Here is a 576,716-nt window from a genome sequence, read left to right as displayed (position 1 = left end):
CTTTAATGAAACTGATAGTATATCTTGCTGAGCTTTCTGACGTCTAGGCGAGCGATTGTTTCATTTTATGTACAAAGTGACACATGATTTTGGGATTGCGATTGCGACATTATCGTGTTGAACTTGACTCCCCGCCTATGCTTCGTGTGGCCTGGAACTCGAGTCCATCTTCTGTGAAATCACGTGTAATAATCGATTACGTAACTTCTGGCTGTTAAAGTTACACGGTCGGTTTTCTAGATCATCGCCACCGGCGTGATGATCGCGTTACGACTCAGCAAAGCCCGAGAACTGCTTGGGAGAAGTGACACGTTTTCACGCTTCGGTACCTCAGTCGGTAAAAACGAAACCCTTATTAGTATCACCTTGTTGTTCGGCTACCTGTCTGTCCGTCTGTCCGCCTGTCAGGACCCCTTTTTCTCAGGAACAGGTAGAGGTATCAAGCTCAAATACATGGCTCTGAGAACTATGTGACTTAACTTCTGAAGTCATCAGTCCCCTAGAACTGAGAACTACTTAAACCTAACTAGCCTAAGGACATCACATACATCCATGCCCGGGGCAGGATTCGAACCTGTGACCGTAGCAGCAGCGCGGTTCCAGATTGAAGCGCCTAGAACCGCTCGGCCACCGCGGCCGGCGAAAGTGTATAACAGGAGCAGAAACGAATGGGGAATTATTCTAATGGTGATAAGGGCCGCAAATGGAGAAGTCCAATGACATAAACGACTTTGACAAAGGGCAGATTATTATGACCCAGTATCTGGAAACGATCATCGCATGAACGGTGAAGGTGGTCGGCTGTTTGCGTGCTACTGGCGTGAGTGTCTATGGAATGTGGTTGAAACAACAAGTAGGCGATAAGGTGTTGGACGCCCACACCTCATCACTGGTTTCACCGCGCTGCTAAGCAGTACAGGCTCGATTTGTCGTTGACCTGACAACTGAGTACAATGCTGGTGCAGGCACATGTGTTTTGGAGCACACCATTCTGTGCACATTGCTGAACATGGGACTCTGCACAGACAACCCTTACGCTTTCCCAAGTTGGCCAGACGATATCGCCGTCTATATTTGCAGTGGGCATGGAATCATCGATACGCGATTCTGGATCAATGAAACGTGAAGTTTGGTCGAATGAATCACGTTTTTTGCTACACCAGGTCGATGACGATTTCTGTACACATGCTAAGCATGGAGCTTGGTGGACGGCAATATTTGGTATAGGGGACACCCGAGCTTCCACGGAGGCTAAGCTAATAGCCGGAGGCACCATTACAGCTGTGGACTAGTGAACATTATTACGGACACCTGTGCCCTTTCATTCTTGGTGCTTTCCCCGACGGCGATGGCATCTTCCAGCAAGATGCCTGTCCGTGTTACAAGGCCAGAATCTTGCTATAGTGGTTTGAGCAGCGTGGTAGTGAACCCACGTCCATGGTTCAAATGGCTCTGAGAACTATGGGACTTAACTTCTGAGGTCATCAGTCCCACAGAACTTAGAACTACTTACAAGGGGAGGCCGCCAATTGTGAAATTCAGATTCGATTCATACTGTGCATCATAAAAGCTCATGGCCAGAGGTGTAATGTGGCAAAGCACCAAGATGCACTTCTCAGCCGTTGTCGAGAAAATCGACAGTTAAAAGAAACCGTTGCGGTGAAATACTCTCTACGCTTCTTAATTTGCTACAGCGTCGTGGCGCAGCGGTAAGCGGTCGGGTTCGTAATCCGAAGGGCGCCGGATCGAATCTCGCACCGTGCAACTTTTTTTATTATTTGTTTTTTTGTAATTCAAATATATATATACATAATGATACGCGTGGTATGCATCAAACCTGACGAACGATAGAACAATTTTTCAGAATGTCAATCAGGTGTGTTTCCCAACAGATAATTTAAAAAACAATTGTTCTTGTAAAAACGCATCGTTTATCAGATGTGCTCGATGTCGTGCTGTTTTCTGCTTTCCATGTTTCTATGATAACTATCACTCTGGTTCGTGCGATACTCCAGCTACTTCTGGTCACTAATTGTTAATTATGTGCGAGTGTATACCGAACTTATCAATAAATTGTATCCATTTGAATATTATTTGTGATATTGTGTTTTATTTCAAGTTTTATTTTTCCACGACAAACGACTTTCAACAACTTATTATATGCATAATTGTTGCAACTGATTGCCGGGAATTATTTGAATTACAAAAAAACAAATAATAAAAAAAAGTTGCATGGCGCGAGATTCGATCCGGCGACCTTCGGATTACGAACCCGAGCGCTTACCGCTGCGCCACGACGCTGTAGAAAACTAATAATCGTATAGAGTATTTCACCGCAACGGTTTCTTTTAACTGTCGATTTTCTCGACAACGGCTGAGAAGTGCATGTTGGTGCTTTGCCACATTACACCTCTGGCCATGAGCTTTTATTATGCGCAGTATGAATCGAATCTGAATTTCACAATTGGCGGCCTCCCCTTGTTAAACCTAACTAACCTAAGGACATCACACACATCCATGCCTGAGACAGGATTCGAACCTGCGACCGTAGCGGTCACGATGCTCCAGACTGTAGCGTCTAGAACCGCTCGGCCACTCCGACCGGCCTCAAATACATGTCAAATACTATAAGGTCTACGGTCCCTCGGCGGTGTAAAAAATTTAAGCTTCTAAGTCAACATAATCAAAAGATACTGCCATTTATGTCACATATTTTTACACTCGCAAACTCACTCATCAGAACCTATGTATATACATAATTAAGTTATCACACAGCCTGACAAAAAAGTGAAGTACCTAGAAGGGGGGAAGGAAACGAAATAAAACTTTACACGTTGATATGGTGTGTGACGTTATTTCAGTGATTACAAAATCGTGTCAAATTTACAGAGCATTTGGAAGCAAGAGTCCATCATCAGTATGAAGTTGCACCTCGTCTGGCCTGGATGGATGCACTGACTGGGTTGGGAAGAGTGTCAAAAGCCGTTGTATCCTCTCCTGAGGCAAGCAGACGCACGACTGTTGTGAGTGCTCCTTTATACCCTGAACACTGGCACTGAGAGAGAGGCAAAAAATTTTGTGAACAGTGGTAGCAGTGGAATGGCTGTGTTTATAGGCATCAGTGCAGGTTGTTTACGAGTAGCGCACACTTCGTATTTGCATTCAGAGGCCGAGTCGGCGTGCAATGAAAGACCTAACAGAGTTCCAAAGAGGGCAGATTGTGGGGGCCCGATTAGCTGGAGCATCAGTAACCAAGAAGATAGCCATCTTCTTGAAATTTTATAGACCAACTGTTTCAAGAGTCATGACAGCCTACACAAAACGTGGAAAGACATCATCCTGTAAACGTAATAGTGGGCGCAAATCAAAATTAAATGACAGAGATCGTCGTACGCTAACACGGATTGTGTCAAAATAACACAAAACTACGGAGGCTAAAGTGACTGAAGAGCTCAATAGCCATCTTCGAGAACCCGTATCTATCGACACTTTCCGCCGAGAATTCCATAAAGCGAATATTCGTGGACGAGCTGCTATACCGAAATCATTAGTGACGACAACCAACGCCAAAGAAGCGAAAACATGGTGTCAAGAGCATAAATCCTGGACGTTGAAACACGTGTATTCAGTAGCAGCGATGGCGAGGCATGACAGAATCTCTGACCAGAGAGTTATTTATCGTTGCTAGTCTGCGCTTGACCGCGCGAGAGTTCAGTTGCAGTTGCGAGAGAGTAGTTGTACGTAGAGAGTCGCGAGAGCATGTCGTTCGTCTGTGCGAGTAGCGTGCGAGACACAATCGGAGTTGTGTGTGAGGAGTCGTCGGGCGTCGACATGGGTCTCTGGTCAAGATTCGGGACAAGGTATATTTTTAAATAAGGTAATGAAGCAGCATTGCGCACATGTGATAATGTAATGTATATTAACTGTAATTAATTTGTTCAAGAATTGCCCCAATAATAATTTTGTTCTGAAAGCAATTTTTTAAGAAAATAATCATTACAATTGAAACAATATTTCCTTTGCTTTTCCTCCCAGAATCAATTTATCAGGTTGATTTTAACGTTAATTTTGTGGGGACTTAACATTTTTTCACATTTTTGTTATCATTGAGTTTTATTACTGTTGGAAACTGACATTTGGCTCTAATTGCATTTTCATTCAATTCATATCATTTAAAAATAATTATGGGGAGGTTACACTTACCACGATGAATATTCTTATTTAAAATATTTTCCTTTTCATTTTTTGCGGGGAAGTTACACTTGGTTCTATTTTCATTATCATTTAAATATTGTCTTTAAAAATTTTGTGGGGAGGTTACAACATCACGTGGCCCGACGAGTCAACGTTTCCGTTATTTCCAACATCGGGCTGGGTTTACGTCTGGAGAACGCCAAAAGAAGCCTAAAATCCTGATTGGCTCGATTCTAACGGCTAAGCATGCATGTGGAAGTGTGATGGTGTGGGCAGCCGCATCGTGGTGTTCTGCTGGTCCCATCATTACTATCAAAGACAGTGCTACAGCCAACGATTATGTGAATGTTTTAGGTGATCAGGTGCACCCCATGATTCAAATGCTGTTCCCCAACAACGCCATATTTCAGGACGATAATGCACCCACTCACACAGCCAGGACAGTACAATCGTGGTGTGAGGAGCATGCAACTGAACTGCAGCGTCTTCCCTGGCCAGCACAGTCCCCGGACTTGAACATTACCGAACCCTTGTGGGCGGTATTGGAGCGCATACTTCGGAGCAGACTTCCGCCTCCCTCGTCACTAGAGGAGTTAGAAGAGGTTCTGATCGAAGAGTGACGTAACATTCCAGTGGAGACTATACAATCCCGCCGTCCGGAGTGGCCGAGCGGTTCTAGGCGCTTCAGTCTGGAACCGCGCGACCGCTACGGTCGCAGGTTCGAATCCCGCCTCGGGCATGGATGTGTGTGATGTCCTTAGGTTAGTTAGGTTTATGTAGTTCTAAGTTCTAGGGGACTGACGACCTCAGATGTTAAGTCCCATAGTGCTCAGAGCCATCTTTGAACTATACAATCATTATATGCCAGTATTCCAAGAAGAATCTCACCTGTATTACGGGCAAAATATTAATAAACCATTCCCAAGTAAGTACTAATGTTCACATTTTTTTGCCTATTCCCTGTATGTTCTATTGGAGACAGACTTAGGGATCTCCCAGACCACGGGAGTACAACTACCAAGTGGATACTAAATAGAGACGCGTGTCATGTGCTGAAGAGCATTGTCCGTTGAAGAACGCACCACGATATTGTCGAGTGAGAAGCATTGGCCGTTGAAGAACGCACCACGATACTGTCGTGTGAGAGATAAGACATGAAGACAGAGGATGGCTGCGACGTACCATTGTGCGGACAGAGTTCCCTCAACAACTAGCAGCAGTGACCTGCAGCCATACCCGATGACTCCGCACGCCATGACGCCAGGACTAATATCGCTGCGCATTTCGAAAACATTGGAAGAATGAACCTCACCCCAGGTCGTCGCCGTACTCGCCGACGGTGGTCAGCCAGGCTTGTGCAGAACGGTGATATGTCTCTCAACACAATGCGACGCCATTCATGAGCAGTACATGCTTGCTGGTCGCAGCACCACTCTATACGTAGCCGTTTGTGTTGTAAGGCTAGTTCGCGTCCGTAGTAGAATACTACACGTGCACCCTGGATAGCGTCTAATTACAGACTTGAACTAAATGAACTAGCGCTAACTGGCAGCCAGACAATCATATTGATCTCCTGGCTATTTAATAGCACATCCTAATCGAAATGGCACAGACGAAACCCATCGCTCATTCTCATGGCCAGGTGACAAGAAAACTGGGACCTTGCATCAGGATTTGCCAGCTGAATATAGAAGGAATCAGCAGGGCTAAGAGTGATGCCATGCAAAAGGTTCTAAACGATAATGACATTGACGTCGCTGCCATTCAGGAAATACACACAGAGAACGAGGAATAACTAAGGAAAAGAGATAAAATATACGGATACGACTTAGTTGGTGCCAATACCACCACGCTTATGGTGTGGCAACTTATGTGAGATCCAAAATCGAAAATGTTCAGTTGCATTCGATATCTACCAACAACAACAAACACGAAGTGGTTATTCAGATCGGAGGGTACACCACAAGTAACACATACAAACCTCCTACAGTCTCATGGCCACCACAAGTCCTATAACTACTGCAACACCCATCTGTCTATGTAGGCGACTACAACAGTCATCACACCCAATGGAAATACAAAGAAAACGATGACAATGGTGAGGCACTTGCAAACTGGGCGGATGAAAACAGTATGTACCTCGTATTTGACGTAAAGGATAGAGATTCCTTCTATTCGGCAGCATGGAGACGAGGATATAATCGGACCTATGTTTCGTGACCACAGACAAGGGAAACACACCGCTGAAAATCTCTCGTAATATTCTACCAGATTTCTCACAGAGCCAGCATCGACCCGCTCTAATAGAGATTGCAATAACTATTCCCCTAGTTGCTTCCTTTCCTCGCCCGCGGTGGAATTTCCAGGAAGCAAACTGGGAAATTTTTTCTAACAACATGTAAGTTCCTGGGATGGATACCTCCTAAACTAAAGAACTACAAGAGGTTTGTTGGAGCAGTCATAAGCTGCGCAAAAAAGGCAATACCTAGAGGGTACCGTAAACAATATATCCCAGGATGGAACAAAGAATGTGAAAATCAATACCAGGCATTCCTCAACAGCAAAGACGTGGAAAATGCTGCCGACCTACTGCACAATCTTGATGTGGCTCGACGAGAACTAGACTTCAAAACATCTACTAGAAAAGCATGGTCCCTTCTAAGAAAACTAAATGACGGCAATAAGAGCATCCACAAAGAAACACCGACACATCCAAACAAGATTGCCTTCCATATAGTGTCAACCTCTAAAACTGCGCGAGATAGAGCTCACACCACTCAGATAAAGCATGAGCTCACAACATTAAAATCTCTCTGTGATGACCAAACGGAATTTTCCCGTCCATTCTCGACAGGAGACATAACGAGTACTCTCAAAGACGTAAAATCAGGAAAATCACCTGGATTTGATGAAGTCTATCCGGAGTTTCCTGTGAACTGCGGAAAATATGCGAAAAGATTAGCAGAATTCTTTACAGATATTATAACACACGGCATAGTCCCTCAGCAAATGACACGATCAAAAATCGTTGCTCTCCTAAAAGCCGAGTAACGAACCAAAGAGCTACCGCCCAGTCGCATTATTGAGCTCTGTCTATAAACTCCTGGAAAGACTTCTCTATAACCGCATTGCCACCAAAATCCTGGAGTCAGTTTGTGTGGAGCAAGCCGGGTTCCGCCCTGCGCGCAGCTGTACAGACCAGGTTATGTCACCAACTACGTACATAGAGCCTGGGTACCAAAGGAATTTAAAAACATTAGCTGTTTTCATAGATCTGTCTGCTGCCTGTGACACTGTCTGGAGACGTGGCCTGTTGTACAAATTCATGCGAACTACCACACTTATAGATGCCATGTTTGCTGCCAGAACATTCCAAGTAGTAACAGGAGAACAGATAAGCGTCCAAAGAACCCTGAACAACGGCCTACCGCAGGGCTTCGTGTTGGTTCCACTACTTTTCAGCTTATACACTCCTGGAAATTGAAATAAGAACACCGTGAATTCATTGTCCCAGGAAGGGGAAACTTTATTGACACATTCCTGGGGTCAGATACATCACATGATCACACTGACAGAACCACAGGCACATAGACACAGGCAACAGAGCATGCACAATGTCGGCACTAGTACAGTGTATATCCACCTTTCGCAGCAATGCAGGCTGCTATTCTTCCATGGAGACGATCGTAGAGATGCTGGATGTAGTCCTGTGGAACGGCTTGCCATGCCATTTCCACCTGGCGCCTCAGTTGGACCAGCGTTCGTGCTGGACGTGCAGACCGCGTGAGACGACGCTTCATCCAGTCCCAAACATGCTCAATGGGGGACAGATCCAGAGATCTTGCTGGCCAGGGTAGTTGACTTACACCTTCTAGAGCACGTTGGGTGGCACGGGATACATGCGGACGTGCATTGTCCTGTTGGAACAGCAAGTTCCCTCGCCGGTCTAGGAATGGTAGAACGATGGGTTCGATGACGGTTTGGATGTACCGTGCACTATTCAGTGTCCCCTCGACGATCACCAGTGGTGTACGGCCAGTGTAGGAGATCGCTCCCCACACCATGATGCCGGGTGTTGGCCCTGTGTGCCTCGGTCGTATGCAGTCCTGATTGTGGCGCTCACCTGCACGGCGCCAAACACGCATACGACCATCATTGGCGCCAAGGCAGAAGCGACTCTCATCGCTGAAGACGACACGTCTCCATTCGTCCCTCCATTCACGCCTGTCGCGACACCACTGGAGGCGGGCTGCACGATGTTGGGGCGTGAGCGGAGGACGGCCTAACGGTGTGCGGGACCGTAGCCCAGTTTCATGGAGACGGTTGCGAATGGTCCTCGCCGATACCCCAGGAGCAACAGTGTCCCTAATTTGCTGGGAAGTGGCGGTGCGGTCCCCTACGGCACTGCGTAGGATCCTACGGTCTTGGCGTGCATCTGTGCGTCGCTGCGGTCCGGTCCCAGGTCGATGGGCACGTGCACCTTCCGCCGACCACTGGCGACAACATCGATGTACTGTGGAGACCTCACGCCCCACGTGTTGAGCAATTCGGCGGTACATCCACCCGGCCTCCCGCATGCCCACTATACGCCCTCGCTCAAAGTCCGTCAACTGCACATACGGTTCACGTCCACGCTGTCGCGGCATGCTACCAGTGTTAAAGACTGCGATGGAGCTCCGTATGCCATGGCAAACTGGCTGACACTGACGGCGGCAGTGCACAAATGCTGCGCAGCTAGCGCCATTCGACGGCCAACACCGCGGGTCCTGGTGTGTCCGCTGTGCCGTGCGTGTGATCATTGCTTGTACAGCCCTCTCGCAGTGTCCGGAGCAAGTATGGTGGGTCTGACACACCGGTGTCAATGTGTTCTTTTTTCCATTTCCAGGAGTGTATATTGTCGATATGTCATCCACATCTTCCAGGAAGTTTGGGTACGCAGACGATTGGGTCTTGGCAACACAACGCAAGAACTTCGAGGTCATGGAAACAACCTTGACATCTGACTTGGAGACATCAAGTACATAATTTCGTAAATGGAGATTACAGCCAAATCCTACAAAAACCGAAACTACATGTTTCCATCTCAATAATAAATTAGCAAGCAAACAACTTGACGTTCGTCTCGAGGGAAATCGGCTCCGATCTAATGAGCATCCAAAGTACCTTGGAGTCACTTTGGACAGAGCGCTCACCTATAAACGACATTTGGAAAATACTGCAGACAAACTAAAGACGAGGAATAATATTCTCCAGAAGCTGTGCGGCACTGCTTGGGGCTCCTCGGCTGACACGCTACACACGTCGGCACTTGGACTGGTCTACCCGGCCGCGGAGTACTGCGCTCCGGTATGGATGAACAGTGTTCAAAAAAAAAAATTTACATGCAGCTGAATAGCACGATGCGTATTGTCAGCGGAACCATGAGATCAACCCCAACACATTGGCTGCCAATTCTAAGCCACATACCACCTGCGGAATTACGTCGGAAGAATGCTCTTCTCCGGGAATATGGGAAGGTACTCTTCAACGCCCTGCTCCCTATACACTGCGACATGCCTCACCTGGAAAGAAACAGACTTCGGTCTGGACATCCAACAATGATAACAGCCAAGGAATTGCAAGGTATAAACTTTGATGCAATAAAGACTTGGAGGGAACAGTGGCGAGAGGTATGGCCTGAGCATTGTCAAGCCCTTCCCTGCATCACTGAGAGACTGCTCGGATATGAACTACCACGTAAAATATGGTCATCCCTTAACAGAATACGGACAAATCACGGAAGATGTGCAGATACCCTTTACAAATGGGGAAAAACACCAACTCCCAACAGTGACCGCGGAGCCAACAGACAGACCATCCGCCACATCGTCCAAGAGTGCGGCAGAAGAGCACACAGTAGCAAGTTCGGTGACTTTCTGGTGGCAACAAACGCCGCAAAAGACATATAAATCTTGATGTTTGTATTTAATTGTATTGACCATATATAATCTTGGTGTCTCTATGTAATTGTATTGCCCATTACTTGTATGTTTTATTGTGTTTTTCATGTATATCTTAGTTTAAACATTTGTAAGAAGCGTAAAATGATGTACACTGCCATACGCTAAATAAATAAAATAATGTGTTGTAGTGCTACGCGGTACGGTAATTCACTAGTCTAGCTTCCGCTACTCTCTGATAATGGAGCAGGCTGACATTGAACGTCGCCGGGAGTCCATTGCATTTCTCCTAGAACAGTCACAGATGTGAAGGGGATATGATATACTCGGTGCATAGCTCGGCGATCCTCCTTTGTGGTGGTCAGACGTCGTCGACTCGAACCTTGACGAAAGCTATGCCTGTCCTCAAGTTACCATGCAGTCCAGCGTCGAGCCACTGTCAGATCCGAACGCCCCAAAAATCTGAATATTCCACGATGCGACTAGCCGGTCAAAGGGAGATCTTCAATGAGGCACCTTTCAAACTCTGTCAGGTGCTGATAACGCCGTCTGACGCGAGTACGCGACATCTCCGTATCCTTCACAATGAGCATTCAACATCTAACGCTGTTTGCTGTGTTTATATACCCTATCAGTGCTGGTAACAACCGTAAACACGAACAACAATAACGCTCTCTGGCGGCCCTTTTTCCTTATATAGAAAATCGCAACTATTAATCGTTTACATACACGTCGAAGATGTATACGTGTACGAAGTTACACTGACATCAGCCAATGTCTTCTGGATGTTTCACTTTTTTGTCAGGCAGTGTGTTAAGGCAGCACATCTCAGCTTGCAGTAAATGAGCCTGTATATTTGCGTGATGTCTGCTGTAACAGCTTCCCACGTTTCTTCCAGCTTCCGAGCAGTCATGAACTTGAGTGGCTGGGATCGATGATGAACTTTAAGCCACATCTGGCTGTGACATAGCCTCTGTATGACACAGCATGTCGTCCCATCGTGAACGAACTATCAAAGATCCGGCGCTATGTGGAAGTGGACTGGAAATTAAATTGTGTCGCTTTTGTTTTGTCTGGGGTAATCTAAGTTACTCGTGTAAGTGTGAAGTACAGTAGGGGCTTTGCATGTCCCCAGCTTCCAACTATAGCTGTAAAGTTCTTTCAGCTACCCTGAAAATTAACGGCTAAGGAGATTGAAGACCTGTTAGACGACCATCAGCTTGGCTTTAAGATAGGTAAAAGGATCAGAGAGGCCATTCTGACGCTGTGACTACAATATAAACAAAACGCAATAAAAATAAGGACACTTTCATAGAATTTATCTATCTAGAGAAACAGTTCGACTGCTGTATTAATGTGTTTGAAAACTAAACTAAACTGCGTCCGAAAAGGCCTCGGAAGTCCCAAAGGTACCCACAGAGCGGTCGCCGTGACATCCTCAGCCGAGTGACGTCACTGGATGGTGATATGGAGGCTCATGTGGTCGGCAGAGCGCTCTCCTGGCCGTTGTCAGTTTTCGTGACAGGAGCCTCTGTTTCTCAATCGAGTAGCACCTCAGTTGGCCTCACAAGGGCTGAGGACAGCCTCCTTGCCAACAGCGCTCGACAGATCCGGACGGTCACCCATCCAAGTGCTATCAAAGCCCTACAGCACTGCGGCAAGGCCGTTGGCAACGTGTTTGAAAGTCTCATAAAAATTAGATATGCGCTACAGAGAAAGACGTAGAATACGTACAATCTACATCTTCATCTGCAAACCATTGTGAAGAGCCTAATAGAGGGCACTTACAAGGTACGATATGTTAGGATTACTTTCCGTTCCAATCGCGTACGGAACGAGGAAAGAATGACTCTTTAAATTCTTCTGCGTGTGCTGTAATTAGTTTAATTTTGTCTTCACAGTCGCTAAGGGAGTGATACGTAGCAGGCTGAAGAATATTTTTATACTCTTCACTTAATACTTGTTCCTGAAATTTTATAAGTAGGCTTCCGTGAAATGATTTGCGTCTATCTTCAAGAGTCTGCCAATACAGGTTTTTCAACATTTCCGTGACTATATCCTGTGAATAAAAAAAACGTGTGATCAACATTTTCCAACACATGGCAGACATGGCACAGCAACAGTAATACGCTACGAGGAAACGGTCAGTCCTGGTTGCAGGAATGTATTTCTTTTTTATTTACCAAATACGCGTTTCGCCTGACTCAGGAATCTTCAGACTGACTGAACATTAGGTAGTGTTAGATACATGGGATACCGAGCCAACAGAACGTCCCAGCAAATAATTGCCTCAACAAGGACACCGTACAATGTTTCCAAATATTTGACGAGGACAATTATTTTCCGGGACGTCCTGGTGTACTCAGTTTGCTACCTCACACCATCTAATATTCAGCCAGTCTCAAGATGCCTGAATCGGGCGAAACCCGTCATTGGTAAATAAATATACCCCTGCAATCAAGACTGAATGTTTGTTTTTCCAAACCTATGATGATTCATGCCGCCCTTCTTTGCACATTTTCAACATCCCGTACTAGTCCAATACGGAATGAGTCTCACACACCTGGGCAGTATTCTAAAATGGGACGCAAAAAGTGATTTTTAACTGTTCTCGTTTGTAGACTTTCTGCATACTTTCGGTACTCTACTAATGAACCAAAGTCTGCCCCCTGCCTTACCTACGACTGAGCCTATGTGATTATCCTATTTCATATTTCTACAGATTATTGTACCTAGTTATTTGTAAGAGTTCACTGATTCCAATTTTGAATAACTGATATCGGAGCCATACGATACTATGTTTTTTCGTTTTCTGAAGGGCATAATGTTACATTTCTGTACATTTAAAGCAGGTTGCCAATTCTGCAGCAGTCTTAAATCGCGCCAAGATCTGACTGAATATTTGTGCACCTCTTTGCAGACAGTTCTTCGTTATAGATAATCGCAGCATCTCTGGAAAAGTGTGAGGTTATTGTTAATATTTTCTGTCCAGTCATTAATATCTAAGATGAACAACAAGGGTCACAACACACTTCGCTCGGGTACGCCTCAAATTACTTCCACTTCTGTCGATGTCTCTCCATTCCAGATACTATGCTGTGTCCTCTCTACCAAGAAACGCTAGTGCGTGCATGTCTGAAGGACATTGTATATTGAAGATACAGGCACTGTATAAACACAGACATTGTCACCACCCATGATTATTTATCCATATATCGACAGGTTAAAATGTCGATGTAATACAATGACGAAAAATAAGTCGCAGCATCAAGAAGGAATTGTGCGGCATAAAAGGTCTATTGACACACAGTCAACATGGACACTCTGGATGTCACCACCCATGATTATTTATCCATATATCGACAGGTTAAAATGTCGATGTAATACAATGACGAAAAATAAGTCGCAGCATCAAGAAGGAATTGTGCGGCGTAAAACGTCTATTGACACACAGTCAACATGGACACTCTGGATGTCACCACCCATGATTATTTATCCATATATCGACAGGTTAAAATGTCGATGTAATACAATGACGAAAAATAAGTCGCAGCATCAAGAAGGAATTGTGCGGCATAAAAGGTCTATTGACACACAGTCAACATGGACACTCTGGATGTCACCACCCATGATTATTTATCCATATATCGACAGGTTAAAATGTCGATGTAATACAATGACGCAAAATAAGTCGCAGCATCAAGAAGGAATTGTGCGACATAAAAGGTCTATTGACACACAGTCAACATGGGTTTAGGTAACATCGTTCCTGTGAAACACAACTAGCTCTTCATTCACATGAAGTGTTGAATGCTATTGAGAAGGGATATCAGATCGATTCCGTATTTCTGGATTTCCGGAAGGCTTTTGACACTGTACCACACAAGCGGCTCTTAGGGAAATTGCGTGATTACGGAATATCGTCTCAGTTATGTGACTGAATTTGTGATTTCCTGTCAGAGAGGTCACAGTTCGTAGTAATTGACGGAAAGTCATCGAGAAAACAGAAGTGATTTCTGGCGTTCCCCGAGGCAGTGTTATAGGCCCTTTGCTGTCCCTTATCTATATAAGCGATTTGGGAGACAATCTGAGCAACCCTCTTAGGCTGTTTGCAGATGATGCTGTCGTTTATCGACTAATAAAGTCATCAGAAGAGCAAAACAAACTGCAAAACGATTTAGAAAAAATATCTGAATGGTGCGAAAAGTGGCAGTTGACCCTAAATAACGAAACGTGTGAGGTCCTCCATATGAGTGCTAAAAGGAACTCGTTAAACTTCGGTTACACGAAAAATCAGTCTACTCTAAAAGCCGTAAATTCAGCTAAATACCTTGGCATTACAAATACGAACAACTTAAATTGGAAGGAACACACAGAAAATGTTGTGGGGAAGGCTAACCAAAGACTACGTTTTATTGGCAGGACACTTAGAAAATGTAACAGACCTACTAAGGAGACTGCCTACACTACGCTTGTCCGTGCTCTTTTAGAATACTGCTGCGCGGTGTGGGATCCTTACCAGGTGGGACTGACGGAGTAAATCGAAAAAGTTCAAAGAAAGGCAGCACGTTTTGTATTATCGCGAAGTATGGGAGAGAGTGTCACAGAAATGATACAGGATTTGGGCTGGACATCATTAAGACAGGCGTTTGTCGTTGCGACGGAATCTACTCACGAAATTCCAATCATCAACTTTCTCCTCCGAATGCGAAAATATTTTGTTGACACCGACCTACATAGGGAGGAACGATCACCACGATAAAATAAGGGAAATCAGAGCTCGTACGGAAAGATATAGGTGTTCATTCTTTCCGCACGCTATACGAGATTGGAATAATAGAGAATTGTGAAGGTGGTTCGATGAACCCTCTGCCAAGCACTTAAATGTGATTTGTAGAGTATCCATGTAGATGTAGATGTAGATAAACGAAAGTTAGTAGGCATGTTTCTGCATCTGAAAAATAATTTCTATCAAATTTCGAGTCAGGCGCATGAGACCGGCGATAGTAGAACCACTATGAGGAGGCAAATCAGATTTGCTTTAAATACACGCTGTAACAATCGTGATCGTTAGTTAAGATCGGACACGGTGAGTTGATGTTAGTCAAGAATGACTTTAACGCGACAAACACGCCATTATCAATACCTGACTGAATTTCTACGAGGTCGTGCAATAGAGCTACGACACTCTGGATGTTCCTCGTGTGATACTGCAGGAAGACTTGGCAGGAATGTAACCACTGTAAATGGCTGCTGGCCGCAGTGGTCACAAGAATGTACGGTCACAAGGAGATCGGGCTCCAGACGGCCACGTGGCACTACCGAGAGGGAAGACCATCGTGTTCGGCGTATTAAATTAGATTAGAATAGATTAGATTAATACTTGTTCCATAGGTCATGAATACGACACTTCGTAACGATGTGGAACGTGTCGGTTAATAAAAGATGTCTGTACAAGATATTACATTACACAAAATATTGCATGACACTAATGTTTAAGTTTTTTTTTTTTGCCCCCCTTAATTTATATCTAAAAATTCAGCCAATGATTAGAAGGAGTTGTCATCTAGAAATTCTTGTAACTTCTTTTTAAATGTTAGTTGGCTATCTGTCAGGCTTTTGATGCTGTTTGGTAGGTGACCAAAGACTTTTGTGGCAGCATAATTTACCCCTTTCTGTGCCAAAGTCAGATTTAACCCTGCATAGTGAAGATCATGCTTTCTCCTGGCGCATCGTACTGTATCTGCAGCAGCAACTTGAGCGGCAGTTGGCACCACAGTGACACAACGAACTGTTACAAATAAATTACTTCAAGGCTAGCTCCGAGCCAGACGACTGTAGCGTGCATTACACTGAATCCAAACCACTGCCATTTGCGAGTTAAGTGGTGTCAAGAGAGAGCTCATTGGAGCGTGGAATGGAGGTCTGTTGTGTTTTCTGATTAAAGCTGGTTCTGCCTCGGTGCCAATGATTGCCGTGTTTTGGTTGAAAGGAGGCCAATTGAGGGCCTGCAACCATCCTGTCTGCATGCTGGACACACTGAACCTACACATGGAGTTATGGTGAGGAATGCTATTTCGTATGATAGCAGGAGCACTCTTTGCGGTTATCCCACGTACGAAGACTTGTACGTGACTCTAGTGATTCAACCTGTTGTGCTGACACTCATGAACAGTATTCCAGGGGGTGTTTTCCAACAGGGCAACGCTCGCCTATATACCGCAGTTGTAACCCAACATGCTCTGCAGATTTCCGACACGTTGCCTCGGCCTGCTCGATCACCAGATCTGTCTCCGAACGAACACATATGAGACATCATCGGACGACAACTGCAGCGTCGTCTGCAGACGGAATTAACCGTCCCTGTATTGACCAACCAAATGCAACAGGCATGAAACTCCAGCAGCGCAAACACTGACATCAGACACCTGTACAACACAACCCATGCACGTTTGCATTTAACGTTCTGGCGGTTACACTGGTTATTAATGTACCAGCATTTCACATTCTGATGTGTGGGGTTGATCTGCTATTCTGCGCAACGGATTAATCTGAGATGTACCCTTTACCCTGTGGCTCCTACAAGATGCAATTTCCACCCCCACACTACTACAGAAGTGAGACAGACGCTCCTAACGTTCTAAAGAGAAATGCCTGAAAAACTTTCAGCAATAAATATCTTCTGGAGTCGTCCGCTGTAAGGAAATGACACAAAAATTCACAAAATTTCTTACGTAACTAGTGGGTACTTGGGTACTGGAGTAGTGCTAGTTAGTGTGAGAAAAACATGAAACTAACGAAAATTATTATTTATTTTGCAAAAATTCTGAGAAATCACAATGGCACTTTTAGTTATGAATTGAACAAGTTATATCCTGGTTCTTTTCGGAATGTGAAGTTACCTCTCAAGGATAGCATTCGCTAATGAAATTTCTATACAAAGTTTAAGATGGTTGATTGGCGACTCCATGGAGTGTTCTGTGCACAACGACCAGATAATGAAAATAACTGGAAGGAGAAACAGCATTGGTCGTATTTTTTTGTTTTATTATCCGCAGAATTTTAATTGTATATTACAGCACTGAGGATGGTCACTAAGTGACCGAAAATCGATTAAAATTGTATATTACAGCACTGAGGATGGTCACTAAGTGACCAGAAATCGACTTTGCGGATAATAAAACAAAAAAATACGACCAATGCTGTTTCTCCTTCCAATTTAAGATGGTTGTTGACTTGGCAGAATGGCTGAGAGGCACGCCTACTCAACTTGAATAATTATCCTTTAGAATGTTGCTAGGTACGGTCGAGGCTGTCGCGCGTGAAATGCAGTGAAGTGTACTGTTGTGGAGGAAATATGGGTCTCGCAATAGCTGTAGCGCACAATACCGTAAGCTGCGATGACTGCTGCCTGCGCCGCTCGCTGCTGACAAAAAAGATAACTCTCGTTCTATCTGGATTGACCTTCGCCAATCAAACTCTCCCCATGCCTTGATGAAGTCAAGGATTCCTGTTCGCCCCTAGTCTAACTATTGGCGTGGTACACCGGTCAAATAACCAGTCCACCATGATGCCACTCAAAAATTCGCTCGCAGGCGTTTAACTATAACTCTGTCCGTTCACACCGCACAATAAGTGTGGCGGCCAACACATTGAACAACACTTAATCGCAAGGACTCAATATAGAGTCACACTCCGATTCGCTCTCGACAGAGGTGCTCTCCCAGTGAAGTACTGAGGAGAGACTTGTTCCTCCTCTCCAAGAGCGACAACGGAACGCCGCCGCTCCACGCCAGACGTGAAGGGGTATATCTTTCAGTCTCTTCCATTATTCCTTCAGCTCAAGGCGTCAGAAATATCGTCTGCCAATCAGCATTACTCTTCTAAAACGGGAGAATGACGTTTCGTTTAAGGCGATCAATCTGGAAACCTGTAGCATTGGCGTTTGGCGTTTGCCGTCCCCCTGTGAAAATCTCTGAAACTGCGTGCTATGTGTAAAGAATGCGTAGGCTGGCCGCTCCCACACAATGTAGCGGAATTTGCTTTTAAGCCGAACACGGAGTTGTTCCCCCCTTTCACTCGGGCCCACGCTGTCCGTTATACGGGCGGTAACCGGCCGACATAGGCTGGGTCGTCCTCTGAAGGGACCAGCGTTCTGTTGTGCGGTTTCTCTTCCGAACTAAAAGCTTTGGTGACCGTCATGTCTGTAATGTATGTGTGTACGCCAGCCTCGAGTATTTCAACCACAGTGCACTTACTTGTTAATTGCATATCGTTTACATGATTTCATACAACACTGACTTTATCTAATCGAGTTTGGGTTCGAATGAAGCGTCTTGATGTGTGGAATATGATTGTGAGGGCGGAATATGTAAGCAATGAAGGTCAGGAGACCCTGACGTGTTACAACATTTGCTATGACCTACCTTGCGCTTATGTTAACCTGTAATCTTGCAGCATTAATCACTTAAATAAGCTCACAGACAAATGGATTCCAGAAATTTCATTATTCCACAGAATCATTCTTTGGAATTCGATTTCTTTCCGTGAGAGTATTTGTCCTGCTGTGCAGAAATCACGAACTGTGCGAGCATACGGGTTCTGACTACGTGACATATGGAATTGTGGATCGGTCCTGGAGGCGTGCTCGATAGCGGAAATGGAGAAGGGGATCGCTGTCAATAGCGATAAATCCGGATTCGAGTCCAGGTGTCGCAAATGGCTGATGTCAATTCATATTCGCAATATACCAACCTATTTCGTAATGATCATCAGTCCAGTCACGTATATTGTCTGATACCACATATAATCGTACCTCTGGAAATAATCATTGATGTACTACCGAGTAAAAGTCGGAAGTCAAGAAACACTGTGCCCTTCTAATTTCCTTGATCCATGACTTTCAAGACGCCATGTGAGAAAAGGCACAAGTTTTCGGAATCCATGCTTTCTGGCATGGAGTAGGTCAGTCTTTTCCATATTCTTCATTATGTCTGAGCTGAGAGTATGTTCTAAGTTTCTACAACAGATGGACGTCAATGAGATAAGTCGGTAGTTGTGCATATCACTTCTGCTATCCTTCTCTTAGACGGGAGTGACCTGTTTTCTTTCAATTTTATTCAAGGTTTCTACGCTGTACTATGCGTCAGCTCAGGTGCAAAATTGTGTATACAATCTGACAGGGCTCCACTGGATCTTGGAGCCCTGTTACATTTTCATCGATTTTAGATGTTATTCAACCTCAATGGCATCCTAACTCATCTTGTAACGTTAGTAGTAAAAGTTTCTGTGATAACTTACTTTTTGTGGCCGCTCCTGCTGGAGATGGTTGATCAAGTCTGCGACCTCCTCACACTGTACAGTCAAACGAGCAACGAATCCTGCTGTTCTTGTTGATTATTATTAATCTCTTTCGTGTATGCAACTCGGTAAGAGTTCCAGACTACCAGCGTGACGAAAGTAAGTGACCTTTATGGTGGATAAGCTGTACTCTCTTAGAACACCCTTAAGTGCGTCTCACTGTCAGTCTGGCATCTAGCTTCCAACTAAAAGTGTTTGGCCGTTCCTCTTTAAATTTCTTCGGACGGATAACCATAGATATTCGTTGACTGACTTATCAGCGCTAAAACAAGCCAACAATTTTTCCGCTTATCTACACCACTGCGTAACATCTGCTTTTGTTGAGAGACAAATGGCTCTGAGCACTATGGGACTTAACATCTTAGGTCATCAGTCCCCCTAGAACTTAGAACTACTTAAACCTAACTAACCTAAGGACATCACACAACACCCAGTCATCACGAAGCAGAGAAAATCCCTGACCCCGCCGGGAATCGAACCCGGGAACCCGGGCGCGGGAAGCGAGAACGCTACCGCACGACCACGAGCTGCGGACTTTTGTTGAGGGACAAACTCTAGTAGTTGCAATAAGCAATTATCATCTGCACGTCTTCCTTCGTAACAGTTTCCTAAACGACACAATCTTGCGGCATATAACTGTGTCGTCTGCAAACTACGGATGTATCAACTAGGTTGTTTCGATACATGGTGAAAGTTATTTAAACCGACAAACTCTGGGAAGTTGCACGGGACACCAAAACAAATATTTTACTCTAATATCATAATTATATGCGACGATTTTTTAAACCAGCAGAGTGAGTTTTCTCTCTGTAAGAAATTAATTAAACTAACAAACACTGGGAGGTTGCATGGGACAATGAAAACACTTTTTGTAATGTTTTTCTGTGAGGAAAAAAAGTAATACAAACAAGTTTTAATTCTTTATTTTCAAGAGACGATAACATTAACGCAACACAATTACTTCAATTACAGCAGAGGCTGCAAACTGCGTCCATTGTCTTGTCACGTTCTGTCTAACACGGTCAAAGGGTGAGAGTCGGCTCTCAGCCGCGGTAGCGTGCGAAACTGCCCCGCAAAGGCCAAGAACACCGCTCTCGGCATTGTTTACTTCCGAGCCGCGGTACTCGCGTTTATAGAGTCCACAACTACCGTACCTCATGGCGCACTCTTATCGCCGTGCAACGATCAAAGTAATGCTTCAGGTCAAACATCCACGACCAACGGCTTTTGAAGCTGAACAGTTCATACTAGAGGATCTGCGTTTCAACCCCTGGACGTGATCGGAATACATTTTTCCGTCACAGGAAAAGATGTAGACGGAGCCGCTAACCGCTGGAGTTGTATAACAACACTCCGCCGGACTAAAATTTAAACATTCTGATGGACACGTAGGTGCAGTGACGGTGGACCACGCGCGATTCGGTCTCCGAACTACGCGAGTGTTTGAGCTCCCGTTCGAGGTGTCTCAGGAGGTGGTCATTGCGGCATTCCAGCCATATTGAAACGTATTGGGTCACCTCGCGGAGAAGTCACAAACATTTACGACCTACCCAGTGTTAAATGGCGTCCGGCAGATCAAAACTGAGCTGACGAAACATGTTCCATCGTATCTGATGATTGGCGGTCTGCGGGCCATCGTCATGTACGACGGCAAGCCACGAACGTGCTCCAGATTTGGTCAAGAAGGACATGTCCCGTCCGAATGTTTAAGCCCACATTTGATACAGACACCGCTGGGTGAAGTGACCCCGGCATCGACATTCACGTCCCTACCTGTCACCTACGCGACAGTAGAACAGAGCCCAGCCACGTCACTTCAGGATATACCTGAAGCCTCGTCAACGCCACCCATCGAACCACAACACGCCGACGAAACCAGCACGGCGTCACCCCCAGTGCTCGCACAGGAAACATTCACTCTCAGGACGGCGGCGGACGACCCTGCCCAAACCATGGACGTCGAACTAGGTTTCATGCCGACTGCTGCCTTTACCCAGACGGGATAGCGTCGGATGATGAGCGACGATATTCTGCTTTGGAACAACACATTAGGAAAGAGCGGTCGCCCAGGAAGAGCAAGATACGCCGACGAATACCCTCCGACGACACTCTCCTTCAGATGATCTCGCGAGATGATGACCGGATGTCTGATGGCGACCTTCCATATTGCGTCCAGTCACATGGTATGACCACTCCTGACGCCCCTTCTGTGAAGAATCCTCTCACAATCCAGAACACGAACTCAATGTTGCCAGTACATGAGGACGACAGATCCCCTGCAGCTGTTGTCACAACGCCTGCTTCGCCCCCTCTGACAGTAAACGACTGTTACACGTCTTTGGCGTCAGTATCCTGGTCCGATGATGTTGAAGAAAGAGCGGATCAGATCACCTGCGTGTCCGAGCCTGAGCCGGCGCCCTGCCAGTAATCATGACTACTGCAGAAGACCTGCTGGGTCTAAACCTGCAGGATGCTTCCACCAGGCATTCTGCATCAACTGCAAGGGACCATACACTGCAATATCGTGTCGCCACGATGAATCTTGCCACCATCCGAGCCCCTCATAAACTGGCCATGTTCCGAGACACCTACTCTGTGGATGTTGATATTGCACTCCTGCAGGAGGTGTTTGTTGGTGACTTCCAAATGCCCACCAGACACTGCCTACGTTTCTCACGCCTCCGACACCGGTAGTGGCGTCGCCATCCTACTACATAACAGACTCCCTGCAGAGGATGTTGCATACCTCACAAATGCATGGGGTATGGCCCTCACCCTAGTTGGCGTGCGTATCATTAACATCTACACACCGTCTGGCTCTAGCCGCCATCATGACCGACATACATTCTTCACCAAGGAGATCACACCAATCTTTACAGGCCCACACAACGATTTAGTGCTCGGTGGAGACTTCAGCTCGACACCAGGACTCACTGACCAACACCCGCGGAATTCACCTTTTGCGGCTCTCTCGATAGTCATTGATCGCCTACGACTCACTGACACCTGGACAAAGCTCCACAGAACCCGACACGGTTACACATTTTACACTGGTCACTCATCACGCCGCATAGATCGCATCAACCTCAATCGCCCACTTGCTGATCGCACGCGACATGCAGACGTCTGACCCATGCCCTTTTCAGACCGTGAACTATACATCTCCGACGTCACTCTCGCCCGACAGCGTTTGTGGCATAGTCGTGGACTGTGGAAATTCAACGTCGCTTACCTGACCTCATCAGACTGTCGCCATATGGTCGAGGAAGCATGGGCATGATGCTAGCTAGCATCGTCATGATGCCTATGACTCCACCTTATCTTGGCGGCTCTCTTGCACTAAGCTGACCACCCATAAAACATTGATTAGCTATGGTAAGGCAGTCAAGACATGGCGTACTAATACATTGCACTTTTATTATTCAATTCTTCGTAACTGTGCGACGATGCCTTTTTCGGCAGCCAGGCAGACAGTGGTACACCAAACAAAGGCGCAGATCTCCTCGATCATGCGCCGTCACCTGGAAGGCAAGGTAGTCCGATCTCAGACCTTTAATCGTGTACCTCAAGAACTTCCATCGGTGTACCGCCTCCTCCAGGAAAGACAACAAAGACACAGGGCTCTGATCCACGTCCTCACTGATGCAGAAGGCCACCCGCATGAGGCCCAACAAACATTCGGCCATGCTCTCCACAATCATTTTGCCGGATTGGTTCAAATGGCTCTGAGCATTATGGGACTTAACTTCTGAGGTCATCAGTCCCCTAGAACTTAGAACTACTTAAACCCAACTAGCCTAAGGACATCACACACATCCATGCCCGAGGCAGGATTCGAACCTACGACCGTAGCGGTCGCGCGGTTCCAGACTGTAGTGCCTAGAACCGCTCGGCCACTCCGGCCGACTTCGCCGGATTGTATGCAATAGTACCGCATTCTGTGGAACTGATCACAGAGGTCGCACGTTTTACTACAAGCACTCTCCCAGTAGAGGTAGCGCATGAACTCCAAGAGGACGTGACCACAGATGAACTACTCGATGCTATCAAGGCGGGATCTGATAACAGATTCCCAGGGCCCGATGCTCTCCCCATCGAATTTTACAAAATTTTTAATTCTTTGTTGGCTTCCAGATGGACGACCATCTGCTGATGTCCCCGACGACAGTCGTCCCTAACAACTTTTTCAAGGGCATCATTATATCTGTTCATAAACTGCACAGGTGATCGAACGTCCATGATTATCGACCAATCACGTTGCTGAACAGCAATATGAAAATATTTACATGGCTGCTGAAATTGCGACTCAAGAAGGTCGTCCATTACATCATCTCCAGTGACCAGACTTTCCTTGGAGGCGACAACAATATCCATACAGCTCTTTGCCGTTACAGAGACATGATAACCGTTGCTCGTCACCAGCTTCTCCCTGATGCCTTGGCATCGCTGGACTTTAGCCAGGCCTTCGACAGTAGGGGGACAAAGTTCGTTTAGGTGCATTTTGTTAGTGTGGGATGCTTACACCAGAGACAGGTATACACTCAGAGGCACACCTATTGTTCTCCTTTGATTGACAGGTATTTAACCTATTGTTCTCCTTTGATTGACAGGTACTTAGCCTACTGTTCTGGTAAAAGGTTCCTTCCTTTTGATTGACAGGTCCTTAACCTATTGTTCCTCCACCTCCACCCACTTCCCTCGCCCAGGAAACCTCCAACCCACCCCCTCTCCCTCGCTGCCACAGGTATACTTTTGATATCAATTTGATTAACTATTTAATTAAACCTAACCTCCTGTGCATAGCGGCTCACCTGCGCAGGTGCAGCTAAAAGGTTCTCAATGCTATACTGACGTCACTTGTGTATGTAAGTAAAAGCCAAGTCTACCTCTTCGAAATGATAAAGGGCTGCCTAAATAGTTAACGGTCGCTTTTGTAGGAGCTTTCGTGATGTCCCAGCTCGTCTATATGGAAATTCTTGTCCTAACAGGTGCAGTTTACGAAAATAGTCCAGAATAAAACCGATTGAATTCTTCCTGATGGTCCTAACGAGGCACCCCATCCATCACGTGTTACCTTTTATGATGGTATATTTCTTTAGCTAGGCTTCTCTACCAGGATTGTCTGTTGGCGAGTATGACTTTGGGACATGATTTAAGCCTAAAAGCTATCGAACTTCGTTTTGCAAAAAGTGAAATTTTAGATGCAAGATGTATTTTGAAAGCAAACCAAACGTATTACACTGATTGGTGCCATTAATATGCGGTCATTCACAAACAGACATTCCCACACAAAGTAAGCCTCATTTACTTATCAAATTCACGAAAAAAGCCGAGGATTAGTTGATTAGTCGTAATGATAAATGCAATGAAATTAGATAGTTATTATTACGCAAAATGAGCACAAAAAACAGAATCTCTATGTAACACAGATTATTGCGACCATACTGGACAATGGCTGAACAGTATGAGAGAAAACAAAAGTTTGCTGGTCTGAATCATTTAAAATTACATAGATAATATAATTACAGAGGTTTTATAGTAATCACAGTGTCTATTAAGCAGTGATAAAATCGTCTCAGCACTACTGCGCGAAAACAGAGTCACGAAATCCGCTAACATCTGGGGAACATTACACTTTCCTGGAAATCACGACATTCTGCTTTCAACATATGTCTCAGAAAGGGTGAACGTTCTCGCCGCTATGTAGAGGCTCCTACATCCCAGCACAAAAGACATTTTGTGAATCAATGGAGCATTCTGATCGGCTCCTACTGAATTTACCCACCAAATTACAGATACTGCCAGTGTGGAAGTACTGTCCACCTATTTCTTTCTTTCTGCAGGCAAGACTTCCAGCAGCAAAACTATTTTGTACAGATCGCCATATTGCACTGACAATTAAACCCTGCAAAAGTGACCTACACGTCGTCAAATACAGAAGGACACTTGCTCAATTACGCTACTCTACTACTGAGAACAGAAGTGTGACTATGAGAGCGTGAAACCGATCTCCAACCCGGCAATATATCATCGCGTACCGTGTCGATGTAGTAAACATACAGTTTGTATCCTGGGCCATACAAAATCGCCCCTTTTGCATCGACCACTAGACACTCGTACATATACCGCAAAGACTTGTACAAAAGCTGGGTCGGTTCCCCTTGGCACAAAAGCGTCACCATTTCTGGTCCTGACCTGCTTCCTTGCTTGTTTTCTACACCAATCTCCAGACTCTAGGGCCGGCTGCGGTGGTCTCACGGTTCTAGGCGCGCAGTCCAGAACAGCGCGACTGCTACGGTCGCAGGTTCGAATCCTGCCTCGGGCATGGATGTGTGTGGTGTCCTTAGGTTAGTTAGGTTTAACTAGTTCTAAGTTCTAGGGGACTGATGACCTAAGATGTTAAGTCCCATAGTGCTCAGAGCCATTTGAACCAGACTCTAGGATTACAAGAACACAGCCCGGGTTCCCGGGTTCGATTCCCGGCGGGGTCAGGGATTTTCTCTGCCTCGTGATGGCTGGGTGTTGTGTGCTGTCCTTAGGTTAGTTAGGTTTAAGTAGTTCTAAGTTCTAGGGGACTGATGACCATAGATGTTAAGTCCCATAGTGCTCAGAGCCATTTTTACAAGAACACATGTATTTTGACATGGTTTGCCAGTATATTATACCATTCACGCGATACTTCTCGATATCAAGCAAATAGCAGTATCACTCTTGCAACATAATTCCAGAGATATAGACTGGAAATTATTTCTCTAGAAACCCGAAACATTAGCGAGGTGGAGCATGCCGTAAACCACTGAGTGACTAGAAACTTATCCCCTCTGCAAAGACCTTTACGTGAAAACTCGAAAAAAATGGAGGAAACTGATATTTCTACTTGCAGATACCGATTTCGGTGATGAAACAGATTCCAAGTCATCCCTATAATTTACAAAGTCAACTAACGTGTCTTCCACCCGTCTTTCACCTGCTACATGCGCACACCACAATCGATGTTCTCTCACCTAAATAAAGGCGAGAAACATGAAAAAGCAGTCAATCCGACAATTTACGTGGGAGGGTATAATGGTCCAGTGCAAACACATGTCCATATTAAATCTTCTCAAATTTCGACGCGATAACGAAAGCTGTCCAACACATACTAAGTATTAATTCGCTATTCGTGCGTCTAGAGGACGACACGGTTAAGTCAGCCACATTCATGGGTCCCAACAGGCCTCTCCATTCGGACAGTTCCTACCGTTAGCTGGAAACGTGATTCATTTCCGCTACAGGCCACCGCTGGTGCGCGAAGCATCTGTAGACAGAATTATCGTAGGAAACTAGTCACATACATATTTAATCGCTAACCCTGATGATGGCTGTGGCCCTTGAAATACACTCCTGGAAATAGAAAAAAGAACACATTGACACCGGTGTGTCAGACCCACCATACTTGCTCCGGACACTGCGAGAGGGCTGTACAAGCAATGATCACACGCACGGCACAGCGGACACACCAGGAACCGCGGTGTTGGCCGTCGAATGGCGCTAGCTGCGCAGCATTTGTGCACCGCCGCCGTCAGTGTCAGCCAGTTTGCCGTGGCATACGGAGCTCCATCGCAGTCTTTAACACTGGTAGCATGCCGCGACAGCGTGGACGTGAACCGTATGTGCAGTTGACGGACTTTGAGCGAGGGCGTATAGTGGGCATGCGGGAGGCCGGGTGGACGTACCGCCGAATTGCTCAACACGTGGGGCGTGAGGTCTCCACAGTACATCGATGTTGTCGCCAGTGGTCGGCGGAAGGTGCACGTGCCCGTCGACCTGGGACCGGACCGCAGCGACGCACGGATGCACGCCAAGACCGTAGGATCCTACGCAGTGCCGTAGGGGACCGCACCGCCACTTCCCAGCAAATTAGGGACACTGTTGCTCCTGGGGTATCGGCGAGGACCATTCGCAACCGTCTCCATGAAGCTGGGCTACGGTCCGGCACACCGTTAGGCCGTCTTCCGCTCACGCCCCAACATCGTGCAGCCCGCCTCCAGTGGTGTCGCGACAGGCGTGAATGGAGGGACGAATGGAGACGTGTCGTCTTCAGCGATGAGAGTCGCTTCTGCCTTGGTGCCAATGATGGTCGTATGCGTGTTTGGCGCCGTGCAGGTGAGCGCCACAATCAGGACTGCATACGACCGAGGCACACAGGGCCAACACCCGGCATCATGGTGTGGGGAGCGATCTCCTACACTGGCCGTACACCACTGGTGATCGTCGAGGGGACACTGAATAGTGCACGGTACATCCAAACCGTCATCGAACCCATCGTTCTACCATTCCTAGACCGGCAAGGGAACTTGCTGTTCCAACAGGACAATGCACGTCCGCATGTATCCCGTGCCACCCAACGAGCTCTAGAAGGTGTAAGTCAACTACCCTGGCCAGCAAGATCTCCGGATCTGTCCCCCATTGAGCATGTTTGGGACTGGATGAAGCGTCGTCTCACGCGGTCTGCACGTCCAGCACGAACGCTGGTCCAGCTGAGGCGCCAGGTGGAAATGGCATGGCAAGCCGTTCCACAGGACTACATCCAGCATCTCTACGATCGTCTCCATGGGAGAATAGCAGCCTGCATTGCTGCGAAAGGTGGATATACACTGTACTAGTGCCGACATTGTGCATGCTCTGTTGCCTGTGTCTATGTGCCTGTGGTTCTGTCAGTGTGATCATGTGATGTATCTGACCCCAGGAATGTGTCAATAAAGTTTCCCCTTCCTGGGACAATGAATTCACGGTGTTCTTATTTCAATTTCCAGGAGTGTAGAAATATCTGTACCATTCTTGTAACTTGACATACTTTTCCCTTTGCTATCACAGTATTCCACGTCAAATCCATAAGTTTCTTACGACTGGATATAGTAATTTCTTTTGCGCATGTCGGAACACACACATACTTTGTAAGACTGACGCTCAAGGCGAACCTATCATGCATCCCCTACTACTATGTATAATACTTGGCCAATAACTGACTGCTGGCGATACGAAATAATACAGATCGAGAATCAAAGATGGGTGGACATCTCTCATAAGTTTTTCTTGTGAGTGGTACCACAGTGTCTTAGAAAGAGAGGCATAATCGTCTTACAAACCGCCAGATGTTAAAAAAACACGAACGCAACGAACATATTACTATTACAATCGGTCTTGGTTCTACAGGTGCACACAAGTATCCATGTTAAAAGCTATGCTGGCTTTATAAATCGAGGTATGGCATTACCTCCGAATGAAGTGGTTTTTCCACGCAAATACCGCGACACTGAATAGAGACGGTGATCGCCGGAGTGTACATTGTCATGTAGAAGTAGGTGTAACTAGATGAATCACAGTCACTATCTTCATCAAAGTCTTGGTGGTCTTGCACAGGGTTTCTTGAGAGACAGTCGGCATCTTGGTGTTTTATTCCGCTTTTGTACACTATGGTAATGTCATACACTTGAAGACATAGTGCCTACCTGGCGAGTAGTCCTGTTGGATCCTTAAGACCTGTCAACCAAAGTGAGTGATGGCCTGTAACAAATGTGAATGGCCTTCCATAGAGATGCTGTAGAAATTTGCACATGGCCCAGATCACAGCAAGACATTCTCTTTCCGTAGTTGAGTAGTTTCTCTCGGCTTTTGTTAGTGTCACTGAAGCTTTTCCACCCGAAATTTGCACCAGAACAGCAGCGATGCCATACCCACTAACATCTGTGTGTAGTTCTGTATGTGCTCTCCAAGTAGCAAAATACGTTCGCCAAATGCACAGTGTCATCCCATCTGTTAAATTTGGCTACACACTCATATACCTTCAGCCATTTGTCTGGATCTTGGCCATCGTCACCGGAGAACCTGGAAGGATGCCTCATGTGGTAGGAGACAGATGCTGTCATCGTAACGTCTTGTTCTTCTTCTATCGCCGATACATTACGATCTGTTGAATATGGATCGAACTCTGGTTTCTCGCCATGTAAAAGGCGGCTCTGTCATGGCTTGATGGGAGCCACTGTGTCGTCGATAATGTGCGTTATCACAGGTTCCAATACCCAGCTTCGCCACCAGAATAATGTCACTTAGAAGAAGGTGTAATTTAATGAATGACGGACACTAACTTCACTTAATGAAAGTATATTAAACATTTGCACATACAAGAGCGCGGAGCGAACTGCCTCCGGCCAGAACAAATACGGTATATATACAGTTACAGAACATTCCAGTACAATGATTCTCGACATTTGAGGATGCTTCTAGAATGTACTTGAACCGAATATAGATATTAAACTTTTACATTTCAGGTGAGTTTTGAACTCACGACCCTCCATGCAACAATGTAGTATCCTAACCACTACACCAGGGCGACTGTGCTACTTACATTCTTCTGCGATAATATTATCAGATAAACACTGCGGTTACACGTCGCTGATGGTGCAACCTCGTGATAAAATCATCGAATTTAGAAAGTGATTCGGCTAAGGAACGTGGTAAGAAGCCGGTATTTGCAACTCCTTCACATCGCCACTAGCTATTTCTCCAGTATTTGTAACGCATTCTGTCTTGATGCCACGTCTGAGGTTCAGTGATATATCGACTGAGTTAGAGGCGATGGTTGATTGAGAAGGATCACCAACAGTAGATTGCGTGCTGATTGAAGTCGTAAGAAATGTACACTAGCTTTTCAGATTTCTAGTGCTACACTTTTCGGTAGAAATGATGTCTATGATTTGGTATCTGGTCTTTCCATTCGACCATGTACCTGCATTGTATCCGATGGAGAAGCCCTTTAATGATTACAGCCACTGGCACTCTTATATCTCGGAACAAGTCACCTTTTTCGAACCTATTTGTTGCAGTAAAATTTCAGATAGTCCCTGTACCTCTTGGAACTGCTTCCATTTCTGCATCGTACCAATTTAAGTCGGAACTGAGCTGAAGTCAGAGAGAGCTGTATCTATTATCTTCTGCAACCCATGTAGAAACAGAGTGACTTGAGTTAGTGGAACAGCACTGTGTTTTGACCATTCGGTGGAAATGGGAACAATTTGTTGTAAATCCGCCAACAATGTGTAAGGTCAGCGCCAAACGAAGTCAGCTCCTGCAACTTGAGGTAGTAGAAAAGACAGTACGGGAACTGGAAGAAGGACGAGGATTTTGCTACAGCATTGTGGTGCGTCCCCAAACTACATACAGATACTACTGTCCGAAGTAGATCCACAGCTGAGCGAGGTGGCGCAGTGGTTAGCACACTGGACTTGCATTCGGGAGGACAACGGTTCAATCTTGCATCAGGCCATCCTGATTTAGGTTTTCAGTGATTTACCTAAATCGCTCCAGGCAAATGCCAGGATGGTTCCTTTGAAAGTGCATGGCCAAATTCCTTCCCCATCCTGCCCTAATCCGATGAGACCGATGACCTCGCTGTCTGTTTTCCTCCCCTACAACAACCCAACCCAACCTGCAGATCTGTGTCCCTCAGAGCCCATTGACGTCTATCACCCCAACATGCTATCATCATTATTCTGTACCATCCAACAGAGAACAATTGCGAGCTATAAAAGCTCCATAACTTCATCCATGCCGGCATCGAACACATGTGACGATCCTATTAAATGTACAGATATTGATCCATTGCACAGACCATTGTAAAGTTGCATCGCCTGTACTGTAGGAGGATGGTTCAAAATGGTTCAAATGGCTCTGAGCACTATGGGACTTAACATCTTAGGTCATCAGTCCCCTAGAACTTAGAACTACTTAAACCTAACTAACCTAAGGACATCACACACATCCATGCCCGAGGCTGGATTCGAACCTGCGACCGCAGCAGTCCCGCGGTTCCGGACTGCAGCGCCTAGAACCGCACGACCACCGCGGCCGGCCTGTAGGAGGATGACTGTATCTCAAAAACTATACAGTAAGTCGCAAGAGACGCTCCCTGTGACCCTGTGTCGTGGTTTGAAACATTGTTTTTTATCTGCTGTAACACACTTTGTACAATGCCATACATTTTGTTTTTTCTGTTACAAGTTCGAGGTCTGTGTCAGGTTCTAAACTGACATTAACACGTTCTGATCCATTGTTTTTCACAGAAAACTAGATGTCGCACAGTGTAAATCATGTTCTTACTGCTGCTACCATAACACTCCACACAAACTGGATGATTTTAAATAAAAGACAGTTGCAACATAAGGAAAGTTTGGCGACGTTGTGGAGCATTTCCAAACTGCTGTCCGAAGGTGATTGACGACCTCTACATTTAAACTCATCTGTTACAGTGACGGAATTGCTGATGGCTCTGCGTTCCATTTCGACTGATTCCTCATATCGCAGTCATGTACGCTATCACTGTTTTGGTGCTAGTCGTCCCCAGAAGGTGATGCCCCTCTACCAAAACTCTTTCTCCATCTCAAACAAGCGATGTCAGTCAATCACAATGTGGTAACCAACAGCGTACCAGTGGGCAGATGGGATGGCAAAGACACCATCAATGTACTGTAATTATAAGCATCACAGTTGATAGTGCAAACAATTTTAGCAATTTTACACTACTTTCAACGCCAACCAATGATGTGACAGCGTGTTTCCCAATTTCAGTATCATCACTAAACCATCCCTTCTCTCCTTCGTGAATATCATTGCGAATGTAGATAGATGACTGTGCAGTACATACATTCATTGTTAATTCTTGATCAAAGTATACCAGACAGTGCTCTACATATTTCTAGCACCTAGAGCGTAGAGCTTAATCTCTATCTCTATGCAGATGGGATTCACAGAGCATTCTCGCTGTCTTAGGATAAAATTAGAGACTGAAAGACCCCCTCGCACTGTCTTTGACCACCGCCCTGCAGCACTGTTACTGATTTAATCTGCAGCCAAGCAGAAGTAGATCACTACATTCCCTGTCTCGTGAATGAATGGAGCTTGCCGAGTCCTCGCCCATCCAAGTGCACAAGATTTCTCCAGATGTGCTCATGTCGAGGAGGTTAGCACTCCTTATCGGTGTATAGTAATAGATTTGAAAGGGTTGTGATGTAATAGCAGACGGTTTATGCACGATGGAGCTTCAGACGGATGGAGTTTGTGGCATTTTACGAAAATCAACTACGCTATCAATTTTAAGGTATTGTTCTAGTGTCTGGGATCTGTACCAGGGGGGTATTGGTAAGAGAGAACATAAACAAACGCACTCCTAAGGCTACATGGTTCTGCACTTAAAAAAGGCTATAATGTTAGATCGCTTGAGTTTCCGACCTATCAGTCATGTGGAATTCAGTGCTGTTAATATTCCAATGTAAGAAATATATTTCCAGCGCGACATACATCCTCCTTCCAGGTTTCTCTACGATAAAATATGGTAACACACATTCGCTCTGTGTGATACATGCACGATATAGCTTTCCAGAGACGTATAGTATCCACTGTTCACATCCAATCACGGTTCAGAAATTATACTATGCCCACATCAGTCCTATATAAGATCATCATTACTAACGGAGAATACCTCTGACAAGGAAACAGAGAAACGCATAGCAGCAGCCTCCGACTGAAATTACAAGTCATACTACCACCAACTCTGTAAACAGTACATCTGTCAAGCAGATATATACATGGGGATTGCAGTGTCTCACAAACACCTATCGCTAACTTAGAATCATCTTCGTTATGAAACTGATGTCTCGATTTTACACCCAAGATGCGACAGGGGAATGGAGTACATCGCATAAATCTTCGTTTGTTTAGAGGAATGTGTCACGGTTCATCACACATGAAGCCGCAAGGGATTAGCCGAGCGGTCTGAGGCGCTACAGTCATGGACTGTGCGGCTGGTCCCGGCGGAGGTTCGAGTCCCCCCTCGGGCATGGGTGTTTGTGTTTGTACTTAGGATAATTTATGTTAAGTAGTGTGTAAGCTTAGGGACTGATGACCTTAGCAGTTAAGTCCAATAAGATTTCACACACACACACATCACACATGAGATGGAAGTCCTCTGATGACCGAGAGGTTTATTGTTAACGATCGCAAGTAGACTGCGCTCTAAGACCCACACAGAACAAGCGAGTCAAACGCAGGCTATGTTACATGACTGATGCATCCTGACAGCACAGTGGAAAAATTGACCTGCAGCAACTTCTCCCCATCATCAGTCTACCATTAAATCGTACCTCATTACAGCTCCATCTCAATCGATTACCCCGTCCACTCTCTGTTACCCTTTAACACAGATACATGTAAGTTTAGAGGCAGATGGTTCTCTGTCTTCCTGAAAATCGTCAGATACAGTGGTCAACTCACATGTATCATTGTTAACCTGAATAGACAAACAATAGAATGCTGTCTTGACAAAAAATGTGACTGTTTCCCTGGTTCCCTTAGCTTCCATGTCGAATTTTTCTCGGATTCTCCTTGCCATCGCATACTTGTTCCCATGTACAAATTGTTCTGCGTCAACCAGAAGACACTCAAGTGCTTCCTAAATACCCCGCATCTTGATGTATATCCCCTCAATTTATACGTATTATCCCATCATTTTTCGCAATTCTATCGAGTTGTTTTCGTGTTTGTAGACTGTTCAATGCATTATTTTGACAGTGAGCGTTTCTGCAGAGCGTTTTACCTGCATTATTTCGGTGATCTACGAGTAGTTTGCAGATCTGTAACCTGTTAAATGCATTATTGCGACAGTGAGCGTGTTTGCAGAGCCTTTTACATGCATTATTTCGATAATTTACGAGTAGTTTGCGGGTCTGTAGGCTGCGTTTTGTGGCCCCAAGCATGTCAGAGCGAATGTTTTGTATCAGTATAATAAATGCACTATGTGAAATCCATCCCTAAATAAATTGTTCCAAAATAAATAAAGTAGACTCGTTCCTCTCTCTAGCAGCCCAGTGCAGGCTGAGTAATTTTTCTGAGATTTTTCCCTCAGACTGCTATGGATGAAAGCACACTCTGGTGGCGGTACTCTGTACTAGGTCAGTTGGACTCCAGACCCCATAGTGGACACATTGGATGGAACTACTGCCTCAAATTGTTTAAATAAACACTGCTTGCAAAGTAAAGACTTGTGTCCACCCTATCCAGCAGCTCAGCACAGGCTGAGTCCTTTCCCCGCCAATTCCTAAGAAGAGGTGGCGGTCAGATGACTTAGGTTAGTGGACGTAGCCCAAGTGACTTCTTTTCCCATCAAAATTTGAACTTCCACCATTTTCTTGGATGGGGTGGGGGAGGGGAGAGGAGGAGGTTAGGTTTAATTAAGTAGTAAATCAAATTGATATCAAAAGTGTACCTGTAGCAGCGAGGAAGAGGGGGTGGGTTGGATGTTTCCTGGGGGAGGGGAATGGGAGGGGGTGATGGAACAATAGGTTAAGGACCTGTCAATGAAAAGGAAAGATTCTTTTAGCAGATCAATAGGTTAAGGACCTGTCAATCAAAGGATAACAATAGGTTAAGTTCAAATGGTTCAAATGGCTCTGAGCACTATGGGACTCAACTGCTGTGGTCATAAGTCCCCTAGAACTTAGTACTTAAACCTAACTAACCTAAGGACATCACTAACCTAAGGACATCACTCACATCCATGCCCGAGGCAGGATTCGAACCTGCGACCGTAGCGGTTGTGCGGTTCCAGACTGTAGCGCCTTTAACCGCTTGGCCACTCCGGCCGGCAATAGGTTAAGTACCTGTCAATCAAAGGAGAACAATAGGTTTGTCTCTGAGTGCATACCTGCCTCTGATGTAAGCAACCTGCACTAACAAAATGCACCAAAACGAACTTTGTCCCACTACTTTCGACTGCGTAAACCACTCTTATTTGCGGGCAGTTCTTTAATAACCCAGGTGTTTTATCACAGTCATTTTGCGCGTTTTGAGTGGCGCGATCTCCAGAATCATGTACAATGGCCGCCTCACGTCCCCTCTTGTCATAGCTCGATCTGTCTGGCAAGGCTATCCCCTGTCCACGATTTCATATGCTTTCGCTTTGGAACTGCTGCTCCAGAGACTGCGCCAACGTTTGGAAGGTATGTTACATGGGTACCTTTTCTGTTGCATGTCCTAGGCCGACGACCTCGTTGTTTATCTGTGCATTGAGGATGAAGTTCGAGCACCCCTGACATGGGTGGCGACTTACGGCAAAGTCCAAACTGTCCAAATCCAAGGTCTTACTCATTGGTGAGGTCCTACCAGAGAAAAGCGTCGCCCCCCCCCCCCCCCTCCCTTAGCGTCGCCTTCGTGGTTCGATGTCTTGGCATTGAATTTACACCCAATCTATGACAATCAGCAGCTATTAACGGTAAGTGTTTGCTACAGACTATCAGAGCTAGTCTTGCAGATCACTGGCTACGAGCCCTCAGTATTATCCAATGTGCCCCATATGGGAACATCTGTCATGCCTTCGATATACCACATGTGGCTCAGGTACTTCCGGTCCCAACTCTCCTGGCCCGCCGTCTTTGATGGCACTGGGCTCCTTCGTCAGCTCAGGGAGGTATTCAAAGTGCAGTATGACTCCCTTGCACTACCATGGGACCATGGTGGGGTGGGACTAACACATGTGCCGACCAGAATCACAGTGTTTTACATCAGCTCCCAAGTCGAACTGTGGCATCGTTGGCCGCAAAGCCTCACTGGGCTCCTATTCCAAGACTTTGCGCCGGGCTCGTTGTCTGTCCCAGTTTTGGTCACGAGCATTCCATCCCCCTTTTATCATATCCGGCGATTTTTCCTGGACTTCAGTTATATCTAGCGGTGTTTACCCCCTTACACGGTTGTTACAGACGAAAACAGTCTACCAAGTGCTAACAACAACGCCACCCACCCAACCCTAACGAAATTAAGTATCCTCATTATCAGTGGCCGCACATATGGAAAACTGTCCAAGCCAGATTTCTCGAATCCGATGTCCAATCAGCGTGGTATATCACAGTGAATGTCAAACAAGTTAACCAATATCGACTGCATCGCATCCGTCTAGCCGACTCGTCCCTCTGCACCTGCTGTTGAGTGGACGACACAGATGACCACCAGTTCCACTGTAGTTCAGCGTTCGATGTCTGGACACTTGTGCGGCATATTTTGGCGTTTATTACACGCTAAGCACCCGATAAGATCGACATCCACACACTTTTAATCCCGGAGGGGACTTCTTACCCCACCACTAAAATTCACTCTGTCAACTGGTTGTGTCGCCACACAATCCGTTATCTTTTTAAATCTGGCTATAAGTCAGTACTAGGATATTGGAATTATCTCAACGAACGACATTGCGTCCTAACACACAACCGACACTACCAGCAGTACTTCTCTTATTTCTTATGTAGCACCTTTCCGATCCACCTCGCAGCTGGAACGTCCAAGCTATGAGAAGCTGAAAACTAATCTAAACATACCCGAACCGAACAGAACCGTTAACGGAATCTAATCCCACTCAAAGAGACGTGCTGGCCGACGCAGAACCCGCTATGCATAACAAGAAAGATACAAAAAGTTATATATAATGTTTAGTTATTTAACAAATAAAAACAAATGAACAATAGACATGAAATAAAAACTTATTATGTTAAATTTTCATGGCTCCCCTGTGGCTTCTTTGCCTTTATCCTTTCTTCTTCCCTCGTAGCTCTAGGTTAGTCTTACTGGGAGTAGGATTAAATAGGGGCCAACGTCTGAAGCGGTGGTTTGTTTTTCTTCATTTAGGGTAAAAGTGGTGGTGGGAATTTTCCTTCCTTATTTTTAGTCACCTTTGTACTCCCCAGGGGAATAAAAAAAGTTGTTAGAGGTCGTGCCCAATTTACCCGCCATAGAAAAAAGAAAAAAGGATGCAGGAGTGTATTAATTCCTCTTTTGATTCAGCAGGGGTTCTGCAGACAAGGTTGCGTATCTCTCATACACAAAAAAAGTCCAGAAGCATCAAATCAGGGGATCGAGTAGACCGTGGTACAGTACCAACACTCCCAATTCAGTTTTCTGGAAACGATCGGTTCAAGAATAGACGCACAGGGTGGCTAAAACGTGCCTACGCCCTGTCATGGTGGAACCACGTGCGCTCTCTTGTAGCAAGTGGCACGTAATCCAGCAACTCTGGTAATTCTCTGGCGAGGAAATTACAACAACCCCTGTCACTTAATGGCCTAGGTAGGAGATAAGACCCAGTTAAAGAGTCACCAACATCACCTGCACACTCGTTCACGAAGAACTGTACTTGATGGGCACGAGGGAATGTGTGGCATGTGGATTAGGTTCACTCAAAATATGCGAATTGTGCATATTGAGGACGTTACCACGTATGAATGTAGCTTCATCTGTAAACAGCACAGAGGACGGAAGTGCAGGATGGAATTGACAATGTTCCAGGTACCACTGCGAAAACTGTGTTCTGACTGAGTAATCATCTGGTTGCAGGTTTTGCGCACGCTGTAAACGAAATGGATTAACAGTTGTTCGTGAAGGATGTTTCTTACATTCATCTGATTCGTCCCCCATGTTATGCGCGCAATTGCACGACTGCCGAGAGCACTGCTCACATGTAATTATGACATTAGAGAAAAATATTTGTTTTGGTGTCCCGTGCAATCTCCCAGAGTGTCAGATTAAACCATTTTCACCCTGTACAAATTTCTATTACATTTGCCCAAGGCATGGCAGTTTTTACTTTCACTTCTGATTTTGTCTTACCGCGTTGGAACGAACTACTGCCTTCTGCTTACCAGTGAACTTTTAATCCACACTTCGCCTGGGTTTCATAAATTCTAAGAAAGCTTTTTACTCAGTTTCAACAAAATCTTCATCGGAAGCCCTTGAAAAACAAGACACTGATTGAGTACGTTAGTATACTGATTAACCAACCGCCGCCCAGCGCGAGAATGAATACAACCCGGTGGCACCGAGAGGAACGCGACGTGGTGATGAAAGTGTATAAGAAGAGATCAGGCGAATAGGGAGTCATTCTAGCGCTAATACATGCCTCGAATGGGGAAATCCACCGACAGAAGCGACTTCGACAAAGGGCGGATTGTTGTGGCTCGGCACCTGGGAACAAGTACAGTAAACTCCCGTTTATCCGAAATGACTAGGGCGGTGGCCGGTTCGGATAACGAAAATTTCGGATATACAGATGTCCCCCTGTTTTCACGCGTGAAACATCCCGACTTGCGTCAATGCCGCGAAATATGATCATAAAACGTGCTTAGGGTACGTAGAATGTGATTGATATAGTTGTGAATAAACCTGCATGTTTTTAACTGAAAAAATTGTGTTGACGTGTTAAAAACGCGCCAAAGATGCTGAATAACAAACTTCGTTTATTTTCCGTTTTTACAGAAAAAATCCGTCTTATTCGGCAGCAGAAAAAAACAGGAGTCTTAATTTTATTACCTACACTTTTGAATAAAAAATAAACTACTGTACAAAATTATGAAACAAATCTAGAGATTACTCAAAGGAACGAAAAGTTTGTCTAGAGGACCTTTAAAGTAAAAAAAACAATGAACTTTTAACTTATTTAAGTTCTAGGACGCATCATTAGAATTTTTTTTTGTAAAAAATCTGTAATGATTTTTGTGTTTTGGCTTGAGTAACTTTTGATGCGGCAATGTATCTGCAACGTTGGAAACAAACGATTTCGGGATAAGTCGCCTCCTCCTGTTGGCTGATGTACTCCAGGGTGGTTTGGATCGCTTCCTAACCGACTGTGCGAGGAATCTTTTTCTCTGCTTCGTCATCAGAGACATTCTTCTGATGCTCTCTGATTGGTCGCAATTTGGACGATTTCTTCCTCAGTCAAATTAATAAATTCGTTTTCCATCCACTTTTCAACGTCTTCAAAGTTCGCGTCTTCACAACCCGGTAACTTCTCCGGTAAATTCACCAAAATTATGTCATCTTCATCTGTTTCTGGCACGTCGTCTTGAGTTTAGGTGTTTTCTCCTTCTTCCCACCACTGATGAGTTTCCTTACTATCTAAGAGTTTTTTCCGAGAGCTAACGAGAGAAAGTAGAGGAATTAGATTCTAAGCTTCAGCAATCCAATGAATGACACTTAAAACATCGATTTTTTTAAGAGCTTGCTCAAAATCTTCTTCAGCATCAATCGTACCGATTAAGTATTCCAGCAGCTTGCGCCTGTAATGTTTATTCATCTCCTCAAGAACACCTTGGTCCATCGGTTGACATAGAGACGTGACGCTTGATGAGAGAAACACAACTTTGATATCCCCATCTTGTAGATCATATGGTTCAGAAGGAGTGTTGTCCGCAAGAAGTAGCGCTTTTCGAGGTTTCCCTCCATGTATTTTTCTACAGCTGAAACAAACTCTGTCTGGAACCACTCTATGAAGATGGCACCGTTCATCCATGCCTTAGATTGATTCGTGTATCACAATGGCAATGGTTTATCAGCTGGATACCGTCTAAATGCTCTTGGTTTTTTGGATTTGCTAATTAAAGTAAGGCGCAGTTTATGATTGCCATGCATTCGAGGATAGTAATTCTTACTTTGCTTTTTTTCATTTCCCGATGGCGTTTTTTCTTGTTTAGAGGCAATGGTTTTTGTTTGCAACATTTTGTTATTCATCCCGGTTTCATCACAGTTGTAAAGTTGATCGCCAGGGGTAATGATTCGCCGCTGACAGCAATTTCACGAATGCCATGCCGCTTCTTGAACCGATCCAGCCAACCATCACTGCCGAGGAATTCTTGCTCCTTTCTTTCAAGCAGCTCATGAAAAGTCATCGCTTTTTGACGAAGTGGAGGACCTGAAGCTGGCACACCTTTGGCTCTTATTCGTTCCTGCCACAAAGGCCTCTTCTAACTGAGGATGTGCATCTTTTCTCATATGTTTATCGAGATTTCACTGCGTTGCCTGACGCTTGGATGGAACAAAATTTTTCAATTTCTGATCAGTTTGTCTTACAATCAGTTATCGCACTCCTACCAACGTTCAAATCCGCAATAACTTTCGCGGTTGGCTCACCAGCACCAATTCTCTGCAAAATGCGAAGCTTTTATTCCAATGAAATCACATTCTTTTTTCGTTTCGCGCTCGTAGCCACGTTCAGCGGTTTTTTTTTTTTTTACCGACGTTAGACTGATTCTATTTTGGTTTTTGGCCACTTCTATCTCTGGGCATTTTAAAGCATGTAACCCGAGCACGAAAACGTTGATCGAAAACACAACAGACGCACGACTTGGCAACGTTCGAAACGCACTAGACAAAGCTTTTGACTTTTGAAACCAGCCTGTGGCAGCCATCGAATGAAAATATTCGATACATCTATTCCCTCTCGTCTGTCCTACCCAAGCCCACGCGGCAACAGAACAGTGCGTTGTACGTTCCCTGATAGATTGTTAAACGCTCAGCTTCGTCTGATGTACCGACAATAGTCGGGAAGTGTTTGGCGCCGCACTCTTATCGTCGGTTTCGACAGGGCTACGTCGCGCTACATAGAGCAATACTGTACATACTGTACTCCCAAGGCGTTCCAATAGATGGCAATGGCATGAAACCACGCAATACGAACAAGAAACACGTCAACTTCAATCGACACACGCACGAATTGACGACACTCGGACTTGGGACATGCGCCGGTGCATTGATTAGCAGTAGACTGCCGAATAACACCAGCGAGTGCATGGCTCTAGGCGTAGACAAGTTGAAACTTGTCTCAGTCTAGCAAGTCAAAAGCGTAGCTGTGCGATGCGTCAGCCAATGTGTGCCGCGAAAATCGGAAAAATTTTGTTCGGATAAAGGGGATTTCGGGTAAACGTGATTCGGATAAATGGGAGTTTACTGTATCTCGAAACGGCGGTGCGCATGCTAGTTTTTTTTTTTCTTTGTTGTATTTCGATCCTACCCCGAGGGGAGCGGGGGGGGGGGGGGGGGAGGGTTGGCAGCAGCCTGATACGCCATTCTGCAGATTACAGATAAAGTTAAAAAAACATAGTGAGGAGACACAACAATAAAAAGACGTGACAAAACGGTGACTGTTTAAAACTGGTACATGGCTAAAAAGCTGTGAAGAAAACATTGCTGATTAATAACACTTAGGAAATAGACAGGCATAATTAAAAAACACAGCGACAGTCTGGTTTCTGTTCGCAGCATTTTAAAAAGGGAACACTCAGTACTGAACACTCACAGAAAACACTGCACCACAGAGTACGAAGGCATATGGGTACTGGGGAGGGGGAAGGACCTGGACAGATCAGAGGGGGAAGGGGGGGGAGCCGATGGAGGAAGAGGGCACAGAAAAAGGGGGAGCAGGACGGACGTAAGAAAGGAGTGGGGAAGTTAGTGGAGGAGAAAGAAAAAGGACTCAGGGGGAGAGAATGGAGTCAAGGAGTTAGTAGGGGGAGAAAAAACAGGAAAGAAGGGGAAGAGAAAGGGAGCCCAGGAAAAGGACAGAGGGAGGGAGGGGTAGGTGAGGATCATAGTTGACAGGAGAGATACATGGAGAGACAGAGTGCATCATCTGGGAGGGGGAGTTGATGGAAGCCACCTCGGGAAAGGAGATGAAGGGTCTAGAGGTGGAGGGTAGGGGGGACACAATGGTGAAGGCAAGGCAGTGGGCGGGGGTTGGAGAGGAGAGGAGCAACCGGGGAATGAGGGGGATCAAGTCAGCGGGAGGTGTAGAGGACGTGGACATGTTTGAGGAAAAGGAGCAGATGGGGGAAAGGAATCAGGTCATAGAGAATCCGCGTGTTGGATGGGAGGCGAATATTGAAGATGAGGCGGAGTGCATGACGCTCGAGGATCTGGAGGGACTTACAGAATTTGGGGGGGGGGGGGGCGTGCTAGTGTCATAAGCATCAGTGGAAAGCAGTTGAAGGACGCTGTAAGCACGAGTAGACGACGAACTGTTGGACTTCCAGGCCACATTACAGAACATGGAGGTCCGAAGCTTGTCTCCCCTGTAACAACAACACTGTTTGAGAGGTTTAGCATGCGAGATAGCCGTCACCTGTCCATGCTAGCCGGCGGTCAATAGTGCCATCTAGCGAACATACAGCAGGCCTTAACCTGTGTGAGACAGGCTAAAGGCAGGATACATGGCGACCTGTGGCAGATCTGACAGCAGAGTACAGTGCTGGCACACGGACATGGGAATCCACAGCAGGTAGTATTATGTGACAATGGAATGGAAGATGGGTAGATGACAGTATAGTCCAGGACCCAATTACAAAAAACTGCAACTATTTTATACTACTTGTTTTTTTAATACGTTGTTATTGATGACTTAACAAAATCCATTATAAGTTTGGATTCGGGCACATGCGATGCCCGTGTACTTTCAAACTTGTAAAGTGTTGTGTCAGGAAACTATCCATACAAGCTAAAACCTTTTTCTTCCATTATTAACAATTTAAATTGTTGATTGAAAAAGTCAGCAAGCACTTAGTTGTGACTAACGTCATCAGCAGAATTTCAAAGATGTCACAAATGCATCGTATATGGTGCATCGTAAGTCACCATACTACTGTAAAAAAATTAGAAAGTAGAAATCTTTTGGCACCCAGACAGTGAACAACACTGTTAGTGAAAATGCAATGAGCATCAAATCTAGGTTTTAATGGTTACTATTCTAAGCTTTTATTTATACAATAGTTTTTTATAAAAATAAAAACTACGGTAGTTCTTATCACAATAAACAGACAATACTTCGAGTGTATCCATACAAATGTGTAATAATTAATCGCATTCCTCCCCACTACAATCGCTCTCATCAGCACTAGATATGCAAAGGCTTTCGTTTCCTTTTTCACATTTCGTTCCTGAATATTTTGCAAAAATATAATTATAAAATAATTAAGAACTTAATCAAACAAGAAGTCATAATGTTATAATATAAAAATATATACCTAATGGTTGATACGGTTGAATGAAAAGATCACAGTTGAATGAAACATCTTTTATTGAGGTCGATATTTGGGCCCCATCGAACCAGTGGCATTCATATAAATTATTAACTTCTTACCACCTGTTGTTTAAAGGTGATACAAGTGTAGGTATTTTCAAATTAGCATATCTCCTTGTACACAAGATACATGGAGCTTTTTCAATTTGTTTGTTCGGTTCTTTCTGACAGGGTGAAAAATTTGACATATCAATATTCTTCGCAGTATTTTTGAAAGTATCACCTGTACTTTTAATGTTATACATTTCTTAAAAAGTTGGTAATTTTCCATCATTAATGGAATCGAGATTTCTGAAGTTGTAAAGATGACACAACAAATTTTCTTAAGTTTCAGGAACTTCACGTTGCACAGGTAAATGGCTCAGATGTTTTACTTCCATTCGATATTTTTCAGAACGTCTCAGTATAGCCAAAGGCCCATTTCTACAGAGTGCAGGGTTAAAATCGCAGCACCTTGGGATAAAAATCGCACCTTGTAAATGCGTGAAAACCAGCGACTGAGCCGCAAACAACTCTGACAGTTTCTTGTGTTATGTGCTGAGGTCAATGTGTTTTTGTGCATTACCCATGTCCTTTTCCATCCGAACTGTGGAGTTATTTTTTATGGTGGCTGTGTGACTTAAGATTACAGAAATATCGGTTCACTTTCAACATTGCTGTCTGTACAGGTCCCAAAAAGTTCCTATTTTCTATTTCTTTATAATGATATGATGAGAAACGAGGCAAAAGACAAGGGTTTCAGGAGAGTATAAAATGGTTGCACAAAATTCATTTTTTGACTCCATTAGTCCTAATTAGGTGCTTGCTGACTTTACAGCAACAATTTATATTGCTAGTAATAAGTAAACAAACATTTAGCTAGTGTAAGGTAGTTTCCGGGAGTTACATTTTACGACACTTTTAAAAGAGAGTGGGTGTCGCATGTGCCAGGATCCAAACTTTATAACAATGGTTTTTTTTTGTTAAATCATCAATAACAACATGCAACACCTATTTTTGACCTATTTTGTATCTGTATCGATATTTCTATGTCATTTGTCGTATTGCTTATGTATAATGTATCTGTCATGGAAATTCTTTGACTTTGTATACATATTTCAGTTATGTGAACTATTAACGATGTTGATTAAATTACACTTGTGAGTTTAAATAATTACTGAAATGATTAATAGAAGTTTCTCGGGCGTCCAGCTGCATCAAGTGGTTTAAAATCCACAAGCTTTCGGCTGAATACTCCTCGGCAAGGCGACCATTGTTATCCTTACAAACATGTTAAATCATCAACTAGTATAAAATACACTCCTGGAAATTGAAATAAGAACACCGTGAATTCATTGTCCCAGGAAGGGGAAACTTTATTGACACATTCCTGGGGTCAGATACATCACATGATCACACTGACAGAACCACAGGCACATAGACACAGGCAACAGAGCATGCACAATGTCGGCACTAGTACAGTGTATATCCACCTTTCGCAGCAATGCAGGCTGCTATTCTCCCATGGAGACGATCGTAGAGATGCTGGATGTAGTCCTGTGGAACGGCTTGCCATGCCATTTCCACCTGGCGCCTCAGTTGGACCAGCGTTCGTGCTGGATGTGCAGACCGCGTGAGACGGCGCTTCATCCAGTCCCAAACATGCTCAATGGGGGACAGATCCGGAGATCTTGCTGGCCAGGGTAGTTGACTTACACCTTCTAGAGCACGTTGGGTGGCACGGGATACATGCGGACGTGCATTGTCCTGTTGGAACAGCAAGTTCCCTTGCCGGTCTAGGAATGGTAGAACGATGGGTTCGATGACGGTTTGGATGTACCGTGCACTATTCAGTGTTCCCTCGACGATCACCAGTGGTGTACGGCCAGTGTAGGAGATCGCTCCCCACACCATGATGCCGGGTGTTGGCCCTGTGTGCCTCGGTCGTAAGCAGTCCTGATTGTGGCGCTCACCTGCACGGCGCCAAACACGCATACGACCATCATTGGCACCAAGGCAGAAGCGACTCTCATCGCTGAAGACGACACGTCTCCATTCGTCCCTCCATTCACGCCTGTCGCGACTCCACTGGAGGCGGGCTGCACGATGTTGGGGCGTGAGCGGAAGACGGCCTAACGGTGTGCGGGACCGTAGCCAAGCTTCATGGAGACGGTTGCGAATGGTCCTCGCCGATACCCCAGGAGCAACAGTGTCCCTAATTTGCTGGGAAGTGGCGGTGCGGTCCCCTACGGCACTGCGTAGGATCCTACGGTCTTGGCGTGCATCCGTGCGTCGCTGCGGTCCGGTCCCAGGTCGACGGGCACGTGCACCTTCCGCCGACCACTGGCGACAACATCGATGTACTGTGGAGACCTCACGCCCCACGTGTTGAGCAATTCGGCGGTACGTCCACCCGGCCTCCCGCATGCCCACTATACGCCCTCGCTCAAAGTCCGTCAACTGCACATACGGTTCACGTCCACGCTGTCGCGGCATGCTACCAGTGTTAAAGACTGCGATGGAGCTCCGTATGCCACGGCAAACTGGCTGACACTGACGGCGGCGGTGCACAAATGCTGCGCAGCTAGCGCCATTCGACGGCCAACACCGCGGTTCCTGGTGTGTCCGCTGTGCCGTGCGTGTGATCATTGCTTGTAAAGCCCTCTCGCAGTGTCCGGAGCAAGTATGGTGGGTCTGACACACCGGTGTCAATGTGTTCTTTTTTCCATTTCCAGGAGTGTAGTTTTAGTTTTCGTCACTGGGTCCCTAGCTAGTAGAAAAATGTAGGAGCGACCTGGATAGCTAAAGATCATAACGCAAGGAAAAGTCTGTACAAGACCTCTATCCAGCAGTACGTGTCTAATGCCTAACTATGATATGAGTTAAGAACTGTATTGAATATTTTCCGGAAGTTAAGAAATATGTATCTGTGCTCTGCTGTCTTACAACATTCTGGACATCGAGAACGTAGAAAAGCTCGTTCTCATGCGATTATCATTTGCAAAACCATTATTGATTGTACCTGTATAGTTTATAGGTATCCAAAAAGAACATCGTCGTGAGCATGTTCTATGAACATGTGGATGGAAATGCATCGTCGCCACGGTAGATGGGGCTGACGAATGGCAGTTCCTTTGACCACGCGCCGTGTGCTCCTTGTGTGTTGCAGGCTCTGTGGTTGATGCAGCGTACTGTAAGCAGCAGAATGGTCCGGTATTCATGTCGGGAACAAGCCTCACAGACACCAACAACATCACACAACATTTCAAGGCCTTTTTGATCGTTTGTGTGATCATGGGTCCTTTCAAACAGGCGAACGTGCAGGGAGGTAGCGGACTGTGCGCACACCAGATTTGGAGGACCGAAATCTACACGATATTTAGATGAACCCTAGCATAAGCTCCAGGTTAGTGGCCCGCCAGCTATGTGTAAGCCAAAGTACGATTATGTTTATCCTGCATGACAACCGCCACCATCCCTAAGACCTGCAACACACCTGGAACACATCGCACGTGGTCAGAGGAAATGTCTTTCGTCAGCGCCATCTAGCGTCGCAACGACGCATTTCCGGACACATGTTCATAGGACTTTTTCCCTCCATTTTCAGTCAGGAATCCATCCATGCAGTCTGTCGTTTTAATTTCTGTTCGCCCTGTGTATATAACACATTCCCGTGATACCCTATTTAAAGACTGTTACGGTAGGTATGTTTTATCAGATGGGGTGTTCACTGTTTTAGAAATTTACGATAAATTGGCTACTGGAATAAGAGGCGTTTAGCCCTACCTGCCGAAAACTCAAAAGGAGCACCACAGTAGACTGAAACTACTAAAAATACTAAACTGCCGAATATGGGCATTGCGTCGCTCCACTATGCTCCCCACCAGACTGTCGTCTTCTACGCAAATGTTGCCTGGATATCAACTCCACAAAAATTCTGTTATTCTATCTAAATATTCCACGCATTCTGCTTTGCCTTCTGCATCCATACCTTCACCCGCATGGGTCATTTCTCGCCCCCTCATCAAATTTCCACCCTTTCTCGCTTACAAAGAAGACCTCTGTACATCTTATCTATAGTATTGGCAAACTCGACTTCAACAGCCCTATTGTTTCCCCTGTAATTTCCTATCCTAGTACGCAGACATGTGTAAACCGAATGACACATGCCACCAACTCTACACCTACATACACTTCATTCCATTCTCTACATATTTTCAACTGACTCCTTCTTTCGGTAAATGAAGTCGTACACGCTCCAGCTCCTTCCTCCATATCTTATCCCACATCAATGCTCCTACCACCCACTTCGCCTATCCTATGCATTTCCTCATTATACCACCGCGGGGCCCACATTCCACTCTCCTAATTCCATTTCTCTTTCGTGCCATGAACCCTTAACCTCAACTACCCACATATCCACACTACAGTCCTCCAGGCCTCTTTGTTTACACCTGCACTCTACGATCCTGTGGTACCCCTAACGATACGTCTAGTAATTCTGTCCTTTCCCGATACAGCTCCTTCCAATTTAAATGAACGTGCAGTATTTATTTTCAATATCTTTCCCCTTCCTATGCCATTGGTTTTAAATTTAAAATAAAGGAAACTGTCAACAACATACATTTCTTAACACCTCTGACGAAAATAATCGTATTAAAATCCTAAAATACATGTAAATGTTTCACCTTTGTAATTGTGTTCCATCGGGAGACTTAAGTTGCCTTTCACTCCCGGCCTCTCTCACTGGTCCCTGCACAGCTTAGCCCTAGACCGCAACGAGTCAAAGGTCACACCTGCTAAGTGAGTACTTAACTCTGTTGTGACACCCAAACACTCTGAGAGGCGAGAATAGTCGAGCGTGCAGCTAGCTGAACTCTGAACGAGAGATAACCGGCTTAAAGCCCGGCCGAGGTCGGGGACGAGTCTCGCACTTTTTCTTATGCCGCTTTGTCACGGACAGCTGCTCCTCGTCTGGCAACGAGGCACAGCAGAATGTCAGGAGCCTGTTGCTGGAGACGCGCTGAAACGCAGTGTCCGCTCTGCCGCCTGGTTGCTTGCGCACTCTGAGATACAAACGCGCCACAGTCTGCTGAGTAGCTTACCCATTACACGACCTTCAAACTACGAAGGGCAAGCCTGAGTGAGGACTACGATTGGCGTCATAATTTGCAAAATTAGTCAATGGCACAGCTATATTCTATTAGATGGGTATTTCTATTTCATTTACTTCCTGAAAGAGAATTAGTTGTTAGCTTTTCATACCTTTCATGAATGCTCTGCAAGGTAAGTTTCTAATGTCTCTCGCCTGTTGCAATCATCAGTGCAATTAGTATTGCAACATACTATCCAGGCCACTTTGACTGAACTCGAAACCTCGTGACAGTACATATGCGGTTCAGTATCGTTTGCATGAGGTCACACACGTGGGTTGCATAGATACTGGGAGCAGGTACTTTGTCAGTAGTACCCTGTCGGCAAAAACTCTGCCTCATCACCAAAAATTCTCTTTCTCCAACAAATTTCATCTTAAATGTATGTACGCAGCAGCAAAAATACATAAAGATATTGAAAATACTGTGACTCTACATTCAAAAGTCTCCGAACAATCTGCAGTTGTGGAAAAATATGTAAAGGGTGCAGCTCACAGTATTTCCACTTCTATATTATTTATCAGGATACATAAGTTTCACCTAAATAGCGAAAATTAGCGCCATGTTGAAAATCATCCAAACAGTCTGGTTCAAAATGGTTCAAATGGCTCTGAACACTATGGGACTCAACTTCTGCGGTCATCAGTCCCCTAGAACTTAGAACTACTTAAACCTAACTAACCTAAGGACATCACACACATCCATGCCCGAGGCAGGATTCGAACCTGCGACCGTAGCGGTCGCGCGGTTCCAGACTGTAGCGCCGAGAACCGCTCGGCCACCCCGGCCGGCAAACAGTCTGGAAATGGAAATTTGTGGTAAGGACGATGGGACCAAACTGCTGAGGTCATCGGACCCTAGGCTTACGCACTTCTTAATCTAACTTGAACTAACTTACGCTAAGGACAACACACACACCCACGCCCGAGGCAGGACTCGAATCTCGACAGGGCGAGCCGCGCGAACGGTGACAAGGCGCCAGAGACCGTATGGCTACCCCGCGCGGCCCGAACAGTCTGAATTTGTGCCATGTTCAAAAGTATCCAAAGGACCTGAATATTATGCCATGTTCATAAGTATTCGATTATTTATCAAAAACTATCTAAAGGCATTAACTTATAATACTTCCACATGTTTCTGTTGTTCTTCAAAATATGTAAACTTCATATAGGTACAAAATGTGTGTGTATCACCCGGTTTTCAAGGTCACACGCATACATTCCCCCTGCCACATCTCTCCCACCCTCTTTGTAGCACGTGTGTGACCTTGCGAAGTAGCGGAAAGAATGTAGCCAAAATCATCGCAACCCTTGTTTCGTATCTATGTGAACATGGGGCAACTTTAACCAAATTATGAGGGGCGTTCAGTAAGTAATGTAACACATATTTTTCTGAAAGCAAGTTGGTTTTATTCAGGATTATAATACACCATATTAATGCACACTCGTTCGGATACAAAACCCTACTTTTTAACATAATCTCCGTTCAATGTGACGGCCTTATGCCGCCTTGCTATGATTGTACGCTCGCATGGGACGACCCTACTGGTCGACGTCGGAGCCAACGCCTTGGTGAATCAATAACCTCCCCAACATCCACTTAAAGGTTCATGCAGAGTGCATTGAGCCAAACAGATGGAAGACCGGAGGTGCGATATCCGGGCTGTAGTGTGGATGAAGAAGAACAGTCCAATGAACTTTTGTGGGAAAGTTGGACAAAAATTTTCACGATCAGCCTCGTAGAGCGCAAGCAGCTCCTCACAGATGTTCCTTCGCAGCTCTCCATGGTCTTCTGTTCGGCGGCGAGAAACCCACGGGGTACACACCTTTAAATACGCCAACTGTGAAAGAGCGTGTGAGCACTACCATCAGAGACATTCAATTTTACAGCGACGAATTTGATTGTGATCCTTCGATCACCTCGAATGAGAGTGTTCACACGTTCCTACATTGCAAGGGTCGCAGCACGCAGATCAGACAGTTTTGCATTACCTTGTTCCGATGATGACAGACCTCTCGTCCAACGACTCACCGTGATTTTGTTCACTGCCAGGTCTCCGTAGACATTCTGCAAGAGCCTATGAATATCTGCGACGCTCTGGTTTTTCTGCCACAAGAAACTCCACGACAGCCAGAGAGCTGCTTGGAACGCACCGCCGTTACAGACTCCGTTTAGAACGCTACGTGTAGCGCAGCCAGCTATCGGAACTTCATGAAACTCTAGGGGCTGAAGCGGGAATATTGGCAATGTCCCACAACAAATTCCACATTTTTTCAACTGAAACTGGCTGAGAAAGGAAACGTGTTCCATTACTTTCTGAGCGACCCACGTGGGTGAAGTTTACATATTTGTGTGAGTCTGTGCGTGCACATCTTTGAAGTCGAAATATTGTTAAGTTACACAGTTTTGCAGTGATGGCACCTGTGAAAAATCGTGGCACACACTCCACGATACACCGGAAGCGTTGGGGAGACATCGCGATCTACGACAGGTCACCGGCCAGCTTCCGTTAGAGTTCATCAGAACAGTGAAGCCGGCCGAAGTGCCCGTGCGGTTCTAGGCGCTTCAGTTTGGAACCGCGCGACCGCTACGGTCGCAGGTTCGAATCCTGCCTCGGGCATGGATGTGTGTGATGTCCTTAGGTTAGATAGGTTTAAGTACTTCTAAGTTCTAGGGGACTAATGACCTCAGAAGTTGAGTCCCATAGTGCTCAGAGCCATTTGAACCAAGAACAGTGAAAAATTTGTAATTAAAAGAACAAAAGTAGATTCCGTACACGAAAACTATTCTCATCAACCATAGAGAAAGTCTTGACATTCCTAAAATGGAAAAAAGAAGGAGTATTATAGACTTATGAGCTATAACATGATGAGCACTGCGCCCACACCGAGACTGAATGCCCTCTGGTGGCGTTGCGGAGACGCGACGCGGCTAGGAAAAGAGTGCAGCAGAGGCGAATGGGGGATCATTCTAGTGGCGGTAGCTGAAATGGGGAAACCGACTCACATAAACGGGTTTTGACAAAGAGCGGACATTTATGCATCGACAACCAGGAACGAGTATCGCGGAAACGACGAATCTGGTCGGTTGCTTGCGTGCTGCCGTCGTGCGCAGGTACAAAGAGTGCTTGAGGCCGGTGAAACCACGAGTAGGTGACAAGATGTTAGACATCGCCACACCACAAAACATGGAGGTCAGAGGCTTGGTGGTGGCATGTAAATTCCTGACAACCAGACTTTGCGCTAATGTCCTGCATTAAATTCCAAACCTTACGCTGTGTTTCGTTGAGTGAGGACATGTGACACCGTGGATGGAGATCTGTCCCAGTTCCCTTTATGCTATTCGAAAGGTGCTGGCACCGGGTTTTACCCTCTCTATTTTGTCATCATCATACAACCAAAAATGACACTGCACAACACACACATTCATTATAGTCACAGTCCGCTCCCGGTAGCTGAGTGGTCAGCGCGACAGAAAGTCAGTCCTAAGGGCCCGGGTTCGATTTCCGGCTGGGTCGGAGATTTTCTCCGCTCAGGGATTGGGTGTTGTGTTGTCCTAATCATCATCATTTCTTTCCCATCGATGCGCAAGTTGCCCAAGTGGCGTCTAGTCGAAAGACTTGCACCCGGCGAATGGTCTACCCGACGGGAGGCCCTAGTCACACGACATTTACATTATAGTCACATACACCGAAGAGAATACACTTAAGACAGAAGTGTCATACATCGCGTGGAAAGAGTCAGTGGACACGAAGGAAGAGGATCCCTTTCGTTTAGACGGCTGGACAACCCCGTGGGCCCTTTCTTTCAAATGGCTCTGAGCACTCTGAGGTCATCAGTCCCCTAGACTTAGAACTACTTAAACCTAACTAACCTAAGGACATCACACAGGTCCATGTCCGAGGCAGGATTCGACCCTGCGACCGGAGCAGCAGCGCGGTTCCGGACTGAAGCGCCTAGAACCGCTCCGCCACAGTGGCCAGCTAACTTTTCTTTCTTTGTTTGTCTTTCATATAGCATAGCTCTGGTTGCTATTGGTGGAGTGACGTCAGCCTGGGGGACAGAGGTGGCTGCACCTTGCCATACTACACTGAATGACAAAAGTCATGGGACACCTTCTAAAATCATGTCGGATTTCCTTTTGCCTGGCGTAGCGCAGAAACTCAACATGGCATGCACTCAACAAGTCGTTGGGAGTCCCCTGCAAAAATACTGAGCCACGCTGCCTCTATAGCCATCCACAATTGCGAAAGTGTTGGTGATGCAGGAATTTGAGCACGACTGTGTCCCATAAATGTTCGATTGGATTCATGTCGGGCGATACAGGTGGCCAAATCATTCGCTCGAATTGCATAGAATGTCCTTCAAACCAGTCGCGAACAGTTGTGGCCTGTTAACATCGCTCATTGTCATCCATAAAAATTCCGTCGTTGTTTGGGAACATGAAATCCGTGAATGGTTGCAAATGGTCTCCAAATAGGCAAATATGACCATCACCAGTCGATGATCGGTTCAGTGGGGCCAGTGAACCGAGTCCACACCATCATGAAGCCACCACCAGCATGCAGAGTGCCTTGTTGACAACGTGGGTCCACGGATTCGTGAGGTCTGCTCGATACTCGGACCCTACCGTCAGCTCTTACCAAATGAAATCGCGATTCATCTGACAAGGTCACGGTTTTCCAGTCGTGTGGTGTCCAACCAACATGGTCAAGAGCCGAGGAGAGGCGCCGCGGGCGATGTCAACGCCACCTAAGAGAGATGTTGTCGTGCTGTTAGCAAAGGTCTCGCGTGGGTCGTCTCCTCCCATAACCCATTAACGCAAAATTTTGCCACACTGTCCAAATGGATATGTTCGTCGAAAGTCCCACATTGATTTCTGGGTTGTTTCTCGCAGTGTTGCTTGTCTATTAGCACTGACAACTACGCAAACGCTGTTAGGTGAAGGCCGTCGGCCATTGCGGTGTCCATTGTAAGAGATAATGCCTGAAATTTGGTGTTTGACATTACGAATTTAGAATATCGAATCCTAACGATTTCCGAAATGGAATGTCCCACGCGTCTAGCTCCAACTACCATTCAGCTTTCAAAGTCTGTTAATTCCCGTCGTATAGCCATTGAAACGTCCCCTTTGAAAAATTATACATGACTGTGTTTAAGCTGACACACAATATTTTTAGCGCAACGCAATCTGACTTTCAAAAATCCCTACAAAAGAATGGCCCTGACTAACATTAACCTATACCTTACACAAATCACTTACCTCACCAAAAATCTTCGTTACTCAAGCTACTGCAATACAGCGAGCGCCACTACTGCCAGCTAAATAAAAGATTCAAACTACGGAAGGCACTAACTACTGATAGGCATAGTTAGCAAATGAAAGATTTTGATAGAGAACAAACAATGTATTTACCTTAATAATGTTGAAAACTCATAATATACATAGCAGTTCATGACATCCAATTTTAAAAATTTCAAAACTCCGCCATCTCTCTCCCCACATCCACCACTGCTGGCGGCTCAACTCCAACTGCGCAACGCTACGCGCTGTTCACATCCAGCTGCCGCTGCCCAACACTACAATGGCAGACAACAATGCAAACTAGCCACAGACTGCACACAGCACAGCCAGTGATTTTCGTACAGAGCGCTACGTAACGGTGCCAATAAGAAAACATACACAGCCTACTTACACCATAATCACGTCGGAAACCTCTCCAAATGAATCACCTGAGTACAAATGACAACTCAACCAACGCACTGCCCTTTTCTATCCAGTGTACGAGATATTATCGTCGTCTGTATATGTTCATATCGCTATCCCATAACTTTTGGTCACCTCAGTTTACAAGTCTCACAACAAATTTCAGTAGGCAATGCGGCTTCGCTTCCATTAGGCTGACTGAATTCTGTGACAGCGAGTGCTGCAAATGGTCAAAACTGTATTTACTAGGGGAACCTATATCAGCCACAAAGTCCTGTGGAGGTTCGAGTCCTCCCTCGGGCATGGGTGTGTGTGTTTGTCCTTAGGATAATTTAGTTTGAGTACTGTGTAAGTCTGGGGACTGATAACCTTAGCAGTTAAGTCCCATAAGATTTCACACACATTTGAACATTTTTTTTAATAGTCCTGTGAGGAGTATATGCTATGTTTAATATATGTGAAGCTATAAGCAACAGACAGTTGACACTAGAAACTTATGAGCTACAGTGTTTCACTTGGCACGCAGTGAGTAAAACAGTGTTCATTTCGGCGGAAGTTACTGGTTTAAATATTTTGGTTACCAGGCCAGTTCTGTGAGTCATTAGCATCGTTTTAACGTTAGACCAGAATAAATGTGAAATTTTAGTTTACTTGAGACGGTGTACGAGTGTTCCGTGTAACGTTGAAGAAGAAACTTTGACAATGAACAAAGAATCGCAGATTTTGCATTCGCGAAAAAATATGTAAGTGCCATAGAGCCCAATAATTTTCAAACTGCACAATATTCAAAAGTAAGCTTGGCGTGTTTGTCATTCCATTATATTGTCTCAATGCGTATGTGTTTCAATTTATGGTTTACGAAAGACATGTGTCTTGCTTAATTCAAGTTTAACGTGCAGTTTTCACGATGATTGTAATCGGCATTCACGATATGACTTTTTATTTTCAATGTCCCATGTCATTGAAAATAAATTGACTTTTCCTGTTTTGGGCATATTACCTACACGGGCAGTACAAATTAACAATTTCTATGAAGTATCCACAGATTTTGAATAAATTGGAAGTTACTGTGAAATAGTTATTATCATTGCCCATTTTCACATATTTCTCAGTGTACTGTGCTGGACCATCTCTGAAGATGAAGTGTGACTCTTGCAAAACATTTTTAGTATTAGATGGGATGTTGTCAGGAATAGAAAATGGACTTTTAAGACCGGTTTACGTGAGAGAAATACTTGCTTTAACAATGAAATAATTAAGGAAAATATATTCCTTTTTTGGATTTTAAGTACATGTTGTCTAAAACGTAAGAAAATTCCTTCTGAGAAGCTCGTCGCATTAATAAAACCAATCACATTCATAAAAGCAGAAGTGTAATGAAGAGAAAATTGTCAACTGTGAAGTAGGCGGTTCATACACTAAACAGTTTGTCATGAGAAGTTCTCAAAGATTTGCATTTCTTCTATTGTTTTCACCGTCTTCACATTTTTATTTTTTTATTTTTTTTTTGACAGGAATCATGTAAGTTCGTGTGATAAATATTCAGGATTCTGCCCCCTTAAACTACCGAAATTGTACTGGTAACCACACCAGTCAGCAATACATGGCTTTTAAGTTACCAACATTTTTTTTAATCTGGTGTGTAATATGTGCCACAGTGTCAGGATAGCACGGAGGGACAGTACAAAATGTTTACTAAACATGAATTCAAACTACATAAAAACGGTACAGTAAATGTAAAGTCTGTGGCACAAGTCAGTGACTGGGCCCATCGCCGATAACCCCCGGGAAAGATTCCCGACACTCATTTGCTAGCAGGCTGACCGGACATAGGCTGTATTGGAAGGCCTGGAAAGAGGAAAAAGTTCCCTTCCCTATCGGGGATTGAACCTCGGAGTTCCAAGTTTCGAGTCTAGGGTTCCACCCGATAAATCACCATAGCCACGTAAGCTACAGACAGAGAGGAATTGCACAGTGTTATTTTTAGTAAGTGTTCGACGGGTGAAGCAAGTGCGGCTGTCTAATGTGAGCACTCGATTGTAGCGGCCTAATTACAATGATGTCACCATCGCGCTGTGGGACTTGCTACTTGTATAAGAGAGAGTGCTGACTGTACTCTCTTTGAAAGGGGGCTGTCCTATCTGCCATGGCGGTTCTCAGGAAGTTTTGGCCGTAAATGTGAATGAAGTTGCGAACTTAACAAATGTACTCACCCTCTGTAATATCGATACAACTACTCACGTCAAAAAAAGTTTTGCTTCACCTCGCTTCCGAGAGTTCCGGAACCTATACAGAAAATTGGAATAGCGATCAACATAAACATCATTTCCGCTCTTTTTATTGCTCATGAAAACCACATTGCATGTTGTACCACCAAACAGCGAGACCTTCAGAGGTGGTGGTCCAGATTGCTGTACACACCGGTACCTCTAATACCCAGTAGCACATCCTCTTGCATTGACATATGCCTTTATTTGCCGTGGCATACTATCCACAAGTTCATCAAGGCACTGTTAGTCCAGATTGTCCCACTCCTCAACGGCGATTCGGCGTAGATCCCTCAGGGTAGCCGGCCGCGGTGGCCGTGCGGTTCTGGCGCTGCAGTCCGGAACCGCGGGACTGCTACGGTCGCAGGTTCGAATCCTGCCTCGGGCATGGGTGTGTGTGATGTCCTTAGGTTAGTTAGGTTTAAGTAGTTCTAAGTTCTAGGGGACTTATGACCTAAGATGTTGAGTCCCATAGTGCTCAGAGCCATTTGAACCATTTTTGTACCCTCAGGGTAGTTGGTGGACCACGTCGTCCATAAACAGCCCTTTTCAATCTATCGCAGGCATGTTCGATAGGTTTCATGTCTGGAGAAGATGCTGGCCACTCTAGTCGAGCGATGTCGTTATCCTGAAGGAAGTCATTCACAAGATGTGCACGATGGGGGCGCGAATATCGGTCGGAGGATGGCATTCACGTACCGTACAGTGCCTTCCATGACCACCAGCGGCGTACATCGGCCCCACAGAATGCCACCCCAAATCAGCAGGCAACCTCCACCTTACTGCACTCGCTGGACAGTGTGTCTAAGGCGTTCAGCCTGACCAGGTTGCCTCCGAACACGTCTCCGACGATTGTCTGGTTGAAGGCGTATGCGACACTCATCGGTGAAGAGAACGTGATGCCAATCCCGAGCGGTCCATTCGGCATGTTGTTGGGCCCATCTGTACCACGCTGCATGGTGTCGTGGTTGCAAAGATGGACCGTGCCATGGACATCGGGAGTGAAGTTACGCATCACGCAGGCTATTACGCACAGTTTGAGTCGTAACACGACGTTCTGTGGCTGCACAAAAAGCATTATTCAACATGGTGACAATGCTGTCAGGGTTCCTCCGAGCCATAATCCGTAGGTAGTGGTCACCCACTGCAGTAGTAGCCCATGGGCGCCTGAGCGAGGCATGTCATCGACAGTTCCTGTTTCTCTGTATCTCCTCCATGTCCGAACAACGTCACTTTGGTTCACTCCGAGACGCCTGGACACTTCCCTTGTTGAGAGCCCTTCCTGGCACAAAGTAACAATGCGGACGCGATCGAACCGCAGTATTGACCGTCTAGGCATGGTTGAACTACAGACAACATGAGCCGTATACGTCCTTCCTGGTGGAATGACTGGAACTGGTAATAGACGCTGCTCATGCATGGTTGTTTACATCTTTGGGCGGTTTTAGTGATATCTCCGAACAGGCAAAAGGGACTGTGTCTGCGATACAATATCCATAGTCAACGTCTATCTTCAGGAGTTTTGGGAACCGGGGTGGTGCAAAACTTTTTATGATGTGAGTATATGCCTTGTAAGACTATGCTTGAGACCAGAGATGTTGATCAGAGTAAATCAGGAAGTAGCATAGGCAGTGTGTGCTGGAGGGTCTGGCAATGTACTTGCTTTAAAAACGATGAAATCTGGCCTGCCGTTTAGTGGAAGCAGCATTATTTGAAAAGGATTTTGCAATAATTTGTTTTGAGGAAAGATATTGTGCAAATGAGATTATATTAATGTAAGAATAACAAAAGCCAACTTTTAAGGTAATTCAATGTTTTTTATATTTGTAGCTGTGTAGTTTCTTATTGTTAGAACATTGTGTATGATTAATACTTTGCTGAAGAAATTTTATAGTTAAGCCCTTGGCCTTGTTTATAGTTGAAACATGTTTCAAGAACAGTTGTACACGAGAGAGTTATTAAGAAATAGATTTGCTAACTTGTCTAGGTGTGAGAACATTTCGAAAACGTGTATTGTTGTCACGGCTTAATGAAGCATAGTTAATTGGAGTCTTTTTCCTTACTGATCAGTCGTTAAGATTAGTTCCCCATTTTCATTTTAACTTTCATGACTCTGTCTGCCACTCGCGAGTTGTGTACTGATAAGCATTTTATTAAATCTGGTAAGATACCGTCTTGCGTTGCACATTGCAACTACAGCAAATGAAATTTGAATTTTAAGTCACATCATTATTCCTAATAGTGACAAGTTGCAGGGCAGACGAGCGTTCCGTGCGCACAGGTAGGCCAACAAATTTAATTTACCATCAAAGTCCAGGTCCACTGCAAGATACAGTGATTGTCAGAGTGTTCTTCTAAAAATAGTATCATGTCAGTTCAGAGGCTTAATACGCGCAGAAAATTTCAACAAAGTGCTATCTTGTGAATTTTCGAGTAGTGTTATCAGAAAGTCTGATGCGTTAATGTTTATGTCATTTGCTGTGTAATTACAGTAACAGTTCTGGTACAGTGATTGTTTGCAAGGCTATACATAAAGATTAGCAATATTCAGGGCCAACATTTTAATATGAGTCATTTTGTTCTGCAGTCAGATAGCATATGAAAATTTCTTGAAAACGGGTTGCTATGTCGCAGATGAACTGTTCGCTGTACCGGCTAGTCTGGATTTCGCATCGTGTAGCGTGAGCTACACGTATTTTCCGTTCTAAATTAAATTTTCACATAGTTCCGTTTCCCTGGACTTTCTTCTTTCTTCTTCTTTTGCTTGCGCCTTTTTCCCACAATGGTTAATTGGATTTGGCAATGTTAATTTAAGGGGTGGCCGGATGCCCTTGCTGCCGTCACCCCGTACCACCCGGGACGGAATTAGTGTACCCCAACTGTCTGTGTCTAGTGTGATCCATGGAATAGTGCGAATGTGTTCAGATGTCTGCGAGCCATGTAACTCAGGCAGGATGTGGGCCCAGCCCGGTATTCACCTAGTGGGATATGGAAAACCGCCTAAAAACCACATCCAGGCTCGCCGGCACACCGGCCTCCGTCGTTAAGCCGCCGGGCGGACTCGATCCGGGGCCGACGCGCCTACCTGAATCCAGGAGGCAGCGCATTAGCGCTCTCGGCTAACCTGGCGGGTTTTCTGTTGCCCTGCACTGAGATTTACATATTTCGATATCAAAATAAGTTTTACAGATTTCTCTGATACTAGCTGGACACTAACAAACACGAGTGTAAATGTTACTTTCATTTTCACTGCACATATTCCATATTTACGCTTGCAAATCCTGCCCCAAGCTGACGTCTTTCCAACAAAGCCAGATCACTCCTACAAAAAAAGACACACATCAATGCTGGCAGTGAGTGTGCTCCTGACGAGTTCAAACCCCAAGACGCAGCTTGAGCATCGAGATTATTTAATACAAGCGCTCTAGTTGGACTGACAGTAGTGAACGTATGTTTTTCGAAGAGGTGGGTCACAGTTCATGATGGTGAGCAGTATTTTCTTGGGTGTGTAGTGGTGACACTGAAATTCGACAGAGGCCACGTGATGGCAAGGAGCTGGTTTCAATTCGTACGATTAATTTAGGTTGATGGTTCAATGAAATTGGATGTTTCCGAAGACAGTCTAAATAACGAAACTGTTATCTCCCTGTGCTGACATTTTAGATTCAAACATGCATCTGTCAGAGCGGTGATGCCCCCTATCCATTAAGCAAGAAGAAACTCTGGCTCTAGGAAATTCAAATGAATTTGACGGCGTGCCCTGTTGAAAATCTCAATCTGACCTGCATCTGGCATCTTTAGGATGAAGAACAGTGTCTGTGTGGCAGAGCAGTTCATTCAAAACTACAGCAAAGATCACTTACCCCACTTCAAGAAGAAAAGGAACAATTTGTGATTTCGCTGAATCAGAACTTAGTAGGAAGATTATATCAAACATTAACCACTTTCCTTGTAGCAAAACCATTTCTTATCAAAATTAGTTGAAACGAACAATTATGAGGGTTTTGACAGTACTGATCATGTAATGTATGTCAAATAATGTCACTCAAGAATAAAACGCATCACGAAGAAGAAACATTTGGTTAAAATTTAAAATATAAGAGAAACAAAAAAAAATTATTAATGATCATACTTTTTTTCTCTAACCCTTGTGTGTAACTTATAGAGTAGAAGCAAGGACATCACGTGATTTACGTAATTCTGTGTTATTCGAAGTCATGTCATTGGTTCTACAGAGGAAAATCTGTTGTTGACAGTTCTCTATAATATATGAATACATACTTTCGCGGCGGCGATATGTACTGATGAAATTTTCTATAATTATTCATGACATGACGATGAGAAGATGGATGTCGCCACTGACGCAAAGGTTCATGTGATTCAATTGAAAGACAGTTCAAATTGAATACATAAGCAAGACAGTCTGCTTGAATATGAAATGCAGACATCGATGCATCTTCAATCAGCGGAATGGCCTCACACCTGTGCTGTAACGCACACTCGTGAATTATTCGTTGGAGACAGAGCTCGCCTGTCGCCACAAGACAGTGACCTTTCTGAGACAACTACACCTGATCGAGAGTTATTTTTCAGCACAATGTACCCAACAACACCCTTACAAGATTTCCAGACTGTTCCTCTGACCATCCTGTTTATGTAGCGGTAGTTATAGTTGTTGTAACTGAAGCAATTATATCATTGTCAAACACCAAAGTAAATAGTAAATAATAGAATACCGATCGATATTTACATATATCAATTTCATGCTCTCTGTACAAAACATTAAAATATAAAAATTTAGAAAATTTAGAAAATTTTTTGTGAAATGATTGGTCCATAAGTAAGAAATAGAATACGTTGGAAAAGCATTTGACGCGGCTTTGGGCGTTGCTCGAAATCATGTACAGTAGTTCGAACATTGATGCAAAAATGTGCTTGACACTGTTTTGCAAAACCAAATATTTAAATATTTAAAACCATAAAGAAAGAACCGTAGCAGCTGGACTCTCGCACATTGGTTACCTAGAAGAAGCATTAGGTAAATCTGCAGTTCGATTGGAACTGCCCACTGATTTACGGTTCCAAAAATGGTTCAAATGGCTCTGAGCACTATGGGACTTAACATCTGTGGTCATCAGTCCCCTAGAACTTAGAACTACTTAAACCCAACTAACCTAAGGACATCCATGCCCGAGGCAGGATTCGAACCTGCGACCATAGTGGTCACGCGGTTCCAGACTGAAGCGCCTAGAACCGCACGGCCACACCGGCCGGCTTACGGTTCCAATTTAATCTCTTTTTTACATTCATTTTTTCTATGGGGAAAACTGAGTGAGCAAGAACAATATTGTTGACAGATCTCGTAAGGGAGACATTACTTCTTGCACCACACGCATTCTCTTTCCTATATTTGAAGGATCCTCTATTGAAGTATCCTGAGAATCACTGTTTAACTTAGAATTTTAAAGTGTACTAAAGGATATTAGTCTGGTGAATTTGTCGTAATTATCCTGATTACTTTCAAGCAATTAAATTTTTTCAGTATGAATTTTCACTCTGTAGCAGATGTGCGCGGATTCGAAGCTTCCTGGAAGATTAAACTGTGTGCCGGACTGAGACACGAACCTGGGACCTTTGCCTTCCGCGGGCAACTGCTCTACCAACTAGTCTATCAAAGCACGACTGATAGATTTACTCTGATTTGTAACAGTCTCTTGTTTCTGAGGAGGTAGAACAGACACTGAAACGCGCTCCAAGCACCAAATCCGAGTATTTTTAAAGAAAGATTTTTGGTGGTTTGTGGTAAAATCTTATGGGACCAACTGCTTAGGCATCGGTCCCTAAGCTTACATACTATTTAATATAACTTAAACTAACTTACGCTACGGACGACACACACACCCATGCCCGAGGCAGGACTCGAACCTCCGACGGGTGGGGAGCCGCGCGGACCGTGACAAGACGCCCAAAACCGCACGGCTACTCCGCGCGGAAAAGCTTTTTAAAGAGATAGAACAAATACTGAAACGCGCTTCAAGCACAAAGTCCGAATATTTCCATCTTTGAATATTCTGCACACATGAATCTAAAACTGTGCCGTCATTAAAAGGATGTCTATTCCTAGTTTTAAAAAAAACGTCCTAGAAACGTTTTGAAGAGGAAATTGTTGCTTAATACTTCGTTTGCGGCTTCGGGTAAAGTAAAATTTAAGAAAGAGCAAGGGCTATGGACCGCAGTACCTTGCAGTTTCCCGTATGGCTCTCTAACGGCAGAGAGAATTTTTTAGTGCTAGTCTTAAATTTCTGTCTTCCAGTGAGCTATGACTGGAAGAAACGCTCTTGGAGGACGAAAGGTTTTGCCTCATAGTGTTCGTATGCACTAACAAATTCCTCTCCACAAACTATGAGGCTGACAAAATTGATGCATATTTACTAAAATATTGGCGTTTCATTACGGAGAATATACCAGACGCTGTGTAATTCATTTTAAGTCACTCAGGCAACAGCTGTTTTTAATTTTTAGCGAAAAACGTCACACTAACATAAATTCGTTTTCGATGACCTACAAGTTTATAATCTTTAATAGGTATGTCAGAGGCCACTTGAATAACGATAATGCAGAAGACAATGGGCCGCAGTACGCATGAGAATAAAGGAATGTCATTTGCATTTGCTCGGAACAAGTAACGCTGTCTTGATGTTCGTCGGCTGCAAGAAGGTTTACCGGAACTAACTCAAAACTTCAGGAAACATTGCTTAACAAGAATGTGTTTCCTTGTCACGCTATAGTTGCTGAAGGGAAACGTAGTCCTTTATCAGAGAAGTAGTGGAAGAGGGAAAACGACACACAAACTTCTTCCAGGTTGACTCTCAACTTGGAGGCAGGTGGTTCGAAGTCGGAAGATGGAAAAATTTTTATCACTAATACTCGCCAAAACTGGAAGAATGCTGTCAATTGTTCTAACGCACAAGAAAGGAGGCATACGAGACATAAAAGCCATAGAGCTATCATTCTCACCTATGTGCTGTACAAAATATTAACTAAATCCAACACCTGTCCCATATAAAAAATTTCACTTTCATTTACACTACTGGCCATTAAAATTGCTACACCACGAAGATGACGTGCTACAGACGCGAAATTTTACTGACAGGAAGAAGATGCTGTGATATGCAAATGATTAGCTTTTCAGAGCATTCACACAAGGTTGTCGCCGGTGGCGACACCTACAGTGTGCTGACATGAGGAAAGTTTCCAACCGATTTCTCATACACAAACAGCAGTTGACCAGCGTTGCCTGGTGAAACGTTGTTGTGATGGCACGTGTAAGGAGGAGAAATGAGTACCATCACGTTTCCGATTTTGATAAAGGTCAGATTGTAGCCTATCGCGATTGCGGTTTATCGTATCGCGACATTGCTGCTCGCGTTGGTCGAGATCCAATGACTGTTAGCAGAATATGGAATCGGTGGGTTCAGAGTGTAATACAGAAAGCCGTGCTGGATTCCAACGGCCTCGTATCATGAGCAGTCGAGATGACAGGTATCTTATCCGCATGGCTGTAACGGACCGTGCAGCCACGTCTCGATACCTGAGTCAACAGATGGGAACGTTTGCAAGACAACAACCATCTGCACGAACAGTTCGACGACGTTTGCAGCAGCATGGAATATCAGCTCGGAGACCATGGCTGCGGTTACCCTTGACGCTGCATCACAGACAGCAGCGCCTGCGATGGTGTACTCAACGACGAACCTGGGTGCACGAATGGCAAAACGTCTTTTTTTCGGACGAATCCAGGTTCTGTTTACAGCATCATGATGGTCGCATCCGTGTCTGGCGACATCGCGGTGAACGCACATGGGAATCGTGTATTCGTCATCGCCATACTGGCGTATCACCCGGCGTGATGGTATGAGGTGTCATTGGTTACACGTCTCGGTCACCTCTTGTTCGCATTGACGGCACTTTGAACAGTGGGCGTTACATTTCAGATGTGTTACGACCCGTGGCTCTACCCTGCATTCGATCCCTGCGAAACCCTACATTTCAGCAGGATAATGCACGACCGCATGTTGCAGGTCCTGTACGGGCCTTTCTGGATACAGAAAATGTTCGACTGCTGCCCTGGCCAGCACATTCTCCAGATCTCTCACCAATTGAAAACGTCTGGTGAACGGTGGCCGAGCAACTGGCTCGTCACAATACGCCAGTCACTACTCTTGATGAACTGTGGTATCGTGTTGAAGCTGCATGGGCAGCTGTACCTGTACACGCCATCCAAGCTCTGTTTTGAGTCAATGCCCAGGAGTGTCAAGGCCGTTATTACGGCCAGAGGTGGTTGTTCTGCGTACTGATTTCTCATAATCTATGCACCCAAATTGCGTGAAAATGTAATCACATGTCAGTTCTAGTATAATATATTTGTCCAATGAATACCCGTTTATCATCTGCATTTCTTCTTGGTGTAGCAATTTTAATGGCCAGTAGTGTACTTTACTTTTCCGTGTCCGGAGATCAAAATTATTCAGCGCAAAATAGGGCTACGTCCAGTGGTTCTTTGCTTCGCTCCTACTACAGCTCAGAAGATGTCTCGTATCGTCGTGTTCCGTAGTCATATTCGTCAGTAAGGCTCCCCTTGCTCAGGTTTGCGTCGACTTGTGCTGCGCTCATTCTGGTGCGTTTCAGGCTCCTCCACGTCTTACATCTCAGATTCTTGTCGCTGGGCATCTCGTGTGGTGGAGGGTAGTCATTTAGAGGTTCGGTAAGTTCTTTGTTCAATAATATCTTGCGACGTTTAAGTCTTGAAGATCCACAGGAAACGCCAAATGAGAAGTGGCATTCATAACAGGTATGGCTAAGGTTCATAGTGTGTTCGAGACCGGCTCTTCGAGAGTGTATGTCCGTAAACCCAGTCGCTTTGTATACAGCAGTTTAGCGAGAGGCGTGGGTTTCATGCAATCGGTTGTTAATCTTCATGTTTAATTTTATCTCAAGTTGACCATTTTGGCATTTACAGATCTGGACCACACAGGGCAGGCATATTCTTCCGTGCAGAAGCACTGTGTCCGTCCGAGCTGTCGTTGTCAGCATCTTTGGCCGAACGCCCCATTTTCCATCAGTTAATTTTCTCAATATGTTATTTCTTGGGCCGAATTTATCACGAGTCTGCTCGCAGTGATATTTGCACGTGAATGACTGGTCCAAGACGACACCCAAGTATGTAGGTTTATCTGTGTGTTCCAGGGTGACGCCTTTCGGGGCTACATTCACCTTTCAATTTGCTTATTTTGGGCGAAGATGGAAGGCGCTGACTTCTGTCTTTGAGTGACTCCGTTTAAGGTAATTTTTTCTGTAGTATTCGGACTTGGTACTTGGAGCGCGGTTCAGTATTTGTTCTATCTCCTCAAAAATCTTTCCTTTATGTGTAATAAAGAAATCGTCGGCGTACGGGAAGTAGGTCGTGTAATCTGGTCATTTGTGTACGGGATGAGTAGGAGAGGGGGCTGTGGGGAGGGTAGGGCGCTACCTTGGGCGAGCCCATAAATAAAAAATACTGTTTAATCAGGCAAAGAGGCAAACTGGCTTTAGAAGTCGATGGAGTCCAATGGATCATTTTCAGTTCATGTGCGGAATTAAATAACGGTTCAGTGATTATGAATTGCCACTTTATTAGTAATTCATAGTTTTTCAGAAAGTTTTTGATTCCGTTTCAAAAAAATATGTATTAACAGCTTTTAAGGGACGAGGTACTGAATCGTTATAAGTTTTTTGGTACATTTCTCAATGCTGCAACTTCCACTAGTTTTTATGAGGCTAGCAATTTGGAATTGAGAGACGGACCACGCAAGGCGACTCCGAACCGCCAAAACTAATCTCACCACTCCTAGACCAAGTTTTTAGATTACTACATTGGAAAAAACGGAAAACGAATTCGTGTTAATGGAAAACACATAAACGCCCTTCGTTTTGCTGGTGACAGAGTACTATTTGTGTTCAATGCAGATAAAAAAATGGAAATGAGCCTGTGGCATCGATGGCCGGCAGGCACCATCCGGGGAAGTGCGGCCGCCAAGTGCAAGTCTTATTGTAGTCGACGCCACACTGGGCGAAGGAAATGATGATGTGGACAACACAACACCCAGTCCCCGAGTGGAGAAAATCCCCAACCCGGCCGGGAATCGAAACCGGGCGCGCAGCAAGGAAGGCAAGCACTTAACCACCCAGCTAAGCAGTCGGACAGTGAAGATAAATTTCATCAATAAAAATAAATGGTACAAATTTCAAAGTAAGCCTGAAAATAAACTACAATGCCACTAAATTAATGTCCAATCAATGCATCAAAAGAAGATATGTCAGACGAATAATATAACTACATAATAAATTTTTTAAATTATTGCTACAACTGAAGACGTCTGGATGGACAGAAAAAGAAAACAACATAGGAGTTAAAATCAGTTGCATTGTTTTTGTAAACTCAACGGGTTACAAAACTAAGAAGTTTGAAATCAGCCTATGATACCAATTTTAAAGACTTTCAGTGTGAAAACTTTCAGCGACTGAGAGATGTTTAGCAGTCATAGAATGATGCATGTTGGGCATCATTATCTGGATCAGGGAACAGACCAGAGGGTAAAATGTAATTATGAGTTTAATAATAAATGAAATGGAAAACGGCAGAAGATATGGTCAGGGAACTTGATTGCAGATGCACGGAGGAAGTCATATATTGGATCCACGATAGAAGAAGTGAGCGAGGAGACAACTTAATGGAAGATGAGTAGATATCGCTGGACTGAAATCTTTGTTTGTCCACCGAAATCACTATACGCGTAACGAAACTTCCTGGCAGATTAAAACTGTGTGCCTGACCGAGACTCGAACTCGGGACCTTTGCCTTTCGCGGGTAAGTGCTCTACCATCTGAGCTACCCAAGCACGGTAGCTCCACGGTAGATAATGAAGTTTTGATAATAACCATGTGGCAAAATACTCTCCTCTTTGTCTGCTATCATTTGCCAAAAATTCATTTCCATATCTCAAACCATTTATGAAATATGGAGAATGTTGTGGATATTTCAGTCTAGCTTTCAGCTGGCGCGGTGCGATCCCAAATGAGTGCACATCAGATCAATTTTATCAAGGTTGGTGACATATAGAGACCTCCATCCAAGTCTAAAGAAAAATTCAATATGTTAGCTAAATTTGATACAAAGCAACATATAATGTAATATGTGCCTGGCGTAAAATCATAACGACCCCTATTTTTCATTGCAAACTTTTTCGAATTTCGTTCCTTTGTCTTAGTTCCACATATATATCACAGTATCTATGACCATTAACGAAATGATGGGCACATCTTAATGAACCTCGCATATAAAGGTACAAGTAAAGCAAAAGCAAGTCTTTTTACCGACTAGTTTCTGTAACACCGTTTGAGAAAGATCGGAGGACGTGCGCGTCGATTCTGTCATCGCCGACCGGCCGAAAGGTGGCAAACCCTTGTCGGCGTCCCCTTCTTGGACGTTAACTGGTTCTGCGCATCGCTCACCGTACCCTACACGACCTATACCCACACACATTTTCTGCCTTCGGGACCGCAAGTTCTCAGCCGCCTGAAATAAGGACACTTCGGGCACACACACCATTTGTATCAGCAACAGCTAACATGCGCAGCTGAACAATAGTTCCATATAGTAAGAGCCACATTATAGTTACTGAAAGTATTCATTCTTTAATTTCTACATCTACATTGCAGAAGTCGCTTCATAGTGTATGGTGAAGAGTAAGTGTCAGTTCGCCCCCTTTCCTGTTCCAGTCCTTAACGATTCGTAGTAAGAACGATTCTTGGTGAGCCTCTATTTGAGCTCGCATCTCTCATTTTTATCTTCATGGTGTTTCCGCAAGATATGGGTAGGAGAAAGCTATATATTGAGTAGTTCTTCTAGAAATATGATCTCTCGGAATTTTAACAGTAAAGCACACCATGGTGCACAACACCTTTCTTGCAGTGTTTGCCGCTGGAGATGGTTGATCATCTCCATGACATTTAAGCACTTGCTGAATTAATTTGTAACGAAATGAGATCTTCTCTATTTCCTTTGTCAATCCTATCTGGTACACACTCCAGCTTGATGAGTAATATTAAAATATTGGTAGAACGAGGATTTTGTAAGCTATGTTCTTTATGGGTAGAGTACGAGGGGGGATCCAAAAGAAACCGGACTCCGAGGGCGCTGCCACACGTAGACACAGTGCAGGGTTCTCACGCTAGATGGTGTTAGTAGAGACCTTCGTGAAACAGCTCTGCAGACGGCGTCAGTGTAGAGCTGAACGTGCAAGTGTGGTATTGTGTTTCTCTGACTGTCGGCGGGTTACCTCTGCGAAGTCGTTATGGCAACTTTAAAAGAACAAAGAGAGTGTGTGAAATTTTGTTTCCTGGTTAAAAAAACCGCAACGGAGACACACCAAATGCTTCAGGAAGCTTTCCAGGAGGACGCTATGAGCCCCACACAGGTTTTCGAGTTGTTTGGGCGCTTTAAACGTGGTGAGATGTGTGTTGAAGACCAAGCTCGTTCTGGACGCCCTTCAACATCGCGAAATGAGGAGAACATTGAAAATGTCCGCCAAAAGATCAACCAGGATCGTCGCCAAACGATTGACCAAATTTCAGCAGAGAGAGGAATCAGTTGGAGCTCGTGCCAGTGGATTTTGAGTGAGGATTTGCACATGAGACGTGTTGCTGCTAAATTTGTTCCGCGCCTTCTCACACAGGAGCAAAAACCCATCCGCATGATTGTGTGTCAGGCCTTGAAAACGGAGATTGCACGTGATCCAAACTTATTGAACAAAGTCATTACAGAGGATGACAGTTGGTGTTACGGGTATGACCCAGAAACCAAGCAAGCGTCAAGCCGGTGAAGGACTCCCAACTCTCCCAAAAAAAGCAAGTCAAGTGAGGTCAAATGTGAAGACGATGATCATTGTCTTTTTTGATGTTCGTGGAATTGTGCATCAGGAATTCGTACCCCCTGGCCAGACTGGTAACCAGCACTTCTACTTGGATGTTTTATGGCGTCTGCTATAGGATGTGAGGAGGAAACGCCCGGAACTTTGACGATCAGGCGACTGGTTTCTGCATCACGACAACGCTCCAGCACACACGGCCTTACGAGTGACCCACTATTTGGCATCTCAGAGGTGGTCTGTCGTTCCCCACGCTCCGTATTCGCCGTGCGACTTTTTCCTATTTCCACAAATGAAAAAAACGCTAAAAGGGGAGCATTATGACGACGTAGAGGCGGTAAAAACAGCTTCGCAAAGGGCACTGGACAATATCAAACTTGAAGAGTTCCAAACATGCTTCCAACAGTGGGAAAAGAGACTTGACAAGTGCATCACATGTAATGGAGAGTATTTTGAAGGTGACTGAAGTAATTTTGTAAAAAGGTTCATCAATAAATTTTTCATGACAACAATCCGGTTTGTTTTGGGTCCCCCCCCCCCCCCCCCCGCACACTTCCTGAGGATTTTCCAGTGAATCTTAGTCCGGCACCTTCCTTACGTGTTATTAGTTTCATATGGTTGGTCCACTTTAAATCATTCCGAACGCATACTTCTTGATATTTAAGGCATGTGACTCCTTGTAATGATTGTTCTGGAATCCACACTATAGCAGGTCGTTCTGCCTACTTATGCTCAATACTTTACGTTTGTTGATGTTAAGTGTCAACTATCGATGCCTGCATCAACTGTCTATCCTTTGCAGGTCTTCCTGCATTTCGCTATAATTTTCTAGCATTGCGGCATCTCTGTGTGCATCATCCACGAAAAGCCTCACGGAGCTTCCGACGGTATCCTCTAGGTCATTTATACAACTAATACCCGAGGACTCGTTCAAAATGGTATCCATGTAGACGAAGACAGTGACGTTCTTGACATATTTCCGCTCTCAGAAACTTGCAGACTATGTTCATATGACTATGCATAGTTGTGCACCTATTTTAAGTTCGCTGCTGTAGTTGTCCTATATTGTCAGTTGCAACACTACACATGAGCTCCTTGAGATGGCCCCAAGGCTATAATTCCAAGCATCTAGTCCTGCACGATCTATCTGCTCATCAGGATAATCAACACTGAAATACTCTCTTGCCTCCTGACTGGAATGTGCACGGGTACCATCATGCATAAACCATAAGTTGTTTCGTGTAGCAAGTGGGACATCATGAACAAGGTCACCATGTTTATATTCCAAAAACTGTCTATTCTCTCTACCACTCAGGTGCTGTGGAATTGGCTCGAGTAACTGATTGTCCACCGTACCACACCAAATGTTCACTGCAAAACGATGTTGATATTCTCTTACTGTAGTTACACAAGGATTCTCCTATGAGTGTTCCCAGTACCTGCATGGGTAAAGAGGCTCTCATCCATAAACAGTACCCAACGACCGAGCAATGGATCCGCAGCATGGCGCTCGAGTAAACTCTGACAGACATTCTGGCGTCCAGCGTAGTCCACAGATGTCATCTCCTGTACTTCCTGCATGTGAAATGAGAATGGGTGGAATTGCTGTCTCCAAACCAGGCACCATATAGTTGACTGAGGAACCCTTTCAGTGTCACTTATGTGTCAGTAACGTATCATTGAATCTTCCTTTGCCATTTCCAGGATATTCTCAACACCCACTCCATCCAGCCAAGGCTGATCTAACCGTGGAACATCACGAATGACATATTCCCTTAAAAGCTTGTCCACAGCTGTGAAAGTCTGATTGTTTGGAAACATTTCCATGTATTGTCATCTTGCTGTTTCTGCATCGCCTTTTGCTACGCCGTAACAGAGGTGCATATCTGCATATTCACCTTTTGAGTACGCCATCGTACCGTACACAACGACTGCAGTCTATGAACTACCTACAGGATGAATGCACATAGTACTGCTTGTGCCGCTACACCTACAACAGTGCCATAGAGTGCAATGAACCACAGCTAAGTCCAGTAAACTAGGCATTTCATGCCAGAATCAACTGAGCAATGTTGAAGTGTGTGCCAAGCAACATCAGTCGATATACAGGCCAACACGTCACGCCAAAAGCCTGTACCGGCCCATGATGTAACCCCAACACAAAAGACATTATACATCATAACTCAGACATAAATCAATTTCAGGCAAAAATTTATTTAAGGTTTTACTCTTATTTCGATGCATACATTACACCAACAAAGTCTCTCAGTAACTTTGGAATCACCCTTTATACATTGTGAAAAGTAATAATCCTGTAACACTCCCTCGGGATAAGCCCAAAGTTAATTTTACATCCTAAGATCTCTCTCTGTTAAAAATGATATGCTACCTTCTGTCGATTTCGAGTTTTTCTGCAAAGTAATACTTTTATTTTGATGGTAGCCATTACACTCAGTTATCAACAACTTTTAAATTATTTATAAGTCCATTTCAACTCAGACTACATTAAACACTTAAGTGTGAAGCATAGAATTCAGGACCTGTTTATCTCTATTGGTCAAAGCAATCAGCCTCTATTCCACACAGCTCTCAATTAGTAGCCCTCTCCTCATTTCCCCCATACTCTCTAAAGGAAACAAAAAAAAAAAAAAAAAATCTGCAGCTAATATCTTCCTATGTTCAAAATTCGCAACATTTAACAAAGGGATATAACCAACAGTGTGGACATTACGATACTGGTAGCATCTAGTCACCACAAGAACAACTTTCATGGTCTGTTGTCATAATTTAAATACACTCTAAGACGAAAAAAGAAAACATGCACCATGAAGGAATTATCCAATCGGGACGAAAATCGATAGATGTGATGTACATGTACAGACAAACAAATGATTCAAAATTTCAGATAAACTGGATAATTTATTCAAGAGGAAGAGATTCACAAATTGAGCAAGTCAATAATTGGTTGGTCCACCTCTGGCGCTTATACAAGCAGTTATTTGGCTTGTCATTGATAGACAGAGCTGTCGCATGTCCTCCTGAAGGATATCGTGCCAAATTCTGTCCAATTGACGTATTAGATCGCCAAAAACCCAAGCTAGTTGGGTAGGGACTGCTCTTAATGCACCAAACGTTCTTGACTAACAAGAGATCTCTCGACCTTTCTGGCCATGACAAGGTTTGACAAGCACAAAGACAAACAGTAGAAATCCTCATCATCTCCAGATGGGCATTATCTTGCAGAAAGGTTTGGATAGGATGGTGTGCCATGAAGGGCAACAGAATGGGGCATAGAATATCGTCAACTTACCGCTGTGCTGTAATGTGTCACAGATGACAACTAAAGGGGTCATGCTATGAAGAGAAATGGCAGCCCAGACCATCGCCCCCAGCTGTCAGGTGTAGTAGAGTAAAGCAAATTCTGGTGCATTTTGTTAGTGCAAGTTGCATACATTCAGGGCAAGAATACATTCATGGGAAAACCTATTATTATGCTAAATGATTTATGGCCCCCTGGGTGTTGATTCATAATCCCCTTGGGATAATCTGTACTGAGAAATCCCTCATCCCTCCCCCTTCTCCTTACCCCTCTGAGAACCCTCCAAATCTCCACCACCTCCTCGCCGATACAAGCAAACTTTTGATATCAAATTAATTGACTAATTAATTAAATTGGTCAATTAATTGCCCCTCCCCTGTAGGAGATACCCCAGCCCTCAACTCCTCTCCCTCACCCCCTCCTCTCCCTCACCCCTTCCCTCTCTCTCCCTCTTCCCTCCCCTATCTCACCCACTCTCCTCCATCTGTAAATTGGCAGGAAATACTGTCTGCTGATCTACAGTCTCAGATTCATTAGTCAAGACAACTTACATATTTGCTGCTTACAACAATATGGCTGCTGTTGCAGTTGCTGACACTGCTGTGGCTGCTGTTGCTGCTGCTTTTGCAACCTCCCTGTGTCCAGCTTATCCACAATTTGGTGGGTATCCTATGCCAACAAAATGTATTTAATATCTCAATACTATACATTTCTTAGTGGAGGAATTGTAAAAAAAAAATTTGCAGTTGCTGATTTGAATCTGGACTTATCCAGTGATTCCCATTCCTGCAACAGTCTTGAGCATTTGGCATAACTGCTACTGGTGCTGCTGGTGCTGCTTGAAAAACACTTTATGTTGGCACAAAGACGATGACAAAGCAATCAGACTAATAACACAAGAGGAAGGAATTGAATCAAGCTGATCCAACCACAGACAATAGCAGAATGAGGTGTGGATTGGAGGTTGTAGGGCTCATATAGCTTCACTGCTTCAGCATTAGTCAATATGAACATGGTATTCTGAGGAGGGATGAAAACACCAGTCTGCATGTTTGGACACAATGAGTCATGCATAAACAGGAAGTAGCCACTTGAGAGAGAGCAGAGGTGGTTTTCCAGATATCAAATATCAAAGAGTTGCCGCCATCTGAAGCTTTTGTTCAGGGGATTAGCATGATTTATGGTCTGTGCACCACTCGAGTCAGCCCTGTGTGTGGGCCTCTCTCCTGACCTGTGTGCAAGGTGGCCAGCGTGACTGTGGCTCTTGGCATGTCTACCCTGTGGTGAGTACAAAGACACTTTCGGGAGGCTTTTAACAGGATCATTACATACGGTGAGTTATTTTGACATCGATTTCATGACTGTGTTCCTTGTGTGATCGGGAAAAGCGACCTATTTATGTATTTAATCACTGCTTTTCAATGTATTTTACAAGACCCGCATCATCCAAAATTAATTAAACAGCAGAGAATGATGATCTTTTCCCAGCAAACAAAGAGGTCCATCCCCTGAACACTGGAATGAAAATTGAATTTTATAAATAAACAATATATTATTATGCCCTGTGCATTGTAGCTAAATTTCCTGTCATGGGACCCTTCGAGTCCACCAGCTCAGCGATTTTTCTTGTCAGTTTTTTTTCTAGAAAGAGAGGGGAAGGAGGGATGAGGGGGAGTGGGGGATGGGACATCCTCTGGTGATGGCATTGTGTACTAGCTTAGTCTATCTCTGCATGTAAAGGTGAGCACACACATGAAAATTTTCCAACAAGATAACACCTCCCATCTGCATCATTGTAATTACATAATTAGGGCACATAATTGCTAGATAAGATGAAACTTGTACCTTCCAGTCCAATAGCTCAGCACAGACTGAGCGTTTCCCGCCAGTTTCCAGATGGGGTAGAGGAGGGGGTGAGGGAGAGGAGGAGCGCAGCTTTTCCCACCAACTTCCACATGGTAGGACCGAAAATAAAAGAAATAAACTACCTTATGTGCTTCCTCTCCAGCAGCTCAGCACAGACTAAATGTTTTCCCTACCACTTTCCAGGTGGGGAGGGGAGAGGTGTGGGGGAGGGAAGGAGAGGACTGGGGGATTTCCCAAAGGGGAAGAGGGTAATTAATTATCGATATAATTAATTAGTCAATTAATTTGATATAGAAGGTGTGCTTGTATCGGAGAGGAGGAGTGGCAGGGTTGGGGATTTTCCAGAGGGGTGGGGGACGAAGGGAAGGAGGAGGGGTGGGGAGTTCTCAGAAGGGTAGATTATCCCTAGGGGGTTATAAATCAACACCCAGGGGATCATAAATCAGTTAGCATAACAATAGGTTTGCCCTGAATCTATGCTTGCCCTATATGTATACAGCCTGCACTAATGCCCCAGAACCCACTTTACCCTATTACTATGGTTGTCTGAAGGTGCCAATGAAAGATTCTTGAACTTTGATTCGTGCTTAACTGCTACACTGCGGCCATGAAGTACCACTAGTGTGCAAAAGAACATAGCCTCTAAGTCAGTACACACATGAGCCTATTACAATAGATATTCCAGATTTCTGAAGAAGTAGAAAATATACTATCTGATCGAAAGAATCCAACGCAGCTCTGCATATAGAGTGTCTAACTCACTTCCTCCTTCCTTGAAAGCCACAGATGAAAATGAAACGCTTCTGTTTCTTGGTTTAGCTGTGAATGTCCAACCTGATGGTTGCATTATTCAGATGACATTAGTAGTCATTGGATGTCGCCTGAGTAACGCCCCAGATCATGTAAGGTCTGTGGTAATACATCCATCAGGGATTTTTCATCACTTCTACACTAGTCCAAGTCGATTGTTGGCGATATGGTTGTGAAGTGGCAATGCGAAAGAACAATCATACCTAAAGCAAGACCAGGTAGACTACTGCTAACCGACAGAAATCGTCGAGTGTTGCAGATGGTAGTTGTAAAAATTCGATGAAATCAACGAAAGGAATCATGCGTGAGTTCCAAAGTCCTACCAGCTGCCCAGTAAGTACAGTGACTGTGAACAGGGAGTTAAAAAGAATGGAGTGCAATGGTCGAGCGACTCCCCAAAATGCACACCTTTCTGTCTAGCGACGCTTCATGGTGTAAAGAGCGGTGCCATTGGACCGTTGGTGACTGGAAACGAGTGATTTAGAGTCATGGATAACGCTATACAGTGTGGCAATTCAGTGGAAGGGTTTTGGTTTCACAAATGCCTGGAAGATGTCAACTGCCGGCATTAGTAGTGCCACCAGCTAAGTTCGGAGGAGGTGGGGTTCGGTATGAAGGTGTTGTCTGTGGGCACGGTATGGTTCCCATATTGCTCTTAAGAAAACGCTAAATGTGGAAAAATAGGAACACATTTTAAAGCATTGTGCACTGCATACAATAGACGAACAGTTAGGAGACAGTGATTGTTTGTATCAGCATGATAATTCAACCTGTTGTAAAGCAGCATCTGTGAACAATAACATTCTTGAAATGAACTGGCCGGTCCAGAGTCCCAGTCTGAAACCAGTGGAATACCTTTAGGATGAGTCAGAACGCCGACATCGCTCCAGACCCTAGCCTCCAACATCACCATCTTCTCCGGTTTCGGCTCGTGAGGAAGAATGAAAGTGTTCCCTGCAGAGATCAAGCCATCATAAAGACGGAGGGTGGTCACATCTCATATTAATGCCCGCATTAAGTGTGTGAATAGTTTTGACGAGATAGTGTAAACTACACTATGTGATAAAAATTATCCGGACACCCCAAAAAGATACGTTTTTCATATTAGGTGCATTGTGCTGCCACCTACTGCCAGGTACTCCATATCAGCGACCGCAGTAGTCATTAGCCATCGTGAGAGAGCTGAATGGGGCGCTCCGCGGAACTCACGAAGTTCGAACATGGTCAGTTGATTGGGTGTCACTTGTGTCATACGTCTGTACGCGAGATTTCGACACTCCTAAACACCCCAGGGTCCACTGTTTCCGATGTGATAGTGAAGTGGAAACGGGAAGGGACACGTACAGCAAAAAACGTACAGGCCGACTTCGTCTGTTGACTGACAGAGACTGCCGACAGTTGAAGAGGGTCGTAATGCGTAATAGGCAGACATCTATCCAGACCATCACACAGGAATTCCAAACTGCATCAGGATCCACTGCAAGAACTATGACAGTTGGGCGGGAGGTGAGAAAACTTGGATTTCATGGTCGAGCGGGTGCTCATAAACCACACATCACGCCAGTAAATACCAAACGACACCTCGCTTGGTTTAATGAGCGTAAACATTGGACGATCGAACAGTGGAAAACCTTGTGTGGAGTGATGAATACGTTACACAATGTGGCGATCCGATGACAGGGTGTGGGCATGGCGAAAGCCCAGTGACTCCGCAGTGTATAGCTGCCGAAGGGAACTTCCTTGAAGGGGATGATAATATATTTTAAATAAAGTAAAAACTTTGGTAAATAAAAAATCAGTGTCATTACTTTTCTCATACACTTCATATGCTATTCTTCATGGTGTCGCAGTTTTAATGACGATCATTATAAACTGTGCAGCGTGTGTAGTGCCAACAGTAAAATTCGGAGACGTTTGTGTAATGGTGTGGTCGTGTTTTTCATGGAGGGGTCTTGCATCCCTTGTTGTTTTGCGTGGCACTATCACAGCACAAGCGTTCATTGATGTTTTAAGCACCATCTTGCTTCCCACTATTGAAGAGCAATTCGCGGATGGCGATTGCATCTTTCACCACGATCGAGCACCTGTTCATAATGCACGGCCTGTGGCGGAGTGTTTACACGACAATAACATTCCTGTAATGGACTGGCCTTCACAGAGACCTGGCCTGAATCCTACAGAACACCTTTGGGATGTTTTGGAACGCCGACTTCGTGCCAGGCCTCACCGACCGACATCGATACCTCTCCTCAGTGAAGCACCCCATGAAGAATGGGGTGCCATTCCCCAAGAAACACTCCAGCACCTGATTGAACGTATGTCTGCGAGAGTGGAAGCTGTCATCAAGGCTCAGGCTGGGCCAACGTCATACTGAATTCCTTCATTACCGATGGAGGGCGCCACGAACTTGTAAGTCATTTTCAGCCAGGTGTCCCGCTACTTTTGATCACATAGTGTATTTCAAAACTAGTGCGAAAAGAACGGTGTCAGTTCTGCTGTATAGTTTAAAAACTTCAGACTGATCTGTACGTTGACAGGCTAATCAGAAAATTGCTTGTGCTTTATTCCACCTAAGGTTTACTCATAAAGCTCTATTGTCGTACGAACGACGCCGTGAGGTGCACTAAGGATCGCTAAATTTGGTGCTATAGCATTCAAACCTTTAATTACGTGTAGTTGTTAAAAGCAAGTGTCGAAAACTGTGCCGACGGCTCTTGAACGAGACTGACATCTTTTGCTCAGGCAAGCTACTGGTAATGAAAACAGTTACGAATGAACGAAGCGTGTACTTCTGAAATATAAACTGATATCAAAATGTGGAATTGTGCTTACATCTCAGTCTACAACGAAATGCATTTTTACACAGTTGACAGAGATTTATGTTATTTCGCCGGCTCTCTGCTTTGTTATTGCTCGCGTAACAACTAATATATGAGACAAAATATGTTGCTACGAAAATATCCCTGAAATACTTTTTAGAGATGCTGTGCTGTGAATTTCTTTGGATCATTAATTTTCAACAAAACAAAATATATTATGTTCTTATTATTCTGGATCTGGCTTTCTATTAAAGAAACATTGTTTCTTTTACTGTAACTAACTATAAAGTTCAACATATCTTCCTTACTTTACAGTTACTGAAAAGGTTACTGAAAATTATTTCGTTATCAATACAGTACGCAATGTTTGTTCAACATCAAAATTTTGCAGTGGATTTTTGTTAACAGTAAAACACCATACGTACCACGACTAACACGAGAACATGAGACTATTATCAAAGAAAAATATACTTGGAAGGAGAGACAGCATTGGTCGTATATTTTTGTTTATTATCGCAAAATCGATTTTCGGTCACTTAGTGACCATCTTCAGTGCTGTAATATATAACTTAAATTAGTAAGCACTGGTGTCTATGTGATCGCCGTAAGCTTATTGACACCAGTGCTTACTAATTTAAGTTATATATTACAGCACTGAAGATGGTCACTAAGTGACCGAAAATCGATTTTGCGATAATAAACAAAAATATACGACCAATGCTGTCTCTCCTTCCAAGTATACCCATTATCTGGTCGTAGTGCACAGGACACTATGGAGTCGCCAATCAAGAGAAAAATATGTTTTTACTATAATGTTTGCCAGACCAGAACTACGCACAGCAAGATTTCTTTTATGTTATGAAGGTAAATTATCTTTTTTCACTGTTAATAATATATCGTCCGCAGCCCGCGTCCACCTGTAAAACACATCATAAAATCTGCTGCTCTGTCCTGCAATTCCGAAAGCTGAAAGAAATAATTTTAGTTCACTATTACCTGTCCGCTTCTTTGCGGTGTGATTGGTTTCATTTAATGCAGTTTGAATGCGCCGCGGCAGCGGCTCGTTCGTTCGTAGCACAGCTCTGCACCACGAATAATATTTAAATAGCTGAAAATGTCTTAGAAGGATGGGTTAATATACCAGGCAAGCCTATTACAAATCATAATGCAAGTTTTCACTAAGTAACTCTATTCAAAATATTTGGGCAGATTAAATTATTACACACCTTTACAAATCAGTACCTAATGGCGTCCTTCTCTCAATCTTGACAAAAGAATCTACACAAGCATACAATATAGCGTCACTGGTTCTTCCTTCTCACGTAACTCCAAGAAGACGACAGAGAAATTAATGCTCGGTCACTACTATTTATACTCGTTGTGACTATTTATACTCTTTGTTTGATATTTAGTAAGTATCGTCTGTGGCGGTTTCAGTACTCGCCGACACAGATATTATCTTTTAAAAAAATCGCTACATAATTATATACAAGTATAAAAAATGGCAGATAATGGTTTCTCTTTATTACATGAAGTTCACACAATCGTTGTCCACGCAATTACAATCATCCAGTTCAATTATTCTTTTCTCCTTTTTTTACCACATATAATATGTGTTTTGCTAGGAGACGTTACAGTTGCCATTCACTGTTATAGACACGCGTACTGCAAATGTGACGGTATATTTTTCCCAGCACGTAATTGAATATTACGTTTCCTGCACTTCTGAATATTACATGTCGTCTGTTTTGACATCTGAAATACATCTGTAAGATGACAGTCAGAGGATTTCGAGAAGAACGTTGCAATTTCTTGCTAATTTCCTGCAGGACACATACAGTAAAGATACAAACTACACGAAGTATTTTTGTGGCATTAAATTTTCTGTCACCATTTACAGGAACAAAAGAAAAAGAAAGATTGCAAAATAATTAATTTGCGTGATGGAAAGAATCAACACTGTAGCCAGGACCTAAGTGTGGTGGGTGAGTGGGAGGGGAGGGGGAAGGGAGGGGGGAGGGGAGGGGTGGTTGGGGAGAACTCATGTTAGTTTGCTGTGAATAACGGAATAGTTTTGAGATTTCACGACGAATGTCTTGCGCACTTTTGATTACACAGTATCTGTTCTAGTTTTCTTCAGAGTGATACTGTATGTTTGGCGAATTCGAGGTGGAAAGTTGTTATTTGGAGGGATGGGGAGGGAGGAGTCACCCTCGTCTGTCCGTCGGTGTTTATGAGCTCGAAAGATAATCTGGCCGCCTTCTAATAACGTTTTGCTGTGTTGCACAGATGTGATAGTACTCTGGTTGAGACACCGATACAGAAAATGATGCAAGCTTTATAACCAGAAATAAGTAAGTAACTTTCAATCATGACGATGGCAGCTCTGCCTAGCTACAATACGTTGGCCTAAGTAGACGATAGGAAGGTGCAGGTGCGCCGTAGTTGTATGCTGAGCGACCAGAAGTGTACATCCAACTAGACAGGTAGTACAGAGACCATTGGTTTGGCCATGACAGCTTCACTCCAGCAGTGTAAAGTATACCTTGGGAGGCGGCGCAGCGGTTTGCACTCTGGAACCGCACCCCGGAGGAGGGGGGGGGGGGGGAGGGGAGGGGGGGCGTGGAGACCCTATTCTCATTCAGCCACTCTGATTTAAATTTTTCCACAGTTTCACTAAACAGATTACTATGAAATCTGGAACTGTCTCTTTAGAAAGGGCACGGCCGATTTCCTTCCCAAAACCTGAGATTACATTTCGCCTGTAATGACGTCGTAATCGACGGGACTTTAAAATCTGTCCTACTGTACTTTCCAACAACTACATGCTTCAAAGTCTTGACATCTAGTTAAAACGATTACAAAAGAATCTGTGTTTTCAGGTTCCATGCACGTTTTCCCAAAAACTGATGTCGCCATTAACAATCTCTGCAGCGTAAGATTACGTTAATGGTTCCTTGATGACCTCGCCGTGGTAGGGACGCAGAATCCCAGTGCTGAGCTGGAATATCAGTCTCGAACTGAATCAGAAAGGGAGTCCAGTGCAGTAAAACTTCCTATAAGTTTGTTAACTGATTCTACCTAATGTATGTGTACAAGTGAAAGGAAGATGTGTGATTACACATTCTTAGTTTATAATTTCGTGGAACGCTAATTAATTAAATTTAAGTGGCATCAACTTTTATGTGAAGAACCAAATTGTCTCACAAACAAAACAACGTAATTAACTTGCAACCGCGTCACAATGACCGACTGCCCCAGATTCCTATCCTGGGCTGCAAATATGACCAACTTACTAATGGACAAGCTACTCGGCAACTAACGCGACGGAAGTGGTCTGACGTAATAGCTCTTGCTGGGATATAGCAGAATACGGTACAAATACGGAAAATATTTTTCCCTGGGAAAAATTTGAGAAGTTCATTAATTAACTAGCCAATAAAGTACTGTTTTCTAAAAACTGAGCATTAAGCGCTAAAGTACCACAGTAAGACATCCACCGCCGCAGCGGAGGTCGTTAACCCCCACCTATCCGAAGGCGCCCGACTCGGAAGTAGCCTGTTCCAATCCTGGCTGTGGAAGAATTTTGCATCACCAGTATCTGACTGGCACGAGAAGATGAGATGGTGACAGGCTTAAAGTTCTTGATCATCAAGCTGGTCTGGATTAAATTTCAAACCTTCATTAGATACTACATTAAGTTCTACATCTCTGCAATGTCCCATGACGTGAGGGCCAGTGTCACTGTTGATTGTGATCCTTCGGTAGGATGGTGGTATCAAACTATCGAACTAGGGAGTCCCCTTGGTGCTGTTACGGCATAAATTCCTCTTCTAAATTTACTGTGGTGTTTCTGACTATCTGGGAGGTGACTGAGCAGTGAAACGTGTTACTTTCACACATAAACAAGAACGATCTGTCACACTACTACACTTGAAAACACAGTTTATATGTAATTCATGTCACACAGTCTCATACGGAACCTACATCCGCTTTCTTTTATATACTGTATATGATAAGATACTGTCATCCCTCTTCCCTTCTGTGTGAAAGAATGAATGAGCAAATGTATTTCTAGTTGCATGCTGGATGGTAGCAGACAAGCCTGTCTGCTAGAGAACAGTAGGACCAACGTCGGAACAGGTAGCTACGCTTTCTAAAAGCAAAGAGGTTTCTATCCTTAGTATGGTCCTGTCCGTCCCTTGTCATGTTGGTATAGGAAGCTGCCTCTCTGGTCACTTCCGTTTGTATTTGTGAGGCACCCCTCAGGAAGGGACCAGGGCAGTCTGTCCGTGGAAGGCGTCTGAAGTGGTAAGATCTCCGGCTAAGCGCGTGTCGGCTAAGTCCGTAGGACAATGGATTTCTTAAGTTCAGCTTAACTGAAAATTTAATCACCTTTATTTCAGGTTTAGCTCTAAAATATCTAATGTTATCTTAAATTGCAACGCAGTGTAATTTGCGTGTGAAGTTCAGAACATCTTCCGGTAGTTGCTTTGTCACTACTTTGTGAGTAAAGTGGAACCACGTGTTGATCAGTAACTCTAACTAAGATCATCAATCTTAAATGCTCGTGTGATTATAACGTCTCGTCTTGACAATATTTTTCAATAAAGCAACTTTTCTTTATGTTCAACCCACGTGGGGTGTACTTTGTGAGACCAGTACCACGTGCATATACAATTGTTTGACCCATGAGGTTAATAGTAAGACGTTAGTAACCAGTTCGAGGTTTTTCTTTTGTAAATTGCGTTTCGATGTAATTTATTTTAATCATCAAAATTATTGTGGAGTTACACTCTTTGTGTAAACCAAGTTGACCACATGAAGCATGTGGTGAAAGCATCAAAGTAGCCCTCAGCTATTCTTTTCGGGAAGATTTCACAGAGAGTTAGTATGAATTTAGTATACCAGTGTGTGGTAATTTCATGACGGACAGGATTGCGCTACGAACGTAACTTCTTTGCGTGAAAATTGAATCGGTTGGTTGTGGTTAATTTCCTCTTGCATATGTTTCAACGTTCTTCGTGTATTATTTTATGAATGCAATGTTGTATGCAGTGGCTCCATATTTGATGTATTTCGTAAGATTACAAACTCACATTTTCACAGTCCTAAATAAGGCACCAGCTTAGTTATGACTCAAGTTTAATATGCTGAAATTTCAATGATCAATGTTAAAATAAATTTCCAAATATAAATTGATTTATTTCTTTTTATTTAAATTCTCTTTTATATATATATATATATATATATATATATATATATATATATATATATATATATATATATATATATAAAAGAGAAATTAAATAAAAAGAAATAAATCGGTTTATATTTGGAAATTTATTTTAACATTGATCATTGAAATATATATATATATATATATATATATATATATATATATATATACAACCGGTTGTCGTATGACTATTATAAGATTATAATTAATGTTAGTCTGGTTGGGAATTTGGTAAGCTAGACTGGATACCTGGTGAAACAGTTGCTCAGTAATGCAAGGTTAACTTCCTCAGACAGCTCACAGCTTTTAACCCGCTTTTATTGTCTATCAGCACCGCTTTCAGACGAAATTAAAGCAACAACGTTACACATGGCGACCCTGTTCTGTGATTCCGCTAGACTCTGGAATCTCTGAAACGTTAGATTGCGAGCGTTGTATAATCTTAATTTTTTTTTCCCCTGCAGCGCTCAAACAACTTCTGCGTTGTTTCTGAGCAGACTTTCAAAAGATCCACGGCGTTGTTGAGCGGCGTTGTGCTGTTTGTCTTGTTTTGTTTTCTATATTTGTGTGTTTTATGTGTGTGTGTGTGTTTTTTTTTTTTCTCGCTTGTAAATTGCACTGCTTCGATCAAAGATAAAAATTTGTTTTGCGTGTGAAAAAGTGCGTACTAGGTTGGGTACCTTTCGTGTGACTGTCGTAATTTTTGGGGGATACATTTATTCTGATTAGTGTGTTGCGTACCGGGTATAAATTGAACTAATGCAGACACGTAACCAAGCTAAAAGTAGGCGGTCCAATAACTTAAGCATCATGGACCAAGGGGATAATTTGATTTCGAATATTAACGCGTCGGACGGTTTCGAAAATGCGTTGGGGAATACTTCAGAGGAAATGCAAAACAGGAGGAACGGGCTCACATCAGAGCCAGAAATTAATTTGCCTCCAACTAACCAAATTGATTTGGCAGAACTCATGAAGGCCTTGTGGCAACAAAATAAAGAAAACGCAGAGAAATCTGAAAAATCGATCCGAGAGCTAGGCGATCAAATGAAGCAAAAATCTGAAAAATCGTTCCGAGAACAAAAAGAATCATCTGAAAAATTAATCCGTGAGCTAGGCGAACAAATGACGCAGAAATCTGAAAAATCGATCTGTGAGCTAGGCGAACAAATGACGCAGAAATCTGAAAAATCGATCCGTGAGCTAGGCCAACAAATAGACGAAAAACTAATCCAGCAGAAAAATAAAGTCGACAAGTCGATGCAGAGAGTGTCCGATGATATCTCACAAAGAATAAACAATCTGGCAAGTGAAATAAAAAGTGATATTATGAAAGAATTAGGCCGTACATTTGAACAAATCGATGACCGTCTGCAAACCTTAGAACAGGGCAAGCGGAGTCGCGATGCGGAATCCAAAGAGAGCGAAGAACAGCTACTTAGGAATTTCCAATCGCTGAGAGAAGAATGCCAAAGAGAACACCAACAGGTACTCTCGAGGGTCCAAGAGGCGGAAACGCATTGTCCCACGTCCGTTAGCAACACAGTAGCGGACAACAGTCAAGCGATTCACGCACTGGAACAGCAAGTAGAACAATTGAAGCAGACTGGGGCGGAGGACAACAGACAAATACATGATAAGATTACGGCATTGGTGGACATCGTAGGCACGATGAAGGTGACGGAAAGCGAGAATAATACTACACCGGTAGCGGCCGCAGAGACCGAAGAAGTGCGTTCGCTTCTTAGATTTCAGAAGGGACAGTTTGAAGTGAACAGGCGGCACAAAGCTGTAACAGGCGAATTACAAGAACGCGTGGCGTATCTGGAAAACCTCATGGCGTGTGATTACGAACTCGCCAATAGCACTAAAAATAGCCGTACGAACAGTGCAAAAAAAATGGTTCAAATGGCTCTGAGCACTATGGGACTTAACATCTGTGGTCATCAGTCCCCTAGAACTTAGAACTACTTAAACCTAACTAACCTAAGGACATCACACACATCCATGCCCGAGGCAGGATTCGAACCTGCGACCGTAGCAGTCGCGCGGTTCCGGACTGAGCGCCTAGAACCGCTAGACCACCGCGGCTGGCCGAACAGTGCAGAGAGGGACTCCGGCCACGAGGGAGATATTGACGACAGGGAAGAATGTATTTTGAGGGGCAGACATGAGAAAAATAGAAACATTCAAGGGCATCGCCTGGAGGAAATGCAGGGATTTGATTTCAAACATTTCCTTACGGTGAGAAAGTTTGAGATATTTCGGAATTCGCAAAAAGGAATACATCCACGAGCATGGCTCGAGCAATTTGAATTCTGTCTTCCCCCCGACTGGGCAAGTTCACATAAGATAGAATATATGTGTGGCTATTTGTAAGGCGAACCGGCGATTCGCATGAGGTCGGCAGCGCGTCACTGCAACTGAAGCGGCACATGATAGGGTCAAGCATGGCATAATTATGCTGCCAAATTTGAACCAGTCTGGTTTCGGCAGCCCAGCACGCATATTCGACCACATGCTGCAGGCAAATCAATTTCTATACGACCCATATGGGCATGCGGAACTAATTAGGATATGCATCACAAAATTGCCGATGCACTTGCGCCACGTCATTCTTGCGGGACGATGCAAAGAGGACATGGAAACGTTTAAGACACTTCTCCAAGAGTTGGAATATAATACAGCAGAATGCCCGCCTAATCAGGCACAAAGTTATTACGGCGCACAGCAGTGCGATCGCAGTCGTGGCCGTAGTACTAATCAACGGCGTGACTGCTCGTCGCGACGCGAACGGAACAATGATCGGGACCGGCCGTATAGAAACTGGGGTAACAGTCGCGAACACAGGTGGAACAACGGAAATGATCGAGGACGTGGGCAGGATCGTGAACGCAACAGTTACGGCAACCAGAATCGATATTACGGTGAACACGGTGGGAATAGGACTGTAGGCGGAGCACCCCATGATGTTGAAATTCGGCCGGCTAACCCTAGACATAATCCAGCAAATGGAAATGAACAAAACCGGCAATGACAAACAATCAGTGCAGAAGGCGCCCAATCGGAACAAATGAGTGACATGGCAAATGAGTACATAGGGTGTATAGAGAGGAGAATGAATTGATTGGTTTACATTTGTGACATATGCATTTTGAATAATATGTTCGTAAAATTAATGATAAAAATGTTTCTATGTGATTGATTGAAGTGATGTTTTTAGTTTTTTTTTTTCTCTTTCCTTGTGCAATTAGGATTTACGTTGGTTCAAATGTGAAGATAAAAGGTTTCTTTGTGAACGAGTGAAATGCTGTTTATGTTTTTTTGTGTAAATTGAAACGAGTCGCTCCTGAGGGAAGCAAGATCTGTGTTGAATTAATGCAAAACTCAGGGGAATATCCGATCTTGGGGTATTATGGGTCTGGCAAACCCAGGTCCCCAGCTGTTAGTAGCCTTGTTTCCGATTTTCTGCTTTCAGTGCTACTATCTATCTATTACTATTCTATATCTGTCAGTATAAATGAGGATCTCTTACTATAGTATGCGTGCTGTATGAATATTTTAAGATAGGAGAACTCTGAGAAAGGAATGAGTAAGTTTAGAATCTTGAAAACAGTATGCGATAATACGATTGTTTAACCATTGGCTTCCCAATATGCGATGATATGTTAATATTGATGATATGTCTTTTTTGTTCTTTATACCTGAGTACGTAAAGTGCTATCTGTGGATTTCGTAAGTATATTGATTCCCTTCAAGGTGAAAGAAGAATTGTGGTTTGTGTAATTTACGTGGCTCTGAAATATTATTGTGGTAGTCAAATACGAGCAGTTTTTCAGCAAATGGAGAATGGAACGGAAATATGGATCCTTTTTGTAGTCTTGATTGATGTTGAGCCAAAGCCTGAAAAATTATCCTGCGTTAATACTTGTCCTAGAAAAGCGACGTTTATGTGCTTTGCTGATGTTGTGAGCATTACAGCTTACTGTTTTCGCTGGTGCGGGATGCACTGCAGCCTATATGATTTGTACTGAGGAAGTTTCCCTCTTGAAGGTAGAGGATGATTAAATAATTTTGATTATGGGACCGAAGGAAAGCTTGGTTTAAGGTAATAAGGATGAAGCAAAACATTTGTCATTTAAACTACAGGAGGATTCGGATCTTTTGTGTCTGTTGTAAGTTCAATATGTTAAGATGAAACTGTTTTACAGAATAGAGGAGACCACAATTTTGCCATTCATAAGAAATGAATCCAGAATAACCATCACAGGCGAAATAACTGATTTGGAAGCGAAAGGTAACTTAAAGAAGGAACGAAATGGGTAAGAAAATGTAGTATAACCTGTATAATGAAAATATTTTTACCCTTCTCAGAGTCATCTGTGTGATTAATTCTTGTGATAACGTAATTTTAGATGAAATTTTCTTACTGTTTTGTGTGTAAACATATGAGTATGATAAATGTATAATTGCGAACTCTTTTCAGGTGTGTGAACTGGTATAAATGTTTTGACGTGCAAATAACCATTGTTCTTTCTACTATGTATGTTTAAGGAACGTTTCTCCATATTTATCATGTGACAAGACGTATGCCGTGAGCGTCAAGAAGAGGACGAATTAGAACAATGTTGTAGTGGTATAAACGCTGTGTTGAAGTAGCATTGAAGTAGCTTGTTGGATTAACTAGTAGTGGATTGAAGTAGAATTTTGAGTAATACATGTTTATGGGTAGTTAGTTTGTAGTATAGACAACAGGTGTGCATGTGTGTGTGTGTAAATAACATGTGAACCCTATGCTGTCCTGACCTATACTTGCACAAGGCATAATCCTATTCATTTTAGTGAATTAATAAGTAGCATTTGATTTATTAAAACGCAAGTGAACCACATTAGTGATGTGGATTTAGATACTATATTGTCAGTTCATTTCATTTTTATGTTTATAGTGTCAAGTCATTTCACTTTTATTTTTTATATTGTCAAGTCATTTAACTTTTGTTTTTATATTGTCGATTCATCTAACTTTTTTTATTTAAAAAAAAATTACGTCTCACTTTTGTTCTTAAAAATTGTGAAAGACAATACTAAGTGGTATTATGTATGACATTTTGTAATCACATAACTATGATGAACAATTTCTGTGAATGCAGTTGAGAATGTGAAAGCAAACTGGCTAAACTCTTACGTGACAGCGGGAGCAGCCAGACTAGTTGTAAACAGGGTTTCCCAGCAGGACACAGTGTCAACCGGGCCACTTCGGGAGCGCGGTCACAACAAAAGAAGGGTACGGGACAAACACTTTCCCTTGCGCCCAGAGCTAATGGCCGGCTGCACCAGTGCGACCCTTCGTGGAGGCGATGACCTGAGATGGCCGAGCGGTCCACCGCACGGAAATCAATCTGCTGGCAACACACCACACGCACGCGACCGTGACGAGACGGCCGCGGTGAAACGACAGAAGACAGGGGATAAAGGGGCGTGGAGCCTTTTGACAGGTACTGTCCAGAGAAACCTGCAGACGTCAACGACGCCTATCGACATTTCCTGACGGATGCCTACTGTCAAGCGACAGTAAATCATGGTTCGATGTTCTCTGGTAGCTAAGGGTGGCACAAAGAAGAGCCATTAAGTGTCATCCTTGCCCAGGAATATCAACCTGGCGTGTCAAACGAGGATACCGCACGAATTTGACAACACAAACATGGAACCAAATCGAGATGTACGTGACACGGGCCACCATGAGAAACTTCATGTGAGGGCAGAGACGGCGGGATTGCACGCAACAAATGGACAAAAATCCCTACTGACAGCTGCGGCGACGAACCCTCCCCCTCCCCCCCTCGTATATTGTGCCTCGGAACAGGGGAACTACTGAGTGTGCCAGTGAACAGTGATTATACGGTTCTTAGTACAATGCATATACGTGTCTTCTTTCAGAGAAACTTTGACTCGTGTGTTTTGCAGGGGTTCGATTTATTGGTGTTTATTAGACTGACTCTTGTATTTTGCAGGTGTTCTATTTATTTTTTTAGACTTTGACTCTTGTATTTTGCAGTTTTTTTTTTGTTGACTATTGTACTTTCAGAGCTGTTTTATTGATCAATGTTTGTTCTTGTGTGATGTATTAGATTTGTGATATTTTGTTTCGTAAATTCATTCCTGTGGCATTGCTTCGTTTATCGGTCAGATAGCTACTCATTCTCATTGGACTGTGATCGATTAGCCTTTGCATGGGGCATATTTATAATGAGGAACCCCATAAGGGTAACAATCGCATAATTAATTGTATTTTCAGTATAATGACACAGTGCTCATTGTTTGCTAACTAATTGAAATATAGTAGAGTGATTAAATTAGTGCCACAAAGTTATTTTAATTCTACAAATTATTAGTTTTATAAGATATAGAATTTTTTTTGCGGTAACCACTTTGTAAAACATGTTTTTTTTTCTCTTACCATTTTTTTGCTTTTGCGGATTGTGCATTGTAATGTTCTGCTTTATAATACTGAAGTTAATTTCATGGATTTTTTTTTAATTTGCTGTGGCACCTTTGCTATTTTCATAAATTTTACTTGTTAATAAACAGTCATAAATTTTCCTGTGATCAGTTGGCTCTTGCAATGAGCAAATACTGGTGAACTCCATAAGGGTAACAACCAGAAATTATTTTCATATTAATGACACAGGAACCATTGTTTTTACTTGCTGACCGAATTAGGTCTACACTATCTTTTAAATAGGTGTCACAGATTGTTTTTTTCTCTTTGAAATTGGTAGATTCTAAAGATGTGTTGAAATTATTGTGTTTTAGCAAGTAGCTGGTGACTTTTTGCCTTTTCTTTACATTTTTGGTTTAATTTGGGTGTGAGAAACCTGCTTGGGAATGTCCTAGCATGGCCAGAAAATTCCCTGCACAGTCTTTTCCCGGAGCGTTGGGGTTATGAAAGGTCTCTGTTGGATTCCTTTCATGTTAATTTCTTAAATCTGTTGTCATTTACGGCACAAATTCCTCTTCTAAATTTACTGTGGTGTTGCTGACTATCTGGGAGGAGACTGAGCAGTGAAACGTGTTACTTTTACACATAAACAAGAACGATCTGTCACACTACTACACTTGAAAACACAGTTTATATGTAATTCATGTCACACAGTCTCATATGGAACCTACATCCGCTTTCTTTTATATACTATATACGATAAGATACTGTCATCCCCCTTCCCCTCTGTGTGAAAGAATGAATGAGCAAATGTATTTCTAGTTGCATGCTGGATGGTAGCAGACAAGCCTGTCTGCTAGAAAACAGTAGGACCAACGTCGGAACAGGTAGCTACGCTTCCTAAAAGCAAAGAGGTTTCTATCCTTAGTATGGTCCTGTCCATCCCTTGTCATGTTGGTATAGGAAGCTGCCTCTCTGGTCACTTCCGTTTGTATTTGTGAGGCACCCCTTAGGAAGGGACCAGGGCAGTCTGTCTGCGGCAAGCGTCTGAAATGGTAAGGTCTCCAGCTAAGCATGTGTAGGCTAAGTCCGTAGGACAATGGATTTCTTAAGTTCAGCCTAACTGAAAATTTAATAACCTTTATTTCAGGTTTAGCTCTAAAATATCTAATGTTATCTTAAATTGCAACGCAGTGTAATTTGCGTGTGAAGTTCAGAACATCTTCCGGTAGTTGCTTCGTCACTACTTTGTGAGTAAAGTGGAACCACGTGTTGATCAGTAACTCTAACTAAGATCATCAATCTTAAATGCTCGTGTGATTATAACGTCTCGTCTTGACAATATTTTTCAATAAAGCAACTTTTCTTTATGTTCAACCCACGTGGGGTGTACTTTGTGAGACCAGTACCACGTGCATATACAATTGTTTGACCCATGAGGTTAATAGTAAGACGTTAGTAACCAGTTCGAGGTTTTTCTTTTGTAAATTGCGTTTCGATGTAATTTATTTTAATCATCAAAATTATTGTGGAGTTACACTCTTTGTGTAAACCAAGTTGACCACATGAAGCATGTGGTGAAAGCATCAAAGTAGCCCTCAGCTATTCTTTTCGGGAAGATTTCACAGAGAGTTAGTATGAATTTAGTATACCAGTGTGTGGTAATTTCATGACGGACAGGATTGCGCTACGAACGTAACTTCTTTGCGTGAAAATTGAATCGGTTGGTTGTGGTTAATTTCCTCTTGCATATGTTTCAACGTTCTTCGTGTATTATTTTATGAATGCAATGTTGTATGCAGTGGCTCCATATTTGATGTATTTCGTAAGATTACAAACTCACATTTTCACAGTCCTAAATAAGGCACCAGCTTAGTTATGACTCAAGTTTAATATGCTGAAATTTCAATGATCAATGTTAAAATAAATTTCCAAATATAAATTGATTTATTTCTTTTTATTTAAATTCTCTTTTATATATATATATATATATATATATATATATATATATATATATATATATATATATATAGACACTCCTGGAAATTGAAATAAGAACACCGTGAATTCATTGTCCCAGGAAGGGGAAACTTTATTCACACATTCCTGGGGTCAGATACATCACATGATCACACTGACAGAACCACAGGCACATAGACACAGACAACAGAGCATGCACAATGTCGGCACTAGTACAGTGTATATCCACCTTTCGCAGCAATGCAGGCTGCTATTCTCCCATGGAGACGATCGTAGAGATGCTGGATGTAGTCCTGTGGAACGGCTTGCCACGCCATTTCCACCTGGCGCCTCAGTTGGACCAGCGTTCGTGCTGGACGTGCAGACCGCGTGAGACGACGCTTCATCCAGTCCCAAACATGCTCAATAGGGGACAGATCCGGAGATCTTGCTGGCCAGGGTAGTTGACTTACACCTTCTAGAGCACGTTGGGTGGCACGGGATACATGCGGACGTGCATTGTCCTGTTGGAACAGCAAGTTCCCTTGCCGGTCTAGGAATGGTAGAACGATGGGTTCAATGACGGTTTGGATGTACCGTGCACTATTCAGTGTCCCCTCGACGATCACCAGTGGTGTACGGCCAGTGTAGGAGATCGCTCCCCACACCATGATGCCGGGTGTTGGCCCTGTGTGCCTCGGTCGTATGCAGCCCTGATTGTGGTGCTCACCTGCAAGGCGCCAAACACGCATACGACCATCATTGGCACCAAGGCAGAAGCGACTCTCATCGCTGAAGACGACACGTCTCCATTCGTCCCTCCATTCACGCCTGTCGCGACACCACTGGAGGCGGGCTGCACGATGTTGGGGCGTGAGCGGAAGACGGCCTAACGGTGTGCGGGACCGTAGCCCAGCTTCATGGAGACGGTTGCGAATGGTCCTCGCCGATACCCCAGGAGCAACAGTGTCCCTAATTTGCTGGGAAGTGGCGGTGCGGTCCCCTACGGCACTGCGTAGGATCCTACGGTCTTGGCGTGCATCCGTGCGTCGCTGCGGTCCGGTCCCAGGTCGACGGGCACGTGCACCTTCCGCCGACCACTGGCGACAACATCGATGTACTGTGGAGACCTCACGCCCCACGTGTTGAGCAATTCGGCGGTACGTCCACCCGGCCTCCCGCATGCCCACTATACGCCCTCGCTCAAAGTCCGTCAACTGCACATACGGTTCACGTCCACGCTGTCGCGGCATGCTACCAGTGTTAAAGACTGCGATGGAGCTCCGTATGCCACGGCAAACTGGCTGACACTGACGGCGGCGGTGCACAAATGCTGCGCAGCTAGCGCCATTCGACGGCCAACACCGCGGTTCCTGGTGTGTCCGCTGTGCCGTGCGTGTGATCATTGCTTGTTGTACAGCCCTCTCGCAGTGTCCGGAGCAAGTATGGTGGGTCTGACACACCGGTGTCAATGTGTTCTTTTTTCCATTTCCAGGAGTGTATATATATATATATATATATATATATATATATATATATGTGTGTGTGTGTGTGTGTGTGTGTGTGTGTGTGTGTGTGTGTGTGTGTGTGTGTGTATATATATATATCACCGGTTGTCATATGACTATTATAAGATTATAATTAATGTTAGTCTGGTTGGGAATTTGGTAAGCTAGACTGGGTACCTGGTGAAACAGTTGCTCAGTAATGCAAGGTTAACTTCCTCAGACAGCTCACAGCTTTTAACCCGCTTTTATTGTCTATCAGCACCGCTTTCATAGCAAATTAAAGCAACAACGTTACAAAGTGATTAACATTGTAAGATCGTAGGTTAATGTAAGCGCGAGATAAGCCTTTGCAAATGTGACATGCTGGTACATTAGTAACCGGTGTAAACGCGAGAATGTTGAATGGAAACATGTAAACGTGTATGCATTGTATTGTACACAATCCGGAGCGCCATTCATGAGATGGAGTTCATGCCTACATGGACGCTTAATGCTGTTGGTGGTTGACGTTGGAGTTATCGTCCAATGATGTCCTATTTGTGCTCAATTGAAGATAGTTCTGGTGATCGAGCAGGCCAAGGCAACATGTCGGCACTCTGTAGAGCATGTTGGGTTACAACAGCTGTGTGTGGGCGAGCGTTATCCTGGTGAAAGCACCCCACTTGCTGTTAATGAATGGCGGCACATCAGGTCGAATACCAGACGGACGTATAATTATGCTGTCATGTTGCGTGGGATAACCACGAGAGTGTTCCTGTTGTCGTACGAAATCGCATCCCTGGTGAAAGGTGGCTACACTGAGCCACAGCGCCAGAGATCGCGCTAGAGAGTATTGTTCCGCCGCCTCCACTGGCAGTGATTATTGAGAACCCGTAGTGGGCAGTGCTTTGGGAGAATTCGTGGTAGTCAGTGCTGAGATGTCGTAGTGAGGAGTGTTTGTTGAGATGAGCTAGTAGGCAGTGCTTGCTGAGATGTGATACTGAAAAGTTCTTGTTGAGATGTGATAGTAGCGAGTCAGTGTGGAGAGATTGTAATGTCTAGAGTGCTTTTCATCAATATAAATTAAGGTAACAAACTACTTTTCTTTTCTTTCTCATTATTTCAATGTCCTGAATAATGCGTCATTACAGGTTCAGTCAACAAAGCATCTGGCTTGTGTTCTTGTATTAGAGTGTAATTCTGGTTTTCTTGAGTAATTATGGTACTTCTATTTTCTTTAATTAATTCAGTATAAATGATATTTAAAATTTCTTGTGTTGTTGAAGAAGAACCGTGCCAGATGCGTACGTTGAGTCATACTTCCACACACAGAACAGTTACACTTGTGCTTTGGTTTCGTAGGTTTTATAGTTGCTGGGGACTTAATTAATTAATTGTGTTAATGAAAATTTCCATTTCATTCTTTGTTGTTGTTCTTTGCAGTCAGATTGCGTAATAATACTAGTAAGGGCCAACCGTTACGAGACTTCGTAACCGAACAGACAGCTACTGAATCAAAAAATTAAAATTATTTGCATTCTATATTAATTAAGCCCCCATGCACGTGGCGACCCTGCCAGGATCGTCCCTTGGAATCTTCTGATTGTAAAAATAGTAGACAGTAGTATTGTTGTAGTAATTTGTAGTTTAGCAATTGTAGTCTATTTTGCATGTGTAGATTTGGTAATTGTCATTCTTCTAATGGTATTTTTTTTTTGCAAAATTTCATTTCTGTTGTCTTGTCTACGGGTTTGGCAATTAGTGCAATTATTTCAATTGTTCGATTAATCGTGTTTGAGGGAAACATTTCGTGTGAATGGTATTGTTGGAGATAAAGTGTCATTGTGTGTAATTTCATACAGTGACGAGTTTTGTATGTTTTGTAAATGATTACGCGGTCGATGAAAAAGGCAAAAATGATGGACAGTGAGAATGACGAAATTGTTGACATGGCGAACTCGCCAACACAGGACAACAGTATGATGAATAATGGAGTGGAAAACAATTTAATAAGTCGGGAAAATAGTCCGGAACCATTTCAAAATTTTTTTCAATCAGGAAATTCACAGAATACGAGATTAACGATAGAAGAGTCTGAAATAGTATCGAACACAGATAGCTTTACAGCTATGACGAAGGAAACTGGTTTTGCGGGAAATGTTTGGGGCGAAAGGAGTTTCGAATCAGTTACTATGGAGCAGTTGATGAGTGCTATATTAAAAATGGAAACACGGTTTGGATCTGAATTAAAAACACAGAGGGGAACAATGGAATCACTGGGATCACAAATAGGAACAATTAAAACAGAGATGGGAATTTTACGATCTGAATTAAAAACTGATATGGGAACAATGGAAACACGGTTTGGATCTGAATTAAAAACACAGATGGGAACAATGGAAACACGGTTAGACTCACGAATAGGGACATGTTTCAAAAACATGAAAGATGAATTAAAGAAAGAAATCAGAGAAGAAGTACAACCGATTTTGAATGCTCACAATAATAGATTAATTGCAGTAGAGATTAGACAAAGGGAACAGGATAGAGAACAGGAGGAAAGAGATCGCGTGATAGTACAAAAATTTTCAGAGTTAAATTTACAACGTGCACATGATAAGGAAGAAATATTTGAGAGAATCGAGGAATCCGTACCAAATGACAGAATACATAATCTAACACAACAATATGAACAGTTAACTACCAAATGTGTCAATACTGAAACCCGAGTCGCGACACTTACGGAAGACGTAAGTAAACAGAAAGAAAAAATAGGTGACTTATCGGAAAGAGTTGAGGAGATTTCAGATAAATTGACAAGTCTTAGTTTAAATGGGGATAGAGATTCAGATGATACAGCTCCATTACCATTTGCAGAAACCGAAGAGTACCAGAACATAAGTAAGCATGTTGAAAATCAGGGAAAATTTAATGAACGCGTTAAAAGGGAAGTTGAGGCATTACGAAAGCAAGTCAAACAAATTGAAGGCGAAATCGTAGGAAAGGACAGCAAAAGAAATTTGGAATCACAGTTAGCGGAGGGGTTTGAAGAAAATAATTTGTTTCATTTACGGGATGCAACAAGGGAGCGCCAGGCGCGCGAACTTGACAATAATCAACATTGGGACTGGGACAGACGCGGTAGGTCTTTGTCGCCACGAGGCGAAAACTTTGACTATAAACACTTTTTGACTGTTCGGAAATTTAAGATCTTCTGCAATTCTAAGAATGACATACATCCATGTGCATGGTTAGATCAATTTATGTATGCACTCCCACCAAATTGGCCACTAAGTCACACACTGGAATTTATGTGTGGATATTTAGAAAATGAACCGGCGACGCGGATGCGCGCACTCATTAGAGATTGTAATAATCTGAATGATTTTTATCATGCATTTCTATCGGCATATTGGTCCGAAAACACGCAAGACAGAGTCAAACACAGTCTTATTATGCAGCGTAATTTCAAACGGTCTGAGTTCCGCACGCCAGCGGAATATTTTGAAGACATGATTCGAAAGAATCAGTTCCTTTCCAACCCTTATAGCCCGACTGAATTAATTCGCATTTGTTTAACTAAGCTGCCACAATCCATAAGACAAATTGCTTTAGCCGGAAGATGTAAAGACGACATTGAGACTTTTAAGACTTTGTTACAAGAACTTGAGTATGACAACGACGACGGGACTTCTTGTAACTTTTTCAGTAACAGTAATTACGATAGATTTTCAGAGAAAAGGGATAGTGATCGGAACGGACGTTATATGGGTAATTTTGAGAATGACAGACGTAACAGACAGGACAATAGATACCAGCCTTATGACAATAACAGACGTTCTAACAGAAATTACACAGACAATTATAATAACGGTAATTCTTACCGGAATGATCAATCATACGGAAACAGTAATCGGTATCATCAAGACAGAAATTATCCATACAATAATAGAAATTCTTACTACAGAAATGACCAGGGTAGTAGATACAACAATAATTACAGAAGTGACAGTCGAAATTATACAAGAAGTAGTTATGCAAACAGACAGGAAAACAGAAATTTTAATAACAGACACAACCAAGAATTTGCATCTAACAGACAGGAAGGACCTAATTGGCATCCTCCGCGTGACAGAAATTCAGAGAGACAAGTGGAAATAGTAGAAATTGATCCGCGAAATGTCGGGAATAATCAAAGACGTGACGCAAACAATCGACAATGACTAGCAGCTTCGGCTTCTGGCAGCAATATAGACGGGTCAGAAAGTAATGACACTACAACTTTACACTACGTACGCCTGGAAGATATGAGAGACATTTTGCTAGGCGAAAAGGAGAATAATGTAGACGCATTTTTACATCCTGTTATTGAACTATGTGTGGGTAAGAATAAGTTCACTGCAGTTCTAGATTCTGGGAGCCCATTGAACGTCATTAGTGAATCAGTTTTTCGTATATGTGAAAGAACTATTGCCTGTCCTGTGTTACCTATTTCTAAAACTACAATTCGAGGAGCGATTTCTGGAAAAGGTGTGGAAGTTAAACAACAGACCAACCTAAATTTCATTTGTCAAGGATACGAATTGTCTGCTAATTTTATTATTGTTCCATTACTCAGTACACAGATTATATTAGGTATGGAGTTTCTTAACACACATAAGGCAATTTTGAACTTTAAAGAAGGAAGTGTGAATTTGACTGTTGCCGGAATGCCGAAATGTCTGAAATTTTTCGAGTGTTTAGCAAGATCTGAATCAGATACAAAATGTTTAAGGTTTCTTACTTCTGATGTTTTCGTTGAGCATTATGACGACAGTGTGTTTATTCATGACAATGACAATAGATACAGAGACGCGATGGAGGATATAATTAGTAGCGAAGAATTAATTAATGAAAAGGTTAAAAAAGCTGAAGTGCCAGATGACATTGCAAGAGAAGAGCTGCACCATATTTTGACTTCACATGCTACAGTGTTTAGTCATCACACAGGAACTATACAAGGCTTACAATATTTATTTAAAGTAAAAGAACACACACCATTTCGCGGGAAAACGTACGCTATTCCTTTGGCTTACAGAGACAAGGTTAAGAATGAACTTCAATACATGTTAGATCAGGGCATTATTGAGCCAGCAGTCAGCCCTTATACCAGCCCATTACACGTTGTTCTTAAAAAGGATGGGTCAATTCGTTTGGTTCTGGATTCCAGACAGATAAATAATATTATTATTCCTGAAACTGACCGTCCACAAAATTTAGATGAACTTCTTCAACATTTCCATGGAATTAAAGTTTTATCCACGATTGATATGCGCGCAAGTTTTTGGCAAATAGAACTCCACCCTGATTGTAGAAAATATACTGCCTTTTTAGCCTTTGGTAACTGTTACCAGTTTCGGAAATTACCGTTTGGACTTACTGTATCTTCAGCAGCATTCATTCGTAGCTTAAATGAAATTTTACCTGTTTATCTTCGTGACAATATTACTTCATATGTTGACGATATTCTTATTGCTAAACGTTCTTGGAGTGAGCATAACAAAATTTTGGATTCATTATTACGTATTTTTGCACGAGCTGGCATGACAGTGAACTTGGAAAAATCTGAATTTGGTCGTTCTCAGGTGAAATTTCTCGGTCACATTATTTCTACAGAAGGTATTCTTCCTGATCCAGAAAAACTAGACGCTATTCGTAATTATGCTGTTCCTACCACAAAACGCTTTGTTAGATTGGACAATTTGGCCACACCTCGATTATGTGAACTATCTGGAAAGAATTCTAATTGGTGTTGGGATGAGGAAGCTCAATCAGAATTTGAACAACTTCGTGACGCTTTAGTTGCTGCTCCACTTCTTTCACATCCGGATTTATCTAAAGATTTTTGTTTGGCGACGGACTCATCATACAAAGGCCTAGGTGCACATTTATTTCAAGAGATAGAAGAAAACGGCGTTGTAGTACAGAAGACTATTGCATTTGGAAGTCGTGTTCTCTCTAAATCCGAAAAGAATTATTCGATTACGGAACTTGAAGCTTTGGCTGTTGTTTGGGCTTTCACAAAATTTCGCACATTTTTGTTTGGTAGACATACTAAGGTTTACACTGACCATCGAGCTTTGGAATTTCTTATGTCGACAAAATTAACTCATGGCAGATTGTCACGATGGGCGCTGTATCTACAGGAATTTGATTTTAGTATTGTTTACATACAGGGATCTTCAAATATTGTTGCTGATGCTTTATCACGTGCACCTATGGGTTTGAAACAAAGTGCTGAGGAGGACTGCAAAGAAAACCATTATTGTTTGATGTACATTCAAGGTGTTGCGTTTGAGAACTTTATTTCGTCTTCGCTCCAGGACATCGCTAAGGAGCAAAATAAGGATCCAATCTGGAAGGACATTAAGGAGAAGTGGAGGAGAAAGGAAAGCGTAGCGATTAGACAGCATTATTTAGTTCGCAACGACATTCTTTTTAAACGAAAATCGGTCGACAACTGTGTTTGGTTAATTTGTATTCCTGATGAGTGGGTTAATAAGCTGATTTGGTATACCCATTTCAGTTATGCACACTTTGGTCCCAGAAAATGCTTTCATAAATTACGGGAAAATTGCTACTTCAATAATATGGAAAAACGTATTCGTTCTGTTCTTGCCAAATGCAAATTATGTCAACAGGCTAAGCCGCCAACTGTTTCTCACAGAGCACCGTTGTTTCCTATCATTCCAGCGAAATTAAAGGACATGGCTGCAGTCGATTTGTTCGGTCCAGTGGTTCGTTCTACTAATGGTTTTGCGTACATTTTCGTAGCAGTGGAATTAACATCAAAATATGTGTGTTTTACACCTTTACGCAAAGCAACAGCTCGTTCAGTATCTAATGCTTTCATCAAACATTTTCTTAAAGAATTGGGTCATGTTGATAAGGTTATATCAGATAATGGATCACAGTTTCGCTCTAAAATTTGGCTTCGTACTCTACGGCGTCGTAAGATTAAACCAATTTTTATTTCACTTTTTCACCCTCAATCTAACGCTTCAGAAAGATGGATGAAGGAAATCAATAAATTGTGCCGTCTTTATTGTCATCAGAATCACAGAACTTGGGATCAGTATCTTCATATTTTTCAAAACATTCTGAATGAACTTTCTAATGACTCAACTTCGTTACCGCCTCTATTGATATTAAAAAATAAAGTACCAACAAATCGCATTTCTGAAATCGTTCCATTTCCGCCTTCACGGAAACTGCGGCATTCTGAAGTTGTCAACCTGGCTCTACAAAATATTGCATCTGCGGCTGCTAGAAGAGAGAAATCAGCTAAACGTCCTGGTCGTTTAAAAATTTTGTCAGTTGGTCAAAAGGTGTTAATTAAGTCTCATCGTTTGTCTCATAAAGGAAAAGGCTTGTGTCGCAAATTTTTTCTGCTTTATAACGGTCCATATAGGATTCGCAAAATTATACATGATAATACTGTGGAAGTAGAAACTCTTAAATCTCGGCGCTCTAAGGGAATACATCATATATCGAACGTAAAAAAATTTTTGTGGAATGACATACTTTTGAGAAACCAACAGTTATACGTAAACAGGTGGGGAATGCAAGGATACCGCGCCGTGTTCCGGCGGTGGCAGATACTCAAAGCAACAGTGAAGTCTGCGCGCCGCAAAAGGCAGTCGTTGACCGCAAACAATTACTTCATACGTCACGCGCCTACAGCTGATCGAGCGCACAGTGTGAATGCACTGACAGCCGTAAACAAATACACAGTCTAATTTTTCCGACTAAATTCTGTATAAAGCTATGGTGACTTTATAAATTATGTTATTAACGTTCAGTATTTTTCAGGATACGGTTGTGTAAAATATTTAAGACCTTTAGGTAAATTCTGTGCGTGTCCGACGTTAAGACGACTTGCTATGGAGAAAATTTCAGGAAGAATGTAATTTCGAAGAAAAAAAAGTAATAAACTAAAAAGGGTAACTATTAATTGAGTTTATTTTTCAGGTAACATATTTCCACTTAGGTACGTACTTTAGACGTAATTTGCTGCTTGCGATTACGTGACTCATACTTTGTGCTAAATTTCATGTTCTATGAATTTACTTGTGAAGCAACGTGCTTGTGTACATTTACTGATTTTGACAATGTTTTATTAATGAATAGTGTTATTACTTGCGTATATTATGCATCGCTTGGCTGCTATGCTTTTTCACTGATGTCATATTTTTTTATTATGTGCCTGTTGTGTTTATTTATTTAAGTTATAATTGTCACCTGATTAATTGTGCTGACAGTGGTTATGTATGTAGGTTACACTTTGTGATTTATCTGCTTGCGCCTTCATGTTTACTTTTTAAAGATTACATATGAACATTTATTTGCTTATGCTGATATGATGCTAATCACTTGTTTATTACGTAAGATATATGTTTGCTGCTGTGCGTATGGATTGCATATTTACACATTTCTGTTTTGTTGTCATAACTACTCTTCAATTTAGAATATAGCAATGCTGATGTACAGTGTACAAACATGAAGATTAGGTTACACTATTGTATTAATTGTAGATTGTTCGCTTGGCAGAGCCTCGTTATAGGGATTGTGCTGCATCCACTTGTTGACATTCTGTTCGCTACTGGTATATTGTCGCGATATTGCATGAATTGCTTACGCTCAGTGCCTGATATTTTTAAGATAAGAAAATGAACTGCTATAATTCTACGAACGACATTGGTACAAGAAACTGCTTAGAAGTCACATGAGCTGGAGGTTTTATGGAAGCTGTATAAATTTATGCTAATAGGAAGGAAGCTAACGACATGACATACCAACACTAGGTTTAGACCATTGACAGTTATTACACTGCATTCTTCGTGAGCAATTGAAATAGGAAGTGACACTTGACACGAGAAATACTCCACATGTTTGCTTCTGTTTGCCATAATTTTTGAAGTGGTGTACACACTGAAATATCACGATCATTAACACTTCGTAATCGTACTTAATTACTGAGAGTTATTCGAACTAAGTCTGTTAGAGGTCATGTATGCATTTCTTTTATTTAATGATGGACAAGGAACCAAAATGTATCTTATAATTTATAATGAGTAGAAAATTTGTCAGATGGATTACACAGAGGTTGTGTGTGGACACTGTGTCTTCGGATTGTATGGGATGCTGAATTGAAGTTGCACTAGGATTTTGTCTGTACTTGTTCGAGGAGACTGACTAGAGGAAAGAGTTGTTATGGAAGTGAAATGATATTGGCAATGAGGTTATATATATCGACATATTGAAGAGGTATGATTGAGGTATTGCGATTATGTGAAGTTGATGATTATTGGAGTTTTCGTGGACAAGAGGTAAGGTAAATGATATTGATGATCGACGTATTGAAGAGGTATTATTGAAGTATTGAGATTATGTGATGCTGATGATTATTGGAGTTTTGGTGGATAAGAGGTGAAGTAAGTGAGGAGCATATTTTTTTTTGTTGGTCTATATGGAACAAGGAGGATAAAGATGGCAGACTAGAACACTCAAGTAGAAGGAAGATTGTCTACACACACACTTTGTTAAATCACTAAGCAGTATATACTTTTTTTGAAGAGAGGAAGTATTTGCATATCTTGGCTCACTGACAGTTGTTCAGCAACCGTACATTTTGATCTGGCTTGGCAAACATTGGTATGGACATGATGACTATGACGTTGACTAACTATTATTGACTGTTATACATTGCTGCCACTACTACTTGATACACATGATGAACATAAAATTTTGACAGAATTGCATTTACACAGTTAACACTATTCAACTACACAGTAGCACTAAATGTGGATGAAAGATGAGTGAGTGTGTTTTGTGTGTTTTCCTTTTATAATCCCAGAGAAGTGATCCCAACCTATCTCCTAAATATTATTTTACTTGTTGTTGTGGCTTGCACTGACACCCATAAATATTATAGGTTTACTGGTATTTGTGTATTGTAATAGTTAATAGGACCATTATCTGATATCATTTGTGTGTTTGTTATGATTTGTATGTTTAGTGTAAAAGCATTGTATGTGTATTCAAACTATTGTTCATGCCTGAACTGTCTGATTAGTGATGGTGCTGCACTTTTCAACATGGTGGATGCCACCTGGACATGTTTAATTTCTGCTGATGAACTGTGTGATTAGTGATAGGGAATATTATGAACTGTTATTTGCACTTTTTCTACATGATTGGTGCCACTAGGACATGTTTAATTTCTGCTGATGAACAGTGTGATTAGTGATAGTGAATTTTATGGACTGCGGTCAGCAGCTGGTCAACATTACTGGGTGCCACTGATGGACTGCTTCTACCGAAATGGTGTTACTTGTTGATGTCTGCACCTGCTCAACATTGCTGGGTGCCACTGATGGACTGCTTCTACCGAAATGGTGTTACTTGTTGATGTCTGCACCTGCTCAACATTGCTGGGTGCCACTGATGGACTGCTTCTACTGAAAAGATGTCACCTGTTGCTGTGTGCACCTGCTCAACATTGCTGGTGCCACTAATGGAACTGCTTATACTGAAATGGTGTTACTTGTTGGTGTCTGCACCTATTCAACATTACTGGGTGCCACTGATGGACTGTTTCTACTGAAAAAATGTCACTTGTTGGTTTTTGCACCTGTTGACCATTGCTGGGTGCTACTGCTGGAACTGTCAACTACTTGTTTCTTGGGCTATGGAAAGCGTTTATGTGAATATTTGTATAAACTGATTTTTTGTGTATTACTGTTTGTGAAAAGTTATGAGACTCTTACCTGCACATATTCGTCATTGCTGACGCTATTGATTGAACTGTTTAACCACATAATACTTGTGTAAACTATTATGTAAAGTCACATGTATGAAAGAATTTGTATTGCTTACTGTATTTTATATATTAGGTTATTGAAAGGTCAGTGCAAAGCCAAAATTTTATCTAGTATGTGATATTTACATATTAATATTATCTTTTATTTTTGTCTGTATTTTTTTGACGAATTTGGTGGTATTTTCACCACCAATGCTGGCAAAAATACCATCAAATTCTAGCCTGTGGAGGAAGGGCATATGAAAGGTGGCTACACTGAGCCACAGCGCCAGAGATCGCGCTAGAGAGTATTGTTCCGCCGCCTCCACTGGCAGTGATTATTGAGAACTCGTAGTGGGCAGTGCTTTGGGAGAACTCGTGGTAGTCAGTGCTGAGATGTCGTAGTGAGGAGTGTTTGTTGAGATGAGCTAGTAGGCAGTGCTTGCTGAGATGTGATACTGAAAAGTTCTTGTTGAGATGTGATAGTAGCGAGTCAGTGTGGAGAGATTGTAATGTCTAGAGTGCTTTTCATCAATATAAATTAAGGTAACAAACTACTTTTCTTTTCTTTCTCATTATTTCAATGTCCTGAATAATGCGTCATTACAGGTTCAGTCAACAAAGCATCTGGCTTGTGTTCTTGTATTAGAGTGTAATTCTGGTTTTCTTGAGTAATTATGGTATTTCTATTTTCTTTAATTAATTCAGTATAAATGATATTTAAAATTTCTTGTGTTGTTGAAGAAGAACCGTGCCAGATGCGTACGTTGAGTCATACTTCCACACACAGAACAGTTACACTTGTGCTTTGGTTTCGTAGGTTTTATAGTTGCTGGGGACTTAATTAATTAATTGTGTTAATGAAAATTTCCATTTCATTCTTTGTTGTTGTTCTTTGCAGTCAGATTGCGTAATAATACTAGTAAGGGCCAACCGTTACGAGACTTCGTAACCGAACAGACAGCTACTGAATCAAAAAATTAAAATTATTTGCATTCTATATTAATTAAGCCCCCATGCACTGGTCATAACGCTAAGTGTAGGTCCAGTGTGTCTAGCATGCAGAACTGGTTGGTTGCAGCTCCTCAACTGACCTCCTTCTAACCAATACACGGCCATCACTGATACCGAGGCAGAACCAGTTTTCATCAGAAAACACAACAGACCACCAACCTGATCTCCAGTAAGTTCTCGCTTGACACCACTGACGTTGCAAATGGCGATGGTTTGGGGTCAGTGGAATGCAAGCCACAGACTGTCTGACTCAGAGCTGTCGTTTAGTTAACCGGTTTGTAACAGTTCGTTGTGTCACTGTGGTGCCAACTACTGCTCAAAATACTGCTACAGATGCAGTACGATGCGCCAGAGCCAGAAGCTCTGGAAGTGCACATGAAGAAACTAACGTCACTCTCGTCTACCAGCAAGACCGCTACGATCGTAGGTTCGAATCCTGCCTCGGGCATGGATGTTTGTGATGTCCTTAGGTTAGTTAGGTTTAACTAGTTCTAAGTTCTAGGGGACTAATAACCTCAGCAGTTGAGTCCCATAGTGCTCAGAGCCATTTGAACCTCGTCTACCAGGTTCAAATGGTTCAAATGGCTCTGAGCACTATGGGACTCAACTGCTGTGGTCATCAGTCCCCTAGAACTTAGAACTACTTAAACCTAACTAACCTAAGGACATCACACACGTCCATGCCCGAGGCAGGATTCGAACCTGCGACCGTAGCAGTCGCACGGTTCCGGACTGCGCGCCTAGAACCGCGAGACCACCACGGCCGGCCTACCAGGTTCGACTCGATGTCCAGCTAGGTTAGGGTCACTGTTGATGCCAGAAGTGACGGCTCTGCGTATTAAAATTCACACCCTGTATACCCTCAAACACCTATAGATATGACCAAATAGTCTTCCTGCTATATTATAATCGCACGATTAGAAAAATTTTGTTATTTGCTATCCTTCCTGGCGCTGCAATTTCATTGGCCAACAGTGTGTTTGTGCTGCACGTCGTAACCGCTGCTGTGGGGCCCCCTTGGTGTCTCTTCGACTAATACAACAAGTGTGGGCGTTTGTCAGCAAAATGTGGATGTCGTTACCAGGAAGACCTACTTAATTATGGCGCTGACCTTCAGTATCAAAACTGTGTTAGCCTGGTTATGGTATCAACTTCGCGGTTGCAACCTAATGTACATGAGAAATATGAATGTTGTTATCGGACTGTTCCATAGAGCCCTCCGACGTCATGTTCTCGACGATTTATAAGGCGTAGCTGACCCATTTTCTTGACAATCTTCTATTTCCTTTGTAAAAAAAGGTCTCCAACACGGCGATCAGTCTACAACGTAAAGGCCATTATTAGTAGGCATTAATACGGTTTGTCACCCTTTGTCTTTGTGAAGGCTTTAACTCTCCTGGGGACACTTTCAGTGAGGTTTCTGAGCGTCTGCGGAGGAATGGCGCCCCATTCTTCCTCAAGAGAATAATTCGGGAACTCAAATGGGAATCCCTGAACGGAAGGCGACGTTCTTTTCGACAAACGCTATTGAGAAAATGTAGAGAATCGGCATTTGAAGGTGACTGCCGTACGATCCTACTGCCGCCAGCATATACAGGAATATAAAATTCGAGAAGTTGGGGTTCATACTGAGGCATATAGACAGTCGTTTTTCCGTCGGTACATTTGCGAGTGGAACAGAAAAGGAAATAATGGCTTTCCCGTGGAGGGGACGCACCACCACGCACCGTACGGTGGATTGTGGAGTATCAGTGCAGATGTAAAAGAGCCGAAACTAGAGAAGGTTTGACGCTGAGATCTGGATGAATTCGACGTTCCAACTCATCCCAAATGTGTTCGACTGGGTGCAGGTCGGGACTCGGCTGCCGAGCCCAATCACGAATGCTGTAGCCCACAAACAATTGGCTGAGAAATACGCCTTTATGGCAGGGTACATTGTCATGCTAATACAATCATCGCCTCCGATAGTATCTACACTGTACGTAGTACATAATGCTGTAAAATGAGTTCATATCCTTCCACATTCAGCGTTTTCTTAGTCGCGGTAAGAGAACCACACTTTAACCACGAAAAACATCACCATGCTGCAACACCACCTCCCATTCTGTACTTTACCATCGACAATGAACATGATGTCACGAAACGTTCTCCAGGCATGCGCCAATTTCAGAGCTTCCACTGGATTGCCACAGGTTATAGAGTGATTCATCAGTACACATCACTCGCTTCCTATCATCCGCTGTCCAGCGGGGTCGCATTTTACGCCACGCCATGCCTCGCTTGCCATTGACTACACAAATTGTGGTTTATGAGGAGCTGCTGGACAATTGACCCACACACTTTTTAACTCCCTGCGCGCGGTCATTGTGGTAGCTTTGGAACTCAAAAGCGATTCCTTCTGCTGATTCCATGCGATTTTTTAGGGCCACCCTCCGCAATGCTGGACGGTCCCTGTCCTTCAGTACATGAAGTCTGCCTAGTCTTGGTTTAGCTGCCGGTGTTCCTCGGCCTTTCCAAGTCACAGTCACACCGCCAACAGTTTTGGGCTGCTTCACGAAGTAGAAAAGTCCCTGATGGGATTGTTCATTTAGGTTTCATGCCATGACCCACGTCTTACGGCGGGTCCGTCTCTCGTGACATTTAGTGGTCAGTTGCGCATTACATTTGGTTGTCCGGTTAGTTTTGACCAGATAGTATAAATACGTATGAGCTAGAAAGCAAACGGAACGCCTAAGTGGTTAATGAAAGTGATTGGCCACTGCCTTAAGGGGGTAGGACGTCAAACGGGCCGACTTGGAGCAGGAAATGCACCACAGGACATTTTAATTTCCATTGTCTATACTTTTACAAATACATTTATAAAACTTTTTCAGGATGAGCAAGAAGGATTCAGAATCTATTAAAAACTGTGGTAAAAATTGAGATAATTAACTGTAAAACTTGAGTATTTTCTAAATATGAAGTTCAAAATGTAACAGCTCATTCATTTTTTCATAAATTAGATAGATTCTAGAGTTTCATACGCCTGTAAGTATGGTTTGTATCCTGTGCAAAATTCATAGAAGAACCTCTCTTACTTATGAAGGAAAGTGTACCTACAGCAACAAATGCAACCAATAGTAAGTGAAAAAAATGATGAAATTTCACATGTAAAAAAAATATTTTGTTATGTTTTTGAACTTCCACTGTAATGAGTGTGAATCCTGAATCCTTCCTGGTCATGTTGACAAAGTTTTATGAATTTATTTGTATAGACAATGGAAATTAAAATGTCCTATGGTGCCTCTCCTGCTCCAAGTCGGCCCGTTTGACGTCCTACCCCTCTCAAAACACCCCGGTCTGTAAACTGCAGGGTGTTTCAAACAGATTCATCTGACTGCGCAAGACTGTCTTTTGCTCGAATGAAGACAGAAACTTGTGAACATTTTGACTTGCACATATGATACGAAGTTTTCGTTTTCAAAATAATTACCCGATTTCTCAATTATCTACCTTTCAAATACACGCACATACAACCTTAGGGTACTTTCTACAATTACGCCTAGGATCAAAAACTTTAATTACCTTTGCGACTATTTCTGGAGTTGCTGCATAGCATCGCAGTTCGCTCACAGTTGCTGGAAGAGAACGCAAGTAGATACAGTCTTTCACAAACCCCACGAAAGAAAAAAAAAATCACGTACAATGAGGTCAAGCGACCACAGAAGCCAATGGCGGGATGCAAGATCCGTACGCCGCCCTTGAGCCCTCCACTCACAGATCTTCAAAACGCACGTGGACGAGGAACAGGTGACGTCACAGCATGGAAATCCACTTTCCACTAAACTGCGATGCGTCAAATAAAGACACTCGCATGTCAGATTTTTGCCTCTTGGGGAGGAACGTGGCCAATAAGATCGACATCGTTTTTACATTACAAGTAGAACTGAAGAAACGCCATACTGTGTTCAGTAAAGCTTCGTATTTGGTGGGTTTTCTTTATCGCAGAGAACGTCGTATGAAGATAAGTTGTCTGAAAGCATCAGCAACATTTTACTTACGATTTGTTATAATAAAATGACAGGAAACTACATATCGATAGTTAAAGGCTTTCTGTATTTGCTGTTTTTAATGTGTTGTGTGCAACGAAAGTATATCGTTTCAACACACGTTGAAACGCGCGCACACAACACACACTGCAAGTTTTTACTATTATGAAACTTTGTGTAAAATACCGTATTTATACCTATCTCTTGATATGATGGACTGCTTTAGTGTCTTACAGGCAAATATCTTTTTCAATGAAGGTCAACAGCTTCGAAATGTCTCCTCTTCCATTCAGATGAAGTTACGAAATGAATCTCGATCTTGAAATCTATGTGATGCAGTACGTTATATCAGAGTGGTGGTAGTCAATGCAACATCAAGAATATGGATATTAAGCACTCGCAGACTGACATTAGACTCTATACTTTAACTGTATTCGATTTAAAATCGAAAGTGGGATGAACATTCAAGTGAGTTAATGAATAACTTCTGCTAGTATGTATCTCAGATCGTTGATCGGCATTACGAAGTGTTCCTTTGCCAGCAATCCGCTGTTGAAGCCAACGACAAGCGCAAAATCTTCGCGATTTTCTCCGCCCCTCTTCGGTTGTCGCTGACTAAATTAACGGAGCTGTTGTATGTGCGTGAATTCTCATAAAGAAACTGTATGGTTTACGCGCGAAATGCAGCCGGAAATTGCCGCTGGAGGACTTGCCAGAAATGTTTCACATGGATGCATGCAAGAGAGTGTAAACAGCAGTGCTTTTGGTTGTGTAAATGAGGCTGATCAAAGAAGAACAGAACGGCGAAGGGTTAAAATGGTTCAAATGGCTCTGAGCACTATGGGACTTAACTTCTGCGGTCATCAGTCCCCTAGAACTTAGAACTACTTAAACCTAACTAACCTAAGGACATCACACACATCCATGCCCGAGGCAGGATTCGAACCTGCGACCGTAGTGTTCGTCGGTTCCAGACTGTAGCGCCTAGAACCGCTCGGCCGCGCCGGCCGGCGGCGAAGAGTTAAACCCCGAGGCTTACGGTTGACGTTGACAAAACATTTTTCACCACTGCTGAATTTTGCTACAGAAATAAGCAGTTAGCTACAAACTTTAAATTGCCTCTACGTAATCAGATAAATATAGTATATTTATTCAAGAAGCTTTCGATTTTGTTCAGTTGACACTTTAACATAATGCGATATGATGTAGAGAACACGTTATAAACAAAAATATTCCTCTCGCAAATTTACTGAGGAAAAATACAAGTTAAGTATCTTCATCGGACGGACTTACCACGATTAGCAATTGGAATTTGGTTTAGGGCATTTATTTATTTAGTTAGTTAGTTATCCATTCATCTTTTGGTCGCTGTTTGGATCAATGCTGGATACATAAGTGTGCATTTACAATTACAGCAACAAAAAATCTAGCACGTATATTATTTTAATGAAAACACAGGCAAAACAAAAGAGTTTACTTTTCATTGACACACTACGAGTATATAGGGCTCATTTCCCAGGATACTGCTTCAGTAATGCAAATTCTTTCTCTTTCTTTTGGATAAGTCTCAAAGTGTTCCTTTACTCTGTACAAATTGTTGTTAAGTACTTTCTTAGTTTTGTTTTGAAAAACGGTAGTGCTTTTATATTCTCTAAACCGTTTGCTTTCCCCTTTACTCATCTTGTAGATAAGAATGGCTATTGATCGCCACACTGGATTTTTGTTTTTATCTGCTCGATAGCTGCACTGGAAAAACGATCGCAAATAAAACAATAAGATTACCGTACTGAAACGATTAAATGTTAGCGTACGTTTCACAGAAGGGAACATTTAATACTTATCCGGAATATCGGTCTGTGCAAAATTATTCGTATATAGACTATCTTGAAATACATTTTTTTTTCCATAGACGGCGTTAGTGTCTTTATGATTCATGATACATTATGGCAGTTTAAAACATCATGTGTTAAGGCTACTTTCCCTTTATAAAGATGTCGCATTATTTACAGCATTTAGCGACTACATTTCTGAAAGCACGGGATGAACTAAGATACTTTTACAGCGTAAAATAAACGAGAAAGTGCAACATGTGACTATTTTCGACTATTTGATTATGCAGGAACCTAACAGTGTAGCTTACATTATTACGAGTGAAACCAACATTGATCGTTCTGATTGTCACTGCCTGCTATAGTTGCTTCACTGTTTTCTGAAAAAGTATGACGATTTCCCAGTTTGTGGTTAGGCAGCAACTTAATACGCCAACTTAAATTACTGCTAATGAAACGAACAACAACCGTATTTGTCTGAATGACCACTTACAGTCGTCGATGCAACTACCTGTCACGAGTATATTGCTGAAAGCGCAGACAGAACACAGGTTTGTTTATAGCGGGAATCTGGCCATCTTCATTTCCAGTGATTCATTGTGACGGTTATCAACATGTACACGTTTCGCAAACAACCACCGACACCATAACTGCACTATAACCGTGATTTTAGCGTTAAAAAAAAGGAGCGCAGAACTAAACAAAATACAATACGGCTGCGCTGACTCTGTGTCAGAGCAATGCTCTCCGAAGCAGGATAGATATCTCTTTATATCTGGCACCAGTTCATAGCGTAAAAATTTATATCGCAAAGAATCCAGATTCCGGACTGTCTCCCTCAATTTTGCAGTTACCTGAGATGCAGGAAGTTCGTCAGACCAACTACCGTTTCTCTCTCCAAACAAACATTAACCACATAGATTTTGGAGAAGGTTATGCCTCATGCAAAGAAAATTTTCTTCTTTTTCATCGTTACGTGATGAGAGTATTGAAAGCAAACAAGAACGAAAAGTGAGCTATAACCTCAAAGTGATTTAACCGTTTATTCAAGACCACCTTGCAATTGCATTGATCAGATGATAGTAAATTATTCACCGATGCGCCGAAAATAATTGATCGACCATATGAAGTTAACACCTTATTTTGTCCTGATTCGTAAGTAGAGCAGTCATACTCCCTCTCTCAAAACATCGCAGAAACTGCGACCATCATGCAAGCTTTGAGGCCGAGCGACGTGGCACAGTGGTTAGCACACTAGACTCGCATTCGAGAGGGCGACGATTCAAATCCGCGTTCGGTCATCTTGATTTGGGTTTCCCGTGATTTCCCTAAATCACTCCAGGTAAATGCTCGGATGGTTCCTTTGAAAGGGCACGGCCGACTTTCTTCCCAATCCCTCCCCAACTCTATGGGACCGATGACCTTGCTGTTTGGCCCCCTCCCCCAAATCACCCAACCAACCAAGCTTTGCGTCAATCTGAGTGGACTGAGCAAGAGACTGATCATATCTTAGGCTTTACGTACGGTGACAGCATTCAACATCCCATCAATACTGCGCTGCAAACATTCTATGGATTCCATCGCATCAGTATCTCCAATAAAATGTGAATTCACGCAAACGAAGTTGACACTCGGCGCGGCTGTTGATGGGAGCGACCGTGAAGGCATTTCTTATTTACAGTCGCTCCCATCAGCCACCGCGCCTAGTGTCAACTTTGTTTACGCGTTTAATACGTGGTCTACCTGGCACAGGACGCAACACACAACTGGCACTTGTTTATTTCCGATTTCAACGCATACGATCACATCCCCGAACTTAAAGCGAGTGCATGTAGCACACGGTAAGAAAGGTGGAAAGAGACAAAATGGCAGAGCGAAAATCAAGATTGAGCTTTCACATCAACTGCCATGAATTCGATCAAAGAAAGTCGCTCTAATAGTAAAGCTAGATCAGACACAGGAAGCTATCCCAACGTCACTGTGTATAAGAATTTAAACTGCATTTCACTACTACAGCGTCTCAGGATATGATTTAATGTAACAGACTGTTTTCAAACTGAGCTGATTGGCAGGAAACACAGATATCAACTTATTTCTTCTCCTGTATCTGGCAAAGATTTCTGTAAAGTGAAAAAAAATTCACTTACATTGCCGAGAAAATATCGAAATCGTCCGCCATACTGTACTTCCGAGTAGTGTCGACTATCGATGTTACTCTGCTCGACGCTTCTATCGATTGCGTGATAAACTTCAGAGCCGGAGTCCAGACATTGGCTGCGTCAGTAGGATTCGGCAGCGGTCGGAGATGTGTGGCAGATGACAGTGTGTTTGCAAAGTTGTGTGTGTGGTATTTTGTGCAACATCATATATCTTACTGACCTGTGCTGCTTCAGTTGTACACAATGGCTCCGACGATGAGTAAATTCGTATCGAAGAATGCCGCAGTAGGAATTGCTTCTGCCTCAGTCATCATTTGGTTAATCCGAACAAGGAATAAAAATCTAAGAGCGCAAAGGTAATATTGTTGTATCCCAGCAGTATCACATGTCATAAAATGTTGATATTACAATTTCTATCACTGCAGCTGTCACTACATGTTTTACCGCTTTTGTTTCACAATAGTACATCGTCTCAGACAAGACATTGTCATACATTGCGGTGATGTCTCGGGCGAACTATTTAGAGAGCGCATTACGGCATCTCGTGATGCATCTGTAGCGCCGTGATAGTTATTACGTATCGCAGTGGACAAGCGTAGAAGACGTGAAATGCTTAGTTTTTGAAGTACGGCAGCGGCTCAGCAATGACAGCCGCGAAACACAAAAAGCAGCAGTGTAGAGTGTTTTGCCAGGAGGTGCCAGTCTACATTTTACACACGTCGTTCATTATTTACTGTGTAGTTCATTTGGAATTTATTACTGTTTTGCCATTTCTACTACGTGCGCGAATACATGACTACCACTGTTATGTGAAGACACGCCAAATTATTGCAGTACTAGTTCCGAAGACGCCTTTCTCATTTTCCGACAGTATTTTAATTTTTTTATAATTGCTCATTAAATTATTCTAGATTACTATGTAAGAACGTAAATCGGTAAATTAGTAAGATCATTCAATTGAAAGATTTGTAACGAATCTCTAAGGTGACTTATTCTTGTGCATGTAGGCCAGACTGGGGGGAAACCTTTTTTCCCTTCGCATTGTACTGACACATTCTCATCGTTCGTAGTGTCTTGTAGGTTGACTGATTTTGGTATGACACTTACGCTTCACTATTGTCAGGAAGGTTAAGTGACAAGTTTTCTTTGTCCATGAAAACAATTGCATTTATTTATGCCGCTGTTAATCAGTGATCGACCGTACACTGCAAGTTAATTAATGCAATGTTCAAAAGCTCAGGTGCCTTGCTATGCATCACTTGGCTGTCACGAAATTTACATGTATAGTGTGTAATCCGTCACTGTTGTTTTGCCCCTTCATATTGCAATATCAACCATTCACCATGCAAGACTGGAAAGACTGAGTGAGGATTATTATATAAACAAGAACAATGATACAATAAAGACGAGGATACCTTAATAGCTTCAATAAGACATGATGCTGCTATTGTGTATTGACACTGAATCATGTCTTAGGTAGATTAGAATTTTCAGTCAATGACAAATATCTTCTTTTAGCCAACAGTGGTGATAGGAAGTTCCCGGACACATGAAAAAGGCATGTTTTTTATGGAAAAATGTAATCTGTAGTTATTTTGTATACACAAGCATACATGAGACATTTTTTGTGTGTCATGACTGAAGAGTTGCCTCCAATGACTTGTGGACTCCAATAAAAATCTTTCCATACTGCTTTTTCATTTCTTTCTGCATTTTGTATTTATTTTTTGTTTGGTCCACTAAATAATTTTTTAGTATATTGTGTCTACATGCAATATACATAAAATTGGGGGTAACACAATTAATTTATAATTACAGGAGTCCATCATGGTATTTTCCATTAAACTAATTTCATATTCAGACACAAAACTTTGACACGACCTCACATTAACAAATATTATTGTGTTCTGAATACTGTCATGTGGGCCTTGAATTTTGACTGTGTAGTGCTTTTATGATTGGTCTCCTGCAATTGCCATCTCTTTCCCCCTTATTTTGTGCAATATCTATTTCCTAGTTTTTTTTTCTGTTGTCACCAGTTAGTCTCCCTTCACTGTGCAAGAGATACCTAAGTTCACTAGCAAAGAATATAACTGTTCAAATCTTCATTGATCACACATAGAGGTTCTAGACAAACAATGACATCATGTGCATCAGTAGTTATTTGCAGTGTATATTCCTGCCGCCCCCCTCTCTCTGTCTCTGAGGCCAACTAAGGACCATCTTTTTCCTTCATTCTTCTCCAAAACTCTTTATTATTTTCTCAGAATGAGATCATTTTGCCTCAATTGACCATATGATTCAGTTGTTCTCCTGTTTGTTTTATCTCCCTAAAAACTCTGAATTTCTGGACCTCTGGTCTGTTTATTTCCTTTCAGCTTTCGTGGATGAGGTATTTGTCAATAATATACAAATACAGGTCTCACTCCCAAACAGTGTACTGCTGACCCTATATAGCTCATAAAAATAAAACTGCAACAGCAAGAAGGTTCAGTATATCCAACACAGAGCTGAATCTTTCAGTATAATCAAATAGAAATGTGGAAGATGTTGTGCGAATTCATGGCTTCAACAGACAGTTTGGGAATTTCTTTAGCATCTTCAGTGATTACTTTGGAACTGCTTTGCTTCTCAAAGCACAAGTAATAAGAAGCACAACTCCAAAATCTAACAGATACCTCACTATTATCAAAATCTCAAGTGCAAGAAAATATATTGCTCAAATACAGAGAAACAATAATATATTCTCTACCCTGAACAGTTACATTCAGATTTACAGAAGGGTGATACGTCAGACCAAACAAGGGTTCTATGGTAATTTCATAAGAGTCGCCAAATAAAAGCCAAGCAGTATGGGAAGTAATGAAGAAGGAAGCAAATAAAGTATCCCCTATAATGGAAAAATCACAGTCAATCATGAGAACAAGACTGTTATTGGGCCTCAACATAATGAAAATCTGTTCAGTTGTTACTATGCAGATATCACAAACAATATTCAAACAATGGAAAATCCAGGATGGAATGTAACAATACCAGAGAAGGAAAATTGCTACTCCCATACAGCTGAGATGCTGAGTCGCGATAGGCACAACAAAAAGATTCACACAATTGTAACTTTCGGCCATTAAGGCCTTTGTCAGCAGTAGACACATGAGCGCGCGCGCGCACACACACACACACACACACACACACACACACACACACACACACACACAAATGCAACTTGCACACACATGTCTGCAGTCCCAGAGAACTGAAACCACAAGCATGCAAGTTGTGTTTGCGTGAGTGTGTGTGTATGTGTGTCTACTGCTGATAAAAGCCATAATGGCAGATAGCTACAATTGTGCGAATCTTTTTGTTGTGCCTATCGTGACTCAGCATCTCTGCTATACGGTGAGTAGTAACTTTCCTTCTCTAGTATTCTTACAAACAATGTTCTTTGACACGAGATGATAGAAGCCAACAGAAAGACAAATGGCTCTCCTTTTTTTTTTTTTTTTTTTTTTTCCCCCTCTTCAATCTGTATTTGCAGAACAATTTGGGATGAAATCATCCATGTTGCATCAACATTTTAAGAAAATGTCATCTGAAATTGGTGGTATTCAGATAACATCATTTACTCACAAAGTGACAGCAGGGGAAAACACTCAGGCACACAAAAGGATTTAATTTTTATAGGCTTTTGGAGCCTTTGGCTCATTCTTCTGGGAGAAGAGTTGAGGGGGATGGAAGAGGAGTAAATAAGGAGGACTGGAGAAATTTAGGGAAAGGGATGCAGTTCAGAAAAGTCCCCCAGAACCTCAGGTCCGGGAGACTTACCGGATGGGTTGAGAAGGAAAGACTCGTGTTATGTGTGTTCCCCTTCTGCCACTTAGTGCACAAATTTTTCTCTCTATCTGATTATATCAATAATTGATGATTTGCATTGTTGTAGATAACATCATTTGTAAGGCAGCGTGTTACAAACATTTCAGTGCCACTTCCAGATATAGTCAATTCATCTTTTCTGACACACTTTTCTGATCTGTCTAAAAATCTGTAAAATGGACCCTGTTCATGAGAAAGGAGACAAATCAAAGAGAGAGAACTACATACCAGATGCTTCATTATCAGGATTTGGAAAATCATAGAAAAAGTAATGATTAATGGGTTAATGAAACTTTTAGACAAAACTAAATTCTCAGTGATACTTAGCATGCATTCAGGAGAGATAAGTCAACAGCTAGTGCCACATATGATTTTATGCTAAATGCACTAGAAATAGCAGACAGAAACAAAGTACCACTGTCATTTTTTAAAACTCAAGTAACACCATTGACATTCTGAAGTGCAACACAGTTGAATCTCCAAGTATATGGCATTACAGGCAGTGCTAAAATGGTTCACATCATACTTCACAAAAAGGAAACACAAAAAAACCTAAACTAAAGGAAAATACTAGGACGACGTTTCTCAGATGCAGAAATTGTATATGTGAGAGAGAGAGAGAGAGAGAGAGAGAGAGAGAGAGAGAGAGAGAAGGGGGGTGGGGGGGGGTGTTATGTTTAAGAGTCCATTCTTAAACCAATCCTCATATATAACCTAGGCAGACAGTAAAAGCATTCTTACTATACAAAACACCCAAGTCAACTGCGAGCAGCTGTAAATAAAAGTACAACGTAACTAAATGGATGGTTGGAGGAGGTTAAGCTACTAAAAGACATCAAGAAAATATCATTCCTAAATTTGTGTTTAAAAGTTAATGTATGCAACACTAATGTGACATTAAATGCCAACAAAATGTCATATCTGAAACGAAAGTTTCTGTGTGTATGGTTTCAAAATGACTTCAAATGTTATGTGCATGTAAGCAAAGAAATTAAACACTGAATAAAATATGTTATAGTCTATATTTTCTATCTGTTAAAGCAAGTTTTGCATCTGTACCAACTGTCTACTGTGCCCAATTCTGCAGCATCATACTGTACAGTATTATTTCCTGGGGTAATATTCCATGCAGTTTCCTTTCCTTAATTCAGAACAGAACTGTAAAAGCAATGCATCATGCTTGACAAACAGATTCTTGCAAACCCATTTTTCGGAAGTCCTCAATCTTCCTATTTCCCTGTATGTATAAATTAAAAGTTAGTAAATATGTTAGAAAGAATTAAAAAGACCAAAATAAAAACTTCAGTATCCATGAGGGTGGTACAAGGGAGAGTTTCATGTCAGCCAGTAAGGACATCAGCTTTCAAAACTTCCACTAAAAATAGTGTTATACAGATTTACAGTAGCCATCCATATAAATTAAAATTCATATAATAATTCTCACTTTATTGTAAAACCTTAAGAGCATTTTTACTGGAGCATTTGTTCTGCTCAGTAGCAGAATTCATAGGACCTGTGACATAAGATTCTTGATACAAGGCATCCAGCAGCCTTTTTTAAGGCAAGTTACCTCCATTGGTCATTTAGTCTGTCTACAAATGATGTTTGTAGATCAGACTTCTCAGTTGTTTTCTTCAGAAGTTCGTCTTCTTTTTTCTAAAAAAAAAAAAAAAAAAAAAAAAAAAACTACATTAGCAGCAAAAGTCAAAGAATTAATTGCTTCTTTCAATCTACCCAGCTTTATACAGTTATTAAAAATTTGTTTTTCTTTCTCTAGTGACCAGCTGAATGACAAAGAGGACAGACTCCTTGCCTGACTCCTAATATAATTTGGAAGGGACTAGAAGTTGTTCCAAGAAATTTAACTTTAGATATTGTGTTTGTAAGAATTTGTGTAGTTATTTCAGGAATTTTCCTCTTTACTGCAATTTCCTTCAGTGTTGTGAGGAGGGAGTTTGTCCATTGAATCATATGCCTTTCTGAAAAACAACAATTATAAGTGCAATCTTTATTAGATATTGTCATATATCTAATTATTTGTTAAAGGTTCAGAACTTGCTCTGGACAGGATCTGTTACTCCTGAATCCATTTAGTATTTTAGTATATAGAAATCACTGTGTTGCTTAACTGTTAGATTGTGACCACGGTTACTCTTTAATGCATCTTACACTTTACTTGCAATCCTGAATAAGTGTTTGATCAGCTCTTCAGTTTTCAGAACTAGCATTATTTTCCTACAAATGCCAGATTACAAATCCAGATATTTGGGTTTCAGTAGGCCTATTCAGCTGGTCACTTGCCACCTCTGGCAATTATTTTTGTACATGAAGAATACGAAGTTGAATTTTTTGAGTCCTTAGTAAACTGCTTGGGGAGAACCCCTTCAGAGGTTGATGGTAGGCAAGGGCATACCACTGTCAGTAGGACCATGCCTTGTAAAGCAATTGACATGTACAGATCAACCATTGGGTTGTGGACAGCTTCTGCTTTCCTTCAGTAACTGAAAATGAAGTTAAAGGTGTTGATCAGTAGTTTGCCATTTTTATTAGGCCACTACTCCAATAAGCAGCTTACCAGACTGACTATATTCTTTTTTCAAAAGATAAAAATTTATTGACCACATGGTGTATTTGACATTAGGACTCACTTTTGAATTTACTTAATACTGTCTCTTGAAATAGTATAGGTCTACTGCAGTGTTATCTTGTCATGCTGTTTTGTGATGAACTTTCATAATTTTGTTATGTAAAACTACTCTTTGTGTTTCACAAGTTGAAGACTTCACAAACTATTTAGAAAATTTACTTCAACAAAGTCATAGTTACGTGGTCTTGTCCCTCCTCCGCTTCAATATTCTTTTTTTAATTTTCAACACGTGTGCTCCATCTTAACATTGTATTTCTCAAACCAAAACAAACTTCTTTTTAAAGCAGTATTGTTCAGTTTTAGTGATGAATTAGATTATATAAATTTGAACTTGCCCTGAAAATTGGGTTCACATGTAGCATGGTGTTATCTCCCTTCAGGAAACATGGTACTGCAAAGAGCTGTAAATAATAATAATAATAATAATAATATAATAATAATAATTTACCCTTTAGGATGATGGAGATTCCAGATACCTCACTTTAAAGAACTGTACTGTGTTTTGTGTACCATTAAGCAAAGCCTTGCTTTCTTTTTGTTTCAGAAACACGCAGCAAGCTCAAATTCAATACTTTGTTGGAGAGGTGAGTAAAATCTTTGTGGGTTTACATGTTTTTTGATAATATTATTGTCATTTTTGTGACAGTGATTTAAAGGAAGAAACTAATCTTGGTGTTGGATATAACCAAAACAATATCCCCTCTAAGGACACAATTACTGATCATCAATAATTCTTGTTTGACAAGGCAAACCTACAATAAATGGTTGTATAATATTGTTTGTTCTCTTGTCACTTGCCCCTCTGGAACTTCGAAATTTGTTTGTTGTTACTGAAAGACACTTAAGTCTGTTACATCTACCATTCAGATTAAATAAAATGAGGCTACACTACACATGGCCTTCACCTGAATAGGACGGGGAAAAATAAGTTAGCTTCTCTATTAACAGAAACTGTAAGGGGGTCCACAGTCACTCAAGGGGTGATCCCTGTGGTTAATGGGTCCAGGCAGACAGGTTTTTTAGGTTAAAGTCGAAGTCCAGAAAGATGACAATCAAGATAAATAGAATAAAAGAAACTTAATGTACAGTAAATAGAGGTAAAGCTAAGGGCAGTATCAACTTACTTCATCAGAATATCAGGAGAATAAAAAATAAAGTAGATGAACTATTAGTGTGTTTAGATGATCTCAAAAATAAGAGTGAGATTGATATATTCTATCTGTCTGAACACCATGTAACTGTGGGCATGGATAGTGTCAGTATAAGTGGGTATAATTTATCATCTTACACTTGTAGATCTAGGATGGATAAAAGAGGAGTTTCCATTTTCATAAAACAAGGGTATAAATGCAAAACTGTAGAAGTAAGAAAATTTTGTGTTGATCAGCAGTTTGAGGTTTGTGCGTGTGAACTTCAGATAGATAATGTAGTATGGATAGTAGCAACAGTGTACAGGTCCCCATTAGGAAACTGGGAGCTGTTCATAACAGAGTTTGACTCCCCATTATGCTGTCTGTCAGACAAAAAGAAGAAGTTATCTGTGGTGGTTTCAATGTAAACTTTCTAAGTAATTCTGATAGGAAAAGTGAACTAGAAATGTTATTAAAAACATATAACTTAGAATCAGTGATCAATTTTCCTACACATATAGCTCAAGACAGTAGCACGCTAATAGATAATATATTTGTACAGAAAGAGGATGTAAAACAAACACTTGCTTTCCCTGTGGTAAATGGATTGTCAGACCATGATGCACAACTGATTAACTTACAAAACCTAACAGAGTGTACAGTTCGAAAACCTTTAAATAGAAGTGTGAGGTCGCTCAACTCGGTACCTATAGAGCACTTCAGAGAAAGCTTAAGAAATGTTAATTGGGGAGACGTATACAATGAGCCAAATGCTAATGGTAAATGCAACATATTACTTTATAAATTTATATCCCTTTTTGAACATTGTTTCCCAAAGAAAATTACTAAATGTAACATCACAATGAGCCAAATGCTAATGGTAAATGCAACATATTACTTTATAAATTTATATCCCTTTTTGAACATTGTTTCCCAAAGAAAATTACTAAATGTAACATCACACACTTTTCAAAGAAACATTGGATTACTACAGGTATTAAAGTGTCTTCAGAAATCAATATAGTATATGCATTTTGTGCCATTTAAGGGAATGGGGTAAATAATAGAAATATTTATCTTTAACTCCGTATTTCTTATGCACTTGACACGTTCCGCGTTGTAACTGCTACCGTATCATGCGATTGATCAATGGAACACGCAACCAACTAACTATCTCTGTCTGTCACACTGATACCTTCTTCAACCATTGCATGACCCCTCTTCTTATTAATAGTGTCAGAGACAGATGAAGTGTTTCTTGTAACAATCTTGTGATTGTCTTTCCATTAATTAGCAACTGATGTCATCATTAGGTTGAAGTATGATAGCTTGTTCTTTGTGAACTTGCAACTGTGGAGTCTATGAGTTGACAACTGTGATATTGTAATTTCTTAATGACCAATAGGTCTAGCTATTGTGGCTAGTACTTGGTAGTCATGACTGCCATTTTTATGACACTGTGACTCACTACAAAAACTGAACCAGAAACTTTTCTGTTTGAAAAGGAAAGTTGCCTTTGTTTCTTATGCTTAGTTATCTGTGTGTTTGGTCATAGTAGTTAGTTTGCAGTATGTAGTATGATTATTTATAAAATATATAGTAAAATAAGATTTCAAACAATGGAAAATCCAGGATGGTACTTAACAATATTATGAGAAGGAAAGTAGCTACTCACCATATAGTTGAGATGCTGAGTCACAGATAGGCACAACAAAAAGACTCACAATTAAAGCTTTCAGCCATTTGCTTTCGTCAACATCTCTCTCTCTCTTTCTCTCTCTCTCTCTCTCTCTCTCTCTCTCTCTCTCTCTCTCTGTGTGTGTGTGTGTGTGTGTGTGTGTGTGTGTGTGTGTGTGTGTGTGTGTTGACGAAGGCAAAGCTTTTTTGTGCCTATCTGTGACTTAGCATTCTGCTATATGGTGAGTAGCTACTTTTCTTCTCATAATATTAAGAAATTAAGATTTGTGTTATATTCCCAAGAATTTGTAGAAAGTAGTTCATAAAGTAATTAAAAGAAGTTAAATGACATGGTTGATTATGGATGTAGTTTTCCCCCAAATATCTTCATGTTCTTAATGTCTTAAATTTGTCATTTAAAATTGATGTTTTATTCCAGGTAATTCGGCTGTTTCTTGTTGTGATGAAATAATAAAATCACATAAGTTATTGGCAGTTACCAAATTAAACAGTTATTCCAAGCTGAGTAGAAGATAATTTTTCGTATATTATTATGCTAACAATATGGTTCAGAGCAACACAAAGATAGGGAGCTCTCAGTCTTCCATTGTGCAAATACACGCTTTCCAATAAAGTTAGGAGGTTGGGCCTGATCAGACGTAAAACATTGGTCATAAACAGAACATTCCTGCTGTACAGTACATGTTCACTGAGAACAAATTAGAGAAGGAAATATCTGATAAAATAATTTTATGTGCATCATTTGACTTTCTGTTACAGAAAAATCCTTCAGTAGCCTCCAGAATAGTTCTCTTTTTTTGTTGTGTGTAAACAGTATGTTCTAAATGTTAAGAAATAGATTATTTGAGATTCAATTCCAAAATGTTAGGATTTATATTTGTGTACACATCATGCCATAGGTGTCTTGCTAAAACATTGTACACAATTATGATACTGGACGATTGGAAGGAGCCAATAGCATTGGTCTGTTAACTGTTAACCAAAGGTGCAAAATTTTGACAATATTCAACCAAGTATGCAGACATCTAAAGCACTTCAATCCAGTACTTGCCATCATTATTGAGGGACTTCAGGAAGAAAAGTGTTGCATCCTATATCCTTCTGATTGGTATTCAACTAGTTTTCAAGGAATTAAAGTGCCCAACATTAATCCAGTTTAGTTCCATTTTATTTATTTAAAATCATATGTGAGATTTTTCATCTACTGGCTGTGGCAAACTGTGGTCACTGCTATAGGAAAGGTGTATAATTTTATTATGGAATCTCTGTTAATACTTGAATTCAGATTAATCATTTCATCTGCTGTTCTGTTCCTGTGACATACTTACTATATCATGTCTTGTTTATTTTTTATGTTTATGTAATGTCCTCTGTGTCCCACCTCTCACATTGCTTTGTCCTACTGACAGATGCAATTCCGATATGTGCAGTGACACTTTTTGGTGTAGTATCTGCAAGACATCATACAGTACTCTGTCCCTGATCATGCCATGTATGATTTTATCTGTTAATATTCAATGTTCTTGCTCTGTCATATAACCATGATTACACATTCCATGATAATATGCTTTGGCTATTCAAGATGTCCACAGTCACATACGTCACGATTTTGCTTCTTAATCTCTTTTTGGATGCACTGGATATTGTTCATGACCAGGTACAAAATGGGCAATCCCCAAGATGCATGGATATCCCCTACCACCAACCCCCCTTGCCAGCATTTCCTCCTTGTTAGGAAATATTTCGTTAATAAATGTCTGTGTCACATGCTTTTCACACTTCCTTCCACTGTCTGGTTATCTTACTTCTAATTTTCTATTGACTTAAATCACCCACAGTACTACAGTCTCTCTCTCTCTCTCTCTCTCTCTCTCTCTCTCTCTCTCTCTCTGTGTCTCTCTCTCTCTCTCTCTCGTCATTCCAATCCCGCGAGCGGAAAGACTTACCTTAGGGGGGGAAAAAAGGACAGGTATACACTCTCTCTCTCTCTCTCTCTCTCTCTCTCTCTCTCTCTCTCTCACACACACACACACACACACACACACACACACACATCCATCCGCACATACACAGACACAAGCGCTTTCCCGTTTGGTAAGTTACAGCATCCTTTTTATATATATTGTGTGTGTGAGAGAGAGAGATTTCTGTGAACACATCTTCATCCAAGCACCACAATACTGATTTTGCTCCCTGTGCAAGTCCCCCCTGTGGGTCCGGGGGTTAGAGTAGGCCCGAGGTATTCCTGCATGTTGTGTGAGGTAACTAATAGGAGTTTCACATGTTTTGGCCTTTATGTGATGGACTCCTGCAGGGTTTGACCTCCTTTCTTCAAAATTTTCCCTAAGAGCGAGCCAGTTGGGGAAGGGTACCTTACAAGGTGCATCGTGTCCATCGTGCATAGAGATCTTCAGCCCACTTTCTCGTTGTTGCATTGCAATCCTGCCCATTCTCCATCTTTGGGGCAAGGATACTTTCGTGGGTGCATTTTCCACCGTGCACTATGCAGTGTCGATTTCTGCATCGACAATGACCATGGACTTCTTTGCACCTGATATCCAGCACAGCAGCCAGTCTGTTGTGGTGGGGCCGCCATGTACCCTGTTGGTTGTAGCCCCCTGACCACTCAGGGATCGCTCTACTGATGCCTGCGCTGTTAACTCCCCACTTATGCCAGGGGGTAGATGCCCATCCCCTTGGGGCATCGGGACTCCCGGCAATGGCCATCCTGCCAGGTGGCCTTTGCTGCAGCTGGGTGGCACCCGTGGGGAGTGCCCCTGCTCGGAGTGGGTGGCATCATGGCAGATGACACGTGATGAAGCGTAGGCCATCATCTCTTGCTGGTGGTGAAACACCAGCTGTCTCTAAGCGATCACGAGCTCAATTCAACGCACAGAAGTATGACCCCAAATCGTTTCCCTCCCTGGCCACACCACAGGAGGAACGTCAGGCTAAGGATGGCAGCGGATCTTATTTGCCCTGGCACCTTGTATGTTTGAGAGCTGATGGGGAATCTTTCATGACGATGAAGCTTCAGTTTTTTGTTGAGCATTTAGAGGAAAAGTTCAGGGAGGTGGAGGGCTTGTCCAAAATGAGATCTGGGTCAGTCTTGATCAAAACAGCAACCTCTGGCCAGTCATGGGAGTTACTTGCTTGTGACAAGCTGGGGGGTGTTTCTGTAACCATCACACCGCATAAGAGCTTAAATATGGTCCAGGGTATCATATTTCACAGAGACCTTCTTTTACAGTCCTATGATGAGCTGCGCGCCAATTAAAGTGGCGAGGTGTAAATTTCGTCGAGCGTGTCCACCAGGGTCCGAAGGATAATCGGGCTGCCACCGGTGCCTTCATCTTGGCCTTTGAGGGTGACACATTGCCCAAGAAGGTCAAGTTGATGGTCTACCGGTGTGATGTAAAGCCCTATATCCCTGCCCCGATGCAGTGCTTTTAGTGCTGGAAGTTCAGCCAGATGTCTTCACGCTGTTCCTCCAATGTCGCAAGCCGAGATTGCGGGTGCCCATCACATTCCAATTCTCAGTGTGGCCCGCCTCCCATCTGCGTCAACTGCGGAGAGCACCATTTGCCTTGCTCGCCTGACTATAGGATTCTCCAGAAAGAAAGGAAAATCATGGGGTAAAAGACCCCGGACAGACTGACCTACACTGAGGCTAAGAGAAAATTTGAACGCCTCCATCCTGTGTGTACGACATCGTCTTACGCCGCCGCTATGACAGTTCTGGCACCATCAGCTCCGCCAACCCAGGTCACCTCTCAGAGCTGGAAGTCTACACCTGCCCCCTTGATGGTGGGGGTATTTCCCTCCCTGTTGCTGCTGCACCACCTACTTTGGTAGCAAACACCCCCCCCCCCTCCCCCAAATATCAGGGACGTCTCTCCCCCACTTCTAAGTTGGAGAAGTGTAAGTCTTCTTTGGCTTCTCTCACTAGGAAGGGGTCCCTTGGGACACTCCCTTCCCAGGTTTCTTCTAGTGGGAAAGACGACACCCGCCAGTGGCTGAAGAGCCCAAAAGCAGCTGATTGTAGGGCCTCACACTCACCCTCAGTCCCAGAGACTGAGCCAGTGAAGTCCTCCCAGCCAGGGAAACCCAAGGAGCAGCGAGAGAAATACGAAAAGGAAACCCCTAAGACCAAGGAAATTGCGGTGGCACCCACACCACCGCCACCTACAAGCTCTGCGACTGAGGATGGGGTGGAGATTTTGGCATCCGCTGAGGACCTAGATCTCGCCAGACCCTCAGACACAATGGATATAGACTGCTCAGGCGATAAATCGGTGGCAGCAGGTGACTCTGAGGTGTAAACTGCCTCATTGAATGTTCCATGCCTTCCCAGTGTCACGATGTCATCCTCCAGTGGAATTGCTGCGTTTTCTTTCCACTGCCTGGCTGAGCTACAGAAACTGTTAAGTTTTACACCTGCAATCTGCATTGCCCTCCAGGAAACCTGGTTCCCAGCAATGCAGACCCCTGCCCTCTGCTGCTATAAGGGATATTACTGGAACCGTAGTGACTATAATCAAGAGTCAGGTGGAGTTTGCGTTTATGTCCTGAACTCGGTCTGTAGTAAACATGTGCCTCTTCAAACCCCTCTTGAAGCTGTTTCTGTCGGAATAAGGACGACGCAGGAAATAACTGTGTGCAATGTATATTTTCCTGCAGATGGTGCAGTACCCCTGAATGTATTAGCTGCACTTATTGATAAACTCCCTAAATCTTTCTTACTCCTGGGAGATTTTAATGCCCATAACCTCTTGTGGGGTAGTACCAGGTGGCTGGCCGAGGCAGAGATGTCGAAACTTTACTTTCGCAATTTGACCTCTGCCTCTTAAATACTGTAGCCACCATACATTTCAATGTGGCTCATGGTAGTTATTCAGCCATTGCTTTATCAATTCACAGCCCAGGACTTCTCCCATCTATCCACTGGAGAGCACATGACAACCTGTGCGGTAGTGACTACTTCCCCATCTTCCTGTCACTGACCCAGCATCAGGTGCACTGACGCCTGCCCAGATGGGCTTTGAACTAGGTGGACAGGGGAACTTTCACCTCTGCTGTTAGTGCTGAATCTCCCCCACACGGTAACATTGATGTGATGGTTGAGCAGGTGACTAGCACAATAGTTTCTGAAGCAGAAAATGCGATTCCTTGCTCTTTAGGGTGCCCGAGGTGTAAGGCAGTCCCTTGGTGGTCGCCAGAAGTTGCTGAAGCAATTAAGGAGCGTTGGTGAGCTCTACAGCGGCATAAGCGGCACTCTTCCCTTGAGCTCCTCATAGCCTTTAAATGGCTCCATGCCCATGTTCGCTACCTTATCAAACAACGGAAGGAGGAGTGTTGGGAGAGATACGTCTCCACCGTGGCTCCCCAAGTCTGGGCAAAGATCAAACGTCTTTTCGGGTACCAGGCCCCAACAGCTGTCCCCGGTGTTACCATAAGTGACGAGCTATGTACCAACGCAAACGCGATTGCCGAGCACTTTGCTCGAGCCTCTGCATCGGAATTACTCCCCAGCCTTTCACACACTCAAATGGCAGCTGGAAGGGAATGTCCTCTCATTCACCACATGCTGCAGTGAATCCTATAACACCCCATTTGCAGAGTGGGAGCTCCTCAGTGTCCTTCCACATTGCCCCAACACAGCTCCTGGGCCTGATTGCATCCACAGCCAGATGATAAACATCTCTCATCTGACTACAAATGACATCATCTCAGTATCTTCAACTGGATCTGGCGCAATGGCGTCTTTCCACCGCAGTGGCGGGAGGGCATCATCGTTCCGGTGCTCAAACCCGGTAAAAACCCGCTTGATGTAGATAGCTATCGACCCATCAGCCTCACCAACGTTCTTTGTAAGCTGCTGGAATGTATGGTATGTCGGCGGTTGGGTTGGGTCCGGGAGTCACATGGCTTGCTGGCTCCACGTCAGGGTGGCTTCCGCCAGGGTCGCACTGATAATCTTGTGTCCATCGAGTCTGACATCCGAACAGCTTTTTCCAGACGCAACACCTGATTGCCCTCTTTTTTGTCCAAGTTGGTGACTCCCATAGTTCCATCCATATCCAGGAGAATGGAGTCCCGCAGGGCTCTGTATTGAGTGTGTCTCTATTTTTAGTGCCCATTAACGGTCTAGCAGCAGCTGTCGAGCCCTCTGTCTCACCTTCTCTGTATGCAGACGACTTCTGCCTTTTGTACTGCTGCTTCAGTACTGTTGTTGCTGAGCGGCACCTCCAGGGAGCTGTCCACAAGGTGCAGTCATGGGCTCTAGCCCATGGCTTCCAGTTTTCAGCTGGAAAGTCGTGTGTCATGCACTTCTGTTGGCATCGTACCGTTCATCCGGAACCCGTACTTTACCTTAATGATGATCCACTCCCTGCAGTGGAGACATATCAATTCGTAGGACTGGTTTTCGACGCTCAATTGACTTGACTCCCTCATCTTCTTCAGCTTAAGCAGAAGTGCTGGCAGCACCTCAAAGCCCTCCATTGCCTGAGCAACACCAATTGGGGTGCAGATTGCTCTACGCTGATGTAGCTCTTCAGAGCCCTTGTCCAATCCTGAATTGACTATGGGAGTGTGGTTTATGGTTCGGCAGCGCCTTCAGCATTGCTGTTACTCAACCCTGTGCACCACTGTGGGGTTAGATTAGCGACAGGAGCTTTTAGGAAGAGTCTGAGCTTTTAGGACCAGTACCAGCGCACTGGTGGAGGTTAGTGTCCCTCCACTGCAAATCAGACATGCGCAACTGCTCACCAGTTACTCAGCACACATTCATAGTTCCCCTGAGCATCTGAATTACCATCTCCTTTTCCCATCCGCGGCAGTCCATCTCCCGCATCGGCTGCCCAGATCGGGGCTGACAATTGCGGTTCGCATGCGGTCCTTTCTCTCCGAAGTGGAGTCCTTCCCTTTACCTCCTCTACTTGCGGCCCGTTCACATTTGCCTCCATGGTGTATGCCTTGGCCGCAGCTTCGTCTGGACCTTTTGCATGGCCCTAAGGACTCCATTAACCCCGCCACTCTCCGCTGTCACTTCCCCTCGATTCTTGACGTGTTCCAGGGCTCTGAAGTGGTTTACACCAACGGCTCAATGGCTGATGGTCACGTAGGCTTCGCATATGTTCATGGAGGACATATTGAACAGCACTCTTTGCCAGTTGGCTGCAGTGTTTTCACTGCAGAGCTGGCGGCCAGATCTCGTGCTCTTGAGTACATCCGCTTATACCCTGGCAAGTCATTTCTCCTATGTACTGACTCATTAAGCAGCCTACAACCTATCGACCAGTGCTATCCTCGCCACCCTCTGGTAGCGTCCATTCAGGAGTCCATCTTTGCCCTGGAACAGTCCTGCCATTCCATGGTGTTTGTGTGGACCCCAGGGCACGTCGGAATCCCTGGCAACGAACTGGCCAACAGGCGACGCGGGAACCGCTTCTGGAGATAGGCATCTCTGAAGCTGACCTGCGTTCTGTCGTACACCGCAGGGTTTTCCGGCTTTGGGAGATTGAATGGCATAACAGCATGCACAGCAAACTGTGTGTCATTAAGGAGACTATAAGTGTGTGGAAGTCTTCCATGCAGGCCTCTCGCAGGGAATTGGTTGTCCTCTGCCAGCTCCGCATTGGCCATACGTGGCTAACGCATGGTTACCTACTCTGTCATGAGGACCCACCTCAGTGTCGTTGTGGCTCCCAAATGACAGTCGTCCAGTTCTTGCTGGACTGCCCACTTTTAGCCGCTCTGCGGCAGGCTTTTAACTTTCCCAGCACGCTACCTTCGGTGTTTGGTGACAATGCCTCCACAGCAGCTTTTGTTTTACGTTTTATCCGTGAGAGTGGGTTTTATACTTCTATCTAGGTTTTAGCGCATATCCTTTGTCTCTCTGTCTCTTCCACCCTAGTGCTTTTAGGGTGGAGGTTTTAATGTATTGCAGAGTGGCTGGCTTTCCCTTTTTATTCTTGTGGTTGGCCAGCCACTGTATTGTTTTACTCTCATCTGTTTCTAGTGCCTCTGTTGTTTTCTTGTCCTCATTTGTTCCTTTTAGTGTTCGTTGCCTTCCCTTCATTCTTGTGGCTTTTCCTTTCTTTCTGTTTTGTGTTATATGTTTCGTCCGCTTTATTCTCACACTTGTGGAATTGTTTTATTAGGAACAAGGGACCGATGACCTCATAGTTTGATCCCTTCTCCCACCTTTAAACCAACCAACCAACCCTGTGCAAGTTATTATGTGTGGGGTTATATTCAAGGGGAGCAGGCAGTCAGAGACTTGAAAGAATAAGCCACACAGAAGTTTTTTAAATCATTTCCTTGACATCTTGGCTAGAAGTTGGTAGACATCAGCCTCACCAACATTCTTTGTAAGCTGCTGGAACGTATGGTAGGGCGGTGGTTGGGTTGGGTCCTGGAGTCACGTGCCTTGCTGGACTGCCCACTTTTAGTCAGCAGATGTTGCAGTCTGTTCCATTTGGTGGATTTCTGGTTCCAGGAGTAAGGTATTCATTAAGTGGGCACAATGTGCTCTTGGATTATTATTCTGAAAGACATAGCCATTGGCAAAATTGTTAACTGTAGGCCTGGACAATCACAATATTTTTCTGTCCTCACATGAACCTTGATAGTTGCTTGAACCTTGGTCTGCGTGCCTTAGATGAGAGTCTGTGTCCTCTTCCACACCCTTGTACAGTGAGTGTTGAATTTCAGATAGATCCTGCACTTGTTTGTGAAGAGAAATGGACACCATAGAATCAGATTCTGTTCCAGCTTTTTCCTAGGCCATCTTCTGCACATATGCTGAAAGGTTTGTACCATTGTTTGTAATGGACAGTTGGAATGAAATTCATTGTGTGACTGCTGTTGTGCCTAAAGTTATAGTGTCAATTGAACCTACCAATGTCAGATTTCAGCTCCTTTCTGTAATATAATGATGATGTGACATGTTGCACCATATGTGTTCAAACAGAAAGATAATGGCCCACTGACAATATTTCTTCTGCAGCTACATTGGTTTTCGGAATGTAGGGTGTGGTGACTAACTGATCAGTAGTGTAGCACAAGGTCTAGGGTAGACCGGAAAGTGGAAGTTCAGTTATGAGTAAGCAAAACCAATCAGTATGAATACAAAACCTTAGATAGGGTGACATACTCATTTGTAGTGTTGGCAGATGTCTATCTTAGGTCGAAAGGTTGTGAGTTTACGAAGTGGTATCGAACTTTTCAGTTAATCCATGTCTTCTACCCAACCTGATCTCAGGTCTTTTAATTTGGAATAGCACATTGCACACAATCATTGCTGCCTTCTCAATGTTGTTTTAAAGCTGATTTTGGTTGAATTTTGAGTTATAAAACTGAATAAGATTCAAAAATTTCTTTGTTTGGGGCTTCACTATTTTTTAATGTCTCAATTGCTGCTTTCACAACCTTCTCAATATTCCAACTTAGTCCTCCACAGTGTTTTAATCCTAATTATACCAGGTGACCAAAAAGTCAGTATAAATTTGAAAACTTAATAAACCACAGAATAATGTAGATAGTGTGTCTCGCGTCCGTTGGCCGTTGTAATTTAATATATTATTATTATTATTATTATTATTATTATGTTGATTGTTGCCGACTTACGTGGTGGGCCTTAATAAAAATGATATTACATTTTATTTTGATTTACAATTAAATGCTTTTGTGATGTTCTCCCCTTTTTTTTAACAATATTAATCTTCAGTATAAATTATTTTTTACGTTAATGAATGTTAGACTCACTGAATCTTAAAGCATGAACGTATAAGTTGAACAATGGAATAAACTTTTCATATTAATTTCCTCGGCTAGTCAGTTCACTTTAAAGCAAAACATCTGTAGTTATTAATTACAATTGCGACGCGCACACACACACGCGAGAGTATTCCTTCTTACCTCCGTTAACCATTGCATTGTAGTCGGAGGCCTGGCTCTGGCTCTCAGCTGTTGTACTGAAAATAAGAATCTTAAAGCTACGTATTTTCTGCAGCGTCGGGCAGCTGTGGAGAAAAATGTATATTATGTTAATAGCGGGGAGTTTTTCGCTTCCGCTAATTTTTTATAAGTTAATATCGCCACGTAATGCCGTCGTTGGCTGCATCGGCTGCTGCAATTGTTGAACTGTAAATTACTCGAATGCAGGTTAATTCAAAGGAAGGCTGACATGAAATCGGGATCACCTCTTACAAATTAAAAGTGAACAATAATATTAAATCAATATATTATTTGCTTAATTAGTACAAATATGCTTACATTTGTCAGCACTCACAAGATGTCCGTCTACACGCAACCAAGACAAGAGAAGTAGTGAAGACGACTAAAAAAATTAACAAATGAGCGTATCTTGTCATCTCTTTAGATCATTTTGTTATATTTCTTTGCCCTCGAAACTTACACAGAGAAATTATTGTAATACGGGTACATGAGAAAAAGTATATTATTCAATTTTTAATTGTCTCTTCTTTATAAATACTGTTTTTTAAGTCTTTTCGTATTATTTCACTGGGGACACTATAAGAGGCAAAATTTGACACACATGCTTGGAATGACCTGGGGTTTTATTAGGAAATAAAAAAAAACAACAAAGTTCACAAAATGTCCAAAGATGGTGCTGGACAGTAAAACTGCTACCGTGACGGGTGAGAGGTACACCGATATGTTACAGAATTGCATCATCCCCAGCCTGGCTAATAAACACCTGCTGGAACGTACGATGTTTATGCAGGATGGCGCTCCACCCCATATTGCTAGACGCGTGAAAGATCTCTTGCTCGTGTCGTTTGGTGATGATCGTGTGCTCAGTCACCACTTTCGTCATGCTTGGCCTCCCAGGTCCCCAGACCTCAGTCCGTGCGATTATTGACTTTGGGGTTACCTGAAGGCGCAAGTGTATCGTGATCGACCGCCATCTCTAGGGATGCTGAAAGACAACATCTGACGCCAATGCCTCACCATAACTCCGGACATGCTTTACAGTGCTGTTCACAACATTATTCCTCGACTACAGCTATTGTTGAGAAATGATAGTGGACATATTGAGCATTTCATGTAAAGAATATCAGCTTTGCTTTGTCTTACTTTGTTATGCTAATTATTGCTATTCTGATCAAATGCAGCGCCATCTGTCAGACATTTTTTGAACTTTTGTATTTATTTGGTTCTAATAAAATCCCATGTCATTCCAAGCATGTGTGTCAATTTGTACCTCTCTATCTACATTATTCTGAAATTTATTCTGTTATCAAATTTATACTGACTTTTTGATCACCCGGTATATGAATCAACCGTAAAGTAAATGTTGAATGGCCAAAAAAAGAAGAAAAATAATGTGGAAAATGAACAAAACACTTGAATTACGTATTGATAAGTGTGTGCAAAGAATTGCAATGAATTTAATGTGGAATGTTCGAAACATAGACTGCATATTTACAACTTGGTGCATTCAACAGTCTCAGAGCTAATATATATATATATATATATATATATATATATATATATATATATATATATATATATATATATATATATATATATATATATATATATATATATATATTTTTTTTTTTTTTTTTTTTTTTTTTTTGCTGTTGTGATGAACATTATCTGCTACAATGTAAAGAGAAGAAAAACAGCATTCCAAGTATAGTGAGTCTCACATATCATCTTATTCCTATAAACACTCCAAAATGAAATAAGGCCTTCAACTATAATGCTGCTAACTAATTTTATGATGTTTAACAAATCCTTATTTATAAATTTGATCTGAAGAACAATACTAACATAATGCTTTTATTTGCAGAAGTCAAAAAACACTGTCAAAGCCCACGTCAATGCCGCTTTTTTTCGCCAGCTTCGTGAGATTTTAGGAATAGTTGTACCAGGTGTATTTAGCACAGAATTTGGTTTCCTACTGCTTGTAGCTGCTTCATTAATTGCAAGAACATATTGTGACTTATGGATGATACAGAATGGAACCTTCATTGAAAGGTATGTTTAACCTAACATTATGACTGTAGATTTTATTGTTAACTGTTTTATAAAAGTCGCATAAAGGTTACCTGGTAACAACACATTGTTGATGGTAATGATTAAAGTAGTCACCATAAATATACAGTAAGAAATACATTAAAACAATGTATCATTTCCCCTTCCTCTTCTGAATATTACGTTCAGAGTGCATTCGTGCTTGTGCGTTATATCATTGGGTAAGTTTCACAAGAAAAACATTGCATCCATCAGTTGTTTTTTGTGATATTATCAGAAATAAGTATTTCTCATGTGACACTTCTTTTTCTCATTTTCCAGCGCTATTATTAACATGGATAAGAAGAAATTCATTCAGAGGCTCTTAAAATATGTTGCAGCCATACCTCTGGTAAGTATCATTAGAGCTGCTGCTGTTTATATTTGGTACAGAGTGCATGTACGGTTGTGAGGGACTGGAAAGGGGAGGGGGGGTGAGCAAGAGAGAGCAAGACAGAGAATTATTTAGAAGATCCTTAGCTTCAGTTGTCAATCTAGTGAAAATTTCAAATGAAACTGTCAGGCATTTAAGCGGAAAACTTGTCACCTAGTAAAAGCATAAAATTACAGCATGTAATTAGATGAAATGGGAAATTAGGTAAGAACTACGCGCAGACCAGGAACTTGTTTTTTAGCAAAATTTCACAGGACAAATAGTAGGGATGAATACTTCTCACTGTTGCTCTTGGCTGGAGAGTGCTGCTAGTCATGCAGACTTTGAGTATTTCATAATATGCCAATACAAGAAATTTCGAGAACCTTGTAGAAATGATACTTATTGAATAATAAATATTAACTGGTGACCTGCGGCACATTAGACAATGACTGCTATTCCCAATTGCATTGCTCTGTCCCCTGGAAAACAGCCGCCCTCTGTTTCAGAAGTCTCATTTGACTGACTGCAGCATCATAGATCTACATTCACAGGAGAAAAAAATGCAACACCAAGGAGAGGGCAGCATAAACGAAAGTTGGTAGTTGTGTTTCTATATCTGAAAGATGATATCTATTTAAATTTCATGCCAGCTGCAGAAGTTTGCTGCTAGTAGAGCTCATTGGAGGGCAGGGTGGAGGTCTGTTTTGTTTTCTGGTGATAGCTGGTTCTGCTTCAGTGCCGGTGATGGTCGTGTGTTGTTGGGAGGGCACCAGTTGAGACCCTGCAACCACTCTGTCTGCATACTAGACACATTGTTGAACCTACACTTGCAATTGTGGTCTGGTATGCGATTTTGTTTGACAACAGGAGCACTCTCCTGATTATCCCATGTCAGTCTGATGATTCAACCATTTGTGCTGCTATTCATAATCATCATTCCACATGGTGTTTTCCAACAGGATAACGCTCACCCACATACAGCTGTTGTGACCCAGCATGCTCTACAGTGTGTAGACATGTTGCCTTGCCCTGCTGAGTCATGATATCTGTCTCCAATCTAGCACATATGGGACAACCACGGCATCATCCACAGCCAGCATTAACTGTTCCTGTATTGACATATCAGGTGCAACAGGCATGAAACTCCATCCCACGAACTGACATCTGGCATCTGTACAACACATAGCATGCACGTCTGCATGCTTGCATTCAGCATTCCGGTAGTTACACTGGGTTATTAACATACCAGCATTTCACATTTGCAATGGCTTATCTCACACTTAAATTAACCTGTGTTCGTGCAGTGTTGATCATTTAAATATGTTACCTAGACAAATGTATTGCCAAAAATTTCATTACTGTGCACTAATTATTTTTTGGTATTGTTGGTGGATCCTCACATTCTGCTCACGTTGTCACGTACTATTCACCATCATGAGCATAAAATGTAACCACTCCCATTGAAGCTTAGTGATCATCAAGCGAGCCTCCAGTTTTCTTGGATGAGAAGCCCCCATCGTCGATCTGTCTCATGACTGAAGTATGTCTTCATGTGGAGGACATGGACAACATCTCAATGCCTATAATCCTCAACTTCGTGTATGACATCCGACAAGCAATAAAGGGTAAGATAGGGCCCAAAATAGTGCTTTAGTAACTTTTCCAGTTACCACACTTATTACCTCACAGTTGTAAAAGTCCATACCAAGTCTTCATTGGCCAGAGTTTAGTGTTGCAATACTCTGTCCTTCTCTCGGACTTCTAAGGACTGCATGTGAGCCTGCTGTTGTCTCTCATCTTTGTTCCTCGAGATGAGCTGTTTCACGTAGTTATCCTGAGTGTCATCCAGTTGAAATGGGAATAGTGTATAAATTGTTGTTTCATCCTCACAATTTTGTAGTAGAAAAAATTGTAAAACCTGTAGTCTCTTGCTTTGTATTGCAGTTGCATTATGCAACATGAGCATATCTACAAATGTATTATTAAAGCATCCTATGAGGCTATTTTTGTGCAGAGCTCGTAGGCTGTTATCATCCTGTGGGTGACATTGCAGTGTGAATTACCTCTACTTCTAATTTTGACTGTAAAACTTTCCCATAGTCACAGATCATCAGTGGGTTGGTCTGTGCTTCAAAACTATATCTTCTGCAAAGGACCTTGCAAGTTCTGGAGCTTCAGCTGTCACCACAGCTTCGGTGCCAACATAGCAGGTGAGGTAGTCAGTGCAGACTGTTATCCACTGATTACCATTTGTAGACTTTGGAAACCTACTCAAGAGCTAGATACCAGTCTGGTGCAATGGTGCTGCTCCAGGGGGAATTTGTTTTTGGTGCTTGGGAGGTAATTGGGGCACTTTCTTCAGTCACTGAAATTCCTGACAATGGATCACACAGTGTGTATGGTCTGACAAGAAAGTAGGCCGCTGACGCTGCTGCCAAGGCTGCAGTCCTCATACCTCAGCCTGCTAGTTTTACATTCCCTCTGATGATCTCTGTAGCTGTTTGTCAGCAGATGGTGTCACTTTGGCATCACCACTAGCCCTCCCTTCATGAGAACAAACAAGAGTTATTGAGCCTCTCTCAGCTGCTTGGATGACCTCCTCTCAGCCCTGTCGCTATGAGGAGAATATTTTAGCTAGGTTGCGTATCGCGCACTGTTTTTTTAGCCATTGCCATTTGTTAAGTGCTGCTCACCCACCACTTTGTGCTCATTGCGCCCAACCTTTGACGGTCCACGCTTTTTTTTAACCACTTGCATTCTCATTTGTGTTTGCCATCTGAGTTATCAGCCAATTTAGTGAATGACTTGCGGGCTGTTGACTGCATTTTACCTTTTATCCGTCACAGCAATATGGCAAAGGCCATTTAATTTTTAGTTCAGGACCTCCATTTCTCTATGGTGTATTTTATAGACCTTTCTTCACGTCCCTGTTTTTAGCTGTCTCTTGATGTTCTGCTGTTCTGACATGGGCACATGTGATCCTAGTTGTTTTTGTGCCCCAAAACAAAACAAGACAAAAATATGTCATCTAACAGATCAGTAGAGATTCGTCTGGTGATACCTGGGTGTTGCTCTGTGTAGTGTTTGTGGATCCCAGCTGATCTGAGGTTGGATGTTCATGGAAATACTTCAGGATAGCTGCCTGTAAATGAGCTGGGATGATGAGCAACTATTTCCACTGCATTGGACCATAGTTCCTCTTATGTAGTGTTCCATTTACTAATTGGAATTCTTTTGGTTAGTTCTTCCTTCTTCAAGGATTCTGTAGTTTTATGCAGTATTGGATTTCTCTGTCTTCAGCATGTGATGAAGCAAGCTAAGACCTCTTTACTTCCTCTCCTGTTTTGCCATCTGCATCCTTAAATTAATTAATTTATTTTTTACTATTAACATACATTAGTATAATCTAAATTTTCATAAAAGTGAAAGGTTGGTCCTCTGTCTTAAGAAATATAGCACCAGATCTAATTTTGTGCTTAGCTTTGTGTCTGTAATTAATTTCCTGATTTATTTTGACTATTCCTAGTTAATATCTTTTGTCATTTGGTGAAACCAGTAATTGTTTCATGACTTAAATTCTGTTGTTGACTTACAAACAAATATAAATTCTGTAATAATTATAAATGTTTGGAAGAAGAACTATTAGGATTCTTAAAGTATTTATTTGGCTCTACAGCCAGAACTTCTGTGTCGGCACTATCACACGCGCTTGTTCAGAGAAGCTGTAGAAATACAAAAACACGCAAACAGTTTGAACAAGAAAGAGGAAAGCCTTAAGGTAAACGGATCCTGGCTTCCCGTACTGCAGCGAACGACCGTCGCAGGTAGCAAGAGGAGAACCGCACCGGAAATGACCGCGGAGAAGCACTCGGACGTTGGCGCGCCAGGTACATATAGTCTGCGCCCGCGAGCTCGGCTCCAGTTCACCACCGGCAATGGAGGGTGAAGCTTTGACAATGCCAGCCACTCGTGCTGGCGAAACGTCAGAAAAATCATTAGATGAACGTCGGCCGAAGAACCCGAGACAGAAGCCAATAGGCAGTTTGTCAACAAGTGGCCACGAAAGCCTCAACAATTTTGTAGTATGCTGATGTTTGCCTGCAGTCTATTAATGAGGCTTATCAACAAGTTACCAATAGTGAACTGGTCATATAACTGTGTAATATTGGGGGGGGGGGGTGTTGTGAACAGTGAAAATAAAGAACTGAAACACAACTGAGTAACTGTTGGCTATGTCATTTACAGTACTGAGTGTGGAACTTCAACCCCCAATTTTCAGCAATTATAACAATACAGTATGTCAACACAAAGGACTATCAACAAAGAAACAAATTAGGTGAATGTCACAAGCAGCAGTATCATTTAATGCAGTAATGACAGATTTCCTCCACACTGCTGTGTTCTGCTAAAGGATTCCTTGAAAGGCAGTCAGTGCTCTTCTGTTTGTGTGTGTTTTTTATATCATTGTGATATTGTATTCCTGGAGCCTCAGTGCCCATCTCACCATTCGAACCAAAGTGTTTTTCAGGTTAGTCAGCCAGCAAAGAGAATTGTTGTATATCACAATGGAGAGTGGTTTGCCAAATAAAGAAGGCCAGAACTTGTTTATGCCTTAGACAACTACAAGGCATTCTTTCTTGGGTGTGTAGTAGTCCATCTCTGACTTGGAGATTACTCTGGACATACAAGCTATTGCTTTCTCAGCCCTGTCTGGGATAAGTGCCCTAGAACTGCAACTGTCTTGTAACTTGGAAGGATAGACAGCATTGGTCGTATATTTTTTGTTTATTATCACAAAATCGATTTTCGGTCACTTAGTGACCATCTTCAGTGCTGTAATATATAACTTAAATTATTAAGCACTGGTGTCAATAAGCTTACGGCGATCACATAGACACCAGTGCTTACTAATTTAAGTTATATACTACAGCACTGAAGATGGTCACTAAGTGACCGAAAATCGATTTTGCGATAATAAACAAAAATATACGACCAATGCTGTCTATCCTTCCAAGTATACCCATTATCTGGTCGTAGTGCACAGGACACTATGGAGTCGCCAATTAATGTCTTGCAACTGCTAGCATCAGTCTGCTGTCACAGCCTTCTCATAGTAGAATGCTAGGACTGAAGATGATTAGAGTGCCTCCTTAAGAGAAGGAAGAATCTTTCTTGCATCTCGTACCAGAACATTTGGCATCTCCCTGCAATAGTTTTTGCAAGGAATCTGCTTTGGTACAGAGGCCCTTTATGACTCACTGGTAAGACGAGCACAATCCAAGAAAGCTTCTCACGTCACTAATCTGCTGGTGCATTGGAAAATCTGTAACTGTCCTTGGTTTTTCTCTGGATCATGACAGTCATCACCATTAACTAGTTGCCTCAAGATTTTTTTATTTCTTGGTTGACAAAAAGGCACCTTTACAGATTCAGGTGAATGCCTTTGGTCTGAATATAATTCAACATGGTTTTCAGGCAACTTAGATGTTCTTCAAATTTCTTAAAAATAAAAAAGTGTCATCCAGATAGCAGAGACATGTCGTCCATTTAAGGTAGCAAAGCTGTTTGTCCATCATACTTTTGAAGATGGTTGGAACATCGCACAGTCAAGAGAACAAAACTTTAATCTCATAGAGGCCAGCAGAAGTTATGCAGGCAATGTTTTTCCAGTCGACCTTGTCAGTGTTGATTTGTCAGTAACTGTCCATACTTGAGAAACACTTTGCCCCTTTCAAGCACTCTAGAGGGGGGGAGGTCGTTAATGTGTCACAGTTAGTAGACATCTTTTTTGTGATTTTGTTTAGTAATCAGTAGTCTACACAGTAACACCATCTGCCATCCTCCTTCACAAGGACCACAGGATAGGACAGAGTTTAATGACGTTCTCTTGCAAAATCTTTTTTACTTCCTCCCAAATTATTCATCATTCAGCTACTGACACAGTGTAAGAGTCCTGGCTAATTCATGAATTATCCCCAGTGTTTATACAGTGTTTTGCACTCAGCTGCTTGTGGTCTGTCTTTCCTGTGCTTCAAGTTTGAAAGCATCCAAAAATTGGCGCAATATTTCTAACACTCACTGATGTTGCTCAGTCTGACAATATTCTATTGACAGTTCAGTAGTAGCTTCCTTCACTGTATTATCCATAATGCTAACAGAGCACAACTCTTCATCGATGGTAGTGAGCTGCCCATCTTGGATTAGCTCCGCTACTCATACGCATATGTGAGGTGTGATAAAAAAAAAAAAGATGGGAATTTTTTAATTTTGCAGGCTTTGTACATTCAGTTTTCAAAATTTTCTTTATCTTGTTGATAAATTTGTTCCTGATGTATGTTTGCATCTTCAGCTGTTTCAGATATTTAATTTACAGTTGACAGAAAAGGTTGTATGTATTTTCGAGTGCTTGGCAAATTTTTACTTTCAAAAAGGGTGCATAAAACATTTTGCTTCAAAAATGGAATGAAGTGCAGCACCGCTTTAGATATGTTGAAAGTGACTTTTCTTGAATCCACTACAAGTAAAAGAGTTTACGAGTGGTACAAACATTTCAAAGAGGGTCGAGAAGATGTTGAAGGCAACCACTGCCCTGGATGCCGTAGCATATTAATTACTGATGACAATGTGGAAGAAGTAAAGAAAATGGTTCTGGAAAATCACCAAATCACTATCAAAGAGGTTGTTGATGATATTAGTATATCTTTGGGCTCATACCAAGCAATATTTTTGGATGTTTTGGGCATGAAACATGTAGCAGCAAACGGTGTCACATAGACATTGCGCAGGAATTGCTGAGTAAAGTCGACAATGATCCAGAAATAACAGGTGATGAAATGTTGGTCTACAGGTATGACATCAAAACCAAGGCCCACCTGTCCCAATGGAAACTGCTTGAATAGCCAAAGCCAAAGAAAATTTGACAAGTTTGATCACATACGAAGATTTTTCTCGCTGTTTTCTTAGATTACAACGGGATAGTGCATCATGAGTTCCTGCCTTTTGGTCATAAGGTCAATAAAGAGTAGTACCGGGAAGTTCTATGCTATTTGTATGAAGCAGTCTGGGAAAAAAAAACTACCAGAACTGTGCCAAAACCACACCTTAATGCTTGTTTATGATTTTTTTTAGCAAAAACCAAAACTGTTATATTGCCTTCACCAGAAGAGGCCTCCAGCAACTTCTTTCTACTCCCAAGGGTGAAGAGAACAACAAAAGGATGTTGTTTCACCACCATTGATGAGACAAAACAGAATCACCGAAGGAGCTGAACATCGTAACAAAGTGATTTCCAGAAGTACTTCCAAGATTGGAAAAGGCGCTGGCACAAATATGTTCTGTCTGTGAGGTATTAATTTGAAAGGGATAAAGTGGACGTTGATGTATAAAGATTCTTCAAGAAAAACAAAAATTCTCATTACTTTTTGATCCCACCTCATACTTTAGAGATCAGTTGTGGCTGCTCGTGAAATCTAGTGATCCAAAGTTCTCCTTGATCACATACAAAGCATATGATTGTCACTGGAATGTAGGTTTCATTTGTGAGCTTTAGTAGCTTCCTGCAATCAACAGAAGCTTTACAGTTTAACTGGGCATCAAGATTGCTGGATGGAACTTGTCTTGTTCATGACAGCTGAATAATACCTTCAACCTTTGTTATGTGGGCTTTTTGAAATAGATTTGTCAATTCAGAGCTCTGATTTTCCACAGTCCATGACTACTCACGACACCTGCTAGAAGTCCCATCTGGCAATGACATAGACTACATTCTATTAAAATAACAATTGCAAATGGCTGTCTCCTGTCAATGACACTTATTCTTTCAATGCTCTTCCTGTTGGATTGACATATTTCCCATTTGAGACTTTCAGCACAATCACTTTCATCTCATGAAGCATAGTTTTCTTTAGTGACATAAGAAATTAACTTTACAGGAAAAGAAACCCTCGAGTTGACTTGTGCGTGGACATGTTGGCTGTTGATGATGTCAGTGAGACTTCCTGACATCTTCATAACTGTCATTCATGAAGGATTTTCCTCTGTGAGGGCTTTATCTCGAGAGGGTCACGTTTTCGTGAATTTGGTAACTAGGTGTGTGTCTGGTATCTTTGGATGGCAACAGGGAGCTTCCACGGCATCTTTGGGAGTGACCTTGTCCAAGGTACATAATGGACTTCGTCCCATAGGTAGACTGTAATCTGCAGGTCACTGGTGTGAATAGGACTGTTGTGATGTGTGACATCTTACGGTGTGTCACTCACCTTTTTCTGCAGTAGCGTGCAACATTTCCAAGGCATCCACATTGGAAACATACCAACATATTATTCTCCATGCAGCAAACATGTTCTCCTCTGCGGAGTGGAGGTGTTGATTATACTTGTGTTAGTCGGATGCTGGGTGGTAATTTGACATATGCGGCCTAAGGCGAGTTGGCAGAGTCCATTCTTCATTGTGCGTCCAACTTTTTGGTGTTAAAAATCTATACACCTCTTCTTAAACAGTCTCTTACCTGCTGACGTATCAGGTTGACATTCGTGGCTGCTGTCTCTTGTGTATGCAGTCTGACATTTCTGGTTGCCATAAACTGCAGTATGCCATATGAGAAACGAGAGGTCATAGTGGACTTCCACAACTACAATAGGTACCACAACTGGCGGTCAGCCATACCTCTTTCATCAGACTCTTTCTGTTGCATTTTCTTGATTTGCTGGCATCACATGATGAATATCTGTATTATGACATCCTTTACCACAAGAGCTTGGTACATGTCTTGTGTGGCTCCTTTCATGAAATGTGAGATTTTTTGGCTTCTGTCACATTCAAATTCACAATGTGGCATAGGCCCAGAACATTCTGTATGTAAGACTGTGTCATTCTCCCATGATGTTGGGCCCTGTTGTTCAATTTTTCTTGCTGCTGATTTTCACCAAATGTCTTCCTCAGTTTGGTCTGGAATTTATCCCAGCTATAGACCTTATCACTATTTTTCATGAACCATTGCTGTGCTGTATTGTCGCAGTAACAGTACACATTTGCCAAATACATAATGTCACCGCATGTATTTGGTGACTGTCAAATCCTTTCAGCCATTTTGTCAGGTCCTGACTGGCATCTTGAGAAAACCCTGATGTATGCATGATTTGCAATGAACTTACTACTGTTTGTGAATCCAGTAGTTTCCTGAATATAAGAGTGGTGATCTCATTGTATTCTGATTCCTGTCCATGCAGGCAGTGGATTTTACATTACCTAATAGGAGCTTGGTGATACAGATGTTTTGAAGTACCCGATGTCTCCACCAAAGACTGTGACACCATAACCACAATAGTCCAAATCTGAAAGCAGGGTTGCTAATGAAGTAAAACATTTAGCACTGAAAGCACATTTATTACAGGCATCAATGTAAAACAGAACAGAATGCCTCCAGGATGGAGAGTGTTGCTATTTATACAACGATTGAATGTTACAGAATACACAAACATTACATGAATATGAAATTTCTAGACCTTCTAGAAAAGATAAATATTTTCTGGTTATCAGATGTTAACTGATAACCCGCAGCACACCAGCCAGCGATGCTAACCACTACTCTACACTGTGTGCAGCACAGCTCGTGGCACTGTTGTCTTTTTCTTTTATTTTTTTTTTTCAGTTCCTTTTGTACTGGGATTATTTTACACCCATGTATTTAGTGGAGTGCTAGGATGGATGAGTTCTGGCAGGGACCCAATCCTGTGGGGTATAACACGGAACCCACGCCTAGGGTTACGGGTGAAGACCTTAATGGCAGCAACGGCGGAGAAGGAAGACTTCGGAACAGCGTAGCTGGCAGATGAGGCAACCCTCCTTTCTGGGGATTAAATGAGAAGGGAACCACTGCCTTGTGGTGGAGGAGAAACTCCAAAGGCTAAGGGAGACAACCCCAACAGAAAATCCTTTCTTGCGTTAGGCCTAGCAAGCCAGTAGGAAAGTCTTCATATATTGCTTTCAAAACACAGACGAGCCTCGGAACGAACCACTCAGGAATTGACCCCACTGCTTCTTCAAGTACTGGTGCAAATGATGGGAGACCTGATGATATTCATCAGTACAAGAAGATGAAACCAACTGGACTAAAAAATAACCTAAATATTGGCACCCTTGATATATTAAGCCTCAATGGAAAAATGGAAGAAATGACAGATGTACTAACAGAGAAAAGGTGAGAAGAATTTGAGAGGAGGAGGAGGAAAACTGTACTGGAGTAGGAATAACAGGTCTGGAAGAAATGGTGTGGCAGTGATGGTGAATAAGAATGTACAAAGCTGTATTGAAAATGTGAGATATATATCAGACAGGATCATAATCTTAAACCTGATATTCCAAAAAGAAACACTAAAAGTAATCCAGATTTATCCACCTCAAGTGGGATGTAGCGAAGAAGAGAAGATGGACTTTGAAAATGTGTTAGAAAACAATATATAGAGAGTGCTAATATAGTGATGGGAGATTTTAATGCACAGGTAGGCAAAGACAGAAAGGGATTTGAGCAAGTATTTGGATGTTTTGTATATGGAGGCAGAAATGAAGAAGGGGAAAGACTCCTGGATTTGTGCCAGAGGAATGGAATGAAAATAGCAAACAGCTGGTTTATGAAGAGAGAAAATCATGTTATCACCAGATACAGTACAGTTGGGATGGAAGAACCAAGAGTGTAATTGATTATATTCTAGTAGATAGGGAATGGGGAGAGAAAGTAATAAATGTGAAGGTAATTCCAAGTGTGAGTGCAGATGGAGACCGTAGATTACTGGTGGGACAATGGAAAATGAATCAGTGTGTGAAAAATAGAAACAGAAGAAAGTGATGAGGATACGGGATTGGAAACTGAAGGAGAGTGAATGTGCTGAGAAGTACAGAGAATTAATCACACAAAAATTTCCAAAAGAAGTTTTCTGTGATGTAGAAAAAGAGTGGAGTTTATTCAAAGACACTTTAGTCGAAGCAGCACAAAAAGTATGTGGCAGAACATCTGGAAAGGAAAAAATAAGACAGACAAGTTGGTGGGATGATACCACAATCCAAGCAGTTAGAAGAAAAAAACGGAGCATGGAGAAAGTAGTGGAAAACTAAAAATGAAGAAGACCATAAAAGATACATAGAGGAAAAGAAGAAGTGCAAAGAAATAGTGGAAACACCAAAGAAAAAGGCACAGGAAGAGCTTACAAAAAAACTTAAAGATGATGTGAAGAGCAATAAGAAAATGTTCTATAAAATGATGAAAAATAAAAGGAAGGCTTCTGAAGTACCAGTAAAGATGGAAACAGAGGACAGTACTATTATTGAAGATCCAGGGAATATAAAAGACCTCTGGAAAGAACATTTTAAGAAGCTGTTAAACGCTGAGGAGCAGGTACATGAGGAAACAACAAATAATGGAGAAATTGAAAGAAGTTGGGAAGCAGAATTAGGACAAATTACACGGGAAGAAATGAAAAAAGCTGTGAAGAAGATGAATGGGGGGAAAGTCCCAGGACCTGATGAAGTATCAGTGGACATGATAAGAGCAACAGGTCCAGTGGGAATGCAGTGGCTGTATAGAGTACTATCAAGCGTGTGGAGAAATAGTACAATACCTGATGACTGGAGAACAGGAGACATTGTTCCCATCTTCAAGAAAGGCAATAAAAGACTTTGTAAAAACTACAGAGGAATAACCCTTATGAGTCATACAGCCAAGATTTTTGAAAGAATTTTACTAAATCGAATGAGTGAAAAGATAGAAAAGGAGCTGAGTGAAAACAGCATGGGTTTAGGAAAGGAAGAAGCACGATCGACCTGATATTTTCTATCCACCAACTGATGGGAAAAAGTTGGGAGTATAACAAAAGAGTGATAATGGTTTTTATAGACATAGAAAAGTCATGACTCAGTTGACAGGGAAAGACTCTGGGAAGAAATGAAGAAGATAGATATAGAAGATGGGTACATTAATGTTATAAAGACAATGTACAGAGGACACAATTGTAGAATTAGAACACCATTGGGGAACTCTGAATACTTTGAAATAAGACAAGGACTTAAGCAAAGAAGTATTCTATCTCCTGCACTTTTTAATGTTGTGATGGAGGGAATGAATAGGGCAGTAAATAGTAAAAGAAAAAGACAAAAAGATGATTTTTGCAGATGATATGGTAATATGGGGTGATAAAGAGGTAGATTTACAGTTACAGCTTGATGCGTGGAAGGAAATAATGAAAAGGTATGGATTAAAAATAAATAAAGATAAGAGTGAAGTAATGGTATTTGGAAGAGAGAAAGGGATCAACGGAAATATTTCCTTGAATGGAGAACCCCTCAAAGTGATAGAAAGTTCCTCTTATTTAGGGAGTGAAATATCTAGGGATGGAAGAATAACTAACAAAATTAATAGGAGGTTACAGAAGGGAGGCAATTTCTACCAAACAATACAACACCTGATTTGGAATAATGAAGTTTCAGAAAAAGCAAAACTCCTTATGTATAAGAATTATTACATCCCTATTGTCACCAAATTTCTCAGAGCAGTTAAGGGAAAAACAAGAATGGACAGAGTAAGGAATGTAGAGATTAGAAAGGACCTTAAACAAGAAAGTATGAGAGAAGAAATTGAAAGAAAGAGATTAAGATGGTATGGGCATGTTAAGAGGATGCATGGACAGAGACTCCCCAAAATTATGGAAGAACTAAAGATGGATGGGAAAAGACCTAGAGGGCGCCCAAGAACATGGTGGAAAATGGGAGTGAGAATATCTGTAGAAAGGAGAGGTGTGACCTGGCAGCAAGTGGAGGAAGAAAAGTGGTGGGAGGACCGAGCCAAATGGAGAGGACTCGTCAAAACCCAGACCCGGCAGTAGCTGGAGCGGGATTCGGATATAGATAGATATTTAGTGGAGAATGTAGATGCAGTTGTCAGCCTTTTCGGTTGCATCAGTGCATCACGTTTTATATGTACATCTGCATACGTACTCTGCAAGCCACAGTATGGTGCATGGCAAAGAGTGCCTTGTACCCTTGTGTTGAAGCAAGCTGGGATATTTTACTTCCCCTTTTGTTTTACCATCTTCCTCCTTAGACTTCATTGTTTCACCTTTAACTAATTACCATTAACATATGTGAGCATAATCTGCATTTTCTTAAAAGTGGGAGGTTGGCCCTCAGTTTTAAAGAATAATAACATCACATGTAATTTCGTCCTTACTTTAAAGTATGAAATTGATTTTCTAATTTATTTTGACTGTTACTAGTTAGTATCTTTAATTATAGGGCGAAATCAATAAGTGCCTCATAACTTAAATTCTGTTGTTGACATATTAACAAATATAAATTCTGTGCTAATTATAAACACTTGGAGGAACAACTAATAATATTCTTGAAAGATTCGAAAACTTGTTAGCAAAGCCAGCCCTTAATTAATTCCAAAATAATTAACAGTGTTGTCAAAAGTATTGTTTGCTTAGTGATATATGTTAATTTCATGATTAAAACAAATAATTCAGCTTAACCCTAGTAGTAGAAGAAATTGTTAAAGAGACAAAATTTTTAAAGTATACAGTTAATCAAATGAGTTAAGTTTTAATTGAAACTTCAAACAGTGCGTAGTTTCAGTACCTATTATTGTGAGGATATATAAGGGCCCAATTTTTGGACATGGGACAGTCAGTCCACGGCAGAGTTTCAGATGAGGAAACTATGTAGGTTATAACGACGGTAACACATCAACTTAACAGTGAAATAAGTGTGACACCAAACTGTGCATCTGCAGCTACATCATTTAAAGTAGTCCGTGTTTGACTTCCACACCCCATTTTTCAGCCAGTACGTCGACACCGAGGACAATCGGCAAAGAAATAAAAGAAGGCAAATGTCGCCACACCCTTAGTACCAGTAGTCGTTTCAATTGCTGTTTCACTCACAAATGGAGTGAGGGTGTAGTTACTTCCTATACAACTCCAAAGAAGCTCTAATTTCTCTTATCTTGTCTATGCAGTCCACAAACAAAGTGTATGTTGGTGGTGGTAGAATCGTTTTGCAGCCATCTGCAAATGCCAGTTCTGTAAATTTTCTCAGTAGAATTTCACAAAAAGAATGTCATTTCCCTCCAAGGGTTCCCATTTGTGTTCATGACACTTCTTCAGAACACTTGCCTTTGATCAGATCTATCAGCAAAAAAAATTAAGCAGAACGCCTCCGAATTACTTCGATGTCTTTCACCTGCCGGGGATCCCAAGCACTCAAGCAGTGCTCAAGAATGGGCTGCACTGGCATTCTGTACACAGTCTTTTTTACAGGAAGTATTTCGCAGAAGTGTAACTCACCTTTAAACAGAAGTTCCCCATTTGCTGTCCCTACTACAGAACAAGCTGTCATTCACCATGCAACAGAAATTATGTCTGTCATCATGTATCCTTGTACAGTCCTTCAGTGATAAGTCTCAGTATAATTCTGTGTCATCAGCATAGAGTCCACAGATTACTGTTCACACTATCCATCAGTACAAGAGCAGTCTTATCTGTGAGGCATTACTGCTGATGCCTTTGTCTCTGATGAATAGATGCTGCCCAGGACAACATACTGGGGCCTATTACTTAAAAAGTTTCTGAGTAACTCACATGTTAGGGAACCTATTTGGTATGCTCAGATTTTTGTTTATAATAGGCAGTGGGGTATGGTGGCGAACACTTTCTGGAAATCTAGGAATACAGAATCTGCCTATTGCTGTTCATACATAGTTCGCAAGATATCATGTGAGAAAAGGGAAAGCTGACAAGGAGCCATCAGACCTGTTAAACATAGATTTTGAGGAGTTTTGGGCATGTTGTAGAGACTTGTACTCAGTACCTGGCTAGTGGCTTTATATAAGGTGACCCCTAGTTCCCAAAAAAATAGAAGTTGAATTCTTATGCTAGTCTCCTATGTCTGTAACGTTAATCATATTTCAACGAAGTGAGCGTAGCACAGTAGCTAAGGTTCACAGCTACCACACTGGTGGTATGGGTTCAATCCTACCTCCTGCTTATGTAATTTCTTCCCCCCACCCCCACCCCCACCAATTTCATAATACAGAATATCATTAAATAGGATATTCAGCTGATTTTGATCTTGATTATGCAATTAATACCGATTGTTTGGGCTGCCAGTACCAATCGATATACAAGAGTTGTCTTGCAGAAAAATGAGCAAAAACTGTCCCTGTCCATAAAAAAGATAGGAAAAAGATTAGTCATCCCTGCACAGCGCAGTACCGATAACTGCATCAGGAAAGGGATTCCCTTTGGTTTTCTTATATAGGCAAGAACCATCAAGGGAATGTAGTCAGACTTCAAAAAAGAGTTGATGAGTTGATTCATAAATTAAAAAAGCAATTGTGGCCTGAACAAAATCAGGGAGGTTCACAAAAGTGCTATATGAAGAATTTCCCATATTTGAGTTAAGGAAAATTTATGTTTTACATATGTGAGGAGGACAGACTAATCAGAGACTTTAAGATAAAATATTTGTAGATGAAACAAAAGCATGCACCTTCAGGTCTAAAAATTCTCTCTTCCAAATGTGTTCCACTTTGCCTTCCCTGTGATGTTTATTTTTACAGGTAGTTAAAATTTTGATGAAAAAAGAAAATAAAAATTCCTAGAGACTAATAAAGAAATAGCTTTGAGGGCAGAGTCCATGAAACACATTCTTTAATTCTGATTCAATTTTTGCACCTGTTTCCACAGGAATGATCAAATACCCATGGTCTGCATCAAACTTGATCAAACAAACAGCAGTCTTTCAGGATTTAAAAAAAACTGTTTTCCAGTGCCACTTCTGAAAAACCTGTGTGTTGCAAGGCACTAGATTTCATTAAATGTGCATAATGCTCTATGAATTTGTGTTTCAGTTACTTCTACAACAAATACATCTGTAATTCTGTTCTAGCATGGCAATTGATGTTAATGATACAGAACAAGATGTTTCTGCAGTTTGAGGAAAGTGGACTGTAATGATTGATTTAATGACTATCTTTGAATGAGTTTGCATGGCATACACTATTTAATGATATTCTATGTGATAAAATAAAAAAATATATAAAAGTACACAGGCAGGATTGGAACCTGTCCCGTCGGCAAGCTGGTGTCAACCTTACCCACTGCACTACACTCGCTTGGTCAACATATTATTAACATTATGGGTATATGAGACATGAATAAAACTTTCTCGGAAACAGGGTGCTACACATGAAACTCTGCTAGCTAGGCACACAGGGCAGGGCCCTCTGCAACAGTGGTCTCCAACCTTTCTTAGACACTGCTTCAGCAGAGTTCAAGCCATCATAAATGTAAGGAATGAACACACCCCTTAGTGAAGTCCACAAATTAGTGTTTGGATACTTTTGATGAGATTGTGAAATATTTGTTCTATATATATATATACACATTCATTTAACAATCTATCAATTTTCATTTAACTATTTTAATAACATAGTTTCATATCAGTGTGTACTTGTCTCAAGTTCTCATGAAAAACTGCCTTTTTTTATTTTATTTATTGTTAGTTGTTTATTTCATGTTCCAATGATCCATGCTGTAAATATCTCGCAGGATATGGAACATGTCAGTCTTAAAAGTTTTTGGAGAATACATTATATAGTGTTATGTAAGAATTACTAAACTGTTTCATATTAAGGTGTCTACAACTTCAGTTCTATTAGAGAAAAATAAAATATTTACCTATGTTTACAATAATAAATAAATGTATTATCTGTTTTCGTTTTTTTTATATGCAGTAGACAGCTATGTAAAATATGAGGACTTAATCTTTCGCAGTGCAAATAATTTAGGAGTAAAGGAAACCATTCGTTGAATAGCTGAAGTATTGAGAAAAGAAACTTGCTAGCTTTTGGAATCAGTCCTTTCACGAGCTAGTACGCACATGCACATGCGTGTGCGCTTGCACGTGCTCGTGCCCACGTTTATCTGTTCCTCTACATGGTTTCTTCTGGCAGTGTGTCTGTTGGTTAATGGAGACTGAGACCAGGAGGATTACGGGAGCAAAGGATGTGTTGCAAGGATGACTCACATCTCCATAGTTCAGAAAAGCTGGTGGGGGAGGGAAGGATCCAGATGGTCCAGATTGTGAAACAACCTTTGAACTCGAGCATGTTGTGATAAGCTGCATGTTGTGCCTGCCACAGTTTGACAGTCGCCATTTAGTCTGGTGGACAGTGGGTTGCTAGTCATAGGGATAGAAAAAGCTTTGCAGTGATTGCAGTGGAATTGTTATATGACATGGCTGCTTTCAGAAGTTGCCCTGTCTCTGATGGGGCAGGATAAGCCTGTGACTGGATTGGGGTAGGAAGTGCTGGGTGTTTGCATCAGGCAGGTCTTCCACAGGGATGAGGGAGGGGTTGGGAGTGGCATAGGGGTGGACTAGGATGTTGTATAGGGTGAGTGAGTACACGATGCAATAGCACTTTAGGAGAGAAATATCTTGGGCAGAATGTCCCTCACTTCAGGGCATGATAAATAGTCAAAACCCTGATGAAGGATGGGGTTCACTTATTGCAGTCCACAGGTTAATGGGTCATGAGAGGGGCACTCCTTTTAAGCTGATTCTGGGGCGTGCTGTGAGGATTAGGGGTGTTTGAGGTTTGGCATGTCTTTCTGCAGCTAGGTTGGAAGGGGGGCGGGGGGGGGGGGGGTTAGTGCCTGTCTGTGAAGGCCCTTGTGAGACCTCTGGAATACTAGGCATTAGAGATCCTGTCGCTGCACATATGCATTCCACAGGTAGCCAGGCCATATGGGAGGATTTTTTGGTGTGGAAGGGATGACAACTGTTGAAACAGAGGTATTGTTGATGGTTAGTGGGTTTCACATGGACAGAGGTGTGGATGAAGACATCAGGGAGCTAGAGGTCAATGTCCAGGAAGGCAGCACATCGGGTTGAGGAGCACAAAGTGAAGCAGATGGGAGAGAAGGTGTTGAAGTTGTGGAGGACAGGACTGTCTCTCAGTCCCGAGTGCAGATCATGATATCATCTATGAACATGAACCAGGTAAGGGGTTAGGAGTTTTGGGTTCTACGAAGGGGCACAGGCCTGTTTTTTCTGTGTGTACTCTAGCCTGAGAGAAGATTAATTCCAGAAGATAGCAAGATTTTTTTCTGTTTTGTGTTTGCTTGTCAGCTTCTCAGCACTTCTGCTGTTTGGTGAGTGATCTCCATTACTCCTAAATTATTTACATGCTATCATAAGTTCCCTATTAGTATTAATCTTTCAGGTGTATTTGTATTTGTTGTTCCAATTCACTTTATGTATTCCTTCTTCAAAGAGTGTGTGTGTGTGTGTGTGTGTGTGTGTGTGTGTGTGTGTTCTTTAGTTCCCATCCAACCTGTATTCTTTTGTCAAGTTAAATGTTACATGTTTATATTTTCAATCACATCTTAAAGGGCCAGAACATTTAAGCAAGTTATAATAAATGTTTCTTTTTCAGATATCCGTTGTCAACAACATTCTTAAGGTATGTGTACTGGCTTCAGTGCCTATGAAGTTTTTTATATGAAATAGGATACAAAAAGTTCTGTAATAAGTTTTAATTCCTGCAATACATGCAGCCACTCATCCTCAGGTGAACTGAAACAATAACTGTTTATTAACCATTTGTGAAAAACTTGAAGATTCTTTAACAGTGAGGTTTTAAATTTTTTTTTAAATTGACTGTTCAATAATGTGCTGATATACTTTGTAAATGTAAAATCTTTCTTGATTAAAATGTATTCCATTGCAGTATGGAATTGGAGAGCTGAAGCTGCGTTTAAGAACACGGCTAACACATCACCTGTATGATCAGTACCTCAGGTATGTTAATTTGTGATCTCTATATTGTTAGACAATTTCAGTGTCATATTCTATTCAGTATTACATCAATATGTGATGCAGACAGAAAAGTCGCCATTTTTATGTAGAGCATTCACAACTAAGGTCATGTATTTGTAGATACCTGCCAGTGTGAATTGATTTTTTTCTGCACCACCATTTGTGAAAAGGGCACACTCGGAAAGAATGGCCTGGATTGCTTGAAACTTGGCGACTTTGTGGATAAGCAGTAAGTGATTCAGATCATAGAGTGATGGCACGCACGTAACACTGGCAGCACTTTAACTTGTTTGACTATAAAGATCAGTGTTATGTCAAGTTCAACTAGTGAAAAGCCAAGATATCCATTAAAATGTGAGAACAAGTGCCAGTATGCCTCTTCAGTGAGTAATGGTGCTCTGTCAGTATATGAGTGAGTTCAAACCGAACAGAATGATTGGTGGGTAGGAAGTAAGTTTCCATACTACGAGATTTCTGCTCATACAGGGCATGTAAGCGCATTTGCTGCAACATTAGATCACAACAGAGGCGCAACAATGATAAATCAGATTCTGGACTGCACATTGTAATCAACAGATGACTTCTACGTCAACTTTCTGTTTTGTCTGCATTGCTTTGATCAACACTACAGACTCAACAATGTTGGCTTGATCGCTATAGGACTGCAATGGGTGTGATCCAGTCTGTTTAGCAGTATGTTGCAAGGTTTACTGATGGCCTGCATGCTGTTATGTCAGTTTTGATAGATCGAAAACCCTGAGATAAAAATGAGCATATAAATGCCGCTCCGCTCTTGGCACGCTGAATGACAGAATGGAATGTTTTTGTCTCTCTTCCATTTCAAACTGATGTAGTGAGATGTCCATGTACTGCTGTCCTATTTTTAATTCTACATCAGTTGATGTATTATTCAGTTTTTGTGAATATGCAAGCCAAGTAATTACTTCTTAGTGTCAGATAACTTTAGTTTTTTTATGCATCTATTCCCACCATCCTATTTTCTCATTCTGACTCAACATGTATCATACATACCAGATGGAATAATTTAGTCATGGTTGGCCCTCCCAAGGGACTCAATAATTCTGAGAGAATATCATCTACTCCAGGGGCACTGCGTCAACTTAGATTTTTCAGAGCACTGTCAAATTCTTTTCACTGTGCAATGTCGCTCAGTTCATCTTTGTTTACTTCCTCTTTATCCTACTATGATGATAACTGAAAAAACACAAGAATACAGTAATTCTTGTAAAGCAGAATTTGAATCACCAACTGCAACATTGCTTGTTTACATTTTAGCCCGTTGAGTAACCCACTGCTACATGAAGACATTATACTGATCTCACTAACATCAAGGTATTTCTTGCTAGTGTTTCATTTTTGCAACCAATTTACCACATCAAGTAGCTTAGAACTGAGTTCCAGAAAGTGAACTTTTTTCAGTAACAAAATTTTGAGTGTTCTTTACTTTTTTAGGCAGTCTTTTGCAATCTGTAATGCAATTGGCTTCTATGTAACATTACAGGCAGCTTGAATTTCAATTCCTGCCCTATTTTCAGCTATCAGGCACACCTAATTTCTGATGTAAAGTTAATTTTAGTCTGTGTTGCAGTTTTCATAAACATGGAAGTGTGATTATTGCTGAGATAGCCTACTTTTGATGTGGGTGATTGTCATAATACATTTCTTTTCTTTACCTTAAGTCCTATCTACATTGGTCTATTGTAATTATTATTGCAAGCATAGCTCTGCTTAAGATCTTCAAAGTATAGCTACTGCAGTACATTTTTTTACCTCAGTTTTAATCTTTTTGCCAATTGCTCTTGTTCCACATTCTTCTTTCTTTCTCCCTTTTTTCCCCCTACTCTTCCTGCAACCCCTCCTCCTCTCCCCCCCCCTCCCCCCACCCAGATCATAAGGATGAGGAACTTCATTGAAATGGAAACATTAATTGTTAACCTGTATTTGCATGCGACTTGAAGGAAAGAGGGTAAATGTAGCTTCGGATTTGGAATTACTGGTTTGTTCCACGAGTGGCAGTTGTTCTATCAGTGTAATTTGAAACATTATTTGGTAGAAAACAAGGAAGAAAGGAAATTACTAATGATCCAGAGTTTGTACACAATATATGTCATCAGCCTCTTGAAGTGTACAAGATACCCAAAAGGAAAACAGATGATAGTTCTCTACTCAACCTGACAGTGAACTAAAAAACAGAACTGAAAAACACACTTTTAGCTCTAAATTTCCTCTTATCTGCATTTATATATAATTTGGTTACGTGTCATGTAATTATTCAAACAGTTTCTTTATTTTTGTTTTCTTCATACAGGGGCTTTACATATTACAAAATGAGTAATCTGGATAATCGTATTGCAAATGCAGATCAGCTCCTAACAACAGATGTGGACAAGTTCTGTGATACATTTACAGACTTGTATTCAAATACATGCAAACCCATGCTGGACATATTTATATATGTATATCGTCTGACAGTGTCATTGGGGCCACAGGTATGTGACATTCACATATTTGAATCTCTCTCTCTCTCTCTCTCTCTCTCTCTCTCTCTCTCTCCCCCATCATCACAGCCCCATCTGATCCCTAGAGAATTATTAAGGTAGCTAAAAATGGACAACTCTTTGTCACTCTGTGCCATTCCAGGCTTCACCAGCTCTTTCATATCCTCTTCCTTTTGTCAGTATGAGAAATATTTTGAACATTCTCCAGTTCACAAAGCACTATTCCAGTGCCCAACCAAACTGTATAATGCCTTTTGCCCTTACTGTGTCCCTGCTCACAATTACCTGCGACTTAGTTTCTTAGTCACACGCACATACTATCTGCATATGCGCTACCTTCTACTCCTGTACTGTAACATACACCTCTTACTTCACTTATTTTTTGTTGCTTGATTGATCTGCTTCTTTCAGAAATATTGACAGCTTTCTCTCTTCCCTCCTGAGTGTTGATAAAATTATAATTAGAGCACATACATGTATTGTAGCACAACTTGATAATTAATATTGGTCTAGAATTAGGGCTTAAAGTAGTCATAAAAAATCATTTAGATTTAACGTTTACACGTCACCTTAATTCATCTACATCTAAATACATATTCTGCAAGCCACCATATAATCGATATCCAAATATATATTCTGCAAGCCACCGTTTGTGCTTGGTAGAGGTTACACTGTACCACTACTAATCGTTTACTTTCCTGTATCACTTGCAAATACAGCGAGGGAAAAACAACTGTCTATATGCCAACATATAGGCCCTAATTTCTTTTATCTTCATGGTCCTTATGTGAAATACACATTGTCGGCAGTAGAATCTTTCTGCAATTGGGTTCAAATGCCGGTTCTCCACATTCTCTCAATAGCATTCCTTAGAAAAGACGTCACCTTACACCAATGATTTCCATTTAAGCTCCTGAAGCATGTCTGCAATACACGAATATTTTTCAAATCTACCGGTAACAAATTGGGCAGCCTGCCTCTGAATTGCTTTGATGTCTTCCTTTAATCAGACCTGGTGGGGATACCAGACACTCAAGCAGTACTCAAGAATGGCTCACACTAGTATATTGTATGCTGTCTCCTTTAAGGTAAACCAGACTTTTATAAAATTCTTCCAATAAACTGAAATCGATCATTCGCCTTCCCTACTGCAACCCTTACATGCTTGTTCCATTTCATATCATTCTGAAGTGTTACATCTACATATTTAATCTGTATATAAAAAACAAAAGTGCTCTGACTTACCAAACGAGAAAGCGCTGGTAGATAGACACAATAAAAAACACACAAACACACACACAAATTTCTAGCTTTCGCAACCTAACGTTGCTTCATCAGGAAAGAGGGAAGGAGAGGGAGAGGGTAAGGAGTCATTCCAATCCCTGGAGCGGTAAGACTTACCTTAGGGGGGGAAAAGGACAGGTATACATTCGCGCACACGCGCACACACACACAGGCGGACATAGCTTGTCTGCCTGTGTCTGTATATGTGCGGATGGATGTGTGTGTGTGTGCGCGCGCGAGTGTATACCTGTCCTTTTTTCCCCCCTAAGGTAAGTCTTACCGCTCCCGGAATTGGAATGACTCCTTACCCTCTCCCTTAAAACCCACATCCTTTCATCTTTCCCTCTCCTTCCCTCTTTCCTGATGAAGCAACCTTGTGTTGCGAAAGCTAGAAATTTGTGTGTGTGTGTTTGTGTGTTTTTTATTGTGTCTATCTACCAGCGCTTTCTACTTTGGTAAGTCACAGCATCTTTGTTTTTATATATATGTTGGTCCCATGTGGAATGTTTCTTTCTATTATATAGATATTTAATCTTTGTGACTGTGCCAACCACACTACCAATGCCGATTTGAACATTATAGGTTTGTTTTTCCTAATCATCTGCATCTGCCTGTGTTTAGAGCTAGCTACCATTCATCACACCAACTAGAAATTTTGTCTAAGTCATCATGTATCCTCCTTCAGTCAGTCACTGATGACGCCTTCCTGTACACCATGTGACCATACAAGCTGTGGGGTCGAGATTAGAGCGGCAGTTTCCTGCTGCAGAGTAGGTGGCTGGCAGTTGCTACGGGGCCGTGGCGAGCGGCTAGCGTTTATGCGGCCTTGGAAAAACCCGAGCGCTTGTCAGAGGCGCAGATGGCCAAGTCAGCGCCCTTGGAGATATTTATATGCCAGAGAAAAGTTGATAAAAAAAACTAAGTGACACGGAGGTGCGAGTTGGCACACGTGGACAGAAAAAATATGTAAAGCTAAATTATCTAGACGCGCCACAAAAATATATAATATTTTAAAAGTTATTGTTGTCTTACAAATTGTAAATTTATGAAAGTTCAGAAGCAAATATCTCGGCAATACTTTGGCCGATAAATATACACAATGTGTCTACAGATGCGGCGAGAAGAGCTGCATCGAGCAATTGCCGATTTAGCATAATCTGTACCATTTTTGAATAAGAGGGCAGAATATGGGATTCGACTGAGAGAAACAGTGTTTTTGGTAATAAATAAATTTAGAGAGACGAAATTAGCTGCAGCATTCTAAAGTTTAAAGAGGTGGGTGAGTAATTATGCATTTTTATTTATTTATGTTTAGTATAAAAAATCCAGGAAAAGCAATATCATGTCACAAGAACATTATTTGTGAAAAAACAGTGGCAGATACAGAAAATTGGACCTTAAATTGTTGTTGCATGGAAATTTTCCATATGTTTCAGTTTATCATTTTTGTTTTTGTGTTTGGTTTTAGAATATTCGTAATTCTTTTTGTCAGTCATTTTAAGTGTGAATGGAGCGGCCATCTTTGATGACAGGGGAGTTGGTTCTGAGTGACGCTAAGAGCCGGACGTGCTGCTCATCTGGGGGTAGCAGTGTGTTGGTAGCCTCGTTCGGGGACAAGTATGTACGTAACGATGTTCGAAAGTGATAAAGTGGAGTGCAATATAGTGGATTAGGACAGCAGACAACAATGTATTTTGTGAACTGTGAACCGACTGTCGAGTGTCGTGATCGCGACAAATGAATTTTATAGTGAACTGTTGTAGCACCAGTTATTAACATCCACCCTTACGTAAAAGTCCCTCAGACTGCATTTTAAGTGTTTACTCAATATATTGAAGAAAAATAAACTACCTGTTCAAATTATAAATCAACGTAGGTGACTCAATATTTTAAATTTCACCGGAATACCTGCCTGCAATGTGTTCAGCTTTAAAATTGAGTTTACGGACAGGTGTGAGCTGGCCCCCTGTGACGGAAAATGTTGACAAACATTGAGACCAGCCACATCTCTGGCCACTCTATTAAGCTGAGTGTATCAAAATATATTTTTTCGTGCCATAGCATGTGGGGGCTCAAGCCAAACTATTCAAACTTCAGTGTGTAGTGCCCAGTACAGTAATACCCACAGCATCATCAGCAAACAGCTACAGATTTTGCTCCACATTCTGCCAGACATATTAAAAAAAATAGCAACAGTCCTATCAAACTTCCCTAGGGCACTCTTGGCAATACTCTTATTTCCAATTAACACTTGCCATCGAGGACAGTGTGCTGGGTTCCATTATTTAAGAAGTTTCTGAGCCTGGGAATGTATTCCATATGCTTGTACCTTCATTAAGTTTTTAGTGGGGCACCATGTCAAATGCTTTTCAGAAATAAAGTAATATGGATTCTTCTTCTTGCCCTTTATCAACGGTTCACAGGATATCGTGTGAAAAACAGGCATCAGAGTTTCGCATCAGTGATACTTTTTAGAACAATGCTTATTTTTGGACAGGAACTTTTACATCTCAAGGAAATGTGTTAAATACAAACTGAGAACATGTTCAAGAATTCTATAGCAAACCGATGTTAAGGATATTGGTCTGTAAGTATCTGGGTCCATTCTTTTACCCTTCTCATATACGGAAATCATGAGCACTTTTTTCTAGGCTCTTGGGACTTTGCGTCAACGCCATAGACTACTCTTTGTTAAACCCAATTGGGATTCTGTATGGGCCTGCCAACTCAATTGTTTCCCACTCTCAGTTGCTTCTCTATTCCATGGATCCATATTACAATGTCCTCCATACAGGAGTCTGTGACTATGTTAATATGATTTTTACACATGAACAATTTCTTAAATGTGAAATTTAAACCTTTAGCTTACCTTTTTCTGTCTTCTCCTGCCACACCAAACTGGTCAAAGACTGACGGGATAGAAGCCTTAGACCTGCTTAGTCAATGTATGTAGGACCAGAATTTCCTCGGCTTCTCACCAAGATCTTTCATTAAAATATGACGGTGGTAGTTGCTGTATGTTTCAGGCATTGATCTTTTTACAGGCGGACATATGTCTACTAACTTATGTTCATCGTCATTTGCATGTTCTGTTTTGACAGAGTCTTTGCCTCCTCAGCATTTTTCAGATTTCATTGTTAAGCCATGATGGATCTTTTCCATCCTTAATCCACATACCTGGCACTTAATTCTCCAGAGCACAATTTACAATCCATTTAAACTTTGACCATAATTCCTCACTGTCCATCATACTGGAACTAAATGATGTCCATCCATTGTCTAAATGGGATTCTAGCAACTGCTTATCTGCTTTTTCTGGCAGATATAATCTCCTAACCTTCTTGACTGATTTATTAAGTTTAGTAACAATACTCACTATGGTATCATCTTCACTAGTCCCAGTCTGTATCCTGATGCCATAGATAAGATCAAGCCTATTTACAGCTACAGGATCTAAAATATTTCCATTGTATGTGGGATGTCAAACCAGCTCCTGAAGGCAGTCCAAACCAGCTCCTGAAGACAGTCTTCGGGAAATGTATTCAAAAGTACTTCACAACACTGTCTGCCTGTACCCCCTGCAATGAATCCTTAGACATCACAGTCAATACCCTGTAGGTTAAAGTTGCCTCCAACTAGTATTGCATGATCTAAATATTTACACACTACTGACTGTTGACTTTCTTTGGATGACTCTAGAACTATCAGAATGGAACAGGGTGGCCAGTAAAACATCTAACAGTTTAACTTGGTTTTACCTACAGGAAACCTGTTATAAGTGACCAGATAACTTCATTATCGTGCTCTAATTTGGCCTCAGTACACAATATTTTTGCCAACTGCAATGAACAGTTCCCCTCTCATGGAGTCTAATCTCTCATATGTTCCATTAATTGCTAAATATCTTGGAGCTTTCTACTTCGGCTTTAAGGCAACTAAAATTTTAATGGTGAATGTTGTCTGATGTCACTACCTGCATGTCATCCGATGACTGTTCATGCTGCCTAGCCTAAAAAATGCCAATGTGCATTACAGTCCCATTAAAGAAAGTTCTAGATACTGTATTTTTGCACTAATGATACTTCAGTAATTTTCACAGTACTGTTAACACTAAAAGAAACAATGCATAAGACTAAAACATTTTAGTGACATTTCACTGGCACTGATACTTCACTGTTTTTCTCCATATGAAAGATGTTGTTGTTGTGGTCTTCAGTCCTGAGACTGGTATGATGCAGCTCTCCATGCTACTCTATCCTGTGCAAGTTTCTTCATCTCCCAGTACCTACTGCAACCTACATCCTTCTGAATCTGCTTAGTGTATTGATCTCTTGGTCTCCCTCTACGATTTTTACCCTCCACGCTGCCCTCCAATGCTAAATTTGTGATCCCTTGATGCCTCAAAACATGTCCTACCAACCGATCCCTTCTTCTAGTCAAGTTGTGCCACAAACTTCTCTTCTCTCCAATCCTATTCAATACCTCCTCATTAGTTACGTGATCTACCCACCTTATCTTCAGCATTCTTCTGTAGCACCACATTTCGAAAGCTTCTATTCTCTTCTTGTCCAAACTAGTTATCGTCCATGTCTCACTTCCATACATGGCTACACTCCATACAAATACTTTCAGAAACGACTTCCTGACACCTAAATCTATACTCGATGTTAACAAATTTCTCTTCTTGAGAAACGCTTTCCTTGCCATTGCCAGTCTACATTTTATATCCTCTCTACTTCGACCATCATCGGTTATTTTACTCCCTAAATAGCAAAACTCCTTTACTACTTTAAGTGTCTCATTTCCTAATCTAATTCCCTCAGCATCACCCGACTTAATTTGACTACATTCCATTATCCTCGTTTTGCTTTTGTTGATGTTCATCTTATATCCTCCTTTCAAGACACTGTCCATTCCGTTCAACTGCTCTTCCAAGTCCTTTGCTGTCTCTGACAGAATTACAATGTCATCGGCGAACCTCAAAGTTTTTACTTCTTCTCCATGAATTTTAATACCTACTCCGAATTTTTCTTTTGTTTCCTTTACTGCTTGCTCAATATACAGATTGTGAAGTCTCACCTCATTTGATCTTACGACAAATATATTTGACCATTATGCAATATTAATTTGCAAAGCCTTCATTTGATGACCTTTTTTTTTAGCATACTTCACACAGTTTAGGGTCTACTTTGGTGTAAATTGTTTTACAAGCTTTTGCCATTGGTAAAGTCCTTTCCCAGCTCAGCACTTACATCATTATTGTTGCATTGAAATACCATATACTATGGCATCATGACAGCACAACGTATGCATTTGTAATGAAAAAACTAGTTTGTTTTAGCCAAGTATAATGGGTTTGGGGGATTCTGGTTAATGAGGAAACACATAATCCTGACTTCCACCCTCACTAATAATGAGTATGACTGTTGCATAGTCCACATTATTTCTTATTAGGTGATGGACTCTTGCATTATTTGCTTTCCCCATGTTTATTGCATTCCTTGGTTATTCATTTGTACAACTCCTGCTAGTGTTAATATTATTTTTAGCAGAAGTAGCCTCAACTTTTTGTGTCCACTTATGGAGCATCAGACATCACTCCCTGATTGGGTATTTGTTGATCAGTTGGATACAATCCAATAACCAGAACAATTTCTTTGATTGGCACAGTTCTGTAGGATGCCATAATCATGTGCATAACTCCCTGCTGCATTTAGCACAAGTCTCGCACTGATTACAGGTTGATCCTGCTAGAACTTAGATGTTCATGTGTTGGTGCCAAAGGAAATTGTTCTCATAAGAAGGGCCCTAATGGTGTAGGCATAGTACATCATGAGAAAGACTGAAGTTAACAGTGACTATTGTGGCATTATATTTATAGTTTTATGTTACATGTACATATGTTGTTGATCCAGATTTTAGTAAGATCCACATCCCCCACTCTCTCTGCCTATGCCTATATAATGGGTTAGCATTGAGTGTTTTTAAATGTATGTATTGTTGAGAATTATTTACTCTGGGCACAGTATATGTTCCAGTGAATGTACGTGTTAAGCTAAAACAGTGTGCTACACCAGCCTTCTAACCAGGATCACTGGCTTTCACCAGCAATGTGCTACAAATTGAACCATCCCAGTAAGACTCGAATTCAAATCAAAATATTGACTTGTCACACGTTATGTCAGGTTGTTCACTCCTTTTCTCTCAGCCATTGAATTCATTCTCAACAATCCTGAGACTGTTGAGTCAAATTCTATTCTTTTGTGAGGCTTTTTCATATTGGATTATTTGTACAATTTAATCACTGATTCTGTCTGACAAAATCGTACCCTTTATCAACCTGCATATGGTAGGAATGGAAGGTATTTTCAGTTTTTAATGAAAAACTGCTCCACTTGCTGTTGAAAACAGAGTTCACTACCAGTTCAGCCTTTAGGTCAGTTTCAAGTGGTTCTGAATACTTCTAGAAATGTGATTTTTTTTTATATGTATAATAGAGGGAAACGTTCCACGTGGGAAAAATATATCTAAAAATAAAGATGCTGTTACTTACCAAACGAAAGCGTTGGTATGTTGATAGGAAACAATAAAAAACACACAAACACTCACACAAATTTCAAGCTTTCACAACCCAAGGTTGCTTCGTCAGGAAAGAGGGAAGGAGAGGGAAAGACGAAAGGATGTGGGTTTGAAGGGAGAGGGTAAGGAGCCATTCCAATCCCGGGAGCGGAATCCGTGGAGGGGAAAAAGGTATACAAACGCACACGCACATATCCATCCGCACATATACAGACACAAGCAGACATATCCACCCACACACATACAGACACAAGCAGACATATCCACCCACACACATACAGACACAAGCAGACATATCCACCCACACACATACAGACACAAGCAGACATATCCACCCGCACATATACAGACACAAGCAGACATATCCACCCGCACATATACAGACACAAGCAGACATATCCAAAGGCAGAGAGTTTGGGCAGAGATGTCAGTCGAGGCGTAAGTACAGAGGCAAAGATGTTGTTGAATGGCAGGTGAGGTATGAGCGGTGGCAACTTGAAAGTAGCGGAAGTTGAGGCCTGGTGGGTAACGGGAAGAGAGGATATATTGGAGGGCAAGTTCCCATTTCCGGAGTTCTGATAGGTTGGTGTTAGTGGGAAGCATCCAGATAACCCGGATGGTGTAACACTTTGCCAAGATGTGCTGGCAGTGCACCAAGTCATGTTTAGCCACAGGGTGAGCCTCATTACCAACAAACACTGTCTGCCTGTGTCCGTTCATGCGAATGGACAGTTTGTTGCTGGTCATTCCCACATAGAAAGCTTCACAGTGTCGGCAGGTCAGTTGGTAAATCATGCGGGTGCTTTCACACGTGGCTCTGCCTTTGATCGTGTACACCCTCCGGGTTACAGGACTGGAGTAGGTGGTGGTGGGAGGGTGCATGGGACAGGTTTTACACCGGTGGCGGTTACAAGGTTAGGAGCCAGAGGGTAGGGAAGGTGATTTGGGGATTTCATAGGGGTGAACAAAGAGGTTATGAAGGTTAGGTGGACGGCGGAAAGAACCCCAAAAGTGCCTCACTTGTGACAGGATACTTTCCAGGACTGGATCAGACTCTGAATGTGGCTCTCCAGCAGGGATAAGACTTCCTCAAATCCTGCCCTGAAATGAGATCCATCCTTCATGAAATCCTCTCCACTCCACCAAGAGTGTCTTTCCGCCATCCACCTAACCTTCATAACCTCTTGGTTCACCCCTATGAAATCCCCAAACCACCTTCCCTACCCTCTGGCTCCTACCCTTGTAACCGCGCGTGCACACACATCCATCCGCACATATACAGACGTATCTTGTCTGCCTGTGTCTGTATATGTGCGGATGGATGTGTGTGTGTGTGGGGGGGGGGGATGTATACCTGTCCCTTTTTCCCCCTAAGGTAAGTCTTTCCGCTCTCGGGATTGGAATGACTCCTTACCCTCTCCCTTAAGACCCACATCGTTCAGTCTTTCCCTCTCCTTCCCTCTTTCCTGATGAAGCAACCGTGGGTTGCGAAAGCTTGATATTTGTGTGTGTGGTTTGTATTGTGTATCTACCAGCGCTCTCCCGTTTGGTAAGTCACAGCATCTTTTTTTAATATATTTTTCCCATGTCCATACCTCCTTTGGTAAAAATGCAACCCTTTGTGGAAGTTAGAAACTATATTTAATTGGGGTGGGGGGAGATAGATGAAGTGCATATGCAATTAACAGGAAAAGGCTGTCAAGTTGTTACAAGAAGTTGTTGTCACTAATCAGTGGAACCTGAGGAGAGAAAGTTGACAAGAAATTGATTTGTTGAGAAGTTCAACTGAAGTACATTGGGAGTACTTTAACACCAGAACACTTGAACAGAATTGTGTACCACACTTTATGTATACTAGTTTTAGCACCTACAAATGTGAAAAAAAGCAGATACACAATACTACCAGCTGAGATACAATTATTCCTGAGTGTGCCATGGAAGATTTGTGATGTTGCATTGTTGCGAAATGTTAAATCTCAAAATAGTCATTATTGATAATATAATGTAAATAGACAGATTAAAAAAATCTACTCACCAAGTGGCGGCAGGGGAAAACACACACACACACACACACACACACACACACACACACACAAAAGGATTTAACTTTCACAAGCTTTCGGAGCCCGAGTGGCTCCTTCTTCTGGCAGAAGAGTTGAAGGAGAAGGACTGGAGAGGTTTAGGGAAAGGGGTGCTGTTTAGAAAAGTCACTCAGGACTCCGGGTCAGGGGAGACATACCAGATGGGATGAGAAGGAAAAACTGACTGATGGGGTCTGCACCGGATGAGATTTGAAAACCTGAGAGCTTAAAGGTGGAAGACAGGGTAATATGCAAGACAGAGATTACTACTAAAGCATCATGCATGAGTTAATGAGAGTGAAACGCCAAGTGCATTTTATGTAACAGAGGTGGGAGGGGAGATAGCGAAAAATAGACAAGTCAGAAAATGAAAGGTGTAGAAAACTGAAATTGAGTGAAGAAAGGAGTAGTTACTGTTAATATATGCTGAGACAGAAGGAATTAATGTAAATTAAGGTCAGGTGGATGGTGAGAACCAAGGATATGTTGTATTGCTAGTTCCCACCTGCGGAGTTCTGAGAAACTGGTGTCTGGGGGGGAAATGACACACGTCATATACCAGCTGTTACACAAACACCGTTCAGCCTTTTACATCAGCATGACTACCACCCAGTTGTCAGTCAGGATGAATGGGCATAGGCAGAGGGTGTATACAGGCAACACACAATATCCTGTTGCAGAGCATGCTATACAACATGACCATCATGAACTTGGTGCTGTTTCACCACATATGCCATCTGGATTCTTTCTCCATGATAGGTTAAGTATTTCTCATTTACATGTCTAGATTATTTAGACATTTCATGTTGACCTCTAAAGAATGCAAAAATTACAAAGTAATAACAGTGAGGGGGGATTGAAAGCATGTTTGAATGAGAAAAATGTTTGTAAATGAGCATTTGATTGGTTAACTTCAGTTACAACTTACACATCAGTCCCCTAAAATGATTCAGCAGTCTTAAGACAACAGAATTTGTGAAAAATCCTTTGATGGTCCTACGTTTATTACTTAACTATTGTTTCGTGTGCAATAAATGCTCTGTTTGCTTTTAGGGGCCTTGCAAGGACACTTTGTCAGTGTGCTATTCAATATGTTAAATAATATTGCAATTAATAGCAAGAGCATTGGAGACAACATTTCAGAATGTCATAAGCATATTTTTATTGTACATATGTCTCTGCTTTTCCAGACTCCAGTGATGCTAATTGCTTACCTAGTTGTATCGGGCTTCATTCTCACGCACCTTAGGCGACCAATGGGCCGCATGACAGTTACTGAACAGAAGCTTGAAGGTGAATTCAGATATATCAACTCAAGGCTAATTACAAATTCTGAAGAAGTAGCTTTCTATCAAGGCAATAGTCGTGAGAAGCTTACTTTATTGGCGTCATTCCAAAAATTGGTAAGTTAATGTGTCAGTAATTGACTCTTTATTTTGTCTTGTGATTCTAATTACAGTGGTTGTCTACATTCTTGAGTGCTGTAGCTTCATTTCATGATATCAGTGGTTGTTGTTTTCTTTGACTATATACTGCACTACTTTTTTACGTTGATTGCAAATAAAGTGAACTAATTGGAAGAAACAAACCAAGTTGGATTGATTTTTTGTTAAAATTTGATGAAATAGTTTTTAATATATTAACAGCAAAATGGATGATTGTTCATTTCAGGTTAATCATATGAGGAAGTTCTTGGAGTTCAGAGTGCTGATGGGAACCATTGACAATCTTGTCGCAAAATGTATGTGATTCTTTTTAGAGTTTGTTTTAAATCTTTGTAACATAAGCTTTCAATCATAGCTGAAACAATTTCACTTTTATGATTGGCTTAAAAAAGTACTGATACAATTTCTGAGTGAAGGTGGCTGTAGTGTAGCTAAACAAAGTTCAGCGCTAACGAAGAATGTGGCAGGAAAGTAAGAAAACAAGTGAAGGATCAGGTAACATATGAGTGGGAAGAGATAGCCAAAAAGGTGTTTATTACAGGAATCTTAGGAAAATGAGAGTAGTCAATATTGTGCTGGCAGTGTTTGGGTCAGTTCGAAAATAGTAAAGAGAAGTATTTAAGCTTATGGAAGTAGGGCACAATTGAAGACATGAGTAAATTGTGTCTTAAGGAGTGTGATCATTAACAGAAACTATGATACCCTGTTGACGGTTAGACTGTATATGTTCATTTTGGGAGCTTTGTCTGTCACAAGCAACTGTAAAATATAATACTTGTTACACCAGCTATGAGTACAACCATTAATGTAGTAATACCATTAATCTTTTTTTCTTAACTGTAGTATTTTGTACCCTTACAAAATAGTAGTAGTGCTAGACACCATTTAACTCAAGGTAATCTCACACTTTGAATTCTGCTTTCACTGTCACCTAGTTGGTGACATTTGGAGTGAAAAAAATATTCTTGATGTTGTATTGGTATAATTTTTGAGAGAGAATGGGTATTTTCCTTTTAGTATCCGATATTTTAGGTTTTTCAGAAGTTCGGATTTTTCAGCAATTCAGTGTATAGCTCTAAGAGTTGAACAGTCTTAGACACTTCTTGTTAGTCTTCTTAAATACATTGGATGTCCTCTTTCTTGAAGCTTCTCATCCAAGTACTATGAACAAAATGCACTTCAGATGTATTTCTGTGTGTTATTATTGAAGAAACAATACCACGTAACTGACTTTCCATTATTTTTTCGATTGACACTGAGTGCACCCGCTGTTGCCATGAAAATAACGAATTTTCAATTCTTTCCAATTAAAATCAAGCAGATAGAATATTGCATAATTCAAACAAGATTAAAAATTGTAGACTCTGTATAATTACAGAAGAATAAAATATCACATAACTAATGTTAGAAGCACCATGAGCCTGTACATGGATGATGCTATTGTCTAGAGGGAGGCTGCAATGCCAGAAGCCTGTAGCAAAATGCAGGAAGACTTGCAGAGGATCAGTGATTGGTGTAGTTGTTGACACTTGGCAATCAGTGTTAGAAACAAATCTCCACTTTTGTATGCTGCTTCAGTAAAGATTTATTTCGCGGTGAAAATACCATCTTAGGAAATATTGTTAATTTTCGTCATCTAAAGCTTTGGCTGAAGAACTGTTTATCAAGAGGAAGAGAGACGTAACTAGCAAAAACAGTGTGCCATGGCTGCATTCATTTTTGCATTTACATGCCAAATAGACACAGTTTATGTGATATTCCTCTTTTATGTAAATTATTTCTGTTGTAATTCACAGGATCTGTAATCAAATATTCATATTTTTAAAACATATAGTGCATGGTTTTGCATTTTTTTATGTTTGCAGCCAGCTGTCAGCACCTTCTAAATTATTCAAACAGAATATTTACAATAATTTACAAATCTTTTGTAGATTTACACTATTGTTCTATACATCCCAATATTTATTATTTGTCCAGTTGTCATAAAGTTGTAATAGGATAATGTACTTATGAAAAGAATAATTCGGGGAACAGTATGGCTCTCATGTTTCTGAAAACTGGTAAACACTATCAAGATCTTTTATCAGTTGAATAAAAGTTAATGATGATAAGGGTGTTTCGCATGTCAGTCTTGTAACACCAGCTGCGTGACAAATGACATACCCTTTAAATTATTTTGTATTCAAGTCCTTCTATGGACACCTAGATGGCTCATTCAACATAGATGCAGCCAATTTTTTATCCCCACCGAACAAGTGCTTACTCTCCCAGGAGATCGATATCAACGGAATATCTAACACTAACTCTCATTCTTACATGTTCTGTTGGCTTTTGTAATATTGTTTATTGATTTACGTAATGAATATACTTGACTAAAATCTTTTCGTCAAGAATGGATCGTACTGTCTTTACTGTTTTTATTTGATACTACTTCACGATTTTTGTGTTAAAAATGGTTGTTGAGGTGGATAGCTTTTGTCTGTATCATCTTAAGCAATTTCTGCAATTGTAAAAGAAAATTTTTATGTTTTTTATCAATGTTTTTGAAAATGTATTACAAATTTTTATACACTGGTGAGCCAAAACTATATGACCACCAACTTAATAGCATGTCTGTCTGTCTTTGGAACGAAATACAGCACTGATTATACATATTAGCAATTCTGACAGTTCGTTGTTAGCTGGAAATGCATGGCATTAGATGTCTATGCAAAGTTCTTGTAATTCATGCAAATTATGGGCCGCGATTTGTGTATGCGGTGTCGGTGCCCAATAGCGACCCAGGTGCGTTCCATAGGATTTAATTCTTCATTTGTGTGGCCATAGTGTCCTTTGTTGCTTTATAATTCATGAGGGTATTTTTGATCTGTCATTGCAACTACAAAAATGCGTGATTCTTTTCACCAGATGCATTTTGCTTTATTGAGGTAAAGCATCATCAGTGGTGGTAGTATTTCGGCTCCATAGGATTTACATCAGAAAAATTCGGTCACCACTACATCAACAGTAGTTCACTATAATGCCCCTCAAACCACTGCAGCATGGTTCTGGCTCCAAAACAAAGACAACTATACTGCTGAAAGATGACATCGCCATCAGAGAAGACCTCTAGCATGAAGGGATGCAGGTGGTGTTAAGCACAGGAGAATGTCTCCAACAGAATAATATTGCTTCCACCAGCCTGTGTCCATGTTGTGCTTCATGTTTTGAGCCACCATTCACCTCGATGACTGTGTTTGTGGAGACAAGTATCAACATAGTGTAGTAAAAATGTGATTCACCCAAAGAGCTGATACATTTCTACTGATTGACGGTCAAATCCTGATTGTCCTGTACTCACTGAAATTGCAATTGATGATGTTGTTGGGTCAACATGTGAACATGTAGGGGTGGTCTGCTGCAGAGACCCGTGTCCAATGATGTATGATGAACAGTGTGCTCCAAAACACTTCTGTGTCCACCAGCATTCTGCTCTTTCGGCAGAGGTACCAAAGATCACCATCTATCCTACTTTACAGAGCAGAAGGCCTCTGTACCCAACTTTCTGTGAAGAGTCATGGAAATTAAAACATTTAGCACGTAATGGTAGTTTCACTGCCCTACCTCTTTCCATAGATGCTCACAACAGGAGCACATGAACATTCAACCAGCTTCACTGTTTTTGAGATATTTGTTCACAGGCTGTGCATAATAATAATCTGCCCTTTGTCAGTAACTTATCTCCATGGATTTCCTCATTACAGCCCTGTCTTCGCTAGGGTGATCCCTCATCCATGTCTACTCTGCTTACATACTTTCGTTACCGCGTCACATACCCGCAACACCATAAGGCAGCATCAGTGTACCTGTCATTGGATACAAATATGTTACCTCATAACTCTTTAGAAAATACCTCTGTGAATACAGGGTAAAGTTTTATAAGTGTACCATTTCAGACATACAGTAGACTTGTCACTATGTACTAGCTTTGTACCCACACAGTACGTCTTCATATGTTGCAGAGATCATCGTACCTGAAAATAATGTGATATTTCATCTGCTACTGACATTGGTGTGTTCTTGTTAAATAGCTTACTAAAATACTCATTTTTCTGATGCTTTACCTCTAATAGAAGTAAGGTAAAATCATGAAACTTACTACAGTTGGTGGAGTAGTTAGGTGCACTGAGTACTGTGGCTCTTGGAGATAGTTGTGCACCACCATAACCACGTTTTTCCTTAAAGTACATGTGTGCAGCATAGTCTCTGAAATTACAGTAGATGTAGACCAATTCAAAAATTGATGTAGGAAATAGAAGAGATCATCTTATTAAAACAAAAGATTATGATGTTAAATTAAAGTTGAGCTTAATTACATATTCCTTTGAAACAAATGAACTTGAGTGACAGAGCAGGTACACTGCGAACGGGCATTAAGCAAGCTGTTGTACCGTGTAACACAGATCACTCCACAAGCCATTAATAATTCTCTAGTGATGTTAAATAGCTCTATCTTCTATTCAATTCTAGAGCAACTGATCTTCCACCCAAGCTACTGTTAAACGTGGATAATGCTATATGAAACTCCATCACTTCCACCAAACCAAACCACCAACTGTTCTTATCACATGACAGAACACCACCATTCACCCACGCTAATTGCAACACTGGCAATCACTACCATATTTTACTGACTGTAAGACGCACTTTTTTGTGTGAAAAATTGCCTCCAATATCCAGGTGCATCTTATACATGAAATTAATATAAAAATTTCCAGTGTTTGATTTAAAATTCCCGCTAGTCATAAAAGTGCCCGTATATTTAATGCCACAGGAAATCTATCTCCATCTGGCAACATTGGATCCATCTAGCAACAGCAATGCACTGATGTGACAAACATCAGTTGTGGGGATTCACAAGCTTGCTAACACTGTCTTCCTCCTGCCCCACCATCACAAGCACAAAACACTGTCTAGCCTATGATGCTTCAGTGCAGTCTGCAGTGCCAGTGAACTTTAATTGAAAGTGACTTGTGTCAACAGTACAATATTTTTCTTAGTAGCTACTTTAGTAATGGAAAAAATAAAAGGTATTCATATGATGTGAGTTGTAAATTGAAAGTAATAGCAAATGCATAACAACATGGAAACACAGCAGCTGTGAGTGGTGTTTTGGTCTTCCGACGACAGAAAAAAACCATTTGCAACTGGTGGACTCGTAAAGATGAACTGTAAAAAATGATGAAGACTAAATGTGCAAGTAGAGAACTGAATGCAAAATGACCAGAACTAGAAGATGATGTATTGAAATGGATTCAAGGTCACCATCAAAATGACATTGGAATTAATACAAAAATGATGTAATTACATGCTTGTAAGCTAGTGCTTCAATGGAACCTGACAGACTTTGAGGATGGAGTTGTTTGGTGCTACAGGTTTATGAAGCATCATGGACTTAGCATGCAAACCAAAACCAAAATATCTCAGAAAACACCACAAGAGTATGAAGAAGAGATATTATCTTTCCATTGCTTTATTATTCAAAATTGAAAGAAAACCAGTGTGGAACTGAGCCAAACAGTGAATATGGACGGAGCTCCTCTGACATTTCATTTGGCGAGTAACAGAACTGTTTCCATGAAAGGTACTAAAATTGTAATTATAAAAACAAGTGGACATGGAAAAAATGCACTACACTGTTATCCTTTCATGTTGTTCTGATGGCACTAACCTTAATGCAACTATCATTTTCAATAGCAAAACAATACCAAAACTTTCTGAAGTACAACCAGGTGTTGTTGTTCACATACATGACGGGGTTGGCTGGACGAGGCTGGTACGAAATTATGGATTAACAGAGTGTGGGAGAGAAGGAAAGGTGCTTTATTGAAGAAGAGTTCTCTTCTTATGCTAGATCAATTTAGTGGTCATTTGAGCTTGCTAGTATTCCAGAAGGACTTATTTCAAAATTACAACCTCCTGATGTCTCAATAAATAAACCACTTAAAGTGTATATGAGAGAGGAATAGAACAAATGGATGATGGGTGAAACTCGACATGAATTCACGCCAAAGGGAGCTTTAAAACGACCTACGATCAAACAAGTGTGTCAGTGGATAACACAGTCTTGGTCTAGAGTGAGAGAAGACTTTATTGTTAAATATTTCAAGAAGTGTGGCGTAAGTAATGGTCTTGATGGCAGGGAAGACTGTCTTATATATGAAGAGGACAACAATCATCATTATTATTATTATTTATTATTATTATTATCAGGGATTTTAAACATCAGTTCAGTTTTATAAACTAGATTTTGTAAAATCCGGTTTTCAATCTACTAAAAATTCTTATTTTTTAAGAAAATTACTTAAAAATTAAGATGTCTTTTATAGTCGGTAAAATACAATACCTGCATACCTGGCTTCCTGTTCTTCTGTAGACTTGTTTTCCTGGCCTCTGATGCCACAAATCGACCTCAGAAAGTCTCTCACAAGTACAATGTAAATTATTGAAATTATTCAGAACTCATTACTATAATATATGCCATTACATGTGTGCAAATGAAACAAGAAAAGGAAGCTAAAATGGTAAATTCTGTGTTGATTTGTACCCAAGACATACACTATTAAATATTGTTCTTAGACTGCGTAATTTGTAGTACAATGGGATGTATGTAAATAACAAAATGCTTCAAAAATGTTGGGTTGTGGTTTGAAAGGAAATTATCTCCTCTTTCTCATTATGTATTCAGAAGTAACAAAAGCTAATCAATGACGTTTTCTGTCACAATCTGATCAATATTAATGAAGATATAAAATTTATAAGTGCCAGCACACTTCATATGGCCTTCCTTCTAAAACAGTTGTTCCAAAGTACAGGTATTGTTATTAGTAATTCCTTCATTTTGTACCCTGTGTTAGTACTTGCCTACTATTTATTTTCTATGTGTCACCTTTAGTTACATAGTCCCTCAGTATGAATATTCTCCATAATCATCAGCCAGCTCAGAACAGAAGCCACTTCCCGCCTCCAGAATATTGGTCTCCAAATTTTTTTTTTCCCAGAGGTAAATCCTGTTGTCTGCAAGTGGTACCTGCCTTTGGCCAACAGCCGCACACTTGTCTACTGGGCCCTCATGCCAGTTTCCCAGCTTACTAGAATTCTTCATCTGTGTACAGAAACAGCCCATGTCAAAATCTATTAGCTTATAACTAGTTTTTTTTTTTTTTTTACACAGTCCACATACCAAATCTGCATAACCTATGTTGATATTGTGCAGCAATCCATCGCATGTACTGTTCATTCTGTTTCAGACTGTGCCACAGTAGTTGGCTTTTTTGCAGTGAGCCTGCCATTTTTGGACCGTAATCATCCAGAGCTCGCTATCTGCGGAGAGCAAGAAAGATTTAGAGTGAGTAATACACATTACTGCCACTGGCACATTTGTGTAATTTTTACTTTTCAGGGAGATGGGTGGTTACTTCCATGCTCACTAGCCATTGTGCATGCCCCTGTAGGAGGCATGCAGTATTGTAAAGTGAGCTGAGTAAGTCAGAATAAATCATTGCAAAATCCAGGCTGGAATATAATTATGAATATGATGACAGATCACTACTAGTCACATCAAAGAGGCTTTGAGCAGCAGCCAGCCATGTAGAAAATTAGCTGCAATAGGTGATAGGCATATGAAAGTAGCATGGAGGGGGGACAGGGGGTGGATACTAGAAATAGAGGTAAAGCGTCCATGCTGGTGTAGTTAAAATAAGAGGATGGTAGAGAGATAACTGGAATCTACACTCCAGAAAAGTAGTACCTTTTTTTAGGACAAAAGTGCTTTCTCAAAGAATTCAGTGAGCTTTTTCTGGAAGCAGTAGGGAGCCACAGTGTTATGTTCTCAAGACAGTCCGAAACAACAACATAACTGAGATGATCTGTTTCTCCTTTGTAGCTCACAACAAATTGATGAACACTGGCTTCGTGACTTGTCCAGTGATAGCTTTGGACCTCATTCTGCATCAAAAATGAGCAGTTCTCTAAAAAATCACAGTATACAGCAAACTGTGAATCTTGTAGGCTTTCTCTAATGTGTTTCATAAATGAATTTTGTTATTTTTTAATAAAGTCATGATGGACCAAGATAGACAGCAAAATAAATTGATGAACTCTTTCATTGATTTTTGCGATGTTCCTAATTCACACCTGTCCACAGAAATCCACTGTTGGAAGGTGACATCGTCCATCAGCTTTTCTTCGAATACCTTCTGAAGTATGGTGTTGATTTCCTTATTCCCGGGCATGAATTACAGTCTCCCAAATGACTATCTATTGATATTGGATTGCACAGAACCTTCGCAAGACAATTTTTATATGTCTATATTTCTCCACTTGTTACAGAGTTCAGCCTAGCATTTTCAATCATAAATTTCAAATTTTGGTGAACGGCACATACACACACTGTGTGTGTACCACAGGGGCCTGCTGGAATACAATTATTAGGCCAAAACCTTCATAAATTTGGAAAAAAAACTTTTTAAATTACAAAGAACAAGTCTCTTTGAAGCATTAATTTTCTGACCGCCACTGTCCTTCATTGAAACACAATCCTTTATTCCAGGCATGGCCCTGCTTATGTTGTTGCTCTCATAAAATGACCAAATGGTGTGGAAAGTTTATACTCGCAGACTTTTCCCTGGTCTTTGATCTGGATTTTCCAAAATGCTTCTGCTCTGTAATAGCTGCTTTGCTTGCCAAACCATGTAGTTTGTTGTTGTTGTTGTTGTTGTTGTTGTTGTGGTCTTCAGTCCTGAGACTGGTTTGATGCAGCTCTCCATGCTACTCTATCCTGTGCAAGCTTCATCAGCTCCCAGTACCTACTGCAACCTACATCCTTCCAAATCTGTTTAGTGTATTCATCTCTTGGTCTCCCTCTATGATTTTTACCCTCCACGCTGCCCTCCAATACTAAATTGGTGATCCCTCGATGTCTCAGAACATGTCCTACCAACCGATCCCTTCTTCTGGTCAAGTTGTGCCACAAACTCCTCTTCTTCCCAATCCTATTCAGTACCTCCTCATTAGTTATGTGATCTACCCATCTAATCTTCAGCATTCTTCTGTAGCACCACATTTCGAAATCTTCTATTCTCTTCTTGTCCAAACTATTTATCGTCCATGTTTCACTTCCATACATGGCTACACTCCATACAAATACTTTCAGAAACGACTTCCTGACACTTAAATCTATACTCGATGTTAACAAATTTCTCTTCTTAAGAAACGCTTTCCTTGCCATTGCCAGTCTGCATTTTATATCCTCTCTACTTCGACCATCATCAGTTATTTTGCTCCCCAAATAGCAAAACTCCTTTACTACTTTAAGTGTGTCATTTCCTAATCTAATTCCCTCAGCATCACCCGACTTAATTTGATTACATTCCATTATCCTCGTTTTGCTTTTGTTGATGTTCATCTTATACCCTCCTTTCAAGACACTGTCCATTCCGTTCAACTGCTCTTCCAAGTTCTTTGCTGTCTCTGACAGAATTACAATGTCATTGGCGAACCTCAAAGTTTTGATTTCTTCTCCATGGATTTTAATACCTACTCCGAATTTTTCTTTAGTTTCCTTTACTGCTTGCTCAATATACAGATTGAATAACATCGGGGAGAGGCTACAACCCTGTCTTACTCCCTTCCCAACCACTGCTTCCCTTTCATCCCCGTCGACTCTTATAACTGCCATCTGCTTTCTGTACAAATTGTAAATAGCCTTTCGCTCTCAGTATTTTATCCCTGTCACCTTCAGAATTTGAAAGAGATTATTCCAATCAACATTGTCAAAAGCTTTCTCTAAGTCTACAAATGTTAGAAACGTAGGTTTGCCTGTCCTTAATCTTTCTTCTAAGATATGTCATAGGGTCAGTATTGCCTCACGTGTTCCAACATTTCTACGGAATCCAAACTGATCTTCCCCGAGGTCGGCTTCTATCAGTTTTCCGTTCGTCTGTAAATAATTCGCGTTAGTATTTTGCAGCTGTGACTTATTAAAATGATAGTTTGGTAATTTTCACATCTGTCAACACCTGCTTTCTTTGGGATTGGAATTATTATATTCTTCTTGAAGTCTGAGGGAATTTCACCTGTCTCATACATCTTGCTCACCAGATGGTAGAGTTTTGTCAGGACTGGCTCTCCCAAGGTTGTTAGTAGTTCTAATGGAATGTTGTCTACTCCGGGGGCCTTGTTTCGACTCGGGTCTTTCAGTGCTCTGTCAAACTCTTCACGCAATATCATATCTCCCATTTCGTCTTCATCTACATCCTCTTCCATTTCCATAATATTGTCCTCAAGTACATCGCCCTTGTATAGGCCCTCTATATACTCCTTCCACCTTTCTGCTTTCCCTTCTTTGCTTAGAACTGGGTTTCCATCAAAGATCTTGATATTCATGCAAGTGGTTCTCCTTTCTCCAAAGGTCTCTTTAATTTTCCTGTAGGCAGTATCTATCTTACCCCTTGTGAGACAAGCCTCTACATCCTTACATTTGTCCTCTAGCCATCCCTGCTTAGCCATTTTGCACTTCCTGTCGATTTCATTTTTGAGACGTTTGTATTCCTTTTTGCCTGCTTCATTTACTGCATTTTTATATTTTCTCCTTTCATCAGTTAAATTCAATATTTCTTCTGTTACCCAAGGGTTTCTACTAGCCCTCGTCTTTTTACCTATTTGATCCTGTGCTGCCTTCACTATTTCATCCCTCAAAGCTACCCATTCTTTTTCTACTGTATTTCTTTCCCCCATTCCTGTAAATTGTTCCCTTATGCTCTCCCTGAAACTCTGTACAATCTCTGGTTCTTTCAGTTTATCCAGGTCCCATCTCCTTAAATTCCCACCTGTTTGCAATTTCTTCAGTTTTAATCTACAGTTCATAACCAATAGATTGTGGTCAGAGTCCACATCTGCCCCTGGAAATGTCTTACAATTTAAAACCTGGTTCCTAAATCTCTGTCGTACCATTATATAATCTATTTGATACCTTTTAGTATCTCCATGGTTCTTCCATGTATACAATCTTCTTTTATGATTCTTAAACCAAGTATTAGCTATGATTAAGTTATGCTCTGTGCAAAATTCTACCAGGCGGCTTCCTCTTTCATTTCTTAACCCCAAGCCATATTCACCTACTATGTTTCCTTCTCTCCCTTTTCCTACTGATGAATTCCAGTCACCCATGACTATTGAATTTTCGTCTACCTTCACTACCTGAATAATTTCTTTTATCTCATCATACATTTCATCAATTTCTTCGTCATCTGCAGAGCTAGTTGGCATATAAACTTGTACTACTGTAGTAGGTGTGGGCTTCATATCTATCTTGGCCACAATAATGCGTTCACTATGCTGTTTGTAGTAGCTTACCCGTACACCTATTTTTTATTCATTATTAAACCCACTCCTGCATTACCCCTATTTGATTTTGTATTTATAACCCTGTATTCACCTGACCAGAAGTCTTGTTCCTCCTGCCACCGAACTCCACTAATTCCTACTATATATAACTTTAACCTATCTATTTCCCTGTTTAAATTTTCTAACCTACCTGCCCGATTAAGGGATCTGACATTCCACCCTCCGATCCGTAGAACGCCAGTTTTCTTTCTCCTGATAACAACGTCCTCTTGAGTAGTCCCCGCCCGGAGATCCGTATGGGGGACTATTTTACCTCCGGAATATTTTACCCAAGAGGACGCCATCATCATTTAATCATACAGTAAAGCTGCATGTCCTTGGGAAAAATTACGGCTGTAGTTTCCCCTTGCTTTCAGCCGTTCGCAGTACCGGAACAGCAAGGCCATTTTGGTTAATGTTACAAGGCCAGATCAGTCAATCATTCAGACTGTTGCCCCTGCAACTACTGAAAAGGCTGCTGCCCCTCTTCAGGAACCACACATTTGTCTGGCCTCTCAACAGATACCCCTCCGTTGTGGTTGCACCTACGGTACGGCTATCTGTATCGTTGAGGCACGCAAGCCTCCCCACCAACGGCAGGGTCCATGGCTCATGGGCATTGAATTCCTACATTATCTTCCCTACACTATGTGATTCAGGCAGGAATGTTAAAATCATGAGTTTTGTTTCTTTCTGCTGCTTAAATTTATGAAGTTGGTCTTCAGATTGTTTAAAACTGTATTTTCTGATACTTCAGTACCACTTTCAGAAGACTCTGTGTTGACACAAAAATTCTTGTTCATAAAAGAATCGATTCTTTTTCTCTTTCCTGCAGAATATCTCCTAGTGCTGTATTTTTTGTGTTTACAGGAGGATCTCCTAACTCTTGAAGACAAGTGTTAAGGGACTGTCAAATCTGTGCCTGAGAAGTAAAAATCGGACTTTGATTGGAGTCGGACCCCATTTTGTTGTCAGCATCTATTTCAGCCTCCTGCTCTTTCCAAAGTATATAAAGTTTTTTCCTACAGCTGTCACAAATTTTTTTAGTTTTTGGCATTCCAGGAAAAAGTGTACATATCCATTCTGAGAGAGTTCTCAGTCCTTTTGTTTGCCAACTATGGTTCACTCTTCCTAAAGGATTGAAGCAATGTAAAATTACACGTCACTTTTCACCAGCTTGTTATCTTAATGTCTTGAACCAGCAACACCTGGAATTTGGAGAAGAAATTAAATCACTGCAGTGGACGTTGGATTTTATGTTCCCTGATTTTACATTTTTCTGATTCTACAAGAGGACAACAGTTCAATCCCGCGTCTGGCCATCCTGATTTAGGTTTTCCGTGATTTCCCTAAATCTCTCGAGGCAAATGCCAGGATGGTTCCTTTGAAAGGGCATGGCCGACTTCCTTCCCCGTCCTTCCCTAATCCGATGAGACCGATGACCTCGCTGTCTGGTCTCCACCCCCAAACAACCCAACCCATGTTTCTACGCCATAATCCATAAGATTAATGCTAAAAATTCCCTCAATTTGTTTCTTCCTAGCAAGGCTTACCTTGATTCTACATTCTTGAGATTGTTCTCGCTGTGGGTGGTGATGCAGTTAACTTAGGCTGTTGTGGAGAGGGGAGATGTTAAAGAGGAAATGCCAATGTAATCCACAATTGGTGTTGCCAACACAACTTGCAACATTTATCTTCACCACACAATTATGGTACAATAAGTGCTAGGTTATTGACTTTTGCAGAAATTGAAAAAGAGGACAGTCGACACAAAGTATTCCAAACAAAGCCAATATGTGACGAAACTGAACTAGGGGACCAGCCGTGCGTTAAGTTTACATTGTCAAACAGGGTGATTTTGGGCACTGCAGTGATGTCAAGTAGTATGATCTATTGGCTTTTTCCCGCTGCTTTGCAATGAATTGCCGCTAATTTTCACCTCCACGTCCCAATTATTTTAAGCATGAGGTTGTGTTTGCTGCATTCAGAGACTTTTATTCGATGTTGAATGTTTACCTTGGAAAATACCCGAGGAGCAGCCACAATGTTGAAAGTTCATACAGTATTATCAAGTAGCAACTTTCTGTTGTTGCGACCAGTGGAAAAGTATTGTAACTGCAGTTATCAACAAGTTCAGTAGCCTATAGCATTGAGACAATCACTGTACAAGTTTGTTGAGGTTTTTGTGTAAAGTTATAAAATAACAATGGTTTTTATAAAAATGTGTGCTTTGTTGGTTGATTCGGACATTGCCGAGAATGTATAAAAGCGAGAAAAGTGCTCAAGTGTGGTGTAATTATGACCTAGAACTTTTAGATAGAGCTGTTTGTGAGGTTAATTGAGGCAAATTATTGTATATAGAAAAGTGAGCGATTTCGATGGTATAACTAGATCGACACATCTGTGTTTCTATCATGTTTACGTGTGCCGTTCTGCTGATCCTCTTTCTGCTGCGGATGACCTACTATTAGATCTAGCTGAATAAAAATGTTCGGGTATTTATCATACAATATATGTCTCTCTTTGTGTGCTATCATTTGCAAAAAAGCTCGTTTCAGTATCTTGAACTATTTATGAAATATGACTATTTTGATGATCACATGATTCCCGATCCACACCACGCATTACTGTCTGTCAAATATAAAAACCAGAACCTTGAGAATGAAGCAAGGTATCATTCTCCTCTAAATTTTAAATAAATTTTGATATCTTGTCTAGATCGTATTTGCTGCATTGTATTAGCTAAAATCTACCATACACACACTCTATGCAGGGTGGTTTTACCTCTGCAAAATAATTTTCATTTTTAAACACTATGTTGGATACCAGACGAAAGCCTGTCTAAAGAACTTTAAAATGACACATTTTGCAGGTCTGTATCTCATCTGGTTCTTGAGAAAATGGGAATTTACTACTCCGGGGTGTTGCAATTTTTAATGAACATTTGAAAATTCAAGTCTTAATTAATTTTTAATTAAATACCAAACAATTTACAGTTTTCATTCACAACTATGTAGGGACACTAAGTACACCAAATTTCATGGAAATCTAAGAGGTTAAGGTAAATTTTCATTCAAAATAGTGCTGATTTGACATAGAATGATCCTGAAGTAGATCCTGATTATCTAATTGGTTTTTCAGCTAAGGATCCAAATATTTGTTAAAGATTGTATCTGTATAATAAATATGTGTTTTAAGGAGTACAGCTGGAAAACTGTAAAGATTTATTCTGACTAGATAAATTTTCTCAACAGCTGTACTACACTTATGGGCGGATGCTTGTAAAACTTGCTGAAGCCATTGGACGTCTGGTTCTGGCTGGCAGAGAAATGACAAGGTTAGCAGGCTTCACAGCAAGAGTTACAGAAATCATGGGTGTACTTAAAGACCTGAACCAAGGACATTATGAGCGTACAATGGTCTCAGACTCTCGCAAGACTCCAGAAAGGGATGACAATGGTCTCATTAGTAAGTTCATTGACATTATTTGAAACTGTAGTGTAAGCACTAGGTTCAAGAAATGTATGAATTGCATTGCAAGTTACTTACATCCCTAAGGTGTGTGTGTGTGTGTGTGTGTGAGTGTGAGTGTGTGTGTGTGTAATGCTATTTACTGCAGGGACAACAGGAACTCTGCACAGGTGTGGTGCTCTCACTCACATGTCTTTCTTAACTGACAGCACACTTCCCCTATTACCTTGTATCACTTTTAGTGAATACGTCATGTTAGATGGCAGTGCAGTCGCACAAGGATAATCGAATGACTTGCATTGAGCTTGGTTTTGTGTTAGGCTATATTAGGAAATTTGCAAATTTGAAGCTCTGTACAGCACATAATAAGAGCGGTATTAGACTGTTACTGTTATGAGAGGATACACCTACAAAAATTAAGCTAGTTTTGCAGCTACGTTACACCAGCAATATTGTGTACACCTCATTGTTCCCTGTAAAATTCTTACTTTATTCAAGCTTTGATATAGAAACAGAGGCAAAAACTAGTGTATAGCACATTGTTAGGAATGGAATAAGTGATTATAACTACATTGTAAAGAAATAAATTTTAGTATCTGGAACTATTCTACAAACATTGCAGTGGCTACATTTCTGGATAGCATGGATGACAAACAGTACAAATTTTCATCATCATGTTGTAATTTTGGTTCACTGAAGTTATAACAAAGTTTGTGCCAGACTGTCAGCACAAGGACAAACACACAATTCTGTAAATTTTCATCAGTTGGGTTGCCATGCAATCATGACTTACTTAGTTTCATAATTGAAAAAAGCATTTTGCACACACACGTAAGGCTGTAAACATTGAAATGACTTTTTGCAACCACGTTATAGAGACAGGGAAACTCTTCCGGAGGGAAACCTTATAGAACTCCTACACGGGTGAAACATGAAGGAATTGGTCTTTCAAACGGGATAAGTTCCATAAGCAAATACAAAAGGGTGCTTTCAACTACAACAGCACACACATTCCAAAAGAGGTAAAAATGAATGTGAGGGTGCCAGTGTCCTAAAAATAGTTCAGAAAACTGTTCTTCTATATTTCTTCCAACACCACAATGAATTCTCCAAACTTCACACTAGAGAGCTTAGAGAAATGGTTGGTGGTGTTTGTCAGAAGTTATCTTCCCCCACAGTGCATTTTCTTTTTAAGTGCTTTCACTTTTCCCATCAAAACACAAATAGTTGCTTCTCATCTTGCAGCATTGTACTAAGAGTGTGTTAAAGTGTGCAGTCATGTCCACTAAACACACATTATCTGCAATCCATTCTTTATCTGATAATATTGGTTCCTACTTTCCTTTTTCCTTCGGAAACTGAACAACAGTGGGGCTTAAATTGAAAAATCATTCCCAACATGCCCCTCAAATTAACCAATATATTTCACAGTAACTGATAACATCTCCATACTCTTCATTTAATTCCATTAAAAACTGTAGAAACAGAAGATGTAAGAACCCATGTGATGTGAGAAAATTTATTATTCGTACTACCAATTTCATCATGTGCTCCTGCTTGCAAATTTATCAGAAAGTGCATTCTGTGAGTTATTTGAATGTGTGTACAAAATTCCATTTTCTCTTTGATAAACTCAGTATTGTTGAACAGTTTATTTGGTCTGGCAATTTGGAACACTATGTTGCGTCTTACTTTCAAAGACAGGCCACTATAGTTGGTTGCTGGCTAAAAAGAGGAAACAGTACAATGGAGTACAGTGGATTTCTACAAGCAAATACATACACGATTTGCAAAATAGTCACAGCAGAAAAGCACAGTGACCCAAGAAGGGATTTATATATTTATTCCAGTTATTAATCAAAAAAATTTATACCAGGGTATTAATTTCGGTCAGTAATGACCATCTTCAGATCTGAGTACACACAATTTTCTAATCACACTGACTGTACTACATTTAAATATGTTGGCTCAATATGATTAGAAATCTGTTGGTGCTCAGGTCTGTAGATCATCATTACTAACTGAAATTAATAACATAGTATAAAATTTTGTGGTCTGCAATTGAAGTAAATATACAAATATATACAAATGCAAGCAGCGCAAATGAAATGAATTGTATAGGGTACTCATGTTGGAATCGGCTCACTGAACAGCATTGCATCTTTTTAGGTTCACCAGCTTGCCTGCTCTTCCATCAACAAATAAATGTGTAACTTCTCTGTGCATGGTGTTGTAGTGCCATTCTATAGCAAATTTACTGTGCCTGGTGATTATGTGACGGCTGAAAGGACTTGATAATTCTCTTCAAAAAAGAACTGTGATTCCCACAATTTTTAAAAGCTTGTGATGAAGGGTTAATAGATTGCCTTTTTTGAGTGTATGTTCCATAGCAACAGTCACTGCACTGTTGAAATTCCTTTATGCCACAAGGAAGTAGCAAAAGTTAAACAGCACAACTATGATGACCCGAAGATGGCTGGGCTGGCTGAAAAATGCCATACCAAATGCCGAACGAAAGTGTGACATTGAACTTTTAAACGAAATGTCATTCCACGTTGAGTAGTTGTAAGAACAACAGCACGTGTGAAGTTCACATACCATGGTAAACCCTTTTTTATGGGTATCTCTTTTATCAGTTTACCACACTGATATTCATTGATACATTTCAATCTTTCAGAGGATCGCAGGCATTACAGTCGTTACAGAATGAAGGCTTTCACAACTGGATGATACAGCTGCGGGTAAACCTTTGGGGATGTGAGGTCATGGTCAAAGACACTCCTCCATTCCTGACGTTTCATCCAGGAGTGCGCTTCACATCTTCAGAGGTGCTCCTCCACTGGGTCTTGCCAGGTCAGCAAGACCCAGCGGAGGAGTGCCTCTGAAGATGTCCAGCACAGTCCTGGTTGAAACGTCAGGAATGGAAGAGTTTCTTGGACCACGACCTCACATCCCGAAAGGTTTACCAGCAGCTATTAGTCGTTAGTCATGAGGGAGTTAAACCAGCTGTGTAATTTATGTATAAATTTCTTCAAAACTGTTCTATGAGAGTGTCTACTTTTTTGTCTTCAGTTACTTTAACCAGCAATTCTAATTAATAGTCTTACTCTACTGGCTTAATCGATTTACTACTGATGTTATGCTAACAGAATATTGAGATTTTGACCATACAAATTCAGTGCATCATTGTTGAAGAGGATATAACATGATGGTGTCATTTTAGAGTATCTTATTGACACTACACACAAATTGGCAGCCACCTAAGATCATTCATGGATTTCATTGTCCTCTCTTTTTTTTTTTCTCTCCCCCCAGGGAAATGCTATAAAATCTAGGGATGATTACAAATAGTTGATACATTGTGTAGCAACATGTGACACAGCAACCATAAATGAATATAAAAAATACAAGTACATAGGTAAGGAAACCTAATGTCAGTCGAGCATAGCATCAGCAGTAAATCAGTTGGGAAAGTACAAAAAGTGTAATGTATTAGAATCACAGATCAGAATGACTGAACATAAATGACATTTACTTTGTTCAGCAAAATGTAGGCACCTTGCAATTTTCCAGTTTACAAAAATTGATTTTTGCGGTATATACAGGGTGGTCCATCTGAAGTTACAGATGAGATTATCTCAAAAACTATACATTGGGTAAAAATAGTGGGTAAGACAAGTTCGTAAGTTCAAAGAGGGACATCAAATGATATTACATGTGACCCGTAGGCCCCACCCCCATGGGTGGGGCGGGGGGCAATATCTAAATCTTAAATGGAAACCTCCATTTTTTATTTCAGATTCGGATTCTCCAGAAAAAAGTAATCAAGTTTTTTCTGAAACATTTTTTAAACCATTGACAGATGGCGCTGAAGTTGAGAAGAATTAAAATTGGGGAAGTACTCCGATTTATTTAAAATGATCGGAGAAGGCCGCGCCAAATTGATACAAAATGTGCACCAATTCTTTCATTATGCCAAATTAAGCTTTTTTATATATTTTTTATTGCAAAATGTGTCCTACCCACCACAGTTTTTGATGGAGGGAGGCGCAATGGTATTAAAATCTCGTTAGGGAACTCTTCACAATTGCATTACTCATCTGACTGTGGCGCTACCATGGCCAAACTGCGAACTATGGCTCAGTATAAAGGTCAGTGCCATGTGATCAGATGTCACTTCACTTTCAGGTTATGAACCGTAAACATCAGCTGATGAAAGTAAATTATTCTTTAGTGAAACAGGGCCCACTATCATCCTCCAGAGATTGTTGCTATGATGATAATATTAGGTGAATGCCATATCAATTACCCTGCAACTGCGCATTTTTATGCAGATCGTTTCCCAAACAGACGATATCCAGGCGAAAACATTATTTGAAATTGCACTCGATGAGCTCGAAATGGATACATGCACCATCCACCATGTCATCGTAAATACAATGAAAATGATGCTCGTACTGTTACCATTCTCGCCTGTGTTCAACTGTATCCCGAAATTAGTAGTTGTGCGATTCAGAGACAAACTGGAATACCGAAATCAGCTGTTTTGAGGATTTTGAAGACACACAAATCTCATGCGTATTGTATCACACTGACACAGGCATTAATGCTGAAAGATATGCAAATACGCGTGCATTTCTGGCAATGGGCCTTGAAAATGATAAGAGGTGACAATGGTTTTTTTATACGTGATGAAGCCACATTCAAAAACAATGGCGAATTAAATGGCCATGATTGTCATTATTGGTCCCCTGTCAATCCACACTGGCACAGACCCATTGACAATCAACACAAATGGTCGTTAATGGTCTGGTGTGGAATATTAAACAGTTGCTTGATAGGACCGTATTTCTTGACCGAAATGTTACTGGGAATCTTATTTACAACTTCCCCGTGATGATTTGTTGAGCTAATGGAAGATGTTGATTTAGAAACTAGGCAACAAATGTGGTTCCAACAGGACACAGCAGCTCCCCATTATGCTACAAATATGCAGAACTGTTTTACATTTACAGTACCCTGGTGGGTGGATAGCACGCAGCAGACCAATTCAGTGGTCTCCACATTCACCAGACCTAACATCTCCTGATTGTTTTACTTGTGGGGTTATTTAAAAAATATTGTTTGTGAAAGACAGCCCACAACCTCAAACGATATGGAGCAACGCATTCGAAGAGCATGCGCCATACCACGGGATGTGCTGTTTGAAACTGGACAACTTTCGCAGATCATTGACTTTATGCATTGAAGCAAATGGGGATAATTTTGAACAATTTCTTCATGGCTAATTTCATTAATTAAGCACCCCAACATGTGAGAGGCAAGGGGACTCTCACTAATTAAGCACCCCATGGGAACATCATTCTACTACGTCCATGTTGTTGTCCTGGGTAATGCTAAAAGTAGTATACAGTACATTTTGTACAAAAATAGCTTAATTTGGGGTAGTGAAAGAATTGGTGCACATTTTTTATTGATTTGATGCGCCTTTCTCAGATAATTCTAAATAAATCAGAGTTCTTCCCCAATTTTACATTTTTCTTAATTTCTGCGCCATATGTCAATGGTTTTAAAAAATGTTTCAGACAAAACTTGATTACTTTTTCTGGAGAATCTGAATCTGAAATAAAAAATGGGGGTTTCCGTTTAAGATTTAGAAGTTTGCCCCCGCCCCACCCAAGAGGGTGGGGGCTACGGGTCACATGTAGTATCATTTGCTGTGCCCCTTTAAGCTTACGAACTTGTCTTACCCACTATTTTTACCTGATGTATAGTTTTCGAGATAATCTCATCCGCAACTTCAGATGGACCACCCTGTATATACAGCAAAAATCAATTTTTATAAACTGGAAAAGGGGGCGGAGGCTGGACGTCACATGTACCATTTGATGTCCCCCTTTGAGCTTACGAACTTGTCTTACATAATGCATACAATATAAAACTGTGTCATGCACATGACCAAAGACAGCGGAAAATGTTAACAAGTTATAAAAAGATCCCACAAAACCATGAACAAACTGCAGTAATCTCACGTAATTGCATTGTGCATGCACCTAGCTTTGAAAATTAGATCAGTGAAACAAAACTTTGGTGAAGGGCAAATGATTTCAAATTCGCCAAGTCTTGTTGGATGCAAATACGATCCATGCTTACCACTAATGTTGTACGAGAGCACAAGACAGCTGCAGTAGCGGGTGAGAATTCTAGCTGTAGCATCTGAGTTCTGCTTTAAGTTGTAGACATCCTGCTCCGCTCCTCTAAGGCCAAGCACACTGCCTCAAGATCCGCAGAGAGGTGTCTTCTACAATGTTCCTGAAGCAAGTGTGTTTTTACCCTCCTCTACATATGTTCACTGGTTTTGCCAGTGTTTGGTTCTCAATACCCAATTGCAGCAGTCCTTGCGACTTCAGACCAATGATAATTTAATAAACGTGATAAAGAATTCCCTACTCTTATTGATTTTGCTATAGTTAAAAATGATGTATAATGCAGCCTTGGTGCACGGAAGAAGGCCGAAATCTCTCCCACTGCATAACAGTGTTCAGTTTACCCACTATTTTTACCCGATATATAGTTTTCGAGATAATCTCATCTGAAACTTCAGATGGATCACCCTGTATATTAACCTCGGTGTTGGTGAAAGTCTAAATTCTGTTGTAACTTTGAGACTGTTACCAGTGTTTTGCCACTCAAAAGAAGTCATTTAAATCTGAAAAACGTGTTCATAATTTTACTGAAAAGCAATAGGTCTCAAATAAGAGAATACACTGAAATAATTAAAATTTTGAAATTCCTTGATTTTAGTTGAACAGAACTCTCAACAAACTTTATGCCTTCCCAAGAAAACTTCATTCATTTTATATGATTGTCTAACTGATGTTAATTAGAAATTATTAAACATGACATTACATCATATACATGTGATTGCTCATAAGTGCATCTTCATAAATGTATGATTGCTCATTGTGTGAGAGTATCATCCCATTGTTCAGAATGAAGGAGTAGGACAGAGCTTCATAGCAAGGCCTATGCCTTCCACAAGTAAGGCATAGGCCTGCAAGCAGTGAACACTGTACCCCTCTCCCAATATCACAGAGATATGTGTAAACAAGGAAGTCAAATCTGAGTGAAATGCCTGGAGAAATCTAGAAAGTCTATGTATTCTGTCACACTGCTGATCAATTACTTCATGCTGCAGGTCAATGCATATTGGGCACTGGAAGCTTTTTCATTTCCCCATTTTGTTGCACTATGGATTGTGAGTTATTTCCCAAAATGATTGGTGCTCCATCATTAAACATGTTACGTGCAGCATTGTACCAGTGATATCCACACTTTCAAAGAGGGTTACTGATTATGCAACAAACTCATTACAAATATTTTGCAATGTGACTCTGAACATCATCTGCCATAACCTGTATGGGACACAAGAGTGGCATGTTTTATGATGATATAGATGTTCAGTTGCTACTACCAAGCATTCTTTTATTAAATTACCACCCATGAAAGGGTGCAAGGACTTTGCTAAAAGTAGTACAGTTTTCTTGCTCCTCTGAATGGCACACTCGCATCATTTTTCTCCCTCTTTTTCTTCCCCTTTAGAGAGCTTCCTTTTTAGTTTTAAAAGTTCTTGTTCATGCTCAGGGCCTTCACATTTTCCATTTTCGTATTCTTCAATGCGGTAAGATATAATATAAACTGAACCTCCTGAAGGTACTCATTGCCTTATGATGAACCAAATATTTTGCAAACCCATCTTTTTGTGTAACAAGATAAGATTCCTGGCACATCAAAATTGACCCTCTCGAGTTTGAGTTGGCACTTCTCTCATGTTGTCACAACTACATAATGTGCGTACATTCCCTTCACTTCACACCACACAACAACTGTTCTGCTTGTGAGCAAGAACCTAAGCATGTGCAAGTGGTCTCACTCAAAATCGGTGAGTTGTGAAGCCCTGGAGTAATGGGGTGTAATGTTTTGCGGGCGCGTGACCAATACTTATCAAATTTTACTGGCGATAAAAGCATGCCATGTCTGGTTTTTTTATCTTAATATTTGGGATTTTCACTCTTTTCTATCCGTTTTACAGTACAAGGAAAACCATGAAAGTGTATATAAAAGATAGGCTTTCATATACTGAGCAAGAGGAATATAATAGACTGTGGGTGACTAACTTGCAACACCAATGTAGTATTGAAGAATTAAGATTGTGTATATGGCTCATATGTACTACCTGTTATTTATCAGAATGGAGATGATTAGTTGTGAAGTCACTGTTTTCTTTTTATTTATCTGTGTTATCTTGACATATGTCAGCTTCCATTTACATTTGTTCTGTTAGATCTAAAGCTTGCATGAAGATTGCTTGCTAAGGTAGATGTTTCACACACAAAAACAATTTGCTTCATAAGTCTCCAATATAAGCAGGAATTTGACGTGTTTTGTCATATGCAGTGTATTCTAAACATTTGATGTACCTGAGTAATAATAACTTTTCTATATTCCAGAGAATGTAATGAAGCCTAAGATGCCACTTATACCAGGATCAGGAAGAATAATTTTCCAGGACAATATTATAAGATTTGATAGAGTGCCTTTAGTTACACCCAATGGAGACATGCTTGTTGAAGAGTTAACCTTTGAAGTACGATCAGGCATGAATGTTTTAGTGTGTGGTCCAAATGGCTGTGGCAAGAGCTCACTATTTAGGGTACTTGGTGAGGTAAGTGCTTTTCTCATTAATATTGTTCATACTTGAAGGAAACAGGGATGACAGCAGATTATTTTCATTGGACATAAAAAGAAATTGCCTTCTATGGAGACTTGGTAGAACGTTACACAAGGGAAAGCTTCAGTGAAACACCAGACACAGACAATAGATTTCTGAGAATTTAAGAAGTGACAGAAAAAATGGCTTGTAAGCTAGATTTAAGAGAGAACAGATAAAGTAGAATACGTTTGCATAGAAAATATAAGTGAGATAGGACAAACCATGAAGAAACACTAAAAGAGAAGTACCAAACTATAAACGAAAGATGGAAAAGGAAAATAAAAACCTGACTGGATGTGAAGATAGTGGGAGGAAAAAACTAATGAGTGTGGAGATTATTTAAAAGGGCTCACTTAAAAAGAGAGATTATCCAAAAATGTTGTTAACCCATTAACATTTTTTTTTACAAATTATGTTCTCAAAAAATGTTTATTGATTTCAATTTCCTTTAATGAAGGAAATTACATATAGACATATAAATATAGCTGTTAAAGCTCAAACAATGAGCTACAAATTTTTGAAGGTTAATAAAATTCTGAGTATGCTCGAGTGCTGGACTTCAACTAAAGTATCCTGAAACTTAGTTATTTTTTAGTTTCTGTGTAGGTATTAAGTCACACCATGTATTTCACAGTTCCCTGTGAACAGAAATCTTGGAGGAGTTGGCTGGAGCACAGTGGATATATTTATCTGATACCACTTATGAGCACTTGTCGATCATCTGACAAATTGTCATCACTTTCAGTCAATGAAGTAACAATTCTTCACTTTCTGAGCCACTAAATTCAATCTCAAACTGGGAATCCATTTTTGGAACTGCTCCTAAAGAACAATATAGGCCAGAGGCAGAAAGTGTGTGTTTTGTTAAGCACTGAAAGCCCCAGAGACTAAAGGTGACATTAAATGGGTACGTCATCAACCAAAACATGACGCACAGAAACTCACATATGCAGGGTTTCATTTTTTCCATGCTCTGTTTCTAAGTTGCCCTAATGTATTCAGGATTTTAAATTTCTGTCAAAATAATAAAAAGAGAGAACTCAGGACTTTATGTGAAGAAGTTAATTGTATCAACAGAAAAATATGCCCGGGACTATCATGATCTTATTTTTGGATGTTTTCACTCTTCCTTTTCCAGAAATTCTTCATTCTCTCAGAATATTCTGTCTTCTGTTCGTCTGTCAACTTTTTACTGGATTGTTGCGTTGTTCTTTGCTCGAACTTCACATTCATGATTTTACTCTGGCATTCATTGTGGTCTTAGAGATTTTCTATGTTGATCTGTTGCATGTCCCTCTGGGCCTCCTTTAGTCACTCCGTGCTACGTTTACTCTTTGTTATGATGTTGAGTAGTTTCTTTTCTGTTCTGGTGTTCTCTATCCTATAGATGTGTATACAGGGTGTTACAAAAAGGTACAGCCAAACTTTCAGGGAACATTCCTCACCCACAAAGAAAGAAAATATGTTATGTGGACATGTGTCTGGAAATGCTTACTTTCCGTGTTAGAGCTCATTTTATTACTTCTCTTCAAATCACATTAATCATGGAATGGAAACACACAGCAACAAAATGTACCAGCATGACTTCAAACACTTTGTTACAGGAAATGTTCAAAATGTCCTCCGTTAGCGAGGATACATGCATCCACCCTCCGTCACATGGAATCGCTGATGCAGCCCTGGAGAATGGCATATTCTATCACAGTTGTCCACAATACAAGCACGAAGAGTCTCTTCATATGGTACCGGGGTTGCGTAGACGAGAGCTTTCAAATGCCCCCATTAATGAAAGTCAAGAGGTTTGAGGTCAGGAGAGCCTCTACCAATCCATCGGTCACCTAATCTGTTGTTGAGAAGCGTATGAACACTTCGACTGAAATGTGCAGGAGCTCCATCGTGCATGAACCACATGTTGTGTCGTACTTGTAAAAGCACATGTTCTAACAGCACAGGTAGAGTATCCCGTGTGAAATCATGATAACGTGCTCCATTGAGCGTAGGTGGAAGAACATGGGGGCCCAATCAAGACATCACCAACAATGCCTGCCCAAACATTCAAAGAAAATCTGTGTTGATAACATGATTGCACAATTGTGTGAGGATTCTCGTCGGCCCACACATGTTGATTGTGAAAATTTACAATTTGATCACGTTGGAGTGAATCCTCATCCGAACAGAAAACGTTTGCACTGAAATGAAGATTGTCACATTGTTGGATGAACCATTCGCAGAAGTGTACCCATGGAGACCAATCAGCTGCTGATAGTGCCTGCACACACTGTACATGGTACGGAAACAACTGGTTCTCCCGTAGCACTCTCCATACAATGACGTGGTCAACGTTACCTTGTACAGCAGCAACTTCTCTGACGCTGACATTAGGGTTATCGTCAACTGCATGAAGAATTGCCTCGTCCATTGCAGGTGTCCTCATCGTTCTAGGTCTTCCCCAGTCGTGAGTCATAGGCTCGAATGTTCCGTGCTCCGTAAGACGCCGATCAATTGCTTCGAATGTCTTCCTGTCAGGACACCTTTGTTCTGGAAATTTGTCTCGATACAAACGTACTGTGCCACGGCTATTGCCCCGTGCTAATCCGTACATCAAATGGGCATCTGCCAACTCCGCATTTTTAAACATTGCACTGACTGCAAAACCACGTTCGTGATGAACACTAACCTGTTGATGCTACGTACTGATGTGCTTGATGCTAGTACTGTAGAGCAATGAGTCGCATGTCAACACAAGCACCGAAGTCAACATTACCTTCCTTCAATTGGGCCAACTGGCGGTGAATCGAGGAAGTACATACTGACGAAACTAAAATGAGCTCTAACATGGAAAGTAAGCGTTTCCGGACACATGTCCACATAACATCTTTCCTTTATTTGTGTGTGAGGAATGTTTCCTGAAAGTTTGGCCGTACCTTTTTGTAACACCCTGTATAGATCTTTGCTTGGCGTTTCCTGATTTCTTCAATTATTGTTGGGCTTTTGATAGAGTTCATTCTGAGGTATCTTCATCCAAATACCGTTTTTGTTGACTGCTTCGTAAACGTTCCTAAGAATTTTTCATTCCTGTTTCTCTAATTTTGGAGTTATGCCAATCACAATTGTTTCAGCTTTGTATGTTGCTTCTGGAAGAATCACAGTTTTGTAGTGTGTCAGTTTTGCATCTGTTGAAATGCATTTCTTGTTATAGTAGGGCCATGTTACTTTATATGCCTTTTACAGCTTGCTGATCCTTTGTTCCTTGGCAGTTCTGTTTAATCCTGGTGACTTTAGTTTCACCAAGATATTTAAAGTGGCTGACGTGTGTGATGTTACTTGTTTCATGATTAACGGGGACTTATTTTTTGGCTGTCTTGCTATATACTAGGTTTTTTTTTCATATGAAATATGCAGTCCAGTTATCTGTAAAATTTCATGTATTTTTTTCAACTGTGTGAATCACTTCTGTCCTGTTTGTGATAATCACAATATCATCCGCAAAGGCAAGGCATTTTACCCTAGAATGATATTGAAAAGAATCAGGGATAGTCCGTCTCCGTGCTGTACTCCCGTTCTAATTTCAAAGGGTTCCTATATCTCGCCCCTGAATTTCACTTAGGAAGATGTTCTAGTAAGTGTGTGTTATATGACTTTCCGGTTATTTCGGTAGATCCCAAATTCTTCCATGGTTTCAAAGAGAGTTTTGTGGTCCGAGTCATAAGCTTTCCTATAATCGATGAATGTAATTACTGTATGCCTGCATTTTCTCATTTGTAGTATTGCCTTTAGGCTCCAGATCTGTTCCGCACATGATCGCCCTTTCCAGAATCCGGCCTGGTAATCACCAAGTAGTGGAATCGCCTTGGGTTCTATTGTGTTTAGAAGTGCTTCGGAGAGGAATTTGCATGCCACTGGGAGCAGGTAGATTCCTCTGTAGTCGTTGTCGCTCTTGTCACCCTTTTTATGTAATGGGTGGATAAGAGCACATTTCCAGTCTACTGGTATTTCCTCCATCTCCCTTATATCTCAGATCAGGTGATGAAGTTTCTGTGTCAGTGTAGAATTATTCAGTTTGCAGAGTTCTGCGACACACACACACACACACACACACACACACACACACACACACACACACACACAGGTAGGTTCCTCTCATCCTGGGGTCCAAGTGATACAACCTCTTTTCTTTCTTCAGCATATCCCTCTTGCCACCCTAAGAAATAAACTAATACTTCCCTCTTGCCACCCTAAGAAATAAACTAATACTTTTGAAAGCTATGATAATTTCTAGTACTTTTGTGTATCTGGTGGCAGTACTGACAATTTCCCTACCTGAAGGTGGCCAGCCATTTGCTGTGTTAATTTGATAGCTGTCCGCCTCACCCCCACCCTACCACCCCTGCCCACTCACTGGGTACACATCCGCATGGATCCCACAAAAAGGTGACTTTCAGGATAGTACCTCCAAAAAAGACTACACTGGTTTCGTTTCCATCCTTGTCCACTCTGATCTAGTGCTCATGACATCATCACTGGCATTGTGTTAAACAATAAACCTTCAGTTTCTTCCTCCATGGCAGTGTTAATTTGGCAGTGTGCAGGATGATCCCACATTCCATCAGTTAGATTTATTGAGTGGCAAGTCTGTATATATCTTCCTTCCTGTTCCCTTTAATCATACTGTCCAGGATTTTCAACAGACAATTTTAAAATATTGTTGTTTTTACAATCCAAACTCAAGCAAAAAATTAAATTCTGCATAAAGAAGTAAAGCAAACTAACAAATACTTCATACCCAAACATGGTTTTATATCAAATATTCATTATCATTGTAACTGCACTGTGGTCTCAAACCTAATAGTTTGCGTGCTATTACTAGCAGATTGGGGCTGCTTATATTTCAGCACATTGGACAACATAAAATGATGAAATTAAAAATTCCACTTCAGCAAACAATATGAATGAAATAAAGTAACAACAAAAATTGTCATGCTATATCACTAAAATGTCAAATGCATTATCTGTTAGTTATTCAGCTTGTGATAAACAGTAACTGTAATCTACTACAGATTTTTTGTCAAATCTACTACAGATTCCCCCCCCATGAACCATGGACCTTGCCGTTGGTGGGGAGGCTTGCGTGCCTCAGCGATACAGATAGCCGTACCGTAGGTACAACCACAACGGAGGGGTATCTGTTGAGAGGCCAGATAAACGTGTGGTTCCTGAAGAGGGGCAGCAGCCTTTTCAGTAGTTGCAAGGGCAACAGTCTGGATGATCGACTGATCTGGCCTTGTAACAATAACCAAAACGGCCTTGCTGTGCTGGTACTGCGAACGGCTGAAAGCAAGGGGAAACTACGGCCGTAATTTTTCCCGAGGGCATGCAGCTTTACTGTATGATTAAATGATGATGGCGTCCTCTTGGGTAAAATATTCCGGAGGTAAAATAGTCCCCCATTCGGGTCTCCGGGCGGGGACTACTCAAGAGGATGTCGTTATCAGGAGAAAGAAAACTGGCGTTCTACGGATCGGAGCGTGGAATGTCAGGTCCCTTAATCGGGCAGGTAGGTTAGAAAATTTGAAAAAGGAAATGGATAGGTTAAAGTTACAGTGGGAATTAGTGAAGTTCGGTGGCAGGAGCAACAAGACTTCTGGTCAGGTGACTACAGGGTTATAAACACAAAGTCAAATAGGGGTAATGCAGGAGTAGGTTTAATAATGAATAGGAAAATAGGAACGCGGGTAAGCTACTACAAACAGCATAGTGAACGCATTATTGTGGCCAAGATAGATACGAAGCCCACACCTACTACAGTAGTAAAAGTTTATATGCCAACTAGCTCTGCAGATGACGAAGAAATTGAAGAAATGTATGATGAAATAAAAGAAATTATTCAGATAGTGAAGGGAGACGAAAATTTAATAGTCATGGGTGACTGGAATTCGAGTGTAGGAAAAGGGAGAGAAGGAAACGTAGTAGGTGAATATGGATTAGGGCTAAGAAATGAAAGAGGAAGCCGCCTGGTAGAATTTTGCACAGAGCACAACTTAATTATAGCTAACACTTGGTTTAAGAATCATGATAGAAGGTTGTATACATGGAAGAACCCTGGAGATACTAAAAGGTATCAGATAGATTATATAATGGTAAGACAGAGCTTCAGGAACCAGGTTTTAAATTGTAAGACATTTCCAGGGGCAGATGTGGACTCTGACCTCAATCTATTGGTTATGACCTGTAGATTAAAACTGAAGAAACTGCAAAAAGGTGGGAATTTAAGGAGATGGGACCTGGATAAACTGAAAGAACCAGAGGTTGTACAGAGTTTCAGGGAGAGCATAAGGGAACAATTTACAGGAATGGGTGAAAGAAATACAGTAGAAAAAGAATGGGTAGCTTTGAGGGATGAAGTAGTGAAGTCAGCAGAGGATCAAGTAGGTAAAAAGACGAGGGCTAGTAGAAATCCTTGGGTAACAGAAGAAATATTGAATTTAATTGATGAAAGGAGAAAATATAAAAATGCAGTAAATGAAGCAGGCAAAAAGGAATACAAACGTCTCAAAAATGAGATCGACAGGAAGTGCAAAATGGCTAAGCAGGGATGGCTAGAGGACAAATGTAAGGATGTAGAGGCTTATCTCACTATGGGTAAGATAGATACTGCCTACAGGAAAATTAAAGAGACCTTTGGAGATAAGAGAACCACTTGTATGAACATCAAGAGCTCAGATGGAAACCCAGTTCTAAGCAAAGAAGGGAAAGCAGAAAGGTGGAAGGAGTATATAGAGGGTCTATACAAGGGTGATGTACTTGAGGACAATATTATGGAAATGGAAGAGGATGTAGATGAAGATGAAATGGGAGATACGATACTGCGTGAAGAGTTTGACAGAGCACTGAAAGACCTGAGTCGAAACAAGGCCCCCGGGGTAGACAACATTCCATTGGAACTACTGACGGCCTTGGGAGAGCCAGTCCTGACAAAACTCTACCATCTGGTGAGCAAGATGTATGAAACAGGCGAAATACCCTCAGACTTCAAGAAGAATATAATAATTCCAATCCCAAAGAAAGCAGGTGTTGACAGATGTGACAATTACCAAACAATCAGTTTAATAAGCCACAGCTGCAAAATACTAACACGAATTCTTTACAGACGAATGGAAAAACTGGTAGAAGCCGACCTCGGGGAAGATCAGTTTGGATTCCGTAGAAATACTGGAACACGTGAGGCATTACTGACCTTAAGACTTATCGTAGAAGAAAGATTAAGGAAAGGCAAACCTACGTTTCTAGCATTTGTAGACTTAGAGAAAGCTTTTGACAATGTTGACTGGAATACTCTCTTTCAAATTCTAAAGGTGGCAGGGGTAAAATACAGGGAGCGAAAGGCTATTTACAATTTGTACAGAAACCAGATGGCAGTTATAAGGGTCGAGGGGGCATGAAAGGGAAGCAGTGGTTGGGAAGGGAGTAAGACAGGGTTGTAGCCTCTCCCCGATGTTATTCAATCTGTATATTGAGCAAGCAGTAAAGGAAACAAAAGAAAAATTCGGAGTAGGTATTAAAATCCATGGAGAAGAAATAAAAACTTTGAGGTTCGCCGATGACATTGTAATTCTGTCAGAGACAGCAAAGGACTTGGAAGAGCAGTTGAACGGAATGGATGGTGTCTTGAAGGGAGGATATAAGATGAACATCAACAAACACAAAACAATGATAATGGAATGTAGTCGAATTAAGTCGGGTGATGTTGAGGGTATTAGATTAGGAAATGAGACACTTAAAGTAGTAAAGGAGTTTTGCTATTTGGGGAGCAAAATAACTGATGATGGTCGAAGTAGAGAGGATATAAAATGTAGACTGGCAATGGCAAGGAAAGCGTTTCTGAAGAAGAGAAATTTGTTAACATCGAGTATAGATTTAAGTGTCGGGAAGTCTTTTCTGAAAGTATTTGTATGGAGTGTAGCCATGTATGAAAGTGAAACATGGACGATAAATAGTTTGGACAAGAAGAGAATAGAAGCTTTCGAAATGTGGTGCTACAGAAGAATGCTGAAGATTAGATGGGTAGATCACATAACTAATGAGGAGGTACTGAATAGGATTGGGAAGAAGAGGAGTTTGTGGCACAACTTGACCAGAAGAAGGGATCGGTTGGTAGGACATGTTCTGAGGCATCAAGGGATCACCAATTTAGTATTGGAGGGCAGCGTGGAGGTTAAAAATCGTAGGGGGAGACCAAGAGATGCATACACTAAGCAGATCCAGAAGGATGTAGGTTGCAGTAGGTACTGGGAGATGAAGAAGCTTGCACAGGATAGAGTAGCATGGAGAGCTGCATCAAACCAGTCTCAGGACTGAAGACAACAACAACAACAACAACAACTACTACTACAGATTCCTTGTCAGAGCATACCAGGATCAATGAGCAAGGAGATGATAGTGACAGCTGTCTAGAATGACAGAGGCATAACTGAACTGGCAGGAGAGGTTTAACTGCACTGAGCTTTCTTTGCAAGTTGAAGTTAATGTAATTGTGTCTGCTCAAAGTAGTAGAAAAGCACTATAAAATAATTCTCTAACACTTTCCAAAACAGTTTTTAAAATACATACCCTTTGAATCATTAGTAGCAATGATAGAGTAGTTGGCACTTGTGTTGGTGAATTAACCTGCAGTACTAATTTTGCATGTGAAGAGCTATGTAGAAAAAAATTGTCTACGGTAAGTTTACTGGCATAGAAAATAAAACTTTTAATGTCATAGTAGTAGATACAAATAAGTACAAATGACAGATTCATCAGATAGAGAGCAGTTATTCAGCTGACACACACATTTTTCCCTTAACACTGTCATATCCGTTTCTATAAATAATAGTAGTGTGTGTATAAAATCTGCGTAGCATTGGAATATATGTAAGGTTTCACTTGATTACTGTTGGTCAGCAATCTGTGTTATTAATGCAACAGAACTAGTACAGTCGTAATATTTCTTTTTTTTTTTTTAAATTTGCAATGAAGCGACTGCATGTGAAACCATTTAATTAAAAAATTGAGACAGAATTGGTAGCAAGTACTTATTTATCATCAGTATGTGAAGCATGTAGTATTGTCGATACACGCCCATAGAAGCACTCAGTACTATGCTAGCTTCTGCAAATATTGGTTCCTTCTTCAGTGATGAGAAAGGGATTGGTGAAAAAGGGAGGGCAGGTCACTCAGAACCTGGGATCACAGGGACTCACCTGTTGCCTTAGTATCACTTGAAGAAGTTTGGGCAACTAGTACAGATTTGTATGCTGAACCATGACATTCTCAACCTTACAAGGAACTCGGTGGGTACACACAAGATATGTGGGATCTTGCCCTTCAGCAATACACATGCTTGCTTACTGTTCGTCAGAGCAAATGATTTTGTGAGGAGTCTAGAATAGCCCTTCCAAAGTCACCTTAAACCACAGCTCTGGCCACACTTGGTTTTCTTATCTTCCCAAACAAAAACAGAAACTATCTGTTGGCATTGTTTGCATGCGCTTGAAGGGTGCTCCTACAAGAAGAGGTGAAGCTAGTGTTTTTGGGGAATTAGGGATTTGCTTTACCCTTTCTTTCTTTCTTTCTTTCTTTCCTTCTTTTCTTCCTTTACTCTTTTTGCAAAATTTCAAAGTGACCATCATATTATAAATTTAAATCTTATGTGTATTGTTTGTGATAATGATATTGTATTGTTTTTTCTAAAATATTTGGCAGCTTTGGCCACTGTTTGGAGGAACACTGACAAAGCCACCACGTGGAAAGCTCTTCTACATACCTCAGCGGCCGTACATGACACTGGGAACTCTAAGAGATCAAGTAATATACCCACACACACAAGAGGAGATGCGGCGGAGAGGTAAAACAGATGCTGACCTAGAACGCCATCTGGAACGTGTCCAGCTTTCATATCTGCTCACTCGTGAGGGGGGGTGGGATGCTATTGCTGATTGGATTGATGTGCTCTCGGGAGGAGAGAAGCAGAGAATTGCGGTAATTATGTTAATTTTTCCTTATTTATTACAGTAATTAAAGTTCTAGGTCTAAGGGTAAATAAAGACGATATAACTGCTGGTGCGTGCGCCCACACACTCACACTCTTCATAATCACATTTCTGTATAATCCTCAAAACTGAGTAGTACAAATTGTATTCCAATTCTTAAGAACTACACTGATGGAAAAAAATTGTAACACCAAAATATAATTAATGTAGATAAATGAAACTTTGGGAATACATTTGCCTAGGTAACATATGTAAGTGATTAACATTGTAAGATCAAAGGTTAATGTTAGCATGGTATATGCCATTGCAAATGTAAAATGCTACTACATTAATAAACTGTGTAACTGCTAGAAGGTTGAATGCAAGCATGCAAACGTGCATGCATTGTGTCTTATATGTTGTGGGTGTCAGTTTGTTGGATGGAGTTCCATGCCAGTTTCACTTGCTGGTTGTCAGTGATGCTGGACTTATCATCAGATGTGCTCAATTGGAGACAGATCTGGTGATTTGAGCAGACCAAGGCAACATGTTGACGCACTATAGAGCCTGTTTGGTTCAGTGGTAACATGTAGGCAAGCAATATGCTGTTGGAAAATACCCCTTGGAATGCTGTTCATGAATGGCAGCACAGTAGATCAAATCACCAGACTGATGTACAAATTTGTAGTCTAGATTCGTGAGATAAACATGAGAGTACCCTTGCTGCCATACAAAACCACATCTCTGATCATAAGTCCAGATTTATGTCCAGTGCGTCTAGCATGCAGACAGTTTGGTTGCAGACCCTCAACTAGCCTCCTCCTAACCAACAAACAACCATCACTGGCATCGAGTAGAACCAACTTTCATCAGAAAAAACAACAGACCTCCACCCTGCCCTCCAATGAGCTATTGCTTCACACTACTGAAGACATAAATGGTGATGGTTTGGAGTCATGAATGCACACTACAGGGTGTCTGACACAGAGCTGTCCTTGAAGTAACTGCTTTGTAACAGTTCATTGTGTCACTGTGGTGCCTACTATTGCACAAATTGCTGCTGCAGATGTAGTATGATGCGCCAGAGCCCTATGTCTAACGCAGTGGTATTCCTTCTGGGTAGTGCCACATGGCCATCCAGAGCCTGGTCTTCTTGCAACCATACATTCTCGTGACCACGAATGCCAGCAGTCATGTACAGGGCTACATTCCTGCCATTTATTTCAGCAATAGTGCAGAAGGAACATCCATCATCTCGTAGCACTATTACACGACCTCGTTCAAACTCAGCACTGTGTTGATAATGGTGTATTTGCCATCTTAAAGGAGTTCTTGACTAACACCAACTCGACGCATCCAAAAAAAGGTAACTAATGCTCATGATCATTACAGTGCGCATGTAAAACAAATCTGATTTGCATCCTCATAGTGGTACTACTTGGGCCACTCTTATGCAGCGCTGGTGTGAAATTTGAATATACATCACCTTTCAGATGTAAAATCATTCATTTTTGTTGCACAACTCCTCCTTGGTGTTGCAACCCCTCCACTTCCCCGCCCCTGCCCCCTTCCAGTTTATATTCATCAGCTGCATAAAATGTCTATGTGCATCAAGCATCAATAGTGCACATGAACTGAAGGATGGTGGTAATTGGAAAGTGATCACTTGATGCAGAATTAAACAGTGGAAACTCCTGATGGGAATCACAATGTAGGAACAGATATATTGCTGCTTACCATAAAGATGACGTATTAAGGACAGGCACAGTCAAAAGGCACTTACACATAAACTTTTAGCCACAGCCTTTGTCAGAAAAAGAGGAACACACACCATTCAGTCACACGAGGAAGCACACCTTGCACAAACGTGACTGCCAACTCCGGCCACTTGGGCCAGAGCTGCCAGAGTTGGCAGTTGTGTGTGTGAGGTGTGATTTCTTGTGGGAATGAATGGTGTGTGTTTCTCTTTTTATGATGAAGGCTTTGGCTGAGTGCCTTTTAATTTTCCTGTTTGCAACTTAGAATCGCCCTTATGGTAAGTAGCAATCTGTATCTTCCTAAAATAGTGTCATGCAAAGACTTAAGTTGTAATCCACCCAATTGAAGGCTCTGCAAGGTCACAGAATATACCAACAAGATATATTTTTCTTGTTTAGCTCTGCTAGCACTATATGGAGAGTCCTTTACACAGCACAAACTGAGAGCAGTTGACAAGATTGAATCAGTTAAATTAAGTCATTATTCTATTGTCAGCCATTTTCTTGAAAAGATTGGAGGCATTGCTCTTAATGTTGTGTGTCATTGGGAGACCTAGTGCAGAAAATGACTTGTAACAAACTGCAGTCAGTCACATCAACAACATACCCAAAACAAAGTTCTCTCCAGTCAAAGAGATGTAATGAAGTAACTGTCACCCACCGCCCGAATAGGTCACTGTCTATTGACATGGGGTAAACCACCAGAGGCCTCTTCAATATGCAATGCTGACAGCTACATCTGCATATGCATACATACATACATACATACATGACAAGTGCCATATGGTGCACGGCAAAGGGTACCTTGTACCACTGCTAGTCCTTACCTTTCCTGTTCCACTTGCTAATAGAGTGAGGGAAAAACAACTACCTATAAGCGGCAGACAGGTGAACTCGAGACAGGTGGAAAACTGCTTATTATTTCAAAAATAATCACCATAACTGTTAATTCATTTATCCCACTGCAAGGCAAGATGGTCGGTACCTTCATGGAAAAATGTTTGCTGTTGCCTATAGTACCTTGATTGTACCCAGACTTGCACTTCTTCATCTGAAACAAATTTCTGGCCATAGAAGTTTTTCTTCAGGGCTCCAAAAATATGGAAATGGGGAGGAATTGGAACTGTATGGAGGATGTGTAAGGGCTTCCCAGCAAAACATCTGCAGCGTACTCTAAACAATCTTGGCAACATGTGGTCTGCAGGCAACCGCAATTTTTTTCTTTACCAGGAAGGCACTGACCATCTTGTCTCCCAGAGGGGATAAATATACTAACAGTTATGGCGATTATTTTTGAAGTATTAAAAAATTACTTTTTTTTCCATCTGTCTCAATTTCATTCGACTGCCTTGTTTTATCTTCATGGTCCTTACTCGAAATGTACATTGGCGGCAGTAGACTCATTCTCCAGGCAACTTCAAATGCCAGTTCTCTAAATTTTCTCAGTTTTGTTTCACAAAAAGAATTTCTTCCCTCCAGAGATTCCCATTTAAGTTCACGAAGCATCTTCCTAACACTCACATGTTGACCAGACCTACAAGTAACAAATCTAGTAGCCCACCTCTGAATGGCTTAGATGTTTTCCTTTCCTAACAGAATACCATTCCTAGTGTACCACATTTCAGTTCACTGTACTTCGTGTGTTGACAAGAGGACATCTCTAAAATTAGCTAAGGTCTTGCCCTCTATTAGGTTGAGGGCAACAGTGCTTAAAATCACAGTATGACCATCAAGATTAGGATTTTCTGTGCTTTCTCTAAATTGCTTAAAGCATGTGCCACGATGGTTGCTTTGAAAGTCACAGTTGAGTTTACTTCCCCAATTTGAGCTTGTGCTGCTTCCCTGATGGCTCATTGTCCTCAGGACATTAAAACACTAGCCTTCCTTCCTTCGTACATCCTTCCCTCCCTTCCTATCTTACTTCCATTGCAGATGGTGATAGGATGAGTGTTGTAAGAGTTTTTTTAAAAAGAGATAGTTGACCTTTATTCATTATTTATGTATGTGCTCAGCTAGCCATTTGGCAGTGCACTTTATGTATGAAGCGGCTGTTAGTCCAGGGTGCCTTTCAAAATCAGTATGTAATCACAGTTACGTTCACCGCATCAACATAATCTGCCAATTTTGTATTATCAGCTCGTAGGTGCAGATGCCCGTGGGTGATGCTGAGCAATAATTGTTTGCTCATTTAAGGCTGTAAGGCTAGTAGCTGAATAGCTCCTATCTAACATTTTGGTGCACCTTTGTATAAGCTGAGTCATAAAGAGGGAAAAACATTAAGTGTACTAAGCACAATAACTTATAAACTGTTATTTTTTCCTCATGAATTTATTGCTTACGAAATAAAGTAGCAGTAAGTTAGTCAACAATGTAGTACTGAAGTTGCTGAAATTTGGATATGTAGATCTTCCACAGATGCATTACATGATACACCAAAGTCCTAATTTGTATCAGCCAGCACTGGTGTGTGTGTGTGTGTGTGTGTGTGTGTGTGTGTGTGTGTGTGTGTGTGTGTGTGTGTGCGTGTGTGTACCCTCCTGGCTCATGCAAGTGCACAGAACCCTCAAAATCTCGCATCACGTTTCTTACTTTTATTAAATTTAGTTACATTTCATTTCTTGACGTATGAGCAAGCAAAAACAATTTTTTGTTGTCTGGCTCAATGTGTGGCATTATACGTGAAATGTTTCCTCTGAATTATGACTCAATGTGTTTACGCCACCAGTTCACAATGTAAAACATAGAGATGTTTCACACAAGGACTGTTGATAGTTTTAAAAATATCAGGAATACGATGTATCGATATGTAAAGGCCTCGTTGCTACTGCTGTGGAGGCCGAGTGGCCACTGTTGTTAACGTAGGCAGAGTTTGTGAGTCTGTGGAATGGCTTCTGGTGCAGTACACCATTAAGACAATTTCTCCCTGCCACTATTACACAGCTATGCCCCATGGTCAGGTAGTAGGATAGGAGAAGGAAGGTTCTACAACACTCCAGCAAATTAGTAACAGTCATACGAATTAGTTTAAAAGGTTTACTTATTTTGTGACTAGTTGAAGGATTAAGTCTGCAGCACTGCTTGTACAATAACACAAAAAGGAAGGCCCTCAATGGCTAAGTGCAAATAATCATAGGCAGACTTCACAGTACATACCAAATACAATTTACAACTACTGTCTGTTCACTTCTAAGAGGTCAAGAAATGACATTGTCTGTCTAAATCAGCCCTGGACAATGATCTATAACAACGTGGGCAAGAGCTGCTCTTCTATCTTCTGAGTAGGCTTCTGTCCATTGTCGTCCAGTCATTAGCGGATTGTACACGGCTGGCAATTGGCCGAGGCAAAGCTCGCATCTTTGTGCCTGTGATGCTTTTGCCCTGGCTGTGTCTTGTTCAGATGACACAGCAGATAAATCAAAAAAAGTATCGATATTGTGGCAGAAAAAATATCTATGTACCGGCCTATAAATAGATCGGCTGCACATTGTAAATATACTGCCGTTTTTAGAGCTGTATGTTTAAGTATTGATTTATTGTTAGATATTCTGTACATCAAGCAGCTAGCAGCTTGCTTATCCCCTTTAGAGCAAGAATAGAAAGGAAAACAATGCTTGTTTGCGCTTGGCGATAACCACGTTGCTAACTATGCTAACTGCGTGTAAGTGGCATAATAAACAGTGTCAAATGGGTCTGTTGTTCAGTTGTCACATATTGGATTTGTCCAAAACACTTCAACTGCCATGTTTTTTTTATTTCTGCAAATGTCAGCGACCTAGCAGTTGTAATGTCAAAATTGTGTGGTGAAATAAAGTGTTGCAGTTCCTGTTGAGGTAGCACTGATTACGTCATCACTTCCTCTCACATATCTCCACCCACCGCAGAGACTAATCTTGTCATTTAGATTTTTGTTCAATATTTTCAGCAGCTGTTTTTGAAGAATGCCGATATGAATAAACAGCAAACTGGTGTGCTATTTCTTCACATCGGAAATCTTGTTGTTCCATTCACGCCAACCACCTCCCCACCCCCCACCCCCGGTGCAATCAGACTTATTCTTTGTGCCACCTATACTTGGTTCACATAGTCAAAGAGAGAGAGATTGGACACGATGAAAGCTCAACAAGTAGTAAGGCACCTTCTCACAGTGAAAGTAGAATTATGTTCTACTACACTTGCAAAAGAACTACTTCAAATATTCACCAAAAAAAAAGTAAGATAAAAATATCAGCACTCGATATTACCATTTCAATATTGATATATCAGGAAAAAATACTTCAATATATATTGATATTTTGTGGAAAAAATATCGATATTTTATCAACAGCCCTATTTCACATGCAGTTTGTTTGTTTGTCTGTATTACAGTTTGGGCTCCATGAAATTTTGCAATTGTCACAGCCATGTATCATTATAGCACAACTTTAATAATGTAAATTTCTACAAGATGTAGTGAATCTGACATCATGCAGCATTGCATTTTTATAGCAGTTGGGTTTTCGTAAATTTTTCAGTGGGAGAAATTCTGCTATGCCTCCGGTTACTGCTTTAAGCCAAAAAATCACATGGTTCACAGTGGCTCCAAGCTTATTTTTTGGAAGCAAGTGCATGTAATAAATTTAAGCATTTGTGGGATAAACTCCGGTGAGAAGAGCAATGTAGTATCCCTGTGCATGGAGAGAGCTGCCATTTACAAAATGACATTTTGCCAGGCTGTATAGAAGAGTTGCATTTTCATTTTATTCACGTACATAACAATACAGTTCCTTGTTGTGAAAATATTATCTCTGTAGGAAGGGAGGGAGCTGTAAATAATAAGTGCATGTCCTCACCAAAGAATATTATGTAGGAGTCTTTGTCACAAGTTTCTTGTTTTCTGTAATGAGGGATGGCTTGGAACTTTGCTTATCTAAGTGAAATGTACAAAAAAAAAAAATTGTATATGATCATAGAATGAATAAACCGGCAAGAGTGCAAACGTTCCAGAAGTTATAACAATGAAATTTTTTTTTACTGTGTTGGTAGGTTAGTAAGCAACAATGAGGCCAGGTTGTTTCTAGGATATGTAAATGGGGAAAACTTATCTGCTATTCAAATGGAAATCCTTAAAGGCTACATAAGAGGTCATTACAGTCAGTAATTGGTGACATGCTTGCCTTATCATCTGGAATTACTGAGAGTTATTGAAAGCATTTTGCAAAGTTCTCATCACAAATAAAGAATATTGTGCTCAGATATTACAAAATTCCCTAGTAGTGCAATTAGGTAATACATTTTTCAGCAAGGCACACCATACGTCTCAATCTTCCATAGTTGTGCTCCTGGTTGGTTCAAATCCAAGATCAAATTGCAACAGTCTTGCTCTATCACAAGTTGTTAAGAATTGAATATATGAGTAAGCCAATCAGATTTGTGTTAATCCTGAAAAATGTGATGTCCAGCTGTATCAAAGATGTCAAAAGTTCATTTTTGCTGTTTGGGACAGGCAAGTGGTATGAATTTCTCCAAATAATTGTATGCTCAGTTCCCTGTCCCCTAAGCATTTATCACAAAAATGCAAATTGTTTACTTCAATATTTATTTGCCTTCATTCCCACAGTTAAATTTGTATAAGTAGCAACGTTTCACTTTTACGTCCTGCGAAGAAGAAGAAAATTTTTGCATTTTCCATTCACTATTGCCAGATTTTTAGTTTGTGATCTATTTGTTTATATTCTTTCCCCCTATATTTTATCAACCTTTTTGCACCATTAATTTCCTTGTGAAGGTATTTTCTTTCTTTTTATGTTCTGAATCTTAATTTTGTTTGCTTGACAATAATTTACTATTCCCCTTTGCATGCATCTTTGTCTAATCCAGACTTAAATTTCCCTGGTTGTGCACCATGCATAGATACCCTTTTTTTCAGACTGTGTATTTTGGTTAATAAAATATATTATTTTCAAGGCATGTGATGGAATTTGTTATTTAATATTTCACCAAATGTTTTTTTACTGTAATGTTGTAGAAATGCTGACTGATAACATAAAGCAAAACAAAACAGGCATGATTTTCAAAAAACTAAAACTGCATTACACTTTTTCTCGAACTATCATTTTCTGTGAACTTTGTGTTTACATTCTTCATTGACAGCTTTCATTGTGCGTAACTCTAGAAAACAAAATTGTGGTATCAAAAGCTGCAAATCTTTTGAAGTAATTTGTGCTATTTGTCCACACTACTGTTATTTGTACTAAGCACAGGTATTTCAACAGTACTTCCTTTCTTACTTGGTAAATTATGTAATTGAGTGATATATATATTTTACAGATTCATGTTTCACAGTTTTTGTATTGTTATTTCAGATGGCTCGTCTTTTCTATCATGCTCCCCAATTTGCCATACTGGATGAGTGCACATCAGCAGTCAGTGTGGATGTCGAAGGATCTATGTACCGGTATTGCAGAGAAACTGGCATCACACTGTTTACTGTTAGCCACAGGAAATCGCTCTGGCAGCACCATGAGGTATATATACTGATCATATCAGTCTATCAGAGTTCTGATGTAGATAGATCACAGTGACTATTTAAAACAAAATCTCTCACGTAACTGGTAAAAGAACCATAAACACTATACATTACTGGAAAGTAAGTACCATTTCACTCTACCCCCCACCCCCTCCACTCCAAAGCATCAGTGTTGCAGTTCCATTCATTCACACTCATCTCTCTGGTTCATTGTCTTACCACTGATGCCATTACAGCTGGTTGTTGTGTTTACATTTGTTAGTGACCGTTCCAAATGTTTGAAGATAATCTCTGAGCCTGTTGACTGTGAAGTACATTCTGTAATACAGTTTTTGAATACAAAGATTGTTGAGCCAGCTGAAATTCATTGTCAACTTGTAAAGATTTTTGGTGAAAATGTGATGACTGATGGAATGGTGAGAAAGGGGGTGATACAATTCAATGATGGACAAACCAATGTTCATGATGAAGCACAGAGTGGGCTGCCTTCTGTTCCCCATGATTTGATTTTTTGGCTGAGAAACTGAATGAGAAGATTCATGAAAACAAGCAGTTGACAATAAGAATGCTTTATGGTGAGTTTTCACAAATTTCAAAAACTGTTTTGCATGAGATTATCACAAATCACTTAAATTTTCGCATATTGTTTCCCCGTTACATTTCAAAAATTCTTAAAAGGTGTCCACAAAATGAAGTGACTTCTCAGTGCTTTTACATTACTTACCCAATACAGTGATGAGGGAGATGAATCCTTAAACAGAATTTTGACCAGCCATGTAACTCTAGAATTAAAACAGTCGGTGGAGTGGAGGCGCTCCCCAGAAAAAAACAAAAATTCTTGACAATGTTATCAGCAAAAACGTTATGTGCATTGTGTTCTGTGACAGACAGGGCATTCTGCTTGTTGAATTCCTTCCCAAAGATGAAAACATCGATGTTGTATGATACTATGAAACGTTAAGAAAATTTTGGCACATGATTCAAAACAAAAGGCACAGAATACTCAATCAAGGCATTGTGTTGCTTCATGACGATGTATCCCCATTCCGCTGATGTCACTCAAAACCTTAAACAGTTCGGTTGGGAGCAGTTTCATCAGCTGCCATACAGTCCCAATCTTGCACCTTGGGACTACCACTTGTTCTTGAACTTGGACTGTTATTTTGGAGGAAGGCACTTTTGACAGTCAAAAGAAACATTGTTGAGCAGTGGCTTCACTGGCGGGCGGGCCGGCCTGGTCAGCAGCGGCGACCTAAATACATGGTGTCAAGAGGGCGTTGGGGGCCTGTTGCTTGTGGGTGTCTCTATGGCCTCCCTCGTGATAGGCACCCTTGATCCAGCACCTTCTAATCAATCTTCTGGCCTCTTGTTTGCCAACTAGTGTGTTGGTGACAGCTTATACGAGATACATTGTTGCAACACAGTGCCAAATGTTGAAATCACTTTTTCCCCTGTCAGTTGTTAAGCAGCAAGTGTAAGCATTTTCACAGATTACATCTTGTTAGTTCACAATGAAGCCAACTAAAAATTCCGTATAAACTATTTCTTGTCGTGAGGAAGGCAATCAACTTCTTACACTAGCACATGTAGTGATGTTTTGAGTTTATCATCATTTTTCTATGACTTATTTGTCTTACACTGCTTTGTAATTTAAAAATACCTTAGATATGTGCATGGCTCATGCGTATAATTGAATTTACAATCTGTGCATGGACCTATGTGGTGAAATTTGTAACAAGGCTCTGATTAAGATGCTTCCCCCTTTTTACAAAAATTTGTTGGCTTAAAAATCCCTATACAAGCGTGGGTTGGTTCTTTTTTTTTTTTCTTCCCATCATTTGTTTTTGAGGTGGAAGCAAATTCTAGGATGGTTGCTTATCTACATCATGATTAAGTATTTCCCTCATTCTAGTCCATAGATAGTTGCACTGTGACTCTAATAACTTTGAGGTAGTTATTTAACTTTGATTAAAGAAAAAAGTCATATTTAACTGCACATCTGTTGTTTTTTTCACATTGAGTATTATTACAGCTGCACACACACTGACTCATTTTTTTATGATATATTGATTTGTGAGACCTTCATATCTCAAAATGCCGGCTATGATTGACCAAGGGGACATTAGGCTTATCACCCAAGTCCAGTTCCTAGCTTGTGGCAGATGCTGGTTAATGTCCATTTTCCATTCAGACATCTTCTCTTTGTGCTACATAAAGTATACAGGGCTCTGTCTGGTCTCCACCTGTGATCCAGCCACCACAAGAACGTCTGTTCTGCAACCTTCAGCGGGCAACATGGTCATTGGGATCCATGTGAGGAAGAGTCTTCAGTCATTAGAGGTGGAGGACATTAGGGTCCAAAGTGAGGGGTGGAGTAGGGTATCTCCATGGGTACTAACGAGGCTGAAGTTACTTTTTGTACAAAAGAGTTGTACACCAGATTATATTTGTAAATTTAAATGTTTTGAGATTTTAAATAACCTTCTGGATTTATTAGTCTGAACAAAGATGGGTATTCTGTCAGCAGCTCCATTCTGTTACCTGACTTTGCCCTTAGAGTAAGATTCCCAGAGCAGTTACCAATTATGTGGAGTTGTTTGCTATCCTGAGGGTACTGGAGCAAGATTCCAAATGTGTTGTTCTTGCTATTAGTCAGAGGCATGAAGCCAGTAGAATAGGATAAGAAGTGCAGGGTGCTCTCCTTCACTTGCAAAGGCAGGAAAGTTTGCTGGGTTCCAGGCCACTGATGCGCTGCCAAGAAGACTTGCTCCCTTCCACCTTCTGATCATTGTTCAGTCCTCCTGCAGGTTGTCACCACGTAATACCATGAGTTGATGGGAGGTCCAATCACTGGAAGTGAGGAGTAATGAGCTGCTATTTGTGAAACCTTCAGTGTGAATGTGTTGCAGAGTGGCTTGGTCACCCATTAGGCCATCATTTTTAAGTAGTCACCTAGCCACAGTAATCTGTCCCCTTTTTAACTCTGTCTGCACTGTTATTTTATCCTTGATCTTATCTAGTTACTTTGTTGTGTTTTATCAAAATTATATGGATAATCTTGAATGAATCCTTGTTTGTTGTTACAGCTGGGTTTTAAAAATGTTTTTTGTAATGGATTTTCATCACACTTGTCAATTTATTTCATTCAAGGACACTGATGTCATTTAATGCTCCAAAACAACAACAGTAATAATAATTACCAGCTTTCCTTATTCAGATTTCACTTATGTGTCTAATGTAAATGGAATAAAATTGCTGTTCATTTGCCATTTTAATTTTTCAGTATTACTTACACATGGATGGCAGAGGATCATTTGAATTTAAGCCAATTGAAGAGGATACACAAGAATTTGGGTCATGAAAGGATGCACCAAACTGGTGATGAAACGTTTTGGCCTGGTTTGGCTGTGTAACTTTGTATACAAAGAGTGCCAATAAGAAACTACACAAAGGAAAAACTCTGTTACAGAAATTACTTAATTGTGTCTACTTCACTTTCATCTGTTGGAGAACTGAACCTGATAAAAATAAAAAAAAAATAGCTTGGGTAAAATAACTCTCAACAGCTGTTTAACTGTTGGCTTCTATATCAGTCTACATTCAGCAGTATGTTGGATAGTTGTTTTGCCTGGAAGAACTGGCATAATTGTGAGTCCCTTTAATGATAGAATCATTGTGCTATAAATTCATTGTTAATGAGGAAACTAATAAGTATTATGGAGTGAAAGGTTTCATTCAGCTGACTGATGACACTAAAACAAAGATAGTGCAACATATTTACAATATGGAACAAATGTTTCTAAACTTTTAGAATGTACAAGAAAAAATTCTTGAGGAACAAGAAGTGAGCTCATTACGTATGTTGTTGGGACAGTATACTTTTGAACATGGGCATGCAGATGGACAGAAAGGCGTCAACAGGATCAGCTCTTCTCGTTTGTAATTGTAGCCATCTTTCTTGCCATAATTTTTTTTTTAAAGGAGAAGAAAAAGGAAAAGGATACTTTAAGAGTGAAAATGCGTTTTCAGTGCTCAGTTCAGTTTTAATACACATTATATAACTGAAGCTCTCCTCTTTCTTATTTCCTGTTCTATTTGTAACATTGCTACAGTATTTTCCTGTTGTGCTAATTGAACTTGAAGCATATTCTTCTTGGCAGAAGGATGGTGATAGGGGAATGTCAAGTTTTAGTAAATAGAAGAGAACAGCAGCTGTATGAGTTTACCTTTGAAGCAGTTAATGATTGGTAAAATAAGTTGTATTAACTATCACAATTGAGATACATTACCTACTGTGTTACATTCATTCCTCAAGGTTTATTTTGTAATATATAAATTGGCTCTTATTTTATTGTATAAAATCTTGAATCTGTTTAAAAATTAAACAGACATTGTATCTCAGTCAATTGTCTTCAAAAGATTATACATAGAATTTCAGTGGGCTATCAGCCACACTCAGTTGTTATCTAAAGAGAGAATGGAGATTTTGTTAAAGTAAGAGTATTTGCACCACTGATTCGGAGCATTTTCTTGCCACAAGGAATCAATTTGTTGTTAGATATATTGCACAGTGTAAACTTTTTTATTGGTTTGCAGTTACTACACTTTATAATAGGACTTCCTTTCTGGTTTTTTTATTTATTTTTTTATTAAAAAATTGGCTAGAGATTGTATAGCTACCCAGCTCACAATGCAGGCTAGGTGTGCCAATTTGCTCATTGGTTATACTGACAGACCATCTTATTTTCCTTTCATACTCATTGTGTAAAATCATTTGCTTGTTTTAAATGAACAGTGAAGGGATGCATTGTATGTTTTAGGACAAACAAAACTAGATAATTTAGTGCTGTCTGAAGGGCATGAGCTTTTAAAACTTAAAAGTATTCTTGGCACAACTTCAGCTTTTATTCAGTTACAAAGTTGGAACTTACTTTTATTTTTACCACAGTTGCTGCCTGGAGTGAAACTATGACAAAGGTCTTACCATGACTACCTGACATTGTTGATTTAAAAAATAAAACAAAAAAAAGAAGCACCACTTATACTGACCAGTATCATTTTTAGTGAAATGGGCAGCATATATTTTATAAGGGCAAGTTTGATCATTGGCAGAAATCTTATTTTTATGTGGCTCATAATGTTGTGATGTCATCTAATTTTAATATGACGGATTTTATCCAGAATGGTACTTATTAACACAGACGTCATTGATATATTTGCTGTTAGTATGATTATGTACACTGAAATCTGGATTTTTTTTTTCATCAGAGAAATACTGCATAGTGATAACCATCATCAGATTGTGTGCCTTGTTTGATTTTTTTTTCCTGTCATTCAGATGACTGGGGTATTTCTGATACGTCTTTAGTGCTTTTTATACAGCAGAACAAAGTTTAATGTGATGTATTTGATGCTGTGATCCTTAATGTTTTAGTCAAACAGTTGTTGTGTATTTCCTCATTGATAAGTGAACTGTGTAAATTATCATGATTCTGTTGACATTTATTATTTTTGTTAATTTTATGCAATATCTTTGTACAGATATATTTTATTTATAAAAATTGTTTTGTTTCCAACATTTGATTAATTTTATGGAAATCAGCATCATGTAATATATAAATTGCAAATTGTGATACATCAAATTGATGTTGAAAATATCATTTCACTGCACTGTTGTCTCTTGAAGACAGCGTAATTTTTTCATAGTATTCCATTTTATATAAAGAGAATATTATATGTGTGGCTGTGTTTATATGTATGCTACAAATAAAAAAAAATATTTTATTTTTTATGTAAGTGTGATTGCCAGTTTCTAAATCGATAATTTGCTTCCTGTTCTTTACATTTGACATAAATCAAAGATGCCAAAAGGATTAAAAATTTTATTATAATTTTGATACAGATTTCGCGTGGGTGGTGGTTAACAAAACTTACATAATCAACAATACTACTACAAGCAAGCAGAAGGTGGGTAATTCTATTCTTTTGGGATACTTTTATGTTGGAAAACTGCTGTTTGGAAGTTAGATAATACGGTCATTCAGTACCTATGTGAAGATACATCTCTATTGACGAAATATAGGAGCCATTGTACACCAGACTGGCAGTTAGGGAAAGAAAGAAAGCAAATAGAATAGACAATACGAAGGATAATCATTTTTCCACGTGCCTGTCTGCTACTCAGTACCTTTGCTAATAAATGAGTAGTGATCTGCCCTACTATACATTTAAATATTAAAAGTCCTGCATGTCCTATTATTCTGATGATACACTCACTCTGTAGGCCCAAAGTCAGATTAGGATTCAAAAGGTTAGTGGGATCAGTTTACAATGATCATGGAGTATTTTTCCAGTGCTTCATGTGACTGTCATCAGCCACTTGTATCACTTGCGCCTTAAACTGGCTCTGCCTAAGAGGCCACACAGGTTGGTTTCGACTGCTGTAGTTTGTGAAGAACTGATACCAGGTCGTCATGTGACCCTTGGCAGTTGACTTGAGCCATGACACTGAAGTGATGAGTATGCTTATGTTCCCGATTTCATGAACACACTGGCACCTTATTGTATTACCACTAGCCTGCTAAATCAGGTTTCCTTAATCCCACAGAAAATGTCTGGGATATTTGGATTAGTGGGTGAAACATTGAATAAACAACCTCACAATTTAGAGCTGTGTGGGATCTAATTAGACGAGTGACTTCGGCTGGACAAGGCATGTCTGAAGGAGCTTCTCAATTCTCTTCTTTGCCAAAAAAAAAAAAAAAAAAAAAAAAAAAAAAGGCCGTTATCATCGCTATAGACGGTGCTGTACGGCTTTAGTGGGATGCCTCCTGGAAGTGACTAATTTTTTGCCTAGTGTGATTCTTTGCTTTCTACTGAATTTATATATTTACAGTTCACATTGATGTTTGTGTTCTTTTATATTTCAGAAGTGACATGTGGCTATTTACTGTCATTAAGTACAATTCAGTGAGTGTAAGGGAACCGACCAGAGTTCATCCCACTATCCAATCCAGAAATTAACATTGGAAAGCTGTTATTGAACAAACAGTAACCACCTTGAGGTATAGCTTTGTGGAGAACATACAAGGATGGGTTCCTCACCAAACCACACTAGACACAGATGCATTATGTGTTGCATGCATGCTGATTGACTGGTAAATGATCATATTGTTGGCATCTGATCAGCTTGTGAACTGGTAGGTGTTGACCCCAGGATCAGAGGATTTGAAAATACTCAGGCCTAGGCTTAAACTGCTGTGAGTAAATCTGTTGTAGCTTAGCTCTGGTCACTTTTGTTTTCAAAGTTTTGGGCTCTGTCCAGTTGTTGTACTATGGTTAGGATTGTCAGAGGTCTTACTACCATTTCTGAGTTATTAGGACCAGGCATTCTGGCCATGCTGAAAAATATAGAAAACATTTGACTAAGGGAACCCAGGCTACAAGGTACTGTTACTTCTGCACCCGCACCATTCTACATCAAGTTTGGTTAAATAGACACTAACATGGATTCCAGAAGCTCAACTACTATTATTTATTTAGAAAGTTGCAGGACGTTAGGATCACAAGATACTTTGTGGTGTCGAAATAAAAGTAAATTATATCAAACATGATATAGTAGGAATATTAGCAGTGCAGAAAAAATAAAGAGCAAATAGAATTTTAATCAGATCTGCTATACAGGTAGAGGGTTGAATGCAAATTCAAGTGTAGACTTTACTGTATGAGTAAATAAGAAAATAAAACAATACTACATATATTGGAGAGATCTCAAAAGCCAAAACTTGTTTTTAAAAAAAAGTGGTAATCATTCAAGTCTGCACACCAACATACATTCTGAAGAGGAGGTTGAAGAGCTGCACAAAGTGTACAGAGTCTGACAAATGAAAGAACAATATGATAATGGAAGATTTGCACAGAAAAGAACAAAGAATGATATTTCAGTCAAACGGTGTGTGAGCCTGTATGAGAACAAAAATGAGATATTAATGGAATCTGCTGAGAATAACATAGTCTTTCAGAAGAAACCATATAAAAATGGACTTTGCAAGGGTAAATTAAATGCATTGTTGTAATGTAGAACTTGGAGAATCACTCAGTAGAGACGTGTTTATACATGAGTGTGACTGATGCATTGCCACACATTCGGCTGCACCACTGAGACATATTTTACAACTGAATACTTCTGTCAAGACACTACTTCCACAACAAATTACCAGAAGCATCTAGTCCCATCACTTCTGTGATTTCCAATGCGTTTCCTGGAACTTCTTTTTAGGATCGATTAGTCCAAAAGACAGAACTGCAGAATAAATCTAGTTACATTTGAAGTAGCTACTAGCAAAATAAAATACTACAGCTTGGAAAAAGTCGTGGTTCTTAAAGTATTTTCATTTAGTATCATTCCTCAAGAAGCCTCATAACTAAAAAAGCTGATGTTCTTACCCATGCAGGTGGAATGTCAGCAGATGATGTGCTTACCAGAACATCACTAATATCAGATACATCTTGACAGGGAGAAGCTAGTATCATACTTCCATAGAATCAGTAAGAGGAAAGGGAGTGTTGCTGTACATACAAAAAATGTAGACATGTCGCAGGCCCTTCAGGTTAGTGAATATTGTGTTGAACAGCTGTTTTAAGCAGTGCCACAACAGTTGGTCATGACAGATAATAGAACTTACAGTTTCTAGTCCATCAGAAGGAAATATCTCAATCTTCATAAAGTAGATGTAGACTGTTTTGATAAGCACATACTGCAACGGACACCAACGATATAGTGTTTTTTAGATCCTGCTACATTTAGTGATTCAGATGTTGTAGCAGTAGTCAGCAGTACAGCAATGAAATATGGTGACCAGTGAGATGCAGAGCATAGAAGAAAAGTGCTGTCTCACAGATCATAAACAGGGAGCTTGTCTGCATGCTAACTTTATTTCTGTTGCTTGATTGTACTTGATTTCCACTCCAATGTGTTGGGAGCTGCATCGGGGCGCTTGTCTGCATGTTGAGTTGATACCTGCTGCTGCAGAACAACATACATTTAGATGGATGACTGGTTTAATACTGATAATCTTGTATGCAAGTCAGATGATGAATAATGCGTTACAAACTCGTAGCAGAGACTTCATTCTTGATGGGTTGTAAGCCTGGATGCTACAGGTGAGTAGTGGATAGAAATCTATAGTCATTCAATTGTGGTGATCCAGTGTGACTTGTACTCTGCAATATGCATCACTATGAAGAGATTATTTATGGTGGACATATCTTAAGTAGCAACAGTATAACCATACTGATCAAAATGACCTCATCATTTTGAGAAAACTGGGGAAACATGTTTGGGTTTTGGTTTAATCCTCAATGAAATGTTGACTAATATGTTAGAAAAAATTTTTAAAAAAATGTTTTATTGAAGTCTTTCTTTATTATTTTAATTGTCTCCATATCCAGAGGGTAGCACATTTTCATTTTCCTGGGCCTCATTGCCACTTTTTCATCTGAGTACACATGAACTGATAGGTAGAATGGATGATGAACTGGTGAACAAACTTAAGAACGTTTTGTTATATCTTACATCTTTTTGTATGGTATTGGCTTTGCTGCCCTATCCTGTGCAGACATGCAATTTTTGAAGGCTTGGCAGAAATGTCTGCAAATCTGCTTCATAAGGTTTGAAGTCAATCACTTTGTACTTTTCTGTATAGTCATCACTGTAATGCTTAAAGATTGAGTCCTTGAAGAATTTCATTTTTTGTGTTTATGATATCTTTGCACCATCTCTAAAAACAGTTTGGTAATCTTTGTCATGATCTGACAGGCTTTCAGAATCCAGGAACTTGCCAGTCACGTCTTGAAACATGAAAGATTTACACATCTGACAGCCAGGCATGAGGTCCATACCTGAGGCGTGAAGATGTCTGTCCACTTGTTTTGCACCTGTTTTAATTTTAATATAAAAGGTTATGAACACTCCAAACTATAAATTCAATTGTAATAATATTTTGCACTTGGATCACTTAAGCTTACACACTAAATCAGAGCCGTAGCTTGGAGGCATAACTATTCGAGTGTGGTTTCTCATTTGGATCAGTGTGACAGAGTGTATTATTCAAGGAAGATCAATTCCAAGGTGGGAGATTGAGGTATTCTTACAGAAGACAGTGGTTTTTGCATGTGGATCAATATGGCTACAAAATTTATATTTTCTCCCATTCAGCCTTGCAAAAAGCTCCGATAAAGAAAAATCACTTAGATCAGTGTGGTTCTACAGTTCCCATGTGCTCTTTGGTTTTGTTGTCAAATATTTATTGGAACACAAAGTTAGCGGAACTATGCCTGTTCTGCAAATTTGAAGTTATAGCAGAAATTTAAAATGTACCATGCAAGGTATCGTTAAGTTGGTGCGCACAACTGAAGGTCTATATCACTAGTCAGCAGCTTAGTTTTGGCAAACGTACTAAAGCTTTTCTGAGACAGAGTAACAACAACATGTATCCCATCCCTTCAACCTATCAAGAGCTTGTTCAATCCATGTAACACAGAATCTCAACAATGAAAAGTGGTGGACCATGCTGTGTGCCCTCCCATGCAAATTTAGTGTGAATTTTACAGGCATAGTATATCAGTCTGTTTATTTGGTCTTTGAACTGTTGAACAAGAATTCACCATGTGCATCTCTTAATTTTCAGTTTCCAAGCAGGACATATGTGTGGGTTATTTAAATTACATTTGGCTGTGGATGTACTCATGTCATAAATGTTACACAAGCAGTATAGGAATGATGTACCCCTCTGGAACCTATAAAATGGTCTGTGTCAGACTGAATCGGCATTTTATTTTATGTACAAAGTAGTAGTTGGCGAACATCATGGTTGGAGCTCTGTAATCACATTGTTATCCCCGCAAATTCATCTGGCGAGGGAGAGTTTGCACTTGTGTGGGTGCAACTTTTCATCATTTTCGGTACTACACATGACGCTTTCAAAAAATTGTTTTAGTTTGTTTGTAACTGAGACAGTGAGGTGAGGCCTGTTGGTACAACATTTATTGTAGCATGCATAATATCACACCTGGAGAGTGAGTGTACACTTATTTAGATTCAGTAATGATACTTTAGTGAGATCTCCATATGCATTAAAGGAAAACGTGTCAGTGCCAACAGGAACATTCTCTTCTTGTGTAGCACAGCATCAATGCTGTAATGTATACCAGCACGTAAAATTCGGCTGGCTGTGGTCAGCTACCAGTTTTTGATAGATTTGGGTACAGTAGTGGTGCTGGCCATTCAGCATTTCTGTTTACAGGCCTCAATCACTGGCACACCAAAGTGCATGATCCATAAGTATTTACAGAGTGCTCCTGCTTTCACCACATGGTCCCTGTTAGGTTTGTGACAGCACTCTTGAGTTATTGTGTTCATATTCCCTCCTTTACATGGAGCTAGCAACATGTGCCGTACACTAATGATAGCTCCAGTCACCAATGATCAGCTGGTGCTGCACTTTGTTGGTCATGGCAGTTCAATTTTTCATCTGGAAGTGCTATGTACGAATATGGGGTAGTCCGTTACTTTCATAAAAAATATACTTTCCCTGCACATAAGTGTCTACCATCAGGAGGATAAATGTACATCTCTTGGCTTTTCAATTTACATCCAGAAGGAGTAAGTACGTTCCGAAGGTACGAGATTTTTCCAGATATTTTGTAGTCATAGTTTGAAATAAATAACTGCGTTGAGTGGAAGTGAAGTCTCTTACTAATTTTAAATATAAATGAAGAAGCATTTTCACAGAATTACAGGCATTCAAAGTAAGAGGATTTATTAGGGGACAAGTCCTGTTTTGTGTATTTTATTATTTGCATGAGGTACCTGCCTTGGCATTGTGTTGTTCCAATAGAGTTGAAGATTTGCTTGGAGTCTTCACAGGTAAAGTCTTCTGTGCCAACCACTCTGTCAAGAAATACCAATGACCAGAAGTTAACATCAATAATGTGTACACGTATGTATTGAAAAAAATACTTGTTATTCATTACCTACAAGGTCTCCTGTAACAAGATACTTATCATCTTACACATGTTGTGTTCAAAGGTGCAATGAAAGCCTTAAAAGATCAGAGTTGAAAACTCCTGGTTCTTATTTAAAAAAAAAAAAAAAAAAATGTTATTCTACTGATAACAAGTATATTTAACAAGTCAGGGGCTCACAGTCTACTCTGTGCTTAAGATGAAAATGAAGTAATTTAAAATATAAATGAACCCTTGCATGTGTGGGTTATAGATTATTGGTGCTTCCCACTAGTGCCCCAGCATTCCTCTTACATTCCCTATTGAGTAGACTTGATTGGGGCGACTCTGGTGCTTACCAGTGGAAGTATTCCTCTCTCACTTCCTACTGAGTAGACTTGACTGGAGCAACTCTCTGGTGTTTCTGATGGTAACTATCCTGACACATTCTATACCGAGTAGACTTGGTTGGAGCAACTATCTGGTGCTTCTCAATAGTAACTGTCCTGACACATTCCCTATTGAGTAAACTTGGCTGGAGCAACTCTCTGGCACTTCTCAATTCCAGTGTTCCCTATGCTCTGTGGTAAGGTATTTGTTTAAATCCCTCCTGGTGTGGAGAGATCGAAACAGGCAAAACAATAAGCAGTGATCTTTGAGTGAACAGTAGCCTGGGAAAACTTGTTGCAGGGTTAGACCTGCGCAAACATTCTTCACCTCAGATGTCATAGTGCCATTATTCCAGAACTAGGATTGTGATGTCATAGAACCCATCCCAGTAATTCAGCTCTGGGCCAGTATGCAACAATTCCACACTATTATAAACAGCACAGCAGGTCTGATTGGATGTCATAGAACCAGCACCAGTATTCCAACTCTGTGGCAGTATGCTCCAGTCACTATATAGTGTTTCAAGTCAGCTGTCTTGCTTCTGACATCATAGTTAGGCTAGTGCTCATATTCCAAGTACTGAAATCATAGAGCCTGTCCCAATATTTCAATTCAGCCAGCATGACACTGTACCATTTTAAATTTCCTGCCAATTCGTACTTAGGACAACCGTTCTATTCCCACATGAAAGACACTAGCAGAATTGGACTGTTTTTTGTATTTCCCACTAATATTTTTAATTTCCTGTTAAAGTTTGGATTGCCGCCAGTCAATACAAAGGCCTTTTTCAGATGGGCATGGGTAAAACCCATTATGTCATTGATGATGTCACGGGGGTGGGGGGTATATTTTGTTGTCTGTGAACTGACCTCCAATACCTACTATGGGAGATGGAATGTTTATTGCAGTCAACAAAAATATTGTGTCTATTGAGGTCAAAATTGTCTGTGACTGAAGTTATCTGGACATGAGTAGCAGGCCTAAATGAACTCAAGTTAATTATTTGATGTTTTTACGAGCCATCTGATTCTGCCATAACAGTTGTAGAATCATTCAAGGAAAGTCTACACTCAGTAGCATGGAAACGCCCAGATCGTGCAGCATTAGTTGGAGCCAACTTCAATCTGTCCAGTATAGGCCAGAACTCCTGTGGATTCACTGCAGGTTGTACAGACAGACAGCCCGGTGAAGTCCTTCTGAACACGTTTTTTGAAAATTGCCATGAACAATTACTTAGACAACCCATAAACAATGGAAATATCTTCGATGTTGTAGCTACCTACAGGCTTGACCTCATCGACAGTGCCAGTGTGGAGATGGGTACTGATCATCATTTCATAGCAACGATGGTTACTGAAGTTAATAAATTTGTCAAGAAGGCTGGATGAATATTTTTGCTAGATAAAACAGATAAGCAGTTGTTAGTATCTCACTTAGACAATGAACTGACATCATTTAGCTCCAATATATTAGACGTAGAGGAATTATGAGCAAAGTTGAATGTAAATTGTGCTCTGGAGACCTATGCACTAAGTAAGTGAAGGATGGAGAGGACCCTCTGCAGTTTAATAACCAAATTTGCCAAATGCTGAGGAAACATAGATTGTTCCACTCTCAGTTCAAAATAGAACGCACAAATGTTGACAGGCAAAAGTTAGTATAAATTTGTGCCTCCATAAGATCAAGGGTACGTATGTAAAATCATTAAGCGGATTGAAGACTTATATCCCATCACTCGTCAATCAGTCTGGGGTGGCAATAGAGGACAGCAAACGGAAAGCTGAAAAACATTCATGCAAGAGCAGCATACAGACATAAGTTTGACTGTCGTACAGATTCCCACATGGAGGACATACAAATATGCATCCGTGGTGTAGAGAAGTGGCTTTCAGTGTTGGGGGGGGGGGGGGGGGGGGGGGGAAGTCACCAGGTCTAGATGGAATCCCAATTCAGTTTCACAGACAGTACTCTGTGGCATTGGCCCCTTGCTTAGCTTGCATGTAATGCGAATCTCTAGCCCAGTCAAAGTCCCATGCAACTGGAAAAATGCACCGGTGATTATTAAACATAAGAAAGGCAAAAGAATAGACCCACAAAATTACAGACCAATATCCTTAACATCTCTGTGCCTGCAGAATTCTTGAACACATTCTGAATTCGAATATAATAAATTTCCTTGGAATAGTAAAGCTTCTATCCACAAATAAACACAGATTAACAAAGCAGCACTCATGTGAAACTGTTGGCCCATTTTTCATGTGATATCCTATGAACCATGGATTGAGGGCAGCAGACAGAACGTTTGACATAGTGCTCCATTGCAGACTGTTGGTGAAGGTCCAAGCATATGGTTTAGGTTCCCAGATAAGTGACAGGCTCACAGACTTCTTAAATAATAGTACCCAGTACATTGTCCTCGATGACAAGTGTTCATCAAAGACACGTGTATCATCAGGAGTGCGCCAAGCAAGTGCGATAGGACAGTAGTAGGGTAAGGCCAATACATCTGCATTTTATATCAAATTAATAATGCAGATTAATTAATTGATCAGTTAATTACCCCCTTCCCTAGATGACGTCATGGGTTTTCCTCAGCCGGCAGGTGTCCCCTTTCCCCACCACTCCTCTGGGAAACCCACCACCCCTCTGGGAAATCACTGCCCCACCCCTCCCCCTCCTTTACTCTGTTGTTCAGGTCTGGCACACTTTTCCCCTCCCCCTCTTGGTGTTCTGTCATTAAACTCGAGCTGTTTCTGGTCAGGTCACATAAGCCTCCCACTCTATCAAACTGAGTGACTAATCAATTAAATCAAGATCCTCTTCCTTGCATCCTATTGGTAAATACTGCCCCTTCTGGAAATATTGATTGATTGATAGACTCAACTGGCCATTTGGCGGGAAACTGATTGCAATGTATGGAATATTGTGCAAACAATTTCAGGTAGACAAAGTGATGTGTGGAATATTGTTTATTTATTAATTTAAACAATTTGAGGGATACAAGGCAGTGTGTAAAATATTGTTTAAACAATTTGTGGATACGAGGCATTATGTGGAATATTTAAACAATTTGCTATGCTTTTTTCCGATTGCACAAGGAATACCATCATGAAACACTCATGGATCACTTAAACATATCCAGCGAAAAAAACTCCCAATCACTTCTCCGCACCAATCGTGCCAACTTGGGCCAGCCATCAGTCGGGTACAGAGCTTCTGGAGCCATATACTGGGCTTGTGCAACAAACCACCAGCCAGCAACCATCACAGACCAGAATCCCTTGAACAAAAGCATCAGCCAGACTCACTTCCTGTCATGCGCCTTTGCTGGGTCCACATGTGCCACCAGTCACAGCTGGAATGGACTGCACTAATCCATAAACAGAGCAGCGGATATCTGGGAAATCCCCAGACATTCCCTTGCTGGACACTGGCACATGCCAGAAATCCCTTCAAGGCAACATACTGGGATTCAATCCAGAAATACTGCTGAAGTCAATACATTGACTGATTAATAAATTTCTGGTCACATGATCATGACAGCTCCGGATCTACATTCTTTCTCAACTGGGGCAAAAACTTAAAAAAGTGCTCTCGAGGTTTGAAATAGGATGTCAAAAATTCTTAAAAAAGAAAAACAATTTTTCAAATGTATGTTCATTTCGCAGTTCACATCTTTCTGAAGAGATTTATATATAAAACATGAATGTTCGAGGAAATGTAAGACATGCTATTTGGTGTTAAGTGTGCCAAAGTGCAGTGCCGCACCTCTTCACACACCATTCTTCTATTGTATGTCACTGTATTTCACTCTGTGGAATTCAAACCTATCTTCAAGACAGTGGAAATTAAAATGAATTCAAACATCTTTAGGACAGTGGAAATTAAAATGTTCTGTGGTTCCTCTCCTGCTCCCTGTCAGCCGTTTTGAAATGCTACCCCCATAAAAAAAACTCACAATTAATACTGGGTGGGATTATTTGCGACCAGGAGAATAAGAACTCTGCAGAAAATATGCACTGTTTATTGCCTATTAACTAATAACTTTCTCTTCTGTATAACATAAAATTAAATATAGAAAACATAAAACAAGTAAAGACAAGAGACAAACAAGACAATACACATTTCTTCTGTCCTTGGGCCCCACCATTTTTTCCCCACTAATCTTGCTACAGCTTTACACGGTGAGCTTACTTTTCTCTAAAGACTCTAGTACCGCATCAAAGTTTGTCAAATGTTTTGCTGCATGAAAAATTGAAATGTCATAGTCTAATACTGTAAAAGTTGTTAATACGAATAGTACACAGACTGGTGCGGTTTCTTGATTTCATTACGTCTATTCTGTCATTGCTAGATAAAATGAAATAGGTCTTTCTAATATTGCAGCAATTGTAACACATCCCAAATAAGCAAGACTGTTTTGGCACAAATGGGCATTTTTATGCACCTCATTTACATAAATAGCACGACAGAATACAATTCGTGCAGTACTAGTATCAAATGCTTATTAGGACTACTACAAGCAAAATGTTTTATGTTGGGAAATAGTTTCACATTTCATTCACACTCCAGTTTACCAAGTATGAGATCAAAAAGTAGTGCTACAAAATTTTTATATAAACTTGAAATCATCATATTCTTCCATATAATTTGTGTGATGTCTCTGTATCTTCTACTTCCTCATTCTAACAATCAATCTTGTCGTTACTTATTGTATAACTATTCCTGCCATTGTCAAAACTTATTCTCCAGTTAACTTCACTAACCCTGTGAGAATCACCGGTTCAGTTACCCTATGTTTATTCTCTGGTTAGGCATCATTACATGTTCATACAATGTGTTTTCCACACTATTCCAAGAACAGAACTTATTCAGCTGCTAACTGGGGACTGTACAACTGGCGGTACATGTTCATACAACGTGTTTTCTACACTATTCCAAGAACAGAACTTATGCGGCTGCTAACTGGGGACTGTACAACTGGCAGATTATGGCCAAAATTTTCTGTCAAAATTTCACTTTCCTGGATACACTGAGAATATAATATGTAATCTTTTATGCCTGTTATTCCTGTTAGTCATTTATTTCCACTCCAGTAGTCTGAATCTATGAATTTTGCTACTAATTATAACATTGCTGAACATTTGCACACCCAATCAACCACATAAACAAACAGCGATTGGTGTTAACCCATTCGGGTTTATTCGGCTCGTCTGCAGGAAATGTTTCTTATTTCTAGATGCAATGGGAATTCCCCTGACAGAGATGACATGTATGCTATGCAAATATTCAAAAATCAACTTATTATTAGTTCAGAAATCAACTTAGAATGTGTCAAAAATGTTCAGGAAACAAACTGGAATATGTTTCAAAATTGTATGAATAATAAATAGACCAGCGTGTGCTGAATGCTAGGTGCTTTGTGAAACAAGGCTTTTTTTCTTCAAGAATATCAATTTGGCACCCTTTGTAATTGCCGCCCAAAGCAGAGCCTGGTTTACCTCCCCCTAGATCTGGGCCTGGATCACGATCTAGAGGATATTAGGCAAATGCAGTACCTCACTAGCATCAGTCAGAGGCCAGATCATGAAACATGAACAGCAAAAGCAGCTGGGATCGTGCAGCATTCCCAAGCAGCATAATAGGAGTAAGAAGCAAAGAGTAAGTTCCCCTTGCTTAATAATACATGTTCATCCGTCTGTCTGTCTGTCTGTTGGGCTGTTACCATATGTAATGGGTCCTCCTCTGTGTCCACTATCAGTGGAGACAAAATCCAGCTTGTCAGGACCTGCAGGAGCAGCAGCAGACTGTGATCCTCTAGAGGAACTGGTCAGCATGTTGGGACAGAATACTCAACAGATAAATATGGATATAGTCTTTAAAGGACCGTACTGGACTCCAACATACCATTGAACCAAGGAACACTCTAGTGATACTGCATGGACAGGCTGTGAATGGAAAGATATCAATTGCTGCTCTCAGTGTGCTGTTTCTACTATTCAGCTCTACATATAAGTTAACTGCTAGTGGATCAAAACATCTGAATATAGGCATAGAAGCAGCATACAGTGACCGGCATGTTTTGATGGAGATTGATAATGTGTTGAAGTATGTTAAAACCAAGTGCATGTAGGAACTGATATGTCATTCAAAGAATTTGTAAATATACGTGAGGATTGCTGGTATTACACGCAGTACATGTTTCTTGTTATTGATATAACAAGAAAACTGAATGATGGTAGGTATAGATGAAACTTTCAGGAGGTTCTATATATAATGCTATGAAAAGAGGTGACTACATCAGTATATATCACACCATGGACAAGTTAGCATTTGTGTTGACTACTCAACTTGAGAGGATGGGTGTATATAGACAGAACATTCGCTTATACATGGATGGCAAAATCCAATCTCTCAAAAGTAGAGTTGAGAGTGAATGCAAGGATCCACTGACATACTGTGAATCCCTTCTGAGGGAGATCAGTGCATTAAATGATAGGATTAATGTAATTGAAAACCAAGTAAACAACTTAACTGTAAAGGTCAATGCAGTAGAAAGGAATGTATGTAAGGTGTACCCTGCACAGAACTCTGGTTAGTATGTAACAAGATGTCAGCTAAGTGAAAAGCCATCAAGGCACAGAAGGCTGTTCGAGAGAAATTATGCTTGCTAGGGTTAGGACATCTGGAGTGGGACCAAACACTGAGAGAAACCTTTAAGCCAGTTACTGTATCTCTTGGGCAGCTCTTGGCAAAATTGCACGATGATGACCAAGATGCTACCACTGATTTAATTAACCATCACAGCATTGCTATGATAGACAGAATATTTGGAGTCAGTAAGATGAAGCCTTATGTGCTTGGCACGCAGTTAATAAGTTTAACAGATAGAACACCAGGTCTACTTAACATTATTTTCCTAAGTCCCTCAAAAACCTTAAAATATTTGCCCAATGATCTAGAAATGTATAGTGAAATACTGCATTTGATTGAGCTACATAAGAAAGCAAATTGGAAACCAAAAAGCCAAAAGAAGTGTGAAATACAATACTGTTATAAAGTCTGTATTAGAGGGTGAAAAAGGCTACAAGTGCTCAGGGCGTCAGCTGCCACTGGTAATACAGCTCATTCAAATGAAGTTATTTCAGTAATTTTAGACCTTAAAGAGAGAGGTATATGGAGACAGTAGTTCAAGAACTGCACAAACTGGCATGCAAAACATACCCTTGTACCCATGTTATGATTAAAGATTTGGATGGCCTATAGCAGGTGGATCTTGTAGTTATGAGGGAACACTCACTCATGAATAATGGTTTCAAGTACATTTTAATGGTAATTGATACATACTCAAAATTTGCCTGGGCTTTACCTGTGGAAACAAAAATGGTGAGTTATGTAGCAGAGGTGTTTGAGAGTTTGTTGTAGACAGGAACAAAAACATTGTCTGGACTGCCATCAAACAGATCATGGTGATGAGTTTTACAATAGGTATTGCAAGATCATGATGCAGTAGTATGGAATACATCACCACTCAACATTCACTCATCTAAAGGTGAGTATCATGGAACATTTGAACAGAACAATAAAAGGTCAAATGTGAATGTGATTTAATCTTCACGCTTCATATAGATGGATACATATCCTCCCATGAATAAGTGCACATTATAATCTAACCAAGCACAGCACAGTAAAAATGAGACCAATTGACATTCATGATAACAGACTCATGGATACGGTACACAATCACATGAAAACGCTGGATCCAAGCACACAAAAGTGTAATGTGAGTGATTTTGTGCATATTTTGAAACAAAAGATGGCATTTGAGAAGTCATGCCTATCAAACTGATCAACTGAGATGTTTACAATTTCCAAAGTGCAAAGAATGAATTCTAGAATGTACCTCTTAAAGGATAGAGGTGGTAATGAAATTGCTGGATGCTTTTACACAGAAGAGTTAGAGAAAAGCTTGGAACTGGATGTGTTTCTCATAGAGAGGGTCATAAGACACTGAAGGAATAGAGCACTAGTTAAATGTCTTGGTTTTCCCACAACACAAAATAGCTGTATTGATGCTGACAGTTTGCTGTTTAATGGGATGCACAGACTGCAACCATCACATTATTGTAGCATGCGTGATTGGAGACACATTAGAGGAGGTGCTGGTATTCTTGACAAACTGCTGGTCAAATTATACGTTCCCAGATACAACTACTGTGGACCTGGCACAAAGCTTCAAAAATGGTTGGCACGAGGTGATAAGGGGATTAATCTGCCAACGAGGTGTGTGTGGAACATGACATTGCCTACGCAGCAAATAAAATTCTCCCAGGATGTCTCACAGATCAAATTTTAGCAGATAAAGCCAAGGCAATACATGCAAGAAGGTATATCAATTTAGGCCAGTGCCTTGCAGCATTTGCAGTTGACAAAATGATACTTGGTAAAATTAAGCTGGGTTTGGGGATGAATTTCAAACAAGTTATGAATGCTGCATATTGTGCACTGAAGAAGAAGAAGAAGAAGAAGATGGAGCCAAAGCATTTAAAAAATAGTGTCCTGACAGTGATGCATGCAGCTAAAAGCGGTCTGAAACATAAAGGACCAATTAAAGCACCCATGTTCTACCAATATCCAAGACATCATGTGGAATCATTCCCTTCCTCATCCCTGCCCTCGCAAATCTCTCAGCAGGGTTCTCTGGCTGGAGGTGCTGCAGCTATTGCCAAGACAGCCAAGAATGCACAAAACTCCCAGGAGCAACTAGAGGAAGCAAGAAGACATAACTGCATAATACAAGCAGTAGCCATTGGAAAACCTGAAACCACATAAGAAAGGTTAAGTCTCTTCATGTACATATAAGAAAAAAAGCCCATTAGCCACCCTACTGAACAGACCTCTTACAAACACAGATTTTCTCAAGTTTATTAGGAAAATATTCAGTGTTTCAAGATTCGGTGGTGTGTTTATACAGGCTACATTAACAAAGGCTATGTGGAAATAAAGAGAATGCAGAATTGTGAATTTAGATGTAGCTGGGGACCTAGAACCCAGTGGATGGTGTATGTTAAGAAAAATACAGATAACATCTACTATTTTGTCTCATTTGTGACTGCAACCACCAGAAGAATGCAATGAAACTTCACCGGCAGAGGATGTGTGTTCCACAACTTCAATTGCTACCAAGATTTTAATAATTACCTATGTGGACATCTGTGCATCATGTCCCTGCAATGAAACTTCACCGGCAGAGGATGTGTGTTCCACAACTTCAATTGCTACCAAGATTTTAATAATTACCTATGTGGACATCTGTGCATCATGTCCCTTCTAACATTTATGAAGAAGTATATATATGGAGATGCATTAAGAATCCACCCATCAGTTGAGGTTCAGACACAATGACACACACTCTAACTTTAAAAGAACGATTGTCAGTATTACACACAAATTACTTCCCACTACTTGATTTAACCAACAGAGGGTAGAGTATTGTGCTGATCAGACTAGAGACATATAATATCATTCCAAATATCACATAGGGTAACAATAAACTACATCTAGAAATTAACGGCAGAAAAGAAATTGTGAGAATAGAACACAATGCACACAGTACAGACAATTTAAACAAAGTTCTAAAACAGTCTGGGAAAGGGATTGTGCCATGTTCAAAAAGCAGTACACTTAAATCTGAAATAAAGACACCAAACCCAATGATTGAATTTAGCCAGAAATGTTCAATGGGACAACTACTACATTTCACAAAAGGGCAGGTTTTGAAGAAGGATCATAATATATTCTACAAATCTGATCTGCCAGTGGGTATATTCCCTATCAGTACAATCCATGTCAAGTGTAATATTGCAAAAAACTCTTATCTCAACAATAGATTGATTTACACAACTTAACAGGTTTTTCTCATCAGTTGGAACTGGGTATAAGATTGTTGAGACCCCAAATAAAACTATATATCTCCCAGTAACAGTTCAGACATTGGACTATCTAAAGCTGTGTATTGTAGACCAGAATAATCAACTGGTTGACTTTCATGGTGGGGAAATCACTACAGGACTACATCTAAGGCAGGATGAGCGTAAAGCATAAAACCACTGCACGCAACTCACAGCACTGCACTTTGCAGCACAACCTCAAGAACGTGCAAACTATGAGTTTCTTAAAGCCCCACAATGACATCGCTCAATATAATGGCCCAAGTAGAACATGATGTGTGAATCATATGCCAGGAATACTTCTTGTATAAACCTTATGCTTCAACCACACTTAACAGAACCATGAAATTAGGATCATCATTCAACACCAAGACATTGTGAACCTCCCATGCAAGCGTTTTATATATTTGGATGGAGCATTTAAGAAAAAGGATGGTTCTCCCACATTGAAGTCAAGCTCATGCATAATGCTTTTGCACTGCTGTTTCAAGAAATATGTTATGAACTTAACAGGGTTTAGATTGACCATACACATAATGTAGGCATATTATCAACCCTTAAAACATATGTCTCTGCCTCATCATCAGATTTGACTGCTTTAGAAAATGCATGATAAGCCAGTGGATAGAACAGCAGAGGAGTACATGAGATTTACTACATGTGTACCTCTAAAACTGCTGATGGGGTACTTTGAAGAGATGCAACGAATTATTGTGAAAGCTAAAGAGGAGCTTATTCTGATACAGAGCACTATGGATAACAACCCACACATTCAAGGACGCCAAGAGGAGAACAAGATTGTCATCAATAAAATACACTCCTGGAAATGGAAAAAAGAACACATTGACACCGGTGTGTCAGACCCACCATACTTGCTCCGGACACTGCGAGAGGGCTGTACAAGCAATGATCACACGCACGGCACAGCGGACACACTAGGAACCGCGGTGTTGGCCGTCGAATGGCGCTAGCTGCGCAGCATTTGTGCACCGCCGCCGTCAGTGTCAGCCAGTTTGCCGTGGCATACGGAGCTCCATCGCAGGCTTTAACACTGGTAGCATGCCGCGACAGCGTGGACGTGAACCGTATGTGCAGTTGACGGACTTTGAGCGAGGGCGTATAGAGGGCATGCGGGAGGCCGGGTGGACGTACCGCCGAATTGCTCAACACGTGGGGCGTGAGGTCTCCACAGTACATCGATGTTGTCGCCAGTGGTCGGCGGAAGGTGCACGTGCCCGTCGACCTGGGACCGGACCGCAGCGACGCACGGATGCACGCCAAGACCGTAGGATCCTACGCAGTGCCGTAGGGGACCGCACCACCACTTCCCAGCAAATTAGGGACACTGTTGCTCCTGGGGTATCGGCGAGGACCATTCGCAACCATCTCCATGAAGCTGGGCTACGGTCCCGCACACCATTAGGCCGTCTTCCGCTCACGCCCCAACATCGTGCAGCCCGCCTCCAGTGGTGTCGCGACAGGCGTGAATGGGGGGACGAATGGAGACGTGTCGTCTTCAGCGATGAGAGTCGCTTCTGCCTTGGTGCCAATGATGGTCGTATGCGTGTTTGGCGCCGTGCAGGTGAGCGCCACAATCAGGACTGCATACGACCGAGGCACACAGGGCCAACACCCGGCATCATGGTGTGGGGAGCGATCTCCTACACTGGCCGTACACCACTGATGATCGTCGAGGGGACACTGAATAGTGCACGGTACATCCAAACCGTCATCGAACCCATCGTTCTACCATTCTTAGAGCAGCAAGGGAACTTGCTGTTCCAACAGGACAATGCACATCCGCATGTATCCTGTGCCACCCAGCGTGCTCTAGAAGGTGTAAGTCAATTACCCTGGCCAGCAAGATCTCCGGATCTGTCCCCCATTGAGCATGTTTGGGACTGGATGAAGCGTCGTCTCACGCGGTCTGCACGTCCAGCACGAACGCTGGTCCAACTGAGGTGCCAGGTGGAAATGGCATGGCAAGCCATTCCACAGGACTACATCCACTATCTCTACGATCGTCTCCATGGGAGAATAGCAGCCTGCATTGCTGCGAAAGGTGGATATACACTGTACTAGTGCCCACATTGTGCATGCTCTGTTGCCTGTGTCTATGTGCCTGTGGTTCTGTCAGTATGATCATGTGATGTATCTGACCCCAGGAATGTGTCAATAAAGTTTCCCCTTCCTGGGACAATGAATTCACGGTGTTCTTATTTCAATTTCCAGGAGTGTAATATAACATCACTGTAGCAGATGAGGAGCATTTGAAGCTTTTAAAAGTTCTGAGTCCAGGTGTGCATCTATCTTTAAGTTTCTCTTCAAGGGAGCTTTTTGAACACCCAGTGCTACTGATGGCAACCAGACAAACATGGGCTATTAAGCTCTCTGTTCAGTTGGAGACACACAGATTCATACTTGCATTTCAGACCAATAGAAAGGGGAATACAGCAAATAATTCCATCAAATTTGACAACTGCAAGTTAACTAATGCCAGAGTCTACTTGACTTCAGAATTTTATACATATGACAATTTACACCTGCGGTGGGATGAAAATGTATACAGTCTATACTTTGAACCGAGCGAGGTGGCGCAGTGGTAGCACACTGGACTCGCATTCGGGAGGACGACGGTTCAATCCCGCGTCCGGCCATCCTGATTTAGGTTTTCCGTGATTTCCCTAAATCGCTCCAGGCAAATGCTGGGATGGTTCCTTTGAAAGGGCACGGCCGACTTCCTTCCCCATCCTTCCCTAATCCGATGAGACCGATGACCTCGCAGTTTGGTCTCTTCCCCCAAACAATCCAATCCAATCCAATCTAGAATTTGACATACATGCAAAGTTCCATGATTATGACTATGATGATGAGGGATGTCTACTCATCCCACAGAAATTCAAGGTGCTGGAACCAATCATCATAAAATATTGCTCAAAGCAGAAAGACATCATAAAATCAGGACCTATAGATGTGCAAATTGAATTTGAATCTTTCACAAATTTCCCCAGACGTACAGCAACATATGCTCTAGTTGTAAATGACCGCGTGGTTAACTATTACTGGTGCTGTGCAGCAAGCTATATAAATGAACAGCTGCTGTGTCATACTCGGAGCATTTCATAATGTCATCTCAAGCTGTGAACATCACTGCAAACATTCAGGGTTTCTATGATGATGAGTACAAACAGCTCATATTTAAACATGTTGCATTCATCCATAGCAGATAATGGTATAATAGAGACATCATCAGCAAGCATTGCATCTCCAAGGTCTTTCAAGGACACAGTGTGCTAAAACACACAGGAGTGCAGAGTAGTTAACACATTTCTATCGTGGAATTCACTGGGATGATCCTGGTATACCCTATAAAGATATGACAATGTCACTTTGATTATTCGACAACATGGATACCACCATCTATGTCATGGCAAAGGAGAAGTCACATGGATGCATCGAATTTTCAAGTATGCTGTTATTCAAGATTTGGAATTTCACAGGTGCCCTGCTCTCCATTGACTCAGGAAGAATAAGAAGACATGTGAAACTAGTGTTGTATCTGCTTATGAAAATGTAAAATTACTTTTAAGTTGGATGAGAAATAACTGAACATTTTACCTTACATTCTGTATACTTTTTTACTGATCTTACCCTGCTCACACTTTGATAGCACACAAAAAGTTGCCCAGATACTATGTCTGTGGTTCTCCTCAAGAACAGGAGATATAGTTTTAGACATTTTTGCTGTGTCTCTGGAAGGGGTTGCGGTTACATGCTACCTACTCCCAAACCCAATATGTAAAGCACAATATTACAATTCAGTTCTTCAAATACAATTCAGTTCTTGAGATTGCAATTTGATTCTTTTCTACTTTTCTTTTAACAATGACAAATAAAAATAATATTTACTGCTTGAAATATTTACACTTTTCAGACATATTTAAATCTATGCTAAAAACTACTGCGGAAATAGTTTTACTACAACTAAATTGCAGTAACAATAGCATCAGTTACCGGTCATTATACAGTAACAATTTGGACGGGCCGTGAACTATACTGAAGCACCAAAGAAACTGGTATAGGCATGCATATTCAAATACAGAGGTATGTAAAAAGGCAGAATACAACGCTGAAGTCGGCAATGCCTATATAAGACAAAAAGTGTCTGGTGCAGTTGTTAGATCAGTTACTGCTGCTACAATGGCAGGTTATCAAGATTTAAGTGAGTTTGAACATGGTGTTATAGCCAGTGCATGAGCGATGGGACAAAGCATCTCCGGGTTATCGATGAAGTGGGATTTTCCTGTGCAACCATTGCAGGATTGTATCATGAATATCAGGAATCCGGTAAAACATCAAATCTCTGACATTGCTGTGGCTGAAAAAAGATCCTGCAAGAACTGGTCAAATGATGACTGAAGAGAATCATTCACCATGACAGAAGTGAGAAGTGGAACCCTTCCACAAATTGCTGCAGATTTCAATGCTGGGCCATCAATAAGTGTCATCGTGCGAACCATTCAACGAAACATCATTGATATGGGCTTTCAGATCCAAAGGCCCATTCGTGTAGCCTTGATGACTGCATGACACAAAACTCTGCGCCTTGCCTGGGCCGATCAACACTGACATTGGACTGTTGATGACTATAAACATGTTGTGTGGTCAGACAAGTCTTGTTCAAATTGTATTGAGCGGATGGACATGTACGGGTATGGAGACAACCTCATTAATGCATGGATCCTGCATGTCAACAGGGGACTGTTCAAGCTGGTCGAGGCCATGTAATGGTGTGGGGCATGTGCAGTTGGAGTGATATGGGTCCCCTGATATGTCTAGATACAACCCTGACAGGGCCACATATGTAAACATCCTGTCTGATCACCTACATCCATTCATGTCCATCATGCTTTCCAGCAGACTTGGGCAATTCCAGCAGGACAATGTAACACCCCACACATCCAGAATTACTGCAGAGTGGCTCCAGGAACATGCTTCTGGGTTTAACTGCTTCTGCTGGTCACCAAATTCCCCAGACATGAACATTATCGACCATATCTGGTATGCCTTGCAATATGCTGCTCACAAGGGAACCTCCCCATCGCACCCCCCTCAGATTTAGTTATAAGTTGGCACAGTGGATAGGCCTTGAAAAACTGAACACACATCAATCGAGAAAACAGGAAGAAGTTGTGTGGAACTATGAAAAAAATAAACAAAATATACGAACTGAGTAGTCCATATGCACGATAGGCAACATCAAGGATATTATGAACTGAGGAACACCGTGGTCCCGTGGTTAGCACGACAACTGCGGAACAAGAGGTCCTGGGTTCAAAATCTCCACTCGAGTGTAAATTTTACTTTGTTTATTTTCGCGAAGTTATGATCTGTCGTTCGTTCATTGACGTCTCTGTTCACTGTAATAAGTTTAGTGTCTGTGTTTTGCGACCGCACCGCAAAACCGTGCGATTAGTAGACAAAAGGACGTGCCTCTCCAATGGGAACCGAAAACATTTGATCGCAAGGTCATAGGTCAACCGATTTCTCCACAGGAAAACACGTCTGATATATTCTATACGACACTGGTGACGGCATGTGCGTCACATGACAGGAATATGTTGTCGGCCCACATAACTTGTACACTTAGCGAATGGGTAAAAAGATTCTTCTACCTTGCCCGATTTAGGTTTTCTTGTGGATGTGATAATCACTCCCAAAAAAGCGATGAAAACATAAGAGTTTGTCACATAAATTGAAAATAAAAAATTAAACTTTTCACTCGAGGGAAGACTTGAACCTAGGACCTCTCGTTCCGTAGCTGCTCTCACTAACCACGGGACCATGGCTCTCCTTGACTCGCATTGTCCTTGATGTTGCCTATCTTCGAATGGACTACTCAGTTTGTATATTTTACTAATTTTTTTCATAGTTCCACACAACTTATTCCTGTTTTCTCGATTGATCTGTGTTCAGTTTTTCAAGGCCTATCCACTGTGCCAACTTATAATTAAATCTGAGGGGGGTGCGATGGGGAGGTTCCCTTGTCAGAAGAGATCTCCACCCCCTCATACTCTTACGAATTTATCGACAGCCATGCAGGATTCATGATACCATTTCCTTCCACCACTACTTCAGACATCAGTTGCGGCACTTCTGCATGGTCACGGGCGCCTAACACGGTATTAGGCAGGAGTAACAGTTTCTTTGGCTCTTCAGTGTATTTACACTTAAAAACTAATGTGGAGATACTTTTACTACAGCTAAATTACACAGTCCCAACAGCTCCAGTTACATGGATGAACAATAATTCTGATGGACTATGAACAACATACACTTAAAAACTAATCTGACTTGGACAGCTAGTGGAAGGTGAAACTAAACTATTTTATTTACAAATGTACATGGCACACACACAAACACACACACACACACACACACACACACACACACACACAACATGCAAGATACAAGATTCACATTTGTTTTTTCTCCGATGTGCTAGGTATGTTTTTTTTGTGACAGTTGTATACATTTATAGTTAGTACGCATGGTGTGCAAATATATTTACATGGGTGTAAACAGCACACAGTGTGCATAAATAAGTATTTACACAACAGACAACACACACACACACACACACACACACACACACACACACACACACACACACACTTCCTTACACTATGATAAAAGGGCATACTATTCAGTCACATTTGCACCCAGTCCCATTCTCTCCCTCTCACTCAATGAGGCCTCCCATCCCCTCTCTTGCAACAACTGAATAGTGTGAGTATGGGTGAGTTTCAATCCCATCATTACAAATGACCCTTTTATCATCACTGGGTCACAGGCTAATTTTAGACTGCAGTACAGTGCACACCTTATATCCACTCAATCGAATACTAGCTTGCCACACCAAGTAAAGTGGCTGTGATGGAGCACCGTGTGCATCACTATACAGGTGCTGCAAATAGTCTTCGATCGAGAGGGTTCTTGATGCCACACAACGCACGCTCTAGCCCACCTCTGGATGGCCCCTTCCAATGTGTGATACATATATATTTTTGCTCACAGAATTGGTAACCCATTCACCTTGTCTTTTGTAAGTCCAATAATCTTTTTGTTCTGTGGAACAACACTGTAAGGATTATAGGTAGTGTATCGAGATGCATTGAATTCTTCACCATAGTACCTCATTATTTCAAATGGATCACAGTTCTTTGCCCAATAGATGAAGCTATCTGTATACACATAAAGTAACTTTGGACATGCAAAATGAGTTTTCACAAACTCATAGTGGAATTGGTACATGTGGAAGTTGGATAGGCCTAGTAAGCACATCCCCACATAAATAGGTTTTGAGAACTCTATTGCAATCTTTGCTAACACCACAACAACAAAGTTCTCATTGAATATGGTGACCTGCTTAAAATTTGATCTGGTGATGCATTTTCTTATGCTCCAATGCCCATCCCATTTGGTTCTAATCCAAATTCTCCATTGTTTTGACAAAAATTGAGCTATTCACTAATTTATAAAAATCTTTCTCAGAGTTGCATGTTATGGAAGCTTTCTGTCTCTTATTCAAATCAATATATCAAGGAATTAGCCCAGGTGATTCTAACCAGCTCCATTCCCACACTGAGACAATGCTGGAGATTACGATAATGAATAACATATCTCCACTTATTCCCCAGCATCAATTTTGGGTCGGAGCCCCCTCATGGAACTAGTTGCTCCGAACATAGTGGCAAATCAGCATTTGTATCGTGCAGACTAATAGGGTATGTCAGTTTTGCCTCCACCACATACCCCATATCAGAATCAGCCATCATGCCCTCGATCTCTCGCATTTGTCTTCCGGCACCCAATAAAACTCACCAATCGGCAGTGATTTTGCATGGCATGCCAGTGTAAGTTATTTACATCCAAGTTCATAATGTAACTCGATCAGGGTATGCATCCCATGCCAAACCTGGGTGCTGTGTAATAAAAGGCAGGATCAAGAGAATATGTGGTCATGCATAGACTCGAGAATTTCATGAAAACATCTGCAAGCAAGTGCATGTCTGTGTCCATGTAAAGCTGTGCGTACTCCCCTAAAGTGGAGATGTATTCCTACCAGACATTCACAGCATTCTCATACTCTGCATTTAATATGGCATTGCCTGTAAGATTGCTTGAGAATGCAGTTATGCCGGGTAGTCTGGTTTCACTGAGTTTGGCCATACAATCCAGATGCTCATATGGGAAGATCCCCTTCCTAGTCACAAGTTGGAACTGTTCCTCATTGTGAAATGCAGCTAGAGTGATGTGCATATCCTCCTGAGGTGGATATTCAATGAGTTTCTGGGGTGGTGCATGCACAAAATGTAGCAAGTCGGGGAAGGAGAGCATAATTCTTGGTGTCATTCCTTTGGTGAATGAAATACATTTCTCAACATTTTCAGACAGAACACTAACCTGATTTTCCTCCCAACTGAAACTAGCCAAGTCTCAACAAGAAAGTGAGCGTCATATCCATTTAAATTATGGAACAAAACAGGTATTTGTTGTGGTTTTTGATACTTCAAGTTGCACATATTGTGAGCTGCACTACAGGGCTTCCCTGTAAGATGGCAGTATTCCCTGTGAGCAGTTTCCACTTTCCAGTCTAACAGTAACCAATAAATATGACAGTCAACCACAATATTGTACAAATCTTCATTTTCCTTCAATTTCATCATGGGAATGTTGGTGCTGTAAGACTCATCAGTTCTCCGTGAAAGTTTTGCGAGCTTAGTGAGCAGTCAAACTGCAGGATTATCTCTGACAAAAGAATTTTAGTGGTTGAGACTTGAATCATGGGATGATACAACTTGGAACGCAGTTGTGTATGGTATGTGTTTCGCTGTGAACGTAGTATGTGAGGCTGTGGCATCAGCTTCACAGTGGGTCACAGAAGTGAGGAGGCATTCAAAGTCGGTGTACACCACAAATCAGCATCACTCCTGATGGTGAGCATTTTTGAACTTTATGAATTTATTGTCCTCAGTAGGCATAATAACATGTACTGGGTCTTTGGAAGCGCAATCTACTAGGTGCTTTGCTAAATACTCACTTCTTCCAAAGGGATTGAGGCATCTTAAGCAGATATACTTTTTATATCTGTGTTTACCCAGTTGGGAGGAAAGAAGTCAGGGCATGTCTTTTACCCAAACATAATAATTGCCTTCATTCTTCTTTTTCTCATTGGAGAATATCAACATATTTATATGTAGCTTATGCTCACCAGCAAATTTTGAGAAATGGAGGGGTGTGACGACTATACATTTATCCTGCTCATTCTGCTCCTCTGACTTGCGTTTCTCCAGGTCATAAGCATGAACCGATATACCGGTATTCTGTACTTGGATCTTAACAGGGAACTAAATACTCTCAAAGTTATAACACCCATGGGTATTTCGTTTTTTACCATATCAAGTTGTAATCTGTATATGTTTCTCGTAACTTCTTTCACAAGCCAGGATAGACTACACAAAACAAGCCTGATCCTTTTCATTTTTGATGTTAATGCATGCCTACTTGGTTGCTATAACCTTAGGAAGCTCGAGATAGCTTGACCCTCCATTTACCAGATCATAGTTATATGTATGGAGATCCAGATGTAGTATTCATCTGAGAGCTTTAGCTGACTCTCTAACTTCCATCTCAGAAAACGATTCTATTGTAGCACTCATGGTGGACTCACAAAATCTCTCGGCAATTGAGGTCCTCCACAATATCATGCCATTATTCCCCCAAATATAATGAAGACATGTCTCTTCAACACCAATGGTACCTTTGGCGGGGTGCAACAGTTTACTGCACAACACTGTACCATATTCAATGGTGGGAGACTGGATCATTAACAACCACAACGAGCTCTGTTTCCACAACAGGAAGGCATGCTTTAAGGAATCCTATAGGGTTACAGTACCATCCTGCCAGAATCTCGATACTAGTGAATGAGATTTGCACCTCAAAGGTGTCCACAATCACCGAGTGTTCTAATTACGGTATGGTGTCACTGATCTGATGTCCAACACTAAAAGGATGGGAGAGGGAACTGCCACTAGCCACAGGATTATCACTATTACTAATACTAAAACTGGATGACGAGATCCACCACATCGGTGAAGGTAGTTGCGGTGAGGTGCCGAGGGTTACGCATCGAGGTGCACGTACCTTACGAGGTCATCGTCCATTCAGGCTAGGACGTGGGGGAGGAGATGCTGCAGCACTGGGCCAGTGTGAGGAACCTGGTTGTGGCTGTGGCTGCAGCTGTAGCCTCGAACCACTTGCCCGTGAGGTGGGAGCCCGTACCTCTTCAACGACCCACAGATGCCAGAGCAGTGCTGGGGCAGCAGCACCAGGGGCGGCGGTGGTGGGGCGGCAGTGGTGGTGGTGACGATGGTGGAGGCAGCTAGCCACATGGCGACCAAACGTGCCCTCGCTGGTGATGCGTGCCTCACTTCGATAATATAGGATTCGCCATCCCCAGTACCTCTGCCACAGCATACTGCAGTGGTTGTCACCCAGACGCAGCCACTGTAGAAGAGAGACTCATGAAAACAATTAAGTGCGACATTCCAGACATCACCAGCTGCTGCAAGGAAAGAAAGAACACTAATTATTATTTGCTCTGGCTTCATAGCATCTCCACCATGTCCTCCAACATCTCCTCGTGCCGACGAAGGTCTCTCTCCATCTCCTCCACCCACTCTGGCATTTCATCCTTGCCTGAATTGGGGTAGAGACATCAACCCATCTCACTCATATCCCTTACAATGGCATATTAATTTTAATAAGAACATATACACACACAAAAATACTAGTAAAAGATTTTTTTTAGAATATGCACTTACATGGGATCTGCTTATACTCAGCACATGCCCCTCCCTCTTCTTCTGCCCGGAAATCATCTACAACAACAACAACAACAAAGTATATACAGCGAATTTTGTATACTATGAGATTTTAGTCAAACAGTAACATGTTACTTATACACAGTACCATGAAGAACAGGGTGGTCCATTGATCATGACTGGGCCAAATATCTCACGAAATAAGCGTCAAACGAAAAAACTGCAAAGAACGAAACTTGTCTAGCTTGAAGGGGGAAACCAGATGCCGTTATGGTTGGACCGCTAGATGGCGCTGCCGTAGGTCAAATGGATATCAACTGCGTTCTTTTTTAAAAAAAGGAACCCCCATTTTTTATTACATATTCTTGTAGTACATACAGAAATATAAAGGTTTTAAATGGACCACTTTTTTCGCTTTGTGGTAGATGGCGCTGTAATAATCACAAACATATGGCTCACAATTTTAGACTAACAGTTGGTAATAGGTCAGTTTTTTAAATTAAAATACAGAATGTAGGTACGTTTGAACATTTTATTTTGGTTGTTCCAATGTGATGCATGTACCTTTGTGAACTTATCATTTCTGAGAACGCATGCTGTTACAGCGTGATTACCTGTAAATACCACATTAATGCAATAAATGCTCAAAATGATGTCCGTCAACCTCAATGCATTTGGCAATATGTGTAACAACATTCCTCTCAACAGCGAGTAGTTGGCCTTCCGTAATGTTTGCACATGCATTGACAATGTGCTGAAGCATGTTGTCAGGTATTGTCGGTGGATCACGATAGCAAATATCCTTCAACCAAGGTCCGTAAAAAAATACCTTCAACTTTCCCCACAGAAAGAATTCTGGGGACGTCAGATCCAGTGAACGTGCGGCTTCGACGACCAATCCACCTGTCGCGAAATTTGCTGTTCGATACCACTTCAACCGCATGCGAGCTATGTGCCGGACATCCATCATGTTGGAAGTACATCACCATTCTGTCATGCAGTGAAACATCTTGTAGTAACATCAGTAGAACATTACGTAGGAAATCAGCATACATTGCACCATTTAGATTGCCATCGATAAAATGGGGGCCAATTATCCTTCCTCCCATGATGCCGCACCAAGGTCGCTGATGTTCCACTTGTCGCAGCCATCACGGATTTTCCGTTGCCCAGTAGTGCATATTATGCCGATTTACGTGACCGCTGTTGGTGAATGACGCTTCGTCACTAAACATAAAGCACTCAAAAAAATTGCCATCGTCCCGTAATTTCGCTTATGACGAGTGGCAGAACTGCACACGACGTTCAAAGTCGTCGCCATGCAATTCCTAATGCATAGAAATATGGTACGGATGCAATCGATGTTGATGTAGCATTCTCAACATCGACGTTTTTGAGATTCCCGATTCCCGTGCAATTTGTCTGCTACTGATGTGCAGATTAGCCGCGACAGCAGCTAAAACATCTACTTGGGCACCATCATTTGTTGCAGGTCGTGGTTGACGTTTCACAAGTGGCTGAACACTTCCTGTTTCCTTAAATAACGTAACTATCCGGCGAATGGTCCGGACACTTGGATGATGTCGTCCAGGATACCGAGCAGCATACATAGCACACACCCGTTGGGCATTTTGATCACAATAGCCATACATCAACACAATATCGACCTTTTCCACAATTGGTAAACGGTTCATTTTAACACGGGTAACGTATCACGAAGCAAATACCGTCCGCACTGGCGTGATACCACATATTTATACGTTTGTGATTATTACAGCGCCATCTATCACAAAGCGAAAAAAGTGGTCCAACTAAAACATTCATATTTCTTTACGTACTACACGAATATGTAATAAAAAATGGGGTTCCTATTTTAATAAACGCAGTTGATATCTGTTTGACCTATGGCAGCGCCATCTAGCGGGCCAACCATAGCGCCATCGGTTTCCCCCTTCAAGCTAAACGAGTTTCGTCCTTTGTAGTTTTTTTGTTTGATGCTTATTTTGTGAGATATTTGGCCCGGTCACTATCAATGTACCACCCTGTATATTTACACACACACTACTTGCAATGCTGCTGCTGCTGCTGTTGAGGCTGCTTGCTGGCTTTCAACAGCCAAGGCATCAGGTATATGCTGGATGTATACTGAAACAGTAAGACAACATGTATTCAATACCACTACGAAATTCTTAGTGAAAAAATTAAAGTTATTGATTTTGATCCTCGAAATCAAGTACGACAGCAAAGACTCACTGACCACTAAATAAAAGCAGCATCTTATGTACATAAAGAAGATAAAGGTACTTACAATGCTGTTGCTGCTGCTGCTGCAGCCTCTCCATCTCCAGCTCATCCACAATTTGGTAGATATATGCTGAAACAATAAGATCAAATGTATTTAATACCATTACTATGTAATTCTGATGAAACAGTTGTAAAAACTTACTGCTGTTGATTTGGATCTGATCTTACACGGTAAGTCCGATTCCTGTGGCTGCCTTGGACATTTGCTGTCACTGGAGCTGCTGCTGCTCGAGGACTCTGCAGAACAATTCATGTTAGCTGAAAGACGATGAAGCGAACAGACTATTAACGCGTGAGGAAGGATACAATTGGGCTCACCCAACTGTGGATGATAGCAGAATGTGACCAGAAGTGGAGGGGGTAGGGCTTAAATAGACTCAAGTTCTGCCTACTAATTTGGCAGGAACCAATCAGAATGCAGTATTTGGGGACACCTCGGTCTACAGGTGTGGACAGGTTGGTTCACGCAGAAACAGGAAGTAACCACTTGAGAAAGAAAGAGACAGGAAGTGAGTCTGGATGATGCTTTTGTTCGGTGGATTAGCACAACCCTGTGGCTGTGGCAGTCCCCAGCTGGTGACGTGTGCAATGCTGCTCTGTGTGTGCAGCCGCAACCCTGTCATCACCCGCTATTCTGCAAAAAGTGTGCATGAAGAAGCACATGTGGGGAATCGGAAAGTGTTTTTTTTTTTTTTTTTTTTTTTTTTTTTTTTTTTTTTTTTTTTTTTACCAGATATGTTTAGAATGATTTGTGACAGTGTGGTGGATATTTTATATCGATGTTGACGATGATAAGAAGAAAGGGCCGCATATTGCTCGTATATTCAACATATTGTCTTGTCACTCACAAATTGTTTAAATAAACAATATTCCATACGCTGACTTATATCCAACAAATAGTTTAATAAATAAATAAACAATATTCCATACACTGTCTTGTCTACCAGAAATTGTTTAAACAAGCAGTATTCGACACACTTCCTTGTTCACTAGAAATTGCTTAAATAAAAAATATTCCACATGCTGCCTTGTCTACCACAAATTGTTTAAACAATATTACATACACTTCAACAGATTTCCATCAAATAGCTAATTAATCAATATTTCCAGAAGGGAGCAGTATCCACCATTAGGATGCAAGGAAAATTGTCCCACAGAAGAGGATCTCAATTTAACTGATTAGTCAATCAATTTTATGAAGTAGAGGACTATTCAGATGACTCGGGCCTGAACAGAAGCAGCTCATGTTGAACAACAAATATCGAGAGGGGGAGGGGTGGGGCAGTGATTTCACACAGGGGTGGTGGAGGAAAAGGACACGTGCCTGCCAGAGAAAATCCTTGATATTGTCAGGGGGAAGGGGCTAATTAATTGATAAATTAATTAATTTTCATAATTAATTTGATATAAAATGTGCTTGTATCACCTTTACCCTACTGCTTAGAACCACTTTTATTCTCTATACAGGGTGAACACTAACAAACCTGACAAACTGTAGGGACGGATTTGTGACAGAAAATGGAAGAATAAAGGTTCTATCAACATGTGTCCTAAACTGCATTGTTGCCACAGTAGATGGCACTGATGAATGACAGTTCTGACCATGTGCCGTGTGTGCATTTTGTGTTGCAGGTTGTATGATTGACACAGCGTACTGTAAGCAGCAGAATGGACCAGTATTCATGTCAGGATCAAGCTGAGATGGTATTTGTGTACAGTCAAGCAGTTGGACATGGTGGAGAGGCAGCATGGCTGTACTGAAACAAGTACCCTCACAGACACCAACTGTATCACACAACCTTTGAAGACCTTTTTTGGGTGTTTGTGTGATCATGGGTCGTTTCGAGCAGATGAACGTGCAGGCAGCGGACTGTGCGTACACCCGATTTGGAGGACGAGGTTCTACAGGATATTTAGACAAACCCTAGGATAAGCTCAAAGCAAGTGGCAGTATTGTTCGTGTGTCAGATTAAAAAAGACATCGAAATAATTCAGAGGCACACTGCTAGATTTGTTACCATTAAGTTACATCAGCACACAAGTATTACGGAGATGTTTCATGGACTCAAATGGGAATCCCTAGAGGGAAGACGATGCTGTTGTCTCCAGGCACTATTGTGGAAACTGAGAGGACCTGCATTTGAAGTCGACTGCAAAACGATTCTACTGCTGCCAACATACATTCTGGGTAAGGAGCACGAGCAATTAGGACTCGTGCAAAGACTTTTATACAGTCGTTTTTCCCTCGCTCTATTTTCGAGTGGAACAGGAAAGGAAATGATATATTGTAGGCCCTACCCTCTGGCATGCACCATATGGTGGCTTGTGGAGTACGTATGTAAATGTAGAGGATGACAATTGTTGAACTACATAAAATAAAATCGTCATAATTTCTTAAAGGTTTGCGTTAGGATGTTCAAATTCCACAGTTGGCCGTGGGGCATGATGAGAATTAGTATGCGCACGCACACGCGCCTTGTTGATGGTCATTTGCGTGTGAAAATGTCACGGTGCAGCGTGCATGAGTGTATAGTGCAGGTGAAGGCCTACTACGTGAGCAATAACAGCCCAACTGCGACTCAAAGGAAGTTTGCCACCAAGTTCAAGCTGAAGACAACCAGTCCAAGTGTGCTGACAATCAAAAATTTGATTCGCAAGTTTGAGAGAATGGGTAGTTTTCGTGATGACAGTGATGGCAATGTCGATCGTCAAAAAATGGCGAAAATGCCTGAAAAGATCGGGAAGACATGCGCTGGGTTTCAAACCAGCCTCAGGAAATCGGTCAGATGAGCTGCACAACAGCTGGGAGACACTGCGACAAATTGTTGTTGAAGACCTTCATCTCTTCCCATACAACATTCAAACCCATCAGTCGATAAGTCCCAGCGCCATGGAACAGCGGCTGTGTTTCGTGAAGACTGTTGTCCACAGAACTGACGAACAGGATTTGATGTGAATATGGTTTGGTTTAGCGACGAAGCCCACTTTCATTTGGTTGGGTTCATCGATAACCAAAATTGGTGCATTTTGGGGGGACTGAGAATCTGCATGCCGCGACCGAGAAGTCTCTTACCCTCAGTAGGTGACTGTGTGATGTGCAATGTCCAGTCACGAAATAATTGGTGGGATATTCCCTGGTGGCACAGTGACAACCGAACGGTACATGAAGGTTTTGGAAGATGATTTCATCACCATTATTCAAAGTTAAGCTGATTTCGACAAGTTCATGCAAGACCAAGTTCGTCCCCATCGAAGCAGGAGAGTGTTCTTTGTCCAGGAGGAGCACTTTGGGGACCGCATGCTGGCTCTGGGGTGCACAGAGGCCACTGGCATGGGCCTCGATTGGCCGCCATATTCGTCGGATCTGAACACATGCAACTCCTTTTTGTGGGGCTATATTAAAGACAAGGTGAAAAGAAATAACCCCCAAAAACCATTTCTGAGCTTAAAAGTCATTCAGGAGGTAATCAACAGCATCAATGTTCCAACACCTCAGCGGGTCATGCAGAATTTCGCAATTCGTCTGCGCCACATCATCGCCAATGATGGCAGGCATAACCTAAATCTGAATATCGGTAGTGACGTTTACATGTTGAATAAAGCGTGCGCAAGCCGTAGTTTGTAATTAATTTACGTTTTTCTCCATATAGTTCAATATTGTCACCCTGTAAATACTTAGCGATTAATTTCTCTCATGCGAGCAATTTTCAGCTGGACAAACTCTAATGTGCAAATCATTCTTTGTGAAAAAACTTGTCCAGTTCTGTTGCACGTATATTAAATGCATGTCTCCAAATTTCTGTTACGAGTAATCCTACGACAAACAGCCGTGAAATGTAAACAATGGTAAACTCCACTGTGGATACAATACAGACGGCTGTGCATCGTTTTTCACGGTATACTCACCAATATCGAAGCGCGATGCAGTTGTCTGCTGTGGAACGTACGCTGTTTACTAAGTCGGCACTTACAATTGTGTGTCTAAAGGTCCGAACATCGTGTGTATTGTATCACCTTTTTTATAACCAAATCTCACCTCTTTGAGACGTCTTCAGTCCCCTGAAAAAGCCCCTGGAAGGCACATCATCACCTAGAAAAATTACTACATTGAAGGTTGGGTGTTTTTTAGCTACAACGGATAGTACTTTGATGGTGCTGCACATTTTAGCAATTTTGATCGAGATAAACTTACGCTGCAGTGTTCTTCGGCACTGAAGTGTGCAGAGAATCAGCTAAGTGAAAACTCCGTGAAATACCGTACGCATCTTTATTTATAACAGTCGAAAAAAGTTCTAGATTCGTATATTTTACTGGTCGCGTCGCTTCTGCGTGATCTTTCATTGACTGTATCAATACCCGTTTGTATTGTGAAATTTCGAACATTCGCTAGTGCCGAGATTATCTAGTACTGCTATCGTCAATTGTACGGTACGCTTCAACCAAATGTGCTCTTTTTTCCAAAAAAAATTCCGAATAGTAGGCCTATCTTCGTTCAAAGCAATCGTTCTTTTATTTCTTGGTGCAATTACGTGAAAAATAGATTAGTTTGAGAATTTTCGGACGCTTACAAAACTATATTTTCATAAGTTACCGTTACAAGTGTTTTGGATACGTAATTTATTTCGTTGCAAACCAGCGTTTGTGGTTTAGAGTTAAGTCAAAGAATACATCACCCGTGAATTACATTATACACGCTATCAACGCAAATAAACGTGAGCTTTTGAGAATTTTCTGTCCTTCACATAAACTATGAGCAGTTTGTATCAGATCGGCGTTTATGATTTAGTTACTGTAGCAGATGTTCTAACATATTGTGTTACATCTAGTTTTCCCTTAAAGTGGAGTAGCCCTATATATTGTATGCATTTATTGTATATTAACTCTGTTTTAGAGTTTGTAACAACTACAACTAACATCCAAAAATTTTAGGAAGCTAGTAATTTTTACCACAGGTTTTTGTGCTGTCTTAATAGAAACCTCGTTTTGTGTATCTTCTTCAGAATTAGCAATTTTTTAACTTTACAGATTAATATATAAACAGCGGGCTTAGTTTAAAGTTATTTGTTCACTGCCTTGTAATACATTGCCCCAGACAAAATGCAAGTGCTGTTCTCTAACACATATTGAGTTGTTGACGTTCGTGAGAAGCTGGAAATCGCACTGACTACTGTCAAACGATTGGCAGCTGCTGCGAATCGTTATGTTGAAACACAGCCAAATTCCTGTGATATCTATACCAGAGGTACCTCATGTACTATCCTCTCCTGTGGATCCTGTGTGCTATACCCGTTCACTTGGCTGCAAGTGGCGTGTCAGTGGTAGATATTGGCGTCCTGTACAAAAGGTGGATGGGGATGAGGGAGGACTCAGAGTATTGTACTGATCCCTCGAACCAACAGTCTGAGGTGCTGTCTTGCACTGAAACTAAAACTGAACCTGTGGGACTCACTTCCCCTGTTTTGAAGAAACCTGTTTTGTCAAGAGTCAGGAGAAGGCATCACAAAAGGGTAAGGAAATATTAAGTGTTGGCAGTTCAAACGTACAGCAAATGACGGAAATCCTTAGGTAAATGGCAGCAAGGGACAGGAAAGGACACCAGGTGCACTCAGTGTTTCTGCCTGGGGGCCTCATTCAGCATGTTGAAGATGCTATTCCAGGAGCCATTGAGAGAACAGGGTACAGCCAACTGCTGATAGTCGTGCACGTAGGAACAAATGACGCCTGTCGTCTGGGCTCCAAGGTCATTCTAGCGACTGGAGGAGCAGATTGAGAAGACCAGCCTTGCACATGGAGTTTCAACGAAGCTCACAATTTGCAGCCTTGTCCTTAGAGCTGGTCGTAGCATTTCAGTTCCGAGTCGAGTTGAAGAGCTGAACCAGAGACTCCGAAGGTTTTGCGACAAGCTTGGCTGTGACTTCCTGGACTTGGGCCATAGGGTTGAGAACAATAGAGTTCCCCTAAATAGGTCAGGTGTGCACTACACATTAGAGGCTGCTACTAAGGCAGCTGACTGTGTGTGGGGTGCACACAAGGACTCTTTAGATTGGGTGACTCTCCAGCTAATCCAGATAACAGTATCTGTAGGAAACCCAGAAGTATCAGTGTAAGATTGAAAGAAGTGCATCCCACAGGTGAGAGTATTAAAATCCTAATGGCAAGCTGCTGAAGCATTCGCTACAACATGCCAGAGTTTGAGGCATTCATGAAAAGCAGTGAAGCTCACATAATACTAGGTACAGAAAGCTGGTTGATACCCAAAATCGATAGCAGTGAAATTTTTGGTGAACATTTAAGCGTGTATTGAAAGGATAGGGAAATGGAGGTGATGTACTTCTCGCAAGCATTGGGACAAAGGGGACATCAGCATAGCCTGCATTGTTGCCAGATGTATCCAAAACGGCGGTGATGATGTCATCCAATATGGCGTCGTGTAGACTTGCAATAGTGCATGACGACATCCAAGATGGCAACCATGACGTCATTCAAGATGGCGGCTTTTGGCGAGACGTTCGAATTTTGGTGAGAAAGTGCCATGCCCACATCGCCCCAAAAAATGGCAGGAAGTTAAAATTCCAGCAGGATAATACATCACACCACAGTTATCTCTACTATGCAAGGAAAATTGCGAGAAGATAGGCCACTTGGGCTACCTCCACTAACCTAAGTCACCTCCCCCCCACCCCGCTACTTCCTCCTATGAACTGGCGCCAAGTTTGAATTTTGGCAGTAAACAAAGGTCACTTCGGGTTTTGTTGCTAATCTACGAAAATGGCGCAAAAAGAAAGGACACTTGTACTAACCTCAGTCGACGGACCGCCACCTCCTCCTAAGGATTCGTGGGAAATGGACTTGGAGATAAGTCTTTATTTAAACAGTTTCAAGCAGTATGGCCTACCAGTGTGTTCACCACGAGGTCTGAACTCCAACTGACATAGTACACATCGCCACCACCAGAGGGCGCTCTCATCTGTGATGTAATCCAAGATGGCGGCAAACAGAGTGTTCACCACGAGGTCTGGACTCCAAATGACTTAGTACACAGTGCCACCACCAGAGGGTGCTACTGTGACGTCACGTGATGACGCAAGTACCATTATCCAAGATGGCGTCAAACAGTGTGTTCACCACAAGGTCTGGACCTAGTACACAGTACCACCACCAGAGGGCGCTGTCGTCTGTTTTGTGACATAATCCAAGATAATGGGGGTAAATGGCGGCAAAACAACTCTGCCTGTGCTGGACATAAGTTTTTATTTTGCAGGCAGTGTCTCCACCATGAGATCTAGACTCAAACTGGCCTAGTACACAATACTGCCACCGGAGGGTGCTGTCGTCCATTTCGTGACGTAATCCGAGATGGTGGGAGGGAATGGCGGGAAAACGACTCTGGACACAAGTCTTTATTTTGCAGGTAGTCTCTCCATCGCGAGATCTAGACTCCAACTGACCGAGTACACAGTACTGCCACCAGATGGTGCTGTCATCCCTCCTGTGATGTAATCCAAGATGGTGGTCTATAGGGGGAAAATGGCGCGAAAATGACTCAGCCTTGAGCTGGGCTGCTGTATAGAGTAAGGAAGGAGTGCACTCTATTTATTTTGGAACATTTTATTTAGGTATGGAGTACATTTATCACACTGATACAAAACACTAGCCCTGATGTGCTTGGGGCCATGTCACACAGCCCACAGACCTGTAAACTACTTGTAAATAACGCTCTCAAGACATGCAAACAACTCCTAAATTAACGAAATAATTTCAGTACACACTGGCAAACTCATCCTAAATAATGCAGCACAGTAATGTGAAGACACACTCAGTACTCGTAACCTGTCAACACACAACGCAGCCTAGAGACCTGCTCACAAAATAATGCAATCAAAACATGCAAGCACCCTCCGCCACCCCCAGGTCCCCCGCGAAGTGACTTGGCCGTTTGCTGTCAAACTACACACAGGTACCCTCAGGCATGAGGTGGCGACAGCCTTTTCATACTTGACACCAGAGAAATTCCTATCGCAATACATGTTCACCTAGATGCCGATGATGATGTGATCGGACATGCGCGAAGACTTATTTAGAGTGCAGGCGCTCCAAGCTGGGCCACACGCGCGTGTGGTCGATGCAGCCAACGTGAATTGGAGGGAGCACGCACAGCCACTAGCCGCCACCAGACGCAGGGGAAAGTTGTCTCTAATTCTGAGTATAAAGTCACGGTTGTACCGACGTCACAGAGCTCCAAGGTGCGTTTATATCTGTCTCATACTCGAGGCACCTCAAGGCAGCACTTGTCTTTACTGCTGATGACAGAATGGCACAGGTTGCTTGCCCCCTAGCGTTTGTAATGGACTGTGCGTGCTGTGTTCAGCCATGCGTACCCGCCCCAGCATGGCTCACACCTCGCCTCGCCGCGAAACGTCCGCGTGGCGACTCACCATCTAAAAGGTTCTCAATGTTATTCTTAAGTCACATGGCTTTGTAAAAAATATCAACCAAGTCGACCTCTCAGGAATTGTATAGTGTCCCAAAAATAGTCAACGCTCGTGATCTTCATGTCTCAGCTTGTATGCACGAAAATTCTACCCTAACAGAACCTGTTTACGAACCAGGTGCTGGGGCTCAACTGAGTACTGTAAGCATTTCTTTCCGAAAACTACACTGAAGCAGTTGTCTCCAAATTTTTCTATTCCTCAGATATGGGCCGGCCGCTGTGGCCGAGTGGTTCTAAATACTTCAGTCCAGAACCGCGCTGCTGCTACGGTCACAGGTTCGAATCCTGTCTCGGGTGTGGATGTGTGTGATGTCCTTAGGTTAGTTGGGTTTAAGTAGTTCTAAGTGTAGGGGATTGATGACCTTAGATGTTAAATCCCACAGTACTTAGAGCCATTTGAACCATTTGAATCCTGAGATATTTCGCAATTGACAAAGTAGAATGAAATATTTATTGTGAAGTATTTATACGTCATTATCAGGAATGCCGTTTTTTATATAGTTACGGTAGGGCTAGTTTTTTAAGATATTTTTATGGCGGATGGTGATTGTAAGGGAACCTTCACAAGTAACATAACCTTCAAAGAATAAAGTTTTGATCACAACTCAACAAACAACACATTTTCTGTCTTATTTTTGTGTTAACAATAGAGACATTTAATAACAGCATAAATTCCAGATACACAAATTTTACAGTTGGTGTTTACTCACGTACTTGTGTACAAAAAATAACCAAATGTTTCTTAAAATACCTAGTTGTGATTAAAAAATAAACACCACTTTTGCAAGTGCCAATATATGGGCAAAAACTAATAAACAGGAATAATTCATTACATTTAATGTTTACAAATTACCATGTAGGTCCCGAGCCTACATTTCTATATCCGAGCAATATTACATTTCAATTTTTTTGTTGTATGAAAACGGCATTCTAAATACCTCTATACACATTAATTGCTGTTCTTTTATTTATATTGAACAAACACCAACCGACTACAAAAAAAATTTTGTTCCACTCTTCTGGATAAGTTAGAGCCTTACTTACCAGAGTTACATATTATTGCCTGGTATTATTATCTACACAATTTTTTCTAAATTTAGTCATGAGAATAATGTTACATATATGGACTGTACATAAAACAATTTACTATTGCAATCCACAGATTAAAAAATTTACAATTTGTGACACAGTCTTCAGATCTGAGATTTATAATTTGTGACACAGTTTAAGATCTGAGATTCATATATTTTTAGAAGAAGGTTATTCCATCATATGAGTGTATTAAATCTAGAAACTCATCTATTAAATACACAGGATCGTTTAAGAGCAATAATTTTAATTTCTTTTTTAGTTCTGTAATAGGCAATTTGGAGTATTAGGGTGGAAGCAACTCAATAGTTTTATGCCTGCATAGTGAGGGCTTTTCTCATAAAGTGTGGTTCTATGAGAGATATTGTGGGATCTGTCTCTACCTCTAGTGTTGTGGTCATGTATTTCTTTATTAAGTGTTTTGTTGTTATTTATTACCATAATGACTATCTTAAGTACATATTGGTTATGAATAGTTAGTATTTAAAATCCTTTAAACAAATTTCTGCAGGACTGCCTGGCATATTTCTTTCCCATAATTCAAAGAGCCTTCTTCTGTGGGATAAGTATTCTTTTCATGTTACCTTTACTGCTGGATCCCCATACCTTTATCCCATAGCTTATTAGATGGGATTCAAATAGTGCAAAATATATTTGCCTCAAAGTGGTAATGTCACAGAAAGGTGTCAGTTTTCTTATGGCATTTATGGTAGTAGATAGCTTTTTGCAAATATCATTCGCTACCCTTCACACATGCAATATCAAATATTTATAAGACATATTGTAAAAAGTTGCATAAATAGGTATCCACCCACAAGTTAAACATTGCCAAATCCTCAGAGTTGTGGAGAACATGGCAGACGATTCCTCCTATTATACAGGAGCTCTATATCTACTCTCTGCATCACAGCCTGCACACTGAGACCTTGCTCATTCGCTCCCTAAGCCGGCAAGTTGGGTGCTGCGCAGCCCTGTCCGAGCCACGTTGACGATACCATGAAAAAGACCAATGTGAACAAAATATCCTACTGCCGGAAGAAGAGCGAGAGCGCCACCAGTTGTCGACATAATCCTCTATACGATATTCTCTCTTACATATGCATGTGACATTGCTTCCACTTGTCTTAAATTTTATATCCTACTTCCCTTTTTTATGATGCACATGTGCATCTACATGTATACGACTACTCTCCAATTCAAACTTAAGTGCCTGGCAGAATATTCGTCGAAACATTTTCACACAATTTCTCTACCATTCCACTATCGAACAGCATGCGGGAAAGACGGTCACCTAAATATTTCCGTGCGAGCTTTGATTTATCTTATTTTATGAGGGCAATCATTTCTCCTTGTGTAAGTGGGCGCCAACAAAACATTTTCGCAATCAGGGGAGACAGCTGGAGGTTGAAATTCAATAAAAAAGATCTCGCCGCAACGAAGATCACCTTTGTTTTAACACTTTGCGGTCTTGCTGCAGGCTATGCCCACAGTCCCTGTACTGAGCGTTGCCGACGAGCGACGAGCTATGCCCGTAGTGATGTATAAAAATGCATCGAAAACAAACTACGGGCTATACTCGCAGTTCGTGTGTTCAGTTACGCGGCTTGATGGTTTAGTTATGCGAAAAATCCGCTAGATAGCAGCACCAACTGGAGAAATGTTCGTTTCTATAGATTCTGTCACATCCATGCATTACCAGTGGCGGCAAGAAGTCACAGTGTAGACAAAGGCTTACAGATGAAGAAATTTTGGATGTTCTGTTCAATGATTCGGGTTCTGAAGAACTTAGTGACGATTCTGAAGATGATAGAGATACTACAGGTAATTATAACATATTTACTGGAATTTAGACTGTGATATGTTGAAACATGTAAGAAATAGTAGGCTGCTCATACACGTTTGCTATGTATATTTCGAGTAATATATTTTAGACTTATAATGATAATACAAGTTTATCCAGTTGTACACATGACTTATTTATTTACAGAAGAAAAGCTTCAGAACGATTTTGACTTGACATCTCAGCAGGAAACGTGTCCAATAGATCGTGAATTTCGGAATGGTAATTGCTCTCACTCCCTCTCTGTGCTTATAAATAATCAGTAGACTGTAATAAAAGTAAAGAGTTTTGACCAGTGTTATGTAATAACTTGTTTAGGTATTTAAGTAAATAATACAATACATGTTAGCAAATCCTACATACGACTAATTTACAGAAACTGAAGATCAAACTGATGGTGTGGAGACACCCCAGCATGCAGAGCAAGCTGCTCCTGATCATGAAGTTGAAAATGGTAATTATTCTCAATCTTATCTTTCTCATTACCAATAAGAATACTGTTGATTTAGAGCAAAATTATGACACCCTAAATTTACAAGTCTACTTTCATATTGTCATTTTAGTTCATCAACCGAAACCTCAACCTACACGCCGAGTACAACTAGTAAGAAGACCCAGGGCAGACAGCGATGCTGACTTGGGATGGGATGACATTCCTGTGTCTGCACCTCCTGTAAGGAACACTGTTTATGGAGAAGTTCCGAGAATTACAGCTCCGCTTGATGCCAAATCAACTGAATTTGACTTTTTTGAAAACAATTTCAACAGGAATATGGCGAAGCTTGTGAAACAAGAAACAAACAGGTATGCTGCAAATACCATTGCAAACTTGAGGCATACCAATCAAATCAAGGAACACAGTTTGTGGTCGCATTGGAAACCTGTTACTTTAGCAGAGGTTTATTAATTTTTTTCTATAGTAATTCACATGTGCCTGGTAAAGAAGTCATCCATAGCAGATTACTGGTCCACAGCTCCCATTCTTCACGCCACATTTGCAGCTAGACTGATGTCCCGAGATCGTTTCAAGTCAATTTTGGCAATGCTGCATATAAATAATAATGATACATACATACAAAGTGGACAGCCAAATCATGATCCTTTACATAAAATCAGGCCATATTTTGATTATCTTGTGCAGAGCTTCAGAGACTCGCTAGTGCCAAGTGAGAATTTGACCATAGACGAAGGAATGTGTGCCTTTAGAGGCAGGATACATTTTAGAGTCTATATGAAGAACAAACCAGAGAAGTATGGCATCAAACTGTTCTGTGTGTGTGACTCAAACACTGGTTATGTTCTAAATATGGAGGTTTACACAGGCAAAGGTGATGACTTCACAATTATTCCATTGTTTGAACGTCTACTTTCACCCTACTTATCTGAAGGTCACACTGTTTACATGGACCGGTTTTATACTAGCCCTAAAGTTATTGACTTCTTATGGAGCAAAGACACTTTAGGTGTTGGCACTGTTATGCTAAACAGAAAAGAAATGATTAAGAGTTTCAAAAAAGCTGTACTGAAGAAAGGTGAAATGACATTCAGACACAGACCACATATGATGGCTTGTAAGTGGAAGGACACCAGGGATGTGACAGTGTTGCCTTCAAAACACGGGCCAACAGTATCTGACGTAACTGTCAGGGCTAAAGGGGGCCATATAAAAAAATTCAAGCCTGATGCAGTCCTTGATTATAATATAAACAAGACAGGTGTTCATCGAAGCGATCAACTTGTTGCTTACTATCCCTTCAAAAAGAAAAGTATGAAATGGTGAAAGAAGCTTTCCTTCCATCTTTTCATTCGGGGAATAGTAAACAGTTACATAATGTATAAAATGTCACACAGACAATCATGTTCTCTGCATAAATTCATATCTGTGATTGGAGAAAAACTGGCCATGACGGAAGGGGAGGAACAAGTGGGAGTGAACCCTTCGACTGTAGGCGACAGACTAACTGGGCGTCACTTTGGAAGAAAAATTCCTCCAACTGACAACAAAGCGAGGCCATGCAGATCGTGCAAAGTGTGTGGTGACAGGGCTAAGAAAGAAACTGGAAAGTGGAAGTGGAAAGCTACAACTTATTATTGTGCAATGTGTGATGTTGCGCTGTGCATGCCAGAATGCTTTGAACTATTTCATACGAAAGCCAATTACGTATAGAAATGATTTATACAAAATGTAATGTAATTTAGTTGTGCATTGTAATTTTTTAAAATAAATACCTTTCATTTTGTTTTTATAAAACATAATCCAGTGCCGAGCGGTTCTAGGCTCTTCAGTCTGGAACCGCGCGAGCGCTACGGTCGCAGGTTCGAATCCTGCCTTGAGCAAGGATGTCCTTAGGTTAGTTAGGTTTAAGTAGTTCTAAGTTCTAGGGGACTGATGACCTCAGATGTTGAGTCCCGTAGTGCTCAGAGCCATTTGATCCATTTCTACCAACAAGAAATCCTACCTATAAGACTTTTTTATTTTCCTTGTTTCAGCTATCAGCTTGTGATAACAGTGTAAATTTAAGTGAAGTTGGTAACTATAATGTGTTACTTCATTGTAAAGTTTAAGTTACAGTGGTAAAAATGAAAAAAAACTGTAATGATTTATCTCTAACCGTTCCTGAATTACGATTTTTTTAAAAATGACAAAAAACCCCAGTCTCGTGTGCTAGAATGTCGTACTAAGTCCCAGACCTTAAAGTGTTAATGACTCCCGCACCAACTCGCGTACCATAGCCGTGACACTCTCTCACCTTTTTCTCGATGACACAAAACGAGCTGCCATTCTTTCAACTTTCTCGATAACCTTCGCCAGTCCTGTCTGGCAAGGATCCCATATGCACAGCAATACTCTAACAGAGGACGGACAAGCATAGTGCAGGCAGTCTCTTTAGCGGATAGTTACATCTTCTAAGTATTTGCTCTGACTTCCCCACAACGTTGTCAATGTGATCGTCCCAGTTTACGAAAGTGGTTTGAAAAGTCTGGTAATAAAGTAAAAACAAAAAGTTTTGTAAATAACTCACATTCGTTCTCGACAGTCTCCTTTGGTCCAGCGATCCTCCAGCTTTTCTCATCCAATCGGAAAAATAGGTTCTGTCAGACTCTGCACAATACTCGTTAACTGCAATTACCACTTCCCCATTTGATGAAAATCTCTTCCCAGCAAGCCAAAGTTTCAAGTTAGGGGACAGGAAGAAGTCACTTGCGGCTAAGTCCGGGGAACTGGGTGGCTGAGGAACCAATTGAGAGCTCAGTTCATGCACTTTCACCATTGTTATCACTGACGTGTGGTTTGGCGCATTATCCTGGTGAAAGAGCATTTCTTTTGCAAGTCAACCTTAGTCTTTTTATAGCCAACACAACATTCAGATGAGCCAACAATTAAGGATCATAAGGTCCACTTATTGTTCTGCTTCTTCCCAGTAATATATGAGAATATATGAGAATTTTTCCTTGGGAATCCCCCCCTCCCCCCAAAAAAAGGCCATCACTTTACCAGCTGACAATATGGTCTTTGCCCTCTCTTTTGACTCTGGTATGTAATAATGGATCCAAATTTCATCAAAAGCCACAAATCGGGGCAAAAACTCTTGTGGATTACGGTTAAACATCGCCAGACATTGTGTTGAAATGTAGTGCTGGTTGCGCTTTTGCGCGACTGTGAGCAATCGGGAAAGCACCTCGCACACAGCTTCGTCATAGCCAGTTCTCCGTCAGGATAATACGCACTGGCTCAGTTGAGATGTCTACAATATCAGAAGTGTCACGAATTTTTATTCGGCGGTCTCACAGTATGAATTTTGTTAATGGTTTCCTTCACGATGATTTTAAAAGGACGAACGGAGCGCGGTTCGTCTTAGATGCTTGTCAGAATACGTTAAAATTCATTAATTCAAAAGAGAGTATCTTTAATGATGGTGGAGAGTCCGTGTGAGCTTCATCCAGTTCAGTTTTGATTTGTGTTGCTGTCCAAGCCTTCAAATGAAAATGTTTAGTAACAGCATGAGACTCGGTTTTCTCCATTTTCAATCGCCATCAACACACCAAATCAGTCGACTGTCGACAATGAACTGCACGCTGTACATTGTTGAAATTCGTAACACGATCCTTGAAGGCGCAACAAAAATGTTCCATTCTTTCACGGAAATTTATCAAACTTATCAAAATATCCTCGTAAGTTATTCGTAGTTGTAATCTCTAAACTTTTAGTTGAATTGATAGCTTTTAGATTTGCGTGAGTTATCGTGTAACCGCAATTTAACGAATTCCTTTTAGTAATCATATGCATGACCTCACAGTATCATCATTTAGGGTCACAATGGCGACTCATCGCGCCATACAGCTATTTAGTTCGTTCGGCGTGGGGCACTAGTGAATCACGTTTGATGAACTAGAGAAGACAACATGTCTATAAGATGGAACTCTCTACACCATTACACCATTATCCTTGAGAATCTGAAGATGAAGAACGTGTGTGCACAGTGGAAATTCCATTCCCTCACCGTTGTTGTAGTTGTGTTCTTCAGTCCTGAGACTGGTTTGATGCAGCTCTCAATGCTACTCTATCCTGTACAAGTTTCATCGTCTCCCAGTACTTACTGCAACCTACATCCTTCTGAATCTGCTTCGTGTATTCATCTCTTGGTCTCCCTCTACGATTTTTACCCTTCACGCTGCCCTCCAATGCTAAATTTGTGATCCCTTGATGCCTCAGAACATGTCCTACCAACTACCAACCGGTCCCTTCTTCTTGTCAAGTTGTGCCACAAACTCCTCTTCTCCCCAATTCTACTCAATACCTCCTCATTAGTTATGTGATCTACCCATCTAATCTTCAGCATTCTTCTGTAGCACCACATTTCGAATGCTTCTATTCTCTTCTTGTCCAAACTATTTATCGTCCATTTTTCACTTCCATACATGGCTACACTCCATACAAATACTCTCAGAAACGACTTCCTGACACTTAACTCTGTACTTGATGTTAACAAATTTCTCTTCTTCAGAAACGCTTCCCTTGCCATTGCCAGTCTACATTTTATATCCTCTCTACTTCGACCATCATCATTTATTTTGCTCCCCAAATAGCAAAACTCCTTTACTACTTTAAGTGTCTCGTTTCCTAATCTAATTCCCTAAGCATCACCCGACTTAATTCAACTACATTCCATTATCCTCGTTTTGCTTTTGTTGATGTTCATCTTATACCCTCCTTTCAAGACCCTGTCCATTCCGTTCAGCTGCTCTTCCAAGTCCTTTGCTGTCTCTGACAGAATTACAATGTCATTGGCGAACCTCAAAGTTTTTATTTCTTCTCCATGGATTTTAATACCTTCTCAGAATTTTTCTTTTGTTTCCTTTACTGCTTGCTCAATATACAGATTGAATAACATCGGGGAGAGGCTATAACCCTGTCTCAGTCCCTTCCCAACCACTGCTTCCCTTTCATGTCCCTCGACTCTTATAACTGCCATCTGGTTTCTGTACAAATTGTAAATAGCCTTTCGCACCCTGTATTTTACCCCTGCCACCTTTAGAATTTGAAAGAGATTACTTCACCACTGTGCAGAAACCCATAGTTGGTGCAACAGTTCAGTGTAGATCCAGTGGAGGTCTTTGAACATCTGGTCACCATCAACTAATCATGGTTCCTCCACGACATTCTAGAAGAAAAATGACAGTCTATGCAGTGGAGGCTTAATTGGGGCCCTCATACCAAGAAGAAGACACAGCTAGGACTATTAGTGCAGATACAAATGGTGACTGTGTTCTGGGTTCAAATGGTTCAAATGGCTCTGAGCACTATGGGACTTAACATCTGTGGTCATCAGTCCCCTAGAACTTAGAACTACTTAAACCTAACTAACCTACGGACATCACACACATCCATGCCCGAGGCAGGATTCGAACCTGCGACCGTAGCAGTCGCGCGGTTCCGGACTGAGCGCCTGGAACCGCTAGACCACCGCGGCCGGCTGTGTTCTGGGATCAGGAATGGATACTGCTGGTGGATTGGCTCCCTCCCAATACGACCCTCAACCATGATCAGTACCGCAGTTCACTGCACCAACCCTTCCGATGCATTTTACACTGTCGGAAAATCAGGCCGTGGAACTCTGCTGCCAATGCCTGGCCGCCAAGGTGTACGAACTGGGGTTTGCTGTGTTGCCACATCCTCTGCATTCGCTGTATCCGGCTCCTGGTGACTATTCTCTATTGGACGCAATGAATGGGACCAAGCGGCGTAAGAAGTTCACCACTAATAATGAACTTCATGCAGCTGTCCACCACCAGTGGCACTGGGATATACCAAAGAATGGTTTGCTCCATTAGTATAGAAACTGCCAGAACGATGGCAAAAGTGCACAGACATTAGCGGGGAATACCTGTGATATAATTTGTTTTCGTTTGTTCAGTAAATGGTTCCTACGAATACAAAAAACGTGGTGCTAATGATTTTTGAACGCCCCACGTATTTCGTCTAAATCACTTTGCAATCGGTTTCTATATAATGATGGCTTAACTATACGGTAAATGACAGTATCATTTGTAAACAGTCTAAGGCGGCTGTTCAGATAATCTCTTAAGTCATTTATATATATCAGAAACAGCAGAGGGCCTGTAACACTACCTAGGGGAAGTCTTCTGTTTTACTCGATTACTCTCCGTCAATTATACTGCGAACTGCAACCTTTCTGACAGGAAATCACGAAGCCAGTCGCACAACTGAGACGATATTCCATATGCATTAGAACTCGCTCGTAAGGGACTGCATCAAAAGCCTTCTGGAAATCTAGAAATATGAAATATTTGCTTTGTCTTCTGTGGTGAAGGAATTTCGGAAAACCATATTTGGTAACTCCCCTATGGTGCAACTATCATCGGTAACATTACCAAGCATACTCTGTCCTAATATGAAAAATCGTTATGATTTGTCACCTTAAAAACTTTTTGTTCTTTTGTTATGTAAATTATGAGGTTTCGTAAGTTGTGATGAATATGTTTTTTTAGAGCATCTTATTTAATATATATTTTATAATGCTTATGTGTCTTCCACTTTACAATAACGACAACGATGTCTAGAAACATCCAGGAGTATTGCTCCTGCATACACTCTAAGACAAAAAAATTAAAAAAAAGTTACGCATCACGAAGGAATTATCCGAATGGGACGACGGAAATCGTTATATGTTATGTATATGTACAAACAGACAAATGATTACAATTTCAAAAAAACTGTTTGGTTTATTCAAGAGAATGATTCACATATTGAGCAGGTCAATGATGCGTTGGGCCCCCTCTGGCCCTTATCCAAACACTTATGTGGTTTGGCATTGATTGACAGACTTCTTCAATGTCCTTCTGAGCGATATCGTGCCAAATTCTGTTCAATTGGCACACGAGATCGTCGAAATCCCGATATGGTTGGAGGGCCCTGGCCATATTGCTCCAAACGTTCTCAATTGGAAAGAGATCCGGTGACTTTACTGGTCAAGGTAGGGTTTGGAAGCACGAAGACAAACAGTAGAAACTCTCACAGTGTGTCGGCATCATGTGATCATCAGGGCAGAATTCGAAGCGGGAAACATCACTGAAAACAATTCTACTCCTGTCAATGAGAATTCAGGCCGAAGATGTGTCTGGAAAAGCCTCGGACAGCGGTGGGATAACAACCATACCGTGCCCGCCATACGGCCCAACAACTGATTGTCACATTCTGGGGCGTCATTTCTTTTCAGAGCAGGGCCCCTTGGTTGTCCTCCGCAGCCCCTTAAAGCACACTGATACGTCAACGATAATCTACGCCCCGTTTTGTTGCCCTGCATGGCAAGCCATCCTGAGCTTACATTTCAGCAAGATAACGGCAGCCCACACACAGCGAGAGTTTGTGCTGTTTGTCTTCGTGCCTCCAAACTCTACGTTGGCCAGCAAGGTCGCCGGATCTCGCTCCAATTTAGAACGTTTGGTGCATTATGGACAAGGCCTACAACCATATCGGGATCTTGACGATCTAACGCGCCAGTTGGACAGAATTTGGTAATCACTGCAAAGCTGAATAACTGCTTGCATAAGCGCCAAAGGGGGACCAACGCGTTATTGACTTGCTCAGTTTGTGAATCTCCTTCTCTTGAGTGAACCATCAAATTTTTCTGAAGTAGTAATAATTTGTTTGTCTGTATGTGTACATCACGTGTACCATTTCCGTCTTATTCGCATAATCTTTTGGTGGTGCGCCTTTTTTTTATTTTTTTGTTGTTTTTGTTTTTTGTTTTGTTCCCTTGTCTTAGAGTGTAATTCTCGCACCACTACAAAGAGAAGTGATATAGATAATAGTGTCAGAGGTGTAGAGAAAATCTGAAATTGCTAAAATCTAACAAAGGTTCAGCACCCGACGGAATCCTTATCAGATTCTATACCAGATTTCAGTCCGATTTGCCTCCTTTATAACCATAATGTATCACATAACCCTCGAACAAAAAGCGGTGTCCAGAGGTTGGAAGAAAGCACAGGTCACAACCACCAACAAGAAGCGTATGAGATGTGAACCACAAAATAACGTCTAGTATTCTTAAGAGGCATTAGTTGTGGAATCTTAGAACACATTCTAAGCTCAGACGCAATGAGGTAACTCTTCCATGACAAACAACATGGATTCCGGAAACATCTACCATATGAAGCTAAACTCTCAAATTTTTTCACGTGACATCCTGAAAGCTATGGCTCGAGGCAGTCAGATAGATGCAGTATTTTTCAATTTCCGAAAAGCTTTTGACTCGGTACCACATCTATACTTACTATCAAATGTACGATCGTATGGGTATCGAGCGAAATTTGTAACTAGACTGAGAAATTTTCGATAGGGATGGCGCAAGAAGTTATCGTGGAAGAAAAGTCGTCAACATATGCAGAAGTAACTTCGAGTGTGTTGGGATCCTTGTTGTTAATGTTGCATAATAATGAACTTGCAGACAACATTTTATTAAAACAGACTTTTCTCAGGTGATGTGGTTATCTATGATGAAGTACTATCTGAGAAAAAACTGCGCAAATATTCACTTAGATCTTGATAATATTTCAAAGTAGTGAAAAGATTTGCTTTAAATGTTCAGAAATTTGAAACTGTGCACGTAACAAAATGAAAACAAGCTGGTACCGTATGACTAAAATATCAACGAGTCGCAATTGGAATCGGTCAAGTCAGAGAAATGCCTCGACGTAAAAATTTGTGGGGGTGTGAAATGGAGCGATCACGTAGGCTCAGAGGTAGGTAAAACAGGGGGCAGACTGCGGTTCATTGGTTGGATGCTACGGAAATCCAGTCAGTACACAATGGAGGCTGCGTACAAAACACTCGCGCGACCCGTCCTAGAATATTGCTCAAGTGTGTGGGAGGCTTACAAGTAGGACTGACAGGGGATATTCAACGAAAAAGAGAAAGGCAGCGCTAACGGTCGCATGGTCGTTTGACCAGTGTGAGAGTGTTAAGGAATGCTGGTGAAACTGAAATAGTAGACGCTTGAAGATGGAGGCAAACTATCCCGAGGAAGCCTAGTTACGAAGTTTTCAGAACCGTCTTTAAGTTATGAATGTAGGAATATACTACTACCCCCTAAGTATCGGTTCTGTAGCGATCGCGAAGACAAGTTTGGTTACAGCGCCAAGTAAGGCGTTTAAGTGATCATTCTTGCCGCGCTCCATATGTGAATGGAACGTTCTGAAACCTTACTAATAGTACAATGGGATGTACCGTCTGCCACGCACTTCACAGTGGTTTGCACAGTATGCATGTTGATGTACAATTATTGTTATCAAGAAAGTTGTTTCCATGGTTTTAAGTCCCGTACTGAGGATGTGCACACGTAGCGCCAGGATTGGGAGACAATTCATGCCTTCTACACACGGTGAACCAGAAAACCACCGAAAAAGTTCAGGGTTTTTTCAGGGACATTTTCTGGACATTTTGGTATGAAGACCGGCGGTTTCCGGTGGCGCGTAACGAAATAGTAACGTAATTATGACAGAACAGACTTTGTTACTAGAATTATCTTTGTGAAAATGTTTCCACAACAGCGAAAAAGCTTGAAAACGTAGTAACACGAAAGGATCACATTAATCGTGAGCGCCTATGTAGAGATGCAAAACTGCTGTTATAAGGTTGCCGTCGTTCCAGGAACAGCTGAGCATATCGTCGTTGTGCCGTTTTTCCATTGCATTCAGTGAACCGATAGACGAGATGGACGTCGGCCGATTTTTAATCAGTAGACCAATCCTTACGGTTGGGCATCACTGTTAACATACAATTAACACTGCCAGGAAAACCAACCCGAGGCTGGGGCGTGCAGTACTTAAGGCAAGTTTGAGAAACAAGAGTGAAGTAGGCCTTACTGTTGTCAACGCCAAGTACCGTGAGTGAATGGAACAAGTTTGTTTCCAACCAGGGTAAACAGATCATACCGTCGACGTTTTCACTGTTGTGCAGATATTTTCAGTGCAATACCCAATACAAGGAGTAAGAAATTAAAAGAAATATAATTTCTGTGTAACAAGCCACTGGTGGCCACGGACCCCTTATAACAAAGTGCTCGGGAAATATCCATGGACAACAAGAGATATTTTGTGGGTGGAGTTCTGGTTCGCTCCGAACACATGAAAAAAGGCGTTTTCGTTAGAATGACAACGCATCTTATGTACATAACATGTGCCATATGCTGATCCATGGGTATATACCGTATTTTATTTTAAAATATGTGTTGTCTAATGGAGGAAATACGGTCTTTAATATCCCTGTTTGTAATTCGGTTTTTCGTTGCATTTTCTGAAGATCTACAAACGTTGGAAAAATTCTCCGATCGGAGCACAAAAGACTGTTTGAAAACCGGGGTAACAGCTGCTTCATTCTACCTTACTCAGCGTCTTTACAAACTTTCCCAAAACCTTTGGCATGTAAACATATTTGCGATTTTTCTTAAAACGCTACGCACCTCAAGCTGCCAGAATCTCCCTAACTGTAACTCACTCCCACCCACTAGTCCATCACTCTGAAGTCGCTCATACCCATCCAGTCCCAGTTGCCCTTTCTCACTCACTCATTCAGCCCAACTCATTGTCATTATCTCTTTGTGTCTGTCTGTCATTGTCTTCTCTGCCCCATCTCTTTCTGTCTGGCTGCTAATATCTCATTCCTTCCTACTGCTGCTGTCTGTTCTCACTGTCATTATCTCTCTCTTCCACAATGTCATTCTCATATACTCAGTGTCTCATTTTCACTAGCTGTCACACACTTCCACCGTGATGACTGGGTGTTGTGTCATGTCCTTATGTTAGTTAGGTTTAAGTAGTTCTAAGTTCTAGGGGACTGATGACCACAGATGTTAAGTCCCATAGTGCTCAGAGCCATTTGAACCACACACTTCCACTTTCTCTTTCTGTTTATGCCTCCTCCCTCCCCCTTATGGCACTGTCTCCTTCACTCTTTTCCTAGCACTGTTCTGTCACTGTCAACTATGTTCCACTGCCACTGTGTACCTCTCTTTCTCTCACACTGTCATTGTCTCCTACACTCTTTCTGTAACACGACGACTATCTTCCAGTCTTTATTACTTTTCCGTCTTTTTGCCTCTGCCGCTGTTTTCTTCTCTTTCAGCATAAATAGCGTGAATATGCTTGCATGTCAATATTTTTGGGAATATTTTAAAGGTGCTGAGGGAGGTAGAATGAGGGAACTGGTACCCCAATTTCCAGTCAGAGTCTTTTAAATAAAGAGAAACATATTCGCACTTTCTGTGCTCCGACAGATGCATTTTATGCGGGTTCCCTCCTGTCCCCTGGACATGTAGTTCATATGAAAAGAAATGTATTGGTCAGTAAAATTTATATAGTTTGCTTATGTGAAATTGAAATAACGCAAAACTAATGTTACACCGCAGACCGGATTTTACGTGTAAATGAAAATTTTGAAGATTGTTCGAGATCGGCATCTTACGAATACATCGCATAAATTGTAGCCACGTCTTGGTCCGTCGATGATGGCGAAAATACAGTAAAAAAACTCTTTTTATCGGATTTGCTGAAAAACCGCCTGTGAAGTAATGGAGTGTCCATAAGTCCCTTCAAGCGCATCGTAGACCAACATCAAATACAACTACTACCATCCGATTTGCTCCACTTGCCCAAGCAGGAGGAAGTGTGTAATATTCATATTTTTCCCCTCTACTGTAGGATAGTGACACTAAGACGATCCTTCAGTTGTGTATATAAATGGTCCCTAGCTCTAGGGATGTCCAGAACACTTGACCCTACCTTTTTATCACCAATAGAAACCGAGGTATGAACACCAGAAAATCCCGTTTTTATGTGCGGCGTTTAGGAACGTACTAAGGGGATAAAACCAGCACGAGCACATTTCGTTAGTATGAGTTGCCTACATCAGGGACAAGTATACATTCAGAGGCAAACCTATTGCTCTGCTTCACATCAGCCCTTAACTTACTGTTCTCTTTTGATTGACCAGTCCTTAACCTATTGTTCTTCGCCACTTTTGACACCAAACTGATATCAAATTAATTAAATTGTGACAGCTGATAGATTTATGACCCACTCCCCTTAACTTATTGATCTGCTAAGTTGTTTACGACTCCCTGGGGATAATATGTCCTCCCGAGAAAGCCTCTCCACACCTCCCCCTCCCCCTCCCTTTCCTCCTCCCCCACACCTCTGGGAACTTCCCTCACCAATACAAGCACACTTTCAGGTGTGAGTTACTCGAATAGCCTCCTCCCATTCTATCAATTTGATTAACTAATTAATTAAATAGATAAATTCATTAACCACTCCCCCTGTGAGAAACCCCCAGCCCTCCCCTACCTGGAAATCGGCTGGAAAAAGACTCAGTTGATTGGCTGTCTGGCGGGAAATCGGTTGCAGTGTACAGAACATCGTTTAATCAATCTCTGGTAGATAAGGCAATGTATAGAATATTGTTTATGTAAACGATTTATTGCATACAAGACATTGTATGGAATATAGTTTATTTATTTATTCAAACAATTTGTCGGGAAGTTGATTGCAACATACGGATTACTATCTATTAAAACATTTTGAGGGTGATAAAGTAGTATGGAATATTTAAACAATTGCGACACTTTTTATTCTGATCGCACAAGGAATACCATCAACATAACTAACCACACTTATACTGCCCAATGGGCCGACCACTCCGCGTATTCCCTCATGCGCAGGCCCTGCAACCACTGCAGTCTGCACCACGTGCTAGCTACCTCGTGATACGCTCAGTCTGGATGTTTGCGCTAATCCCCAAACAAAGCGTCAGGTGGGAGGAACTCTTTGACATTTGATACCTGAGAAATTCCTGTCGAAACACATGCTCTCTCTCCCACTCTCTCTCAAGCGGCCACATCCCGCCATGTGCCACTGCCAGGCCTGCACATGCTGTGGCTGCATTCAGACTGAACAGCAAACAAAACAACGTTTATCTGGTAAACCGCTAGCTGTGGATGTTTTGCAAATATTGCCACACTCTATCGCATTGATTGAGTGATTAATTAAATCGATATCCTTTGTGTGGGACACTTTTTCCTTGCTTCATATTGGTGGATACTAGGACTGAAATATTTGGCGGTATTCGATCATGCAACCACCTCATCCCCATACCCTACTAGTTTTTCCCCCCTTCCCTCCTATCAGTGGCTACTGGCACAGTTAGGTGGTAAGAGTCTGTGGGACTAAACTGCTGGGGTCATCGGTCCCTAAGCTTATGCACAACTTAATCTAACTGAAACTAACATACCCTAAGGGCAACACACATCCACATACCAGAGGGAGGACTCGAACCTCCAACAGGGGGAGCCGTGTGAACTGTGACAGGGCGCCTCTGACCGCAAGGCTATCCCGCGTGGCCAAAGTTAGGTCATTTGGTACGAAGAGGTTTTCACTCCGCAGCGGAGAGTGTGCTGCTATGAAGGTAGGAGACGAGATACTGGCAGAAATAAAGCTGTTTGGATGGGGCATGAGTCGTGCTTGTGTAGCTCAGATGGTAGAGCACTTGTCCGCGAAAGGCAAAGGTCCCAAGTTCGAGTCTTGGTCCGGAACACAGTTATAATCTGCCAGAAAGTTTCAGTCTGCAAGTGGGTTGAACGGCTGTGTGTGCTCGCAATACCACTATCAGAAATAATAAATTGATCAATAGGGAACTTCATGTTGCGACTGGGCTTTTAAAGCGCTATATAATCCCTATGTTGGTCCTCTCAGCTACGGCAGGACGAAGAATGCATAAGAGGAGGATGAAGAGGAGGAGGAGGAGAAGAAGGGTCTACCAATTGATGGGACAGTAACAACAATGAATTCCACTGCCACCTTTCTGCTGCAAGACAGAGCCCACTGGACTCTATTGAGAAGCAGTAAACACCACACACTTAAATCTCTTCCCATTCCATAGTAGCAGTTGTTATGGCTAGATGTCAGAGATCACTGAAACATTCATGTCCCAATGTCCACATGCAGTGCCAAAGGCCAGAGAGTCAGGCAGCACCAGTTGCCACAGTGTATGCATGTCTCAGCAATTGCACCAGGTCAGCGGCCGGACTCGGCCCACCAGAGAGGACCACTCAGCTACGGAGGGCACCTGGCGATGACTGGAGTGGTAGGAATTCGAATGTTATCAATACTTCGAGTGCCAACACTTGACAGTGATCGATATTGAATCTTCTCAAACATTCACATAAAAGTCAGAGAATATCGCAACATGTGCGATCGCAAAGGCTGATAACACATACTGAGTATTAGTTGGCTATTCAGCTATCCAGAGGGTGCCGTCGCTAGGACCTACCCCTACAATTGTGGGCGAGAACCAAATTGCCTGCCGGCCGGAACTTTTCTTTGTACCCGCTGCTTGCAAGGGCCATGTATACCGAACAGTGTCGTCCTAGGAAACAAGCCACATATTTACCACTGTAATTACAATTAAATATTACGATTGCAGCCCCAGTCTGATGGCGTTCAACAATGAGCAAGGTGTCTGACATACCTCCTCCTGACGGCTTTGGCTCTGGAAATATCAGTATCTATATCCTTCTTATGACTGGACATTATTTTCCATATAAAATTCTTCATCCCCATTAAACCTATCATAGCAATAAAATCGCAGTCTCCCTCATCAAATCCATACCCCCTTATGACTGGACAGTCATTTTCTTTGTACACGTCAGAACAATAACCACAGTAACTTACACCCCAACGCAAACGTTGTAAGTGAGCCGATCACAGTGAATTCATCACACATCCCCTACTAAGCACAATACGTCGTCAATAACTGTATGCTGGTGGGACCAAATAATACTGAGCGAAAATCCGTGATGGATGGACATGCCTCACTTGGTTTTCTTGTGAGTGGTAAGTGTGTCTAAGGAAGAGATACGTAATCGTCTTGTAAGCGACCAGCTGTTAAAGACACAATCGCAATGACCATGTCTTAGTTCTATAGGCACACTCTAGTATCACTAACGATACTCATGTTTAAAAAAAAACTACACACGCTTTAAAAATGATATTGTTTCCAAATAAAGTGGTGTTCTGCAGAAATACCATGATGCTGAACATAGACGGTGATGACGGGGTGTGTATTAACAGATCGAAAGTGCGGGTGTACATAGCGGTAGTGGTACTAAATATGTACGACGACACACTGCATTGCTGCCAAATTAATTCAAGATGGCGGCGCTGACGTCATCCAAAATGCCGGTATGTAGACTTTTCAACAGTGCATGTCGTCATCCAAGATGGCGGATTTGGCGGGAAAATAGGCCAATTGGGCTACCTCCACTAAACTAACCCACAGAAAAAATGACGGGAATTTTGAATTTTGGCGGGAAAATAGGTCAATTGGGCTACGTCCACTAACCCAACCCTCCAGAAGAAATTGGCGTCAAATTCAAATTCCAACAAGATAATGCATACAAAACGTACTTGTCTTTATTATTATTCATTATTATTGGTAATCATTTATTAACATTCATTATCATTTATTATTATTTATTATTATTTATATCATGCACGTGTGTATACAGTCCAACTGTGTTGGTTCATTGAATTATTGTGGTCACTTATGCTTCTGCCACTAAATTATTAAAATCTCGTCATTTGTACTACGCTAAGTCACAAGGTGGGAAAATGACTCTTTATTTCAGTCATTACCGTCATGCAGGTGTGTAACAACTCACTTAGTAAACATCCTCGAGATGCTCACACCACAAACTGCAACTGGAGTATGCACGCCCGGCTGAGTAGCTCCGCTATCTCCTAGGCCCCAGGTAGGCAGTGCCCAGCCCCCGGCTACTGGCGTCGCAGAGCCCCCACACTACTCACCTTAAGTAAACATGTTTTGGCGAGCACTTAACGCTGGACAGGATGGAACCTATCAATGGCTACGTCACAACGGTCGGCCGTTCGATCCAGCACGCGGTGGAAAGAGAACGCACTCTCGCACTTTTGGCGGCAAAGTTGTTTTTCTGGACAGGTTAGAACAGGTCCATATTCATGTCAGACATCCGCCTATTGGTCCGCATTCTCAGTCTGGACAAAAGGACACGTTTCGTGCCAAAGCTGTTTTTCGGGACACTGCAATCTTCCCTGATGTCACACAATGGTCCGACATGTTTGCTACAAAGTTCTATCACATGACCCACTAAAAGCTATTCTTTATTATTATTCATTGTTATTCATTATTATTTATTATTGTTATTCGTTATCACTCATTATCATTTATCATCATTCATTATCATTTATTATTGTTGTTATTATTATTATGTGACTGAGAACGCCGTGCTAGACTTTTGGCGCCAAAGTCTGCTCAACAGTTGAATCCGTCATGACTGTACAAGTGCACATTTGGTCACCACGAGACTCCTCGCTAAGTTAGTTGACTCTCTCTCGCGTGCGCATTATAACCGGACATGCGCCCCGCAGACGTCAAACAACTTACGCCACACACCTTCGATCGCCCACTCAATACACGCGACATATTCTTCTGTAAATATGCTAACATCCACATCGCACATCTAACTATTAATTCCCTAAGTACTTAATTAATTCCTTTTCAATTTTAATCATATTAAATAATTCAATTTACAATTTCATATACGTATGCATAGGTGTTCAACTACCTACTTTCAACTACTTTTAGAGGACCAGACCGACACCACTTCCTAGCAACCCTCGCCGAGTTTGAATTCTGGTAGTAAAGACAGGTCACTTGCGCTTTCGCTACTAACCTAAGAAAATTGCGCGTAAAGATTGGGCACTTGTACTAACCTCATCCACCCGAGCACCACTTCCTCCTAGGATCAGGCGCGATATGTGAAATCAGCCAGTAAATAAAGCTCACTTCCGTCTTCGCTACCAACGTTAGAAAATTCCTGAAAACAAAGCATACCACCACCACCACTTCCTAGGGTGGCAGTGGTAAAAGGACTCAGCCCACACTAGGCTGATGGAGGGAGGAAGGAGGGTAGTTTATTTATTTGGGAACAATTTATTTAGGAATGGAGTATATGTATCACAGAACACATGCTCTGACATGCCCCCACAGCAAACTACTCCTACATAACTCATGTATAAGGTTCTACACACACGCTTGCTAATTGTAAACCATCAAAAAATTCACAGCACAGCCCACAGACATGTGAAGCACACCTAAATAATTCAAAACATTTACAACCATAGAACCGAACTACTCTTAATTTCTCTAAATAATAATCCATCTAAAATAACCTGCTCGCTAATGGTCAACTTTTGCAAATCATACACTTGTCTTCATTTAAACAACTAGAGATAAACAGCACCACCACAATCTGTATTCGCCACTCAGTCCACGGTCCAGCTGACTTAGCACACAGAACTATCGACACAGGACGCCCCCCCCCCCTTATATCAGAATATGTGAATAGTTTCACATTTATTTTTGAAACGTTTTCATGTCATAGGTTTCGATATGTAAGGCTGGCCTAAAGCAGGTTCTGAACTCCAGTAGTACACTACACTGGGCAACACAACCACACCCATCAAGATATTCATTCCAATCCAGGCCTGTAGCTCCTCTACAGAGAAATTTGTCCATTTATTTGTTGACTCACTGACAGTCTGACCAGATTGCCACTTTTCAGTAAAAACCACTCAGACTGCGCTATACTGCTCGGAGAAGAAGAGAAGGACTGCACTCTATTTATTTCGAGCCCTTTTATTTAGGCATGTAGTATATTTGTCACAAAACACCCGCACTGATCTGCGGTGGTCAAGTGATACAGCCCACAAACACGTAAACAACTCCTAATTTCACCACACAATAGCAAACAGCTATTAAATAATGCAGCACACAATATTCGGAGACGAGCTCGGTACTCTTAAACTCTCCAAATAACGCACAGCACAGTGCACAGACATGCTCGAAAAATAGTTCAACAGACGCACCCAACCACCCTCACCCAATACCCTGCCCCCCAGCTGCCAAGCCGGCCGGAGTGACCGAGCGGTGCTAGGTGCTACAGTCTGGAAGTGCGCGTCCGCTGCGGTCGCAGGTTCGAATCCTGCCTCGGGCATGGGTGTTTGTGATGTCCTTAGGTTAGTTAGGTTTAAGTAGTGCTAAGTTTTAGGGGACTGATGACCCCAGCAGTTAAGTCCCATATTTCTCAGAGCCATTTGAACCAGCTGCCAAAACGATCAAAAGTATCTGCTCAGCCTCCCCCAAACATGACCTCCTCACAGTCGCATTCGCGCCTAACACCGGAGAAATTCATATCACCTATGCGCCTTAGATTATGCTCCAAGGCAGGCCGCAGGAGCGCGCGGTCGCCGCGATGGGGGGTTCCAGAACCTCCACCCAAGTTCAGCTTCCGCGCGCTCGTGACAGCCGACCAGAAAGGGCGCTCTTCTCTGACACATGTGAAAGCTGCTTTGTTGTTCTCATGTATACCTCCGGCGTCTCAGGTCTGGACCTGCCATCACGTCTATTGTCAGAATAGCCCATAGCTCGTTGACACACACACTTAACGCCGCCGCCAAAACACTTACTACTCGTCTGCAACCGAGATGGTTGTAACGCCGGAAATGCATATCCTCCTATTTCCATCTGTTGTACTATAAAATTTTTCCTTATTTTTTTACCTGAATATATAACATTTCTGTGTCTTTGTATATTGTAATTGTTTTACTATTTGTATATATATGCATTTATGTCGATGTATAATTGGTTTGTTTTGTGAATATTATTTGTATTTATACGCTGGGTCCGGCCTAGGGAAAACTATACTATCGAACGAATACATCGATAGGTCGTGTGGAGAACGAAAGTGTTTAGGATCTTTGGTAGTGTTAACTCTGTCGCGTGGAACGCGGGCAGGGGGAGTCTGGCTGGAGTAGTGCAGTGGAGCAGGTGTGTTGTGTGACGCTCCCGCGAGTTGCCGCGCTTTCGGGGTTGAGCAGCATGTAATTGCGCTCGACTTGCTATGATAGTTTCTGACACTGTGTCGCGGACGGGAAGCATTAGCTGGCGCACATCAAGAGCCCGTTTCGCCTGGTGACCGTGTCGAGAAGAAGGCGCGCCAACATCCAGCTTCTGCAACAGCGACGGCCGACAATGAGTGACTGTCGCCACCTCCTCGATCGACGGCTTCAAACCTTCAATCAACCAACAAGGAAGACTGGAAGCACGTAAAGTTTTAGAACTGTATGGCAGACCTCAGCTTTTCAAACTGTTCCATTTTCATAACCAAATTACAGCAACGTAGCATGAATCTTTGTTGCTCATTGTCCCAACTGCATTACCAAGCAGGGTCCCTTCCTTTTCTGGAATGAACCCGAGTGTCATTGAAATTCAAACGCCAGCATCATTCGATTTCACTGCTTTAATTTCAAAGTTCAGTTAAGGTATTCATAGCTGGCTACAATATTTAGATTACACCAGCACAAATTAAGAGTGTGAGTTTTGCTAGCATATTTTCGCTTACCTGTGACTGCAGCTCAGCTTGGTACGTACTAAATTTTACTATTGTTAATTGTTCAGAATCATTTAATTCAAGTTCGAAGTTAAATCTCTTATTTCTAAATTGCGTAGATTCAAGTAGCTTTTGAAATGATTGTTGAGGTAGCCCAAGACTAACTGTATTTTCCTGAATTTCGATATGCTTCAGAAACAAAGCTGACTATCAATTTCTGTCACTAAATTAACGTTCAATTTTCCGGTTTTATTAATTCTTTTGCTAAATTAAGTCAGAGTGTAGCGAAATTTATTACTTCTGACAAGCTTTCAGTTTTCACACTACAAGTGTCAACCTTCAGTTGCCACGCTTCTAGTGCTAATTATATGTGTAATAACATTTCTTTTTCAGTTACTATAGTAATTGTCCATAGGACTGGCGACCGTAATTTTCCCCAAATCTCAAATATCTAATTACCACTAGTTAATTGTTGACGTAACGGCCGCACATTTACTTTATTTACTAACTTTACCCCTTTTCAAAATTAATTTCCACCAGTTTCATTTGCATTTTTCCTTTCATTTAGATGTAACCCTTTCCTCCCTCTTTACCGACAGATTAACTTCGGTGACGATTGCTTTTCCCAAATTTCCATTAGGTACACGCGGTTTAATTTTTCACTGTCATTAATGTCGATAAGTGAGGGGGAGGTTACATGGTGACGGAAAACCAATCGCTCTCATCTGCGCTACAGGGGCGGATAATGATTGACAGCACTCTCTTTGTAGTGGCGTGGCAAGACAGCCAAGCCACTCGGAGGTAGCCGAAAGGCACGCGTTAAGCTCACGCAGATTGGCGTGAGGTCTGGAACAAGGTAAAGTAATTATCCTATAAAGAACAGAACGTAGTTCTTGGAATACTTAACTTTAATCCACAATTGGAGAACATCGCTCTTGTTTAGACATTATTACACTGAATATAAACTGGTAATGGCGCCTTGCTAGGTCGTAGCAAATGACGTAGCTGAAGGCTAAGCTAACTATCGTCTCGGCAAATGAGAGCGTATTGGTCAGTGTAGCTTCGCTAGCAAAGTCGGCTGTACAACTGGGGCGAGTACTAGTAAGTCTCTCTAGACCTGCCGTGTGGCGGCGCTCGGTCTGCAATCACTGACAGTGGCGACACGCGGGTTCGACGTATACTAACGGACCGCGGCCGATTTAAAGGCTACCACCTAGAAAGTGTGGTGTCTGGCGGTGACACCACACTATTTATTTTTTCAAACAACTTATTTAACAATGCAATATATCTATCACACTATCACAAAACATCCACCCAGATGTGCCCTAGGCCATGTGCAAGCCCACAGTCACGCAACCAACTCATAATTTCAGTACACACAATATCAAACTGCTACTAAATAATTCCTCACACGGATGTGTAGATACGCTCAGTACTCGTAAACTATCCAAATAATGCATAGCAGAGCTTGCAGATCGGCTCGCAAAGTAACTCAGCAGACGTGCACAGGTACCCCCCCCCCCCCCCCCACCGCACTATGTCCACAGAATCGTGAAGTCACGCATCCGTCTGATTTCACACTGCGCACAGCCCTTGCTCGGCTTCCGCAAGCGTGAGTTGGCGCGGTCGACGCGCTCTTCAGCTGTTACACAGACATCTGTCCAGGACCCCGATCCGTCACAACCCCGAGCCGCGACCACCGAATGCTGGTGAAAGTCAACTTTGTATCAACGTAGCGTAATTCAAAAGCGCAGCCTCCATACGCTAGACACATCATAGCACCACATGTCTTTACCTCCTATGACACAATAGCACACTGCCCATTGCTCCTGACATGACATTACACGGCCCTTTAACTAAACATAACTACACACAACTTCTCTCGCCTCGTCGCCTGACCAACCATCTAAAACCTTCTCAATATTATTCTTACTTTACAACGTTTTTTTTAAAATAAGATCTAATTTACTCCTCCCACCACACCTAACCTCACACCCGTGCCACCATCAACACATGCAAACATCCTCAACCCTATCTTGACGTTCATATATCACCCCACAAACCATGTCCTTCAATCAATTTACCATTCTCATACCCTCTTTTCGAATTACAAACGTAGCCTCTATCTAAACACCAATCAACTCATCTTTCTCACACTTTCAATAGTAAAATTAATTTTACACACAACCCGAAATACCAACGCAATTAAAGAGTCCAACATTTATGCAGACCATTAAGCACATACCACACTCACACCAATATTCAAAGGCTGGTCCATATTTACCACTTTCAACTTGAATTAAATGTTATTACCATTGCCGCAACATTCTGCCAGCGCTCGATGTGGACCTGTTTTTCCGCTCTTAACTGTTGTCACTAGTGGTCAAATATCACTATCTATAGATTGCATAAATTTCCACATAAAAAAAATCTCGCCCAGCCGTTTAGAGACTCCTATATCCAAACACATAGCATCATTCAACTACTATCACTTGCTCTTATGTAATAACTCATCCATCAGGTCTGGGGGCTAGGTCACCCCTTTCTTTCTTTCTTTCAGAAGCAGACAGCTATTTTTTACAGTGGTAGCTAAATTGTGCCATCAACTTAACATCACCAATCGCGAAACATATCATCAAATACGTAAACACTCTTACTCAATTACACAGCATTCCCGCTGAGGACGTGACCTTCAATATTACAGTCCTTAATCCATTAACCACCAAAACAGGTACTAAATGCTCAAACTAATCCCATAGCACCTTACAAAGCGATCGTCCGAGCGCCGGCGGCGGCATGTCAAAGCCACATATCTGTCCATCTAAAAAGCTGTCCACTCAGCCCCAGGACCAGCATGCGTAAGTGGGCTCTCTCTATACCTACTCTCCAGCTATTGTCTAACAACATACAGTGCACAAATGGATTCCTGAACAGCCATTGAACCCGACGTCATTCACGCTGCACTGACAATTTCCACTCACAAATCTTAAAGACTCGCATATATAAAAGCCTATTCACTCCTGCCAAAACTCACTTAATAATAAAAAAGCATTCTCTCTTTTTAAGCATAGATGAGTATGCATTTAGAACAAATAGACAAACATAATTCCAAGCAGAAGTTATACATATGATTAAAAACAAAAAATGAGCTAAATTTAGGTTATCCGACATTTATGTAGATGTCCTAATAATACAGTCATAGATGAGTCGTGTCATCCACTCGCTCATTCCTTCAACACACGCTTTCACAGAACTTGTTCTACTTCTCTGCCACCCACCCTGTTATAATCATTTTTGTACAAGCATTTACACCCCCACAGTCAGTGCAGCGTGAATGACGTTGGTTTGCTGGCTGTGGGGAAACACTGTTTACATGTCCAGTTGGAGATGCAGGGAAGGATAGAGTTCTGCGCTATTCAGGAATCCATTTGTGCACTGTATGTCGTTACACAATAGCTGGAGAGCAGGTACAGAGAGAGCCCACTTCCGCATGCTGGTCCTGGGGCTGAATGGACGGTTCTTTAGATGGACAGATATGTGGCTTCGACATGCCGCCGCCGGCGCTCGGACGCTCGCTTTGTAAGGTGCAATGGGATTAGTTTGAGCATTTAGTACTTGTTTTGGTGGTTATTGGATTAAGAACTGTAATATTGAAAGTCATGTCCTCAGCGGGAATGCTGTGTAATTGAGTAAGAGTGTTTACATATTTGAAGGTATGTTTCGCGATTGGTAATGTTAAGCTGATGGCGCAATTTAGCTACCACTGTAAAAAATAGCTGTCTCCTGCTGAAAGAAAGAAAGAAAGGGATGAACCTGCAGCCAGACCTAATGGATGAGTTGTTAGATAAGAGCAAAAAAATGGTTCAAATGGCTCTGAGCACTATGGGACTTAACTTTTGAGGTCATCAGTCCCCTAGAACTTAGAACTACTTAAACCTAACTAACCTAAGGACATCACACACATCCATGCCCGAGGCAGAATTCGAACCTGCGACCGTAGCGGTCACGCGGTTCCAAACTGACGCGCTTAGAACCGCACGGCCACACCGGCCGGCAGATAAGAGCAAGTGTTGCTACACACTAGTGAAATCAAGGACACAGTAAAACTTCTGCTCACACACCTTTATTCTCACACGTCCATTTTACAGTTACAGTTGAAATATATCCGCTGCAGAGGGCAGCACAATGTACAGACTTAACAGAACATCAACAGATGGCGTAGGAGTCTTCATTCCCCGACATCCTCCCCACCCTGGTCCATCTTGAGGGGGATGACCAGCTGGACCCGTCGACAGATCTTCATACCATCTGGCTGGCGGAGGATGATGCACCGTATTTTACTGTCTCTGCCATGCCGCACTTCTTCTACCACAGCCCTCTTCCACAAGGGCCGTGGTTTGCTGTCTTCTTGGAGCAGAACAACCTCTCCAATTCTCGGTTTCCTTTGCGAAGGGTATCCCTTCACCTCATGATATTGTCTTAGCAGCAGGAGGTATTCTGTCTTCCACCTGCGCCAGATGTCGTCATTGACCTTTTGTCTGAGTCGGAACTCCTTGGCAAGGTCCTTTCTAGTTGCTGGCTCTGGCCCACATGGAATTGTTACCAATTTCCCACCATTTAGAAAGTGGGCTGGCGTCAGTGCAGTGTCACTCTCTCCATGAGTGATGGGTCGTGAGTTTATTGCGGCTTCTATGCTGATCAAGGTGGTGTTTAAGCTCTCTTCATCCACGTGGGAGCGACCAAGAACTTTCCTCAGGCAGCGCTTGACTGAGCCTATCATGCGTTCCCACTAGCCTCCCCACCAAGCCACACGTGGTGGTATGAATTTCCAAGTGATTCCATGGTGGGCACAGTAGAGCTGTACGTCAGTATGCTGCATGGTTTTGAAAAGCTCTGCCAGTTCTGAGTTGGCTGCATGGAATGTTGTAGCATTGTCTGAGTAGACAGTGACTGGTAAGCTCCTACGTCCTGCAAAGCGTTGCATGGCCATCAAAATCTGTCAGTGGACATGTCAGTTGCAAGTTCAATATGAATGGCCCGTGTTGTTGCACATGTGAATAGGACCATGTAGGACTTTTTTGTTTGATGTCCAGATTTCACATATAATGGTCCGGCAAAATCGATGCCTGTTACTGCAAATGGTCTTGAAGGCTGAACTCTGTCCAGTGGTAGTGGGGCCTCCATCTCTTCATACCGGCGACTGTGTATTATCTTGCATGGTAGGCAAGAGTGAAGAGCTCCCCTAACAGCTTGTTGTAAGGCGCGAAGACGCGCTTCAGCAGTTGTGTGGTTGCAGGAGAGAGGCATATCCTTCTTTCGAGGCAGAGATACAACTCTGCGACCATATTCCACACAGTATGATTCTCGGAATTCCTGATAAATTGGGTGGTCCATGGGTTTTAATGCTCGCTCTTGATTTCCTGTTATCCCGATTGTCTCCAGGTCCCAAAATCGGCGCACTGACTCATCAGATATATCACTGCAGCTGCCCTGAATAAAGTTGACAGTTGCTCTGTTGATGGTGGTGCTAGATCTGTTTCCACTGAGAACATATCCAAAGATTGTTGGGTGAAGAACCAATGATGGTGATACCTTGATTGGTTGTTCCAAAGTCATGATTCTCCAGTAATAATCAGCTCCAATCAGGATCTCAATAGGTAGATCTTCAGTGTCTCCTTTAGGATCTGCGAGTGGTGTACCACCCCTCAAGGCCATATCTCCTACATCTTGTGGCACTGTTGGTTGCTGTGAAAAATTATTTGTGGTTTCAAAGGCTGTTACTGATATGCGGGAATTAGTGGAGCATCCCATCGTATTAAAGTGCACCTTCTTCCTTGAGAGTGATGAACTGTAACTGGATTCGAAAGTAGTTATCTCGAGAGTAGTGCTTCCAATGACACTCAGTTGGAGAGATTCGATAAGTGAATGGTGAATGAAACTCGATTGATTCCCTGTGTCCAGGATGGCACGTGTCTGTTTGCTCTTACCAGTGGGTCCTGTGATACTCACACGAGCAGTCTGCAGGTATGTGAAGTTAGAAGTCATAGTTTCAATTTTATTTACTGTTGTGGTATGGCTACTGCAGATAGAAATGTGATGCTCCCCCTTACATTTCGCACAGGACGCCTTTCTCCGTTTGAAACACTGATTTCTGTTGTGGCCACGTCTCAGGCATAGAAAGCAACGGTTCGTTGTCTTGAGGGCGTCGATTCTTGCCTGCAAGCTTGCAATCTTTTGGCAGTCTTGGCCCCAGTGCCCTCTTTCGCGGCAATACACACAGAAGCGCTCTGAATTCTGTTGTTTCTTTTTGTCCCTCTTCGTTTTAACCTTTACATGGAAGGCAGATGCTGTTGGTACGTAATTTTCGTGTGGTACAGTATCTTCACGAATTTTGCGTGTGTTGATAGCTCCTTCCACCTCTTCATTTAAGAATCTTTTGCCTTCGGGCATGAACAAGCTAATTTTTGCAAATTTCTTCAGGAAAGGCTCGAAGAAGTTTGGGTGCAAGCACTCTCCCATAAGAGTCCACATTTTATCCTGGTGCTCGTAGTGCTTGGATGCGCTTATGGCACTCAATGTAGGTGGAATTGAGAGCCTCTGGACTGCCTGAAGTCAAAGTGTTAAGATTCTCCAAGAAATCCAGGTGACTTTGGATAATTCTGTTCCTATCCCCATATTTAGATTTCAAAATTTGCTTAGTCTGCTCATATGTATCGGCTGTAACAGCAATCCCATCGACCAAGTCCTTAGGTTCCCCATCAAGGTAACCACGGAGGAATAATTGCTTGTTCATTGTTGACACCATCGGATTCTCGTCTATGGAAGCTGTGAATTGTTCCCAAAATCGAGGCCAAGCTTCTATATTCCCTGAGAATGCGTGCAGTTTGATAGTAGGCAATTTTATGTCCATACAGGCGTGTTGTTGAGCCGCTGACGTCACGTTTCTGTCTCCTGAGCGCGCTCCTCCTAGAAGGCCTTTCGCCTTTCGGAGGGCCCGTTTGCATTTATCAGTATATTCCTCACAAGCTTCCGTGTCGGCTTCGTATTCAGAGTCATCCAGCAAGTCCTGTATTGTATCGTTGAGTCTGGTCAACTCTTCTAATGTTTCCTGTAGGCGTTCCTGTAAGTGTTCTACTTCTTCTGCAACTGTAGAACCATCGAAGGCGTTTATTTGGCTGACGAAACGCGTCGCATTCGATCGCAAGGTGGTCCGCTTCCGGCGCAGACTCCCCAAGTTCGTAGCTACTGCTTCTGCCATGGTGAGTTGGTGGTTTTGCTTTCTGTCGCGAGAGTGCGTTCAAGGTCAAGAAACCCCGTCAGTTGGATGCTATCGCTAAGGGATGGCGCTGTCCTGGAGTGTGAACCGTTAGCAGCCCCTAGTGATGTTTGTAGTTCTCAAGAGATGGCGCGGCCGTGCAGTTTTCAACTTCCGCGACCTTTAGTAGTGGTCGCTGTTGCTAACAGATGGCGCTGCAGTCTACCAATACTTTAGCAAGTCCCATTTGTGCTTTGCAAATAATACACCAACTGCCCTCTATTGCTCTGCCACCAACAAACATGCACCAAGTAACATCACATACAAATCAATCGCCCCGCAGTGTCCTTTGCTACAGTTTCAGAGCAATGCCGCAACTTATCTGTGTGAGCTGAACGTGGCGTGACGTGACCGGATTTTGAGATTGAAGTCGCTCAAAACCTTCTCCGCCGGCGTCGAGTCCTCTTTAATGTGTAGTAGCACTCTATCTCTTCATGTTCTCCCGGGTTTCGGCACCAAAATGTTGCTACACACTAGTGAAATCAAGGACACAGTAAAACTTCTGCTCACACACCTTTATTCTCACACGTCCATTTTACAGTTACAGTTGAAATATATCCGCTGCAGAGGGCAGCACAATGTACAGACTTAACAGAACATCAACAGATGGCGTAGGAGTCTTCATTCCCCGACAGCAAGTGATAGTTGTTGAATGATGCTATGTGTTCGGATATAGGGGTCTCTAAACAGCGGTGCGAATGAATGTGTATGTTGAATGGATGAAGTGTATTGCAGGATGACAGGAGTAAGACATTAGGACATCGAGGACGACCGAATTCGACACTTTCCTTGTTGTTCAATGAAATGTGATGATGATTACAGTACACAAACCCACGTCGGCGATGTCTTCACAGACCAGACGCACACTGGTCGGGTATTCATTATGGGGGATAGCGACTGAGGCGTGTCGCTGATAGAAGTTGTATAATGACTAGAGAAGATGAGTTTGTATGCTATCGTGAGAGGGTGACGCTTGGTGACATAGATAATTGGACTAGATTTTTTTATGTCAAAATTTATGCAATCTGTAGATAGTGATATTGGACCGCTAGTGACAACACTATTTTGCGAGCATGTCTGTGCACTGTGCTGCGCGTTATTTGGAGAGTTAAGAGTACAGAGCTCGTCTCCGGATATTGTGTGCTGCATTATTTAAGAGCTGTTTGCTATTGTGTGGTGAAATTAGGAGTTGTTTACGTGTTTGTGGGCTGTGTCAAATGACCACCGCAGATCAGTGCGGGTGTTTTGTGACAAATATACTACATGCCTAAATAAAAGGGCTCCAAATAAATAGACTGCAGTCCTTCCTTTCTTCCCCGAGCAGTATAGCGCAGTCTGAGTGGTTTTTACTCAAAAGTGGCAATCTGGTCTGACTGTAAGTGAGTCAACAAATAAATGGACAAATTTCTCTGTAGAGGAGTTACAGGCCTGGATTGGAATGAATATCTTGATGGGTGTGGTTGTGTTGCCCAGTGTAGTGTACTACTGGAGTTCAGAACCTGCCTTAGGCCAGCCTTACATATCGAAACCTATGACATGAAAACGTTTCAAAAATAAATGTGAAACTATTCACAATTCTGATATAGGGGGGGGGGGGGGTCCTGTGTCGATAGTTCTGTGTGCTAAGTCAGCTGGACCGTGGACTGAGTGGCGAATACAGATTGTGGTGGTGCTGTTTATCTCTAGTTGTTTAAATAAAGACAAGTGTATGATTTGGAAAAGTTGACCATTAGCGAGCAGGCTATTTTAGATGGATTATTATTTAGAGAAATTAAGAGTAGTTTGGTTCTATGGTTTTAAATGTTTTGAATTATTTAGGTGTGCTTCAAATGTCTGTGGGCTGTGCTGTGAATTTTTTGATTGTTTACAATTAGCAAGCGTGTGTGTAGAGCCTTATACATGAGTTATGTAGGAGTAGTTCGCTGTGGGGGCATGTCAGAGCATGTGTTCTGTGATACATATACTCTATCCCTAAATAATTTGTTCCCAAATAAATAAACTACACTCCTTCCTCCCTCCATCAGCCTAGTGCGGGGACCGAGCGAGGTGGCGCAGTGGCTAGCACACTGGACTCGCATTCGGGAGAACGACGGTTCAACCCCGCGTCCGGCCATCATGATTTAGGTTTTCCGTGATTTCCCTAAATCACTTCAGGCAAATGCCGGGATGGTTCTTTTGAAAGGGCACGGCCGACTTCCTTCCCCGTCCTTTCCTAATCCGATGAGACCGATGACTTCGCTGTCTGGTCTCCTTCCCCAAAACAATCCAAAAATCCTAGTGCTGGCTAAGTCCTTTTACCATTGCGCCCCTATTGGGGTGGTGGTGGTGGTACGCTTCGTTTTCAGCAATTTTCTTAAATTGGTAGCGAAGCCGCAAGTGAGTTTTGTTTACTGGCTGATTTCACACTTGGCGCCTCATCCTAGAAGGAAGTGGTGGTCAGGTGGATGAGGTTAGTACAAGTGTCCTATCTTTACGCACAATTTTCTTAGGTTGGTAGCGAAAGTGCAAGTGAGGTTTCTTTACTGACAGAATTTAAACTCGGCGAGGGTTCCTAGGAAGAGGTGGTGGTCTGGTCCTCTAATAGTAGTTGAAAGTAGGTAGTTTAACACCTTTATATATGTATATGAAATTGTAAATTGAATTATTTAATATGATTACAATTGAAATGGAATTAAGTACTTATGGAATTGATAGTTTAGATGGGCGATGTGGGTATAGCATATTTACAGAAGAATATGTCCGTTGTGTGTGTTGAGGGGGCGATGGAAGGTTTTTGACATAAGCGGTCAGACGTCCGCGAGGCGCATGTCCGGTTAGAACGCGCGCACAAGAGAGAGTCAACTAACTTAGCGAGGGGTCTCGTGGCGACCAAACGTGCTCTTGTACAGTCATGACGGATTCAACTGTTGAGCAAACTTTGGCGCCAAAAGTCTAGCACGGCGTTCTCAGTCACATAATAATAATAATAATAATAATAACAGTAATAAATGATATTGAATGATGATAAATGATAATGAGTGATAATGAATAATAATAATAATAAATGATAATTAATAATAATGAAAAATAATAAAGAATAGATTTTAGTGAGTCACGTGATGGAAATTTGTAGAAAACATCTCGGACCATTGTGTGACATCAGGGAAGATTGCAGTGTCCCGAAAAACAACTTTGGCGCGAAACGTGTTCTTTTGTCCGCGATTGAGACACGTGGTGGAACGGGGACCGATCGGCAGGTGTCTGACGTAAATATGGACCTGTTCTAACCTGTCCAGAAAAACAACTTTGCCGCCAAAAGTGCGAGAGTGCGTTCTCATTCCACCGCGTGCTGGATCGAACGGCCGACCGTTGTGACGTAGCCATTGATAGGTTCCATCCTGTCCAGCGTTAAGTGCTCGCCGAAACATGTTTACTTAAGGTGAGCAGTGTGGGGGCTGGACGCTGCCTACCTGGGGCCTAGGAGAAAGCGGAGCTACTCAGCCGGCCGTGCATACGTCAGCTGCAGTTCGTGGTGTGCGCATCTCGAGGATGTTTACTAAGTGAGTTGTTACAAACCTGCATGACGGTAATGACTGAAATAAAGAGTCCTTTTCCCACCTTTTGACTTAGCGTAGTACAAATGACGAGATTTTAATAATTTAGCGGCGAAAGCATAAGTGACCATGAAAGTTCAATGAACTAACACAGTTGGACTGCATACACATGTTGCATGATATAAATAATTATAAATATTGAAAAATGATAATGAATGTTAATAAATGATAATCAATAATAATGAGTAATAATAAAGACAAGTATGGTTTTGCATGCAGTATCTTGTTGGAATTTGAATTTGGCGCTAATTTCATCTGGAGGGTTGAGTTAGTGGACGTAGCCCAGTTGACCTATTTCCCCTCCAAAATTCAAAATTCCCGCCATTTTTTCTGGAGGTTAGGTTAGTGGAGGTAGCCCACCTGGCCTATTGTCTCACCAAAAGCCGCCATCTTGGATGATGTTATGCACTGTTGCCAAGTCTACATACCGCCATCTTGGATGACGTCAGCGCCACCATCTTGAATAAATTTGGCAGCAATGCAGTTTGTCATCGTATATACTTAGTCCCACTACTCATCGCCAGTGGTGTAAGCTCGAATAAAGTCACCCTTGTCACCAAATTTAGAAAGTTATTCGACAATGGAATGTAGTATTAAACCCATATTTGCAAACCCCGTATCTCGCTTGTAGATATTAGCCAAGTTAACAAATGGTATTTGTAACGCATTCTGTCTCAATACTGTGTAGACAGTGTATTTTTGTGAAATATCTACAGAGTTACAGGTTCGAATGCTTCAAATGGCTCTGAGCAATATGGGACTTAACATCTGAGGTCATCAGTCCCCTAGAACTCAGATCTACTTAAACCTAACCAAACCTAACCAACACATCCATGCTCGAGGCAGGATTCGAACCTGCGACTGTAGCAGTCGCACGGTTCCAGACTGAAGCGCCTAGAACCGCACGGCCACAACAGCCAGCTAGAGTTACAGATGAGGGAGGATGATGGTTGACTGAGAGTGAGCACATACAGCACTTGGTATGCAATGTGAGGAATCACTTGCAAAATGCAATGCTAGACTGAAGTTGTAAGAAATGTACAAAATCCTATGACCAATACACTGGCTTTTAAGATCTATCGTGTTATGCTCTCTGGTGAAATGCTGTCTGCAATTTGGAACCAAGAATCTCCATTCAACCACACATTTGCATTGGGTCCTATAGAGATATCTTCGAATGATTGCAGCCATTGATGAATCATATTTGTGGCACTCTTATATGTGGAAACGAGTCACCTTCTTCGAACCTAGCTGCTAAGGACCCCACACAGCTAAACTCCAACATGGTTTTAGACAGTCCCTCTGCATTTTGTAAGTGTTCTTCAGTCTCTGCCCCGCCCTCCCTGTGGCTTTCTCCATGTGATCGTACTGATATACTGGTACTGCTCCAGTGGAGCAAGTGGCTATTAATCGAAATCACTTGCACAGACCTGTGTGATGTTTCATCACCTGTACTGTAGGAGGATCCCATCCCACAGACAAATCAATCACAAGAGAGGGTCCCTTTCATAAGCAGTTTGATACATTGTTTTTTTTGCTGTAACACAACCAAGCAGTGTATGACTAGAGCTCTGTACACCACCATACATTTTGTTTTTCCACCACGACTTGGAGGTCTGCGTCCAGTGCTAAACTGACACTAATGTGTTTTGATCCATTGACTCTCACACAAAGCTGGACATTGAATAATGGAAACTATGTTGCTCCTAAAACGCACAGCATACTTGAAATAAAAGACAGAGATGGTGTTCCTTATTGACAAAAATGTGAAAGACATAGTAGATTATGGAAATTGGAACGCTTGCGACATTGTTGAGCATTTCCAAACAGCTGCCTGGAAGTGATGATCTCTACATTTAATCTCATCTTTCACGGTGATGGGGTAGCAGATATCTAGATGTTCCACTTTGAAGAGACGAAGAGCATTGATTCCTTATATTGCAGCCACGTCCGTGATCACTGTTTCGGTGCTGCCCATCCCTAGAATGCGTTGTTCCTGCCAAGGCTCTCTCCATGTCAGACAAGTGGTATCAGTCAGTCACTGTGTGGTAATGAAGATAGTATGAGTGGACATATGAGGTGAAAAGGACACTGTCGACTGGGATACTGTACTGTAATAAACACCACAGTTGATAGTGTGGTCAATTTTTCCAATTTTACCAGTTCTTTCGTAATTTCAGTGCCGACCAATGACACAGCAGCATGCTTCCCATTGTCAGTATCATCACTAAACCATCCCTGCGCTACTTTGCATTCACCATATACTATATTGTGAATTTAGATAGATGACTGTGCAGTATGTCCATTCATAGTTAATTCTCAAAACATATACAGCAAAGTATACTAGACAGCTTTCTATACTGATGCAGTTATGTTATCTACATATTTCTAGTACTTCAATCATAGTATAGTTAATAATTATGATTATCCATCTTTCCCTATGTGGACAGGAGTCACAAGTCATTCTCACACTCTTAGGATAAAGCTGGAGATTGAAAGATCACCCCGCACTATATTTGACTAACCCTCCCTACAACACTGTCACTGTTTTAATTTGCAATTGACCAGAAGTTGGAGGGTGCTATACCCACTAAATTCCACATCTCATGTAGGAACAGAGCACGCTGAGTCCATAACCTGTTCAGTGACGACTGTTCCACACCAATTTTACTCATAGCACCTATCCAAGTGCACAAGATCCTTCCAGATACGCGAATGTCTAGAAGGTTAGCACCCCTTATCGATGTATAGGAGATAAGAGGGTGCTGTGATGATATAACAGATGGTTAAGAAGAAGCATGTGGTTTGTGGAAGATAGGGCTACAGATGGATGGAGTTTGAAACATTTTATGTAAATCAACTGTGCTGTCAATTCTAAAGAAGTATTCTAGTGTCTTGGGTCAATACCAAGAAGGTATTGGCAAGACAGAAATGATCATAGAACATAATCACTTGTAATCCTAAGGCTACACAGTTCTGCACTTAAACACACTATAATGTTAAAGCCATATTAGACATGTGGAGTGCAATGGTCTTAATACTCCAATGCAGGACATACATCCACCTTGCCAGTTTTCTATCCCACTAACTGCAGTGATAAACTTTAAGATGATAAAACTACTTCCTTCTACACCAAAGAAAAAGATAAAGTCTTTGTCATACATGCACAATATATCTTTCCGGAGGTGTGTAGCACCCACTGTTCACATCCGTTTATGGTTCAGAAATTGTAGTATGGTTGCATCAGTCCTATAAAATGATCATCAGCAACAGAGTATGTCTCTTACAAGGAAACAGACAAAGGTATAGCAGCAGTATTTGACACATTAGTTTCCACACCACGCTGTACTAACTCCTTAAACAGGATAACTGCCAAGCGAATGTATATGTAGAATTTGCAGCACTTGACAAACAACTGTCACAAGCTTAGAATCACTGCAGTTATGAAACTGAAGATTTGATTTATGTCCAATGGGGTACTTCATATACATCTTCAATCATCTTGAGAGGGTGTTGAAACGGGATTTCCGTCAATGGACATGATTCGTCACAAATGTGTTGGAAGTCCTCTGCTGACTGTGATATGGAGACATTTGCTGTTAATGATGGCAGGTAGATAGCGCTCTAAGTCACACACAGAGCACGCAGCTCTATATAAGTCGATCTCAAGTTACATCACACACAACTGATGCACCTCGAGAGAACAGCGAAAAAAATGGTTAAATGCGTGATAAATGACCTGCAGCAACATCTACCCTCTCTCTAGACTGCATCATCAGTCTACCATTAAATCATACCTCGTTACAAACCGTCTCAACCGATCACTTCACCCACTTTCTATCATCCTTTAACACAGATCCATGTTATTTAGAGGCAAATTGTTCTGTTTTCCAGGAAAGCATCATAAAAAGCAGTCAACTCGCATGTATCACCATTATGTAAGGGTTTACAGGTTGCACGCAACTGGCCGCCGTCTGCAGCGTGGCCTTGGGCGCGAATATGTCCCTTTCCTTAGCTCACCATGGAGCCTCTCGATACGACCGTGACTAGGATGTCAGACACAGTGATGATGGGTGCGCGTAGCGTGCGTTTTTTATAATCACCCTTTGTAAATAAAACTGTTTAAACTTACTTCTGCCGGCCGGAGTGACCAAGCGGTTCTAGGCGCTACAGTCTGGAACCGCGCGACCGCTACGGTCGCAGGTTCGAATCCTGCCTCAGGCATTGATTGTGTGATGTCCTTAGGTTAGTTAGGTTTAAGTAGTTCTAAGTTATATGGGACTGATGACCTCAGAAGTTAAGTCCCATAGTGCTCAGAGCCATTTTTGAAACTTACTTCCCGCTGTTCACGTATTGCCGTACCTCAAGGACCCACCGCTTACAAATCCTGACAAATCTTTCGTCTAATTATCATACGGGCTAACAACACAAACAAACAACCCCCATACAGAAGTGGTGTCATCATAAGGATAATTATGGAAAATCTACAGTCCTGAAGAGGTGCAGCACAACATGAATTTCGAGCAGCAGCAGCTGCGTGAACATCTTCCGACTATGCGGGTACATCCAACGCTGGAATTCAGGTTGGTCTGCCCCAGTTTGGCTAGAATACGAACGGCAATGAGTGACTCATTGGCGTTAAATTAGACGAAATGTTGCAATCCAGTCAGAGTAACGTCGTCAATCTATAAACTGCTATTAATGAACTGCAAGAAGAGATTCGACAGTTAAAAGTAGAAAGAAACGAGCGTAACATTCCGAAAGACTTGTCAAATGATAGTTCATGCAGTACAGGTACAACTGCAATAAAGAATTTTTCATTATTGCCATCAGTACCAGTGTTTAGCGGGAAACCAGAAGGTGATGTGAAAGTGTTTTCTTAGTAAACTTGAAGATGCCGCCCTGTCAGGATCATGGACAGATTTCGATAAGCTAGTGGTTTGCCAAATTAAGAATTCAGGGAGCAGCACAAGGTTTCATTAGCGCGGAGCCTACTTGCGTGAAAACGGAAGATTACAATGAGTTTAGAACGATTGTTGTTCAGTGATTTAGACGTAAAAACGAGATCAGATTTTACAGAGAGCAGCTTTACAGTTTGCGAGTGCGGCGAGACGAATCTATCGAGCAGTTTGCCGACAGAATTCGAAGCATCAACGCTCAAACGTACGAGTTAGTAGAATTTGAAAACGAAAATTGTATTCAGTTGTTCGAAGCTGACCAGAGAGCCTCGGACACATTCATTCATGGGTTGCACGGAGAGGAAGTAAGCAAGGCTGTTACATTGGCACGATGTAAAACGTTTAAGGAAGCAGTAGAATCAGCTGTTGGTTTCGTTGAAATATTAAGACGACCGAATGAGATGCAGAAACAGGAACTCAAGAGTTTTCAACACAACAGTACAGTGCTACAGATGCAATAGCTGGGTCACAAGCGTAAGGATTGTAAAGAGAATCGAACCTGCTATCATTGCGGGATGCAGGGTCATGTTTCAAGAGATAGTCGCAACAAGACGAAAGGTAATGCGAACAACAGACAATCTGCCAGATTTTTAAACGAGTACGGGGACGTACGGGCCACCACTCCGTCCGCCCCTTGCCAGAGACAGTGACTCCTGTTAGGCCGGTATTACACTATCAAATTTCTTTGTCAAAGATTTGATCAAAGATGTGATCCAATATTCCGTCCAATATATTTGACAAAGATCTTTGACATAGCGCTAGAAGGGGTATTACACTGTCATCAAATTTTTCGTCAAAGTTCAAGATGGCTGACAACAACTTGTTATTAACCGCAGCAGTTGTACGTACCCCAATTGCATTGTGTGCACATGCAGAAAAGAAGTGGGGGAAAAATGGAACCATACATACGAGGTTGACAGTCTTAAAAGTCCTAGGATTACAACTTGATAATAAATTCAGTTGGTAGGAGCACACCACAGAACTGCAGAAAGGCCTTAACAAATCTGTATTTGCAATTCGAGTGTTAGCAGACATAGGCAACATAAAAATGAAAAAGCTTGCATACTTTGCCTACTTTCATTCAATAATGTCATATGGGATTATATTTTGGGGTAAATCTTGAAGTCAACCAAAAGTTTTCAGAGTCCAAAAGCGTGTAATACGTATTATTTGTGGAGTAAATTCACGGACGTCCTACAGAAACCTCTTCAAAGAACTGGATATACTAACTACTGCCTCTCAGTATATTTACTTCTTAATGAAATTTGTCGTAAATAATATATCTCTTTTTCCAACAAACAACTCAGTTCATACATACAATACCAGGAACAAAAATGATCTGCACAAGAACTTAAAAGCACTTACTATAGTTCAAAAAGGGGTCAACTACTCAGGAACACTCATCTTCAATAATTTGCCAGGAAACATAAAAAATTTAGTTAGAAATAAAGATCAGTTTAAAAGGAGCCTGAAAAACTTACTACTGGCCAACTCCTTCTACTCCATTGGCGAAATTTTTAATAGGAACAAATGGTGTATTGTATTTATTCATACTATTAGTATTGTTATTTCAGCTTAAAAAAATCGACATGTTCCACATCCACGAGGATCTCCTCAGCACGGATCTATGGAACGAAAAACTAATCTAATCTGGGTGAAGCCGTGGGTTTTACGACGACACGATAAAAGCATTCAACAAAACTTGTTACGTGAGCTTACAGTGGAAGACGTCAAGTCATACATCAATTACTTAAGAATGGATGAGCATACATTTATGTATGTGCTCAATGAAGTGTATCCTAATATCACAAAGCACAATATTCACTTAAGAACTGCTACATCTTCAGAAGACAGGCTCACTACAACACTCCCATTCCTTGCTACATGAGAGGGTTATGTTATGTTAGGTTAGGTTAGGTTAGGTTAGGTCAGGTCAGGTCAGGTCTCCAATCTTCTTAATCTATTTTTGTATTCAGGGTGCCTCACGTTGTAAAGCGTCTCATCAGCTTCAGACATCTTTATTAATTTTGTAGTTGTCGGCACACACCAATTGTATTTACCGGCAATGGTTATAAAAACACTACAGACGACAGAACGCTGCAGCGATGCTAGCGCTCCATGTGGTTACATGTCACATTGCAGTGAACAGAAGACAAGCGGTTTCTTTGATCAAATATACAGCGAGGCCCTAGATTTGATCAAATATTGGACGACATTTGACAAAGTCCCTATTACACTATCAAATATCTTTGACAAAGATATTGGACAAAGATATTGGACAAAGAAATTTGATAGTGTAATACCGGCCTTAGTTTCAGTGAAAATCAGACCGGAAATGAATTCGTGGTAGGTGCTACATATCGTGGGAGAAACATCAAACTACTTATTGACACAGGAGCACAGTCCTCATTAATGTGGTGTCGCATAGATAAACGGGATAAATTGAAACCGCCGCTATTAAAAGTGCGAGGGTGAAACGGAGGAAAGCTACGTCAACTGTGGAGAAGTTGACGTAGAATTAATTCTTAGCCAAGGCCAAGATGAAGGTGAAAATAAGGATAAAGATAAATACACAGCAAAGTTGCAAGTAGTTTCAAATAATGAAACGCGTTATGACGGTGTACTTGGATTTGATTTCTTGTCCGCTAACGGGGCAGAGGTATTTGTCGCAGAAAGAAAGATCAGACTAGGCCGTAGCAACTACAACCTAGGAAATCGTTCTTCAGATCGTACTCAAAGGAGCAGCAATACTGACGTCGTGGGAATGGACCGCCCAAACGATGCATCAGTTCAAACCGTCCGAGCCGATGTTCAAATTGATCAGTCTCAGCAAGTTCCCAAGGGAGCAGGAAAGACAATCTACGTTGTACTTAAGTCACCCCGTTGCAAGGAAGGAACTTCGTTATTAATTGAGCGATCCAAGAAAAGTGTGTTCAAATGGCTCGAACCTGCGACCGTAGCGGTCGCGCGGTTCCAAACTGAAGTGCCTAGAACCGCTCGGCCACACAGGCCGGCGAAAAGTGAGTTACTGGATAAATGAATTGTTATGTTGCTAGAAGTGTAGGTGTCGCTACAATGGCGAGACAGATTACTGCGAAAGTCCAAATTACAATAACGAATATGAGCAATGAGGTTGTTGTTTTTCCATGAGGAACGAAAGTTGCTGGTGTCGAGTGTAAGTAAAAGTGACGTAATACAGATTCCAGATGAGATAATAAAGCTCCAGTTATAAACACAGATTTTTGTAACTGCAAAATTGCAAAGAGGAGACAAATTTAATAATGAAACTGAGGCGCAAAATTTGGAAGAAGATAGAACATTTGACAGGTGATAAATAGAAGATTTTAGCGCCTGTTTTGTTGGAGTATGCAGATTTATTACGAGAACGTGCAAATTTACCTGTCACTCATTTAATTCAGCATCGTATTCATACAGGGAATGCTGCCCCAATCACACAGAAACCTTACCGAATACCATTTAGTCAAAGAGAGTTGGTAGAAGACATGATTAAAGAACAGTTAGAAGCCGGAATTATAAAACCAAGAGATCCTTCAGACCCGCCGTGGTATTCGCCTGTTGTAATTGTAAAGAAGAAATCAATTTCAGGAGAACCACAGTTCCGTTTTTGTGTTGATTACCGATCTATGAATGCTGTGACCACACCCGACATTTACCCCATACCAAATTTAGTGGAAACCTTGGATTACTTGGGCAGATGTCGAATTTTTTCAGTATGTGATTTAACAATTGGTTATCACCAGTTAACAGTGCATCCAGATGATCAAGCAAAAACATCGTTTGTAACAGCAACAGAAGTTACAAGTATCTTCGTATGCCGTTTGGACTACATAATGCTCCAGTTACATTTCAACGCCTGTTGTATTAAGTTTTACTCTCACCCTCACACAAGCAGTTGTTTACCTTTATGATGTAATAATTTTTGGTAAAAACGTGAAGCAGCATACTGAGAGACTACAAGCTGTTTTTGAGCGTATAAGAAGAGCAAACCTGTATTTATCAATAGATAAATGTCATTTTCCACCAAGTAAAGTTAACTACCTCATGGTATAATCAGTGAAGGTGTTCGACCTGATCCAAAAGTAATTGAGGATGCAAAGAATTTTTCTGAACCACAGAATTTGAAAGCACTACAATCATTCTTGGGATCTTCAAATTTCTACAGATGATTTATAGCCGGTTATGCGAATGTAGCACGTCCAGTGACACAGCTACTGAAGAAAGGAGCCACATTTAATTGGTCAACAGAGTGCAAAAAGGCAGTGGAAAAACTTCAAACTGGTTTAACCACAGCCCCAATGTTAGCCTATCCGGATTTCAGTAGACCTTTTACTCTTTCAACGTCGCATCTAGTTTAACCTTAGGTGCAAATCTAGTCTCAAGAAGTTGATGGTCATGAACAACCAATCTCATCTACTTCCGAGCAATTAAACAAAGCAGAATGTTATTATACTACCACTGAGAAGGAGCTTTGTACTTTGGTTTTTGGTATAACACGTAACAGATGTTTCTTAACAGGAAGAGAATTTACAGTTATTACAGATCATGTCGCACTTAATGGTTATTGAGCTTAAAGGATGCAAGTTGAAGATTACCAAGATGGGCATTAAGACTGAGTGGTTACCAATTTAAGGTTATTCACCGATCTGGTAAAAACATGAGAATGCTGATGCAATGAGTCGAAAAGTCAATGTTTGTTTTACAATAAGTCGAGAAGAAGAGTTAAAGGCAGCTCAAGAAGAAGATCCACAATGCAAATTATTAAAAAATGATCAACGTTTTGTCAAGATAGATGGATTATTGTACAAAATCACTAGTAAAGGAAACCGCTTAGTTATTCCAGAAAGCATGAAAGAGCAAATCGTGAGAGAACAACACGATTCTTTATTATCAGGACATTGCAGTAAAAAAGCACCAAACATTAAAACAGCTCAAATGCTTTGGTGGCCGAGCCGACCGTTGTGGCCGAGCGGTTCTAGGCGCTTCAGTCTGGAACCGCGTAACTGCTACGGTCGCAGGTTCAAATCCTGCCTCCAGTATTGATGTGTGTGATGTCCTTAGGTTAGTTAGATTTAAGTAGTTCTAAGTTCTAGGTGACTGATGACCTCAGATGTTGAGTCCCATAGTGCTCAGAGCCATTTGAACCATTTTGGTGGCCGAGCCACAGAGCTGACGTTTTCGAGTTTGTTTCACAATGTGGTTCCTGTAACAGACGGAATAACCGTAGAAAAAGTAGAGCACTATTGCAAGAACTGTCAGAGACAAGTGAACCATTTGAACGAGTAGGACTAGATGTCGTAGGACCATTGCCTAAGACTAAACATGTAAACAAATACATATTGACGATGTTAGATCATTTCTTTAGATACCTTCTCATGATACCAATACCTTGTTAGAGCGCTGAGACTATAGCTGAAGTTTTTGTAAAAGAATGGATTCTTAAGTTTGGATCACCATTAAGTATAATTAGTGATCAAGGAACGAATTTTATGAGTGAATTACTTAAACAAACTTGTAAGCTCATGTAAATAACTCAGTTAAGAACCACACCAGCACACCCTGAAGGAAATGGAAGAGTCGAGTGAGTCCACAGAACAATTATTAAAATGGGTAGCCATTATATGAGCAGCAAACACGACAATCGGGATGTCTGTTTACCGTACTTGGTAAGTTGTTTAATGCCAAAATGCACAGCTCAACTGGTCTAAGTCCATATGAGATCATCTACGGAAAAAGAATGCATTCACCCTTGGACTTTGCACGATCGACTGCTGGAATCAGCAATGAACACATAAGGGATCCAGCACGCAAGCTAAAGGAAGCATGGAGGGGAGCGAAACAGCAGAATCATCAATCCTTTCTTCAGCAAGCAAGACAGCACGACCACCAAGCAGCAGTGCCACAGTATCGAGTTGGAGATCTTGTGTGTCTGAGCAACGTGGTGTTAAAAAAGAGTCAAGTCAAAAAGTTTAAGAAGTTTTGGAAAGGACTATATCCAATCTTGGGGGTGTTGTCGTCAGTCACTCTTAAGCTCCAACTTCCCTATCGTTCGATTGTCGTTCATGTCAATCGTGTAAAGCCATTTCTGGCTAGATTTCCTGTAGTTTCGCAAGATGACGAGGACCGACCGAGATGCGGACCTGCTGTTCTCAAACCCAGGAAGCGAGAATCGCGAGGTCACAGTCCAGACTTCGAGGCCGAGGCATCGCCACGTTCCGAGTGATCCTGTTCCAGACACTCCTAAAATCTGTGTAGTGTGTGAGACTGCAATGTGTGTGTTTATTTCAGCCATGTGCTTATGTGGATGTGTTGTGAAAATTTAGTATTGAAGCTATTGCACAAGTGCACAAGTGAAACTAAACCTTTTATTCCACAGGTTACCTCAAGAAACTCATTTATTTTATGTTAATTGTTAACTGTAGTATTTAGAACTAATTAACCATGTTTATTCTTATTCTAATGTTTGCTATGATAGCGAATTCTACTAAAGCAGTAGTAATAATACCACAGAGTACAGGTGTTTTCTTTGAACCACGATCAGACATTGTAGTTTCAACAAGTAATGCAAAACTTGTCCTCAAGTACAATCTGAGTGAAATTCAGCAGCAGTTAAATTCTGTAAAGAAGAAAATTGATCTAATTCGTTCTGTTAAGGATAATGATACAATTTTGGAAATGGGTACATCTTGGTATAATAACTGGATCACAGCCAAAATGCGGGTAGAGTCTACATTTGCTAATTAAGAACAACAGATTTAGTGTTTTTTTAAAGATTTTTCCACATAAAACTTTAATTAGGCATTGATTTTGGAGGGAGTATCCTTCATAATATATTTGGTACTTTAAATAGTCGAGATCTACTGGAAATTAAAGGCAAAATATTAGCTCTTGAACAAAAGTCCAGTACAGATTGAACTAACCTCTCTAATGAAATTATCGTATTAAAGAATATGCAAAGAACCATTACTAACCACACAGTTTTCATTTAACAGATTGTAAAGCAATTTATCTCACATTTCTACGTACTTCGTAATGAAACGAACGCAAATATCCAAGAACTATTCCAAGGATTAAATGATGTGAGTGCACACTTAGATTTAAACACTCTTTTGTTAAGGATTACTGATAGTTTATCAAATGCTAGAATTGATGCCCTTATCTTAAGAACAGCCTTAGAAAGTAGTTCAAATGATTGTCTGAGCAGCGTACTACTACATCCAGAACAATTTTTACAGATCCTACTATCAATAGAACGAAAGCTAGATGCAACTTGTACCATGATTTACCCTGTTAACTCTTACAATTTATATCCTTACTATAATTTAACCACCACACACAACTTAATGATTGAAGATTAATTAACTGTTATTGTTTCTATTCCCATTGCTAGATCAAAGCATAATTTTGCAATGTAAAAGATTTATACTTAACCTGTGAAATGGAGACAGGCAGGTATTCATGTAAAGTATATGCTGAATGATTGTCTACTGATCAGCAAGGATCGAAGATATTTTGTGTCCTTAAGTGAAAATGATTTGCATATGTGTAAATGTAGTCATAAGTTAATTTGCCCTGAATCGGTAGTATCCTTAGATAGTAGAGTATACAGCTGTGAGAAAGAATTGTTTATTAATCATCCCTCAAGAGATGATTGCCCTAGAATTTTAACACATCTTTATCATCCATTTCTTAAACAATGTTCTGAAGGTATAATTTTCTCATTTAACTCCACCCTTGATGTCACATTTACATGTAAAAATTATGATACACCCAAGCTACCCTTTACACTCAAACTGAATAATAGTGGATTAATCTTGAATGCCACAAATTATGATTTATCATGTGAACTATTTGATATGCCTAGTGTGTTGCCAACTACATTTCATGCAACTGGACATTTGCCATTAACGAGAATGTTATTTGTACATATTATCATATGGAAAGCATTCCTTATCAAGTTTTTCTGAAGACAATAATTTAATTTAGGATATCCACGATAATTTGATTTCTTCCAATGATGAGTTAAACTTCATTGAAGCAGCAATTAGGATTAAGTCCTTCGATTTATCCAGTAATGTTAATGCATACTTGAGTGTCAGTATTGTGTTTTTATTGCTTTTATTAATTTGTCTTTTGTCAACAGCATTTGTCATGTATGAAATTGTCATCTTGAAGGCACACTTCTCTGTACCGAACGTTACTGTGTCTGCAAATGAAATACATGTTGCAATGCCTTCTGATATCACAAATGGCGAAATAGATTCATAACTCCCAGGAGGTCGTTTTGAGCCACCTACGGTTGCTCTTTTTCTCTGGGGAGAGTGATGTAAGGCACTGCGGATTGCGCACAGCCGTACGATGCGTTAACACGCGCTCGCCAGCCGACGTGTCCGGAATGCAGACAATTTGCTTGGTCAGTAGACGCGCGTCCGGCCGCACTGCGACGGAGAGTACGTGACTGACTGCCGTCCACAGAGGCAGTATTAACTAGCACGGCCTCGGGCGCGAATATGTCCCTTTCCTTAGCTCACCATGGAACCTTTCGATACGATCGTAACTAGGATGTCAGACACAGTGATGATGGGTGAACGTAGTGTGTGTTTTATAATCAGCCTTTGTTAGTAAAACTGTTTAAACTTACTTCTCGGTGTTCACGTATTGCAGTACCTCAAGGATCCACCGCTTACAAATCCTGACAAAACATTCATGTAATCATCATCCGGGGCAACAACACAGACTAACCCCCTTATAGATGCTTGACTGGCCTGCCCTGTCATGGAATATGTACATGGTGCATCCGGAAGATGTACACTTTCATACTATCCTCCAGTCAAAGTCTTCATCAACTGATAAGGCACGTGTCTCAGGTGTGGCAAAAAATTCCTCGAGATGACATTCGGAGTTTTTTTTTGCTTCTGTGGAAAGACAAACACGTGGTGTATTCACTACAGTGAGACTGAAACTTCATGATGTAACACTTGCCATTTCTGTCAGTGTAGTTAATGATTTCCGATTTTTGTAGGTGAGTGCTAAGCTTTAATGCATGAGCAAGTAATCCTTCACGTAAAATTGCGGAACTGTTAAATAGGTGGTGGCAATGACCTTGCCGCAGTGGATGAATGAAGTTAAGCGCTGTTGGGCGTGGCCGGCTCTTGGATGGGTGACCATCCAGCCGCCATGCGTTGTTGACATTTTTCGGGGTACACTCAGCCTCGTGATGCCAATTGAGGAGCTACTCGACCGAATAGTAGCGGCTCCGGTCAAGAATACCATCACGACTGGGAGAGCAGGGTGCTGACCCCACGCCCCTCCTATCCGCATCCTCCTCTGAGGATGACACGGCGGTCGGATGGTCCCGGTAGGCCACTCGCGGCCGGAAGATGGAGTGCTTAAATAGGTGGGGTAGTGTTGACGAAAAAAAGACGAAGCTGTCAATGTTCCCATGGAAACTTGAGTTGTTTCTTTATTTTGGGTGTGACTCTTTACCTAAGCTACTGTGAATGGTTTTATCTTTTCGGAGATTTCTGCCAAGGTCGCAAGTAATGATCTGGATGCGTCGTTTTGACTGTTGCTTGTGTTCTTCTTCCAGACCAGAGTTCGGATCTAGAAAAGTTTGGACTACTGATTGCTGATAGCCATTATCATTGGCACTGGAGAAGTGGCTACTTTAATCCCACTTCGTGCAGGCTGCCAGTCCTTATGACGTCGATTTGAGATGAGTAGCAATGCCGAGAATTGGTCCAGGATGGCACATCGCTAGAAGCAATTGCTGTCCCAACCAAACGGCAAATTTCACATATAATGGTAATGATGCACACTATCTCATCAAATAGATCTAGACACCCTGTAGGGAAGCAGCCTACTCACGCCGTAATAAATTTCACATCAGTCTTTCCATTGTGTGCCAGCCAGTCCGCTGTAACTAGCTCTGACGTCATAAATGTTGCGCAATACTTTAAAAATCAAGTAAATAACCTAAAATGTTTCTAGTATGTCAGGATTAATACTGAATTAATATGTGTTGAATATCAGTTCGATAACTTTAGCCATTTTCGAAATTTGGACGTTTTTCTGTAAAAATCATTGGCGCAACAGAAAAGAGCTAGAAAGTTATAAATATATAATTAGATTCATTTTTCATAATTATTTAATAAAAACAGTACTTTGGATTTCACAAATTAAAATTTTAGTGGAAATTCATGATTTTCAGGTTTTCGTCTTAAAACTTAAGGAAGCAAGATAGATTAAGTAGGCTAATAAATAAGGCTAGGATGTTTCTATTTAAGTAGAATGGAGATCCGCTATCACCATAAGGATGTGAGAAGTTTCATTTGAATACCTATAAAACTATAGCGATAGCGTATCTCCAAAGGGCCAGTTCAGAGCTCGTCTACTGCGTGCAGTGTAATTAAATTAATTCTCTCGCCCAAAATATTTAACTTAGCCACATCAAAATTCTATTATGATTACTTACCTGTGTGCTGAATGCACATTTAAATTGAGAGCTTCATCGGCCATCAGCAAAAGAAACTATGATTTATTCAATAACTTAATGTGGTGCATTACTAGCCCAGCGGCTAGTCGGGAGAGCCGATTTGATCAGGCGTTCCCTTAGCCGTCCGCACCGCGGCTTTTATATATAAGAACGCTGCGAGAGGAAGCAAGGCCCCAGTTCTCTCCAGACGCTGAATAGCACACCATCTGTGTCGGGAATCGCGTCGCGTCGCGTCGGTATCGTTGCTACAAACAGCCTCGGATGCCGTATTAAGTTACTCGAGATACGCGTAACCATGAAATCATTTTCGAGTGAAGTGTTAATTCTGGGATGACTTTAAATATCGATCTTCAGTTTGCGTATTGTCGTATTTTCACGTGCCGCCGCGGGACAGACATTCTACCAATTATTTAGCGTGGCGTTTGATGAACCTTATCATCAAATTATGGCGAGCATTCATTTAAATATTTAATTTGGACAGTTATAGTTGCATCAGCGCATTAGACTCTGAACTGCTCTGTTAGTCAGATTGTGTGGATTCTTTGTTTTATCTGTGATTTTCAGAATATAGAGAAAGTTTTTTCACGATAGTTTTTGATCATAAATCCCAGACAATCTCCTAATTCCTCAGAGCTATAAGCTGTAACTATAAGTGTATTCTCAGATGAAGTGGGCACTAGGAATTGTAATTACAGGCTTCACGTTTTGCTAATCACTTTCTGGTTGCCAATATTGTAGTTAGAGAGCCAGTGTTGAGAACGGCGAAAGACAGCATAAATAACATTCTAAATAATAGGAACATTTTAAACAACTTATTCCACCCGCCGCCGCACATATGGTTAATCGGCCGGGAAATGAAGTGTTTCAACATTCTACAAACATATATAATACAACAATATTTCCATCCGCCGCCCCACATATGGTTAATCGGCCGGGAAATGCAGTGTTTCTACTTCTACAGAAATTTTATATAATACAACAATATTTCCATCCGCCGCCCCACATATGGTGCATCGGCCGGGAAGTGTTTCTACATTCAAGCATTTATATAACAGCTACATATTTTCCTACCCGCCGCCCCACAAATGGTGCATCGGCCGGGAATGCATCTGTTTCAACATTCAAATATATTTATATATAACCACATTATTCCCACCCGCCGCCCCACAACCCTATGTACGAGGGTCACTCCAAAAGAAATGCGCAATACTTTTTTTTTTTAAATCCATCTTTTATTCTACATGTCTGAAAGTTTTACAGTGTGTAGATACATCCTTTAGGAACAATATTTTAATTTCTCCACATAATTTCCATTCCTCTCAACTGCCTTACGCCATCTTGGGACCAGCGCCTGTATACCCGCACGGTAAAATTCTGGACCAACCCGTTGGAGCCGCTGTTTGGCAGCATGCACAAGGGAGTCATCATCTTCAAACCTTGTTCCACGAAGAGAGGCTTTCAGTTTCCCAAAGAGATGATAGTCACATGGAGCCAGGTCAGGACTGTAAGGCGGATGTTTCAGTGTTGTCCATCCGAGTTTTGTGATCGCTTCCATGGTTTTTTTGACTGACATGTGGCCGTGCATTGTCGTGCAACAGCAAAACATCCTGCTTTTACCGATGTGGTCGAACACGACTCAGTCGAGCTTGAAGTTTCTTCAGTGTCGTCACATGTGCATCAGAATTTATGGTGGTTCCACTTGGCATGATGTCCACAAGCAACAGTCCTTCAGCATCGAAAAACACCGTAGCCAAAACTTTTCCAGCAGAAGGCGTAGTTTTGAATTTTTTTTCTTGCGTGAATTTGCATGATGCCACTCCATTGATTGCCTCTTCGTCTCTGGTGAAAAATGATGGAGCCATGTTTCATCACCTGTCACAATTTTTCCAAGAAATTCATCTCCACCATTCTCGTACTGGCAACATCCTGGGAACCCACCTAGCACAAAGCTTTTTTAACGCCAACACTTTCAGTATTCTGCAAACACTTCCTTCCCCTATCCCAACGTAGCATGACAATTCGTTCACTGTGATGCGTCTGTCAGCAGTCACCGATTCGTTAACTCTCTGCACATTGTTTTGAGTGTGTGCAGTACGAGGCCTGCCGCTGCGAGGACAATCCTCAATATTGCTGTGCCCACTTTCATCATGTAACCTGCTTGCCCACCTACTAACTGTAGCCGGCCGCAGTGGCCATGCGGTTCTAGGCGCTACAGTCTGGAACCGCGCGACCGCTACGGTCGCAGGTTCGAATCCTGCCTCAGGCATGGATGTGTGTGATGTCCTTAGGTTAGTTAGGTTTAAGTAGTTCTAAGTTCTAGGGGACTGATGACCAAAGAAGTTAAGTCCCATAGTGCCCAGAGCCATTTACTAACTGTACTGCGATCGACAGCAGCATCTCCATACACCTTTTTCAACCTCTTGTGGATGTTTCCCACTGTTTTGGTTTCACAGCACAGGAGTTCTATGACAGCACGTTGCTTCTGACGAACGTCAAGTGTAACAGCCATCTTGAAGACATGCTGTGACGGCGCCACTCCCGGGAATCGGTTGAGCTAAGTTTAAAAACAAGCGGGAAGGATGTATCTACACACTGTAAACTTTCACACATGCAGAATGAAAACTGTATTTTTACAAAAATAGTGTGCATTTCTTTTGGAGTGACCCTCGTAATTCGGAATTGACCACTAGATGTCATGAGATGCGCACGCGCCAGTATAAAACGATGCGAGTTGTCAGTAGACTGATACAAGTCATGGCAGTCACTCGTAAAACCAGACATAAAAACCGCACAAGAGGACTGCAGGTAAAACATCAAGTGTTGAAACTGGATGTTAAGCTCGCGCCGTCTTCGTCTTGTTGTCAGTAGAGAAGCTGTAACACCAGAATGGGTCGCTCAGGACAGCTCAGTGATTTCGAATCTGCACTAATCATTGCATGTCACCTCAGTAACAAAACAATAAGGGACATTTCAACCCTTCTAAAGCTCCTCAAGTCGACTATTGGTGATGTGACTGTGAAGTATGCGAAGAAACGACCGCAATTAAACCGAGACCAGACAGAGATGGTTGAGCATTACGAAGTGTGGGTGTGAAAAAACGCATGAAATCCGCTGAAGGAACCACTAGTGAGTTCGGGAGTCCTACTAGCGAGGAGTTAAAAAAAATGGGGGAGGGGGGGTACAGTGATCGAGTAGTCGACCATAAACCACACAGCTCTCTAGTCAGTGCTAGGTGACGTTTGAGATGGTGCAAAGAGCGGCGCCACTGGCCAATGGATGGCTGGAAGCGACGTATTTGAAGCAATGTTGTTGCAATCACATGGAAGGATTTGGATTTGGTAAGCGCCTGGAGAACGCTACCTGCCATCATGTGTAGTACCAACAATGAAGTACGGTGGAGGTGGTGTTATGATATGGCGGTGTTACTTGTGTTCAAAGTGTTCAAAGTGTACATTGGGTACAGATTTGTCAGGAAGTCGTTTCAGAAAGTATTTGTATGGAGAGTAGCCGTGTTTGGAAGTGAAACGATAAATAGTTTAAGCAAGAAGAGAATAGAAGCTTTCGAAATGTGGTGCTAGAGAAGAATGCTGAAGATTAGATGGGTAGATCACGTAACTAATGAGGAGGTATTGAATAGAATTGGGGAGAAGAGGAGTTTGTGGCACAACTTGACTACAAGAAGGGATCGGTTGGTAGGACATGTTCTGAGGCATCAAGGGATCACCAGTTTAGTATTGGAGAGCAGCGTGGAGGGTAAAAATCGTAGAGGGAGATCAAGAGATGAATACACTAAGCAGATTCGGAAGGATGTAGGTTGCAGTAAGTACTGGGAGATGAAGAAGCTTGCACAGTATAGAGTACCATGGAGAGCTGCATCAAACCAGTCTCAGGACTGAGGACCACAACAACAACAACAGTGTCATAAGTAACAGTGCTCATTGTTGAAACTGAACTACAAATAGTAGTGTATTGTAAATATACCACTGATGATAGAGATGTAGGGAACTATTTTATTTGGAAAACACCAATCTATTCATATAGCTACGAAACTACCGGGAGTTAGACCCTTGCTATTTCATATAAATGAGGAAGCAACAGATTTTTCATCGTAACTGTATCGTTGCTAATTTAGCACGATACATTTGGCTCCCATGAGAGATTGCAGGGCATCTGACTTCATACATCATGATGAAAAGGTTGGCAGTAGTTAACGCTCTTACTTGTGTGCTCTAATGAAGGAATACCAGTAAGCTTTACCTGCATTCAAAGGAAGAGGATGTCCATTTAAACGACTGCAGTAAAAGCATACGGAACCTGCCGGCCGAGGTGTGCGTTTTTTCTGCACAACCTGGGTGAACGCGTTGCGGACTGCCCAGTTCCTCGGTCTCATTGAGCAGACGCATGGATGGCGCCGGTCGGTCGGCGGCCTCGTCCAGGTAGGCTGACTAGCGCAGAGGAGTTGCTGCAGCTATGGGCAGAACATTGATGACGAGCAATAAAGCAGAGAATGGCCCTTGTTAGGCAGGAAGCCGTTGAGAGGATTGTGTGTTTTTTACGAATTTCTGTGGGACAGGTCAGTGGCGCCCAGACTCTGCTACAAAACATATTTGTGAAAGCGTGGACACAACAGGGGAGACAACGATCTTTTTATGGAGACCTGTAGTTCCATCCAGGTCATGCTTTTAGCAAAGACATAGTGAAAATGCTTGGGAAAGAGGCCGCGAAGCTGAATCTTTCTTCTTTTTCTCCCAATTAAGTTTTTAAGTCGCTGGTTGGTCAAATCTGGGTATGCTGAGCAAAGGGTGGTCTCCCAGCTTTCAATGCCACACTCCAGCTCGTGATTGGCCTGGGCAAGAGTGGGTGTATTCTAAGCATGTAAATGTGCTATGTGAGGAACGCTGAGAGACAGGAACACTTTCTTTCACTGGCACTTCGCTAGTAAAAAACTGCAGGTCTTTACCTAAACGGTGATACTTGTGTCCTTTGCTAGTGTGCCATTTAGAGCCTGTGCCAGTCACCATCTGAACCATCAGAGGTACTACTTCTAGCATCATGCACACAACGAGTGATGCATGGGCATACTTATTTGTTTTGAGTTGGCCATCTAAACATTTGACATATTTCGTCACACATAGTCGTGGCACAGAGTCAGATTGGTTTGGCAGATCAAAAAATGGGTCCATCTGCACACCGGCGTTTCAGACGCTCATAGCGAAGTACCTGTGTTCCGAATTAGCCAAACACGAGACCATGTACTTGCATTTTTTTTTCTGCGCCTCCCATTAATAACAAACTGCTGCCGTCCATGACCGCAGTCGCCAGATGCTTTGTGGTGTGCTGCCCTGACCAGCAGGAGGGTCAAGTATTCACTGCTATGGCGTAGGGCTCCAACATATGCTTCTCAGCACCCTGTTCTTTGGAACCACATTTTTCTTTATGGAGTAGTAGATTACAGATGCTTGACTTTAGTGTAGTTTTTGGGCCATACCACGGATTCACATGTATGAAGTCAGGTAAAGCGATTAGTGCTCTGGTTAGTGTCATGTGTTGATCTCCAGCTGATCACTTTGTTCACCATAGACCGCATATCATTGAAAGCGTTTGACCAAAAGAAAAAAAATGTTTGTGTACCATTTCTTTAGCCTTTTTTTGTCTTATGATGTTAAGAATAAATAAAGCTATTGTTATTTAGACCACAATTCCTCCTAGTTTTATGATTAATACTACCATTGCCATTTTTATCAATGTCTCGATAGTACTTGAAAGTTGGAAGCTTACAGTTGGTGAGCCACGCCAGGATCTACGTCCTTGGCACTTCTGTGATGATGTCATTTAGTGTCCTTGCGACGCAGGTCCACATTATGATGAAATTAAAAAAAAGAAAAATATGGTCTATTAGTATGTTGTAGATACTTTATTCTCTGATTGTGTTGTTTATGTGTTTATTTGATTTATTTACATTGTATTTGTGTCAGTACTTCTATTTCACATGTCGACCATTTTCCCGTCGTTGCTAACGGCGTTGTATTATTTTTGTGGTGTTGTAAGGTGGCGTGGTCTCCTGACCTTCATTTCTTACATATTCCGACCTCACTATCGTATTTTGCGTATCAAGATGTGTCATTTGAGCCCAAACTCGATAGGGTAGTCAGTTTTACGTATTTCCATTTAATGGATATGCAAATCTAATAAATAAATTGCAAGTGCGCACGGAGATTAAAAAGTCGAGGCTGGCGCACACAAACATTCAAGACACGACGGCCACATGGGTTTTTGTTCGGCAGAGGCAACCAGCCCATTGGAAAGTCCGTAGGTAGGTGGGTTAGCACGCAGCTGCACCGGCCGGCTGACCGCCTCCGGACCAAAACAGTTTTTGCCAAAGAAAAGGGATAATAGCCTGCGTGTTCACCTTATTGTTTGGGAGTGCCCCAGCATACACATTTTTTTGACGGACCTAGTGCACAGTTTCAGAGTTCTCACAAGTGGACAGTAAACGCCTAATGCAGATGCTATATATTTCCGGATTGGTCAGCTTAGCCATTCTCCTGTTTGTTAGAGTAACGCTGATGGGTGGACTATTGCTGATGCAATGAGCCGGAGGAGTGAGGGAAAGACAGCGGATGATATACCCTTTCGTTTTTTGCGTGGAGGGAAGTTGTTCCAGTGCGCTCTAGTAGCAGGAACACGTAGCAGGAGCAAGTGCACTCGTGCGTGTACGCAGAGTGTGAGGAACAAAGTCTCTACTCAGTACTGCACTGAGAGAGCAGTTCTGTCACTAGCGAATCGGGGTGATACTCTATACTGAGTCGCTCGCAATTAAGCGTTTGTTCACTATGTTGGCCGCAACACTTAATGTGCAGTGTGAACACAGACAGATTATTAGTTAGCGCCTGCAAGCGAACATTGAGTGGCATTGTGGTGGACTGGTTATCTGACTGCCAATAGTTAGACTAGGGGCAGATAGGAGTCCTTGACTTCATCAAGGGGTAGTGAGAGTTCGATAGATGAAGGTCAATCCAGATAGAAAGAGAGTTTTGTAATTTTTCAGTGGCAACGATGCAGGCAGCAGTCGTCGCAGCTCACGGTATTCTGCACTACAGCGTAGGCGAGCTCCATCTTTCCTCCATTAGAAATAACATACTTCATTCACATCACTCCATTACATTTCTCATTTCTCTTGATCGTACTTAGAAAAATTCAGTCGGATAATTATTCAAGTTGAGTAAGCGTGGCTCTCAACCATCCTGCCGAGTAAATAACATTCTTAAAGAAAATGGATAAAAGAGCTTTCCCACACTTAGTATACAAATGTCATTAACAGGGTTCCTATCCATAAGTGGTAACCTCCTGTTCCGAAAAGAACCCGGAAATCCGTGTATCAGTTTATAAATAAAAGTTTCATTTGATTTTTCCTAAATTTTGCAATAAATAATATTTTCCGTTCGTTTAATGTATCTCTTACGCTAACTAGCAATACTCCAGTACCCAAGTATCCCACTAGTTACGTAAGAAAATAGAATACTTTTGTGTCTTTTCCTTACAACGGACGACTCCAGAAGATACTTATTGCTGAAAGTTTTTCAGGCATTTCTTTTTGGTACGTTAGGAGTGTCTGTCTGGCTTCTGTAGTAGTATGGGGTGGAAATTGCTTCTTGCAGGAGCCAAAGGGTACTTGTCAGATTAATCCATTGTGCAACTCGTCAACATAACACCCACACACTGACAGTGTTTACTATTGTATTTGTTTTGTACTTGGTTGTGTTTGATTCTGAATCTCGTGTAGTATTGTCGTAGTCTCGAACTGCATACGGGTTTGCTACTTTTTTTTGCGTCATTTTGTTGTACTGTGTATATCTTGTGAGTTAGATAATACGGTTGTCCACGTGTTGCGCGGATAATTAAAGTTTGTTGTGGACCGAGAATTTGAATGATAACGAGAAGTAAGGCACGGAGACAAGTAGACTGGGAGCGGGAAAATAAAGCGTACATTATGGAGGAAGAGCGCAATGAAACGGCGGAGGCACAGTTTCAACGTAGGGGGAGGCGTTGCACTTGAACGATGTTAGCAACAACGATGTCGTGCAACAAGGAAATCAGGGAGACGAACACGGTATGGCTTTTCTTGAGGGGACAGACAGTTCAGATCGCGTGTGATGGAAAGGAGGAGGATTTCAATCTGGTGACATTTTTGATGGGAATAGAGAAGAAACTTGCTAGACTAAAGGGAATGGAGGCTGGACGAAAAGGAGTGGAGGAAAAGATTAATGGACTAAGAGGAATGGAGGAGAAAATTAATGAGTTAGTACGAAATAATAACGAGACGAGGACGGACATCAAAAGTATCGGTGCTCAGGTAAATCAGATGCTGCGAGAGGAACGCAAGTCATGGGCAAATAAACTGCAAGAAAAACTACATAAAATAAACACCAAAGCAATCAAAAGCTTGAAGATTGCGCATGATGCTAAGAAGATAGCAGAGAGCGCAAAGACAGAAGCAAGTTTCGCAAGACGAGTAGCAGCTGAAGCATCGAAAGCGAGTAAACGCACAGAACAGCAAGGACGAGAGGGAGTAGTCAGTTTGAAACAAGAAGGTCGAAAGCGTGGAAAAGCGGCAAAATGACACGGAGCAGCGCATCAACACGAAAATACGTGAAGCCATGGATTTTCATGCGACAGCGGCCATGAACAAATTAGAATCTGAGCTGCGCAAATTAGGGACTGGTTCGGACGTGACAACTGCAACTCCAGTGAGAGACCCTGAAGAGGTCCAGACTCTCCTTTCGTTCAAATCTCAACACGAAGCTATCAACACCCGTATGGAGAAGAAAGTGGATGAGGCACTAATAGTAATAAGCGGTATAGCTAAAGTTATTGTAAATATTGTGTGCAGATTAAGTTTCTAAGAGCTGCTTCTCTCTTGTTAATGTTTGTCTTGAGTCGTTCTTCATCGATAGCTCTCCTTCGTGATGGGGCCTGCAGAATGCAAGGAATGATTGAACTAATTAAGTAATCAACAAAACCTTCCAACCTCACCGAGACCTTGTGCTGGGCTTTAGATCATTTTGTCACCACATCAATTATTTCGATGGTGTTGGGGTTACTATCACAGTTGAGTCCTTAAATACCATGGATATTTTGTGTGTATGTATCCTTTAAACGAACTCTTTTTAACGTTTACTTTACAAAAGATGGCTTCATTTACCGATCAGCTCGAAGAAGAGTATCTAGCTGCATGTTCCGTATATCATATATGCTTTCTTTCAGATGGCAAACCATAAAATGCTTCCCACATTGGCAAAAGGTTTGTGTGCCAGATGCCGGACGTGATTATCTTACGTGATCGTTGGTAGTATCACCTTTATACCATCTGAAATTCGTGGTTCTGATTCTTTCTCCTGTCAACTACGAAGATAGCTCTGTAAAAGTTTTTGAGCACACAGAAAGTAAAGCCGCTGGAATTTCAGCATCACCTGTGTTTCACTGCCATGGTAAGCATGTAGTGCTTTGTGAGAACGTCGGCGTTCTTGGAAAAAATTTTCACCGATTTCTTCCTCCGGTAGATTTGTATGTAACCTCAACGTTTTCAACGATCTCCTTACTCGTCATAGTCAGATTCATCTGTAGCCCGCGTGGTATTTCCTTTTGTTAGCCGATTCTTGTCATGGTGACGTCACGGTAGTAAGGTGCATGTAGACTTCATCCCCTTGTCTCGAATCCAAAGTGGAGTTATGTACTCTGATGGAGAGCTTTTCCATAAGCTTTCGTCTGAATTTAGCCCTATTTGATGACGTGCTACGAAAAAAGAGAAAGCGGAAAATTATACCACTTCCTATGATGGAAAATTGGAACCACACAAAAAAGTTAAAGCCTCGCAAATGCAAACCTACATTTTATAATACCAAAGGCACATCAACATTTATGTTCAGTAGTCAGGGGTAAGTGCAACCTTGGCACAGCGTGCACTGTGGATAAGTATGTATTGGTCAGTCAGGCAGAGCTGTTTTAATTAGGTTGTCTGAACATGAGAGAAGCTGCAGATTAAGAAAGAAAGATTCAACGTTTGCCGATCATCTTTTAACAGAAATCCACTCACGTGATGCAGAATGTGAAGTTTTGCATTTTATTAACAAAAAGAAAAAAACAGAAAGATGATATTAGTGTTAAATAACCAAACTCAATATCCTTTTTCTTCTGTGTTGAATTAAGATTTGGTTAATATACAAATAGTAGATTGAAGTTGTAATTTCTACTTCATTTTTAATCAGTTGTTGAACGCATATCTTCACATAACTCACCTTTACATCTTCTTCTTTAGTTAATACAATTATTTATTCGCGACATAAAAAAGTAATACTCTCCTGCCAAATAGCTCTGTATGTCATCATTTTTGTATTTTCTGCATAAATAATATCCGTGTACGTTGCACGTCATTTTATCTGTGTTTGCGACATTCAGTTGTCACCTCACAATGGCGTGATAAGCTGAAAACCGGTTGGTAACCAAATAAATATAATTTTCCATATAGTTTTGTTACAGACGTAGGAACTTATTTTCTTGAAAGTAACAACGTAATCAAGTAAATGTTGAGTTATCAATAGTCGATAAATAGCATCTGTTTAATTAACCGAGGAAGCAGAAGTAGTAGCGTTCTTCCTGTGTTACTAGGTTGTATTTACTGATATAAGCAGTATAGAAATAGTTTATTATTAGTTTATGTAAAATTTTGCTTACGATAGCGGCGGCGTGGTGAGCTGATGTTGACAACGACCTGCCGTGAAGTAAATAATTAATGCTGTTCCTGCTCTGGGGTTAACAGGTTGCTATATGTACCCTTGTGTGCTCAGTAAATTAATTATCCTCGTAAAGCGTACATTTTATAACAAAACTTTTGCGTTAATTTGGCCGTCACATAATTCCCAGCATTTAACGGTCGTTGGCAACATCAGCACATTACATCGCCGCTCCTATAAGTGAAACTTAACCGTAGGTAATTTCGAAGAATGATTGCCTATCGAAGTCGCGGGATCCAAACGATACATATCGATCGTACGATTGTAAATCGATCATGCGACTCTGGTGGCGGGCGTTACGATCAATTATTTGTGATCGTCATTTTTATCTGTTTTCCGTCATTCCCTTAGTTGCTCTAAGTTACATACCTCCACGAATTGATGGCAAAAAGGGTATTGTTCGCGCAGCGTAGACATCACATGGCCTTTCATATGACGACAACATCGAGGACGAGTAAGGTAAATCATTTCCTTTGTAATTGCAAGTATTTTTGTAACGGTCTTCTTTTGTCATTTCTGCAGTGACCATGTCTTATGTTACTACGCAGCTTAACTTGTTCAACATCTCAGAAGATTCTGATTCTTGATTGGATCCACGGAACATGGTAATTCATCAATGAATCTTATGCTGATACTCAAGAACGATTCCCCATGCGTCACTCAGAGCACTTAGTTCTGTGCAGAAGTTACGTTGGGATGAGGGCTGCCCATAAGGCGGAACGGGTGGGGGCGCATGTGAAAAAGTATCTCTATATGTATTTCTTTTCTTAATTCAATTGCGATTTCTTTTTATGAATGAAATTTTCACCGAGTTGTCTGTGCTGGGCGATCGTTAAAGAACGCACGTTCATTGTTGCTAGCGACGGTTTTGTTAGTTTACAAATTTTAAGTAACAGAAAATAAACCGACACAACAAACAGATTTTATAGCGTGTCCAATTTTTTTTAAATTTAAAATAACAGAAAATAAGCCAACATAACAAAAATATTTTATATAGCTTGTCCAACTTTTCTTGGGACAGTGCCCCCTTCTGCTTCTTGGTACTTGTCTATAGAATTCGTAAGTTTTCATGACGGTTGCCACTGTTTTTGTCACTGCTGCCAACGTATGCCAGCTGACACTGAGCGGCGCTGTAGTAACTATTACGTAATACTATGATTATTGTTTGACCTTGAGTTGATTGACAATAATAACTTTTCTAGAGATTGAATATATGGATTGAACGGTGTTCTGAAATGCCTTTGGTGGCAAGAATAGGAATAATAAGGAATACAAGGCTTGCCCCCAGGGTTTAAACAGTGACCCAATTATATTTGGAAAATTTTTGATAAGTAGCCCAACAATAGATGGAGCTGTTCCAATAAATTTCCAGGAAACCGTGTTTCTGTTTGCGGCGCTAGAGAAAGTCTCTTTCTGAATCATCGTAGCATTCGTTAACTATGTCAAACATATCGAGTTAAAGAAGTTATATACACATGGTCCATTCGAATGATGATTGTTAGACTATCACATACAGCAATGAGAAATTTGTAAAGGCATTATTAACATACGTTTTATCCAGAGTTGCCACCTGTCCCTACTTTGCCGGGACAGTCCATATTATCTTGGTTTTGTCCCGCCCCCCGACAGCACATCTGTTTCGTCCTGAATTTGGTAAGGTCTCAGCGAATTTGTTTGTCTTACGTTGATGCACGAAACTCGCACTCGATTCAATTTTGCCGTCCCGCTTCCGCCACACGCGCTCCCCACCACCCCCGCCTCGGCGCAGTCAATGCATAGACAGGCCAGTTTGGATGAGACAGTACAAAGACATGCGTGTGTTCGGAAAATTTACTACTGTGTTATATTCACATTGTTTGAGTTGATAATTGTTTGTGGTGAGTATCTCAAAACTACACGTAATTTATCATTTCATAAATAACAATAAACATTTTGTAGTATATAGTATTGCGTGTGTGATCAGTGATGTCTGACAGTTCGCGGGCCTTCGGAGCTTTTTCAAATGTTGAGTGGGGCTGCACGTTGCAAATTTTGTTTTCCTCTCCGTTGTCGGACCATATTTATTTATTTATTTATTTTATTTTATTTTATTTTTTTAGTTTTTATTTTATTTATTTTATTATTATTATTATTATTATTTTTTTTTTGCATTACAGCATTGGATGAACCGCGCGCTACCCTCATGCCACACACACAAACGAATAACCCGAGAACGAAAATAGATGTCGCTTTACGGTCAACCCTAAATAAAACTTTTATATGTTAGCTACATTTCAAAGCCAATAGTGTTTAACCTGAAGTAGGCCACAAGTAAATTAGTAGCAAAACGAAAAATTCACTGTAAGCACATTCAATGGCTTACTTTATTTCAAACCTGAACAATAAACGTAACAAATTACGAAAAGATTGTCAGTTCATTATCAAGCTAATATATTTGAATATGAGATGCTTAAAGTTTAATTTTTTTATATATTGAATAGTTTCCTTAAAATCGCGTGAGAAGTGTTCCTGAGAGGCTGTCGTTTTTGCGGTAGCGATTTTCCTCCTTTAAAAATATAACACCATGAAGAGTTCTTACTGTAATGCTTCTGTAAATATAGTTGAATGAAAGGGCACTTTTTGTTTCGACATATACGCTAATTGTTGGTCAGTGGCCTCATTTTTTTTCCACAAAGAAATCTGCGCATTTCTCCGTGGCGCGCTGCCGCCCAGGCAGGACGATTTAAACAAGAGCGCGCGATGCTGCCCTGGAGTCTGCTTTACGGAGTGCAAACGGTTTACTTATCACTTTCTTCCTATGTTGCACTCCTTGCATTAAAAATAATAATATGTAATTTGCATTTACACGTAGCTAATAAAGTAACAAATCTTTCGCAACTAACGCGACACTAGGACTTGATGAGTTAATTGATCTAGCTTAGTTTTATTCTTTTTGATTAAGGGATAGGGTTACCAGGATTGCCATATAAATATTTATACGTATATTTATTTAGTTTAGTAACATTTTTAATTTTATTTTATGATACCATGGTGGCGTGGCTTGGCATGGAATAGCGCGATGTTTTCCTCACTTTTCAGAAAACAATTTGTCACGATGAGTGATCCTGAAAGAAACAATAATTATGATAACCAAATGGAGAAATTGCAAAAATATTTCAGTTTACTCCCAAGAAAAAGGCAAACCGTGTATGCAAATTTCGTGATGAATGGTAACAAAGAAATTCATGGGTAGCCAAAGGCAGTTCAATTTTTTACGCACGATGCAAAATTTGCGATAAGGATTTGTCCATATCTCACGGCGGACTGAGCGACTTAAACATCTCGCAAATGAAAATGAATATAAAAAGAAACAGCTTTCGAGAAGCACATCGAACTTAATGACAACTTTCTTTCCAAAATGTAATTCAGCAGAAATTAATATGATAACCCTAACTGAATTAACGGAAACATTGTGTTAAACATAATATTTCATACTCATCCAAGGACTGTGCCATGAAGTTACTTCCTCATATATTACCCGATTTAGCTGAAAAAAAAAAAAAAAAAAAAAAAAAAAAAAAAAAAAACTGTGGTAGAACTAAGTCTGAAAGTATAGTCAAAGATGTACTCGACCCCAAAGCTAAAGAAATTGCAGTGACTGCTCTCAAATCTTGTGGTCGTGACGGATATCCTTAAATTTACTTCATTATCGCTACAGATACATCTAATAAAGGAAGATTTTTTTTTTTTTGTCAATTCGAAACTGCTGATGCTATAAGTGACGCTGTTGTAGCCATGATTTCAAAGTTTGATTTGGGTATCGCATGTCTCTCGTCATTCAGTGCCGATAATACCAACACCAGTTTTGTAAAAAGTAGGTCTGTGTTTACTCCGCTGAAGGATAAAAATACAAATATATTTTAAAGCTGGATGCCTGGCTCATGTTTCGAATAATACATTCAAACACGCTATGAATCAATTGTAACTCGATGTGGAATCTGTGCTTTTCAAAATTTACCGTCATTTCTCATTTCCCGCCATAAGAAGGGAGCATTTGAAAGAGTTTTTGAAGCCTCTGCGCAATTGGAATGGACGGAGCTAAATAAGCATGTGACTACAAGGCGGCTTTCTTTGGAACAGCTATACAAAAGATTTACCCAGCAATAATTTCCTACTTCATATCGATTGGTAATGAATGTCCCAAAGCCATTAATGCATTGATATCCATTACAACATACAATGAAAGCGACGTGGAATCGCATATGTTTAGTAAGACGTCTCTATACTTACCTTTTTGTGCAAATGTATGCACAATTTATGAAAAATCTTGGCGTTGGAGGACACGACAATCGCTTCGACCCATCTGTATAGAATTTTAGAAAATGTGGCAGAAAATTTGCAGACAAGAATTGATGAAAACGTTTTAGGGTCGCATTTACATATTGAGCGATACCGTGCTGATGAAAAAGTTTGTGAAACACTGTTTTAGATTTTAAATTATTTTATCAAAATGCACTTGCTTATATCCAAAGCCACTTTGATTTTAATGAATCAAATCCATGAAATAACTGGAACCGTTGTAACTCAATGGTGGGTTGACATTTAAAGAACATTGTGATACTACTTCTGTTTTAGGATTCGATTCAGATGAAGGATTTTCAACCGATGAGCTGTTTGATGAATATAGTGATTTAAAGAAAATACTTACATCGATCAAAATCAAAGTGTAAATAAAAATGCGTACAAATATTAAAACCGCAAAAGATCGTAAGTTTTATGTTATTTGGTATTGTATCTCGCGCTTTAACTTTACCACCCTCAAATGCATATTTGGAACGAGTTTTTTTCTTTAATGACGATGAAATGGACAAATATCCGTAACTGTTGTTAACCGTGCACTTAATAAAATCAGAGTTGCAAATTTCGCTTAATACGGACATAACATGTTCGGAATTTGTTAGCATCTACAGAAATGACGCCACATTGTGGAAAGCGACTCGTAGTAACAAAAAATATTCATGCAAAAATAATAAATAAATATGATTATGTAATAATGGTAATAATAAAATAAGTATAAAAGCGTTTTTGTTTGTTTTCCTACACTCGATGGTCCATAGCCACCCCACCTCCCCCTAGCCTGCGAGCAACTGTCCCGATTTTTGTACCCCGAAAGGTGACATCTCTATTTTTATCACAGATATGCCGGACAGCCAAGAAGATATTCCCCGCCCCGCCCCCCCCCCCTCTCTCTCTCTCTCCTCTCTCTCTCTTTGTGGACGTATTTTGGACTGGATTGTGTTATTTCTGGTAATCCTTACGAGTGATGAATTGTATTGTGAGGTGCCAGTAACTACATCGCCTACAAGCTTTATACCTTTTCGAGCATGTAACTGACATTCATGTTTAACACAGAACCACAAGAGGGTGGGGGTAGTAAAAAATACGGCAACACGTTGTTTCTTCGAAAGTTGGTAGTGATACGAAAAACAAAATATTTTTGACTAATGAATTTAAGAAGCTCTGTAGTATGCATCTCGTAAATTGAATTCCTATCAATGAGCGCACCTACAATATTTGAAGGCTTTAACTTGTTGGCTGAATCTCTGTCATATGTTGATGTAATGTGTTTTAGGGAAATTTGGGTACGCTGTTTCTCGCACGGTGTCGGTTTTCGTGAAAAGAAAATTACGTCATGAACTTCTCGTTAGCTTCATTTTAAACGATGTGTGTAAACTGATTTAATTCAGTCGTTCGTTTTATCACACGAACACTACAAAACGAATAAGCTGATCTCCAGAAAAGAGGATGAAATTACCTCTGAGGTACCGAGAAGAAAGTTCTCGACAAAACCGAAATAGTGAAAAAAGATGGCGTACCCGAATTCGCCGACTTGTACCTGCTGGTGGGAAATGGAACACTCAAATTCCGCAACTCTTCCCAAAGCGCCTCCTTCGCTCACGTACGAACTCGAAACTTCTGTCTGCTCGAGCCAGACCAACTGCACAAACTTGGCAAACTCTTCGAAATTTGAAAAGAGCAAGTGCACGAACTCCGCCACTATTTACAAAGCTCTTAAAGAATATTGCAAATATTAGACCAATGAACAAAATATAAAAGGTAACAAATCATACATAAAGATAAAAAAAATTATTACAAATTTCACATACAAAATATTTCCTGAAAACAACTGTATTGCTTCTGTATTATGTTCTGCTCACTGTTGCTTTGTATGAATTTCTGAATAAATCTAATTTCTTTTGTAGGAAAGCTTGCCTCTTCCTGATTTTTGCGTCCTCTTTGGTGATGTGACCGTTTTTTGCAGAGTTAATTCTTGTGAAAGTTTCAATTTGTACATGTTTCAAACATATTACAAACTTAAAAGCTGTCTAGGTGAGGAGATTCACACGAAGCACTGAAACGAAAATGGAAGCTTACACAAGCGTTTAGTCGTTCTCCGTAAATAAGCGCAGTCTGCTGCCGAAATGTGAGGTGAAAACAGCGCATCTCCTTCGTCATCAATGTAATTTTCAATTACACAATCGTTAAATTTGGGGAACTTTTGGCCTTGTTGCTGTATGCTCACGGTCAGCAAAAATATCAGGGACATCTTGAAGACTTAAGTAACTAAGCCCAAAGATGTAATGCAGATGCTGACCGTTTTCATTGTTCTAGTCTTTGTACATCGAAGCCAAACCAAACGTTGGTATTTCTTGCCACCTGAAATATGCAGAAGAATGTAATGTTTGTGGAGATTTAAGAGGCAACAGTTTTTTTAAGTCCGAAACTTAAGCAATGTACACAACCCTTGGTAGTGTGACTGAACATAGCTAATTTTAAGGAATAGTGTAATTTTAGGAATAACTGTATTAAACAGTGTTTACAAAAAAAGGTCAAATAATATTCTACACTAATGGCAGTGTAGTGTTCAACAGTAATAAGGTTTTTTAATAACATTTTCAGTTGTATTTACGAAGCTTGAAACAGGTGAAACCGACTACCTGTAATCAAGACTTACGGGAAGGCAACCTCGATTCTCACATGAATGGGCTGTTTCTTAGTCAATTACCACCGTTTTGGGTTAAAAGACAGTTGCATCTTCCTACAGCCACCTTGAACTCTTCCTACATTCATTATGAATATACTGTATACCTTTCAAATATGTTTCCTTCTTCTTATCTTTTATAAGGCTGAACACTAATGGTATTTAAGAACATCCAGAGTAACTATGGATAGTGAATAAATGGAGAAAGTTGTTTCGCTACGTATTGAAAAATACCACCCATCAATAGTTTCCTGCTGACATAGGTAATGTAAATTTGAGTTGGTTGAAAAACAACATGGCCATTTTTCATATCATTATTAAGGACAAATGCTTCGCCTTTTGTAGTTTTCACTTTCATCTGCGATAAAGCAACCCGAATTTCCATCGTGGATGTTAGGGGTTTGTCCCATCCATAAAAAAGTCTTGTTTAGTCTTTAGAGTCTCTCTTCCTGCTTTTCCGTGAAACACTATGATCCTATCTCCAAAGCTGTCATCACTTAAGAGAAAACTGCTGCCGTCATTTAAGATTAGTAACTCTTGTCTGAAGATCATCTTGTCGTATTTCTGGCTATTCCTGATTGCTGTGTGATTTGGCCCGCTGCGTGTATAATATCCCCCTCACTGCTTGCTGGTCTGGCATTTCGGTAACATAATCATATCCTCGATTGTGCAAGTCGCCTAACTCTTCGATATATATTTTAGGAATGGAAGTCTCTTCCTTTCGTGATCTCTTCTTCGCCTGGTTCAAAGTCTTTTTTACTTCTAAGCGAGCGTCACCCGGTGCCCCAATTGATGCTCGTTTCAACTAAGCACGATGCAGTCTTTGGTCTTAAGCGTTCCTCGGCAATATGTTGTTTTATGTTTCGAACAGCGACATATCACAGTCCCATCTGCTTTGGTTCTCTTTACGATGTACGAGTAACCATCATAGTGAACACATGGTTTACCGTGGGTGGTTGTTGACAGTTACATATCGATATCAAACGTATAAGCACGCGGAGATACAAGACGAACAAGCTGAACACTCCGAAAGTTAGACACACTGGCAGTGACTAGCCAAGCGGTCAGTCACTTGAATGGTCGAGGGCTTCCCGAGTTCAGGTAGGCCGTGCCGCACGGGGATCGTCCGGTGGATGACAATTCCAGCCGGGGGCGCAGGTAGGCTCTGCCCTTGAGCAGGTAGCTTCCAGCAAAACTGGGTGCGATTTTCACATATCCAGTGTTCCTGGCCCTAACCGAAGTCGTCAGTCCAGTGAACGACAGCAACTAGCTAACATCGGTGCAAAATCATATAGTGTTCCGTTACGTAGTTGTATTTAGTCACCTACGTGAAGAATATGGCAGGAAGTCACGTTTTGCAACCTATTTTCAGTGATCGTTGCAGTACACATTTAACCTGCGATGCTTATAAATTCGGTCTAACCTTACAGAAGAGTTCTAGGAACTGAAGAACGTGGATGGCGATGCTGTGGTAAAAATTCGCGGTGTTCTGTTAAATTATTTACAGTAAGAAACGAAAACTTATTTTCGCGTTTTAAAGGCACTCATGACCACACACCAGTTCAAGAACACTTGTCAAACAGGAGAATGTAGTTAAATTCTTTTACAGCAAAATGAGACACGTTGAGCGAGAGACGACCAAAGCTTGCACGCAAAGAAGTAGATGACAATCTGAAAGCCGTAGCATGCAATTTTCACAAATATATATTATTCATGCAGACTTCGGGATTTCAAAGCACGAAACAAATAACTATCCTGTGGCTTTTGAATTCTTACCAAACAAAAGAGACATATATCCGTCTTTTCCGCAATGTTGTGGATAATGTACCAGAATGGAAACCTAATAATGTCACCGTTGATTTCGAATCAGCTGCGATTTCTGCGCTAAAAGTTGTGATCCCGTCGGTTCAAGTACATGGCTGCCATTTCCATATGAAGAAATCTCTCTGGAGGAAAGTGCAAGACTTGAGACTTACTTGCAAATACAGAGAAAACGAAGAAGTAAAACTGCTAATTCGCATGTCTGCTGCTCTGACGTTCCTTCGACCTAAAGATGCCTGCAAGGGCTGGCTGGTGATGCATTCAAATGAACCAGATATCGCCAAGCTTTCTCAGTTTTTCGACAATTTCATAGATAGATGATTGGAAAATAACGAAAACCCGATCAGTCTTTGGAACTGTTACAGATGGTGCCATCGTGCTACCAACACTGCAGAAGGTTGGCACAACAAAATTAATAATCGTCTCGGAAAACCGAATACTAAAATTAAAGACGTGATCGAGTGTATGAAGTCAGAAGCAGAAATCTCGGCATGTGCATTAATGAGGTCAGAATTAAGTATGGAAGGCAAACGAAAGAAAACAACATATACGAAACTTGATGAACAGATGGAAAGAATAGTAGAAAAGTATGAAGAGGATGGTGACATCAGGACTTGTCTGAAAGCAATCTCTTATGTCCAAAAATTTGAATGAAGCCATATGTTAGTGTTGAACGATATATATAAAAAGAATGTACAAAACGTGAATACCCATAGTAACTCACAAATTTAAAAATAAAATATAAAAGTTAAAAAAATTAAACACAAAAATAAAAAATATAAAAATACCAAAAAACTGATTTTAAACACGCCTAAATGACATTTTGCTCTTGCCATTTAGCCAGTCCAAAGCCTAGATAAAGTGTGATGGGAGTCTTTTTATTACGAAAAATCCATATACACAACATTATCACTTCCTGTAAGAAACGACGTTTCATGTATGGAGTACCATGATTGACTGTTTGATATTTTTTTATTTTCTCTCTGACGCAAACACAAAATTTTCACATATGACATGTATGCCCAACGTCGTCCGTCTCTATAAACAATGTAAAACATATGTATAAAATTACAAACATATAATTTAAGAGTCGTAACTCTTCCACTTGTCAAAAGCATACTTTAAAATAAATTTTGGCTCATAACTAGGGATAGTATTCATATAAATACAGTATAATGTAAAGCACATAAAATACGTTGTAGCATAATGAGCGAAGATGCAGGCGCCCAGTGCAAGGGCTGCGCGTATGTAGCGCTAGGTGTGATGTGAGATGCCGTGTACAGCTAATTTCACCTATATTCGTGTGTAACCCTGAACTTTTAGGACAACGTGTCTTAGATACATTACATGTACCATATGCTGATCCACGGCTGTGGACCATATTTTACTTTATGTTTATTTTAAAGTATTCTTTGTGAATTAGAAGTGATTATATCTTTAAATTCTGTGTTTGTAAATTGGTTTTTCTGATTTAGATTATAGTCTCTGAAGATATAGTACTAAGTACAAATCATCTAACGGGAAAAATGATCACTTCTCGTAATAAGTAATGTGGCATTACGAATCTTACTCGATCACCACTAGTCCCCTTCACCTGTATGCCATGTAAAAGTACGTTTACATGGACTGTAAAAATTGGCTATTGCTGGCAATACAGGCCGGCAGTGTTGCCTGGCAAAATCACGGCCACACGAATTACAGTCAATGTACAACATTGCCGGCCACTGTTGCCCGGAAATGTTTGCGGAAAAACATTTCCGGGCCAATGTGTTTACGTGAGCCACGCTATGGCCGCATAATGAACAAAAGCAAGATAGTGAATGTGACTGAATCTCTCCCACATTTGCATTCTACAAGGAAAAACATTAGTAACAACAAAATAAATAGGGCATCATGGATGCTTTCGTTTTTAAAGCAGGCGAACTGCTTCCGAAACTTAAGTTTGTTAAGTGATACTGGGAACATACCTTTTCCAGATTTCGAATATATTGTTTAAATGTAATAGCATTATTATATACGATATACGAGTTGCAACTGTTCAGTTTTCGGCTAGTGGAGGTTGATACAGAGGTCTGATATTCCTCTTTCAAGAACTGAAAAAAATACATTTTTAAAAGTTTACACCAGAGCTGCTAGTTATTTAGATTTGGCTGACAAGTTTCGGGATATGCCTATTTTCAGATGCCACCTGTTGCAGAGAATAAAATTTGTAATGAGTCGATGCGTCGAATGTGGATAATAAATGTAACCTATCAGCAATAGTATGGTTTATATGGTAACTGCTTACGTATTTTGTATTTAGGATGTGTTTGCTGTGGACAGTTTTATTTATGTCATAACACAGACATGTATCTCAGATCTGCGTTAAAATATGTCACAATTGTAGTTACACCTTACTGTATAACGTTGACATATCTGCATAATATATATTTTCCTTAATTGTTGTGCCTTCATTACCTAGCATGGTGTGATTCACGTGACAACGATATTTTACATACAGTAGAGAAGTTTCTCAATGAACTACACTGTGCGTTACACTGGCTTATTTATCGTAAATATTATCACAACTTTGACAGATGTTGATACAACGAATTTTATTATGTATCTTATATAATCTGTGATGTATTCAACTTACTACAGGATTGTATTATGATCAATGACGATATCCAGTGTACGACACTGCTTCATCACATCATCACAGTTGTATAATAAATATTTCATTTCCTTCAGCACTATATGAAAGCAAACATATTGTTTAATTTGTATTTCAATGTAATCTACATACAATATTATTCTGCTGTTACAATCCTCACTGTATAGATTGCGATACATATGCTGATTAAGGTACTCTTGAAGGTTTCTAGGAATATATTTGTAGTCGTGTATTTGATGATTGATGCATGGTGGAGTGCCTTTCATGTGCTGATTAAGGTGCTAAGGAAATTTTCTATGATTTTTCTGCTGCTCAATTCTGTTTGTTGATTTAACATTTGCTCTGGGAGATTAGTCGTGTGAATGTAGATTTGTACAGGGATTTCTTCTAGCATATCCTTCAATTGGCCTTTGCAGACATCTGTAAAGTAGTGAAATTTCTCTCGATATTTTCAATGGAGTGTGTATTATTCTCTGTGGTGCGTGCTGAAAATTGAAAGGTTATTTTCGCTTCTGTTTATGTGTCCTGTATATCTCGTTTTAAGGGGACCTGAAGTTCAATGGCTGCTTATCTACACCTCGCTTTCATAGCGTGTTACTCAGGGCTTAACAACTGGCCGGTTTTGAGCACGAGTACTCGCGTCTGCTCAGGTACTTGCTCATGAGCAGCTGCAAGGTCGCGGAGTGGGGAGGGAGGGGAAATGCGCGCGCACGTTTGAATAGGGCTGCAGCGTGCCTATTGAATTCGCGCCGACTGTGTAACGTTAAAAGTACTATGATCAGCTCGTAACAGTCACTTCGCTGGTTAAGAATCATGTGAAGTCGCCGTTGTGTAACCCCAACCATGCTTTCGCAGTTCAACCCCCATTGGGAGGAATTGTATCTGTTTACTGAAAAAGATGGTGTTGCAAAATGATTAGTATGTCACAAAACGCTGAATTCTTTCACGAAATTTAATTTGCAGCGACATTATACACTCCTGGAAATTGAAATAAGAACACTGTGAATTCATTGTCCCAGGAAGGGGAAACTTTATTGACACATTCCTGGGGTCAGATACATCACATGATCACACTGACAGAACCACAGGCACATAGACACAGGCAACAGAGCATGCACAATGTCGGCACTAGTACAGTGTATATCCACCTTTCGCAGCAATGCAGGCCGCTATTCTCCCATGGAGACGATCGTAGAGATGCTGGATGTAGTCCTGTGGAACGGCTTGCCATGCCATTTCCACCTGGCGCCTCACTTGGACCAGCGTTCGTGCTGGACGTGCAGACCGCGTGAGACGACGCTTCATCCAGTCCCAAACATGCTCAATGGGGGACAGATCCGGAGATCTTGCTGGCCAGGGTAGTTGACTTACACCTTCTAGAGCACGTTGGGTGGCACGGGATACATGCGGACGTGCATTGTCCTGTTGGAACAGCAAGTTCCCTTGCTGGTTTAGGAATGGTAGAACGATGGGTTCGATGACGGTTTGGATGTACCGTGCACTATTCAGTGTCCCCTCGACGATCACCAGTGGTGTACGGCCAGTGTAGGAGATCGCTCCCCACACCATGATGCCGGGTGTTGGCCCTGTGTGCCTCGGTCGTATGCAGTCCTGATTGTGGCGCTCACCTGCACGGCGCCAAACACGCATACGACCATCATTGGCACCAAGGCAGAAGCGACTCTCATCGCTGAAGACGACACGTCTCCATTCATCCCTCCATTCACGCCTGTCGCGACACCACTGGAGGCGGGCTGCACGATGTTGGGGCGTGAGCGGAAGACGGCCTAACGGTGTGCGGGACCGTAGCCCAGCTTCATGGAGACGGTTGCGAATGGTCCTCGTCGATACCCCAGGAGCAACAGTGTCCCTAATTTGCTGGGAAGTGGCGGTGCGGTCCCCTACGGCACTGCGTAGGATCCTACGGTCTTGGCGTGCATCCGTGCGTCGCTGCGGTCCGGTCCCAGGTCGACGGGCACGTGCACCTTCCGCCGACCACTGGCGACAACATCGATGTACTGTGGAGACCTCACGCCCCACGTGTTGAGCAACTCGGCGGTACGTCCACCCGGCCTCCCGCATGCCCACTATACGCCCTCGCTCAAAGTCCGTCAACTGCACATACTGTTCACGTCCACGCTGTCGCGGCATGCTACCAGTGTTAAAGACTGCGATGGAGCTCCGTATGCCACGGCAAACTGGCTGACACTGACGGCGGCGGTGCACAAATGCTGCGCAGCTAGCGCCATTCGACGGCCAACACCGCGGTTCCTGGTGTGTCCGCTGTGCCGTGCGTGTGATCATTGCTTGTACAGCCCTCTCGCAGTGTCCAGAGCAAGTATGGTGGGTCTGACACACCGGTGTCAATGTGTTCTTTTTTCCATTTCCAGGAGTGTATGTTGTACCACGCGAAAGACTACGGACGTGGAAAATGGGATTGACCAGATCGTGCACAGGAAGTTATTAAACTTAAAAGGAAGCTATCCGAAGAAGATCTGGACGACGAAGAAAAATCAACTGAGGCAGCTCTCAGAGTGGGTTACAAAATTGCTTTGCTTTTAGCAAAATCCCTGTGCCCCTTAACTGATGCCGATTTAATAAAAGAATGTTTGGTAGCTGTAGCGGAACATTTGTGTCCATCTCAAGTTGAACAGTTTCTGATTGTGCCATTATCTAACATGACCATTATGCGTCGCATACGGGACATGGCAGACGACGTCCAGAGCCAGTTTGCAAATATCTGTAAAGATTTTATGGCGTATTCTCTAGCTCTGGACGAAAGTGTTGATATCACTGGAACAGCGCAGCTTGCCATATTTATTAGAGGTGTTAATAGAGATCTTCAGGTGAGGGAGGAGCTCCTCGATGTAGTGGCCATGAAGAACACTACAACCGGAGGTGATATTTTAGGTAGTGTTGAAGAAAGTGTTGAAAATATAGGATTGTCGTGGAATTCTATAGTTTCAGTGTCTACAGATGGTAGAGGCATACACTAATCTAATAAAATTATGAGGCACGTGTACATTCTCCTTTATTTGTTTCATTTGTCGCAGTAATAATTCGTGAGTGATATCCCTGCAGGTGGCCGCGGATTTACATCGACTGGCGGCAGCTGTTGTGTACCCCACGTGACTCTCCCCACTCTCCGCTCTGGTCCGGTAGTGGGGGTAGCGTGCTCGCGCTGCTCCGTGCTCGCGCCTTGCTGCTCACAGCTTGCTCCGCGAGCACGTATGTTGTGAAGCCCTGGTGTTACTCGTGATCTACCATGCGAAGCAAGTCGCAGTTTTGTACCAACACTGAACGACATTAACTAAAGCTGTACAAGGAAGGTTATTTACTTATCTGTTATAGTTTAAGAAATACGACATTCTGTATAATAGACGATTCACTTTGGAGGAATTTGGTGAACATAGCTCAAATCATTGTGAAGATATATGTACCTAATGACCTGAAAATGAAGTTTCGAGAAAATAAGAAAAGTGTTTACTCACCGTATGCCTCTTTCAGAACATTCCAGCAGCATTATTCTTGCTGGCCAGCTGCTTCTTCATCCTTTGCAGACTTTTTCAGGAATCTTTTCCTTACTCTGGACAGTTAATGCTTACTTTCACAACCCTTTCAGTTTCAACTACTTGCTGACAATCTTTGACATTGAATACAACTGTCATATTATTTCCTGGTTGGATGCCTAATTTGTCCTTTAGTTTTGTCTTATTAATTACACCATCACTGAAACAGACGACAGCATCCATTACACATGAGTACTGTCAATCGAACAAACACTTTTTGTTACTCTTTTCGACATGCAGCTGTTGAAACTCTCATTAGGGTTTGGTGTATGGCCATTTAGACATCTGCTAAGTAATTTTGTATCTGCAAGGTCCCTGTATATTGGTTTCATTGTTTCCATGACTCTGGAAGGCAAGAACTGTTTATGGTGATATTCCTTGCCTGTCACATGAGCGTGGCTGGTTCGCAGACATTTGTTCAAAGAGCGTTTAAGACCAAAACTGTGCAGATATAAAGCATATACAGCACAAAATCAACAATGTAAATTGTGTCACACATTAGTAGCGTCGTGATAAAATCGTGTAGCTGTCACATAAACTAACCACTGTGTCATCTGGTATCTCACTGAAAGTACTTTAAATCCAGAATGTATTTTCAAGTAAACCAAAATGTTGCATTAAAATCTCATTAGCAGTACCGGTAAATGTTCTAAGTATGTGAGCCTTATAGTCGTTACGAAATCGTGCAACTAACAAGCAAGAATGTACACACACAATAACACTGTGTCGCCTGTTCACAATAACAATGCATTCGTAATTACTTGTCTAAGTTCCCTAGGTTCTTGAATGGATAGTTAACTTTAGAACATAGTTGCATGTTAACAGTTTGTAAGTGTGACAAAGAGTACCAGTAACGTGAAGTGAAAGATTTTATGGCAAAGACTAAGTTAAAAGGCAGATTATCTCTAAATAAACGGTTTTACATGTGAAATGTGGTGCAATCTTTTACTCTTCCTAGAACGCAGAGTTTCAGTTTCAACGCAATTATCATGTGGTTACGTCGGTAATGAACACTGGAATTTTTTCTCAAGATTAGCTTATGTTATTTTTCTCAAGCCCAGCCGGCGCACGTGGCTGCCTGTCGGTGCGAGTCATTGTCTGTTTCTTTGTTGGCGCGCGTCGTTATTGGGATTTGGAGACCTAACTTCTACAAATTCACCTTGCCGAGAAGGCCCTGCCCTGTTTAAATCTCGCCAGTTCTGATGCAATTCAAGTCTGTCGTTACGATCATATCGTCTGTCGTCATGTCGGTAGATTCCATAGTTTCTTTCTTGTCGGTCACGTGGTGGAGAATTTCTCCCTGAATCGTAACTGCGCGGTGGACCGTTGCGTCTGAAGTTATTCTGTCTCCCTTGATAATAATTGTTTTGGTTCCCATATTGTCTGTTTCTCTGATTGTCTCTGTGATAGTCATTACTGCGGAGAGGTGATCTTTCCCTGTAATTATTACTACTTTGCCAACGGTTGTCATACGGGTGGTGTCTGTTTTGGTCACGATTTACGTTGTAAGAATAGCCTTGTCGTGTATTATATCTGTCATCGCGGAATTGTGACAGATGTGACCTGTAATTGTTGTGCTCCTGTTTTCGCGTTCCGCGATTGTCAGTGTCAATTTCCAGTTCTTGTAACAGTCCCTGAAAAGCTTCAATGTCGTCTTTGCAACGTCCTGCCAAAATAATATGTCGTAAATGTTCAGGTAATTTGATTAAGCAAATGCGAATGAGTTATGAGGGGCTGTATGGGTTTGACAGGTACTGATTCTTATGCAACATGTCTTCAAAATATTTCACAAGACTGGAAAATTCAGATTGTTCGAAATGTTTCATCATTATGATGCCATGTTTTACTCGGTCTTGTGTGGCTTGAGAACAATATGCTGAGAGGAAGGCATGGTAAAATTCTCCTTCACTGTGGCAATCGTGAATGACCGATCGCATTCTTACAGCTGGTTCATTATCTAAGTAGCCACATATAAATTGTAATCTGTGCTCTAATGACCAGTTAGGAGGAAAACAATGAGAGAATTGATGGAGCCATGCTTGTGGATGAATGTCGTTCTCAGAATTCTTAAATGTTTTGAATTTACGTGTAGTAATGAACAGCTTATAGTCAAAATCATCGTGTCGGCGAGTAGCATATCGGTCATTGTTACGTCGTGTCGGCGGTTCCATCTCAAAATTCGGTGCACCTTGCCAATTTCTTGCATAATTTCCGAAGTACCCCGTGTTATTATTTTGTGGCTGTTCCGTATTTCTATGTCTCTCTTCCCGTATTGGAGCGTGAGTGTCCTCTGAAATACGTAATTCTTGTATTACCTGTGTCAGCTGATCTTGTACTTCCCGGATTTCTCTTTGGTGTTGCATATTAATTTGATTCTGATTTTGTTTGAATTTCCTAATTTGTTCGCACTCTTCTGTGTCATTAAAGACTATCGGTTTTGTGTCATTCAGATTATCATCTACCTTCGTAGATAAGTTAGTGGACTGATCTGAAAGTTCGGCTACTTTATCCGATAGTGAAATTATTTCCTCTGTGTTTTTCTGAACCAAGTTTCAGAGTGTCCATTTGTGTTGAAATCGTATCTACTGTGTCCTTTAAGTTTTCCTGAGTTTTGCAAGTTGCATAACCGTATTGGTAGATGCAACTGAGTCAATTTTAGCTTGCAAGGTCTCATGATTTTCATGAACAATAATTTGCAGTTCTTTTATGGCTGCTTCGTGATTCTGTAATGCATTTTCATGCCGCGAAAAAATAGGTTGAAAATGCTCACAAATTTGTGTTTTTACGTCATTACAGGCTTTTTGACATTTCGATTCAATGTTATGTAACTCAGTAGTTAAATCTTCACGTGTTTGTTCAAGAGTTTGTTCCAATGAGTCTAACTTTTGATGCTGTTGCTGTGTTTGTCTCTGATTTTGTTCCATCGTGTCTAACTGTTGCTGTGTTTGTCTCTGGTGTTGTTCCATTGTGACTAACTTTTGAAGATTTTGTTCCATTGTGTATAACTTTTGAAGATTTTGTTCCATTGTGTCTAACTGTTGCTGTGTTTGTCTCTGATTTTGTTTCATTTGCTGCATTAATTGCAATAATAATGTATTAGTGTCTGGAATCTGTTCCTCTATGCTTTTCGGCAGTGCATTTGCACCGGCAACATTTACATTTTGACGAGCAGAAAATGTGTCTTGACTTCTCTGAGAAAACGGTGAGGACCCAAAACCTGAGTCTACAGTATTTGCAATATTGTGTTCTGTCATTTCGGATTCCTGAGGCGAGCTGTTGCCGACCGATCGATCGATAATGCTTCCTTGTTCACTACTTGTTTCACTGTCTACACCATTATTTGTCGCCCGCTCCATTTCCCTATGCACAATTACCAAATTACTACTTTGAATGTCTGTTAAATCATTACACAGTGGTGCTGATAAGGTACGCTCGTCGTCACTATTATTTCTCAGTTTACTTTGGAGCCTAGTGTTACGTTTTTTACATGCCATTATTGTCACAATATTTCACACGATAACACAGAAAAGCTCAATTTGAAGAGCAAAAATAAGAGAACACATTAACATAGCACTGAAAATAATATCTAGTTAATTGCAGCTGCGAAATACTTGGTGCAAATCTACATGCATGCCACAACTGTTTTACTGTACAACAATGAAAGACTGCAACTACAAAGGAGATTTTCTCTACAATTACGCGCTTGCAATAAACAAAAGCTACACTAATTACACAAACTACAAGAAAAAATCAGAAGATTCCAGTGAGGTATCCTCGGCTAAGGGTCGACATATGAAACGTCCCCTTGGAAAAATTGTACATGACTGTGCTTAAACTGACACACAATATTTTTAGCGCAACGCAATCTGACTTTCAAAAATCCCTACAAAAGAATGGCCCTGAATAACATTAACCTATACCTTTCACAAATCACTTACCTCACAAAAATCTTCGTTACTCAAGCTACAGCAATACAGCGAGCGCCACTACTGCCAGCTAAATAAAAGATTCAAACTACGGAAGGCACTAACTACTGATAGGCATAGTTAGCAAATGAAAGAGTTTAATAGAGAACAAACAATGTATTTACCTTAATAGTCATAATATATATAGCAGTTCATGACATCCAGTCTTACAAATTTCAAAACTCCGCCATCTCTCTCCCCACATCCACCACTGCTGGCGGCTCACCTCCAACTGCGCAACGCTACGCGCTGTTCACATCCAGCTGCCACTGCCCAACACTACAATGGCAGACAACAATGCAAACTAGCCACAGACTGCACACAGCACAGCCAGTGATTTTCCTACAGAGCGCTACGTAACGTTGCCAATAAGAAAACATAAACAGCCTACTTACAGCACTATAGGTTGAGGAAGAAGAATCGAGGCTAAAAGTGAAAGGCAAACACCTACAGACAAGAACTGAGACGGATATGGCCTGGGTACTGATGCATTGCAGCAATATTGCTGGCAACAGTATTGCGGCCACAGATTGTCGTAAAATAAGGCCTTCGGCTCTCCTACCTGCCGAGCGGCGATTCTACCTGCCGGTCGGAGATCGAATGGAGAGATTAGAGGACCTTTCCTCTGTCTGTTCTGGCTGCAAATTTCACTGGGTGCGAATTTCGGTACACCAGAAAGCCACCACAGGTGACTCATAGCTAGGAATCAGGTCGTCCAGCTACCTGCCTACAGAGATTCCAAGTACGAACGTGGGAGTAACTGACCCTTTCACAGTACCCTTCTTGTGGGCATTTAAAGTTGCCGGGTTCGAGTCTGCCCAAAAATGAGTGGAGCTCTCATATACTCTCTCTGACAAATTGGGGAGAGGTGGCTTGAAGTGCATCAACAGTGATTAACTGTTCAGATATACAGGGTGTTTCAAAAATGACCGGTATATTTGAAACGGCAATAAAAACTAAACGAGCAGCGATAGAAATACACCGTTTGTTGCAATATGCTTGGGACAACAGTACATTTTCAGGCGGACAAACTTTCGAAATTACAGTAGTTACAATTTTCAACAACAGATGGCGCTGCAAGTGATGTGAAAGATATAGAAGACAACGCAGTCTGTGGGTGCGCCATTCTGTACGTCGTCTTTCTGCTGTAAGCGTGTGCTGTTCACAACGTGCAAGTGTGCTGTGGACAACATGGTTTATTCCTTAGAACAGAGGATTTTTCTGGTGTTGGAATTCCACCGCCTAGAACACAGTGTTGTTGCAACAAGACGAAGTTTTCAACGGAGGTTTAATGTAACCAAAGGACCGAAAAGCGATACAATAAAGGATCTGTTTGAAAAATTTCAACGGACTGGGAACGTGACGGATGAACGTGCTGGAAAGGTAGTGCGACCGCGTACGGCAACCACAGAGGGCAACGCGCAGCTAGTGCAGCAGGTGATCCAACAGCGGCCTCGGGTTTCCGTTCGCCGTGTTGCAGCTGCGGTCCAAATGACGCCAACGTCCACGTATCGTCTCATGCGCCAGAGTTTACACCTCTATCCATACAAAATTCAAACGCGGCAACCCCTCAGCGCCGCTACCATTGCTGCACGAGAGACATTCGCTAACGATATAGTGCACAGGATTGATGACGGCGATATGCATGTGGGCAGCATTTGGTTTACTGACGAAGCTTATTTTTACCTGGACGGCTTCTTCAATAAACAGAACTGGCGCATATGGGGAACCGAAAAGCCCCATGTTGCAGTCCCATCGTCCCTGCATCCTCAAAAAGTACTGGTCTGGGCCGCCATTTCTTCCAAAGGAATCATTGGCCCATTTTTCAGATCCGAAACGATTACTGCATCACGCTATCTGGACATTCTTCGTGAATTTGTGGCGGTACAAACTGCCTTAGATGACACTGCGAACACCTCGTGGTTTATGCAAGATGGTGCCCGGCCACATCGCACGGCCGACGTCTTTAATTTCCTGAATGAATATTTCGATGATCGTGTGATTGCTTTGGGCTATCCGAAACATACAGGAGGCGGCGTGGATTGGCCTCCCTATTCGCCAGACATGAACCCCTGTGACTTCTTTCTGTGGGGACACTTGAAAGACCAGGTGTACCGCCAGAATCCAGAAACAATTGAACAGCTGAAGCAGTACATCTCATCTGCATGTGAAGCCATTCCGCCAGACACGTTGTCAAAGGTTTCGGGTAATTTCATTCAGAGACTACGCCATATTATTGCTACGCATGGTGAATATGTGGAAAATATCGCACTATAGAGTTTCCCAGACCGCAGCGCCATCTGTTGTTGACAATTGTAACTACTGTAATTTCGAAAGTTTGTCTGCCTGAAAATGTACTGTTGTCCCAAGCATATTGCAACAAACGGTGTATTTCTATCGCTGCTCGTTTAGTTTTTATTACCGTTTCAAATATACCGGTCATTTTTGAAACACCCTGTATGAGCTGCCAGCGGCAGATTCGAGAGTGTTGTCATATCGTTTAAGTAAATACTACAAATCTCACAAAGACAATATTTCCAAAGAACTAAATTGCAAATATTTTGTCACTCACAATTTTTATCATGTTCAATGCCCTATGTCCTTTCTCACAATTCAGCAAATATAAATGCTCTTTCTTCCTGCAGCAGTGAACATCCATTTGCTCTTTTCTTACTGACATATTTGCATATCTTTCTGCTACATTTGTGCCGGCTCTTCAGTCAGGAACCGCGCTGCTGCTACAGTCGCTGGTTCGAATCATGCCTCGGTCATGGATGTGTGTGATGTCCTTAGGTTAGTTAGGTTTAAGTAGTTCTAAGTCTAGAGGACTGATGACCTCAGATGTTAAGTCCCATAGGGCTTAGAGCCATTTGAACCATATTTGTTACTTTTGTTCCTTGGTTACCAGCAGTGCTACTCGCAATCTGAACCTAATTTTTTTCGATATTGAGCTGTGTACTTACCGTGTGACTAGTTTATCCTCCCACGAGTCTACACTCATTCCCTGGGTTTTCTTACTTCATGACGTTTTCTGTTAAGCTGCATTGGAGCTCCACAGATCTAATCATCTGGCTATGCGCAAGGACATATTGATTGTGATGAACTTTTCGTCTTCTACTTCCGCGTTGATCAATTTGGTTGAAATTGGTCGTAACGTCAGAACACTGCGATAGCTGGCCACACACGAGCGGATTTCCGCCACTGACCGGATCTCTCACGGATCTGGCCCAGCGATGTGAAACCCGTCGTTTCCCACTAACGGGCAGTCTCCAGCCGTCGGATCCAACTCGCCGATCTGCCCACAGGTTGGGTCCGTTCATGTGTGGGGGCAAATCGGTAGGTTTTCGTGATTTATCCGCGGTTGTGGTACTGCTGCAAATGCTCGACAGGCCAGAGGCCACGGGAGACGAATTTCAGGAGTCGCGACTGTGTCTCACCGCAAGTAAGTTGCTCAGTACGGCCTTTTATAAGCGTTTTGTTCTGAAAGTAGTGTACATCTTACAATTAGAGAGAAAATATGCTAGGAAGAAAATTGTGGCAGTCGCCGGCTGTTTTGAGCCTTTGTAAAGTACAATTCGTAATACCTTTAAATAATGTATTAACACAATTATGGATAATATCTACAGTAATGAATAGCAACATTTACTGGTGCTCCCTGTAGTGTTGGTTTGTACAACTCGTCATCGCCCCCACCCCCTTTTACGATTCTTTAAATTGACCTACACCTTTCTGAGATATTTCTGAAATTACTGATGGTATTTTAAATCCAACTTTCGCAGCTGCAACAAAATGTATGTCTTTGTCACCAGATGCGTTTATTTTTGTTAAGATAAAGCACCATCAGTGGTCTGTAATAAAATATATTTTTCATCTGGCTTGCTTTCTGCATCTAACCACAGTTCGTTACAAAAGACGTTGCTGTTACTTACGATAGACCTATATTATGACCGACTTTTGCTTACATCAGGAAACGGTATTGGTGTATTTTTAGGGTACTCCTTTGTATGCCAATGTTGTTTGTTTTTATAACACTTTGGTCCACAGTTGGGATAATGTCTAGGAACATTTCAGCCATCTCTGTGTATGCCCTACTTTGTTTGTCACTTGAAACCCACTCATTCATCAGTAGCGAATTTCGAGTGTCACATACAGTTATCTGGTTGCCATGCTAAAATTTGACATCACGTCGCTAACATCCTAATGGAGTTGCAGTTGCGACAGAATACTGAAGCACTGGTTTATTGTACGAGGAACTGTGGATCAACCAGGCCGAAAGCTTATGAAAAAGCACATTCTCGTATAAATATTAAAGTGCAAGTTCTTCACTTATCTTATTACAAAAACACAATCATTCACATTTCAGGAGCTCTAAACGATCATTAACCCATTGCCTTGTACAGCCGGCTCACAGGAGGCCGCAGGTTTCAAGTCCGTATTACCTTGCCGGCTGTGAGACAGGCCGACCAGTGTTTCTTCTTCTCTATTAATAGACGACCTGACATATTCCACTGGAAAGCTGTGAAATCGATTATTTAGTGATTTCTTTCGATATCCTGCGAGTTATAAGCAATAGTTTTCAGGTTTTGTTAGGTTTACCCCCCCACCCCCAAATGCCATCAAGAAAGCACCCACTAGAAATTGTGTATTCTGCAAAGAAGAAGAAAAGTGGTACACGATATGAGTGAGTGTGAGAAATGTCTAGTGGCGTTGCATATGCCTGGATTATTTCGGCCACATCACGAAAAACTTCTAAAACAATATCTTCATTCCTCATCACTTCAGTAAACAGTAAGAGTAGATTTATAAAGAATTCCTTTCAAAAACTTACATAATTTTGAGAAAAGTGTGTAAGACAAAATATGCTGATTTTTGTAAATTTAAGTAGCGTATATACGGTCGATTATGGGGAAAGACATTAGTAAGTCAATGGGTTACAAAAATTACATCAATACATTGCAAAAGTCTGCAACTACACTCCTGGAAATTGAAATAAGAACACCGTGAATTCATTGTCCCAGGAAGGGGAAACTTTATTGACACATTCCTGGGGTCAGATACATCACATGATCACACTGACAGAACCACAGGCACATAGACACAAGCAACAGAGCATGCACAATGTCGGCACTAGTACAGTGTATATCCACCTTTCGCAGCAATGCAGGCTGCTATTCTCCCATGGAGACGATCGTAGAGATGCTGGATGTAGTCCTGTGGAACGGCTTGCCATGCCATTTCCACCTGGCGCCTCACTTGGACCAGCGTTCGTGCTGGACGTGCAGACCGCGTGAGACGACGCTTCATCCAGTCCCAAACATGCTCAATGGGGGACAGATCCGGAGATCTTGCTGGCCAGGGTAGTTGACTTACACCTTCTAGAGCACGTTGGGTGGCACGGGATACATGCGGACGTGCATTGTCCTGTTGGAACAGCAAGTTCCCTTGCCGGTCTAGGAATGGTAGAACGATGGGTTCGATGACGGTTTGGATGTACCGTGCACTATTCAGTGTCCCCTCGACGATCACCAGTGGTGTACGGCCAGTGTAGGAGATCGCTCCCCACACCATGATGCCGGGTGTTGGCCCTGTGTGCCTCGGTCGTATGCAGTCCTGATTGTGGCGCTCACCTGCACGGCGCCAAACACGCATACGACCATCATTGGCACCAAGGCAGAAGCGACTCTCATCGCTGAAGACGACACGTCTCAATTCATCCCTCCATTCACGCCTGTCGCGACACCACTGGAGGCGGGCTGCACGATGTTGGGGCGTGAGCGGAAGACGGCCTAACGGTGTGCGGGACCGTAGCCCAGCTTCATGGAGACGGTTGCGAATGGTCCTCGTCGATACCCCAGGAGCAACAGTGTCCCTAATTTGCTGGGAAGTGGCGGTGCGGTCCCCTACGGCACTGCGTAGGATCCTACGGTCTTGGCGTGCATCCGTGCGTCGCTGCGGTCCGGTCCCAGGTCGACGGGCACGTGCACCTTCCGCCGACCACTGGCGACAACATCGATGTACTGTGGAGACCTCACGCCCCACGTGTTGAGCAATTCGGCGGTACGTCCACCCGGCCTCCCGCATGCCCACTATACGCCCTCGCTCAAAGTCCGTCAACTGCACATACGGTTCACGTCCACGCTGTCGCGGCATGCTACCAGTGTTAAAGACTGCGATGGAGCTCCGTATGCCACGGCAAACTGGCTGACACTGACGGCGGCGGTGCACAAATGCTGCGCAGCTAGCGCCATTCGACGGCCAACACCGCGGTTCCTGGTGTGTCCGCTGTGCCGTGCGTGTGATCATTGCTTGTACAGCCCTCTCGCAGTGTCCGGAGCAAGTATGGTGGGTCTGACACACCGGTGTCAATGTGTTCTTTTTTCCATTTCCAGGAGTGTACTTGTATATCGCGGTAGATAGGAAAGTTCCGCTTGTTTATCACATGGCAAAATACTTTCCTCCTTTGCGTGGAGTGCGCAAAATAACATCAGTTCACATGCAGCAATAGGTACCCAATGTTAGGGCACCAACTTCTGGGAGTAGAGCGTCAGCCGTCTGCTCGCCGACAACTCACAGACTTGGCTGAACGAGGCCCGTGCAGATGTCCGAACGTGTGTGTACGTGCCGAGAGGGTGGATCAGCAGTTCTCATTGTCAGACCTGCAAATAATACAAGGGCAGGGACTGCACGTCTTCAAAACATGCTGGAACTGTCTTTTCCATCACCCAATACCGCTAGCATCTGACGAGCTTTTCTACACTCCTTCAGATTCATTTCTCCCTTCGTGACAAAGTATTATACGACACCTATTACAAATATGAAGATACTGCGCGTGAATCCACATCCAGATTCAACTCTCCCCTCGTGACAAAAGTACTATACGACACCTATTACAAATATGAAGATACTGCGCGTGAATCCACATCCTGATTCAACTCTCCCCGCGTGACAAAGGTACTATACGACACCTATTACAATTATGAAGATGTTGTTGTTGTTGTCGTGGTCTTCAGTCCTGAGACTGGTTTGATGCAGCCCTCCATGCTACTCTATCCTGTACAAGCTTCTTCATCTCCCAGTACCTACTGCAACCTACATCCTTCTGAATCTGCTTAGTGTATTCATCTCTTGGTCTCCCTCTACGATTTTTACCCTCCACGCTGCCCTCCAATACTAAATTGGTGATCCCATGATGCCTCAGATGCGTAAGAACATGTCCTACCAACCGATCACTTCTTCTAGTCAAGTTGTGCCACAAACTTCTCTTCTCCCCAATCCTATTCAGTACTTCCTCATTAGTTATGTGATCTATCCATCTAATCTTAAGCATTCTTCTGTAGCACCACATTTCGAAAGCTTCTATTCTCTTCTTGTCCAAACTATTTATCGTCCATGTTTCACTTCCATACATGGCTACACTCCATACAAATACTTTCAGAAACGACTTCCTGACACTTCAATCAATACTCGATGTTAACAAATGTCTCTTCCTCAGAAACGCTTTACTTGCCATTGCCAGTCCACATTTTATATCCTCTCTACTTCGACCATCATCAGATATTTTGCTCCCCAAATAGCAAAAGTCCTTTACTGCTTTAAGTGTCTCATTTCCTATCCTAATTCCCTCAGCATCACCCGACTTAATTCGACTAAATTCCATTATCCTCGTTTTGCTTTTGTTGACGTTCAGCTTTTACCCTCCTTGCAAGACACTGTCCAACTGCTCTTCCAAGTCCTTTGCTGTATCTGACAGAATTACAATGTCATCGGCGAACCTCAAAGTGTTTATTTCTTCTCCATGGATTTTAATACCTACTCCGAATTTTTCTTTTGTTTCCTTCACTGCTTGCTCAATATAGAGGTTGAATAACATCGGGGAGAGGCTACAACCCTGTCTCACTCCCTTCCCAACCAATGCTTCCCTTTCATGTCTCTCGACTCTTATAACTGCCATCTGGTTTCTGTACAAATTGTAAATAGCTTTTCGCTCCCTGTATTTTACCCCTGCCACCTTCAGAATTTGAAAGAGAGTATTCCAGTCAACATTGTCAAAATCTTTCTCTAAGTCTACAAATGCTAGAAACGTAGGTTTGCCTTTCCTTGATCTAGCTTTTAAGATAAGTCGTAGGGTCAGTTATTGCCTCACGTGTTCCAATATTTCTACGGAATCCAAACTGATCTTCCCCGAGGTCGGCTTCCACTAGTTTTTGCATTCGTGTGTAAAGAATTCGTGTTAGTATTTTGCAGCCGTGACTTATTAAACTGATAGTTCGGTAATCTGTCAACACCTGCTTTCTTTCGGATATTCTTCTTGAAGTCTGAGGGTATTTCGCCTGTCTCATACATCTTGCTCACCAGGTGGTAGAGTTTTGTCAGGACTGGCTCTCCCAAGGCTATCAGTAGTTCTAATGGAATGTTGTCTACTCCCGGAGCTTTGTTGCGACTCAGGTCTTTCAGTGCTCTGTCAAACTCTTCATGCAGTATCATATCTCCCAATTCATCTTCTTCTACATCCTCTTCTATTTCCATAATATTGTCCTCAAGTACATCGCCCTTGTATAGACCCTCTATATACTCCTTCCACCTTTCTGCTTCCCTTCTTTGCTTAGAACGGGGTTTCCATCTGAGCTCTTGATATACATACAAGTGGTTCTCTTTTATGCAAAGGTCTCTTTAATTTTCCTGTAGGCAGTATCTATCTTACCCCTAGTGAGATAAGCGTCTACATCCTTACATTTGTCCTCTAGCCATCCCTGCTTAGCCATTTTGCACTTCCTGTTGATCTCATTTTTGACACGTTTGTAGTCCCTTTTGCCTGCTTCATTTACTGCATTTTTAAATTTTCTCCTTTCATCAATTAAATTCAATATTTCTTCTGTTACCGAAAGATTTCTACTAGCCCTCGTCTTTTTACCTACTTGATCCTCTGCTACCTTCACTACTTCATCCCTCAAAGCTACCCATTCTTCTTCTACTGTATTGCTTTTCCCCCTCCTTGTCAATTGTTCCCTTATGCTCTCCCTGAAACTCTGTACAACCTCTGTTTTAGTCAGTTTATCCAGGTCCCATCTCCTTAAATTACCATCTTTTTGTAGTTTCTACAGTTTTAATCTACAGTTCATAACCAATAGATTGTGGTCAGAGTCCACATCTGCCCCTGGAAATGTCTTACAATTTAAAACCTGGTTCCTAAATCTCTGTCTTACCATTATATAATCTATCTGAAACCTGTCAGTATCTCCAGGCTTCTTCCATGTATATAACCTTCTTTTATGATTCTTGAACCAAGTGTTAGCTATGATTAACTTGTGCTCTGTGCAAAATTCTACCAGACGGCTTCCTCTTTCATTTCTTAGCCCCAATGCATATTCACCTACTACGTTTCCTTCTCTCCCTTTTCCTACTGACGAATTCCAGTCACCCATGCCTATTAATTTTCGTCTCCCTTCACTATCTGAATAATTTCTTTTATTTCATCATACATTTCTTCAATTTCTTCGTCATCTGCAGAGCTAGTTGGCATATAAACTTGTACTACTGTAGTAGGTGTGGGCTTCGTATCTATCTTGGCCACAATAATGCGTTCACTATGCTGTTTGTAGTAGCTTACCCACATTCCTATTCATTATTAAACCTACCCCTGCATTACCCCTATTTGATTTTGTGTTTATAACCCTGTAGTTACCTGACCAGAAGTCTTGTTCCTCCTGCCATCGAACTCCACTAATTCCGACTATATCTAACTTAACCTATCCATTTCCCTTTTTGAATTTTCAAACCGACCTGCCCGATTAAGGTATCTGACATTCCACGCTCCGATCCGTAGAACGCCAATTTTCTTTCTCCTGATATTGACATCCTTTTGAGTAGTGCTCGCCTGGAGATCAGAATGGGGGACTACCACAAGAATCCACATCTCAAATACAGCCAATGTTTATATTTCATTTGTGTGGGTTAATTAATTAAAATTAACCCTTTCTAGAGAAAATTAAAAAAGCAAAATTGTCGTGTTGCCAAGCAATTTGTAGAGGCTGATATTTATAGCGGAATTGGAGATCTACTGCTATCAAGAACGCATTAGTTTATCACAGTTTCACTCGGTAGAAACACTTCGCTTGTCATCCAACATTGTCCTTTAGAACTTTAACATCGTCTCTTTGCAAAATATGCAGTAAAATCTTATTCTGTAAAAAATAAAGTTAAATATTTAATGACCGAATACTTACGGCGTTGAGCCCGCCATCTACAGAATTTTGCATGAACTACTTGAGCTATCCCTGACGTTCTCGTATGCTTCGTCAAACGTTTTAGTGGAGTTATTTTCCTGCTGAGAACTTTTACGGGCACAAAATCCATTTTTATTTACGATTTAGGTTTCTTAACAGATTTATATCAAAGTCATGTAAGCATTAAAGTTTTCATATTTGGGTAGGATGTACGTTCGCTTGCATGACGCTAGAGCGCACAGTTGTTACTGAACAAGTGAACGGAGTGACGACTGCAGCGCCACTGTCGCGCCTCTCTCCACCACGGACGGTGGGAGGGATACGAGATTGGATCGTGCCTCAGTCGCGGACGGAAGGTGGTGGGGTGCGGTACAAGCCCTAGGGAGTAGTGTAGTTAGTGCGGTTACTTTTTTATTTACGTTTACTTTGTGATAATTTTGAGTTTTTGTACCGGACACTTGCTGGAAAATTGTGCTCCGAGGCAGTAAATAAGCTATCCACGGCTAGTAAAGAGTGTGTGCGTGTGCTCCTTCGTGCGTGAGTGCGCGCAGACACACGCAGACAATGGATAGTGGCAGTGCGAGCAGCGGTGGAACGTCGGAACCAGCGAAGCCGGAGGCTGCTGCGACTACGGCAACCTCGCCGCACCCGGGGTGTGGCTGCGCCGCGTCGGCGTCTGCGTCTTCCTCGTCGTCGTCATCAAGTCTGACCGTCAGGGTCACCCCGACGACGGGCGGGCAGTTCGATTTGCAGGCTTCGAAGACGGACACAGTTGAGACACTGAAAAAACTGATTTCGAAAAAGCTGAAAGTGCCCAAGGAGCGCATATGCCTGTTACACAGGGACAGGTGAGACAGCTGTCTTATTAAATACCCTACATCCCGGCGTAGGCTACGTGGCGTTTGCTTGGTATGAGAAGTGGTACGGGGAACTAATGAATAGGCCAAGCGATGTTCATTTAATATAAGGGACAATGTATTTTCTGTAAGATTCAGGGCGCCTTAGTTTAGAATTAGGGACGTCATGGTTTCGGAGAGGGCGACCTTTTAGAATAACTGCACGTTGTTACTTCTTGTGAACCTCATTAGAACGTGCTGATACAGCCTTTCTGTTATAGGCAACTGCGCGAAGGAACTTTGCAAGAAAACCAGCTTGTGGACGGTAGCAGACTAACCTTATTACCCAGTGTTGAGACTGGTTTACTGGTGAGTAGAACAGTCATACTTCAGCATTACACATTTTGGGGGTAGCGGACAAATTGTGAACGTTTGTGTATCTTGTCGCCTTTCTTACTGTTCTTCCTTGGGTTGCTAAGGTATCCCGTCTAGATTTTGCAGGTCGTTTGAAATCGTGGTTTCTCGGCTTCACATGCTCTGGGCTCTTCTTTTTGGTGATAGTCCTCGTGCACTGTTGCCGCTTGTTGCGTGGCTTTGTTGCTACGCTCTGGCTGTCCGCCGAGCAGAAGCTGAGTGCTGCCCCCCCCCCCCCTCTCCACCGCCCCCTCACCCGGCGGGCATCTCCCTGTCCCGGGAGCTTGGCGTCGTGCTCTGGGGTCCGCAGGGGAGTTAGGCTTGGTGCCCGCTGCCTTGGCCACACCCTGGCAGGGCCCATCTCACCACTGTTTACCAAGCTACTTCTTTCAGTAGGTTACGATCAGATGTAGCCTCCAGAAGCTTGGCGCTTGTGTTCCTAGGTGTATTGTCAAGACTTCGGTTCGCCACATGCAAATTGATGTATTAGAAGAAATGGGATTACAACCGTCGTCTGTTCAATCGCATAACCATGGTTTTAGCAGTTTCACGGCTAATTAGAAACGGAAGTCGGATACCGTACTGCTGTATTTGCATTTCTTCAATAGAAGCCTGTTATTCATAGAATATCAGAGGAAAATTGCCTCGTCCTAAAATTTCCTGAGCAGGAAAAGACTGCCGAAAAAGCTGACAAAGCACTGAAGACCAACAGGGACAGCTCAAGTAGATTAACAAAAGGCTGTAGATGGCGAGATGAATGTACGTCAGATTCACCCATTAAATATTTAACTTTGTTTCGCAGATAACATGTGAGATGCTTGCTGAATAGTGAGCCACCTTTGAACTTTGTATCGAATCTGGATACATGCTTGTGGTGGAGCATGTAAGACAGTGGACTCTCATTCGGGAGGAAATTCCCGTAGACCACCCAGGTTCTGGCTTATTGCGAATTCCCTAAATCTTTTAAGAGACATTAGAATAATTCCTTCTAACAGAATGCTACCGATTTCCTTCTTATCCAAATAAAAGCATGTGGTCCACACGTAAATGTGAACGGGACGTTGAACTGTTGTAAAGCCGTCAAACAGGCAAAGGATCTCGCTCAATACTGTGACACTCCATATTTCGGTAGCGGAAAAGGGCTTGTAATAGGCTGTAAGGGGCCTCAAGACACTTACCTGGTAGTGTGGCAGTGTATGAAAACTTAGTTTGGCGGCGGGATATACGTTCAAAGCTGTGGAGCAAATTTGTTTCAGCGGTTTAGATATACAACATTGGACACTTACAGTAGTATAATCCAGCGCATCACAAATAGAGGCCACCCTTCAGACAGTCGCTAATACACCAGTGTACAGTTTGCTGTGGAAGGTCTCGTAACATATCCTCAATACAGATGGTAACATTGCTAAGTTTCACATTCAGAGAAGAGCCAATGATTCCAAATAGAAGAAATCCTATACCGGCATTATTACAGCTCTCCACTATCAATGAAACAAAGAACAAGTGGACTCGGCGTTTGCAACAAAATCTAAGAAATACTACGTTGATTTTTACTTCATCAGCCCAAATAAAAACGCAAAGTCACATTGTGTTGATAACCTCAAGAATATATCTATGATAAATAGTACTTTTGTGACTAGACGATGGGGTCCTAAACAAGGTTTCACAAATGTGGCACCCTGGGTCAAAACTGGTATGGCATGAAGCCCTCCAGATAATGTACAAACCGAAAATAGTTGTTCAGGAACACAGTTCAACAGGAGACTGAAATCTCAGTAAACTTGTAATAGACAGATAACGAAGCCCTCGTGCACGGTACTAACACATCGGTACGCTTAAAAAAGACACGGCTATATTTTTGGTATCGCACCAGTCTTAACCAGCTAATATGATAGGTTGCAAGTTAAAATTCTTGGCCTTCAGTTAGGACAACGTGCATCCTGAAACGTAACACTAGTGGGGAATCTCGCTAGAGCCTATTGCTAAGATTTACCAGAGAATAAAGTCAAAGAACATACTTTATATCGTGCTCGCAGTCATATGTGAGAAGTGTGGGATCATTACCGAGAGCACATCCATAAGAGTTAAGACTGGTAACTCTTGTTAATTTCGTTGTTAATGGCTAGTTAATTTTGAGTCGCTGTTAGTCAGTATCCATTATACTCTAGTGTTTTCAAAGTGATACTGAATTTATAAGTATGTGGCAGGGCAGAAAGCTAGCGCGTTTTGAATATTCCCTCGAGGGAATGGGGAGGGGCAGCTCCCCGTGATTATTTCCCGTAAATATTTCCACGAAATTCAGGAAAGCGTGCCGCAATTAATTGCTGTTGAAAATATACGATACGATGCGGTAACTATAGTTAGGGCCTACTGTATATGGTCTTTTGATTATGCTTGTAACGCAGCCTTTAAATGGCAGGTGTACTGTAGCTGCCATAGGTTTCTGCCTCTGCAACAATTAACGTGGTACTTTAACTGTGCGATTGAGGAAGATTTTCAATCTGCCGCGACAGCTATGTTGAGACTTGTAACGCACGAAGGAAGTATGTCGTAACCGTATAGTTCGGCAGTGTTTCGGAAAGTTTGCGTTTCACCAAGACTTTGATGTTACGGGTTAGTTACCGGGACAGACATACTAATGTCACCTAGTTCAAAATCACTGAAAGTCAAAACATTCGCGGCTACCATTCTACAGTGGCAATTTTCACCCCCACCTGAACATGAAAAATGTCAGATCATGCGACAACAAACCTCATAGTTCATACGCTAGTCATTCGACTAACCTCACATAATCTGACGCTTTTACTGTTCAAAAGCTATTACGAGACGCTACTACTTCGTGGCCAAAGAGTAAAGCTGTTGCAACCTTGCCAACGTTATTTAAGGGGCCTGCCAGTATTAATTTAACTACTGAGCTCAAGTGTTTGTAACCAAAATATTACGAAAAAAAGTTTTGAAACTGCAGGTTTCTTTGGTGTCAAGATTTACTTTCGGTAGGGACCTTCAATATACGCACTCAAAATTGCCAGCGCGTTGTTGTACGTTAACATAAGTCACTTCAGGACTTTGTGCTACAATAATGCAGTGGGAATGTATTAACATCTGTTGGGCGAATGTTATGAAAACACACACCAAACGGACATTTCACGTCACATGCAACGAAAATCTGTAACGCAACCATCTGTGTGGCGTGTTTATAGTTTTGTATTTACATTTTAGGACAATTAATCTGTAAAAAACACACCACATGCCATAAAGCGTGTAAACCGTCTGAGGATGAATCACAAAGATTCGAAACCGGTAACGATACCCTTTGAATAAAGGAACTGAAAGTAAATTTGTGGCTGGTTGCTGTCCCAACACCAACTTCGGGACTTTAATTTCAAAGATGAAGTACAAAGTACACTCCAAACGCTGGGTACCTTGCATCTGATTTGTGAAGTTCGAGCTGGTGTCCCATTTTCGACGGTTGATTGCTTGAGGCGAACCCATTGTATTTTGCTTTGGGATCGTAGCTGACATGACCTGGACTGCAGTAGTTGGATGGTGTAGCTGGTTTTCTGATAAAAGGCTCTTAGTTTTTCGTCACACTAAGACTTAGTTTGAGTTGCATTGAGAAAGGGGTATGTCAGAACACATTTATTTCGAAAGATTCATTCTGTAGTTATTCTTTAATCCTTCTGACTCGTCGTCTAGATATGTTGGCTAGAGCCACTTATATCGCCTTTAAATATATATAAAATATGTAACCCAGCAACTGGAAAATATTGTGCAGCATATAAAGCATATACACATTTTTCGCATTGGTAATAGTAAAGGTACTGGTTCTCGTAACTCGGTAGACACAAATTTTTTGTCACAGGTGTCTATAAACCAGCAGTGGCGTTGAACCGAAGTGCAGTACGTTGCCTTTTCTGCGAAATGAAGACGTTGCATTTTCACAATTCTTCGATGCATGCTGACACGTCATTCTCGCTTTTATCGACACAGTAATTACATCAGTTTACAGTTCAATAGCCGGACTTGCGTGACGTACTGCTCGCAGACTGCGGAAAAGTCTGGCGTTCCGAAAAGATCGTAGAATAACTATCGTTCGGCTACCGCTGGAACATATTTCATGGTATGTAGTGTAAACGGATCACGCGCTCTTTAAAAATATGTACCAAAGTAAAAGCTTTTTTATATATCACAGTTGAAATAGATCGATGACCTTGCTGTTTAGTTCCCTCCTCCAAATCAACCAACACACACTTGAAATAAACACGCTGTCTCTTAGCCGTACCAGTGTTCGTATCTTCACCATCCATTTACATTACATGAGATACCGTATAGTCAGGTAAACACCCCAGGAACCGATTCAGTCTCACAGAGGAATGAATTAAGAGATTCTCGACAGAAATAAGAAACGAACAGAATCTTCTAGCATTGACAGGAAAGTCCGAGCTTTCAATGTAGCTGGCAGTTAAGTTTCATTTGGCTCCGAGACTTGCACAACGTAGGCTAGTTTGGAGAGCCCCATCAAACAAGTCTTTTGACTGAGGACCATACGTTAATTACCCGTCCACGAACTCACCTAACACAGTGACACTGAAACATTACTCTGCCTTTTCACATGAACTTTGAGAATATAAGCGGAAACAAACGTAAGAACTGCCATTTGTCCTGAAAATCCACGAATGTAATTAAAACTACACGAGGATTATCAATTATAATAAAAATTTGTAGACTATAGAAGCATGTATCACATGGCTAAGAGGGCATTAAAGCAAATGTAAGCAATTAAAAAAAAATACTGTTGTACGACACAGCAAGCTACAAAATTAAGCAGAAAGCTTAATACTAACGCAAATTTAAATACATTCAGCTTGTGCTATAAATATCGCTACCTAGCGAATGACTTGTGAAGTGCATCATACCACACCACAAGACTACCAATTACCGTTTGATATAACATTGAAGCAACTGAAGAATCTTTTAGCAAACTAAGCCACGAATTACCATTGTTTTGTCTAATGGACTCGAAGAATGGGTAAATGACTTCAAACTGCACAAAACTGTCTTGATTGCACTAAATCTTAGTGACTTAAGATACTGTAGGACTCGAAAGTATAACAAAGTTCTTAGTTAATATCCTAATGCTGACATGATCAGTAGTTGGTATATGTAAAAAGAAAGCTTTAAGATCTGTTTTCTATGGTGTAAGGTAAGAACGTTGTGAACTTGGTAGCACAAATTGTCCTCAAATTTGACTGCTGTTAACCTTGTCCGTGACGAATGCAAAAACTATAGGCTGGTTCACACTAGGCCGTAATTTAGTTATGTCAAATGAGGTAGTAACTAAACTTTTCTGAACGACGTCTAGTAAAATTGTGAGTAAAATTGTTTAATCGGCAAGATCGAATAATCGTAGCCAGTGAAGTGGCTTCCCCCAGCCCAGCTCACTTGCCTATGAGCTTCACTGTACCCGTGTGAACACTCTTCGTTCAGCTCTCTTCTTAGTCACTGTTACTTGTAGGTCTGCAACATGGCTCGTTGGCGTGACGGTATAGCGGTTTTGTTTCTGTAAGAGTTTTTGTGCCACGTGGAATGTCCTCTGTACAAAAATTAAAAAAAAAAAACTAACATAGCAGGAAAGACGGGAAAATGAGGGCTTCAGTAGAAGATTAAACAGAAAATCAGAAGTATCAGGTCGGTATGCAGTTGTTTTTTCAGAAGCAAATTGGATGCTCATTCAAATCTTTGCCCAACCCATTTTCTTTTTATCTTCTTAGTTTCAATCTCTTCTTCCACCTCTTCCGATATACCGAATCATGTTGCAGCGCACATGCGACAACAGTGGACACATGCCTGCCAACCAGATCTGTGAATGCGCGTTCACTTATTCGCTACTTGGCCCCGAAGTAGAGCTTCTAAATAACTTATTTCGCTGAATTGCTGGCATAGGGTAAACCAGCCTTTCTGGTGGTAAATGGTTTTTCTGCTGCTTCGGTATCCCGTACATGAATTTCTTTTGTGACGTAGTGGGATTTTTGTCTACGCGGATACAATCCCACTTCATGTTCGAATTCTTCAGTGAGTTATTGGTAGGTGGTTGCTTGCGTATATAACTTTACTGTGCTGAGTTCAACTTCTGATGAATTGAGAAGCTCCATGTATGAGAACGCGCCATGTTATTTTAGTTATTATTTCTGTATTGGAGGTAATGGATACAACAAGGTAATGCAGAAATAAATCCTAAGGTCGGTTTGAACACGACAGTGGCTTACTAATGGAGGTGGAATGCCGTTGCACTCTAATTTTTTAACTGACTACTCCAGCCAGTTTCCTGCTGACAGACCGTGTAACGTGGACTTACCTCAGTGCAGCTTAATAGTGCCCACATTAAAAATGCCGCTAGAGGCGATTAAAGCACTGGGCCAGTGAGCACTGAAATATTTTTATTGGGATTGGAGGCGGTGAAGTGCCTAGTCCAGTCCGTAGGCGTCCAGGGAGCCTTTCTCGCGTGTCGCAACGACGCGCTGAAGAGGCTGCTAGCGCGGCCGGCTGACCTTGGTAGCCGTGGCGGCGGCGGCCGGCTGCTGCGGCGGGCCGGCTGGTCGTGACGTCAACGGCTATCGACCGTCGCGCCGGCCGGTCGACTGTGGCCGCCAGCGCGACATCCTGCTGCAGCGCCCCCTCCCCTCACAGTCTCTTGCCTTCCGGGGCATTTCATTTCTTTCTGCCCGCCAGCAACACGACTTCGTGAATCACATATACTGCGTACGACTTATCGGTGGGTTCTCTGGGTTGTGATATTTTCACCTCTGATAGAATTCGTTTCCTCCAGTCGTTATAGCTGGATATCATTCGTCCGCGTTTGCTTAAAGTTGCCACACAGTGAAGCTCTTAGTGTGCAACACAGGTAGATTTTATCATCCTTGTGAGGTAATGGATTCTATACCTCCCTTATTATAGAAACCTCACTGTCAGGGATAGTCTCCTTAAACCATATTTTTAGACATTAATATAGATATATGTCCACCGTGGTGCTGATAAACCATTCCATGAATATCAAAGAATGAGGTGACCATAACTTTCCCAGCAGAAGCAACCACTTTCGCTTTTTTGGGGTTGGTGATGGAGACTTCCACTCTGAGCTCTGCTGTTTGCTCTCAGGATAAAAATGGAGCAAAGTTTAATCATCAGTGATTACATTTGAAAGGAACTCCGGATCCTTCCTCTAAAGTCAACTTTAACTGCACTGCATGCGAATGTCCTTTTGTTCGGGAATCTAACAGTCTTGGAACCCATGGCGCACAAACAAGTGCCTTGTGTAATTTTTCTGTCACCAACGAGCGGGTGGCACCCAATGAAATGTTCAGTATTTCAGAAAGTCAGGAAATTGATCGATCCTCTCAATGAGAGCAGCTGTGTTTTCTTCCGAAGAGCAGTAACTGGAACACCGTGTCCACCATCCTTTGAAATCGTCTCCGTTCTTTAAACATTTTAAACCATCTTCGAGCTGTGGTGTAGGGAAGAACTCCCCATAGGCATCTTGTAACATTGTTGAGACGAAAGCATAATTTCAGTGCCGCATATTGTTCCTCACGTGTTACCTCCATTGCAGCGATAGGCGATACTGAACATGTCTGGCCTTGCCTGCCACTCAAAAGCGGGGACCAGGAGACCCAAAAGTGAAACTACTATGGCGTGTTTGTTGCACATTAAACTAACAAATATAATATTAAATTTTAGTGCGAGAAATTAACCATCAAAATAATTACGATCATTCTTTATTGAACAGTTCTCATAACTTTCGTCGTTATTCGTCCATTCAGACTAGGCATGGGAAATAAGAACGCAATGTGTCTAAAAGTTCACATGTTCTTCACAAAGCTTCCCCCCCCCCCTCCCCAAGAAGTCTGCAAACACGCATCTTAAGTCATGATTAAGCGGTACACTGAGAACAAGGTACCTTGGATTTAATGATCAATGCAACCATTTCAGCTTGACTACTTAATTGGCCTGACTAAGATACACATACCAGTTAGTGCCTCCATTGGACAGCGGTTGCTGTCATTTGTTGCTCGTGCGAAAGCCCCGTCCACATAGATATAATCAAAGGATACTTCTTATTTGATAGAATAGAATTAGCTAAATGCAGTATTACCTCAAGTATACCAGAACTTCGTATTAAAAGGCAAAGCAGATGCACATCGTATAATATGAGCATATGCCCGTAAGAGTGCAGCACTGTTCTCCAGAGATGCTTTGTCTCCAAAATTCCAGAATTTTTCGTGACGTCGGGAAGAAATCTCCACACACTACGAAACTTTAGGTTGACAAGCCTGCCTTAAGCTGTCGTGAGGTTTGCCCGTGTTAAACTGTTTTCGCAAGCGTAATTAACAGCAGGTTCTTAGAAATTTTTAAAATTTCTTCGCAGTGGAAGAAAAAAGAATCAGGCTCCCTGCGCACTTGTCACTTCTGCATTGCAGAACGAGGGGACGTAGTGATTGACAGTGAACTATTATATTTGTGCTCTGCATTCCCATTCACTAATGCAGGGATAATTCTCGAAATGGTTTACTCGCTATCGCCCCTTCGCCATCCAACTGATTGTGAACTCTGTACTCGTGTTCCTTTCGACCTTAGCAGAGAGTGCAATATTTCCTTTCATCTCGTCACGTTCTGGGAGAGCGATCTTTCACTTTGAGGGAGTGCGCAGGTAATAGCGTTCTCGCGGCTGCAAGGGAACTGGTTACCTGAGCACTATGCTGTCCTCTTAACACAGGACACTTGGGTAGATGGAGGCGGCACTCGCGTTAAATCCAGCCGTCCGGTGTCAATAGAACTGAAGGCTAACTTAAGTGCGGTTGGCATGGTGAACACAAACGGGACACGGGTAGTCAGAGCCCTGAGGAATCCGCCGATTACGAGCACTTTCAGTCCTGTTGTGCGCTTAAGACCCCTGTCCACACAGGCCAAACATTTGGACATAAGGACGTCTGGAATGTTTCCTACAATGTGTAAGGAGAACGCGGTGTCAAACCCCCATTGAAAGTCCCCGGACTTCCATAAACAAGCATTCCCGGCAGATGTTTACTTTGTCTGTTCTGAATTCTCGATACGGATAAGCGAATATATTTTGTTGGTAGGAGCTGGTGGTTGTGCTTGGAGGTCTCGGAATGGTGGAAATTTATGCCCCTTTTAGTGACTGGCCATAAAGACTGTACGGGGGTTTTCTCGGAGGTCTGAAGCGGGCCACAAATGTATTTGGGTGACAGTCTTGGTCTGATAACTTGGTGCAGGAGCAGCTAAGTGGTTTATACACGGCTGCACTCTACACGTAGCACTAGCAGCCAGGGACAGCGCAGCTATGGTAAGAAGGCAATTAGGTAGACACGGTAGTGAAGTACGTATGTCAGTAGCGTGGACATGTTTGAACCTGCCTGGTGTCGTACGCACTCTCTCGCGATGGTTCTTTCTCTGATACCACGCGCATCTTAAAAGAGAAACTCCTATCGCACCCCGCTCAGCTTTAGTGGTCAAATGGGCCAGAGGAAAGCCCGTCAAAAACTGGATACAGATAAAGCATGAAAACAGGAAGGTGTACTGAACTTTGAAAAAGGAAAAAATAAAAAGTGAACGGTCCAATCTTAAGTATCATATGAAGAGAACTTGAACGGCCGCGGCGTCTTAGTTAACTGGTCACGGAGTTGTGTTGAAATCCGGACGACCCGTGTTCAAAACGCCCTCGTACCATTACTTTTGTTTTTTCACAACAGTATGAACCGACAGTCTGGTCATTGAAACGTTTATTCTCTTTCTGTAGTCTTGGCAGTTTCAATACTATACGTTGGTTATAGAATGAGTCTTGTGGTAGGAATGCGTTCCCGTCGCATGTCTAAATGTGATGCATAATGAGCAGACGAGATACCATAGACGTCTCATAGAAATGAAAACAACGAACGGGTGTGAACTATGTCACAACGAACGAATTAGTCAAAACTTCCTAAACAGAACGCAACTTCAAAAACGTTAAAAACATCTTTTGGCAATAGCACAGAGAAACTGTGATTATGAAACTGTTGGGTTCATTTGTTGCAGCTCATGTGACGAACTATTGTTTCGTCATTTCCTTGGGAGTGATCATTCACGTTCATACTAATACCTATATCGGGCAAGGAGACATCTCATTGTTACAGACGTACAAATTGGATGCGTCGGTAAGAGATTCCTATCATATGACACACGTACTGTCACTAATGCGGTGTAGGACACACCAGACGTGTTTCCCGGTGGAGGATTCGGTTGACTTGTCGCCTTGTCATCAAAGTCTGCGGTTCCCATTCGAGCGGCACTCCCTTTCGGCTGCTGATTCAGTATTTGTGCAGAATAGTGTCGTTAAAAGTCCCTACCTTAAACCTCGCTGTTGCAAACGAACGTTACACCACGACACACACAAATCAGAATACAAGAAGCAACGAAAAAAAAATTCGGCATGAAGGTGGCGTGAAAACGGCTCTCGCCCTTGGCGGTCCATCACTGACCATTTATCCACGACGCCTTTGCTTTTTCAAGCCACTCTATATTGCACTTTGCTTTATGTTCACTGTTTCTATTTTTCCTTTTTTCCACTGTCCAGTAAACCTTCCTGGTTTCATTCTTATCTGTGTTCAGTTTTTGATGGGCTGTCCACTGAACCCTCTTACCACTAAATCTGAGTGGGGGTGGTGGCTGCGATGGGGAGTTAACCTTGTTAGTGTCGGGAAGTCACTGTCTACGAATCACCGTTTAAATAACCAAAGAAATGTTTCCATGGTGCTAAGTTTTGTTTTCCGTCCCATTTGTTAAATCAGTTTTGTGCTCGCTCTTTCCTGTTGCATTAAAATTATGTTCAGGGTTTTAAGAGTGCAATCGCCTAACTCACATATGACCGGGCCAACAGATTTTCCAGCATCGCGCTGGTAGCGATAGTATTAAACTCTGTATTTTGTATGAAATAATTAACAAATTGCAATCGCCTATCAGATTCATGGTCACTTGAACTTTCATAAGCACCTTTTCTACGTGAATAAATTGTGCATTTACCAGTTCAATATCTTTAATTACGTATTCAGCAGTTCCTATTTTTCTTTACATATTGTGTCCAGGTACTTCTAGTATAAACGTTACATGGGGCCCCTCTTGACAACCCATGGGACGTGTCTTTAAGGCGCAACAGCTGAATTTTATCAAGTTGCCTAATCATTCCATCGGGTAAACTATCATTTTTGACTGATCTGGGGTGATATTCTGCAATTAAATTTGCGTTTGGTTAACCGAGGAGTACTAATACAGATGTCCCTGCACATCCGTCATTTGGAGTCAATACCTAGATGGCATTATTGAATATGTTACTCTTTGCTAATGCACGCGAATATTAAGTTCCTATAAAGTGAAACAGTTGTATAAAGCTGGGAAAGCGCCCAATCTGCATTTAGCGTCACTGCTTGTTGCAAGGAGACTTTCCGTCGCTGTGCTTATAATAGTCAAACATTATGTAACGCTGTAGCACAGGAAGGCTCCATTCACGAGGGCGTCATCGCCAGCATGGCTGAGGTGCTAATAAAATAAGTCTAGAGTTTGTGTCCAGATAGTGCACTAGGAAAGCGCTGCCATTCCCAGAAAGGAGCGATGGTACAATTTTTTGTATGTCCAAGGCAGCTATTGTATAGTCAGTTAAGGTACCGGGCCAGGTAACATTGTTTACGATGTAGAAGTGGAATGAAAACTTGAGTTACTGAGCCTTACCTTATACCCGTTCGCGGAACAGCCATTTCGGGAACAAGTTGCTTTATCACTGTAGATAAGAAATCAGCTCCTTCAGATCTTGCACAGTAATTTACCATGAACCGGCTGCTTTGATTTCCGGAGTAATTCCGTTCGTAAGTGCGAATTATCAAGAGTGCTATAACCAGATTGCAATAAATCATATAAACGACGCGTTTATGTCGAACACAGCACTCAGCGTTATAACGTAGATATTAATGTGCCGTTTTGTTGTTTCACAATTACAGTAGCTTATTCCCTTAGTTTGCTGAAAGCATGTATTGTTTAGCGGTGTAATTATTGGCGTTATTGCCGCAGTGTATCTCGATATGTAGGTATTGCTGAAATGTGTGACATTCGCTTCATGAAACTAAATAGTTTACAGAAGAATGTAATGAGAAGGCCAAGGCAGTTCGAAGGCTCTAGTGGTGGGAATGGATGAGTCATCCCTTCGCAGCTTAAGTCTGGTTCATGATTCATGGTGTATGGTCCCAGTTGTAGGTTGTCTAACGGCTTACAGGGGCTGCAGATTTGATTTTCAATATTTCATATAATTACCGACCAAAATTAATCTATTCAAACGCCTGATATTTCTCATTTCTGAAGCAGTCAGGAGTTTGAAGCGAAAAGTATTGCATTCTGTGCAGAATCGGGCTGGGGTTTTACTGGTGGGGTGACTAACAAGGGCTTGCATCCCTGACACTAGTGAAAGTGTCACTGGTATACATTGTATTGCGACGTGCTATCGTATCTTAGGCCTAAAAAGTAAAACATGTGCACATTTCCCCATTTTCCTCGTCTGAAGCTTGCGCTAGTTGTGAGGGTGGAGGTAGCTTGTTTTCATGCATTTTTGTCATATGCAAAGTAATCGGAATATTAATTTTTTATGCTTTCGCAAAGGTACCAGTGGTATGTTCTGTGCGTTTTTCCGTCTGAAATCTCGCTTTCATACACAGAAAAAAGATTTGGTAAAAAACTTACAGGTCCATATTCAGAGAGTCTGTTACTGTCACCGCTCACAGTTAAAATGGCGGCACGCTGGACAAAAACAAAACGACGAACAAGTGAGCGGCGAAACTATATGCTTAACTCAATGACTGAGAACGTTGGGATGAACAGTGAACAGCATTAGAGCCAGCGAAGAAAACACATCAAATGTAAAATATGACAGGAAAAGGACGAAACATGCATCACTGTTTCAGCCAAAAAAATCAAATATTTCTCTTCAGGCAAAGTGGATGTATATCTCTTTTTGTCGAATCATATTGATGTTGCCATTGTAATTTCTATTAAGATAGGCCTTTATCTTGATTGGTTACCTTTAATTTTGAATACAATCGTAAGCTTTAAACCAGGTATCTTTAAATTCTTCGGATTACTATGCAGGTAACATGCTGTGAAACTGTGAAAACGAATAAAAGCAAGCCAGTCTGTAAAATTCCATCTGAACGATTGAGTCTCAGGTAAGCTATAAGACAGTCTTAAATAGAAAATAAGCTAGGAGTACGTATATTTTTTGTGGAGAAAATGACCCAGTGTAGATGACGCTGTCTTGATACACAGCTGTGCATACGTGTTTGGGTAGACAGAAAACAAATTGTAGAATGCGCAAATAGTAATTGTGGCGATTGAAGCCAGTGTGATTAAATTTTTGTTTAGTGGTCCAGTCGGGCTACTGGATCCAAGATGGTGAGAAACTTTTTGGTAGGTGTAGTTTGTCTGTGTGATGGGCTGTGGCGTTGCTACCTGCGGTAGGGGCCCGGAGGTTGGCCGCAGGGCTGGCAGGTCACGGACCGCCCCTCGCCTTCTTTCCAGTCTGGTGTCGACCGTGGGAAAGTGACTGCGCCGGCCATCCAGGCTGGAGCAGGCACAAGGTGAACAACCGTTCGCGTATGCCACAAAGAGCAACCGAGAGTGGAATAATAAAGTAAGCATTACAATTTTAATGGAAAACTAGTCGTCGTACCAGCACGCCATTTAATAGCAGATGGTTTCAAAGTAGACGGAACTTATCTCTCCGCTTTTGACGCAAATTTACCCTTATTTTGTTCAAAACAGAGCTTATGACTACTGTGGATAAGATAGTTTTCGCATTGGCGAAATATTAAGTCGTAGGTAGCAACAAGTGTGGGCGGCACAACAGCAGCAAATGTGCTTAGCGTACAGCCCATTGTGTAGTGTGCAAGCTTTTAGCAACGCGGCTACTATCAGTCGAAAGTGATGGAAAAGGACTTCGGACTAAAACTACTGTGAAAGAACGGATGCTCGGAATTACATGACGATACATAGGTAAGGTCCGCTTATTGCTGGATTCTAGCCTAGAGGAAAAGAAGCTGCTCTATAAAAATGGACATGGGGTCATAAAAGCAACGCCTGTGAAGTACAGCTTGTTTTTGCAAGTTGTACCTGTATCTTGCAAATTAGATTTAGGTTGACACGTTGCGCCAGTCTCCAGATAACCGCTATGTTTCATGAATTGTGAGCTGTGGATCGACGAACCATAATATGAAACACGATAAATTCCGATATTTACTGTTACAAATCACGGAAGCACCAAGCTCTATTAGAAAAGATTTGTGGAAGCTTGACTGTGAAAACAATGGGTTTATTCATAAATTAACTTTTCTGCTACCAGTCAAGATTTTCTTCTCTTTGTATTTTACACGACCCGTTTCGGGAAATGATTCCCATTCTAAAATGCGTTTTTTGTGTACTGTGCCGTTTTTCGTATTGGCTTTGAAGTATGAAAGGCTGCTTTATTATGCTCTCATTACTTCATAAATGAAAAACACGAAACTTTTGAGTGTTCATCTTTACATATAGTTACTGCTGAAATTTGGTAAAACTTATACTTAGTTCTCTTATGGTTCATTTGTGCAAAGCCTCAAATGTTAATCACAATTTTCCGTGCACAGTGTACATCGAGGATAGCAAACTTACATAAACAATTAAAACGATCTTTTTACATGTACTTAAGAGATAATGTTATAGGTCTTCCACAGAGTACGAAATGCCATTGTACAGTGGATATTAAGTTTGGATTAAGATTTGCTTATATCTATTAATGGAAAACTTTTAAAGTGAATCCGTGAATTTCTTGTAATGCTTAGACAGTATACTTAAATAATAGAACCGATAAAATATTGTAAAATTATGAAAGTCTTCTAAACTTTCGCTTGCTGCAGTTAAATCAGGGTCTCAAACTCGTTCGATGAGTTACTCGCATCCTCATTTGTATACATATAACTGATCTAACGTTGGTTCACTAAAATAGTCTTCTCACATTCGGATGACGTTCGAATTGCTGGAACCGCAATAGTTGGATGATAGTAAGAAACATCAAAAATTCCAATGGGTAGCAGGCGCAGGCAGTGTACGTGAACACTATGAAGCCACTTGGGGAAGACATGACTGGTTGAAGAAGGAAGGTCAGGCCACCCAAGAGCCCGGTTGACGTAATGTTTCTGAAAACTAGTAGCACATAGAAATAAGCACCACTGTAAATAGACGGAAGCAAATCATGACCCAGATTAAGATAAATATCTTCTGTACCAAGGCATGGAAGACCTACATTCTCTGACTACACCTAAAACATTTTTGTAACTGTTTATGTGAGTTTGTAATTATCTATGTATGCTGTGTACAGAAAATTGAGACTGCAGAAGTGTACCATAAGTGTAAGTGGCTCCAATTTACGCCACTAACTATATTTAAAGAGCGATAATAATCAAAAAATTGCGTTTCTGTATATAGTGCAACTAAATCAACAGAACAAAGCAGGTCCTTACAAATGAAAACTAATGAAAAATGGCGTAGTATACAGAAAAAGACTTAAAAATAGGAATCATATTCTGAAACGCACAGTTTAAAATACGAATGAAAGAAAATCGTGATTGGTATCAGAAGTTACGCATAAACATATGCATTACATATGCACGTTTGGTGTAGACTGTCATACTCTCCTGAGAAACAACCATCACGACACAAAAGATAAGTTAGTAAATTAGTTCTGCTTTTAAATATATAGCCCTACCAACGTAAAGGTTAAAATACGTTTCTTCAAATGTACGCTGTTTAATTTGTAACTAATAGTGTCCAGTGCGTTAAAAGACGGCGAATTTTCAACAGCAGTGAAAGTAATGCCGGCCTTGCATGGATGATAATCAGGTAGGTTTGGCAATACTATCTGAATGCTTGTCGGTAATACGCGTCTACAGCATAATATCCTCGCTGGGCGAGCCTAGAGAGATCGAAAAGACTGTAAATTATTTCTGCTGGATGCACTCACCAGCAGCTCATTTTAATGTGGATAAATGTAAAATAATCTCAGCAAGAAGAAACACAAGTCGTAAACCTGAGGCTGATGTTAAATATTGTAGAAAACGGGCACATAAAATCGGTTGTACGGAAGGTGGATGGAAGGCAGATTTTTGGGCGTATTCAGTTTACAGAAAGTTCATCTGCAAAGTGATGCAGGATACCAGTGCGAGCAATTAAGTGCTGCCCCAGCTTCTAGACACATTATGAAGGAGCCACGACAGCAAATATCGAACAGTAGGATCGTACCTGGTAAGTCCGCGGTCTGTGCTTCCACGAAAGCGGAACTGAAATAACGGTCATCGGGCACGCTGATTACTTCTGTTGTAAAGAGACCGCATTCAAATTCCTTTATACACCAGGATTAGTTTCTTCACTCATTTCAAAATAAGAATAAAAACAAGCAATCCACAACGAAAAGCAAATTGAAGTACAAATACACACTGCATTTGACAGGGCTATAGCAAAACTGTTCGCTGCGGATGGCAGTGATAGTTCAGGCCCGACTTCTGCGTTTTACGCAACCATAGTAAAAACTGGTTCAAATGGCTGAGCACTGTGGGACTTAACTTCTGAGGTCATCAGTCCCCTAGAACTTAAAACTACTTAAACCTAACTAACCTAAGGACAGCACACACATCCATGCCCGTAGCGGTCGCGCGGTTGCAGACTGAAGCGCCTAGAAGCGCTCGGCCACTTCGGCCGGCATAGTTCAAAAGATTACCCGTAAAGCTGCTACGGTATAGTCTCCTCATAAAAGTAATTGTAAGAAAAAGATTAGACTGCAGACTGAGCATGTCAATGTTCCCGAAAGTCATATGCGAGTAACCTTTCCAGTGAGTTTGCTAATGTTGGTAGATAAACAGCCCTCAACCACACACTGTATAATTGATATTTCCGTTGCAAACATGGTTTTCAGATCTCTGCGCAGTTCTTATGGTGATAGTTTCGTAAAATTCCAATTAGTCGTCGTTTGTTTTCAAAAACTCATTAGCTTGTTACGAAGTTCGTAGTTTCTATTTATGCTAACATGAACGTTCTCATGCAGGCGGTCTTAAGTTTTTCACGTCATTTAAATTTCTTCATCTAGATTATTATTGATGTTGGGAACAATTTTTGCTTGTGAAATAGTGTACGGTCTGTGAATGTGGCAATGTGATGGCAGTGTTTGGGTTTGGCGAATGACCGAAGAGCGTTACTGCCATAGTGCCAGAAGTAGTACTGAGGTAGTGGTAGTGCAGTATGGGTGGTTGTCAAGCCCCCCTATTGCACTCAAGAAAACGCCAAAATCTTGAAAGATATGAACACATTGTACGGCTTTGCGTACAGTAGAGGAACAGCTCGAAGACAACAGCACGAGAATGCGTCAGGTCGTCTAGCAGCATCTTTGAGGCAATGGTTTGTGGACCATAACATTCCTGAAATGGAGTGGCCTGCCCAGTCCGGACCTGAATCCAATGCAACAGCTTTAGGATTAATTATATCGTCGACTTCGCTCGCGACGTCAGCACTCTACATCACGACCTTCTGTGTCTTTGGCTGCTGTGAAAGACTGAATGTCTGTAGGAATGGCATTCCAGATTATTGTTCCCAGCATAGTTAAAGCGATCATAAAGCCGGCGGGTGTGTAAATTTATCCAGATCAATGATCTGCCCAACTTAGCTTGTCATGTTGGTACTAAACTCGAAAAGTGCACCGTGAAATGTTGTGAACTCGCTTTAGTTAATTGAGAATAGTTTTTCAACGATTTGTGGTGCTCGGCGCGCAGGGTAGGCGTGGGAGCGACAGCGGTTAGCCGTTTCGGCCTTGATATTGTAATTGAAGCGCAGTACCGTGCAAGGGAGAAGATTGCCGTCCCAATACGGCACTGGGGCTAATCTCCGGGATACGACTGTGCGGTGGGCCAGAGGAATGCAGTGCGTCACGCCGCAGCCGCCGCCCCCGCCCCCCCCTCCCTGCCACGTGGGAGGCCAGGTCGGGCGCCTCAGTCGGCCGCCTTTGTTCTCCGCGGCGCGGCGCGCCCACGCCTCGCGTCGTCACCCATTCTCACAACAAAGGCAGTTATCTCCGCTGACGACCGCCTTGCTCGCCTCAGCTCTGCTCCAGCACTTTCCCGTCTACTCCCTGGGGCCCAGTTGGTCATTTCTCTGCTCCTACGTTTTGTGCCATGCATAGGAAATAGTCGCCAGAATTATTCCCGGAACAATGGAAAAACGGACAATTATCTGTAGACCTAGAAAAATATAGGAACAAGAGAAGCAATGTTATCACTGAGGCAAGCGAAAAACAGCTGCATAAGGGCAAGAGTAAATTTGTAGGTATTGAGAAAACATTTAATACTAACTGGAATGTATTAAGTATCTTTCGCCAATCTGGAATGAGCTTTAGAGAGAAGACTTACATGTAATACCTACATACGGCAAATCGAAGTTTGCTGTGTTAATAAAGAAGAATCAGCATTCAGAAGGGGTACGGCAAACTTGCTCCCTATTCCCAGAGTTATCTAATCTGTACATATAGAAGGCAGTTGACAGGGTGAGAGTAGTAGATGTAACAATTCATGGAGCTGAAATACATGCTGAGATTTGTCTATATAGCATTAATTACTGACAATAAAGCAGACCTGCAAAAAATCCTGGACATAATGCGTAAAATAAGGGAGCAGGAATTCCGTATGCCAAGATACAAAACAAAGGTTATATAGTCTGCAATAGAAACAAAGACAATAATAGGAAATCTAAAAAACGAAAAATGAAGTGAGTTTAATTACCTGTCAAGAAAAATAGTGAGGGAAGAAGCTACAAGGAGATAAGAGGCAAAATTGCCCATGCCAAGAATGCTTCTCATAAGGAAAACATTCACTACAAAAAGAATATAAGCCTTGATGAGGAAACAAATGTTCAAGACCTAGGAGTGGAGCATTGAAACAAAAGGCTTCGAAGCCTGGACAATAGGAGAGAGGGGAAGATATTTGCTGCATTCTAAATATGGTGTTACAGAAGAATAATGAAAATCAGCTGGAGAGAAATTATCGCCAACGAGGAAGTTTTCATTATAGCAAGAACTTTGTGAAACACCTGAAAAGGGCTCGGCTGATAAACCACATAATCAGACATGGTTTATCGAAAAGAATAGAGGGAGGAGCAAAAGACAGAAATTAGAGAAAGATACAGACTGGAGTACATTAAACAAAGGGATATGAATTTTTCTTCACTTAGAGATCAAACGTAAAGCGTACAAGCGACAAAAATGGAGAGACACAGGGATTAGATACTCTCGGCAACAGGACATGTTATGATATTGAAGTATTGCCCTACCATAGGATACAGTGCAAGAAAGTTTTTATAAAATGTGGGTCGCACAAATTTTGGCTGAGCGGTTCTAGGCGCTACAGTCTGGTACCGCGCGAACGCTACGGTCGTAAGTTCGAATCCTGCCTGGGGCATGGATGTGTGTGCTGTCCTTAGGTTATCTAGGTTTAAGTAGTTCTAAGTTCTAGGGGACTGATGACCTTAGAAGTTAAGTCCCATGGTGCTCAGAGCCAACAAAATTGTAGACAAAGTAAAGGTCGTTTTCAATTGAAAGCCAGTTGAATGCAGAAGAGATGGGTAAGGTAACCTGTATTGAAAATAATTCTGGTAAGTCTGGCAAAAATCGGATTGTTACCTTAACAGTAGTCTACACTGGTGTTAACGAACGTGAAGTTCAGATTGCGCATTTGTGTAGTGATCTTTGGCCTAAAGTGTACTGTTGAAGTCTGAGGGACGGATGGAAAAGTTGAGCTGTTTGAATGTGTGCATCCAGTTTTACCTTTTGGGTTGGTAACGTGTTAAGATAGAAAATTTTATTATGCAGATTTTAAATTGCTGCCGTTAGTTCAATTTAGTCATTAAGGAATGACATTTCTAGTTGCCCCTGTTTGATGCACCTGGCAACAAAATTCTTCTATAAAAAAAACTGTAGCGAGATGAAATATTAGAATAAATTTGCTTAACATTACAGTAGAATGATAAATCAAACTTGGGCTGCCCAAGATTTGCAAATGCAGACTCTTGGACGTTATGAATGCAGGTATTACATTATTCGTGACTCCACAAATCGTATCGTTCATACTGTGCGTAGCCTCATTATGGAAAATTTTCCGGCGAAAGCTTAACTTCAACTTCCTGAAAGTGTGATAGCCATTGCAAAGAGAACTGAGTGTTCCATCTTAAGTCTTTGTCTTTGCTTTATCATGACCCATACTGAAACATCCAAACTAAAGACGCCCACATTTTCTTTGACAGTGGTGTGACTAACAGGTTCCAGTACGTAATACTGGACGGCAAATGTCTTGTAGAAACAAAAGTAAAATCGCGGGTACCCAAAGAGATAGAGGACCAACGCGCCGACCAGAAAGGGAAATAGTTACTGTCAGCTTTCTTTTTTTCTTCGGAAGGCATGGCCATTGATAGTACGTAAGGTAATTACGAAACTGTTTTGCGTGCATCTCGCTTTCCGCAAACGTTAGGTATGGTTTTGAAGAGATTCGGCAGCAGCTTATTTTAAGTTTGCGCACACACTATTTTGCTTTAAAAACAAACCACATAGTACTGGAGACAATATGGCTCATAATAGTACAGCGTAGAACCGCAGCGTAGAACCGATTTCCACTTAGTGGAATTAATGGTAACGCTCATCAAATGTGGTTAACTGTGTCATAATGTATGTCACACGGACGGACATATTATCGGGTTAATGGCGAAATACTTAGGCTTGTTTCACTGTGGAAGTATTGGGAGTAACATACATTAAATAAATTAGGACGATTTAGTATGACTATTGTTACTGAAGACGAATTAAACAGTTAGATATGTTGGAAGAATTCTGGTGAAAGGGCATAGCACATACAAAGCAAATAGCAAGCAAAACGCTAGGGCAACAAAACTTTTAACGTTCTTTGAGTATTGAACCTGAATAGTCAGTGCCCCTGTCCTGCTGCCAGCATCGTGCATCTCGCGAGTATGATGAAAAGAACAGGTAAGAGCGTGCAGACACACATGCAGACAGTCGTTTTGTTCTTTCGCCCAATAACTGAAAGGAGTAGGGAAAAATATTGGTAAGGAGTACAGTCTGCCATGCATTGCAGTAGTGTACGGTTTTTGTATTGAGGTAGATCGCAGACCCAACAGCATTATCTTGTTGCTGTTTGATGGGACTAATTGCTTAATGGAAGTGTTTGTCGTTCCAATGAAAATGTATTATGGAAAAAGTGTCAAACCCAATTGGTAACGGCACTGCTGCATTAACATACGTAGAGAGTAGAACAATCACTTGATTTTAGCGGAATGGCGAAGGAGTGATGCACTCTTCCACCTCCCAAGTGCGCACAACACCGCACGCTACTTTGTTGGAAGTGAGACAGTCACCGAAATGCAGTGATGAGAATGAATCAGCGTGGGACGTACCCGTGCGTAGCACTGCGCCTGAGCCAGCTAGGCCACTGCGCAGTAGCTTTGCGGCCACGTGCTGCAGATAGCGGGGTTGCGTCTAATCTAGGGCCCGCCATGTCGAGCCGTTGCCGTCACGGCTAATTGTAGATGACGCTCACAAGGTGTGGTCCGGCACCACCGTGTTGGCTCTGTTTACGAAGGACAGAGCTCTATAGTTCATAAAAAAATTACTTGGTAGTTAACGTATGTCACATGGCCCTAGAGTGTTGCCACATCGGCTATCGCTCGGGTAAAGACTACAAGCAAACACGGCGGGTCACTTAGTGCTGAAATGCTGTTCATGTAACGCGGAGCAGTGTTTTAAGCTCCTTCCACCAGGTATGGTGGGAACGCGAGATGCACTGTCCACGGCTGATTTTTTTATGAACAATGACAACTACAGCAGACAACGCGTTTTGTAGTCAAGACTCTTGTCCTACCTAGCCACAAAACTCTTGACGTACACTGTATCAGAGAAAAACGGCGATCAGTAATGTGCGGCAGAACTAATAATCACGCTCGCTTTGCTCACGATGATTAAAGCTGACCTGTACGAGCAAATTGAAGACAGAACAAATATTCAGCGCTAAAAGCGAACTGTAACTTCTTCCTTGTGCTATGTGAGCCGACGTCATACTGAACGATGACCAGCCCTGGTTGGAACTCGTTTACGGGTTACAGGCGACACGAGCAGATTCCAAAAGAATGATAGGAATAAAAATAAGTCAATGCGACGATGAAAATGATGTAAAGAAAAAATTTTTAAAAACAGAACTAAACCAATTAAATTGAAAATAACACTTGGCTAAAGATTTAGAAAAAGTAAATTATCTAGCCATATTCGAACCTGCATACTTTTAAAACACAGATGTTACGCCTGTGCTACGGAAAAAGTCGAGGATATGTACTTACATTTAACTAGAGAAACAGTTGCAAATATTTTTTGCCTTAAAGTTAGGTTCTACTCAATATCGCTTAACATTTACCTACTGCAGGCCGATGTCAGTGACGAAAACCGAATATGAGTATAGTCTTAACCATTGCGCTGTATAGTTAGATCGTCCACAAATTAAGGCTTACGCTATATTCCGGTCTTAGTAGCAAACAGGGACATCTTGCAAATAAGAGCTACTTCATCCAAAAGATGATTAAGATAGATCATGGTCTGGTGATTGGCGCAAAGCTACCGAATTCATTCGCGATGAATCGTCGTGGGAAGAAGTAATGCTCTTCTGGTTGCATGTGTTTCACTGGTCGCTTATCAGCCCCTATGGGAATAACTAAACGCGGTTTGGCTTCCTTAGGTGTGGGGAAACCTGAGATAGTCATCAGGAACCGAACTCTATAACCCCCAGCCGTACCCAGCAACGTAACCACAGTTGATAAAATGACACTGTCCACGGAGATTGATAACTTCGGTTCACTTAATTTTTAACGAATCACGTGAACATTTCAAAACATCGTAACCGATTCGCTAGCTGGTCGAAACCGGTTACTGTATTGTGAAATGCGCATGACTGTGTCGCAGAAAATTAATAGTAGGTAAGCTAGCCACTGTGACGGTCTACTACAGTCAGTGTGTTCTGGCTACTTTCTTCTACTGGGTCTTTCGGAAAGCATTTACAAACAAATTAAGATGACGGCACTACTGCGAAGTTCGTTCGCCCTTGTTGTATGTAAGCTTAGTTTGTCGCCTAGAATAAGCTGCGACAGTGGCGAGCCCACCTTACGCGCGGCTAAGCCAGCTGGCAGCAGCATAAAAGGTGGCGCGCTTTACGGACGGCATAGGTAGACAAATACCAGTACGAAGACCCTGTCAGAAAGCGTCACCTGCTTTCCAAAAATCACCGAAAGTGACCTGGAACAACATACACACATCTCAGTAGACATAAGCAGATGATTGCAAACTCCGGTTCTCCCCACCTCAATGGCATTTGATCAGTTCCAATAATATCGTAGAATACAGAAAGGCGAAAGTAGATAAAGGCGGAACATCCGGCCACATTCTTAGTTTCGCAATTAGAAACAGCGTATGTCGATATATTTCTAATATGTAACTAATATTTACGGAAATATCTTTTCGTGTTTGAGTGTAGCGCTGCAAGTCCCAGTAATTTTCGAACAGCGTGCTCCGAGTTTTTGAACAGTGTGGTTGTTTACAGTAACGAAGTTTTTGACTAACTTTGTTTCGGTCCAGAATGAACTTTCGCTCCGCAGCGGAGTGTACGCTGTTAGGGAACTTCCTGGAAGATCAAAACTGTGTGCCGGACCGAGACTCGAAATAAGGACATTTGCTTTTTGCGGGCAGGTGCTCTACAAACTGAGCTACCCAAGCACGTCTCACGACCCGTCCTCACAGCTTAAATTCTGCCAGTACCTCGACTCGTAGCTTCCAAACTTCACTTGCCCGCGAAAGGCAAACGTCCCGAGTTAGTACCGGACCTTCACAATTTTTTAATCTGCCAGGAAGTTTCATTTTTTGTTTTGTGGGGCGGACGTCATACACAGTAATTTTTTCCTAACGAAGTATTAGCTGCTAGCGTAGATTGGCGTTAGCTTCTCGTAATAAATGATACTAATGGGGTACAGTCAATCCTTGATGAAACAGTGTAAGTCCTGACTGTTGAACCGGAGTACAATCAGTGTAAAGTCCTAATTCAGCTTCGTGTGTTCGCCTTGAAATATTAACGATAAAGTTGATTAGAGAGTTGGTTTCATTTTCATTTCCCTAATTTTGGAATGCAGAAAATCGCCACCATAACCGTACTGGCGAGAAATATTTAGTTTTCGTATCGCAAATGTTACCATATAAATAATTCCTATGTAAGTAGCAGGAAAGCATCTAACAGGTCTGTGATGCGTATTCCAACAGAAGTTCACATGGTGAAACAGGCGAAGTCGAGGGTCGAACTATCCCGCTGCAGCCGTTAACGGTCCGTGGGCCGTTATCGCCGTCAGCCCCCCCCCCCTCCCTCGTCCTTAGCTCCGCCCCCTCCCGGCGTGCCTGTAGTCCGTTGCACCCCGCAGTGCTGCCCCAGCCGCGGCGTCGCGCGACAACAAATCTGGGTATAACACAGTTCCGCACTAAGCGAAGCGAACATCGTCGCTATTTGCTGAATCAGGAGCGTTACTGCAAGAGCGCGAAAATGTTAACCCTCTCCGGAGCAACGCCATGAACCTGTTGTGTTCTATGAGAATAAAACGGAAAAAACTTACTTGCGTTGCTGGTAGAAGTTGAATCACGCGATGAGGTACTTCACGAATGTCATAAAGTCCTGTTTTCTACCACAACGCCAAAGATATCCGTAAAATAAAATTTTATTCAGGCAGATGCAGATATCTGCCACGGAAACACGGAAAGGTTGGAAAAAAGGGGATTCCTTAGTAAAAATTTCACATGACAGAATACTTCCTTTCCGTAATTAAGATATTTGTAACTTACTTTAGACAGATAGCAGTAAAGTCTATACTGGAACAGCCTATCTGAAAGAAAGACATTAAACTATTACCTACTGAACTTCTGAAGATTTCTTACACTTTACATCTAGTGGTCTCCTAGGGTTCGCCAAATCTGACTCAACTTCAGTAGGCTACGAATTATGAAGTGGTTTGTTCCACATCTACATGTCACCTTGTCTAAAGCTGTTCATCATTATTTGATCAAAACTGAGGGGTGTTAACGACCCAGTCAGTTTGCGCCACTCCTCTCGTTAGTAAAAGTCGCTGGCGATCTATTCCACAATTATGTAATGTACGTGGTGTAACTGACAGGCTGGGAAGCAGTGGAGCGGAGTCTGAGCAGTAATTGTTGCTTAATTGACGGAGTTAAACATGGACTTTAGGGGACGTAATGTCGAGACAGGTTTCGGCCCATTCTGGGATGCTATATGATGAGATTCCTGGTTGAGTTGTTCTAGGCGATTACATTACTGAAACGTGTAGGTGTCTATTGATTCATCGTAGATGGAAGTTTTTTGATTTGGAAGGAAATTAAGAATCGCCACCTAGACGTCGAATAATCAATTTCAAATCACCGAAAACGTTGGTTTTGCATAAGCAAATTACAGCGCCTGAATCATTGATGAAACCGCCGTGGTACAGGCGTTGTTGATGTATCTCACATAGGGTATGTACCATTTTTTCCCCGCCAGTGTTATAGCCATACAAAATGGAAGAGTGCGCTACGCCTCGTGGCCGTAGGACGGATCCAGAGTCGCGTAGGCCGTAAGGGTGGCGGTGAGCGTGTGGGAGCTATTGACGCTGGCCAGTGGCTCATGTATAATGCAGGGCGCCGCCTCTATGCCTCGACGAACCCGGCCATTCCCAGTACCGTATAAACTGAAGACTGTAATCTGCTACAGAACCCATGCCATGCTGATAACGGGGATCAGCGGCCGCGGGGCACGACGTCTGTAGCAGAAACAAGAATTCTATGGGTCTTCGTCAGACAGGAAAGCGATCAGGCTGCATCTTGTGGCAGCTTTTGTCCCTGGTGACCCATAATGATTTCGATGTAAAGCGCCGAATGCTGTGAGGGGCTCCTCCCCCGTCTGGAATTGCTATTGCACCTTAGTGTCAGACTTCATCTGTATAAACCGTCCAACTGCAACAAACTTCCCATTTTCGGCGAGACTAAAGGCTTCGATCGTCATGTAACCGAAAAACCGCCCGCACATTTATTGGGAGTCGTGAGACACTTCTCAGGCAAGAAGTATGGGATGCCTCCTTATATCGTGTCGGACCTTCCTTTGCCCAGCAAAGTGCAACAACTCGGCATGGCAAGGACTCAAGTCTTTGGAAGCCCCTACATCAATGCTGAGCCATGTTATCTCTAGCCGTCCATAATAGCGTCAGTGTTGCCTGTGCATGATTTTGTGCACGAACTTACCTCTACGTTATGTGATATAACGTTTGATGGATGGCCAAATCATTCGAATTGTCTAGAATGTTCTTCAAACTAGTCGCGAACAATTGTAGTAGGTCACACGGCGCATTGTAATCCGTACAAATTATATCCTTGGCTTCGTGGAGTCTGCGGTACACTAGGACTCTACCATCAGGTCTTACCAGCTGAAATACTCATCTGACCAGATTACGGTTTTCCAGTTGTTTTAAGGTCCAACCGATATTGTCACGAGCCCAGAAGAGGCGCTGCAGACGATATCGTACTATTAGCAAAGATAGTTATGTACGTCGTCTGCTGCCACAGCCCAGTAACGCCAGATTTCGCCGCACTGTCCTAACAGATAAATTCGGCTTAGGTCTCACGTTGGTCTCTTCGGTTATTTAACGCAATGTTGCTTGTCTGTTGTACTGAAAACACCACGCAAACGCTGCGGCTCTCGATCGTTAAGTAGAGGCCGTCGGCCACTGCGTTCTCCGTAATTGAGGTAATACGTGTAATTTGGTATTCTCGATATACGCTTCATACCATGGAGCTCGGGATATTGAATTTCCTAACTGCTTTCGAAATGGAATTTCCCATGCATCTAGCTCCAATTACCAATCTGTGTTGAAAGCCTGTTAATTTCCGTGGTGCGGCCATAATCACATCGGAAACATTTTCACATGAATCACCTGAGTGCAAATGGTAGCTCCGCCACTGCGCTGCCATTTTATACCATGTGTAAGCGTTACTTCTGTCTTCTGTATGTGCATATTGCCAGCCCAAAGCTTTTTTGTCACGTCATTGTAACAGACGATTATAGGAATGCCCTGACTAGCCAGTTAGGATTACCTCGATTTTTATTACTAAGAAAACAATAGAACGGTAATTAATACGTCGGACAAATTACAAATAATTAACACTACAAAAATCTTGCAACTTCATTTGCATAGTGTCGCAAGCAGATCTTATTCTGTGGGAGATGCAGGATATAGTTTAAATTCTATAGGTGCTCCATGGTCTGTGGTTCTCCAGTTACCATTTGTGATATACCGCAGGAAAGTGCAATTTCTGAATCTTATTCTTGGGTCTCCCGGCACCAGGAGCAAGACGGTTGAGTGATATCAACACGATCAAATTCTGTTCTCGTCCAGGTGGGTTTCCGAAGAGGGAGGCGAGACAGTTAATCTAAAATCTAGACCCACAATATTGTTAGCTTGCTTTAACTGCTGCTGTTTGCAAGACTGAAGCGGTCCCGAGGAAATGTCTTCTGGAGCTCAACATTGCGGCTGCTTGAATGTGACAAAGTAGGGGAGGCTTCTCCTGATAAGCGTGATTCGTTCCCGCCGCGCTGGCACTTCGTTCTAGGCAAATACCCGGTAGCGCTATGCCAGCGAGTTGGTAGTTAAGTGACGGAGGTTTGAGGCAACCTGTAGTAAGCCTACGCGTTTCGTATAGCGCTTTGTCCATTTTCTCGTTATCGCGGCAGTCGAAGCCTTTACTACTCCTGCCAGGACGGTCATTTTAGAAAGAATCCGCCTGTTTTCTTCCCCAATAAGAGTTGGGTCTCTTCGCTAATAACCAAAGAACTTTAAATTCTAATATTCCTTCCTTCTCTAATCGTTATAGTAAGGCCCACCATAGAAACCGGCAGTGCGATGCTTCCTGCGCATCGTCGCCTGTGTGCCCTCTGCTCCACGTCTCACGCTCTAGTCCTGCCTACCCTGGTAATTGGGAACACAGGGATGAGTGTTGAAACGGACCACCGTTCCTGCTTCTGATTAGTAGGATTTCAATGCTCGGAAAACTATTGCGATCGCTCATTGACGAAGTACTTATCGTGTTTACTAAGTCATCAGTAATGAACACTAGTAGCTCAGTAACCTCACCATGCCTACCTCATCATGAAAGTCAACGCTAAGAGTTCTGCACGCACCCCGATGTGCTTGCTAAAGGAAGACGCGGCAGAATGATGCTATTGACTGGAAGATGTAGAACGTCACATGGTACAGTGCTTCTTGCCATTGCGCGTCGTTCCACCACCAGCCTTACGTGCACACGCTGTAACATTGGTAACCGGAACTAGTCCCAAAATATGGCTTCGCTCAGTATGGTCACTTGACCTTCCAATGGAAGATAGACGCGTTGCGCAGACCTGGCGACAGTTTTTTTCCTAGTGCGATCTTACTCTCTGCTACCGAATATTTATTAGTCATCCTTCTGAATGCTTTTGATGCGGTCCGCCGCGAATTCCTCCTCTGTGCCAGCCTTTTCATATCAAAGTAGAGATTGCAACCTACGGTCTCAATTATTTGCTGGATATATTCCAATCTCTTCTTGTACAGCTCCCTCCAGCATAGTGGAAGTTATTCCCTGATTTTAATAGATGTGCTACCATCCTGTCCTTTTTTGTTTTCCCCATATATTTCTATCTTCGCCGATTCTCCGGAGAACCCACTCATTACCAACCTTACCAGTCCACCCAATTTAACATTCTTCTGTAACACCGTCTCAAACGTGTAGATTCTTCTGTTCCGTTTCAAACCCCCCCCCCCCCCGTGTCTTGTTACTATATACTACTTTGCTCCAAATGTACTACATTCTAAGAAATTTGATACGCAAATTAAGACATATATTTGACACGGTAATTGTGTCCATCCAAGATCAGTACTACTATCACTTAGGAACAACCCCTTAACTGCAAGAGACCGCAAACTCATACCAGTGGAAGATTTGAGTCTGAGTATGGCAAACATTCGGAACGGTACTGATGCACTAAGAGTCCCGGCAGTGGTTCCGATCACGTGGTCTTTATTTGCTGCGAGTTATTCCTTACACCGGTGAAATGAGTCATATTGAGAGTACAGATGTTACCTGCTCCTTGGCGCAAGTAGCCGGTATCATTATTTCCCCATTACGGAAAAGCCAATTACGGCAGTTGTTTGACGTCAGTTCTTAGTATCCTTAGTAGCCCGCCTTTGCTGCTTACAACGACGACTCATTGTGGAGCAAGTATCCTGGTAAGTCCCACGGTAGAAGTGAGCAGAAAGACGCACGGAAAATCGTCGCTCTCATACATACTAACATAGTTTCTTGCGGAATGTTGGAATCAGTACCTTCAGCCTCATACACAGTCACAGGCGTTTCTGTGATAAAAATTCTGTGGGGTCACTGAACTCCTAGAAGCAGTCAGCGTCCAGATAAACTTATCGTGGATTTAATATCCTAAGAGCTAAAGATTACGGCGTGTGGACGGAATACCCGTTCTTAAATAGCATCTAGTTTCTAGTTTTATCATGAAAATAACCAAAGTGGCTCCCTCTTAACATTAGTTTTCATTTTTATTTACTATTTTCATCAGATTTCAGCTTTCCAAACCGTACAGATCTTGGTCGTGTCTGTGTAAAAATGGAATTTTGTGAAACTCTAAATACTTATTTAACGCTCTGTATCAGGGTTTCATAAGAAAATTAAATCGGTTAGATTATAGAGTATGACTCAAGACGGATTTTGTATCCAACCATTAAAAAAATTAAAATGTAGCAATTTCGAAGTCTTTTGGATGACTAGAAAACCTTACAGTAGTTTCTAATGACCGTATACAGAATAAACCCTTGCAGAGATACGGTAAATTTGGTTTGAAAGTTAAACTGAAAACTCAAACATAAAGGAAAAAATAACGAAATGGTTGTTGCAGAGATGTTACTGCTGCTATCGAAATGGACAATTTTCAAAATATGTTGCCTGACGTATGTTGGAAATGTGTAATAATAAAGACGAAATGCATATTTAAAGAAACTCCTGTTGGACTGTCGAACATCATGCAGACTGTCTGCTAGGAGATGGTTGAGTTAGTGATATGGTGGCATACTGCAACTATTCGTTTCTCCGTTGGAACGAATGTTTTTATGCCATTTCAAACACAAGTTACTTAGCAGTATGGGGTGAATCAGACAAATCTGTTCAGATACAGTGTATTGATGAAACTAGCCGATATACTGCTTACCGGTTCAGTGCTGAATACTGTTTTTGAAAGTAAAAATTTGCCTGCTAAATATTTTAAGTAGTTTAAAACATAACGAAATTCGGAGGCAAGTGTTAAGCTTCGGTACCAGGTCTATAAATAAAGGCTCGACCAGTTACCAAAGTCGAATCATTACGAGCGCCGCACAAAGCGTGAAAGGCCCTGTGTAGAGAAATCCATTGGCTGTGACGTAATTTGTCTGGCAGCAGCGCGCGGGGCCCGCCGTCTGTAGACAGGTGTAAAGCAGACACGGCAGCGAGGCAGTCAGCTGACGTCAGCAGCTGGGAGGGGTTTCTGCAGAGGACATAATTGTTGTCGGAAGCGCACACTTTTTGTGTATCTTCTATTCACTTGCAGGAACTAAGACATGCGCGGCCCTGTACAGGCTGGAAATTCTTGTCTCAGAGCAGCTTGTGTGTGTGTGTGTGTGTGTGTGTGTGTGTGTGTGTGTGTGTGTGTGTGTGTGTGTGTGTGTTCTGTTGGGCAGCGTAGAACTATAGAGATGTAAGGGTGTGGAACACATAGCGCTTTATAGGCGTAGTATTTGAGGTCCCATGCCATTCTTGCTTTCTCCTCGTACTTCGAACTGACTTCGCGTGCCACTTAAGAGAGGACTTAACTTTATATGGACCCCAGATAATGAAAATTTGCATTTTTCACGCAAATAATTGTCAAAGATGAAAGTGGCGGATTCTATACCACGATCAGCCGAAACTTGAAATAAGTCCTTTTACTTGAAGACAGACGGTTAGCACGTACCCACAGAGCCAGAAATTCACTAAAATTGTGCCTTAATATACTATGGTGTGGTAAAATAGGTGTTATTGAATGAGAAAAGGACAGGAGCTAATTTTTTTAGATTTCGTGTATAATACTCGTTTAGTAAAATTCATGCTGGGATGCAGGACATGCTCCATTTCAAAAGTTTCTGCGCTCTCCCTGCCGATACTGTTTATAGCCAGTTTCACTATTCATATAAAGCTACACATAAATTAATTAGGAAGTTCCCAACATATCAAATTTGTTTGATATTTACATTTTCTCAAAAGCAGTTTTATATCTAGTTCCGGTCTACATTTTATACAAAAAAAATGTTCAAATGTGTGAATCTTATGGGACTTAACTGCTTAGGTCGTCAGTTCCTAAGCTTACACACTACTTAACCGAAATTATCCTAAGGACAAACACACACACACACCCATGCCCATGCCCACATTTTATACCCTTCGCTTCTGCGGTCGTCAGATATTTTTGTCAGATACTTCCAGCATCTAATATCAGAATTTATTTCTAATCCCCCAACTTCTCAGTTTTTTCTTCTTGCACCAAATTGAGAATTAACTGTCACAATCCTATCTCAATTGCTGACGTGCCCTCCCTACCCACTCCTCATTGTGAGGAGCGATGATCTCCATAATCCGTGGAGAAAACCGGAATTGTAACGGTCGGATTGTCATCTTCGTAGTCTTGTCGTTGTCGTGGTGGTGTCGGAGAGTGTAGAGTAGACGTACCGATGCACTGGACGGACAAGAGGCGGATGGCGGTGTCTGGGACAGTGGGGCACCGACGCGTGGACCGTTAGCTCCATCTGGGACGCGGCCAGCCTCACGGAACTCACAAACCTGCGCACGCTCGGCGAACAGAACGGGAAACCTGTCGGCGCAGGCCGAATTCGCAAACCGAGCGAGGCGGCAGTTAAAAGTACAAAGTTTCCGTAAATCGCGTAACGCAAATGCCCGGCCCACGTTGAAGAGGGCTACACGGGTTACCGTCTCTATCCTACACTAATCACTTTGCACGTAGTCACTGATGACCTCATCGCCGACTTCTCTCTCTCTCTCTCTCTCTCTCTCTCTCTCTCTCTCATCGTGCGTGCGTGCGTGCGTGTGTGTGTGTGTGTGTGTGTGTGTGTGTGTGTGGGGGGGGGGGGGGGGGGGATACGGATACGAGTACGAATATGAATTTTCCGATCACAAGTTTCACGCTAATGGTATCCAGTGTGTGACGTTTACATCGGCACGGTGAATTGTTGGGGGGGGAGGGAGAGAGAGAGAGAGAGAGAGAGAGAGAGAGAGAGAGAGAGAGGGGGGGGGGGGTGTTTCAAAGCACCCCTTGCCCTTGATAGGAATAGCTCCTCCCGCCTACACCTTGTCATTGTCATGAAGTAGAAGGCAACGAAAACTATTTTACTAGATACAACTGATACGAACCTAAAGTGCAGTTTTGTAACATGTTTGCATGTGAGACCAGCTGAAAATTACAGATGCAAACTATCCTTAGAGAGCCTAATTATAAAGTTTCTAGAACAAACTTTAAGCGATGAATAAAGGAATATACAATCCCTTACATGTGACTCCCTTGGAGATTGCGATATATGCATGCACAGGCACTTACGCAATCATTATTTCGGCAGTTCATGTACAAACGAAGCAGAAAAACCTCTAATAACTGGTGCAAATGGGGCGGTATCCTCTTCCATGCACTTGCAGAGTAAAGTAGTATATGTAGACATAGTTTCAAATAGTTTTGCAGTTAAACCATGTCTCGTTCGATTGCCATAATGCATTTTAAGGAGAGCGTAAGTGGAACATAGTTGTAATAGTCTAGCACGAGACGAGTACACAAGACGAAAACTTCAATAAAGTGTGGAAGTGTGACACTCTACAAATGATTGCCCTCGTGAGGCACTTGAAATCAAATGTAATAGGGCCGCTGTTGTTTAAATTTTGAATGAGCAGTTTGATTTTTTGACGATCAGAAACAGTAAATTGTTTTCGTTGCTAAATACTCATTTTCACTTCCGGCGACAATATTTCTTTAATAATTAGTATGTTGAGCTATACTTCACATTCCTCGTACATAAATTAGTGACATTGTGCTTTTTAATACTTGATTTTCAAAGCGGTATCGCGTCAGGTGACAATTTTATCAATATTAGAGAAGATTTCTGCCGTTCTTATTTTGCGTGAAGTGTCATCAAATCTTTGTTTCGGCTTTCGCTAAGGCCTATGCCCGGCCCTGGAAGTTTAACATTGTACCTAGACACAACGAGGAGGGATTAAACAACGAAAGTTAGCCTATCCACACGAGAGATCCAGGATGAAAGTGCTGTCGGGCTCTCCAGAATGTAGGAATGCATTTCGCAGTGGTGCGAAGGGGTAAATACGTAGACTACCGCATACTGAAGAGGCGACCAGTCAGGAACTTTCCGACGGCTGTTTTGTAAGCCCACTGCGTCCTTGCCAGACCTGCTGAGTCAGTTTGGCACGAGTGTGCAACAATTATCGTTGACCGCCGTGCGTCGTCCGTGTCGTCCTGCCGCTTGCCCTCAAAGGGCACGCCGTCTTCCCTCACCTATCGGTTTTCTATTTCTGGAACGCCTTCGTCAACCTTGACGTCACGACGGTTAAGTGGGCGCACGTAGCAAATCTTTCAGAACCGCGCCCAGTCGGCCACAAACTTCTTTCTGATAAGATTTTATAACGAAGATTTGCAAGTCTTGATGAGGAACGCTTGTCTACGCCTGCCCGTCTGGATCTCTGGAGACGACAGACGAAAGCTATCCAGAGAGTACTATTACCTAGACAATAAATAAAATTGCAGTAGTTAAAAGCGGATATATTGTGTAAAATTTAAAACTTTTCGTTACTTTTCTCTAAAATCGCGGTTCAGATTTAGGGGTTTCTCCTAACGAACAGACACTAATAAGTCTGCTTCCTGAGGTCACACCCAAACGCGTGGGAGCATCATGAAATTCATCAAAGCATTGAGACGGGAAGCCACTTTCTCATGTTCATGACGATCTGGGAGTGACTGTAGTTTTAAGCCGTGCTGTAGAACGTACGTACGTAAGTCCAGTTTGATCTCTGGCAACAATTTGTATTAGCGAATGTCTCGCAATAGGCTTAAGACTTGATCGTCCTTTCACGTCCATAAATTTGATTCCTGTAAGCGCCCCCAAAAAATATAGCAGTAACTCATCTGGATGAGTTTGACATGTTTCTTGATTTGACGTGGCGATATGACCCTATACCAATGTATGCAGTTTTCCTCAGCGGTAGCGTGGTGTATCAATATCTCGTCATTGGTCCTCATTATTTGGTAGACCTTCCTCTTTCATTAACAAGAATGTAAATATTCTACTGATAAATAACCATGATTTCAAATCATTCAAAATCCGTAAAATAGGCTCACTCAAATTAAAGATGCTAAGACAAGGGTGCTAACAGGCTCAATTAAACGGAATAAAAGTAGGTAACTTGCAGTGCTGAGACTTAAATGACCACGGTAATATGAACCATGTAGCATGTAAAACTGTGCTCGTGCGTTATTGTGTAGGGGCTAGTTTCGTTGAAAATACCGCTTCATTATTTAAAGGAGCAGATTTGTGTATCTGAGCATAAAGACAGTATTGAGAGGAGACTATCGGTTATGAAAATAGGAAAGTAGCACGCATGTAATGACAACTTCCAGAAAAAGGAATAAGTGTTGCAGTGGTAGAACATAAAGACCTCTCGTTCGGGAGGTGACATTTCCTGCTACAGTAGGTTTATTAAGACTTGTTTTTATTTACAAAATTGGTTTGCCAAGCCATCTCACTGTACTTCAGAGCTCGCTGCTGTAATGATGTGCATGGCACCGCCCTTCACGTAAACAAAGATGGCTGTAAATAGAATCTCACGTAACTGTCTTTATAAGTAAACAGCCTACGTGGGAAAATTTCGTCTTCATTATTTGTCAATGTCAGTTGTTCCTAAAAGCAGTGAAAACTAGAAGACTTGTTGGCTGTTGGTCGAACATGGTGATTTTGTAGCATGGTATGTAGCTGTGATCGTTATGTACGAGGAAAATAGAGGAAACTACACTTCGGAGGAACGTGACGCTGATTATCGCATCGATACTAATACAGCGTAAACAGTCGGTCACTTTCTGTTCGTGCCCTGTTTCGTGCGAAGCACGTGCCACAGGTACTGACTCAGGCTGGCCCTGGATCGTTTTCTCCCTGAGCTGTGCGGCAGCTGGCCGAGGTAAATCACTTAGCTCTGGAGTACTAACAGTTTTAGCAGAGCCACGGGCACTGCGCAACGTGTTGCTGCGGAAACTAGGACTCAAATGTCCTGTAGTCTCACGTTGTGAAGTCTTGCGTTACTAGAGACATTAGGTAGTCGTAATATTTCAGCGCCATTCGTATTCGTGTAGAAGGGACACAAGTTACGCGTCGAAAACATGATTTACCTATGTGGCTTCGTAGCAGAAGTCAAATTCAGTACGTTAAAGTGGCGTGTACGCACATACCTAGCAAAATAGTGCAGCGGTAAGAGCACTGAAGGGGAGGCTCGAATCGCCGTTTGGGCGATACGGATTTAGTTTGTCCCCCTAAATCGCTGAGGCATATCCTGCGATGGCTCCCTAGGAAGACACAGCCGTTTTCCTTCTAGGTCCTCCTCGTATCTAAGCTGGTGCCCGTTCTTTGCTGACCAGTTGGACGCCGACTTAAACCCTAGATTACTTTTTCGTGTACACATCTGATGAATGGTATTTTAAAAGCAGTTTTATAACTTCTACATCTTATATTAAAGGTAGGTGTGAGGGGGTTAGGTTGAAGGCTTGACAGTTACAGTGCATCAGAATACTGACGGACTGAACTTAGCTGCTGCAAGTATTTAACAGTGATACATTAGCGTCTTGCACGTGAACATGTGCAAAACAAGAAGTGTGCTTTGGTGGTATCAGGAAACATCACATAACTTTGGCAGGCGGCGACGCAGTTCTCTCGTGCAAAAGCACGTTGTACACCATATAGGAAGTAGTGAAGTTGGCGGTACTTTGAAGATAAGTTGCGAATCACATTCTTAGTTGCGTGGAACAGATAAGGCTGTCATTTATGAAGGCTTCGTTGCCTTGGTTGAAGCTTCTTGGATAAATTTAAGCATCTGGGTTGTGACGTTTATGCGACGTATGTTGTGCGGAAGATGTGATTTGTATCACTTCATTTTCGTAATGATAGTCAATGTTCTCTTCACGCAGTAAAACTAGATGGACTCGCGCCAGATGAATTGTTAATAACACTGCTGAAGGAGCAGCCCAAAAACTTGTAGATAAAACACTAGTGTTAACTCTTAATTGCGTTTCACAGACAAGCTTCTAACGTTGTCAAAGGCGTCATGCCGTTACCACTACTGTCCGTCGGACGGTCGGATCATCAGTATTCGCTGGAGCAGAGTATGAACTAGACGTCTGCTGAACTTGACGTCAGCCGCAGCTCGACTAAACTCTGCGTCGCAGACCGCTTTTTATCAGACTTCTGCGCAGACTTCAGTCCACAAAAGCCCTCCGTGACATTCCACGGAGTGGTTTCCCGTTTTAACTGAACTAGAACTCGTGCATGCTAGCCGTAAAGTACTGCAGGACTCACGGCATTACACGGTTGTTAAGAATTATTTTGAAGTTTCCACTGATTGTTGGAGTCAGTCTTTGTGGGACAAGGTCAGGAGCGCCTGTGGAGCACGGACATGCTATGCTACGAATAGCTATTATGAAGCAATGGTAGCTCGTGTTGGCTGCAGACACAGTTGCCGCCAAGTGTCGTAAATGTGGAAACAAACCTGACAAACAAGGTCTCTGACGTAGCACACACACCTGCTAGCTCTTGTTCCCTGCAACTTGGCAAAGATCAGCGTAACAACGCTTACATCAGAGCTACATTAGCTGGCTGAAATGCCAGTCAGTATTTTTTTCCTTATCATTTACAAGTTTCCTAATTTCTATATATTTCTAGATTGCAGAGAACAGAATCACAGAACCTCGGAAGGAAGCAGTTTCAAACTGAAAGTTGCCTGCAACTAAGTGATGTCTAAAAGTTAGCTTACTTTGTTCAATACAGTAGGACTTAGGGCGTACTGACATAGAATGCTTCGGATTAATTTCTTAACATAGACATAACAACTTGGCTGTATCGACGCAGGAAGAAGCATGGTATCGGGAAAAACTGTCAGTAGCTTTTTCAGTTACAGTGGTAGCATCAGTTCTTTACAGGGGACATGGGAGGCAGCAATTAACAATGAGAGAAAGCTGTACTTCTCACGTTATTCAGTCTCTGCACCGACAGAGATAAAATTTTGGAGAGGGAAATATAATTGGAGGAGGAGGAGGTGGAAGTAAAAACACTTTCTATTAGTCCAGTGAGTCTGTAGTATGCAGAGACGGCGACTTAGATTAGTTTAACGAAATCTGTACTGTCTTGAAAAGTTTCAGATAAATATAAAGAAAAGTATAAAAGGTACTAGTGCAGTCGAATTAAGATCTTGAGGCCCGAAGATAAAATGAGGAAAATGGTTTTCAGTGTAATTTTTGTAGTCTTACACATTACATTGTTTTTATTTTTTGTACAGTCCAAAATATTTCAGGTACACATGTGGACTTCAGGTCTTAACCAGTAAATAATACATTGAAAAACATAAAGTTTTTATTTATGTAATTTTGCCAAACATTTTTTGTCACAAATAATTATTACACTTCTTGCACAAGGTTCTTGTGAGGGCTTTGCAATCTTCAAAGCGACATTTAGAAGTTTTTTTCTCTAAGTATTGGGGAAGATGATCAGTCCGGTCTTAGAGTTGGCTTCCTAAGTATGGAAATAACTTTTCTTTTGGGTTTGATCTTCATCTTCTGCTGAACTGTCACAGATACCGTGTTGATCCTAGGTTATTTCTTCGGAGAGTTGTGAGGAACTTCTGTCATGAACAATTTCAGTGCATTAGACAAATTGTCTGAAGTTCATTGGGAACAGTCTGTTACCCTTCGGTACTTCTTTTGCTGAGGTTCTTTTGTTCATAAACCAGCATTCAGTAATAGCTAAATCAGTAAAATGGTTAGACTCTGTCCCTTTTCTTCTGGTATTTCATAACTTGAAATACCTGTCCTGAGTCATAGACTGAAGAGGCAGATCAAGTAGTCTACTCAAGTACATGTTGGCTTGTGCTAGCTTAAGTGTAGCCATTAGAATTTCAATCCTAACAAAAAAAAGATTTTCGTTCATATTCGTGTTTAAAGTCTGTCACTTTGAACACGGCATGATATTCTTATGTTATGATGTTCGTATCATAATATTGAAGTATTCAGCAGGATCCCTTAATACACCAACCATCAGATTTTTGAACTTATCTTCACCTGGCTCCTTGTTTTCCATTTTTTAGTAAGTCCATTGCAACTTGTTTACGTCCACTGTCCTGCGACCTATGAGGCGTAGGGTCTTCTGTTTAGATTTCTGCGTGTTCACAAGTGACTGCGGATTCAGGGACAGTCTCCTCATCCGAAAATTGACTCTCATCGTCTGAAAGTGAACAGAAGTCACTCTCCTCAAGCATCCGAAGTATTTCTTCAGCGTTAATTACTGAAAATAACACCATAAATTGATGTTTAAACAATAGAAAACTTAAATTATGTAACATTGACCCCGCAATTCGATAATTAAGAGTATTTTCTAACACTATACCATAACTAAAACTTCACAATGAATAAGGTAAGCCGGCCGCGGTGGTCTGGCGGTTCTAGGCGCGCAGTCCGGAACCGTGCGACTACTACGGTCGCAGGTTCGAATCCTGCCTCGGGCATGGATGTGTGTGATGTCCTTAGGTTAGTTAGGTTCAATTAGTTCTAAGTTCTAGGGGACTGATGACCACAGTAGTTGAGTCCCATAGTGCTCAGAGCCATTTGAACCATTTTTTTGAATAAGGTAAACAGAAAAACTTGGAGGTTGAGACCTGAAGTACACATACGTGTTCTTGGACTTCAGATGTCTATTGTATTCACAGTAACAGAATTTTGGAAAATATATATATAATCACATTTGTGACTATTCTTACATACGGAAAGAAAGAAATTTATCGTATAGAACAGGGTATTGTTTTGAATTACCTTCAGAGCGCGCGCGCCGTGTGTAGCCATTTCGCCGACCCGTGTCTTCAAAACATCACAGTGGGCACTGCAAGCAGATTGTGGTGCAATATAGTGGACTGGACTGAAACTACGAAACTTGCACAAACGTGTATTAGTTTTTAGTCGATAGAAACTTTATAAGCTTTATGAAATAAAACCGTGAAGTTCACATGTGTGGACCCACGGACCGAGGTTAAAGTGATGCTGAGGGAAATGGATTAGGAAATGTGGCGCTGCAAATAGCTTGGACAGTGAAATAAGTGAAAGCATATACACTCCCCTATGAAGTGCGCAGAAGCGGAGGAGGAAACCAAGTGGAACTTCGTGTGTTTGAGACGGCATGAAATGATACTGCAGTGATCACAATATCGCATCAAATTTGGAACGAACTTCATAGTAAGAGCTCAGTTATCAGAATGAAGTTACACCCCCTCTGGCCTGAAAGCAAGCACTTACTCGGTTGGGAAGCGCGTCATAAAGCTGACCTAGCATCTTGAGGCAAGCTGGTCTGCAGCTGTTAAATGTGGTCTTAGATAGCCTGGATGCTGACATTGAGACTGAGTTGACTTGCGAGCTGTTCCCATATACGTTCCATCGGTCACAGTTTAGCGGATCTTGCAGCCCACAGATGTACCTAAACTGCAGGAGGACAGCTCAGACACGTGCCGTGTGTGGAGAATTCTCCTATTGGAAAAATGGCGCCACGATACTGTAGCATGAGAGGTAAAAAATGGACGAAAGATGACCGTGATGTACCGATGTGCTATCAGTTCCGCGGCCTGAAGTCATAACCGATGCGTCCTCACACTCACACGTGGAGTAATAACGAGTGAAACAGTTTGCTGTTACCAGTCTGTTTATATCCACAACGCGTTGCGAAGGATTAAACTTCGCATGTGTTAGTATGAAGTGTGTGTGTTGTGTTCAGATTATGGGGTAACTTCTGGCACTCAGTGGTCGTAGCCTCCTTTCTCTGTAATACGACTGTACCTCTCGAAAACGATGGAAGAAGATATATCCAGGTCGCCTCTATACTCACAGACGAAGGCCATCAGAGTTATTGCAGAAGGAACCTTCAGAGGTGAACAGTGTGACACCATTCTACAGAAGTCCGTCCTTCCCAGTCAGGGCACCATTTCAAACACACCCATTTCTGTCGTGTTAACGCCAGCCTACTGATGGGCAGGTAATTGCCTAGTTCGGTTGCTGTTGGTCTCCGGCCTGTGGTGCAGTATGGCGCAGAATGTTGGGTGTCTGTGACTTCTCGAATGGCATGAGAAAATGTGAAGGTGTTAAGATGTGCACGGTGCACAATCGACCAACCGCATAAACGTGGACCCACGATAAGACCCCTCTCACTCAAATGCTGATCACGGTCTCGCACGAGTACGAGGCGTCTGTGCCCTTCAGTGATCACTCAAACATGTCACGCTTCACACGCACCTTATTCACCCTACCAGGCCTGGTAAAACGCTTTACACGATCAACACTGAACCACTCCGGTGGCTGTTATACTTAGCCATTGTTCAGTGCGGGCAGGTACTAGCAAGAAGTTTCTGAAAAAGTTATAATTACGAGTATGAATTTATTTGCTAGGAAGTCCTTTCAGCAAGTATTTAGAGTCCAATGAAACGTCACAGTGAAGACTAGAAAGAAATACCTATTGAAGTTAAAAAGATATGAAGAGGCTTGCACAAGGTAAATGTGGAGAGCTGTATCAAACCAATACGAAACTTGGGCAACAAAAAGTTTGGAAAATCGTGGATTAAGATAATCATGAAGGTAACAGGGAACCGTAACAATCCCGTTATCGATGACCTGGCGTATTGTTTTAAGGGCGATATGCAGCTAAGATTTGGCTTGAACATGCGGGCACTTCATTGACACGAAGCGCGTGGTTCTAGGGTGGCGTGTTTACCGGAGTATTTCTGGCAACCGCTGGGAGCCGACGGACCTCGTTCATCGTAGCCGCGCGGGGGAGGAGGCGGCAGCCGCCGAATCCATAAATACGGGGCGCCACGAATAGCCCGCCGGCAGCCGACACGCGCTGCTTTGCTTCGCATGGGGTCCGTGGGCGTTTCCGCGAATCGCCTCGGAGATGTTCTAGCTGAGGGCTGGTCTCCCTGTTTAGAAAGCTTCGGCTCGCCTGCTAAGTGTCCAGCCGTGCGCACGGTGACCTTGCTGGCTGTTTGCTCAACTGCCAACTGGCAAACCAGCTGTTCGCCGCTGGCCTCGAGGCAGTGTGATAGGAAGCCCGTGTAGGACCTCAAAGAGCGACTTGGCAACGTGGCCACTTGAGTGTAAAGAGACGAGTGGTCCGCAGCAACTAAGTGCTACTAAGAAGGGGGTGTTCCAACGTGCGATAACATTGCGAGGCTGTACTTTGACCGTTCGCAATCAGAATAAGTAGTAGGTTTTAACGGCGAAAGATCTTCTGGTTCTGTTGGCATAGGTGATGGCAAGAACCCCTTGCGTAGAGAAGCCGCACACTGGCGGTTTGCCAAGAGTAGAGTATTGTGACAATTATATGTTAACAATTAACGGGATTAGTCATGTGTAGCAACGATGACACCAGTAGAAATGGAACTTTAAAAATGGTAAGCATTCTGAGACGCTGCTACACACATCAGCTTTCATATAAGAACTAAAAGCAAATGTGCTGTCGGCTTACCTCCAGGTTACTGTGAGCTTACTAACACTAGTTGGGTAGTATTCTAGTGGTGGTGGTGGTGGTGGGTGTTTAACGTCCCGTCGACAACGAGGTCATTAGAGACGGAGCGCAAGCTCGGGTTAGGGAAGGGTTGGGAAGGAAATCGGCCGTGCCCTTTCAAAGGAACCATCCCGGCATTTGCCTGGAAGGATTTAGGGAAATCACGGAAAACCTAAATCAGGATGGCTAGAGACGGGATTGAACCGTCGTCCTCCCGAATGCGAGTCCAGTGTGCTAACCACTGCGCCACCTCGCTCGGTAGTATTCTAGCAGTTCATGAACTGTAGTTGTGTAAAACCATTGCTAAAATTGATGAAGCTGTACGGTACGGTTACCGCTTTAATGGGATTACTCATGAATGGATCTAAAGAAAAGTGGCTTACATCCAAACCTCCATATGTCAGATACTCGGATCGGTACCAAACGTCGTGTGTCGATAAGAGTATCAACCAAAACACCTATTTAATTCGTGCTGTGCGCTCTCGTCCAGTGCAACATGGTACACGTGAGGCACAACTGTAAAGATGTGTAGTAGATGAGCTGGTACAGCGCGAGATCGTCGTACTAAATGTCCCAAGTTCGAAACTCGCTGACGGTGATTTTTTAAGTTTACGCGTGAAACAGATATGGGAGAATATTTTTGACATGTAAAAGGTTTCTGAGTTTGTAGCTATGTTCTTTTGGCGGTCTGTCTTCGCTTTCTTAGCTGAAAGTAGCAAACCTATAGAGGACATTCGTGTGGATAATATCTATACAAATGTACTCTATAGGTTTGCTAATTTAAGCGAACGAAGCGAAATCAGGCTGCCAAAAGGACACTGCTACAAACTCCGAAACGTCTTGTTACATGTAAAAATGTTCTCCCGTATAAAAACTTCACGCAAAACTGTTAAAAAAAAACTCAATCATGGGGTTTAGAACTCGGGACCTGTAGTACGACGATCTGATCATAAACCATCTCACCACATATCTGCGCGTTTATGCCTCACAGATACGCTTTTCCTGTACTCCGTAGAAGGTGTTATTTTTAATTACCTTTTAGGCATCTTCTACTGGACGACAGCTCACAGCACAACTAAATCGATGTTCTCATATTCTGTCGTCACACAACGTTTGGTACCGATTTCAGTGTAAGACATCTGGAGGTTTGGGTGTAAGGTAATTCTGGTAACTGAGATTTCTTTGTCCTATTCTGTTAGCTGTCACGTTCTGCATCTTTAATAATCTCATTAATAAGCATGTCATGGTGCTCTGATGGTCTAATTGTAATACTTAATAAATGTTTCACCTTACGCTTTTCTTGTCTTTTCTAAGCCCGTTTTACGCTTTTAATGCACATTGACGTTACATTCTCTTAAACGTACTTCAAAATCATTTCTATGGGAATAATGACCCTGCCAGTAGTAAGCCTGATTTGACTGTGCAGTCAAGTGTGTCTGATGTAAACCAGGTTTCGTAAAATACGCACCATATCACATTCCTTGTCTTCGCCAACTCATTTAGTCACATTTCATCCTGACTTAGACCATACGCCATATTTGTAGAGCACTGTCGCCGCAGTCTACATTCCAAAAAATATAAATGCAGAAAGTATTCTGTGCCACGCACATACGTCACACACCAGCCGGGGTATCTTAAAGTTCGACGCAGTGCTTTCCCCTTTGACTCACATTCTGATCGTCCAAAGATCAGATGCCGTGTGCGTTTCTGCTACATTTTCTTTTTCCCATATGTTTACTGACTGATTTCCTGTAATAGTCCCTCGTCTCAGTTGAGTGATTAATACGCTTTCACGAGAAAGGTTTCCTGACGGTGATATATCTGCCCTTTCATTTTAACTTGATACTGCCTTCCGTGACTAAATAGTACTTAGTTTCGTTCGTTCCTTATGGTTACCCGAAATAATTCAGCTACTTCAGCGGAGTATTTCATTAGTGTCTCAGTATTTTCACGCGCTCTTATGTCAGAGCGCTGGTGTTCGGGGGAACAGAGTAACCTTGAAAGTAAGGGGGATGGAGCTACAGACTTCTGCTGTCTCTACTTTTAAGCTGGCGCCGGCATGTTAGATGCCCCAAAACATTAGCAGACTTCTTTTTACGATGGCTTCTTAATGTCTGGTGTCTGCATCGGAGAGTTTTAAACACACAATGTTAGTGCTTTCGTGAACAACACGGCACGAGGAACGCATTTTTCTGAACTTCAATACATATTTGCGCCTGTAATATGACCCATTTCGCCTCTTTAATATAACTTCCTGTTTGTTACAGTTTTAAAATAACCGTAGCACGTGATAAAAGGCTACTTTCGTAACCCAGAATTTCCGTCAATACGCAGCGACGATATTATTCGATGTACGTAGTTTTTTTCCTAAATGATCATATTTCGCGACGTTTGGTCGGTTTCCAATCTCTCCTTCTCAGTGTTCTCCCAGAGAACTTGGAGCTTGACTGATAAGAAATCCATAGTCAAATAACATAAATAAAACCACAGTAAAGATATACAGCCCAATAAAAATTCCTGTATATAAAAGAAAATACTGCGTGAAAGAGTCAGTTAACGAATTAAATGATTCCTTTACACAATAGTTCATACAATTATTAGTAGACACGCGTATATGACGAAAGCTGGCATTTCTGATCCAAACGCTACCACCAGTAGCTAACTTTAGCGGCAACTAACAAAACTGACGTGTCAGTGATGTTACAACACTCCGTATTATACCTTCGCGAGAATAAGGGAGCGGTGGTCCGCTATTGGTGTACAGTACATAACAACCAACGGGGAAATTAGCACGGTGACACCGTCTGATATCAACGTTGGCGTAACGCTCTGGTACATGAAGTGCTCGTCACCAGTCAGTTCCAGACGGCACTTCAGAGCTGTAACATACCATATAATTCGTTTTATTGTTTGTATCGTCTCCCTATTTGACGTGGGTGTTTGACGGGACAGAATGCCTGAAAGGAGTGGTGAAAGTGGACGGGAAATTGACGAGCGATTTACCATCCTGTTAAACAAACGCGATAAAACTCCTGGGGCCGACAGGTGAACTGGGCTAGAACTAAAATGCACAGCTGTTGCCACCGCAGTAATTCCGTGCACGTTGGCAGTGTCGAACTGCAGACATTACCGCGTGCTCGACAGTCGATCACTTTGATGTAGAAGTAGTGCGGCAGAGTGGCTGCGACAGACGGTGGCCGGGCTGGACGTGGGCGCGGCCCAGGGCGTGCCCTAGCCAGTCCGTCTCGCCTCGCCTAGATCGATCCCGTCGCCGGCGCCCACAGCCGCACACACGCCTCCTGCACGGCCCGTCCGCTCAGCTTGTCGCACCACGCCTAAGGCCGTCGGCACACGGAACGTGAAGTCGAACGTTGACTGTGCAGTTTCTGATGTCCTAGCGTGGAGAAGTCATTACGAACGTGCAGAGCAATATTTAGCGTGAAAGATATTCTGAAAGTGAATTTGTACATTGATCAATATTAGTTTCAGAAAAGAATATTCTCTAATATTCGTTGTTTTGTAAATATAAGTGCGCTGTTTCTGAGAAGTGGATTCGCTTGATCTATTTTCGCTACTTCCATTACGATATTTTGCACTTCCTTCTGTTGCCTGCTTAATATGTTCTAAAAGTTCTTTGCAGAAACAGAGATAAAGTAAGACTGGGTTTAGGATTTTACTGAAACGAGAATTTTGAGAATTCTTTTACGTAGAAACTGTTGAAAATTAGTGTCGCACTATTCGTAATATAACGTATATAAGCCGATGCTCTTATTGATTGGACGCGACACTTCCCCTTTCGCCATAGATACTGAAGTTTTATGTATACTACAGACAGGACAACAACATGACTAGCATATGGATGAGGGAGCAAATGTGCTTAATATAGCTAACGTAAGAATTTAATGCCCGTCCATTTCGTAACAGTGTGGTGTGCGAGCTGCATACAGCCGATAACTGCGTCTTGAGAGCGCTGCGCTCTCTGAAAACATTAGTGAGAGAGTTGGTGTTTACTTTAGTGTGGAATTCTACGTTACACTGCATTGCGAAGCGTGAAGGGTATAATTTGCTGTGTGATATTGTGCCTCGTGGATAGGAACACAGCCAGTGAGATGAAGCATCGGATTTACGTCGCAAACAACTTGAAACGCCATATGTCTTACAGTATTTGGTGGTTTTGATATTATAGCGTACGTGGTATGAATGTGTTTCAAAGGACCAGCACATTTCTCGAAAATGCGTAGTTTGAGGCACAATAAAATGAAACTACATATCGGTAGTTAAAGCTTTCTGTATTTGATGCATTTTGTTTACTTGCATCTGTGAAAGCATACAGTTCCGTGTTGAGGTACAACGGTAATTTATAAAAGTACGTCGTTTATGGTACAATTTGCCATAGTTAAATATCAAACGCCATAGTTACAGCCTTTACCCATTGTATACCTGTAGCTTTACGACAACTGTCATGATCTAGGGGTTTACTTTGAAACACTGTAAAATATACATACCTCTATTTTGGTTCTATGAATTGCCTCATAGGTCTTGCCCGTAAGCAACTTTTAGTTATGGTGAATAACTTTCAAAATTCCTCTTATGCGAATGATACTACAAATCTTGATCTTCAAACCTATATGACGTAGTTCAGTCTGCTGAGATACTGAGTTACTGAATAACCTTTACTAGCGTGTATATCAGATACATGCGTGGTGCATATGTAGTGTTGCTCTACAAGCAGTCCGTTGTTGAAGCCGTCACAGAGTCCAGAATTTGCTTCGCTATTTTCCCCGGTCTTAAACGATCGCTGATAGTTAAAGCAATTATTTTACGCGCGCCCATTTTCATAAACTTATTAGTGCGTCAGATGCAGCAAACTGTCACTGGAGAGCGCTGCGGTCGCAGAGAACACTGCGGAGCAAGTTCTGAGCTTAGCAGATCTTTTAAGAGCGTGCAGGATCCACGGCGGAGACCACACCTGTCATGTCTTGCGATGAGAAACATGTCCCGTTTGAGGACGACTTGAGGCCTCCCTTCCCACCGGCACCGTTTACTAAAACATCGCACGTGTTGCATCAGTCTCTTCCATATTGCTCCAATAATTCCGAGAATCAGAGGACTAAAAGATAATGGTCATACGAAAAGCTATCGCAACTTTTCTGTAGGTCACAAACATGTCGAAAAAACATAAAACCAAGTAATTTAGGCATAAAATGTCAGTACTGCGGAACCACCAGTTTTTGAGTTGCGGTTTGAAAATCATGCAAATTACTTACTGAACCTCGGAGATGATCAGTTTGGGTTCAGGAGAAATGTTAGAGGCAGTACGGACACTATTTGGTATTTACGTTAAAGAATGGTAAACTTACGTTTATAGCATTTGTTGATACAGAGAAAGCGTATAACTGTTCAGTGGGCTATTTCAAATTCGTAAGGAAGCAAGGAAAACATACACGAAGCGAAAGGTTATTTACAACTTGTACAAAACCAGAGTGCAACTGAGTCACACCAAAGGCAAAGAGTAGTTGAGAAGGGACTGAGACAGGAATGCATTGTATCCTCGTGCGCAGAAATAAGATTCGAACAATGATGATGTTGCTAATAAATGGGTATGCATATGGCAAGTGCTAGATTTCTGTGGAAAAATAGGTCGAGAGTGGTGTAGTAAACTTACCATTTGAACATTGTGCTCAAGCAGTCATTTTGTCGAATTAAAATGAACCGTGTCAATTGTATTAAACTATGTAACTCAATGGGAGCTCACAACTGACATAGCGGCTTCATTTACTAAAATAGTTGTGTGGACCAAGACGTAAAGGTAAACTGAGAAGTCTCTGCACATCGTCAAACGTGAAAGTGCTCCTTGGCATTCTTCCTGGCACCAAAACATATTTTTCCAACTTAATCTGTTGGGAATGTCATGTTATTGAGTCCTAGCAGGATGTCACACTAGCAACAACATAATTCCGAAAATAAAAACTTCGTTAACTGGAAAATTGGGTGGGGGAGCAATGTTACTAGCGCCAACTATCGTAGTTTAGCGCTTAACGTTATTGCGCTCGTTATTTCTAGTAGAGAAATATTTATCTAGAAAGGAGATGCAAGTAAATACGTCTCAGTAAAACATGCATTCTGTCGCCATTTCTAATTGATCCAGAGTTAAATTACATAATGAGTGGTAATAAATACCACATAATTTTTTGACATGATTGATGAATGTTTTCACGATTTTGCTCAAGAAATTGGCAGGTTAATGGGCTGGATATAAACATACCCGCTAGTAAGAAGTGTGCTGATAGCGCTGTGAATAAAGGTAAGAATATGCAGAGGTTTATGAAATTGTCATTGCTTCATTAATACGACTTCATAAGAAATTCTTAATCAGGCCTGATCACTTTTGGAAGCATATGTAAAGCCAAGTTAGTCCAAATGTAAATACAATGTTTGATGTATTGAACAGTAGCCCTCGCTTTAGCTTTCCTAAGTGAGACATCCGGTGAAAAAGCACCCCAAAACTCTCAATACAGTACGATAAATTAAAACATGATCGCCGCGAATTACTAAAGACACAGAAGCAAGCGCTGTACAAACGAGACCGTCCGAAAGGTCACGGGAGTTGGCGGCTTCATAGAGGCCACGCGGACGCAAATAGTCGTGCTCGCCCCCAAACCAGGTCGGCTGCAGTATTTAAGTGCTGCACGGTCGGCGCGGCGGCTGTCTGTCGCACTTTCTGTACTGAAGGTAGACAGGCCGTCCACATGAGGCTGTCGCATGTACGTCTGCGGTCGTTTTCCGCGGTACTGGGGCTGTGAAAGACAAAAGGACCGTTGCCGGCTGAAAGAGATTTTCACACTAGCAGCTGTGGACGGTGATTCAAAAACTCTGAATCTAAGATGGATACGAATGTTTTCTCGCAAATAATTTTTCTTCCGGAGGTGATAAGTATTGCTAATCGAAACGGCCACAATCATAAAGATTAAAATTATAAATTAGTGCTGTTTAATTTAGCACAGAATTATGCTGAAAAAATAGTTTTTATCAACTTGAAGATAGGTTCGAATACCACAATACAAGGCATGGTTCTACTGCAGGTACTGCCGTAGCTAGACTTTATCGAGCCTTTTGTAGGATGAACGAATAATTGTCAGACAGAAATAAGTGAAAACTTGCAGAAAAACACAGATGGAATTAGGTTTGAATCCTAGAAATTTGGATTTGTAGCGTGGTACTTACCCACTACGCCAACTTTTGACCGAATCCTTTCAGATAGAGCTCGTGAGCTAACTACTACGGCGTACACACAACTATTGAGAGTAGAGCGAAGTCCTTTAGAGAGCGCGACGGTTAGGGAGCACCGAGCGGACATGTGGAGGCAGGAAGTGAAACTATGACGGAAAGCGCGCGGAGCTCGTGTCGTGAAGTATTTCATGACCAGCTGTCGCTGGACTGCCAACCGTTAAACGGGGCCTCGTTAGCTGCTGCAGGTGTCTAGTTGATAGGGTTAGCTTACGCACAGGAAGTACCAGCGTTCACGAAAAACGATTCAGTAATTTTCATCCCATTGAAAGTATTCTACATAAATGCATTTTTAGCATTTTTAATCCAGAGTGATAGGTTACGGATGTCCATTGATGTATCTCAGAGCGGTTTATCTAATTGGAGACTTAAATGTTTGGTATGTACAGAAACGTAATGCCAATTAAACAGACATGGTGTGAAAATTTAATCGCAAATTCAGCGCTTAGGGGTAGTTTTACAAAAATTCTTATATGCCCTACTTCATGTATTGCACAACTCGTGCCATTGCAGAGGCAGTTCTTGCTAATGGTTACAAGAAAGGCTTTCCTTAGAAGCGACGACTGAAGTTATGTTTTCGTCGAGCGGCAGTAGTGTCGAATACGGCCAAGTGATCCCATTTCACGCTAGACAGCTCAGATACGTACGCACGACAATCCGTAAGCCACAGAGATCCACATAAATTTTAACGCTATACAAGTTTCATACGTACGTAACATACATTTGATATAATAGTATACAGTGACATTCCTGCTGGTTTTACTCCAAACTCTGTGCACAGCAAGATGTTTAACAAATTTTTGCACGCTGCGAAGTACTGCCACATTAGATTTTCGTATACGCTACAGTAAGTTTCTTGCCACGCAGCTCCGAACCTAAATAGTAATTGAAAAAAATTGACAAAGCCATTAAAAGTATAGGTTCCCTTTCACTTACATTTTTTCCGCTTTGTGTAAATAAAAATCAGGATCTTTCATAGCTTCAGGTTAATCTCCGAATGAATACGTTACTCATAATCGAGACTAGAGAGAAAATCCCATTCCTTGGGTTTTGATAAACACAGTACCGATGGTTTTGCTGATTATCGTGAATCCAGAGTAGTATCTTGATGGCGAAAGGTGGTTTTCCCCATACTTTTAAAATGAGCTTGTGCTTCGCCTCCCGTTAAGTTCTACATACAGTATGTAGTAAAAAAGGCCCTCATTCTATTTGACTTCATAAAAGTACGTTAAGTGCCATTGATAAGAAGTTTATTTCTTTATGAGGATGTAACTTGATAACTATTGAATTCGTAGTTGATGTACTCTTAATGTCACATCCTGTTGTGAAGTTAACAGCTTTGTCTGAAGGTTTGTACAGCAGTGCTTTACTGGGCATGGCTCATTTGGAGGTCGTACACTGTTGGATTCCTCGGGCACCTTGTACTGGCTTACCCAGCCAGTTTAAAGGAGGCGTACAGGTGAGTCAGGACACCGAATCACAGCCGTAACTCAGCATTTTTCACATTAACATATCATGCCGCAGGTAAAAGCCGTTAAATACAAAACAAATCCTTAAGCCCGACTGAGGCTCGGCCTAAGCTCTTCAGATTCGTAATCTAGTGGTTACATACACACAGGGTTACCCATTCACTGCAATTTTTCTTCGGGTGAAAAAACATTCATGTATGGTTCTTTAATAGTCAGAAATAACAGTATGAAAAGTTGTATGTACTGCGGACTCGTTTTCCGGTGCAGGCAGGTGTTAAGTACTTCCGGGCTTACATAAGACTACTGCACAATGACTAAGACGTACAGAAAATACACTAACATCAATGAACAGTGTACCTCAGTTTCGAACTCACATTGCAGGTGTTAAATTTGGACACAATTTGTGTGGCGGCAAAGGTCAATACTTCGAGAATTTCGTTGATAACGAACTGTCCGGTGCGCGAACTAATTTGATGCGGCAGTACGGAGCATATGTTTGGCATTGGAACTTGAAGACATCACAACGTACAAATGCATGCTGTAGTTATAAGAATTTTGTAAACCATTAACATGCGTCTCTTTACCAATGGGCCACTGATAACTTATCGTGGTACATACTACTGAACGATAGTGAAAGGGTTAAGGTGGCGATGCATGCATAAATTAAAGTGCTAATAAGGGAGTTAAGGCAGTGATCTTGCATGGAATCACGCCGATAAATACTGGTGGCGGAAGTGCGGCCTTACGAAGTTCGCGGAAACTGGCGGTGTGTAGCGGGCACTTGGGTAGTTTTTTCTTGCGCGGACGCCAACGGCTGTGTCCCTCGACGAAGGTCAGCTGCCGGCGAACAGCCGGCACGTGTGTGGCCTGCCTACAGCAGCAGAGGCGGACGCGGCGCGGCGCCTTTGACGCAGGGCGCTGAGCTGATACAAACAGCACTGTCAGTGTTTACACGCCTACGTTCGCCCGCGGCACAGCCGGTGGAGCGAGGCTCTGCTGTTCCGGCTGCCACAGCAGCTCTCTCCGATTGGAGGACCATTAAAGTATGGTTTAGAAAAGTTCGGTTCAGTGCAGGAAGCTTACAGTGAGTTTTGTCAGGCGTCCAGGCCCGGTAAAAGGCCCAACAATACAGCCTAAGAGAATCGTGAAACGTCTATACACACTGTTTTCTTCATAAATATTGAAAACGAACGGGTGAAGGTACGATAATAGCAGATATGTATTAGCATCCGCAAATGAGCCGTCTGTGAATCAGTTGCGAATGTGAGTTTGTCGCCACTGACTTCGCCATGAAGTATGGACCTCATTCTAATGTAAACTATTATAGCGTAACTGGGTTAAAGTTTCACCCGAGGCTCACCTTAGCAAGAACTAACACTGCTTCAGCACGTTGTTAGACTCGTCATATCTGTTATAGGTGGTGCTTTTTGTCGCCGCATTTCGATGCAGTGTTTAACTGTCTGCAGTGAGTTACGAAGCGTTCCAAGTACTTGCGGGTTATCTCGTAAGTCTTAACAAGATCACAATTTGTTACCCCAGTCCTTCAGCCTTATCACGTAGTATGTACTCATTACGTTTGAGGACTCTAAATCGAAAAGTCGAGAAGATTGAGGTCAGGCGGCGTTGGAGGCAAAGTTAAAGGCTCTGCGCGACCTATCCACGTTGCACCACATTGGCGCGCTAGAGGTCGTTCTGCGTCAGCAGCGTTATGTACTTGGACCCCATTAGTGCATGTACCAAATCCCCAACTTTGTGGAAGGCGTGGTAGTTGAGTGACATTTGAACCTAATTAGATGGATACTAATGAAGGTTCATATTTCAGGACAATTTATTGAACAAAGACAACGTCATACTGCAGTAAATGGCGGCTCGTTTGCGCATCTGTAATCAGTATAGCCAAGAAGACAATAGCTTTCGAAATATGGTACGAAATATGGGTTGATCACTTAACTAATGAGGTACTGAATAGAACTGAGAAGAATTTGTGGCACAACTTGACCAGAAGAAGGTATCGGTTGGTAGGACACGTTCTGAGGCGTCAAGGAATCACCAATTTAGTATTGGAGGGGGACTCGGAAGTAAAAATCGTAGGAGACTGAGATGAATAACCTAAGCAAATTCAGAAGGATGTAGGTTGCAGTAGTTATTAGTAGGTGAAGAGGCTTTTGCATAGAATAGTGTGGAGAGCTGCATCAAACCAGTGTCTGGACTGAAGACATCAATCAGACCAACGTTTAAACTTAAAATATTATATACTAGATAAGCAGCTTCGCTGAGCTTTTTGTTTTGTCAGTTTCATAAATATAATGGACAAAAAACTGCAGTGAAGAATTTTCCGTTTAGTTTATTATTTGGACAAATCTTAAATATAAAATATTTATATTACATGTTTATATACTATATTTGACTGTCGGCACACATTTTCTTGTCAGGCACGTGCAAATGCAACGTGGAGCTGACAGTGTCAGAAACGGGGTTCCTTCAAATTAACTCAGCAGTAGTGAAAATGCTTGGAACTGAGTCTTGTTATTTCTCGTAAGCTAATTTGAAAGGAATTTTAGTCTCTCAAAAAATAGCATATGAGTAGAGATCAATGCGATTCCTGTTTGTTAACAAGTGAAAAGTATTGCTTCTATATTATTGTGAAGTATTTGTTCGACGCAGAATCTTGTACCTTTACATATTGAGATTTAATGTTTCGTAATAGTATTATTGGCAATCCAGTTTCAGTGCATGCAAATGCAACTGGATGGACTTAGATTAAAAATTCGAATGGAAAGTTGACTCTCCTATATCCGTTATTGTCTCCTAGATTTATGTATTGTTTGTGCTCCTGGAGTCATCTTCTGTGTTTGCTGATTTATTTGTTGCACTAAGTCATCCCTTGGGGTTGAAATCGATCGCTCACTCTTTATTTAGGTAGTTCAGTTCAATTGATGTATACTCTTTACCAATAACTTGTTCCTCGGCTTGTACCACATTTCATAATTCTTGTTCAAATAAACTTACCAAAGTACGGATCAAGAGGGGAGCTACCATTTACAATAAATTTTCGACAAATGTGGGAGCTTTTGGACCTTCTGCCAGCACTGCACGAAAGTTTCTTTCAAAGATCTCTTTTCTACCTTATCCCAAAATATTACTCTTTAAACCTCCGTTTATATTATGCCACTGTTGATTTTGGAATAACCAGTAACGTTTGCCGACAGTCTGCTGACAATAGCAACAAAAACCCCTCCCATTGATCTGTTTTCCGAAGATCTTGTAATGTTACATTGAGTGTTTGAAGACATTTCGCACCGCGCTGAAGATACCGGTAAATTCTAGACAGAGATTACACCACGCAATATGTTAGCAGCGCAAAGTCTTCATTACGTTAGTATTGCAATTTTTGCCGCCCACTTCCACCCATCGTGACCAAAACTACTGCACAATGATAGACTTAAAGGCTACTCGCATGCATAAACGCCATTGGTCTGCCGTGAATAATATTGGCTACAAGTGAATTATACGGACACACGTCCCATTTGTATTGATAGAATCTGTGATACGTTGTAATAAAAATGTTTAAATATAAACAATCATGTGGTGTCTACATTCTGACTAATACGTTTTCATCTGACGCTATTACATTGACAGGCGTGTCAGTTCAAATTGGTGCCTACACCAGTAATCAAACCAAACTCCACAGCGTGAATGCTACATTTGTTATGGAACAGCATAACCAATTGATGAGACTTCTGTGGCGCACAGCCTGAAGACGTCTGCACACATCGTGCACTCGAGCGTAGAGACTGCCGAGTTTCTGACCACATAGTGGAATGGCACGTTACGAAAGACTCCGAATGTGCAGAGCAATATCAAGTCTCTCAGATATTCTGATGTATATGAAAGAACAGATACCACGCGTTCATGTAATTGATTCACATCGATGGGCAATGAATCCCCCACCTTCAGTGCGAATGCACAGTTACGTCCGACCTCCTGCGGGAATCTCAAGGTAGCGAGCATAGAGGACATGGGTAGGTGGCGCCAGGTGGAATGTGGGTCGGTCAAGAGGCGTGCCGAAACGGTCCAAGCGCTTGCGATAAACACTGTGTCCGTGTGGCGCGGTGGTTACTCCAACTGCCGAGTAGATACGGGGTTCGAATCAGTCAGTTAAATTTCACTCGTCGCCGCCGATTCCGTATAGTCCCGATGCAGCTGACATAGTCCTTTTTCTCCCCCTCCAACTTCAAATTACATAAGATAATCTGAACATGCATTTGACGCTTCCTACGTCACATACACGTCGCATGTCTTCAGTAGTCGCGAGGCGCCGATTGGCTTTCATTCGAAGCCCATGTGTATTTATGCCGTTTGTGACAAACAGCAAATCAAGGATCTCTCGAAAACCCGTCGTTAACTGGAAGTCTTAGTGATAAAATGACTAGAAATGTATTCGTGATTAAATAATTTCTGTAACTTCGGTAATGTAATAGTATGCCACTAGAAGGCATCTGCAGATACAGGATCCATTAAAGCATTGTTATAGTCAGTACCATATCTGCGATTAAAGGGTTCAGGAGATAGTACCATACAAAGTATGGTCAAACGAACATTTACGGTCGGTGTACCGTTATCAGTAATGTCAAAGAATTTGCACGAATTAAGTCATCTGTTGGTTGTTCGCGTCCCACTGGATCCAAATATTTTTTACTAACGGACGCGTTTACTAATGCGTTCCGAGACTTTGATTAAAATAAGTATGCTCTATTATTCATTCTTGTAAAAGTGCGTTCTTTCGGAGGTGGGATTTTGATGGACTGGCTTTACCTTCAACACAGCTTGCACTACTTGCAGGAAGATACGTTGCCCTTCTTTTAACTTTAGTATTTCACATGTTGTAAGGATTCTGCCACTAAACAGGAAAAGTGATAAAGTAAGAACGTCGTTAGTGCTTCACTATAAGGTCAGAATGAAATTTTGTAATATGCTATTACTGACTGGGCATGGTACTTCCCTTTCCGCTTACAGATACTGAAATTATTTATGTATACTACAGACAGAACATTGTGGCTACAGTCTGGACAAGGCAGAAAATGTGCGATTGAATAGAGCTGACATAGGAATTTGACGCCCATCGGTTTCGTGAAGTTATCTGCGAGCCAGATATAGCCGCCTGCTACCACTGGAGCGCGCTGCGATCGCGTACATGTTGGGGCACACGTATCGTAGACGTTGCACAAGTCGCATCGTTGCTGAGCGTACAGCAGCACTTGGAACTCGCCGCGCTCGGCGTAGACTTTCATGATTCAAAACGACCAAAGTGTTTTATGCTTCCTCCATAATAAATCCAGCGTAATTATCAGGACGCGAAAATTCAAGAAATTCGAACTAATTGAGAGGGGTATCAATTTTTCCGCGTACTGTGGCATAGTATAATGGTGACAAGGGGAAATGAGACGATACTGTCGCGCTCTCCGGTAAAAGCCGTGCAGAATGTTTCGTGCAAAGTCTGGTAAGTCGAAGAGCTGACATTTTCGATGACTGGGAAAAAATGCAGTCCACGTCCAAGCCACACTAAGATTGACAACACAGAAGGTAACACACGCTACGGAGTAGACCATTCATTCCACAAAACTTACTGTAGTATTTTACGCCATCTTACATTCCTTCCTTACATGTTAACACTCCCATCTCCATGTAAATACTGCCAGTATAATTTGGCGTATTATGATGATTCTGACTGCATTTTTCCACAAGAGTATTCTCTGCAGTGCTGGATGTCGGTACCACACTTCAAATAACTGTGGACGGAATCTCTAGTTTTAATTATATGCGTACTGAACAAATTCGTCACATTCACGGATGGTTGCACCTGTTGGGGCAATGCTTAGACGATTTTCTCGTAAACTGTAGACAGTTTTACGAAACTTTGCAATAACAGAACTATGCAGGCACCAAAGTAACATTCAAAATACGAAACGACAGGAAAACTGATATTAGAGTAATATAAAAAATCTGATCTGAATTTATCACTACAACAAAAGTAGCCACTCTTCAACCGAGCTTTAAGTTTAGGTGTAAGTATCATTAGCGTTGAGATACAGGTAGTTCTCGTTGAATCTAAGCCTAGCAGTAAAGTGTAATAGTTCTGAAGGCGAACTATATAGGAAACGGCACTGGTAAACATATGTTGACAGGAAAACTCAACCCAAAACCGATTTCGAAAAATACTTCAAAAGTTTTAGGCTAATTCGTATAGGTTGTATTACTGCTACCGTTGAAGGGATCGGCAGACGACCGTATGAAGTCTCTGGATCGAATCTTACTGCCAGTACTTTGGTATTTTTCATTCCCACTGACATTCACTATTTTCATAATCTTTATCCTCAAAGGATAAATTGGTAGTGTCTAGAAATAAGGACAGTACCCAAGAAGTTGCAATCAAATAAGTATTTTTGTTTTATATACATTTTGACGAGTATAATATGTAACCTAAAGAGAACTGCACGAATCAAGATACTGATAGCAGAAAAAAGAGGAACCATAATTGCTACGACATACAGCACATGTGACAAACGCCTGATTCTTCTATCTGCATGGTTCTTCCCATGCGTCTATTCATTGCAAAACAAACTTGATTTACCATTGTGAGAAGTTTTCGCTCATTAAAAAATTTGGAAGTTCACTATACATGTTAGAATTACATGGCCATAAGAAAATAAGAGTGATAGTCCATACAAAGATCACAAGCTTACGAAGCTTAGAACTTACTCGCTCGGCTGCGGACTAAATGAATACGAGGGACCATATAAAAATAAAAGCATGCTTACATTTTCAAACCAAATTTTCTGGAGAAAGATTGAGAGTTGCGTCTGCCTGTTAAGTTGAAATTTTAGGAGTCCTATACATCCTGTTGATAACGTAATCGGTGAAATTCCCCACACGTGGCCAAGAATTTTAAACCTTACAGATCCAAGTTTATTTCCCGCCTGCTCATAAATTTGTGTGTGGCAATACCTAAAGTTGGTCCATTGTTCAGATTCGACGTTTGACGCGATGGGTCCTAAATTCCCTCAGATTCCTCAAGATTAAGGCAGGCCCAAAAATGGACTAGGCCGGGTAGAGCTTGTGTTACACACACAAAATTATTTTTGTTGGTGGAAATTCCGCGGTGTTGTTTTTCCTTTATTACACAAGATACGTCAAATTACGGTAGAAAGGGATGCAACTTTTGCAGTAGTTGCGGAAGTGCAGACGAGGGTGGTCATTGAGTAGTGGCGAGTGTTTACGCGGCTCAGACGGCGTCGCCAAAACAGTGCTGCGTTCCAGGCGGGCGGCACGGGACGGCGCCGCGGCGTTGCCACATCTCACCACTCGCCTCAGCAGATATGCCAGCCGGCGGCGCCGTACCTGCTGCATTCGAGGCACCGGCAGGGGATTCACCCGCGCAAGCAGCATTATAGTCTTCTACGTACTCCTAGTTCTGAGGGAGTTTGGTGATCACACACCATGAAAATGACTTAATCGGCGTCTGAAAACGCGTAGCGGGGAGGGTGTATTGTACCAAAAAGTATATATTACACCCGGTTCATGGTGCACTGTCATAGTTTCAGGTTATCTGTTGCCTAATCAGGGGCAGCAAAACTGATTTTTCAGTACTTCATATAATCATTGACCTAATTTTAAAACTTTAAATACATTATCTACAGATTGAAGTGTAACATTGCACTAAAGGTTTAACACAATAAATAATTAAGAGCTAAAAACTGTACGTTCTGAGACAACGCAACTCAAGATGCGCATATTACCCACACTAAACCCATCCAGGTGGCGGCAGCGGTCCAAGCTCCCGTCGAGGTGATAACATTAAAGTTTCTCATGTTTTCCAAAATCTGTTCAGGCAAATATGACTCGTCGAAAAGAACGTTATCGATTTTTTATGTAGGAGATACTCAAGGTACATACTAAAATGTTTGAGACACACACACACACACACACACACACACACACACCACACACACACACACACACCTGGCACATTAAACACTGTAAACAGACATGATGAGCGCTAAATGAAAAATGCAAGAGAAGTGTTGTAGTAAATGTGGGTGAAAAACGCCGGAAATCGGCTATGTGGACTATAAGGAACGCTTGAACACTTCTCCAGAACCAGTCACATGTGCTAGCAACATTGGATATCGTAAACACCACCAATTAAGTTAACCTCACGAAACTAGGGCTACAAAAGTTATTTCTACTCAGAAAAGAGAGAACACAGTAAGGTATCTGACACTACTACGTAATGAATTTATTACGGATATAGAAACATATATTACAGGCCACTGTAGAAGCTTCGTAAATAAAAGCGTGGCGTGCATGGCAAAAACAACCTACCTTTCATTTAGTTGCAATGACGGAACATACTCCCATGAATTTTGAAGCAACTAAGGAAAAACTGAAAAATGAAATATTTCTTGATGTTGAGGTTAAATTTAGATAACCACCTCACGTCCAGTGAATAATCACCACGCTTCAGATTATGTACTAGTAACTGTAGTCCAGGTGGTGATGGCAGCGTGTTGCCAAACGCGTCGTGCAAAAATAGTGAAAACTGTGGAAGTAGGGTTGCCGAATGCGGCCTAAATCTTCTATGTTCGGAAAGAGGGGGCAGAGGATCAATGAGCTGACATAGCAGGGCTAACGGCAAAGGTTCTCCCGTTAAGGCGGACCAGCGCCCGTTGTAGCACCAGCTCCCGTCCCCGTCCATTCCCCTCACCGTCCACCGTGGCGGCTCGTCTCCTCGTCTTCGCTTTTCTAGACTGTCTGCGCCTGCGCCGCCGTTGGCGGTGCCGTTGGCCAACGGTTCGCTTTTGCCCGCCTGCCTGTTGCCAGCCTGCGGAACCGTTTCCACGACCAAGTTAGAGGCCCGTGTACACGTGGGAAAATCCAACCCCCCTCCCCCTACTTGCCTGTGTAGGCATGGGCTCGTGAGCAGCTGCGGGACACCCAGAGGGGGCAGTGATGTATCGGTAACCACACACATTTTCGTGAACTTACTAAATGCAAACGCATACGGGGCTGTCAAAGTAGCGGACTACGGATCCACATGTCTCAGGATAGTTTTCATCTCTTCCGCTATTTGTTAACGTGGAAAAAAGTTTTTGAAGTAGTTTGGCAACACAGTGTAGGTCCCCTCGAAGTTGCTGGGTAGGACAGTTGTAACGTCGGAGGGAGGCAAAGCCGTATCACATCCCACAGGAACATTCTTAATGAACCACTGGGGTGGTATATATATATATATATATATATATATATATATATATATATATATATATATATATATATAGGGTGTCCTAACTATCTTGTCCACCCAAAATATCTCTGGAACAATAACAGCTATTGGAAAACGACTTTCACCGGTATCAATGCAGTGCTGGGGCCCATGAATGCACATATTTGGAAACATTCTAAAACGAAAGCATATGTTTTTTAATACAAACTTGTTTTTTTTAAATGGACCTCCTATATATTTTTTCATCAGCAATCCATAGCATGACAAAGCACATACACAATAGCGTTGATTGCATCGCAATATTCCCATTACATCCCGAGATATTAAGACGCGAAGTTGACGCTTGAAACACCCGACATGCGCTGCTAGCGCACGTCCTGAGTCTCAGGCGTGAACCCCATGCTGCAGGATGGCAGCAGACCGTATTATTCGTTTCGGACCTCTTGATAAGTATGGAAGTGTGATTACGCATGTCAATCACATCGCGATTACGGGCAGCATGGGGTTCACGCCTGAGCCTCAGGACGTGCGCTAGCAGCGCATGTCGGGTGTTTCAAGCGTAAACTTCGCGTCTTAATATCTCGGGATGTAATGGAAATATTGCGATGCAATCAACGCCATTGTGTATGTACTTTGTCATGCTATGGATTGCCGAAGAAAAAAAATATGGGAGGTCCATTTAAAAAAACATAAGTTTGTGTTAAAAAACACATATGCTTTCGTTTTAGAATGTTTCCAAATATGTACGCTCATTAGCCACAGCCCTACATTGATACCGGTGAAAGTCGTTTTGCAATAGCTGTTATTGTTCCAGAGATATTTTGGGTGGACAAGATAGCTGGGACATCCTGTATATTAGTGTGTAATGAAAAGTGGTTTGTCATTTGTTTCATAAATACTATCCTACTGAAATATGCCACTTAGTAGTTCTCACAGGGGCCCTCCCTGTTTCTCGGAAGAGAATGAAAGAAAATTAGTAATCACACAGAAAATTGCAAGAAGGGAAGGTGAGATGAAGAGTCGCATTACCTTCATATCTGATCTAGGGGCACTCTGCATCGTCAGTAAACCTTGTGTTGGTTGTAGTCCAGTTTTCTGCTCAGAATGAAACGGTAAAGGCCCACGTAGTTTTTGGTTCCATTCCGAAATATTTTTCTTCCATAAAGACCGCTCAGTCTTCAAATTTCTTTGCTGCAAAACTTCGTATCAATCTACTGGGGTAAGTTTTATGCCGCATAGGTTATTTTTCTGCTGTATACCGAAAAAATATTGAAGCTTTGAGATGGTTCCGGAAATAATAAACCTAAACCCTTGTCCTAAACAGGCATCTACTAAGTGAGCACCACATTCAAGGCTTTTTTATGGAGCGGCTAGCTCCATTGGCGATCGGGGCAATCGGCCGCGATCGCTGAATAGCAAATATTGCGAGACGGAATAGCAAATATTGTGAGACGTTCCGCCTCCGGTCCGTCAGCGTACAGTCACATTTGCTGCCGAATGGGTAGCATAGTGGCAGGGCCGGCGCCTGTAAGTTGGACGCCCTGTAGCGTCGTTGGATGAAGTTTCCGAACATACTCGATCTGTTCCTCAAGACACCCTCTATAAGTGTCCGAAAGTTTGAAAATTACGAGCCTGCGGTTTTTGGGCGCGAAGCTGGCGGCCTGTAACGCTCCAAATGAGTTGAGTCCGATTCACTTCAAGCGAATTGGGTGGCAAAGACAGTTCACCGTGCTGCTCAAACCAATGTAGCCTGATTCTGGCCCTGACCTTCAGCGGAGACGTACAGCATTGAAGGAATGCAGATGATTTACAGTAAAGTTCGTGTAGTGCTCGGCTGTCATGGAAGCCCACGTGAATGTCCCTAATAGAATACTACTACCCCCAACGCCCTGCGTTACCGGCGCTGTGCATCTTGGGAGCAACCGCTCATCCTGATGACGGCTTAACCGGACTCTACCTCAGATTTGCTGTAACAAACGTGATACATCCGATAAAGCGACACATTTCAATTTATCCACGTATATCTGCACCATCCCGCGGGCACAGAAGTTGGGTCAACACGGGAGCCCCGTGCACTGAACAGTGTGCTTGGAAAAACGTGTGCCTGCACCAGCACTATCTGTCGTCAGATCTGCTTTAGAGAGCGGGCAAGCCTCTAAACTGTGTTCTGTGATGAGGCGTGGACGTCCAATACCTTGCCGTCGCCTCCTCGTAGTTTCACAGTCCTTCAGCGACTTCCCGTAGATTTTCAGGACTGCAGCATGCACACAGCCGACCAGCTTCGTCGTTCACGAGAAACTAAAAAAGAAAATCGATAATTCAACATTACTGTTTTGATTCTAACAGCTGAATATGTCGGCTGCTTGCAATTACGGGCACTGTGGTTACAAAGATGCACAATTTGGCAGTTCTAATTGTGATACTGCTTTACTGGATGTTGTATGTTACAGCCTTGAATATGCACTACCAAATATTTTTAATCCAATAGAAAGTTTTGTCGTTCGGTAGTCGTTCTGGTTTGATGCATCTCTCCAATCTACCCTATATTCTTAAGTCTGCTAATCTGTAACTACGGCACCTTAAACGTTTGTATGAACATGACCTGGATTAGTCTTCTCTCCCGCTAACATGCTTACCCCCACCCGTCTCTCCATTACCAAATTTTAAGTATTGTTTGAATCACTTATTTCGATACATCGAAATCTCAATATAATGAAAATATATTTTGCTGTCTATATATTATGGACACCATCTGATTTAACAAAAAGCCTAAGAATCTGCCAAATGGGCTTTCCTCTACAGGTATAGGCGCAGGACGAGATACTTCTGGTGGCTGGCTGCATACCGGCCCGCTTACTCGCTTGCCTAGCCGGTGCATTTGATACGTTCTTTAGACAGGTTACCTATGACTTTTTCATCGTAATAATCTTTCTGGTTTCGATCTATAGGCACTTACCGTCTCGCACTCCCGTCATACCTGCATGTAATTAAGGATTTGCGGTTACTGTTACTCTTGATGGTTAGATTCCCTACTGGCCTCGTATCCGCGTCCTTCCTATCATTTTGCAACGTTGGAGCCTCAGCGGTTTCTCAGAGATACGTGGCTCGTCATTGTGCTGCCACATCTCCTGAGAGAGGCTGGAGGGATAGTGAATGGAAAAAGGCTGAAAAGATACTGTCGCTTAGCACAGATACCTGCAATGCTTCCTCGTAGCACTCAAAAGGACGGGAATGGTCGTCAAGAATAGAGGGCCCAGAATAGCCCAGCCAGCCACCCCATCTCCTGTCTTTCAGAGGGCTTCCCTGCGCCGACCTCCGAACGTAACACGAAAACAGTTTTGCGCCGCAGTAGGGGGTGCGTACGGTCTAGAGGAGACTTGACTGAATATAGACTTTTGCAGTGCACGATAAAATAGTTTGCTTTGTGTCTGGGAGAGTGTGAAATTGAACATCTATCTCTATAATTCGCAAGTCAGTGTGAGGTGTGTAGCGGAGGGTACTTTTTGTACACCATTGGCACTACCTTCCGTGTTCCATTCGTGAATTGTTAGCTAGATGAAAGATTACCGGTAAGCCTCCACGTCGGCTCCGATCTGATTTTTTTTTTTTCTTCATAGTCTTTCCTCGAGATAAACTTCCGAGGAAACGGTATATTTTTTGACTTCCAGAAAGGTTCACTACCGGACTTTAAACACTGTACCATACTGTGATGCCAAACCTCTTGCAGAGTTTGCCGCTGGAGTTTGGTGACTCTCATAACGTCTTCCAGCGTATGAAAGTTTGAAGATACGCGCTGCTTTTCTTTGGATCTCCCCCGTTATATCAAATCTATCTGGTACGGATACCTTCCTGACAAGCAGTGTTCCCGCACTGCCCGAAAGATTGTTCTGTAAGCTACCTCCTTCATCGACGGATTAAATTTTCGGAGGATTCTTCAAATGTATATCTGGCAGCTGTCTTCCCTGCGATTAGTTGTCATTCTACACATACACACTCTCACTCTCCTAGATGTTTTATGGAGGTAGCTGCTTCCACAGATTGTTTTGCAATCGTGTAATCATACAGTAAAAGGTCTATGTATATGCAACACGTTAAATTTGCGTTGAAGGTACATTGCCAGTCCCTGCGCCAAGCGTCGATCCTCTGCAGAGCTTCCTGCAGTTCGCTAAAATTTTCTAGCGTTGCTACTTCTCTGCACCGTTCGTGAAAAGCCTAATGAAAGTATAAACATGCTACGTTGGCATGCGCGCATTGTCAGTCACGTCTGCGGGCTTCTATTTTGTTGCGTGGGCGCCAGTATCTGCAGCTGGGTTTCACACGATCTTGTTTCTTAATTTTTTCCGGAACACATGTTGATTCCTACAAAGATGGTTTTGTCATAAGACGCGAGCCTAAAACATAGGCAAAAAGTCTAAAACTAACGTCATAGCTATAGGTCTCACGGTTCTGTGCGTCTATTACACTACCCTTCTTGAAAACTGGAATAACCTGTGCTTTTTTCAACCATTGGGAACACTTCGCTCCCCCCAGTGACCTACAGTGCACCGCTGCTAGAAGAGGGCAAGTTGTTTCGTATAGTCTCAGCTACAGGAAAAAAGTTTCGCCTAAGTCATTAATAAAAATTTGTCACTGATACACATCCGCTCCCTTGTTGGAAATCCAGATCACTCTCATTCGATCTAAAATTTACTACAGGACCATGTCTTGACGGGTTTTCGAAGACAGCCTTGGGTTTCTAAGAGTGAGTAGCCTGGTTGATGAGGTCCTGTGTAGTACCCCTTAAATTTGTATATCGTACTTCCTAAAGAACAGAAATAAAAATTTTACACGAGAACTCAATTTCTATTCCTTAGTTACCGATTAAAAGTATTGCCAACCAGGTAGCATTCGGTAACTATACAGCATAAATGAAAGCGCCTAATAGCGAGCAAACCTGTTCAACGCAAAGGTAGAATACTGAAGAGAGAAACGAATACTTATTCGGAGTTGTAATGCGATGAAAATGCATTGAGATTTTTGCGTTTCTTTGGAGGAAATATTAGGACTGTTCCCTACGAGAAAGGGAAAGCAGTCACTTGCTGTACGCATTTGTCAGATGGCACATTCCCAGAGATCCAAGCGTAAAACGTTTCACAATAGTTCGGCATCATGACTATAAACGAGGTAACTTTGCGAGCATTTTGTGTAGAATTACGGAACAGTGTCATACGTGATCATATCGGCGACTTCAATTTTGAACCACTTAATAGATATTGGTGGGATCGCCACAACAATATACTGAGAGGTGACAGAATTACCATTTGGATAAGGGACAGACGCAAATACCTCACAAATTTGTGCAGATCCTTACGGACGTAATCAGAAATCTTACATAAATAGTAATCAGATCATTAAACGAACTGGTTTCAGATCTACAACCAAACCAAAGACTGAATACGTTCGGTCCCAGACCACTGACTTTTTAATCATGTAGGGAATCATAAATTCTGATAGTGGGGCTGATTCAAAATACGTGAAGTGCAGAGGACAGGCTAGCTGTCTCGAAAGATTTAGGCACCGCTAAGCAGCAGGTACTGCGGTGGCTGTTTCTCGACGTAGAGGGAGGCACGAAAGCAACCTTGGGAAAACAGATCCTATTTCGTTGGCGGCACTGAAGCAGCTTTCAGAACCGGCTGTATCCGGCGCCAAATGACACCATCATTTGTTACAGGCTATCGCGGCATAGTCTCATTTCGCATAGAAAGTGAAATACCACGCCGGTCAGATTGTTCCTAGGTACCCTATCTGAGCAAACTTACTTCTTCGTTCCTGCGATAAAATTAAGTCACTCTAAGAGGTATTTTTTGCCTGGAAGGGAGACTTTTATGATAGTGATTCTCTAAGTGAATTCGTATCACAGATTCGGTTTATTTGCAGTTGTCATGTACTAGAATGCTGAGTGTGCCTGATAAGACGAATTGAGGTCCTGCGGTGTCAGGCGTAACTGGTTTCCCTTAAACATTTTCGTATATTTTCACCCAGTTTTGTCGTACTTTACGTGCTTCATAGTTACGGTGTATAGCGGTTGGAAGACACAGCAAATGCTAGTTCATCTCTGCTAATGGTTAGTGTGCTTAAAAACTGCAAATTTGCAGCGTGTTTAAATAGTCCACGTTAAACTGTAGGTCCAGCTGTTACAAACGGGTAAGTTAGCTCAAAAATAGGAAGAAGGCATGAGTAATAGATTAACGTAATTAAAGTGTGGTAATTCGGCACATTCGGTAAACTTCTTACGTTAGAAGTATATATTGGCTCATGAAAATTTTGTGGGGCTTAAACCTCTTACTTAGGCTACCGTATGTATGATATTACATGATGTGCTCTGCCTCTAACGGGAGTTGTAAAGGTCACAAAGTAGTTAAGAAAACTGCGAACCAGCAAGTGAACGCTGAAGCATGCATTTGAAGTCTAAGCTAGTGAAGGTAAGTGAATCGAGTAGTTGGAGGATTCGTTTGGTCACCCGGAGTGTCAGTCTCTGTGTACAGAGTATGTGAAAAATGTTTGCCCGAAGCACGCAAGTCGGAAAATATTTTTGTCATATTGCAGTTGTCAGTGGTATTAGAATACCACGGTTGCGACATTGACAACCTGGCTCCGAAGATAGTGAAAAATCTATCTTTCGTTATATTGTGTATCAACTTAACTCTTAACGGTTTAATTAAAACGTCCATTCCGATTATGTAGAGCCATTACTTAGCAGCCCAGTGTAAGGTTCGCTCGCAGACTGGCTTATCCAAAACTTGCCAATGTGGTCATTAAGACATTCCAGATCATCGAAGTTTCCTCTGCCGTTTATCTGTACTTGGACAATTCTGCCGATTTACAAATTGGCTAACATAACCTTAATTTCAGCTCTGCGTTAAACTAAAGTCCCCGCAAAAATATACGGCACAGTCTGGGGAAAGGAAAAAGCATACCCTGTGTATAGGGATGCCATATCCAGGTAGACCTCGTCGGGACACTTAGATGGGGGCGTAGAAATAAAACTATCTTTAATATAATTACTTTCTATTTTTGAACACAATTGCATTTAACTTGTTGCGGCAGAAGTAGCTGTTACACAATATTCTTTTCGGAAGATTTCACCCTTTTCAGAAAGTCTTTCCCTATTTACGTATTTATAAAAGTCAGCTTAACTATAAGTTAAACTAGCACTGGAAGATTGATTGCTCAGTCCCTGGCAACAGTAGATTTCTTGAATCACTTTACTGCGCCAACAGTGGCATTTTGTGCTGGAATAGAAAACAAGTAGTCGCGCGATTTTTAGCAGTCTCCATTTGCGTTCAGGATTTTAGGTTTCCTGAAAGTAAATCCACTTTTCTTCCACGGATTCATAAGACTTCCATTCTTCAGAGTCACGATTAGTTTCTAAATAGCCCTTCAGATATATTCCTGACAAAAAAATGTCTCCTGAAATCTTGACTCCATTATTAGTCAGGTATATAATAGCTTCCAATCTGGGATTTCAGGTTGCGTCATCCAATCAAATACTTAATATTTATTAAAAGAAATAGCCAGTTTTTCTAAGATATCAAATGATGTGATATAGAAAGAAATTCTCTCTTCCTAAAACATCCAGAAAATTTTCTTGGTCAGGGTTCTGTCTTTAACGTGTTGAAATTCATCTTTCTTTGCACGGAAATAAAACTGGCAGTGTTAGGTTCATTCAGACATCTTTAAGTTCCTGTCAACATATTTATTATTTCAATTGAGATTTCTTCTCCGCGCTTCTTATATTTTTCAAACACAGGCAAGTTTGACTGCTGAAAAATGAAGTGAATGCTCAATGAATCGTCGCATCAGGTCGTTATTAAAATGTGGACTTCCCGGTTCTTCAGAGAGGCGCCGTTTAAATAGTTCAAACTCCGTACTAATCCAGAAGTCGGGTATTTTCTCCAATGATGGCGCTAGATGTAGGTGCTTGCATCGTCAGTACAAGACATTCAACGCCATGTGAGAGACGACCTTGTCTACATTAACTTGTTAACATAAAAAGCTGAGGCTGAATTCACCTGTTGCGCTGACAGGTGGTGTCACTTCAGTACTTGAGCCGGCAATATTTTGCAAAATCGGGACGAAGTTGGGTCTTCCGTGATGCCTGGACAAGAAGGTTCATAACGGTGACTGTCCTGACATGTCGGGGCATATATAGTGGAAGTTCCGGTTGTAGGGCTGAAAGGTTTCACTGCAAACACGATCATTTTAAATAAATTTTAGGAAATTCACCGTAACTGCAGTTACTCTCGATATCTTGCTGAAGTGACATAACTGAGCTGATAATCGTCTATAAAAGACTACTCACAATCCGGCTGATAATACTCAGTCTTGGAGTTTTTCATTAACTGAATATTATATGTCTAAAACTTTGTTCATTAACTAACCAAAGTTGGAATGAGCGAAAATCACTTACAATGTAAGCCTGAAAGTTGTCGGTACTCATACAGTTACCATGCAAATGTTTAATTCGTATTTCACCGAAGTTCAAATTAAATCTCTACAGAATAACCGCTCATCTAACACGTAATTGTGGACTGTGTCTGTGTGTGTGTGTGTGTGTGTGTGTGTGTGTGTGTGTGTGTGTTTTACTACTTTCCAGGAGACGTGGCGATAGCCTTTAGGCCAGAACTAAGTGTGTATCAGAGCCATTTTGAACGGTGAATAACAGCATCATTAAGGAAAGGCAAACCTACGTTTCTAGCATTTGTAGACTTAGAGAAAGATTTTGACAATGTTGACTGGAATACTCTTTCAAATTCTGAAGGTGGCAGGGGTAAAATACAGGGAGCGAAAAGCTATTTACAATTTGTACAGAAACCAGATGGCAGTTATAAGAGTCGAGAGACATGAAAGGGAAGCAGTGGTTGGGAAGGGAGTGAGACAGGGTTGTAGCCTCTCCCCGATGCTATTCAATCTCTATATTGAGCAAGCAGTGAAGAAATCAAAAGAAATTCGGAGTAGGTATTAAAATCCATGGAGAAGAAATAAAAACTTTGAGGTTCGCCGATGACATTGTAATTCTGTCAGAGACAGCAAAGGACTTGGAAGAGCAGTTGAACGGAATGGACAGTGTCTTGAAGGGAGGATATAGGGTGAACATCAACTAAAGCAAAATGAGGATAATGGAATGTAGTTAAATTATGTCGGGTGATGCTGAGGAAATTAGATTAGAAAATGAGACGCTTAAAGTAGTAAAGGAGTTTTGCTATTTGAGGAGCAAAATAACTGATGGTCGAAGTAGAGAGGATATAAAATGTAGACTGGCAATGGCAAGGAAAGCATTTCTGAAGAGAAATTTGTTAACATCGAGTATAGATTTAAATGTCAGGAAGTCGTTTCTGAAAGTATTTGTATGGAGTGTAGCCATGTATGGAAGTGAAACATGGATGATAAATAGTTTAGACAAAAAGAGAATAGAAGCTTTTGAAATGTGGTGCTACAGAAGAATGCTGAAGATTAGATGGGTAGATCACATAACTAATAAAGTACTGAATAGGATTGGGGAGAAGAGGAGTTTGTGGCACAACTTGACTAGAACAAGGGATCGGTTAGTAGGACATGTTCTGAGGCATCAAGGGATCACCAATTTGGTATTGGAGGGCAGCGTGGAGGGTAAAAATCGTAGAGGGAGACCAAGAGATGAATACACCAAACAGATACAGAAGGATGTAGGTTGCAGTAGGTACTGGGAGATGAAGCTTGTACAGGATAGATTAGCATGGAGAGCTGCATCAAACCAGTCTCAGGACTGAAGACAACAGCAACAACAAGAATGTACGAAGTGCTAATGGTCAGCGCTCCCCCTTCTCTAGCACATGCTACCCACGCTCCATAACGAGGCGACGCAATCGTCCATACTGCAAAGAAGAATGTGTTAAGCTTCAGGAACTTCAATCCGGCAGGCGCTAAATTTCGGATCCAAAACTCTCCTAGTAGCGACATAAGACTTTCGTATGGTCAGAAACGTCTGGGAAAGCAGACAATTGAGCGGACACTCGAGCCTTTCAAAGGAACTACAAAAGCGGTATTAAAAAAATGTAGAGAGATCGTCTTACGGGGGCGTTCATAACTATCTGGCGTTTCGTGCTCGGTCGTAACTGCACCTCTAAGTGGGCTAAGCCTGCCAGTATAGCCTGTGGCCGAGCGGTTTTAGGCGCTTCAGCCTGGAACCACGCTGCTGCTGCTGCTGCGTTCGCAGGTGCTAATCCTGCATTGGGCATGGATGTGTGTGATGTCCTTAGGTTAATTAGTTCTAAGTTTAGGGGTCTGATGACCTCAGATGTTAAGTTCCATAGTGCTTAGAGCCATTTGAACCATTTTGTAAGTATAGCCTCTGTCTACTTACATAATAATAGTAAGAATGTATGAAACTCCTATAAACTGCAGAGAAAGCATATATTGTTACTTCCATTAAGAGGTTTTGCTGATAATTAGCTTAATGAATACCCAAGGTCCGAGCTTCTATCTTAAGCAGAGCCTAGAATTTTTTGCCACTAATCACTTCTTGTAATGCCAAGAAGTTTTGCAGTCAACGATGAACTGTGGGTGTCATACTACTGGCTAGATAAGTCGTGTAGCATATATGAGGAAGGCAAGGGTATTCAATGTGCAACAGAACAGAGCTAAGTAAAACACTGCAGTGATCAAACCAACATTCTGGTTATGAACAGCTGTACCACAAACACTTTACACTAAGAACGTACGCATTGAAACATCAAGCCTTTCGGCCGGTCACTGGGTGTGATTACCAAACATGGACCGCTGGGAATTAATGCTAACTCGGAGAAAACTGGGCGTTTGGCGGCCTGCTGATTGGTGTCATGGCTGTCACTGTTCGCTTCTCCTCCACTCGCCGCCTCCGCCTCCGCCTCCTCCTCCTCCTCCTCCTCCACCACCCCCCTCCCATCCCCCTCTCCCCCCCCCCCAAGCCACCGCCAACACTTGCCCCCTTAAAGCATTTACCTGCTGCCAAGCGACGCGTCGTTGCGTCGCAGTAGTGACGTCATTGACCTGTGACGTCAAACCGTGACGTCCCTCTCTCCTAAACTGCGCAGGCCCACAGACCCTCGGTCTGATCCCGCGTAATGTGTTTCAGATGTTGCCGTCGGTGATATTCGCCGAAATCTGTGTAAGTGTAAGCTATTTCCACCTCTGAAAATAACAAGTCAACAGGGAGAAGACAACCAAAAAAGTCCGAGCTGGGTACTAGGGGTCAAATAGACAAACGCCAATAAGCAGCGAGAGGGCCCAAGTGTGTTTCGCACATTCGAATATGCTCTGTCATCCTGGTTGGGACACATGAACTGACGGTTAAACAAGATTTTTCGAAAATCGTATCTATGTAACTGGTTAGATAAACCATGTTTCATCACATTTTATTCAAAACAATCGTATTATGAAATTTTAAAATTAGTAGATGCACGAAATGGTTTACTCAATCATGTTTTGGTTCCGAACGAAAACTTCTGCACACCGGACTTATTCGTAATTTGAGACTTTTTTGCTTAGAAACGGTTAGGCATCCGGAGAACTACATTTCATTTTGGACACCACCAGAATTTTTGGCTTGTTTCTTCCCTTGTGGCACTTACTAATATCAAAACACGTTCTGATGCAGAAATGTTTGGAGCAGTTTTTGTGCTTTTTTTACTACCAGAATTGTTTAACAGTCGTGAAGCCAATAAGACATTTAAAACGCTTCACTACATTATTTTCTTTCCTTTATTACTTATCTGAACATTCAGCTACACGGAAATCTCGATAAATATGACTAAACGTCTGAAATGAAATCGCAAATTTCTTATCCCATGGCAGTGAAAACATCGTTGTCATCGGTTGGTTGCCGAATTCTTGAGTATATGGTTCGATAGAATATAATTAATTTCTTTGAAACAGCATAGTTTGTCCACAGATCATGAATTTAAACGTCGCTCGTGCTGCCGAGGTCGGTATTCTCAGATTTCTGGCAAGTGTTTCATACGGTGCCACACTGCAGATTAACGGAAGCATGAGCGTAGGAATAGGTTACTAGGTAAGAGTGACTTGGACTAACAGACTCCAATACGTTGTTCTCTACGACGAGTGTTAGACAAGCGTACCGTCAGGTTTACTCTAGGGAAGTGTGATAGGAGTAATGTTATTTCCAATACACTGTAAATAAAGGCAGGGTGAGCCGCAATCTGCGGCTATTTGCTGATGGTGTGTATGTGAAAGTATCGCCATTGAGTGACTGTTGGAGGATACAAGGTAACTTAAACAACATAATTATTGTGATGAACGGCAGCTTGCTCTAGAGAAATACAGGTCGGTAGGAAAAACAATGTTGTGTTATAATACAGCAGCAGAAGTAGTATGCAGTTTAACAGTCACTTCAGTTAAATGTCTAGCCATTACATTTCAAAGCGATGTGAAAAGCAACGAGCACGTTAAGTACAATCGTTGGGACAGCAAATGGTATACTCTGGTTCATAGGGAGAATTTTAGGAAGGTAGCTAATCTATAAAGGAGACCACATACACAAGAGCAGAGCGGCCCATTTCTTGAGTGCAGCTAGTGTTTTTAATCCCTCTAGGTCAGATTAAAGTAAGACATAAAAGCAGATAGCAAGCCGTGGCGCTAGACGTCTTACCGTTGGGATCGAACGATGTTGGAATTACAATATTCTGACTGAAATGCAAATCCTTCAAAGGGAGATAACGTCCTTCTCACAGAACACTGTTGAGAAAATATAGGTAACTGGCATTTAAAGCTGACAGTAGAACATTTATACTGTTAGCACCATATGTTTGGTTTAAGGACCAATAAGCTAAATTAAGGCTTGGACAGAGGGATATGGGAAGTTTTTCCCCCCTCACTGAGAAAGTGAAACAGGAAACTACTTATAGTGTTGCAGAGTATGTATGTATAGAACGAGCTGGTTTTTTCTCAAAGTTCTGTCTCTAGAAATGTGATAGAATGTTACAAAATACTGCCGTCAGTTATAGGCCTGTGGTTTTGTCTATATAACTAACCTGTGACGACAGAGACACACACACACACACACACACACACACACACACACACACACACACACACACACACATTATGAGTCTTAAAAACCATCGCACACATCTATGCAGACACTAATAGTTAAATGGAAGAATCCTAAAGTCCAGTCTTAACTAGCCTCCCAAAAATCCAAAAGCCTAATATTCGATTCAGACCGGTGGTAAATTTCAGGAGAGCACCAGCTTACGTACTAAACACACACATTTGCACGCATTCCTACAGAAAACCTACAAACACAAAACGCCTAAAAACAGACATAATAGAGAAAATTAAGAATATCAGCTTCCATAAACCACACTAGAATCTTACGGCATTACATCCATGTACATTTCCACAGGAAAAACGATAAGCATCATACAACAAATGGAAAGCAAGGAAAAATCATCCTAAGGCTAATTACCGAGCGAAATTTGTTTCAACAGAAACAAAAAGGGCTACTCAGGAGGTTCCCAATCAGTAAAACATCAGCCAACATTTCTTGGATCGCATGCAGGGACAGATTAAACAATATTTTGTAACAAAGGGTTCAAACTGACACACTGGTCCTGATATGTGGAAGTCAAAGGTAAAGAAAGTCTTCCCCATCCAAGTGCCCAACCAAATGGTCTGAAAAACATAGGCAGACAACACAACAGATCACACATCAGAAGAAAATGGAACACTAACATACAATAAAATACATTGACTTGGAAATATTGTTAAACAAGGGATATCATTAATAGTCAGAACCAAAAATTAAAAAAAACACTAAGATGAGAGAAAAGAACTGACAAATTCAGCATTTACGAATATTCCAACTCGTATGAAACTTCTGTCCATCCAAATAAGTAGGACAAACAAGCAGGAACTTCGAAACAAGGTACAAATAGCAAATGAGAACTCTTTAAGTGACGACACGCATTCCACTTTCGCAGAACAATAAATGAAAAGCGCAGCTCCACAAATATTGACATCCAAACCGATCTACACATCGTGAAGCAAGATTTCCACCGGGAATTAACGTCAGAAGAAAACCATTACCATCTCATACGTCAGAGGCCTATGTAAAGAACAGAGGTCGTCAGTTCCCACTACAAAGATCGAAATTTTTCTCGCGATACGCAATGCATCTGGCATACGTCCACAGCAAGGTGGCGTAGTACAAGAGTTATTCCTAAGATGAAAGTACGCATTTCTGCATTTTGAGAGCAACTAAAAGCCGACCAACAAACGTAAATACATGAAATTACGTACCAAAGTAGTGAGTGCCCACTAAAATTTTTAACACTACCGCAGACTTCCTATGGCAATTACCACTAACGTTCGTAAAATCAACATTCCATATTTGTTACTAGCAGCCACCCACGTGTTTGCTGGTAACATTCTGGGTGCCGAAAAAAGGCAACAAACATAGCAATCATGCGATTGCTCTAAAACAAAAAAAAATTATTCACTCTAGAACCAAATAGTACACATGTAACAGCGTTTTTCGTAATAATTTGTAACGATGCTACTTTCTGCACGTATTAGAACAAAAACACACTGATAAGGATATATCGCTGAGACGAGTTAAAGTGAAAGTGTTTATAAAGGGAGACCCACAATCTCATACTTATCAACTTCGTTAGCGAATATCGTCCCGAATTTTGAACGTGCGATAGCTATCTTAACATCGGGAATGCTGTGGTTTCGTGCAAATAATCTTCGGTTGCCGTTGAGGATGAGACGGACTAATAACGCTGTATAAAACGTGGTAGTGTCACCAGCGTAAATATCAAATCCGTACAGGGCATAATTTTTTACGAAGTCTTCTCGTTCTAAAAGTAGCTTAATTTGGTTTGCTCGTGATCGTTAGAAGCTTCAAACTACCGTACACATTCAGACTGAAACCAGTAATGTTCATAAAATAATGGGGCAACCGTTAGCGAATACCAATGCCGTCTGCAAAAGTAAAATTCCCGACTATTTGTCGGCAAATTGGATTCCCACTTCAATGCGAGATGGCACGAAAAGGGACGCACGCAGTAATCTCCTCCTGATGAAAGTGAAATTCTCAAATCAAACTAAAATGTCAGACCACTTAGTGCTGCAGCTTGGAAGTTATGAACTGCAGATCGCTATTGTTGCAGCTGAAGTCTCAATGTTTCCCTCTAGGAGGGAAATTCACGTACGGTTTCGTGCGTAGAAATTAAACTGTTCTTCTAGATCTATTACTGTTTAACATACTAGCCTTCGCTGTAGATAGGTTAAGATTCGATCGTAAATGTATTTTCAGTAACCGTTTATTTATTACTTGTGCAGCGTCCTTTTGCATCGAAAGATAAGTTTTAATCAAGCAATATTTCGTGCCACAGATAAAGCTGTTTTAAGAAAACAAAAAATTGCAGCACATGTTTTGAAGTTTCAACGTATGTTCAAATTTGATTTAAAACTCGATGAATGACGACGATTTAGAGAAAATAGAGCGTTAATATCTGATGAAAGAAAAATTTCCTCCTAGACTATATATAGTACAGTTTATCAGAAATTCCCAGTGTTAATGCAATGGTTATCGTTTTAAAGTTCGGCCAGGTGCAAGGATAACAGTTTGACGTTCGTAGAAAGAGGCAGACCTGCCAAGGCAACGTTTGAGTTACAGGTCAGTGAATTATTCGTTCTGTTGTACTGTCATTTAGTTTCCCGCTTCCACAAGAACAGAGGTCCAAAGAAGTTGGGACTGCCTGTAGTTTTCTGACGATTGCTCAACAACGTGTGACCAGTTCTATTAAGCTTCTTTAAAACATTCCATCCCTTACAATCCATAATGTCAGATTTTTATCCAAAATGCTAAATACAATACAGATTAGAGATGAGGCATCGAAAGATAATACAGATATTTGACGTAATCAAACATCGCCATACTAAATCTCGATATTGGTTAAATATATCAAATAAAAAATACATACCCGTACCAGAAATTGTTCTAAAATACAATAAAAAATAAGGAAAACCAAATTTAGTTGTACATAATTTTACTTGTGGAAAAATCTAAGAAAATTGTTAAACAGGTTGTGAAAAATAAGAAATCGCTCGAAATACAGATGATGTAAATGATTCAGTTCAAAATCTTTTTTTAAAGAACTTAAAATAATTTTTCTTAGCGTGGTCTGCTTTTAATCTAGTTCTTTGAGCAGAAATCACTCCAGCTTTTGAAAATTGTGCTTCCGATGGAACTGAAGTCGCTAAAACAGATTAATAATTTTTAGCTATCTGATAGACTGAAACTATGTTGAAATACTTATTTGCAGCTAGTAAGAGTTACTTCCTAACCATCCAGAAGTTGAATTCGTAAATATACTGCCAGTTCCGGAGAAATGTCTTCAGTGTCTTAAGTGTTTCTTTTAGCTTTCATATTTCCAATATTTGACAACCATACTTTAAAGTTGAGAGATGACGAAAGTGTAAAACTGACAAGTCAAGATTTCCGTAAGACCTTCGACGTATTAAAACTGTAGAACCAACCTTGTTTTTCCAAGATTTCAATATACGAGTGTTTTCGCGACGACGACGAAGATAGTGATGATGATACTGTGCGATTATATAGCCATAAAATGTCAATGGTTCCGATAAATGTTCGACAAATGGCGATTAACATATCGCGGTATTCAGATATTTTGCTGCCAGATATCCCAGCTCTAGTGCAGACAGCGAAAAATATCAAGATAAGAAAAATATACGCTAATGCAATAGGTATTTCGAAAACACTAGGGTTACTGTACTACATGTGCAATACTAATACAAAAGGCGTTAAATTAATAAAGTCAGTGTTTGATTTGAGCGATACATGAAACTACAGTAGGCTATGTGTAATGAAACTCAGTTGTTTGCATCTGTTACGTGACTTGGACATTCTTTCGAAATTATAACTTGGCAGAGGGGCGTGAGAAGTCTCTACGTATTTGTGGCCTAGGCTGCCAGGTATCTAGTTGTTTAGAGTGAAATCACTCACTGTACGGTACCTTGGTGTTTACTTATTATTCAGACTCGAAAGAAGTGACTTAACAGTTTGAGCAGAGTTTCGGTTCTTTAAACAAAGCTGACGCGCTGTGCCGGGACGTCACGTCTGTCGGAGCTTCCGCCGGAAGCGCGGCTGACGCAAACGCGACGGCGCACCACTCTTCCTGCCACGGACACCGGCCCTCGTCCCATGACGTCACAGCAGGTGCGGTTCCGGCGACACGTGGCACGCACGAGATGCAGTTAGCTAATCCAACAGCTCGTAGTCGTGGCAGGCCTCGGCAGTGTCATTTTGACGGACATTGGTTGAAGTGTCAGTGGGAACAGAGGTCAGTGCGGAAACAGTGACTCCATTTTAGGTCACTTTATATGTTCGGGTCTAGTATTCTCTTTCCCTGCCAGAAAAATTACTGGGAAATCAATCAAAAGGTAAATTGTGGGCAGTAAATGCGCTAGGAATCCTTGCAGTCATGGCTACTGAGTTTGTCGTGTAGAATGACGAACAGGAACATTTAAAGAGTGTTTTATCGCCCTCCCGCATCTTGAAAGTGAGAACGTAGCGACAGCAGTTAACTAAATATTAAACATCAGCCGTGAGCTTCGAGGTTTTCCACCTCATCTTGAGTTGGGTAAACGTAAATGTATGTTTGCTTGTTGCTGCCAGTTGTTTGCTTCGCCGTTTATTCTGAGGTGAGTTTTTGGGATAACTCTGAAGGAAAAATCAAAAATTTACTTCAGCCGCTGTGCCCACGTTATGATGAGCATTGAGATTTTAAGTTACACGCAGCCGCAGATAAGTGTTAAAATTTATTTTTGTCATAAACAGGCACAGGTTCCATCAGTCCTACATGGCCGGATTAAGGTTTAAACACAGTAAGCAAGTAAACAAATCTGATGATGCTGTAGTCGTGCTAGAAGTTCTAACATATTGAAGACTGGCAAGCAATGATTCTTAAATGGATATGCAGTTAATTTATGTAGGTTTAAAAAAAAGTTGTTCAGCAAGGTTACGGACCTTGCAGGTCATGCTACTCCACGAGGAGAAAACGGAAAGCGACATAACCAGATTTCCCAAAACTTCGCTCTGAGAAGTGCCAGAATAGAGAACACACCCCTCGACGTACCCATAGATAGTCGGCCGTTTCTGGAAAGAATCTCGGTTTTCAACGTAATTTAGATGCATTTTAGCGAACGATGAGCTGAGCGCAGGTGGTAGCGTAATCCCTATCGTCGTGGCCCTTCACTGTAAAGTCCCGTTTTCGAAGATGGACTTGTATGTTTTCATTTATCTACGCATGTCAGTAGGTTACTACACGAATGTTTATCAAGCTATGGAATAAAAGGGCGTTAAATTAATTGTAAAATTAAAAGTTGGTTTCAGAGAAAGTGTCATTGATTATATTCCGTGTAAGGTGTTTTCAGAGTTTAAAATATTTTTAAATTCTCATTCTCATTTCATTCTTACGTCAATTCTTTATTCTTATTTTACTCTTCAGAAAGATTTGATACATTTCCTTGGATGATGACGATCCAGGAAGCATTCGAAAACACAAATTCAGAACACCTCGAGCATCGCGCGATAGCAGGTTTGCACAGCTACATTTCTATACGAATATGTCTTCGGGAAAGAAACGTCGATGACACTGCTGAAGATTTCACGTGTGGCAATAATTTCTTGGCAAACCACGCATATTGGCTCACTTTTCCGAAACGTGGCGCTTGTTGTTATGGACTCGAGAAACAAGGAATTTCACCGAAAACAGTAAATGAAAAACACATGGAAAAAATAGCAGCGTTTCGTACATGGAGCGCAAAAGCATGAAGCCGCAATGGAAGGTACAATGCCACAGCTAGGGGAAACTCTTGAAAATTTGACTGGGGTGGCTTTGCCCACTCTTTTCGAATGGGCAGTCTAAATCACTGCCCTACTGTTCGCTGAGTAAGAAATCACCTGATTGGAGCAGCGTGGGCGTCGTGTAATGAGTCAGCGCTCGTTAAGTCTGTGTGGGCCGAGGTAAAGTAGATAAGATTGCAAGAACGTATAGTCAGAGAGAGAGAGAGAGAGAGAGAGAGAGAGAGAGAGAGAGAACGCATGGCCTGAGAGAGCGTGAGCTGCCGTGTCGCGGTACGTGGCGGCGTTGCCAAATGTTGGGTATCGATTTGCGGGTGTGGAGGGGGAAGAGCCACAAGAGGGGGAGGGAGCGGTGGATTGCGGCGCGACGCGGGCTGGTGGCGCCGAGGGGAAGCCAGGCTAGGCGAGCTGCTCATCGCTATTCGTGCCGCATTGTAAAGAGCGGCGTGCTGCGCCACGCTGCGCCGTGCTTCCTGCGAGTCGGCGCTGTCGTGCCTGCCAATACACCAGCTCCCCTCTCCCAGCCCCCTACTCTCCGCTCCGCTCATTTCTTTTATGCGAGAAGAAACCAAGCCCTACACTGTTCACTCATGTCTGCGGCGCAGGTGGGCTCACCTGCTGGAAAGCCAACCATTACACCCGCTGTTCTGCTAAGTCTTCGGCAGCACTAGAGTATGGTCTGATGGGCGGGGATCCCGATCGACACACAACTGTTCAGAGAAAGGTTTTCTTAGCGTAAATCCTGTCTAGTCTGGAGTATGGGCGCTTGCTGCAGGAAGTGACAATAGACCCTGAGCATAAACAAATGTAACGTAGTGTACACACACACACACACACACACACACACACACACACACACACACACACACGACAGAAAGAAGTGTTATTGTATCATTACACGATTGTAGAACAATCACAAGAGTCACATCAGTAAGAGACCTCAGAAGACGAGTAGGGACACAGTTGAAGTGGAACGTCTACATAAAATTAATCGTAAGAAGGCAGATGAAAGGACTGAGATTCATTGGAAGAATACTCGGATAATGTTGTCCGTCAACAAAGGAGGTAGGTTACAAAACATTCGTTCGATCAGTACATAAAATATTGGTCGCCGGTATGGGATCCGTACGGCGTAGGACTGTTAATGGTAATAGATGATCCGAAAAAGTGCAGAGAGTTTAGTTACAAATCCAAATAGCAAGCGCGAAAGCGTCACAGTAATGCTCAGGCAACCCCAGTGGCAGAAGTTGCACGAGACTTTCTGCATACTGTAATTTTCGAGAGCGTACGTTACTAGAAGAGTCAACAAATGAATTGCTTCGGGCTCTATATCGCTAAAGGAACGTGAAGATAAAAATTTGCGAGATTAGAAACCGCACGGGGACTTACCGACAATCTTCCTTCTCTCGAAGTATTCGCGACTGGAAAAGGGAGAAGTGGTACAGAAAGGACTCTCCGAACACTGCAAGACGGCTTGTGTAATATAGTGTTAGATGTAGTAAGAGTTCCGCTCTAATCAAGGTTTGCGAATTTACTGTTACTTACGGAAGCGGCCGGAAGCCCCTCTGTGTTGCCGCGATCGCGAGTGACCCTAAGAGAGAGGGAAGTCGTGTCGCTTATGAATCGTGTAAAAAAAAAAATTTGTATTTCAGCGATTGGTATATCGTATCATCTTAGGCGGAAATTTGGAACAATCCCAGCATTTGCGTGAACGAGCGTAGGAAACCGCAAAACACACACTTAAGGTGGTCAGTGTACCAACCAGCCACGGTCGGACGCGCGGATTCGACCCAGGCCTGGCTCATCCTCGAATCTCCCAAGGTAGTGCGACAACTTCATATGTATACAAACATACAAAACTGAAACCATTTATTGCCCAGAAACGAGCAACTACTACAGCATTTGCTTGTGCGAAGAAAAAATCTTCGTTGCAAGGGTGAGGCAAGGTGAAAAGTTGTATCGTTGGCTGTAAGTATCCACATTCACACTGTGCTGACCACTGTAAGTACCCTCATTTCATTAGGTGGTTCATAAATTTGCCAGTGCTTGTTCGTTAACGGCTCCATAATCCCCATATGGTCTGTAAAGCTGGAAGGCATTCTGCTGGCTTTATCGCTGTATTGAAACCACTTGTTTCGGCTGCCCGCAATTTTTCTATGGCTTAATTCGCTGCTGTATTTAGTGGAGAGGTTGACTGTAAGAAGATTCGTAGACTTGATCCAATGTCTTCAGTGTGCTCGTGCAGCGTATGTAGCTCATTTTCGTGGACTTCTTTCGTTCCGCTATTTTCGGCTACTTACCCACGTTTCGGGAGGATCAATGCCTGTCAATCAGTACAGGTTGTAACAGTCGTTAGACACCCAGTATTTAGCCTTCCAATTTCATTTAGGACTACATTCACTTTCATGTGGACTTTACCTATAGTGAAAGAAATCAAATACTTTGGTTACTGGGCGAGCAGTCTCCTGGATCACAAAATTGCGGTTGTGGAAGATGTAAATGCCATCCCAAGCAGTGCTTAAAATTGTCACACGACAGGTCTTTCTAAGATTGAGGGGAGACAGTTACCATAGGAACTGAAGTTCAGACAGTACATTGCAAACAAGATTTGTGGTGTTTCCTGTTGCGAAACAAATTATTCATCTAACCACAAAGTTTCACAACGGGCTTCTTCGTATAGTAAACTGTTCTCGATGCAGTTGTCGAGTTGTTGCTTGGTTCATGCGGCTCTCCATGCTACTCCATACTGCGCAAGCCGCCTCATCTCTGAATAACAATTGCAACCTACATCCTTCCGAATTAGCTTATTATATTTGTTTCTCCTCTGCCCCCCTCCCCCCGAGCTTTCGACAATAACTGCCAATTTGTCCCTCAAGAAGGCAACTCACTGTAACTGAATCATATAGATGTAAAATGTCTGCTGTTGCCGAACACAGCCTTAGGGCTAAGCGCAATATATTGTTTAACAGGCGCGCTTTCTAGTCCAAACTTGAGGCTGCTGGGGCTCGATTATCAAATGACTGGAAATGAGAAAGCTTTTAAACAACTTAAAACCATACATTGAATTGGCGCTGAGCAGTACGTGGAAGCAGGCACCTGCCGCAGAGAAATTGCGTAAGAGCGTATCTTAGACTGCCTCGGCGGAATCTGAGATGCAGATTGCAGTGGGCACTACTAAGTCCTTGAATTTTTTTCGTCAGTTCCTAAGGCGGATGGGGTATTACCCAATACCTGCATTCTTATTTCGAATTAACCTTACACATGTACCTAGAAATTTACACATTATACATGGTTTTTCTGCCAACAAAAACACTGAGAACTCCTGTCGTGGACACTTCGTTCTCGATATGTCGCTTAGGCCAGATGGATTCTGAAGGCGCCCAATGTAAGCCCAGCAGCGGCAATGATTTTAATAAATTTTCTGTACCTCTGTCCACAGAAATATTCGGTTAGGTAAAAAAAGTCTAAAAATGTGTGTAGTGACACTTGTGTAGAGTGCAAGATACGTCACACTCTATTTTCCACATAAGCAGGCTTAAGGTCACAACCAAACTGTCACATTTCAAGTAATCTAGACCGGAGTTAAATTACCGATCAATCTTTAAGCTGCAAGACGGAAACATTCAGTCCGCCTGTATGCTACATGGGAAACTCCGCTTATCTCAGCAAGAGCGCACAAGTGTTCCAAACCCCAGATATAGCGCACTGTGTAACCATAGTTAGTTCTCAAAGTGCTTATCACAGAAATTAAGACGTTAACTCTTAAAATGCAATCGCCACATTATTTCACTTGCTACAGCTTGCTGATTATGCATGAGATACTGATTTTGCACCAGAGCTCATTATCTGTTCGTTGTCTGCCGCTGCTGAGCTTTCGTTAGTGCTAGATTACTTTACTCTGGATAAGTGTACGCCTTTCTTCTGTAATTGACGATCACTTTTTTTTTTTCTAGCCTTCTCAGCAACTTGTATAGGGTTTCACTTAAGTAATTGAAAATATCTTTTTCACGATGATACCGTTTAAACACACTTCGTTACTTCAGATGGTGGTAATAGTTTCGCTACGCTACTTCAGGGCTCCCGTTACAAACGAGTGATTGTAGAACAGTGAAACGTTTAGGAAACATTTGTAAGGACATGCGGGAGAGAACTAACGAGTAAACAATTTCAAGATTTTAATTTCCAGATAAGAGGGTAAAATTTGTTTACTGCGTACCTTGTTGACGTTTCATGTTAGCAACGTTGCTCGAAGTGACGACCATTTGCATGCACGAAACTCTGGAAGTTTTTGCGGGTACCGTTTCACAACTGATCGCAGCACTTCCCGAACGGTACACCATGGAATGTTCAGCTGTCGTGACACAGCTCGTGCACAGATTGAAGATCGCACACTGCATCCGACATTCGCAGCCATGGCAACGGTAATATCGCCAACAACGTGTGGCGCAACTTGCCGTCGGCCTATCCCAGGAGCAGCTCCCAGATCCCCAGTTAATTCGAACTTCCAAACCCGGTGCGGAAAGAGGACCTCCATTTCTCTTTAATGCGTAGATACTCGCGAAGAGTAACAGAACCATTCCTGTTTTGAAACAGCTTTACGGGTAAAGCCCTGCTCGCCTCGTCCAGACCCATATTGACTGTCTGCAACAATAGTGCACACTGATTCTGGTATTTCAACCGTACATAGCCGTATGAGCACCTGCTCCTGATGGCAATACCACTAACGACACGATTCCTGCAGAGACATTCCTATAAAGTTAGGTACCAATACGGTAAATACTAACCCGTCTGCACTGGAAAAAGTACCGAAACTTCAATTATAACCACTGTGTACATGTCACAGGAAGCGTGAGACGATATCAGATGTGATCGACACGTACCCCTGGCGTCACAGAACACAATCTTATTGTGCAATTTTGACGTAGATGTCGTTCGCGCATGCTGCAGTCTTGTCTAAGGCATCCGTCGTTTCCACTTGTCACGCCAAAAACGTAAATGGCCTTATGCTGCTCTAGCCAGTTAGACTTAGGTGGCTGAAACGAACAGTGAACCTCGTAAAACCTGCTAAATGAAGCTGGTGGACTCCTCTGTGATATTGCCATACTGACCGCTGGCCAGTTTAATACAACGAGCATGTTTGTTACTTAGTAGTCAGTGGTATCCCAGCATTATTAGTTAACATTGTTGATCAAAGCGGTTCCTTATGTTTACCATATTGCAGTGGTGTACGTACTAGCTACCTTGCAGTCATGAAACTTCATCGTACGCAAAGCAAAGTGATTATTGAAACTTACTAAAGTGTGGAAAGTACAAAAATATAAATTATGATTCATGGTAAGACCATTATGTTTTGGTCATTGAGCAATTGTAAGCGTAATCAAATCTGCGTTGAAGTTACTTGTACGGAGAGCCCATAGTCGGTATATTTTACTAGAAGATAGCAGCTGCTTGTTGAAGGCGTTTCGGTGGCGGGCTTGTACATGTTAGCTCGTACCAGGACTGTCTAACATCACCTGTCATTGGTCAAATACGCCATACATATAGAGATAAACAGAATTTAGAAACATCAAGCGTCAACACCGTAACATGCATAGTCAATATCAGAGCAGGTAACTTAAATTTTATCAGTTCTTGGTAAGGCAGTCTTCGTCCATAAATAGAAAGCGGTCGTAGAGACAGTGTTCGCGTCTACAGAATTAAATGTAGAACTCTAACTTGGGCATAATGTTCTCTGAAAGTTAGTGCGTTTGGACGAACTACAGTAGGCTAAAATTCTTGTTTCTCAGCTATCTTTACACATTAACAGATACTTCTATCAGAAGCAGCTAGCATAGGTTATGCTTATGCTTTGGCTGTGAGAGAGCTTTCTTATCAAGACCCTCTATCTGTAGACACAGGTCGTACGCTGACGTTCACTAGTCTGCGGATTGTTGGACTCGATTGGTGAGTTACAAACTGTCGTTCCCCTCTGGAATGTTTGCTGAAAACATGCGACAGTTGTAGTCTTATTACGATGCCATTGCGTTAACGCAAATATTATGGCAAGCGCTGTGTTCGATGTAAAATAAGGACTTTCAAATTGTTTGCAGCAGCATCTCAAAGCTGTGGGCATAAAATTTCGGGCCTTACTCTTCCGGCTTGACAGGTATGTTTTCGATGAAACTACACCGACCTAGCAAGGGAAACAGCACTTCATCAATGGTCACAAATTCTGTTAATTTATCATACTTCAGACACCAAACCTCATGCTTCTCAGTAGGAACGGAAATCTGTTACAGGAAAACGCAGCTCGGCAAACCACCATCCCTGTACCAGTAAGTCTCCAAGCTCTTCGGGCATTGGGCATTTGAGAGCGATGAAGAATAGGACTCCACAAAGAGCTTTCATCTCCGAAGAAGTAAACCTAGAACCTAATCTCTTCTTATATTGAATTTAAATCTCTGTTCGTAAATATATTGGTTTGTGTAACCAACAATTTTGTCGGTCACGACTATGATAAACGCGTCCAATTCAGAGAAATTGTCTCCGCCCGCGCGGTTCGGGCCTGGCAGTACTTTAATTTCTTTATTTCGTTTTATTCGACAGAGATAAGGAATTTGTTATCCAGAGCGTTTCCTCATGTTCTCCATCGTAATAACCGGCATCATTGCCTTGAATATCATCCAAGAGATTTCAAAGTTTCCTGAATTGTCCACGTTAACACTTCCTTCATCCTTCACATTCGTCGATGAAATCGCATTGAGGCTCTACTCCATAGTCTTCCTCACGTAGCCAACTAAGTATTTGACGTATAACTCCATAGATATTGGCCCTATTCCTAGAAAAGAAAAAGGGGGCAAAGGCGTAATTATGTGCATTGCACTCGTCGCATTATGCAGAGAGAGGTTGCATAAATAACGGTTTAAGCAAAGGGAAATTTATAAGTAAATACGTACATGATTGACCGCGCGCGGTATGGAGTGCCGCGTTTACGAAGTTTTCAGTTCATTTGATAGTTTCTCACTTGCTATACAAAGGAGGAGGAGTCACTCGTGCAATACTCTGGAAAGGACGCACCAGGGATCTCCTATAAACAGAAAATGAGGGGACTATAGAACCAACACTGGGGTTGCGGCGCTCTATGCCGCCACGTGGTATTAAGACTTTAAATGAATTTAAGCACCATGGGACTTCAAGTCTGAGGTCATCAGTCCCCTAGAACTTAGAACTACTTAAACCTAACTAACCTAAGGACATCACACACATCCATGCCCGAGGCAGAATTCGAACCTGCGACCGTAGCAGCAACGCGGTTCCGGACTAAAGTGCCTAGAACCGCACGGCCATAGCGGCTAGCTATTCAGACGGTTAACGAAATTCCTGGCACCTGGAAGCGCTTTTGGGAGTTTCCATCTGAAGGCGATTTCACCGTCATAGCACTTCGTGTGCACACAGCCTTATGATGCCAGTGGAGCAGTTCCTTTAGTGAGAAGTAACAGCTCCGGGGCCTGGCAAGCTGACTGCTAGTACAGCGGTGCAGTGACGTCATACCCCCCTGATGACGCCATTAGCAACGGATGACATGATGGCCGATCGGTACTGAATGGCGCGAGAGGGCCAGTAACGGAGCTTCAGCTAATGTGAATATTAGCCCTCGAGATGGATGTATCTGATACATCGTTGCCGTCTTCAGTTTGGACACCGCGGCATTGTATAAAAGGTATCTGCGGGAAGACTGCAACGGAATGAGGCAGTGAAGGCAGCAATCGTGGCGAGTGGTGGGCGCAACAGCTGTGGCGTGGGCCCTGCTCTCCCACAGGCTGGTTTGGCTGCCGAGTCCGCCGGCTCCCAAGGCCGGTTCAGTGCGGGCAATTTGCCTCGGCCGCCTTGATTGGCCCACTTCCTCTGTGGCCGCGACCGGCGAGTACCACACTGGCTGCAGACGACGGGTCCGCAGGTGCACTGGACACTCACGGCCACTGATAGACATTACTCTGTGCACAACGGCTGCTGCAGCTATACACCGGCGGAGTCGTTCCGTCACTGTAGTGGTGCTGAAAGGCTTCCACTGGTAGGGGCTTTTAAATGCCGGTTACTCTATTGAATGTTCTCCAGAGTCCCAAAATGATGTCCATTCAAGTGACTTATTTCTTGGAAAAGTCACAAGGACTCATATCAGGTGAATACGGGCTGTAGAAAAATAGGAATGCCTTTTGCAGTAAATTCCGTGATGCAACTGGCTGTATTACATCACCACCAATCATCCTTACTGTTAGACGCCGGTGTGATGTCATAAGAGCACGCAAGCGTTCGACGTTTTCGTTGGCTTTTGAGGTTTGTCTCCCTGAGAGAGGTTAGTCTTGAACGTGTCCCCCTACAGACCTGTTCAAATTTATGAAAGGTCCCCAAAATATAACGCAACTTGATGATGTAACGTTGTTCTAAATTCCGCTGTTCAAGTTTCATAACACACTACTTCACTGGTGGCGCTCTTAAAAAATCTCGTGATGGCTGTACAGAGCTGAAACTCGGACTGAACATCTGGAAGAGATCAGTACACACAAGTAGAACATAGCGAAGCCATATCGCTTGCAGTGTTAGTTCCATTACTTCCCTCACACACACACCTCGTATTGTCCCGTAATTAAATTAAAAATAGGTACCATCTTCTGGTTTTATGTATCGCTGTGAGCAAATTATCCTTGGTTACAAGACAAAAACCAAAACTCAAATCCCCTCCTACATACTCCCATTTGGGACTCACTGTGGCCACTATCAGGTCGCATAACTATACAGTGGGTCTTTATTCCAACAGCCTATTCTTCCTGTAGAATGAAAGGTCAAGACAAACTACCTGAAATGTACGGGATAATTGACACTACGGCAGACACAAATGTGTGTGATTGAATAGTTTTCGAGTAATTACGAGCCGGTTATTTGTAAGAGTATGTATCACGGTAATTAAATTGTTCAATAACTTACTCGAACATCGCTGGATGATCTGCTATCAATAAAATAGATTCTTATCTAAAAACATTTCGCATTAGGCAACACTGTCAGTACGCGAAGAGAGGAAAAAGACTGCGGTTTTGCTCTAATATGTTGACATGGTCGTTTGTCTTAAGCATTAAGAGAACTCACCCTTTCGTTTCGTTGAAATCGTTAGATAAGTTTTTACAAACGCCCACCGAGATGGTCTAAAATTAAGGTTGCTCAATTAAAACAGCCTCAATATGTGCAAATTCGCACTGCCATTACTACCAACACAGTGTAAAAATGTCTAGTAAAGCAGTGCTCACTACGGCAGCAGAAAGTGACTTTCCTTCATGCAATTTACCGACGGAATTTTGTAGTTCACCGGTAGCAACCCATGACAAAGTTTGTAATGTGTAAAGTGTCCTTTCGTAACTTCTGACGGAGAACGGCGAAGGTCGAAAAAATGCCCCTACGGTCAGTGCGGAACAAAACTTGGGAGGTTCGGTTTAAAAACACATACGCCTGAAGACGGCCAGGTAACACCAACTTTACTCTCACTAAGAATGTAAAACTCCCGTTCCCTAGAAAATTGTTGAACATTGCCGCAGAGCATAAATATTCTTTGTCCCTAGGTTGTCATTGCTATTACTAAATTGACGCAGGAGAATTGTTTCTTCAGGTTCGAATAATGAAAACTATCACATTTTCCACTGTTGATTTTGAAATGTACTTTGGTATGTACCTGGCTAACTTACGAAACTTCTCAGGGATATTATACCAGGGAATTTAAAAAAGGAAAATTTCGTTTTTGTCTCACTAGGTGTCATGGTTTGTTTACTGATGTCATGCATAGTCACTGGCTGGGTGCAGCGGAGTACGTTCGCCTATTCCCTACTCCCCCACTGCTGCTTCTCTCCTTCCTACCACCCCCTCCTCAGTTTGCAGTCAGTGCTGCCACCACTCCTTGCCGCTAACATAGCAGCTACTGTCGAGAGGCAGGGAGGCTGAGGAGTTGTTTGTTAGGGTCTGATTCTGAGAGACTGCAGACGCAGTGGCCGGAGATGACGGTCGTGTGTGCATGAGTTGTCAGTGTGTGAATGTGTGTGCCCTCTCGTTTCTTGACAAAAGCTATGGCTGAAAATTTAGTTGGGAGAGCGTGATTCTTTTCTACGTGGTTGACTGTGGCTTAGCAAACCTATTTACAGTGAGTTGCTACTTACCCTCATTATTCTGAGTATTTGAAAAAGTTCGCTGTTGCATGGATTGATCACCGTGGTCTCATTTCATCGACATTGTCTTTAACCTGTGAATTGCTGGACCACGAGTGGATTTCCGCAACGGGTCAAAGCAGCGGGCCGTTTGTAGGGGTATTTGTAATAGATCATGCCTGCCGATCTCAAGCCATTTGGTTCCCACTAATGTGAAAGCCCTGCCCGTCAGATCAGTCTCACCGACCTGCCCTCAGACAGGTTCTTTTTGTGTGTGGCGTAATTCAGCGGGTTTTCTTGGTTTATCCATAGATCCAGGACTGCGGTGCTCCTCAGCAGGCAGGAATTAAGACTGTCTCGCCGCAAGCACGTTGTACAGTATGGCGTTTCATAGACATCTTGTTCGTTCTAGTACATTTTGGCACTTAAAAAGTAGTTTGTGTTAAAAAGCATCGACGATAAGAAGGAAAAATTGTCGTAGGCAGTTTGTACACTATGTACTTAGATTTTTTCGAAAGAAAAATCACACATACCTGTACAATAATAAATATAACAGTGGGTGATAGCCGACAATAACGAAAATATAGAACCAACATTTTATTGGCGGTAATCTAGTGTTGGTTTACGCAATTTTTCCCCGCATTATAAAAGTCTTTAAAGAGCCTACTATTTTGAGGTTATTTCTGAAATCAGTGAAGGTATTTCAAATTTGTCGTGCGGCTACAAGGAAGTGCGTATTCTTGTCACCAAATGTTTCGTTTTATTGAAATAAAATCAGTTGTCTTAATGAAACACTATTTAAGTCCTTTTTCCATCTAAAGCAGTGCATTTCCAAATGTGTTGATAATATTTTAGACTTTCGCTCTTATCAGGAAACGCCGTCTGCTTGCAAGTTCTTCAGATATTTTCTCGTTTGCACTATTTTCTTGTATCGCAGCTGCACACACATTGTCAATTCACGTTTTAACTAGCGCTTGAGATCGCAATTTGTCAGGGAAAAATCCTAAAACTCGTCTGGAAATAAGGGAAATAATGGGGAATTTTACTCGGGGAAACTTACGAAATCCGGCAAATCATTGACCAAAGCATTTTAAGGAAAATAGGGCAGCATTGTGGATTACAGACGCGTTTCCACTGGTCCATCAGTGCTTGCGTTGAAAATATAATTATTTATAATTGCTCCAGAGATAAGAATCGTCTGAGATAGCCGAATCGTTGCGCGATAGTAGTTTCCCCAGCGTTGAGGTAGAAGTATTGAAGTAATGTTCTTCAGATAGTGGTAGAGCTTGATATGCTTGATTTTTAAAAGACTCTAGAGGACTTGACAGTGTGATTAACACGGAAAATTTACGGTCGGGAGGCTCGAGGGCAAAGAATCCAGACCGAGCCCATCTGGTTTAGCTTTGCTTAGTTTCCTGTAAATTACGCAGTCAGTACTAAAAGGGTACGTTGTTTTAAAAAGAATAATCATGCTGCATCCGTGTCCAGCTCAAATTATGCATCTTTCCGACGACGACGACCGCCGCCGCCGGAACTATATAACAAGGGTAATCAAAGTTACAATTACGGTCTCGAAAAAATAGTCAAATAATTAGTGTTACTTGCAGCGACACGTCTGCTGTCCCGATGCACATAGATATCCCCGCAGCACGCCGCTAGACTGTCCAATATACAATGGCTCAGTACATCTCAACTTAATGAATGATCAATCATTTCGTCTTGGATAGTCTGGCGGCGTGCTCTGTGCACGGGGACATCGGGACAGCAGACGCGTAGCTGCAAATAAACAAAACTGATTGTTTCAGAGGTAATTAAAACATTGTCAAACTTCACAGAAACTTCCTGGCAGATTAAAACGGTGTGCCGGACCGAGACTCGAACTCGGGACCTTTGCCTTTCGCGGGCAAGTGCTCTACCAACTGAGCTACCCAAGCACGACTCACGCCCCGTCCTCACAGCTTTAATTCCGCCAGTGCCTAGTCTCCTACCTTCCAAACTTCACAGAAGCTCTCCCGCGGACCTTGCAGAACTAGCACTGCTGGAAGAAACGAACAAATGTTTCCGTGTAAACTCCGCTTTCTTACTTTATTACCATGGTTATTTCTTCTTCTTATGAAGGTGGGTGTCAACAAAATGCTTTCGCATTCGGAGGAGAAAGTTGATGATAGATTTTCCGTGAAAAAATCCCGCCGCAATGAACAACGCCTTCGTTTTAATGATTGCCACCCTCGCGTCACGTGAGAGATCCTTTACACCCTCCCTCCTTTTTCGTGGCAGTACAAGAGAGCTGCCCTGCTATGAACTTGCCGTAGCCTTGGCTAAGTAGGGAGCAGTTCGGTGTTATGAAACGGCAAGAGCGTTGCTAAGCAACGAAGGGCTACTCGCAAGTAAATGAGTCTGTAGACTGGGGCTAGCAAGCAAGGAGGGCTGCACGAAGCCCCCGGCGCGTTGCTTGGCAACGGCTGCGAGCCATCTGAAAGGGCAGCTGCAGGCTGGCCAACGGAAAGTAATGTTACGGCTGCTCTACGCAGAGCGGGGGTTAAGTCACTCTCAACAAATCCGGTAATGCTACTAATGGAGTGTTTAGTAGTAGTAGTAGTAGTAGTAGTAGTAGTAGTAGTATCACTGAACGCTGACTGTATTAAAGTAAGAGCTCTATGCAGTCTGAAAGGAATTGCACGCCTCGGCACCAAAAAGTTTAAAATAAGTTTCCTGCCATACTTAACTTAATCCATGAAAAAGGCATGTAGAAGCCCAAGCCTCGTCTTGCCAGAAGACAGTGTTTCCCTGTAGCAGCTAATTATTGTCGGAAAGAGCAGAAACCAGCATTGCTGATCAAAATCCCTTTAACAATGTAGAACAAGTTGTCGGATGCCACGCTAGAAAGTTGAATTAGCATGCAGTAGGCAAGCAAGGAGGGAGCCATTCTAAAAGCAGGTTCCATCATTAATGAATCGTAGCGTTATAATTACTTACTGGAAACTGTCGCTCAGTGACTGTTCGAACTTTGTCAGAGGTCAGAGCTACACTGCAAAGCTTATTGCCATAAGGAACTTCGCTCAAAGTTCGTATCAATCGAAGACTAAGTGCGCTCTAGCAAGACGTGTGAAAGACTCCTTCTTTCATGCTTCTTTGTGTCAAAAGCATATCTTTTTCTGGGGTATTGTATTTCATTTTTGCTGCCGATTGACGCATTATTTTAAATTCAATTTACAACTAATTCTGAAATATCTCGTAGCCTACCTACTATAGGGATGTAGGTTATCTCTTAAATTTTTGACCTGAAAGCTTACAGTAATACATAATAGGTTTTTCAGTAAAGGGACAGAATTTTGATGGTGGTAGATCATTCACTGCCCAATATGGGACCGATAAGTGAATCGTTCAGTTTGATAATGTTGCCTAGGAAGAGAGAATCGCGTTTGCACTGTTCAAACATCTGTAGGTAGCGCTTAATGCCAATACTCTGAAGTTGAACTGTCCCCAGGCAGCTGCAATAATTTAAGTTTGTGTGGCCATCCTCCGTAGCAAGCATATAAATACTTGTTTTGTAAATAAAACTTTTTCCTGCTGCTAGTTATTTCATTTAGTTTTAGATTATTAAACAGTTCACTTCGCGATTATATATATATATATATATATATATATATATATATATATATATATATATATATATATATATATACGATGTGCTGATCTGAGTTTCCTCACATCTGGTCTGGAGGTCGTACCACCACTTTTATCACTGTCATATAATCACATCGGTGTGTTCTCGTCTTCCACACATTGTTCACCATGTTTCTCACTCTTTTTTGTGGTGGACTATTGTTATTTTGTCACTCGATACATTTCGTCGTACACTGTTTTTCACAACGTAGATATGACGACTCCATCTTTGGTATGTTTACCTATTTGTTTCCAACCTAACGAAGTATATGCTAGTTCTTGGATTTTGGCATATGGACCAGGTTGCTTTCGCTGTTCGAAGTCTTGCAACAAGTGTACAAAGTATCCTAAACGATACCCAGCGATAATAGAACTTTATTTCATGAGAATTGAACGTCGAAGGATCATTCGCGTAAAGCATACGTACAAAGCTAATTTTACGGTCGCAAATGATAAGTTATTAACTCTCTAAATACCCTACACGTTCTACAATATCCTTTAGTTTGGCAGTGTGCGCTATCTTGGCAGTGAGCGTAGTATATGGATTACACATTGTGAATAGCCGAGGAACTGCTCACAGATAAGAACGTGATACATAGGAAGAAAGCATCGCAGCTCAGCGCTTCATTGCCAGCCACCTGCCATTTACTCGGAGATATCCCCGGCCTTAGAAGTCTCTCAGTGCTAAATAGACGCACGTACCTCCACGTGACAAATCAAACCCGAGTTAAGGCAGCGATTCCGTATCAGCAGGTGCTGGGCACTTGTTCCACTTTCTGTGCGATGGTTAGCTACATTTTCACTGCAACGTGCCCTCAGCGCGTGCCACTATCTTTGTTCCCTTGAACACTCACTTCGCGTATCTCGTGATAAGTTCCTCAGCTGCAGTATCTGCCCGCCCCTGCTGCAGGCGACAATTTCTGTAGCTAACTAGTGTACTTTGCACGCCTTGCCTTCTTAAAAACACAACTGCTCATTTGTGCATCAGTCTTTAAATTTGCGGCGGAGTTTCCGAACGCTTAACTTGTATTACTTATGCAATATTACGCAAATATATTTCATAATATTGTCTTGCGCCCCTCGTAAGTTAGCGCGTTATGTGGAGTGTGTCACTTCGTACTTAGCTACTGCTTATGACTTGCCGTAAGCGATCAATCAAAGACTTCAAATTTCGCCGTTCACGACTCAGAAACAATGATTTTATCGTAAATGTTAAAGGCTTTCCAGAGTTCGAAAAAGGAACAATATTATGTTAAAAAGTATAGGATACGAACGCAAGTTGTTAATATGCCATTTGCTAAAAGCATTCATTTCGTAATCGGTGTAGTGTCAGTAACTTCCACAAAAGTCGGTATCACTGAGAAACGAAAAAATACGTGACGGCGAAATGTGGGAGCTCAGTGTTAGTAACATTTATATTATGACTATTGTTACTCTTTCTTCAGTGAAAAAGTTTGCCTTACAGGGTGCAGCAGTTTTCATCCTCATTTTGCAATGGTTCCCAACTCTTAGAGACCATTACCCCTGAGCGCAATCAAATATTAGCTAGCAACTCGTGTGTGTGTGTGTGTGTGTGTGTGTGTGTGTGTGTGTGTGTGTGTGTGTCTCTCTCTCTCTCTCTCTCTCTCTCTCTCTCTCTCCCCCCCCCCCCCCTCCCTCCCTCTCGCCCCCTCAAAACATTAGCGACAAACTAAACTTCAGCATGAAAAGTAATTTCCTTTGAACATTATTTTTACTATGACGAAAGATATTTAGTTTTATAGGTATTCATTAACGATTTGAGTCAAATATAATTGGTACAGCTTATTTATAACCACCTTTACTTTGAAAAATGATCAAGCGATTGTGTGTCCATCGGCCTCAGAAAAGAAAGCTAACTATCCACACCAGAAACTTTCTACAAAACATTCTTCCTCTTTACCACTCCTCTCCCTAATGACACCGGCTTCAGCCACGCCCAACACGCCCGTTTAAAATCACCCAAGTAAAATGTGTATTCTCTTCTTCGTTCTCAAAGCACTTGATTGCTGGACCCTGTACTTCTAACCGGCAGGAACAGGAAGATTTCAGGCAGCCAATCCTGTGTGCTGCTGCTATTAAAATCAGTTTCTCAGTATTTAGATCTGTTTCATTCTTGTATTGGTTGCTAGCTTCATTTTCCCAGCTACGGAAAAACTAGAATGGGGAAAATACCGCATCCAGAAAGCCATCGCTGAGAACAAACGTATGATAAATGAGAACACGCAGTACATTCTCTACTGTATCTAAGAGAAGAAATAGGATAAAAATTATTACATTTGTACAGGTAGTAACATTAAAACACACGCATAATTACTTAAATAAGTAAAGCAATATACCTTCACCTAATCATACCGAAAGAAGTATTTTACACGCGCATTTGTAAACATATCGGATATAAAAAGAGTTGTTGCCACCAATATTCTAAAACTGGCAGCACCAATCAAAACCTAAGATCAAATAACATATAGTTCCTAGTGCTCTTAATTGTGAACATAAATTCTCTCATGTCAATTATAAGAACAGCAGCACTAACAATGGAACAAAAACACGTTCAGAACAACATTCACGAAACGTGTAAGTATAACTTCAAATTATAGAAAAGCAAACTGCCGTAACTGTTTATAACATACGTATAAAATTTCCAAATTATGAACTACATAATAAAAGCAGATATATGCATATATTCCAGTCCACTGAAGATGCCTTGCAAAGAACAAACTCGAAACGCGTATAGCACAAAATTCATTCGTTAATTATCAGACGGTCCGAAAGTATAAACACAGTATACGCAATTGATGACGTCAGGACTAAACAATCTGAAGACCAGAAAAGCTTCGCTGCAGACATTTCTAATTCTTGTATCGGAAACTGTACACTAAAGAAAGTAACCTGAAAATTGTATGGAATTAAAGTGAAAGTATGAAGTGCCCCTGAGCTGTCCGTTCCGTCCGAAGATGTGGGAGGCTGACGGTTTCTCAACCAAATTAAAATCGCTGCGTAAAATTACCTTTCCATGTTAACACCCAACTTCTGTAATGGAAGTCTTACACTGTCGCTTTCTTTCTCTCATATAACTTTTAATGTAAGCAGCCATGAAATCTGGTGAACACCGCAGTTCTTCCGTACCTGTCTCGTTCGCACAAGTTTCAATACAGTGATACGCTGTTGAACAATGTCCGGATGATGGAACAGATATACCTGTCAGCCCTCTTGCATCAGCTGTACGCTGTGAACGCGAACTTTCGTCGTGGGGCTCTTTATGCATTGACAGATCGGAAGAGCAGCTTCAGAGTCGGTGTGGTTGGCACGCTGCCAGCGAGAGTGTGTAGCGGGCTAAACCGCGCAGGAAGCCAGGCAGGCGCCCCTGAGTCACGGCCCAGCAAGTGGGAGCGCGGCGCAGCCTGCCGGAACGCGGTGACGCATGAGCCTCTCCCCAGAAGCGGCGTCACACCGATCGCAGCAGTCAGGGAACCACCTCCCGTGTCGCTGACGCCCGGTCACCCAGCTAGTGTCTGAAGAAACGCGTCACCTGAGGGTCGGCAACGAGGCATCAGTTTACTGAGTGAGGGCAGTGCGTGCGCAGTGACTATGTTCATATTACGTGAACGACGTAACTTCCTCGTCTGACGATTAATAGGGCTCTCCTACACAGCCGCTACATTTAACTTCCAGCGAAGATTTAACCCCTAACTACTATGGATGGTCTCTCAAACCGCCAAAGTTTTTTGTCCGGTGATTTTTCACCCACCCCTGTGAGGTGAAGTAGACTTTTCTGTGTGCCTTCTTATTGGATATCGAGCTACACGTGCCACAAATTTGGCATTATTGTTGTAATTCTCTTATTTTTGGGCATTGAGAGGTCTCTCACACGTACCGTAGTGTTTGGGTGTCGCATTTTTGTTTAACGTTACAGTTTTTCCGTGTTGAGGAAAGCTAGACCTTCTATGCAACGTTTTCTAGGCGAGACTGATGTGGGTGTTCAAGAATGCCTCAGTGAATCCTCAGACTTTAACGACATTGATAATGATCCTGAGTATTTAGTAATCACAATAGCAATTCGTAGAAGGAAACTGAAAGTGATGTGACAGGTGATGCGTACTTCTTCGGTAAGAACGGAAAAGTCTTCAATGGAGAAAACGGAAGCCGCTAACTAAAGAACTAGACAACTCAACATTGTTGCAGTCCAGATAGCTGTAACAGATTCTGGAAAGTCTAGGAGAAAACCTGCTGTTTGCGAGACATGAACATCAAATACAGAAAAAAAGCTCATTCCAGTTACAATTTGTCGTAACTGAAATGTTTTTCCACACGGTTCTGTTGCGAATCTGTAATACAATCTCCCTGATAATCTGAGAGTGGAGAAGCGCCGTTATTGTAGTAATGTGTAAAATAAAAATAAACTGCAAATTTTCCTGTGTTTCAGTTCTCAATTTTTTAAATTCTGCGTTGTGTAACATGCAAATTTCCGTAAAGTCTTTCCAAGAAGTGTAACGAAGTCTGACTACAGTGCGACTGGATAGGGCCCCCACAATACTTAGAAACCCACAGCAAATTGAAAGCATATCTTCAGAGTTCTGCCGTCCAAAGTTACTGCAGATGTTTTTCTTTTGTACTGCAATACAATGTTATACACTTAACCACTGGTGAAACTGTGTAAAGATAGGTTATGACGTGCTGCACCCTCCAACGTTCAGCCCTGACCTCCCACCATCGGACTTCCATCTCAAAATAATTCATCTGGAAATCACTTAGAAGATGCGGAGACCTTGAAAAACATTGTGCGCCAGCGGCGCACAAGTCAGGACTGACTTGTACCGCATGGTCTTGTTTCAGTGTGGAAAAGAACGAGACGAAGATGAAGTTGTATAAGTGTGACAAATTAATCGTGAATGTGGTAGCTTTCTCGAGTGATTATGGCTTCTACTTTGGTCATAGACCTACTTTCTTGCTGACCCGCGTACCAACAAACGGCACACGTACGTTCTTCTCTAACATATAGTTACTCTGTAACGCTGTTGGTGGTAACGACGCTTCAGGGCAATATACTTAAATCACCCCCATGCCCTCAAAGCTGCACGCGGACTGTAAGAGGGGAAACGGGGTAAGCGTTAGCGGCGCCAGGAAGAACGGCCAACGTGACAAGAACGGCCAACGTGACGAGAGCCGCCTGTTAGCGATAAGCTGGGCGGCCGCGTGGGTGCGCCGCCTTACAGGAATAGCGAGAGGGATGTACCACGTGGCGCCACACATCTGCTGCAGTCACGTACCTCGCCCGGCACCTGCGTTGGCAAGTGAGCGACTACTGGCTGCTATCTTTCGTCACGTTTTATCACTCACCGAATTGCAACAGTTCAACGTCATCGCTGTTTCTGGATAATTACAGGAATACAACAGATTTACATTCGCATCATAGGCTCGATGCACACGAGTGACTTCTTATCACGAGCTCGCGTCGTAATTTTCTCGCGCGTTCCGGTAATTCATGTGAAACAATGGAGCCGAGCACACTGCAGCGGTGACACTGCAAACTCGCCGTGATATTGCGTCTGGAGAACTGTGCTCGGCATCCATTGCTGCAACGCGACGATCTCGGCGAAGTAGCAGTCGCAGTTGAATCGGGCAGAGTTGTTAACTCTGGTAACGGCTGCTGTCAGCCGCCATGGATGCAGCTGGTTTGGACTTGGTCAGTGCAGAGGTGAAGCGGTACTCCAAATGTGACATCTCTCAATCAGTATTACGATAGGATTAAAACAGTCACATTCTTTAAAATATGTGGATGGTAAGTTCACGGGTTTTGCTACAAGCCGGATCATGAGAAAAAACTACGGAGGAATCTTTGTTGAACTGTTCAGTGTTCGTATTCTAGTGGTAGCGGTTTTTCTTGAATGTGCCCATTCAAAATTTGAAATAGCGCTAAGCAGCAAATTTTTTGCTTCCCGGAGTCCTCTTTCAGCTGAGTACATTTTACGTCAATAGCAGCAGTTTAAATTCCGTTCAAAACTTAAGAGTAATACTTCACTTTGTTGCAGCTACAAAATATGTAATTACGCATTTCATTAACGATATAAATTACTAATCACAGTCGGGACCAAATTGATCAGCGTTGTCTACTACTGTTACCAAGTAGTTTGATACATTTGTCTTGCTGTGGCACTTTACATCATTGTCTGTGATGTAATCACGGAAAATTTTAGTTCTTCTATTCAGTGAACCACCACCTTGGATTGGAGATTTCATGATGCAGATTGCGCAGCCCCTGTATCCTGAAAAGGTTCTTCAAAATTGAAACCAGCTCTGGGACATAATCATTAGTGGACACAGCAACATTTGAAAATGCTAATTGTAATCTTCAGCTTAACATTGTTATGTCTTTGAAATATCACCCATTCATTCGTTAGCATTCCAAATGCATACTCTACATATGTCCGGACATAACTCATACTGTTGTTGAAGACCCGTCTCTTACAGGAGAAGAAAGCTCCGGTGTACGGTCACATGACAAAATTAGATCGTGCAGTATTGAAAGGCTTGTTGCATAATCTTTGCGTTTGATGAATGATTGCAGTTCTGTAGATCGGAGTACTGGCACACTTTCGAAAATAAATAACTGACTTTCCTCTTAAATCTGTGAACATAAACACGAACGCTCCTTTCACCAGCCGGGTTTAACCAGTTTAAACCTGCTTTTGAGCTTCTTAATGTAGTCATAAACGAAATGAACAAACACTGCCTGCTTTGTTCTAAGTGCCTGCTAGTTGGCTTCCAATCTAGTATTTCTGTGCATTTATCGCTGCGATGGCGCCGCGTATGAACTGAAGAGATCTGATGCCGCGATCTCGCTGCAACCACGGCTGTTACATTCTTCTGTGTTCGAGCCTTAAATGGAACCTAATACGAGGCCGCAACTGTGAACTGGACGGGAATATGAGCTTCGTCTCTACACCGATGATCACGTACTACAGATGAAAAAGCACAGACGACGACGACGAACTGACACGCTCCATGACAAATTCCGACTCTCCGGAAGCCTTGGTACTTCCAGCAGAGCTGACGGACATTTAAGAGGTACTTAGAACAGGCTGACGACTTAGTCTCATTCGGAGACACGTCTATATTTCTGGTCGTTCGGAAATAAGTTGTGAATAATACCGATAATTAATAGATATAAGAGATCAGACGGCATACCAGAACTACAGCGCCGTAACAAAAATCGGTACGCTAAGAGTAAACGGACACCCTCGTATGAGGAGCAGTGAAACTGTACACGGTCTCGCTGACATCCATCTCGGAACAGACGAAAATTTTCCTTACAGGGACCTTTCTGCAAGACATGCGGCGGCAGATAAGAGAATTGCGAAACAAAAACTGGCGCCTGTTGTACCAATGGAGCAATAGTACCAAGAATGCATGCACGACATAGGTACTCCTTTAGTATATACCACAAAGTTCCTGATCGCCGTCTTAGGTCTCCGCTTTAACTACGAGCGGTTCGGACTGCACCCCTTCACGGCAAAAACTAATTACCTCCTCACCAGTATGAGGGCGTGGCGCGGAGGACAAGATCATACTGAGAGACCAGTGTTCCTTCTGACGTATACAATTTTCAAACAACTTACGGAAATTCAGCCCGGTAATATTTACAGCTACTGTCGGTATTTCGGCGGGAATGCACCTCGCCGTTTCGAAGACACTAACTGCTTGTGCCTTGACTATGGCTGGGTATACTCCCGCCGAAATATCGGCGGTCTCTGTAAATATTACCTGGCTGAATTCCCGAAGTTGTTATAAAATCGACCAAATCATTTTCGGTTGGCTGCTGCAACGTCACGCAACAATTTTCTAAAGTAGAAGTTTCGGAAGTAGGAGATGTAAAACTGAGGACGGGTCATGGGTAGCTCAGTCGGTAGAGCACTTGCCCGCGAAAGGAAAAAGCCCCGAGGTAGTACCTGATCGGCACACAGTTTTAGTCTGCCGGGAAGTTTAAATTTCCTGCAGTATTAACTGTTCTGTGGACAACTGCTTTAAATGAGGAAGAAAAAGCTGCTAACATCGCTTGATGTATCATTGTATAAACGCACATACTCCTGTAACTTTTAGCGGCTGAACGTACGATAAAATTACTATGTTTACAACCATGGAAACGGTCCAGGGTGTATATGGGTCTGCGATGGGATAGGTCATATCATGTATCGCAGCTGGGTGAGGGAATCATTTCCGAAGACCACAAATGAAATTAAGAGGAAAATGATCTGACTTGATCCATTATAAATGGTTTTCGGAAGGCCACGACTGTGAAGACAGTGGTAGCAAAGTTATAAACCCGTTGAGAAAAATAAGTAGATTGAGGGGAAGCGTCGCCAAATCTGATGTAAGGGGGTTGAATGAAAAGTAATGCCTCAACATTCGTGAACTGGGTTTGGATGGGAATATTTTAATAAATCAAACGCAGAAATAATTCTTGGAATGTTATCTTTAATTACCAGTATTCACTTTTCACATAATCCCCAGCCAATTGGATAAATTTCTGCCAACGATGAAGTTTTCTGAAGCCGTCACGGAAGAAGTAGACACTGTTTCCGCAACCACAGTCTCAAAGTTCTCTCAACGTCTTCATCAGAAACATGTCACCGCAGATGGTCTTTCATTATCAGGAACAGATGTAAGTCAGACGGTGCTTTCATTTCGGAAGTCAGCATCCGGGGTACCCATCGAGCACCGATCTTCCGATAGCAGAGCAATAATGTGACCCACACGCTCTTGTCAAATGCCGATTGTGCTTGCAATTTCTGAGTGATAAGACGATCGTTCTGAATCAATCTGTCAACATTTTGCTTGTGAAACTCGATTGCTGTCACAGCACGTCCAACTCTGTCACGCAGATCAGATGTTTCCGCCTCAATTAAACTTACTCGCCCAACGACGCACAGTACTCACTCACACAATCACCATAAACTGCTTTCATCCTCTGAGTCTCCTGTGGGGTGACAACTTCTGTCAAGAATTCAATGACTGCACGTTGCTTAAATCGCATTGACCGACCGTCTGCGCAGGGTTCCATACTTAACACTGAACCGTTTTGTTGTTACAGTGTAAAGGCTTCCCGCCAACTGGAACTGTAGAAAGGACGCTACGGAACAAGCTAGTACCTGGTGCATACCAATGCTGCCAACTGTTGAAGAGTTACGAAGGTGAAGGCATTACTTTTCAGTCAACCCTGGTAGCTTAGGGCGCCGCCGTCGCAAAGTCCGTCCTTGGCCACATTCGGACACGGTTCGTGTCGGGCATTTGGTTCGCGGCTGTACCCGGAATAGCAGGTGCTTCGCGTGGGTAGTCTGTCGCCGGCGGAGGGATCCGGTGACTGTCGGCTGTTCTCAGCGGCCGGGCAGTTCACACGCGAGCGGCAGCGCGCCAGCTCCAGCCGTGCTGGCTTGGCTGTGGTGTCCTGTTCCGAAACCCGAGAGCGGGGATGCCGGCTGGGACCGACACGGTGTCGGCCCGCCCTCTCACCTTTCCACGAGACACGAGCTCTGCGAATAGCTCGCATGCGAGAGTGCTGCACCGGCGTAAGAGTACCACCTCGCGTTCTCTCTCGACTTGCCGGGACTCTGAGAAACAGGACTGGAAACATCAAAAATATCTGCGCCGTTAGCAAGGTTTTCACCCACTAAAGGTTTAAATGTTCCCTTCGTCCGCTCTCGATGCTTACCTGGCTTCGCGCGAAATTGCAATGGCAGGTCGCGGCCAGAATCCGCTCTATAAGCGGTGTGCGTCGCGTGAGACAAACCACGATGCGTACTGCTCAGCGGGTTTAATTGAAAACGTTTATTGGCTGACCCGGGTTGTCTGTACCATGATTTCAACAAATCGGTATAAAAAAGGGCGCCAGCATCACTTTGCGTGTGAGACAGGGTTAACTACACCCAAGCCCAAAGACAAACGTCCTGTAGGTATCAAACTACTACCGTGAAAGATAGCGAGATCTAACCGCTGTACTGTAACACGTTCACAACTACATAGCCAGTTCGCGATCAAACTTGCTCGTCAAATCCGCTAATCTGTATCCGCAGTTTTGTGAAACAAGGCCCCACATGTACCAACAAATTTTTGTTTCACCTCACATGAAGCATATGATCTTGATGTCTGAGTATTTTGACACCAACGGGAATAGCTGCCAAGGCAGACTAAGCATGTTATGCATTCGCTTTGGCTGTGTGTACAAAAGAAAAAGACCCTGTTCTAGGGAATAGTTCAATTTGAGAAATGTACTCAGGAAAATCTGCTAAAGGAAGTATTACATTCGGAAACTAAAGAGTACATAAACTTTCTCCAAATGGATAGTTAAACTTTTAATAACTGAGTTACTTTGCTATCACTTTGAAGAAGTCAAGAGTATGCGAAAATTTTTGCTCTTGATCTTCTACCGACAGTATATGAAAATACCACAACGTGGAACACACACTTCGTCTGTTTCAGAAAGTCTTATTGGACTGCCTCTTTTCTTCTGTCCGGTGAGTTTAAGAAATAACTCTCCCTGCGTAGTACAAGGCTGGGAAGGACTCGAGAACCTTTACCTATCTGGTAACTGCCAGTACTATTCTGCCTTTATCCATGCTCGCAGTTTCGCTTGTTATGGAAATGCGAGATAGTGAGGTAAACCATAACTTTGGCCAGACATGCGCGGCAAATCAGGAACACAATGCCCGCCATCTTGTTAAATATTGCATCTATCGAAATTTCTGCAAAACGTGTCAAAGGGCATCATAAAGGTCAAATATTTCACATACCTAGTAAAGTTTGACATTGATACTTCACAATCAAGTACACAACATTCAGCCGCCTATCAGCAGTTGCCGTCAATAATTAACGTAACGAAACACACGCAATTGAATTAGAACACGTGAAACGCTCATTCAACCACCACGCTCAGATTTTCACGGTAGCAAATGAAATTTATTGGCATCAATTTATACCCGACTCATTGTGCCACTTGCATCCAACACCACCTCCATCTAGCTAATGCATCCACGCCCAGTTCTCAGGCCTCACTTTTAGCGAACAAGTCACTATTTTACACTAGTCGAGAAACAGGAATCTGCCAGAGCAGAGGTATGACGCCCGCGCCCGGGAGCGCAGTTCCGAATGTTGTCAGTTTTCCTTGCCGGAAAAGTAATCACTTGAGCACGATAGATTACCAGCTCCACAATTCCGAAATGGATTGCGTTCAAATTAATTCCGCACCCAGATGGCTCCCCCCCCCCCCCCCCCCAATAACGGCTGCCGGCTGACATCTACCCTTAGCGAACTCGACACATTCAATCAGAATCAGGAGCACAATGTAGGCATCCTCATTGGCCATTTCCTGCTCCCGATTAGAGATTCTGTAAGGTGCTGCCTTATGGCAGGACTTAACGCTCTCTCTGCAACAGACTGGAAACCGCCAGCCGTTCCGACCACCATTTAGAATGATTAGGGAAACGACAGCCTGTCACTGTCACCCGCATAGAACCCTTTTTCCTTGCAAGTGGAAACTTGTTTCTAGAAAGCGAAACACAGCTAGCACAAACAGGGTGACCAGGAAACTACAAAAGGTTCCGTCGGTTACGACTTTACCAAAAAGTCAAGGCAGTATAAAATGTCTGAATTTTTCAACGTGAGAGTGGTTTAATTTTCAGTTAAAAGGTTCTACTTTGCTCCTGGAGCAGGGGCAGGGGCAGGATGGTTGTGGTTGGCGACACTTTTCCAGTGTTCTGATTCTGGGACCCGAAGACCATTCCCCATTGCAAAGACCGCTCCTTTATCCCCCCGTTTTTCCAGTTTTTAGATTTGGCCTACCCTTTTATGCGTACTGTGTTTTAGCCTCCTCGCTTTATAGTTTGACTCACTCTGACTGGATCCGCCCACTAACAGTGGACATCTCCATCTTCAGCAAGTAATTTTTGAATTGTGGGACTGTTGACCTCGTTTTTTAGCCTCATAACCCCATAAAACATATTGCCACATTACGTGCTTCAAAAATATTCCTTGTTTCCATTATTGCTCAGTTTCGGTTGAGAAGTCACTTTCAGAACCTTGTGTGCACTTGGGTTAGGCAAAGCACTCACATCGTGAGATGGTGCAGTAGCGTACAGAGCCATGTAGACAATTATTTCTGCCGTGCTCAGTACGCGAGTGCAAAATTACAAAAAAATGGTTCAAATGGCTCTGAGCACTATGGGACTCAACTGCTGAGGTCATTAGTCCCCTAGAACTTAGAACTAGTTAAACCTAACTAACCTAAGGACATCACAAACATCCATGCCCGAGGCAGGATTCGAACCTGCGACCGTAGCGGTCTTGCGGTTCCAGACTGCAGCGCCTTTAACCGCACGGCCACTTCGGCCGGCCGCAAAATTACAGAAAATATATTATTGACAAGATATGCAGTATGTCCACCAACCGCTGTACAGTGACGTGCGCATCACACGAAGATATTCAATGAACGCAACAGAATCTGGAAATACTGGTGTTTTCGAACAACTGTTATGAAACGGTGAGCATTGTACGTCGGTGTAAAAAGAAATGTGGCGTAACGGGCTGAATTAATCTGCCGCGGATTGTACGCAAATCTTTCTAGAAACACTCTAGGCTGTCACAAAGCCATTTCTGAGACATCGTATCTCCCAGTAGTGCTAGTCCCGTAACGTATCCACATGAACTTCCATGGAGTTAGCAGTGAGTCACGCATCGATAAGAGTCCGTAGAGAATTTGCCAGCGAAAGGGAAAGATTCCAGGTTTGAGTTCCATTCCAGCATTTTCGATCTGACAAAGTTTCAACATACGTAAAGCTAGACAATTTACACAATACATATCTTCAAATGGAACCCTTCTTTGTCCTTTAGGTTAGATTCCATGCACTTCTGCGGCGTTTGGACAGGTAGACTGCATTTGAACTGCCAGAGATACGTCTTACCGTGTGACGGAAGAGCTGCAGAAAAATGGAAAATACTAAAAGGTATCTTGAGCACAATTCGAACACAGAAGTACTACCTCTTTAGGTGGAACAGGAAAGAAGGAAAATGGCTAGTACGCAAAGTATCCTCTACCACACACTGCAAGGTGTGATGTAGATTGAGCCCCACGCTAGTTCATCGTCCTTAAAATGACTAAATCTGAGATGTTTAATCCTTTTCAGTTGTAGGTAGGTTGACTAATCAGTGTAAGAGGTTCGTGGAGGTATGTACAGTCTATGGAACTAAATGAAGGCAGTTTGTTTATTGGCATATGGGTTTCGCTTCTTTTATTTGGAAAGCATCATTGGCATGACATATGTTTCTTTTTAGACGTACAATAAACGTATTATGTTCAAATGGCTCTGAGCACTATGGGACTCAACTGCTGTGGTCATAAGTCCCCTAGAACTTAGAACTACTTAAACCTAACTAACCTAAGGACAGCACACAACACCCAGCCATCACGAGGCAGAGAAAATCCCTGACCCCGCCGGGAATCGAACCCGGGAACCCGGGCGTGGGAAGCGAGAACGCTACCGCACGACCACGAGATGCGGGCAAAAACGTATTATGTGATATAATATGCTGTTATATTACATTTTGTTTTTTCTCTTGCTTTTTAAGTTAAAAGCAACTTTTGTACCACAATATCCGTATTGTGAATGTATCGTTCGGTGTTAAGATTTCCAGCGCTATTAACACATGGGTGTGGTCCTATAGATGTATGTTAGTTTTCATGCTCCAGCTGGCCAGTTTCAGGCGTTCTTTCAACAACATTTGTCACACCCCATGTTTCACTTTCCATGTGGTGATTAACAGGTGTGGTTTTTGTGTGTAGTGTTGGCAACAATTTTTTGTGTCGCGCTTGATGGTTTTTCAGTTGTGTGTGTATTTTGCTGTGTGTATGTATTTTATTTTTTCAAGCCGATTCCAACTCAAAACAACCGGTTTCCAAACTTATTAATAGTTGGATCTTCTCATATAGAACTACGTCATATGTTGTAACGAGTTGCTACAGAATGCCGCAAAGTAACAATTGGCGTGACTAAAGTTCTCAGCCTTCATTGATAAAAACCATCAATGATGAATATCGAGTCTGTTTTAAAATCACAAACTGTAGTCACTTTACCGGTTAAAATGTTCCTGTGGGAGTCTGTAATGCAGCAGAAGTGCCCTTCGTAAACCCTCATCATTGATGAATTTTGTCCATTGAGGAAGTCTGAGAACTTTGCCCAGCCATGTCAACTGTTAACTCTCCAACATTCTGTAAATCCCTATACCGTATGACATAGCATTTATGTAAACCAGACTATGAAACTCAAAAGTTGAGGAATCAGTTAGTGAGTCTTCAATCGATTTAAATACGGCTACAGCGGACAATTGGAGTTCTCATTTAGGTCTATATTTTAATAGCGTAACACCTTTATGTAAACACTTCTTACACTGTGTGATTTTTGTCAATCAGCTATGTGTAACTACTTCAGTTGCGGCTGCCCTAGTTTCTGAATTATCTCTAACTTTCCAGTTGGATGGTAATTTCTAGTATGCAGGGAGTTGGTGAGCCGAGTGCACTAATGTCATTGAAATCTCAATGCTGAGCTAGGGAATTTAAGATGGTTGGCAGTAGAAGCATTGGTGCGCGTTTCGCAGAGTGCTTGCCCAAACGCTAGAGGTGAGCGAGTGGCAGAGGGTAGATGAGGCGGCGTTCGTGCGTTAGTTTTCACCTTACATAAGCTGGAAAGCGGGCAAGCGGCGGATGTGCGCCACCCCCCCCCTCCTCTCTCGCTCTCTCTCTCTCTCTCTCTCTCTCTCTCTCTCTCTCTCTCTCTCTCTCTCTCTCTCTCTCTCTCTCTCTCGCCACCGCCGCATCTTATCGCGCCGACGTCACTGCGTCGGGTGACGCGGGCGCGCCCTGTTTGCGGCGTAGTGGCGCTGACAAGCCCCATTCGGATCGCATAGTGAACGCGCGTAATCTGAACAACCAACGGTTTATGCTGCGGTCACAGTGCCACAGATCTCGGTGGATTAACTTTGCATTACAACCACCAATATAAAGAGAAAATGGATTCTGTAATTAAATGGTTTTATTTACTGCAAAGTAAGATTGCTGTGCTTTGTGAAATTAAATCTTTCCTTCAATTTAAGAAGAAACACACTAGCAACTTATTAACCAATGTAACTTACAAATCTAGTTCACTATAGTTTAAAGGTAATTAAATTTATGTATTTGAATCTAATTTGGTTGCACTGGGTAAAGACATTCAGCAGTTTCACTGCATGAGCCACCCTAGATTCTAACGCCGAGCGGTTTTAGTGACGTTTGGTGTCTGCTTTGGGCTCTAAAGTTAAGAAATGTCTTCTTTACACACCCATAACTTCACTAATCATTAAGTCAGAATTATGTGGACATGTATATTGCATCAGTAGTGAAATCAGGTGCCCCATTTATACTAACATACCACTTCTGGTTTCAGAACGGGGCAGGCAAACATCAAATACACATTGACGAAAAAAGAAATCGTAGACCAAAAATTGCGCAGTAATTTCATTTCAGGAATACTTTCGTGTAGGTAACCGCAAGATTACAGGTTAATGTAAGCGTGAGATAAGCCAATGCTAGTAGATCAATAACCGATGTAACGGCCAGAAAGCTGATCGCAATCATGCGGACGTGCATGCACTGTGTTGTACAGGTACCGGATGTCAGTGTGTGGGATAGAGTTCACATCCTGTGGCACTTGGTCGCTCAATACGGGAACGGTCAGTGCAGTTTCTGGATGACACAAGTGTTCCGATGATGTCCCAAATGTCCTAGATTGGAGAACGATCCGGTGATCGAGCAGGCCACGGCAACATGGCAACACTGTGTACATGTTGGGTTACAACAATGGTGTTTCAGGAAGCGTTATGCTGTTGGAAAACAGCCCTTGAAATGCTGTTCGTGAATGGCAGCACGACAGGTCGAATCATTAGATTGACTTACAGATTTGCAGTCACGGAGCGTCGGATAACCACGAGTGTGCTTCCTTTCATACGAAGTCGCACACAAGACCATAACTCGAGGTGTAGGTGCAGTGTGTCTAGCAAGCAGGCAGATTGGTTGCAGGCCCCCAGCTGGCCGCCTCCTAACCAAAACACGGCCATCACTGGCACAAAGACAGAAACAGCTTTCATAAAAACAAGACACCAGTGAGCTCTTGCTCGGAGCTGCCCTGCAAGTATGATACGGAGCAGTCCACGTAGCTGTCAGTTTTCTTGCGACCGTTCATTCTCTCCATCACTGCTGCCAGCAATCCTGTACGGCCGCTATATTCCTGCCAAGTCTGTCTGCAGCGTTGCGGGATGAACACTCATTCAGCTTTTCGTAGCTCTATTACACAACTTCGTTCGGACTCGGTGAGTTGTTCATGATGGCGTCTTTGTCGCCTTAAAAGCGTTCATGACTAACAGAAACTCACCACATGCAATATCAAAGGCACCTAACGCTGACGACCGTTACAGCATGTATTTCAAACAAACCTGTTTTGCATTGTCATAACCGGCCCAACTAACCCCCCCACTCTTATGCGACTTGCGCGAAATTTTAGTAGAAATCATGTTTCAGAAGTAGGAACACGTGTATCAACATTAGTTGATGTCGCACAGTTCCTTCTTGGGTGCCGAGATATTTTTGTTTATAGCGACAGAAGCTGCACTCTTTAAAAAAGCTGACAGCAAAATTTCATTTAACATCTGAGTGTTATGGAGGCGAACGTCTTTAGGCAACGCTAAATAACACGTGTACATAAAATAGCAAAATTAGCGTTAGGTGTCAAGTTTTGGGTGCACGGAAGTGATTGATTTCGTGAGCAGCAAATCAAAAAGTCTTTAAACATAGTAATTAGCACAGAGCGCAACAATCACAGATGCGCTAAAAAATTCACATGTTGAAAATTTTAAATTATCGTGACACCAGCAGTCAACAGCAAAGGAGAGCAAATCTTGATAGTTTCTTCAAACAAGTATCAGACACCGAAAAACCACATTCATTCATGCAAGATGTAGCGCTAGTTACGTGCTAAATAGCGTGTTTCTTAAGTGAATGTTTGTTGTGTAACATGTATTGGAAGAATAATTTCGTGGTTTGAGTGATAAGGATGCAGATTCCCAAAATTGTTTTTAACGCTGAAACCGGGAAGAGCTAATGTGAGTGCTGCTTTCGCATTGGTAAATAAGATTCTTCCTTTCCATTTGAAAATGGGGCCGTATCTTACGTAGTGAAATTCTCATAAACTAAACGTTCAGCGTCAGATGTTCGTAATTGTGACTGTGTTAGCGCGGTGGGTTTCAGCAGCTTGCTGCCGATATGAGTTCTTTATAGCTATTTACAATTTCACCTTATGGGTGACATTATATAACGTGACGCAACCTGCGTGGTTCTCGTTGCAGTGAGTTTCCCTATTACTTCTAGTGTGTGCCTGGCTACTATGAATTAAATATAAACTTCTTACGTAATAACCTGAAGCTGGCAACACTCTACTGAAACTAGCCGTGCTGGTCTTAATTGGTGACAGGGTGACATGTGCAATCAGTGTTGTGGGCATTTTGTAAAACTCAACGTTTATGGTGATCAGATGGTGAGAATGCATTGGAACAATGTTGAGTTGCCTTAAAGTAGTGACGTTTGCCGTCTAAAAAAATCAGATATTTTAGCACATACAGCACGAGCTGTAGATAGCGTTTTACTTCATATTCGTCGTAGTAATATGGAGGAAATTTAATTTTAAACCGTTTGAGCATCCTCCTCAAAGGGACAGTGATCATTTTGAGATATCCCTCTTCTCCACTCGATTACGCTGTGTTACCGGATTTTATCTTCATCCGATAATGGGCCATCCAAAGTTGACACGAGCGCTTATGACTTCAGCTGTTGTGGGCCCTAAACCAGCTTTAATGTAAATCATATTCCATGGTTCCTGCTGAGATGGGTGTCTGTGAGAAAGTAAAAATGTGGATATTAAGTGTAAGAGAACGAAATTACTTCACATTATAAAAATAGGATTTCGTTAATACTTGTTTCGTAAATAAAACCGCCTTTTCCTGCTGCCACTTAATTTATTTTGTCTCAGAAGTGTTTTGCCTTTTTCTTGTTCTAAGACGTTAGCTTGAACAAAAAGGCGAAACGCTTATGGGGAAAAATAAACGAAGTGGCAGCAGCAAACGGCGTTTGTATTTACAAAGCAAATATTTCTATACTTGCTGCGGAGGATGGCCAGGCAAACCTATTTTGCAATAGATACCCGAAGATTAATACAACCCTAATAAGCTCAATAAAAATTTTAAATTTCTCTAAAATTACGTTTCAATGGAGTAAGAGTTAAAGAGAAATATAGTTAAGTCATTCATATATTTCACTCACTACGTAAGATATTTATTTTGCACAGGTAGATTGCTTTACTCAACCCGTGTGTTAAGTTTCCTTTCTTATGTGATATTAATCCCCTTTAAATCTGTACTGGTTTTTTGTCATAGTCTTTCTTCTTATACACGTATTGTCATCGACAAAGGAGATGAAGGAATATGTAGAGTGCTCCGAAAGATCTTAGGAAATGCGTTGTAGAGACTGAGGGCTTGTTCATCTTCACTACTGTGGAACGCTTACTGCAACCTCTTGGCTACTGCGAACGACATAGTGCAGTAAACAAATAAGAATAACTGCTGTAGTCAGCTTAGTGCTGTTTCCTTTCCTCTACAGTTTTTCTTTGTACAAAGGAACTGTTCCCGAAACACTTTCATTTGCCCCGTTCTGTAGAACTACTGTATGCGTTACAGTTACGCAGAACTGTGATTAGGGTTACTGCGTGCTCTATGCATGGAAAATAAGAGGAATTGTCCTCATTTGTTTACTGCATTCTGTAGGTCGTTCGTAATAGCTGAGGGCAGACTGCAGAAATCTTCTTCACGGTAGCGAAGATGGCCCTCATAGCTCTTAAGGTATACATTTAAGATCCCATTTTTTACTGAGAGTATTCTCATTTTGGTCTTCACTACCACCTCTCAAGTAGCGAAACGGCCACATGACGAGATACCAAAATCCTGTCCTACAACGAACAATACATACATTTCTTAGGACACAATATTCAGGAAATATTATCCCTGTAAATTGAGTTCGCCAAAATATTATTCTGAGACGCGTTAGTGAATGCAGATATGTGGAATAAAATGGGTCAGTTTTTAATCGCCTGGCTGGTGCACTTTCTACAACGTTTATCGCGTTGTTTGAGTAGTTTTCTGTAGTTCGTAGATTTTAATGAAAAATCATCTGTTTATCATAATTTGTAAAAAAATTACTGATTACTTGCCTTCAGCCATGTTACGCCACTGACGTGTTTTTTCTTGTGTTGCAGGCGCAGCGGCCGGAGCAGAGCGTGATGCAGGCCCTGGAGAGCCTCAACGATTCGCAGGTAAGCCCAGTCGGACCATTGTTCTCCGCCTTTCAGCGCCCGGAGTAGTGTTCGGAAGGGCCTCTCTCCTCGCCTCCCCCTTTCCGCGCTTCTCATTGCGCGACCTCCCCCAACATCCTCAGTCAGCCTTCCATTACCTCCGCTTTTAATATTAAAAGTGCAATCCAGGCCCAAAACTCGTGTCGGGCATAGGCAGCGTGGCTTCACCGCTTTGCTCGACCATCGGGAAAGCGTTGCTCCGCGTGTTCAGAGCGGCAATGAACACGATTATTTTAAGCCAGCCTTAGTTTACGGTGCTATGCTATGTTGGTAGGATCTGTTGAACGGTCGTTCGCCTCTTCTCGGAGATGAGCTCTTGTAGCTGGAATTCACTCGCCGTAGCGGGAGGCAAATGACGTCACGTTTGACCAGGAAGCGTCTACAGATAACAGAGTACGGTTTTTGAAACAGTCTTGACAGGGATCGCCAGCCCCTCTTTGGTCGGCGAGACGTCGATTCAGATTGTCACTGCTGAAACATGGGTCATAAATGCCATATAGAGGACTAGATGCATTCAGGAAAAAGATGAGATCCGACCATTCGACTGGGCGATTGGTACTGCCGACAGGCATACTCGTCGACTCAGCGGTAAAGTCAGAGACCAGTGAAGGATTCAGGCCCTGTCAATCCTAAGAAGTTACTCTGAACATTTCTTTCGCCTCCCAAAAGTTCGTGAGTGTGAAAAATGCCGATTCTCACTGTGGTAGGTTGTCCGCATTGAGCTATAGGTCCGCCTTGTACTTCCTTAGATCAGTCGGTTAAAAAATCGGAGGAAGGTATGATACACTACCTCCAGTAGGACCATTCCCAATAAAGCACTAAAGTGTTGAAACAACCTTATATTTCATGACCGATCCCACTTTCAGTCCACTGCTCCGAACTCATTATTCACACCTTACGCAGAAAACCTTTTGCAGCAAAACGGTGTATTATTTTAGAGGTTCATTGGTCGAAAGATACATAGAAATAGTTTTCTGGGAATTTTGTTAGAACTGATTAAGCGTCGCCAAGTAGGTCCCTTGAACACTATTACTATCAGCTAGCGGGAAGCACTACGGTCTGAAAAGAGGCATCTGCCCATCCAGCAACGACGTTGGCTCTCAATGAGCCGCAACACTGTATGAAAACGATCACAATTACACTATCAAAAGGCACGGGCACAATACTCACTTTATCTATTTCCATAGTAAGAATGCTTGTAAATTACTATAGCATAGACTACAAAGGATTGACATCGGAAAGTGGGAACTCTTGACTGCATCTCCACCCCAAAATACCCATGAATGGTGTCCATCTAGGTGGGCTTGTGATTGGTTCCTCTGTTTTGCGGATACCAACGAACTCCGGAAGTTGTACACGTTGTGACAACCGAAAATCTGACACACGGTGGCTCGAACCAGCATTTCTGCATCTACAAACATATTCCGCATGGCAGAGGGCTGTTGGCCATTCATTAGGTTTCCTGTTCCACTGGCAAATGTAGCTAGGGGAAACTGTAAGAGCCCTAAAATTTTCGTTGTCTTCCCAGCCCTTACGTCATACTCAAGTTGCCTATATTTCCTCCAGCCTCTCGAAAATGCTGGTTCTCTACATTTTAATCAACGTTGTTTGACAAAATAGTTTCTCCTGTAGATACTCCCATTTCAGTTGACGAACGATCTCCATAATAATTCCAGAGCTGATCGAACGCAGCGGTAACAGTCTGGTTTAAAGAAAGACATCGTAACAATTCATATGCAGACAGGTGGAATCCTAAACACGCGAGAAAGAGTCACACATATCTTATGTACGCGGTCTTCTTTACAAAAGAGGTACGCCTTCCTAATTTCCTCCAGTAAATGGAAGTCGATTATTCGCCTTCCCTACGGTCGACCTTAACGTACTCGTTTCATGTCGCTCTGCAACGTTTCGCGTACATGTTTGTCGTGACTGTCAGCCAGTACACCGTTAATTAGGTATTCTTGAACATCACATTTCTTGTCCTGCTCATTTGTTAACTTAAATTTTTCCACATATAAAGCAAGCTGCTGTTTATCACATCAGATACAAATAGCAGTAATGTTGCTATCTGTAGTTTTCCTGTATATCGCGACCAGGCAACTTCAGCATTAGGCTATCTGATCACGTCCCCATGTCAGTGTCAGCGAAAGTGACAGTTCTAGTCAAGCTCAGGAATGTGTAATGGTTGAGTCGACAGATAGTGATACACAAATAACTTGGCTAGAGTGCCGTGGTACAATCTTAAATTGTCCCTACCTATGTACTATGAGGGTTGTAAGGAGATCTGAAAGATTCGGACTGTTATCTTCAAATGATAGTTCCTGTAATTCATTTCACTGACGAAATAGTGACGTTTCAGCCAGTCATCCTCAGGAGCACAATAAGGCCGTAGTTCTCAATCGTAAACTCCTTGTGTCGTTAGCAACTTTCTTTCGGAAAGCGCTGTCTTCCGTTCAGACATACCTAAATTTGTTTGCAAGCTAACATAGTAGAACCAGGCTCCAGTAGTCAGGTTGCATTGTGTATTTGTACTAAGACACACTTTCCGCGATTGGTGGAAAAATTTAACCATCCGCTCCAGACAGGAAAAGGACCAATTACGCCAGTCGTCTGCTCACTCAGAAGAAGGAACCCCCTGTCGCAATAAAAATACGATCGGTTAAATTTTTCTCTAATCTTCTCGTTCAAAAAAGCTGGCAAATATGTGAAAACTGTCACCTTAGATTCCGAGCCTCCGGAGCGTACGTAAAGAGCGACACGAAAACAGCTGGATTTAAGTAGTACTCTAGTCTCAAACGACATTTTCGAAAACCTTACAGAACAGCGGCTAGCTGCGGTGTTACCTTTATTTGCGGTACTTACTCGATGAGTTGGGTGTCTGTATTGGTCATAGGCCTCATGAGGATCCAAAGTTGCCCGCATCTCGTGGTCGTGCGGTAGCGTTCTCGCTTCCCACGCCCGGGTTCCCGGGTTCGATTCCCGGCGGGGTCAGGGATTTTCTCTGCCTCGTGATGGCTGGGTGTTGTGTGCTGTCCTTAGGTTAGTTAGGTTTAAGTAGTTCTAAGTTCTAGGGGACTGATGACCACAGATGTTAAGTCCCATAGTGCTCAGAGCCATTTTTTGATCCAAAGTTTTGGAGGGCTGTTGCTGGAGTTACGTTGGTAACATGTTCTCCGAACTAGTTCTCCATTGTGTCGGGGGAACTAATCTGACCATTGGCTTCGTAAATAGTGTGAGGTCTTATCTGGCGGTAGCACTTTAATGTGGGTTGCGATTAGCAGACGAGTGGGTAAGTCCAATGATAAACCTCCAGTGACGTTGCACCGTGCTGCGGTTAGACAAAACTAAAGAAACTGCTTTAGTTCCGTGGAAACAAAACTGTTTAATTTTGTGTGTCATATTTTTGAACCGTTGTCTGTGCTACAGGGATCAGAGTAGTGGAGTGAGAGTTGCTCATTCAACCTTGTTTCGTGGAAAGGAGCGAGGCCGACGACCCTTACAAAGACATTCAAAAGTAAGGGCATCCAGGTCCACAGGTCCTCCTGCACACACCTCTGGAAGTGCCTGGCTCGCTGCACCTCGCTTGGAGAGCATCTTTTACTTCTAGGAACATGTGTGAAAGTTAAAGGTGTTCCCGATATAAATATTGTTCAGCCGTTCCGATCTAGGTATGTATATGGAAGGTAGACCAGCAGAAACTGGCCGATCAAGAGAGGAGCAGAATATGTAAAACTATAACTGGTTTAATCACGCCGAAATTTAGACAGTTTATCCCGTGTCACCATCTAGCAAAAATATTTTGTTCCTTTATACTCAACTCACAGCTGTAGTAACGCAATGTGCTTTGAAGCAAACCTTCAAACCGTGTTAGGAAATTTGTATTTGCTAAAACTGTGGATCGGTAAGAGAAAGGCATAGGTAATTGCAAAAATATTAGCAATGGACGCAATGGCCAAAAATTCGTCTAGCGTTTCTAAGAACCGGTCCACTATACAACAATGGCATGCAACAATAATAAACGCCCAAATTGTTAAATCTGTGGTGAAAATATTTAGGTATGAACACGAAATTGCTCTTGCAGTAATGTGGACACTCTTAAATGTTCCCAAAGTGTCGCGTTAGACAGCTTCTCATTTCACTTCCTGTAAACCAATGTAGCGCGTACGGGTAGAAATGATGCAATCGAACGCTGGTACTTAAATGACGACGAATGTTACTCCAGGCATCAAGAGTTCTCGCTAGGAGGTCGTCTGAGTATCTCGTGTGACGCGTAGAGTCACGAGGAATTTTTCAAGCTTTCCACCCATTAGCGCTTGGTTTAGTCTTCGCGGGACTAATTTAGATACAAGATTATTCTCGTTCCGACAGCTTCCATCCTGCTCATGGCCTTCCGGCAGTTTCCATTGATACCTCTCTCTCTCTCTCTCTCTCTCTCTCTCTCTCTCTCTCTCTCTCTCTCTCTCAGCTGAGACGACTTGGTACTGACCTGTCGTCCAGTCTGCTGTAATTTTTTTAGATGTACGTTAGTTACTGATCCTATTTCTTGATATTTCTGCCCATGCGCTATAATTTCGTACTGGAATAAGACTGAATTTCTTCAAAGCACGTGCCCGATAAGAATGTGTGTCTAAAACACAATGTTGCTGATATCTTGCATTAAACTGAAAAATGTTTTTAAGGCTTGTTGTCCCTTTGATTAAACTATAAATTAAATAAGTCTAGTCACTGAATTTAAATCATTTGAGACTTATTTCGGTCGCTTCGCTCCACCATCAGACTACATTTCAGGATTTTACGGTTGCATTGTTCGTAAGAAAGCAACAGTGCCAATTTCTAGAAATGCCTTAAATTCAAAATCAACGTTGTAAATACAATTGGATTAGTAAACCGGATCACTTACAGAACTGCATCCTGATGCATACGTACGCTCCTCTGCATCTGTGTTGTGTATTTTCCTGAAACGTGTCCGCATCTCGTGGTCTTGTGGTTAGTCGTTGCCACTAGATCGTGGGGTCCCAGATTAGACTGCCTGTCTTAGAGTTTCTTCGCTTGGCGACTGGGTCTTTGTCATGAATATGAGCCGAAATGATGAGGAAACACACAGACGCGTAAGTCGCCGAAGTAACGGTCGAATAGAAAGGTCTCTTGCACCACCCGACCCAAAAACTCCAGACAGCGTCTCTCACCCAGTAAGAACATACGATCAATTAACTTCCAGTAATTCTGCACATCAGCTTGTTTTTTCTGTCTACAGACTTCAGAGATTCTGCAGGTTTTTGCGTCTTCTGGTGTCTGTTGTTTTCGGATATTTCTACAAAAGTCCTGTTCTTAGATGGCTTTAGAAATATATTATCGCTAGCATTTTAAAAATATCTTGTCTCTCTCTGGATGAAGAACATAATTATAAAATACAAATCAGTCAGTTTATAAACTGCCGGGAACAAAATGGCAACACAAAGGAGTTACGTGTTCCTAGGCAAATTTCGCGCCCGGCGCAAGTAGCGTCACTGAGGATACAAATCGTTTCCTTTAAATACACGCGGTCACGGTCGAGAGCGTTAGTTACCTTTGAGATCGGACGTGGTGAGTTAAAGACCGCCTTTTAAAGCGTCAAAGACGCCATTATCAGACCTCTCGGAGTTTGGACAGCTACGAGAACTGGGTGTTCGTCCTGCGATATTGCAGAAAGACTTCAGAGGAATGTAGCCACTCTACATAATTGTTGGCAAAGAAAGAACGGGCTCGGGAGGGCACGTGGCCCTACGGAGAGGGAAGACCACAGTGTTAAGAGTATTGCTTTGCCTCGTCGTACTGCATCTGCAGCAGCAAGTTGAACAGTTTGACCACAGTGACACAATGAAATGATGCACGTCGGTTACTTAAAGGACAGCTCCGAACCAGACGCAATGTTGGGTGCATTTCACTGCCCCCCAAACCACCGCCATTTGCGTGTTAAACTGTGTGTAGCGAGACCTCATTGGTCGACAGCGTGTAGTTCTGTCGTTTTCTGATGGCAGATTGTTGTGCGTTGGTGCCAGTGATGGCCGTCTGTTGGTTAGGCCAGTTTGAGGGCCAGCAACCAACCTGTTTGTGTGTTGTACAAAGTGGCCCTACACTTCATGATTTCGTGTAGCAGAAGCGCACTCACGGTTATCCCACGCACCCTGACTGCAAATTTGGACGTCAGTCTGGCGATTGGACCTGTTGAGCTGCCATCCATGAACAGAATCGCAGGGATGTTTCATTATCAGGATAACGCTTACCGACACAATGCTGTTGTATTAAAACATGTTTTACGTTGTGTCGACATGTTCCGTGGCCTGCTCGATCACCATTTGTTTCGAATCGAGTAGATGATGCGACGTCACCGGGCGAAGACTCCGCTATCCACAAACTTAAGACACTATGGACAGTGCTACAGACATGGAACTGCATCCGAGAAACTGACATACGGCATGCGTGCAACACAATGCGTGCGCGTTTGCATGTTTAATGTAAACATTCTGGTGGGTACCCCGCTTATTTATGTACCAGTATTTCACATTTGCAATGGCTAGTCTCGCGCTTGCGTTAATCTGATCTTGGAATGTTAATCACATAAATACGTTACCTAGACAACTGCATTCCCAAAATTTCATTACTCTACATTATTTTTCTGGTATTCCGAATCTTTTCGTCAGTGTATATCTTATACAGTTGGCATAACACAATTGGCTGGGAGTTCTCAGTAGGGATGTTGAGCCGTCTTTTTTGAAAGTTTTTCCATCTTCGTTCCTTAACCTGCCCCAGTGATATCCTACAAGGGGAAGGGAGCCACACTTTATCATAGAATCCCAACAATGTAATCTGCTTTAATAGAAAAAAATATCTGACAAAAATAAAGTTTTCTACGTATGAGTGTTTCAGGACAGAGGTACGTAAAGTTCCTTACACCCGTATGTTCATTGTCACCCTGTTAGTTCTCAATTACACCTGTCTGTTCAACGAACCACATCCACAATTCTCTATTGCTCCAATCTCTTGAGGCACGGGGAAAGAACGAACACCTAGATCTTTACCTAAGAGCTCTGTTTTCCCTTATTTTATCTTGGTGATCGTTTCTCCCTATGTAGGTCGGTCGGTTTCAACAAAATATTTTCGCATTCGGAGGAGAAAGTTGGTGATTGGAATTTCGTGAGAAGATTCCGCCGCAAAGCAAAACGCCTATCTTTTAATGATATCCAGCTCAAGTCCTGTATCATTTCAGTGACACTCTCTCCGATATTTCAGATTATACAAAACGTGCTGCCTTTCTTTGAACTTTTCGATGTACTCCGTCAGTCCTACCTGGTAAGGATCCCACACCGCGCAGCAGTATTCTAAAAGAGGACGGACAAGCGTAGTGTAGGCAGTCTCCTTAGTAGATCTGTTACTTTTCTAAGTGTCCTGCCAATAAAACGCAGTATTGGGTTAGCCTTCCCCACATCATTTTCTGTGTTCCTTCCAATTTAAGTTGTTCGTAATTGCAATTCCTAGGTATTTAGTTGAATTTACGATATTTTGATTTGACGTGATTTATCATGTAACCGAAGTTCAACGGATTGCTTTTAGCACTCAAGTGGATGACCTCACACTTTTCGTTATTTAGGGTCGACTGCCAATTTTCGCACCATTCAGATATCTTTTCTAAATCGTTTTGCTATTTTTGATCTTCAAATGACTTTATTAATCAATAAAAGACAGCATCATCAACAAACAGCCTAAGAGGGTTGCTCAGATCGTCTCCCAAATCGTTTATATACATACGGAACAGCAAAGTGCCTACAACACTACCTTGGGGAACGCCAGGAAGACTTCTGTTTTACTCTGTGACTTTCCGTCTGTTACTACGAACTGAGACCTCTCTGACAGGAAATCACAAATCCAGTCACATAACTGAGACGATATTCCATAAGCACGCAATTTCGATACAAGCCGCTTGTGTGGTATAGTGTCAAAAGCCTTCCGGAAATCCAGAAATAGGGAATCGATCTGAAATACCTTGTCAGTAGCACTCAGCACTTCTTGTAAAACACAGCTAGCTCGTTATTCACCTGAACGATGTTTTCTAAACTCATGTTGATTGTCAATAGACCGTTTTCGTAAGGGTAATTCATAATGTTCGAATGCTATATACGTTCCAAAATCCTGCTGCATTCGACTTAATGTAATTAATGTAATGTAATTAAGTGGATTACTCCTACTACCTTTCTTGAATATTGGTGTGACCTGTGCAACTTTCCAGTCTTTGGGTACGGATCTTTCGTCGAGCGAACGGTTGTATATGATTGTCAAGTATGGAGCTAATGCATCAGCATATTCTAAAAGGAACCTAACTGGTATAAAGTCTGGACTGGAAGACTTGCTTTTATCGAGTGATTTAAGTTGCTTCACTACTCTTACTTCTACGTTGCTCATATTGGCAGCTGTTCTCGATTCTAATTCTTGATTAATTACTTCGTCTTTTGTGAAGGCATTTCGGAAGGCTGTGTTCAATAACTCGGCTTTGGCAGCACTGTCTTAGAGTTTCCCCGTTGCTATCGCGCAGAGAGGGCATTGATTGTTTCTTGCCGCTAACATACTTCACATACGACCAGAATCTCTTTGGATTGTCTGCTAGGCTGAGAGAAAGTTTCGTTGTGGAAACTGTTAGAAGCATCTCGCATTGAAGTCTCCGCTAAATTTCGAGCTTCTGTAAAAGATCGCCAATCTTGGAGATTTTGCGTCGAAATAATTTGGGATTTTTGTTTCGTTGTTTCTGTAGCAATGTTCTGACCCGTTTTGTGTACCAAGGAGGATCAGCTCCGTCGCTTAATTTATTAGGTATTAATCTCTTAATTGCTGCCGATACTATTTCTTTGAATTCAAGCCACATTTGGTCTACACTTATATTTTGGACAGAGTGGAGATTGTCTCTCAGGAAGACATCAAGTGAATTTTTATCCGCTTTTTGATTAGGTATATTTTTCGTTTATTTTTGGAGGTTTTGGGGGTTACAATATGAAATCTCGCTAGGACAACCCTGTGTTCACTAATCGCTGTATCCGTTTTGATACTCGTTATTAACTCAGGATTATTGGTTGCTAAGAGGTAAAGTGTTACTATTCGCGTGGGATCATGAACCAATTGCCCGAAATAATTTTAGAGAATGCGTTTAGCACAATTTCGGATATTTTATGCGTACCTCCAGAATTAAACATGTATTTTCGCCTACATATCTAGGGTAAATTAGTCACCACCAACTATATTCATATGAGTCGGGTACGTGCTTGAAATCACTTAAGTTTTCTTTGAACCTTTCAGCAACTGTATCATCTGGATTGTTTGCTCACTATCTGTTTCTGATGGCGATAGATTTGAGGCATTCCCGAAGAAAAATCTCCGCACGATACATATTTGGACGAGATGGTGTAAGGAGTTTCCCGGCATGCTTCTGAAATGTGAGGTTGCGCTGGGAGTCCGCACTGCACCTGCAGGCAACCAGCGGCCCTACTCGCATCCGGCAGAAGCGGGTCAGCGCGGGCCGTACAGTTACGTGAGCTCAGCTAGCCTGCCCGTCTAACGCGGTCACCGGACCACTCTGCCCTGTACCCGCATTCCGGCTCGCTCAGGTCGCGGTTCGCGAGATGCACCAGCTACGTAGGTCTGCAGTCACATTCTCGTTTCAACTACACTGACCGACCGTGACGATTACAGCAGCTCAGAAAACTTCGGCACGCGTTGACGTACTTGTTCAGGAAAGCCACGTAATAGTCACCGACGTGGGTAGTTTCTTCCCTTGGGTGTCCTGTAACTGAAAGACTATAGGAAACCTACAGGGTGAGCATAAGTCTTTCGCTGATTAGTCAAGATGGTTATGTGAACGTTGAACCGTTCGTACTGGCCCATCTGCCCATAAAGGTTTCAGCTAAGACTGACTAATAAATAACTGTGTGGCGGAACACTATCTTGTTGTAACACTACATATGATTGAAATCTGTCATGGAGATGGAACGTGAAGTTCAAACATTTGCGGATGAAATGCTGCCCTAATTATAGGCCGTGAAAAAGAACGGTCCAGTAATTGTTGTGCATTAAGTCACGTTAAACATTCACTTTAGGACTCGCGTATCTGCTATATCACGATATATGGGTTCTCTGAAAGTCAGTCATTCCGGGATGTTCGCAGCAGTCGGAGCTACCACTGCGTAGAAAGACTACAGGACCTGCATGTTGGTTGCCTGGAAATGCAGCTGTTTGTGTGAAATCTTCACCACAGTGCGCCGAGTTATGCATGTTTCAGCGTCTCAACAGCGTCGGACTCACTCCAGGTTTACAGTTTCTTACCTCGTCACCAACACTTAATTCTCTTCATTTTCATGCCGTCCTTTGATATCCTTTACATTTCGCAGATCTCGACCGTAGGCACTTTGGAACTAACTCAGCTGTAATTGGCGACTGTGTTCATTGCGATGTCACCTTGTGTAGGTGCCAATGTGACAGGACTCCTAAATTGCTCTGTTACAAGAGAGCGAAAAAGATCTTATACTAGCGATGCACAAGTCGAAGTGTAGCCATAAAAACCTGAGTGAAGCTACCTTTTAAAAACAACCTGCGTATGTCTGTCGCAGTTCCTAAAGGCGCCTTCTCACGGGACGTGAAAAAGTTCGTGGATGCGAGGCACTGATGTTAGAGCGTGGAATTTATGTCCTATCGAACGTGGTGTGAATTTGTTTGAAAGCGCATATCGAGGATCTATCTAAAACTCTTTAGTGATATTTATTATAATATCGGTTGTTAAAGACTTGTCATATTTGATGCGATGCGTATTGTAGCTTGCTGCTATGAAAGTATGTTTAGACACTGCAACACGATTCATGAAAGCACCGTTTTTGCTGCAATTTTTTTATATTTGTCAAACAACGCCTGTTACAGCAAGCAGACATTTGTATACCATGTAATTTGGTCGCCGCTGTCATGTTTAAATGGGTTTGCTGCAGTGTGTCACTTCACCCAACTTTCGTTGTTAACCAATTACTACGACGCTGATGCGGAGGGAACGAAGTCTACGTATCAGGGCAATAGTGTGTCTTAACTACTTTTCAGCAGTTTCAGCTGTGCAAAATACGGTTTGGGTTATTTCATGGGCACACCACGAGCGATGTATATTACCCGAAAATCCGGTACCAGGTGTAGGTTGCCAATTTTGCTTTGAGAGCCAACAAAAATTTGGTTTTCAGGATTTCGCTTAATGTAGATCGAATTTAAAAAATTAGTCATGCACACATTAACTTACGTTAGAAGTTTGACAGAAGTTTGCCAGAAACCCTGCGTTTGTTTGGAGACTGAGCAAGTGGCGGCGCGCAAATTCCCCAACTTCATTTTTTCAGATATATGAGGGTGAGAGGACGTGGGCAATTTTATAAACTTTACACACAATTTCAAACCATTTCTTTTTCTTGCTTGCATGCTTCACGAAAAGTGCTTGATATACATCATCTAATTTATAAAGTACTCGGAAGTTCGAAGTTTTTCGTACATTGGGAATTGTGTTCTGTAAACAATCCGAGGGTTTACTGGTGTAACCTAAACGTATTAAATGGTTAATAGACGGCCTCCGTTCACTGAAAATAGTTTTGATTCAGAGAGCGTTTGAGATAGTCCAAAATTTTATTAAAAGTGATTGCTTACGAAGCACTGTTTCAGTGACGCAGAAGAGACCCACTTCACGCAAGGTCATCACTTACAGTTGCATGGAGCATGGTCAGACGATTGGTCAAACGATGCTCTTTCGTTGGCAATGAACAGAATACGCAGTATACCATGCAGTTTTTCACGGAGCGGTAAAGGAGTGGGTGCGGGGAAGCAAGAGACGCCTCTGTTTAGCCACTTGTCCCTGTGGCAGTCTCGCATTCTTTGTGACAGACTGCCGACAGTGACAGCGTAGCCGCTGCCGCCACCTGGCAGATGCAGAAGAGAGTCCATCCGGAAGGTTGCGCGTCACGGGACGAACCCGCAAAAACGAGGCCGCCCGCGGCCGTGACGGAAAGCTGCGCGCCGCGCTTCCTGTGTCTGTGTGCCGCACGTTTCACCGGTACCGGTTCCAGAGACCACAAGAGGCTAAGTCGTAAAACATTCCTTGCCGAAGGGCCAATACTCACATCGTAGGGCGGCACTTCGGACTACATATCTGATCTTACTATTAACTGGTAACTTACAAACATTGGTATGTTGTGAGCCCCAAAAGACTAGCTACAGTAAAGGCGCATTAAGTTGCCACAGCGTCCTCCGCCTCTGGCAGCCACTTACAGCACCTTTCGGACCAATTCCTGTCGACACTTAAGTTTCAGGTTGCTGTCACCTCTCAGCGACCCAAAACTTGACACTAACTGCGTGAAGTGTTGTTTCGTTGGCTGTGTGAGGGGATGAATGACCAATAACAGGAACTGCACTTGTACTTCAGCGCATTAGTCAACTGTCACACTCCGTATCAATTTCATCTTTTGAAAGTACTAGACCCAAACAAGAATTACGCGTCACAGCAGTCGTTGTAACAATTCACCTTTATAACTACTAAGGGGGTAGAGAAAATAAGTGTACACTAATATTATGCCTTATTAGAGTAAATTTTAATTTTTTAATTTTGGTACAATGTTACACCGTCATTCAGTTTAACTTTAGTGTTGCAAAATACAGCATTTTTTCTGCATCTGATGATATGAGCAACTTAAGACTTACCGAAAGGAAATCAGGTGTTAACAAAAAGCAAAAATAAAATGGTAATTCAATATTGCAGGTTTACTGTCGAAAGATAATCGTGAAAAGGTCTTCACATCCAATGTAATTAAAGAACAACCGCAAGCCTAAGAGTTTGTAGGAAGGTGGAAGTTCAATTAAAATTTGAACTAGAAAACCTTTCAGTACAAAATAACGAAAGTTGGTAGAACAGAGCCATCTGAAACAAGAACAGTAAGAGGAAGAATATCCTGACAGGTAAGGTTTCCCTGGTTGTACGCAATATGCAACACAATCAAAAATGTTTATTAAATATTTTGAATAGCATTTTTGTTGCGGTCACCTCGTAGTCTTTGAAGAGCCCTAATGTTCCTCGCTACAATAAAAATGACCATCTCTGCAACGCGCATTCGCGAATCCATTGCTTCCGTGTCAAAATTTACACTATAGCAGCTGATCGGTAAGAGTCGCGCATGCTTTTGAGTTAACAGTACTAGAAAACAAAGGATTAACTCACACCATCTAATACTTTAAAGGGCCGTGCTGTTTACCCCTCGAGACCTGGGGTAAGCGGCCAACTTTACTTAGCTTAAAATTAAGTTACTGACACGAAGAACGAAAACGAAGCTCTTCAGACGCTCTTAACGTTAGCAGACTTATTTGGATTTAGCTGTTAGTTGCTAGATGCATATTACAATATGCGACTGAGAGTCGAGGGCCGCTCGAATACTTGATTCGGGCCGCATTTCTTTGACCACTGGTCTGTCGTAGTTTTCAAGAGTGAAAGAAATTCATGTATGGTTACTTCCTCGTTGTCACAAGTGGCAATGTGAAAAATTACATTTCCCGCCACTTCGTTCTGTTAGGCGAGGAAGGCTGGAGTAAACAGGGTTATTCGTTAGTACCTTCGGGATTTCAAAAGACGACTGCGCAAAAACTAAAAGACCACAGAAAACTGCGAATACAGTATCTCATAAAGTATTAAACTCTGATTATAGGTGCCTAATACGGCCACAGTTGGTGACGCGGCAGACGTCAACGTGCGTGCAGTTCATTGACACGAATTGCCCGGGAAGTCACGACAGCAGCTTGCTTTGCAGATCTGTTCATTGGTTTGCCTGTCTGCAGGCATGAACTAATTTGATGCTACAATGCGGAACGGGGCATAGGGATAACAAACGTCCAAGACATCGCAACGTGAAAGTGCAAGCTGTAATAACAGTTCGGCAAAGCACTAGCAGGCTTTTCTTTACCAGTGCTTTTCTGATAGTTGATAATAGCAATGGCATGCAGCAAATTCCGACTAGCTGTCTGATGCCTATCGTGGGCAACACATTTCCCAATCTTACTCGAAGGGTAACCCCCGAAAAATTCAAAGCTCTCCAAAATAAGCTTTCTTTAACGATGACATTTCAGCACATTCTTTGGTGTGCGAGAAATGTCATGTTTGGAAATAAGCACGTGCTGTAGGTCGGGCAGATGTTCGAAAGATGAAGGGGGTGGTGCGGTGCGGAGTCACTTAATGTGACTCAGGCAGTTCAGTGGCAACACCAGATGTTTTTTTTAGTTCTTATAAACAACACTGTTATCATCCTCACAGAGTTGATAAATGGACATTAGGCCTTAGTATACGGCATTTTTGTTGCTAGACATCTCCAGAGGCTAAGAAGATACAGCAAACACAGTTGTTCATAAGTAACTGCGCAACAGTCTGGTTAGGAAATCATCCACCCGCTGACAGAGACCACGAAATCGCGCCGTCGTGTCTAATAAAGCTTATACTGCTGAAGAGATGGCAGTGTGAGCTATGCTTAACATTACGGCTTTCAACTTGTCTGATTTCTGCCTTCTGTTTCGGTTAGTTCGGCTTCGAAAATTAGGTTAAACTGAAATGAATTAAATTTCATAGTCTCTGAGGGTGCCTAATGCCTGCGAAACAAATTGCTAAGGATGTAGTAAATACCCCCCGGGAAGTTCGCGTAACAATTTTCGCAAATTGGGCAGTGTTTTCTTAAATTTCTTGACGAAGTGACCCATCGTAGTATTGCCTGTTGCTAGTTTTCCTTTTTTTTCTGGAAAATATGTTGTCCATCGCATACTAAGTCTCCGTTTTCTGTGGAATAGTTTCTCCAGAACCAACCCGGTTTGTTTGTTGCTAGGTTTCAGAGGTATAATGAATCTAGGTCGCATCAGTGGTGATAACAGAATGCAAAACGTCGTTCAAACATCAAACTACTCGAAACACAGGGTGTTGTCTGATTAGCAATACCAGCACTCATCGGGCAGACGTTTTTTCGTCGTCAGCTGATGGTATGAAATATTACGTGGCGTTCACCTCGACGTACATTCCGCCTTCACTAGTCGGCGCATTTTCATTCGACGATCACCGAGAATCATTTCGTGAACGCTTTCCAAAGATTCCTGCCGAGGGTAATGGGATATTCTCATCAAAGTGTGTTACAAAGCACCTTCAGTGCTCTTAATATGTAACTGTTTCATTGATGGTTTACTTATAAACAGCGTCCAATATCACTGTTTGTATTTGGACAGGAAAATGTCTTAGGCGTCTGGCAAGATGAAAATACGTCACTGAAAGACGTTGCACGTTCTGTCTCGACAAAAATCACATCACGTCTTACTGAATGGTGCCCGATCCAAATTAACAGGGCTCTAGCAAAATCAACAGACCTGACGTATAGACAGCGGTTGCTGCTTCAAACAAATAACTGGTAGAAAATACCAACTTTATAAAGGTTAAGTTTGAAGTTTGTCAATGCTACGTTGTTTAGTGTTAGTTCAACAGCCACAAATAGTGAACATCCTCAGCGACGTCGTAAGCACGAATCAAACGGATCATGCGTACAACACTTCCAAATGAAATGTTTTGGTCCAACTAATACTAAAACTGAGCTAGATTCTACTCTGGAGTGTCTACTCATTCGTTTACAGCAGTAAGATATTGTCAGAGGGCATACGAGCTGCCAAGACGAATATCGCAGTGACAGACCAAACGAGGTAACAACGCCGGGAATTGTGAAGAAAATCCACAAAATAATAATGAACGAACGTATACTCCGCAAGCTAGCAGACATCGTAAGTATTTCAAATGCGTTGTACATCGCGTACTGACTGAAGATTTCGACGCGAAAGCCGTGTCGAAGAAGGGTCCGGTATTTACTCGCAGTGGAACAAAGAGCGTCGTGAGATGAGATGTTTCGGCCGAGTGTTTGGCAGTGTTTCGCCGCAATAGAGTTTATGCGTAGACTCATAACAGTGGATGAAATATGAGTCCATCATTTCGCACCTGAGACGGAAAAGTCACCAAAGCGTACTGAAAGGGAGAATCAGGTTCAAAAGAAGGCGAAGATAGAGCCATCAGCAGGCAAGGCCATGGTGATACTTTCCTGGATGCGTTTGCTAGGAATTAAATTGACTGTCCAGGAAGGAAAAGCAGTAAATGGCGAGCGCTATGCGAATTTATGGCAGCGTTTGAGTGAAATAAACTAAAGCGGGTGCATTTAGCGAGTTTTTTCATGAGAACGATGCAAAAGTTCACGTATCCGTTATTACCATGGTCAAAATCGAGGAGTTAAAGTTTGAATTGCTTAATATTTAGCCTCACCCTGATTAATTTCAGTTTTCAGACTAGAAGAAATATCTTGGTGGAAAGATTTGCCAAAAATAAAGAGGTGGAGTCTGCCGTGGATGGATATGTTGCGCAGCTTCACGGTTCTCCCTATAACACGATATCAAAGCTACTGAACGTAACTGAAAGTTTGCAGAATTTAAGGAAAACTGTTCAAAATTAAAGAGGTCTTTTCCCCACAGTATGTCTCCTGTGTTAGGCCGGGTACTTTCGGGATAGCCCTCGTGGTCTGTGAAAGTGACACTTTAGTTCTACTGTCTCTTAACAAATGACGGCATAGATGGTTAAACGAACTTAAGTTAGCAACACTATCTGACGTTAAACGTGCACTCGTAACTGCAAGATAGATTCAGCAGTTGTTACCTGGCACATTCGTAGTAGTCCGTAGATAGTTCTTTAGAGACACAACTTAGAGCGCTGACGATTCTCGACGATGAAACCGTAAAGGTAACTACCCGGAAACAGCTTGAACGATAAAAGAGAGACTGAAACTGGAAAGTGTGTGTGTTAACTGCTCAGGGGTAAGATCTGCCTATGCAGAATAAATTGACGCGGAGGTGGACTGGTTCTTTAACGTCAGAACTTATACAGGCTCGGCTGCCAGCTGTGTGTAAAACTACCTTCACACATCCACATGGCCGCTATTAATCGTACAGACGTTTTTCATTGATCAGAATTGTACCTTTCCCTTCTTAACCTTTCCCTTATTATTCGGTAAAAACATGACAGCTACCCTGGCAGTCATTAATCCTCGTTGTTCTGCAGTAGCCCTAGTGATGAAGATATAGTAGTTTGTTAGAGGCTATCTTCCGATGTAGATCGCTCCGTATTGTAAGTTAATCACATAAGGTATTGAGTGTTGGTATGCATAGCTCACGTTTCCTTGTGCCTACGCCGTTATTGAACTGCAGTCTAATGCCTGAAAGCAAAGCCAGGACTTACCAGTAACAGAAACAGTGCGTACGTGGTATTTCATCGTGGTGATGTGATGTCTAAAACGGGGTCCATTAGCCTCGAGTCCAAATAAGTTATTCCACAAAATAATCAGAGATATTAACACAGTTACTTAGGTGGCGTCAACTCTGAAGGCTTACTCCAAGCTGGGAGCCAGCCTACATTACCTGCCCATCACACTCAAGTATTAAACAAAGTATACAAGTTTTACGGCTGAATGATGCACGGAGCGAAGATGGCGCCATTTGTGTTGTCAAAGCCTGCAGTGCTTTTAACAGAAGGTAAGATACCTTTCCGTAGAAAGGGGTAGTTTAATAGCTAGTTCTTGCAATAGTATTGAATTAAACAGGGCGACCCTGGAGGAATTGTCATTATTCAGCGATATGACAGCAACAGTCATTCGAAGCAAAAAGTCTTGTAAACGTGGGCTCAAAAATGCATTTCTTAAGAGCTATGAGTAGCTGTTTCTTTGCAGCTGTGAACCACATCTTTTTCACAGACCAAGTGCTCATAGCTGTTAAGGTATGCATTTTAAAGTCTATATTTACTCGACAACTTTTTCTTCTTTTGGTCCACACTACCTCCGAAAATATTGAAAGTAAAAAACTTCCAGTAGAACAGATTCGTTCGCAGTATACTACTACTACTACTACTACTACTACTACTACTACTACTAGTAGTAGTAGTAGTAGTAGTAGTAGTAGATGTTTAGATAAATAGTTACTGAGGTACTGAATAGTTGTGGAGGGAAAAAATGTGGCACAACTTGACTAGGAGGAGGAAATGGTTTTAAGAATCATTCAGACATGAAGGAATAGTAAATTTAGTATTTCGAGGGAAAGTGCGTGTGCGGAGCTTAAAGGGAGACTGAGATGAATACAACAGCAAGCGGGTTCAAATAAAGATACATTGCAGTACGTAATCAGATAGAGGCATGCACAAGATGACGTGGAGACTGGGTCATACCATCTTCAGATTGAAAACAAAAACGGTTGAATTAAGCGAATAAAAAACTCTGCGGCAATGATACCTTAGCACACCCTCGAGGGCTCGCACATTACATAATTGTATTGCTCTGTGTCATCGGCTTCGGAGAGTTCTCTGGTAACTGCTTTAAGCAGCTTTGGATTGTTTATCGCTAGGTTACTTCATTAATTTTTTTACGTAGCGACTTAAAGGCTGCTTCAGTGCAGGTCGATTTTTCCTTTATAAAACGAGCTGTAGGTGTCAGTTGCTGCTTAACTGCGTAAGTATTACAAATTCGAGTCTGGGAGATGGATATTACCCTCGTCGTATAAAAGATACTAAAAACGTTGTCCATTTGATTAGCCCACTTTGTAATCAGCTATTTGTGGGAGTCGTTGATGACTTGTTAAAGCAGTGGAAATCTTGAAGACCGCCCTGTTACAAAATTGGTCGTCTTGCGGGCGCTGGACTGTCCGCCGGACGGAGCTGTGGCATTTAATGACGTTTGCCGGGTGCCTGTCGGGCAGCAGGAGCGATAAGTATTTCCCAAGGCCCATTGTTCGCTCTCCGCTCTGCCGTGTGGCAATGCGTCAGTGCGGCCGGTTCCCGCCGTTAGGTAACCGCCGGGAGCTGCAAGTGCTGTCGCCGGGCAAAAGACGCGGAATCCTTGGAAAATGCCGCCCCGAAAGGCGGGCTATCGATCAGTATCTGGCACAATGGGCGAGCTGTCACGTAACGGGCAAATGTCGCGCGGGAGCCGATCCTCCCGAAAGCCCTTCGCTCGCAGCCTCTCGCAGTTTCTCAGGCCTCTGCGAACGTGTTTCCGCATTTCCGTTGCGGCCCAACTCAGGCAGTAAAACCCTGGTACTTTTTACAGACATTTCATAGAGCTACGAAAATTAAAGAATGGATAGATCTAATTGTAGTCTACGCAAACTGTAGACAGTTATACAGCGTTTAGTGGCGGCGCTTAACTGGTTGCCCATGGTGAACCCCAACTGAGGAATGCCATTTCCTGGCTGGCATCGTACCTCCACCAATTAGAAGGGAATCGCGAAGAACCGAACTATACACTTCCGCACGGCACTCACGCGATGCATCGCATACGACCAGCTGCTCCCCACGGCCGAAGTACAGTCACAGTTCTGTTGGATCTTCTGCACACTGGGCATCAAGCCTCTTCCTGACTGCAGAGATGGAAAAAACGCAACACCACTGGATCCCCGACAACCAGAAGAACTTGCAGCTCGATGCAAGGAGAGGTGGATCACGTTGTGAACTGAGAAACTAATTCGGACTAAAGATGCTAAATGCAATGGAACACTGCAACTGGAGTTCCCTTGTCGTTCTAGATCTGTTTCTTGGCTAAAACTGTATGTAGCTAAATTTGTCATTTATTACTTTGTAGTTAATTATGACCTGTTTTTTTGTGTGCATGTGAGAAGACACTCAAAGTAGATGAATTTTGCTATTTGAGGAGCAAAATAACTGATGGTCAAAGCAGAGAGGATATAAAATGTAGACTGGCAATGGCAAGAAAAGCGCTTCTGAACAGAAATTTGTTAACATTGGGTACAGATTTGTCAGGAAGGCTTTTCTGAAAGTATTTGTATGGAGTGTAGCCATGTATGGAAGTGAAACATGGACGATAAATAGTTTGGACAAGAAGAGAATAGAAGCTTTCGAAATGTGGTGCTACAGAAGAATGCTGAAGACTAGATGGGTAGATCACATATCTAACGAGGTATTGAATAGAATTTGGGAGAAGAGAAATTTGTGGCACAACTTCATTAGAAGAGATGGGTTGGCAGGACATGTTCTGAGCCATCAAGGGATCACCAATTTAGTACTGGAGGGCAGCGTGGAGGGTAAAAATCGTACAGGGAGACAAAGAGATGAATACACTAAAGATTCAGAAGGATGTAGGTTGCAGTAGTTACTCGGAGATGAAGCAGTTTGCACAGGATCGAGTAGGATGGAGAGCTGCACCAAACCAGTCTCAGGACTGGAGACAACAAGATGTGTTAACTGGCGAAAAGAAAATTTCAACTAGTGCCATTTAGTGCTTAAAGTGACAGGTTTCATTCTAGGACTCCATCCTTTAAATAAAACACCAGAAGTCTCCTGTTAGCTTCCAAATCAGCGCAATATTTAAGAGGCTTAGGTACAGAATTTTGATTTTTGGAAAAACTATAAAAACGGCGAGTAGACTGACCATGAAAAACTTATCGACAAAATAAGATACCATGTTCAGAGCCTCAAGGGGCCGATAGGATGTGTAACTGACATGTTGGCGACCATATGGTTTCTCTCTCTCTCTCTCTCTCTCTCTCTCTCTCTCTCTCTCTCTGTGTGTGTGTGTGTGTGTGTGTGTGTGTGTGTGTGTGTGTGTGTGTGTGTGTGTGTGTGTCAGAAGTTGAGAACTGGTATCAGTAACCAGAAATCTGTACACAAGCAGTTCGTAGGACTGCTGATGGACTATAGACGTGCCAAAAGTGATAAGAGCTCAGAATTAACAGCAACTTACCCTTTTTATTTCGTAAGAGGGAGACGACTTATTTGTTACGTAATCGGCTCTGGTCAAGAAATGTAAAAGTGCATGTATGCCAGGGCATACTGTCGGCTAGGTCGGACGCTTGATGTCTTCCTAGTTTATGCTCCCTCGGCGAATTGTGTCGATTGGAATGGAATAACACAACACCTAGTCCCCGAGCGGAGAAAATCTCCGATCCGGCCGGAAATCGAACCCGGCATTCTACCTCGCTGACCCCACAGCTGTGAAGTTGAATTAGGAAACGTGAGTCATACGCAGCTGTAGCCCGTGTTTAATTCAAATTGGGTCAACTAACATAAATTGATGTCAAAGAAAAAGGGTGGTTCTCATCTGTACGTGACTACGAACAGCGCATTCATTGGCAACAGAAATAACAGCGGGAAAAATAGCAAATTTTAGCTATTAACATAACTAATGAAAAGTAATAGCTTGGCGTGATCAGAGAGGTTAAAAGTCGGATATATTTACTCCAGTTTCATTGGAAGCCTGTTTGAAGGCTGCTGTTTCACAATCTTCAACCGTAAAACTGTGGACTACTACATGCATAGAAATAAAGATGGGTTACTGCTTGCTTCACACAGCCGTGCGGTAATAGATTTAAGTCGACGGCGCAGTGATCGTAGAGAGGGAGAAAACATACGCAGTGCTTACTACATTGAATATTTAGTTGTGTAAAGTAGCCACCACATGTCAGGTTAAGTTCCACGCTGTATTTCTAAACACAATACGGATCATCTTCAAGATTGCTGAGGTATTTCCAACTAGGGTTTCCGTATATAAGGCAATGTAGCTCATACATTATGTCGTAACTATTTTGGCCTAAACCACTGGTTGATGTAAACGTAAATAATCATTCTGCTGGTACAGTTGAAAGTGTTGGAATAATTGTAGGGATCCAAACTGTGTTACCCAAATACAACGTGACCAGATGTCGATTTGGTGCTGTTGTAAACGTCATCAGCATACTGTGACCTTGCCTGTGGAAATAGGTATCGATTACACTAAGTAAAATTTCTTCATTGAAGCTAGAGATAAAATGTGATACTTCTGCTGTATTACGTTTTAGGAGCACGTATTCTGTCATTTTCGATAACGCCCTTATCAGGGTGCTGATGCTATTTGAATCCAGTTATCTGCAGGATCAAACAGATAACTGAAACTGTATACCATTTGCATTTAATTTTCAAAATAGCTGCATGCGAGAACTTGCTTTGTGTTGAACAATGTGCGTGTAGTGCAGCATGGTCCTTCATTTGTGGAAGATGGGGGTAAGGAAGTTACTTGTCGGGAGGATGCTGATCTGTGACACAATGGTTGGGTTAATGTTGCAATCACGAATCTGGTTTGCTCGAGCTCCGGTTTGTTGAGCTTCGGTATAGTTTCTCGTGGCACTGCCTAACTGATCGATTAGAGGTTGTGATCTGTTAAAAATTTCTCGTGGTACATAGCCTTAGGGCGAGATTTTTATAAGCAAAAAAGATTTTTAGCTTAAGTATCTTAAACAAGATTTTTAGCTTAACTATCTTAAACAGTTGCTTATTTTAATAAATTGCGGGAAATGGAATTGTTAAAGTAAGCCAGTGGGTTGTTAATTAAGGTTTGTCGTGTGCAAGACTTCCTTGTTGTACCTGGGACGATAACATTTTTACATGCGTTGTCGTGCCATAGAGGAGTTGTACATCGCTACCCCCCCCCCCCCACCCCCGAATGTTAAAAAATAATCTTTATTGCAATAAATTCAGCCGAAACTCCCGCAGAAAAATGGATTTTTCCCGACGTGAAGAAGACATGCACATACGATACTGTTACCGCAGTGAGTATTAAAATTGTTTTTAATATGAAGAGGTAGGTATGTAATTAAAATACCTTGCTGTGCGTTTTTCTGGTTAAACAAAGGGCTGTGTTGTAATCACATAGCGTTCTGAGAGGCTAAAATCGGCTCTAAATATTGGAAGAAATGCATTGATTTTTGTTGTTTTCAACGTATGTTTTCATGATTAGTTCATCGTTCTCTAAGAGTTTTACGAACGGTGCAAAATGTTTTTAAGTTTCTATTGTTTTACTTTTTCTGCTTAAACATTGCCTCATGTGATAAACCATGGCGAAGGAATGGCGGAGACATTATTTGAACTATATTATTGCGTCATATATATAATTTTCGAAAGATAGCTTCACTGTGTCCTAAGTGTGTTGGCATGCGTAGTGGAAGTAAGAAACAAATTATATAGAAGTTAGTGAATTCAACTAAAATCTTTCTCTCTGCCGAGAAGACCAGGAAAATGAATTACATATTAGTAAAAGATTTTGTATCAATAAGCATAAAATACTGTAGCCTAGAAAATTTCAGTTCCCCAGTTTGCATAAGAGAGCCTCTGCCGATGCTACAGAAAGCATTTTCTCTTCTGTGTTGTTAGCATTGCTTTCCAGTCCGGCTATGCTGATATTTGAGGCTGGTGTCCACATTGTCTCCGCTCCGCCATGTGGACTCCGGAAGGGAGTCATTGCTTGTACTATGAACAGTTCGAGCATTTGAGCGGGGAGGCTGCATTCCTGCCTTATGCACCTCTTTTGCTCGGAGCACTCCTCTCTTGATTTTCCATTATCATTGCTTCCTCTAGATTCTGGTAGCTACTGTCAGCGGTTTCTCTTATAGTGTATATGTATTCAGATTATTTCAAACGTTTTCTAGATCGACAGATTGTAAAAGGGTTTTGACTCTTCCGTATGAGGTGACTTCAGGACGGTACATGCTGTTACAGAACCCAAACAAAGGGCTGTGTTGTAATCACATAGCGTTCTGAGAGGGGCTAAAATCGGCTCTAGATATTGGAAGAAATGTAAATGTAAAGAATAAGTCACCAGAGGATTGCAGCGTGGTACCGAGAAGATAAGTACTAATTACAATCAGTTCATTCGCACTGAGACAACACACTTACACTGTAATTTATGGTACGTACCGGATATGTAAGTCCACACTGGAGAATATTACTTAATTGTAGACTGAAAATGGACACCCTGAAGTACAAAATGTCACATTGCAAGAAAACAGGAAAACAAAGATTCGCATTACAAATAATTATATTTGAAAGAATGCAGATTGATAATGTTAAATAATTTGCAACGCCTGACAGAAAAATTAAGAAGTTCAGAATTTAAAAAAAATATAAATGACAGTTTTGGTAAAGATGTAAATGCCTTCCTTCACTTTAAAGTAATCAGTGAATGTGCACAATAGCACCTCAAGAGCAGTGACGAAGAATATGGTAGTAAGACAGAACGCGAAATAAAACTCGAGGTACTTCACTTCAAGAAAATCGACCACGGCTAATGTTTATTTTTAGCACTTACTGTGTCGATAAACAGAAGAGGAATATTTCCTAGTATGGGAAGATCGTGGAGCTAGATCTCCAAAATAACACTATTTTAGTTCGTTACGCTGCACAATACGCAGTTAAATTCAAATGATTCATTTCTATCGCGTTGTGGTTCTTTAAATAACCAGCGGTACTTTTGATCCATATGACTTTCTTTGAATTAAAAGGATCATTTTCGCATGTGCGAATATGACTAAACTTTGGCTCCACTATACATCAAGTGGAAATTACTCGAATGGCAGAGGTGGTCAAGGCTTGCGTCTAGCGTTACGTCCGGGTTAGTCCCGGTATAGCACAAATTTTCGTAGTCAACAGTGCATAATGCAGCCAGTAAGCCGTAGTTGCAAATCCGAATATGATTCTCGCGTTTCATGGGCTGTCGATCGCTGCAATTGTAAAACACATTAGAAAAACGTGGGCACTGCAGTGTAGTATTCCTCGAACTGTTAACTCAGTATTAGTCTTTCTACATATCTACCCTGCAATCCACATTACGGTGTGTGTGGCGCAGGGTACTTTGTGCACCGTTGTCAATTCCCAGTTCTCTGTTCGACGCCAATGCTAATGTTTCTATTCTTGCGTTTCCTGCACATCGTAAAGAACCGTAAACAAGATAAGCGTCGAAGATCAATAAATTCAGTAAACCGTACTATTGCTTGTCCCTTACAGGAAACAGAGTTAGGAACAGCTTATAAGTATTTCCGTGGCGGTCGGACATGCTTGGAACATTCAGCGTTCCTCATGACACGAACAAAATAAATTAAACTTTGCAGCTATAATCAGATTTAAATTACTCGATAGTGCAAGTTTGTCGCTTGCTGCTACAGTGTTGCCAATCCGCTGCCGGCTACAACTGGGTTATAGGCGAGACACAAATGAGGCGGGTCACTTCAGAGACTGTTAATGTGTAAGTGGAAGCAATGTTGAAAGTGGCCGCCACGGGGTATGACGGAAATAGGAGAGGGTTTTGTCGACAGCTGATTTTAAGTGACAAGTGACTGAACAGCAGCAGACGGATGGTTTTGGAACCCCCAGTTTAAACTCACGACATGACAAAATCTAACCACAACCACGTGATGTGCAATGTATCCGATAAAAGGGCGATCAACAGTGTGCGGCAGAACTAAAATAACAATCGCTTTGTTAACGGCGCTAAAGGTGAACCTCTACGAGCAAACGCAAGACAAAAATTTCGTAATATCTTTGTCTGCATTGTCATCCTCTGCAGAAAAATTTAAATTTAAGCTGTGAAAACAAAACGGTAATTTCTCGCAGCCGGTTCTTGCCTGAAACTATACTCTTACTGGCTATTATACAGGGTGTTACAAAAAGGTACGGCCAAATTTTCAGGAAACATTCCTCACACACAAAGAAAGAAAATGTTATGTGGACATGTCTGGAAACGCTTGCTTTCCATGTTAGAGCTCATTTTATTACTTCTCTTCAAATCACATTAATCATGGAATGGAAACACACAGCAGCAGAACGTACCATCGTGACTTCAAACACTTTGTTACAGGAAATGTTCAAAATGTCCTCCGTTAGCGAGGATACATGCATCCACCCTCCGTCGCATGGAATCCCTGATGCGCTGATGCAGCCCTGGAGAATGGCGTAGTGTATCACAGCCGTCCACAATACGAGCACGAAGAGTCTGTACATTTGGTACCGGGGTTGCGTAGACAAGAGCTTTCAAATGCCCCCATAAATGAAAGTCAAGAGGGTTGAGGTCAGGAGAGCGTGGAGGCCATGGAATTGGTCCGCCTCTACCAATCCATCGGTCACCGAATCTGTTGTTGAGAAGCGTACGAACACTTCGACTGAAATGTGCAGGAGCTCCATCGTGCATGAACCACACGGTGTGTCGTACTGGTAAAGGCACATGTTCTAGCAGCACAGGTAGAGTATCCCGTATGAAATCATAACGCGCTCCATTGAGCGTAGGTGGAAGAACATGGAGCCCAATCAAGACATCAACAATGCCTGCCAAAACGTTCACAGAAAATCTGTGTTGATGACGTGATTGCACAATTGCGTGCGGATTCTCGTCAGCCCACACATGTTGATTGTGAAAATTTACAGTTTGATCACGTTGGAATGAAGCCTCATCCGTAAAGAGAACATTTGCATTGAAATGAGGATTGACACATTGTTGGATGAACCATTCGCAGAAGTGAATCCGTGAAGGCCAATCAGCTGCTGATAGTGCCTGCACACGCTGTACATGGTACGGAAACAACTGGTTCTCCCGTAGCACTCTCCATACAGTGACGTGTCAACGTTACCTTGTACAGCAGCAACGTCTCTGACGTTGACATTAGGTTTATCGTCAACTGCACGAAGAATTGCCTCGTCCATTGCAGGTGTCCTCGTCGTTCTAGGGCTTCCCCAGTCGCGAGTCATAGGCTGGAATGTTCCGTGCTCCCTAAGACGCCGATCAATTGCTTCGAACGTCTTCCTGTCGGGACACCTTCGTTCTGGAAATCTGTCTTGATACAAACGTACCACGCCACGGCTATTGCCCCGTGCTAATCCATACATCAAATGGGCATCTGCCAACTCCGCATTTGTAAACATTGCACTGACTGCAAAACCACGTTCGTGATGAACACTAACCTGTTGATGCTACGTACTGATGTGCTTGATGCTAGTACTGTAGAGCAATGAGTCGCATGTCAACACAAGCACCGAAGTCAACATTACCTTCCTCCAATTGGGCCAACTGGCGGTGAATCGAGGAAGTACAGTACATACTGACGAAACTAAAATGAGCTCTAAGATGGAAATTAAGCGTTTCCGGACACATGTCCACATAACATCTTTTCTTCATTTCTGTGTGAGGAATGTTTCGAGAAAGTTTGGCCGTACCTTTTTGTAACACCCTGTAGATTATAGGAGATACAAGGAGACACAAGCAGACTCAAAACGAGAAAAAAATGATAGGACGAAAATAGGAGCAAATAAAGTCAGTACAATGATGAAAATGACACGGCAAAGTATACAAATAAAAAATTACATGTAAATCAATTAATCGAATAAAAACGATGGAATTTTGATTGTATTTATAACAAATACTCTTGTACTTCATGAAATTAGAACCTTCTACATATAAAGGTTTATACTGCAAGAACTTGTCTTTATAATTCTTGTGTCCCAGTCGCAACGTTTGACAGCCATCAAAAATTCTGCCTCGTGCAACGTTGTGCGAACCTTACCTATTGTAAGCCGGTCTCTGTGATTATAATAACTGCATAAATAATGCTGATTAGCGCCTCGTATGAAGGGATACAGCAGTAGAAAAGGGCCTGATCCTGCATTCGAGATCTAAACGTGTCAAGAATTAAAGCCGGACGAAAAACTGGAAGTGAACTAATTATCAGCTTGGTAACGGCGAAAGGTTCGGGCGTGACGTCCAGCGGTCTGAAGGAAACCCGCTACAAAGCGTGAATGTCAATGATAAAGTAGTTTTAATCGGACTGCAGGTAATGTTTTGAAGTACAAAGAAGCTTCTCCGGAACTTGCCATTCTATCTTACACTGAAGAACCAAAGAAAGTAGTGCACCTGCCTAATATCGTGTACAGCCCACGCGGGCACCCACTAGTGCTGCAACACGAGGTGGCATGGACTCAGACCATTGTCTGAAGTAGTGCTGGAAGGTGTTGATACTATGAATGCTGCAGCGCTGTCTATAAATCCGTAAGAGCACGAGGTAGTGGAGATATCTTCCGAACAACACGATGTTAGGCATCCCAGATACGCTCAATTATGTTAGTGTCTGGAGAGTTTGGTGGCCAGGGAACTGTTAAAACTCGGAAGTGTTCCTGGAGCCGCTCGGTAGCAATTCTGGAAGTGTGGGATGTCGCATTGTCATGCTGGAATTTCCAGAGCCCGTCGGAATGCACAATGGACATGAATGGATGCCGATGATCTGACAGGATGCTTACGTACGTATCACCTGTCAGTCGTGTCTAGACGTATCAGGAGTCCTATATCACTCAAACTGCACACGCGCCACACCATTACAGGGCCTTCACCAGCTTGAAAAGTCCCCTGCTGACATGCAATGTCCATGGATTCATGAGGTCGTCTCCATACAGGTACACGTCCATCCGCTCGATGCAATCTGAAAAGAGACTCGTCCGACCATACATGTTTCCAGTCATCAACAGTCCAATGTCGGTGTTGACAGGTCCAGACGAGGCATAAAGCCTTGTCGTGGAGTCAAGGGTACATGAGTGGGCCTTCCGCTCCAAAAGCAGACATCTATGATGTTGACTGGTTCGCACGCTGACACCTGTCGATGTTCCAGCATTGAAATCTGCAGCAATTTGCAGGAGGATTGCACTTGAGTCACGTTAAACGATTCTCTTCAGTCGTCGTTGGTCCCTTACTTGCAGTATCTTTTTCCGGCCGCAGCGATATCGGAGATTTTGCGTTTTACCTGATTACTGATGTTCTCGGTATACTCGTGAAATATTCGTACGGGAGAATCCCCTCCTCATTGCTACCTCGTAGATGCTGTGTGCCATCGCTCGTCCGCCGACTATAACACCACGTTCAAACTCACTTGAATCTTGATTACCTACCATTGTAGCAGCAGTAACCGATCTAACAGCTGCGCCACACACTTGTCTTAGATAGGCATTGCCTACCGCAACTTCGTATTTTGCCTGTTTACGTGGGTCTCTCTTTGAATCCGCTTGTCTGTACCAGTTTCTTTGGCGCATTAGTGTATTAGCAATGGGATATTCCGCGTTTTACAGGGAAAAAGCGCAAATATCAAGTTTCGGCCTTCAAGCGTTTCGCACAAGGTCTTAAATTGTTGTTGGCGAGTACTACACTGTACCGTGTAAAAACGTAGGTTGTGGAATATACAGTAGTCCGGTTTCGCGGTGGTGGGTGTTTTAGCAGCGTGTGGCGCGGTAGCCAAATGCGGGGTCATCTGCGAGCGGACACCTGCCTCCGAAGCAGAGCAGTGTTGTCAAATCGCGAAAGTAATAAGTTGATTAAAACATAGTCCGTTTAAAATAACATGATAGTTAACACTGCACGGTTTGGAGCTACTTTCCTCCAATCAGTGCTCTCAACTTCACGCCTGAACCATTCGCCGTTGCCGAAGTGCCACAACAATTGGTCACTTAACTTCCTTGTTCGGCTTTCACTCCTGATGTGTTCAGGCCCCAACACAAAAGATTCCCCTCCACCCCCTCCCGCGCACGCGCGCACACGATGTGAAATTCCCAAGTTCCATATACACGAACCAAACACTGCTGGATCTACAGTTATTCAGAGATCGGCTTAGATTAGATAAGTTTCACACGATGCTGCGTGAAGCAGATTTTTTTTGAGATAGTCATTTACGCGTTGCGACTGGGCCAACACTCATAAATACTAACCGAAGATTGTGTCGTAGTGCAATGGACAGCGTATCAACCTGACGTGTAAAAGATTACAGGGTCTACTTTCGTAAATTTTAGCGAATTTTAGTTCTCAATCAAATGAAGATACTACTATTTTTATTCAATGAATAGGTTTAAATGGATTATTTGTTTTTTGTTCTTTGGCGCGTCATTTTCACAATCGTATTTGCTTTCTTGTTTGGACTTTCCTTCCTATCACTGTGGTTTCTTTTCGTTCGGAACCTGCCATGTCGTCTAGAATCTGCAACTCAGTGGTAACGAGGACTGCTAATCGGTTGGTAACGTGGAATCTCTTCCAAACCAGTGTGACGATAGTCTCAGGTAACAAATGACAGCGAGAAATCAGTTTGCTTTCAGCGCTGGAATTCTTTCTGTATTTTGTTCGCTGGTAGATGATGGCCTTAAACACCTTCAACAAAGCAATCGTGATTTTAGTTCTGCCGCAGATTGGCGAGAACTACTTTCTCGGAAACTTTACACATAACGAGGTTGTTGTGGTTAGATTAGGACAAGAGTTCGAATTTCGGGGCTGCAAAACGCGTCCTCTGTCGCTGTTAAGTCATTGGCCACATAAAATCAGCTGTCGACGGAGCCTCTCGCATTTGCGACATAGATCGCGGCGGCCCCTTCAAACATTGTACCGCGACACACACACACACACACACACACACACACACACACACACACACACACACACACACACCCACCATTTGTTAAGTGACCTGCCGTATTTGTCACCTATACCCAGTGGTAGGGCAGCCCATGTGGCAACACTAGCGGCAAGTGACAGACGTCAGCCATCAAGTAATTTTAATCAGACTATAATAGTTTCCCATTCAAAGCTGCTGCAGCTGAAGCGTCTCACCTGTCATCACAAAACTACTTCTGGGGTGACATGAAAAACGGAGAATGTGTTCATCAACCATCTTCTTTTCCAGGGCATCAGCCTTCAAATAGTTTGAGGGCCGCCACGGTTTCTTTCACTGCCTCCGAATATCTATAATAACCGTCATAAATTACTGGTTACATACAAAATATCAAATTAGTAAGTCGTCCTTGCAAAATACAGGCACGAATTATTTACAGAATGCGAAAAATGCCAGAAGCCAGCCTCAGATCAGTTATGGTCCCAGAGAAATGTAGAGACCGGCGAGACAGTACTGATCCTATTGATCTTAGAAGATAAATTTAAGAAAGGCAGATCTGCGTTTATAGCATTTTTAGACTCAGCGAAAGCTTTTGACAATATTTACTGCAGTACTCTGAGAAGTTTCTTATCAGGGATTTTTTAATTGGAGGGAAAGGTTATTCGCAACTTGGGCAGAAACAAGACTGTCTTATGCAAGTTAATATAAAAAGGAAGCAGTGGTTAAGAAGGAATGAGACAAGATTGTAGCTTATCCCCGCTGTTAATGTATTTGTACATTGTGCGAGCACTAAGGGAAACTGAAGGAAAAATTCTGAGAAGGAATTGGTCAGGAATAATACACACTGAGGTTTCGCGATGACATAATTCTGAGACAAGGGACGTGAAAGAGCTGTTGAACAGAACGCAGAGTTCTAATATAACGATAAACAATGGACTGTCTTAGAGGCTTTAAGATGAGTATTATCAGAAGTAAAACAAGGGTAATGGAATGTAGTCTAGATCAGTGATCTGAAAGAAAGACACAATTAGGAAATGCGACGATAATTTTATTTGGGCATCAAAATTGGAATATAAATTACGCAGTCTTTTCTGTAGGTATTTGCTGGAACCTAACCTTGTATGTACGTGAAAGTAGCTCAGTATGAGCAGCGTTTGTAAAGCGACAAACGGAGATGTACGGGCAGTTCATTGACACGAATTTGGTGGGAAGGTGCGCAGCATCCCACTTGAAAATCTGTTAGTTGCGTTAGCTATCGCCAGGCGCAAACTAATTCCATGCAACGGTACGGAGCGGAGCGTTGTGTTAATAGGGAAACGTAGATATAAAACCCTGGATGTCAAAGTTAGCTGGCTTACATTTACCGGTGAGATATAAAAACATATCAGTAACATGCAGCAAATTACCACTGGGTGTCTGATAACCTAACGTGGGAGACACAAATCCCAGTGGCGGCGAAAGGGTTAGACAACCAAGGAAGTTATAAGTTGTAAGCATTAAAAAACGCTTTTAGTGAGTGTGATAAACTTGTATGTAATTGAAATAGGTAGTAGTAAACATGTAGGTCTTAGTTTAGTGTTTTCGCTCTTTGTTACACATTACAAGCTTCGCGCAAAATTCATGAGACCTTAATCAGCTGTCAAATAAGTGCAATTTGTATAGGAGTAAACGATAATTTGCAGTTTTTTTGTTTCTTCCCGCGTAACTGCCCTTCAGAAGCAAGCATTGGCTTCTCGGTTCTCCTCCAGTGTCACAGCAAGCACACGAAGGGAGGCACGAATCAGATGTTGAGCATTGCATGACATCTCATTCATCTATTGGTGCATAACTGTCAGTTTTCGTTGTACAGTAGTAGAATACAGATGTGCGGAACAGATAAAGCAACAGAAGGAAGAACAAGATAAAGCAACACAGGGAAGAACAGGCTTCTTGTAAGGAGTAAAAAGGGAAGCCTTTTTAGCGCCATAGTGGTTATGGGGGGGGGGGGGGGAAGAGGGAGAGGAAGTACGCTGCAACCGTGATGTGGTGTGCTACCTGCAGGCCTAAAGTCAGGTAGCACGTCTCTTCTTCACGTCACACGGCAGCGTACAGTTTTTCCCTTCCCTTCCCTTCTATTGCCTCCCTTGGGCCGACGTTCTCCCACGCCCGCTTTCTATGGCAGCGCGGCTTTCTCTGCAAGTAAACAGGCGCTCTGCCCTGCCCGACTCGCCCCGCTATACACTGCACTCCAGGGATCCCCGGGCCTCGCCGGGCTCGGCGCCCGTCCTGCAGCCCCTGCACGCAGCAACGGGTTCCTGCCCGCAACCCGCCACCAACGGTCCCACCTTACAACCACTGCCTTGCTGGGGCCTGGCAGTAGTTCCTGTACGCCGTATTCCTACTCGCTAGTATCGTCCAAAGGCTATTACGTGATCAGGCGCCCCATTAAGAGAATTAGTTATATAGATGCACCGTAGATCTCACTGTATTGTGATTCATCTTGAATTTCGGTAGTTTATCCCAAATTATCGTGGAAGAGCTTTACGGCTGCGGATTAAAATACCTGTTGCTTTATTTCTGACAAGAGGAGTTACGGATTTTCACACATTTGCAGATGTTGTACATTATCTTCATCAATACGTCTTATGTCGACGATGCTGCAACTGCTTATTCTGAAACTTTTTCGTTCGGCCACAATCGAAAGAACTGAAACCTGACAAAATATAAAAGTATTAAATCAGCTGAAAGTCGGATTTGTTAAAGTTTTGGCGCAATTTAAGCTCTACAAAAAGATCTGACTACTGTATTTCCTCACGGAGCTCGTCCAGATAAGAGTAGTCTTCAGGTGTCGAGTAACCGAATAAACACGAATATTTGTTTGACCCCAAAATGTTTTTTCGTCTCATTAAAAATAGTTCTGTGACAAATCTAATTTGGAAGTAATTAGTCCCGTTTGCTTCTTGCACTATACAGACTTGAAACTTATTATTCTGTTAGCGTTGTGAATCGACATGACTCCGCAGATTAGTCTTAAATCGTGAAGGCGCACTCTCTTCCATATCACAGCGCTCACTGTTGAAGATGCATTACCGTTTACGTTTATGGAGCAACGTACACAACTTAAGCATTTGAAACAAAAAATCTAAGACGTCGGCAGCAAACCACCTAATTTGGTTCCCATTCTCCAATGTTGGCATGTTTTTCTATATACGAGAGGCATAGAACAATTCTTCCTCAACGAACGTCTTCATTCGTGCAGCCCAGCGTTAATTATGTTCATGAGCACACAAGTCAACCACATGGCGAATGCTGAGCTGTAACGATGGAGCTAAAAATCTGCACTTCATACATATACTGCAGTATTAAAAACGCCGTCGAACAAAACGTTTTGATGAATGTATAATGTATTATGCATATTGTTCAGTGGAAATTCGAAACGCGTCTTGTTATAAATAAACTATATAACGTGGATGGTTTCGTAGTGTCGCGAAATTTTCAGGTCACATACGTCCGTATTAAGGTTGTATTTGGTCTCGGACAACTCCACGTTATAAAACTTATATCTCATTGTTCGCAGTAAACTGTGACTGGATCGCAACGTAAAAGCATGTGTTTAGCAATCTAGACTTGTCAGCTTTATTTTTTTTAAAAAAAACGTACTCCTAACTGTGAATGGTACTTCCTGTATGCAACACACAACGTAATAAAGAGCAAACATACAATGGGTACGTTCATTTGCGCCTAGTTCTTCATTGGTCATATTTCAGAAACAGTTTATATAAATAAAGAGTCCAGGCGAAAAACAGTTGGTTAACATAAAAATTTTCAGTGGGTAACGTTTCTGCGTCGTCACTACGGCAGTGCGTGCATTTATGGTAGCATTAAAACGAAGTAGTCACTCTCCCTCTTGACGACACGAAACCAGCAGAGGTACCTGATGATATTCATGGCGCAACAAGCTTACGCGAAATGGAGCACTAGATTGGTGCTGAGTTAACTAAACCTTATAAGAGGAATAAACATCTATATATTCAAAGAATAAGAGTATGAGAGAAGTGGTCATGACAGAAGTACCACAAACAAGGACACAGCTGTTACATACACAACACACAGTTAATGGCATAAAACTGTAGAAATATGAACATGGAAAAGTTCAAGTAGAGCTGAATACTATGTAGATTCTGACCGCACGCGCACTGCTTGGCACGTGTTAGTTGTCACAAAGCCGGCCGCGGTGGTCTCGCGGTTCTAGGCGCGCAGTCCGGAACCGTGCGACTGCTACGGTCGCAGGTTCAAATCCTGCCTCTGGCATGGGTGTGTGTGATGTCCTTAGGTTAGTTAGGTTTAAGTAGTTCTAAGTTCTAGGGGACTGATGACCACAGCAGTTGAGTCCCATAGTGCTCAGAGCCATTTGAACCATTTTTTTGAGTTGTCACAAAGTTTTTAATATTTGTGTTTCGTATCTCGCGAGTATTTCTTAATCGAAGAATAGGGCTTTTCTGTCTCTCGACGGACAGAATATTATTGCTTAACACCTGAAACTGGGTACATAAATACTGCTAGCTGCGCAAATAGGCACATTTTTCTCCTTCTGCGTAAGTGGGAGTATTGCTACGCCTTGTGGTGTGAACGGCAGACTATAAAAATACTAATTGGTGGCTGGCTCAGTCCGTAAACAAAGCATCATCTGAGCAAAATTTTGACTTCGTGTCGATGCGGATGGATTAGATTTGTCTCGAAATTTATCAAGCTATCGGACTACTTTTTTTTGTTAGGCAGTGGGCGTAATATATCAAAATTAGTTGTTTTGAATTAATGTATCGGTATCTTATCGTTAGCGTCATTACAACCGAATGTTTTCACTGTGCCAGAGACTTTTCCAGAAGCAGCTATTTTCTTGAGCTAGACAGTGGGTCATGGACAGTAGAAGGATTATGCAAGTTGCTCAATGTCACATTGTGCGACAAAAACAGTTAAAAGGTTTTCTGCAGGTAAGGAACTGCTGAATGTTGAGCAAAAATGCTTTAACAGTAACCATAGCAAACAAAACGTGCTTCAGTGCGGTAACACATTGACAAATGCTGTCTTGTTTTGGGCGGGTGAATCATTAACAGAAATCGACAACACATTTTACATTTATTGCGGCTAAATACAACTACTGTATGTAATCAGTAACATAAGGGAATGGTCCTTTAATTCATAAGGATGTTAGATTGGGTGCTGTGGTGGTACTTAACGTGAAAACGCTGTAGAGTCCAGTTCTTCATATTCGTAGAATAGAGGAAACGTGAACAGACTTCCTGCCCACTGGGCAATTCCCAGGCGTGGCCGTTGTTGACGCCATTGGACATCAGGCAGGTGGGCTGGGACGTTTTGTCCAGTGGTCAATACCTGCGAAGGAACCTCGTAAACAGCTTTGGGGACCAGTCCACCAGCTCGTGCAAAACAGCCGGGGGTGAACGACCTGTTTGCTTCGCTTCTTGTTTTTCTCCCATTGAAGCCAGCTAGTTCGGTTTCCGGAGTAGCATTATTATTGCTTTCCAGTAGTAGCTTATTCATTTTCTACCCTGGTGAAAACTTGTGGCATTAAGCTTGTCCAGTTACTCTAAAAGAGAACCTTCCATTCATATACAATAAAATATTTTAAATTACGCTACTTCAATTAAATATGAACGACTCAGTGTTGAATAACTACGATGTGATATACCACTTGGCATATATTCATAAGAGCATGCTGGCTAATATCGAGCTGAGTAAACACCTCAAGGACAGCTAGTCAGAGGTAAACCGGAACGGCAAGATAAGCTCTGTGTCCAGTTTATTGAATACTGGGCCACCCCCATTCAATTTTAGTAATGCGGTACCATCGTTATTCATTGTAACCCAATACGTCAGTTTGAAGGGCATGTAAGATATGTTATTTCTAATTAAGCCCTATCTCTATTTTGTTCAGCCGACTAAAAGACCAATTTTTGTTTGAATGATAAATCTGGTGTGTGTTTCATACACCCGAAAATTGCTGCAAATCCGCATCTGTGTAACAGTGAAGATTAAAACAATTTAATCGAAGTAACGACAACCAGTGCGACAGATAGTCATTATTATAGTTTTTTAGGTATCGTCCCCGTTGCAATTAAAATATTAGTTTTATATTTTGCTAAAGTTCTTGTATTGAACAAAGGTTAGAAGGCGTTGGAAAAGAAGTGAAAAAGGCTTCTCAATGTAAACCAAAGATATAATATCTGCAGCAAGGCTCAGAAGAGAAGTCTTTAAAGATGATAAATACTTTGTAGACAGTTGCCCGAGGTTTACTTAACAAGCTCCACAAAAGGCCAAAATGTCACGGGTTATTGCTGTCATAAGACGTACAAATGGCTGAGATTTGTGTAGTTCCCTACCGGGCGGTATCACTCATTTTAAGAAACCGCAGATCTCTTTGAACTGGATACATAACTGGCGTCCAGTTCGTCGCATAGCTTCCCTTTCCTATTCCGGTTATTACGCGTCACGCAGTTGACCATATTCCCCGTGCGTAAGACAGTGAAAGTGCGTCTGCCGCTTCCAGGCACAGGAGCAGCAAGTGTCCATCAAAATACACAGCAGTCGGATGTCTCCACTGGCATCACCTATCACTTCCTCTTTATCTCGGTTTTCCAGTTCTCCTTAAGACATATATTATTTTTCCGCCCATGTCACTCAATATTTTTGCTGTCTTTTTAGCTCTACAGGATTTGACGTGTGTTAATAGTATTTATAAGAAATAGAACAAGAATGAGCCGTTCCCGAATAAGGCAGTGCATATTCTACTGTGCAGATATTCTCCATATCAGAGGTCTAAGGAGTTACGCATATCTGAGCAGAAGGAAAGGTTTTATTACGACATGCACATAACTTCAGAAGATTCCGGAGTGTTTGAGTAGACTGCCTTGCAAGCAGCGAGGTCATTTTGAGCTTCAGGTTGGCACGCCTGCGGCCACAGATCGAAGCGCTTGGGCAGGGCGACGTGGCGTTGCGTGCCTCTTCCCAGTTCTTGCGAACTGGCATTGATCACCTGTTCACAGGACCCGGACTTTGCAAAATTTAAGGCGCATGGACTTGGGACGGTACAGTTGTTTGTACATTCAGAAATGTTCTGCTCCTCGATATTAACAAGGCGATCGTTAGAAACACATACGTACTTTCAATATAAGTTACTCATTGTTACAGTTACGTATACTTGTATAATCCTTGTTAACTGAAAGAGTGCATAATAAATGAGTGCTGCTTTTCGTGAAGGTGTATTGCGATAGCTTATCCTTCTGAAAACTACTTTTCAAATTGGTCGGTTCGTTGCAGTAATAAACAAGGGACAGGGTTCTAGCTTACGTGGAAAGAATGCTCTGCAGTACAATAGAGGCATTCCATAAAAAAGTAAAATTTTACTGAAAAACCTGAGTTCAGATGTTTTTCAGGAACACGCACATTCTGTGTACTCATGGAGTACTAAAATAACACTGAGAAAGGATATAAGAAATCTGGACGTCTTTCACACCTCATGTACAATGAATGCACGGTCTCTTTAGGTCCGTATAACTCAGCCAACGGACATTATGCACTTAAGAGCCAACCTTGACAGAGGAAAATAATGGTGGCGGAAGGGAACTGGCATGCCGCCCAAACCCTGTCATTAAGACGAACAGTTGTGCACACACTAAGCTACGGGAAGTGGAAATACTAAGATTCATAGGATTGTAAAGCTTATCTGCCGGTAGCTTGTAACCTCGGCGTGTTAAAATAAAGGGCATCGGTACGTAGCACTGGGCTGTGAAGTGCACAAGGAAATCATTGTTGATAGGTTTACCGGATGTAACGATCGCGCAGAGTTGTAGAACGTGTAGTTCAGACAAGTCTTTCCGGATGTAATAGTGTAAAATCTCCACGCAGTGCTGAAACTGGCAAGCCTCCTTTCTACATACTGTAGAAGTTGATTGGTTCCACATAATTTAGAGATGAATATATAACTTGATACGCACACATGATTTAGTGACTGTATGCGCCGGTAATCAGTACCAATACGTCCAACGAAAAAAGCGTTAAATAACGTTTTAAGATGCTAAGTTCCCAAAAAACACCCCGTGGAAAGTTACAGTATATGAATCACTTTTTACAGATAAAGATCCATAGTTGAAATGAGTAAATACAACCACCTCAGTAGTTGTTAAACAGAAAAAATTGCTTGCAAATTGCCGAAATCAAACATCAGCTTTCGGACTCGAGCTGTGAGCACTCATTATTTATGGAGGGTGCAGTCATTTGATGATGCTTGTGCTGGGGATGAGAGGTGTGTCATCAGGTAGGTGCTCTTCAGCAGGCAGCACTGTCGTAGACGGTTAAGGTGGGCCCAGTTCGCAGAGCGGAAACTGCGCACGGTCCTGCCCAGACTCCCAGGCCCTAAATGGCCGTCTGTGCGGCTGACACTGACAACGCTACACCCGGCAACGTGTGGAGGGCACGCACTCTGTCTTCGTTTCGCGGTTTGCAAGTTGTAAAAACTGCCATTGTTCTTGAAGCTAAATTTTTGATGTGACTCGTCGTAATAGTTTGTCACGGACTTGCCGTGACGTCATCTCGTCTGACAGCTAAAGAAATAATGTATCACCTCGAAAAAATGAAACTGCGACCCTGAGATTTGGTGGCGGTGTCAATCCTAGTCTGTGAATCAACCCTTCAGTGCCACGCAGTGAACGTAAACGTCTTATATTAAGGCATACAGTCGTTTGCCATTGCGAGTGGAACAAGTGAGGAAGTGAATAATAGTAGTGGTACAAGGTACAGTCGGGCAACTTATGGTGGCTGGGGAGTGTGTGTGTGTGTGTGTGTGTGTGTGTGTGTGTGTGTGTGTGTGTGTGTGTGTGTACGTACGTACGTGCTACTGCATTGTGGCGCGAAGATGTCATTGTTTACTGGGGCTGTAGAAATATACCTACCATCAAATAAATTATATAACTTCATTTCTTTTTTGGAAGATCTTCCGTAACTTCATTTTATCTAGGTTGTAATATTAAAACTCTGAATACCTTTTACAACGTAAGAAAGTTTGCTGCTATAAATTATGGTTGAAATAACGTACAAGAGATGGTTTCCTCACAGATGCCACTTCGGTATGTGCCTGGCAGTCTTTCCAGAAAAATTCGTTTGTTGGCAACTTCTCATTCGCCGGTACATCAAACACTTTTTGTCTTTGTTCCCTAATGATTGCCGTTTCAGGCATTCGGCACAAAATTAATTTTTCATATTGAACCACATCCGCTCAGGTTATGGAGTGGCTTCAACTCAGAATGTTCAAAGAAAAACTTTTTTCGTTAGTACAGAAAAAAGCGTCAAAACTGAGACAGTGCTAGTAAGACGAAGGATGTAAAGATCATCGTGGCGAATGTGTTAAAACCTGTAATGATCTGTGAAAGTCATTGCTGTATGGATAGAGATCATTAAAATATTGCTCATTGCAACAAAAAACTCGGCTTCCTCGAAATTCAGTGAACAGTAGTGATTCTGCGCGCTGAAGAAAACGCTCGCAGGCACCGAATCGGCGAAAGTAAGACTTTCGCGGCTGCGTCAGTGGGAAAGTGACGAGGACACAGAGCAGTGGCGGGCGCCATCGTTGATTTGCCCGGGAGAAAGAGTGTACTCGGCCGCGCCGCGGTTGGTTTCTCTCGCAAAGACGTCTCAAGTCGCTGCCGCATTTCCTTGCTCGCTCTGAGACCAGTGGTGCACAGTTCCATTGGAATATATATATTTATTTTCCAATGGAACTGTGCACTGTGCACAGTTCGTCTAGATGCCAAAATGTGACAAAATAAGAACGCGATCGTTGGCTATTTAACTTACTGTTGATGCAAGTATATCTAATGCGGCAAAAAACGAAATACTACAACGAATGTTTCTACCAGTTAGAGGAACTGGTAGCAACGAATTAGTGTTGGACAGAAGCTGATGGTATAGCCATATAAGCGTCTCTCACGAGTTGTAAAACTATCAGCAAGTAGTTTGTTCGATCGCCTTATGTACATGCCAGTATATTTGACACATCCGTTAGACTAACACTAAATAGTCTACCTGCGAACGTTCAAATACGCTCTAGCAATCTGTTAAGTCAAGGATGGTGATAATTGCCACACAGAGCTTTTGAGTGTGCTACATTAGTTTTTAAAATTTGTGAAGCAGTACTCTGATGTCAGGTAAAAGTAAGAACTGTGCTTCAGAGCTGTATTAGCCTGTGCAGATCTGGAAGAAGGGATTATAACCTACCGTACAAATTTACGTCCATCAGCAGAAAGTGTTAGACTAGATTAATCATGATTTGCATTGTTATTAATTTTGCACGGCGCATTTCGACAGCTTACACATCAGGTGGGAGTTTCTGACTGAGGAGTAGATGGCAAAATTCTGTCCAGAAATGTTTATAATTGAACAACGCTCCTTGAGCCAGGGTAGACGACCAACTTTTACCGTATGGGTGCGTAACTCCATAGGAATGATCATCAGACTGAGAGTTGCAGGATTTACATTGTTAGTAGTGCTATCGTCATAACTTGCCGTTAGATGCGGTACTGGTACGGCGATGTACGGCTGGAACAAAAGTACCTGTGTGCATTACAGCTAGTCATTCTACATGGGTCTGTGCAAGGTGAAGAGAGCTTTACTTGTAAAGCTGTTTTATCAATACAACAATAGTACTGCTGTTGCTCTTAGCAAGTATCAACGCTTTAAAGGTACACGGAGAGGTCCTCTTTTCGCGCCGGATTTGGAGAACATGACTCGGAAGTTCGAATTAACTGGCGATTTGGTAATGCTCCAGGGAGAAGTGGACGGCCAATAGCGTCACAGATTGTTGGAGACGTTACTTTTGGCATGGCTGAGAATGCTGGACGCAGTATTTCGTGAGCTGTCACGATAACTGAATATTCCATAGCCCACCGTTGTTTTGGGTTGCAGTAGACTAACATCTAGTACGGTCTCCGACTGTCCTGAAAGATGATGGTTGTCACATTGAGCAACGTTTGTAACCTGGAACGTAATCATGGTACGCATTTAATGAATGTTACCCTCTCATGTGGAAATTAAAATGTTCCTTTGAATGGTTATTCGTTAGTCCTCCATTTCCTTAGATATTTCCACAAAGTTTCATAGTCCCACCATCGCTCGTTTTTCACGGGGGAGGGTCCTCTCAAACAGCGAAAGTTCAATTAAAAGCAACCTGTGCAATGGTTTCAGGTCCATACTGTCTCACTTCAGCATGGCATATGCTCATTGGAACAACTTTTTACTTTAGTGAAACTAAAAACTAAACCCCGTCCGAACAGGCCATTAAGGCCCAACGATACTGAGGGTACGGGCCGGCCGTCGTGCCATCCTTACCCACAGGCGTCACTGGATGCGTATATGGATGAGTCAACACGCCACTCTTCCGGCCGTATGTCAGTTTACGAGACCGGAGCCTCTACTTCTCAATCAAGTAGCTCAGCAGATTGAATGGTCACCCATCAAAGTGCTAGCCCAGCCCGATAGAGCTCAACTTTGGTGATCTGACGGGAACCGGTGTTAATACTGCGGTAAGGCCGTTGCCAAGGAAAAATATATATTATGAATATGTATGCTAATTTCTGGCTCATCTGTCGCTAAACGGGGAAAACGCTGTGTAATGTACTTGCGAGGTACTATGTATGTTTTTTAGTAATAGCAAATAAGTATTAAAGTTACAAACTGCGTATGTATTGAGGCGAATAACTTACGGCGCGCAAATTATTCTGATTTTTATCCAGTATTTGAGAATTAGAGCAGGTAGACTTTTCAACACACTTTAGCACAAAATAATGAAAGTATATAACACGCCGTCGGAAGAACCGCCAGCTTATATTGACTGCAGCACAGCAGGTAACATGGCGAACTGCGCTGTGAGGGCGTAAGAATTCGGGCGCTGGCAGCGATAGCGGGTATAGCAGAGGCGCGAGGCCGGGGAAACTCGGCCGGCGCCAGCAGACAAGACGAGGCGAGGCGCAAGCGTTTCTTAATTTCGCAAGCGGACGGGCGATCTCTCGCGCTGTGCTGCGCCGCGAGGAGGTCGCAGGCGAAAGCGGGCCCCCGCGCCACGCAACGTCTCAGCCGCACGGGCCACGCCAGGCGGATGCTACTAACGGGGCCTGTGCTCTCTGTAAAACAGCACAGAGCAGCCTACTGTGCGGTGCGACGCCAAACTAGTGCAGATGTGGGCACTATAGCTTACGTTCAAATTTGCTGAGTCTCTTATGCGATTTATACGTGCAACGCATAGAAGTCAGATGCTCCGTAATCTGTCGCCACGCGTTCATCCGTCGTGTTCTGTCTTACGGGCACATCAGTTAAAAGGTTTCCATTTCCGAGAAATGGTTTCCCTGAGCGTCGAATTTCTACAGTAGAAGTAAGCTGAAATTCACAAGGTGCTGGTTTGCACTTAAAAAAGGAAAGGATCATGCTAGCGTAAAAAGTTTCCATTCCAACTAATCGATGAATATTGCCTGTCGCTCTGGTATCCGTACAAAAGTCGATAAAAGGCATATGTGTGGTTTTTAAAGTCGTAGCATCAAAACACTACAGGTAATAAACCATGTCATGGTGAAAACGTTTTGTTAGAGATAAAATGTACCTAACTCTTCCCGGCCACCTGATTGAATATGTTGATCCTGGGACAAAGAGATGTCACTAACTACAGTCTACAGCCAGGTATGCTGCATCTGCATATTACCTACCCCAGTAAATTGCTAAAACGATTTTAAACAAGGAAACTCTCAGAATTATTCACTCTAAGCGGAGAAAGATACTTTAGGGGCGAATCAGGAACTTCAATTTTGCTCTTCCTTACCTTACACCCCCCCCCCCCCACTAAACGACTGAATTGTAGGCAACACTCACAATATATGCGTGCCGCAATTGCCTGGCCTGCATTGTACCGCTTCTGAGGAGCATAACCAAATTCGGAAATTTGACATACTTTAAACAGCAAATATTGTAGAGGTAGGCATGGGGAACAAACTAAGAACACCTTATGATATTATGCGGATTTAGAGGTTAGGCAGGGGGCGTGTGCATGCAGGTGGAAAAGAGAAAACGGGAGATATGTAGGTAACGCCTACACGAGACTGTGTTCTGAGCTGTTTACATCACGCATTTTATCATTGAAATGAGAAGCGCCTAAGGCCTCCTACTTGCACCTGCAATCAGTATCCTCTGTTCGTGCTGCCTTGTTCATTTCTTTATAATTTTTGAAATTTCGTTACCTCCAGTCCATCTTCCACCATTTCCTTTCGTGGTTGCATCCAGTTCTTCTTTGCCAGCTTTTACGTTCAGTGTGTGTTCATAACTTGTTGGCTTAATGAATACACAAACGTTTATCTTTAATAGGTACTGTGGGGTTTCCTCTTTCGAAATGTTCGTTTTCTTTCTGTGTAGTTGACTATCGGTAGCCTTCTCCAGTGTCACAGTTGCATTTATTGTGAGCGGGTTCTTTCTATCGACACTGTCGAGCTTTCACAGCCGTACGGGAGCACAATCAAGACTGTCGCCTTGACGATTTTTTTCCTCTTCCTACACTAGTAGACTTGGATTCTGTCACTGAAAGCATGTTTTTGTGTAATCTTACTTCTGGTTTACTTGCGGCGCCTGTTTTTTGTAATTAAGGTACGCAGATAACATCTGTCAACTTGCCAATTAAATTTCGTCCCATTTAGAATTGAGGTGTACTTGCCTTTGACTTGCTTGTTAATATTTTAGTCATTAATCCCGAGGTTGGTTTAATTCAGTTCTCCATTCCACTGCTTGTCAGCTACCCTCTCCCCTTCGGAGGTTGTTCAGTGATATATCCTTGGTGTTTTGGTTTCAGGTAACCGTCGCCCGCGATGGCTCGTTGAAGTCTAGTAATGTAATGTATTCAGTTTACTACCAGATTGATCTTTGTAAAAACACCCAAAACAGTGAAGAAGCATATGATACGGAATCACGAAAACGCTCTGCACACGAGAGTGCGTAATGAAACAACCCTCTACAGACGAAAAAGCCCTAAGATGTGGTTGGCGTCGCTGTGGAGACAATCTAGCAAAGCGTCGTTGTGTGTTGTTTTTACATTGCATTCGGTGAATCCATGCACTATGTACATATCGGCCAAATTCCAGTAAACGTATCCATTGTGCAGTGCTACCGTTGGCCTAAAAGTAACGCAGCCGGAAAAACAAACTCGAGGCACAACCGAGCTGTACTGAACGCAAGCTTGTGGACGACGAGCAAACTGGGCATTACTGTCAACAGTGTTTCGTGAATAAATGAAACAAGTTTGTTTCTAAACAAGGCGCAAAGCGCATGCAGGCAACATTCGCATTACATTTTTCATTTTTTCCGTGCTGTACATCGACTACTAGGGCCCGCCATCTGAGTTTCTTGCAGTCCGTAATGCACCATTCCGACCTCTCAACAGGAAACAAAGGCCCCCACGGAGCAACTTTCATGCTACGCAGGTGTGGCGGCGGGCCCCGTTGCATATGCAGCCCACGTTGGCGGGAGGCACTGTGGAATCTTTGGTCCTCTTTCTTTGCGTAAATGTTAACTGTATTAAATTCAGAAAACTATATACTTCATACTGTAAATAGAAAATTATAAAACAAAAAACTTGACTTACGAAAAGCAATAAAAGGTAGGATGGACTGAAGAGTCGGTCCTTTCACCTGCACTATCCATGGAGGAGGCTGGGAATGTACTAAAGGCTGACACAGCTGTGCAGTGGTTTCATTTACACAGTTGTGCAGATATTTTCACTGCAATGTAGATGCGTCATAAATTGGAAGAGGGTGAAAAATTAAACAAAATTAAACAAAATGAATTTACTCTGTAATGAGCAACCGCAGATGCTGGTCGCTTACATAAAATACTCATAAAATATCCCTGATCAGCCTCCGAAATTTTACCGGAATTTAGGTTCACATTACATACAAGCGCAAAGGCCTGTTCTTGGGTTCAATTCTTTCCACCATCGCGTACGCGCCTAGTTTTAACAATGACAGTGTCTGAATATGTTCCCAGTCACTCTCTTCGATTGGTTATCTTCAGTAAATTTTCTCCTTCATTCCTAACTTTAGTTCTCACACACACACACACACACACACACACACACACACTTACAGTGCGGTCGCCCGCACTGAACTAAGCTGTATCATCCGTAAATCTTGTGCAGTGATCAAAAGCTGAAGAGTACCGAAATTTATGTTGGTGTAATGTAGGAAGTGTAGAAAGTATATGTGAGAAGGGGAGAGTGCAAGAGGGAAGGGCGTCGGTCGCCGTGAGGTGACGGCCGCGCACCTGACTCACCGTCGCCTCCGGTGACGGGGCGCGGCACGCCCAGGCCACGCCCACCAGCCGGCTCTCAGTGTTTTTTGAGAGGCCGCGGCCGCCGGTCTGGAGGCGCATCCTGCGGTACTGCGAATTCTGCAAACATACCGGTGCAACCTACAGCACGGGCACTCACAGCCGTGCAAAGCTGTGCGTTGTCAGCAAATGATACTCCTATAATCACTGCCACTAAGCTTTTCCAATAGCAACTTCATGTTAAACAAGAATTCAGAATACACGACAGAATGTACTTAAAAGTATGGCTCAATCGGTGTTACACTTCCAATGAAAACTTGTGCTGTTGGATTCCCACTTCTCGTCGGGTAGGTACGAAACTTAGGCGCGGTTCTCACTGAGGCGGTGCGATATGCGATAGAGGTTACGATACAACGCAGAAGCAACCAGCATCGGCGAAGCGCGTAGAAACGTAGTTGAAACAACTGTTCTGGTTCAGATTGCGACGACAGGGAGCGCCCGACGCGAGTGCTGCTTACTCTGTGCAACCTTGTCGTTAGATGCACGGGGAGGAAAATTTAAAGTTATCTGATGTGCCTCAAAATTTGTTGCATGTAGACGAAGCAATGCCACATCCGCATCTGTAGTTAATTTCTCAGTGAAACTGTACTTCTCGCATAAAAAGTTTAAAAGCACTGTTCTGCGATTCGCGTGCTCGCCAGATTTTTACATAATGTTGCGGATACCGCGATAATGTACTGGTTTTCTTTTCGCTGTTTCCCATAGTTCCGGTAATTGAGAATTAAGTAAAACGCAGCGCACGTTTGGAAAGTTGGCGGTAAAAAATGTAATTGCTGGCCAGTTTATGTTCGGTATGCTTTGTTATACAGTGCTGCCTACCAAATGTAGCTTGCATATGGAAATGAGTTTTTAATAATGAAAGGACTTAATTGAATGTTGTCCGTGATGAGACTGGGCCACGCACCACATGCCACACGCTTGGAGTGTCTTGTTGCTTCTTGTATCGCTCATGTGGGAAGAACAGTGTCGCACTGGTAACCGTCGCGTAGCGCGACTTTGGTTGCAACATCCTGTATCACCTCGATGAGATCCACGCTTAGATTGTTTTTTGCAGTCGTCCTGCGTACACACGAGTAGAAAGTTTTATGCTTGCACCAAGTTCTGTAGCAGTTTTATGGGTGTTGGCCTCAGTACGTAGATATCAGTGCAAATGTCGAAAGAGCCTGTAAAACAATTCCTAACCACAATTACTGAGTGCCATACGAAAGACGGAGAGAATCAAAGTAAGTTCCCGGGCGTGGTATTCTACGTACTCTCTCTTACTAGCTTTCCTCGGTAAGTGTTGCGGAATCGGGAACGTTGACTCTTTTTGGAATAACGGAACCTCAGAGCTGACTGAAGCCATTAGCTTGCACGAAAGTTTATTCGGTGGTAAGTAAATAAAGCAGTCGTTAGTCAGAAAACTGTTTTGAAAACCACATTACTGTATTAGGAATGATCCTGTTGGAGGTGGTATGACGTTGCCTCCCTCTGAGCTTTGAACTGAATTAACCGGATAGTTACAAAGGACCTACAGTTTAACGTTGCAGCTCGGCATTTATCTCACTGAAAGAAGTAAGTGACGGATAAAAATCTTCGCTGTAGAACTGTGTGTTCCATGCGGGTACGTTTTACATAACGTACTTCATATTTCGGTTGAGTTACTGCCACAAAAAGCTTGTAAATTACCACGTTCTGTAATAGGATATACTGATCACGTGAGTTACATATCAGTAAAACAGCTGAATGTGTTACCCAGTAATAGGATGTCAATGAAACACAGCTGAAAACCTGTGGAGGTCCATCCACGAATGAAGCTCATGCAGGAACAGTTCAGTAATTCTTGTGTGTGACAGTAAAGGCGTATAGGAAGATAGTTACCGTAGTGTCTCGTTTGGCTGGTATTTTTCCCTCAGTCTAATAGAACAGTCGTGGAAAAATGTACCGGCAGGGTTTTCTTTTAACCGACACCTACTCTCTCTTTCACTTTCTTAATGTTTGCGTAGAATCGAACACTGTAGTTACAAATCTTCTTTAGCCAGGTTTTTGAAATTTGTAGCTGGAGTCGATCCAAACAAATAAGAGGGGGCGCTCGAGAAGTTTTTAGCCTGAGATAGTTACCGTAATGTCTCGCACAGAAAACACCACCTACTTTTTATGGTGACTGTTTGTGGGTATGCAAGTCAAATTTCGCGGCTCCAGCTTCGTTAGTTTTGCCGCTAGCGTGTGTTCCACACCGTTGTGTAAGCAAGAACCGAGCTGTGATTGAATATCTTCATTTGAAGGGAATGATGGCCAGAGAGATTGCGGAGACCGTGCGGAATACACTTGAGGGCAGTGCTCAGTCTTATGCAACGGTGAAAAACTGGACATCGGACTTCGAACGTGGAAGAACGAGTGTGGAAGAGGCGCCAAGGAGCTTAAGGCTTGTTGCCATTACCACTGATGAAACAGTGACTACAGTTAGACAAGATTTTACAGGATCATTGAACAACGTCGCAGCACATTGAAACCACATTTGGAATCTCCCTTGGGCATGCTCATGACATTGTTGTAAATATTTTGGGACTGCTGAAAGTTTCATCTCGATGGGTCCCGAAAAACTTGAATGCAGGTCAGCGGTGGTGTGCAGTGTTGTGAAGAAATCGTCCGCCAATTTGAAGCGGATGAAGACGGCCTTCTTGCAAGGTGTGTGGCAATGGACAAAGTGTGGGTTCACAACTTTGATCCTGACACAAAACTACAATCACAACAATGGAAACATCCTTCATCCCCTACCCCAAAAAATTCCGGGTGCAAAAATCAGCCGGTAAGGTTATGGCATCGGTCTTTCGGAATGCAGAATGGGTAATCGTGGTGGATTACTTGCAAAAGGGCGTAACAATTAGTGAATCATACTGTTGCACCCTCTTGTGACGTTTGAGAGAAGAGATGAAGGAAAAAAGGCGCCGAAAATGGCGTGCGGAGTTCTTTTGCATCACGGCAACGCACCGGCGCACAAAGCCCTCGCACCACTGGAAACTGCGTGACTGCAGGTTCAAATTGTTATGTTATCCTCCGTATTCTCCGGGTTTGGCTCCCGTCAGACTTTTCTTTTCCCGAACCTAAAATAGACCTTAAAGAACGATGATTTGACAACGATGCAGTAATTTATGCTGTGAACGCTTGGTTGGACTATAAATCGAAGGCATCTTATTTGGATGGCTTGCAGAAGTAATCTGAGCGTGCCTGCAAGTGTATTAATGTACACGGGTATTACATTGAAAAATAAACTGGTATTATGAAATTTGTCATTCTTTGTTAGGCTAGAAACTTTTCGCTCCCTCATCGTATATCGTGCGTGTGCTTGCTGTAGGTTCAATCACAACATTGGCACAAAGTCTGGTGATTATGAACTTCAGGCCGGAGACGGAAAGGGAAAATTGCCAACGGCGAGTGGCATACGCGGCCCGTTACACATCAAAGACTGGCGTTGCTTATTTCGGTGATCTAACTGAAACCGGTGTGTCAGCTGTCTTCCTCTAGCATCTTAGTTGCGCAAAGCGACACTGGAGGCCATCAGTTACATAAAGGGAACGTGGTCGGGAGGCGTATGGACGGATGGGCGGAAATAGGAGCGGTGCGCAGGTGCTTCGCCCACAGCGCGCCGGATGCCGCCTCGCAGGCCTCAGCCTACGTCTTTACCTCTCGGTGGGTAGTGTGTTGGCGGCGAAACTCTGTCGCGGAATTTCTGTGGGCAACAGGAAGCGGTGGCCTCGTTGCACCGCTGTCGTCAATACACTACTATGGCAGTCGTGGGTTAGTTGCTTATTCTCGTCGTGTAAGACTCAAATCTCGGGCGTGCGGCAACTGTTAGCGGAAGCAGCGCCAATGGGTCGAAGCCATGTGGCGAGATACCAGGCCATCTAATATCAGCAGCCTTCCAAAAGTCACGAAGACTTGAGTACTGTCCAACAAGGACTCACCTTTCCATCACATCTCGTAAATTCTCTCTAGATTCGGCGATCATTTCTCGATGTGCTGTTTTGTAAACGCCACTTAAGCCACTGTGTGTGTGTGTGTGTGTGTGTGTGTGTGTGTGTGTGTGTGTGTGTGTGTGTGTGTGTGTGTGTGTTTTACGCCACTGTCATTTTACCGCTGCTGAAAGCCAGCTACCACGTGGGGCTATACGAGCGTTTTGTTTCTGCGCATATTGTGGATGACGTTTTTATGTAAGTGGAATGCGGGTCTTGTACTTGTCACATGACTCGTGTTTGCAAGGTTTTGAGTGAGGTGAGTGTGTGTGTGTGTATACGCCACCGTACGTATTTTCGTTCAGTCTGCAGGAAATCAGTTCCAGCATGTCACGACTTAACGTATAGTGAGCTGTAACATCCCAAGTAAGTACTAGTTCTGTTCAGTATTAACGCTTGAGTGACTTCATATCTAATATCAACATATTTCATTTGGTGACAATGTTTGCTTCCAGTATGCTCAATTGGAGTTGCAACTAATACTTAAAACAGCCACTACCGGAACAACGACGTTCAATAATTACACAAAAGCTGTTGACCGAGGACACATGTAAATTTTCGTTGTCCTGTGAGCGCGGCAATTTGACACACAAAGATTCGGAGGCCGTGTGTTTTAAATATTACGTAAAGATAATATGCAGCAAAATATGGTGGGGACCTAAAGGTTTGGACATTAGAGAAACATTTGTTCGAACGGCATTTATATGGGGACATAATGTTTTGCAGAACTGTGTGCGTGCGTGCGTGCGTGCGTGCGTGCGTGCGTGCGTGCGTGCGCGCGCAAATTCTTTTTTACCATAGTCTGCAAAACCAACCATGCCGAGCTAATTGTGGTCCTTTTAATGGAGAGGCTTACATCGCCAACACGTCCTTAGACTCACTGCCGCAAGGTGACGTGAGCTTCGTTTAGAAGTGGCCTCACCTTCGCAACCGGATTCTTCGATGGTCGCAACAGACAAAGAGCGAGAGGCGCCTGTCCCTGACCGCGTAGCGATTTTGTGATCTGTCCTATTGATGGTAAGCAGTTTATCGATAGCGGCCAATAGAGGATAATACGAAGTTTCATTGCCATCATGAATCTGTCTTTTTCCATAGACGGCTCCCGGACGCTGCTGCAAAGTGTAATAGTACGAAAAAGTAACTTTTAAGCTTTATAACAATCGCTTGAAGTGTAGTAAAATTACACTGAAAAGACTAACACAATGATGTAATGTAAATATTGCAAACTTCTTGTCCTTCATAGTCAGGTTTCCACACGGAGATGCCTTAACTTCCAGACCTCATGTACATAAATAACTCGTAAATACAGCAGAACCTCCCTAATCCGTCCGCTAAGGGACTGTGAGCATGATCGATACGCAAAAAGGATCGGATTGTCAGAGGAACACTTCTATTGACCCCTAACATCATTATATAGTACAGCATGACTTTTAATGTCCAACTGGAGATATTATCTGAAATACTGTTCCACGTTAATACAATAACAAAGCGAAAACATACACACAAAGTTTTACACGAAAGTGTAACGTAGAATAGCGCATGTACTGTAAAATACGGTTGTATCGTATGGTAATATATTATTGTGAGTGGAAATTTAACATCTGCGTACACCTTATTACAGTGTTGCAGTGACACGCAACTGGCTTGCACTAACTGTTTAAAACATGAGAAATAACACGGTGAAAAGTGTTCTGGCTATTAGCAGGACGAAAAGTCTGTAATGTTCTTTTGATTACCGACGACAGCTTTGATTTTGTAGCTATGTTCCGCGATTTCCTATTCCACAAAATACCTATTAGGGTAGGCCTAAAGCTTCGTTCGAGGTATTGAAGGCCTATATCAAATGCATTTTCAGTAGCTGTGTGTGATATTCGAGCCGTCTTAATTATCATTCTCTTCATCGGTTGCTAGTGTCAATGAGTTGGTCGTCAGTTAATTCTGCTGCCATTGTGCGGTCAGCATCAGCTGTAGTGATCCACTCACTCTCTGTGGGCTCAGTGTCCCCTTGTAAAGACAGCATCACATGTTTGCATTTAGTTGAGCCGTAATGTAGTTTTACGCATTTCAATATGCAAGGGAAACATTGTCACTAACTTAGAAGTGTGTGCACAATAACACGTACTGATAGTTTGAAACAAATTATTTCATCCTAAATGTGATCGAACTGACGCAGCTGTCAACTGTCTGCTGATCCATGTCGCAGACGATGAGCCATCGGTATAGTGATGGGGAGCTCGTGAATGAGTCGTTAAAATGAACGCTTCACTCCAGTGAAGTGTGAACTAACCACTCAATTTCAACGAACTAGTACTTCAAACTCTTCACAGATAGCACACTCCACACTTTTTTCTAGTTCACTCACTCTCTTCCCCTCTGCCTCTCCCACTACATCGGCGCTACGTCACTCATTCTCCCTTCACTTTAGTCCTCCCTCTACTGCCTGTCGACGAATCGCGCGGCGAAATACTCTTAGAACAACAGTTGCACTTTGCTTTCCCATCACCTAAATCGGCGAAGAAACCCCAAATTTCGCTACTTTTACGCGATCGCGAGTTGCTAGCCATTGTATAAGCGCGAATAAACACAAAAACTGCTTTCCGAATAAAATAAAGAGGGATTTTAACTGAAATAGTATCAATGACTACAGTTTTGAATTTTGAGGGTTATTACTCTCAACAAAAATGAAATCTATAAGAAAACTTCTGAATAATTACTTAACGTAGGTATATAGACTTTGTGACAGTGGTAAACATACTCATTCTATTTTGTAGTTTTCAGTCCATGAATACAACAAATAAGGTTTCACTTGGCAGATACTTTTTTGGGCGCTTCGTGAGAAAATGTCTAGCTTCATTAAACGTAATACCTTCTTTATATGTGACAGGCTTCTCTGTTTATCTTTCCTTTGTCCCCTTCGACCATGCTCAGTTTAAGTAAACTCAGACGCTGTAAGTGTGTAAAACGTTGCGTGCACGTTACTGCATAGTTCGGCCATCGGTTGGTAAACTTATGAAGTATTACGAACCTTTATTGTACGAGCGAGGCGATGCCAGCGTAGCTCCGCCTGAGCGGCGAACTGGGCAACTTCGCCAGGCTTCCGTACTTCATGAATGAACTACTTCATTTGAACGCTTCACGGCAAAGGGTGAAATGAATGAAGTAGTTCACGGGAATGAACGAATTCGACCCATCTCTACATCTGTAAGTCCAGTCATGACGGTAGCAGCGGCCCGTACAGGGAAAATCAGAAAACGGGATGGTTGGAAGGGTGGCCGAACATCCGAGGTCGGATTAGCGACGTTATACTGTATTCGGGATTTTATGCGATAGACTGGCGCCTTATATAGACTATGCAGATGACCCATCTTGTTTCTTCTCTGTGCTGTCGATCATTAAAATTGGAACGGAATGAAAAGGGCATGCAACAAACGCGAAATCGCAAGAAGTGTCTTGCATTGTTGGTTACGCAAGTGATCAGGATTTCAGGGCAAGCACGTGTCGCAGTAACAGCGGAAGTCTGCCGCGCATCGAGACTGCGGTGTATTGTACCGTGGTATTACTGTTCACGTAGGTCGAAGACCACGACTGTCATGAGAAAATGAAATCCATGGATTACAGGATGCCGTAGTCGACGTGCAGGGACACGAAAAGGCATTGCGAGGCTAGCGCCCTAGACGACAGATAAATTGGTCTTTCGGCCATGCGGGATCGTACATCCGCGTCAACCTTGGGACAGAAAATGGGCTTGTTCGCAGTGGGCCAGGTGCCCACAAAGACACTAAGACGTCTGGAGCGCCACAGGGTGTCGGCACTTTGACCGTTCTTACGGTTTCCCTCGTCCCGGCAGCTGGTATGGGCCTGCCGCTGGTAGTGCGCCGAATGACATTACTAGACACTGGAGTGGAGCTATGTTCTTTCACAAGACTCTCAGTTGTACAATGCACGTTTTAGTGTTACGTGGAGGCGCAGAAAACGAACGAACGTTGCCCGTTTGCATTCATCGGAGTGGAAGCAGCGTGGGGATATCGTCCGGACTGTTACCCTCGACGCCCAGCCGGGTTAGAACCATAATTACTGTCAGGGTTGGTGGCTGTGTGCCGTATGTCGCACCTTGTACGTGCCCAAACCACCTACATATTAAACCATGTATTCCTTCCCGCGGTATTATATGAACATATGTAAAATTTCCTTACTTTCTACTCGTACTCGTGTTGCATTACAATGGTTAGCAGCATTAAAATGTTGATATGGAGAGACTTGGACTGGGCTTGTAACAGATGGTAGTCATCAAAGGGACAGAAGACAGGTTTGAGCGTCACCTGTGCTGGGTGCGGTGTGGTGGGATGTGGTGCCGTATGGTGAAGCGTGACAGGTGGCTCGATAGTGCGGGGTGTCGTTGTTGGCGTAGACATCGGGTCCGTGGCCGGCCGGCGCGGCGGTGCGACGCTGGGGCGTGTGCAGGGCCTGCCTGTATCGACCAGCGCCACGCTTCGCCACGGCGAGGCGCCCGCCGCCCCTGCAGTGGCGCTCCTAGCCGCCAGCAGGCAAGCCTGCGATCTGGGAATCCATATCTCTGTTGGCTACAGCGCCAAAAATAACGTAGCTGCGAAACTGGTTTTCTCGTCCGTAAGCCGCTTTCCTATGGGGGCATGAACCGTTGGCGTGCAACGCTTCCTGTGTGAGCAAATGGTAGTTAGCGCTAGCTTCACGCTTGAAACGTTTCTCTACAGACACAAAATGGCAGCGAGCGCACCACCATGCATTGAAATTGCAGCACCAGAAAGGGTAGCGTGCAATGAAATTTTACTTACTGCGCATTACAGTAAAATGGAAAGAATACATCATTATACATTTTAAATTAATGTGGTACATAGAGGTGCCATCTTGGGCAGAAACAAGGCAGAAACAGTGTCTAAACAGACAGGGCGGAGAGCGGAAGTGAGCTTGGATGATAAAAGTGTACGTCATTCCGGGTTGCTTCAGCTCTATCAACTCTATGCCAGATCTCATCAATCGTTGTGGTTGGCGAGTGGTTGAGTGTCAGACCCTCCAAAACCCGTGACTAGTAGTTGTCAGTGGCTGAGAAATCTGTGGACGGTGCTGCCCAGGGCAACGCCCTATCTATCGAGGCAGGTCACGGCAGCATTGATAACATTCCGACTTTCGATGTGCGGAAAGTCACGTATATCACGAAGATACGGCAAAGCTGTGGTACTTGGGTGGACGGCCGATCAAATCCCCGCCCGGCCACCTCGGTTTTATTTTCGCAAACCGCTGAAGTGCCGGACCGGTTCCTTTGAAAAGACACGGCTACTGCTCCGTCTGTAATGCCTCCTCGGCGTCGGAACGATTAACTCTAATCTTTATTCCTTCCGTATCAAAAATCCAACTTGCTATAGCACAACTAAGATTCATTCATCGTGTAAGGAGCAGACAGCGTAACTCAAACAACTGAGGACGAAATACAAAAACGGAAAATCTGTGGTGGTCCTGAAATCGAAGGATTTGCCAGCCAGTCAAACTGTTCCAGTTTTAGCGTGCTTCAGACACCTCCCAGTGAACATCTCGCTCATCATTGGTTTTTCGTCGACGACTGCCGTTGACACTTTGGTCTGCGTGATCAGCTCGCAAATCTAGAGGTGTGATAGCACTCGGCACGCACACCCCCGTGGGACCGTATCTTGATAGAGAGGGGCGATCCACTGAATGCCCGCGGAGGCAAGAGAAGACTGTTGACATTATTGGACGACGACTTGACAGTACAGCTGAGAATGCCCAAATCTAGTATCTGTGGGCAACGTAGGGGCAACACTAATTGTCCGTTTAACAAATAAGATGACATAGTGGTTCAGTGATTCACGGAACACTTAACGTAAATTTCAATGCTCTATTGCCTACGTAGTTAAAATGGGTGTGTGGGTGTGTGGGTGTGTGGGTGTGTGGGTTGCCATCAAGTTCTTAGCTCTCACCATTGACATCAGTACACACACACAGTTTCAAAATTTACAGAAAAAATACTACTACAGACGGAGTAATACCTTCTTGCTCACAACATCCCATAGCTCACAAACATGCAGCTTTCCACTCAGTGGTACACCGTCTCATATCTATCCCCATGTCCAGAGATGATTTTAAAGCAGAGTTAGATACAATAAAATTTATTGCCACAGCCAATGGCTACAATCCAGTTCTTATTGACCACATCTTGCACAGGAAACAAAAACGGAAAATTATATCCCCCCTCTATGCCCCACCTGCTTCCCCATCCAGTCTGCAAGAAATGGTGGGCACTACCATTTCTAGGTCAGGTATCCCAGACTGTAGCCAAAGCACTGAAATCCTGCAAGTATAGGGTTTCCTACTATGTCAGGAACACTATAGCCCAGTGTGTTTTTAATAGCAGAGACAAGATCCAGTTATTAGCCAACAGTGGGTATACAAAATCACCTGTTCTGATTGTGACAAATTTTACATTGGTCAGTCAGGCAGAGATATATCAACTAGGCTGGCTGAACATGAACACAGCTGGAGTTTGCAGAATTCAGACTCTGCAATTGCTGAGCATGTACTGAGTGGGGGTCACAACTACCAGCCAGTGTCCCATGTACTTCACTTAGCAAACAGAGGCCATAAACTCAACCTGCTGGAAGCCCTGGAAATTAACAAACATCTTGCTCACAGTCCAGATCTCATCCTAAATGACCAGACACAACTCAACACTTCCCCTCTTCTAAACTTCATATAATCATTGTTGTTCATTACTTCCCACACTCTCTTCCTACATATTCCCATTTTCTTGTATTCATTAAGTTGCTTTATTTGTTGCAGTTTTTTTAATTGGTTGTGTATCACCCTTCATGTTTCATACCTCTTGATGCAGCCTTGACTAGTACTAATTTTCTTATTTTATTAGTTTTGTTTATTAATAGAAACTTATGTAGGCATGCTATTGCTATTTTGTGCTAAAGGTTTTCCTGTCAACTCCATTGGTATGTATGTGCTGTTTAGTTTTTAGTATTTCATTGCAAAGATGTTACTTACTGTACGTTTCTACTTCACTGTAGATGTGTTACTTCTCTTCCAATGTTGTCTGCTAACATTCAACTTCTTTGGTGATAATACTCAGTAAATGTCTGAAGATGGCCTTGTAAGCCGAAAACCGGTTAGCAATAAAAGTAATATTGTAGAACAAAAGCAAACTGGTGCTCTTCATTTATTATGTTCTACCAAGAACCGACGGAAGATTCTGTTAAGACAGAAAATACTTCTGCATTCATATAGTATAATGGACTGAAATACTGTTTCACGTTAACCACTTTCTGCCCTTGGCTGTCTATGATGACCGCCATCACAGGATTGAGTGCATTGTCAGTTTATGTATATGTAAGCTGGTAGAGAAAAAGATATCGCCGGACCAAAATGAAATACACTGATGGCAATGCCTCTCACTGTAAAAGTAGAAACTTGACATTTGCAAGAGACTATCTCAGTAAAAGGGGTTAAGGGTTATACACTGAGATTTGGTTTCAGTACCAAATAATCAGTGAAGTGAAAATTCTGGCACTACAGAAATGTAGACGAACTCGTGTCCACCCAGTATATGCCAATGTTATTAGAGGGCAACAAGAACTGCTGGAGTATGTCGGTGAAGGTGAAGTTTACTTCAGAAATTTCCTCATGGGAAGCAGGTCAAGTAGAACTAGATACCAGCTAAGGGCTTTGACCAGTAACGTAAGTGATGGCTGCTTTGATGCGTATTTTGAATTTTACTCTCCGTGGCGGCCTTCGTTGTCACTTCATCGCTGGCTTTGGAACATTTTTAATCAGTGGCTCAAATGAGAAAAACTATGTGTAATTAAATTCTTTAAGTCGGCCACCTGCCGAAAGCTGCCCTGCATCAAAGAAACTGTGTGGCGTTGTATTTTTCTATTGCGAACGCGGTGGATGGGGCTCAGAGTAATGAGATTCTCTTGATATTTTTCACGAGTGTCGATGCAAGATTTTTAGTCATTAATGTCGCATGGGTCCCACTTTAGTTGAACTTTGTTTTATACAGTAATCAGTTTTCATTACGACAGCTGTTTCCTCTGTCAGACTGTAACAGCTTGGTTTTCCCCGCTTCGCAACACTCCTATTCTGTTTGCGTCACTTACGGCTCAAAATATAATTTACAGATGTGACGTTGGGTACTGTGTCGGTAACGTGGTGTGACGCATAGCAGCGGAATAATTAAAATTACTTAAGTGGTCAAATTGGAATGTTACTGTCGATTTGTGCTTAGAGGCTGCGCGGCGCGGGCATTGAGCTGTGGTAACTTGGTGCAGCTGTACAGGGCTGCCGAGGAATGCAGCGTTCCCAGCTGTGATCCAGGGCCCCTGAAAAGCAGAGCCGTATACCTGCTCGCGCGGGACACAAAAGCCGCAGCCGCGCTGCCAGCTCCGCTCACTCCCACGACTTCGGGCCGGCGGCGGCGTTGCCGCTGCGCGCCGGCCTGTTGCCAGGCAACCCGCATCCCTAAGCCGGCGGCCCGTCTCCCTCAGCAGCGCTGCTTACGTCACCGATATTGTAGTATCCGAATTGTGCGCGGGGGCGTCCAATTACGCGTTGCGTTTACCCACTGACGTCAGGGGGAGGAGGATTGTACTTGTGTTTGCTCTGAATGCAGGAGAAGGCGCTTCATGACGGTTTTTTGGGATATACAGAATATGGGATACACAGCAACCCATTTTTGTTACCTTTACAGACCTTCTAAAACATTAAAACTGTATTGCCCCTGTACAACCGTCTGAGAATGACACTCGGTTCAGAAGTCGGAGTATGGCTGTAGATGTAGTAGTATTCACGCAGAAACACATTCCTACCACGTATAATGGAGACAGCGTTCGTTAAATGTTTGTAAATAAACGAGAATGCTTATAACAAGAGAAAGGACGGTATCTGATTAAAAGAGTAATGGTGTACATATTGCGCACGTTAAATCGTATAATTACTATTGAAGCGTAGTACTAAATGGCGATGTGGAACGAATACGAAAAAAATCTCTAAGCCAGATGAATGGAAGTCGCGCATTCTGCCAAATCGTTATGAATCTGCGAATGCAATACCATAAAAGACGCTATTGCAACAAATTTCGAGTACTGCTCCAACTTATGGAGTTCCTGTAAAGTTAGGCATGGTAGCCGACACTGAATGAGTTGATGTGCTGCTAAGATCGTAAAGGCCGGTTCCCACTAGAGCGCGGCAGCGGCAAGCATTTTCCGCGTTGACGCGGCGGCTCGCGGAATTGGCGTTCCCACCTGGAAGCGGCAGACGCTAGCGGTAGTTAATGACGGACAGCCACTGAGGTACGGGGTGGGACCCACCGAAACGACCGGTGTGTTTGAATAACTATATCTTACACCTACGTGAAGGAAAGACGAAGTTGGGTGAAGACATTCCAATTTTTCATTTTCTGTACAATGTACTCTTTCACATATTTCATTATTCGTGTTTTCTCATTTCAGCATAAACAGATTTCACGACTACCGTTCGTGATTGGTCACTATCTCCTAACACATTGAAACAATGTACGATAAAAGAGATTATTCAGATAGTTAAGCGAGACAAAAATTTAAAATGTGATACGGTAGCGGGTACACGAAAACAGTAAGAACACAAAGGCTAGGTGGAAGGGATGAAAGTGGAAACCACCTGATAGAATTTCCCACAGAGCATAGTAATCATCGCCAGCACCTTCCTTAAGAATCACAAAAGAATAATATATATTTGGAACAGAGTTTTCGAAACCAGATTTTAAATTGTAAGGCATTTCCTGGTGCAGACGCGAACCTGACTGAAGACAGTCAATAGCAAGAAAAGCGTTCTGAAAAAGAAAATTTGTTCACATCGAATATAAATTCTAATGGTTGGATACTAGTTTACAAAGGTATTTGTGTGGAGTGCAGCCTTGTATGTAAGTGAAACGTGGACGATGAACAGTTCTGTCAAGAAGACAATGGACGCTTTCAAAACGTGGTGATCAATAAGAATGCTGAAGATTAGATACGAGGATTGTGTGACTAAAGAAGAGGTACGGAATTAAATAGAGGAGGAAGAGGAAATTACGGCACAACTTTGACAACAATAGGGGTTAGTTGACAGGACGTATTATGGGGCATCAAAGAGTGAGGACAAAGGGTTGGGTGATAGTATTCTGATAATAATCTGTTGAAATACTATTCTACTATTTTATCTATTAATGTAAGCAGTGAATTTACTCTTCCATGCACTCCTCCACAAAACATTTAAACCAAAACTGAAATCAGCTGAATACCAAATCTTTCAACCACTGTCTTGACAACTACTGGATTCACTTTCAACTTTCTATAACTATCACTGGCTAGCAACACACACATACAGATATAAGGAGAACAAAAATAAACAAACATTAGTTTTCAGCAATAATTCTGCAGGTTGGCAACATGTACATAAACAAACTAGACAGGAAGGGACGTGAGGTGAACAAACTGTGGTTACGACCTCAAATCAGAGTTTTCGGTAAAACGTCTACTGCTGGTGACAGAAGAAAAAAAGAGCGAACATGAAAATGTGCTTATGTTCCATAATCAAAGTTTTAGTTCAACCTCCAGCATGTGACCAGCTGAGGGGAAACGTATATGTATGCCAAAAACTCTGATTACTTACAGTGAATCGTCATTCACGTAAAAAAAAGATGTGAATTGTTTTATAATCTGCAAGTATCACACTGCCGGCTGCGGTGGTCTCGCGGTTCTATGCGCTCAGTCCGGAACCGCGCGACTGCTACGGTCGCAGGTTCGAATCCTGCCTCGGGCATGGATGTGTGTGACGTCCTTAGGTTAGTTAGGTTTAAGTAGTTCTAAGTTCTAGGGGACTGATGACCACAGATGTTAAGTCCCATAGTGCTCAGAGCCCTTTGAACCATTTTTGCAAGTATCACATATCAAAACAAAACTGAATCATTCTAGATTACACCGAAGATGCCTTAAATTAAAAGGCGAAATGCGTCTTGAATCAGTAAAGTACACTGGATAAAGAAAAAAAAGTTTGTTACTTACCAAAGGAAATAATCAATAGCTGTAGATATTTAGTAAATTACATCTTATGACATACCAGCAAATTAGTTTCGGTTTAACTTCTCATTCCACATGCTATTAAATGCTGTTTAAAAAAATTCATCTATCCCTTCCGGAAAACTGTAGTTACTTTCATATCTCGGTAGATAAACAGATTTAGGATATTTATCATGCGACGAAATACGTGACTTTTCACAAGTTATCGTTTGCAAAAAAACAAGTTTGATTTCTTGAACCGTTTGCGAAATTTGCGGTTGATACAACCACATGGTTTACGACGAGCAGGACGAAGTACCGGTCGCGTCGCGAGCAACCCGCGCGCGTCACGGCACAGCCCGTCCGCCGACTTATCATTCAATATCTCGAGAACGGTGATAGCTATCCATCTGCTCTCAGCTTTAAAAACAATTTCGATATGTTGACTAAATTTCATATGCAATAATGTATTACCTAAAATGAACTGTACGGAAAGTCCTCGCAATGCGTTTTTACCTCTGCACACTCATTAAAATTTCGCGTAAAGGTTTACGTAAATGCGATACAAGAAGTAACCACGACGAATAACGAAAAGAAATTCGGTCCTTTATCGAGAGAAGATATCGGGCTGTAACATGCCCAAGAATGAAATTTTTCTGCCGAATAGTTTTCTTGGAATCGGATGATAAGTATTTCATAGCTGCCGCCGCGTCCGCGTCCGCGCCAGCGGTTCGGCGAAAGTTCGTGTGGCCCGGGGTTCCGTACCTGACGTCACGCTCAGCGCGTTCTGTGATTGGCGGCGCGCACCTGGAGCGCGTCACGCGGCAGCGGAAGCGGTTCGACATGTGCAAACCGCGACGCAGAGCCCGCCGCGCCGTGCCGCTGACGCCGTTTCCATGGCAACCACGCCGCTGACGCGCGGTTTTGACGCGCGGCAGCCCTAGTGGGAACCGGCCTTAACTAAATGGGTCGTTTGCAGACTAACGGGTTCAAAGGAGCGGTTCACCAAGATGAACGGAAGGAGCGAGGAACGAATTCTAAGAAACGGCCTTTCAAATTTCACTTCGGTCGCGGCTTTCTACTTACAGTTCCCGGGAAAGGGAAACGGTCGGTCTCGTTCCAGCCTCGAGCGCGTTCCCGTATCAGTCTATCTTCGGTCTCACTCAGCTGGACTCCTTCTTCGCGTGGCCACTCGTCGCAGTTCCACTGCCGACTGCTCCTATGTCGTTCAGTATCGGAGTTGTTCGTTTCGTTCGCTGTGCACGCCCGTTCTAGATGTTTCAAACCTTCCGTGAACTCTGGACTTCTGATTCTTTACGTATTTTATTCAGCGTCCACGACTGGTAATTCAAATGTATTACGGAAGTTACATAAAAATTACGTTGTGTGAATTACATCTTCTCAGGTAAGAAAAGGACATATCAGCTTACTTCATTATTTCGATAAACAACAAATGACAGTTACAAAAAGGCAAGTTTTTTCTTTATTATATCTGCAAAGGAAGTCACACGAATGGCCATTTTCCGTCCTTTCTGATCAAAGGTAAAACAGCATGTTCTTTGTTATGGAAGGCATACCGACCTAAAACCGTCACAAAATTTTGTAAAGAGAATATAACTTCTACAGTACTATTTCAGTGGTACAGGGTGTCTCACGAAAAATCGGCCGGAGTACTGGACTGCTCTGTGTCGCCCAGCAATCGTCAGCTATTGTTTCGAAGTTGTTGTTCGCTGCCTAATTATTACATGCTTATCTATTCTGCTCGTAGCAGTCAACAAATCGTGCGTAATTGGCGAGCAGTCTGTACTCGGAGCCGGTTTTTCGTGCGCCACCTTGTATTATTTCACTGCGATCAGCCACATAACGCTACAGTTCCCTAAACGAGAGGGTTTGCAGAATCACAGAAATTATGTAAAGTATATGAGAATTCTGTAATGAATAAAAACACCGTACTTCAGGGGGAGGCAAGTGCTCCCTCTTCGCGCCTTCCATCCTTAAGTTTTTAGTAAGAACCATGTACCATGCACAAATGATCGGTGAAAGAGTAAAAATGAACGGTTCCCAAAAAAGAGCGATAACCAGTGAACTGGTCCCAAGGATGAACCAGTCTGCCATAGGACCCGAGCGGGGTAGCGGAACGGTTAACACAATGGACTCGCATTCGCTAGGATGACAGTTCAAACCCGTGTCCGGCCGACTAGGTTCAGGTTTTAGGCGATCTAGTTCTCTTGAAATGCCGATAAATTCAGAGGAACGGCATGCGAAGAATAGATGAAATTTAGACAACGTGTACCCGAAGGCCGCGACCATTCTGTTGACACCATATACCTCGCATGGGGATCACTCTGCCACTCTTTAGTGGCTTGCGGAGTACAGATGTTCCTACATTTTCGGGATATTGTGGTTCCTGTATATTTATTTGCTTGCAAAAATATCGGGAGACATTTTTATCTTGTGCTAGGTGGCTTTTCTATTACCTATCCATTTTACAGCGCTGGGAGCTATCTTCATATGTTTTTCCCAGTGAATAGTTAATGAAATGATAGGACATAGTTACGTATTGTGGGTATTGATTTGATTACTTGTTTATGAAGGGTGTGCATCGTATAAAAATTGTTTCGTGAAAAAGAGACAAAAATGTTTGGTTAATGTGGCAAACTGTACAGTCAGTAGTAATAAGCTTCATATATAGCACATAAACAGTATGAAAAATACGTACTTAAGTTTTGCATAAGGTGGAACTTTTATCCAGTAGTACTTTGGTGTTGAAATCATTATTTCATCTGGGGGACAACATTGAGTGATAAAACATACGAACTTATTTTAGGTTTTTCTGGTCGCATGTAGCAAACTGTCAAGTACCGCGCTTTGTTAGAAGCCATTCCATCCAACTTTCGGCTTCGTTGAGCAATAAGATACTACCGCATTAAACAAGGAAGTGGAAGTAGTGCAGGTTGATGATGCAAACATATCGTGTGTGTGTGTGTGTGTGTGTGTGTGTGTGTGTGTGTGTGTGTAAAATTATCTTGTTAATACAAGATTAATCCGATAGTGTTGCTAGTTCTAAAAATAGAAAAGTCGGACGTGCCATTATATTTAGTCGGACATCTTACCCCAAAAGCTGGATGACTAGCCTTAAATAGAAAGTCACTTAGGAATTTTCAGTCGTTCATTAATGATCAAATACAGTAAGGTTTTTGCTCGAGCGTACTTAAATTAAAATCATGCTTGTAATTTGTCAATTATGATAGTAACAAAGTGCAGTCTTATTGGTCTTCCTTCTGAGACCATCTTCCGAAAATAAACAAAGTTCATCAGCTTGAGACGAGCCTTTGTTGTGTGTTCTTAGTTCATCGCTGGAAAGCCTGACTGGCCGGACCTGCGATCTTAAAAAGCCGAACTGGCAACACCATGTCGGGTGGCTACGCAGATGGAGGGGATTGTGTGGCCTTAAGAGGATTGTTAATAATTGTCGTGATGATGTAGTGTGTTATCGTTGCCTGGCAGTAACTAGACGTGATGTTATACCACTCTTTGCTGTGTTTTACACGCATCAACTGTTTCGTGAGCGAGGAAATGAACGTGTAAGCTGGTGCGGCTCCTTAGGAAGCGCGAGCTGTGCTCGACTGCTGCGGCCGGTGGTGGAGACGCATTCCCGTGTCCCCGGCAGATGCTGCTGGAGCACCACCTGCCCTCGCAGCTGTGTCTCCCCATCCAACGTAAGCAGCGTCTAGACGTAATCTTATCCGTCAAGAACGCCACTGCAGAAATCGCGAAGAAATGGGCCTTAAATTGGTACGTTAAACATTTGCAAAATGCGATTTCTTTCGCAGAGAGTTGACAGTGGCGACCGAGCGTCCGTATTAGGCTATCTAACGCATACCACGGCAGTTACTTTGGTACTCATAATGTTAACTAGGGTAGCGCATTGATTCTTTGAGGAAGGGAAAAAACTCCAAACAGTCTGAGGGCGTTGGCTACTTTCGTTTATAGGCCAGATTGTTTTCCCTCTCGGAAGCTTAATTAACAAAGTACATTCGCTTAGCTTGTTGAAATTTAAGCAGGAAATTCATATTGATAGTTTTTGCGGGATTGTGTATTGCAACAAGTCAGTGGCTATAATTGACTTCCAGTAATTATACAGCCCTTTTCCTCTTACAGTTCGCACATTAAACACACTTAGAAATAACATAGATGGAAAAATGGTTTTTCTTAATTTTCGATTTCATTCAAAGAGGCAGCACAAAGACTCATAATTTTGGCAAATGTGTCTACCGGTCGAGAAAGAACGTTCCGTGTGCTAATACCAAAGAAAATTACATTTTTGTTGCAAGAGTAACTTGAACTCGGCTTTCTTGCCCAAGAAGCAGCGGTGCGTTGTGTACGTCATACCGTCTCGTGGAACAGGCTCAAAAGGTAGTATTTGGAACGGACATACCACGGTTCAAAGCGAAACAGATCTGTGTGTTTAAGATATGAAGTGCTGCAACCTAATTACAGTTACAGGGTGGTTATCAGACTTCAGTTATTTGAGCTAGTGTAGCTGGAAAACTATTTACCATATCGGTGCTAAACTTTATAGGAACCATGTTGAGACGGTGCGTTGTAGAATCTGCGTTGTTCTGTTAGTGTGATGGCTTGCTGTTACTCGCCTTTACTACTACAGCTACGTAGGGCTAAAAGAAACAAGTGTCCATTGCAGTTACAGAAGGTTAACACGGGTCTGAGCTAGATACGCAGTGATTTATTCGTAAAGCTGTTTCATCAAAACAGCAATAGTGCTACCGCTCTTAACTAGTATCGGCACGTTAAAGGAATACGAAGAGGTCCTCTTGCCGCAACGGGGTTGAAGAACAGGATTTGAAGTCCGAATTAACTGGCGGTTTGGGACTAGCTCCTCCGAGAAGCCGACGGCCAGTTGGCTCTGTTTGTTCAAGCGGTCACTGTTGCCATGGCTGAGAATGCTGGACGCAATGTGCGATCTTGAAGCACTGCACAAGCTGTGTCCTGATAGCTGAACATTCCTTCGAGAAGTGCTGCGTACGAAAGTAATGTTTAGTGCGATTCCAGGCTGTGGTGGATGTAGATGGTCGTCATACTAGGCAACGTTTGTAACCTGGAACGTAACAAATTTTACAGTCTCACGTGAAAATTAAAATGTTTGTTTAAACGGTTAATTCATTGTTTCTCTTCCGAATATTCTTACAAAAGTTTCTACAATCATTCCTTTATCATGTGGGGCCCCCCTCAAGTTGAGAAAGTTTGATTACAACGACCGTGTACACTGGGTAACTTTTTACTTCAACATGGCATATGCGCATTGGAACAGCTTTCTTACTTACGTGTTAAATGAGTATCCATTCCAACTTGGTTTACAAAGAGTCACAGAACCATGTCGCCAGTGGTTCGCGTGTTAGTGGGTTAGTAATTAATTTGGAAGTTGAGGGGGAGGGGGGGTATAAAAACTACACTGTGTGCGAATTTTGAAAGGTAAGCAGTGGTAGTTAGTTCGCGGTATCGGGCATTTCATGTATTCTGATAGCCATTGCATTGGCGGACAGTTGATATTCTGAATTTCCGATAGACTTCCCGCGCTCTGCCGCCGGCAACAGAACGTTAGACTCAGGTTAGGGATGGCATTTTGCTAAAACGTGTTTTAAAACCACGGGCAGCAGTCCCCGTGCATCAGGAAAAGATATCGATTGCGGCGACGGGCGGGGTGATGACGTAAGTGCAGGGAGCCGGCACGTGTCCATGTCCGCTGCAACGTGACCCAGCTGATTAGCAGGCGACGGCTGCGCGGCGCAGACAGGAGGCGCGCGTGACGTAGCAGCTGCGAGAGCACCGTCACACTGCACTCCCATGCTTTTTTTGGACGTTAACTTATCCACCTCCGTAGTATGCGCTGATTCAAAAGCGAGTTGCTTGAGCTGCTGAGATATGAGAAGTCTGCAAGTACTTACAACGTTTAAAAAGCCTGTGACAAACGGGTATCTTACGGAACAAAAACGTACTTAGATCATTTGTACAGAATGTTACATTGTCGAAGAGTAACACGAAGACGCATGAAAACTCGTGTAATTCGTTTCGGAAAGTAGAAACAGCTACTACTAATTACTCCATTAGTTCAGAATATAACCGGTCCTGCTTCGGTATTGCCATTTTTTTTACAAGTCTGTAAGAGTATCACTATTTACCAGGCGTAATAACTGCAGCAATATCTGCGATTTTTAAAGATCCAATTAAAAACTTTCTGGTACTCAGAAGTAACACTAGTTTCCTTTGGATTCCAAGAAACATTAAGCACGGTAAGGAAATTCCGACATGTCAGCATCGCAGTGTAAATATTAAATAAAATGTGTACATATGAAATGAAATGTCGCGTCGAAACTAGCAATGGCTTGGTTTTCAGTAACATAATTGCTCCCTAGTAGTTTTTGTAGGCTAGTTACCAAATCGCCTGTCTATGATAGGTCCGGCTGTTTATTTTTATTGTTGCCCTGTTGACATTAGCAGTGACTGTAGTTCATGCAAATCGCTTTCCTAAACAGATTCCCAAATTATTACTATGTCTTCATGCGGAGCTTTACTAACAGCTGCGTTAAGTCCTCAGATCAAAATGGTAGTGAGGCATGTAACAGAAGTGTTTCGGCCCTGAAACTAGCATTCTACAGAGGCACATAGGTGGTCCAGAGACTGCGGACGGAAATATGCTCGGCAGTAAGACGTATCACTGAATACAAACAGAAAGAACGCCTTGCGAACAAAGGAAACGGACGCGGTGTGTGGCTGGCGGACAGGCGTTGACCTTGATATGCGGCGGGCCGGTGGGCCACTGTCTGTTCGCCGGGCTCCTGGGCTAGCAGCAACTGGTTCCGCCCGCCTGGCCGTGGCGTCCCGTGCCGCCCACCCACCCGCTCGGCCGACTTCGGACGTTGTCGGCGCGGTTCGGCGCCGCCGCTGCGGCGAGACGCACAGTGTCGGCTTGCTTCCCCCCACCATCGAGCTGAGCGGCGGGCGGTGCGCGTGGGTCCTTGACCCCACCCGGCCGCCGGCGGTGCTGCTGCTGCGTGTACTGCAAGCGCACGTCCCCAGGTCGATAGCTTCGAGTCACGTGTACCGAACGCAGAAAAGAGCGTTGCTCAACATCTCACATTCCCAAGCCGTCAACAACTAGTCTGCAGTAAGGAGTAAGAGCTGGTAGTCACTGATTGATAACAGCGTGAAACAAGGCTCTGAGCTGTGAGCATGTTGTTGTACAATGTAAAGGAAACTATGGAGAAATTGGGAAAGGGAATTGAAGTCAAATGGTAAGAAATAAAAACTAAGATTTCTCGATGACAATGTGATTTTGTCAGACAGCAAAGGACTAACTATATGAGCTGAACGATACGGATAGTCGGCTAGATTTGTGACAAACATAAACGAAAGTAAAAGATAAGTGAAGGTGGTCGATTTAATACAGTAAATCTGAGAAAGCTCTATTGGGTACTGAAACACTGAAAGTAGAACAGTTTAGCTATATAACGAGCAAAGTAAATCGCTATGGCTGAATCAAAAAAATGTCTAATACAAATTTAAGTACAGTAGAGCGTCGATTATCCGAACGTAGGTCAACCGAACGACCGCTTAACCGAACTGTGTACTCGCTCGCACCTGTTACTCGCACCCCCCCCCCCCCCCGCCCCCCCACCGTCCATCATCCCCCTCACTCCCAAACAGTTTGCTGGCGGAACATTGCTTCTAATGAGACCTTCACAAGGCGCCGCTGAACGGCCAAGCCGCGAGTAGCTGTGTTCCAACAATCAGCACACTTCCGTCGGCTTGGCACTGGCAGTAGAAGCAGCGGCAGTATCAAAGCTGTTCACAGGAACAGCTGCGCCAGCTGTGAATTAAGGCGTGCCGCTCCGCGCAGTTTGAAGGATTGCGCACCTCCAAGAAGAGCTTCTCACGGTGCAAACAGTCACCTTCTGTTCTGTTACGACCACTTGTGTGGTGCCGCGTGAAGAAGTGAACTTGACGATACAAAATGCTTAAACGTAAGCTCGTAAGCGTGTGGGCTTGCTTAGACAGACCAAAATACAGGATTTTTAAGGTTAATTTTGTATACTGTGTTCATTCGTGCAAAATGCGTATGTAATATGTATATATTTGTTTAATAAACTGTGCCACATTCCTACTGAAGTTTTGTATGTTACTTTGTAATACTAAAAGATGCCTGTTTTTATGAATAAATTTACTGTACAGTACTTCTTTTTGGCAAATAAACATGTACAGTTCGATTATCCGAACAAATCAGTTTTCCGAATACCCATGTCCTCCAATTACTTCGGATCATCGACGCTCTGCTGTATTAAGAACTACTTCTGGAAATATATGAAGATATCCGAAAGAACAGATACCATCTTCATATAGATAAGGCATACTGGCCGATGATCTTCTGCACTCACATTGCTCAAACTCCTACTGGAATCGCTAGATTGACTGCCGCGACTAATGAGTATAGTGACCAGGGGCACTACAAATGATGTGTACGGACAGTAAGTTGGAAATGTGAGCCTCACGGAGCGCGTGCCAGAGAAGTTCCTGCAGTCGCATTATCCTCGTGTCCTCGGTGGCTCAATCGGATAGAGCGTCTGCCAAGTAGGAGATCCCGGGTTAGAGTCCCGGTCGGGGCGCACATTTTAGACTGTACCCGTTGATATTTAACAAGGCTTGTAAGCAGCTAATGGTTTGGATTTCATTGTAATTTTATTCTTCTAGAAATAGTCATTTTGTAGCATTACATGGTGGACGATAAGAAGGTACATGTAAGAAGACACTGGCGGCCGTTGAAATGGTCTCCTACACGATTGTACTGAAAGGTTCATACGTAGATAGAACTGATCGAGGTATTCGATCGATTGTGCGTGAAAGCTTAATGGTGAAGGGTAAATGAGTTTTGTGGAACAAATTGGCTACAAAAAGGGGTCGGTTGATTGCACACACCATGTTGTATCCAAGTTCCCATGGAAACAATGGGAGGAGTGGGGATAAATAGTGTAGAGGAGGAAGAGTGCTTCAGTATAGTGATAGAATTCAAATAGGTGTAGGATGAAGTAATTACGCAATCGTGCAGTGATGCAACATGATCGATTTTCTGCATCGAACTAGTCTTTGAACTGATTACGGTCTGAAGTGCATGGCAATACTCAGAGCTAGAATGTTACCGCTAGAGATCTGTAAGCGAAGAGTCGTATGGTGGAGACAGTTTAGCGTTTCGCGGCGCATATACAGATGCTATTTAGAACAAAATGGCTGTTTCTCCTGTCAGAGATGGTGACTCAGATAGCGTTTGCAGATTTCACTTAGTTTTTCGTGTAGTCAAATGTCTCGGTAATGTCACCGTAACTCTCGCACGGTCTGTCATTACTTGGGTAACAATTTAACCCATAGGTGTACTATGCCTTAGGTAGGTAATAAGCGAAGTGTGTGCTTCCTGTGGGTAAAAATTTTAGTGCTTTTACCTTTCGATATTAACAACGCTTGCAGCGTAGTAGATGCTGCTGAATCGTTCCATCAAATGGTGCCTCAAAATTTAGCACAGTAGCTCCCAATTTGTTCGCGAGCATTTTTACCAGACGTCATCCTCGTCCCATCCGTAGGGCGCAGCGCGGTAGAATGAAATTTCCTTCCACGTTTGTGTAGCTTTAACACCGCTCCCACGGTCGACAGACATATAGGGAGCTTGTGCTGTCTGCTTCACGTCGTCCCCAATGAACGCTGTTCACAGGGAGCGGCGACGATGAATGGCGCAGCTGCTGGTTAGCTTGAGATTGCCGGTGCCAACTTTGAGATTACGTAACGTCGAGCATAGTGGTGGTGGTCAGGATTCGCTGAGGTCGCTTTCTAGAACTAGTAATTTACTTAGTCTGTACGAAAGTTGTTATGCAACTGTGAAAAGGTATATTGGAAATTAATTTCCGTGCTGTGGTAAAACACTGAGCAATAGATCACTGATACACTAAAGTACCCCCCATGAACCATGAACCATCGACCATGGACCTTGCCGTTGGTGGGGAGGCTTGCGTGCCTCAGCGATACAGATAGCCGTACCGTAGGTGCAACCACAACGGAGGGGTATCTGTTGAGAGGCTAGACAATTGTGTGGTTCCTGAAGAGGGGCAGCAGCCTTTTCAGTAGTAGCAGGGGCAACAGTCTGGATCATTGACTGTTCTGGCCTTGTAACACTAACCAAAACGGCCTTGCTGTGCTGGTACTGCGAACGGCTGAAAGCAAGGGGAAACTACAGCCGTAATTATTCCCGAGGTCATACAGTCTTACTGTATGGTTAAATAATGATGGCGTCCTCTTGGGTAAAATATTCCGGAGGTAAAATAGTCCCCCATTCGGATCTCCGGGCGGGGACTACTCAAGAGGACGTCGTTATCAGGAGAAAGAAAACTGGCATTCTGTGGATCGGTGCCTGGAATGTCAGATCCCTTAAAAATCGGGCAGGTAAGTTAGAAAACTTAAAAAGGGAAATGGATAGGTTGAAGTTAGATATAGTGGGAATTAGTGAAGTTCGGTGGCAGGAGGAACAAGACTTTTGGTCATGTGAATACAGGGTTATAACTACAAAATCAAATAGGGGTAATGCAGGAGTAGGTTTAATAATGAATAAAAAAATAGGAGTGCGGGTAAGCTACTACAAACAGCATAGTGAACGCATTATTGTGGCCAAGATAGACACAAAGCCCATGCCTACTACAGTAGTACAAGTTTATATGACAACTAGCTTTGCAGATGAAGAAGAAATTGATCAAATGTATGACGAGATAAAAGAAATTATTCACGTAGTGAAGGGAGACGAAAATTTAAGTCATGGGTGACTGGAATTCGTCAGTAAGAAAAGGGAGAGAACGAAACATAGTAGGTGAATATGTATTGGGGGGGAAGAAATGAAAGAGGAAGCTGCCTTGTAGAATTTTGCACAGAGCATAACCTAATCATAGCTAACACTTGGTTCAACAATCATAAAAGAAGGTTGTATACCAGGAAGAATCCTGGAGATACTAAAAGGTATCAGATTATATAATGGTAAGACAGATTTAGGAACCAGGTTTTAAATTGTAGGACATTTGCAGGGGCAGATGTGGATTCTGACCACAATCTATTGGTTATGATCTGCAGATTGAAACTGAAGAAATTGCAAAAAGGTGGGAATTTAAGGATATGGGACCTTGATAAACTGAAAGAACGAGGGGTTGTAGAGTGTTTCAGGAGAGCATAAGGGAACAATTGACAGGAATGGGGGAAAGAAATACAGTAGAAGAAGAATGGGTAGCTCTGAGGGATGTAGTAGTGAAGGCAGCAGAGGATCAAGTAGGTAAAAAGACGAGGGCTAATAGAAATCCTTCGGTAACAGAAGAAATATTGAATTTAATTGATGAAAGGAGAAAATATAAAAATGCAGTAAGTGAAGCAGGCAAAAAGGAATACAAACGTCTCAAAAATGAAATCGACAGGAAGTGCAAAATGGCTAAGCAGGGATGGCTAGAGGACAAATGTAGCATTTGTAGACTTAGAGAAAGCTTTTGACAATGTTAACTGGAATACTCTTTCAAATTCTGAAGGTGGCAGAGGTCAAATACAGGGAGCGAAAGGCTATTTACAATTTGTACAGAAACCAGATGGCAGTTGCAACAGTCGAGGGCCATGAAATGGAAGCAGTGGTTCGGAAAGGAGTGCGACAGGGTTGTAGCCTCTCCCCGATGTTATTCAATCTGTATATTGAGCAAGCAGTAAAGGAAACAAAAAGAAAAATTCGGCGTAGGCATTAAAATGCATGGAGAATTAGTAAAAACTTTGAGGTTCGTCGATGACATTGTAATTGTCAGACAGCAAAAGACTTGGGGTGCCACAGGGCTCAGTTTTGAGCGTCGCTCTCTTCGCCATCGCGATCAATCCAATAATGGATTGCCTCCCTGCTGATGTATCAGGCTCCCTTTTCGTGGACGATTTTACCATCTATTGCAGCGCGCAGTGTCCACGTGTCTTGGAGCGCTGTCTTCAGCGTTCTCTTGACCGTCTTTACTCCTGGAGTGTCGCCAATGGCTTCAGTTTTTCTGCCGAGAAGACGGTCTGTATTAACTTCTGGCGCTACAAAGAGTTTCTCCCACCGTCCTTACGACTCGGTCCCGTTGCTCTCCCACTCGTGGAGACAATCAAATTTTTAGGCCTTACCTTTGACAGGAAACTTAGCTGGTCTCCACATGTGTCATATTTGGCCGCCCGTTGTACCCGTTCTTTAAATGTCCTCCGTGTTCTCAGTGGTACGTCGTGGGGAGCGGATCGAACCGTCCTACTTCGTCTATATCGGTCGATCGTCCGCTCCAAGCTGGATTATGGGAGCTTCGTATACTCCTCTGCACGGCCATCCATCTTACGCCGCCTCAACTCCATACAACATCGGGGTTTACGACTTGCGATCGGAGCATTTTATACCAGTCCCGTAGAGAGTCTTCACGCTGACGCTGGCGAATTGCCACTCACCTACCGGCGCGATATACTGCTTTGTCGGTATGCCTGTCGGCTACTGTCAATGCCCGACCATCCTTCTTATCGTTCCTTTTTTGACGACTCTCTTGACCTTCAATACGGGTTGTATGTCTCTGCCTTGCTACCCCCTGGAGTTCGCTTTCGTCGCCTCCTTCAACACCTTCATTTTTCACTCCCTGCAACCTTTCGAGTGGGCGAGAGCCGCACGCCACCTTGGCTCCAGGCTCAGGTCCGCGTTCACCTCGACCTCAGCTCGCTCCCAAAAGAGGTCACCCCCGGTTCGGTCTACCACTCCCGTTTTTTGGAACTTCGTTCGAAGTTCAACAACATGACTTTCATTTATACAGATGGCTCTAAGACCAATGACGGGGTCGGGTGTTCCTTTATTGTCGGGGCACAAAGTTTCCAATACCGGCTCCATGGCCATTGTTCGGTCTTCACAGCTGAGCTCTTTGCCCTCTACCAGGCTGTTCTGTACATCTGCCGCCACCGACATTCTGCTTATGTCATCTGCTCAGATTCCCTGAGCGCCATCCAGAGCCTCAGTGATCCGTACCCGGTTCACCCTTTCGTACACCGGATCCAACGCTCTCTTCAGCAGCTGGTGGACGTCGGTACGCCGGTTAGCTTTATGTGGGTTCCTGGCCATGTCGGTATCCCTGGGAACGAAGCTGCAGATGCCGCGGCCAAGGCTGCGGTCCTCCAGCCTCGGACAGCTTCTTGTTGTGTCCCTTCGTCCGATTTTAGCAGGGTCATTTGTCGGCGCGTTGTGTCGCTGTGGCATGCCGATTGGGCTGCACTTACGGACAACAAGCTTCGGGCCTTAAAACCTCTTCCCGTGGCTTGGACGTCCTCCTCACGCCCTTCTCGGCGGGAGGAGGTCGTTTTAGCAAGGTTAAGAATTGGACACTGCCGGTTCAGCCATCGCCATCTGCTGACGGCTGCGCCGGCGCCGTTCTGCCCATGTGGGCACTTGCTGACGGTTCGTCACATTTTAATGTCCTGTCCCGATCTTAAAACACTGCGCCTCGATCTTAACCTGCCTACTACTTTAGATGCCATTTTAGCGGATGACCCACGAGCAGCTGCTCGTGTTCTTTGTTTTATCAATTTGACAAACCTCGCTAAGGACATTTGATGATGTTTTTTAATCCTATGCCTGTCAGTCTGTCTTTTATTGTGTTTTCCCTTTTAGTTGTTGTTGTCAACTTGTGCCTCGCGGTGCATTCTTAGAGTAGTCAGGGCGCTAATGACCATTGAAGTTGTGCGCCCGAAAACCACAAAAAAAAAAAAAAAAAAGCAAAAGACTTGGAAGAGCAGTTGAACGGAATGGACAGTGTCTTGAAAAGAGGATATAAGGTGAACATCAACAAAAGCAAAACGACGCTAATGGAATGTAGTCAAATTAAATCGGGTGATGCTGAGGGAATTAGATTAGGAAATGAGCCACTTAAAGTAGTAAAGGAGTTTTGCTGTTTAGGGAGCAAAATAACTGATGATGGTCGAAGTAGAGAGGATATAAAATGTAGACTGGCAATGGCAAGGAAATTGTTTCTGAAGAAGAGAAATTTGTTAACTTCGAGTATAGATTTAAGTGTCAGGAAGTCAGTTTCTGAAAGTATTTGTATGGAGTGTAGCCATGTATGGAAGTGAAACATGGACAATAACTAGTGTGGACAAGAAGAGAATAGAAGCTTTCGAAATGTGGTGCTACAGAACAATGCTGAAGATTAGATGGGTAGATCACATAACTAATGAGGAGGTATTGAATAGAATTGGGGAGAAGAGGAGTTTGTGGCACAACTTAACAAGAAGGGACCGGTTGGTAGGGCATGTTCTGAGGCATCAAGGGATCACAAATTTAGTATTGGAGGGCAGCGTGGAGGGTAAAAATCGTAGAGGGAGACCAAGAGATGAATACACTAAGCTGATTCAGAAGGATGTTGGTTGCAGTAGGTACTGGGAGATGAAGAAGCTTGCACAGGATAGAGTAGCATGGAGAGCTGCATCAAACCAGTCTCAGGACTGAAGACCACAACAACAACACTAAATTAGCCCCTACAGTTCTTGCCAGTTCTGCAGGCGAAGGTATTCAGTTGTTTCCATCAGGCTGCCGTAAAGTAAAACCATAGAAGTAAACTTGCCTTTGGAGTCACAAATTTGTGTTTATGGCAAAATATGATGCCAGTTCGTGACATTGGCAAAACAAAATACAATGAGGCTATTCTTCCATTGTCTTCAATCTATGCAGCGAAAGACTATAGCATAAAGACACATCAAAATACGTTGTACACTTGTACCTGAATATCGTCTTGCTGACGACGTCCGGCGGACGACTGACGTGTGTAACTGTTAATACACACTACTGGCCATTAAAATTGATACACCTAGAAGAAATGCAGATGATAAACGGGTATTCTTTGGACAAATACACTAGAACTGACATGTGATTACATTTTCACGCAATTTGGGTGTACAGATCCTTAGAAATCAGTACCCAGAACAACTACCTTTGGCCGTAGTAATGGCCTCGATATGCCTGGGCATTGAGGCAAACAGAGCTTGGATGGCGTGTACAGGTACAGCTGCCCATGCAGCTTCAACACGGTACCACAGTTCATCAAGAGTAGTGACAGGCGTATTGTGACGAGCCAGTTGCTCGGCCTCCATTGACCAGACGTTTTCAGTTAGAGATCTGGAGAATGTGCTGGCCAGGGCAGCAGTCGAACATTTTTTGTATCCAGAAAGACCCGTACAGGACCTGCAACATGCGGTCGTGCATTACCCTGCTGAAATGTAGGGTTTCGCAGGGATCGAATGAAGGGTAGAGCCACGGGTCGTAATACATCTGAAACGTAACGTCCACTGTTCAGTGCCGTCAATGCGAACAAGAGGTAAGAGACGTGTAACCAGTGGCAACCCATAGCATCACGCCGGGTGATACGCCAGTATGGCGATGACGAATACACGCTTACAATGTGCGTTCACCGCGATGTCGCCAAACTCGGATGCGACAATCATGATGCTGTTAACAGAACCTGGATTCATCCGAAAAAACGACGTTTTGCCATTCGTGCGCTGAGGTTCGTCGATGAGTACACCATCGCAAGCGCTCCTGTCTGTGATGCAGCGTCAAGGGTAACAACAGCCATGGTCTGAGCTGATAGTCCATGCTGCTGCAAACGTCGTCGAACTGTTCGTGCAGATGGTTGTTGTCTTGCAAACGTCCCCATCTGTTGACTCCGGGATCGAGACGTGGCTGCACTATCCGTTACAGCCATGCGGTTAAGATGCCTGTCATCTCGACTGCTAGTGATAAGAGGTCGTTGGGATCCAGCACGGCGTTCCGTATTACCCTCCTGAACCCACCGATTCCATATTCTGCTAAGTCATTGGATCTCGACCAACGCGAACAGCAATGTCGCGATACGATAAACCGCAATCGCGATAGGCTACAATCCGACCTTCATCAAAGTCGGAAACGTGATGGTACGCATGTCTCCTCCTTACGAGGCATCACAAAAACGTTTAACCAGGCAAGATCGGTAAACTGCTGTTTGTGTATGAGAGATCGGTTGGAAACTTTCCTCATTTCCGCACGTTGTAGGTGTCGCCACCGACGCCAACCTTGTGTGAATGCTCTGAAAAGCTAATCATTTGCATGTCACAGCATCTTCTTCCAATCGGTTAAATTTCGCATCTGTAGCACGTTATCTTCGTGGTGTAGAAATTTTAATGGCCAGTAGTGTATTTACAACAAAACTCAGCATAAAATAAATGGCAAATTTAGTGTTGCGGGGGACATTTAAAAAGTTTTGGACATCCTATATACAAAAATTTTCTCTCCGAATGACTGTCATTCTTGAGGTTCTCATCACTGGGCTACGTAAGAGGTTCTGCGTACCACTGAATTAATAACGTAACTCGAAAGTATGCAGAGTTATCGTTAAGATTTCTGTGACAGTCTCCCGAATAAATCTTTTTGCTCGGATGTAATTGTTCCTCTTAGTCTCAGCAGTATTTATATTCTCAAAGATTGTAGCCTTCCTCAGGTGTTCATTTTTTCCTTTTATGTAAGAAAGAGTGGATGTTGTTTAGAATTTTCAATGTTTATTTCATTTGTATGATATCGTCGAAGTACGTTAACAGCATCCAATTGACACAGCGAGCTAATATCCCAAAGGGCTGAAATGCAGTTGCTCTTCGTCGAAATGTCTTGGCTCAAACTCGTCTAGGGGTTGAACCCAACGTGTCGCATTACACGCCCTAAATTACACTTGTGATCCTTTGGTTAACTTGTCTGGCTGATGGTAAGTTCGCGAAATTGTATGAAACTTACAACGTTAATGTAACATGTAACAGTAGTAATATCGGGAGCTAAATTAACGACCCATAAATGATGTAGGCCACACAGTTGCGATTTGGTTAGCATAATGTTTATTCAGAAAGCAAACTAATAGCGAAAGTGGTCGTATTTAGAATTACTCCTGCACTCGAGCGCATATCCGTTTGACACAGTTTTATCATTCACACGCTCATCGCGAATTAAAAGTTCAGTACTCCACCTCATTAACCACGCGAAAAGTTAGTTCGCACCAGGCGCGCGGCTGCTCACCGCTCGGAGATACCACACAACGCGAAATTTTCAAAGTCGTTTCACGTCTTAGCTACCTAAAGACCGACCGTCCAATTTCGCGTCTCCACCAGCACTGCTCCCCTGGCCGCGTTTCCCGCGCGCCGAACATCCACGCTCAACTGACTAGGGCAGTTCCCTTTCCTGAAGCCTTCCATCTGATTGGCTACAGCTAATTCTACATTATTTAACATATTCAAGTAATTAAAGCTTGCCCACTTTCACGTTCTGAATAAAGTAACAATATCCATTTCATAATAAAAGTTAAATTCTTTTACATAAAACCAATACAATTTTCTTCTTAGCTGTGAATGCCACGGCCAAGAGACTTGCGCACACATCTGCTTCCTGATAAACAAATAAAGAACAAAAGTAACTATTATGCACTAAACTTTAACAAATATCCTATTACCTAATGATTCAATAAGGTGTCATGCTGTCATTGTTCAATGTGTTTTGCGTGGAGGAGTGTGGAGGAAATGATCTGATGTTTAACTGAAAATACTGACAATTTAAGTTTACTATGTCTGTTAAACAAAGTTAGAGGTGATATTTACAAAGTTTGTCAGTTTAATTATGTGCTTCTATATGAAATGTCGATCGTTAAGATCGATCAAAGCGTTCTGATTTTATACATAACTTGTTAATTTCACTTTAACAGTAAATCCTAAAATATTATCAGTGTTAAAGTTTTATCACCATGAAAATTTATCAAGGATGGTAGATCAAAATTACTGTGGCTTCATTCGCTGAATTACTACAGAATTAAATAGTATCATGTTTCTCTTTATGGCGGATCTTAGGTTCGCCACATTTAACACTGCTACGTGTCCTGGCCACAAACACCTTTTATGGTGTTTCCCTATGACTTGGGCCCTCGTCTGACTGACTCGCACACTACAGCACTTAGGCCTCATTCAGCACAATAGACGTCTATGAATTTCCCCATCTCGTGGCGAATCTGCACTCTTTGTGGAAAATGGTCCCCGGACGGTAGGGATCGTTTCACAATAACTTCAGGCTGTCCCTTTCGGCCATATACTTCAATGAGAGCGAAATGCTCGTTAACTCAAAAGACCTACTCTTGTGTGAAGATGGCCTCTATACTTCTGCATCTGTCTCGGCCCTGCATGTTTCCGAACATCTATCCACCATCAGTTAGGGCGGTTTCTCGCTCTTCCATTATCCCGTGGGTGCAGCCAAGAACTTCTTAATCTCTTCAGTTCTCATTCGTCTGATACTTCTGTCGCCCACTTCGATGTTATTGTCACTGCAATAATCTTAATTACGTCGTCCGGACCATTGTCCTCTGACGCATTTCTTTGCTTTCCCGTGTTTCCTATTATGTCCCTCTGGCATCGGCTGCATTCGCCGAACACCACCTCCTTCCCCCCCCCCCCCCCCATATCCCTCCACCGCCAAGCCCCGAACTGCTCTTGCCGTACTTTAATAGTTACCACATTATTATACTCCCATACGGTTTGATTGTTGGTAAAACATAAATCTACCAATTTCAGGTCATTATTACGAATTTCTATTCCTGATCAAAGTTCTGTTACTGTTATTCTTCCTAATTTCTATTCGAAGCGCTGGTTATACATTACTTTATTCTTACTATAATTGATTTGCATTCCTCCTTTAAAACTTGCAATAGAAAGTTTGTATTTCTTGACGTTTATCTGCACTACATGCAATCAGTAAATAGATCAGCAGAATGATGGTGGTTATTGGGTGTTCGATGAGCACCTATCCATCCTTTTTCCTCAGTCCAGTGGACACCGTATTATGATGTAATTTAACTATCGACCCCTTCGGCACGTAATCATTTTGAGTATGTGCTGTGTGCATAAATTAATATAAATAACGTCGACTGGAAGAGTAGTTGAACTATCTATTACTCTCTCTCTCTCTCTCTCTCTCTCTCTCTCTCTCTCTCTCGAACCATCACAAGCAATACAGAAAAATAACACGAGATTCTAGTGATGTAGAACCACTGAAAACAAACTGGAGTACTGAAATATACTAAAATATAAATATACAAGAGCCAGCAGCTTCGGTTACAGCTTGTGTAACTTCAGTGCTGCCTTTTAAACCACTCTAGGTAATGGCATTCTCTCTCCTCCTCCCCACCCTTCCCCACCATTCTCCACTATTCAAGTAGTTCTGTAACGTTGTCTCTTGGAATGTGTGGTCTTGTATTTAGAAGGAACTAAGCTCTTATTCTCAGTCTAACCTCCAACATAACGTTTCTGTAGTTAACCTACGTCATTTTATGGAGATGGCTCCAAAAAGAGCGCGGCTGTAAACTAGTGCTATAGTTCGCGCAGTCCGTCGCTCCAGACTGGGCGCTATGGGTTGCGCGGCAGTCTCACAATGCACAGTGGCAGTTTTTGCAACACTCAGCTGTGCGGGCGCGGAATTTAGGCAGCGTGGGCGGGCCACAGAGTGGTGGCCTGCTAGCGGCCAGCGGAAATAGCATCGTCCCGCTGCCAGGTTGCCGACCTCCCACGGCGTGACGTCACCAAGCGCGGGCGCTACTGGTTTCCCAGGGGTGCGCGCGAACGCAACCTTACTCTTGTATGTCTTTAACAAAAAACGCAGTACTTGTACTTTTCTCCATTTCAGTGAAATTATGGTTGGCAGCGTGACAAAATTAGTTAAAATGTTTTAATGATTCTTGAGACGTATGTGCTCAAAATTCAATAGTCTACGTGGCGTGCGTCATAGAACTTACGTAAAGCCGATTATGGTGATACGTGATATCACAGGTTCATTACGAAACAGACGTTTGGATGTAGTAAGTTGAGCAATTAGCGTTATTTATGTTTGTTATCACATTTAATGTTAACTAAGACGATGTAATGCAGTCTGACACTGCTTTAAAAAGAATTAATAGGGTACTCGAAAACGGCGTAAGACCGAAAGTATAGAACAGTGCATTATTAAACTGAGAACAAAAATTTAGATGGTGTCAAAAGTTGATATACGTAAAACATACATCGTGTAAAATATGTGAAGTACTAAACGAAGTAACAGCTTTACACCATTGAAGATTTATCCAATTGCATTACGAAAGAGTTAAGCTTGCGCCCCCCCCCCCCCCCCAAATTGTTAAATGTGCCACACAACCGTCTCACATAAACGTACATATTTTACACAAATATCGACGCACATGTTAGACTCTTGCATGTAACAGCTTTGTAATTTTAAGAATTTGAAAGCAGCACACATTATAAGGAACGTAATGGGCAACCGGAAATAAATACTTTGGCATTTGAGCTTTGCCTAATCGGTACAATCAAGAGTTCAACCGCAGAGATTACCTTTCGGTGCACAAAAGTTAGTAGAAAGAACGTATGTAGACGTGCGTGTTCTTGTGTCGACACGGTGTCTCGTGATTTCAGCATTTCTTTGGTCGGCGATTTGTGCTGCGTTTGTAATGAACATGCTGTGGTGTGTCAAGGCTTAGGCCTGTCCCACCCCTCATTAAATCGACCAAGACTTACACGAAAAATTGTAAGAACAGTTGGTATTATGTTCTTTAAGTTTGTTTCTTGGGTTCTCAGAAATACTGTGGGAAGAAAGTTTATTTATGTTGCAGATAACGTGGGCAAGGAATAAAACGAATGCTGCAAACTACCGTGAGCCAGGGAAGAGCCTGGGCCGCGAGGGCGTCGAGCTTCCTAGGTCATTGTTGGACAACGTCAAAGGAAGAGATTCTTTCTCTTTGTAAACAGATCGATCGAGTCTTCGCGTAAAAACGTATAGGCGGGTTACACAGTAGGTGGGACCCGATCCCTGTAATACTTCCACAGTTATTAAAAAGGTATTAAACGGCAAAACCAATAGTTCATCATTCATATAGACAGAGTAGTAAAGATATACGAAAGGAAGAGTTACGGCGTCAGAACAGTGATACATCGCTCAGCAACGGAGGAGGACGTAAACCGCGGACGTTACGTTGTGAAAACAAATCAACTTAGGAAACATTAAGTCTGTAATTAAGCATAAAGCCACGTAACACTGCAGTGCGTTATAAAAAAAAGGCGGCTATGGGTAAAACAATATCTAAATAGCAGAGGTTCGAGAAAGACAGTGGTGTCAATGCTTTTTTTGCAAATTTGTGGCGACCATAGAGAGTTTTAATATTTTGTGCTTCGGAAACTGCAGCTATCAGGCTGGCAAGAAAATTTAGTTACGTGGCAACGGGCTACTTCTATACCAGTTAGAGCTATTTCGTATTAAAAAAAAAAAAAAACGTTTCAGTGTTTATTACTGAAATTCGCAAATCTTGCGGCAGATTTTTAGTTCTGTGGAGGGTAATTGAATTTCAGTACGTCATTTGTCGTTTTATGAAACATTTGCAAAAGTGTGTGTGTGTGTGTGTGTGTGTGTGTGTGTGTGTGTGTGTGTGTGTGTGTTTTTCACAAATTCTGCCTTTCTTACATTATCGATGTCTTTCATTTCGGTTTGTAGTAGTTCGTTGAGCTGCAGCTATCTCACCGCCTGTTGTTCAGTTTTCGGGCTCCTCAATTGTTGTTAAGTTACTTTACATCATATTTTGCCCATGTCCAGTTTTCATTAACATATTTCATAAATGTGTAGAGTGCTTCTGTTTTTCTACTTAAACTTGTCTTAATCTTTACAGTCCTATGGTCGCAAACTTTTTGCCTAATACTTGACGTTCAGGTTATGTCATCTTTAATTATTTTTTAAATGATTACTTGTAGCTATAATTATTAGTCTGCAAATGACGTACAGTCTGATGTAATATTATTCAGTACACTGTCCTGACCTTGAGGCGGCAATCCATATGACTTCTTTGTCTGTAATCATTATAAATTCCGGCGTACTTACTTCATACTAAAGACAGTGCAGCACATAAATCACATTAAAGAATAACATAATACTCTGCATAACGAAACGCACATGAACCTCGTTGCCTGTAGTCTGCTAAACAGCGCAAGAGACTACCACCCAACCCGAGAAGCAAGGTGCTTTTAAGTATGGCTTCCATTTAGAGAAAATTATGCATGCACAAAAGCGCATGAGCAGTTGCGTTGTTGGATATGCATGCGCAAAGTTGACCAGAAAAAAGGCATCGCGAGGGCTCACCTTCAGAGATAAGCAGGTACTGGCACTATCTCTTCGCAATACTTTACAAGCAACTTCTACACAGACTTAAATTCTGGAAACTGTTGTAGATTAGCCAACGGTTTGCCCTTGAATAACGCAATCATTCACTGGAATATAGAGGTGCTGCAGAAGAGTTCGATATTGGGAGCAACGAGTTTAATAGTTTTTAAACTGCCGGTCTGGCTAAAACAGCTAAGGTTGCAAGTAGTTTGGACTTAACGGCTTTGCACAAAGGCACTTGACATGTTTAGTATGTTAAGGACCAGACAACAGTTCCTTGCTATTCCGAACACACACCTTCCGTCTAGCAGACAGACTGCATACAAAACTTCCTGGTAGATTAAAACTGTGTGACGGACGGAAATTCGAACTCGGGACTTTTGCCTCTCAAGCCAAGTGCTCAGAGTTCGGAAGGTAGGAGATAAAAGTACTGGCGGAAGTGAAGCTTAGAGCGCATCGTGAGCTATGCTTGGGCAGATAAGTTAGTACAGCACTTGCCGGCGAAAGATGCAGGACCCGAGTTCGAATCTGAGGAAAGCAGAGTTTTAATTTGCCAGGAAATTCCGTATCAGCGCACACTCCGCTGCAGAGTGCACTATATGCTATCTAGAATGATATTTTGTCACAATTTGCTGTCGCTTATCTTCTTGAAGTACTTGGGATTGCAATAGTGGCTTTCGTGCGCAATGAACTCCATATTATCTATACACTGGGAAGTAAAATGGGAAAATAGCTTCAGATTGGCTTCTGTTGAAACCGGCACAGTGAAGAATTCAAACACGCCTCGGCGTAGATCCAGCAACGACGCTTCGCAAACTATTGCGCCATTAGACAGCAGTAGTTGCAAGGAACCAGATAGGACAGATTTGTTTCGGTTGTTATTAAAGTCGCGCTCCGTTGACTGCGACAAGTTAGTTTCGCGTCATACAGGAGATCGGGCCCTATTTCCCGTCCCTCGTGGAGGGCTGTGGGTACACACGCCAAGCAAATCTTAAATTTTGCTCATCATTATACATACCGAAGAAACTTCCCATCAATGCTATGGAAAAAAGGGAAATTCTGTGGTAAGCTGGAGACTTGTATTTATCCCCGATGCGTGGTCGCGTACAGCAATTGGTGGTGCCAGGTTCTCGATAGGCAGAAAGCCTACAAGTAAGCGACATGTTTAAACGTGTGTCACGTAGTATATACTTCACTGAACCTACAGCGTACGCTACGTGGGAATTAAAGTGCCAGTTAAATTATTTTAACTCACGACCACCCATCTATGTATTTCTGTTCCCGGAAACGTGAGCAGAGAATCAGCCAGAGGTAAAAGTGAGGCGGTGTCTGTTGGCAGGTGAACGACTTCCTGTCCGGCAAGGCGCCACTGAACCTGACAATGCGCCTGGGCGACCACATGATGCTGATCCAGCTGCAGCTGTCGACGGTGACGCCGAGCGGCGGGCGGCGCTCCGGCGCGTCGCCGTCCACGTCGGGGGCGAGCAGCACGTCGCGGGTGGCGGCTCCCGCCGCCACCACCTCCAGCCCCGCCCCCGCGCCCGCCGCCTCCCGGCACGCCCACTCTCACGCCCCCGCCACTTCCTCCTCCACCGCCGCCGCTAGCAAACCGTCGCCCTCGCCGTCGTCGTCGTCCGCCGCCCCCGAGATCTGCCGGTGCGACAGCTCGTCGTCCGCCTCCGGGCCCGCCTCCGCTGCCGCGGCCGCCGCCAGACCCACGCTCGACACCCGAGCCCTTGCCGAGGCGTCGCGCAATCTGACGCAGACGCTCAAGCAGCTCTCCTCAGAGGTAAGTCGCCTGCTGGCCATGTCTATCCGTAGGCCGTACTTATCACATCGGAGGGGACTGACGCAATTTTGTGACCTACGTAAAAAATCCGAAGGTCTTTGTCTGGAAAAAATAAAATAATCGTATGGCATTGTTGGTCGTGAGGCCCCATGCGGGGGAGTTCGGCCGCCGTATTGCAAGTCCTTTTTAGTTGACGCCACTTCGGCGACTTGCGAGTCTATGATGATGAAATGCTCGACACACACCGTCATCTCGAGGCAGAGAGAAACCGACTCCAGACAACGAGCTGCGGACGTTGGCTGGAGAAAGTCTTGAAGCAGTGAAACACAACTCACAAAATAATTCGAAAATAACTCTTCTAAGATTAATTTCCGAGCCCTGTTAAGTTCGAAACTTTCGTCAATTATCAACATCGTCGTCGGTAGCTGAGTGCGTTTCCGAATCTCGCTACTAGCAGCATGTTTCTTACATTTAAATTACGTTCTTACTAACAAGTAGAAGTGATGATAAACAAATATTAAGTCATTTTTATACTACATATGTGGTGTTTGTTCCGTTGGACATGTCAGACAGAACACACCTGTATGGTATATCTGTAAGCAGTCTGGTCGAAAGCATGCTCGGATAGCAGAATTCATGAAGGCGACTGCTGACTTAAAGAGGGAAATCTGGGTTAGAGTTCTGGTTCGGCACAAATTTAAACTTTCACCTTTGTAATATTTCTGTGTCCATTTGCGGTTGACGTAGAGACCTCCCTCGAAATACTGAAATCATTTTTAATAAAGTTTTTTAGTTGCTAGTCGTACGAAACCACGTTATAATCAGACGCGCAAAATGGCGTAGTGTTAAACGAAAAGGTATATTCATAAACAGTACAGAATAGTTTCTATGCAAAAAGCAATTTATTTTCTATTTGATGCTTCGCATTTTTTTTTGCAAATTTTAATTGTGAATTCTAAGATCTTAGTGTGATATATAATTAAAAATAAAATGTCACTTCTAATAAATTATCGTGATTCTATGTTGACAGTTGTTAATAAGTATCTGATTTAAATATTAGAAAAAGTTGCTGCTAGCTAGATTCGAACCAGCGACTGTGTTTCAGTATTTCCCGCTATGGACTCGGCTGCCAGTGATCCTACTAATTCTTTAAAATTAAGAAGTCTTCTAATCTTAAGGATACCGGGTACTTTTCCGCCTCAATATCATGTAAAAATAAACACTTATATCTTTCAGGCACTGTTTATAATGTGTGTGTTTCACAGATCTTTTGTTGATATCCGATAATGCAGCACTTTGTAAACAAATTTGGAAGTATTTTGAATGTTTTTGAACATGCTTAGGGTTATTAAAAATTAGAGAAATTTATGCAGTTTATTTTCCAAAATGTTTCCTGAAGTTGAGGTACCATTTGATCCAATGTTATACATTTGAAGGAGACCAAATTTTTACCAGATACGCATGACATGATGACTGAGGTACTAGACCTATTTAATTCCACCTATTATGTATATTAGGATACAAAATCACATCTTACATTTTAATTTTTGTAATTTTTCTTAATAAAAATGTTACTTTTCTATAATTTAGTTGATTCTGTAACAAAGCTTAGGTCTACGGCATAAGTACGAACTACTGCAAGTTACAGAAAAAAATTAGACCAATGCTTTATAAACTTTAGGAAGTATTTGTCTCTGAATTCTGAAAAATGCACCTTGTGGGGAAAATTGAGAATGAAGATGAGTCTAATTACACTGTGCCTCAGTACATTCCTGAAACATGGTCTTCATCCTGCATCATTTCTTAATCTTCAAGCTTCCTCTTCGCATACCTTTTAGCACTTCCTGCTTCTTTGGTAACTTGAAGAGAGTCTTTCAGCTTCATGCACCCGTTGTCACATGCAAGCAATTTATCTTCCATAGTAGAGCCACATTTTATGCCTAAATTACTCAGGACTTCCAACCTTCCTATCACTCCATCATTGAAACATATCACTGCATCTAGTACACTAACTTCTAATGTATTTAGTCCTACAAAAAGCATTCTTTGGTAATCTTTCCCATATGCAATGTCTGAAACTTTAATTTGTATTCTGAGTGCCCCCATGAAGACATTTACTAAGTTTCAGTTTCTATCACTCTGCCTCGACCAGACAGATATTTTCCATCAGATAGCAACTTTCATTTCTCTTCGTAGCATTCTCAATGTAGCACCCATCCTCTTTTACACATGTCCAAAACACTCTAGTTTTGTTACCAAGGTATCACCATAAACATTGAACTCGTTAATTTTATTGAAAGCTTGAGAGTCCCCATCGCCTAGGTACTTCCTATATCTAACATAATAAACAGGCACTGACCTCTGAAATATTTTTAGAGCTCCATCACACTCCATCATAATTCTTAGAACACTGATGTTCAATACGTCCTTCAGTGTTACCATGGCAGGTGTGGCAGTACTTAGATAAGCACTAAACATCAACAACTTTTCCATTCTCCAGAGAAGTAGCAGTTAAAACACCATTCAAGGAACGATGTCCTCCACGTTGCCATGTCCCATAAAGTGCAACAGCAATGTCCCTTGTTCCATTAATATTTACAGGTTCTTCTACTGCACGTTTCATGTCTGCTTTAGACACAACTGTCAAAGCACATAAAAGTACTTTTATGTACTTGCTGAATCTACTGGGAGGTAGGTCCCTCAAACCACAAAACGTTTGAGCAGCCTTTCTCCATTTTCTATTGCACGCATTGCATACACTAACTTAAAATTCACATCATATGAATTATGCACTATGTTCGAAGACATTTTCGAGGTAGATTTATTGCAGGATCTACACAAAACAACTAATTTTGACGCTAAACACTTCATGCTACTTTATTTCCAGTCAGTCTACACCATCAACTGTGTGACTGTATTAAAAAAGTTTCTAGCAAACAGAACACAGCAGGTCATTCTCAAAGGAGAAAAATGTATAGAAATAACAAAGGGCGTGGTCCCAATGGAGTGTTACAGGACTATTACTTTTCATATTGTGTATAGAAATGTAATGTATAACGTCAGCAGATGATGCTGTTAGCGTTGCATCCGTAGAAGTAGCAATGCTAGAAAATTATAGCGAAGTGCAGAAATACCCGCAGCAGATAGACGCCTGACGCAGTTTGTGGCAGTTGACCCTCTACATAAACAATCTATCAAGCATAAATAGACAAAGGCCGGTTGTATGATTACATGACGACAGAACAATTACTGGAAGCAGTCACATCCCTAACTATTTTGTGAAGTATGCGTACGGGGCGATGTGAAATGCAACGATTACTGATTCATAGGAAGAATCCTCAGGAAGTTTAGTCCAACGAACAAAACAGGTAGCTTATAAAATTCTCATTCGACCAATGCTTTTTTATTACTCGTCAGCTTGGGATCCGTACCAGATAGCATTAATAGAAAGAAAGAGAAGATCCTAAACCGAGCAGAAAGTTCCTGAATACGTTCATGTAGTAAGCCCGGGATCGTCATGGAGACACTCAGCCACCTGCAGTGGCAGACGCTCCAAGAGGCATTCTGCAACTTGATGTGGTTTATAAATAAAAATCAGATCAGACATGCCTAGAAGGCTGAACAAATATGTTGATGCCTTCTGCGAATGACTTGCTTAAAGACCATGAAAGTAAAATTAGATATATTTGCACTCCCACAGAGGCTTACCAGCTAGCGTTATTCCTGCGGACCATTCGCGATTGCAACCGGAGAAGGGAAAGTACAGGTGCGTTTACACGTGTACGCCTTCCGCCTAGCCGCCGTGCGACTGCTTGCCTCACGCGCAAGTAGAGGCACTCTTGTAGCTGCGTGCGACTGATGCCATTTACACCTGTGTTTACAGTTAGACTCTTCTACTTCAGTGTGGGACAAGCAACAGCCGCAAGGCGCACAGGTGTGAACGCACCTTAACAATGGTACGCAACGTACCCTCCCACACAGCGAGAGTAGAGGTGTAGATGTAGACATGTGCTGACTACCCCCCAGTAAATGCATATTTTGTGAATTACGATAGTGAAGTAAGAAAACAGTGCACAAATAGAGATGTAGAGGTGGAAAAACTTCGATATTCACACATGGAACCAATAAATTACGGCACAGTGCCGGCTACCGTCTGATAACCGCTTGCGTGATTCAGAGTATCAGTATGTATGTAGATGTATTGTGTGGTGCATAAGTTCGTAGCGCTTTCGTTTTACAGTTTGGTATTGCGGTAGCTATGGGTTTATTTATCGATTGTAACTTTTTATTTGTAGTGCAGTGTTGCTGTTTGTCATTTTGAGAGAGTGGAGCTGTGGACGCTAAAAAAATGGTGCCAAGTGGAAAAATAGTGTTTCCGACATATTCTTCTGTTGGAGTTGGATAGAAAGGTGACAGCAGCGGAGGTAGCCAGGAACATTTGCATTGTGTATGGGGGGACAATGCCATTGGACAGAGCATGGCAAGAAAATTGTTTTTCTCGTTGTAAAAAGGATCGATTTGACGTGAGTGACTATACGTTTAGGAAGAAGTTTGGGGGTTTGAAGAAGATCCTTTAAATCCATTAATTCACGCTGATCCACGTCAGGGTACTTGAGAACTGGCAGATGTGGTAAACTGTGTTCATTTCAGCATCGTGAGACACTTGCACGCAATGGGAAGGTTCAAAAATCGCGTTTATGGGTACCGTACGGTCTAAGCCAAAATCACAAAAATCAGCGGAATGCCATATGTGCTTCTCGGCTTGCTCGTCGGCAGCTGGCTCGTGAACAACACAGACCATTCCTATCTTCTATCGTTACTGGTGGTGAGGAATGGTGTCTTTATGCAAAAACCAGAAAAAGAAATGTCTGAGACCAAAGCAATCCCCATATAAAAGTCCTGTGCGCATCCATTAGGGATGTTATACATCTGGTGGAATAACAGTGCTGTACTACGAGGTGTTTTCCCGAAGTGTGACAATCACTGCTGATACTTTCAGTTACCGAGACGTCTTGCAGATGCAGTCAAAGAACGGCGACGAGGAAGACTGTGTGAACTGATGGTACCTCACGATTCTGCTACACTTACAAAAAAACACTATAGAAGAGTTAGGTTGGAAAGTCTTTCCGCACACTCACTATTCACCTGATCTTGCGTCCTCAGATTTTCATCGTTCCCGCTCTCTATCGAACAACTTTCAAGGAACTTATTTTCTGGATGAAAGTGCGATCCGAATATGGCTCGACGAGTTCTTCGCTCCAAAACCACGTGATTTCTACAGTCGCGGAATCGAAAAGCGTCCCCAGCGTTGGCAGACTGTTGTAAGGTAGTGACGGACAACAGATTATTGGTATCTGAATTATGTTGTTTTTTATCCGTTTATTGAATTTACGTAAAAAGCGCTACGAACTTCCGCACCATCCCAATAGCTGCTAAAGTTCCTCGGTGGCGCTGAGCGCGTACCTGCTGCGGCGGGTCACGTGCAGCTGCGGCTGCCGCGGTCCCGCTTTCCAGGGGAGGCGGCCCCGGCTGCGCTCTGGAAAGCCGCACTGCGCTGCTGTACTTATCACCGGGTGAGAAATCGCCCGCCGATAGGCGCCGCTCCCTGCGCGGCGAAAGTGTATTAGGAGGCGCTGGCACTAGCCCGCTGCTTTCCCTGTCGTTGCGCTGGGGTCGGGCCTCTTACTTCCTTTGCCACCGTTCTATCTGTGTTTGCTTATGTGCAGGCAAAAGAATTAGACGAGCCGAAAAGTCGCATCTGCAACAGACTTTTGTTCGCCAGCAAAACGCTGTAGCCTACATTATCTTCACTTCGCGAGCCACTCTGCAGTGCCTGGCAAAGTGTTCTAAGTACAATATTAGCAATTTTCTGTCCTGTTGCCGACGTTACTGTCGATTCGCTGTAACAGCGTAGGTCAACCATTTCAACGGACGGAGAAATGATACCACCGCAAATACGACAGTACCTAGTACAGCATTGGTGCACGAAACAACTTTGAGGTTAATGGTGTAATTTTATGCCAGTGTACGCGTACTGTCTGCCACCTTATCCTCTGTCCACGAGCACCTAAAGTTGTTTGTAGGAAAAGCGGATGTTCGACTTCGGTTTATAGGGAAAATTTTAGGAAATTGTAGGTCATCTACAGAGGAGACGCGTTCTTGGATACTGCTCGAGAGTTTGGGTTCCATAACAAGTCGGATTAAAGGAAAAATTGAAGGAATTCAGGGGCATGTTGCAAGGTTAATTGTAGGTTCCACAGACCCGCGGGTATTAGGGAGATGCTGTGTAATGGGAATCCCTGGAGAGAAGACTGTCTTTCCTTGAAACACTTGAGGAAAAAAAAAATTCGGGAACCGGCATTTGAAGCTGACAGGGCAAAAATTCTACTGCCGCAATAACAAATTTCGCGTAAGGGTACAGGGACCTTCTGCGATGATCCATATGGTGGAGTGCGGATGTAGATAAGAGTAAAAAGCAGCAGCATAGTACTCGCCCTGTGTTACTCGAAAAATTTCATGACAAACTTCCATCTTCCAAAGATTTCATTCTAATTTCCTCGAGCATTTATATTAGTTTCGTGTGGGATATACCGATCTATAAAGATCCTAGGAACGCATTTCTGCATTCTGGCCTATGCCTGCTGCCGGGCGTAATTTAAAATTATCCACATAGGACTAACAGGGGAATACAGAACGTATACATAAAACGGGAGCGAGTTTCTCTCATGGAAGAGCTCGCAGAATTACTGAGAAACCTTATATGGCAGAAGCAAGAAGGTAAATGCCAAGTATGTCGCTAAAGTTTAAAGAACTAGTATTACGTGAGCAGGTAGGAATATTTACAGCTCCCGTAAGGACAGCAAGAACAGGATTAGACTAATTACATTGCGCACAGAGGCATATAACCAGTGTTTCCTCCCCCGTTCCGTACAGGAATGGTCCGCGAAGAAACCCTACAACAGGGTACAATGGAAGTACACTCTGCCATGCACTCCAGTGGTGTAGAGTTTGGAGGCGTTGAGCATCATCTAAGAACTACCTCCAACCTTTCATCATGTTAGGTCACCTATGTGTTCCGTAAATGGATATCAATTCGCGGTATTTTCAATGGCTACCGGTTTTTGTCACCTGGATAACTAAATATGCGTAGGTCCGATAGTTCCGTGGTAGCCTTAGATTGGCAGGTTACCTTGGAATACAGTGCTTTGAGTTCGGTTTGCGAAACGCACGATTGGCCAGGCGTTGGTGGCAAGAATGTCTTCCGCGACTGGCGTGTTAGTTTCCTTGCGTCGCAGAGTAAGCTTCGTCGGCTTTCTCCTGCCGAGAAAGCGGAGAGCGGGGGCGCGCTGCAGACACTCCACCAAAAAAAGGTCCGCTGGTTTCTAAAGTACAGCCTGTCACTGCGGCGGATACCATAGCTTCCACCATTCCGTCGGCTTAGCTGTTGACGAACCATACAATAATTAATTACACAGAGCATGCAGTAGGCCTTTCTCTTCCGGCATCCCTTATCGGTTCAGCCGTAACGGGAAAACATGAAACAGTTTTCAGAAAATCATGACTACCTAGTGAACAACACATTATTTTATCCTGTCCCGTTTTTGCGCCTCATTTTTCTGCAGTTGCAGTTGCCCAGGTAACACATTTTGTACAATATACTGCCTTCCGCGACGGTAACGAGTTTTATTTAGACCTTATTTGGACCATAAACATTTCGTTTTGTTCTAGAGCATCTTCAGTGATCCATGCAATAACTTGGTTTCGTCACAAATCAGTCTGTCAAGATAATAAGCAATTCCCTTGTTTTACATTACTACTATTAAACTGCAGTAAATTAAAATAATTACTCCTGAGTTTTGCCTCGTGCTTCCTTCCTAATGTTCTTCCATACGTAGGTGCTCAAATTTTGACATTTCGCTTCACTGACGCGCGCTTTTCTTGTGTAGATGCACTTACAACGTTGCAACAAAGTACACGAGGTGGAAGTGCCTACACAACATGAAAGCTAAAAAAGTATACAGTGTCATTGAAGTGCAGTCACTTAAAAACAGAGCACCTGTGTGTGGAATAATATTTAGAACGAAGTAGGAAGCAAAAGATTGTGATCATAATAGCAACTTAAAACGCATGTTGTCTAAATACTTTGTCTACACTTGCAAAAGGCAGTAACTACTCTTCGTGATACACTGGTCGGGCCTGCTGCCGGACCATACAACGATCGTGACCAAATTATCTGAGCAGTCCACCTGGCCACCATCTTCAGGTGAGAACACGGAACTCAGACTGAAAGGCGAGATGTAACAAACCTTAAGATAGCGGCCATGTGGCTCGCTGAAATATTGTAAAGATTGTGTGATCCAGCTGCAGACATGACAATAATATTGTCGCTTAATATACAAGACTACGTAGTCACAATAATTTTCATCGTCTTTAAAGCATTCCCCGCCCGAATAAAGTAGTATTAAACATACTTTCATCTCTTAAATTTCTGTGACTGTCAGCAGTTGCTTCAGTTACTAAATTGGGCCTGGTGATATAGTACTAATAGCATTTTTTTTCCTTCAACTTGTTTCGAAAACGTTGGTAAATCTCAACATAAGAGGCCCAGATGGGGATTAAAATCGCCATTCCAACCTAAGGTAGGTCCGATGGCCCAACAACTAAGCCACCTCAATGGATTTTTCATGTTAAAGGAGAAATAAACGCCGGCCTTTGTGGCCGAGCGGTTGTACGCGCTTCAGTCTGGAACCGCGCGACCGCTACGGCCGCAGGTTCGAAACCTGCCTCTGGGCATGGATGTGTGTGATTTCCTTAGGTTAGTTAGGTTTAAGTAGTTTCAAGTTCTAGGGGACTGATGACCTCAGATGTTAAATCCCATAGTGCTCAGAGCCATTTGAGTTTTTTTTTTTAGAAATAAACTAGCAAGCAACCACGCCCATGTCTAATTGATAGTAAAGATTTCACGTATGAAATATAAGTTTATCTATAGTGGCGGCATCGTCTCGATGTTACTTTCCGATGACATACCTACTTACCTTCTGATAAAAATTACATAGAAATTTTGTCGAAAGAATAAGTGTCAAACGGCTGACAAGCTGGAAATCGTAATCCACATTTCGTAACGGTTAAGTGTACGGGGCTTCGGTCATTAACTGACAGTCATGCAGCCACGCTAATGACGGTGGGTCCGTGGAAAAGAAACATGAATGTGCGTGGCAGTCCCGAAGGTGGACCACTGCTGATGGGCAAAGGGTAGCCGTCCCTCATTTTCCAGGAATTTTGCTTCGTAGAACGTGCAGACTGATTTCCTTAAGGAACAATTGTAGCCACCAATCCTGAACGAACTAAGACTGGCCTGGAATCTTATTGATTGGAGTAGAAGTGTCTTCAGTGATTAGTCCTGCTTCGAATAGTGCCCCAATGACTAGTGAAGACTTGTCTGGAGATATCACGGACAGTGGTGGGATACCAACCTGATAGTCTCTGGCCATACGGCCCGACCGCCAGAAGTCTGGGGATGCTATTTCATTTCGTAGAAAAATCCCTGTGGTTATTCGCGCCACCATTACGGCACAGCGTTATGTCGACGCTATTCTGCGCCCCGTTTAGTTGCCCTCCATGGCAAGCCGTCGTGGGTGACATTTCAGCAAGATAATGTCCGCATGCACACGACAAGAGTTTCTAATGTTTGTCTCCGTGCTTCCCAAAACCTACCTTCTCCAGAAAGGTTGCCGTATCTCTCTCCAGTTGGAAACGTTTGGACCGTAGTAGGCGGGGCCCTCCGACCAGCAAAGAATTTTGACGCTGTAGCTCGCCAAATGGACATAATTCAGCTTGATATCCTTTAGGACGACATCCAACAACTCTCACCAGTGCCAAGCCGAAGAACTGCTTGCACAAGGACTAAAGGTGGATCAAAGCATTATTTGCTCAATTTGTGAAGCTATTTCTTTGCGTCTCACTGAGGCAAAAATGGAGTGAAGCATTCATACAAAAGGTTCAAAAATCATTAACCTAGGCTTGCTGGTGCATCAAAGTAGCGGTCGCTTATTCAGGAACAGTTTCATGTAGGCTCATGCTTTATGTTCGGCAATGTTTCAAGACAGTGCGTGCTCATAAAATGACCCGTACTTCCGCACCCGTGATAGTTGACAGTGGCAACTTCCTAGCCATACATTTACCACGTGCGTTGCCATCGCACATCTGTGCTTAACTGCGTGGCGCGTCTTCAGCCAAGTGGGTCAGGGCAACCCATTTAATTTCGAAACTTGCTTTAAAGTTAGAGCTAACATCTTTCCCACCTACTGCTGTTTCAGAAATCAGCGCTGTCGCTGGGCGCAGCAGTAAACATGGCAAGCGAGCCTCGTCGTGGAAGAGACTAAACAACGTACTGGCGTTTCGCGCGCGTTGGATTCGAGGCCATGCCTTGAAACTGGCATACTGTCATGTATGTTAGACATTGAGTGTTGTCGAGAGTGGTGGAGCGGGCGGGGTGTGGCCAATGGAAGGAGAAAACTCCGTTCTCGTGCGCAGACTAATGTGGGGACATGAGCCAGTTCTACCCGCCCGTCTCCCGTGTGGTCTCTACCTAAAATGGATGTCGAACTGGAAGTGTCGCTGAGCCGGCGAAAGATGTTGGTTGCGGCTACCGTGTTGTAGTTAGGCAAGAAATAGTGTCGCTTTTACGCGGAGAGATTGGTTCTGCGTCCACGTGTGTATATTGTATGCTCTCCATTGCAGAACAAAACATGGACTGCTTCAAAATTGGTGGAAAAAGTGACAGTTCTGTCAGGAAAGAGCACTGTTCTGTCCTTCGTGAACGATTTGTTCTCATTCTTTACATCCACGTGTGCCCAGCTATCCTCTGAGTTTAATATTCTATACTTTTTCGCAATGACTCATTGCGGAATATTCATTTATTCCTTTAAAAAGTAGCTCTTTCGAAGGCTTCCTGTAGTTTCTTCGCCATTGTCCATTTCCTACACCCATATGAAGCCGTGCTGCAAACGTAGCTTTCATTGAAGATCTTCCTGTTCTCGAGGTCTATACTTTGACTGTTTGCCTTGTACAATTATTACTACTTTAGCGCTATATTTATTCTTAACAATTACAGCCTATTACCGGGAAGCTAACGTGGGCCATACTAAAATTTTTGTAGTTAATAATGTATGTATTAACTATTCCTGGTACTTACTAAACACTACTACTACTACTACTACTACTACTACTACTACTACTACCACCACCACCACCACCTTTCTCTACGAAACTGCAATAAAACCCATACAGTTGGCCACCTACTAATGCCACTGTTAGTAATCTGAACATTCTTCGTTGAAATATTCCGGCCGGCCGAAGTGGCCGTGCGGTTAAAGGCGCTGCAGTCTGGAACCGCAAGACCGCTACGGTCGCAGGTTCGAATCCTGCCTCGGGCATGGATGTTTGTGATGTCCTTAGGTTAGTTAGGTTTAACTAGTTCTAAGTTCTAGTGGACTAATAACCTCAGCAGTTGAGTCCCATAGTGCTCAGAGCCATTTGAACCATTTGAAATATTCCGACTAATGAAACTGACTTAATAAGCTGCAATCTGAGCAGATATACTCGAACCATACGTGACAGCTGTTAGTATACACTAGTGGTATGTTTCGATTATTTTCAATGGAAGTCGCCGCAGTTACCTACTTGCAATGGTTATAATTTTGTGCATCACGTTTATAGCTTTTCTACCTGCTTTCTCAGGCATGACGACCCAGAATGACGACGTTCAGGAATACTCAGTTATCTCATTAGAGCCCTTATGATCGTTATGTCGTTTATTTTAGAATTCCGTGCTGGGTTTTCTTTCAGCAGGAGGCACGTAGTTTAGATATACTAATGGAAAATTTGACCCAAAGACAACTTTGCATTATCTTCCTTCTTTGCATGATCTTTCTTCACTCATCTCCCTGTGTAGATAGCAAAATTCGTCCAGCTCGTAGTCTGTTATTTGTATTCAATATTAACTTTCATACATGTCTTAAAGAACACACTGCTGACAATTCACAACTGTGCTAATTACGGTAGGATGTAGACGGTGGGACATTCGGAAGTTTGGGTCGGTCCAGGGAGATAAGCAGGAAATCCGGGTTAGAGTTCCGGTTCAGCACCAATTCTGATACCACTATTGGGTAATAGATGTATACCTAAGACAGCTGGAACCGAGGAATTAGTTTTCAGCGAATTTCGACTTCACAGTATTTCTTGCATATCTGCTTATTACAGCCATCAAGGACTCGCTCTGTCGTCTCTCTCTGGTCACGTTGATAGCACGTAGGAATGTCAGATTGCGCTGAATAGAGCCCTCGTTAGTATCAGCTGCGGCAGTGGCCTGCAGGCACCGTAAATACCGCGTCGTGCCAGGGCGGTACAGTACACAGTAGGTGTCGCGAGGTGAATGGCATTGTGCGTCCTGAAGGCTGCTACCTCGCTTTTGTGCTGCTGCAGGTATGGGGCAGGGGCCACGGTCGCCTCAGCTACCTGGCAGCGTTTCTGTGTGCTACGGCACCATCAGCCCCGGCTACCTGCTGCGACACAGATTGATACTTCCGTCCACCTGTTGGAATGAAGCTTAGAGCCCTCACCATAACTCCTCCCCCCCCCCTCCTCCTTCCCCACCAGCAAAACACGCACACGCACAATTTTTTCCAGCTAACATGGCTGCTGAGACATGCTGAAGGCTCATTCTTCTGTTACGTTGAGTAAAGTACATTGTAACATGAAGTTTGTAAATACTTAAATCAACAGAGATAGCGTTTCAGAGAAATGCTATAAAATGTGACCAAAGAGGACAAAACAAAACGGTTTCTTGCACTTTGACTTTTTGGAACAAGACTGTGTTGTGGACGTCTTTGTACAACGAAAAGAAATATAAATGTGAATGTCTCCAGTGATCAGATTCTTTTCTGGAATGTTCACGTAACTTAATACGTTGTCTGTATTATAGTACGCAGCATGGCATGTTCTTGGAAGCATTATGATAAGTTCGCTTTAACTGCCTCTGCGCTAGAGAAATATTGTTCGGCCGTCAAGCTTGTAGAAATGTTACACATGTTACTGTTCATCTGGGCAACAAAGACGTCCGCAATATTTGGCCACTAGGTGCCTTTGTACACGCCGTCATTTTTTATGATCCCTTTCGCGAGATATGTAGCATAAATGTCGCGCAGTCTCCTTCGAATAATGCGCTGCTCTTTCAAAAAAACCCACCAAAACTAATCCTGCCAGTCACCATCATAAATACTTATTTCACATTATCCCGTTTCATATCGCTTCGTCGTCTTCAGTCCATCTCAATCGTTGCTGGATATAGGCTTTTCCCATGTGTTTCCATTGTCCTCGACTTCATGCCATTGGTACTATAGTGTTTCAACGGCCTTGCCGGAATGGTAACACCGGTTCCCGTCTGATCACCGAAGTTAAGCTCTGTCGGGCTGGGCCAACACTTGGATGTGTGACCATCCGGTCTGCCGAGCGCTATCGGCAAGCGGAGTGTACTCAGCCCATGTGAGGCAAACTGACGAGAAACTTGATAGAGAAGTAGCGGCTCCGGGTTCGTAAACACCCATGTCGGGAGCGAGGTGTGCTGACCACATGCCATTCATATCCGCATCCAGTGACGCCTGTGGGCTGAGGATGACACGGCGGCCGATCGGCACCGTTGGGACTTCATGGCCTGTTCGGGTGAAGTTTAGTTTATGGTACCATAGTATTCCAGCCACCAGCTTTACGTCGTTAAACCATCTCTTTTGGGGCCTGTCAATGCCTCATGTGGACCCTTGGTCTCCAGTGGACAATGTTAGGGGTCTATCTGCTGTGATCTTATCGAGTTACGTGTCCGACCCATTGCCACTTCAGTCTGAAATTCTAAACGTCTGTTAACTTTCTTCTTTTTCTAATGTCCTCTGATCATATCATATCCTATCCCTAAGCCCGCGTCCTGTAAGCGGCCGACAGCGTCAGGCGGTAAAACACAACCGCAGTCATAGATCAGGAATGTCCTACGTGAGCGACATCGGTGTCGCTGCCTTTCTCCCGCTGCAACTAGCGACGTTTGAATTCAAACAGGCGGCCGCGGTGGTCTAGCGGTTCTAGGCGCTCAGTCCGGAACCGCGCGACTGCTACGGTCGCAGGTTCGAATCCTGCCTCGGGCATGGATGTGTGTGATGTCCTTAGGTTAGTTAGGTTTAAGTAGTTCTTAGTTCTAGGGGACTGATGACCACAGATGTTAAGTCCCATAGTGCTCAGAGCCATTTTTGAATTCAAACATGTTTGAATCTTGTCGCTGCAGTACGCGCGACAGACAGCGACAGCCACGTGTCTTCTCAGCAAAGCAGTGCCAGCGGACTCGACGGCAACTATGAATTACTTACCCGATTTTAAGAAAACTATTCGGTGAAAAAAAATTGATTCTTCCGCATCTTATAGCTTGATATGTTTAAACGATAAAGGTCTGAACTTCTTTCGTTATTCGTCATAGTTACCGTGCTGCACGAAATTGAGTACATGGCTGCACGAAATTTTTAAGAGTTTACAGAGGTAAAATCACATTGCGTAGACTTTCCGTATAGTTCATTTAAGGCCATACATTATTGCGTATGAAATGTAACCAATGTATCTAAATTGTATTTAAAGTTGAGATATTGGTTGTTATATCCGCGGACGGGTCGCTCGTGGCGCGTCCGAACCTTTCCTGCACTTCGGGAATCAAGTGGCCGTAAATTCGTCTTATCTCCAACGGCTCGAGATATCGAAACAATTTTTGGAAATGACAGCACCTAGAAGGGGCTATTTTGTCATATGAAAAACAATCAATACGTTATTGTAAACGCGTGAGCAGACGAAAAAGACTCCCTGTGTATTACACCATGAGGTTTCATCCGAATTTTCATAGGTAAACAGGGTATCGAAGTGACCAGCGTGAGGTATAATTTTTCATGAAAATATTTAATTGCTTGAAAGTAATCAAGGTAGTTAACGAAAACTTAATGAGTTGAGGAAGAATTGAAATATTTCATGAAAAGCTGCTGCCAAGCTACGTAAATAGTGTCAAAAATTTCATCTGTTAAAGGCCTAGCTGCTTTGCATATAAAGAAGTCATTTGTGCGGTATTTAAATGTCAAACAGGCTTCCTTCGAATCAAGTACGTTTAGGAAGACCAACGAGGAGTCAATAAGATCATGCTTTCTGAATAAAACTTGAAAATAAAAAATGAAAGAAATAAAATATTTTACGAAATGATTTGTATAAAAGAAATAAGATCAGAGAAACATTCTATGTGCCTTTGAATGATGCTCGAAAACATAACAGAAAATGAGGTGCACCAAACGTTTCCCTAATTTTTTATTTCATACTTTTAGACAAATCATTAAACAAAACGCCAGACTTTCTTTTCAAAAATTTTGTATGCTTTACTTTTACAGACTATTTAGATTAATTGAAACGCTTGGCCATAACACTGACTGCTGATGAATTATGTTTAAAATTTCAAATATCTGTAAAAGTTGATAGTTCATTGCAATTTATTGGGAATTTAACGTGTGTGATAAACTGAGATAGGTGTGTACACTTACAGATAGTTCTTTGCCAAGAACTTAAAAATGTACTTAGCGATGCAGTGCAAACAGTATACATAAAAATTAGTATATAGAATTGTAACTGAGTTAGCTAAAATATAATAACCCGGAATCGAATCCTGGATCTTTCCGATGCTTGCACTCACGAGCTAAAGCGCGAACTCTACACCACCTCTACATTCGTTATTAATCTGTGTAATTTATCTGTATATTTAGGGTAGTCAGTCATTCTTCCGCTGTTATTGGCTGTTAACAGTTCTTGCTCATGTAAAAAAAATTAGTATTTAATTTATTGATGAGATAGTCGAATGCTCCTCTGCTCATTTACGTAAATTCGAAGAATTTGTCTGATCTTCGTAATTGATATTTATGAAATTCTCCTTGGAGATTCCTTCCTTTATAAATTTCATGCACAGCATTCCTTTTCGCTTTATTTTCTGAAGTAAATCTAATTTTGCAGCGTTACTCTCCAGCTACAGTATTCCAGTTTAGGGGCGCTATTTTACAGAAACAGTTGGTTGGCTCTAAGCGGCCATCTTGTAGCGCGACATGGTCGCTCGTACGCAGGACACCCGAGCTTATCGCCCGATGGATGGTCTCTGTGTCGCGTATCCAGAAGTCGGTCGCTCACGTAGGACAAGGCTGGCTCCTGGCATCTGTCGCGCCATAGCTTGTTGCGAGCGCTTTAGTTGACACACTCTTACCTTAGTCAGTTAACATTCTGTAGGTTATTGCAGATACAGATCTTGGCCTGCAGGTTATTTTTGACATCCTTGTTGGTCAGCATAAATCTTGGTTACTGGAATGCTGCCCAGCTCAGTCCTGAGACATTTGTGTTTTTTGGTTGTTTTGCACTAAGGCTAAGGTAGATATATTCATAAACTACTTCTATAGATCGGTTTCCGGTTGTAAGTGGTTGGGCTTCGCATTTTTGTTTTATTGGTGTTCATTTCCAGTCTTTGCAGAGTCAAGTTTTAATTTTTGGATCAAAATCTTTCCTTATTCCAGATCTTCACTTACGATCCTCATCATGATAGCCGAACAGCAGAGATTTCGTGCGAACCATTTATTTTTATTGCACTGTTATTCCAGGTAGTGATTTGAATACTCTTTCCTGTGCAAGGGTGAACAGTTTTGGAGAGAAGTCACCTTGGTATCAGTAAGATCGTAAACGGCAAGGGTGTTTGCCATCTTAATCCACTCTAACTTTCGCCTATTGATAGACTATTTCAGGAGCTTTATATGCATTGATTTTATCCTGGCATTCTCAAGAGCCTTCTTGATTGCCCAAATCATCTTGGAATCGAAAGCTTTTAGATTACCCATAAAGGCCAGATAAATCCTGAGTTGTACTCAGTTCTTAAAGAGGAAGGCGAATAGTCTGGATGTGATCATAGTCTGTGACCCGTCAAAGGCATTTTACTGCGTGAACTGCAATATTCTCCCTGATAAAATGTTTTGTTGAAGTGATGGAATAATTAACCAATGGATAAATCTAACCAAAAGAATGCAAAAAGTTATATTTAATAATGCAATCAGTCAAGCACGGCAGATTCTCATAACTGACTGTGGAGAAGTCATTTCTGGGGTCGACAAGGTCAATCTCAGGTCCAGTATTTCTTGTAGACGTAAATACCGCCTGACTAATAAACAAGCATACCTTAATTTTTTGTGGATCGCAATAGTATAGTAATCAATCCAAACGTAAATATAACAAAAGGAATGGCAAATAATGTTCTTAAGTGTTGTTGACTGGTTTTCTGCAAATGTTTCAAAAAACAACGTATCGAGTTCTACATGTAGAAAGGTAGCTACTACACCGACGGCATGTTTTAACACGTGGAAAGGGAATAATGAAGAAGAAGAAGAAGAAGAAGAAGAAGAAAGCTTCAAAAATATTTGGTGTCCATATAGATGAGAATTTAATCCGAAAAAAGCATGTCTAGTCTCATTTGCACTTATCACCATTATAAATCTTGGTGAGAGACAAATCACTAAGTAGATTTGCGTGTTTTCTTTGTCATATGGGATAGTGTTCTGGGTAAGATGGTGCCCATTGCTCAAAAACGTGCTGTACGAATGTGTGGTGGTCACCCACAATGAACTTGGAGGCATATTTTTAAGGAGTTCAGACATTTTGAATAATGCTTCACAGCATATTTTCTCACTCGTGAAGTTTGTTGTAAATAATCCAATGAAGTACAGAAGGGACAATGATATTCACTAGACTAACAGAACAACAAATGACATTCATTATTCCACGTTAAGGTTTGTCTTGAGCGAAAAAGAGCACACGATGACGCCATCAGTTTTTGAGCGCTTATTGAATAAGTCACACAACAAAGATAAATTTGAAAAGAAACTGAAAGTTTCTTATTGACAACTCCTTCTGTTCCATAGTAATCAGAAAATGTAATGGTTACGTAATACACATCAGCATTTAAAAAAAATTATAAATGATCAGCATGTAGCCGTATTTACCAACGTATGTGTACCGTGAATGTAAAATGGCTTGTTCCACAACGTAAAGATTAATGGTACAAATGACCCACGAAACAAGTAAATGAAACCCTGGTGTACATACATTACAAGGGATAACTCGGAAACACTGCTATCGTTTCATCGTTGCCCATACCGCAGTATTATCCACCAGATGGCTCTAGAAACAGTCAAGTCGCCAGAGATCAAAGCACTAAATGTCGCGGCAAGCGATCAATCAAGGTCGGCACCCGAGCCGGCGCGCTGTACCGAAACGGGTAAATGGGTTAAAGTGAAACGCCTGCGGCTGTGGCGGACTGACATTGCCGCGGTGTCGCAAGGCGGTGTTGCGAGGCCAGGCCGTCACATGGGCGGACGAGCCCGCTGGCTGGCTTTCACTCTCACTGGGCGCCGCCTCGTGTGTGTGTGTGTGTGTGTGTGTGTGTGTGTGTGTGTGTGTGTGTGTGTGTGTGTGTGTGTGTGTGCGTGTGCGTGTGTGTGCGTGTGCGTGTGTGTGCGTGTGCGTGTGTGTGCGCGCAAATAAAATGCAGAAATGCCTAAGTAAGATAGATGCTTGGTGTATGGAGGGCAATTGACCCTCAACTTTAATGTATTACTCCAAAGTACATACAACCAAACAACTTGAGTGGTATAGATATAATAAATTATACACAAAAACCTTTCTTGTTAATCATTCAATATATTAGTGAAAACCATATCAAAAACTCTACATTAGTTTCCTGAGATTAGCAGTCGCAGACAGAATAAGAGTTGGAAGACTTAATTGTAAACATCATACACATGTATACATAGTTGTGAAATCAACATCTAAGATGTTGGTCATACAAAAGCTTTGTCTTTAATCACCTGAAGTAGATTAAAAAGTGACAGAAAAATCAGTAAGTTTAATTGATGTGCTAAGTTATGTACCAAATAAACATTAATGTTGTTGACAATAGGCTGCCCATGACACTCGGTGTGCCCTTCATATGTGGGCATTCAGTAAAAATTTTTGGTACTGTAGATATTTAGTGGCTTGATTCTTCTTGATGATGAATGTAGCAGAAAAGCATATGAATAGTGATGCAATTTTTTTTAGTTTTTCTTCCTGTGTGGTGTGGGCCTTAACAATGCAAAGAAAAATTAAGAACATTTGAGCATTCACTGATAAATATTTGACAACCAAATGTTGTATGTACAGGTTTTTGGTGTCATATCAGATGTACATTGAAAGTCAACCTGTCATTTTAGTGCATCTAATCATAAACAAATTGAACTACAATAGATCTTTCACTCCTCAGTGAAGTCTATTCTGTTCCAAAGCTGTGAGGAATAAAAACTATACAAAATGAGGACATGAGCACAGACGTTTTCCTTTTATTAGGAAGACCCTTCCAGATTGATTATGAGGTGTGGCCCACATCTGGGTTAAAGCTAGCAGCAAGTTTGACTGCTACAGAATTGAAACTTCAGTATGGAAAAACCACACAGGCTGTGGTTAAGCCATTGTCTGTGCTATACTTTCTGCTAGAACTGCTAACTCAGGAGAGTATACAAGAGACCCTCTGTGGATTAGGGTGAATAAAAAAAGTGTAAAGAAAATTAAAACAGCAAGATTGAGTCTAGAGTTCAGTGTAGGTAGCTTGGCCATTGCCTCATAAACGTAGAGGTCTAGTCAGTTTCCAATCTTAAGTCTCATATGAAGTTTCATCTGGAAGCTTAAAGCATAAACAATTCTGCTGTAACATTATTTTCGATTAACTGTTTCTTGTGTAAGGTTAATTATATGAACTAATTAGGCCTACAGATCACTAATTATAAATATAATTATTTGCATGTTGACAAAACAGGGAATTGCAGGTTATTTACATATAACACCCTATTTTCAGGACAATGCAAGAGCACGAAGACAAGGCGCTATAATAGAATCTATGCACCATCATGGCAAGGGAGTGTACTCGGGCACATTTTCTGGTGAGTAATGCAATCACAGTGATGCACAAATCTGTGGTTAAAATATTTTTCAAGTAGAAGCTTATGTACATCAGAGCTGGTATTGTTGCACTTAATTTTTTTCCATCTGGGGGAGGGAGGGAGAAGAATTGTTAATAAAATGATGCAAAAAACTAAGAAAGAAACATATGCAGCACATTCATGTGTAAAGTCTCCCACAGAGGTATTTCTAATAATGGCATCTTTTCTAAATATCTCTGGATTAGCTATTAATCGTGGCAAAAAGCACTTACTGAAATTCCAGTTTATGCCTGCAATATCACTGTTTTATTGTTGTGGTTACTTTTAATAGTACGTAAAATTCCTGCTATTAAATTTGCCTTTTTTGTTAAGTTTATTGGGAAGTTGTTTTACTGATAATTTCTGTTCTCATTCCTGTTAGTCCTACAAATTTAGGTTGTGTTATTTATATCTGCTGTGCATTAAGCATATAGATTCTTACAGCTTTCAGTATCAAAGGAATTGCTTCTTGCAATGAATTGTAAATTCCTGGTGTAGACCGTTAGCTGCATTCATGTGAATTCACCATCACACTTGTAAATGTTCAGATTCTTTGGTATTGTATATGATGATTAAGTATGTAGGGTCACTGGCTTAAGATATGCCAGGCATGATAGGCCCATCCTTCATTTTATAAGCAATCGAAAGTGCAGTTCAGTATAAATTCTACAATGTTCAAATGTGAAAGTCTTAATTTAGATGAATAATGTAATGTTTCCTTTCAAAATTTTGAGCATTCTCAGATGTGAAGGGTGAACTGCAAAGCAGACATTAATATTACAGACAGTAGCTCCAATCTCTCATATTCTTCGTGCCATTGGATACAAAATATGAACGTGCTGAATCATTTGGACACAGACAACACTCAATTGTCTTGATGGTGGGCTTCACTATACTGAGACTGCTTCTTTACCTGAGAGTTTTGTTTGAAATGAAATGAAATGACTGGTTATGAAATATTATTGTAGTAAAATGTTAATTACAGAAACATTTATTTCATGAGTTTGTGAGGTAACTCATCATTGGAGTAAGTTGCTCATTGGAGATAATTAAGTCCTGAACTCCATCACTTTGTCTAAGAAACAAGTTGATAAATGCTTAAGTACATTTAAGTACTTCCACTAAGCTCTTGTAATCTTCTCGTAATTTCATATTCATACATCTGTTATATAAGAACTGAGGATGACAAGACATAAATAAATTTGTACAAAAGTGTCTCTGTTTGAGTAGACTAAATTTATGGTGTGGAGTTTGGAGACACACTGAATTACCTGTTCTAAATCTTGTCATCTAATGATAATCCATTTGCCTTAAGCTCAGATGACTTTAAATTTTCTTTATTGCTGTTTTCAATAACAGATCTGGCACTTTTCTGCTCATATATTTTTGTATCATCATTATAAACAAAATAGTAAAACGTTTGACAGCTCTATTTTTGTATTTTGTTACATGGGGAGAAGTTGTTAAAACTTCCTAAGTTTCTTGCCAAAAATAACTTCCCCATTGAAATATGTCCCACATGATTTAAAATTGTGCCTAGCTAGTACAGTGCATTAAAAAGTGAAGCCCCACTGAAGACATGGTTGGATGTCAATGTATAATTGAACATGTACACACCATCGATTATAGAGCTGTGGTTATATGATAGCAGCCACCAGAGTGCTCTCGTATTTAGTGTTGTTACTGGGCCTGGAGTTTGTACACAGTCAGCAGAGAGGTCGCTGAATCACATGAGTAAACATTCTGTGTCGGACAGTTAAACACCTGACCCGGGTTTGAAAGGCACCTTATTGTCAGGTTTTCATGTAGTTGTCAGGTTGAATTTTGCAATATCCAGATATGTGGGGGCATTTGGATGTGACAGTGGTCCATTTGTGGACTGTATGGAAATGTGGCAGCACATATACTCGTCAAGGTTCCAGTCACCCACATCTGACAAACACAAGGTAGAATCGCAATATTGTGCTGCAAGCACATCGTAGCCCCTTCACATCCAACTCTGCCATCTGAGAACAAGTAATTGACTCATTGCAGTGTCATCATCCTGCACAATTGTTGCAGACAATCAGCATCTAGAGTAGGGTATTACCATCCAATGTGTAGACTGGTGTTTACATCACAACGCTAATGGCTGCCATGGCAGGGAAGCATGGACTATTGACTGGTGATGTGTGCATGGGCAGTTGAGTTGTAGTTCAGTACTACCTCAGATGAAAATCATTATCGAGTATGGCTGTGACCTGGTAAGAGGTCTGGAGAGGAAAAATTATGTTAATCTTAGTGTGATGGTGTGGGGAGCAATGGAGTGTAAGACTTCAGTTCACATCTGGTAGTGATTAAGAGAACCCTGACATCAGACATCCTGCCTCCTCGTGTTATGTCCCACGCAACAGTAGTGCGATTGCATTTTTCAGCGGGAGAATACACAACACACAGCACGTGGGTCTGTTAACTGTATGCGTGATGTTGAGGTATGTACAGCCAGCAAGATCCCCTAGCTCTTTCTGTGGTAGAACATGTGGAGCCAGATCTGATGTAAACTCCATCCCAGTGCCACTACGCAGGATATTGAACAGTTAAAATCTTGGTGGGTGAATTAGCCTCGGGAGGGGATTAAATGACTTGGACATCCATCCCAACCGAATCATTGTGTGCATCCGAATTAGAGGATGAAACTTTGTAATGAAAAGGCAGCTTGTACTGCCAAGTTCTTTGAAAATGTGACTTGATACTGCAATGACTGAAATACCCACATACTTTCTTGATGCGTGAAATTTTTCTTCCTCTTCCCTTCTGAGTGTTTAACAACTGTTCTCACAGAGTGCAAATCTTGGCAGAGGTTTAATGTCATCTTAATTATATCATTTTAGGTGTTTTGAAATTATGCATATCAAGCAAGATCTTTGAAGTTAGTATAGTGGGAGTTGAAATTATTTATAAGAATGTACCACCCTGTTTTTTTACAGGATTTATTTGTGTATCTTGTATTTATCTGGATTTGTAAGTACCAAAAAAAATGTTATGGAATGTCATTTCAGGTACCCTGAATCCAGCACTTCAAGATAGATTTGGACGGCCAAAACGTGACATCAGCACTATAATTCACATTTTAAATGACCTGCTGTGTGCCACCCCCCAGTACCGCCGACACGCAAGTCGTACACAACAACAGCAGCAGCAACAGCAGCAGCAGCCACAACAACAGCAACACCACCACCATCACCACCACCACCAGCAGCAGCAACACCACCATCAACAGCACCAGCAGCATGCTGCAGGATCACATGCCAGTACCTCGGCAGCTGTTGCATCTCCTTCAGCTGTGGCTGCAGCAGGAGCAGGAGCTTCTGCAGTGCCTGGAAAGCTAATAACAGCAGCCAACAAGGTTCCACATGTAGCAGCTATCCAGTCTTTATCAGGTATATAAAAAACATGGGCATATTACTGTTATTGCAGTGTTTGTTTGTCACACATGGAATATGTGAAAGAGCAAAGTTACAGCTGTATATACAGGACAAAATAGTCATTATTTTCAATGGGAATTTTCTTAATACATAGGCTTAACTGAATACCATTGTGCTGGCCTCACACTTTTGACTTTAAATGCAGAGTATCAGTGTATCTTTTTCTTCTGTAGTTCGAAAATATAACTGTACTGCATATTCATGGTTTTGTGCATGTGGTAGTCTGCTCTGCATAAATAAAATTTTAATACTGGAGCAACTGTAATTGTCCATGTAAAATAAGTTTGTGAAGAAAGTGTAATAATTATGTAAATACATTTAGCTAGTTACTGTGACTTTCATTTCAGTCATGCATAAAAAGTGAGATATGTTGTCTGTTTGAAGGATGAAGTAGATGGAATTCAGCAAAAGGCAATTCGAAAATGACTAAAATTTGGTGGTTACAGAACCAATAACAATACTTTTGCTCTAGTGTGTGTGCGTGCCATGGTGACTGACTGCTGCTTATTCCTTTTATCACATTAAGAAAACGAAGGTACCTTAGTCAACTGGATTTGCAATTGCAATGGTCAAATAAAAACATTTTTCACCCTTGGAACATCACCAGTGACTCTTCTTTTTGAGCTAGAACTGAGTCATACAGAATGCTCAGAAAAATAAGGTTAAATTATTTCATCAGAATATTAGAGAACTAACAAGGTAGAAGAGCTTCTTGTCTGTTTAGAAAATTTGGGAGCTGTGGAAAGACACACATAGGATGTGTGTCTGGGCATCACATAACAGGGTGAGAAAAGTACAAAAGATTGCACTGTAGCATATTACTCACGAGAAACTAGAAGGGAAAAACAGTTGTTACATGTATTAAGATGGAACAAAATTCAAAAACATTGAGACAAATAGTTTGTAGTGATCAGCACATAGAAGCATGTGCTTGTGATTAATATAAACAAATGGTTCCTCTAATCATAATATATAGGCCCCATTGAGAAATACTGAACTGTTAATAGGAATTTAAGATTCCTTACTATGCTAGCTGTCAGACAGCAGAAGGCAGTTAATACCTGGTGATTATGTCGATGTAAATTTTCCAAATGATTCTGATAAGAAATATGATCTAGAAACCTCGGATCCTAAGATTTGGTCTCAACAAATAGCTTTTTGCCACAGGTAGATAAAGAAGATAACCCCCTAACCGATAATGTTTCCTGTGATGAAGCTCAAAGCAAGGACAAAACTATATGTCCAGTAACAAATTGTATGTCTTGGCTTGATGCACAGTTATGTAGTATAAACAAGATAATGCTTTATAGAATTAACACCTCCCTTGGAAAATTAATTGGATTAATTGAATCTGGAACAAATGTTTTTAAAAACACTTTGTGAGAGATAACATGGGATGAGATTTATAATTAACCAAATACTGACACAAAATTTAATTTATTCCAAGATAAACTTCTATTATTAGGTGAAAATAACTTTCCACATAAGCTAATCAGAAAGGGCATTAAACAGCCATATAAAAAAACAGCCAATGCATGGATAACTGAAGGGATTAAAATACCTTGTGAAAAGAAAAGGAATTTCCATGTGTTCACAAGAACAAATGAAGATCCTGTAATACTAGCCCACTACAAAAACTACCCTAAATTACAAAAAATTAAGGACCATGTACACTGCCAAAAAATCAGTAATTCTAACTAGTTAAAGCTATATTCAATGTAGCGAAATGACAGGACAACTGACCAAAGAATATAACATATATATTTACTTGAATGGAAGGGCTACAAATGAGGATTCACAGGTAGAGACTGTGATTAAAAGATATAGTATAAAATAAAGGGACAAAAAGTTAAAGCAAAATCACAGCAGTATATTAAAAAAGCAACTCCTGTAAAATTCAATCCCATGAATGTATCACTAACTTCTCCCTCTGAAATTATGGAAATTATACATTCTCTCAAAAATAAAAGCTAACATGGTTTTGACAGTGTTTCCTACAGAGTACTAAAGAATATTTTCCATATGATGAGCACTGTCTTATCTGAAGCATGTAATGAATCACTTACTCCACAAATTTTTCCAGAGATTGAAATATGTCATCGTTAAACCCGCCTGTAAGCAAGGTGATAGAAAATATCTCATTAATTATGATGTATTTCACTGCTGACATAATTTTTCCAAACTTTTTCAGAAGGTGATGTATTCTAGTGCCCCTCCCAAGCAAAAACATCCTCAGTAATCACAGTTTGGATTTCAGAAGAGTTTTTCTACTGACAATGCTATTTACACTTATTTGAGAAATTTCACAAGGATTGCGTAACAAAATAGCAATAGTATTGGCCATGACTTACCTATGGCATTGAATAGTGTGAACCATACTATCCTGTTAAACTGAGGTTTATGATATTGATGGTACAGTCAACCAATGGACAATTTCATACCTAACCAAAAGCATGCAGAAAGTGTATTTAATCATTCAAAAAGTGTAATGAGGAGAGATTTGTCTAAGAAGAAATTCGGGGTGTACACCCCCCCCCCACCCCCACCCCCCTGCCGCCGCCCCGAAAGACTCAATATTTTCCATCCAATGTACAACAAACAGAATTAGTTCTTTTTGCGGTGTCACTAGTATTGTAATCAATCAAAGCATACATACAACAGATAAAACGTAAATAATGTTAACAGGACCATACACTAGTGTTCTGTGAATGGTCTCCCTAAATTGTAGAGATACAAATTTGCCTGTTTCCATCTAAAGGTAGAGGTACGACAACAAAGAAAAGTGTAAAACGTGGTGAGGAAATAGTAAATAAATGTGGAAACTAAAAAATTCTTAGGTACTGATAAGACTTTGAATTGGAGAAAGCACATTCCAGAAGTCCTAAAATAACTTACTTCAGCCACATTTGCTCTTCAAATTGTTACAAATGTTGGAGGCACAAATCAGTAAATTAACATATTTAGGATATTACCATTCAATGTCATATGGAATTGTGTTCTGGGATTTCTCAATTTTAAGAAAGTCAGTCAGTCCTCATGGCCTAAAAATATGCTGTAAGAATATTATGTGACAATCACCTATGATCATCTGCAGACATCTGTTTGAGTTGAGCATTTTGACTACTGCTTCTAGATATGTTTTACCTCATGGATTTGGATGTAAATAATCCACTGCACTTCAAAAGAAACAATGATGTACATAATCACAATACCAGAAAAAGGTATTCATTGCTCCACATTAAGGTTGTCTTTAGCACAAAAAATAGGTTCACAGTGCTGCAATCAAATTTTTTGCTCACATACCCTGATACGCAATGTGCATTCTAAAGTAAGTGCTGATGACAAAGAAAACAAAAATCATTAAGTTTGAAATATTTATTGGAATATTTACATAGGTTCCGTGGCTACTTCTCAACATCACACCACAAATGTTAAGGCATATATCGTAACAGTGCACCATCAGTTGTGCTCTCATCTCATAGGAGTCTGCCACTAGCTTCAGGAGCCACGAAGTCACTTCAATCTGCATTTCAGCATTGTCGTGGGAATATTTTCTTGCCAGCCAAAGCTTCATTAGAGGGAAGAAATGAGAGACTTGGGGGAAGGAATTGCTGTAGGATGGACAGTCAGAGTTCCCATCAAAACTGATCACACATTTCATGTGGCGTTGGTTGTATAGTCTTGCATTATCATGCCCAAGTGTAATGTGTTTTGTCAACATTCCACATGTCTTGCCTTGCTTCATACCTAGTGACAACATGGTCTAGAAATTTGCCATCTTCCTCTGTATGCTGCTGCAGGAATGTCAATGCTGTAGCCAGATGTCTGGTTGTGTGTTCATTTGTCAGTTGCCTTGACACCTATCCTGCACACTCTTTATGAAAAGCGAGCCACCAGGAGACATTTTCGTTGTAACATCTTGAGACATCTGGGGTAACTGATGAGAGTTCTGAAATTAAGCAGTGGATCTGTAAAAATGCATGCCACATCCTTTCCATCAATTCTGGTGTCAGCAGTGCTGGTCAGCAACTACAATCTTGGCCAGTAATATTGATTTGTCCTTTAGCAAATAGCCTGCAAAAAAAATCTGATAACTGCACAAACCTCATAGTTGGTGGGAGACAGTACTGCAGCAGCCATTTTATCCTAGCACTATGTGGTAACCATTACTGTCAGAAGACTAAAACTGCACTGCATTATTCCCACATATCACAACCTGCTCCTGTGCTGGCACATTCCTACTGAACTAATCTTGTGATCTCTGTACATGACTGGAACTTACTTTCTGGGTGCACAATGTAAAATGTCTGATAGACAACAAAGTAAAATTTGAAAACAGTGATAAAAGTTTCTCCTCGACAAGTCCTTTCATTTTGTAGAATAATTTCTATTTTTGTAACATTTAAAAAGTGGTGGGTAGGAATTACTCGTGTATATTTTATGTGATTGTAAAATGATTCATTGCACATCATTATATTTGTTGTGCAAATGCTACGCAGAATGAACTAAAAATACCAATATGGATTAGGGCTATTTCTTGGCGGGTGTTAGGTGCCATTAAATGTTCTTCTTCCCATCCAGGTAGTAAGCAATTGGTGTATTGCTCCTAGGAGTCAGTGTGCAGTGATCTATCTTAAAATGATGGCAAATTAAAGGGAGGCATTTCTGTAGACTTTTGTAAAGCAGTTGGTTGTTTCAATACTTAAAAGCACGGTTAGAGTGGGAGCCTGTAAAATTACTTGTAGACAGAACAGCTAATAAAGCACAGTTTAAAGTAAATAATGAATTTTCAATTTGGTAAAATTTGTATCATGATAATGGAAATTCCACAAGGTGACGGGCAATGGGTCATCTGTAGATAACTATGCCTCCCATAATTATGTATCAAGAATACCAAAATGGTTTACTACTTTACATTTTAGTGTGTGTGAAAATGCAATAATTCTTAATTCTATTGTCTTCTTTAAATTATGTAACTTTCTGTGTTAGAAATCTAAAGTAACAAGTGATTTCATAATGTCGTTACAATTGTTACAGACGAATCTGCAAACCTTTCTCGAGAGAACCAGGCGACTCGTGGCAAGATGGAACACTTGCGCCTGATCATGGAAGAACGGCGAGCACGCAGACGTGCCAGACGCGAAGCTAGGGCTGCACCCTACACAACTCAATGGTCTGCCAAGTCTGAGCAGCTGGCCCCACAGTCAGGTGTCGAGCCAATGGATACAACAAATTCTGCAGAGCAGAGTGCCCCGAGTACCACTACTGCAGACGTGGGGCCACCTGAGCCTGTAGTAGCCTGACCTGCAGCAACTGTAGGTGTTCCTGTGTAATGGGACAGGCACTGGTGCCTACCTGAGGAGCTAAAGTCTCTCCAGCTTGCAAAAGTTGGAGGTCAGTCACTCTGGTGTTTCTTGTGCTGCAGCCAATACCACAGAATTTTATGTATTCCGGTAATTTCTTTGGTAGATATTAATGAAACACTCGTCAATGTGCAAGCTTTTCAAGTACTCGATAGCCTGTTGTTCAGAGTTAAGACTTAAACACCATTCACTTGTAGGAAGATACGATTTGTAATGTAATGTGTGTTACATGAAAACTGTGCTGTGAGGTTGTTTTCCTCTCATTTATTCCAAGAAGGCTACACTTTATGTACTGTGTGAGAATGAATTATGTATATTTATTTGCTATTCCTACTGATAGTTTCCTAATATGTGTGTTCTTAGATTTCTACCTCTGTTATTAAAAGCTCAGAGTTGGGCTGCTGAAGTTTGAAGGACCGAAGTTATTCATTTACTTAATAAGCACATCAGTTTAAAAATAAGTTTCCTCTTTATTTGCCGATGTCTTTGTATGTATTTGCAGATACCTTTATATGGGCCATGCATTTTAGTGTAATAAAAGTTGTTAGATTTGCTCTTTCCGGTGAAAACTCCTGGAGGTTAAAAAATGACTAAATGAATAAATGCTGATAAAAAGAATGTTTATGTAATTTTTTTTCTTGCGTGTTTATGCATCTGGAGCTTAAGTCCATTTCTGTTTGAGTGCTTGAAAAACTGTTATTCAGTATGAAATTCTCTAGCTCCTGGACAATGTTGTTATATTTCTGTAGTGTAATCTATCTGCTTTGAGATACAGCTGTCTTTTGAGTAACAATCGTTTAAGAAAATATGCAGTTCCTGTGGCAGCAATGAGGGAGTTGTACTGGATGGAACTGAAGCATTATTAAATTTTTTTGTAATGCTTGGATTTTGTGTGAATGTATAGCTGCATCCATTAAAAGATTTGCATTAACTTCACATCCTGTAAAATTACTTGTGGAGGAAAAAATAGCAATGAGAGGAAACACGACCATGCTACTGCACTAATAGATCCCTTAGATTTAAAAAATAAGAAAAAAAAATGTTGGCATCATTTCAGGATGAAAATGAGGATAGTAAAGCATGTTTAAATCATCGTCATTTGCATGATCGAAGTGCCCCTCTTGAAAGCATTGTTTCAAAAACTTGAGGAAAGCTCAAGCATTGAGGCTGCGTACGTGCGTTCGTGCGTGCGTGCGTGCGAGCGAGCGAGATAGAGAGAAACCTGTAACAAGAGTTCATGTAAAGTACTTTATTTTATTTTATTTTTTTTCCTTGTGAAGGGAAGAAAGTGATTTAGAAAATGGAGGTTTATTCGTTTCTGTGAATGTCAAGCCCATCGATAGTTTAGTGGAAGCCGCATTCTGTGACTTTCCATATCAATACTAGTTTGTGTCCCAATTAGTTCAAAAGTTCTTGTGGAGTGACTCACTACAGAGAATTTGTTTTAGAAAGTGGAGCAAGATATATTAACAATGTATTATACTGTATAGTGTAATGTATTATATTACTGTAATTGCATTTCTGAAGATGACTGTAGAATGTTTACATATATTGAGTATCAAACAGTCGTATCTTGCATTGTATGTATGTTTTAACTTTGCATTCATATTTCTCGTGCATTGTAAAACAGTTAGTATGAGAGAGAGAGATACATATATTCATTATGTTGTTAAATTTGTTTTAGTTCTATGTAATTTCATTTTAAGATGAAGATAGTGATGTACAAATCAGTCCTAAATGCTTTGTTTTAACTTAAATAATTTAACACTTTGTTGAATACAACCAAGACAAAAGAAACTAGATTTTTGTGATGAAATTCAATAAAAATACTTATGGAAGGTGAACTTTTAAACCAACAAAGATTTATTTAATCTGAAAGCTTTTCTGTTAAGACTGTTTGACAGAGGTACATTAAAGTGTGATATATAACAACATATAAACCAGGAGCTCAGTACACTCTAAGCTTTATGTAAACAATATAAAGGAGAGCTTTATCTGTTCAAATTGTAATTCGCTTGCCTTTGTCTAAATATTTATAGTACACTACTCTTCTACACTGGCAAATTGTTTTTAATTTGACTGGTAATGTGGTTAAGATTTAAGAAAGTAGTAATGCATGGAATATCAGTTACTGGAAAGATTGGAGAGGTTATTAATGAAAGAACACTCACACATGTATAACACCAGTACCCCTGCTATATTCTCTGAGAAAGTTGCAAACATTGCTCAGTCTTAAATAGAAAGTCTGTGGTCTTACTCAAATTGTCTACCTCCAGACTTACTCACTAAATATCTGGAAGAGAGGTAAATCAGTAGATTTGTCAAATCATAGATAAAGTTAAGTTGAATTTCACCATAAATTTAAGTTTCTTTAAAAATTTAAAACTGCATGTGCTTTCATGTATCATGAAAGTAATGCTTCACAGCTGCATAGTAAGAAAAAAAAATATATATATTAGTATGGAATTCAGAATAATTCTGGCGTAGATGAGTGGAAGCTTTCTTCACTCGTTACTTGGGTTTCTCTAGCTTGTAGTGAAATACATCTAACATCTGTAGAGCATTGTAGTCATGGAATCAAATTCATACACAATCGCATTTTAAGAATGGTTGTTCAAGTAGGGTAACAAATAGTGTAATGGTTATTGGCATTTAGTTCCTGGAAATAATTTTCTTTAATTTTGTAAATAAATCAGTTCAAGCGACAAATCACTTTAGTTGCTTAAAGTGAGAGATACTGGCCGTTTTCATGTCATACATTATTATAGCTACTATTATTTGTGAATGAAGTTCAGTGACCAGTTCACATATTAAAATGAAAGAAATTGTGAGAATTGTGCTGTGATTTCTTTTTAGTCTGGAATAAATCAACCATATAATCCCATTTAGCAATTAAAGGATATATTTGCCGAAGTGGAAACTGGACAATGTTGTGTTCAAAGGTCATGTAGAAGTAAGGCATATTTTTACGATAATAAATTATGGAGATAACTTACACTGCAAGGCAATTGTTCTTCACTTTACGTCGATTAGAGTAAATAAATTTTGTTCTTCCTGGTTTTTTCTCTATTTTATTTTCTTACCAATTCTTCCTTAAAATTCTTCTGAAATTTATATGGAAAACTATAAATCTAAATTTCTAGACTAATGCCCTTGGAAAGAGACATTTGTCATAGATGTGAAATATTTACATTATTTTGGAAGGAAAAATGTTTTATTTGGGTTAATGCCGAATGACTGATTCCATCTGGTAGATGTACAGATAGTTTTATCTGAGAAGTCTTTTCCATAAATCAAGAAGACACATTATTGAATATGTTGTGTTAATGTCAATGTGGAAAGTATGTGACTTGCACATCATTCTGTGGTGATAATGGGACACAGTTACTCTGCTAATTCCTTAACTGATGAATTATTAATAAAATTTGTGTTAACCGACTTGTGATAGCTCATGGTAAAATATTCTCATTTCAAATTAAATTTTTATTATTAGCTAGTAGCTGAAAACCAATTAAATAATAAATACTGTGTTGTGGAATATTACTCAAGTGTCCTGAGTTTTTAATTTGAAATGATGAAATATTTTACTATGAGCTAACACAAGTCAGTTAACATAAATTTTAATAATTTTTAATAATTAATAATTAGTAGAGTAACTGTGTCCTTTCATCACCACAGAATGATGTGCATGCCACAAATGCTTTCCATACTTCCATTAACATGACACATTCAATAATTGTCCTCTTGATTTATGGAAAACACACTTCTCGGATAAAACATTCTTCACATCTACCAGACGGAATCAGTCATTCCGCATCAACCCAAATAAAACACAAGTTTGCTCCATACAGTCCGATAGTTTAAGAACTGTTTCTGGAAAGCTTAGTTACTATTGAGGAATAATGGACAGTAATTAATGTTGATGACACATGACATGACTGTAAAATAACAGAATTGTGTAGTCAGTAAACACTAACTTGGTTTTTTATGGAGCAGTAGTTAGGAGCCATGGAACAAAAGTGCGATTATTTACTATTGCAGTTTGGATATGTGTACTAGAGGTAATCTCATCAATGGTATGGCATTTGGAAGGTAAGAGTTGACTGTAGTCTACATAATTTGTCATGTTGTAAGAATGACAGAGAATACATTAGTTTCCAGTGAAACACTTTTGCTACACATAGTGCAGTATGCTACTTTTCCAAGATCAACTTAAACAAAAAGTGTGCTTTATTAATTGTAACTGAAGGAACACACCTCCTTCAAACATGGTTGTGTGGTACACATACATACCTCACTTAACTAAATTAAAATTGTTATTTTAAATGGACTATGTGAATGAAACCAATGATACAGAAGACTTGGCTTTAACAATTATGTTGCTTGCTCACTTCAAAGACGAGAAATGGAAATTACTAATTATAAGAGAAACCTTGCAGTTGCTTCTTTTATCTGGGAGTAATAAAATTTCAGCTTATACATTTTAGAATCCCAACCATTTTTAATTACATAATTTTCATTTAAAATGCATAGACAATCAAATGAAATTAAACGGCCATGGAAACGGTCCTCTATTAGTTATGAAATATGAATATGGCTCAGGAGTATGTTGAATTCTGCCATTTACTATACAGCATGTAGTGTGCTGAACCCTGTCTAGTGTGTTTACTAGAGTACTACTTCTTACTGTTGTGTGTAGCCTCATTTCACAAAGGCTGTAGAATGTGTCTTATGAATTTTACTCAGTAGCTGGTTGTCTTATGTTTCCATTGATGACTTAATGGAAAGTAGCTTAACAAAAAATCTGAAATTAATCAGAAGTATGTCAGTGTTGGTACCAGAACAAACATTCTTGAAAGTTATAACTGCTGCATAGGGCTATGCCCCCCCCCCCCTCCCCTTTTTTTTAAAAAAGGCTGGATGCTGAGCATCAAATGAAGCAGCTTCAAAATTCGCCTGGCAGTGGCCACACTAAAAAGCGTATATGGCTGCTTCTTTCAATGCGGCATGTTCTGCCATCCATAGATGTGAATGTGGGCCATGTGTGGCTCAGTAGCGTTTCAGACCTGTCCGGCAGCCCTTTCGAAAAGTGTGGAGGAGCAATTGCAAGGTTAGTTGTTGTTGTGTTCCTTTCTTTTATTTGCGGATATCATTGTCGAATATACACTAACGTGTTGATATTAAAGATGTCCAGAGGTAGGCATATTTCAAACGGTGACTTTGTTCACAAAATGAAAGTTGTTTCCCATACGAAAACACAATGAAATACAAACAATACTTTATTGCTATATTGTGTAATCAAGTAACGATCACTTTTAATGTTATGTGTACAACAATGTTTTACTGCTCCCAGAGTCATGTTTTGCAATTGCTTCACCTGTGGGTACCAATGCCCACGTTGATGATTACTGTCGTGTAGTTAATATTGCGTTGAAGGATGGATATTTTTATTACAGAGATGTTTGTGTTCAATGGGGAAGTGCCAGGAGAAAAGCAAGTGAGCACGGCTGCAGCAACTACTTTTCCAGAGGATGTGCCAGAGACAAATGACGATGCCATTATATGGAGCTGAGGAAAGAAGTGCCTTAGAAATGTAGATAAATGGCTTTGTAACGTTTGGAAAGAACGGAGAGCTCTAGGTCAAGAGTATGCCAACCGTAAGGGTAACCTTGTACCTTGATAGGAATTGCAGACCATAAGCGATTGTTTGTGCTGGTACGACTGCCACAATAACATCAATGAAGAACAGTAGGAACAAGTGTTCAATGAGTTTTATAATTTAGGCAGCTATGATCTGAAGTTGGCTTTCCTATTTACCATGATTAAAGTTGTTGATAATGCATGGTCTTATGTAGGTCAGCAACATTTATGCATGGAGAAGACAAAAATAGTATTGCTCAATTCAAATGGGCCTGAAACTAGTCTGCAAAAGATTCTTGTAGAATATTTTAGCTGTATCTTCCAGAAGAATTGACAGGATGCTCAAAAATAAAGAGGAAAAAGCAACTCCACCTCATGATGGTAGAGGTAAAAGTGAACCTGGTAACAAAACACCTCCCCACAAGTTGATGTAATAAAACGTTTCATAGAACAATTTCTGGCTTAGAAAGCCATTATGTGA

General features: G+C 42.0%; 2 protein-coding genes across 2 annotated transcripts; both read left to right on the top strand.

The window, feature by feature from the left end:
* The first annotated feature begins 113,402 nt into the window (after positions 1-113,402).
* LOC126260298 (ATP-binding cassette sub-family D member 3) lies at positions 113,403-215,563 on the top strand. Its single transcript, XM_049957624.1, has 15 exons — positions 113,403-113,647; positions 120,353-120,392; positions 134,464-134,651; positions 134,970-135,039; positions 153,551-153,577; positions 153,845-153,915; positions 156,263-156,443; positions 167,587-167,799; positions 168,068-168,137; positions 175,131-175,228; positions 182,520-182,733; positions 191,247-191,461; positions 201,248-201,523; positions 209,612-209,773; positions 213,059-215,563. Exons 1-15 carry the CDS (start codon positions 113,535-113,537, stop codon positions 213,134-213,136), a joined length of 2,016 nt encoding a protein of 671 aa, XP_049813581.1. The 5' UTR covers positions 113,403-113,534; the 3' UTR covers positions 213,137-215,563.
* A 127,946-nt stretch (positions 215,564-343,509) lies between these two features.
* Positions 343,510-573,656, top strand: LOC126260288 (midnolin). The gene is made up of 7 exons (XM_049957616.1): positions 343,510-344,003; positions 344,273-344,360; positions 456,713-456,769; positions 541,217-541,666; positions 561,645-561,729; positions 564,807-565,187; positions 570,270-573,656. The coding sequence occupies exons 1-7, from the start codon at positions 343,720-343,722 to the stop codon at positions 570,533-570,535; spliced, it is 1,611 nt and encodes a 536-aa protein (XP_049813573.1). The 5' UTR covers positions 343,510-343,719; the 3' UTR covers positions 570,536-573,656.
* The last annotated feature ends 3,060 nt before the right edge of the window (positions 573,657-576,716 follow it).

The sequence above is a fragment of the Schistocerca nitens genome, chromosome 1 (genome assembly GCF_023898315.1).
Source record: "Schistocerca nitens isolate TAMUIC-IGC-003100 chromosome 1, iqSchNite1.1, whole genome shotgun sequence".
NCBI classification, from domain to species: Eukaryota; Metazoa; Arthropoda; class Insecta; order Orthoptera; family Acrididae; genus Schistocerca; species Schistocerca nitens.
Note: the sequence above shows the minus strand (reverse complement) of the source record. Positions and strands in the feature narration are given on the sequence as shown.

What these genes read in the sequence shown, in the direction of transcription:
- LOC126260298 (XM_049957624.1), top strand. Translation starts at nt 113,535, where the DNA reads ATGGCTCCGACGATGAGTAAATTCGTATCGAAGAATGCCGCAGTAGGA. An exon ending in TTCAATACTTTGTTGGAGAG is followed by an intron (nt 120,393 to 134,463) that starts GTGAGTAAAATC and finishes TTTTATTTGCAG; the next exon opens with AAGTCAAAAAACACTGTCAA. An exon ending in TTGTCAACAACATTCTTAAG is followed by an intron (nt 153,578 to 153,844) that starts GTATGTGTACTG and finishes ATTCCATTGCAG; the next exon opens with TATGGAATTGGAGAGCTGAA.
- LOC126260288 (XM_049957616.1), top strand. Translation starts at nt 343,720, where the DNA reads ATGGATAGTGGCAGTGCGAGCAGCGGTGGAACGTCGGAACCAGCGAAG. An exon ending in TGCCTGTTACACAGGGACAG is followed by an intron (nt 344,004 to 344,272) that starts GTGAGACAGCTG and finishes TTTCTGTTATAG; the next exon opens with GCAACTGCGCGAAGGAACTT. An exon ending in GTGTTGAGACTGGTTTACTG is followed by an intron (nt 344,361 to 456,712) that starts GTGAGTAGAACA and finishes CTTGTGTTGCAG; the next exon opens with GCGCAGCGGCCGGAGCAGAG.